Consider the following 504,053-nt stretch of genomic DNA (forward strand, 5'->3'; position numbering starts at 1 on the left):
TTTGGCCGTTTAGAATAACCAAATAAATCTGGCTAACTAGGAATTTTTATATAAAATTATGTAATTAAAACAGCTCAAGTTGGACTTGTGGATGTCATTATTTAATTACTAATCAACAGTCCTTATTGTGTGAGAATTCTTTATTGACCTTTCATTCATTCAAGGATGGAGCCTCCTGTGCCTCATGTGTGGCTAAGGAAAGGGGTGAGGACTTTTTCCCCAACAATGATGGTGCTTTCCCTTGTTTTAAATAAAGGAGTGTGTGTATGTTGCATATTTTCTGCATATCCATATGAACTAGAGCTTAGTGCAAGTATTTTAACATATGTATTACCTGTGACACAACTTAGGTGAATATATGTGTGTTACCATTAGGATTAGTATTATAAAGTCCGGTTAAATGCCATTTACAATGCTTAAAAATTCAAGTGATACGGTATGAAGCAAGGGACTTTGGATTTTATTGAAACGTGTAAGATTTAAAAACATGCTGTGTTCTTTTCCTTTCCAAAGCATCTTTAAAGATACTGATAGATTTTTTCCTTTCTCAAAAAATGTTATAACAAGGATTAGAAGACCTTTGGCATTCTTAAGGAAAATTAATATGTAGGCCTAGAGAGGTAAGTAATACATCTGGATTAAGTCAGAGCTTTGTTAAATTGCTGAAGAAAGGATTCTAAAAAAAAGAAGTTACTACCTAAGAGAAACAAGGAATGCTGACTTTTAAAATTGAAAGTACCGTTTGGTCAGTTTGATGCCAAATATCAGAATTTTGACAAAAAGGAAGAATTGGAATGAGTTGAGACAAACTTACCTGTTCTAGAATACTTTTAAAGGCAAGAAAACTGGTTGAACAATGGACTATAGAGTTGTTCATCTTCACAGGTATAAAAAACCTTTAAAAGTATAATGAATTATGGAAATACAAGCAGTAAAGTATACCAGTTATTTGCAGAAGACTTGTGTGCCAGCCAAACAAGCCTTCTGTACTATGAGAGCTCAAATCAGTTCAATTTGTATACCTAAGGACAATCAATGACTTTGCGAAAGTCATCTACTTTGTGAGTCGATGGCAGAACTCACGGAAAATTGAGATCGTTTGGTTCCTCATCCAACTCATGGCCTCATATATTTTTCCAAATAATGTTAATGAGCCTGGCATATGAATTGCTATATAGTTTCCAATGCAGAGAGTAAGATTATTTTGAGAAGAAAACTTTGATTTGACCAACAGATCTGGGTCTTTCTTTACCTTTTTATGCTCCAAATTTGTAAATCTAAAATTGTCTAGAAAATCCTGAAGAAGTATGTATCACTCATATATGGGAAGATGTGATATATGATAGGGAGGTAATGTCTACACCATAAAAATGAATGCTACCTACCAAAGAGGTGGTTTTCTCAGATTTGGATTTAATCATAGTCTGGATCTGGTCATTTTTCCAAATACAAAAAAATGCGACAAAATGTACATACATTAAATCATGTTTTGTCAGCACCAGTTATAACTGATTGATTATAGCATATAAATGCATTTTTTACTGTCACTGGAAAACAGAAAATGGCCTTGTTTACAGGCACAAGGGAAAGTTTTCTGTGGGTCTTAACTGTAACGACCCAGACATGAAACCCTAAATATTTCTATTTAACTTGAAAAAAAAGTTTACAGAGTAGACTCTCGAGTGAGTTTATGAACAGGGAAATATGACCAGTTAAAATCTTAGATAAAGTTGCTATCGATGACTGGTTTTCCATCTTGATCCCACTTAGAAACCTTCCTGGATCTTGCTCAGGAATAATAAACTGTGCATCCCTGTAACTTCACTACCTCTCTTAGGCCAAAGGCTGACATATAATCCAAGTGTGGTTCCTTTACGTAATGACTATATTCTTGAAGTATATACAAATGACATTTTTAAAAAGCCAAGTAATATTTTCAGAAAGGTGCACACTATAAAGACATCTTTGGTAAGTCTATTTTCTCATAATTGCTCTTTAAAGCTGAACTTAAAATATCCTCAATATTTTTATCACTTATATGCTGTATAACTTGAAGGAGTTGAAGTGTTAATTAGACAGGTTGGTGCAAAGTAATTGTGGGTTTTACCCTTTTTTTTTTTAATGGTAAAAATCACAAATTACTTTTGCACCAACCCAATACTTCGTTTGCCTTTGAGTGACTGGCACTGTGAGGGAAACAAAAACAATGAGTAGTGCTTGTCATGTAAACATAGCCGGAAGATGAGATATGTTCTCAAATCATAACAATGACTGCACAGAAACAGTGACAGTTAAAGCACATGTAAGTTATTTAACAAAGTCAAACATTCAGACCAGCATACTATATATAGTGCTACAGTATGCTGTATATGAGAAAAGTCATGCTGCTTGTTTTCCCCTAGCTTTTCATTGTTCCACGGGCATGTATTCTTTTTTATTGCCTATTATGGACCAGACAAAAAAATGCATGAGATGGTGACCAATAAAAAAGGAAAGAATGTAAATGTGGAGGGGGGAACGAATGTAAGCAAGTTTAACCCAGTGTGATGAAAGTGATGTACTATTCCTACAATTTTAATTGCTCTTTATCCGACTTAATTGTTCTTAAAATGAGGTACTTTTTGCTAGCAACTAAACATAGAGAAGGGCCTAGGATACCAAATAGATAGGAGGAGAAAATACTACGTGAGTTTGTGTTAAATAGTTCAGATAACACTAATGATCTCCAGAAAACTTGCAGGACATGAGAAGAGTCATTTGAGCTTGATTTTATACATTAGAAGTGAGATTAAATATGAAATAGAACTATTAGTTGCCATCTTTAAATACATTTTCATTTGTACCAAATTAGACTTAACAAAAACTTTTTTAGAACAACTGGGACCAAAAAAGAATAGTTCTATGTTCTGAGGATACCCAGGTTTGTTTCTCTAGACTTGGACTTTCTAAATGCCAGATGAATACAATCAGCTGCCTACAGGCCCTCTGGACTCAGATTTCTTGCCTGCACAGCATGCTTATCACCTGAGGTTGAACCTATTCTTTTTACTTCCTCCCGGTCTCCAAATCTGCTGTCTTCTCCAGCATTCCGTCTCAGTCAATAACTTCAGCATACCCACCCTTCCCCAACTACTGCAATTACCCAAGCCAGAGACACAAACATTTTGATTCCTCCTTCTTAGAATGATTTTTCTTCCTAATGTGGTTATAGTGTTAAGACATTAGCTTATCAGCTACTGAGGAAAAAGGTCTTGCTTTCTGGTCATGGGAGCAAAATCTAAACTTGAGTTGCATCAAGAACTACAAGAACAAGAGACAGATGACTCAGTTCTAAAATGGCCATCGTTAGCTCCTGTGGATTTAATTACAACTTGCCTGAATTACCTGAGTACTTTGAACTAATTAGAAAATTAACCCATTTTAGAGGATAGTAAGATATATGGAAGGATATTTGTTAGAGTTTAAATATGCAAGATGCTATCGAAAACTTTGAGAAGTACTATTTTAGACCATATACATGTGTTCAATTTCTCAATTTAGCACTTGTTCATATAATTTCATGTTTACCTTTTGACAATCAAACAATATTTTCAGTATCAGGCAATGCCATGTACTTGAACTTCTCTTTAGTTCAGCAAAGCAGTCATTTGTGTGTCAGATATGGTGGAATCAGGGAAATAACATTATTTCACTCCTAATTAGGATTTATCAGTTTTTTTCTTCTGTTCATTTTTTACTATTTCTATTAGAACTTTATATTTAAGATAACAGAAGTAACTACAAACTGCTGGAAAGACATTTGATAATTTGACATTTTTGCATATGTTTTGTGTAGTGAGTGTACCAATCAAGAGGAGGTGTTAAGCTGGTTTTTTAATGTCAATTTCATCATGGAAACATCTGAAGGATACTTAAAACTGTAATTATATCTGTTTTAGTGGAAGAGTATAATTTACACATGTAAAAATTTCCAAGGAGATCTTACTAGTTTGGTACTTTGATCTTTGTTCTGGCTTACAGGTTGGCTAGTTTTATTGGTCACTCAATTAATTATGACGTCCCTGATAAATACACAGAAGGTACTAATGTGGTCATTTAGCTCTCCAGGAAGTCAGAAGATTGGACTAAGTGTCCACTTAAAGGTGTAGCAAATTCTAATACTAGTATTTTTTTAATACTATTATTTAATCACTTGTGACTATACTAAATTTAACTCAGACTTGGACAAAAATGAGAAAAAGTATGCAAAAAGTGTTTTATATCGTTATGATTATTAATTCACAGTGGTCAAAAAATGCAACTACATGTTTCTGAATGAATGGAAAAGGCTTTATAGAGCTATTAAAGGATAAATTATTATTTGTACTATACTGCACAATATCTGAATCTTAAGTTGAATTTTTTCCCCATTTCTGATGTCCCCCAATAAAAAAATATCACCACTAAGGCTTTTGGTAAAACCTTTAAAATAGTTTAACTTTTAAAAATAAGGTATAGCTGAAAGCAGATCTCATAGTTTGCGTACTGGAGAGTGGTAAAACAGTATCTCAATCTCTTGCCAACTCTTTTTTTTTTTTTTTTTAAAGAGAAAAGCTTTTTAGTTTTCTAGAAGGAGTTAGACATAAATATCTCAAAACAATTTTAAATAATTAGGTAAACTTCACAGGCTTTCTTTGTCAAGAAATTACATGTTGGAGTAGTTTATATATTCAATTCTAGAACACGATGACCCTCCATTGTTAAAAAAAAAAAATCAGAAGAAAAGCATACACAAAATAGCAAAGACATTCATTTATTTGAGTCACTCTAACAACTTCTGAAAGACGATAAACTCAAATCCTGTCCTTTTTCCTCAAGGAAAAAATTAAGCATTTTGTTGGCTCTTCTCTGAATTATTTTAATAAGAAATAGAATGTTTTATTACTATTTGTGAAACAGAAAGTAAATATTTGATCACATGGGAGGACCACTTTATAAATAATTTCACTTCAAGGATTCAAATGGGGAATCCTTAAGAATATTAAACCTGATTTCAACATTTTGGATTTCTTGATTCTTGTTATGTGGCTTTCAGGTATATTTTTAAAATCCAAGAAATGCAGGAGGTTTTAAAGAAATAACTGGCTGTGATTTCTGGCTCTGTCCAAAAATCTGCTTTTACAGATTTCTTACTAATGTAGATTTTCCTCATCTTAATTCTAAGCATGTATTTAGTGATCTAAAGTTATAAAATCTAAAGCACAATTTAAATGACTAAACACTAAAGGTTCAAAAAGGGGAAAAACTTAATCATGCCTTTGTAATGTGAATGGTAAAGACACCAATTATTTTTGTAATGTGAATGGTAAAGACACCAATTATTGACTAGATGCCGCCGATTGTGATGACAGCCATGTTTAAAGTGAAGGTAGCTATAAAGCAGGGAAGCGTCTCTGGTGAGTCAGAATTCGTAACTTGAGGAACTCCTAGTGGAAGTGAAGTGGAAACACAGTTTCTATTATCAATGAGAAAACGGAAGAAGAGCGTTAACAAACTCTAGAAAAGCGTTAACAAAACTCACCAGAGAAACTTACAGATATGATTCACAAATTAAACCAGTTTACGTCATACATTATGCCCCTCTGTATTACGTTAACTAATGAGCATATTAACCAATATGGAAAATGCCGCTTTAACTTGCCCCAATTTCGTAATCGCCCGCCCCCGCTCCCGCCCCGTCCCCGCTTTGTAAATTCTCTAGACCCTGAGCTCTTCGTTTGCTCACAGTCCATCCCCCAGCCTCACTCTTCCTGTTACTTAGCTAACGCTCAGCAAATGTTAAGTGAACTGAACAGTGCTGACAAGGCAATCTCAAGTTGCTGTCCCGGGGGTGGTGAGGCAAGGCACAGGAGAAAAGGACTTCTAGTTCTTCCCAGTGCCAGTGGAGCCCCCCAGCATCACTTTCGGTCCCTTAGTGACAGGGACCATGCTTTGTGGGTGACCAAGTCCCTCGCAAGCCTGCAGTGCTTCCGCTGGTGCAGTCATCTCCTTCCCTTCACACTAAAACAATACCCTGGCCTCCTGCCAAACTCTTGAGCAGCGAGCAACTCTGGCTGTTTATGGCCCGGACCGGGTGCTGCAAGAAGCTTGGGCCGCTCTAAGTGTTAGCAGAGGCCGGGAGAAAGAGGAGAGGCCCAAGCATTAAAACACTCCCTTCCTCCGCCCCCTCCCTTTTGTCCCAGACACCAAAACAAACGAGCTGATACACGTGTCCCTATGACTCTTGTTTACTATCAAGACTGCGCAGTGCGAGCGCCTTTGGGATATGTAGTTCAGCTCTTCCTCGGCAAGCAGTCTCCCACAGCCAAGGACCAATGCTTGGGACTACGAACCCACAATCCATTTCGGGGACAAAGTTTGGCTCGGGTCCCCCGACTCTCGGCAGCAGTCCAATCCAAAGCACTTCCTCTGGTGATTGACACGCCGCGTTCTCCAGTAAACACAACACAAAAGTCAACACATGCCCGCCCCCCGAGACGGACCGCGGCATCACCCAATGGGAAAGACGAAGAACCGAATGGCAGTTCTGCAGACCAATAAGAGGGCGAAAGAGCTGGGCGGAGGCTCAACCCCCAGGGAGTTGAGGGGAGGGGGAAGACGAAGCTTGAAAGACTTGGTAATGGCGACGGGTTTGGTAAGTAGGAAAGTTTCGGTTGAGGAGTAAGAGCGGCGGCGGCAGCAGTAACGCGCGCGGGGGAGGCCGGCGTCAGTCGGAGAGGGGGTTCGAGAGCTGCTGGTGGTGTTGTCGTGGCCGAGGCGGCCCGCGCTTGGGCTGCCGGCACTTCGCGGCAGGTTTGTTGTCTTTCAGTTCGGGAAGAGGTGGGGGTGGGGAAGGGAGGGGCAGGAGTCCGGGGGCCGCGGGGGGGCTCGGATCCGCGTTCCTCCTCGTCGGAGGGCTGCCCTTGGGGCCGGGGCACTTAGCCGTTCGACTGGTGCCCGCGGCGAGCCCAGCGGACCAGCGCCTCCCGCAAGCTCACCTGGGCTTCGGGGCGGCGACGCTAGGGGGTCTCGGGCGGGGGCCGGGAGGAGGCTGGGGGAGGGCGACGCCCCGGGCCGGTTTAGCGCGGTGGGTGGCCGGGTCGGGTGTGGAGATGGGGCGGGCCTGGGCGGGGGAAGGGGCCGACGCGGCGCCGGGGCTACCCAGGAAAGTTTGACTTCAACTCCCCGCTTGTGGGCGGAGGGTCAGAGCTTGGCCAGGGGTGGGGACCTGCCGGATGTGGGGGACCCCAGTGAGGCGCCGCCTTTTTCTGGACCGAGTGGGCTCCGGCCGAGCTGAGGAGCTCGCGGAGCCGCTGGGCCCGGGGGCTCATTGTTACGCAGTTCGAATGAATGGGCTCCCAGGCGCCTGCGCGCTGGGGCTGAGCCGAGGGGAAAAACAAGCCCCGAGTCCAGGCTGCGGTCACATGATGGGGGGAAGGGAGGGGAACGCGATGAATGGCGAAAGAGGGTGGGGGATGGACTTGGCGTGAACCGGGAGGAGCTGCTCTCTGTGACCCAAAGGGGAGGCTTGGCAGGCGATTCCAGTCTCCGCCTTTTAACCTATGCTGCCGCCTCAGGCCGATTGAAACAAAACAAAAAGAAGCCAGGCGAAGTCGACAGCCGGGTTTTTGTAGCTTTAAATGCTGCGTGCTGTCTCGGGTATTTCACTCTCGGCTGTGCGCTCTACAATCTAAGTTCATTCTTAGGGAGTTTTCAGCTAGAGTCGTATATTAGAAGGAGCACTGACAGCGAGGCAATACTCAAGTTTTTCTGTTTTGTTTTTGACTCACGATGCCACCATGCCAGGACCAGAGGAGGCTTAGAAAAGGAGTTACACATACTGGGAAGCGATGGAGTCCTACCAACAGCTTGAATGAAGGGCTTTAGATTTATTAATATTTCCCTTTAAATAGCTGTAGGAAGACTCCTAATAATGGTGGTTTTGAAATTAAAGTTACTTTCTGAGAATTAGAATAATTTTAACATTTTAAAGTATTTACATATGTAAATTTTTGACATTTTAACAGTGGACTAAATCTCCAATGTATGTCTTGTACTTTTTTTTGTTTTTTGTTTTTTTTTTGGTATTGTTTTTTGCATTATCTTGCAAACGAGTGGTAGAGTCAGTGATTGGTTCAGTTTTCTTGGTTAAACTCATACCTTGCTACGTAGACAGTAGTTGACAAAGTTTCAAGGAAATTACATTGAGAATCAAATCTACTCAATGTTTTTGGGTTATACTTTTGAGGAGCCATTTAACCACTTTAAAGCAAAATATTGTTTGTACTAACTTGAATGATAAATTATAGAATGAAGTTCTGATTTCACTTTCCAGTTTCATCTTAGTTTCGTAAACCCAGTTATCTTTTCTCAGTCTCGAAAACCCTTCACTTCTCAAAGTCTTAACTACATACACTAGTTAAAAGTGTACCTTTTCCCAGGATTGCCCGCCTACGTGTCTCCGCTATCCTTTGTGCTTCACAGGGCACACCTCTCAGACTTCAAACATGATACCGTCACTGTAAAAATTCACATTTTTATAATTCTTACAGTGATATGTATGTATGTATGTATTTTAGATGGAGTCTCGCTCTGTCACCAGGCTGGAGTGCAGTGGCACAATCTCAGCTCACTGCAACTGCCACCTGCTGGGTTCTAGCCGTTCTCCTGCCTCAGCTTCCTGAGTAGCTGGAACTACAGGCGCACGCCACCACTCCCAACTAATTTTTAAATATTTTTAGTAGAGACGGGGTTTCACCATGTTGGCCGAGATGGTCTCGATATCCTGACCTTGTGATCTGCCTGCCTCGGCCTCCCAAAGTGCTAGGATTACAGGTATGTGCCCCCGTGCTCGGCCCACTGTATTTTAGCTTCTTTGAATTCTTTCCTCACTAATACAAATGCCCAGTGAAGAAGGCGTATTGCATAATGGCATGGAGTTATTAAACTACGGTGCCCTGAAGTTTCTTCAGGGTGAATTGCAAGCTGGTGTTTTGTATATATGTTTGAGATAAAAATACTGGTACTCCTCTCTGCACCTCCTGCATGCGTTATCCATTAGAAGTTACTACTGGTTGGGCGTAGTGGCTTTTGTCTCGCCCGGCGCTTTGGAAGGCCAAGGCGGGCGGATCACCTGAGGTCGGGAGTTTGGGACTAGCCTGGCCAATGTGGTGAAATTGTACTAAAAATACAAACGTTAACTGGTCATGGTGGCGCGCGCCTGTAGTCCCAATTACTTGGGAGGCTGAGGCACGAGAATCACTTGAATCTGGTGGCAGAGGTTGCAGTGAGCCGAGATTGCACAATTGCACTCTAGCCTGGCTGACAGAACAAGACTCTTAAAAAAAAGGAAAAAAAGGCCGGGCCCGGTGGCTCATGCCAATAATCCCAGCACTTTGGGAGGCTGAGGCGGGTGGATCAAGAGGTCAAGAAATCGAGACCATCCTGGTCAACAAGGTGAAACCCCGTCTCTACTAAAAATACAAAAATTAGCTGGGCATGGTGGTACACGCCTGTAATCCCAGCTACTTGGGAGGCTGAGGTAGGAGAATTGCTTGAACCCAGGAGGCGGAGGTTGCGGTAAGCCGAGATTGTGCCATTGCACTACAGTCTGGGTAACAAGAGTGAAACTCTGTCTCAAAAAAAAGAAAAGAAAAAAAAAAGGAAAAGAAAAGAGTCAGTGCTAGGAATTTTGTGTGTATTTTCCTTTAAGTATGAAAGCAAGTATTTTATTTAGGATGGAAAAATTGCAACAACAAAAAAATTAAAGCTGGCAGATAGCTGCTTATCACAAAATTCAGAGAAAAATGGCACACTGTAATATTCTTAACTCCGTGATACCAATAACATTATTCATATTTTTCATATACTGATCAGCATTTATTTGGTGCTTTATAATTTCTAGTAATTTTGTATAGACAAACTAAAAAAGTAATTTTCTCTGTAATGTTGTTGATTGAGGTTTTTTTGTTTGTTTGTTTGTTTTTTATGAGATGGAGTTTCGCTCTTGTTACCCAGGCTGGAGTGCAATGGCACGATCTTGGCTCACCGCAACCTCTGCCTCCTGGGTTCAGGCAGTTCTCCTGCCTCAGCCTCCTGAGTAGCTGGGACCACAGGCACTCACCACCATGCCCAGCTAATTTTTTTTGTATATTTAGTAGAGACGGGCTTTCACCATGTTGACCAGGATGGTCTCAATCTCTTGACCTCGTGATCCACCCACCTCGGCCTCCCAAAGTGCTGGGATTACAGGCTTGTGCCACCGCGCCTGGCAGAGTTTTTTTTTTTTAAAGTTATTGAACATAGCTTAGAAAAGCTTTTTCCACAAGTTTTTACAGATAATGTAAAAATATTTAGGAGTACAATGAAGTTTAGGAAAACAAGTTTCATAAGAAATTTTAGATGATGTCAAATTTTTTATGACTCATTTTAAATACTTACTTGAACTGACAGTACTCAGTTCATGGATGGCTGCTTGTGGTATTAATAGGTTTCTGTTGTCTTGATCAATACAGCATTTCATGTTGATTGGGCATGAAATTACTAAGAGCTTGTATAGATGTGGATTAGGCAGTGTCTGTGGAATGCAATATCTTTTACACTTAACAACAATTCTGATAGGTAGATAGGTACTAGTCCTATTTATTTTTTTACTTATTTTTTAAAAAGTTTTGGCCAGGCGCGGTGGCTCACGCCTTGTAATCCCAGTACTTTGGGAAGCCGAGGTGGGCAGAACATGAGGTCAAGAGATCCAGACCATCCAGGCCAACATGGTGAAACCCCATCTCTACTAAAAAATACGAAAAATTAGCTCGGCATGGTGGCTACTCGGGAGGCTGAGGCAGGAGAATTGCTTGAACCCTGGAGGCGGAGGTTGCAGTCAGCCGAGATCTTGCCACTGCACTCCAGCTTGGCGCCTGGTGACAGAGCCAGGCCCTGTCTTTTTTTTTTTAAAAAAAAAAGCTTTTAAAGATGGGGTCTTGCTATGTTGCCCAGGTTGGTCTTGAACTCCAGGTTCAAGCGATCCTCCTGTCTTAGCCTGCCAAAGTGCTGGGATTGCAGGCATGAGCCACGGAGCCTGGCCACTAGGCTCATTTGCAAATAAAAAACAAGGCCATAATGAGAAAACAGGACTGGATGTTTAATTCAGGGCCATGAGAGTGGTAAGTGACAAAAACGAATCCATGGAGGTTTTTTGTTGTTGTTTCGTCTTTTTTCTTAGCCCAGTGGCAAACTAGAGTTTTAGACACATTTCTGTGAAATCTGTTGGAAATACTCTAAAAGAACAGCATTAAGTCCTCCCAGGTGCTTTGGGTGTAGAAAGTTACATTTAATATATTTTGTTATGGAGGCTTCTTTTAGTGTGTAATTATGTAACCCGTTTAAAATACCTCAGTTTCAGAGATAGAAATTAATTGCAAATTGCCTTTTCTTCACCCACGCTGAAAACAATTTGAGCATGTAGTCTGGACTGGGTATGGAAATCCTTCGGGTTAGGGGAGAGCATATAGAAGATCCTGCTGTGGCCGGGTGTGGTGGCTCACGCCTGTAATCCCAGCACTTTGGGAGGCCAAGGCGGGTGGATCATGAGGTCAAGAGATCGAGATCATCCTGGTCAACATGGTGAAACCCCATCTCTACTAAAAATACAGAAAATTAGGTGGGCCTGGTGGCGTGTGCCTGTAATCCCAGCTACTCAGGAGGCTGAGGCAGGAGAATTGCCTGAACCCAGGAGGCGGAGGTTGTGGTGAGCTGAGATCGCGCCATTGCACTCCGGCCTGGGTAACAAGAGCGAAACTTCTGTCTCAAATAAAAAAAAAAAAAAAAGAAGATCCTGCTGTGAATTCCATAGAAAGATAAGGATTCAGGGAATAATAGGCCCTTGAAAGCAGGAGATAACCCGTGCTTGCCTATACCTTTTGTCTTTTGTCCCTCTCAGCTCCCCCCTTCAAAAGAAAATGGTCCCATTTAGTTGTCATAGTCCCGTTTTCCCCATACATAATAATACTTTATTCACAGAGCTGTTCCGAGTTTAAAATAAAATTAGATGAAGTACACGGAAATGCTATGTAGGTAGGCATTTTGTAAAACCTCGCTTCCTTCTTCATTCATTGAGATTTAGCTTTTTCTCATTCTCCTTTTCCTGTCTTAGGATTTTTTGGATACTTGCTTGTGGAAGTTTGTATACCAAAAGCAATGTGGTCTTCCAATAAAATAAAATTTGTAATACTGAACGTGACATTTCAGAGTGTAACTTCTGGAAATTTTTACTAAGAATCCCTGATCTAGTGAAGAGATGACATGTACAGAATGAACTAAAATACAAGGCAAGCTGTGTTGAATGTCAAAGCAGTATACAAAAGCGTGAATGAACAATAGAGTTAGCTCTACCAGGATGTATCTGAAAGAGGAGCTTGTTTATCAAAATGAGTATGTAATTGGTATAATGTATGTAGGGGAGCCTTATTGAGTAAGGACTTTTCTGGTAGTCCTTTACTGTATAGGAGACCTTGCTTGCTTTCTCCAAAATACCTGAGACTGAGAAAAGAAAAAGAGAATTCCAATTGAAAATAGACAGAATTAGAAGAGACAGAAAACTTGTGTATATGGTTTTGAATTTTGTTTTCAGATATTGAATTCTCAGAATAGCCCTGTGAGGTAAGTAGAGGGACTGTGTGAGTCTGAGATTGAGTGGCCTGTCCCCAGTTAAGCAGCTGGTTAGAGTGAAACCGAAGTCTGTTGTCTTGAAGTCTAGATTCTCTTACTGTACAGTAGTTTTACAGCAACAGAACTTCAGTTTTCTCAGGACGAAACTTTTCATTGCCTTGAGCAGTGAAAGGTGGGAACGTATTTGTTCAGTAAATACTTATTTGGTCCCTTTGGTTATTTATAGGTAGCTCTGTTTTAAAATTAAAATAATATGTTTTTCTAACTTCATTTAAGGAGTTTTGAGTGGTGGTAGATAACTAAGACAAAGCCCTGAATAATGATAGAAGCTGCAGAGAGATATTAGTGTACTGTACTTGGTGAATGTCAGAAACTGCAAGACCTGCTGTGGGGAAGAAAAAAAGTTCTTAGCTGGGAAGAATGAGGAAACCAAAGAGCTCTGCAGAGGGAGGGGGTAGACAAAACAGACTGCAGCTGTGCTTCTGTAGACTCCCAAGATATGTGTACAAAGGATATGTATATGAACAGTGCTGTTCTTGGGGTCCACTTTTACTGTGTGTAGTGCATGTAAATTTGCACATACATATGTGTAGTACATGACGTGTAGTGCAACTTCTGAATTTCATAACAAAGGTAAAAGTGGTAAATGTTTTAAGTTCAGGATTGCAGATAGGTTTGACTTATGCAGCTCACATCTGTATGTGAAGCATAGTACAAATACAGGATTTTTAGTCATCAAAATAGGTTAAATTATATTCTGTATACTTGATGCCAGAAAGATTTCTATGGAGTTAAAATCTCCTATCTAAAATGTTACTATTAGCTGTTTAAAGAACTCACATAGTATGACTAGTTCCACTCTTAAGTGCTACTAAATAAGGAATTTGCACTGATACTATCAATTACCTTTTCTGAGAACCATTGCAAAGGAAGCTGGAGACAGGTGGCTTACATAGACAGAGATTCGGAATGTGAGTACTCTCTTTTTTTAAAAAAAATATACTCTCCTAAAATGTTGTAGGTGTTCCTGCATACTTATGCAGGGTTTCAGTATGATTTTGTCCATAGACTCAAAGAGACTGTTTTAAAGTATAGTTCTGATCATGTCAGGACTCTATTAAAAAATCCTTAGTGCTTCTTCATTGTCTGATAACTGCTAATCATTACACTAGCCACTGGGCAGTGAAGGTGTGCTTTGTGTTAGGCACTATTCTGAGCATTTTACCTAATCTCACTGAGATTTTATAACAACCTGTGAGATAGGTACTTTTATTTCCATCTTATAAACAAGGCATGAAGATTTTGAGTAAATTATTTAGGGCACATAGCTAATAAGTGGCAGATCTGGTATATAAACTCAGGCAGCCTGATTTCAGAGCCCCATTTTTGTCTCTAAGTAAATAAATAAAGTTTTCCTATAAGTAGAATTGAACACGCTGATCCTAGACTACCTTTCCATATAGTAGTATTCTTACAGCCTCAGTAGTCATGTTCACATGACACACAAGGCCTACTTTGTGGTGAAACTAGATTCTACATTCTTCTGATCTCATCTAGGACTTTGCCAGCTGTATGAGTTTAATCCTGTGAGTTTCTCTCACTGGGAGACCTCCCTCCCTTCTTTTCTTTTAACCCATTCATAGCCAAGTCCTGCTCTGTAGAACTGTGGTCATTTGCTTGTATCTTTCCACTAAAGCATAGATTCCTTGAGACCCATGATTAATTGTTCATTAGTGAGGTCCAGATTGCAACTAATACAATGCCTTGTACATAGTATTTGTTAATGATTTTTTAAAATAAGTAGGAGTTTAGCAACCATTTTAGCCCAGTGTGTCTCAATATTTTGCACCTGGAAACAAAAACCAGTGCACAAAGCTGTACCCCACACGAAATAGATCCTCTGGGGTTGAGGCCTGGACAACGATTTTTAAAAGCATATGTATAATTCTGTGTGCCACAGGATGGAGTTGAGAATCACTGATGAAGCCAAATTTGCTCCATTTTTTATTTTTTCAGGGAGAAGATGGAGACTTAAAATCATGATTTCATGCTTGAGAAATAGAATTGTGTTACCACATTTTCTCTAGTTGCTAGTTCTGTGAGGCAAATTGTTATATCCCAGCATATTTGCTGTAATTATTTGCCAAGACTGATGGTGATCAGTACATTGTACTAAACTGGAGAAGTGTTAATTTCATGTTTTAGTGGCTTAAAGTAATGGCATGATATGACTTTTATTGAGATGTGTTGGATAACTAGTCATAATATCTCCCAGGGAGTAGAGTGTTGAAACTGAATAGCTATCTTATTTCCACCTGTTAAATATGTATTTTCAGTAACTGTTCTATTTAGGACATTACAAACCCAAAGTACGTTTAATATTGCCCTACGTCTGGGGATAAAAAAAATTTCAAAAGACGTTATTTTACATTTTTTTCACTACTTCATTTCATTCTCACAACTCTCAGAGTAAAGTAGGGCAGGTATCATTAGCTCTATTTTACAGATGAAGATGTTGAGTTAATGAGAAACTCAGTTACTTAGGTCATGTATTTGGTAAGTGATCAAGCTGAAATCAAAACCTGTTTCCTTATATCTAACCCAGTGCCCTTTTTGCTACACCATGATACATTGTGTAGTCAGTATTGAGCAAGGATCTAAAGCAGTGGATAAGAGTTGTTTTGGAGGAGTATAGGCAGATAGCATCCAAAATAGAATATTAGACATACAGTAAGGCAGTATGCATGCAGTTGGGCTATGTGTCAAGAACTCTGTAGGAATCTAAAATAATCAGATGTAAGCAAATACTTTTAAAAATAAGAATTAAATTCAGTGTTGTTTAGAAGAATGAAGAAGCTGGGAATAGCATATTTAGTGGTAGGGGGAATAAGTGAATTTTGGCACATCCTTATGAGGTATATTTAACTATTTAGAACTTTGAAAAAAATTAATGGCATAAGAAAATGCTTATGAACTTACATTAGGCAAAAAGGTATCAAACTATAATATGAAGTGGGAAGAAAAACATGATTTTTTGTATGTGTGCATGAAACATATTGGATTGTAATATATCAAAATATTAAAAGTATCTGAAACTGGTTGGTGGTGTTAGAAGTAATCATATTCCTCAAAAAAATTTTTCCCATTTTTTGCACAGTAATTGTATTTTCTATTCAGGAAAACATTTCAAAAATCTAAAAGATCATGAAAAAGCCTTTGTAGAAAGAAATTTATCAGTGTCACCAGTGTTTATTGGCAGTTAACACGATGGCTTAGAAAGCTTTTAAATATTAAGTAATTAACATTTTTTCGGTGCAGTTTTAATCAGCCTGCACTGGGATACTTGACTTTCAGTGACTTTTAACAGCAGTGTGTTTTATTACTTTATTTTGAGGAAAAATATATTGTTGCAAAAGTCAGGGGTTTTTTTTGGGTATTTCATATTCACTCATTAGAACTTTATTTTTCTTTAAGAGAAGAGGTCTTGCTGCATTGCCCAGATTGGATTCCAGCACGTAGGCTCAAGCAGTCCTTCCACTTCAGTCTAACCCAAGTAGCTGGAACTATAGGCGTGAGCCACTGCATCAGGTTAGAACTTTTTTAAAAAATGGAATTTAGACTAGAGCCTGAGAAATCAGAAAATCTTGCTGTTGTCCCTTATCTTTAATAAAGAACTAATTTGATCGTTGTCCAAAGGTGGAATAAAAGGTATAACCACGTTTTCCTTTCATAATAATATTTAGTTGTTGGACTTTGCTAAGAAATTATTTAAATGTGTTAACCCATATTCTCTTCCTTGTGATAACTTTGTAGGCTTGCAGGTAGATTTACTGGTTGTTTAAATTTCCCATGATTATTATTCATCTTTTTAGACATTATATTCTATTCAGAATGACAGGTATCTGTTTTGGCTAGCTCCCAAATTTTCAGGAGGAAAGCCTAAGAACATTTTTATTTTTATGAGAATTGTAGTATATGGCCATTTAAAGAAACACTTTCTTAAATGTTCTTTGAAAATGTATATTTTAAGTGTGCTGAAGTAGTTCACTTTCAGAATGAGGAAGCAAAATAAAGTCAATAGAGACGTTAAAATAGAATCTTTTTTTTAAAAAGAAAAAAATGGAATATTCTTTCGGTCTTTTTAACTTTTATTGAGGAAAGTCTTTAAATTTTCTTTTGAATTTGAAGGTACAAGTGAAGCAAAGTCTTATTAGTCTCAATATTTGCATCTGAAAGGATGGTTACTAGGTTAAAGAAATAAAAATATGTATAATGCCATTATTCTTTAGTAGGGAAGACTTTTTAAAAAAAAAAATTCAAGATATTAATCTTTTGGGATTCCAATTATAATTTAGCACTGAGCATTCAGTTGTAGCCCAAGATATTAGGGAGTCATCCTGGTCTGAAGAATTTGAGGGAGCTATAAATGGCAATATATGATTAAGTTAAAATGTAACATTGTGGCTGGGCCTGGTGGCTCAGCATGGTGGCTCACACCTGTAATTTCTGTGCTTTGGGAGGCTGATGTGGGCGGATATCTTGAGGTCAGGTGTTTGAGACAAGCCTGGCCAACATGTCAAAACCCCATCTCTACTAAAAATAGAAAAATTAGCTGGGCATGGTGGTGCATGCCTGTAATCCCAGCTACTTGAGTGGCTGAGATAGGAGAATCCCTTGAACCCAGGAGGTGGAGATTGTCATGGGCTGAGATCATGCCACTCCACTGGGGCAATAGAGTGAGACTGTGTCTCAAAAAAAAAAAAGCAACATTGTCATGCCTTTGATTTATTTTGTGTTTGTGTAATGCCCAAATGGCATGGCTTGACATATTTTCTTCTGTTGTTTTTAAGTCGGAGCACCATAACATGGTGTGGGAAGTGAAGACAAATCAGATGCCTAATGCAGTACAGAAACTCCTGTTGGTGATGGACAAGAGAGCTTCAGGAATGAATGACTCATTGGAGTTGCTGCAGTGTAATGAGAATTTGCCATCTTCACCTGGATATAACTCCTGTGATGAGCACATGGAGCTTGGTAAACAAAATTAAAAGTTATATAGGAATCTCACTAAGATTCTGATAAATTTTCATACTTAGCCAGCTTTTCCAACACCTTCACTGGCTAGAAAAGTATGTGAAGTATTTGTATATTAGGAATTTTCAACATTCTGTTGTTACTTTTAAAATATTACTTAAAACCAACATGAGTTGGACTATTTGTGGTTATAGAGATACATTTACAGATTATTAAATTAAACTGCTTTGTGTATAAAGATTGGACCCCTCTTGTGGCTTTTTGAAAGATGCCGTTTTTGAAATATACTCCAGAGAGCTCAGTGAAATATGCTTAGCCACTCTTCATGGCACATTTGCTGGTATAATGTGGAAATTACTGTGGAGCCTTGAAACTTGAGGATCTGACACTTATGGTTGTCACTATTGCTAAATTGCTCCTGGAGATATGTGACCTGTGTGTAGAATGTGTAGGTTTTTTGAGGTATGTTTTTTACTTGTATTGCTTTGAGGCTGGTGTTGAGGAGTATAACAAGTGACCTTGGATTGCTGCCCAGCTTTTCAGCTTTGCTTTGCCCCCATTTAATATGGGTTTTTCCTTTATGTTTGTAAAAATCCATAGGAGAAGATACACCTGTCTTAATTTTACAAGTCATGAAGTGGAGGAGATTATGTACTATGGTAACGTTTGGAAATTTGGAGATATTTTTTATTTTATATATATATATAAAACTGCGTTTTAGGTTTTGGGGTACAGGTGAAGAACATGCAAGATTGTTGCATAGGTACATACATGGCAATGTGGTTTGCTACCTTCCTCCCCATCACCTATATCTGGCATTTCTCCCTATGTTATCCCTCCCCAACTCTCCACCCCCCGCTGTCCCTCCCCTAGTTACCCCCTACAGACCTCAGTGTGTGATGCTCCCCTCCCTGTGTCCACGTGTTCTCATTGTTCAACACCTGCCTATGAGTGAGAACATGCGGTGTTTGATTTTCTGTTCTTGTGTCAATTTGCTGAGAATGGCGGTTTCCAGGTTTATCCATGTCCCTACAAAGGACACGAACACATAGTTTTTTATGGCTGCATAGTATTCCATGGTGTATATGTGCCACACTTTCCCTGTCAAGTCTATCATCGATGGGCATTTGGGTTGGTTCCACATCTTTGCTATTGTAAACTGTGCTGCAGTGAACATTTGTGCGCATGTGTCCTTATAATAGAACAATTTATAATCCTTTGGATATATACCCAGTAATGGGATTGTTGGGTCAAATGGAATTTCTATGTCTAGGTCCTTGAGGAATCGCCACACTGTCTTCCACAATGGTTGAACTAATTTACACTTCCACCAACAGTGTAAAAGTGTTCCTTTTTCTCCACATCCTCTCCAGCATCTGTCTCCAGATTTTTTTTTTGAGAAAAAAGAAAGGAAGAAAAAAGAAAAAGGGAGAGAAAGAAAAAAAAGAATAAAAGAGAGAAAGAGGAAGAGAGAGAGAGAGAGAGAGAACGGGAATCTTGCTCTATTGCCCAAGCTAGAATGCAGTCTAAAAATGGGTATTAAAAACCTCTTTTATGCCAATAAATGTGCTTAACAATGGAGACAGGAAGGAATAAGGGAGGAAAATAACAAACAAGCAGCCAACCAATATTTCATTTAAACCTGTGAAATGCTATGCAATTGCTGAGGGGTGATATACTTCCAATTTTGTGGTCACTTTTAGAATAGGTGTGGTGTGATACTGAGTAAAATGTATGTTTTGTGGAATTGGGGTGGAGAGTTCTGAAAATGTTTATTAAATTTACTTATCTTAAGTCTGAGTTCAAGTCCTGGATATCCTTGTTAATTTTCTGTCTCGTTGATCTGTCTAATATTGACAATGTAGTGTTAAAGTCTCCCACTATTATTGTGTGGGAGTCTATATCCCTTTATAAGTCATTAAGAACTTGCCTTATGTATCTGGGTGCTTCTGTATTGGGTATGTATATATTTAGGATCGTTAGCTATTCTTGTTGCATTGATCCTTTTACCATTATGTAATGTCCTCCTTTGTCTCTTTTGGTCTTTGTTGCTTTAAAGTCTGTTTTATCAAAGATGAGAATTGCAACTCCTGCTGCTTTTTTTTTTTTTTTGCTCTCCATTTGGTTGGTAAATCTTCCTCCATCCCTTTGTTTTGAATCTTTGTGTACCCTTGCATGTGAGATGGGTTTGGATGCAGCATACTGATGGGTTTTGGCTTTTTATCCAATTTCCCTATCTCTGTCTTTTGATTGGGGCATTTAGTCCATTTAAATTTGTTGATATTGATATACATGAGTTTAATACTGCCATTTAATGCTGGCTGGCTGTTTTGCCCATTAGTTGATATAAATTCTTCATTCTGGTGATGCTCTTTACCTTTTGGTATGTTTTTGGAATGGCTGATACTAGTTGTTCCTTTCTGTGTGTAATGCTTCTTTCAGAAGCTCTTGTAAAGCAGATCTGGTGGTGATGAAATCTCTGAGTACTTGCTTGTTTGCAAAAAAGTTTATTTTTCCCTCACTTATGAAGCTTAGTTTGGCTGGATATGAAATTCTGGGTTGAAAGTTCTTTTCTTTAAGGATGTTAAATGTTGGACCCCACTGTCTTCTGGCTTGTAGGGTTTCTACTGAGAGATCTGCTGTGAGTCTGATAAGCTTCCCTTTGTGGGTAACCTGACCTTTTCCTCTGGCTGCCTGCTTCAGTCCCCCTTTGTATTTTCTCCTTCATTTCAACCCTGGTGAATCTAACGATTATGTGCCTTGGGTTGCTCTTCTTGAGGAATAATATCTTTGTGATGTTCTCTGTATTACCTGGAATTGAGTATTGACCTGCCTTGCTAGGTTGGGAAAGTTTTCCTGGATAATATCCTGAAGAATATTTTCCAGCTTGGATTCATTCTCTTCATCACATTCAGGTACACCTATCAAATGTAGATTAGGTCTTTTTACATAGTCCCATATTTCTTGGAGACTTTGTTCATTCCTTTTTAGCCTTTTTTCTCCAACCTTATCTTCTCATTTTATTTCATTAAGTTGGTCTCCGACCTGATATCCTTTCTTCTGCTTGATCAATTTGACTGTTAAAATTTTGCATACCTCGCAAAGTTCTTGTATTGTTTTTCAGCTCTATTAATTCACTTATATTCCTCTCTAAATTGTCTATTCTCGTTAGCGTTTCCTCAAACCTTTTTTCAAGGTTCTTAGTTTCTTTGCATTGGGTTAGAACATGTTCTTTTAGCTCACAGAAGTTTCTTATTATCCACCTTCTGGCCTGATTCTGTCAGTTCATCACACTCATTCTCCATCAGGCCTTGTTCTGTTGCTGATGAGGAGCGGCAGTCCCCTGTAGGAGGAGAGACATTCTGATTTCGGGTATTTTCAGCCTTTTTGCGCTGGTTTCTTCCCATTTTTGTGGATTTACCCACCTGTCATCTTTGTAATTGCTGACTTTAAGATTGGGTCTTTGAGTGGACATCCAGCTTGTTGGTGATGAAGTTTTTTCTGTTTCTTAGTTTTCTTTTGGCGGACACCCCTCCCCCACAGAGCTGGACCTTCCCAGGTTCAGCTCTGCTTGCTGCGAAACCCTCAATCTTCAGCACTTCCAATTGCTGTTGTTTTTTTTTTATGGGGACAGTGCACCAGCTGAAACAGTGGCATTGAGATTCGTGGTGCTTTTCTGCCCGGGAATCTCCCGGTCTGGCTCCCCGCTTCAGTCCCCCTTTCAATCAGCTGAACGGGCAGCTCTGCCTTCCTGGAGCTCCAAACACCAACTAAAAGGACACCCAGTCCCGTACTCTCTGCACTGAGAACCGCTGCGCCAGACGCTGGCAAAACAGCCGTGCTGGCCAAAAGGGTCATGCTGGCGACCTGTGGGGCTCCTCCGCTGGGAATCTCTTGGTCTCTGGGCAATAAAAATTTGTCTGGAAGTGTGGCATCCACTCACTCTCTGTGCTTTCACTGGGAGCTACAATCCTGAGCTGCTGCTAATCAGCCACCTTGGATCTCTCTGGCAGGTTTTTTAAGGATCGCCATTCTAACTGGCATGAGATGGTATCTCAATATAGTTTTGATTTGCATTGCTCTAATGACCAGTGATGATGAGCATTTTTTCATATGTTGGCCTCATATATGTCTTCTTTTGTAAAGTGTCTGTTCATATCCGTTGCCCACTTTTGAACGGGTTTGCTTGTTTTTTTCTTGTAAATCTGTTTTAGTTCTTTGTAGATCTGGATATTAGCCCTTTGTCAGATGGGTAGATTGCAAAAATTTTTTCCCATTCTGTTGGTTGCCGATTTACTCTAATGATTGTTTCTTTTGCTGTGCACTAGCTCCAGAGTTTGATTAGGTCCAATTTGTCTATTTTGGCTTTTGTCACCAATGCTTTTCATGTTTTCATCATGAAGTCCTTGCCTATGTCTATGTCCTAAATGGTTTTGCCTAGGTTTTCTTCCAGGGTTTTTATGATGTTAGGTCTTATGTTTAAGTCTTTAATCCATCTGGAGTTAATTTTAATTTTAGTGTAAGGTGTCAGGAAGGGGTCCAGTTTGTGCTTTCTGCACATGGCTAGCCAGTTTTCCCAACAGCATTTATTAAACAGGGAATCCTTTCCCCATTGCTTGTTTTTGCCGGGTTTGTCAAAGATTAGATGGTTGTAGATGTGTGGTGTTGCCTCCAAGGCCTCTGTTCTGTTCCATTGGTCTATATCTCTATTTTGGTACCAGTACCATGCTGCTTTGATTACTGTAGCCTTGTAGTATAGTTTGAAGTCCAGTAGTGTGATGCTTCCAGCCTTCTTTTTGCTTAGAATACATTTGGCTATGCAGGCTCTCTTTTGGTTCCGTATGAAATTTAAGGTGGCCTTTTCCAATTCTGTGAAGAAGGTCATTGGTGGCTTGATGGGGATAGCGTTGAATCTGTAAATTACTTTGGGCAGTGTGGCCATTTTTACAATGTTGATTCTTCCTAACCATGAGCATGGAATGTTTTTCCATCTGTTGGTGTCCTCTCTTACTTCCTTGAGCAGTGGTTTGTAGTTCTCCTTGAAGAGGTCCTTTACATTCTTTGTTAGTTGTATTCCTAGGTATTTTATTCTCTTTGTAGCAATTGTGAATGGCAGTTCATTCTTGATTTGGCTCTCTTAAGTCTGTTGGTGGTTAGGAATGCTTGTGGTTTTTGCATGTTGATTTTGTATCCTGAGACTTTGCTGAAGTTGCTTATGAGTTTCAGGAGATATTGGGCTGAGACAGTGGGATCTTCTAAATACACAGTAATGTCCTCTGCAAATAGAGACAATTTGACTTCCTCCTTTCCTAATTGAATACCCTTTATTTCTTTTTCTTGCCTGATTGCTCTGGCTAGAACTTCCAATACTACATTGAATAGGAGTGGTGAGAGAGGGCATCCTTGTCTAGTGCCAGATTTCAAAGGGAAAGCTTCCAGTTTTTGCCCATTCAGTATGATACTGACTGTGGGTTTGTTGTAAATAGCTTTTATTATTTTGAGATATGTTCTGTTGATACCTAGTTTATTGAGAGTTTTTAGCATAAAGGGCTTCTGAATTTTGTCAAAGGCCTTCTCTGCATCTATTGAGATAATCATGTGGTTTTCTCTTTGATTCTGTTTATGTGGTAAATTACGTTTATTGACTTGTGTATGTTGAACCAACGTTGCATCCCCGGGATGAAGCCTGCTTGATCGTGATGGATAAGCTTTTTGATGTGCTGTTGCAGTCAGTTTACCAGTATTTTATTGAAAATTTTGCATCTTTGTTCATCACGGATATTGGCCAGAAGTTTTCTTTTCTTGTTGAGTCTCTGCCGCGTTTTGGTATCAGGTTGATGTTGGTCTTATAAAACAATTTGGGAAGGAGTCCCTCTTTTTGGATTTTTTGGAATAGTTTCAGAAGGAGTGGTACCAGCTCATCTTTGTATGTCTGGTAGAATTTGGCTGTGAACCCATCTGGACCTGGGTTTTTTTTGGTGGGTAGGATATTAATTGCTCCCTCAACTTCAGCCCTTGTTATTGGTCTATTCAGGGTTTCGACTTCTTCCTTGTTTAGGCTTGGGAGGGTACAAGTGTCCAGGAATTTATCCATTTCTTCCAGGTTTATGTGCATAGAGTTGTTTGTAGTAATATCTGATGGTGGTTGAAATTTGGCGATCTTAAGGTGCTTGAATGCCAAGGATTTTCTTGGCCATAGTATTTATTGAATACTGGTTATTGTTGAGCAAGGAGTGCCATTTTAGTCAGGTAATTGATCTTCCACCATCATGTTTTTAGTTTCAGGAGGAACTAAGAAACTTAGGTCCCAGGGCACTAAAAAAAAATTGCGCCTTCTACCTATGACTTCATTTAAAAAGTTAATTTCCTGACCTTCAAAAACCGAAGTGAACCCTTTGCAATAAGTAATTGTTGGTCAAAGGCAAACAGTGAACCCTTTGCAATAAGTAAATGTTGGTCAAAGGCAAACAGAGAAGGGAAATAGCTATACCAGCATGAAAATTGTAGGGTAGAATTATTTTAAATTGGTATGATGTTCTAGAATGCCTTGGCTGCTTCCAGGCTCTTGTGAAAGAAATCAGTTTTTATGAATGGATATCCTGAATAAGTACTTTTAATTAAAACATTTCAGTTTGGCTTGGCATGATGATTCATGCCAGTAATCCCAGCACTTGAGGAGCCAGCGTGTGGGGATCATTTTGAGACCAGGAGATCAAGACCAGCCTGGTCAGTGTAGCGCGAGTTTTTTTTTTTTTTGAGACGGAATCTCACTCTCAGTGCCATTGCCCAGGCTCGAGTGCAGTGGCACGATCTCAGCTCACTGCAGCCTCCGCCTCCCAGGTTCAAGTGATTCTCCTGCCTCAGCCTCCTGAGTAGCTGGGATAACAAGCATGCGCCACCACGCCCAGCTAATTTTTATATTTTTAGTACGTACGAGGTTTCACCATGTTGGCCAGGCTGGCCTCAAATTCCTGACCTCAAGTGATCCATCTGCCTCAGCCTCCCAAAGTGCTGGGATTACAGGTGTGAGCCACTGCGCCCAGAAAAATTTTTTAAATTAGCTGGGCATGGTGGGCACTTGCCCATAGTCCTAGCTACCTAGGCAGAGGAGTAAGGATCACTTAAGCCCAGGGGGTCCAATGCTGGAGTGAACTATAATTGTACCACTGCATTCCAGCCTGGGCAACAGAGTAAGAACCTGTCTCAAAAAAACAGAACAATTTTTTTAAAAAAGTTAGGACTTTCGAGTTTTAGTAGACTGTTTTGGAATATTTGCCTGAATAGGAATTACACATACTTTTATAGTGACATTTAGGAGACTAGAAGTTTTCTTGACTTGCATATTTAAGGGACCCAGTAGGTTTGTGGAGTTTGTAGGTATGTGTTTCATGGAGAGTTTTTTTTTTTTTAAGCCTTCAAGATGAGAAGACATATATGTCTGTATGTATGTGTGTATATAGTAGGAAAGAAAAGGCATCTATGTACATATAAATAAAGCATATATGAAAAAACATATAAAACATCTTTATATATATAATTTTTTTTTTTTTTTTTTTTTTGAGATGGAGTCTTGCCCTGTCACTAGGTCAGAGTGCAGTGGGACAATCTCTGCTCACTGCAGTCTCAGCTTACTGCAGTCTCCCCCTCCCAAGTTCAAGCGATTCCCCTGCCTCAGCCTCCCAAGTAGCTGGACTGCAGACGCATAGTACCATGCCGGCAATTTTTTTGTATTTTAGTAGAGATGGGGTTTCACCATGTTGGCCAGGATGGTGTTGATCTCCTGACCTCATGATCTGCCTGCCTCAGCCCCTCAAAGTGCTGGGATTATAGGCGTGAGTCACCACACCCAGCCGACATATATGTACTTTTTTTTAAGAATGTATATATGTGATTTTTTAAATAATTCAATATTTTGGAATTCAATGTTCCTTATAGTGCTTGGTATGTACATGAGTGGTACTTGGGTAATATTTCTAGTCATCTTTTGGGGAACTGAGAGTATCATAACTAATTTTTAGGAATGTACTCAATACATATTAAGTTCAGAATTTATTAGTAAAAAGAAATACTTTAACACAGAGTTGTGTAAGTATTAGCTAAATACATGATCTATATTATATATGGAAATTATCGTTTTCATTATTATAGTAACTTGTATAACAGTTTATTAAAGTATGTGAGTCATAAATACATACTGCAAACATAAAATACCATTTTCTTCATTAACTTGTTAATGTAAAAATGTCTCAATGGCATATGGGTCATTCCTAGGTGATGTACAGAAAACTAGGGGGAATAAAAAGAAAACACAAACCAAACCATGTTTTTTCCAGTCTGAATAGAATTCTAAATTTATGATTTTCCTCTCTTAAAATTATTTAGCTAAAATTGAGGACTTCTCTTTTAATTACAATTATAATATTGTTCTTTGTATTAGTAATTTCCTTTTTATGATTTTGCTTGTGTTTATTTGCAGATGACCTTCCTGAACTTCAGGCAGTTCAAAGTGATCCTACCCAGTCTGCCATGTTCCAGCTGAGTTCAGATGTTTCACATCAAGAATACCCAAGACCATCTTGGAACCAAAATACCTCAGATATACCAGAAACTACTTACCGTGAAAATGAGGTGGACTGGCTAACAGAATTAGCAAATATTGCCACCAGTCCACAGAGTCCACTGATGCAGTGCTCATTTTACAATAGGTAGGAACATTGATTATATTTTTCTTTAAAAATTATATCATTACAAAAAGAGTTTATTTAAATTTTTTCCTATTTTAAAAGTAATAATGCTTTAAATTATTAGAATTTAAATTGTTATTAGAATTAAGCTCCTTATCTAATGATCAAAGAATTATTTCACTCACTACCATGATTTCATGTTTTGAGAACTAGATAAAGGTGATAATGAGAACTGTAGAGTAAAAAATATTTGTAAATGTTTAAAATAGACAGTGAAATACTTCATTATACATTTCTACATATAGAAATGAAAACTGTATGTGTCTAAAGAAGTATAGTTGTAATCAAGGTTATATTTTAAACTTTATCAACCTTGAGTTTGGTTTCTTCCATAGTTTATGTGGCTTTATGTTATTTTTATGTTTGCTAATTCTAAAATTGGCTAATATTAAAATCTTAAACTTACAAAAGTGGATTCCCATTGGTAAAGATTACTGTTTGATATGTTCAGACCAGAGTTAAAGACAATGAGTAGCTGTGTTATGAAATTATGGAAGCTTCCAGCTAATATGCCTAAGGAGGCCTAAGTGGAAAACACTTCATTATTTATCCCTAAAACGAAATGAGTAAATATGACAGTTTATAAGGGAGACAGATCCCCATATTTGCACACCTATGAGTAGAAAATGATAGACCAGAGTTTTATACTAGGTAATGTAGGAATAACTGTAAATTTTGTTAGTACTCCTAAGTTAGTATCATGCATTGCTAAATAATAGACTTACTAGGTATGATATCTCATTTTTCTTGCAACACATTAAGTTGTGCTGCTTTTATTTCTTTTTTTTTTTTTTTGAGACAGAGTCTTGTCCAGTCACTAGGCTGGAATGCAGTGGCGCAATCTTGGCTCACTGCAACCTCTGCCTTCTGGGTTCAAGTGCTTCTCCTGCCTCAGTCTTCCAGTAGCTGGGACTACACCTGTACAGCACCATGCCCAGCTAATTTATTTTTATTTTCTTGAGACGGAGTCTTCTGTCACCAGGCTGGAGTGCAGTGGCGCCACGCTGGAGTGCAGTGGCACAATCTAGACTCACTGCAACCTCTGCCTCCTGGGTTTAAGCCATTCTCCTTTCTCAGCCTCCCAAGTAGCCTCCCTCCTGGGACTATAGGCGCGTGCCACCACGCCCAGCTAATTTTTGTGTTTTTAGTAGAGATGGGGTTTCACCATGCTGGCCAGGATGGTCTCAGTTTTGACCTTGTGATCCTCTGGCCTTGGCCTGCCAAAGTGCTGGGATGACAGGCAGGAGCCACTGCACCCTGCCTAATCTTTTTCTTTGACCCTCTGTCCCTTCCTCTTTTCTTTTCTTTTTTTTTGAGACGAAGTCTTACGCTGTTGTCAGGCTGGAGGGCAGTGGTGCGATCTCAGCTCACTGTAACCTCCACCTCCCAGCTTCAGGCGATTCTCCTGCTTCAGCCTCTCATGTAGCTGGGACTTACAATGTGCGTGCCACCACACCCAGCTGATTTTTGTATTTTTAGTAGAGATGGGATTTCACCATCTTGGCCAGGATTGTCTCAATCTCTTGACCTCGTGATCCACCCACTGTGGCCTCCCAAAGTGCTGGGATTACAGGTATTAGCTACCCTGACTGGCCACTGCTTTTCTTATATTTAGCAGGATATTGATCTTGATTAGAGCAAATTCAATTTAGTTAATTTCAGTTTAATTTTGTGTTCATTTCCACAGGAAAGAAAACTTGCTTTCAGAGTTACTTCCTTTATAGTCCTAGTTTTCATTATAATCTTAATAGTCAAAAAACTTAAAATTCTTTATATTTTTTAAAACAACAAATCTGATTTAACTATTAGATTTTTTTTTATTTCTCTAGAGATAATACTTTCTTTTTCACTTTTTACAGCAGAGTCATAGGATTAGTAATATTGTTTATGGAAAGTGAGTAAGTAAACCCCTTGGAAGAAAATCCGTGTAAATAAAGACATAAGATACAAGGAATGGAGTATCTCTCTGAGGATTTATTATTCCATCCAGCATTTTGAGTAATGCTCTGCTGTCTGGCCTGCCTCCTAACACTGTCTGCTCATGCAGCTTCTTGTTGGGTGTTAAACTATGTTACTGAGCTTTGGATATCTGAAGTCTTAACTGTATAGTTAACGAGTTGAGGATAGGTAAAAATTATATTACCCCTGCATAGACAGAGGGATGAAGAAACTGATGCTGTTAGTGTTCAGACATGTTTGGCATGTTAATTTTCACACAATATTTCACACAATAAAATTTCATTTTAGAATATTACAGTGTTCCTTCCTTTTTGTTTATTTTTACTTTCGTTACTTCTGTTTTAAATGGTTAAACAGAATAACTGATAAAACTTTTTAAAATTAGTCATGGAGTTGGCAATGAACAAAAGGAATCTTTAGCAGTTTGGCCACTCTAATACTTAATATATGTCTAAATGTATAATAACAGAATGGGCAGTTTTTGGGCAAAAGATGAAACATGCACATATAATTTGAAATCCAAAATTGATTGGAGAGTATGCTAAAATGCATGGAAACCTGAGGGCTTTTTTAATTTAAGCAGTGATAAGAAAATGGAAGCAAAGTATAGATCTTTATTTAAAAGTAATTTCTGGAAAGGTAAAATGAAGAAATGTTAATGAGGATGAAGTAGACAGTGAAAGGCTAATAAAATTTCTCAGGAAATAAGGGAAAAATTGGAAGGATGTCCCTCCCGTCCTTTTTAAAAAGAGTATTAGTAGAGACATGCATAAACTTTTTCTGTTAAGGACCAGATCTCTATTTGGCATCTCAGGCAATTATCCTGATTTGGGACCTGAGCTTCAGATGGTTTTCCCTCCTCCACCTGACTGTCTTCCTCTCTGCTTCCTTTGGAGACTGCTGAGTCCATAATCATCCTTTATAGGCTTGTTTCTTTCTGTTACCCTACCCCTGAATATCTGGTCTGTTTGCAAGGGAAGGATCTGGGTATGCTCCTGGGAGCTCCATATAATCTAAAGGGAGCATTGCCTGGTAAAGAGACTTTTGAGGAGGAGAAAAGGGGAAGGGATAAAGTGTTTTTTTAAGGTGATTCTTGTGGGGAAAAGATAACTAGACCTTATATGTAGTTACTATTCAGCAAATTTGCATTAGAAAACAAGAATGTCCATTTACATGGAGGGCAGATAGGCTTCTCTCTGGTCTAAAAAGTTTAAGCATTTTTGCTTAAGGTAGTTCTTTGTATCTGCCCACTGATGATACGTGGTTGGCATATAAAGAATTCAGCGTTGGTTACATTAAGCTTGCATGCTTCATGCTGAGACTTACTGAGTACATCAAAGTAGAAGGAAGAAATGGATATGGAGCCCTCCATAAAAGGGTAATATCATTCATGAATGAAATATACACATGTATATATATATATATATAAAAATGAGTGGGATACATAAATGAAACAGTCACAATTATCAAATCTGAAAAAATGATGTCTAAAATGTGTGAGGCGGCTTTGGATAAGGAATTAAGGAATACAATTATGAAATCTTACTGTATTTACTAGTGTTTACCATGATTGTGTTCAGTATAATATATACATTAGCATTTTAAATACGAAGTTCTTTTATCAACAGGAAAGATCTACTTTAAGGACCTATGCTTACGGTTGACACTGTTGCTTTATTTTAGATCATCTCCTGTACACATCATAGCCACTAGCAAAAGTTTACATTCCTATGCACGCCCTCCACCAGTGTCCTCTTCTTCGAAGAGTGAGCCAGCCTTCCCTCATCACCACTGGAAGGAGGAAACACCAGTAAGACATGAAAGGGTAAGTTTATTTGTGAGATTAAACTTTACAAAATTTGCACCACAGTTGAAATACATTAACTTTCCCCATAGGAAATAGTAAGTCTCACTGTTCTGTTAGTGATCTGGATTTGATTTTATAGACAGCTCTATTATCTGTTAAAGTTTATTATGAATGGGAATGTGCATATAACTAAAGCTTCCAAAAACTTTGTTTTGTGTGTGTGTGCGTACTTCTTTTTTTTTTTTTTTTCAGCAAATTCTCCCAGAGCCTGACAAAAACTTCAATTTTTGAAGGCACTGTATTGTTCCTAAGTTTAGAATGATGAAGTTATCCACCTATAAGCATGGGCCTAAAGACTTGGGATAAAAACAGGTATTAAAAGATATATTTGAAAACAAATGAAAGTTGATAATATTTTTCTCCGTAGGCAAACAGTGAGTCAGAATCTGGCATTTTCTGCATGTCCTCCCTGTCAGATGATGATGATTTGGGATGGTGCAATTCCTGGCCTTCAACTGTCTGGCACTGTTTTTTGAAAGGTAAAAACAAAACAACACAACCAAAAAAACTTGTATTTTTTACAGCTTACTTGTATAGCAGACACATGTCTAATATTTTTTTTCTACCTAAACTGTAGGCACACGACTGTGCTTTCATAAGGGAAGCAATAAGGAATGGCAAGATGTTGAAGATTTTGCTAGAGCTGAAGGCTGTGATAATGAGGAAGATCTTCAAATGGGCGTTCACAAGGTTGATTTAAAATTCTTAAAAAAGTTTTTCACAATCTTTCAACATGAAACAAGATTTATTATTAATCTACAGAAATATCCTTCATTTACTTTCATATTCATATGACATATGACATTTTAGGTAGAGCATTTTTGTGACTACTCACCGCTTAGTCTGATGGGGAAGAGCAGTGATTTTAGGCTTTTCTACCATGCTTTCTTGGATGGGAAATAGTATATTTCTTACTGCTTCTTTGTGTTTTATACACTTTAGATTGGGGAAGACTGGTATCAAAAACATGTAATGAAGAAATAAACTAATCATAGCCTTGCCTTAGGTAATCTACAAAGTGATTAATTCTCCTATAGATTATTGACAGTTACTTTTATATTACAAAAGTGACTTTATAATATATTAAGTTACTTTATAAAGTTATATTAAGTTACTTAAAACTAGCATTTTCTACGTTGATAAGCAGAAGCAGTAGTGAGCAATATTAGGATAAAGTTGATACCTCTCACTTTGAAATATTTAATTTCTGCATGTCTTCCATAGGCAAGAAAATGGGCATGTGAAGTGTGCTTATATATATTCTTTTTTTGATCCTGCTGTGTCTCACTATTAAGTCTCTTGGGAAAAATTGTCTTGTCTTGGCTGCCTTCCGTGTCCTCCCCTTGCTGTTACTCTTTACTTTAGTGAAGTTCACAATAGTCTAACTTTGGCCTCTACTGCTCTACTAAAATTGTCTCAAAGGTTACTGCTACCTTTATTCTGATTTCTAGGACAAGAGACTTCCTTTGTTCTGTTTGACATCTATACAACATTTGACACATGGGGTTAGTTCCTGACATAGTGTTCCCTTGATTTGTGTAGCATGGCAGCATCCTGATTCCCAGTCTTTTATGCTGGGTACTTGTTTACCCCTAATGCTGAATATTAGACAAGATTCTGACCCTGTTCACTTTGTTCACCAGTTCCTCTCTCCTGATAATGTCAGCAGCACCTCCATCATGTCCTGTGGAAAGCACTCTGGACTTAGAGTCAGGAAACCTGGACTCTCTTTACAGCTCCTTCAGCGATTATCTATGTTACTGATCTTAGGCAGATTGTTAACCCCTCTGAATATTAGCTTCCTAAAAATGGGATTGGATTAGATTAGTTTTAAGGTCTCCTGTAGCCCTGAGAATTAGAAGATTTTGTAATTTCCTTATTTGCCAGTCTATGTCTATAGCCTTCACCTGTTCATTTTCAGCTGCATGTTAGACATTTCTGCGTGAATATCAATCAGTTATTTGAACTAAACTTAGTGTGACCAAAACTTCCCTCACCTTTTTGTCCTCTTCTTGGCTTACTTTTCTCCTTTTCTTTTAAAGTTATTGTGATCATCCTTCTTGATTACCATATTCAAAACCATGAAGTTGTCTTTTACTATTCCATTTCTTCCCTTTACTTACATTCATTTGATTCGAATTCTGTAAAGATTTTTAAGTCATCCTTCTTTCTTGTTCATTACCATGTTCATGTATTAGCGTAATTATGATTGGATACTCTAGCTAGCTTTTGGCATGTTTGTCTCCTTTGTTTTTCTGTGAATGTAAGGGTAAGGATCATGTTTGTTGATGTTTGTATTTTCAGATCCTACCATGTCGCATGTGTTAAATGCTCAATATTCATTGAATTTAAATTAAGTCTGGTTCTGTTACCATTGCATTTGTCAGTTCAGTTCTATAATGGATATCTCTCATATCCTCAAGTAATTGAATATGAGATCTTCTCTAGAGTCTTCTTATTTACCATCATCTTAAACATTGACAGTCATACTGATAAAAACACTTTGATTTCCAATACTTTCTTAGCAAAAAGTGTAATTACTTTGCCTATCTTTAAGAGCCTGCTAGTAAAACTGGCCTCTCTTTATTAGCTTTATTTGCTCCATATTTGAACTCACTTTGTATTTTTAGCAAATACCCAGCACTTCTCAGAGAAGGTGTTAATAGCAGATTTCTTGGTGAAAGGCATGTCCTTCCATCTTTCTCAGTTGCATTCTTCTTTTAAATCTCGGTTCCAGTTGGAATTGAAAATCCTTCTTAATCTCTCTCTTTTGGAATTAATAACTCTTTATTAAACTGCATCACCATTATTTATACTTGAGTGAAAGGGCTTTATTCAAGTCTAGTTATTTATGTATGTGTTTTTCTTCACTACTGGGTTAAAAGCTCTTAAACGGCAGGGATCCCATCTTGGTTACTTTTACCTTTTCCACAAAGTCTTACATGTAATGGCAACTTCACAGTGGTTTGAATTGAACATTGCCAATTCATTCATGCTATGCATATATTTTCAGGGCTATGGTTCTGATGGTCTAAAGTTGTTATCACATGAAGAAAGTGTATCATTTGGCGAGTCTGTACTGAAGTTGACTTTTGATCCTGGTACAGTAGAAGATGGTTTACTTACTGTAGAGTGTAAGCTGGACCACCCTTTCTATGTTAAAAATAAAGGTAGGGCTTCAATTGCATTTGTAGTAATTTTTTTTTAACAAAGCTTCTTAAATCTGTAATTATGCCTGTAGCATTGATGATTAAGAAAAAATAATTTGAGGGGGAAACGTCTTTCAATTAAATGAAAAACTACCATAGGCAATGCTTATAATAATACCTAATGGTGCTTAAGTATCTTAGCAGTGGTCAGGTGGAACTCTTACTTCCTTTGAGTATGAGAAATGTTTAGGTTCATGTAGCATACTGTAATAAGCTTTCTATTATCTCGGTATATTTTGGGGAATGTAGTGATCTAGTAATCACATTTTTATTAAGAGTTACTAAATATGATATAAACCTGAATCAGTCTTCAGAGTCTTATTACAGTAACACTATGCTAAACATAATTTGATAATTCAGAGACTATTTCATGGTCCTAGTCATCTTTATCTTACTGTCTTATAAACTGATGGAAGTGCTGATCGATAAAGGAGATACATGTATATATAAGGAAATGCTGAATTGTAAGCTAGTTTTGGAAGGCTTTTATGTTGCTGAACGGAAATAGTTAAGATTAGTACTTCTTTATTGTAAAGTTATGTGACTTGTGTTAGTGAGTCTCTTGGGATTTAGCAGTAACTTTTTAACTTAGAGAAATGATATATCTGTTCTAAAGTAATTAAGAGTTCTTTCTGTGAGTCCTCATCCTTTATGCAACATTGTTTAACTTTAGGTTGGTCATCATTTTATCCAAGCTTGACTGTGGTACAGCATGGCATTCCATGTTGTGAAGTTCATATTGGCGATGTATGTCTACCTCCTGGACACCCCGATGCCATTAATTTTGATGATTCAGGTGTTTTTGATACATTTAAAAGGTAATATTGGATTAATTCTTTCCTTTTTTTTCCTGTTAAAGTTTACCCTTCATTTCCTTAATGATTGCTAAATCAGGTATTTAGGAAGTTCAGTCTTTAAAGATTTGAGAATTATAAAAGAATTATTTAGAGGAAAGTATGTATGATTAAATGAAAACATTAGGTAATTAAAGTATAATAGTTAATAGAGTTTTGCATATAGTTGTCATATGGGACAATTGAGTTTTTAAAACATTTAAGATTGGATTAGAAAGAATATCACGTTATATGACCAAGCATTTAATTGTTCAGCTTTCATAGTTATATTTTAAAAGTTGTGGTATCTGGCCAGTTGTTTTTACACAGCTTACAAATCTCTTGTGTTTTTCTTATAGTTAACTGTATTTTTCTTGATATAATAGTTAATTGTATCATTGTTTAATAGTCATTATGGCCACGGGCATTAGTTGCACTATTTAACAAGTAGTAGAAAATAGCCCAAGCTTGATATTTAGAAAGGCTTAGAGAGGGAAGTGGTTATTCCTGAGAACACATTGCTGGTAAGTGGCAGAATAGGACAAGAACCCATGTGTCCTGATTCCAGAAGGTTGGCCAAGTCCAGCTTTTAGGAAACCCCTCAGTCCTAGACAAACTGGAACAATTGGTCACCCTACTCCTAGAAGGAACCCTGAGAAAGTCTGTGTGTAGATATCTGGGATTTAAAGACTCATTCTTTCTTAATCAAATCCATAGGCCTGTACGGGCACTAAGTATAGAATTCTCAAGAGTTCCTGCTGGCCTGTAGGTTTTATTTCAGTTTAATATATTTTATATATCATGAGGATGAGTGAAACTGTTTTTAAAAAAGTAAATCACATAGAGCCTGACACAAGCCACATGCTCAGTAAATGTCTACAAGCTTATACTCTTAATGCTGTTTGATTACATCCCTCATTATACTCTTTTGAAAAACTAGAAAAATGAGTCAACATTTTAAGAACTGATACTTAGGATATGTAGATCAGTGATAACACCTATGTTTTGGTGCAACTGTAACCTAGAAAAATTCTGGAAAATAATTTGGCTTTATCTTGTAGAAGCGAATATTAGCAATTTCATTCCTCTTTTATATATATCCTAGAGAAGTAAATTCTTGTAGTCATGCTCAAGGAGATGTGCACATAAATTTGTAGCTGTACTGCTCATGATAGCAAAAATGTGGGAACAGTATCTATACTTATTAAATGGAGAGTGACTCTATGAATTGTGACATAATCATACATACAGTGGAATTAGTGGAAAATGAATGAACCTTGGCTATACACTTTAAAACATGGATCAGTTTTTTTTTAATGTTAAGTAAAAATAAGTCTCAGAAATACGCAGTATATTCTATTTTATGGAATCAAATAACCCTTACATATGGCACGTAATATACATTAAATAATCATGTCAGGGTTCCTGAGAGACTAGCCCCCAGGTTTGATGATTTGCTCAGAGAATTCATAAGACTCAGCACGTAGTTGTGCTCATGGCTATGATTTATTATGGCAAAATGATGTTAATACAAAGCAAAATCAGGAGAGGGAAAAGATGTGGGGTGAAGTATGGAGAAAGCCAGGCTCCCAGGGACCCTCTCCTAGTGGAATTAGGGGCATGTTTTATTCCCTCAGCAGTGAGCTGTGAAAACATATATGAAATGTCATTTCCCAGGGAGGCGTGTTAGCTGCAGCTGGTCACATAGGTTTCTTCTGCCTGCCACATAACAAAATCCAAACTTCAAAAGGAACGTAGGCATTTAGAGTAAACCGTGTTGTTTGTACATCCAGTTTAGGCACAGTAAGCTACTCTTCGCAGTTGTGGGCATGATGGGACGCCTCAAAATCCCAAGTTCTAGATATTAGTCAAGGGCCAACCTTGTAAGTAGACTTTTGAAAGGATTGCAGTCATTTCTGCATAGTGAAATATTGTACGTTAAATATTAAGAAAGATAATATAACACTAGTATTTTTATGTTGTTTATGAGTAATATTTTCATAATAAAATTATTGGAAAAAATGAATGATAAACATTTAGGAGAGTGGTTATTTCTGGGAGTGGCAAATACAGAACTCCAAGTGATACTAGAAATATTCTTTTTTGTTTTTTTGAGACGGAGTTTCGCTCCTGTTACCCAGGCTGGAGTGCAATGGTGCGATCTCGGCTCACCGCAACCTCTGCCTCCTGGGTTCAAGCAATTCTCCTGCCTCAGCCTCCCGAGTAGCTGGGATTACAGGCACGCACCACCAAGCCCAGCTAATTTTTTGTATTTTTAGTAGAGCTAGGGTTTCAGCATGTTGACCAGGATGGTCTCGATCTCTTGACCTCGTGATCCACCCGCCTTGGCCTCCCAAAGTGTTGGGATTACAGGTGTGAGCTACCGTGCCCGGCTTTAGAAATAATTCTTAATTTGGATTGTGGGTTCACTTATTTGTATGCTTCAAAACTTAAATATATATGTAATTTTTATATATTATTACATAGCAAGAAGACTTTTTTAAAGCAAAAGATAAAACTTGCCTGCCTAAATGTTGTTTTTCTGAGATAGCAAATTCTTATTTGATCCCACTGAATAATAATCACCCCTAAGATAACCTTAGTCATTGGACTCATTTTACTGTTGAGTGACTGCAATATAACAGCAGTAACACTCACCCCGTAAATGAGTGGAAATGGGGAGTATCATCATGGAGAAACCAGAAAAAAATTGAGAAGCTGAAAGTGACTGTATTTTTATTGTGGATTAGATTGGTAAAGGGAGATGATGCCTGGCCTCGGGAAGGGCAAGAAGAGAAAGAGGTTAAGAAGAAGAAAAAGTCCAAGAGGGACTGCTCCAAGCAAACTCTCAGGTCATGATTTACAGAGGGCATGTGAGTAGTTTCTAGCTCAGGAAGAATCAGAAGTCAGCAGTAAGTTGATGAGCTCTCATACACAATTCAAGGTTCTGTTGTAAGTAGCTCGTTCTGAAATATTGGGAATTAAGGCCAACCTTCTAGGCCTCAGGCAAGTTTGAAACAAGTCAGTTTTGACTTTTTGAGGTTGACTTTTGTGTTCAAGTAATATGATGATTTAACAAACAATATTATTGAGTGCCTACTCTGTATATCATGTTAGCTTATTTAATATTAATTACCCTATTAGTAGATGATATCCTCATTTTACAGAGAGAGAAGTTGAGAGACATTAAGGAACATGCCCAAAACAAAGGCAGTTTAGTGTCAGAATTAGGATTCAAGCCCATATCTTGCAAAGATTCTGTATTTAGTACTCTAGCTACTTACCTAAGATACTTCAACAACAATAGATACTCCTCATGGTGTAATACACAGTGCCAGCCTCTGCCCTGGGTCTTATGTTTATTGTTCTTTTTGGCATCACTGCATAGCATAGATTTATTTCACAGATAAGTAAACCGAGGCTACAGGGTTTATTTAACTTCTTGCCCAAGGTCCTATTACTAGCTGGGATTTGAACTCGATTAAAATTTTCCATTATTATGTTATTTAGAATTGATTAAAAGCGAGTTGGCTGGGCATGGTGGCTCACGCCTGTAATCCCAGCACTTTGGGAGACCGAGGCGGGTGGATCATGAGGTCAAGAGATCGAGACCATCCCGGTCAACATGGTGAAACCCCGTCTCTACTAAAAATACAAAAAATTAGCTGGGCGCGGTGGTGCGTGCCTGTAATCCCAGCTACTGAGGAGGCTGAGGCAGGAGAATTGCCTGAACCCAGGAGGCGGAGGTTGCGGTGAGCCGAGATCGCACCATTGCACTCCAGCCTGGGTAACAGGAGCGAAACTCCGTCTCAACAAAAATAAATAAATAAAATTAATAAAATAAAAGTGAGTTAAGAATGGGCATGCCTCTGCTTCCAGTCTAGAGAAGAAATGGATTAGTAAATGTATACAGTAAGTGTACATGCTGATTGAGAGGCAGTGTAGCCTGTTAGGAACGTGAGCTCGATCTGAACTGCCTGGATTCAAATCCTGCCTCTGCAGTTGATTTGCTGTGGAACCTGAATAAGTTAGTGTTTCTATGGCTCTTTTGAAACAAAAAATCTGTAAAATGGGGTAATACTGGAAGGATTAAATTAATATATGTGACATGGTTCATAGGCACTACATTATTGTGGAGTTTGCCATTAAGACTAATGATTAGACAGTGAAATGGGAAGGGGCATTCTAAGCTTAAGGAATGGCATGTATACAAAGTAGATGTGTGAAAGGCACATTTGGGTACGGGTGCTTTAATGAAGAGAATGAATGCTTAACCTAAGGTACTATATAGCAAAACATGAAGCTATTTTTAAAGATATTCTGTATCATGAATGCTGCTGTAATGTTAGTCATTGAATATTTCAAACTGATATAAGTTGTATCCATAATGGAAGTAGATGATAGTTACATTCGTGCCACTAGATGGTGGAGTTTTCAAATTTTAGTAATTTGCTTACTCTGTATCTTTCGGTATTTTAAACTCTGATCATTTTCCATTACTAGAGATGAGTAATTTTATGTCAGTGCTGAAGTTTGCTATTTTTCTAAATTATGTATGGGAGGGGCTTAAGATATCTTACAAAAGCTGCAAACCTAGAAAGCAGACATTGTTTTCCTGACATAATACTGATTGCTAAGCATTCATTAGATAATTTTGGAGTCATAGTTTTTAAGTACATTTATTTCGTGCAGTACTTTGAGAAAAAAGACATTTGTGTGCTTGATAATTGGTAGATTTACTGTGTGTAGTCAGTGGCATGGACCACCCTCATTCATTTGGCTGTTTCCATCTATCTTTAGAATTTCGTGATCTCAAGTTTTACCTTTAGGCAATTGGTATTCCTGTAGCTAACGTTAACCTATTTTGATGTATTACCGGAATTTCTGTTTCAAGGAAGGAGCTAAGGTCAGATTAGAAGGTGAGTGAAAGGTTTCCTGCCAAGAAGATAGAAAAATACTATAGGCAGACACAGAGTTATTGCTGGAACAAAAGAGAATTCTTTTGATTGGTGTATCATTAGGTTGTGGTCTACATTCGCTGTTTTTCAACTAATATTTTCAGTTATTTCTTCACCTTGAGTTTAGTGAGGTGCCATAGTATTTATTGGTGAGGAAACCTGGGGCTTTGAAGGTGGACAGATTTGGGTTTGGATCCTAGCATGTGGCCCTGGGTGAATAATACCTTACCTGTCTTAGCTTCTTTCTTCATATGAAAGAGGGGAGAATGACGCTCTTGAAGCAGGCTTGTTGAGGAGCTGAGAAGATAGTATGGATAGCTTATTTCCACGTCTATGTAAACTGAATATACAGAACAAAATGTGGCCTTTCCGGACAAACAGTTTTTTACAACGAACTCTGTTATTAGTCTGTTACAGTTCATGGATGGCCTTTCAGAAGACTGATGAATGTATGGCTCTGTTTAGCTAAACAAATGACGCAGATTACTGGACATTTTAAGTTCCTTCATTTTACTGATTTTTTTTTTTTTTTTTGAGACGCAGTCTCACTCTGTCACCCAAGCTGGAGTGCAGTTGTGCGATCTGTCTCCTGGGTTCAAACAGTTCTCCTGCCTCAGCCAGCCACCGTGCCCAGCTGATTTTTATATTTTTAGTAGAGATGGGGTTTTACTGTGTTGCGCAGGCTGGTCTTAAACTCCTGATCTCAGGTGATCCACCTGCCCTCTGCCACCCAAACTGTTGGGATTATAGGCGTGAGCCACCACGCCTGGCCATATGTTCCTTTAGCCGGATTTAACAGCTTTTGACTGCCCTTTCTCAACCTTTTGTTTTCTGTAGTATTTAGTCCTTAGGCCTGGTATGTTGCCTGTCACTCTGTTTTAATTTTCTAGGTCTGGGTGCCTGTAGGCCAAGAAATTATATTGTCAGATTTGTCCAGAAATGAATTTAAAGTAAGAATAAGTAAGCTGTATAGTATTTGGAGGAGTTACTTGCTATGAATAAAGTGTGCTGATTATCACATTCCTTTGGGGGTTCAAAGTCTTTTTTAAGCTTTTGTATTCTGCAAAGGTTTTTTAAAATTAATTTTAGCACACAGATTTTATTTTATAAGCAACTGTCAGTGGCAAAAGTTGTTAGCGATGGTAACTTGATACTGGGGAAAATGCATTGAAATTTCCAATCAGATGTTAAAAGATTTTTTTTTAAAACAATCCTGCTTTTAGAAATCAGAGAATTCTAAATGGAATTAAAATCTTGTTAATTTTTTTTTAAAAATTTTATAGCTATGACTTCACACCTATGGATTCTTCGGCAGTTTATGTGTTAAGTAGTATGGCTCGTCAGCGTCGTGCATCTTTGTCTTGTGGAGGACCTGGTGGTCAAGACTTTGCAAGATCTGGATTCAGTAAAAACTGTGGCTCACCTGGATCATCACAGCTCTCTTCCAATTCTTTGTATGCTAAAGCTGTCAAAAACCACAGCTCAGGGACTGTGAGTGCCACTTCTCCTAATAAGTGCAAAAGACCAATGAATGCCTTCATGCTTTTTGCCAAAAAATACAGAGTTGAATATACTCAGATGTATCCAGGGAAAGATAACAGGTAAAAATAGTGATAATTCTGGTTATAATAAATGAGTAATACTTCAATGCAATTCATAGTATATGTGGAATAGTTTATTCTTGAATAGTTTTTACTTAACTCTTTGTTAGGTTGACTTACTTACTTTTTTTTTGAGATGGAGTCTCACTCTGTCACCCAGGCTGGAGTCCAGTGGTGTGATCTCAGCTTACTGCAACCTCTGCCTTCCAGGTTCGAGTGATTCTCCCGCCTTAGCCTCCCAAGTAGCTTGGACTACAGGTGCCTACCACCACACCTGGCTCATTTTTTTGTATTTTTAGTAGGGACAGGGTTTCGCCATGTTGGCCAGGCTGGTCTTGAACTCCTGACCTCAGGTGATCTGCCCTCCTCTGCCTCCTGAAGTGCTGAGATAATGGGCATGAGCCACTGTGCCCAGCCAGGTTGACTTTAAAAACTTGAAGTGGAATTTGTAGGGTTATATATAGTTATTTTATAATACCTAGACAATTAGGTTACCTACGTTAGTAGTAAGGATCTACCTTTTTTTTTTGTTTGTGCTGTAGCCCAGGCTGGAGTACAGTGGCAGAGGTCACTGTAGCCTCTGTCTCCTGGGCTGTTAATCCTCCCACCTCAGCTCTGAGGGGCTGGGATTACAGGCATACATCACTACACCTGGCTAATTTTTGTATTTTTTGTAGAGATGGGGTTGTGCCATGTTGCCCAGGCTGGTCTCGAACTCCTGGGTTCACGTCATCTGCCTGCCTCCGAAAGTGCAAGAGCTACCTTTTAAAATAATGTTATTTACTTGTTAGAGGACACAGTTCTAATAATTGACAGTTCTGTCTTTATGGAACAGCTTTACACTGAGTCAACTATGGATTGTGCAGGGAACTTGCAGTTTGTAGCAAGTTGCCAGAGTTGTCAAAAGGCTGAACTTAAGAGCTGGGAATAAAAATCATATCAAGTCCTTCCTACTCCGTTACCTGTACCCTTAATCATCTCATAGTCCTCTGCTACTGAATCCCTTTCAAACCAGTCAAAAGTTCTCCATATATTAATAAAGCTGTCTTCTTTCAAGTCTTGGATGTAAATTCACTGCAGAAATAATCTTTAGATGTGTATTTTTGCAGTTGTTAATGAATATAGTCTATAGCATTGTGTACATTTCATTACCTATTATCTTTTAACAAATCTGTTTCCCAAGTGCCATCCCTTCAAAAATATCTCATATTCTTTGTTACCACGAATGACTGAGATGGTGGGAATAGTTACTGATTTGTTACAGTGTGTCAACCATTATACAGTACCTTTAACCCAAAGACTGTAAAATACTTTTTTAAATGTGTTCTGCAAATGGAATATAAAAATTGGTTTTTATTTTCTTATTTTTGAGACAGTGTCTCAGTTGCCCAGGCTGGAGTGCAGTTGTGAAATCTCGGCTCACTGCAACCTCTGCCTCCCGGGTTCCAGCGATTCTGGTGCTTCAGCCTCCCCAGTAGCTGTGATTACAGGCGTGTGCCACCACATCTGGCTAATAGTAGAGACGGGGTTTCACCACATTGGCTAGGCTGGTCTTGAACTCGTGGCCTCAAGTGATCTGCCTGCCTTGGCCTCCTGAAGTGTTGGGATTACAGGCATGAGTCACAATGTCCAGCCCAAAAATTGGTCTATAATAAAGGAAAATGCAGCATAGTGTTTAACTGCATTAACTAACTGGATAAAAAGACAAATATAGACTTGCAGGAGAGCTTCTGTGGTTACTGTCGAAGGCGCAGATGCCTGTCACTTTGGCTTCCATGTTAGTATAAAACCACTTGATGCGCTTTGTGCAAAATTTCTATGACCTAGGTCTTATATGGGTGTCATGAAGTGAATGGTTAAAAGCTCTTCATAGAAGGAAGGTGGTTTACATCTGTGCCCTGGGTGAGACTGTTTTAGTATGTTTCATAGTAGAGTAACGAATATGAATAGGAAAATAACTTCTAATTTTTGTCATGATGTATTTTATCAGTTTGTTACCATTTTGAGATAAAGTAATAATATTGTCTAAAGTTTTATTTACTTGGTTTTCTCTTAAGAGAGAAACAGTAAGGCATGCATAGTTAATTCCACACTTTGACTGTGGTTGTGTGAGTGAAAAAAGGCCTTTATCAAAACTATTTAATAGGTTACGGGCACAAATAGTAAAATTAGCTTTTAGCACACGTTGAATACTTTATGCTGCTGATATGGAACAATGTGGACTATATTACTTGGGATTTTACTGGAAATGAGTATTATGGCCTTGACTTTTTCCCATCTCTATGATAGATAAGATTTTCATCTTCTTTTTTTAACTTCACATTTTTCTCCTGATGTAGCAGCACTTGACATGAGATTTATGAAAAATGTGTGCCTTCAGCATTGTGAAATATTTATTTTACAGAGCCATAAGTGTGATCCTTGGTGACAGGTGGAAGAAAATGAAGAATGAAGAGAGAAGGATGTACACATTAGAAGCAAAGGCTTTGGCTGAAGAACAGAAACGTTTAAATCCTGACTGTTGGAAAAGGAAAAGAACCAATTCAGTATGTTTCAATAAATAGTGTTTGCTTAAAATTATCTTGCCTTATCCCTGTAGGTGTAACACCTGGCATGTTGGAGCAGGTGTTTCAACCTTTAAGAGGTTGTGTTGATGCTATTTCTAGCATTTTGATACTTCAAAGCCTAATAACGTTTTTGCATCATCATATAAAGACTGCCTTTCCTCAAGTGTCGTTTACTGTCTTAGCATGGCAAGTTGAAATCTTAGGCAAACGAAGAATATTTGTTCTGAACATTGAGTTGCAAAAATAATTTTAGAATGCAGTATTTCACATTGGGTTGAAAAATAAGCATGATTCATCCTTTAATATCACAGTAGAAAATTTATCTAATTTTTGTTATGTCTCGAACCAATAAGGATGGAAGTGTTTGAGGGTATGTTAGCTGCCCTTCATGGGGACTTCTGCCATTGCCACACAATTTCTAGATTGAAAAATTTCAAGGAGAAGAAATAGGCCCAGGAAGGGTGGCAAACAAGTCTGTATGATAAGCTATCTCGGATAGACTTACTTCTTAGTACTTTTCCATTACTAAACTAGCATCTTTCAGTTTCAGCATTCTCAGATTAATTGCAAGAAAACTGCATGTGACAGAATGGGGTCAATTTGAGGTATCATTTAAAAATGAAGGGAAGATATCAGTAGTTTATATAGTAGGAGGCTAGCCACAGATATTTTAAATTCACTCTGTGTACATGTGCCTGTTTCTTAGTAACATGTGGGTCATATCTGTTTAAATGTTTTAAGAATTTCTTTAAAAATAGAGATCAGTAGTCAGATGAGAGGGAGGCTGAACTGAGTTTTTGAAGTTCCTGATTAATTTAGACTTTTATGTGGTAGGGCTTTGCCTGTATCCCTTTTTCTGCTCATCCTAGTCAATGTCTTATCACTGCATATGTTTTCTGGATACTTGAGCCATCAGGTATCAGCTAGCTTTTTAAAATCACCTTTAAGGAAGCAGTATTTTCTAATAGTAAATTTATTAAACATCTTATACATCATCTTAGCTTTCACATGTAGGATTACTCTATTTGTAAACATTCACTGAGTTTAATTTTATTTCCACAGGGCTCACAGCAACATTAAACCAGGATGCTTATGTTGTTAAGTCTATATTTGCATATACGTTGACTCTTGATGGAAAGATGTAAGAAGATCAAGGTCTCACCATTTGTCCAGATTTTGTGTGACCATAAGTTACTGATAGCATTGAGTCTAGAAATGATTTAATAATATGAGTGAGGATTTGCTTTCTCCATTAGAGCATTAAGTAAGTTAAAACTATCAACATTGTAAACCAAATTGCCTTATTCTTCTTCCAAATTTCATATATGTCTATCAGGTAATATAGGCTTGAAAATTGATATCCTGTGGTGCTAAAGTACAGTAGAAAGAGGAGAAGTGTATACCTGTTTTATTTTAAATAATTGTACGAAAGGGGAATTTAAAAAAATATGTAACTGCTGTTTATACATTGGCTCCTTACTGCTTATTAATCTGTATTGTACACATGATGGAATGAAGCAGAAGCTGGGAGTCGGCCTTTCCTCAAGTAACCACCACATGGCTCAGCATCTGTGCCAAACGTAGGCGCTCCTAGTCTGGTCCGTGCCAAGAGGCTACCCAGAACATGTGGCAGGTGGCTGGGGTTGGTGCCCTAGCCTAAGAGCCACTTGCTGCAGTTACCATGGCATGCCGAGTTGATGCACCAGGTGGCAGCAGCCATCCATTATTTCCCACTGAGACCTAGCCCAGGCCAAGGTAAAGTTAGTTAATAGCATTGGGATATAGTCACTGTAATGGTGCTATTAACAGTCAACACCATTGTATTTTTAACTCTGTGTTCTATATCTCCTCAGCCATGTATCTTAAATATATTTTGTCATCATAATCTTTATGGTGGGGGCAGACTTTGCACTTATTGCAGTGCAACACTTGCACTTTAATTTTCCTCCAACTGTCTAAAATTAGAGCAAATACATTGGCAATACAGCTGCTTTTGCTCTGAGCTACAATCATGGCTTTTCATATTACTTACCAAGTGGTGTTTCTGGTTAGGAATCACAGCTGTAAAATTGATTTCAGTTCATTACACTTCATGATGTTGCCCCTAAATTTTGCACACTATATTCTTGTATATTATTTCAAATAAATTGAAAAAAAAATTGCTTATCTCTGACGTCTGCTGATTAATTGGCTGAATTTTATGAGTTCTCAGAATAACAGGTTCAAGAGATGGAAAACAAGGCGGATTCCTAACACTGCTAATAAGAGTCATGATATTTTAAAAATTAAAACTGTTAATAATGGAACAAGAGCAGTCAATCAGAAAATAAGGCCTTAGATTACCTACTATTTCGCTATAGAATAAAAATGTTTATTTTTCACGTGGCATCTTTGTTACAAGGTTAGACAGCCCCAAAGGTCTGCTTTTAATACCATGACAGTATAACGAAAGCCTTGCTTTATTTAAAGATCCAGTATGACATCTCAAGGCTGATTAACCCTGTATCTTAGCTTTGAGATGTGCCAGTGGTTCCTAAGCTTTGTTGTCTATTGGCATCACTTTGGGGATCTTTTTTTTTTATTACTGGTGTTAGGCTCCCACTCCTAGACATGTTAATTAATATGGAGTGCAAGTTGAGCATCAAGATTTTTAAAAACTCCCCTGGTGAATGTGAACATGCAGCCAAGTTTGGAAACCACTGAGCTAACGTGCTTATTTAGTGAAGAAGGCAGGGCTGGGGGAAGCAGGGTATATAACTTGATCATATCCTTTTAAAAGAAGTGGGGACTTTGGGTATATGTACACATAGGAGGACTCAGTTATGGATGGGAAAGAAATTTTAGCCTTGTACAAAAATCTGAAAGCGGAAAACTTTCTGGAAAAATCAAGCCCATGAAATTAAGAGGATGTGATGATGACTTGACAATTTTATACTAAAGTGATAAGGAGGTAAATAAAGATCAATAGGAAATGCAGAACAATCAATTACATTCTTAAAACAGTAGACAGTAGCTGTATTTTGGAGTATGTGTTAACCGCCAACTGTGAATGGGTTAGCAGAAAGTGGAGATGAACAAAGATTTCATACTGTTACTGAAGAGCAGACATAGCTTTTTGAAGCAGCTGAACCATTATGGGATAAACGGGTGCAAATTCTTTTCCTTCTCTACTTCTCACTGATTGAACGTAAGCTTCCAGGGCTCCCCTGAAAACCAAAATGAAAACAATGTCAAAATATTACATAAATCACAAACAAACAGATTAGGGGATACCAATATATAAAAATTAGAAATAAGCTAATTTCTGGAACTGTTATGCTCAGTTTGACAAGCGAAGTGACCAACAGCCTTCACTCATTTACTGGTTACTGTTACGTCTAGTTATGTACTCAGAGCCCCCTGGCCGTGTAAGTATGTTTTCATTCCGTTTTCCCCGTTTCCCTACTGAAGACACCTCAAACGGAATGGGCACTTGTGCCTACTCCCAGAGCTCACAAGGGGCATCCTGCACCTCTGAAAGGCACGCTCAGTACAGGGGGATGGGTTCCTTTGGCACACTTGGTAATATCAGTAGGTGTATTATGTTCCATTTTTTTTTGAGACGGAGTTTCGCTCTTGTTACCCAGGCTGGAGTGCAATGGTGTGATCTCGGCTCCCCGCAACCTCTGCCTCCTTGGTTCAGGCAATTCTCCTGCCTCAGCCTCCTGAGTAGCTGGGATTACAGGCACGTGCCACCGTGCCCAGCTAATTTTTTTGTGTTTTTAGTAGAGACGGGGTTTCACCATGTTGACCAGGATGGTCTCGATCTCTGGACCACGTCGTGATCCACCGGCCCCGGCCTCCCAAAGTGCTGGGATTACAGGCGTGAGCCACCGCACCCGGCCGTGTTCCTGTTGTTTTACTGAACTGTGAACACCCAACAACTAGAATAAGTGCTCTTGGGCTATAATTACTGGCAAAATGTATGAACAGGTAGTATGAATTAAGGGTATGTAGTACCATGCCATTATTTATGATTATGATTGTTCTCATGGATTAGGTTGGGGATTAGCAAACTGCCTGCAGGCTGAGTCTAGCCTGATGCTTGTTCATTTGTGTATTGGCTGTGGCTGCTTTCACACAACGGCAGAGTTGAACAGTTGAGGCAGAGATTATATGGCCTGCAAATTATAAAATATATCTGGTCCTCCTCTTACAGAAAAAGTATGTCAGTCCCTGAACCCGATCATCTGTTTAAGTGGAGCTAAAAAGAATGGATATGAGATTGCTAATTTTTAATTATTGGTCTATTTAAGTACCAAGTGCACAAATTTTTGTCATATTTTTCTTCAGAATTTCAGTTTGAGACTGAAGCATTTGTAAAAAGATGTAAGTTAATACCATTACTCAGCTCACATACTCAGTTTCAGGTTCCAGCTAACACATCACTCTTAATTGGCATGCAAGGTGGGATTTAGTGCTCTTAGAGAACAGTGTTTTATGAGATGCCTTAGGTCGAGTCAGAGCTGACCCTTAATGGAGATCTTGTCTATGAAAAAACTTGCTTCTTTCAGTAATATGCTTCTAGTTGGTGTGCCATTCTGGGAAGCTGTCTCCACTCCCCAAATGTGGTCCTTACAGATTTCATATAATTCATATACAGTAGAGAAATCCCCAAGGGCTCCTCTCTCTTTAAGACAGTGAGGTGTATGTATCAGTGTCTAAGAAGTGTTTAAATTGACAGGAACTATAATCATTTCACAGCGAATGGATTAGAGGTTCTAATGGACAAAAATCAACTCACTTTCATTGTCATTTAAAGACAAGACATCACGTAAGTTACACAGTATGTAGAAGATATATCAGAAATGGGTTTGGTTAGATTTTTGAGTAGTCATCAAAAACACCATCAGAAGTATGGGGAAAAAAAGATTACACTGCCCTCCTACATGAAATCAGAGCAAGATTTTCGAGTACTTATTAAATTACTTCATTTGCTTAAGCAAAACATTAGCTTTCTTGGAAGACGGGCCAAGCATTATGTAAGTCTTAACTCTGGTTTGAAACCAAAAGAAGTAGATTATTTTGGTTATCCTTATTGGGAAAAAAACAAAACATGATTAGTAGAGGAATGGTTTGTAGTAACTTGGCAACACTCCTCAAGGTGACAAAAACTAGCCAAGTGGAGGTTTTCATAGAAAACAACACTGATTTTTTAAGTACTGAAAATGACTTAAAGATACACTATATGCCTCACCTCAATAAGCAGTTAACCCCAGGCTTTTCCCTGGTTCCATCATCCCTCTCTGTCCTATCTCAGGCACTCCGTTCCCAGAACTGATAGGTAGCTAGTGACAAAGGGGTACCAGGAGGAAAAACATTACCCGCCATCAGTGGAGATCTGGGAGTTCTGCAGAAATACAGAGGAGCTGAGGGAATGGCGTCCAGCTTGTGGGCCCTGGACTATGGTGAAAGGGGAAGGGATCCAAGGACGCATATGGCACCAAACATTCTCTGATGGTGTAGCTAAAAGCTCCACTAGGCTAATAAGTTTGTGAACAATTTGACATCATTAAAATGTACACCTACTCAGAGAGGACCATAAGAATAGATGTTGCTCCACAGCAAATAGCCAGAGTAAATGGATTTGGGGCCAATTCCACTGCTGTTACAGAGCTTGAGAAATCTTTTAATAAGAAACTCTATTGAATACATATTCAACACTTACAGACACGCAGGCATGAACCAGGCCGCTGCCTCTGCATCTGAGGGGGCACACGTGTCTGGAGCACTTGCCTGGTACGGGTTGAGTACATACAATTGCCCTCACTTACACCACTTGGCCCCATGAGTAAGTCATTACTCTGATTTTCAAATGAACTTGACTAGTATTCATTTCAAGCTTCAGAAAGCATCTGGTGTTAGAAGAAAAAAGGAAGGCAAGAGAGTTGACTATTTGTCATTTATTCAGCAGCAGTAGTTACACTATCCTCAATTTGCCCTATTTTATGACAACCTAACATATTACACTGGGAGGAACAGGATAAGTATACAACAAGGTTTGCCCCAGAAGCTAAAACAAATGTACTGACATTTAAAGAGCAATACTCACCCTCAGTTTGTCTACAGGGGAAAGAAGTTCATCCAGTGATGCTTCGGTATGCAGGAACAAAATTGCTTTGCAATTTTGCAATACATAAGAAAGAACATTCTCTAGGGCAAAGGTCCCCTGCTTGCCAAGGGCCTGGGATGCAGCAGTACAGTGTTTTTTTTAATCCCCGAAGGAGAACTCAATTTTTTGCTAAGGGCGTGAAGGTTCTGGAATCAGCCTTGTGTGGAGAGATGGGTATGCCTTTTTTAAAAAGCATGACAGTATTTCTGAGCATGATTTTCAGTTGCTAAATATAGGCTTAGCAACTGCACTGCTGATGAAGTCACTCAGAAGACACTTTTAAAGAGAAGCAAAAGAAAACAGATTTGTGATGTACCCACAGCAGGACAACTGTTTTGGATGAACTCATTCCCACTTGTTAAGATGACAAAAATGACCAACTTGTTAAGATGACAAAATGAACCCTGTTCAATTAACTGAATCCTCTTTTTATATTACCAAGTGTGTTGCAGCTGAGTGAATCTTTGGGACTCAGGAAAAATAATCCACACAGACATTGCAAATCCCTGGGTTAGCCCCAGGCCCAAACTCCTCACCCAAATCCAAAGCCTTGCCAGAGGGCAGATTTTACCAGGAACATTCACGGGGCTGGCAACCTCTCCCATTTCTGTGTCAGAGGCTCACAGCTGAGTAACAGATAAGCAAGGAAAAAGAGCACAGTCCGAGCTAATCTTTATCTACACATATGCCCAGAGGGCCAATGGCTCATGCAGGATCTGGGCACCAAGCTTGAGGGCTCAGGGTCACTTCCGGAAACAAAGCTGACAGGCTGGTATTTCCTGGTGACCTCTCGTAGCTTCCTCAGCAGTTTTTCATCTGAAATGGAATATGACCCACTATGGCAGGGGTGCATGCCCCTGGCTACACCCTGGACCTTGTTGGGGAGCTATAACCAAATCCTGATACCAGGCCTACCCCAGAGATTCTGAGGTAGGCAAGGGTGAGAGGCTTGGGCACTAGGAATTTTCCAAGCTGTATAAATGACTCTGTGAACACACATGGTTTGGAACCACCTCATCATGTCAGTCCCACTCTAGCTTTAGGGAACCCAACTTATCACCTGGCACTGAGGCAACAAAGGATCACCGGGTGCAGTGGGCCCAGACAACAGAATTGGGATCCCCTGGGAGAGTTAAGAATGACTTCAAAAGCTATTTTAGAGAGGTACAATGGAGTGGGTTCGAGGAATAAGGGTAACAGAGGAGCTGAATGACGATATATATAAAGGTTTTCTAGCTTGGCTAGGTAGGTGACTTTGACCTCCCAACCAAGACAGGGATAAGAGAATGAGAAGGTTTAAGAGAAAAGATTATTTTGACCATTTTGGGGTTGGGATTTCTGTGGGTGGGGACATATGATAGCAAGTTTACTGGGCCAAGGCCCCATGCAATAGGCAGTCACAGACCTGGGGGCTCTTCAGTATACAAGGAGCACTAAAGGCACAGGTCTGGACAAGCTCACCTGGGGATTAAGGCAGAGGCAGGATGAGAAGAACAAAATATGGGAAATGATAGCATTTAAGGAATGGCTAGAAGGAAATAATTCAGCAAATGAAATAGAAAAAAAACCAGATATTAGATCTGAAACAGATGGCTGTGGTGTAACACAAGCTCTGAGAGGACAGGGCCATACCTCAGCTTACTGTGTATCCTCAGTTACTGGCCCAGGGCTTACCATGACAATCAAATGTGAGCTTAGCATCAATAAAAATGTGCTGAGTCCCAGTTTATGAGTTTAAAGGAGGAGATGGTAGCCAAGTCTAGCTAAAGCTACAGAGCGGTAACAATGGAATGTTTGGTGGCCGGAAGGCCTCTGGTGCTGATAAGAGCAATCACAGGGAAGAGTGTTGCTTAACAAGTCATATATGACAGTTAGAGCACCCCACCCAGGGCATGGTTGGGTTACAAGGGGGCATGTGCACGTGTGTGCGAGGACACATGCATATGTATGTAAATGCATTCATGGGGCACTACTGGAGGGCCATGGCATCCAAGTGGCTGCTGGGTTGTTCTCGTTTCCTACTAAGAACTGTTTAGCACTTGAGTATTTTTAAAATTCACTCACATCTGTGTTCCACCAATTCAGTAACTGCAGCACATGAAAAATGAAGTAAAAGATGCAGAATTAGGGCAAGACTTTTCAAGCAGATGATGATTTTCAAAGGTAGAAATGCATGGTCTTTAAGGTTGCATGGGACACAGGATTGCACATCCGGGATATGAAGGTTTAGAAGTGAAAGACGGAAAGGGAAAGATGTTGTTTCCAACATTTCCAACTGCTGGCTGTTCCAGCACCTGTGTCTGGGCAGTGAGGTGGCCTGCCACCAGAAGGTGCAGTCACATGTCCATGCTCCCAGGCACTTGCTCCTTCATCCTCTCCTGCATCCCCACCCTCCTTGGGCTTCCAACCCAGATGGGTGCTCCTGGAGCATCTGGCTTTACCTGATGAGGAGGAGTCTGTCCTTTTCAGATGGATGGTCATCCAGCCACTGAGAGAAGCGTGCGTGGGACCACTCTGCCCTCTGCAGGGTTGAAACACAATTAGAGAGGAGAAAGGGCATACGCATTCTTCAGTAAATGGCAGCCAGTTCTGGTTCAAAAAGCACTCTGGAGGATTCCTAAGGTGAAACTGCCCCAACACCTGCCTGAGGGAAGTAGGAAGGGGGCACAGGCCTCGGTGTACCTTCCTGACTACAAGGAGCCTTCTAGATTTGCCAGGTGATGGTGGGTCAGTAAAAAAAAAAAAAAAATGGGGTTGCCATCAAAAATTCTTTATGAACATAAATTACTTGTGTCATTATTAAAGGCAAATTCTGGATGCATCAGGTAATTTTTTGCACTGTGAAGAAAGAAGACACTGGGCAGTGGGACTTTTTCTTTTCTAATATCTATTCACTGTCAAAGATAGACATCAATGACTAAACAAAGCAGTGGAGGGCCAGGAAGCATTCAGTGAGTGGGGGCTCTGGATTCACAAAGGTAATGGGAAGAGTCACAAAAGAGATCTGGTTTGACTTTACTTATTACCTGGAAAGGAGATTTCAGCTCAGCAGGTGCTCTCGTGAACAAAAACTGAATAATGATGCTGAATGGAATCACATCCCCCAGTGCAGGACTATTGGCTACATGTTCACTTGTCTGGAAGAGCAGAGGTCTAGATGAAAAAGACGGAAGTTATTTCACACTGTTCGATGCTGAAAGAGGTGATTTGGTGGACAGTCATTATCCTTGTAGAATAGCATTTTTCCTTGACTGGCTACTGAAGGAGCACTCCACTGCTTAACCATCCTATTCAGCCTTGAGATGCACACATGTCCCCGGCCCCACACGCCCACATGCCCACAGGCTGATCTACCCTTCAGCTCCCATTTGACCCCGAGTTCACTAGTCTATAAGTCTGACATACAGGGGGCTCAGCAAAAGTTCATCTAATTACTAGGCTAAAAGCAAAAAAAGAACAAAAGTAAAGCCTTCAAGTAGTTGTTACTAACAGATTCTTATCTTGATCAATCCTTTTAGCTTTCATTTAAAACAGAATCCTTCTTTGGGCCATAATCAAATGTGAGTATACTCAAACATTTTCTACACAACTTTTCAAAAAGGCAAATATGGCTTTGTATGTACAGTTTTTACTTTGCTGAACATTCTGTCAAAAATTTATGCTAGCTCCCTTATACTACATTACATGTCTGGGTTTCATTGTTCACATTTTATAGAAGGAGCATGGAGGTGAATACTTTCCACTACCAATTATATATCACCTTGTGCAAAAGGCTGGCAAGAATTATTTGAATTGTTACTGGCTTTGAGCTCTTATGGATGAGAGCTGATTAGAAGAACCTGAGCTGTGGACACTGAATCTCAAGTGGTAAGATGGCAGCAACATCTCTTGACAGATCAGATAATGATTCTGAACCATGTAAAACAGCGCTGTGTCTGGGGCTCTTTCTTCACCATGCCTTAATTACTCTAATTATGAATGAAGGCCTGTACAAAATAGAGAAGTGAACTTCTTCCCTACACTAATGATAAGGTCGTCAAGAGTCAGGAATGTTCTCAATAGAGAGCTGATTCTCATTAGATACAGAATTATTATTAGGAAAGATGACTTTATATTAGCTATTCTACAAGTAAAAATCTATCTCTATCAACTAACATTATGTTGTAATTTATTTTCTTTGGTTTCTGGGGAAGCATTTCAGTCATTGTTTATCACCAGAAAGCCATAAAGCTCCAAACCAGACGTTCCATGAGATGATGACTAAGGTCTTATGGCCACACTGAAAATGTGATACACCTGCCTTGAAAATCTGCAAGGCCCAAATAATTTCCCAGTGTTCAATGCTGAAGAGCTTTAGGCAATCAGTCAAGTACCTAAACAAATATGAAAACTTAGCTGAGGAAATGGCAGGCATCTCGGTCAGTCCTATTTGTGGACGACATTGTTTCCATCTAAGTAAAAGCTCCGAGTTTGAACATCTTTTTCATCGTCAACAGTCGCAAGAGCTAACAATATAGCACCGACAATGCGTCAGGCACAGTTTAAAGCTGTATAGAGGGTGAGGTCAGCAAGATGGTAAAACAGCAATTTCCAGGCTTCATTCCCCACCCATAGAAAATCCAACTAACAATCATTGACAGAAAAGAACATCTTTATGAAGACCCCAAAACTTGAGACTGAGACTGAAACACCTAATGGAACAAAGAACCGTATAAAAACTGCATTAGAAGAGTACGAGACACGGTTTCACCTTGACCATATCACTCCTCCAAGTCAGCAAAGAGCCACAGGGGGCATTCTCCTAAGCCCACATTTTCTACAGAGGAAAAGAGAACTGAAAGTAGACAGAATACTAGCTTCCCTAGCATTGTGAGGTGCTTTGAAGGAAGCCCACTACTACTGCCTTACCTCAAAGGGAATACTGGAGTAACAGAACAAGATCCCCTGGTGTCAAACAAATCAAGAAGGTAAAGCTTGCAGTGACTAGTGTGCAGATCTGGATGGTAGCTCTGTGTTCCTGCCAGCGGTGGCACCTGATCAGAGAGATCAGCTAGTGATCTAGCTTACCTTCAAAGCTGAGTTGGCTGCTCCCAGAAGCTGAATGAGAAGTTCACCCTGGCTTGAGTCCCTAGAAAGCCAGCCTCTATACTCAGCCTCACAGCCCACCTCAAGGCCCTACCCAGGAGAAGAGATGCTCACCACGGGGCATTTTTTGCAGAGAACAGGGGCTAGACTTGCCCAAACCCTGAAGTCCAAAGAGCAGCTCCAAACAATGGCTCCACCCAGTATCAGAGCCCACCCCAGAGTCTAGCTCAGGCAAGGGGATTCCTACCAGCATGTATTTCTATGGAGCATAACCTCTGGACCTGTCTGTCTAGAACAGTGATCCATCTAAACCTAGAGTCTAGCCTGCAGACCTGCTCAACTGCATAACCTAAATAGCAATACTGCCCAGCAAAGAAATATGCTTTGTGACCCTGCCAGAGGCAATCAGAGTTCCCAGCCAGCAGCTCCACTTGACTCAGAGCCCAGCCAGTGGTCTTGCTGGATGGTGAAGCTCAGCGAGCAGCCCCACCCAAATGCAGAGCAAAGGCAGAAACCCAACTAACTAGAGAAAATGACAGCAAGCTCTGCTTCCTTGAGATTGATATCAGCTGGCTCATCCAGGATCACAGACTAAAGTAAATAATGAAGTTCAATCTATACTAAAGAACACCTCTAAAAGACAGAAGAGGTAGCTGTCTCCTGAAATGCACAGACATCAATACAAGGACATGAAGATTATGGAGGCTGGGCGTGGTGGCTCACATCTGTAATCCCAGTCCTTTGGGAGTTTGAGGTGGGATCATGAGGTCAAGAGATGGAGACCAGCCTGGCCAACATGGTGAAACCCTGTGTCTACTAAAAATACAAAAATTAGCAGGACATGGTGGTACACACCTGTAGATCCAGCTACTCAGGAGGCTGAGGCAGAAAAACTGCTTGAACCTGGGAGGTGGAAGTTACAGTGAGATCATGCCACTGAACTCCAACCTGATGACAGAGTGAGATTCTGGTCTCAAAAAAAAAGAATTAGAGGAATCATGATACCACCAAAACAAACTAATAAAGCTATAATAATGAACCCTAAAGAAATGTACATCTATGGAATGACTGACAAAAAATATACAACAATCCTCTTAAGGAAGTTCAGCAAACTACAAGAATATGTAAAAGAAGTTAAATGAAATCTGAAACACAATATATGAACAAAATGAGAAATTTGACAGAGACACGGAAACTATAACAAAAACAAATGGAGATCCTGGAGATGGAAAAGACAACAACTAAAATGAAAAATTAAATAGCAAGTTTCATCTGGAGACTTGTACAAAACATTCAGTCCAAAGAGAAGTTCACCAACACACATAATAAACTATCAAAAATCAAAGACAAAAATTCTGAGAGCAGCAAGAAACAAGAAACTTATCACATACAAAGAACTTGCAATATGGCTACTAGAGAATTCTCAGCAAAAACCCTGTAGGGCAGGATAAAATGAGATGATATATTTAAAGTGCCAAAGGAAAATAACTACCAACCAAAAAAGCTATACTTCAGAAATGAGAAAGAAACAAAAACTTTCCTAAGCAAAAGCTAACAGAGATCATCAGCACTAAACCAGCCTATTGAAATTGCTAAATGGAGTTCTCTAAGCTGATATAAAAGGCTGCTAATTAATAAAATATATGAAAACACAAAAACCAATGCTATAAATAATATAGAATCACACTCAGAAAAACCTAAACTGTAATAGTGGTCTGTAAAATAATTTTATGCCTAATATGAGGCTATTAAAATTATAGCTCAAGGCTGGGCACGGTGGCTCATGCCTATAATCCCAGTGCTTTGGGAGGCTGAGGTGGGCAGGTAACTTGGGACAAGAAGTTTCATACCAGCCTGGCCAATATGGCAAAACCCTGTCTTTACCAAAACTACAAAAATTAGCCAGGTGTGGTGGTGTGTACCTGTGGTCCCAGCTACTCAGGAAGCTGAGGCACAAGAATTGCTTGAACCGGGAGGTGGTGGTTGCAGTGAGCCAAGACTACACCACTGTACTCCAGCCTGAGTGATGGAGTGAGACTCTGTCTCACAAAAACAAAAACAAAAACAAAGAACTATAGCCCAAATTAGGGATACAAATTGCAAAATGATGTATATTTTGACATCAAAATATTAAAATGTGTAGAGAAGGGGAATACAAATGTACAGCTGTTGTATGTTATCAAAATTCAGTTGTTATCAGCTTGAAATACCCTAATATTAGTATATCGCTTTTGGAAGCCTCATGTAAATACAAAACAACAATCTAGAGTAGAGGCACAAAACATACATAGAAATAATTCAAAGCATACCATTAAAAAAAAAATCAGGCCACAAGGGAGGACATCAAGAGAGAAACAAGGCAACAAAGCATCCACAAAACAATCAGAGAACAAACTACAAATTAGTAGTATCGAGTCCTTACCTATCAATATTTACTTGGATTTTAAGAGAACTGAAATCTCCAGTAAAAGACAAAATGGCTGAATGTATTAAAAAAAAATAAGACCCAGCTACATGCTGCCTACAAGAGACTCAACTGACTTCTAAGGACATACAGAATAAAAGAGAAAGTACGAAGAAAGATATTCCGTGCAAATGGAAAGAGAGAGAGAGCAGGGTTGGCTATACCTTTATCAGACAAAATAGACTTTAGCTCAAAACAACAAAAAAAGGTAAAGAAAGCCATTATAATAAAAGTGTCAATTCATCAGGAGGATATAACAATTGTAAATATATATGTACCCAACATCAGAGCACCTAAATATGTAAAGCAAATATGAAAGGATCTAAAGAAAGAAATAACTTACAATGCAGTAATAAGGGACTTCAATACCCCACTTTCAGCAATGGCAGATCATCCAGATAGAAAGTTAATAAGGAAACAGTGAACTTGAACTACATTTTAGACCAAATGGACCTAACAAGACATATATAGCATATGTATATGTCCCTTCAACAACAAGGGAATACATGTCTTCTCAAGTGCACACATATCTTGCTTCAGGATATATCATATATTAGGTTGCCAAGTCTGAACAAATTTAGGAGAAATGAAATCATATCAAGTGCCTTTTCTAATCACAATGGTATGAAACTAGACATCAATAATAGAAGTAATCTTGGAAATGCCACAAGTATGTGGAAATTAAACAACATGCCCCTCAACAGCCAATGGGTCAAAGGAGAAAACAAAAGAGAAATCAAAAAAACATTTTGGAAAAAATGAAAATGGAAATGCAACATACCAAAATGTATGGGATATAGCAAAAGCAGTTCTAAGAAGGAAATTGATAGCAATAAATACTTAAATAAAAATAAATATCTCAAATAACCTAATGGTACACCTCAAGAAACAAGAGAAGAACCAATTTCAGCTGAAAGTTAGCAGAAGGAAAACAATACAAAGATCAGAGGAGAAATAAATATAAACTAGAAAACCAGGGGAAAACAATCAACAAAACAATTTGAAAAGTTAAACAAAATCAACAAACCCTTAACTTAGACTAAAAAAGAAAAAGAGAAGACTTAAATAAAATTGGAAATGAAAGAGAAGATATTACAACTGATACCACTGAAATACAAAGCATCATGAGTGATTACTATGAGAAACTATATATGGCCACAAATTCAGTAACCTAGAAAAAAATGGATAAAATTCCTAGACACATATAACTTGCTAATGCTGAATCAAGAAGAAAGAGAAAATAGAAGAAACAGAAAATCTGAACAGACCAATAATGAGTGAAGAGATTGGATCCATAATAAAAAGTCTCCAAACAAAGAAAAGCCCAGGACCTGATGGCTCCACAGGTGAATTCTACAAAAGGTATAAAGAAGAGCTAATACCAATCCTTCATCCCCAAAAAAATAAAAAAGGAGGGAATACTTCCAAGCTAGTTTTAGGAGGCCCTGACACTAAAGCCACAAAAGGACATAAAAGAAGAAACTTATAGGACAATATCCTTGATGAACTCTATGTTCATTATATGTAGATACGAAATCCTCAACAATTTATTAACAAACCCAATTCTACGGCACATAAAAAGGATTATTCACATGATCAAATGAGATTTCTCGCTGGGATACAAGGATGGGTCAACATATATACATCAATAAATGTGATGCATATCAGCAGAACAAAAGACAAAAACCATATGATTATTTTATTAGATGCAGAAAAAGCATTTGACAAAATTCAACACCCTTTTATAATAAAAACTCTCAACAAATTAAGGGCTACATACAATAAGCCTACAGTTAATTGTACTCAATAGTGAAAAGTTGAAAGCTCTTCCTGTAAGATCAGGAACAAGACAAAGATGTCCACTGTCAGCAAGCACTTTTATTAATTATCCTACTGGAGGTCTTTGACAGAGCAACTAGGCAGGAGAAAGAAAGAAAAGGCATTCAAATAGAGAAGAAAGACATGAAATATTACCTGTTTGCATATGACATTATCTTATATATCCGAAACCAAAAAGACAGAATTAATAAAGGAATAAAGTCACAGGATACAAAATAATTTTATATATCTGAAACCAAAAGATAGAATTAATAAAGGAATAAAGTCATGGATACAAAATTAAGACAAATCTAATTAATAACAATGAATGATCTAAAAAAGAAATCAAGAAAACACCCACTTATAATAGCTACAAAAATATGAAATACTTAAGAATAAACTTAACCAATAAAGTGAAAGATTTGTATACTAAAAACTGTAAAGCACTGATGAAAGACACTGACAAAGACATAAATAAATGGAAAGCTATTCTGTGTTCATGGAATGAAAGAATACTGTTAAAATGTCTATACTATCCAAACCAATCTACAAATTCAATGCAATCCCTATAAAAATTCCAATGTCATTTTCCCCAGAAATAGAAAAAAATAATCCTATAATTAATTCATATGGAACTACAAAAATCCCTGATTAGCTAAGGCAATAGAAGTAAAAATAACAAAGCTGGAGGTATGACTATCTAATTTTAAGCTACATTACAGAGCTATATAATAATTAGAACGGCATGGTACTGGCATATAAATAGAAACACTGAGGAACAGAACAGAACATAGACCCCATAAATGAACCCACACATTTACAGTCAATTGACTTTCAACAAAGGAGTCAAGAAAACACAATGGGAAAAGGACAACCTCTCTCACAGAGTGTTGGGGCCACTGGATATCCATCTAAAGAAGAATAAATTGGATCCTTACATCATACCATATAAAAAATCAATTCAAAATGGAAAAAAGTCAAGGTGTGGTCTTGAAAAGAAACTGTAACAAAAAAAAAAAAAAGAAAGAAAGAAACTCTAACAATATTAGAAGAAAGAAAACATAGAGGGAAAGCTCTATGACATTGGTCTGTGAAGTAACTTTTTGGATTTGACCCCAAAAGCTGAGACAATAAAAGAAAAAAGGGACAAATGGGATTACATTAAACTGAAAAGCTTCTGCAAAGCAAAAAAAAACAACAGTAAGAGTAAAAAGACAACTGATAGATTGGAAGAAAGCCATACATCTGACAAGTTAACATTTGAAATCTATAAGGAACACAAAAATGGCAAGAAAACCACCCAATTTAAAAATGTGCAAAAAAACCTGAATAGACATTTCTCAAAAGAATTCATATAAATGACCAACAGATATATGAAAAAATGTTCCACATCACTGATCATAAGGAAAATGCAAATTAAAACTACAATGAGATATCGTCTCACACCTGTCAGAATGGCTATTATTTTAAAAAATGAAAGATAAATGTGGTGAGAGTGTGGGGGAAAAGGGAACCTTGTACACTGTTGGTGGGAATGTAAATTAATACAACCATTTTGGAAAACTGTATGGCAGTTTCTGAAAAAAACTAAAAATGGAATTAACATATGACTCAGCAATCTCACTTCTGAGTACATAATAACCTAAAGACTTGAAACCGGCATGTTGAACAGATAGCTCCACTTCCATGTTCACTACAGCATTATTTACAATAGCCAAGTTATGGAATCAATCTAAGTGTCCATCAATGGATGAGTAAAGAAAATGTGGCATATATAGAAAACAGAATACTAACCAGCCTTCAAAAAGAAGGAAATCCTGTCATTTGGCAACATGGATGAGCCTGGAGGACATTACATTAAGTTAAATAAACCAGGCACAGAAAGACAAATACCACATGGTCTCACTTATTTGTGGGATCTTAAACAACAGAACTCACAGAGGCAGAGAGCAGAATGGTAGTTAGCAGAGGCTAAGTGGGGGGGAAATGGGGAGGTTTTAGTCAGAGTACAAAGTTACAGTTAGACAGGAAGAAGATGTTTTTTGAAATCTATTGCACAGCCTGGTGACTAAAGTTAGTAGTAATGCATAATACATTTCAAAATTGCTAACAATTTTAAATGTTCTCACCACTAAAAATGCTAGGTATTTGAGGTGATGTGTTAGTCTGAATTAATCATCCCACACTGTATACATATAATATCACTTTCTACCCCCAGAAGTATATACAATAAACAAATATATGTTAACTCATTTATTCTTCTAAAAATCCTATGAGTTAGGTACTATTACATTCCCATTTTACAGATTGGTAAACCAAGGCATAGAGAAATCAAGTAAAAGCTAGAAGTGGCAAAGCAAGGATTCAAACGCAGAAAGCTTGGCTCTTAATTCTGCAATGCATCCTCTTTTAGAATACCAACTGTAGCAACTACTCATCCTGTTTCTACAACAGCTATGCTGATTTACAGCCAGAAACAAAGAACCCTGGAAGAAAGTGTAATTTTGAACTGTCAACAACTTGTATAGAAAAACCTATCTGAGAAAACTAATGTGTACAGGATCATCATTTGAAGGTCACACAATTACTACCTCTTCAGGTACTCCAAATTCTACCTTTGGGTCAAAATGGACCTCTAGTCACTTAACCACTCGAAGCACATCATCACAGTCTCTTTCAGAATTATTTTAACCTGGTGTGACCTTAAGATCCTTTGGGGTAATGGGAGGTGGTGTCTTAAAGGTCTCTGGAAGCTGACTCTGGGTTGGAATGATGACAAGGCTATGCCTCAGCTCTGCTTTCCATAGACTGGTCACTATTTGTCCCCAACAGAAAAAGATGAAGTATCTTACAGCCCTGTGGTCCCTGGATACTGAGCAGCTGACATTCCCAGACAGCTCCCTAAACTCCAAATCCAGCCCATGACACTAACCTGCTTGTGATGACGACGCTGCTCTCATGTTTCAGCTATTGCAGGGAAAAAGGGGTAGTGAGAAGTCCCTCCACTGGGTCACAAGTTCATATCGTAGGTCTGGTGTGCCCAGGCCCCAAAAAGGGACTCTGAGGGATGTGAAGGATAGCAGGACTCGCCTTCACTTCCTTTTTTTTTGAGACGGAGTCTAGCTTTGTTGCCCAGGCTGGAGTTCAATGGTGCCATTTTGGCTTACTACAACCTCCACCTCCCAGGTTCAAGTGATTCTCTTGCCTCAGCTTCCCAAGTAGCTGACGAAAGGTGCCTGTCACCATGCTCAGCTAATTTTTGTATTTTTAGTAGAGATGGGGTTTCACTATGTTAGTCAGGCTGGTCTCAAACTGCTGACCTCAAGTGATCCACCTGCCTTGGCCTCCCAAAGTGCCGAGATTACAGGCGTGAGCCATGACACCAGGCCTCATGCCTTCACTTCTGTCCTGCTGCCTCTGCTTGTCACGTTCAACAGTACATTAGTCCTGTAAGTTTTTCCTTTTCCCCATTAAAGCCCATTCTTTTTTCATGCCATATGATATTGTAGGATTCATCTCAAACCCTAGTTTATAATGTGACAAGACCTGGGGGTGGGGAGCTTCAGTCCTATGAGACAGTCCTTGATTGTTAATGAAGAGTAGCCATATGGAATCCTACATTACCTCTACAATAGGAAGATAATCAAGAATTTTGGCCCTCCCATCTCTCAGTACTTCCTATAGAAAGCTCTCTATATAAAAGTCCTTATAAGTACTTTAGAATTATGTGCTAAGAAATGCTTAACTTTCTCTTAGGAATGAATATATTTTCTTCCTTCTGATAATGAGAATCAGATAGCTGATTCTGTTTCTTATCTTTGGCTTCATGAAGTTTAAAGCCAAGTTTGAAACTTATCTATAGCAATTTAATGGTTTGAATATTTGTATTTTTCTTTATTTTCCTCCAATATATTCTCTATGCAAACTGTAAATGATACAAGGAAGGAAAGAAGAGTAGAAGGGGAAGGACAAGGAGGGAGAGAGACAAGGAGAGGAAACAATCTGAACACTACATGCACATAACAACACGTCTAGCAGCCCAGCCCACATGGAAGTTGCTGGCTGAGACGCCTGTCTAAACCAGGCCTGGTAAAAAAAACAGCTCATTTTAAAATGGAATCTTTTGGGTAATCACCTCCCCACACCACCTTTTTTTTTTTTTGGAGTCTCGCTCTGTCACCCGGGGTGGAGTGCAGTGGCACAGTATCAGCTCACTGTAACCTCCACCTCCTGGGTTGAAGTGATTCTCCTGCCTCAGTCTCCTGAGTAGCTGGAATTACAGGCGCATGCCACCATGCCTGGCTAATTTTTATATTTTTAGTAGAGGAAGGGTTTCACCATGCTGGCCAGGCTGGTCTCAAGCTCTTGACCTCATGATCCGCTGCCTCAGCCTCCCAAAGTGCTGGGATTATAGTTGTGAGCCACCGCACTCGGCCTCACCTGTCCCTTTTTTTTTTTTTTGAGATGGAGTCTCGCTGTGTCACCCAAGCCAGAGTGCAGTGCTGTGATCTCGGTTTACTGCAACCTCCACCTCCCTGGTTCGAGCAATTCCCCTGCCTCAGCCTCCCGAGTATCTGAGATTACAGGTATGCGACACCAGATCTGGCTATTTTTTTTTGCATTTTTAGTAGAGACAGGGTTTCACCATGTTGGCCAGGCTGGTCTCGAACTCCTGACCTCGTAATCCACCAGCCTTGGCCTCTCAAAGTGCTGGGATTACAGGCGTGAACCACCGCGCCTGTCACCTGTCCCTTTCAATAGGGCTGTCAAAAGATCCATGAAAAGCAAAACTGGATTTGATTCTGTATTGTGCATCACTGTCATAATTACCTGTAAACATCCAACACAGACATTTTATTTTGGGTGCTTTTTTAAGAGGCTGAAGAACACTGCTTGAGCACTCCCTTCTCCCTAATTCCAGGTGGAATTTGAAACACCAGAAAGTTAAAAAATAAATAACCATCTAAAGTACTTTATGAAACAAAAGGAAATAAGGTGTTATAAAATGCAGACACACCAAATGCCACAATATCATCCTTAGAGGATATTCTAAATATAGCAGCACTTTCAAGGTTAAACTTTACAGGTTGAAGTAGTGTTAATTTGTCAAGCAATAGGTCCCATTACAAAAAACTGCATTTCTGCTCAGCAAGATTCACATTTAAACGACTCATAGCTATGTAGCTGTCAGTCTTCTGACAGCTTGTTAAGGCCAACCATGAAGTAAATAAGATAAAAATTCTGCGACTTCCACGTCCTCATCCAATATTAGTGGTACCCTGAGACAGATACAGGCATCGTTCTCTTCCATGCAACCTGCCACAACCTGATCTTGACCTCCTCTTGCTGAAGGGCCTGGGAAGGCAGCAAGACCACTGAGTATGTGTACTGAGATCTGGAACCAGCACAGAATGGAAGAGTGGGAGAAGGAACATGATTCTCTTTGCGGGGCAGGGCACAGGTGGCCATGCTCCCTGCACAGGACACAATGAGGGCCTTTGAGAGAGAAGAGAAAGTGCTGGAGGCCTGCAGAAGGTGAACATTTCTATGGAGATTCGTTAGGGAGGCCTACTTTGTGGCACAAGGGGCCATGTGGGTCCCGGGAGAGATTGAAGCAGGAGGGTGATTTGGGTTTAACGTACAGAGGTTAGAAAGATCCTTTTCTCAGTCTAGATTGTCTATAATAGCAGACCAGGTAGGTAAGGAGGGAGGGATTTGGGGAGACATTCTCTACGAACAAAAGTGTACATTTGGCTGAATGTTCCTTGTGTCCTGTCTGGGAGCCTGAATGCAGCAGAAGACAGTGAGATGAGGTATTTGAGCAGCAGGAGGTGGCCACCAAAGTGGGGAGCTTAGATTCTCTTTAAAACTTTCTGATTTTCCTGGATGATACCTGCAAGCATTCAAATACTATTCCAGGACGATTCAGAATAAAAAACAGAAACTTCTAGAATAAGATGTGGGTTATAGTGGTTACAAGCACAGGCTTTGCAATCAGGCAGCGTGCATCTGAAATGTGCTCTCGAATTCTCCCACTTTGCTGCTGTGGGTTTCAGGTGCCTCCTGGGGATCATACCCAACTTTTAAGTGCTGTGAGGGCTAAATGAGAAAGTATGAGCAAAACACTCAGCACAGACTTGGCATAAAATGAATAACCAAATAATAGTTTTCGGGAATAATAAAAATGACGATAAAGTAAATATTCAACCCTTTATGTTTACCTAGGTGCTCCTGGCACTCTCAAAGTTGTAGCAAAGAGCAACAAAACAACCACGTCCAAGATGGTAGCTGCCTTCTGGCTATGACACTGAAATTAGAAACTTAGAATGAAGAAACCAGAAACCTCAGAGAAACAGTTATTTCTAGGGATGGGTTGAGGGCCCCAGATTCACAAGTGGAAAGAAAATACAGAATGCATCTGAGGGGTCTTAGTGATAAAGGTGCTAAAAATGGAAGCTGCAGAGATGGTCTTCTTTTAGTTCTATAAACATTCAGGCACAGAGTTTGGAATTTGAATCAATAAAGGATCATCAATACAAACCATAGACCCAGAAAACTGTCATCACTCCCACAATAAAAAACAATCGACAGGAACACTACATTCTAGTTATTGTTGGTTTTCTTCTTCCACCGCTCCTCATGCTAAAAGATCCATCAGAACACAGCCCCTATCTCCTGACAGCTTTCATTGCCCTTTCATTAAGCCTTAGATGGAAATGAGCTTCCAGTATAGCAGACTGTGGACATCATCAGGGACAAGCTGTCCCTTTAGGAGCAAAGGTGGTGAGGCCTGCCTGGAGGTAGGGTCTCTGCCCCTGAGCTGGTGAAGGGCATTTGGTCCCTTTTCTGTCCTTCGCCTCACAAAGATCTATACTGACAATGTCAAGGGTCACAGCCTTGTGGCCTCTGGCCAGGAGAAGCTGAGGTAACAACCTCACAAACACTACCAAGGGAATAATGCCATGTTGCAGAGAGGCAGACAAAGATGGGGTCTCTACAGATCTGACGTGTGTCTTGTGTAGAAATACAAATCACCTAGGGGCAAATCACTAATGTCAGCAGCTTTCCAACGTGGCATTCTCTACTGAGTATGAAAAGATTCCTGCTGCCTGAGAAACTATAATGTAGACAGTAAAATGTAAATGTATGCAAGAAGCTTGCCAGCTTACATAAATAGTCCACTAATATCACCATCAAGAAGGAGATGCCCTGTGGCAGATGGCTGCATGATGGGGGAAGGGAGTGCCTACTAAGGTGCACACGTGCATGTGTGTGTGTGAGAGAGAGAGAGAGAAAGAGAGAGAGAGAGAGAGGGCGAGAGAGCATGTGCACGTGTACACATGCTGGGTGGGGTCTGGACTGGAAACTCTCTGACTGGCACTGTCATCCTCCATTATAAAGGGGCCCCTGAACTGAGCCTGTTGTCCTTCCCTGCAGCCATTGCCCTTAATTCGAACTGAGGCCCTCTGTGGCTACTGCAATCTATTGGATTTTGGCTGTTCGGCTGCCTGCTTTTCTTGCCAACTCCCACCTGCTCTTTACTGGGTAATGTTTTAGTTCTTTTTTTTATTACTTTTTAGTTCCATGGTTATTTTTTAAATGGGAAAAACAATGCAAGAGGGATTTAAAAATAGTATTTATTGACTTTTCTGACTACAAAAATAAGGCAGAAAATTTAAAAAATATAAAAACCCTAAAAGAAGAACCCTAAGTGACAATCTTACTCAAAGATATTCTCATGTTTTTCCTTTTTGTCTTTTCTTCTCCATTCAAACAAATACTTTTATTTATTTACTTTATGTTTTGGGACAGGGTCTCACTCTGACACCCAGGCTGGAGTGCAGTTACCCAATCACAACTCACTGCAGGCTTGACCTCCCTGGGCTCAGTTCCTCCCACCTTAGCCTACTGAGTAGCTGGGACCACAGGTATGCACCACCAAGTCCGGCTAGTTTTTCTATCTTTTGTAAAGACAGGGTTTCATCATGTTGCCCAGGTTAGTAAATGCTATTATTTTAAAAATAGTAGAGGGCATATAATATACTGCTTAGTCACCTGTTTTTTTTTTTTATTTAGTGATGTTCTAGGGAATATTTTTCATTTTACCGGATATTAACTAATAACATTACTGTTAATGTCTGCATATATTTGATCCTATGAATTTGGCATGTTTTATTCAGACAATCTCCTACTGACTACCATCCAACTGGTTTTGGTTTGATTCAGAGTCTCTGGTGAGAAGATCCATGAACAATTGCCAAGATCTAATATGTACGTGCTCACTGGATGATGCCTATTCTTTGTCACAGCCCCCAGCACAGATGGAAGAAGTACACACATTATAAGAGTAAGCTCTTCACTGCAACTGCTCAGGACTCATTTTGAAAAAGAGACAGATCTCTAACAAGATTTTGTAGGCAGGCAAAACAGAGGGCCTATAATTAGGTTATTAGAAAAAAGATGGCTCTGTACTGGTTTACTCCTCTCCAGGAAGGAATCTGGTAGGACTCACCACTTGGGCAAACTTTCTCAAATCAATTCTCTTCACATGACAACGGCAAAGAAGCTGGCAGGGCCAGGGCTTTCCCAACTGTGGTGTGGCGCAAAGGCCGTGGCACATGCTCACATCTCTCTTCTTCTCAATCAGTAGGACTGAAAACATTCTTTGTATACCAGGGCTGGATTTGAACCCGGTACTATATTATGCTTCCATTTTATTTCTTGATCCAGTTAATCCTAAGCTTTTTATAAAATAGTTGTATCAGTCCCATCAAACAACTGAGAAAGTACTAGGATTAATTCAGTAGATTTCTGTAGATTCAAAATAACTGTAGAAATATATTGGTATATATAAAAATATCTCTGTTGGAATTTTCCAATTAAATTATGAAGGATACTCCATAGGCAAGAAACAATTATTCTTATGTGCCCGAGGCCTTGGGAGCTAAGGGGTCATCTGCAGGAGGACACTCAGAGATATCAGAATCCCAAGAGAAAAAGGCATAAATCTTCACAGTTTGTAGAAAGAAAAAAAACTTGGCTCCCTGTCACTACAGCACCTAAAGTACAAGAGTTAAGGGCCCTGTGAGAAGGTTGAGAAATTGCTGGATGCAGGCTATGAGTGGGTCATAAAACTAATTTAGTGGGTTAAAATAATCAAATGAAATAGAAATATTAGAGGCTATCACATGAAGTAAGGGTAATTACTGTTTCATGAACCATATGTATGGGTGTCCGTGTATATGTATATAGATTTGAGTGTGTTCACATGTTTGCATGCATGCATATGCCAAACTACAATACAAAGTATCTTACTGTGGGTCATGATCAAAAGTTTGAAACCTGCTACTCCATGAAAAGCTAGCTATAAAACAAAGTAGTAGGACTATTAAAATTATACACTGATCAATCAATTCTTGATTCTATAAATAGGTACTAGAAGGTGTCACCCAAATTTTAAATGTTCCTTTAGAGATTCTTTTCCTCATGTGAGAAATGGGAAGGCTGACAGAAAATTCCCATCTTAAATGGCTTAAAATAGAATGTCTTGGGTGAAACTTATCCTCAGACCTTGTATCTCCATACTGTGACACAACTTTTAAAGTGCTTACATAAAGGCCACCCTGCCTCAGCAAACAGGAAAATTAGCATTATTATTTTGGTGGGGGTTTGGGGGGACAGGGTCTCACTCTGTCTCCAGGCTGGAGTGCAGTGGTACTGTCTCAGCTCACTGCAACCTCTACCTCTTGGGTTCAAGTGATTCTCCCACCTCAGCCTCCCGAGTAGCTGAGACTACAGGCGTGGGCTGCCATGCCTGGCTGATTTTTGTGTTTTTTGGTAGAGATGGGGTTTCACAATGTTGGCCAGGCTAAATTAGCATTATTTGATATATACGCATGTGATAAACAACTAAACATGGGACTGGAGCTATAAAAAATAATAGCCTAGGCCAGGTGTGGTGGCTTACACATGTCACACCTATAATCCCAGCACTTTGGGAAGTGAAGGTGGGGGGATCACTTGAGATCAGGCGTTTGAGACCAGCCTGACCAACATGGAAAAACCCCATCTCTACTAAAAATACAAAAATTAGCTGGGGATGGCAGTGCATGCCTCTAATCCCAGCTGCTCAGCCAATCGCTTGAACCCAGGAGGTGGTGGATGCAGTAAGCCAAGATTGTGCCACTGCACTCCAGCCTGGGTGGCAGAGGAAGACTGTCTCAAAAAAAAAGAAAAAAAATCAGTTTCTTCAGAGTCTTTGAAATAAATATCTTCTTCTATGTGTGCCATGATGTAAAAAACTTACAAAGTTCTGGTTTATTGAATAAACAGCTATATGAATAACATCTCCTTATCTTCTAAAAATCTGCTAGTGAAGACCCCAGTCATTATTCAATGTTCCTTAAAATCTGAGTTGAAAAAAATCTAAGTGTTCAGCACTGACAAGAACTTTTCTCTCTATAACTTGTATTCTGCTAGATCATGAATATGAATCAACTCGTGTTTTTTTTGTCAAGTGATTTCTGGGAAGCTCAATACTAAATTTTGTGCTCAACTGCATTAGGCTATTACATTTATAGTAATGATCTGCATTGCATCATTGCACTCCATTCTTTTAAGACTTCATTCAATAGTTTTGTCATATCCATATCTTTGAATGTAACTTTTGACTTTTTAGAAGTTAAAAGGTCTGAGTTAAAAATGACAAAGAAAATTTAAGAAAAAGATATGTATATAATTATGAATTGCCTAGTATTACTACTCAACACATTTCCGTAAGAATGGGAAGCTAACAATTAAAATAAAAATCTCCCTAAGAAGAGCATAATTTACCAGCTTAATCTTGTGAACAGTGACTAAAAAATACACATACCCTCTAACTTACTAGTCACTGCATACATTTCTATATGGATTTCTGATTTGAATACTTTCTAAGATGAGTCATGAAATTGCCACGGTTGTAGGTTAAAAATGGCTGAATACTGGCGATCTTATGAAGTTCCACCTGCACAGAAAGAAAGGATTTATTTGCCTGGAGGATATGAATGTATGAACAAAGAGTACAGTCTTACCTGAATGATCTCAGCATCCGATAGGACTTTCCTAAATCAGATACTCGTCTGCAGAATGGACCCACAGCCAACTCCATCTGAAATATTAAAAGATATTCCATTGATTTTAATGTCAGAATCTTTAGGGGAATTTGGAACAGACCTGGATCAGAGAAAGTTGTACCTGCAGTAAACTTAATTTTATCTGGACTATGAAGCAAGTTTGGAAAGCCAACTATATGTATTAAAAGGCAAGCACTTATGTAACTTTTGCATTTATTTATCATTGAAAAATAAGGAAGGTTTTCAAGACTGCATGTGTATACTTTAGGTATTATAAGTCTTTTTATATTCAATATAAATGATGACAATTTTTATCAGTTGGTGTGGCTCAAGTAATTACAGGCACTCACTCTGGAGCTTTTAGTAGCACATCTATATCCGCATTCCAAATGCTCATACTAGTTACTAGTTTGTGACCCTTGATAAGTTCCTTCACCTCTTTAAGTCTCAGGTCTCTCGTCTATAAAATGGAGATAATAATACCTACTTAAAAGAATCACACAAATTAAATAGATAATTCCACAAAGCTTTATGTGCATAGCATATAAGTGCTGTTGTCAGGAATTATCAGAGTAATTATTAATAAATTAATATGCTACCTAACTCAAGAATTTAGCAAATCTTGCTTTCACTTCTCTTTATTTTCCTCCTTTGACTGGAAATTCTACTTGTCACTAATTAGGCTACCTGTTCTTTATCTACCAAGTGCATATGCAGACTTTTTGCATATGTGCTATCCAGGTGATAGACTGCTTCTCCACTCTTGCTATAAATAGCGCCCTGGTAACAAATGGTTTAGAAAATGGTTGAGAATAGGCTGCTCCCTGGTAATACAGCACCATTCTTCAAGAAGCACATATGGAGTAAGGTTTCTGTCCTGCTGGCCACCCTTACAAAAGCTGCTTAATATCTCCTTGCCATGGGTACACTATGGAGACCCAATCTTCAGTCATTCATCTGAAAAACATTCTGATTGCCTTAGTGCTAGGTACCAAGCTAGCAAGAGGATAAGACGATTAAATGATTAGACTGTCTTGCCTTCACTAAATTCACAAATTTAATGAAGAAGGGGATATTTATTTATTCAAACAATATGATTATCAACAAAATCAAAAGTATTTGTGTATATGTCCACATAGTCACATATATAAACACACATACATATATATATACATAATGATTCTTATTAAGCAAAATGTTAAGTGCTACATCAAACTTATGACCTGAGTGTCAAGAGAGAGTTGGAGATAGCTTCCTTGGGATGGTCTTGAGGATGTAGAGTAACCATGTTAATTTTGTTATATAAAAGGAGAAAGTTTAGATCATTTATCCACTGAAAAATAAGAAAAAGGAAGGTTTTCAAGACTGCATGGATTGCATACTGTATGTCCTAGAAGTAAGCCTTAGATGGCTGGAAAACTAGAAAATGCAGAATCATAAATAAAAAGATAAAAATTTAAGGAAGAAAAAGGATTCTTGCCAACAAAGCAAAACAGAACAGCTGTGAACCAGTGTTCCCAACTCAAAAGATAGTAGATGATAGGCTGTTATTAAGAACCTGTTTCATTTATTCACTGGGTGGGAATTTCTGGTTTCTTTCAGTATGTGTCACTTTACACCGAGCACAAAGAAAAAATGTGATTCTCATTGTATCTTTGATTTGATAATTCCATTCAAATACCTAAATATATATATATGTGTATATATATAAATATATATACTTATATATATACATACATATATACATATATATGTATATATACACATATATACATATATACACATATACATATATATACATATACACACATATATATACATATATAATGGTTTTCTACATAATGAAATTATGTGATATATTTTTCGTGAAATGTTTGTATCAACTTTTTCTCAACAACTCTAGTGGAATCACTGTCTTCAAAGACAAGCTTTGCCTTAGCACTTGAACAGGACCAAATGTTAAAACAAATACATGGCTAGGAAAAAGTTACGATATCAGAAAATATATGATCTCAAATGGCTGTAAATGTATGATTATGCAAAAGATTTCTATGCCATAGGCCAATTTCAAAATGTTAAATGTTTAAAACAATTTTTTTATACATAAAGGACCTCTAGGGTATTGCAAATCATTTTCTTCTTCCAGAATACCATTAAACAATAAAGGCCATGTTTTAAAGGACAGGAATGTTCCTTTTAGAGTGAGTGAATCTGCCATTAGCAGTGGCTACAAAATGACATGTGCAACTGCTTCTCTCCAGCCCCCATGTGGAGAGAATGAGCGGTCAGCTGCAGGCACGGTGAGCTAATCATAGCTGTTCCATCCCTACCACAGACATTTGGTTAACCACAGGGCTTCTTTGTATACTCCTAGGGCATTCCTGCCCTGACATTGTTCAGGAGAAGAAAAGACCATAGGAATTAGAACAAAAGTAAAATTTTGATTGTCTTCTTTTCTTTTCTAAATTAATATTTTCAGGCACAAAGTGAAATAGATATAAATGTATACTTAAAGGGCACCAGAAGACCTATAACTAGAAACTGCTAGAAGTGCCACTAAATAATTTAATACCAACTTCAACAGCCACTCTTTCCTTCAGGTAAGAAAATAAACTGAGGGGTGGAGGGGGGATTATGTGCTTCAGAGGACACTGTGTGCAAGACCCCAAAGAGATTCAGAATCAGCAGAACTCCAGTGCTGTGGAAAGGCTTAGTGATTTCAGAACTACTGTGTGATCAGTGTAGACGCTGAGACCATGTGGTCACAGCAGGGACTTAATTACCTGTAGGAAACCACCTCATGCCCATGACCTGGATTCCTAAGAGGGCTGAATGTCAGGCACTTCTCTTACCACGATCCCTCCAGATGGCACCCTACAACTACTTTCTCTTTCCAGCGCCGGTGCCCGTGGGGAGAAGTTAGGATTCTTAAAGAAATCCTTAAAATATATCATTATCTGTCTTTGCAACTGCATTTTATGGCAAATAACTAGTATTCCCTAACCTGGTCTATTGGTCCTTCTTGAGCTTTCTCTTTTTGTTATTTATGCTAGAATAGCAGGCACTTTATCACAAGAACAGTTTTCAAACCCATGGAGTATTTTTTATTTCGGTGACCTCAGTGGCTTTAATTTTGAATATGAATTGATAGAACTTTCAATAATAAGGCAGTTGAAAAGCCCTCTAGTCCCCAGTTGGTGCCTGTAATGAATATAAATGTTAGGGTAATGCTATTTAAATGTTTTGACTGACCCCAAAAAACACTTTCAACCAAGTGTGATGCTGTAAGCCAACACGAAAGTGCAGTTGTGGCAAGAACCAAACCAAATGAAACAAAACTCTGAAATTCAAATTTTAATTTAAAAATTAGGTGGGGGAGATCATGTAACAGTGGAACAATATCTGCCAAAGATACTGATCACAGATACGATTAATTATGATAGAGCTTCCTTCTGTCTTTTCTGTGCCCATGATCCACAGGACTGGAGCCATCCCCAAGGTGAGTGCCAGGATGTTTTGAAACTGGGACACACTGTACAGGGGTGAACAAAAGAGCCTGCTTTTCAATATCACAATCCTTGCTGCAACCAAATGTCACTGCAGGGCTAACAATGAGTAAATGCTGTGTGTATAAATGCTTCTTCTATATTTAAAAAACAGAATACAGAGGCTTTTGAGCATAAGTTAGTAATAATGACTGATGGGTTTCATTTACCTTAAGGGAAGGGACCCAGAAAAGTTTGGCTTATTGGGTAACATGTCTAAAAAAAAAAGGGATGCCAAATAACATTTTGAATAATGCAGTTTTCGGTAGGTTGAAGCTCACCCCTGCCACTGGATGCTATGTATTTTGAGCAGGTGTTAGCTGCAGTAGCAAGGGTTAAAGGACAATACTTTCCATCTTTCAAGGCCCATAAGGGAACATATTAAAATAAAAAACAAAAACAAGCCTCTCTCCTACAGCACTCTCATTTTGGCTATCTCCTGCTCGGCTGCCACTCTAATTGGACTTGAAGTGCTGCCTCCAGGAAAGTGACTCAAGAACCAGCTGGAGCAGAATGCAAATAAGCTGGTAGGGGAGGGAGCCCAGGGAAACAAGATGAAACAAAAAGAAAAACAAAGTTAAGGAGGAAAGGCGAAGAGGAGAACAGAGACCATCTGAGCATAGTTTACAATTTTTTTTTTTTAACAAATACAAGGTTTAATTTTTATCTTGAAAACCATCATAAGGATCAGGTTTTCAACAAGCAATCTAAAACCCCAGTAAGGGACAAATAAGATACTATTTACAAATAATTTTCTCTAGGCTGAGTTTAGCTGTAAAACAAAGTAAAATGTACAGGTGCCTAAGAATGAAGTTCATAAAATGTAAAAGGTAAAAAGAGTCATATTCACGGTAACATTTAATTTCTGTTTTTATGTTATGGCTACTACAAGCATATTTTCTAAATGAAGCCTCTTTTCTATGGTCTAATGGCCTCAGGAATATTATTTGGAGAAGAAAATGACTAACTGCTACATCAGTTTGCAATGAACCTGGCACTTGAAAGTTTAGGTTTGTGTTACCTGTTCCTTTTTAGAAAGCGTTTCAAGTCAGAAGGGCATCTGACATCTGCTTGACTTGACACAGGCAGTCTGCCCAGGTCCTTTCCTCCATGCAGAAATAATGAAGCAAGACACTCTCCCGGATACACACAGAATAAATATTGACATTAACATTTATCTTTATAAGCAGGGAGGACCTGGCAAACAGTTGTGAAGAATTCATTTCAATTACTCTTTAGACTAGTAAAGCTAACAGCTTTGAAAAGCTTAAAAATTATTTTTACCAGCTGGGTGCAGCGACTCAGAGCTGTAATCCTAGCACTTTGGGAGGCTGAGGCATGTGGATCACGAGGTCAGGAGTTCAAGGCCAACCTGGCCAATATGGTGAAACCCTGTCTCTACTAAAAATATAAAAATTAGCTAGGTCTAGTGGTCTGTGCCTGTAGTCCCAGCTACTTGGGAGACTAAGGCAGAAGAATCGCTTGAACCTGAAGATGGAGGTTGCAGTGAGCCAAGATTGTGCCACTGCACTCCAGCCTGGGCGACAGAGCAAGGCTCTGTCTCAAAAAAACAAAAATGTTTTTTTGCCCTTGGTATGCTATACAAAAAATAACAATCACCTTTGTTTCTGAATCTTTTAATAAAAGCATGTTTGAAGTTTGTCTTCACTGCCTCTGATACTAATGAAAGGCTTTTAAAAATCTGTCTCATGGATAAAGAAAAAAACCCCTTTCTATAAGACCTAATAATGTTTTCCTATTTTAATGTCATTCTATCTCACACACATATCAGATAGGTTGAAATGATTTCAAAGCTAGCCACAGAGAAGAACTGTATTCTACCTGATAGAGGGAGAATAAATAATCAGACTCTGTCTATCTGGCCTACTGTGCATTTAAATGAATGGGAGCACTGCCTAGGAATGGTGACATGGTAACAAGCAGTCTCTTTTCACTGTATGAAATATGATTTCACTGCCTACATTATTGGCCAGCAATGTCTGACCTGTTGGGACAGTAAAACAGTGAGAAAATCCCATATTAAGGAAAAACGGGAAGTGTTGCTTTCCTATGGAATGAGCTGTTTCACCGTAACCTTGACATACCAAAGAGAGGGAGGATTATTTTGTTAAAAACGTATCTGGTATAAAAGTATCTTTAAACTCTTTTTTTTTTTTTTTTAAACCATTTAGGCTTAAATGGGCTAACTTTTCTTCATGCTACAACTCTTTAAAAACACTGATGAAAACACAGTCTTTCATTTAATAGCTAATATTGAGGCCCAAACCTTTTTTCTTTTGTAGCAATCTATCAATTTACCTGTGCAAAATCAGCAGCAAGTCGCATTTTCCCACCTTCACCAAGAGGTCTTATGAGACTGGCATGGCGGATAAAAAGTTCAATTGCTCTTTGGGCAATAGCCTCAGTGTTGTCAAAGACAAAATCCAAGCATTCAAAGTGTTTAAAATAGTCACTCATAACTCTGGCAATGAATCCTTGTAGCTCCTTCATGTACAGAGAACAAGGAACATCAGGTCTTCCTGAGCTGGGTAATGACCTGTAAAAGAAAAAGTAGTCCTTTTCAGCACTGATGCACTAAAATGTACTCTTTGATTTTGTACTCCTCTTCCCACCAATGCTGCTATTTAAATCTTTTGTAATGTTTTCCCTTAATGGTATAAAAGTAATTATTTATTTTTTATAAGTGTTCACAGAAAACAATGTTTAAATTACATTTTAAAAAGTGGTTTAGATGCTAGGAGAATTACTGAAGGAATTTTAGAATTCATTTATCTAAAGATTATTAAGAATGAAATAGACAACTATCTGTCTTGGATGAATCATACAAGTACCACTCTCTGGCCTCTCAAGGTCCCTCCCAGCCTCTTAACTCTCAATCCATTCACATGTTTTGCCTGGTAAATGAATGTATCAATAATAAATCCTTAAATAGCATTTTACACTCTGCAATGGCAGAAAATACTGCTTTCCCTATGCAATTCTTGGCAAAGATCTCTCTGCTCTTATGTTATTTAATCTGATCCGTCCAACAGAATTCTGACTGTGGAAACGGTTATGTAACAGTACACATGGTATGCAATTTTTTCCTCCAGATGATGAGGTTTGGAAAGGCTTTAATTTGGATCAACAAATGATGCCAGCTGATGCCCCATGAAACACTATTTATAATTTATAAATGTTTATAATTGCTCTTTAAGGAATATATTAAAAGAATGTCAAATACTTATAGGAAAGAGATATACCAAAACTAACGCCTGATATTTTCTAATAAATGAGATCACTGGCTACATCATGCTGAATCTTTTTCAAAAAGCAAGTTAAGTGGTTCCATATTCTGAGAATGACGTAGAGAAATTGGTGATCTACAGAAGAACAACAGCTATGACTAAAATGCTTAGAGCAAAAGAATAAGTTGAACTTAGCTGTCTTCAAATACAGCAGTGGTTACTATAAATAGGATGCTAACTAGAGGTCCATCGCTTCCAGAAGCATATAGAGATGGAGAAAGCAAGCCTGTGTTCCAGCAGGAAGGGATTTCATAAAGGTATAAGACTGTGCCAGCAACAGCAAGGCTGCTAAAGGGTGCATGGAGGAACGTTTTTGTTAGCAGTATCATCACATGGTGGAGTGCTGCTTGGGTACAGGGAGCCTTAGTAAATGATGGCTATCTTCATGTGGGGTTTGGTTTTGCCAGATTGATACACCTGCATAACCTAGCTTTACTCTAGGTTTGCCACTGCACAAGGCTAGGCTGCAAAAACAAACAAACAAATAAAAGAAACCCCCCTTCCCGAAAATGGTGCCAATCTCTTTCATATTTTTTTCATTTTTAATTTTGATGAATTGTAATCATATACAGTTATGGGATACAGTAATTTCACATGTATACCTATGAAATGATGGAATCAATGAAATTAGCATACCCATCACCTTAAATACTTATCATTTATTCCACCTAACTGCAACTTTGTACCCTTTGAGGTACAAAGGGCACCTTTCTATTCCTTCCAGCCCCTAGCTGCTGCTGACTGCCATTCTACTCTGTTTCTATGTGTTCAATTGTTTTAGACAATGGATATAAGTGAGGTCATGTGGTCTTTGTCTTTCTGTGTCTGGCTTACTTCACTTAGCATAATCTTCTCTAGGTTTATCTATGTTGTTGCAATTAACAGAATTCCTGTCTTTCTGAAGGCTGGATGGTATTCCTTTGTGTATGTATACCATATTTTCTTTATACATTTATCAATCTAAATGTTGGTGGCCATTTAGATTGATTCCATAACTTGGCTATTCTAAGTAATGCTGCAATGAACGTGGAAGTGCATGTATCTTTCTGACATACTGATTTCAAGTTCTTAGGTTACATGTCCAGAAGCGGGACTGCAGGATCATGTGGTAGTTCTATTTTCAATTTTTGCCAAAATGTCTATACAGTTTTCCATCATGGCTAATTTGCATTCCAACCACAGTATACAAGGGTTCCCTTTTCTGTACATCATCTTTCACACTTGTTATCTTTCATCTTTTTGATAAGTCATTCTGCAGGTGTGAGGTGAAATCTCATTGTGGTTTTAATTTGCATTCCCCTGATGATTAGGGATATTGAACATTTTTTCACGTATCTGTTGGCCATTTGCATTTGTTAGTATGTCTTTAAGAAATGTCTACTCAGGTCTTTGCCTACATTTAAATCAGGTTGTTTTGTTATTGAGTTCCTTACATAGTGTGGATGTTAATCCCCGTATCAGATGTATGGCTTGTAAATATTTTCCACAATCCATAGGTTGTCACTTCACCCTTGTTTTCTTTGCTGTTTAGAAGCTTTTTAGATAAATGTAATATTTGTATATTTTTGTTTTGTAGTCTGAGCTCCCAGGGTCGAATCCAAAAAAACTATTCCTCAGATTTTCCCCTTTTCTTCAGTTAGTTTTAGTTTCAGGTGTTAAGTTTTTCATCTATTTTCATTTGATTTCCAATTTCATTCTTCTGTATGTAGATATACAGTTTTACTAATGCGCATTTATTGAAGGAACTGTCCTTATTCCATTGTGTGTTCCTGGCACCTCTGTCAAAAATCAATTGACTGTAAATGTGTGAGCTCATTTCTGGGCTCTCTGCTCTGTTTTATTGGTCAGTGTTTCTATTTATATGCCAGTGCACCATGCCATTTTAATCATCATGTAGCTCTGTAATATAGTTTGAAATTAGGTAATATGATGCCTCTAGCTTTATTTTTGCTCAAGATTGCCTTGGCTATTCAGAGGTTTTGGTAGTTCCATATGAATTTTAAGATTATATTTTCTATTTCTGTGAAAAATGACCTTGGAATTTTGGTGGAGACCGCATTAAATCTGCAGGCTGGTTTTGGTAGTATGGACCTTTTAATGATATTCTTTGAATTCATGAACACAGAATATCTTTCCATTTATTTGTGTCTTTGTTGATTTCTTTCATTAATATTTTATAGTTTTCAGTGTATAGATCTTTTACTTCCTTGTTTAAACAAAATGCATTTTGTCCCCATTTTCTTCATTTGTCCCAAGCTATTTTTTATTTCTCCTTGATCCATTGGTTGTTCAGGAGCATGTTGTTTAAGTTCCACAAATTTGTGAAATTTCCAAGATTTCTCATATTATTGATATCTAGTGTCATACCATTTTGATTAGAAAAGATACTTGATATTATTTCAATTCACTTTAATTTGTTCAGACTTGGTTTGTGGCCAAACATATATAACATGGAAGATTTAAATATATGCCTAACTGAGAAGTGAATGTTAATCTTCACGCCACTAATATTTTGTGTGTTTAGTCTCCGCAAAGGGGCTCATCTATCACTTCAGTGATCTAGGTTCTTCCTTCACTGCCTTTCCAAAGCCCCTGTTCAAAACTATAATCAGATATGAGTCACTTTACATTGACTGAAGCAAGTTTTGTGTATACTTGAGAAGACATATGTTCACTTGCTGTTGGATGGAATATTCTGTATGTATCTGCTAGGTTCATTTAGTTTAAAAAGTAGTTCCCGTCCAGTGTTTCCTTATTAATTTTCTGACTAGATGATCTGCCATTGTTGAAAATGAGGTATTAAAGTTCCTACTATTATTGAATTACAATTAATTTCTCTCTTTAGATGCTGATACTTGCTTTACATATTTAGGTGCTCTGATGTTAGGTACATATGTATTTACACTTGTTTTATCTTCTTAATAAAGTGACTCCGTTATCATTATTCAATGACCTTCTTTATCTCATTTTACAGTTCTTAACTTAATCTAGTCTCATAAAAAGTTTAACTATCCCTGTCTTCTTTTGGATTCTATTCGCACAGAATATCTTTTTCTATCCCTTCACTTTCAGTTTGTGTTTCCTTGAAGATGAAGCAAGTCTCTGGTAGGCAGTGGATAGTGGGTCCTTCATAATTTCTTATGCTTGATCAAAAGTACAGTGTTAACTTGGTGCTACTTTCAAGTACTATCTCAAGAATTTTAATCTACTCAGTTGAAATGATATCCTTGAAGAGTAAAAAATAACATTAAAAAACAAGTTACATAAGCATGTGTCAACATAATTAAAAGAAAGTAAGTGATCTATTAGACAAAGTTTTGATATATACATATATATTATCAGATATAATTGTGGACTGAAAGCTTGAATTTAATTTATCAGAATACAAACTTGCTTGACTATTGCTACAGCTCAGTTTTCCCAATTATACCAAAGCCTTTAGTGGGAGATTTTAAATTGATAAAGTGCAATAGTGAGTTATGAAGAAATTTAAGCGTTGTTATAACATAATGGTAGTCAGTATGGAGAAGTTGAAGGCAGAAGAATCAAACATACGCAAAACTGAGAAGTGAATGTTAATCTTCATGCTGCTAATCTTTTGTGTGTGTACTTTCCCCTCCACAAAGTGGCTCATCTATTACTTCAACGATCTAAGAGTTCTTCTATCACTGCCTTCCCTTCCCTATTCAAAACTGTAATCAGATATGAGTCACTTTACATTGAGTGCAACAATTTTAATCAATGTTCCATGTCAAGTAGACATTTACATTTTAAACTTTATCTAATTTGGAAAGAAATAGACCAGTCTTTTAAAATAAATTTCAAATACCAAGAAGCCATGTTGATGATTACTCTTTATTTACTTATTTATTAATTTGAGACACGATCTCACTCTGTTGCCCAGGCTGGATGGAGTGCAGTGGTGTGATCTCAGCCCACTGCAAACTGCCTCCTGGGTTCAAGCAAATCTCCTGCCTCGGCCTCCTAAGTAGCTTAGATTACAGGTGCCTGCCACCACGTCCAGGTAATTTTTGTATTGTTAGTAGAGATGGGGTTTCACCATGTTGGCCAGGCTGGTCTTGAACTACTGACCTCAAGTGATTCACCTGCCTTGGCCTCCTAAAGTACTGAGATTACAGGCATGAGCCACCACACCCAACCGATGATTACTCTTTAAATGGCAGGGGATTCTGTAACCCTACTACATATAAGGTTCATCTTGAAGGTAAACTTGATTTATTCTTTTTACCTAGGAATAGGTATGGAGGGTCTGAAGGGTCAGGTTTTCACTATTATTTTTCTAATTGTTATCCCTAAGGGCTGGCCCTAAAATAAAGGCAATTCTTGGTTCTTGACTAATCCAACTCCACCTCATATTTCACATAAGCCATACACATATGAAATGACATGACATTACAGAATTACTAATCATAAGACTATACAAAGTAGGAAAATTACTGCTTTGGGGGCAATCCTTTATCTAAAAGCAGCAGTGTTCCATACACCTATACTGCTATATACGCAGAACAGTTTTCACTGGAATCTCAACTGACTGCTATGTATACATGAATCTCAAATGACTGTTGTATAAACTGAGCTGAAAAGGAGTCACCAAAACAACTGGGAAATAAAAAATAAGGACAATGTTAGGCATCTTAAAATAATGCTTCATACTCATCGCAACTTATCAGTTGAAGAAACAATCTGGCTCACTAGTATTTAAGCAAATTAGTAAAAACATATCTATCTGGGAACTGTCAGCTGTTAATATCTAATGTGTCATCTGTAGGCACTAGTTGCAGCTCCCCAATTAAAAGTATGTGACCACTGTTATTATAGAATAAGCCTTCAAAAATCAGCTTGTTTTGGCTCCCTTCTGAGGAGCATTCATGATTGATCTAACTGGGACACTTCAGATCACTTTTGAACAAAATCCATTTCCTCTCAAATATTGGTAATCAGCAGTTATAAAGTCCTATGTCCTATTGAGTTCCAAATATAGTTTTGTTTGTTTGTTTTTTTGGTAGATCCACTTTACCCTTCTGTGCTTCATACAATTTAAAAATAGAGACTGATCTTTTCTTTTTTGAGACAATATCTCACTTTGTCATCTAGGCTGGAGTGCAATGGCATCATCACAGCTCATTGTAGCCTCAATTCCCTTGGGATGAAACCATCCCCTTGCCTTAGCTCCCCAAACAGCTGAAACTACAGATGCATACCACCATGCCCAGCTAATTTTTATATTTTTTGTAGCAACAGGGTTTCGCTATGTTGCCTAGGTTGGTCCCCAACTCCTGAGCTCAGGCAGTCTGCCCACCTCAGCCTCCCAAAGGAGGGCGGAATCACAGGCATAAACCATTGCAATTACAGGCAAAAGCTCTTTTAACAAAATGTTGCTCTTTTAACATTTCCCATGTGGGAGAGGCCAAGATGGCCGATTAGAAGCAGCTAGCTAGTGTGCATGGCTCTCATGGAGAGGAACAGAAGGGGTGAGTAAATGACACCTTCAACTGACACATGCAGGTACTCTGATAGAGACTAATCAAGGAAACAACTTGATCCATGAAGAATGAAGAAAAGCAAAACAGGACAATGGCCCACCTGGGTGCAACACAGAGCCAGGGAGGCAAACCTCCTTTGCCCAGAAAAGTGCCTTCACTGGTGGTAACTCTAAGCACTGTAAAATCCGAGGCAACTAGGAACTGGAAAGGGCCCCAAGCATACTGCAGCAGCCCTGTGGAAAAGTGGCCAGACTGTTACATGGGTACCTGTTCCCAAATCTCCTCATTGGGCAGGCCTGGGCCTCCAGCCATCCCTAGCCAGACCTATCAAGCCAGCAGCAACTCAGCAACTCCATGTGCAGAGCTTCCAGGGGCAGCTGAAACCCTCTTTGCCACTGCCCCTGTAATGGAAGTGCCCTCGTCATCCTTGGTCTAACAAAGGAGCAAAGACCCTAAGTACCCTATCCATACCTCCAACAAGCTACAGTAACCCAAGGAGAGGAAGCCAGTCTGTCTCCCATAGGTCCCTCTGCCCCCCCCCACCCCAATGCTTGTTACCAAGAGAACCCCTGGCTTGGGCGCACAGCACAGATGCTCCCTGCTGGGTTGATTGCACTGAGTGAATGTTAACATGCATCTGTTTGGGGTGGATCCCCTAGGAGACAAGCAAACGACTCTAGGCAACAACCACTAGTACCCTTCCTCTGCTGCCTCCTACATGGGGAAGGAACACTGAGATCACCCCAGAAACCCATCTCACATGTAATGACACTCAGAGGCTCAAAATAGAGGGATGAAGGAAAATACACCAAGCAAATGAAAAACACACACAAAAAAACCAGGGGTTGCAGTCCTAATTTCAGGCAAAACAGATTTCAAACCAACAAACATCAAAAAAAAGACAAAGAAGGGCATTACATAATGGTAAGGGTTCAATTCGACAAGAAGATTTAACTGTCCTAAATACATATGCACCCAACAAAGGAGTACCCAGATCGTAAAGCAAGTTCTTAGAGACCTTCAAAGACTCCCACACAATAATGATGGGAGACTTCAACACTCCACTGACAGTATTAGACAGATTATCAAGGCGGAAAATTAAGAAAGATATTCAAAACCTTAATTCAACATTGGACCAAATGTAACTGATAGACCTTTACAGAACTCTCCATCCCAGAACAACAGAATATACATTCTTCTCATCACCACATGGCACATACTCTAATATTTACCTCATAACTGGACATAAAATCCTTAACAAATGTAAAAGAACCACAATCATACCAAACACACTCTCAGACCACAGTGCAATACAAATAGAAGTCAAGACTATGAAAATCGCTCAAAACCATGCAATTGCATGGAAATTAAACAACTTTCTCCTGAATGACTTTTGGGTAAATAACGAAATTAAGGCAGCAATCAAAACGTTCTTTGGGCTAGGCATAGTGACTCACAGCTGTAATCCCAGCACTTTGGGAGGCCGAGGCAGGCACATCACTTGAGGTCAGGAGTTGGAGACCAGCCTGCCCAACATGGCAAAACCCCATCTCTACTAAAAAAAAAAAGCAAAAAACAAAAAACAAAGATTAGCTGGGCATGGGGGTGGTGTGGGCCTGTAATCCCAGCTACTCAGGAGGCTGAGGCAGGAGAATCATGTGAACCTGGGAGGTGGAGGCTGCAGTGAGCCAAGATCACACCACTGCACTCCAGCCTGGGTGACAGAGCATGACTCCATCTCAAAAAAACAAAAACAAAAAAAGAAGTTCTTTGAAGATAATGAGAGCAATGATACAACATATCAGAATCTCTGCTAAGGCAGTGTTAAGAAGAAAATTCATAGCACCAAATGCTGACATTGAAAAGCCAGAAAAATCTCAAATTGACAATCTAACTTTACAACTTAAAGAATTAGAAATGTATGAACAAATCAACTCCAAAGTTAGCAGAAGATGAGATGTAACAGAAATCAGAGCTGAACTGAAGAAAGTTGAGACATGAAAACCATTCAGAAGATCAATGAATCTAGGAGTTTGTTTTTGAAAAAATTAACAAAACAAGCCACTAGTTAGACTAATAAAGAAGAAAAGAAAGAAGATCCAAATAAACACAATTAGAAATGGAGAAGAAAATGTTACTACTGACCCCACAGGAAAAAAAAAAAATCAGAAACTACTATGAACACTTCTACACACAAAAACTAGACAATCTAGAAGAGATGGATACATTCCTCGAAACATACACCCTCCTAAGACTGAGCCAGGAAGAAACTGATTCCCCGAATAGACCAATAATGAGTTCCAAAATTGAATCAGTAATGAATAGCCTACCAACTAAAAAAAGTTTGACGCCTAATGGATTCACAGCCAAATTTTATCAGATGTACAAAAAAGAGCTGATACCATTCCTACAGAAACTATTCCAAAATACTGAGGAAGAGGGACTCCTCCCTAACCCTCATTCTATGAGGCCAGCATCATCTTGATACCAAAACTTGGCAGAGACACAACAACAACAAAAAACTTCAGGCCAATCAAGTAGGCGTCATCCCTGGGACACAAGATTGGTTCAATATATGCAAATCAATAAATGTGATTCCTCACATAAACTGAACTAAAGACAAAAATCACATGGTTACTCAACAGACACAGAAAAGTAAGTCTTTTGATAAAATTCAACATTCCCTCATGTTAAAAATTCTCAATAAATTACTGAAGGAACATACCTCAAAATAATAGCCATCCATGACAAATCCACAGCCAACATTACACTGAATGGGGTAAAGCTGGAAACATTTTCCTTGAAAATCAGCACAAGACAAGGATGCCCTCTCTCACCACTTCTGTTCAACACAGTATTAGAAGTCCTTGCTGGAGCAACCAGGCAAGAGGAAGAAATAATAAAGAGCATCTAAATAGGAAGAGAAGTTACTATCTCTGTTTGCAGAGGACATGATTCTGTATCTAGAAAACCCATAGTCTTGGCCCAAAAGCTCCTTCAGCTGATAAACAACTTCAGCTAAGTCACAGAATACAAAATCAATATACAAAAATCAATAGCATTCCTATACACCACCAACGGCCTGAAAACCAAATGAGAAAGGCAATCCCATTCATAATTGCCACAAAAGAATGCAATATCTAGGAATATCAGTAACCAGCAAGGTAAAAGATCTCTACAATGAGAATGACAAAACATTGCTCAAAGAAATAAGAGAAAACACAAACAAATGGAAGGACATTCCATGCTCATGAATAGGAAGAATCAGTATAATTAAAATGGTTATACTGCCCAAAGCAATCTTCAGATTCAATGCTATTCCTATCAAACTACAAATGACATTCTTCACAGAACTAAAAAAAAAAAAAAAAGATTTAAACATTCATATGGGAACAAAAAAGAGCCTAAATAGCCAAGACAATCCTAAGCAAAAAAAAAAAAAAACAACAACAAAAAAAAACAAAAATCCAAAGCTGGAGACATCAGGATACCTGACTTCAAACTATACTACAAGGCTACAGTAACCAAAACAGCATGGTACTGGTACATAAACAGGCACACAGATCAATAGAACAGAATAGAGAGCCCAGAAATCAGATTGCACATCTACGACCATCTGATCTTTGACAAAGCTAACAAAAGCAAGCAGCGGGGAAAAGATTCCCTATTCAATAAATGGTGCTGGGCTAACTAGCTACTCATACACAGAAGACTGAAGCAGGACCCCTTCCTTATACCATATACAACAATTAACTCAAGATGAATTAAAGACTTACATGTAAAACTCCAAACTATAAAATCCCTGGAAGACAACTTAGGCAATACTATCCTGGACATAGGAATAGGTAAAGATTTCATGACAAAGACATCAGAAGTAATCACAATAAAATTAAAAATTGACAAGTGGGATCTAATTAAATCTAAGAGCTTCTGCAGAGCAAAAGAAATTATCGACAAACAGACAACCTACAGAATGGGAGAAAATATTTGCAAACTATGTACCTGACAAAGGTCTAAGATCTAGAATCCATAAGGAACTTAAACAAATTTATAAGAGAAAAACAACCCCATTAAAAAGTAGGCAACTCACATGAGCAGAGACTTCTCAAAAGAAGACATACATGTGGCCAGCAATCACATGACAAAATGCTCAACACCACCGATCACTAGAGAAATGCAAATCAAAACTGCAATGAGATAGCATCTCACACCAGTCAGAATGGCCATCATTAAAAAGGCAAAAAAATAAAATGCTGGTGAGGTTGCAGAGAAAAGGGAACACTTGTAACACTGGTGGTGGGAGTGTAAATCAGTTCAACCACTGTGGAAAGCAGTATGGTGATTCCTCAAAGAGCTAAAAGCAGAACTACCATTTGAGCAAGCAATCCCTTTATTGGGTATATACCCAGAGAGATATAAATCATTCTACCATAAAAAGATATGCATGTGAATAGCAAAGATATGGAATCAACCTAAATGCCCATCAATGACATACTGGATAAAGAAAATGTGGTACATATATACCATGGAATACTATGCAGCCATAAAAATAATGAGATCATGTCTTTAATGGGAACATGGATGAAGCTGGAGGCTATTATCCTCAGCAACTTATTGCAGAAACAGAAAATCAAATACCACATGTTCTCACTTATAAGTGGGAGCTAAATGATAAGAACTTATGAACACAAAGAAGAAAACAACCATCACTGGGGTCTACTTGATGGGAGAGGGTGGGAAAAGGGAGAGGAGCAGAAATTATAATTACAGGGTACTGGGCTTAATACCCAGCTGATAAAATAATATGTACAACAAATCCCCATGACACGTGTTTACCTGTGTAACAAACCCTCATATGTGCCCCCAAACCTAATATAAAAGTTAAAAAAATAAAAAAGAAACTTTGTAAATGAAATAATAATTTGAAAAAATAGAGGACAGTGAAATAATATTTTTCTACAAATAGCTATACTAGCAGAAGGAAATTACATAAAAAAGATATTCTTTAAAAGATCAAGAACGTAAAGAGAAACAGGATTTTTCAAAAACAGTAACTAACTATGGACTCAGGAATATAAAATACATATTAATATTTGACTGTTTAGCTGTAGAATATGGTTAAGTTTTTTAAAAGCATTTCCAAATAACTATTCCAAATGCTCCACACTTTTCTAATATACTGAATCAAAACCATTTTACTCTATTTTAAAAGATTTCTGTAAACATCATATTAGTAACTATGGTTATTATTCTCAGGATACCTATGATATGGATAAGCAAGACACATATGAAACAGGTCTGGAATAACACCAGAGCATTTGTGGCTAGGTGTGATGTGATCAAGTTAGATTGCCACAGAACCTCCGAGGAAGAAAAATCAATCTTGGAGGAGGTTGGGCCGGAGCTTGCCCCAGAGCCAAAGCAGGATTTGGACTAGCACAGTGGCAGAGGGAGGGCATTTTATACAAGGAATACCATGCCTATGCCAAGGGGTAACAAAGAGGCTGAACTCGAGGATATTTGTGAGAAGTAAGGAAAAAGACAAGCTTGGGAAGGGAAGAGGGTACAAATTACCAAAAGTCCTGAAGTGCCAGGCTGAGTCCCACAGACTCATTTTATGTTTCAATGAGAGAAATGTTATATACATGTGATATGATACTGTTCATAAAGAAAAAAAATTTAAAAAGAGGACAGAAGTGATGAAAATGAGAACTGAAGAACGTTAATCTGTGAATGGCGCTCACATTGGACAATGGAGAAGGCTGGAAGCTAATGCCATCACAAAAGGAACAAGGCGCTGGATGGCAGGGCAGCTTAGGGAGTAAGGGTAGAGGTGGGAATAGAAAACAAAGGCAGTAAAAGTTAGTAAAAATTTGGTTGGAAGTAATTACCCAGAAAAATCTTCTTGATGCATGGTGATGATTATGGCCTCTATAGCATCTTCCACAGAAGTGAGTAAGGGTTGCACAGCATTTTCCATAAGAGCATGAATAGCCTGAAAAGAAGAGAAAAAGAATAAGAGGCAAAATTAAAGAAGACCAACACAAAGAAATCTGAGATGTGAGAAACACCGTGACTAACAGTTTTCATATTATATCAAATGCAGACTAAGTTAACAGAAGTCTGCTCCTCTCCCTAACCACTATCAGCAATGATTTTTAAAGCTTAAAATACGTGGAACATGGCACTGAACAACTTCAATATCCCCACTCTTGTCATTTTTTCCAAAAGGTTCAGTGGTTAAATCTGCCCATAGAGAAAGGAAGGCATACAGAAGAAGACAGTAGTTCAACTAATGAGGTAAAGCAAATGAACACATTTAAGTTTCACACAAGAGTTAGGTAAGACCAAAAGTAACTAAGAACTGGAACAACATCATATGATTTTAACCAAAGTGAATATAATAAACAGACATTGACTGTTTCTAACTTTTAGGTTCAGGGGTACATGTGCAGGTTTATTATAGGGGTTTGCTGTGTCATGGGGATTTGTTGTACAAATTATTTCATCACCCAGGCACTAAGCCTAGTACCCAATAGTTATTTTTTCTGCTCCTTCTCCCTGCTCCCACCTTCTACCCTCAAGTAGGCTCCAGTACAATGATTCTAATAGGGGACAACAGTTGGGCATTTTAAGAGTTAGGTTTCTGTTGAGAGTTCTACAGCAGTGATTTTCAACCGTGGGCAATTTTGCTCTCCAGGAAACATTTGGTATTGTTCGGAGACATTTTTTATTGTCACGATTGGGGACAGGGGTACAAGTTTGTTACTAGCATCTAGTGGGTAGAGGACAAAGATGCTGCGAAACATCCTATGGAACATAGAACAGCCCCTATAATAAAGAATTCCCTAGCCCAAAATGTCAGCAGTGCCATGGTTAAGAAACTGTTCAATGGGGAGTAAATCATCAGTTACTTGATGTAAAATCCTAGGTCTTAGTTATGAGTTTTGGTATGGAAATAATGACTGAGGCTTAAAACAGTTATAATTAAAAAAGTAAGCATATTATAGTCACTTCAAAGATAAATAAATATGATGAAGATAGACAGTTTTGGCTCAAACAAATCATCAAAATCAATGAGGAAAGGTAAAATATAGAATCCTTAATCATTAAATTCCTAATCTATAGCCCTTAATCACAGGTAAAAATAAATATACAATGTACAGAAATGTGTGTGTAGGTATGTATGCATGTATGTGTGCGAGAGAGAGAGAGTGTGTGTGTGTGTGTGTGTGTGTGTGTACATATAGTTTGCCCTCCATATGGGAGCTCAGAGTCCAGTGACAATAGTTAAAAAGTTATACAGGTTGAGTAGCCCAAAATCCAAAATCTGGAAAGGTCCAGTGAATACTTCCTTTGAGCATCATGTTAACACCAAAAAAGTCTTGGATTTTCCCAGGCATAGGAGTTTGGGAAAGCTGAGGTACTTGGACAACCACAAGGCATACAGCACATATAGATTACAAGTGTTTGGAAGAAACAGAGGCAGTAAGAGGTATACTTTGTACAGGCTACTAAAAAGTTAGGAATTTATCCTAAAGGGACTAGGAAACCAATGATGTGTTTTAAGCAATACAAAAAATGTGGTTAATGATTTGGATTTAGGAAAAATCATGTTGGATAATAAACTGAATGAATTAGACTACAAAAAAAAAAGGAGTATAACTATGAGGTCACAGCAGTGGTACAGAGCTGCTGGAGACTGAGAGAGGGAGCTTCAAAAGGACAGAGCTGGAGAGGACGGCCTAATTTTATGCTTAAACTCAGCACAAATCTTCAGCTAACTCATTAACAATGCAAGTGGACAGCAAACTAAATGTGGCTTGCAATTGAGGCTTAAAGAAGTGAACTGACTGAGGTGTGGCCAACTGCAGGTATGAGTACACAGTTTGAATATAACCAAGTTAATTGTCTGCTAAAGCAAAATCGACATGCTTATAAGAAATGTAAAAAAAAAATTCCCAGTTCTACAAAACATAACATTCACAGTGCTTAGGATTTGCTCAAAATTACTACATATAGAAAATGCTAGGAAATGTTATCAATTCTCTAAGGAAAAGACAATCAAGAGATGCCAACCCTGAGATAAACCAGACTCTAGAATTATCAGGCAAGAACCTCAATGAGGCAAAGAAAAATATGCTCACAATAAATAAAATAATAATATATCTCAGTAGAGTGAATAAAATGTAAAAAAAAAAAAAGGTAACTTTAAACTAAAAAAATTATACTATCTGAAATTTTAAAACTGACTGGATAGGCTTAGTAGAAGAATTTTATGTAGTGATGACAGAGGAAAGAATCAATGAACCTGAAGACAGAATTAACAGAAATCCCTCTAGAGAAGAGAAAACATACTAAAAAATAACTAAACCTATGAAACAACTGCAAAATGTCTAATATACTGGTGACTGAAGTCCTATAAGAAGAGAAAAGAATGTGGCAAAGAAAGAATAAGGCAGCTAAACTACTTGTGAGGGAAAAATGCCTCAAACTTTCCAAAATAATGAAAAGCATGAATTTACAGTTTCAGGAAGGTCAGCAGATCCCAAACAGGATAATTTTGATGCGAACTATGCCTAGGCACACCATAAACTGCTGAAAACCAAAGATAAACAGAAAATCTTGAAACGAGGAAAAAAAAATTACATACAAGGGAAATAATTTTAATAAGTAATGACTTCTTATTAGAAAGCATGGAGGCCAGAAAACAGTAGAACATATTTTAAGTGCTGAGAGAAAAAAAACCTCTCAAATCCTTAATTATGTTTTCTGTATAAATATCCTTCAAAGATGTGAGTAAAATACATTCTGGCAAAAGAAAATTAGGAGAGTTCATTGCCATCACACTCACATGATAAAATTTAATTTAAACTCATCAGATTTTAAATGATGATTTAATTTAAAATAATTATTTAAAAAATCATCATTTGGCTGCTCTGCCTAAGAAGTAGTCATTCTTTTGTTTCTTTTCTTTTTGTCTTTTTTTTTTTTTTTTTTTTTAATAAAGACGGGGTTTCACCATGTTGGTCAGGCTGGTCTTGAACTCCCGACCTCAGGTGATCCACCCGCCTTGGCCTCCAAAGTGCTTACAGGCATGAGCCACCACGCCCGGCCTTGTTTCTTTTCTTAATAAACTTGCTTTTACTTAAAGAAAGGTAAAATCATCAACATTTAATTGTTGTCAGAATTAAATCAGAAATCAGTAACAAGATATATACAGAATCCAAAAGTAATTAGAAATTTTAAAAACACATTTCTAAATAAGCCATAACACAAATAAGAAATCACAAAGGAAATTAGAAAAATATTTCAAACTGAATAAATATATATCATAGAAAAATTAGTGGAAAATTTATATCATTAAATGTTTATTTGTGGGGAAAGTAGTCTAAAATCAATGATGTAAAGTCTCAAGAAAATCTTTAAAAAAAAGTAAAGAGGCCATTTTGTGAAGAGACGAAGATTGAGCGGTTGTCTCCGCATTGCCGACCTCCAGCAGCAGTCGGCTTCTGCACGTAGAACCCGGGAGTAGCAGACTCAGAATCGAATCTCTTCTCCCTCCTCCCTCCTGTGAGATTTTTTTGATCTTCAGCTACATTTTCGGCTTTGTGACAAACCTTATCATCAAACACAATGGCCAGCAACGTTACCAACAAGACAGATCCTCGCTCCATGAACTCCCGTGTGTTCATTGGGAATCTCAACACTCTCGTGGTCAAGAAATCTGATGTGGAGGCAATCTTTTCGAAGTATGGCAAAATTGTGGGCTGCTCTGTTCATAAGGGCTTTGCCTTCGTTCAATATGTTAATGAGAGAAATGCCCGGGCTGCTGTAGCAGGAGAGGATGGCAGAATGATTGCTGGCCAGGTTTTAGATATTAACCTGGCCGCAGAGCCAAAAGTGAACCGAGGAAAAGCAGGTGTGAAACGATCTGCAGCGGAGATGTACGGCTCCTCTTTTGACTTGGACTATGACTTTCAACGGGATTATTATGATAGGATGTACAGTTACCCAGCACGTGTACCTCCTCCTCCTCCTCCTATTGCTCGGGCTGTAGTGCCCTCGAAACGTCAGCGTGTATCAGGAAACACCTCACGAAGGGGCAAAAGTGGCTTCAATTCTAAGAGTGGACAGCGGGGATCTTCCAAGTCTGGAAAATTGAAAGGAGATGACCTTCAGGCCATTAAGAAGGAACTGACCCAGATAAAACAAAAAGTGGATTCTCTCCTGGAAAACCTGGAAAAAATTGAAAAGGAACAGAGCAAACAAGCAGTAGAGATGAAGAATGATAAGTCAGAAGACGAGCAGAGCAGCAGCTCCGTGAAGAAAGATGAGACTAATGTGAAGATGGAGTCTGAGGGGGGTGCAGATGACTCTGCTGAGGAGGGGGACCTACTGGATGATGATGATAATGAAGATCGGGGGGATGACCAGCTGGAGTTGATCAAGGATGATGAAAAAGAGGCTGAGGAAGGAGAGGATGACAGAGACAGCGCCAATGGCGAGGATGACTCTTAAGCACATAGTGGGGTTTAGAAATCTTATCCCATTATTTCTTTACCTAGGCGCTTGTCTAAGATCAAATTTTTCACCAGATCCTCTCCCCTAGTATCTTCAGCACATGCTCACTATTCTCCCCATCCTTGTCTTTCCCATGTTCATTAATTCATATTTCCCTGCGCCTAGTCCCATTTTCACTTCCTTTTTGACGCTCCTAGTAGTTTTGTTAAGTCTTACCCTGTAATTTTTGCTTTTAATTTTGATACCTCTTTATGACTTAACAATAAAAAGGATGTATGGTTTTTATCAACTGTCTCCAAAATAATCTCTTGTTATGAAGGGAGTACAGTTCTTTTCATTCATACATATGTTCAGTAGTTGCTTCCCTAACTGCAAAGGCAATCTCATTTAGTTGAGTAGCTCCTGAAAGCAGCTTTGAGTTAGAAGTATGTGTGTTACACCCCAACATTAGTGTGCTCTGTGGGGCAGTTCAACACAAATGTAACGATGTATTTTTGTGAATGAGAGTTGGCATGTCAAATGCATCCTCTAGAAAAATAGTGTTATAGTCTTAAGATTTGTTTTCTAAAGTTGATACTGTGGGTTATTTTTGTGAACAGCCTGATGTTTGGGACCTTTTTTCTTCAAAATAAACAAGTCCTTATTAAACCAGGAATTTGGAGGAAAAAAAAAAAAAAAAAAGTAAAGAAAATTCACAAATCCAAAGATAAACAGAAAATCTTGACGCCAGCAAAAAGAAGAAAATTAAAAAAGATAAAAACAGAAATCAATAAAATAGAAAACTAATAAAGCTAAAAGCTGTTTCACTGAAAAGATTAACACAGTTGCTAAACTAGCTGGACTGATCAAGAAAAAAACAGAACACAAATAACAACATCAAAAATGAAAAAGAGGTTATCCTCATAGGTCCTAAAGACATCAAAAAGATAGTTAAGTGAGCTCAGCACGGTGGTGGATGCCTGTAGTTCCAGCCCTTCAAAGGTTTAGGCAGAAGGATCCCTTGAGCCCAGGAGTTTAAGGCTGTAGCATGCTATAATTGTGCCAATGAATAGCCACTGCACTCCAGCCTGGGCAACATAGTGGGACACCATCTTTAAACAAAGCAATCAACCAAGCACAAAAGGATTTTAAGTATTATGTAGATTATTCTGACAAATGAAATAACTAAGGTGAGTAGACAAACACCTTCAACATCACAAAGTATCAAAGCTCATTTAAGAAGAATAGATAACACAAATAGCCTTTTGTCTATTAAATGAATTAATATGTAGTTATAAGCCTTTCTGCAGAGAAAACTACAGGCCCAGATGGCTTCATTGGTGAATTCTACTAAACACTTAAGGAAAAAAATAATACAAATTCTACATAAACTCTTGTAGGAAACAGAAGAGGAAGAAACATTCAAATCCATGTAGTGAGGCCAGTATTAAATTGCTACCAAAACCACATAAAGACATAGAAAATTTTATAACAATATTCCTTATGAATATAGATGTAAACATCCTTAACAAAAATTAAGTGAATCAGTATCCAGGAATACATAAAAGGATACATTAAGTATCCAGGAGTACATAAAAAGGGTAATACATCATGTCTAAGGTTTGTTTGATATTTGGAAATAAATTACTATAATATACTTCATTAGCAGAATAAAAGAGTACAGCCATATGATTACTTCAATAGATGTAGAAAAAGTTGTTTAATGAAACTCAACATTATTTATAATAAATAAATAGAAAACTAAGAGTAGAAGGGAACTTGTTTAGTCTGACAAAGGCCAGCTATTAAAAACCTACAGCTAACATTATTACATCATTAACCTATACTTAATACTAGACTTAAAATAGTAAAATACCAAATGCTTTCCTCCAAGTCAGAAACGAGTGAATGAGGTCCATTCTCACCAGTTCTATTCAACACTGTACAACAGATGCTGGACAGTGAAACGAGGCACAGAAAAACAGGTATAAAGATCAGAAGGTAAGAAAGAAAAATCTCTACTTGCATAAGATATGAAGGTTTACACAGAAAACTTTATTGCTGGGTAAGGTTTCCCACTTAGGGAAAATATGAAATAGGAAGAGAAGAGAGCATCTTGGGGAATGCCTTCATTTCAAGGATGGATAGAAACTAACAACTAACAAGGAAACTGAGAAAGATTGTATTTCATATGCTCTTTACAAAGCAAGGAAATATGTTATACATTTAAAATAGTTAAAATATGTTATACATTTAAAATAGTTACCTAAAATAGTTAAAATTACAAAAATATTGGAGCCTCAGCAATCTGGAATATTCCTTTATATAGAGCATCAAACCCACACGAAAAGGGAGAAAGAAGCCTTGCCATATATAAATTTGGCAATGTAATCACTATCTTCACAAGACAAATCTCAGTAAAAAATGGATCAGATTTACTGGGCCAAGGTGTTTGAATGATACTTATAGCTATGGTGGTTATAATGAAATAACTCTAAATGTATACTCAATATTAATTATGCCATTTGCGACATATTAGACAATGCTTAGAATATGTGATGATGGAGACTCTGCATGTTCTGCACTCCACTCCACCCCTGCTATGCTCCCTCTCCAACTTCACTCCTGCTCCTTTGCTGTCACTCACTCTGCTCAAGCCACTCTGGCCTCCTGGCTGTTCTGTGAATATTACAAGGTTGTCCAATTCAGGTCTCTATTCCTGGAACACTTGCCCCAGATGGCTGCTTGGCTCACTCCTTCAGTTCCTTCAGATTTTTGTTAAAATGTCTCTTGATTAGAGAGGCCTACATAAAATAGCACTTTCCTTCCATTCCCCATTCTCCATCCTTTACTGTGCTCTATTTTTCATCATAGCACTTGTTGCCACTGGGTTCCACACTACAATAAAAGCTCCACATGGGAAAGGACTTTATTTGTGACTTTTCACTGTGTATCACTAATACCTGGCATATGGTAATAAATATTTTTGAATAAATGAAAAAAATACATAATGATGAACCTCAAGCCTACAATAACATTTAATTTTGGATAAAATCTCAGCAAGGCAGAGAAGAAAGGACTGTTATATGTCTATATCTATATTTTTCAGTAAGTTAAAAAGTATGTTTAATATCTTCTCTATCAAATAAAATTAAATAGATTTTTAGTTTGGGCTGCAGGCATTTGTACATCATAACTGTCTACCTTGAATTCAAAGTAATTTAATGAATTTCCTACAATTTTATGAAATTCAACATTCTTTTTTATCCTGTCTGGGGGTTATGTTTACATTTTACTTAATAAGTCATAAGAGTTTTTTATAAGACTTAAATAGCAAAGTCTAAACGTTCACTAGTGTATTAACACGAGCAATTAAGTCTCTAACTGATGAGGCCACTGCAGGAGGGCCTTGTACTTATTGTCAGTCTTCTCTTATCCAGTTCTTAAAGGCAAAATCTGCATGCAAAGTGCAGCACCCAGCTCCACACAGTACTGGTCCTGGTAAGCAAACCTCAGTGACGGCTGCAGCCCAAGATTAGGGCAATTTTCCCTGCACTGACTCCAACTCCCTGCCCAAGTGACTAATATTAAAAGAATAATTTTTGTCTGTTAAAAACAAAGATTCAAAGAAACTACCCTAGACTGAAATATAATCTCTGAGTAATTTCTATTTTTAACTCTCCAAGTGATTTTTATCGTCAAACAAAGTGAAGGCATTCTTCTGTCTTAATCTAGAGAATGGACTTTCTGAAACTATGAGTTGTGTCTGATCATTAGAAGTCAAAAAAATCAATTCAGTGGGTCACTATCATGTTTTAAAAAGTAATCGTTTAGCATAGAAAATATCAGAATGCGTACACAAAATAAGGATAAGTATTATTTTATGAAACTGCTGTATCAACTATAGATAAATGTGTACAGACGTACACTTTATGCAATTACAAATCTATGTATATATTTGTAAATGCTTATGTATTATGTATGAGGGCACAAAGTAAAATGTGCTTATTTTGGGTAGTGATAAAACAATGTTTAATAGTTACTGCTAGAAGAAAAATTTGGAATTACAGAATAGAAGACTATACGGTCCTTGTCTGGAATTAAGAATGTTAAGACTTTAAGGTTTGTCACATTGACCTAATTTTATGATCATCAATATGTATGCCAACCTCACTAAAAGAGATTATTTTATTATGGCAAAATATTTTAAAGCACAATCGGAGAAAAAGGGATACAGAGAAAACATCCAAGTGTCCTTTTAATACATTGGGCAAAAACAGACTGTCTCCTCCTCTTACCCTCAATGAATCAAATACATTCATATATGAATTTAGTGTCCTTACATTTTGGTGCCTGTTAAGTCCTCATTCCCTGTAAATTCTAAAGCATTTGACTTTAAAAGCTCCCTTCCTCTTTAGGATTTGTGAACAGTGTTCTAATTTTCTTCCTCCTTCTGATTGTTCTTTCCTTGTCTCCTCTTTTCTCTAAGTATGTGTTTATCCTTAAGGTTTACTTGTAGACTTTGATCTCACTTTTTCAAACTCTCCCTTAGAGACCTAAATCCAATCTAATAGTTGAAATTTATTACCTTTGTGTAGGTTTATTGTAACATTTTATAGATGCAGAAACTAAGGCAAGAGAGAGCTTATTCACTTGTTTGAGGTCACATAGCTAGATAAATAGCTGAGATGGGTTACAGGTAGTTTGGCTCCAGAGTCCATGCTATATGGCCTTACTTACTCACCAAGTACTAAATAAATATTTAGCAAATAAAGGAATGATGGAGGCAAGCTGTAGCAGACTTAACTATTTAGAGTTAACAAGGTCTGCATTTATCAGCGATATGACCTTGAACAAGATATTATTTCTAAGATGTATAAAAATGGTAATACAAATATATAACTTGAAGGGTTGCAGTAATATTTCAAAATGTGCCTCTCTAGTAGTGTTGTAAAAATGAATAATCTGCTTGTTTTTTAAAGAGATACTGTCAACTACATATGGCTCTGAATCTCATACCATTATTTAATAAAATTTCCTAAATAATAGAAAAGGGGTACATTAACGTTCATATATAAAAAATAAAATATATAAAAATATATTCTGGTTTTATGCCATGTTTAAAGTAGGGTTTATCAACCTTGGCATTACTGACATTTTGGACTAGAAAACTCTGTTATGAGAGAGGGGTGGGCATTGTCCTATGTAGTCCAAGATGTTCAGCAACATCCTTGGCCTCTACTCCCTATATGCCAGTAGCATCTCCACCTTGTCATGTCAATCCAGAACGTCTCCAGATACTGTCAAATGTCACCTAGGGGATTGATTCTGGTGGAGAACCATTGCTTTACTGGGATAATACTGAGTTGTACTGCCATTAGATAAATACATGTAAGACTCTTGCTTCTATGTGTACAATTATCATAAGTAGAACACAATCTGTAGACACCAAAAGGGTCTATTTTTAAATTCTAGAAAATATAAACACATTTGGTATCTATTCTCTTTAGGATAATTATTAACATGCTACTTTTGTAATATATAGAGGATTCTGAATTATTTAGAAAATGTGACATCGCCCGCTCAGTTACACAAATAATACTAAAACCACTCTGATCTATAGAGTCAAAGATTAAATTAAATTATTTTACCTTTAAAGCTGAAATTATAGTTTGCTCAGCTGCCGGTGGGAATGAACTCTGACTGGAAACGACCTAGAACAAGGTTTTGATCCAGTTATAGTTTTGCTTAAGTCTATTTCTACAAATACTAATTTTGATTATAGCATATAATGCTGTTTCCACATACTATCTATATAGTATTACCACTGTTTATCATAATATCTTATACATGATTTTAAAAATCAGAATTAAGATAGGTTGAAAAATAATTTTGTGTATACATCAAATACATATTTCAAATAACATTAATACTACTAAGAGCTATGTTTCCTTTATTCATTTTACACAGGTTTTAATTATGAAGTTTTAACTTGCAAAGGCCAGAATAAAGCCATATTTACTTATTTCTTTAAAGAAAATAACTTGTCTTTAGGCTGACCCTAATTTCCAACAAGTCTTTAAAATAAAAATGTCAGCATTTCAATTTTTATAAAACAATACAAACATCAGCAAATTTTGAAAATATCAATAAAGACATTTAAAGCAGGCTAGATAGAACACAATCTTCCTTTGCTTGTGGTTCTCTGGAATAATGATTAAAGAGAATGGGAAATACATCATTTAGTGTTTTTTAATAATTTTTACCTTTCTGAGATATACCTGTTACTAACTCTTTAGCATGTATTTTGTTTACTGTGTAAAACACACATTTTTAGAAACCCCTAATTGGTAAAAGGACTTGTTAAAATCTTTAAATAAATGAGTAATAGTCACTTAAAATTATTCTAAATCACAATCTAGTAAATTAAAACTCATATGAGAAGTCAAGTTTTCAAGAACATTATTTTAACCATTAGCTTCCTTCAGGTCTTCTAAATTATTATCTCCGTGCTTATAAAATATTTAAAAAATGACCTATAGAGAATAATTAAGCACAAGTTACTCAAAAGTCACAGATGGACTTGAGAGTATTGCTTTCTTAGTAATTAACAATACAGTTCACCTTAGACGTAATATATAGAGGCCAACAAGTTAGAGTTCACCCATTTCTTTTAAATGCGTATTAGAAAAAGGGCAAAAGAATATACATTGTCTATTTGCAAGCAGTCATCAGTGATTATATCATAAAAATTCAGTTTTCAATACAGCTTCTCCCCACCTTTTTAATGCAAAGATATTAATAGAACATTTTTGACATGTTGGAGGACTTCAGGGTCTTATTCTGTCATTAGCTTAGCTATAATTTACTACCATCTACACTATATCAAACACTATATAGGTGTTTCAAAAAGTATGAAAATGTATGTTTGCCTTCCAATAATTTGTTCAATAAACTTAACTAACTTGAGGATCTAAAGTTCATGTGTTTTAAACTGAATGTACAGACTAAAAGTCACACAAACAATGAAGGTCAGAATCAAAGACTGTTTAAAAAGAGTTAACTCCTTAGTTTATTTCATAGTAACCACATTTTTATTGTATTCTTTTCCAAAGTACTAAATATTAATTTGTAAAGTGTCCAAATTTGAGGCAAGAAGAAGAATTTAAAATTAAGTAAAACAAAAAAACAATAAAAATAAAGGTTACCTTTGTTACTGACTGGTGCAACTTATACAGTGAATTCACTACTGCCACATTTCTTCTCTGTCCTTCAGTAAGAGGCCCAATCACCTGACTTGCATCTCCTTGTGTGGAGAGCTGTCAGAAATCAACACCAAAGAAACATGTCAAAAAGGTAATTCACACACACACACACACACACACACACACACACACACTTCTCTAACAGGGGAGAAGTTCATGCCCCTCTGACAAAGAGAATGGTAACTGGAATATTCAGGTCAAGTTAAGGCTTCGGACTTGAGGTAAAGCCGGCAATCTGTGTAGAGAAAACGCAATTGTTCTTGCACAGGAAAAACATCTCTGTTAATACTTCAAAGCTGATGGACCCTGAGGCAGGTATGACCCAAATGCCCCATGTGTGCTATTATTTTGATATAGTAACATATCGAAATGTTACTATAACATTTCGATATGTAATCCTAAGGAATACCTTCTGGCAACTGCCAATTGGCCTTCTTTCTATTCAAGCACTCAGAAATAAGCCCGCAAAAAAAGGAAGGAGGAAAGGAGAGAACAGAGAGAGGGGAAGGAGGGGAAGGAGGTGGAAAGAGGTTGGTTAGAGAGAGAAATAAAAATAAACCTAAATCCCATGTATATTTGACAGCCATCCTAATACTTCAATGAAATGAATGGTGCAAACAGGGTATTATTCTGGTTTTTTACAGATTAAAAAAAAGCCCACATTTATACTGTGGATAGCGGATCAGTAGAAGTGGTATTAAAAACTTTCTACACCTGATCTTTAATTTATTTCTAAATGCATGTGTTTTTTGGGAAAGGGACATGGAATGCTTTATTGAGTTAATCTCTAACTGTCATGGTTCAAATTTAAGAAAAAAATACATATATATCGACCATTCTCTTGTTGATCAGATTTTAATCCAATCCTCTGTAACAATTATTATTTAAAGGTAAATTAAACTTCATCAGGACATAGAAAGCATGATGTAACTCATTCTACTAGTGAGGATATACATCTCAAACATAAGTTGGCCTTTTAGGAGAACTGAAACTAAGAGCAACTTTCTATTGTTAGAGTAAGCCAAATACAATGAGAAAAATGCTACTCTTTTCTTTCTACTTTCCTTTAATATATATATTTTTTGAAATTGAATTCAATTTTTACTTGCCATTTTATTACATGTAATAAAATATAAGTTTTAAATTAGAAATTGCAATTTAAACAAAGGGAATAATGCTTGCTAAAGGTGCAACATGATGGCGGTTATTAAATTAACCTAAGACTTTCTGACACCAGGTTAAACAACTCCAATTTATTTTGACTTTCTTCATGGACACGGATAATCACAAACTTGCAATCAAGCTGTGTTCTAAGGTGTTGACCTGGAAAGATACATATTTTCCTGTAGAAACTATGTTAAAAAAAAAAACAGCACTCAGGCACTCAGGAGACCCCACAAAATTCAATTTAATCAATAATGTGTTGAACTAATACTAATAGAAGCTCTGAGCTACCCAGAGAAAGCAAATGATAGGCTCTGTGCTAAGGTGAGGATGGGGAAAGGCTCCTGAATAAGACACTCTGGAGGTGTAGGCGGCAATGGCGAGTGGCATCAGTGGCAGACACGGGGCGGGGTGGGGGTCAGATGCTAAACATACATCTGACTATAATGGGCATTTAAAAGTTATGAACTCTAGCTGCACAATTTTAAAAATCCAATTACTTCTCCTGAGATTCTCTCCAATCGATTTTGAAGAACAAAGAAATGGAAAAGGGAAAGAATTTTTATGCGATTTTATTTCAATTTATTTTATGTGTAGTTAATGAGGAGATATGCTTGCTGCTAGAAAAGGGTGGAGATCTTTTATTATTGAGGACTGATCATATTTTGGGGGTTTAAAAGTATAGACAGGTCCACTTCACACCCACTGGGATGCTATAACCAGGAAGATAAGTAATAACAAATGCTGGCCAGGATGGAGAGAAACAACCCGCACACACTGCTGGTGGGAATGTAAAATTGTAGGAGCTGCGTAGAAACAATCTGGCTTTTCCCCGAAGGTAGATACAGAGTGACCATGTGACACAGCCAATTCAACTCCCAGTGATATGTATAAGAGAAATAAAAACATATGTTCACATAAAAACCTGTACACAAATGTTCACAGCAGCATTTATTCATAGTAAGAAAATAGAAAAACCCAGTGTCAACCAACTGACAAAATGTAGAATATCCATGCAATGTAACATTATTTACCACACAAAAGAATAAAGCTCTGATACATGTTACAACATAGGTGAATTCTGAAAACATTATTCTATGTGAAAAAAAACCCCAAAAGCCACATATTAAATGGTTACATTTATATGAAATATCCAGATTAGGCAAATTCATACAGACAAAAGTAGATTGGAAATTGCAGTGGGGTAGTGAAGTGTATCAGGAGTGAGTGCTAACTGGAATGAGGTTTCTCACTGGGGTGATGAAATGTTTTAAAATTGACTGTGAATATACTAAAAACCACTGACTTGTATACTTTATTAAAATGTACAAGTTATATGACACGTGAATTATATCTTAATATGCATCTTAATAAAACTGTTTTTTAAAAAAGCACAGAAAGAATCCCAGACTTTCAAGGTTTTCAACTGATGCCCTGAGAACCTTGTGAAAATGAAGGTTAAGACAGGATGACTTAAATTCAAAAGATCTATGAAGTTATAGGAAAAGAATATAATAGTTTTGGTTATAAAACATCATTGAACTAAAAATGAAAGGCCATCATGCCAAAAACAAAGAACAAAATAAAAATATCAAAGTGAAAATGTAATTTTCCAAAAGTTTAGAGATGTAAACAATCTGCCTCTTATCCTGATTTTACTGCACAGAATATAATCAGTCCAAGTTCAACATTTAACTAAGTGGATGACCTTGTGTCTCTCCAATACCACTCTTGTCATAGTTTTTTTTTTTTTTTTTTTTTTTTAATACACTCTTCCCTCAGTATACATGGGGGGAAGAGTGGTTCCAGGACCACAACACCCATCCCTCACCTAAACCTATGCATACTCACGTCCCACAGTGGGCCCTGAGGAACCTGCATATAGGAAAAGTTGGTTTTATATATATACAGGTTTTATATCCTGTGAATAGGGTATTTTTGATTTGCCTCTGATTGAAAAAAAATCTGTGTACAAGTGGACCCATGCAACTGTAATCTCAAATTTACAGAAAGTTATAAAAATAAAAACAGTACAATGAACACTGTATATTCTCTATCTGGATTTACCGATGGTTACAGTTAATCCCATGTGCTTTATCATTTGTATTCTCTCTCCTTCTGTCACATACAGAAATGTGCATAATTTGTTTTCTGAATTATACGTATATTAAGGCCCTTTACCCCTAAATATTTGTTTATTTCCTAATAAGGTTATTCTCTTACAAAACCACAGTTATGTTATCAACTTCATAGACTTACAGTGATACAGTACTTTTATGTGAAAACAACCATGTCTCCAAAGAGTTCTAGTTCCCTTTAGTGGAAAATAGAATTAGAGACCAACATTTGGGCTTTCTGAATAGAATTAGAGACTAACATTTTGGTTGCTCATTGCTGTTGACCCCTGCAATAAGTTTTGATTAAATCAGTATTCAAATAGATGATCCTTCCAATACAATGGACTCTCAGTTCCTTGTCCTCTTCTCCTTCATTGAGTGATCTTATTCTCTATTCCAACTCATTTATCTTCTTGCATAGTTACACTCTCTAATCTTGCCATTGTAATGACTGAACTCCCTCTCCAATCTGATTTCAAGTATACTCTTAGCTGCCATTTCAAATCTTTCCCTTTGATTTTTCTTTTTTTAATTTTAATTTTTGAGAGTACACAGTAGGTATATATATTTATGTTTCTCTTTCTTTTTTCTTTAAGATAGACTCTCTCTGTCACTCAAACTGGAGGACAGTGGCATGATCTCAGCTTACAGCAACCTTCGCCCTACTGGGTTCAAGCGATTCTCATGCCTCAGCCTCCTGAGTAACTGGGATTAAAGGCATGTGCCACCATGCCTGGCTAATTTTTGTATTTTTAGTAGAGATGAGTTTTTGCCATGTTAGCTAGGTTAGTCTCGAACTCCTGGCCTCAAGTGATCTACCTGCCTCATACTCCCAACATGCTGGGATTACAGGCATGAGCCATCACACTGACTGTCCCTTTGATTCTAATTCCAATACTTCAGTAACCTCTTAAGACCTCCCAAATGTACCACCTGATCATTCTATCTCACAGGTGTCCTTGACACCCATTTCTTCTTTCCTTTCTGATTACATTATGTGATTCATAATCAATTTCAGCAGTGATGACATCTTTTCAGCAGTGACTGGTATCCTGAGAGAAGATGGGATCCAGTGCACCTGTTGAGATACTACTTTAAAATGGTCCCTGGAGAGTTAGTTTTCAGAGAGTCGGGGGGCAAGGTATTAAGAATACATATATTAATGGTCACTTAGGAAAACTCTAGTCCTGGGTGAAACCAAGTCAATGCTTGAATGTGAGAAGCTGAATGAGCTTCTCACTGGTTGGACTTTAAATCTATGACCACTAAACCAAGGTAGGTTGTTGGTGTTGCCTGTCAATACTGTTAAGTATCCCATTCATGCTCCTAAGCCCCTAGGAGACTGTTCCTCACCTTCTCCTCATTTCTCTACTCTCCAACGCCTCCTCCTCTCCTCCTCATACTCAGCTGATGACTTTGCTATATACTTTCCTGAAAAAATAGAAGCAATCAGAAAACTCCTGTTCCCAGAATGTCTGCCGTCCCTACCACTTGCTAGCCAAGTGACTTGTACCTTCAATTCATCTGTAACATGGAATAATACAGTTTATACCAAAGTATGGTATGTAAACAGTAAAAAGCCTGAAAAATAATAATACCATATATTTCTATCTCCAGACAATTCTATGTCTTATTCTTATTTTTTTTTTCACTTATTCATTGCTTGGTTCCTTCCCCCAACCTCTAGTCTAACTCAGAGCTGGCTAGGGACCAAGAGAACCGATTAGCATTTAGGAATGAGAACCAAATGCCAGTGAAGCTGCCTGGAGTTACAGAGGAGGTTTTGCTCCATTTGGGTTGTGGTAACAAAGCATCTTGCACAAAGTAGGCACTCCAACTACTACATAATCCTCTACCCATCTTGAGCCAGCTTAACCTTTATTATCTCAAGCTATTTCTTGCAAACTCCTTAAAATTGACTTATCACTAATTCATGTGTATGTTCAGCAAGGCGTCTCCAAGTAGAAAATGTTAATTACATATGGCTGTTTTTTCAAACCCTATCTTATTTGAGATGAATAAATTGTACCAAGGTACAAAAATACAGCTTTGGCTGTAAAGCACTGTGAACGAGGGAACGAGAAAATTAGAAGCAATAAGAGATTCAACATTGTAAAATAGGAGCAATGTACATACTGGTTAATCATTTCACATTATTCCAATACAGTCTAGAAAGATGTTAGAAATGAAAAGAGTTGCATTTTAATTTATTTTTAAAAATCACACACACACAAGGAATGAGAGGGAATCCAAACGCTAAACAAATCCCTAAATAAAAATTAAAATAAATTCTTATGTGCAAATGACAAGATACACTATTCCTTTTTAAATTTAATTATCTGAACAAAATATTCTTCAGAAATTCTAATTCTGTACATCTGCTCATTAGGAACAGCATGTGAATTCCATATGTGAGAAACAACTGATGAGACTGAATCCCTGAAACAATAAGCTACCTAGTTATAATAACATGAAGAATGTTTTATCTGCAAATGAAATGACCAAGATCTCCCTAATCATCATGCCTGAGGGCTAAAAGTCAAAGAAATAAAACTGACAATTCAAGGGATGAGTTGGATGACAACTTTTTCTATTCAGAAAATCTAAAAATTATTTGTGGGGAGTTATAAAGTTGATGACTCAGAAAAATGTCTAAAAAGAACAAAATAAGAAAATATATTATAGATTACTTATAAATTACTAAAGGGTAAGTAAGTTACTTTCCAGATGTTATGGAAACACTTCCAGTGGTCTATTTATGTCCACTCCCATGCGTATAGAAGATATTCATAATCAGTTGTGGCCCTGTTATGGTCTCTCTCAACATGGCACTCCAGGCAGTGACTACAAATCTCTAATACTTGACCCAGGGCATAAAATCTATTAGTAATTCCTGGTCTACACATATCAGGTTTTTAGACATACAGCTCAGTGATCCTCTAGGTCAAGAGATACCAAGGAGCAATATATTCCAAGAGTCTCAAAATTGCCATATCCTTACATATATAAGCAAATATTGTAAGAAATATATTGCAAAAAAAAAAAAAAAAAATCCAGACAATGGAGCCAGGGACAGTGGCTCACACCTGTAATCCCAGCACTTTGGGAGGGTGAGGCAGGAGGGTGACTAGAGCCGAGGAGTTTGAGACCAGCCTGGGCAATATGGCAAAACCCTATCTCTACAAAAAATACAAAAATTAGCCTGGCGTCATGGTGTGAGCCTGTAGGTCCCAGCTACTCTCGAGGCTAAGGCGTGAGGATGGTGTAAGTCTGGGAGGGGAGGCTGCAGTGAGGGACTTCTCTTCCCGGTTCAGCGAGGGGCGTGGTTTCAAAGGCAGGAGTTTCCAGACTCCATGCCTCCATCCGGGAACCAGAGGGGTTTCAAATGTAAAGTTCTTTGTCTGATGTTCCCTAGCACGGGCCACGTAGGGAAAGCCAGGTGAGGCTTCTTTTTCCAAATATTCCGCTGAAAGCTCAGGGAGGAGGGGGTTCTGTGACTCAGGGCTGTGGACCAAGTAGCCAATCCAGTATCAGAGTCAAAGATCAATCACTCCAGAGGACACTTGAAAGAAAGAACTCTCAATGGACAAAAGCGTGAATGGGAAGGGAGTAACTCAAGGGTTAAAACTTCCGCTGCTCCTTACCTGAACAGACTGCCTACTCTGGGATCACCTCACACAACACCGTGGGCTCGCTCTCGCTCTCGCGCTCTCTCTCTCTCTCTCTCTCTCTCTCTCTCTCTCTCTCTCTCTAATAAATTGTTCTTCCGCAAAACTCTTTGGGTCCATGATATTTATTTGAACGGTAAGCTCACCATGCCTCCAGGGCCCCTTTCCCCATTCTTTGGGGTAAGAGGCCAAGAACCTCTTCTGAATTGGGAGCTGAGTAGGCTCCCCCCCGCCTCCCCCGCCCCCGTTACAGCAGTGAGTCAAGATCTTTCCACTGCACTCCAGCCTGGGTGACAGAGCCAGATCCTGTCTCAAAACAACAAAAACCAAAAACGAACCCCAGAAAATGTATAAGAAAATAATACAGAAAAGTTTATGCACAAAGATTTATAAAAGTGAGAAATCGGAAAACCCTACATGTTGAAAAATAAGAAAATGGTCGGGTCTGTCGGGCAACTTACATGATGGAACAAACAAGGGAAGTTACTAATGTCACACAGTTAACTGTAAAAAAGAAAGCAGATGGGCCGGGCGCGGTGGCTCACGCCTGTAATCCCAGCACTTTGGAAGGCCGAGGCGGGTGGATCACAAGGTCAAGAGATTGAGACCATCCAGGTCAACATGGTGAAACCCCGTCTCTACTAAAAATACAAAAAATTAGCTGGGCATGGTGGCGCCTGCCTGTAATCCCAGCTACTCGGGAGGCTGAGGCAGGAGAATTGCCTGAGCCCAGGAGGCGGAGGTTGCGGTGAGTCGAGATCGCGCCATTGCACTCCAGCCTGGGTAACAAGAGCGAAACTCCGTCTCAAAAAAAAAAAAAGAAAAAGAAAGCAGATAGGTCTATGTAGCCATTTGCTTTCACAAAAAGACTGGAAAAAAAATAAAGCAAAAATGTAAAGAAATAGTGTGAAGCATTACACAAAGAAGAAGGTTAGTAAAATACTAAAGGGTACTGGAATTCCATAAAGTATCTAAAAGGTTTACTTGTAGAATATACTTAGAAATTGTTACACAATGTAATTTCACACATTATAAACATTAAGAGGATATAATCTCCATCTCTGAAAGATTTACAATAATATGAGAAAATAAACTGCTTTAGTTGTTTACCTGTCCAAAGAAAGGATCTGGGGAAAGATAATCTCATCAAGGTACTTTTTAATCTACTGATCTATGACACAGACAAAAATAATTTTTATTTTATTTTTTGAGACCGGGTCTTCCTCCATCACACAGGCTGAATTACAGTGGCATGATCATGATTCACTGCAGTCTCAACCTCCTGGGATCAAGTGATTCTCTCATTTCAGCTTCCAGAGTAGCTGAGAACACAGGCATCATGCCCAGCTAATTTTTAAATTTTCTGTAGAGACAGGTTCCACTATTTTCCCTCACTGGTCTCAAACTCTTGGGCTTAAGAAGTCATCTTTGGGAGCTTCCAAAGATTGCAGGTGTGAGGTACTGCACCCAGCCTTAATTTTTATTCATGTTTAATTTTCAAATGCTTTAATCATAGATTATTTGGTTCAGATTGATAATCACAGATTACCTGGTTCAGATTTTAATGATAACTCCTAAGAGTTCTGATTAAATATCACTTACCTTATTATAACATGGCAATTATCCTATAAAAATGTAAAATTATATGTTTAAATATGTATGTGCTCACAATTAAATTATCAAAGATCCTTCATGCTAAATACAGTTTGTACAGGCTGGGCACAGCGGTTCAGGCCTGTAACCCCAGCACTTTAGGAGGCCAAAGTGGGAGTACAGCCTGAGCTCAGGAGTTTAGGACCAACCTGGGCAATAGAGTGAAACTTTGTCTCTACAGAAAATGAAAAAATTAGCTGGGCAAAGTGGTGTTTGCCTACAGTCCCAGGTCCTCAGGAGGCTGAAGCAGGAGGATTTCTTCAGCCCAGGAGGTCAAGGCTGCAGTAAGCTATAACTAAACCACTGCACTCCAGCCAGGGTGACAGAGAGACCCTGTCTCCAAAAAAAAAAAAAAGCAAAAAATATGTATGTGTGTGATGTGTGTGTGTGTGTGTGTGTGTGTGTGTATGGGGGAGAGAGTGAGCCTGTAATATATTACAAATTATATTTTATGTGATATCCAGGTTTAGGATATGTTTCTGAAAATGTATAAAAAAGGACAAATCTGTAGGTTTACACAGCAATTTGTCACTTTCCCAGCACATCAACCTAAGTAAACTTTGATGATAAATGTAACTAGTTTCTTGGGTGCCAAAACTATCAGAAAATATTTTCAAGAAAATATTCCCAAAGTGTATGTCACACTTTTCTGGTTTCATAATTAAGGTACACAGAACATGTACCTGAAGAAGGCAAATTCTACTTAGGTTAACCATTGTAAATGTCCACTAGTGTTTGAGCAGTATTTTTAGGCTGTTACATCTCTTCTCTGCTTTTACTGAGTTTATCCAAGCTGAGCAGGGTATTCCCCTGCATTCACCTTCATTCATTAAATAAACTTAGATTACTAACTCTTGATGTTTGGTATTTCCTATTCTTCAAATTTTGGTGATTTTACGAGTCCTTCCCTTATTCCTAACGTGTAAGCTTTCTCTTTTTTGATATCTTTTTGATCTTCTTCCCTCATCTTGGTCTAATTTGCTTTGACGTGGGAAACCACAGAACTAACTAACTAACATGTTAAAGCTGGGAGACTTTCCTATGAGTTATATGTATATGGACATTGTAACATCAAGTCTAGCAGTTCAGAGACTGATTTCATTGCCTTCTTGGTTCTTAATTATATCCCAGACTGTTAAGTTTATCAAATGTTTGACAACTTAATTTTAAAAAGAGGTTTTTTACTAGCTATTTACAAAATAAAGAAAGGTATAATTCAACCATAGAACAGATTCAACAGTAATGTTGTATCTTGACATCGGGCTAAATCTTCACATAAATCTGTTATTAAAAAGATGATAGCTTGAAATGCAATCCAGTTTGAACAGTTAATATGTAACCAAAAAGTAGGAAACAAAATCAAGGCTTGTTTATGCATGAGAGCTGAGCATGAACAACACACAGGAATAAAATACAGCTTTGTAATTCAAAGCTCTGTTGCTGAGACACCACCAATTCCTACTAAACAAAGCCCCTTTCTCAACCTAACTTTCTCATTAATCTCCTCTACATTTTCCAAGCTTCTATCAAAATCTCCATGTGGCAATACAGGGGATCAAAATGCAAACACAATTTGCTAAGAATGAATCATTTAATCAAGTCTGTTATCCCTTCTAAGAAGCTTTTATTTTTCCTGAAAAGGTCTTATGCTTTTGAACAGCAGACAGAATTTCTACCTACCCATGACCTAAACACTGGCCTTGTTAATTAATTTTAGTGTCGTAAGTCTGCATATTTTAAATTCTTTGAAAAAGAAAGAACTGTTCACTTTTAGGTATGCTGAGGTTTTCCCATTTTCCAATAAGGAATACTGTAAGTAATCTATTAGCAATTTAAAAAACCCTTCATACTACATGAAACATAGAGAATAAGGCCTCTTTGATTTATAGAAATCTGATTATAGTATAAAATAAGCTTCAAACTATAGAATTTCAAAAAATAATAAAAGTTTATTACTCTCAGGGATACAGAATAACTAAAATCCCAGCATCCTAGTATTAAGGCTTAATTAATCAACACAATTAAAAAAATAATTAGTATAGAAGCCAGGCATGGTGGCTCACACCAGTAATTCCAGCACTTTGGGAGGCTGAGGTGGGAGAATTGCTTGAGGCCAGAGTTGGACACCAGCCTGTACAACATAGTGAGCTCCCCACATCTATTTTTAAAAAATTAAAAAAATATAATTAAATCTATAATCTTATATGCATTATTACTTTGCATAATAAGAAATTTCTTTTTTTTTTTTTTCTTGAGACAAAGGTTCACTCTTGTTGCCCAGGCTGGAGTCTGGAGTGCAATGGTGCAATCTCAGCTCGCTGCAACCTCTGCCTCCCAGATTCAAGCAATTCTCCTGCCTCAGCTTCTCCAGTAACTGAGATTACAGGCATCCGCCACTACAACCAGCTAATTTTGTATTTTTAGTAGAGATGGGGTTTCTCCTTGTTGGTCAGGCTGGTCTCAAACTCCAGACCTCAGGTGATCCACCAGCCTTGGCCTTCCAAAGTGCAAGGATGACAGACTGAGTCACCGTGCCTGGCCTGAGAATTCTTTATTTATAGTCCAACAATAATCTTCAGTTCAACTGAACTCCTAATAATAAAAAAGTATGTTACTGAACTCCAAGTTAATTAGGCTCTTTCTGTATATTGGTTTTAATATTAATGTTTATAATGTCAAAACAGGAAAAAAAGTTAATTACCTGAGAAAGCAAGAATTCATTTTGCAAAACATGGCACTATTATCTTTGTCATTCTATGACTGTGTTTGCCATAAATGGCTATATTTGAGAAAATGTCTCAAGGGAAGTAGTTTTAAAGGATATACTTCCAATGTGGCTTGAATGACCCTCTTCACCAACACAGTCTTTCGTTTTGGTAGTGGATTTGTTTGTTTCTCTCTATAATTCTATCTACTTTCGCTTTTAGTTTGAGGTTGTGTTGTAAGGTGTATCATAATTCTTTGCCTTCCTTTATGTGACCTCCACAATCCTTAATAATGCTTTCTGATTTAAAGTCTATTCTGTCTGATGTTAATCAGAAGAATAGGTATGTCAGCATTCTTCTGATTAGTATTTGCCTGAAATATTTTTTCTCCCTTCTTTTACTTTCATCCTTTATCTGTCCTTATATTTCAGGTATGTCACACAAGGCTGAATTCAGTCAATGATTCTATGCAAACTGAAAAATGTCAGTGGCCAGTTTAGTATATTTATATTTATTGTGATCAGTGATGTACTTGTTGGAATGATTTTACTACCTTATTATAAACTTCCTTTTATTTGTCATGATTTTAGTTTCTTTCATTTCTGTATATTTTTCAGCCTTTTACTCAACTGATAGTTTTCTTTTTTACCCTTTTCCATTAACTTAATTCTAAGTCATATATTCTATTTCTTTCAATAGTCATAATTAAATTGTCAAAATTATATTCAATTTAAGTGAATGTATCTAGGGCTTTAAAATCCTTCTGAACAATAATATGCATTTTAAAATGCTTTAAAATCCATCATTCCTTCCTCATTTTATACCTTAATGAGGACTTGTATTTTAGTTCCATCTTACTTCTACGTTTCTTATTAGTCACTATTACTTCTTATTTTATGCTATTAAAGATTAGATTTACCTACGTGTTTATCGATGTTTTGTGCTTACTATTATTTCCTACATTCTAATCCTTCCTTTTTGCGTTAGATTTCCTCCTTCTGAATTCAACCATTAAATAGTTTCCCTCTCATTCTGAGTGAAGGCCAAAGCCCTTACTAGAGCCTGCAAGACCTGACATGATCTAGGGTTAAGGTTACATAGCTTCAAGGGTATCAGAACAGTTTCAAGGATGTCAGAACACACATTGCTTCAATAGCTGCCAGACTGCTACTGCCTTTTAAGGTACTTGGACTTGCCTCTTCAGTCCCATTCACTGTGATCAGACCCTCTGAGTACTAATCAAATTATTCCTTCTTGTAAAATCTTGCATATGGTAAATACTGAAACAGAAATGAAAGGCATAACATTTTTCAGAAAGTTCTGTCTCCACATCTTTAGTCCCATTCTCCACAAAGTCACATACAAACAGTTTCTTATGTGGCCTTCCAGAAATTAAAAAAAAAAAAAAAAGAAAAGGCATAAAAACACATTTATTTAACGTATCTATTTTACTTACAGATGGGACTACTAAATGTACTATTTTTACCTTATTTTTCTAGTCTAATACATCATAGAGACTTTTCTGAGTCAGCGCATACAAATCTTTATAAGACTACAAAGTATTTCTCTCACTAATTTGTAACCAAGCTCCCCAAATGTCAATATTTTCTTGAAGATGTATCTTCTGTGGAGGCCTGAGAGAGAAAGTAAGGAGATGTGAACTCCTCACAGATCAATATTCCTTGTCATTATTGTTAAATGTGAAGGTTATCAGAATGCTTACAGTTAGAAATTCAATTTCCTAACTTTTAAACTGGGTTGTTAGCAAAGGTAGTACTTACATATTTTTTTTTATTATTGTTTTGAGACAGGATCTCCCTCTATTACTCTGGCTGGAGTGCCATGGACACAATCTTGGCTCACTGCAGCCTCCGCCTTCTGGGCTCAAGTGATCCTCCCGCCTCAGCTTCCCAACTATCTGGGATATGAAATATGTGCCACCTTGCCCAGCCTCAGATATGTTTTTAACTATCAAAAGTGAAAATAAGAAATGTAGACCCATGAGAACAAAGAAAACACACACACACACACACACACACACCCCTTTACTTCGTTATTTTCTCCAGACTTCCAAAATATACATTACATTTAGTTTTGATAATGTTAATTTAGGCAGGTGGAGAAAAGTGTCTGGTAAAGTGTTTACTGTGAATTTTAATATACTGTGAATTCTAATATACTGTGACTGTATATGTGTGGGCCTGTTTCTCTTTAAGGTTCCATTTTTCTATACTTGTGCTACTAATACTTAATACTTCAGTATCTTAACTAGAACTTATTTTTTTTGGGGTAGAGATGGGATCTCACTCAATGGCCCAGGCTGGTCTCAAACTCCTGACCTCAACTGATCCTCCTTCCTCAACCTCCCAAAGTGCTGGGATTTACAGGTGTGAGCCACCACACCTGGCCTTTACTATAACTTAATGAGCTTTCTTATCTAGTACAGCAAATCACCCTGCATTGTTCATCTTCTTAAAAAAGTGTCTTGATTGCCAGGTGTAGTAGCTCATGCCTGAAATCCCAGCTACTGGGGAGGCTGAGGCAGAAGGACCCCTTGAGCCCAGGAGTTCCAGGCTGCAGTGAGCAAGGATCAGGACACTGCATCTAGCCTGGGCAATGGAACAAGACTCTTATCTCTTAAAAGAAGTGTCTTGGTTATTCTTGACACTTCTGTATTTCTGTAAAAATTTAACAGTCAACTGATCAATTTTTTTAAAAAAAGGTAGAATTTTATTAGAATTACAATTTCAAAAGAATCAACCCCCTTATAGTACTGAGTCATCCAATATATGAACAGGATATATACCATCATTTAACACATTATTCTTTAATTTCTCTCAATGCAACATACAATTTTCAGCATAAAGTCTTGCCCATATTTTGTCGAATTATTCCTAGAATTTGGTAATTTCTGCTGCCACTGTACACAGCCTATTTTCTGTTTGTAGATGGTAGATATAGTCGGTTTTCAGTGATATCTTGTATACAACGTTTTCACTAAAATCCTAATTCTAGAGCAAGCTTTTGGCTTTAATGATGGTTCTCTATTGGTTTTTTGTTTTTAACTTGGTTATTTTCTGCTCTTATCTTTATTATTTCCTTCTTACTATGTTTTATGGGTTTAATTTGCTCTTTTTTTTTTCTCCTTTTAGTTTCTTAAGGTAGAAGATTAGATCCTTAATTGAGATCTTTTTTCCTTATACATTAAATAAAAGTATTTAATGATTCAAACTTTGCTGAGTTAGCTCTATCTTACAAATGCTAGTATGTTTGTTCTATTTTCATTTTTATTTAGTTCAAAATATCTTTCAAAAATATCCCTTTTTGGCCTATAGATCATTTAAATGTTTGCTGTTTAGCTTTCAAATATCTGGGGGATTTTCCAGGTATCTTTCAGTTATTTGGGGAGAAAGAATCACAGGCCTCTTTAAAATCTGTTAGAGTGCTTTTTCAGAAAAATTTTGTGAAAGGAAAATAAATCTTGGCTCCTCCTCCCTAAATCACGAGGCTAAAGGGAAAAGTCAAGCTGGGAACTGCTTATGGCAAACCTGCCTCTCATTCTACTCAAAGTCACCCCTGTGCTCATTGAGATAAATGTATATCTGATTGCTTCCTTTGGAGAGGCTATTCAGAAACTCCAAAGAATGCATCCATTTATCTCTTATCTACCTATGATTTGGAAGCCCGCTCCCAGCTTTAAGTGGTCCTGCCTTTCTGGACAGAACCAGTGTTTATCTTATATATGTGGACTGATGTCTCAAGACTCTCGAAAATATATAAATCCAAACTGTGCTCTGACTACCTTGGGCACACACCATCAGAGACCTTCCGAGACTGTGTCTCCGCAAGTCCTCAACCTTGGCAAAATAAACTTTCTAAATTAATTGAGACCTGTCTCAGCTATATTGGGTTCACAATTTCAAATAACATTTCATAATTTCCTAGGGTCTACAGATCCCCTAAACCCATTCCCAGATTATCAATTTCTGCCTTAAGATACTGAAAATGTTAAAAAGATTTTCTAAGAGATGGAGAAAGAGAAAGAGGATATTCTGAATTCCCATCAGAGAGAGAATCTTTCCATGTCACCATGTTTGCTTTTAGATATGTCTCAGAAAATAAACTGGCACAACCTACTACTAGTAAGTTGAGTAAAAGCTGTTCAAAAGTATGCTACATGTTTGATAAAGGATAATCAAAGACAATCCATAGCTTCTAAGATGCAAACAAGTTTGCTTATACTCAAATGCAGAGTTGTAGTTTACATCCTAATTTTCAAAACGAAGTGTTCTTCCTCTCTCTGAGTTTGTGCCTAATTATGTGTGTTGGGGGAGAGGTAGTTACAGTTGCCCCATTCATCATGCCTCCCTCTGTACCATTACCACAGGTCTTCAATTCAGAACCCAGCTGGTAGCTGGTGTCACACTGGGATACTGCAGATATAGTTCCTGAGCATCTTTTGGCCTTAGTTCCATTTTGCAAGGCAATCTTGCTGCTTGTCACACTAGGTTTATACCTATAGCAGCCCTGGGCAGTAAATGCAGGTTTTCTTTAGATCTTATTATGGGTATGGCTATATCTTTACTGTGATGTGTTTGCATGTCGGTGTATGCTCGGAAGAAGGGTGTTTTGAGTAAACCACAGCCTAACCTTGACCAAATGCTGACAATTTTCTCTCTCAGAAATATAATTTCAAATATTATAATTTTAAGCTTACATGAAGGTATTAAATTATAGTTGATACCTTGGAACAGGGTAGGATTAAAAGCTCTACTTGATCACTAATATGCTTCAACAGATATAAAGGCTCTATAGTGTTAGAACTTCCAATCCTAAAAATTGTGAAAAATTGTAAAAACTTATAAAAAATTATAAAAACAACTGTAAAAGATTGACTGTGTAATTGACTACTACTCTCAATGAGAACCACCTGGAAAAACTAAGCAACATATTTCAAAAATCTTCTTGATGGTACTGAAGTGATAACATGGCAGTAAAAAAATTATGGGGCAAGATTTAATTGCTCAATTTCTTTTCAAGCTTCTAATACTAATATTTTCTTGGTGTGTGTGGAGGATTCCAGTTACTCAGAGACTGAAAAAACCCCACATTCTGGAATAAAGAAAAAAAAATTTAATGAGAAAAAAATAGAAGAAGGAAAATACTTGAATATTATATGCCTGTGGTAATGAAAAGAGGTTTAGGACAATAAAGATTAGAAAATGTGTTAAGAGGTCAACACATATAATTTAGAAGTCATACAGAAAAAGAGCTTATGAATTTTATACTAATATTAACATTAACTGAAATCGTTAAGTAAATTACCATAGCAATAAATTTCTCTCTTCTTTGACAATGAGGGTGGTGTCAAATGACATACAAATTTAACAAATACACACCATTAGAATTCGATTAGGGAGCTTACACCTTTGGGAATAAACATGAAAGCTCAGCCAGATGTGGGAGAGCTGCCTGTAGTTCCAGATACCTGAGAGGCTGAGGCAGGGGGATCGCTTGAGCCTAGGAGTTTGGGACTTTAGAGAACACTGATTGCACCTGTGAATACTCCCTGTGTACTCTGGGAACATAGCAATATCCCATCTCTAAATACTAAAAATTAAAATTACGAAAGTTCATGAGCTCTCTTTTTTCACTGTTGCATGCTCTCAATTTGGCTTTGTGATAGATGGCATAATTTGTTCCAATTCTTCACCTTCTTTGCTATTTAGTTTTGCACTGTGCAGGGGTTGTGTTGGTGAGTGAGACTTAGGGGAATATTTTCTCTTCTGCCTCCCTTTCTTCACCATGAGATCAAGCCCAGGATAGCCTGCTGCAGGATTAGAGACATGTAGAACAGAGCAGGATTTTAATATGGTTAAGGCCAGTCTTGTGAGTAAGCCCAGCCAAGCTCAGTAAAGCCACTTAGGCAGAACCCCATATGACTTAAGAAGCATGAGCAATAAACGCTTATTGCACATCACTCATGCCTAACGTGGTTGCCGGTTACACAGCATTCTTATGACAACAGATAACTAATACAGACTTTGACCTGCTTTAACCGGCAATTTCAATTTTTTTCTCTTGAAAATATTATTTGTCATTGCTCTCTGTCTTTAATATGATTTACCGACTCTTAGCCCTGACAGTTTGTCTAGTATTGACTTACTGCAGCCTCCAGAAAATCAAGCTCTTAGAGGTCTGAGAAGCATGTCAGAAAGCTGTCTTCTTTTCTGCTTTTTTGTAGACACAGGGTCTCAATATGTTGCCCCAGCTAGTCTTGAACTACTGGGCTCAAGTAATCCTTCTGTCTTGAACTCTCAAAGTGCCAGGATAATAGGTATAGCCACTGTGCCAGGGCAGAAAGCTATCTTGAAGAAAGGATGAAGTGACCCTGAAATAGTCCAACATAAGAATAGAGGTAACAGAGAGTGGAAGGCTATCTAAAGGATCAAGTGGGCCAGGTGCGGTGGTTCCCTTTAAGAGGCCAAGGTGGGAGGTTGCTTGAGGCCAAAAGTTCAAGACCATCCTGGCCAACACAGTGAGAATCCCATAGCTTAAAAAAAAAAGAAAGGATCAAGACTCTAGCTAGGTAATCCAAAGGTAGTGGTGTGTTTGTATTGTAGCTAAAGTGCATTTGGCCAGAAACACTACTGATTTGTTTCATTTGTTTGCACATAATACAAAAACCATTCCAGGTGATTTCATATTTGTGTATTAACAACATAAGCAATTACCATGTAATATAAGGAGTGATATTCCATGTAAATGACATTTAAATCTCCATTAAATAATACATCCATTCATTCATTCACTCATTTACTCATTTATTTATTTGAGGAGGAGTCTAGGTCTGTCATCCAGGCTTGAGTGCAGTGGTGTGATCTAAGCTCATTGCAACCTACGCCTCCTGGGTTCATGTGATTCTCCTGGCATGCCACCATCCCTGGCTAATTTTTGTGTTTTCAGTAGAGACAGGGTTTCCCCATTTTGGCCATGATTATAGTCGTGAACCACCATATCCAGCCAATACTTTTAAAGCAAAAAAAAAAAAAAAAAAAAAAAAAAAATTGAGGCTTGGTGTGGTGGCTCACGCCTGTAATCCCAGCACTTTGGGAGGCCAAGGCAGGCTGATCACCAGGTCAGGAGTTCAAGACCAGCCTGGCAAGCAGGGTGAAACCCTGTCTCTACTAAAAATACAAAAAATTAGCCAGGTATGGTGGTGTGCACCTGTAATCCCAGCTACTCAGGAGGCTGAGGCAGGAGAATCACTTGAATCTGGAAGACAGATGTTGCAGTGAGCTGAGACAGTGCCACTGCACACCAGCCTGGGAAACAGAGCAACACTTGTCTCAAAAAAACCAAACTGAACTCATATTTGAGTTCATACGTCTCCATACTGTTTAAATATCACACATGTATGTTTTTTTCCATTATAGGAATGTCAAGTCTCCAACTAACTTATGAATTTATATTAAGAATAAAGTGTATATTTACAAAGCCTTAAAATAAAACCTTACTGTCAACAACTATTGACCTCATACATGGCTACTGATCTACATTGAAGTTGAGACCTCCTTTATAAATATTATTCCTATTATTGTTTCAAATAGTCTGCAACTTAATTAAATGCCAATCTCCTTTCTCACAGTTCATAACATTTCACATTTACACTAAGATTCTAGATGCCATTCCCTGGAACCATTAAACAATGATTACTGTTGGAAAATACCCTTCAGCTTTTAAAAGGAATACTTAATAATTTATTTGCCTCCAATGTTGATATCAAAAAAGTTTACAAGCCTATAAATTTTAAAGGTGTCACAATAGTTCCCTTATATGCTAATATTTTAGTTTCCTCTTAACACACAGAGGATAAGGAAAATACTAATTCAAATTTTCCCTTGTGGCTGAGTACAGTAGCTCATGCCTGTAACCCCAGTACTTCAAGAGGCTAAGGCCGTGGATCACTTGAGCCCATGAGTTTGCGACCAGCCTGGGCATCAAGGCGAGACCACCATCTCTACAAGAAATAACTAAAATTAGCAAGGTATGCTGGCATACCTGGAAGCTGAGGTGGGAGGATCCTTTCTGCCTGGGAGGTGGACGATGCAGTAAGCATGGGTAAAGACTTAATGGGATCTAATTAAACTAAAGTGCTTCTGCACAGCAAAATAAACTATCATCAGAGTGAACAGGCAACCTACAGAATGGGAGAATATTTTTGCAATCATCTGACAAAGGGCTAATACCCAGAATCTACAAGGAACTTAAATTTACAAAAAAAAAAAAAAAAAAAAAAAAAACCAACCCCATCAGCAAGTGAGCGAAGGATATGAACAGACACTTCCCAAAGGAAGACATTTATTCAGCCAACAAACATATGAAAAACATATCATCACTGGTCATTAGAGAAAGGCATATTAAAACCACAGTGAGATACCATCTCACACATTAGAATGGTGATGATTAAAAAGTCAGGAAACAACAGATTCTGTCACTTCTTAATCTTCTGGACCTGAGGCTTAAATTTTTCACCTTTAAAAAGAATCTCCCACTTATTGATTTAATTTTCATATCAAATCTCAAGTCAACATTTCCATTTATAGGCAGAGTAGTTGTTCGATTAAAAAATCTGTTTCCAGTCTTTCTTCCACTAAAGATTTACTATTTCCAAATTTTCCTCTAAATGTTTTGTCAAATTATTCTAAAAGAAAAGGAATATTTGTAAAGATTAAAAAACAAAACAGGTATAATTTCCAAACACAGAGGAGCGTAAGAGTTATTAAACGCCAAGAAATGAACCTTAACAGCAAGTTGTTACTTAAGACATTAGTCAATAATATACTGTTAAAAATAAAGCATATGATGCTTTTGATAATCTTATTTAATACTTAGGCTTCCTTTATACACTAAAATGAAAATTGAAAAATAAAACTATTTTTAATAAAAAAAGAAATAATCCAACTAAAAAACAAAAAATGCCAATGACTTTCTGTTAGTCTTCGACATTGCAGGTAGATTAGGTAGGCCAAACTAATTTATAGCCACAGATGATTTGATCAACAGTATCAACTCAGGACAATGTTTGTAGATATATTTTGATTTCATCTAAGCCTTTTGGCATTACTCTGTTAACTGAAGTATCTGTTACCATTACCATTGTCCTGCCCTCAACACAAGTTACTTCCTATATATATGCTGGACCTTTCTTATGGTGTTATCTTCAAGTCTCGACATTGTCAGTAACTATACTAAACTCTACTAGATATAATACTGAATTTTATTTCTAGAAATAACTGTGTTTTGGAAGCAATGAACATTATAATAAAGCACCTTTAAAAACAAAGATTGAGAAAAAAATTAGTAATCTAAATTAACAGTAATTGCCTACAAAGAGCTTTCATGTCTCTGTATGGTTAGTTTTCAATAATTTTTTAAGAAGATGCTTCTAAGATGATTTTTGTCAATACTACAAGATCAACTAAATGGAAAGTAGTAGCATATTTGCAAACAAAATCTGTCCATCCATGGGAACTGAAAGTAGAAAGCCTCATAACATGACTGGTACCTCCAAGGATCATTTTGTGCAAATCTTTCAGTTTGTCACCAACCTACCCTAAAAATTATCACAGAACAAACTGAAACAACTTGGATATAGGTAAAAATAGATTATTTCGTTTATTACAATGTTTCAATTGGGAATAGTCAGAGGATAAACTGAAAACGTAGTTGGCTAACATTCTAAAGATAGTGGAGACAATCAGATCTTGACACAGTGTCTAAAATTAGCATATCAGTAATAGCAAAAAATGTATTGAAGTCTCATTTTGTTTGGATTTCAGTTAGCATACATATATACTAGTGAAATATGTGTGCTTAACTTTAAAGCATTAATGTATAGAATTAAGAATATGATTCAGTTATGTACTTATTTTAAATTCATGCATATAGCTATGTCAAACAAAATAATTTAGGGTTAAACTCTCAGGCTCTAAGGTTGAAATCTTTAAAAAGTAAATAAACATTTTTCTGCTAAAATTTTATATACTTTACTTCCTCCATTAGTTTTCTAACAGTTCAAGTCAATTTCACACTAGGTGACTATATGAATGATACAAGGAGTGAGTGGTCACACAAAAGGGAAAATTTGACTGAGTATAATTATAATTTATGTAAATTATTTAAAATATTAAAAAATATATAATCAGCCCATAAATTGGCACATACGTTTAAAAAAAAAAACCTTATTAAACTTGCCTGTCTTCTGAAAGTATATCAACAATGTGTAGGAGAGCCATTTTTTGTAACAGAAATTTTTTTTTCTGGTTTAAATTCAGCAGAAAGTTTCAAACTTTGACTATAGTAAAAATGGAACAAAATCAGTATTTGTGGTCAAGCATTATATAGTTAGTGATTTTAAACAAAATCATTAAAGTTTACAGATAAAAGATACCACTTACAAGCTGCTCTGATTTTACACTGTATAACTGGATGGTCTTTGCCACATTTTTTGACACAGCTAATGTGAGGTTTGTATCAACCGCAGCAACATTTAGTTCACTGGAGAAAATAAAAACAGTTTTTAAATATTAGCAACATAGTTCATCAACAAAGTAAAGAGCAAGATAAAAACTCAAACCCAATAAGCAATGTGGTTATTCTTTATAGAGTCCACTGCTTCCAAGAACTGGTTGCCTTGTTTCATTTTACCCCCTAAATTCCGCACCAGGCAAAAGTGCCTGGAGATAGCTTCCTTAATGACCAGTTTCTCATTAATAAAAGCATGTCATGTGTGGGTTCAGTCTGTGATTAAGAGAGTAAATTGTGTACAGATTTTTAAAGTAGCACTCTTGCTAATACTGATAAAGTGCAATTAGAGGCACTGCATATCATACACATCTGCAAGGAAATGACAGCTTTTGAATGGAAATGATGACCTTGAAGGGACATAGGCTAAAAATGTAAATTACAGATGATATATAAAGATACTCAGTTTCTGTAGAAATTATGCCAATTCATGCCAGTTTGAATAGAGTAATTTTTTAAATAATACAAAAACATAACAGGGCTGTAATTACACATTTAAAAATTCATATTCTTAAGGTATTTTTTTTTTCATGCTTCAACTTTAACACTGGATTGATTGGGTCATTTGATCTGCCAAAAAAACAGGTATTTACAAAGACCATGGAACGAATACTAGAAATTAAAAATCATATGGAAACCCATATACACATGGAAGGCAAGAAAAGTAATTATTATCCCTCAAACAGTAGAGTAAATCTTGGCACTTACCAGATTCTCTTTTTAAAAAGGTTGGAAGAGTTTGAGACAATACTAGTGCATACTATTTGTAACAAAAATGCACTTTCATATAGTATTGAGACATAATTTTGTTAAGGATCACCTTTAAATTTTATCAAATGCTAGCATAAGCATGATTCTTCCAGCTGTAGATTATATTTGATTATAGCATTGACAAGATGCATAGAGGAATGGGAGAGATGCCTCTTTAACAATTACTTAAACAGGTCAAAGAGATCAAGTTACTAGGGCCTAAAGTCAGAACCGCGGAAAGTCAAAGCAACTGTGGAGAGATTTAGGACCTAGATGCTGGGCAATCTGAACAATTTATAGGTACATTTGCAGCAAAAGATACGCTTATGTATATTATTATACATGTGGCTTAATTTTTTTTTTTTTTTTGAGACAAGGTCTCGCTCTGTCACCCAGGCTGGAGGGCAGTGGCATGATCTCAGGATCCTGCAGCCTCCGCCTCCCAGGTTCAACCGATTTTGCTGCCTTAGACTCCTAAGTAGCTGGGGTTACAGGCATGTACCTCCAAGTCCAGCTAATGTTTGTATTTTTAGTAGAGATGGGGTTTCGTCGTGTTGGCCAGGATGGTTTTGAACTCCTGATCTCAGGTGATCCACCCACCTCTGCCTCCCAAAGGGTTGGGTTATAGGTGTGAGCCACCATGCCTGGCCACCTGTGGCTTTTTAGTCTTACCCTTCAATGCCTCAGAATCACCATCTTCAAATCTTTAAAAGATTTTAGACCTTGGTCTTATACTATTTTATTCCTTAAAATGCCCATCTCAAATGCACAGTTCTACCATTATGACAACTTGTTAGTCATGACAGAAACTGAGATAATTTCAACTGCAAATTAGTCTGGATAAACTTTTAAATGTAAATGTGTAAAGGCAACAGTATATAATTACATTGTCTGCAGGCATTCAGGTGGCACCTCTGCTAGGATACCTTCCCTTTTTAGAGTCTTAAAAGCTGTTACATTCACTTAAAAAGCTTTAAATAGCAAACACAAGTAGGCTAATCAAGATTATATTCCTATTTCTGCCATGAAGCACTTTCTGAAGGTTAGGATAAAAAAAATTACCCTGTATGTTTTAGTTTCTCAATTTATAAAATCATTTATTATATTTAATTTCTTGTGTAATGTAAGAAATTTACTATGAAGAGCTAGGCTTACTTTGCATCCATGGCAAGATACAGAATAATTACTATTTTTAGACTATATTTAAGGTATTTAAATTATTTTATTAATTGGAATCTCAAGTACTTACTATGTGCACACTCATTTGCTGTGAAATTTTTAATTGTGGGGGTAATTACTTGAATAATTTGAAAATAAATTAAAAATGTACTGCTATCATATATCATTAACAAATATGGCAGTCATCTTATTGCACGCCACTATATCAAAAATACATACCTTGCTATAGTTTTAATGATACCATCAAGTTCATCAGAGGAAGGAGGATTACGACCACCTGGGGGAAAAACCAAGTTGATAGGATCGAAGAGTCGAGATAAGGATTTTGATAGATAAGCAGCCTCATAGGGTTGTAGTGAGTCTTTCAAAGCCTTTTCTGGACTGTAGAAACAAAATTTTTAAAAAACTAACTTAAATTGCACAGAACTAAATGCTATTGTGTCAAGCTGTATTTAAATACCTTTTTAAAAAATGTACCTCCCATAAAAATGTAACTATATATTAACAAAAAGAATTTATTTTACAATGTACATATTTACAAATATATTTCATAATTAAACATTTAGGACTATATTAGCTTTTTTTTGAGACAAGAGTCTCACTCTGTCACCCAGGCTGGAGTGCAGTGGCACGATCTTGGCTCACTGCAACCTCCACCTCTTGGGTTCAAGTGATTCTCCTGCCTCAGCCTCTTGAGTAGCTGGGATTACAGCGCCCACCACCACGCCTGGTTAAGTTTTGTAGTTTTAGTAGAGACAGGGTTTCACCATGTTGGCCAGGCTGGTTTCAAATTCCTGACCTTCAGTAATCCACCCACTTTGGGCTCCAAAAATGCTGGGATTACAGGTGTGAGCAACTGCACCCAATCTATGTTAACATTTTAATTTCTATGTGAGGCCCCGTTATAACTGTTCAATAATACACATGAATACCTAATGTATTACATGTTTCCTGAAACTAAAAGAATAAGAGTAAAATCCTATTAATGCTAATGGAGGCTATGTCTTTATTTGCAAATCCTACTTACAGACTTACCAAAGCATACAAAGAGAGACCAGCCTGCAGAGACCTGCTCCATTAGCTTAGCCTTTTCCATCCACAGCTGCCTCCCCAATAAAGCTCACCATCTTAGAGGAAAGTGTACAGACCTAGGTTTTTACATTTTCCTTTTTTGTATTACTAACAAGAGTCAGACAAAATAAAAATATTTGTGAAACTCCTAAAATCATGTAAATGCTCCCAACTGGAGTTCTATGCTACTTTGTTCTATAATATTCTTCACAAATTTAACCTGAGAAATATTTCTTTCCTGCTTGCACTTCCCATATCTTTAATAATTCATGCTGATTTTTGTTTAGCTATCACACTATTTGATCTTACATTTTTCCTTCAACAATTACTATCAAATGCCTATAACCATTATGTTCATCTATTTCCTTACTCCTGTAATTGTCTTCTCACATCCCGCCTGTTTACAATCCTTCTACCAGCTTCTGCATTGTCTTTTTTCTTTTATTAAGAACTAATATCCCTTCATCAAAATGTTAACCTTTAAAACATCTGACCTGCTCCTTCATGAATATGAAACTTGGCTTTCTCTTTTTCTCACCCTTCTGGTCAACTGATAAGACCTAGAGATCAGAATGCTCTTGGCTCCTACATCATAATTCCATAGTTATCTCTTAATATTTTCTCATTCAGTAAGTATTACACTCAACACATATTTACTGAGAATACTATGCACCAGGCACTTTGTTAAGTGCTGTGGAGATAGAGATTAAGAGTGCTTTACAGTCTTGTGAAGAAATTGGCAAGTAAAATGCTAACTATAATAATTTCTATAATAGATAAAGATACCAAGATCACAATGGAAGCATGAAAGAACTTAGTATCTAAATCTGTCTGAAGCAATCCTCTGTTGAAGTCCAAGCCACCTACTTAAATGTCACTATTTTTACTCATGTCGTCTACTGACCTTAGAAGCCTCTTCCCACTTCTGCACAAATTCTGGCACTGACTTAAAAGAACTAATACTTTCCTGTTCTCCAAATCTACCATAAAGATCTTTGGTGACTACAATGTCAAGTTTTCTAAAACCTGTCATATATTAAAAGTCTACATTAATAATAAGCTTTATTTTGGCTTTACTAGAGAGGCTTCCAAATTTGAGTCCCCAATTTTTTTTTTATTGAGATGGAGTTTTGCTTGTTACCCAGGCTGGAGGGCAATGGCGCGATCTCGGCTCACCGCAACCTCCGCCTCCTGGGTTCAGGCAATTCTCCTGCCTCAGCCTCCTGAGTAGCTGGGGCTACAGGCACGTGCTACCATGCCCAGCTAATTTTTTGTATTTTTAGTAGAGACAGGGTTTCACCATGTTGACTAGGATGGTCTCAATCTCTTGACCTCGTGATCCACCCGCCTCGGCCTCTCAAAGTGCTGGGATTACAGGCTTGAGCCACCGCGCCCGGTTAAGTCCTCATTTTGAACTGCTCCACCTCTAAGACCTTCAAGCTTAAAGGAAACTTTCCACATGCCCCACCTTCTATCTCTATTTTTCCTTCCACAAATATTAAGTCTCTGTAATATTTGCCAAGTATTTCCTAGGTACAGAAATACAGTACAGAACTTGGTTTTAAAAAAAATTCCCAGCCGGGCCTGGTAGCATGGTGGCATGTGCCTGTAATCCCAGCTACTCAGGAGGTTGAGGCAGGAGAATCGCTTGAACCTGGGAGGCAAAGGGTGCAGTGAGCCAATATCATGCCACTGCACTTGAGCCTGGGAGACACAGCAAAACTGTCAAAAAAAAAAAAAATCCCTGTCTTCTTAAAGCTTACGTAGTAACAGGAAAGATACATACAAAAATATAAAATTAAAGTAAGTTAAATATAGAATATTATAACGATAAGTGCTAGGAGAAAAATAAAGCAAGGAAGACAGAGAATAATGTTTAAGTATTTTTCCTTTTTCATCCAATTTTAGATAGGATGAGGCAATGGAAGGAAGGCTTCCTGAGGGGCCCTGAAAGAAAAGAGGGAGCAAATTGTGTAGATTTTCAGGGAAATTGCTTGTTATAAAGAAAGAACAGCAAGTACAAAGGCCCTGAGGAGAGAACACACCTGGCTGTGTTGGCCAGAGGAGCAGATTAAGTAACAGGAGGGTAGTACAAGATAACATCAGAGACAACAGATGGACGGAGTCATGCTGGGCTTTGTATATCTATAAGGGTAGTATATTTTACTCTAAACAACTTGTTTTTTGACCTCATTGTAATCCATGCTACGTGACCCCTTCCCGCTTCTAGTTTCCATCAGCCCACCTGGTCTATGTCATCCTTTTTTCCACAGCCATCATTTCAGGGTGCTCTCATTAGCACCCTGATGGATTTTTCCAATTCGCCTATCTTTCAAAGCCCTAAGAAAATCTTACTGAGATGTTCTCTGTGTCTGCTGCTAAGCTGGTCAAGTACTGCAGAAAAAAAGTAAATGATTTCTACTGGACATTTATACAAACCCCTTTAATACCAAGAGACCTGAAGCTCAAAGCAACAACCTAAAATTCTACTTTTGCAACCCTTCAATCTTTATAGGTGACTTTTGTCTCAGTTTTACCCTAAGACCAAAACCACTGGCCACGACCTTTCTTAACTTGGCACTTCTTGTGTTTTTTTTTTTTTTCCACATCTTATAACTTCATCTGTTCACTGTGATTTTCTTATTATTTCAATGAAAGAGATAGCTTCACTCCTTTTTTCTTTTTTGATCAAAAATTCCCAGAATAATTTAATCTAGCTCCTCTTATACCATTCTCTTTTTACCTGGATCTGATTACTATACATTACATGTATCACAGCATCACTCTGTACTCCATAAATATGTACAAATATTATATGTCAATTTAAAAAATAAAGAAAAAAGATATGTCAACATAAAAATATAGAGAGACATATCTCCTAAGTAAAAAGGTTTTATTTAGGCTGGGCGCGGTGGCTCACACCTGTAATCCCAGCACTTTGGGAGGCCAAGGCGGGTGAATCACGAGGTCAAGAGATCGAGACCATCCTGGTCAACATGGTGAAATCCCAACTCTACTACAAATACAAAAAATTAGCTGGGCGTGGTGGTGCGTGCCTGTAATCCCAGCCACTCAGGAGGCTGAGGCAGGAGAATTGCCTGAACCCAGGAGGCGGAGGTTGCGGTGAGCCGAGATCGCGCCATTGCACTCCAGCCTGGGTAACAAGAGCAAAACTCCGTCTCAAATACAAAAAAAAAAAAGTTTTACTGGGAAATAACATACAAGAAACAGAATTGCTATCTGGAATGCACACAGAGAACAGGGTGGCCCCTGGTATGTTTGGAAAACAAAAGAAAGGCTGGGGTTGATTGGGCAAAGAGGAGGTTATGCAAGTTGTTTTCAAAGAAAGCTTATTGGCACTGGAGCATCTTATGTAAGAGCTGGTGAGTTCTGACTGATGAGTCTCAGTAAATTCCAAGGTAGGATTTGCAATTTTAGTGTTATGGTTAGACTCTTGCAGTTTGGATTTGGCCTGTTAGACAGTTTGTCAGGCAAATGTTCTCGTATAAATGGCTAGCTGTTCTTGTGTGTGCCTTGTGAAGTTTAGAAAAATTTAGAAAAGTTTAGAAAAATTTCCTGTGCTAGTTCTTGTAATCAGGCAAATCATGTGTGAGAGCCCTCCCTTTATGACCTTCCTCAGCTGTTTTGCCAGGCTTTAACACAAGTGACTCCATGATGAATCTGACAACTTTCATATAAATAATTTACATAGCATACCACCACTTGAATTCAATCACTGAAAGTGATCACAATTTGATGAATTTCATATATTCAGAGATTTGTGCAATCATCACCACAGTCAATTATAGAACATTTTACCACCTCAAAAAGAAATCTTGTATCTTTAACTGTAACACTCCACCTTCCTCACTCCATCCCCAGCCCCAATCAATCACTAATCTACTTTATGTTTCTATAGATTTTGCTTTTCTGGATGTGCATATGAATGGGATAATATACTGTATGGGCCTGTGTATGTGTGTGTGTTTTACTGACTCTCTTCTTTCACTTAGTATGTTTTCAAGGTTCATCCATGTTAAAGCATGTAAATACTTCATTTTTTTTATGGCTAAAATTGTATATATTTTAATTGTAATATTTCATTGTATGAATACAGCACATATTGTCTACCCATTTGTCTGTTGAGAGGCATTTGGTTGTTTCCATCTTTTGGCTATCAGGCATAATGCTGCCATAAACATTTGCATACAAATGTCTATGTGAAAATGTTTCTATTTCTCTTGGGTATATATCTGGAATAGTTTGAAGAGGCTGCACATAGTGGCTCATGCCTGTAACCCCAAAACTTTGGGAGGCTCAGGTGAGAGGATCCCTTGGGCCCAGGTGTTCAAGACCAGCCTGTGCAACAAAGTGAAACCCTGCAGATATAAAAAATAAAATAATTAGCCAGGCATGGTGGTGTACACCTGTAATCCCAGTTACTCAAAGGCTGAGGTGGAAGACCACTTGAGCCTGGGAGTTAGAGGCTACAGTGAGCTGTGGTTGCACCACTGCACTCTGGCCTGGGCTACAGAGCAAGACCCAGTCTCAAGAAAAAAAAAAAGTGTGAAGAACTGCCAAACCCTTTTCCAAGGCTCTGTACCACTTTAGATTTTCACCAGCAACAAATGAGGGTAATAATGTCTCAAATTCCTGGCCAACACTTGCTCTTATTTGTCTTTTTGTTTATAGACATCCTGGGGAGCTGATGTGATAGTTCGCTGTGGTTCTGATTTGTATTTTCCTGACCATCTTTTCATGTGCTTATTGTTGTCTATGTTTTTTGGAGATGTCTGCTCAGATCTTTTGTCCACTTTTTAATTGGGTAATTTGTCTTTTTATTGTTGAATTGAAAGAGTTCTTCATATATTCTGACACAAGTCAATTAGCAGATATGAGTCAAAATTATTTTCACTCATTCTTGATGGTATCCTTTGAAGCAGCCAAGTTTTTAATTTTCAGAAAGTCCAATGTATCATTTTACTTTTTGTTGACTGTGATTTTGGTGTCATATCTAAAAATTACACACCAAATCCAAGGGCATAAAAATTTGTTCCTATGTTTTCTAACAGTTATATGTATGCATTTAAATTTTTTATATTGATTGCTTGATTGAGATGGGATCTCCCTATCTTGCCCAGGCTGGTCTCAAACTCCTGGGCTCAAGTGATTCTCTTGTCTCAGCTTCCCAAAGTGTTGGGATTTACAGGCATGAGCCACTGTGCCCAGCCTTGTTTTACATTTTTAATCTAATAAGTAGATCTTTGATCCATTTTGAGTTAATTTTTGTATATGGTGTGAAGGGCACAACTTCACTCTTTTGCATGTCACTATCAGCCGTTCCAGCACCATTTGTCTAAAAGATTATTTGTTCTCAATTAAAAGAATGGTCTTTACACTTTTTGAAGAGAGCTCACCATAGATTTATGGGTTTCTTTCTGTTCTCTGAATTTTATGTCTATCCCTGTGCCAGGCAGTACTATACCATCAGGATTAAAATTGCTTTGTAGTGACGTGTGAGTCCTCCTACATTCTTCTTTTCAATATTGTATTAACTATTCTGGGTCCCTTGAAATTCCATATGAATTTTAGATTCACTTGTTACTTCCTACAAAGAAGTCAGTGGAGATTCTGATAGTGATAGTTACTGTACTGAATCATTATGTACCAATTTGCGGCACATTACCATTTTAACAAGATCAAGTCTTGCAATTCATAATCATGAGATGTTTTTCTACTTATTTACATATTTATTTGAACAATATTTTATAGTTTTCTAAGTATAATTTTGTATTCCTTTTGTTAAAGTTATTCCTAAATATTTTGTCTTTGTGTTGTTGTCATACATATTACATCCGTTAATGTTAATAAACCCAACAATGAATTGTTATTATTACTTTACTATCTGTCATCATTTCCTAGCAAATTGCAGCTTTGTTCCCATCCACCTCCTTTGTGAGGTTATTTGCAAATGTGTTAGGCACATATTATATTTCTAAATGTTACAGGCTCAACAATGCCTTTATAAAAGGAAAATTAAATTTTTGGATCCCAAACTTGCTATGCCAAAGAAAAAAGTTAAACTTGGAAACTGAGTCATAAGAAAACTGCCTTTCCTTTGTTCCCAAACAGCTGCAAGATGGAAGGCCACATCTCTCTCCAGGTGGCCTCCCTCACCCTGATCACGTAAATTATCTTCACATATAGGGACAAGGACAATATTAGAAATCATTCTATTGCCCACTCTGAGACAAATGCAGATTTGCTGAGAATGAGAAAAATGCGTAACTGACTCTTCCTGTACCCTCTTCTTCACATGTAATGTGGATTCAGTGAGGGCAAATCAAAGCCTCACAAGAATGTGACCACTATCTCACTATCTACCCTCCCCACTTTTGTTTTTCTTTTCCCCTCCCCTCCTTCCCACTCTTTCTCTATTAAGTCTTGAAGTCCTCAAAACTGTCTTTGGAAAAAAATCCAGGTCACAGATCCTTCAATGACTAGTGTCTCTTTTTCCCAGGTACAGCCTCAACCTGTGCAAAATAAACCTCTATATTAATAAAGACCTGTCTCAGACACTTTTTGTTGTATACATTCTATACATATTATTTTATATAATTGCTTTTCAGGTCAGTAAAGGGAAGAAGAAAATGTGTTTACATTATCTTTTGTAATTTCATAATTACCTCTGCTTTGTCCAGTGGATTCAAATGATCTGGGTCACCTGCTTTTAGCCTGAAGAGCTTTCTTTAGCAATTCTTGTAAACTGGGTTTGCTAGCAACAAATTCTCTCACTTTTTCAAATCAAACAAAGTATTTTGCTTTCATTTTTGAAGGACAGCTTTACAGACATGTGATTCCTGGCTCATTTTTTTCCTTTGAGCAATCTGAGCCCCCTATTTTTTGGTATCCTTTACTTTTGCTGAGAAGTCAGCTGTTAATGTTTTGGGACTCCCTCATAAGTAAAGTATACTGGGGGAGAGGGTATGGGGAGTGGGTAAAGATAGGGTCTCACTATGTTGCCCAGGCTGGTCTTGAACTCCTGGCCCCAAGCAATCCCCCTGCCTTGGTCTCCTAAAGTGCTATAATTACCAGTGTGAGCCACTGAGTCCAGCAGATGTGTGGTTTTCCCTTGCTGCTTTCAGGGCTTTGTCTTTGACTTTTGACATTCTTACTATGATGTATCTGTTTGTGGGTCTTTTTGCATTAATCCTACTTGTACTTTGTTGAGCTTCCTGGATGGATAGGCTATTGCGTTTTGATAAATTGGGGAGGTTTTATTCATTACTTCTTCAAGTTAATTTTTTTTCCCCATTACCTCTCTCATCTCCTTGTGGTATTTCTATAACATAGATGTCAGTATTCTTAATTGTATCCCACATTTCTTTGAGGCTCTGTTTATTTTCTTCATTCTTTTCTCTCTGTTTTTGACTTGTGTAATCTCTCAAACTAGCTTCAAGTTGGCAAATTCTTTTTTCTGCCAGTTCAAAGCTATTCACAGAACTAAAGGAAGGCATGAGCTACTACAACCAGCCCAAACTGGGCATTTTAGATACCTTGTTGCAACTCTGGGTACTGGTCCCCCCAGCTCTAGGGCTTGTTATTGTTGTTTGCTCTTTATCTGTTTGGTAATTGGCTGGATTATTTTAATGAAGTCTGTTGCTCTCCCAGTCTTAAATCTCTGATGTCCCTCAGGTAGACACAGCTTTGAGTATGCTAACAGTCACCTTAAGAAGCCAGTACTAATGGCAGAATTATCTTCCTCATTTTTCCTGACCACATCCAGATACTAAACTCCACTAACTGACTGCTCTCTATTATTAACAATGCCTTGAGGCATAAACTCCTCTACAGCGTAATCTACAACGAAGCTAATTATAGCTCCTTTGATAGAACATTTTCTGGGGTCATGTTTGATATTTGTTCTGATTCCAGGAGAGCTCCTCCTAGCTGTCTCATTCTGTGGATCTCTCCTGACAGCTAGCTTACCTTCAGCTATCTTCACTACATCTACAAGTCTCCTCCCCATTGCCTTTCACCATACTTCTAGGGTATTTTACGTTTAAAGTTCTCCAGGTTCTGTTGCAAATGAAGTCACTTAATTAGGGAAGAGATTAAGAGCTGTTTTTATCTTTCTTTCCCTTTTTCCTTTTCTTTCCTTCCTTTTTTTCTCTTTCTTTTAGAAAGTGCGTTGTTCTGTCACCTAAACTGAATTATAGAGGTGTAATCACCGCTCACTGCTCCCTTCCGGGACTCAAGTGATCCTTCCACTTCAGCCTTCCAAGTAGCTGGGACAGTAAGTGTGGGCTACTAAGCCCAACTAAGTTTTTTATTTTTTGTAGAGACGGGGTCTATTTTGTCCAGGCTGGTTTCAATCTCCTGGGCTCAAGCCATCTGCCTGCCTTGGTCTCCCAAAGTGCTGGGAGACCACCACACCTGACCTAGGACCTGTTTTATTGCCTGCCTCTACCCCAGGCAAAACGTTTATTCCAGGGCCTGGATCTGGCAAGCTTCTTTCTGATTGATACCTTGTGGAAGCCCAGGTCTCACTAATGTAGGCCTCCATAACAACTGTTTCAGCACTGACTAAGTGGTTAAGCTAAATATTAAAAGCTGAAAGAGCAAGTGCCCTTATACAAAGGCTGGGATGTAACAAAAGCCCAAGAGTTTTGCCTAGGCCTCTCTTGGGCCTTAAAGCATGACAAGATAACAAAGGAATTCTTAATGGGACCCCTTTAGGATTAAACAAATTTCCAGGCCACCACAAACAAATTTAAAGGTGATGGAACTTCCCAAACCTCCATGATTTAGTAGGAGACAAGATAAGAGTAGTCACCCCAGTACTTGGAGCCATTTAGATTAAGTAAATTTAATGAGGCTCCAAAGGAAGGTCTTCAAGACTCAGAACTTAGTTATAGATTAAATTAAGTTAATCACTTATATCTTTAGATAAATGCACACTTACATGTAGACATAGAACTTAGAAGGTATATAAGCTCTGGAAAACTGTAATTTTTAGTTGGTATGGCACTTATTTTCCCGGCCTTATCCCTGCAACTAGATAAAAAATTCTCCTCCTCCCCAGTTCATCTGCATCTTGTTATTGGGCAGTGAGAAATCGCAGCCTAACCTTCAGTTTGTTCTGGGAACAACCTCTCTAGGAAGTGAGCCCTTGGTAGAAGGATGAGGACTTTCACTTTTTATTTCCTGGCAAAGAATGATTATTTCAAAGCCCAGGCAAAGGTAATTGGGGCCCCATTACTTTAAGCCTGCCATGCTGAAGGACCCAGTCACTGCATGGGAATTGGGCACAATATGGGAGGTCCCTACTCCTGACTTCACTTACCTGGAAAATTAACCTCAGCAACTGTCTGCTGAGGGCATTAGGAGAAATGTTGAGGCCCTGCTCTTCCCAGGAAGAGAGTTTTCCAGCTGGGAGCTAGTAGAGAGGGAGCCCTATGTTCTTGACTACTGATGTCTAGAGAAGAATGTCCACCTCACTAAGCTGACAGGGGATAAGAAGGGAACAATCTTGGCTCAAATACCACAGGCTCCCATTTTTCTAACCAAATTTTCATAGACTTTCTTGAACAGATGCGTCTTCATTTTGCTGTTTGCTTTTAGGGCCATTTCCAGACTCTAACATAAATGAACTCATTCTTTGGGCCTCCACACTGCTTTGAGTTGTCCTCCTATCTCACCCTTTTTTCTTTCTTTGTCTCCTTTGTAGGCTGCCACTCCACCATCTAATCTATAAATGCTGGTACCTTTCTTGGACCAAGGTTCTCTTTTCTCTATATACATATACATCTTCCCTATGTAATCTCTTCCAGTTCCACAATTTAAAAAGTGTACATGATGATGGCCTGGTGCAGTGGCTCATGACTGTAGTCCCAACACTTTGGGAGGTGGAGGCAAACAGATCACCTGAGGTCAGGAGTTCAGCCTGGCCAAAATGGTGAAACCTTGTCTCTACTAAAAATACAAAAATTAGCTAGGCATGATAGTGTGCGCTTGTAATCCCAGCTGCTTGTGAGGCTGAGGCAGGAGAATCGTTTGAACCCAGGACGCAGAGGTTGCAGTGAGCAGAGATCAAACCACTGCACTCCAGCAGTGGTAAGACTCCATTTCAAAAAAAAAGTACATGATGACTTCCAAATACATATTTCTAGCCCTGCCTAATATTTAATTACCTTTTCAACAACTCTATTCACATTTCAGTTCACCAGTTTAAAAAGAAAAATCTTAATTCAATACAATGCTTTGAAAAAAGTCTTCCTATCTTAACCAGTCAATTTTCCACCACCTAGTTAATATCCTTGATTCCCCTGTCGTCTCAAATCCATGGCTTGCCGTCTATATATCCTGCTTCAAAATATATGTTGACTCAATCTGACCAAATTAGCACCTCATCTGCTCACCCCAGTTCAAATCATTATCATCTCTTATCTGGATAAACAAAATAACTTCCATCTTTCACTTTCCCAACTCTGTGCTGACCTCCCTTAGTTGTCTACATAGCAGTCAGAGTGCTAATTTTAAAATGTTTATCAGTTCACATCATTCCTCTAAATCAATGATTTCTCACTTTATTAGGATAAACTCCCAATCCCTTTACCATCACCTATAAAGCTCTACGTGATCTCACATTTCCTTTCCTTTCTGATCTAATCTTAAACACTTCCCTTCTTCATTCATTATGTTCCAGCTACACTGGCTTCTTTCTGTTCTTCAAACCTCCTCATCTTAATTTTCTTTTCTTTTCTTTCTTTCTTTTTTCTTTTTTGAGATGGAATTTTGCTCTGTTGCCCAGGCTGGAGCACAGTGGCGTGATCTGGGCTCACTACAACCTCCACATCCTGGGTTCATGCAGTTCTCCTGCCTCAGCCTCCTGAGTAGCTGGAATTATAGGCATGTGCCACCACGCCCAGCTAATTTTTGTTTTGTTTTGTTTTAAGTAGAGACAGGATTTCATCATGTTGGCCAGGCTAGTCTCAAACTCCTAACCTCAAGTGATCCACCTGCCTCAGCCTCTCAAAGTGCTTGGATACATGTGTGAGCCACTGCACCCAGCCTTAATTTTCTTAAGGCCTCGAAATTTGTTCTTCTGCCTGCAAAAACCTTATGCTAAATTTCCCATGGCTGACTCTTTCACACTATTTAGATCTCAGGTCAAATATTACCTCTTCATAGAAGCTTTCTCTGACATTCTATATAGTAAGCAACTCTATAGTATTATTTTACTTTCTTCATAGCAATTATCACTACTGAAATTTTGACACTAGTAAAGAATCATGAAAAATGATAACCCTTGCTATTCATGCTTTGATTCTCTTCTCTTTTCTTTCTAACATTTCCCATCTCTTTTTTCTCCACTGGCTACTTCCATCCATGAAAACTCAACTCTTCCTTGTGTTTGTGTCCTTGTACCCTCATCGTTTTTTGACATCTTGAAATATGGCTCTTACATCTCATTTTCCTTACCAACCACTTCATTGAATTCATCTCCAAAAAGTGACCACAACATCCTACTAGTGAAAACACTGTGGCTTTTTGCACTCTAATTTGTTTTCCCTCCATTGAATTTACTTGTTTTTTAAGACTGAGTCTTGCTTTATCACCCAGGCTGGAGGGCAGTGGGACGATCTCAGTTCACTGCAACCTCCACCACCCAGGTTCAAGCCATTCTGTTGCCTCAGCCTCCCAAGTAGCTGGGATAACAGGTGTGGGCCATCACACCTGGCTAATTTTTTGTATTTTTAGTAGAGATGATGTTTCACCATTTTGGCCAGACTGGTCTCCAACTCCTGACCTCAGGTGATCCTCCCACCTTGGACTCTTAAAGTGCTGGGATTACAGGCATGAGCTACCACACCTGGTTTTCTTTCTTTTCTCCCCTCCCTCTTCCCTTCCCTTTTCCCTTTCCACCCCCTTCCCTCTCCCTTCCCTTCCTTTTCCTTCCTTCTTTTTTTTTAAACATAAGTAACATATATTCATTTTATATAAAAGCAGAAAACTCAAAATGAGGATTCTACCTCCTGGAAACCAACTACTGTTACTGTTTGCTTTGTGTATTTCTAGACCTTTCTTAGTGCATGCATATAGATTTAAAAATAAAACTAAGCCATAAATAGAATTATACTATATTTGCTATTTTATAGATACTTTGAAAAACTGTGACATATCATTAAATCTTTGAAGATCAACAGATATAGGTTCTGTCCTCTTTTGCCCTATCAGGCCTAACTGAATCTGCCTATATAAAAGAGTTATTAAGAAGATAAACTGGTCTCTTTTGCCAGTCAAAACTACTCCTTTTTTTTAAAAGAAAGACAGGGTCTTACTATGTTGCCCGGATAGGCTCAAGAGAGTCTTCCAAGTAGCTGGGATTACAAGCATGTGTCACTCTGCCCAGCACTAGTCAGAACTTCTATATACTGCATTCTGCCAGACAGAACTTCTAACTATACTGGACACAAATTCAACTGTATGTATTTAGGAATAAAATTAAAAGAGAAACAACTATTTAAACAGCACTCATGCGTCTATCCAACATTTTTCTTACAAGGTAGGTGATAAGGAACTGCTACTGCTTTAGCAGGCCTTGACATAATAAATATGTTTCTAGTCTTTAAAGAAAGGTGTGAAAGCCAATCACCTGATCCAATGCTCAAACTGAAAGTGTAAAATACTCTTTCAATTTTGGAGGAAAAGCTGGGTGGGCTAAACTTGCTGAGACGGTACACTGGTTTCCAGTATGGCTCCTAAATATGGCTATGCTACTATACTTTATGGGTGGCCTAAGAGATTTTCAGGGGTAATTTTGACTATTACAAACATTTAGAGACTTGGTGTGTACTTGGTTTATAATTTAAATAATATAAACAGTTGGACCTCCATTTCTGCAAATTCCACATCCAAAGATTAAACCAACCATGAATTGTAAACCTATTAGGCCCACAATGGTTGTGGCTGTAATGAAACATTTATGCATATTTTTTCTTATTCCCTAAGCAATATAGTATAGTATAACATTTACATTGTATTAGGTTTTATAGGTAACTGAGAGATGATGTGCATAGGTTAAATGCAAATATTATGTCAATTTACATAAGAAACTTGAGCTTCCCAATGGGTCTTGGAACCAATCCCCTATAAATACCAACGGATGACTCTACTCTGCTTTTTCTTAACACATTGACTAAGAACCTATACCACCATAAGATTTACCTCCCCTGTATTTTCTGAATACCCCAGTTCCTTTTATGTAACATTTATGCCAGCAGTCCATCAATACATGATACAGGTATAATTATAACATCTAAGGTAATTAGAGGTACATTATAGCATCTATTAAAATACAATGACCACAACATGATCATCTTCTAGCTAAAAGACTGACTCCAGCAGGAAGTCAATTTTAAAGTGTAACATTAAGTAGAAGTGCTCACTAAGGTGGAAGACTGACTTCTTCAGTTAAAAGTACTGCAAATTCTTTTAAGGTATACAAACAAATTACAAACATTTAGAGACTTGGTGTATACTCGGTTTATAATTAAAAATAAAAGATAAAAATCCTTAAGATGCCAACTAACAGGTCAAATTAAACAAACATACTCATAATCCGGCTTTTTTGGTACGAATATATCTTGTGCATCATCTTCCATGAGTTGTAGGTCAACACAGAGGTCTGTAGTTCCACTGGCATTAAAATTCCCTTGGATATTCTGACCATATTGTTGAAGACGCTTCCATAAGTCATTATAAAGACGTAATAATTTGGGGTATTCTCCCTCAAATGCCTGCTTCAAAAACATAGAAGCTGCCAAGCAAAACAACATGAATTAGATAAATGATAAAACAACAGAATTAGGTAAATGTTTCTTTTGCATGTGAAGATGATGTTCCAAATAACGCATACTATAGGGCAAACCAAAGATGTGTCCTAATGAGACCTTTTATAATAATGCTAGTAATAATAATTTTTCACTTTCTCTATTCACTGCATTTGATATGTAGGTCATATATTTTGAAACCGAATCTACATTAAAAAAATAGAAAAGTCCAGGCGCAGTGGCCCACATCTGTAATCCCAGCACTTTAGGAGGCTAAGGCGGGCAGACTGCCTGAGGTCAGGAGTTTCAGACCAGTCTGGCCAACATGGTGAAACCCCGTCTCTCCTAAATATACAAAAAAATTAGCCAGGCATGGTGGTGTGCACCTGTAATCCCAGCTATTAGGGAAGCTGAGGCAGGGGAATTGCTTGGAGCAGGGAGGGAGGGAGAGGTTGCAGTGAGCCAAGACTGTACCACTGCACTCTAGCCTGGGCAACAGAGTGAGACTCCATCTCAGAAAAAAAAAATTAAAAAAGAAAAAGAAAAAGAAAAACTCACAACTATAGTTGAAGATTTCAATTCCTCCCTTTTCCAAGAATCAAAACAATAAGTACACAGAAAATTGGGACATAAAAAACTGAACAGTGCTAACACCCAATTGACTTACTTTAAATTCATACCGTAATTCATGCAAAACAACAAACACATATTCTTTTTAAGTGAGCATGGAATATTGACCAAGATCGACAATATTTGGTTCCATTAAACAGGTCTCAATACGTTTAAAAGGCTTCAAGCCATACAAAGCTTGTTCTCTAACCAAAATACTTTCAGATTAGAAATCAGTAACAAAAAGATATCCAAAAAGAATCCTCAAATACTTGGAACTATACAATGCCTCTAAATAACCCATGAATCAAAAAAGAAATCAAAAGGGAAACTGGAAGTATTTTGAACTGAATGAAAATTATAACACAACATATCAAACAAAATTTGTGGGATGTCACCAAAGGAGTACTTGGGGGAAATGTATACAAATCCTTACATTTGAAACGAGAGAAAGTCTCAAAGCAATGACCTCAACTTTCATTTTAAGAACATGGAAAAAGAAGGGGAAATAAAAACCAAAGTAAAGCGAAGAAATAAAATAATAAAGCTCTGAACAGGTATCAGTGAGCCAGAAAATGAAAACAAGAAACACTGAAACCAAGAACTGGCTCTTTGAAAAGATAAGTAAAATTGACAAACTTCTAGCCAGATGAATTAGGTAAAAAGAGGACAAACAAATTAGCCACGTTAAGAATAACGGAGATCTCATTACCATTACAAAATATTCTGCAGATACTAAAAGGTAATAAAGGAATTATAAACAACTTTATGTAAATAAACTTGAAAACTTTCATAAAATACACAAATTCCTTGAAAGATACAAACTGCCAAAGCTCACTCAAGAAGAAATGAATAGACTGAATAGCACCATGCCTATTGATTCTTTTAGTCAAAAATCTTTCCACAAAGAAAAACTGCAGGCTTAGATGACTTCAGTGGTGATTTTTATCAAGCAATTTAAGAAATAAATAAAACCAATTCTATACAAATTCCTAACTCATTTTGAGGCCAGCACTGTCCTGATATAAAAACCAGATATATTAAAAAAAAAAACAAACTACAAAACAATATTCCTTATGTAGATGTAAAAATTATAACCAAAATTTCATCAAATCTAGCCAATCAATATATAAAAAGAATAATATATCATAACCAAGGAGATCTGTGTCAGAAATTCATAGTTTGTCTATGAGCCAACATACTGGCCAGCTTAATGATTTAAAAATCAGTCAATGTGATTCATCGTGTTAACAAACTCAAAAGAAAAAGCATATGCTCTTTTCAATAAAAGAAGAAAAAGCGGCCGGGCGCGGTGGCTCAAGCCTGTAATCCCAGCAGTTTGGGAGGCCGAGGCGGGTGGATCACGAGGTCAAGAGATCGAGACCATCCTGGTCAACATGGTGAAACCCCGTCTCTACTAAAAATACAAAAAATTAGCTGGGCACGGTGGCACATGCCTGTAATCCCAGCTACCCAGGAGGCTGAGGCAGGAGAATTGCCTAAACCCAGGAGGCGGAGGTTGCGGTGAGCCAGGATGGCGCCATTGCACTCCAGCCTGGGTAACAAGCGAAACTCCGTCTCAAAATAAAAAAGAAGAAAAAGCATTTGAAAAAAATCTAACATTCACTCCTAATAAAACCTCTCAGTCAACTAGGAACAGAAAGGAACACACCCTTAACCCAATAAAAGGCATCTATGAAAAACTATGGCTAACTGAATACTTAAGAGAAAAAGTAATGCTTTGGCTCAAAAATCAGCAACAAGATAGCAATGTTAGCTTTCACTACTTCTAGTCAACATATCCTGGAGGTTCTAGCCAGTGTAATGAGACCTAAATAAATAAGACATTCAGACTGGAAAGGCACACAGTCACTTTAGACAATACATAATCATCTGTATAGAAAATCTGATGAAATCTATCAGAAAAGCTACTAGTTAACATAATAACTGAATTTACCAAAGTTGCAAGACATAAGATTAATGTGCAAAACTCACTAATATGCCTATATACTACCAATGAGCAATCAGAAGTTGAAATTTTAAAAGAATACAATTTAGCACAAAAATATGAAGTACTTAGATATATCTGACAAAATGGAAACTATTTGCACACTGAAAACTGTAAAAAGAATGCTGATAAAGAAGACCTACATAAATGGAGAGAGATAACATTCATAGTTCAAAGATTCAATACTGTTTAATGTAAATTATCCCTAAATCTACATATTAAATGTTATCTCATTTAAAATGAATGCAAGCTTTATTTTTGTAGAAATTTTAAAAAGATCCAAAAATCATATTAAAAGGCTAAGAACCCAAAATATTCAGAGCAACTTTGAAAAAGAACAACGTTGGAGTACTAATACAACCTGATTTCAATACATATAGAACTATAACAATTAATACACTGGTACTGGGGTAAAGACAGACACAAAGATTAATGGTGCAGAATAGAGACTACAAAAATGGACCCACACATATCTAGGAGACTGAATTTTGACAAAGGTGAAAACACAATTTAGTGGACACAGGGTAGAGTTCAACAAATGATGATGTACAATTGAATAACTATATGGAAAAATAGCCTCTTTAATCTACACTCTGTAACTTATATAAAAATTAACTCAAAAAAGATTAAATATTCTGAAAGAAAACATCTGAGGGTACTTTTCTGTCCATGAGTTAGACATGATATAAAACCAAAAGTATGGTCCATAAAAGAAGAAACTGATATAGGAAAGCATCTGCTCTTCAAAAAATATAGCTAAGAAAATGAAAATACATGCCCTAGGAAGGCAAAATCAATTTCCTATATATCTGATAAAGTACTTGTATCTAGAACACATGAAGAACTCTCAAGTCTCAATAGCAATGGCCTCATTTAAAAAATGGTACCTTTATCAAAGAAGGTATATGAATGGCAAATAAACACATGAAAAAATACTCAACATCTTTTAGTCAACAGGAAAATGCAAATTAAAACCACAACGAGATACCACTACATAACTGTTCAAATGACTAAAATTAAAAAGAGTGACTACATCACAGCTGAATGAGGTGGCTTGTGCCTGTAATCCCAGAATTTTGGGAGGCTGAGGTGGGTGGAACACCTGAGGTTGGGAGATTCAGACTAGCCTGGTCAACATGGTGATACCCAGCTGTAATAAAAATACACAATTTAGCTGGGTGTGGTGGTGCACACCTGTAATCCCAGCTACTTGGCAGGCTGACACACGAGAATCGCTTGAACCCGGGAGGCGGAGGTTTTGGTGAGCTGAGAACATGCCATTGTACTCCAGCCTGGGCAACACAGTAAGACTCAGTTTCCAAAAAAAATGGTCCTATCATATATTGGCAAGGATAAAGGAACTAGAACTCTTGTATAGCTTGTGGAAATAAAAAATTGTATACTCATTTTGCAAAATAATTTAAAATTTCATTAAAATGTTAACTATATAACTAACATATTGTTACATTATTCTGCTTCTAGATATTTATCCAATAAACATAAGAGTATATGTCCATACAAGGAATTGTACCTGAGCATTCACAGTATCTTTATTTATAGTAGCAAAAACTGGTAACAACCCAATGTCCATCAACAGGCTAATGCATGAACAAACTAATATATCCATGCAATGGAATATTGTGCAGCAACAAAAACATACTACAGTACAGTTGAATATCAGGAAAATCATGATGCATGAAAGAAGCCAAACAAATAAGTATATCCTAATCATTCAATTTGTACAAAATTTTGGGAGCTACAAACTACCATATAGTAACTAAAAGCAGATCAGTGTTTGTCTGATGATGGGGGAGGGAGATAGTGGAGAGACTAATTACAAAGCCAAACAAGGAAACTTGGGAGTGATGAATATGTTAGTCTATTGATGGTTGTGATTTCAAGGGTGCACTCATATGTCAAAACATATCGAATTGTATACTTTCAATATGTACTGCTTACTGTATGCCAATTGTACCTCAGTAAAGTTATTTAAGAGAAATTATCTCAGAGACAACTTTGGCCTCCCTCTTCCTCCATAAAGCAGCAATCTACCATGAGCCCCAAGTAACCCTACATGTTCTTTCAGGGCAGGCCAATAATGCAAGGCCCTGGTTTGCTGTTATATTTGGCAAGAAATCTTGAGAGATACAGTAACATCATCCTGCAGACAAAGAGCAGACTTGTTTACTGTCACTACAAAAGTGGTAGTTTCCTCAAGCTCAAGGTTCCTTACCTGCCATGCAATTTCTCTGCACACTTCTCATCTACATGGGCCCATGTCATATCTCCCTATAATATTTGGAGGTGTGTGAAACTAAAAAACAATATGCTAATACTAATGACTCTTGCTGTGCTGTAATAAAGTTCTTTTTCTCTAACCCAAGAGTCTCATACTATAAAACTATAGCAGTTTAGCCTTTTTTAAGAAAGATAAAGTATCAGATCCTTCAGTTCTTCTTTTTTAATTTTTTTATTTTTTATTGAGATGGAGTCTTGCTCTGTTGCCAGGCTAGAGTGCAGAGGCACAATCTTGGCTCACTATAAACTGCCAAGCAGGTTCAAACTATTCCCTTGCCTCAGCCTCCCGAGTAGCTGGGACTACAGGCACACGCCACCATGCCCAACTAATTTTTTTGTATTTTAGTAGAGATAGGTTTCACCATGTTGGCCAGGGTCGTCTCGATCTCCTGACCTCGTTATTTGCCCACCTTGGCCGCCCAAAGTGCTGGGATTACAGGTGTGAGCCACCACACCCAGCCAGATCCTTCATTTTTTCAACTTCCCCCATCAAAATAAAAATATTTCTTTGGTAATTCTCTCACAACAACCTGTTCTTTGTCTTTTTTTTTTTTTTTTTAATTTACCACAATTACTAAACATATTTGTTTGAAGTATGTTTTTCCTACTTGGCTGTAAACTCCATGAAGGCAAGGACAATGCCTCTTTTCTTTAAAGCACATTTGGTACCTCACACAGTGCCTGGAATGGCAGAAGTAAACATTTCTTAAATAAAGGAATGAAGTTTTTTGTTTCTTTTCTTTTTTTCTTAGAGACAAGGTCTCACTATGTTGCCCAGGCTGGTCTCAAACTCCTGGACTCAAATGATCCTCCTATCTCAGCCTCCAAAGTGTTGAGATTACAGGTGTGAGCCATCATGTCCAATCGAGTATTGTTTTTTTAGGGAACAGTATCACTTTTATAGAAATCCTATCTATACAGAACAAATTACTATTGAGGGTTTCAGCCAAACTTTGCCTATATTAGCTCAGCAAATGTGATTAATGATAAATGACTTAAGTCAAATATATTTAAAGCTTACAAACAAGTATTGTATATCTAAATCTTGAAGGTAAGCTTTTTTTTTTTTTTTTTTTTTTTAAGAGACAAGGTCTCAATCTATCACTCAGGCTGGAGTACAGTGGCACAGTCATGGCTCACTGTAGCCTTGACCTCCTGGGCTTAAGTGATCTTCCTACCTCAGCCTCCCAAGTAGCTGGGACCACAGATATGCACCACTACACTCAGCTAATTTTATTATTTTTTACTTTTTGTAGAGATGGGGTCTCCCTATGTTGCCAGGCTGATCTCAAACTCCTAGGCTCAAGCAATCCTCCCACCTAAGTCTCCCAAAGTGCTGGGATTACAGGTGTGAGCCACCACGCCCAGCCAAAGCTAAGTTCTATTTTAATTTCTTTCATATGTAGTTGTAAAGTATTCATATTATCTATATAATTTTAATTATTTGATAAAAATTTATAGAACACCTACTGTACATTCTGATAATCAAATAATTTATAGAGGGAAAACCACAGGTTAATTCCCAGTTACCTGGGAATGTATTATTCAGATTACTGCCTTGTGCAAACTTTTTTTAAAATTAATCACTAGTGATTACAACACAGGTAGAAATGTGGAACTTAAACTCACATTAAACAACTCAATTACTATTAAAACAGTATTTTATAATTTAGAAGATAATTCTATGTATAGTACTCCTACCAGGTAATAATAGCTCTGGCGAAAAACCTCTGATTAAGAAAGTCTACCTTTGATTTTATTCCCCTATCTCTGCCTTCTTGAATTCATTGCAGTAAGAACCCTTATAGCTTCCAAAATGCATAGGGTCAGACCCATCCCAAACCTTGAGCTAATTCACATGGAGAGTAAAGGATATAAATCGTCTAAATGCTCAGTTTGTCTCTTCCCACTTTCTCTATTCCAGTACCTTCTTTTACCTTCTTCCCTAGCCCTGAACACTGTTAAGAAGTTAGTAGTTTGTTTTGACTGTCTGTCCTTCCCCTCTAAAACCTAAGTTAAATGAGAGCAGGAATATTATTTGACTTATTTTCCTCTGTATTTCTTTTACCTAGATTTAACAGTTAGAATTCAATTACTGAATGAACAAATGAACTGAAAGTAAAATGAAAAGGGGGTCCAGGTTTGGAGTTATATCATTTCCCCTTTGAGTTATATCAGCCTTAATTTCCTTACTATCCCTAGATCGCTGGTTTAAGGCTTCACAGGACAGCTCGAATGTCTGCTTTATCCCAGAGTTGCAGCCGTCATAGGTCTTGCCTTAGTATTGACTAACTGTGCCTAAATCTCAGTCTGTATGATGCTGCTTCTCCTGCATCTCCCTATAAAAGGACCAAACACCTCATGTCTAGGCAACTGACTGTGGTCTGATCAAGAAAAGGCAGTACTCCTTAAAACTCTGCCAGCCTCCAGATGCCCAAATACTGGGCAGTGCCAAATATACCTGGAAGGATTTAAGCATTCATCCATTCGACAAATACCTGCTGACCACTTACTACATACCAAGCACTGCTGTAAAAGCAATGGTATGCAATGGTAAATAAAATAAGCAAGTTCCTATCCCTATAGAGATTATGCTCGAGTGAAGAAGGATGATAAACAAGTAATTATGTAACATAATGTCAGGAAGTGCTAAGTGCCTTAAAGAAAAATAAAGCAAGATTAGAGAAGAAAGAGTGATAGGATGTGCTATTTTATATATTTACCAGGGAGGACCTCTCCGAATGAAGCAAGGATATAATCCATCTGGATATTCAGGGAAAGAGCGATTCAGATAGAAGAAACAGCAAATGCAAAGGAAATGCAACAGATTATCCTAGTAGAGGTTGCTGGTCATATTTTAAGACAACTGTCTGTTCTTTGCAAGATTTGGTCTGAAAGAGTCAGCCTTCATAGTTTGGTTAAGTGCCTCCTTTGTGAGAGACTGCTACTCATTTCTTGCTCACTCCTTTTCCTAACTGGCCCAGTTCTCAATCAACTGCCAGGCCTTCACCTATATCACCCAGATTATAAAAGCAAAGGAAGCCAATAATCTACTGCCTTTAAAATATCTTGAATATTTTGTTTCATAAATGTACTAGTTATCCATTGTCATGTAACAACTTGCCATAAACATTAACTGCTTATTTTAAAACCATACATATATTACCTCATAATTTCTTTCGGTTGGGAATCCAGGAATGGCTTAGTTGGGTCCTCTGCTTCAGGACCTCTCACAACACTGTCATCAAGGTATCAATTATGGGTGAAGTCTCATCTGAAGACTCAACTGGGGAAGGATGTGCTTCTAGGCTCTTATGGTTGCTGGCAGGATTCAGTTTCTTGTGAGCTTACGGCCTCAGTTGCTAGCTTGCTGTTGGCTGGAAGCTGACCTTTGCTCTTGCCAAGTGGAATGGTATGACAGCTGCTTGTATCGTCAGCCTCCCAAAGTGCCCAGCACCTGAACTTTCATTTTAATAGCTACATGTGGACATGAAGTTGGCAGTCACTGTGTTTGCAGCACTGCTCTATCATATTCTATCACATTCTATAGTATGAATATGTTACCAATGTGGTGCAAGAAGGCAACAGACAGGAGGCCTGATAGCAAAATGGAGGTTAAAACTTTATGTAACCTAATCACAAGAGGAATACCCACTTTGTATGTACAAGTTAGAAGCAAGTTCTGCCTATACGCAAGAAGAAAATATTACAAAAGTGTGCAAATACCAGCAGACAAATGTTACTGGAGGCGATCTTAGAATCTGCCTCCCACAATAAAATATATCGTATTTCATTCACATTAATGGGAGTTATATAGAAGTCAAATACTGAAGGCCATAAAGCAAATTTGCAAACACTACTTTTCAAATACTTATATACTATAAACTTTAGTAGTCCTTCCTAATACAAAACAATGACAAAACAAATCAATTTCACATAAAAAATATAAATGTCTAAAGTATTATTGGAAAAAAATGCCCAAATACACTAAATATAGTTTAGATACAAAATACTAGAACAAAACACAGCTAAGTTATTTGCCCCAAATTAAAAAGTTTTTCATCATTCTTTCTACTTTAGTCACTGAAGTGGGTAAGGATTTTTCTTTCTAAGTTCCAGAACTTTATGGTCTGAACAATATATTAGGAGCAAATAAACATTTATATGAACTGAAACTAATTGTAAATACATGTAATTTTCTTTCATTATAGTTCAATAAAACTTAAGACAGAAAACAGGCCTTTTTAAAACTCAGAGAAATATCATTTAAGATTAATAGATATTAAAATGCAAATTTTGAATATAAAATATTAGGATGGAATAACTGAAAATATCTGGCTATGGGCCCTATGAGATTTCTTATGTTTTGGTTTTCTGTTGTTTTTCCTCCTCATAATGGCAGCAACATAAAGGTATGGAATCCATTACCAACTAGGATTACCAACTAGTATGCATTCTGTACTGTAATCCTTCCTTCCTTTTTTTTTTTTGAGACAGAGTTTCACTCTTGTTGCCCAGGCTGGAGTGCAATGGTGTGAATTTCAGCTCACTGCAACCTCCTCCTCCCGAGTTCAAGTGATTCTCCTGCCTCAGCCTCTCGAGCAGCTTGGATTACAGGCATGCGCCACCAGGCCCGGCTAATTTTGTATTTTTAGTACAGATGGGGTTTCTCCATGTTGGTCAGGCTGGTCTCGAACTCCCAACTTCAGATGATCCACCCGCCTTGGCCTCCCAAAGTGCTGGGATTAAGGTGTGAGCCACCACACCTGGCTGCCATTTTTTTTTTTTTTTTTTTTTTTTTTTTTGAGATGGAATCTGACTCTGTCAACCGGCTGGAGTGCAGTGGCATAATCTCGGCTCACTGCAACCTCTGCATCCTGGGTTTGAGTGATCCTCCTGCCTCAGCCTCCCGAGTAGCTGGGAATGCAGGCCCCTGACACTACGCCCAGCTTACTTTTTGTATTTTTAGTAGAGATGGGGTTTCACCATGTTGGACAGGGTCGTCTTGAACTGCTGACCTTGTGATTTGCCTGCTGTGGCCTCCTGGAATTATAGGCGTGAGCCACCACACATGGCCAATCCTTCCTTTTTTAACAGGGATATAAAGCATACACAATCTTTTCCAAACTTCTAACTCTGTAAGCCTCGATCCACTGATAATATGAAGATGGCCATTTTTCCTATCTCACAGAAAAATAAAGTCTTCTAGGAAATAATCCCTTCAATTTTCGACTTTCTTCCCCTCTATTTCTAGTCTTCAACTTTGACAGGAACACATGTCCCAAACCTATTCTTCAATTTCTCTTCTCTATTTCATCCCATCTCATCTCCTCCAAGATTATTTGTTTCTTTTGTATTTTTAGCATCCCGCATTCTACTAGCTTCCTCCTAGGATCAATAAAATATGCTTGAAAATGCTCTCTCATGATATAAAGAAGTACAAAAAACATGCCAACACACTCCGCCTTAACTCTAAAAACTATTCATTTGCAGCCACTGTCCTGTTGCTCCCTGTAGTAACAGTCTACACACATTTCCTTGCCTCTGCCAGACTGCAACCAGACTTTTAACTGCCACAATACCACTGAAACTGTTCTGGTAAAAATCACACTACCATTCCAACTTGCCAAAAACAGTGGGTATTTTTCTGATCTCTCATTTGATTTCTATTGATCACTCTTTCCTTTGAAAAATACTGCCCATGATCCCATTTTTTTCCTGTTTTTTCTACTTCTCTAAATTTTTCTTCTTGTTCTTCTGTGCTGACTTCCTTCTTCTGCCTTAAGTGCTTTCCTTAAAATTTTGAAAACAGTTTTTATAGGTTTCAGCATATAATATAGAGGGAATAGTATAATGAGCCTCTGTGCATCCATCACTTAGCGTCAGCATTTGTCAACTCACTCTTGTTTTTATCTATAACCCTGCCAGTGCCCCTCCATCACTACCAGTTATTTTGGAGCTAATAGCCTTCTATCATTTCACTCATAATCACAAATGTATCTCATAGTAGGAAGTATTTTCTTTAAAAATATAGCCACAGCAGGTCATTATTCTTTTTTTTTTTTTTTTTAACTTTTATAACACCAGATTTAATGCTTTAATTTAAAGGGGATTTCAGGGCCTAACTTGCATATTTATTTATTTATTTATTTATTTATTTATTTTTAATTTTTTATTGGATTATAGGTTTTGGGGTACATGAGCAGAGCATGCAAGACAGTTGCGTAGGTACACACATGGCAGTGTGCTTTGCTTTTCTTCTCCCCTTCACCCACATTTGGCATTTCTCCCCAGGCTATCCCTCCCCACCGCCCCCTCCCACTGGCCCTCCCCTTTTCCCCCCAATAGACCCCAGTGTTTAGTACTCCCCTTTCTGTGTCCATGTGTTCTCATTTTTCATCACCCACCTATGAGTGAGAATATGCGGTGTTTCATCTTCTGTTCTTGTGTCAGTTTGCTGAGGATGATGTTTTCCAGATTCATCCATGTCCCTACAAACGACACGAACTCATCATTTCTGATTGCTGCATAATATTCCATGGTGTATATGTGCCACATTTTTCCAATCCAGTCTATTATCAATGGGCACTTGGGTTGATTCCAGGTCTTTGCTATTGTAAACAGTGCTGCAATGAACATTCGTGTACATGTATCCTTATAGTAGAACGATTTATAGTCTTTTGGATATATACCCAGTAATGGGATTGCTGGGTCAAATGGAACTTCTATTTCTAAGGCCTTGAGGAATCGCCACACTGTCTTCCACAATGGTTGAACTAATTTACACTCCCACCAACAGTGTAAAAGTGTTCCTTTTTCTCCACATCCTCTCCAGCATCTGTTGTCTCCAGATTTTTTAATGATCGCCATTCTAACTGGCGTGAGATGGTATCTCAATGTGGTTTTGATTTGCATCTCTCTGATGACCAGTGACGATGAGCATTTTTTCATATGATTGTTGGCCTCATATATGTCTTCCTTCGCAAAGTATCTGTTCATATCCTTTGCCCACTTTTGAATGGGCTTGTTTGTTTTTTTCCTGTAAATCTGCTTGAGTTGTTTGTAAATTCTGGATATCAGCCCTTTGTCAGATGGGTAGACTGCGAAAATTTTTTCCCATTCTGTTGGTTGCCGATCCACTCTAGTGACTGTTTCTTTTGCCGTGCAGAAGCTGTGGAGTTTCATTAGGTCCCATTTGTCTATTTTGGCTTTTGTTGCCAATGCTCTTGGTGTTTTGTTCATGAAGTCCTTGCCTACTCCTATGTCCTGGATAGTTTTGCCTAGATTTCCTTCTAGGGTTTTTATGGTGCCAGGTCTTATGTTTAAGTCTTTAATCCATCTGGAGTTAATTTTAGTGTAAGGTGTCAGGAAGGGGTCCAGTTTCTGCTTTCTGCACATGGCTAGCCAGTTTTCCCAACACCATTTGTTAAACATGGAATCCTTGCCCCATTGCTTGTTTTTGTCAGGTTTATCAAAGATTGTATAGTTGTATGTATGTTGTGTTGCCTCCGGTGCCTCTGTTTTGTTCCATTGGTCTATATCTCTGTTTTGGTACCAGTACCATGCTGTTTTGATTACTGTAGCCTTGTAGTATAGTTTGAAATCCGGTAGTGTGATGCCCCCCGCTGTGTTCTTTTTGCTTAGAATTGACTTGGCTATGCGGGCTCTCTTTTGGTTCCATATGAAGTTCATGGTGGTTTTTTCCAGTTCTGTGAAGAAAGTCAACGGTAGCTTGATGGGGATAGCGTTGATTCTGTAAATTACTTTGGGCAGTATAGCCATTTTCACGATATTAATTCTTCCTAACCATGAACATGGAATGTTTCTCCATCTGTTTGTGTCCTCTCTTATTTCGTTGAGCAGTGGTTTGTAGTTCTCCTTGAAGAGGTCCCTTACGTTCCTTGTGAGTTGTATTCCAAGGTATTTTATTCTTTTTGTAGCAATTGCGAATGGCAGTTCGCTCTTGATTTGGCTTTCTTTAAGTCTGTTATTGGTGTAGACGAATGCTTGTGATTTTTGCACATTGATTTTATATCCTGAGACTTTGCTGAAGTTGTTTATCAGTTTCAGGAGTTTTTGGGCTGAGGCGATGGGGTCTTCTAGGTATACTATCATGTCGTCTGCAAATAGAGACAATTTGGCTTCCACCTTTCCTATTTGAATACCCTTTATTTCTTTTTCTTGCCTGATTGCTCTGGCTAGAACTTCCAGTACTATATTGAATAGGAGTGGTGAGAGAGGGCATCCTTGTCTAGTACCAGATTTCAAAGGGAATGCTTCCAGTTTTTGCCCATTCAGTATGATATTGGCTGTTGGTTTGTCATAAATAGCTTTTATTACTTTGAGATACGTTCCATCGATACCGAGTTTATTGAGGGTTTTTAGCATAAAGGGCTGTTGAATTTTGTCAAATGCCTTCTCTGCATCAATTGAGATAATCATGTGGTTTTTGTTTTTGGTTCTGTTTATGTGGTGAATTACGTTGATAGACTTGCGTATGTTGAACCAGCCTTGCATCCCTGGGATGAATCCTACTTGATCATGATGAATAAGTTTTTTGATTTGCTGTTGCAATCGGCTTGCCAATATTTTATTGAAGATTTTTGCATCTATGTTCATCATGGATATTGGCCTGAAGTTTTCTTTTCTCGTTGGGTCTCTGCCGGGTTTTGGTATCAGGATGATGTTGGTCTCATAAAATGATTTGGGAAGGATTCCCTCTTTTGGATTGTTTGAAATAGTTTTAGAAGGAATGGTACCAGCTCCTCCTTGTGTGTCTGGTAGAATTCGGCTGTGAACCCGTCTGGACCTGGGCTTTTTTTGTGAGGTAGGCTCTTAATTGCTGCCTCAACTTCAGACCTTGTTATTGGTCTATTCATAGTTTCAGCTTCCTCCTGGTTTAGGCTTGGGAGGACACAGGAGTCCAGGAATTTATCCATTTCTTCCAGGTTTACTAGTTTATGTGCATAGAGTTGTTTGTAATATTCTCTGATGATGGTTTGAATTTCTGTGGAATCTGTGGTGATTTCCCCTTTATCATTTTTTATTGCATCTATTTGGTTGTTCTCTCTTTTATTTTTAATCAATCTGGCTAGTGGTCTGTCTATTTTGTTGATCTTTTCAAAAAACCAGCTCCCTTCGAGCTGGGCAGGACACCTGATCGGACATCCAAAAATAAAGCCCAAACCCCTCAACACAGAGCATTTGAGAAAAAAAAAAAAAGGTTGTTTAATGAGCTGTGTTGCAGCAGAATCAAACATAGCAGCCTAACAGCCCTGAATGAACAACAGAGTGCACAGCTCAGCAATTAAACCCCTATAAAGTACAAACTGTCTCCTCAAGCAGCTCCCTGACCCCTCTATATCCAAAAGACTGTCATTAGGCAGGCATCATCCTGGGACAAAGAGAGCAGAAAAAGAAACTGGTAGCATCCCTCGCTGTGCCACGGCTACTAGAGGTGCACCCCAGACAAGCAGGGTCTGGAGCGGACCTCAACAGTCGTACAGCGAAGGGGCTAGACTGGTAGAAGGAAAACCAAGCAACAGAAATACTTCATCATCAACATTCTGGGTGTCCACTCAGAGACCCAAACGAAAAGTCAGCAACTACGCAGACGACCCGCGGACAAATCCACAAAGATGGGAAGAAACCAGCGCAAAAAGGAGGAAAACACCCGAAACCAGAACACATCGCCTCCTAGAAAGGACCAAAACTCCTCACCAGCAAGGGAACAAAGCTGGACGGAGAAAGACTGTGACGAAATGACGGAATTAGACTTCAGAAGATGGATAATGAGAAACTTTTGTGAGCTAAAAGATCATGTATTAAATCAATGCAAAGAAACTAAGAACCTTGAAAAAAGATTCGAGGAAATGATAACAAGAATGGATACCTTAGAGAGGAATATGAATGAATTAAAGGAGCTGAAAAACACAATATGAGAACTTCGCGAAGCAAAAGCAGGTCATTATTCTAAGTGAAGTAACTCAAGAATGGAAAAACAAACATTGTGTATTGTCACTTATAAGTAGGAGTGAAGCTATAAGAATGCAAAGACATAAGAATGATAAATTGGACTTAAGGGATGTGATGGGGGAGAAGGGTGGGAGTGGGGTGAGGAATAGAAGACTACCTATTGGATACAGAGTACACTGCTTGGGTGATGGGTGTACCAAAATCTCTGAAATCACCACTATAAGACTTCTGCATGTAACCAAAAACCACCTGAACCCCACAAATTATTGAAATAAAAATAAAAATTACACAAAAATATATAGCCACAGTTCTCTTCTGCTTTACAAAATTAACAATCAGTGATGACATTTGCCTGATTGAGTTAGGAATTTTTTTAAATGCTTTATTTGATTTAGACTCCATAAATCATTGACATATTATAACTAGCTGATATATTATCAACCTCATCTACAGCACTCTCTTTTTATTCTTTTTCATTATTTGTCTAAGATACCGGGACATTTGTCCTACAGAGTTCCCAAAGGCTAGATTGTACAGATTGCATCCTCTGATCCTGTATTTCCTGTAAATCATCAGTTGAATCTAAAATAGTGTTTTTCACCTTGACTGCATCTTGAAATAACTGAGGAGCTTTTAAAAATCCTTATGTTTGGGTCCTACTCTTCGAGACTCTAATGTAATTGCAGCCCAGGCTTTGGGATTTTAAAACACTGTCTAAGTGATTCAAAAGAGCAAGCAAGTTGAAAACCACTTACACAGGTAAGAATTTGACAAAACTTCTGGTTTTATCATTTTTAACGAAACTACTGCATATGCAGTGACTGAAATTTTAGGAACTGTTTGCCTTTTCAAATAAAATTAGCAGTCACTAATAATAATCCTTAGGTCTGCTAATTCATTGGAGACTGCAAAACGAAGAGTTTCTAACATTCATTCTGCATTTATTAGCGGCAATACTTATATAAATAAACAAATTTCTCTCATGAATTATTTGGTTTCTCTGAGGTATCATTTGTTTAGGACAGGCGGAAAAAAATGTTTGATTGTATTCCTTTTATTTACCAGTTTTCAAAGTTCCATAGCATCATTAATGGTGTCCAACCACTATCAATAAAAAAAGTATTTTTTTATTTGTATCATTACGAATGTATGGTGGATTTCGACAATTCCTTGCAATTGTTAACTTTATTGTACGCTAAAATTACTCTATCTTTGGTAGGTGACCTATTCAAAGTGTTTTCTAGGCCCTTTCAATACAATCCTAGTAGTCTTTGGTATCTCCCTGGCTTTCTAATGTAAAGAGTTACAGAATTATTCTATACATTTCCTGCCCCAGACCTGAAATCAGCCATTTCTTCATGGAATTATGATTTTTTTAAATGGGAAATCATGTGGAAAGATCACAACATGAGTGATAAATGGGTTCAGTACTACTGAATGGCAATTATTTCCAGGCCTTTCCAGTGGACAGAGCCATGAAATATATATAAATCAAATTTTATTTTTTAAAGAAAAAAAGCACATCATCAGTTCACTTTGATCTTAATCACTTTCTATCTTCTTTCTCTTGTGCTGAAAATGCTGATTCACTATCATATCAATATGATTATACATTTATTTTATCCCACACCACTCACATAAAAGTCTGAAAATAATACTAATGCTACAATCAATATATTGATTACTGAAAAGAGTTCATGGGTTAGGGGGGCAGTTTTTGTTTTCCTTTAAGAGTATCCCAGTAGGAATGTAGAAGTAAATTACTGAGTTTAAAAGTAAAGGAGTCAAATAAAAGTTTGCTCTGCCTAGTTGTGCCACACAGCTACATTCAGGTTTTTAATTTTACTTTGTAATTTTAGGAATTTTTTCATTGTCATTTTGTTTTATAACTATATAAAATACCTATACACCTTCAAACTTAAATCTACACAAAAAAAGTATATTTGTATATTCACAGAAGTCTAGCTTTTATCACTGTTTTCACCAATGTATTCTTCATACCCATCTCCCTCTCTCCCAAGGACTGACCACCATTTTTCTGAATTTTATAGTTTATGCTTCAATTTTTTAAAAATGTAAGGAAAATGTATATTTATGTCAATTATTTCTTAGGTAAACAAAAGTGCACTATACACATATTTATCCATTGATTTTTAACTTAACAATGTTGATGACCTCTCCATAGTGGTAAAGATACTCCTCATTCATTTTTTCCCCCTCATTTCTTTCTTTTTTTTTTTTGAGATGGAGTCTCCCTCTTGTTGCCCAGGCTGGAGTGCAATGGTGCGATCTTGGCTCACTGCAATCTCCACCTCCCAGATTCAAGTGATTCTCCTGTCTCAGCCTCCCAAGTAGCTGGGATTACAGGCATGTGCTACGATGCCTGGTTAATTTTGTGTTTTTAGTAGACAGGGAGTTTCTCCATGTTTGTCAGGCTGGTCTTGAACTCCCGACTTCATGTGATTCACCCACGTTGGCCTCCCAAAAGTCCTGGGATTACAAATGTGAGCCACCATGCCCAGCTTCTCATTTCTTTTCATAGCTGCATGTGCCACCCTCCCAAGCTATACTTAATATCATGTGATTAACCTTCCCAATGATACTAGCTATATGTGGAATATTTCCCTAGACAATCCAAAGGAAAAGCTCATTGTAGAAGCATATCAATACATCGGTCATACAGTGCTCCTTCTTAACCAGAAACAACCATCGCTTACCAGAAGTGGTACAAAAAGTTAATAAACTTTATAAAGATGTTTCATGGAATTTAAGCCTCCCATTTTGTTGATAAATTAGAGAAGCAATGGCTTGCATTTTAAAAATAGATCAGTTTTATCCTGCTAATTCTATAAAAAATAAACACAAGTGTTCTATACATCTTGTTGAATTCACATGATGCTAAAAAAAAAAAAAAAAAAGGCACTGTAGTTACTAATGGCAGATGCTATGGACGCCACCCTTGAAGAAATGACAAAGAACATATATGGAATACAACCCAAAAGGTTAGACAAATTTCTATACCAGTTAGAGGACAATTTCTTAAAAACTGAAAACTGCTCAAAGGCAAAAAAAAAAGGGAAAACAAAAACAAAATAACAAAAATGAAGCAGTTTCAAACTGTGCAGAAAAGCTAGTCATTAGGAAGCAGGGGCTAACACTAAGACATCCGAAAGAAGGGGCCAGGGCATGCACCTAGGACACCTACCCAGGACTATGACAGCTGGATAACAAAGGCCTATCATCAATGGAAAAAGGTGGTACTCCCATCAGTTCATCTTCAGTAAAGATGCTCTATATTTCATTAATCTCAACTGGTAACAATAAAAGTTCTCAGCAAATTTGTAAAACAAAAAATCTATTCCATTCTACGGATTCAGCATAGTTTGTTTAACTAATGCCCAGTAATGAACATTTGGGTTGTTTGCAATTTTTGGTATTCCAAATAATCATGCAACAAACAGCCTAGTGAATGCCTCTTCATATTTTTACCAGTGCATCCATAAAAGTAGAATTTCTGGGTAAATGAGTAACTGCTTATATAATTTTGTTAAGAACCCACAAACGCCCCTCCATAAGGTTTGTATGCTAATTAACAATGTGTGAGACTGACTTTTCCCCACCAGCTTGCCAACAGAGTATGTTATCAAACTTTTTTATTTTTTCCTAATTTGATAGATGAGAAATCTCTCTCTGTACATTCCGCATTTCTCTATTTAAAGGTGATACTGAGCTTCTTTTACACATACTGAAGAGTGTTTTTCCCTATAGAGGTTTTGGCTTTTTAATTCCCATTTAGAAGCTTTTTATATAATGTACTAATGCCTTATCTTTTGTGTAAATTAAAAATAATTTTTTCTAGTTTGTCATTTTTCCTTTTATTTTGCTTAAAGTTTTTTTTTTCCATGAAAAAAAAATGTTTAATGTAATCAAATCATCAAGGTTTTCATCATTGCTTCTGGATATTAAATCAGATAAGTTTTTCCCCATTCCTAGCTTATTTTAGGCTTGAACAGTTTCTTATTTTATACGTAATTGTTTGATCCACTTGGAATTTGCCCTGATATGTATTTCAGAGTAAACTGGGATTTTTTTTTCCTATGAATCCATCCTAGCTTCCCATCCTACAATAATCATCACTAATGCTCTTGCAACCATCTTTTCATGTCCCTGTTTATCATGTATATATAGTATACATATTGTTGTTTGTTTTCCAAAGTATTTCACATTAGGGACTCATTTACCTTCCAAGTCCGTTTTTAAAAAGAAAGATTATTTTGATTTTTACATTGTGTTTTCTCTTCACAGTTCCTTCAAATTCATAAAGATTTTGAACATTTGACACTTTAGGGATCCATCTCAATAGAAATGTCTGTTATTTACTGAGCACTGTGCTCTCTGCTAAGACTATAGCATGGAACAGAGGTAGACAGAAGCTTTTTGCAGAGCCGAGAGGGAGACACAGGTAAACTAGTAGGTGAGCCATAATAATACAGTGGGATAAGTGCTGAAATTGGGTACATTAAGAATTCTGTGGGAATTGACAGAGGGAGTCTTGCTCGTGTTTGGGGGTGCATGGGGAAAGAGGTGTCAGGGAACACTTCATTTCTATCCTGAGATTGAAAAGACAAGTATGAGTTACAGAGACGATGGGAGGATATAAATATGTTTCAAGTATTTGTAAATGCTGAGGAAAAAGAGAGTCATTCAAGAATTCAGGCTTTAACTACAGAGACAAAGAAGTAGAAAGAAAACTGATGAGTGCTGAGGAAATAGGAATGAACCAGAAAAGTCATATTTGAATTGTGTATTTTGAGAGTAATGGAAGAAAAGTGGAGGCAGACCAGTTACTTTCTTGTAACAATTAAAGAAGGCTAATGTATTTTTAAAAATTCATGCTTGGCCGAAGCAGAGGACCTCTGCAGAAGAGGAGAAAAACTATCAAAGCTTTTAGGGGTTCACAGGACAGGAGTGAAAAATTAGAAACTTAAGGAATCTCAAACTGAGTTTCCCATGTGACATTTACTGAGTTTTGCGACTATGAGGGAATCCAGGGAATTAGGTGTAAATCTTCACAAAGTGGAGTGGAAGTTTATTCCTATTTGTGAGGCCTAGGAAACAAAAGACCAGCTGTGGGGAAAGGACATGCCACTAACACAGGCAGGGTCTCATCTTGAAGACATTAACTAGGTCTAAAGTTTCATGAGGTGGGAAGTCTGGGAACCTTTGGACAGCAGAGACAGATCAACCTCAGTATTTTCAGTATTTCAGGACAAAGACTCTACAAATTGTCAATTAAAAGCCATGGAGAAGCGTGTCAAAGTAAAAGAGGAGAATCAAAGGCAAACTGAGTCTTTATTAAAATTGCACCTGCCCCAAGACAACCAAATCCCAGAATGAACTGAAATAATCAGCCTCAGTATACACAACTAGAATGCCAGAGGGAGAGAATACCAAGTACTAACAAGAATGTGGAAAAACTAGAACTCTCATATACTGCCAAGAGGAGTTTAAATTAGTACAACCACATTGGAAAACTCTCTGACAGTACCTATGAAAGCTGAGAGAACAACTAATATGTATTATCTTACAGTTTTGGAGGTCAGAAGACTGAGATTGGTCTCATTGAGCCAAAATCAAGGTGTCTGCAGTATGGTCATGTTCTTTCTGGAGGTTCTAGGGGGAATTCTGTCCCTGTCTTTTCCACTTGCCTACATTCCTTGGTTGGTGGCCCCCGCTTAAAGCCATTACATTACTCCCACCTCTGCTTCCATTATCACATCTCTTCTGACTTCTGCCTTCCTCATACTCTTAAAAGGACTATATGATTACAGTGGGTCAACTCAGATGATCAGAGATTATCTTGATAATCTCTCTACCATAACATGCTTAAATCACATCTGCAAAATCTTTTGCTATATAACACAGTCATAGATTCTGGAGAGTAGGCCATGGAACTCGTTGGGAGGACCACTATTCTGCCCACAAATTTTCCACTTTTTGAGTTCATTCCCAAAATTGCACTGAATTGTCATGGTACCAAAAATAGCACAAAATGGGAAATCACCCAAATACTCACCAATAATATGGGAGATAAATATATTATGGTATATTCAAGGGATGGAATATTTTACCATTTTGAGAATGACTTACAAGTACATGCAACAATATAGTGGACTTTTAGAAACATTTGAGCGAGAGAAGTTACACAGGACACAAAAGAGTACAAACTAGATGGTTTTACCTGTATAAAAGAAAAATAATGCTTTTAAAAAATTCCATTAGAAATTAGTGGTTATTCTTGTTGAGAGGGGCTGGTAGATACTAGAAGGAGACACGAGGGGAACATCTAGACTACAGATAATAGTGTTTCTTAACCTTGATCCTATACTTGATCTTAGTTAGACAGATGTCTTAAAATTTGAAAAACTCATCTAGGTGTGAAATGATGATATGCATACTTTTTCTTAATGAGTATTATAGCTTAATAAATACTTCTTAAAAGGACTAAAGTTGGCCGGGCGCGGTGGCTCAAGCCTGTAATCCCAGCACTTTGGGAGGCCGAGGCGGGTGGATCACGAGGTCAAGAGATTGAGACCATCCTGGTCAACATGGTGAAACCCGTCTCTACTAAAAATACAAAAAATTAGCTGGGCATGGTGGCGCGTGCCTGTAATCCCAGCTACTCAGGAGGTTGAGGCAGGAGAATTGCCTGAACCCAGGAGGCGGAGGTTGCGGTGAGTCGAGATTGCGCCATTGCACTCCAGCCTGGGTAACAAGAGCGAAACTCCATCTCAGAAAAAAAAAAAAGGACTAAAGTCCACAAAGGATTTTAATCAGAAAATGATATGATCAAATTTGTTTCGACAAACAGAATATCAAAACACATACTTAATAGCTAGATTTACTTTCTTCCAATGTAGATAAATTTTTAGTATGTTCTTAAAAGATCCCTCTTGTCTCATGGCCTTAACACAAATTGCAAGTTTTCTCTTTGTGCCACACAGTGTAGTTTGGTTCACTCTTGGTTTGGGAAGTCAAGTATAACAGATATATAACCATGTTAGCTCTCTAAATTGTATGAACAACTTCTTTGATTTGCTTATAAGTTTTCAGAGACTAATATTGCACAAGGGGTTTTAGACATGTGAAGAGATGTACTGGCTAGATATTTCAAGCATACTTCCCAAAAGAAGTAAGTTTATTGTTTGTCAAACTCCTGGATCATACCTTCCAATAGAACTTTTTTTTTAACTAAGCATGAACATGTATAATCAGAAAGAATATGTTCCTAACTAGGAACATTTCCCTTTAGATATACTTTGCCAAAATATTACTTACTTAGACAATCTGTTACATTGCGTGTAATCCTCGACTCTGCAGATGGTTGCACTTCCTTAATATTGCCTGTCTATAATTCTAAGAATACTATAGTACACTTCAGGGACTGTAGGTACTATACAAATTGAAGGTACTTTATAAACAACTTACTTTGGAGTTCTCCCAAAGGAAGTTATTAAAGTAATAATGGTATTGGAAGTAACAGGCTACCCTGAAGGTGAAATATTAATGGGATTTTCTGTCTAAATATTATATGTTTCCTCTCATTAGCTTCTTTCACTATACAAGACAGATAGGTCCCATAAGATAACAACTGAAAACATACACTGGCAATTAAAAAGTAGGTCATTGCTTTCCTTAATGAGAACAATTTCAATAGAATGATGGAAGACAGCCAGATTACACCTAGTTGAGAAATCAACAGTATGAAAATGAAGGTCAAAAAATGCAAACTACTCTTTGGAGAAATGTACATACAAAAGAGAAAGTAAATAGCAACTAAAGAGGAACTTTCTAGTTTTAGTTTTTATTACATGGGAGCAACTTGAATAGGCTTATAGCTGAAAGAAAGAAATTAAAAGAGAAGTAGAAATCCAACACAGAAAAAGGAGAAGTATAAATGATGATGCTAGGAGATAGAAATAAACAAAGCAGGTGTGGGTACCGGTAAATGGGTAGCCTTGAAGAAGTGCTAAGTTATTTTCTGAGGCACAAGGGGAGGAAATAAGGCTCCTATTTGGAAGAAAGGTACAGGAAAAAATTTCTTAGAGACATTAACTGTCCTAATGACCCAGGAGATATGGTTGGTTACAGAGGGTAGGATAGAATGGGGAAAAGGAAGATATATGGAGAATATGAAGGTTTGTAAAGGTTAAGAAAAGCAGATGATCACTGACAAGTAAATGACGGTATCACTAAATAAACGTATCACACACTCCCATATAATATTCTGAAATAAACTTTTAATCATTATTTAAATTTGAATCATTAAATTTTAATCATTATGTAAATCTTTATGACCATAAGCAAACGTTCCTCATTCAAGTTTTAAAGAGGAACTTTTGCTTATGGTCACATTGGTATAATAGTGACCAGATTTACCATCCTATCTAAAACAACAAAAAATAGAAACAATATATGAAATGATGGCTTTCAAGACATTTAACACAAAACATAGGAGAGTGATTCCTCAGAGTCAGGAAACAATTGAGATGAACCCTATGAGTGCCCCAGCTCATTTACCTTAAAGCACTTTATAGGATATGGCACAGAAAGGGGGAAAATACCCTTCCCTCTATCCTCTACCTTCCAGACAGCCAAACAGAAGCAACTAGAGTTCACACCAGAGAGAATAGAGCTACAGAGACAGGCAATTCCAGAGATCTGCAAAGGGTTCACCTTGGGTAGTCAGCAAAGCACTGACCAACGTTAAACTTCCAGAGTTTGGGGAAAAACTATGAAAAAGGTTTACAGGGAACATCCTATTACATTCACCTAAGACTGAGAATAGTGTCTATTCTCCAAAGCCAGGCTGGAAAACCTCATATTTCACCGGGTATTGAGGGGGTTAAGAAGAGTGCTGCCTCACAACTGGGAAATAAATAGCAGATTATTACTGCTTCGAATTTGCTAATAAATCTTAAAGCAAGACTCAGAAGAATCAAACTGTCTTTAAGTAATCTGATGGTATCAGTACCAGAGAAAAAAATATTTACAAGATGACAAAATTAATCAGCATCAAACAAGTTTAAGTTCATAATATCTAATATCCAAAAAATATTAGACATGTAAATAAGTAGAAAAATATCAGATCTGATGGAAAGAAAATTCAACCAAACAAAAACCAGAATTGACACAGAATTAGCAGGCAAGGACATTTCCATCCCAGTCTTACTCTATAGAGTTCAACTTACTTATTGTTTGTACAATTTACTTAGTTTACCTTCTATAATTTCTACTAAAAATGTTCTAAAACAATAAATAGTAAACAATATACGAGTATATAATGATTAAAGGCTTGAAATTTTCAAATACGCTAATAGATTTTTTTCTTTTTTACAGAAGCTTGCTCTGTTGCCCAGGCTGGAGTGCAGAGGCGCGATCTCTGCTCACTGCAGCCTCTAACTCCTGGGTTCAAGTGATTCCCCTGCCTCAGCCTCCCAAGTAGCTGAGACTATAGGCATGTGCCACAGCTAATTTTTTCATATTTTAGTAGAGATGGAGTTTCGCCATGTTGGACACAATGGTCTCGATCTCCTGACTTTGTGATCCGCCTGCCTTGGCGTCCCAAAGTGCTGGGATTAGAGGTGTGAGCCACCTTGCCTACAAAAATTGACTCCTGGCATTTTGATAAGGATTGTATTGAATCTATAGATCAACATGTGATGAGTTTATATTGTTGACGAAAATGCAAAATGTTACATCCATTTTGGAATATAGTACTGTAGTTTCTGTAAAGTTAAATGTTTATCAAATAACTGAGAAATTCCACTCTTACATATTTGCACAAGAGAATGAACACACAGGTCCACAAAAGACACATGTATGTAAATAATTGTAACTTTATTCATAATAATCCAACTTCTTTCCCAACCATAAAATGGATAAAAAATTGTGGTAAATATATATATATATACACACACACACACACACACACACACACACACACACATATATATATACACACACACACACATATATATATATATATATACACACACACACATATATATATGTTGTTGCATATATTGGTGGTCCATTTACTTTTAAATTGTTACATTGTATTCCATTGTGTGTGTGTATATATATATTGTATTCCATTGTGTGTATATATATATGGAATACACAGTGGAATACAATATATATATATTGTATTCCACATATACACACACACACACACACAATGGAATACAATGCAACAATTTAAAAGTAAATGGACCACCAATATATGCAACAACATGGCAGAATCTTAATTATGCTGATGATCAAACAACGTATACTATGTGATTCTACTTGTTGCCAAGACCCAGGGAGTGAAGGTAGCAGATAAACTGCAGAAGTATGTAACAAAAATTTGGGAATGATGAAAATGTTCTATACCTTTTTTTTCCCTTCATTTATATTTTCAATTATTTCAGCAAAAGGAAATGTTCTATATCTTAATTGTAATGATGGTTATATGAATGTAAACATGTCAAATTTCATAGAATTTTATGTTTAAAATTGGTGACGTTTACTGCATATATCTCAAAAAGCTGACCAAAAATAAAAACCTAATGCAAGAAAATAGACAATATTTAATCCCTTCCAAGATAAGCAGTGTAATTCACAAGTAAATGGAATAGGCCGGGTGCAGTGGCTCACACCTGTAATCCCAGCACTTTGGGAGCCCAAGGCGGGCGGATCATTTGAGGTCAGGAATTTGAGGCCAGCCTGACCAACATGGTGAAACCCCATCTCTGCTAAAAATACAAAAAAATTAGCCAAGTGTGGTGGCACATGCCTGCAGTCACAGCTACTAGGGAGGCTGAGGCAGGAGAACTGCTTGAACCCAGGAGGCGGAGGTTGCAGTGAGCTGCAATCACATCACTGCACTTCAGCCTGGGTGACAGAGTGAGACTTGTCTCAAAAAAAAAAAAAAAATCAAGTAAATGGAATAAATGAACCCGAATATACCATTAGCTTAAGTTCTATTTAGCTACAAATGAATGAAGACTTCTTTGTGGTTACCTTTTTACTACATACTTCATTAGAAATAAGTAGAGAGGCAAGCGGAATAGTTTATTCAAATCTGGGGGGGTCCCAGTGACTAAATAATATTTAGCATATAGTAAGTACTTCTAGCAAATGCTTGTGAATAAACATTTAAATAGAAATGAACTGTTAACCGTTTTTTAATCTTATCTACAGTATTTAGACAAACACATGCATAAGATATTAGCTGGTTTGCAAATTTCATTGTATAGACCCGCCATGCCATTATTTCATGATATAAAGAAATTAAGAAGTATTGTGAAACATATTTAAACGACCAACTTTTAAATCATGTGGTAGATATTTCATGTTTATTCATTAAATCTTCATTTTTAACATAAAGAACAATTTGCAAAGTCTCTGTATTTTTATATCTTTTAGTTATAAATTAATTCTAAAAGCATGAACTACATTCTTCAACATTAACTGCTTTACATACCCTACATAAGAAACAGACAGAATTTGATGTCTGAATAATAAGTAAGATATGACTAATTTTTCTGGAGAATTTTACTCTAAATACTAATTACAAAAATGTGTAAAAATTTTGCTTACTGATTTACTGTCTAAGAGATTTCGGAATAAACATCTAGACAAAATCACAAATAGCCAGGAGTTTTAAAATAGCAATAAAAATGTTTTGTAAACCAATCCAGCAAAGCTTCTTGACATCAAATGACAAAGTAACTAAAAACCTTGAAATTAATTTGCAAAATAAGCAGTAAACTTACAGTTTGTTGCCATATGAAACTGGGAAGAAAGTGCCTGAGTAACTGAATTCCAAAATGTGTAGAAAATTTCAGGTTGTCCCTCCTGTGAACAACAACAACAACAACAACAACAAAAGAATAAAAAAACTATTTCATTTATTTTAAGAAATTATAATGGGTAACATGCAAACTTAAAAATGTATTCAAAATTTAAATAAAATTTTTAGACATCTAATCATCAAATAATATAATTATTAATTACATGGAAATATATAGATGATTCAAATTATGTGTCATGTGCAAGTAATCAGTCATTATTCTGCTCTGCCACGTAATAGCTGACGTAACCTTGGGCAGGTTGGTAAGCCACTCACGGCCTTTGTTCTTCATATGTAAAATGGTGATAACATTGCAGGATAATTATGAGGATTAAACAAATTAATAAGTCTTGGGACAATGCCCGACATATAATAAACCCTCAATTAATGTTAGCTATTATTATTACAATTATTACTCTCCTCATTTTTTTGAAATACAGAAGGCCATTTGTGTGACTATGACAAAATGATAGATGAAAGCATGCTTAGATCAAGGATAACTAACAAAAAATAATTCATTATTACAAAAGAGCATGGCTAAAGTTTAGATATAGTTAAACTCATAGGAATTGCTACTACTCAGTTTAGTATACTTTTGTTCAACTTAGAATATAAGTTTTAAAAAGTAAGCACCATAAAGAAAAGTATTAATAAGAGTATCATTTGTTAAAGAAAGGCAAATAACTTTAACACTGTGAAAGCAGAATCACACTCTTAGAAATTTTGCCGAATACTTTAAGATACAACTACATGTGTGGTATACTATATAACATTGCTAATATTCTACTATTTTTTCAGCCAAAAATGCAACTTTACATGGTTCAAAGTAATATTATAAGGCTGGACACAGTGGCTCATGCCTGTAATCCCAGCACTTTGGAAGACTGAAGCAGGCGGATCGCCTAAGGTCAGGAGTTTGAGACCAGTCTGGCCGACATGGCGAAATCAAGTCTCTAATAAAAATATAAAAATTAGCCAGTGTGGCGGCACACATCTGTAATCCCAGCTAGTTGGGACACTGAGGCAGGAGAAACACTTGAACCTAGAAAGTGGAGGTTGAAGTGAGCCAAGAATGCACCACTGCACTTCAGCCTGGGTGACAGAGTAAGACTCCATTTAAAAAAAAAACAAAAAACAAAGTAAGAGTATAAATAAAATATCTCTAATGTTAAAACACTGCTATAATCCCAAAAATAAAATTATAATTTTAGATAAGTCAACAAAATAACCAATAAAAAATACTGATTTGTGACTTTTATACCTATGTACACTTCCAATTTCATTATTTGTTCTTTTTAAAATGAGTCTTATGGTTGTGAATTTCCTCAAGAGCTGTTTATCATAAAAAAGGCAAATCAAATCATTGCTCATTTCTTATGCAATGATCAGAAAATACATTCAGATTCCTAAGATTTTATGTATTATGTCTTGTGTATCTTAAAGTAGATGTTTTTCATCATGTTAAAGTATAATATACTAAATTAACAGAATGAAAGACTGAAACCACATGGTTGTCTCAATTAATGCAGAAAAAGCATTCAACAAAATTCAACACCATCTGATGATAAAAACACTCAACAAACTAGGACTGGAAGAAAATTACATCAACATAATAAAGGCCACATAAGAAAAATCCACAGCTAACATCCTCCTCCATGGTGTAAAACAGAAAGCTTTTCCTCTAAGATCAGGAATAAGGCCAGGATGCCCACTCTTACCACTTCTATACAATATAGTGCTAGCAGTCCTGCCAGAAGGATTAAGGAAGAAAAGGAAATAAAAAGCATCCAAACTGGAAGAAGTAAAATTATATCTATTTCTAGATGATATGATTTTGTATATAGAAAATCCTAAAGACTCCTCAAAAAGGCCTATTAAAATAATAACTGAATTCAGTGAAGTCATAGGCTACAAAATCAACAAATAAATATTAGTTGTGTTTCTATAAACTAACAAGTAACCAGAAGAAAATTACCCTATTTATAACAGTATCCAAAAGAATACTTAAGAATCAACTTATTCAAGAAGACAAAAAACTTGTACACTGAAAACTACACAATATTGTTCAAAGAAATTAAAGATGACACAACTAAATGAATAGCATCCTGTGTTATTAAGGTTTGGAAGACCCAATATTGCTAAAATGTCCACACTCTCCAAATGATCTGCAGATTCTCAAAATCTCAAAGGCATTTCTGCAGAAATAAAAAAAATACTAAAAATCACATAGAATCTCCAAGGATCCCAAATATGCAAATATCTTTCTTGTGGAAAAAACAACAAAGATAGAGGACTCAGATTTCCTTACTTAAAGGCATATTGCAGAGCCAGATGCAATGGAACATACCTGTAGTCTCCGCTATTTGGAGGATGAGGTGGGAGAATTGACTGAGCCTAGGTGTCTGCAGCCAGCCTGGGCAACAGAGGGAGATCCTATCTCTAAAAACCAAAATAAAACCCATCCAAATGGAAAAAAACATATTACCAAGCTTCAGTAATCAAAACAGTATGGCACCAGAATAAAGACAAGACATATAAATCAATGAAGTAGTGAGACAAAAAATAAACCATCAACAGGAGGCTGAGGCAGGAGAATTGCCTGAACCCAGGAGGCAGAGGTTGTGTTGAGCCGAGATCGCGCCATTGCACTCCAGCCTGGGTAACAAGAGCGAAACTCCGTCTCAAAAAATAAATAAATAAATAAATAAAATAAACCATCAAGTATACGATCATACAATCTTCAACAAGAGTGTCAAGGCTACACAACAGGAAAAGGATAGTCTCTTCAATAAATGTTGTTGGGAAAATTGGATATACACATGCAAAAGAATAAAGTTGAATCTCATACTATTTATGAAAAACTAATTCAAAATGGATTAAGGACCTAAACCTAAGACCTGAAATTATAACTCCTAGAAAAAACATAGGAAGAAAGGTCCATAACACTGGATTTGGCAATAATTCTTGTACAGGACTCCAAAAACACAGACAACAAAAGCAGAAATAGACAACTGAACTATATCTAACTTGAAAACTTCTGTGTTGCAAAGGAAACAATCAATACAGTGAAAAGGCGACCTACAGAATGGGGTAAACCATTTGCTAACCATATATCTAATAAGGAGTTAGTATTCAGAATATAAAAATAGCTGACATTTCAACAATTAAAAAATATATCATGATTTAAAAAACAGGCAAAGGACTTGAGTAGACACTTCTCCGAAGCAAACAAATAAATGCCTGGCCAACAGGTACATGAAAAGAGGCTCAATATCACTAATCATCATGGAAATGCAAATCAAAACCATACTGAGATGACATCTCACACCCATTAGGATGGCTACTACAGAAAAAACAGTAAATAACAGTGTCAGAGAGGATGTGGAGAAACTGGAAACTTTGTGTACTATTGGTAGAAATGTAAAATAATCTAACCACTATGCAAAACATTAGAGCAGCTGCTGAAAATTACTATATGATCCAGAAATTCCACTTCTGGGTATGTAAGCAAAAGAACTAAAAACAGGATCTTAAAGATTTATTTGAATACTAATGTTCAATGCAGCATTATTCACAAGAGCCGAGGTGGTAACAACCCAAATGTCTATCAGTGAATGAATGCATAAAGAAAATGTAGTATATTCAGTCACGCATTTCTGAATGATGGTAATGTACCTGAGAAATGTACCATTAGGCAATTCTGCTATTGTGCAAAAATCACAGAATGTACTTACAGAAACCTAGCTGGGATAACCTACTACATGCATAGGCTGTATGTTATACCTACAATCCTAGGCTACAAACTTGTACATGTTATTGTAACGAATACTACAGGTAAATGTAACACAATAACATGAAAAAGACACAACAACAAAAAAAGACACAGCAAATATATGGTTTTACAGTCTTATGAGACCACAGTTACATATGCAGACTGTCATTGACTGAAATGTTGTTACATGACGCATGACCGTACTTTAAATAGAACACTATTCAGTCTTAAAAAAGAAGGAAATTCTATCATATGCTACAACATGAATGAACGTTGAAGCTGTTACACTAAGTGAAATAACCCAGTCACAAAAAGATAAATGCTGCAAGATTCTACTTATATGAAGTATCTAAGTTAAACCCTTAGAAGCAGACATAATGGTAATTGCCAGGAGATGGGGAAGAAGAAAAATGAATTTGTTATTTCCCTTGCTTAAAAAAGTTATTCTAATACATATTTTAGGACAATTATCATACCCTGAGATTTTTCTCCCCGCCATAAAACTGTTAAGAAATTTCACTAGTTAAAACAACAGTAAGAATATTTTTAAGGAAACTTTTTGGTAACAAAAAAACAAATTTATTTCATTTTTATTAATTTATTATTATTACTATTATTATTTTAAGATGGAGTCTTGCTCTGTTGCCCAAGCTGGAGTACAGCGGTGCAATCTTGGCTCATTGCAACCTCTGCCTCCCAGGCTCAAGAGATTCTCCTGCCTCATCCTCCCAGATATCTGGGACTACAGGCACATACCACCACTGAAACACCAGCTTTTCCTACTTCTGAGCCTGCAGGCCTTTGGACTGGGACTACACCATTGGCTTTCCTTGCTCTCCATCTTGCCAACTACAGATCTACAGATTTAGGGACTTGACTCCATAATCCCATTAGCCAATTCCTTATTTTCTAAATACAAATATATAATATTTCCTAATGGTTTTGTTTCTCTGAAGAATCCTGATACCATAGTACAGTTGTTGAATAAATAAATCAATCAATCCCAAGGACTTGGCTAAAATTAAGAGCTAGAGGCAGCTACTAAAGACATATACTAAAAGAATACATAGTTGTTGGAATAAGAAAGGATGTGAGAAGTCCTTGGGAGAGATAAAGAGAGATAAAGTAGATTCAGAAGGAACTGGAAAGTAGAGAGGATAATAAATGGATTTGGGGATAAGATAGTATGTTATAAAAAATAACTGCTTTAACTGTATATCTATCTATATAGATATGTATATGCTGTATATGTATGATGTATCCCTATAAATACACATGTATAGTGTGTATACATATATATACACACATATATGTATATATATATACAGATATATATATGTGTATATATACATATATATATATATGTACGTACACACACACACATATATGTATCTCCTACCAAAATATAAAAAGATAGAATGTTAATTTTAATTATCAAAGTATAGTCAGAAATGTTATTGCCTTGTGCAGTGGCTCATACCTATAATTCCAACACTTTGGGAGGCCAAGGTGGGAGGATCGCTTGAGGCCAGGAGTTCAAGACCAGCCTGGGCAACACAGCGAGACCCCGTTTCTACAAAAAAATATTTTAAAATTACCTAAGTGTTGGAGCATGTGCCTGTGGTCCCAGCTACTTGGGAGGCTAAAGCAGGAGATTGCTTTGGCCCAGGAGTTCAAGGCTGCAGTGAGTCAGGATCATACCACTGCACTTTAGCCTGGATGACAGAACAAGACTTTGCCTTTAAGAAAACAAAAACAAAATTTTATTTTCAAAACTATATCACATAAATATAATATCCTGCATAAAAAATATGAAGATATATAAAAATCATGTCACTTGTTTCAAGTCAAGTCAGCCTGTTACATATTTGCTCCTAAACATTTTGAAACAAAATTAATTGAGCTGCATTTTGAAGGATTCAAGTAGATTCCAACTGGAAGGATATTTGAGAATGATCTATTTATAACTGACACCCAATATGTCTTACATTAAGTTAAATGGAATCATGTTATCAGATCAATTCAGGGAAACACTTGCAATTTAATGTATCTTTCTGGGCTTGTATCTTGTTATAAACAGTATAATTCTAACTTTAAGAAACAAGGAAATTTGGACTTTTGGCTGAGACCAACATAAGCTGATAATAAAAGCAAACAGACACATATTATTATGTATAAATGGAACAAAGGTAAAATATACAAAAATATCAGAACTTTTTAAAGATAAATCTATTATTGAGAACTATAGTTTGGCCTTTGACTTTGATTTAGTCATTCATTTCAACATAATTAAGTGTATACAGAGAAACTTAGAATAATTAATAAACAAAATAGCTTTCAAAGCATATACTCTTTCGTTTTTCTCTTTTTAACACCAAACTGACCACAAATTTTCTTGCTCAAATATATTTGACAGCTTCTTGCACATAGAATGAGATCCAAATTTTCATGCTTAACTTCTTGTGCTGGGTATAGTGAAAAGAATATGGCACTGAAGTCAAATAACCTTGATTTAAATTCAAGGTCTACCACTTGTGCTGTGACCTTGGAAAGGCAAATTCATCTTTCTGAGCTTTTGATTTCTTCATGTAAATAGTAGGAATAATATTTTCATGGGATTTATTTTGTTATGAAGAAACAGGATCTCTTGAACTAGATCTCTCTTTGAGGCGGGACAAAGTCTTGCTTTGTCACCTAGGTTGGAATGTAGTGGCATGATCTCGGCTCACTACAACCTCTGCCTCCCAGGTTCAAATGATTTTCCTGCCTCAGCCTCCTGAGTAGCTGGGACTACATGCATGTGCCACCATGCCTGGCTAATTTTATATTTTTAGTTCAAATGGGGTTTCACTGTGTTAGCCAGGATCGTACGGGTCTCCTGACCTCTCAATCTGCCTGCCTCAGCCTCCCAAAGTGGTGGGATTACAGGATTGAGCCACCGTGCCCAGCCTCTGGGGTTAGATTTTAAAGGAAGATTGGAATTCACCATGCAGATGGGAAAAGAGATGAGCAAAGAGCATTCCCAATAAAGAGAGAATGACAGTACACAGAGATGTGAAAAAGTATTTTCTATCCTCTGAATAAACAGCGAGTATTCAGGAAACAGGGAGGATATAAGAATGGAAAGTAAGACAAGGATCAGATCAAGGTACATCTACGTTCACCATATAGATATAATAGTGAACCGCTTGAGAGTTTTAATAAGAGAATACCACATTCAAGCTGCACTTTAAGAAAATCACTTTGATGATAACATGGAAGATGAACAGTGTGTGGGGTGGTAGTAAGTCTGCAGGCAACAAGATCACTTAGGAATTTACTGAAGAAATCTAGGCAAAAGGGACCTTTCTATGGTTGTAGTAGTAGATTAGTAAGAGTAGGCAACAGGAAGACTGCTAGTAGGCCAGAATACGTATTTATGAATAATAAGGACTAAAAATGTTTATGAAGAACTAGGAGATTATGCAATCAAAATAGAATGTAAGAAGGAGCAGCAGGTGGGCAAAGAAAGATGTATTCTTTTAGATTTATGCTTTTGGAACCTTTGGGGCATCCAAGTGGAGGCGACTCTGCTTGCATTTTATTTTATTTTTTGAGATGGAGTCCTGCTCTGTTACCTAGGTTGGAGTATAGTGGCATAGTCCCAGCTCACTGCAGCCTCCGCCGCCTGGGTTCAATGATAAACAATTCCCATGCCTCAGCCTCCTGAGTAGCTGGGATTATATGTGCCTTCCACCACACCCAGCTAATTTTTGTATTTTTAGTGGAGATGGGGTTTTGCCATACTGGCCAGGATGGTCTTGAACTCCTGGCCTCAGGTGATCTGCCCGCCTTGACCTCCCATAGTGCTGTGATTACAGGCATGAGTCACACTGCTCCTGGCCACCGACTGCTTATAAGCAGATCTATGCTAAAAAAATAGATTTAAGTGTTATCAGCATTTGGAGGTGGCAGAAACTATTTGGATGTGTGAGCTTTTCCATATATTGCATGTAGCATGGTTAAAAAAAAAATGTTGAGGATGGGCCATGGGGAATAAATCATTTAAAAGTTGGTGGAGAAAATGGTTCAGAGTGGAGGGAGAGGAGTGAGTGGAGATGAGTGTAAAATAAAAATTGAGTACAAGTTGATAATCACTGAAACTGGATGATAGGTACACAGGGAATCACTGTCCTATACTTGGGTTCTATAGTTTGGTATGTGTTTTAAAATTTTACAAATATTTTAAAAGGAAGGAAAGGAAGAGGAGGAGGAATTAATAAAGGAATTCTGAAGAGTGAGAATACCTGAGCAAGGAGAGATTTAAGAAGAAGTGGTCAATAACCTCAGCGGAGTGAAGTAAACATGGTCTGAGAAGTGGACAGAACGATTTGGCAGTCGGGTCACTAAGGTGCCATGAGCAAGAACTGCTTCAGTAGAGTGAAAGCTTGACATAAAGGGTGTGGGGCAAAAGAGAAGCAGGGAAGTAGAGATACAATGTAGCTTACTGAAACCTAAGTGTGAAGGAAAGATGTATTTAGAGGAATATAAAGGACTCAGGTTTTTGTTGTTAAAAAATACTTAAGATGGTAAAACATTGAAAAGAAGGAAGGAAGAAAGAGATTGATAGTGGAGAAAACCAAGATGGGATGATGTGGAATCAAAAACAAAAGTTGAAAACTAAGTCAGAAAAAGAAATAGATACCTTTGAGGCAGAAGGGGGAGGTAAGGACAAGCAATACAATTTTTTTGGTCCTTGAAAAAGTGTTTCTAAGTCAGTATGCTTATTGAGAGGAGGTCAGAGAGAAGTAGAGGGAGCTAAATTAAGATCAAAGGAAGGAAAGTGTAAAAGACTTAGCAAAAAGGTCTATGCCAGAGATCTCTGTGGAGAAATCAAGTTGTGAATAAGGAAGCCTGCAGACTTGATCAAAGAAACAGGGTAGATATGAATTTTAAATTAGTTCTTAATCATCTTCTGGATTCAAAGTAGAGGGATCTTGGCAAAGCAAATACAATAAAGTAAATAAAAGTTTCTGTTTGTTGAAAAATAGCCTTTGGAGAAAACATTTTGCTGTCTGATTACAGAGAAGAGAGCTATGGAAATTAGATAGGAACTTCAAGATGAACACTACAGAGCCAAGTAAGAAACCCTATACATGGCCGTGTGCGGTGGCTCATGCCTGTAAATCTCGGCACTTTGGGAGGCCGAGTGGGGCGGATCACGAAGTCAAAATATCAAGACCATCCTGGCCAACATGGTGAAACCCTGTCTCTACTAAAAATACAAAAAAAATTACCCGGGCGTGGTGGTGCATGCCTGTAGTCCCAGCTACTCGGGAGGCTGAGGCAGGAGAATTGCTTGAAACCGGAAAACGGAAGTTGCAGTGAGCTGTGATGGCGCCACTGCACTCCAGCCAGGCGACAGAGAGAGACTCCGTCTCAAAAAAAAAAAAAAAAAAAAAAAAAAAAAAGGAAAAGAGAAACCCTATACATGTACAATCCTATACATACACCACCGAGCAAAATAAGAAACCCTAAGAATTTCCATTAAAATAAAAATGTTAGATTTTACATGCATACTGTTGAGAGAAAAAAACAATATTTATGATGCAATCAACTTTTTGTTTTATAAAACAAGAGTTTAGATTAATGAGGTAGTCAAAGATAGTGAAAAGTGGTCAGATTTTAAATACATTTTGAAGGTTGAACAGACAGGATTTATTAAAATATATACACCTAAATACAAAGACTTTTTACAAAATAGTAACAGAGGTTGTCTCTGGATGAAAGGATTAAATATGATGCTTCCATTCTTTTTTTTTTGAATTGGAGTCTTGCTCTTTTGTCTCAGCTGGAGTACAGTGGTGCAATATCAGCTCACTACAACCTCCAACTCCTGGATTGAAGCAATTCTCCTGCCTCAGCTTCCCGAGTAGCTGGGACTACAGGTGCGTCGCCACACACAGCTAATTTTTTGTATTTTTAGTAGAGACGGAGTTTCACTATGTTGGCCAGGATGGTCTCGATCTCCTGACCTCGTGATCTGCCTTCCTTGGCCTCCCAAAGTGCTGGGATTACAGGCATGAGCCATTGAGCAGGAATAATACAGATAATCTAAATTTTGCAGGAATAATACAGATAATCTAAATGTTAATGATAACTAGAACAGTAAATTCTGGATGTAAAAAATTCAATACTAAAATACATGAGTAAAAAGTAAAAGTTCCTCTTTAAACTCAAATGCCTAATGCCCAATCTTATACTCTTACCTAGAGATCACTGTGAAACAACGGTGTTAAAGGGTTTAAAACTCCTTTGATATAGTTTATGGCAGTGTGCCTCAACCTTTTTTTTTTAACATCACTCACCCAGAGAAAAAAAATTAATTAACTATACATATACCTATATAACATAGTACACATATTTTGCTTATATTTAATATATAATTATATACTATAATTAGATTTGATTAATTTTAATAAGATTTAGTTTCTTCCTAATAAGAGAAACTAAGAAAAACCAGAACTAGTTTCTCTCTCTTGGGGCCAATATTGCTCCCAGTTGAGACTATATGGTTTGCCAGTATTTTGAAAATTCATGCAATCCCAGTACTAGGTATATATCCAAAGGAAAGGAAATCAGTATGCCAAAGAAGTATCTTCACGCTCATGTTTACTGCAGCACAAGTCAAGATATGGAATCAACCTCAGTGTCTATCTACAGAGAAACTGATTAAGAAAATGCAGCATATATATACTATAGAAAAATATTCAGCCATAAAAAAAAGGAAATCCTGTCATTCAAGGTAACATGAATGAGGCCAGTGGACATTATGTTAAGATAAGCCAGGAACAGAAAGGTAAATGCATGTTTCCACTCATAAGCAGAAGCTAAAGAAGCTGATCTTACAAAAGTATTCCAAGGTTGAAATTTATTTTTAAAAATTCCAAAATTTGAGAAAGCGATAAATATTGAGTTACAGGAAGGATAAAAAACATCAAACAGATTAGAACCAAATAAAACTAACCCAAGACATATGATAATTAAGATCTCAAAGGACAAAGAGAAGAGCCTAAAAGCAGCAATAGAAAAGAAATAAATACTACAGGAAGGAGCGTGACAATTGGTCTGGCAACAGACTTCTTCATGGTAACCACACAGGCCAGGAGAGAGTGGGATAACATTTCCAAAGTGGAAAAAGCAAAAGGTATCCAAAATACTGTGTCCCAACAAAACTATGCTTCAAAAAGGAAGATGACAAAAGTTGAAAGAATTCACCACCATCAGACTTGTCTTAACAAGAGATATTAAAAGGAGTTCTTAAAATTCTGCAAGAAAAAAAAAGTAATGTGCAAACAAAAACATCTGAAGGTATAAAACCCACCAGTAAAATTAAATACACAAATAAAACCATAACACCCTAATACTGTAACTCTGCTATGTGATCCACTCATAACTCCAGCATAAAGCCTAAATGACACACCTATAAAAAACAATTAACAGCTATAGCAATCTGCTAGATATATACACTGATATTTAACGATTGACATGTTTTATATTTATAGGCAATATAAAAATATGTAAATTTATTTACACATGTTTTCTCAGTGAAAAGTAAATTGAAAAAAACACAAAAGAATATAGGGGAATGGAGTTAAAATTTAAAGTTTGTAAAGTTTTTTTCTTTCTTTGTATCTTTTCTTTGTCATCTAAGTTGTCATTTCTTTAAAATAACTTATGTTCAAGATCAGCCTGGCTAACATGGTGAAACCTCGTCTCTACTAAAAGTACAAAAAATTAGCCAGCTGCAGTGGCGCATGCCTGTAATCCCAGCAACACAGGAGGCCAAGGAAGGGCAATCGCTTGAACCGGGAGGCGGAGGTTGCGGTGGAGCCAAGACCGTGCCACTGCACTACAGCCTGGGCTATGGCGTGAGACTTCATCTCAAAAAATAATAAAAAAAATAAAATGACTTATGTTTTTTATAAGCCTCATAATAATCATGATTCAAAAGTCTATAAAACATTTACTAAAAATAAAAAGCAACAAATTAAAACATAATATCACACAAATATTACTTAAGCACTAATAAAACACAGTAAAAAAGGGAAAAAGGAAGAGAGGAATTATAAAGTAACCAGAAACAAGTATCAAAATGGCAGTAGTGAGTTCTTACTTATCAGTAACAACAGTGAATGTAAATGAATTCAACTGTACAATTATAATAAAAAAACGCAAGAGTGGCTGAATAGATCAAAAAACAAGACTCAACTCTACACTGCCTGCAAGAAACCTACTTCACCTATAAAGACACACATGAACTGAATGTAAAGGGATGCAGAAAAGATATTCTGTGCAACTGGGGACCAAAAAGAGCAGGATCAACTATACGTGTATCAGATAAAAAAGACTACAAGCCAAAGATGACTATATAATGAGAAAGAGGTCAGTTTGGCAAGAGGATATATAACAATTATAAATATGTATACACCCAGTACTGAAACATTCAAGTATATAAAGCAAACATTAATATATCTAAAGGAGAGCTAGATGGCAACACAATAATAGGAACTTCAACACCCCACTCTCAGTAATGAACTGATCATCCAAAAGAAAGAAATAAAATATACCAGCTGGGCGCGGTGGCTCACACCTGTAATCCCAGCACTTTGGGAGGCTGAGGCGGGTGGATCACGAGGTCAAGAGATCGAGACCATCCTGGTCAAAATGGTGAAACCCCGTCTCTACTAAAAATACAAAAAATTAGCTGGGCACGGTGGCGTGTGCCTGTAATCCCAGCTACCCAGGAGGCTGAGGCAGGAGAATTGCCTGAACCCAGGAGGCGGAGGTTGCGGTGAGCCGAGATCGCGCCATTGCACTCCAGCCTGGGTAACAAGAGCGAAACTCTGTCTCAAAAAAAAAAAAAAAAGAAATAAAATATACCAAAAAGACATCTGCACTTTCTTGTTTACCAAAGCACTATTCACAATAGCCAAAGTATGAAATCAACCTAATTGCCCATCAAATGGATAAACAGATAAAGAAAATGTGGCATATATACCCAGTAGAATATTATTCAGCCATAAAAAGAGCGAAATCCTTTTATTTGCAGCAACAGCTGACACTATATGTAAAGTGAAATACACCAAGCACAGAAACACAAGTATTGCATATTCTCACACATATGTGTGAATTAGAAAGGTGGATCTCATGAAGACAGTGAGTAGACTGGTGGTGACCAGATGTTTGAAAAAATCAAGGGGAGAGGGACATGAAGAGAGGCTGACTGATGAGTATAAATATATAGTTAGATAGAAGAAATAAGTCACAGAGTTCAATAAATCAGCAGGTGATTATAGTTAACAATAATCTATTGCACATTTCCCAATGGCTAGAAAAGTATAACTCAAATTCATAAATATATACTTAAGGTGATGGATATCCCAATTACCTTGATTTGATCTTTACACATTACATAAATGTAATAAAGTATCACATATACCTGAAAATATGCACATCAATTAAAAAATAATATTTTTTAAATCAATTTATGAGTTCACAACATTACAGTAATTACTCAATTAATGTCGCTGACAGGTTTTTGGAAATTGCAATTTTTAAACAAAATGATGTACAGCAGATTCTCAAATAACCCAGCCTACTGGTACTACCACAGCAGTCATTCACTTGCATATGCTACCTGTGGGTCTGGGGAATGACCCACCCAGCTCATTGCAGCCACTGCCAAGACCAGTGCAGACTGCCTGGGAGCCAGAGGGACAAATATCCAGAACATAGAAAGAACTCAATCAGTTCAACAGTAAGAAACAAATAATCCCATTAAAAAGTAGGCAAAGGACATGAATAGATATTTCTCAAGAGAAGACATACAAATGGACAACAGGTACATTAAAAAATTGTCAACATCACTAATTATCAGGGAAATGCAAATCAAAACCATAAAGAGATATGACCTTACCCCAGTTAGTATGACTCCTATTAAAAAAAACGAAAAATAACACATACTGGTGAAGAAATGGAGAAAAGGAAACATGCATTGTTGGTGGAAAGGTAAATTAGCATAGCCACCAAGGAAAATGGTACGAAGATTTCTCAAAAAACTAAAAAGAGAACTACCATATATTTCAGCAAACCCACTACTGGGTATTTATCTAGAGAAAATAATATAGTATATCAAAGGGGTTTATGTTTATTGTATCACTATTTGCAAAAGCAAAGATATGAAATCAACCTAAGTGTCCACTGAAGGACAAATGGATAAATAAAACATGGCATACAGAAAGCCACAAAAAGAGAACGAAATCCAGTCATTTGCAGCAACACTGATGGAACTGCTAGTCATTAAGTGAAGTAAGCCAAGCACAGAAAAACAAAATGTTTCACATTCTCACTCATATAGCAGAGCTTAAAATTTTGATCTCATGGAGGGAGAGTAGACAAGGATATCTTAGATATCAGAGGTTGGAAGAGGGTGTGTGTTTGGGTGGGAGAGAAAATGGGAGTTGATAAATGGGTACAAAAACACAGTTAGAAGAAATAAGTTCTAATGCTCAATAGCAAAGTAGGGTGGCACTATAGTGAACAACAATGTATTTTTTTTATTACAAAATAGCTAAGAGACAGGACTTGAGATGTTCCTATGTGGAAATAGGTTCCTGAGGAGATGAATACCCTGAATACTCTAACTTGATCATTACATTCTATGCATGAAAAAAAGTATCACAGGTACTCCATAAATACATACAGATATTATGTATCAGTTTTCAAAAACAGGATCAAAACTGATATCCTCAGAATTAGGATGTATTCTACTTCAGCATTAAAGCTGCATAATGTTAACATGATGTACTGAACAATGCGCTGCCATCAGCAAAAACCCACTGAAGTACTAGGTTTTGTCCTCAACTACAATTTTCTTCAATAAAAGGAAATCAATTTTCATGCTGAAGAAATCTAAATGGGATTTTTAGTAGAAATAAGGAAAAAAATCCTAAAATTCATATGAAACCTAAAGGACTTCAAATATTTTTTTAAAGAAGGGAAAATGAAACTAGTGGTCTCATACATTCTGAGTACAAAATATATTACAAAGCTTCCATAATCAAAACAGTATGGTACCAGTAGAAAACAAGACATATATGCCAATGGCAAAGAATCAGTGGCCCAGAAATAAACACTCAAGTATATGGCCATATGATCTTTGACAAGTGCACTAAGGCTATAAAATGGGGAAAGGATAGCCTCCTCAATAAATGCTCCTGGGAAAACTAGATATACATACACATGCAAAAGAAAGATGCTGAATCCTTACCTTATATTATATATAAAAATTAATTTAAAAGATTAGACTTAAATGTAAGACCTAAAGCTAAAGTTTCTAGACCAAAATAAGGAAAAGCTCCATTATACTAGATTTGGCAATTACTTCCATATGACATCAAAAGCAAAGATAAAAAATTACACTACATTAAACTTGAAGATTTCTATGCAGTAGAGGAAGCAACAGAGAGTAAAAGCAATGTATGGAATGGGAGAAAATATTTGCTAACCATATATATTAGATAATAAGTTAATATCTAGAATATATAATAACAGCCAAAATAACCTGATTTAAAATAGACAAAGGACTTCAATAGATTTTTCTCTAAAGATGATATTAAAATAGCTAACAAGCATAAGAACAGATACTCAAAAAGAGATCCTTAAGGGAGTTATAACCATGAAAATGAAAGGATGATACCTGTTACCACAAAAACACATACACTTTACACGGACAACCATACAATAGAAACTAAGAAGCAATGAGCTAACAACTTCACAGTAAGTGCAAAACTTCAGATATCAACATAAACCTTCCATGTAAATAGTCTAAATGCTCCAGGTAAAAGGCATAGTGCTGCAAATTGGGTAAAAAAAAACCCCCAAGATTCATACATCTGCTATCTTCAAGAGACTGATCTCACACGCAGTAACACCCATTGGCTCAAAGTAACGGGTTGGAGAAAGGTCTCTCATGCAAATGGAAAATAAAAAAGAGCAGAAGTCACTGTTCTTACATCAGACAAAACAGACTTTAATCCAACAACAGTAAAAAAGGATAAAGAAGAGCATTACATGATAAAGTAATCAATTCAACAAAAAGATGTAACTATCCTAAATATACATGCAAGAACACTGGGGTACACAGATTCATAAAACAAGTTCTTAGATACCTGTAAAACACAGCCACAAAATAATAGAGGGGGGCGGGGCTTCAGTATCCCACTGAGAGCATCAGATAGATCATGGAGGTAGAAAACTAACAAAGAAAATCTGGACTTAAGTTCGACACTTAACCAATTGGACTGAATATTTATCTACAAGATACACCACCCATCAATCACAGAATATAAGTTCCCATCTGCACCCAGAACAAACTCCAAGACTGACCACATGCTATGTCATAAAGCAAGTCTCGATAAATTTAAAAAACTGAAATACTAATCATATTCTTGGATCATAGTGGAATAAAATAGAAATTAGTAACAGGAAGATCTCCTAAAAACCACACAATTACATGGAAGTTAAACAACTTGTCCCTGAATGACATTTGGGCACACAAAATGGTGAAGAATAAAAAAAATACTTAGAAAAAAATGTAAAGACATAACATACCAAAATTTCTGCGATGCAGCCAAAGCAGCGTTGAGAGGAAAGTTTTAGGTGTCAAACACCTACCTCAAAAAGTCACAAAGATCTCTTATTAACAATCTAACATCACACATAGAGAAACTAGAAAAACCAAAAACAAAGAAACAAACAAAATAACCCCAAAGTTAGCCGAAGAAATAACTAAAATTAAAGTGGAACTGAATGAAATTGAGGCCCAAAAATCCAGAAAAAGAATCAATAAAACCAAAAATTGGTTCTTTGAAAGAGTAAACAAGATTGATAGACCACTAGCTAGATTAACAAAGAAAAAAAAGACCCAAATGACCACACTCAGAAATGACAAAGGCAACATTACAACTGATCCCACAGAAATACAAAAGCTCCACAGAGACTATTAGGAACATCTCTATGCATACAAACTAGAAAATCTAGAGGAAATGAATAAATTCTTGGAAACACATCATCTCTCAAGATCAAATCAGGAAGAAACTGGAACCCTGAACAGCCCAATATCAAGCTTCATAACTGAATCAGTAGGAAAATCTACCAAGCAAAAAAAAAAAAAAAACACCCACTGATTCATGGCAGAATTCTATCAGACATTTAAAAAAAAAAAAAAAAGCTGTTACCAATACTACTTAAACTTTTCCCTCCCCTATAAAAATAAAAACAAAAATTGAGGACGAGGGGCTTCTCCCTAACTAATAATACGAAGCCATCATCACCCTAACCAGAATGTGGCAAAGACAAAATGAAAAAAGAAAACCACCAGACAATATTCCTGATGAACATAGATGTAAAAATTCTCAACACAGTACTAGCAATTGGAATTCAACAGCACATCAAAAAGTTAATTAGCCATTATTGAGTTAGTTTCATTCCTGAGATGCAAGGTTGTTTCAACATATGTAAATCAATAAAGGTGATTAAACACATATACAGAATTATAAACAAAAACCATATGATCATCTCAATAGATGCAGAAAAAGCTTTCAATGAAATTCAGTATCCCTTCATGATAAAAATTTTCAAGAAAGTAGGCATCAAAGAAACATACCTCAAAACAGTAAGAGCCATCTGTGATAAACCTACAGCCAACATCATACTAAACAGAAAAAAAACGGGAAGGATTCCCCTTGAGAACAGGAACTAGAGGGAGATCACTCTCACCACTCCTACTCAATATAGTAGTGGAAGTGTTGGCCAGAACAATCAGGCAAGAGAAATAAATAATAGCATTCGATATGGAAAGGAGGATCAAATTATGTCTCCCCTGACAATATACTCTTATACCTAAACAATCCTAAAGTTTCCACTGGAAGGTCCAGGTACTGATAAGTGACTGCAGCAAAGTTTCAGGATACAAAACCAATGTACAAAAATCAGTAGTATTTCTATACAACAATAATGTCCAAGCTGAGAGCCAAATGAAGAATGTTGTCAGTCTCATTTATAATAGTCACACAAGAAAAATAAAATACCTAGGAATAGAACTAACCATGAAAATGAAAGGTATCTATAAGATCTAAAAAATGCTGCTGAAAGAAATCATAGATGACACAAACAAATGGAAAAAGTTTCCAGGCTCATGGATTGGAAATATCAATATCATTAAAATGGTCATACTACCCAACATAATTTACAGATTCAACACCATTCCTACTAAATGATCAATTTCATTTTTCACAAAATTAGAGAAATATTCTAAAATTCATAAGGAACCAAAAAAAAAAGAGCCCAAGCAGCCAATGAAATCTTAAGCAAAAAGAACAAAGCTGAATGCATCGCATGATTTAAAATCAAACTATAGTACAAGACTACAGTAAGCAAAACAGCATGGTACCGGCACAAAAACAGATACATAGACCAATGGAACAGAATGGAGAACTCAAGGTATAAAGCCTCACACCTACAGCCATCTGATCGTCAACAAAGTCTGCCAAAATACACAATGGGGAAAGGACTCCCTATTCAATAAATGGTTCTGCGATAACTGGCTAGTTATATAAAGAATAAAACTGAAACCCTACCTTTTACTATATGCAAAAATTAACGGAGGTGAATTAAAGATTTAAATGTAGGATTGCACACTCTAAGAATCCTAAAAGAAAACTGAGGATATACCATTCTGGACACTGGCCTTGGGAAAAAAATTATGACAAAGTCTTCAAAAGCAATTGCAACAAAAACACTGACAAAGTGAGACTAATTAGGCTAAAGAGCTGCTTTGCAAAAAAAGCTATCAAAAGAGTAAACCAACAATCTACACTATGGAAGAAAATATTCACAAACTATACATCCGACAATGGTCTAATATTCAGAATCTGTAAGGAACTTAAACAATTCAACAGTCAAAAAACAACCTCATTAAACAGTGGACAAAAGACATGAACAGATACTTCTCAAAAGACGACATACAAGGAGCCAACAAACATGAAAAAAATACTCAAAATCACTGGTCATCTGAGAAATGCAAATCAAAACCACAATGAGATAACAATCAGAATGGCTATCATAAAAGAGGGGAAAAAAACCCCAAAACCCCACAGGCTGGGTTCAGTGGCACATGCCTATAATCCCAGCATTTTGGGAGGCTGAGGCGAGTGGATTACCTGTGGTGAGGAGATCAAGACAAGCCTGGCCAACCTGGTGAAATCCTGTCTCGACTAAAAATACAAAAATAGCTGGGCATGGCGGTGAGCACCTGTGATCTCAGCTACTCAGGAGGCTTGAACCCAGGAGACAGAGGTTGCAGTAAGCTAAGATTGCACCACTGCACTCCAACCTGGGCAACAGAGTGACACTCAAAAACAAACAAACAAACAAAAACAAAAACAAAAACAACCACAAATGCTGGCAAGGCTGTGGAGAAAAGGAATGCTTATACATTATTGCTGGCAATGTAAATTAGTTCAGCCACTGTGGAGAGCAATTTGAAGATTTCTCAAAGAACTTAAAACAGAATTACTATTTAACCCTTCAACCCCGCAATCCCATTATAATTAGGTATATATTCAAAATAAAATACATCATTCTACCAAAAAGGGACATGCACTTTTATGTTAATCCCAATGCTATTCACAATAGCAAAGACATGGAATCAACATAGGCCTGTAGTCCCAGCTACTCAGGAGGCTGAGGCAGGAGAATTGCTTGAACCCAGGAGGCAGAGGCTGCAGTGAGCCAAGATTGTGCCACTGCACTCCAGCCTGATGACACAGTGAGAAGTTGAATCCCTGAATAGACCAATGACAAGTTCTGAAATTGAAGCAGCAATTAATAGCCTACCAACCAAAAAAAGTCCAGGACCAGACAGGTTCACAGCCAAATTCTACCAGAGGTACAAAGAGGAGTTGATACTATTCCTTCTGAAACTATTCTAAACAATACAAAAAGAGGGAAGCTGGCCAGGCACAGTGGCTCATGCCTGTAATGTCAACACTTTGGGAGGCCGAGTGGGTGGACCACGAGGTCAGGAGTTCAATACCACCCTGGCCAACATGGTGAAAACCCGTCTCTACTAAAAATACAAAAATTAGCTGGACATGGTGGCATGTGCCTGTAATCCCATCTATTAGGTAGGCTGAGGCAGGAGAATTGCTTGAACCAGGACCCAGGATGTGGAGGTTGCAGTGAGTCTAGATCATGCCACTGCACTCCAGCCAGGGTTACAGCTCTCAAAAAAGAGGGGATTTTCCCTAACTCATTTGATGAGATCAACATCATCCTGATGCCAAAACCGGGCAGAGACACAAATGAAAAAGAAAATTTCAGGCCAATATCCATGATGAACATAGATGCAAAAATCTTCAATAAAATACTCACAAAACAAACCCAACAGCACATCAAAAAGCTTATCCATCACGATCAAGTTGGCTTCATCCCTGGGAGGCAACACTGGTTCAACATACACAAATCTATAAACATAATCCATCACATAAACAGAACCAATGACAAAAACCACAGGATTATCTCAATAGATGCAGAAAAGGTCTTCAATAAAATTTAACACTTCTTCATGCTAAAAACTCTCAATAGACTAGGTATCGATGGAAGATATCTCAAAATAATAAAAGCTATTTATGACAAACCCACAGCCAATATCAGACTGAATGGGCAAAAGCTGGAAGCATTCCCTTTGCAAACTGGCACAAGACAAGGATGCCCTCTCTTACCACTCTTATTCAACATGGTATTAGAAGTTCTGGCCAGGGCAATCAGGCAAGTAAAAGACATAAAGGGTATCCAATTAGGAAAAGAGGAAGTCAAATTGTCTCTATTTGCAGACGACATGATTGTATATTTAGAAGACCCCACTGTCTCAGCCCCAGATCTCCTTAAACTGATAAGCAACTTCAGCAGTCTCAGGATACAAAATCAACGTGCAAAAATCACAAGCATTCCTATACACCAATAAGAGACAAACAGAGCCAAATCATGAGTGCACTTCCATTCACAACTGCTTAAGAGAATAAAATACCTAGGAATACAACAAAGGACGTGAAGGACCTCTTCAAGGAGAACTACAAACCACTGCTCAAGGAAATAAGAGAGGACACAAATGGATGGAAAACATTCCATGCTCATGGATAGAAAGAACCAATATCATGAAAATGGCCATACAGACCAATGTAATTTATAGATTCAATGTTATCCCCATCAAACTACCATTGATTGACCTTCTTCACAGAACTGGAAAAAACCACCTTAAACTTCATATGGAACCAAAAAAGAGCCTGCATAGCCAAACAATCCTACGCAAAAAAAGAAACAAAAACAAAGCTAGAGGCATCACATTATCTTACTTCAAACTATACTACAAGGCTACAGTAATCAAAACAGCATGGTACTGTTACCAAAACAGAGATATAAACCAATGGAACAGAACAGAGGCCTCAGAGGCAATGCCACACATCTACAACCATCTGATCTTTGACAAACCTGACAGAAACAATGGGGAAAGGATTCCCTATTTAATAAATGGTGTTGGGAAAACTGGCTAGCCATAAGCAGAAAGCTGAAACTGGATCCCTTCCTTACACCTTATACAAAAATTAACTCCATATGGATTAAAGATTTAAACATAACACCTCACACCATAAAAACACTAGAAGAAAACCTAGGCAATACCATTCAGGACACAGGCATAGGCAAGAACCTGATGACTAAAACACCAATAGCAATGGCAATAAAAGCCAAAATAGACAAATGAGATCTAATTAAACTTAAGAGCTTCTGCAAAGCAAAAGAAACTATCATTTCAGTGAACCAGCATTCAACAGAATGGGAAAAAATTTCTAAAATCCACCCATCTGACAAAGGGCTAATATCTAGAATCTATAAAGAACTTAAACGAATTTACAAGAAAAAAACAACCCCATCAAAAAGTGGGTGAAGTATATGAACAGATACTTCTCAAAAGAAGACATTTATCCAGCCAACAAACACATGAAAAAAGGCTCATCACCACTGGTCATTAGAGAAATGCAAATCAAAACCACATTGAGGTACCATCTTACTCCAGTTAGAATGGCAATCATTAAAAAATCAGGAGACAACAGATGCTGGAGAAACTGTGGAGAAATAGGAACACTTGTTGGTGGGAGTGCAAATTAGATCAACCATTGTGGAAGACAGTGTGGCAATTCCTCAAGGATACAAAACTAGAAATACCATTTGACCCAGCAATCCTATTACTGGGTATATACCCAAAAGATTATAAAATATTCAATTATAAAGACACATGCACATGTATGATTATTGCGACAATGTTTACAATAGCAAAGACTTGGAACCAACCCAAATGCCCATCAATGATAGACTGGATAAAGAAAATGTGGCACATATACATCATGGAATACTATGCAGCCATAAAAAGGATGAGTTCATGTCATTTGCAGGGACATAGATGAATCTGGAAACCATAATTCTCAGCAAACTGACACAAGAACAGAAAACCAAACACCACGTTTTCATTCTTAAGTGGGTTTTGAACAATGAGAACACGTAGACACAGGGAGGGGAATATCATACACTGGGGCTTTTTTAGGGGGGCGAGGGGGATGGGGAGGGATAGCAAAGGGTGGGGGTTTGTGGAGGGGTATAGGAGAGACATCTAATGTAGATGATGGGGGGATGGATGCAGCAAACCACCATGGTACATGTATACCTATGTAACAAACCTGTACAATCTGCACATGTAATCCAGGACTTAAAGTCTAATAATAGTAATAATGAATTAGCTGGAGGTGGTGGTGGAAGCCTGTAGTCCTGGCTACTTGGGAGGCTGAGGTAGGAGAATCACTTTAACCAGGGAGGCGGAGGTTGCAGTCAGCCAAGTTCATGCTACTGCACTCCAGCCTGGTGACAGAGTGAGACTTCACCTCAAAAAATAAAAATAAAATCATAAAAGTAAGTTCCCTCCCTCAGTTTGCTAGAACTATAATGAATTTTTTCAAATACTCTGTCTACATCTATTTTGATAGTTACATCATTTGTAGATACTGCTGTACTTGCTGTAGTAATATTGAAAATTTTTCAATATATATTCCTGAGGATGGCAGGACTTAATTTTCCTTTCTTGTAACACTTAACTGGTCTTGTTATAAAGGTCATACTAGTGTCACAGAAAGAGCTGGGCAAGGGGTTTTCTCTAGAAAACTGAATAATCTGTTTCTTGAAATTTTGGTAGAATTTTCCTGAAAAACCATATGGGCCTAGTGGTTTCTTGATCTTTAAACTACTGACTGAATTTCTTTAAAGGCTGCAGGACTGCGGATGGCTTCTAATTCTACTTGAGTAGCTTTGGAAAGTTTTATTTTTCTAGTAATCTGTCCATTTCTACATGTATTTAAAAATTAGTTAGCATAAAGTTTTTCTTACTGTCCCCTTATTTTCTAATTTCTAATCTGATATAATTTTGGATTTACAGAAAAGATGCAGGAATAGCCCCCTGAAAACCCACCCACTATTTGCATACTCAGATTCCCACTTGTTAACACTGAGCCACATTTACTTCTCATTTTCTCTGTTTCTGAACCATTTCAGAGTAAGTTGCACACATCATGGCTCAGTACAACTAAGTAATTAAGCGATCTAAGAATAAAGACATGTTACTATTTAACCATAATATAGTTATCAATGTTAGGATTTTTTTTTTTTTAATAGATAGAGTCTTGCTTTGTTGCCCAAGCTGGAGTACTGTGATGCCATTATAGCTCAATGCAGCCTCAAACTCCTTGCCTCAAGTGATCCTCCTACTCCAGCCTGCTGAGTAGCTGTGATTACACGCATGTACCACCATGCCTGGCTCTGGAGTTTTTAACATTATTCACTTCCTGAACAATGGATTGTACACTACTAATATATAAAAGTACAACTATTGTATATTATAATGAATTATATATATTTTATACATATATCCAAACTGTTACCAACTTAGAGAAGTACAACTGACTTTTACATATTGACTTAGCCCCAAAAGTTTTGTAGATTCCAATGAATCTTCTATATAGACAATCATGTCATCTATAAAAATAATTTTCTTCTCTTCTAAACTGGAATCCTTTTATTTTTCTTGCCTATTCCACTAGCTAGAACAACATTAAACAGAAGTAGTGAAAACAAAAAGAAATCCTTGTCTTTTCTCTATTGTAGAAGAGAAACATTAAGTTTCCACCATTCAATATGATTTTTTTTTTTTTTTTTGAGACAGTCTTGCTCTGTCACCTAGGCTGGAGTGCAGTGGTGCCATCTCAGCTCACTGCAACTTCTGTCCCCCACGTTTAAGTGATTTTCCTGCTCAACCTCCCAAGTAGCTGGAACTACAGGCACCAGCCACCATGCTTGGTCGATATTTCTGCAGCTTTAGTGGAGACAGGGTTTTACCACGTTGGCCAGGCTGGTCTCAAACTCCTGACTTCAACTGATCCAACCCGCCTCAGATTCACAAAGTGCTGGTAATATAGGCATGAAACTACTGTACCCAGTCTGATTTTACCTGTTCATTTTTCTTAGATGCCTTTTATCAGGTTGAGAAAGTTTTCCTCTATTTTTCTAGCTTGTTGAGAAATTTTTATCAGACACAGATGCTGGATTCTGTCAAATGCTGTTCCTGCATGTATTGAGAGGATCATGCAAATTTTCTTTTTCCAATTTTAATATAAGCCTTCTATTAAAACCTTATGAGATCCTCCATAATTTTTAAGTTTTTCCTTCATATTGTTCATAACCTGTCTTCATGAAGCATTCTGGATAATTTCATTGATTCTATTTTCCAGACCTCTAATTCTCTCTTTAGTTTTTTGTAATCTTGTGTTTAATGTATCTGCTGACTCTTTTATTTCAACAACTTTATTTTTATTTCTAAATGTTCTATTGGTTCACATTCAGATCTACCTAGTCATTTTTAAGTCACTTATTTCTCAATTTTTTATTCCATATTTTAGAGTATTTCATGTACAGATACTTCATATTCTTTATCAGATAATTCTATCTGAAATCCATAGCATCTCTGGGACGTTCTTCAGGATTCTAAAATCCATTTTGCATTGTTTTTATTTTCTCAGCTCTCAATCACAGTTTCTAGTTTATAAGATTGACAGTTTTTTTACTGTGAGCTTGTATTTCTCAACCTTATTATAAGATTTCTGATGGCTAAAACTAAAAAATGTGTTCCTCTACAGAGCAGCTGCATTTGTTTCTCATGGGAGTGACAGTTGTTACCAATTGAGGATCATGTTAGCCACTGGCCTGGGTCTCAGAATAATGCAAGACTCTCAAGTTTCTTCTTCCATCTTGCTACAACCCTGAAGCACAGAGTATTGATACCATCACTGATATGGATATTTGACCTCAAAACAACCCCATCTTGTGCATTCAATTATCTCTCACAAATCCTCACTACAGGTTCAACTATTTTATCTTTACATGTATCTGTATATGTATGGATGCCCCTCAAATATTCTATTTTTTTTTGCAAGCTTAATAATAAATTATGTTTTTCTAATTTTTGTAGAATTTGTTTGTACTGTAGTGACAGAGCCCTTAAGAATATCTGGTCCCCATACAAGTAAAACAAGAAATCTTCTAATATTTACAGATAAAAGCATTTACTAATAATACCTGACTTAGAAATCTACTTGATTTATCCCTATTCAATATTTTAATCAAATTGAGATTCCACAGATAAATAAGTTGAACAGTTTTCTCATAATATTAAAAAGATTTCAAATTTGTATGTCCTAAATTTTTGGGTTAGAGTCTTTAATGGTATTTTCAAATCATTTGATATGTCTAAAAGGGCAAAATAAAACACATTATTTTTCATAGTTACAATTCTCATTAGTACCACCACAACTGGAAATGCTGAACGCTTTCCAAATTTAGCTTAATGCATCCTACACACATGATTACAAGTTTCTATTTAATGATAAAAATTGTTGGCTTAGAAAATGAAAGTATCATATCTATAATCCCCCACACTGCTAAGCTGGCTTAATCCTGCAGATAAGAATCTACAACTTGTTTTCCAATGTGTAGATCCTTAATAATTTGTCAATAATTTGCTACACTCACTTTCAAGCAAAGTATCATATAGTCTTGGTGATTAGACAGTGATAATAAGACTCTTAACTGGATTGAAAGATTCCAAAATTGAATTTTTTAATGTCTAAGTATCAACCTAAAATTCTAATTTAAAAATGAAATACTGCATCCATTCATATAAACCAAAGAAAATACAATATGAGAAAAAAATATTCAATGTTACAATGCTAAAATAATATGAATATGTATAAATATATCTTTTCAAATTATCATATAAGCTGAAAATTAACAGGCTAATTTTATAAGCTAGCCAGGGCATTTATTAATGCAGAAGCAGAATTAGTTATCTCAATTAAAAAATAGCTTTCAAAGGGATCTACATTTAAACTAAACCCTTAGGTTATGGGCTGAGAGGAATGAAATAATAATAATAAACTAAAATGTTCCTAAGATTTGTTATACCAGCTATAATTGGTCAGGTTTTATTTTATATTCAGACTATTTATGCCATCTTTATAGTCTGACATATCCTTTATACAATTATGGTCATCTATTGTAAAAGCTTCTAAACAGTAAATTATTACTGAAACTACTATCATGTGGGATTTTTTCCTCCTTAAATATTCCTAAGATTAGACTTTGAATAGTAATATACACAGTTCTGTCATCTGAAATCAAAATCGTAGCAAAAACCAAGGCAGATTTAGAAAGATTACACTGAAAACTTAGTTTTGAAGTAAGCCCAAATGTTTATTTTTTTTATCTGCTAAAAAAGAATATACTTTAGAATTAATAATTCTCACAAGGCTCTGCAGAACACAACTAAGAAAAATCATTTTCAAATTATTACAGCTACAAAGCTGCCACTTTAGGTCATCACTCACTTTAGTAAAGTGAGACATGAATTTGATACATTCAGAGGAAATCCTTGACATTTGTTTATTTAAGGAAGCATGATCAATAATTTAAATTTCTGATACTCTACATAAATTAATGTACAAGCATATCATGTTATTAAAACCATTGAATAAAACGAACTTTCTCACATGGCAAGATTCTTTACAACCTAGTATTTGTTCAGTTTATGAACCCTACATAAAAGTTTCAGCATTAAAAAAAGACTAAACTAGGGATGGGCACGGTGGCTCATTCCTGTAATCCCAGCAATCTGGGAGGTCGAGGCAGCGGATCACCTGAGGTCAGGAGTTCAAGACCAGCCTGACCGACATGGTGAAATCCCATCTCTACTAAAAATACAAAATTAGCCAGGATTGGTTAGTTGGGCGTGGTTGGCGGTTGCATGTAATACCAGCTATCTGGGAAGCTGAGGCAGAAGAATGGTTTGAACCCAGGACACAGAGGTTGCAGCAAGCCATGATCACACCATTGCACACCAGGCTAGGCAACAAGAGTGAGATTCCATCTCAAAAAAAAAAAAAAAGACTGGACTAATAATTACGATAGCAAATTATCAAGTCAGTCTCTGAATTAAGTCTACATTCTTTCACTTTCCCTCATAATACCTCAATTCTATGGGCACTATTACTATCCTCATCTGATATTTGAGACTGAAAGATTACATTACCTACCCAAGGTTGCACAATCAGTGGTAGCAAATCATAGCTCTGTCTGATAGCAGGCCAAAATTCTCAATCACTACACTGTCCTGCCTTCAACGCTACTTGAATAACTTAAGAAAGAAGACTTTTAAGATCTGGCTTCCCAAATGCTAAAAGCTATACTTACTCTTATGTAAATTATTTTAGACCATTTTAACATATTTTGGGGATCTGGGCAGACTGACTTTAACATGTAATACACAAGACAAATAATAGATACAAGATAGTTTGCTTTTCCTACAGATGAAGGCTTAGGACATTAACTGATGGACATTTTTTTTCACAAACATAGGTTTAAAAAATCTACAGGAAAACACAAATTTAAAAAATGAGTTAACATGCTACACCTATTAGAAAAGCCAATCTCCAAAACACTGACAAATCCAAATATTGGCAAGGTTGGGGAACAACATGAACTCTCTTTCTTTGCTAATGGGAATATAAAATGATACAGCAACTTTCAACGACAGTTTGGCAGTTTCTTACTAAGCTAAATATAGTCTAACAATATAATCAGCAAGCGCAACTCTTACGTGTTTACCTAAAACAGATGAAAATACAAAAGGGTTAGCAAGAGGTGAAAACCATACAATAATGTCTATAGTTGCTTTATTCATAATTGGCAAAAACTGGAAGCAACCAAAATATCTTTCAATAAGTGAATGGATAAACAGAGGTATATCTAGGCAATGGAATATTGCTCAGTGATTAGAAGAAATAAACTATCAAACTGAAAAAAAATCCACTGAAGGAACCTTAAATGTATACTGCTAAGTGGAAAAAGGCATTCAGAAAAGGCTACGTACTGTATAATTCTAATTACATGACATTTTGAAAAAGGCAAAACTATGAAGGCAGTAAAAAGATCAGGGTTGCAGAGGTTTAGAAGGGAAGTCAGGTAGGAATGAATAGGTAGAACAAAATTTTTAGGGAAGTGAAACTAGTAAAACCATTCTGTGTGACGCTGGAATGGTATATACATGACATTTGCATAAAGCATTGTGTATGGTCGACTATTTGTTACAACTGATGAACCACTATTGATACCTTATTAACTGAAGTCCACAGTTTATGCATTAGAGTTTGCTCTTAGCATGTTACAGACAGTTTCATGGTTTTTGTATAACGCATAACATAGTACTTTCAATATTTTTTAGTATTTCAATATTTTATAAATCTAAAGCTACCCTAAAATAAAAATTAACTTTAAAACAACTCTAGATATTGAACTACAACAAAAGGACAATAATTATAAAAATTATTTAACAAAGGCAAATGTAAAATAAAGGGTTTTTTGGTAGAAACAAAACAAGCGGGTAAGAACAAATACAGAAATTTCATCACAGCTTACAATGAACTAGAGAAGCACTGAAACCAAATGGTTTAAAAACAAAGAAATATGGAAAACACATTCTTAATTTTCCTCCTTGATATGAAATCAATTAATGAATTATAATCCATATTCTAAAGCAAAGAAAAAAATATGCATTAATTTAGCTTTCAGTGAATTTCAAATACAGACTACTGCTTGCACAAATTTTAGCCAAGTGTGGTGGTAGAAACCTGTACTCCCAGCTATTTGGGAGGCTGAGGCAAAAGGATCACTTCAGCCCAGGAGTTTGAAGCCACCTGGGCAATACAGTAAGACTCTGTCTCATAATAAATAAAACCAAATAACAAGGTAAGCAATTAAAAATTTTACTTTCTCCAAGGCAGCTTCTGAATAAAAAAAAAATTTCAGTATTTTTATTTAAAAAAATCTGTTATAGGCAGATTCCAATGTAGAAAAGATATTTGCTAGTAATGATTGCCTTACAAAAAAAGTATTAATTTCTGAACAAATACAGAAAATGCTTGGCATAAATCTAACAGATGAGAGGTCAAACAATCCTCTCACCTCAGCTCCTCGACTGAGTAGCTGGGACTACAGACATGTGCACCATACCCAGCTAATTTAAATATATTGTTTGTTTGTTTGTTTGTTTTGCAGAGATTGGGTTTCTCCTTCTTGCCCAGGCTGCTGTCAAACTCCTGGGCTCAAGCAATCCGCCCGCCTCAGCCTCCTAAAGTGCTGGGATTAAAAAAAAAAAAGAAGAAGAAAAGAAAAAAAAAACACATGGCATAATTCCAATATTGTTTCATCCTGAACTATTTAAACTGTTTTACTCGATTTTTTAAATAAATGAAAATTTATTCACAGGTATAAAAGGCTAAGCCATTAAATTAGAAACAATTTTCAGTATCAGGATATATCCTCCTTAAAATCTTAAAACTGAAAAACTTGCAGAGTAAGAAGTACATTCTATTCATAATCTTTTCCTTGAAAACAGAATACAAAAAGACTTAGAGATCTTGGTCCACATCTCACTCTTCAGTGACTCAAGAGGGTTATTACTTAGGGTCTCCAAATCATTCTAAAAATCCTGAACTTGTTATAAAGGTTCTATTGTCAATGATAATTATCTTAACTAGAAAAATAATGTTCTCACTTGGTAAAATATTTTACAGCTTTATAATAAAGATATATTTAAAGGAAAAGACTATTCAAATAAATTGTACTAAATATTGAGAACCTTACGTGCTATCTTTGCAATATATGACAAGATTTTTCTTTTGAGTTTTTTTTACTTTTCTGTTGCTCTGGAATTCCCAAGTATGCAGGGGGAAACGACATTTTGGACTTTTCACAAAAGACTGATCTTTTCTATAGATAGGTACATTGAATTCCAAGAGAGACTAAAGTTTTTTCATAAATATTACCATCAAAAATTTTTCAACTGGTAATTTACATTAAAATTTATATATAAATATAAATAGGTATATGTGTGTTGCATATGAATATATTCTTAAATAGCCTAAAGACAGTCTCTGAAAGAGCAATCTTTAATGGTTTTATTTTAATGGGAAATTTAAGTACATGAAATAGGCGAATAAAAGGAAAGCATATATCCCTATCGCTAACAATCCTTTTTAAATCGGTAATGATTCATATGCATTTTCTTTCTCTCTCTTCGTCTCCCCCTTTCTCTTCTTCTTTTTCTATCTCTTTCTTTCTGAAAGGGTCTCACTTTGTTATCCAGGCTAGAGTAAAGTGGGGCAATCCTAGCTAACAGTAACCTTGAACTCCTGGGCTCAAACAATCCTCCTGCTTCAGCCTCCTGATTATCTGGAACTACAGGCGTACACAACCACGCCTGGCTAATTGTTTCAGTTTTTGTAGAGACGAGGTCTCTCTATGTTGTCCAGGCTGGTTTCAAACTCATGGCTTTAGAATATTCTTCTGCCTCAGCTTCCCAAATTGTTGGGATTACAGGCATGAGCCACTGTGCCCAGCCTCATATGCATTTAAAATGTGGCCTCTACAAATTGCCAGTGTTCATTCACCTTAATACTTTATTGTTAAAAAGAATTTATGTATGTTTTTATGTAGAAACTCTGCCCAATGTAACAACATTACAAACATAAACCTCCTAAACAGCAGTATTATTTTTGATATTTTCATTAGATGCTCCTCAGTATAGTTGTTCCATTATAATTGTCCTTATGTTGTTTGTAGAATATTAATTAACCTGTTCAAAAGGAATAAAAAGTATCCAAAATATTAGATAACAAAAGCTTGAAATAAGGCCACTGCACATAAAGACTAAATCGATTGATTTGTATAGAAAGACAGCCAAAATCAGAACAAATGAATGAAAACACTGCAAGTATAGTTGTTTAACTGTAAATATGAAGGACCAATATTAATTATCCTGTCTAGTAATAAATGCAAAACATGAGTGACTATACCCCTTGACAAAAGCATCTCATTGCTTCTTTCACACAAATGAAAGCCAAGTAGAAAGCACGGTCAAGTAAGCAGGTATGTAATGATGTAAGTACATGTGCACAAGAGAGTTAACATAACAGGTCTGAGATAGCTACCATCAGAAAATCCTGACTGCAAGGCTGGTATTGTGCTAGCATCCAGGAACTTAGATTTTGAGAGGGACCCCATGATTCTCTAACTGATAAGAGTTGTTCACTGGACCTAAACTGTTTGTGACAAACAATATGGTTTATACTGAATACCTGCTTTTCCACTGGGCATCTAGAATTCTGGTATGTCTTTCTTTAGTCATTAAGTAACCCCTGGTAAAACTCTGGACTCACAAGGTCAAGTTGAGTTTTCCTGGTCGACAGCACTTACGCATGCTGTCGTAACTTGCTGTTGGAAAAATCAAGAGATTCATGTGCAACTCCAGTGGGACAGGACTCTGGAGGCTTGCATCTGGTTTCCTCTAGACTTTGCCCCATGCATCTTTTCTTGCTTTGCTGATTTTGTTTCATATCCTTTCACTGCCACAAATGATAGCCATGAGTACAACTATATGCTGGTGATGGCAGGGGTGACTTGTCTGTAGCAGCTGCTGCCATGAGGCTGGCTGCAGTGGGGAGCTGGCAGGAGCCCTGCCCACTTCCGAGTCGGAGGGTGAGAGCCCTGCCCTCCTGCGTGCAGCTGCAGCCACCCAGCCACAGTTGCAGACCCAGGCATCCCTGTGTTCTTGGGGACCTGGGAAGCCCTCTACCTCCACGGACTTTAAAGTGTCCGCTCCCACTGCCTGGCCTCTCCCTGCTCCCAGCACCCAATTTGATTTTGGAGCACATATGAGGCTGAGCCCAGGTGCTGTCACAACTCAGCTGGGTGTGTGCATGCTTGGAGCAGCGTTAACACACCAGCCCTCTGCTTCCTTGCCCACCTCCGGACTTTGGATGCCGAACAGCATGGGAGGGAGGCTGAGGGAGTGCTGAGTGCAGCTCAGTGAGGGCCTGCAGGTACCCCTTGGCATGAACAGCCTGGGTGCTGTGGATGACAGGGAGATGGTGGCAGGAGGCAGATAGGCTCCTGGGCAGAAATGGGCAAGTCCCCAGTGAACACTTATATTTAAGCCAGGGACCTGAAGCTTGGGGGCCGAACTGCCCATTCACGGACTGGAGTAAGAATTTATGGTATTTTTTCCAGGACTGCCCATGGCTAGCCATGAACCAATCAGCACACACTTTCTCCCTTCTGAAGCCCATAAAAACCCCCGATTCAGCCAGACTCTGCCAGATGACAGGACTATCTGCCTGTGGATAGGAACTATCCACTCCAGGTCTCCTCTCTACTGAGGGCTGCACAAACAACGAGATGACCTGCCAGCAGATACAAGCTAACTACTCTGGGTCTCCTCTTTGCTGAGGGCTACACAGATGTCAGGATGACCAGCCAGCCAATGGGACCTATCCACGCCAAGTCTCTTTTCTACTGAGGGCTACAAAGATGACAAGATAACCTGCCAGCAGGTACAGGCTAACCACTCTAGGTCTCCTCTATGCTGAGGGTTACAAAGATGACAGGATGATCTGCCTGCAGATAAGAGCTAACTGCTTTGGGTCTCCTCTGTGCTGAGGGCTGCATGAATGTTGGGATGACCTGTCTGCAAATGGGACCTACCCACTCCAGACCTCCTCTCCACTGAAGGCTGCACAGAGTCAGAATAATCTGTCTGCGGAAGGGAACTACACACTGCAGGTCTCCTCTCCACTAAGAGCTGGACACCTGTGGGGACGACCTGCCTGTGGAAAACAGCTATCCACTTCAGGTCTCCTGACAATTGTTCTGCCACTCAGTGAAGCTCCTCTCTGCCTTGCTCACCTTCTAGTTGTCCACATGCCTCAGTCTTCTTGAACGTGGGACAAGAACTCAGGATCTACCAAATGGCTGGACTAAAAGAGCTGTAACACAAACAGGACTGAAACACACCCCCACCACTCACCACATTGTGGACAACAAGAAGGAGAAAAGAGCTGTGGCCCTTTGGGGAGCCCATGCCTAGGGGCTCCCTGAGCCAGGGCTGTGACACCTTCTTTGGGGTTCTGCAGTTCCTGGTGTCTCTAAGCTTGCAGGTGTCACCGCATTCCCCTCATCCAGATGCAGGTACCTGCAGCAAAAGCCACATGCAGTACATCTGGTCCAGCTGCAGCCTCACATGGAACTAGCACCTGTGCTGGCACCTGGAGCTGCCTCCCCTGCCACAGCAGCCAGTGTGCCAGGCTGTGCACAGTGACTGGACCCTGCACCTGTCGCTCACACACCACTCGCCACTCTGTGCCTGGTTCGTGCTTGGCAGTTGTGCAGTCCGGGCTGGTTAGTGCGAGCAAAGTGCAGCCTGCTGGGCCAAGTAGGCAGAATGAGCCCAGTGGGGATGAGCAATACTCAGGCAGAAAGTGCTGCTGGCCACAGAGTTTTCTGGCTGTTGAAGTAACACCCTAAGGATCTTGTGATACCGGGTCCTGTCAATCCTCCTAATAAATCATCAAACCTGAGGGACAGTCCTGGAGACCTTCCACACAGTATACAAAATATTTAATATTGTGGAATTACAAAGGAAATTACCTATACCATGATGCTGGAAATTCAGGGAACTTTTTTCTTTGGGCCACTAGAGGTTAGGATTTAATGACAGGTACAATCATTGTCCTAGTAATCATGATCAAAAACACATCAATATAACGAGTAAAATGTAGAATCACGGATTCCTATGCATAGAAGGAATTTTTATGGCCCATGAGGCTAGCAGATTGGTGGATGACAGAAAGACCTCAGAATATAAAAAATAAATACAGCAAAGTACTTTAAGGGAAAAATCAACAACCTTCAGTAAACACATTATAATGACTTCTATTTAAATGTCTTATTTACCAAAAATATTCACCTTATTCTCTAGTGGAACATTTAAAAGCACTTATAAGCTATCATTTATATAATAGAAAATGAGAAATTAGTATATACATTATAGAAATTAATCTGTAATGAATAAATACTACTATTGCTAGCATCTACTCCATAAACAATTACAATCACTTTTATTTTATTTATTTTTGAGGCAGAGTCTCACTCTGTTGCCCAGGCTGGAATGCAGTGGCGTGTTCCTGGCTCACTGCAATCTCTGCCTCCCATGTTCAGGCAATTCTCCTGCCTCAGTCTCCTGAGTAGCTGCAACTAAAGGCACACGCCACCATGCCTGGCTAAGTTTTGTATTTTTATTAGAGACGGGTTTCATCACATTAGTCAGGCTGGGCTCGAACTCCTGATCTCATGATCCACCTTTCTCGGCCTCCCAAAATCCTGAGATTACGGGCATAAGCCACCACACCTGGCCCCACAATTCCATTTATACTGCAAGGAACATTTACAGCTGTCAAGAAATATGCTTCTCTATTGCCATTTGACATGTAACCACTCTGAAAGGTAGTAACACAAATGATGCTGGTTCATATATTCCTGTTTTGTACAAGAAAGATATAAAAATATTTTCATTTAAACATACCTTAACTATTTCTTCAATGAAACAAATGTGAGAAACAGGATCTCTCTTCTTGGCCAGTACTTTTTGTAGATGTTGTACCTTAAATGAAACAAATGTAAAGCTTAGGCACTAGAAAAAGCAAGGAAAGGGAATTATAAAACAATGATTAAAAAATAATTCATGAGTATATAGTGAAACTCAAATGTTTAAAATGGATGGCAATCCTCTTTACAAAAGAGTATGAGCTCATAAATGCAAAAGAATGACAAAACTAGAAAAAAATCAACTACTAGGATAATTTACATACATTTAATCAGATAGTGGAGTTATTTTGAATGCTCACTGATTAAAAAACCTGCCCAAGGTGACACAACTTGGAATAATCAGGAGTTAATCCATATTAACGTTCTTTCCACTCCTTCAAATATTTACCTGTCCACAAACAGCATAAATATGATCCATAAGTTTCTCCATATTGGTCCAGAGTGAAGCACGCAAAGCTGCAGTATTTCCTGGGGTTGGCATGGTAGATCGTCCAGGACCCCCTGGTTAGACGTGAGAAAGAAATATGAAAAATAAAGTTTTCCAAAAGCAAAAATACAAACACGTTATTATGAGAAGCATACAAAAACTAAAAAATGAGAAGTTCCTTCTTCAGGAAATAATTTCTTGTAAGAATCAACCTTTTATATTTAAGAAATAAAGGGACCCATACCCGGGAAGAATGAAATGGAATTGGTGAAAATGGTTTCCTTGAAGGAGTGTGTGTGTGTGTGTGTGTGTGTGTGTGATCTCCCTTCTTTCTTAAAAAAAAAAAAAAAAAAAAACCCTAAAACTGAATACAAAAAAATACCAAAACAAATGAAACAATATGTATATCAAATTGACAATATAACCACACAATAGGAAAACAATTTCAATTCATGGAATTTTTAATCAGAGAACCCTGACTTTAGTGAGATACATTTACGCACACACAAAAATTACAAAAAAATTAACTTCACTTAATAGATTTTTGCTGGATGTGGTATTGAAGCAGTAATCTTGAAACTAGTTTAGGTATATTTTGGAACAAAGCAAAATAAGGTGCTCAGTGTAAACAGAATAAACATACAAATAAGTAATGGGAATTAGAGGTATTTCTCAACTGTACCCACTGGAAAGACAATGATTATGCAATAGTATCAAGCACATCTAGTATCCAAATTTTGATTTCTAAGATCAAAAACAAGCAGAATTCAGTAGAAAAAAGAGTGATTTCATATTCGAAGAAGTGAAAATACAAGGTGAATCTGGTAGATATTGTACCAGTGAGCAATAAAGTGTTTGAAGACAAACAAAATTTTTCAAAAGGATACAAGAAGTTGACTGGAGGGGGCTTCCACAACACAAATTTCAGAAAATTTGGCTATCCAAAATAATACTGATAGTAATGAATTATAAAACAATGATTAAAAAATAATTCATGAGTACATAGTGAAACTCAAATGTTTAAAATGGATGGCAATCCTCTTTACAAAAGAGTATGAGCTCATAAATGCAAAAGAATGACAAAACTAGAAAAAAATCAACTACTAGTATAATAATAAACAGGAAGAGTATCAATGGATACCAAAACACTAAGTGAAATGTTATACAGAACAAGATATTCATCATATAGTCTCAAAGTATGCACCTATAAATTACTAATTACAAAGAAAAGAGCGTAATATTATAAGGAGCAATCTGGCATATGCCGATTTAACATAGTGATCTAATTTAGCATTAGCAATAATAAAACAAACAAATAATTTTATTTCCTGAGATGATGTAATAGAAAATGCACATCATCATCCTACCACCAGTATGTTTACCCTGAAGCTAATCACAAAGAAAATATCACATAAATAAATCCAGGCAAATTCAGATTACGAGGCTCTCCAAAAAAGCGTTAATGCCATAAAAAACAAAAAATGGCAATGGTGCTGTTTTTTATTAAAGAGACAAGACAGTCAACAGAAAAGCATGATCCCTGATTGGTTCCAGTCAGGGGAAAACCAACTTATACAAAGAACATTATGGGGAATAGAATTTTGAGTATGAACTGAACGTTAAATAATATTAATGGATCAATACTAAATTTCTACAGAGTGAGACTGTTTAAGAATGTTCTTGTATGTAATATGCACAGGAAACTATATGTAGAGGTCTGAAATGTTTCAACATAAAAAATAGAAATTTTAATCCCAAATTAAAAGGCATAAATTTCACTCCAAACTAAGGTTAAATACCAGACAGTTGAAGAGCTTACCACTGGTTAAGACAGTCTATATCCCTGCTTTTAGAGAGGACAAGATAAAGAAAACCAGAGGCACTGTGTGTGTAACCTGCCTCACTCTAGTTTTTCAACAATTCAAAAAAGAATTGCATGTACCTTTAGCAAACAGATGCGGTTATTTCTTTCATCTGATAATAGTAGCAAGCAATAAAGAAATCTATGAGAAAGATATTGGCTTTAAAAAGATAGATACTACCTGTCTGAACACTGCATCTAATGAATCCTTAGAATATTTGCAGTGCTACGCAAAGACTATTTAGGGAAGGTATACAGGAAATGGATAATACTCTAACAATCTGCAGCTGTCTCACATGTTATATAAAGAATGAACTCACAACAGTGAGAAAAGTGTAAATAGTGCCTTCATGAATACTAAAAAATACAAGTCAAATTCCTAGAATATGTATGACTTGATTTTATTATAATTATGAAACCCGTTAACCTATTATTCTTTTAAATACAAGCAGAAATACAAGATACTGTCATTATGAGTTAGCTTTAATAGACTCAAGGAACAAAATAGTCTCTTAAGTTTTATTTAAAAAGTGATAAAAGAAACTAAGAGTTCTTCAAAAAAATAAAAACTTGAAAACAATTTCTAATTAATGATGGTGGAGTAAAATCATTTTCTTACTCTCTTTTCTTGAATGCCAATGAAAAGAAAATGAAACCAAAGGTAGAAAATGTCAACTTCAAAGAAACAAGGAATCAAACAAAATTCAAACCTGAGATTATGAAGCATGCATGCCAATTGGTGTAGATACATTAAAATGAAGAAGGAACCAGAGAGATGACACCTTAGATCATTACCAAGAAACAAATGGTGCTTAAACCCAATTGTAAGAATGTGCCCAAGCTATCTAAGGATTCTCTGATTAGAGCTGAGATCTACAGATATGGACAGGCCAGGAAATGTTCAACATTGCAAAATGACAAAAAAGGAAAGCTGAAGGAAAATCATAACAAACTGAATATTCATGTTGTTTAAGAATTAGCCCCTGAGCATGGGGAGACTACTGGAGGTAAAGTGAGATGAAGAAAAAAGATACTGAGAATGCTAGGATTCAACACAGAAAAAGCTTAAATAGCTTTACTGGGAGCCATACTAAGCTCCTCAGTAGTATAAAATTTGAGATGTGCTCCCAAGGTAAAAAGAAGTAAGAAACTGGAAAATGGTGATTCCAGACAACAAATTTGAATTGCAGACTGCTTCAGGTATCTCCCTTCAGCCATTCCTACACTATTCAATGAATAGCTAGCACCTTTCAATGACAAATAATCATGAACTTAACATAGACACTGGGGAGGGGGGCAGGAAGGAGCAAAAAAAGGAATGTAAGCTAAAAGCAATGATAAACATAGATCAGCAAAGAAACAACAGGAAGGGATATTCAGTTTTCCACTGTCTCAACATAATTACTGAAAATATACTGGAAAAATATTATAGAGATTAGGACCATATTAGAAAAAACAAAAAATTATAAGACACAAGGGTGAAAAGGCATAAGTGGTGAAAAGACATATGTGAAATACATAAGAGGAAATAATACAAAATGAAGTAAAATACAAAGACAATGGAAGCCAAGTGAATAAACTTCAAGCAAATATTAAGAGAATCAGACCTCCACATTCATGACACCCTCTCTTCTACAATATGCCCAGCATTAAGTGCAAGAAGATATGAGACATGGAAAACAAAAACAAAGAATATCTAATATATGCATAAAATTCCTGAAAAAAACAAATGGAAGAGAAAAACATTCAATATACAATGGAAGAAAACTTTTATATAAAAGGGAACATACTTTAACTCAGGAAAAAAAATAAAACCTGACACAGAGCATTCAACTCTGTAACATATTATAAAGAAAGTACTAAACTTCAAAGATAAAGGAAAAACCATCTGGATAGCCAAGAAAAAGCAAGTTAGTTAGTGGGCGATAAAAATCTGATTAGTCTCGTAATTCTCTAATATAACACTAAAACCCAGCAGTGGGTAAAGGAATGTCTGATGTTAGATTGGACCCTTTATTTTCCTGGCCTTGTCTTTCACATGAAGGGACTTCAGCTAAACTAACTTTCTTGCCTTCTTTCCCTACGTCTTATTCAACCCTCCCCATGTGAAGAGGAGTGATGAGTGAATCTGAATAAGAAACTGAGAATTGGCTCAGTCCCATCCTTTCTCTCTTGTTGAAGCTTTGCATGTATAAATGGTGTATTCTGACCAACATTCTACCAGTGGTAAATATAGTGGGGAAGGCTGAATTGGGAAATAAGTTTAATTTTGAGGTGATATATTAAAAAATCCATTTGGCTACAAATCTAAGCTATGCCTTCAGTGCACTTTTTTAACAGTAATAAAACTAACATTACAATTATCATCTTTTTGTCTCCTAAATTTGTGTCTCATTTTCCAATTCAGTGGGGGAAGCCAAACATTCTTTTTTGGGACACCAAGAGCTACAAAACTCTAAGGGAAAGAAAGTATAAATAAAAATTTATACCTGGCCAAATCATATAAGCCTAAAAGCAAAAGACACCACCAATTATGCAAAGAATCAGGGAGCACAGTACCCATGAAATATTTTTGAAAAATCAACTAGATTACAATATCCAGCCAAAAAAGAAAAGAATATAGAAATGGAAAGGTCCAGTATCATCTCTATGGAAAATAGTATGGAGATTTCTCAAATATCTAAAGTACATCTGCCATTAGATCCAGCAATTCCAATACTGAGTACTTATCCAAAGGAAAATAAGTCATATATGAAAAAGACACCTACACGTGTATGTTTATCAACAGCGTAACTCACAGTTGCAGAGATAGGGAACCAAACTAAGTGTTCATAAAACAATGAGTGGGTAAAGAAAATGTGTGTGTGTGTGTGTAATTGTACACACGGCAATTACACACACACACACACACACACACACACACCATGGAATAATATTCAGCCATAAAAAAGAATGAAATAATGTCTTTGTAGCAACTTGGATAGAACAAGTAGCCATTATGCTAAGTGAAGTAACTCAGGAGTAGAAAACTGAATGCCTTACATTCTCACTTATAAGTGGGAGCTAAGCTATGGATACAAAAAGACAGAGTGGTATAACGGACACTGCAGACCCAGAATGGGAGGGTGAGAGGGAAGTGAGGGCTAAAAAACAACACATTGGGCATAATGTAAACTACTCGGGTGACCATGCACTAAAACCTTAGACTTCACCACTATACCATTGATCCATGTAACCAAAACCCACTTGTACCCCTAAAGCTATTGAAAAAACGAGAAAAGAAATGCAGAGGTCATATTAAAAGACTAGAGATTAAAATCTTTTAAAAATAGAAGAAAATGAAAAAAATATTAATCATTCAAATATAATATAGCTAACAACAGGCAAATGAGGATGAGGGGCGGGTAGGGAAAAGTTTAAGTATGCCTATTTCCAACATTTAGTAGTAAAGACTCAAGAGACTTAACAACAAATGACTTCAATTTCTTTTTTTTTTTTTTTTTTGAGACAGAGTTTCGCTCTTGTTGCCCAGGCTGGAGTGCAATGGCATGATCTCGGCTCACGGCAACCTCCGCCTCCTGGGATCAGGCAATTCTCCTGCCTCAGCCTCCCGAGTAGCTGGGATTACAGGTGCACGCCACCACGCCCAGCTAATTTTTTGTATTTTTAGTAGAGACCGGGTTTCACCATGTTGACCAGGATGGTCTCGATCTCTTGACCTCGTGATCCACCCGCCTCGGCCTCCCAAAGTGCTGGGATTATAGGCGTGAGCCACTGCGCCCCGCCGACTTCAGTTTCTTACGTTTTTTTGTAATCTTTCATTCATTACTTTTAAATGTAGAGGTATCAATTAAGAGGTAGTATTTCTTATGAAGCAGCATTAATCAAAAATTCATTAAGTCCTTGATTTCACATAAATTTCTAATTATTCTGTTGCATTAAAAAGAATAAAAGTATTTTATTTTAAAAAGAATACTTCTAAAACTGGTGAGGCTAAACTAAGGTGCTTAAGTTCACACATATGGATAATACTATAAAAAGAAAAACATGGGAAGTGATTCATATAAATGTGAGGATAATGGTTACACATGGGAGAGAGAGGGACTGGTTATGATTGGTATGAAACACATAAGGAGGTTTCTGGATGGCTGGTTTTGCCTAGGAAGTGTTCACTTTATAATAATTCATTAATCTGCATGTTTCATTTATGTTTTTCTTTCTGTAAGTTTCATTTTATAATAAAAAGGTATTTTTTAAAAGTATGTATCTTAAAATTCCATTTATGCCCCTCCATTTATCCTTCCATAACATATAATGCACAGATAAATGCATGGACTACTATTCACTATATGGTAACAACTACAGTTTCTGGGTGATGAAATTTGGATATTTGGTGTTGCCTGCTTTGTATCATCACCATCTCTCTTCACTGTTTAATATTCACGTTTTAATGTTAAATATTTCAGACATATAAAAAAGCATATAGAGTAACGTTATGAACACTAACCACTAAGCGTTAAGAAATACAACATTAAATAAAGTGAAGTTTACACATCCCCTCCTTTGCTGGTCTCATTTCTGTTGCTCTCCCGTCAGATGTAATGGTATTGGGTTTTGTAGTTTGTTTTTAAGAGACAGAGTCTTGCTATGTTGTGCAGACTGGATTCGAACTCCTGGGCTCAAGTGACCCTTCTGCCTCAGCATCACAAGTAGCTGGGACTACAGGCATGTGCCACCATGCCCGGCATTGGTATCTTGAATTTGCTGATCATTGTTCCAATCCATGTATATACACTGTTAGCATATATGTGCACATGCACAAACAACTTATTATAGTCTGTCATGTTCTTAGGCTTTAAATTGGTATCATGCTGTATGTATGTTTCCGCAACTTTTTTATGTACTGTTTTTGACCATTATCTCTATCGGGAAAGTTGTTAATTTAAATGCTGTGTATTAATCCCCTTAATAAACTAGTTTATCTTAACTTAATAAACTATGTTTGTACTTTTTCACTATTGTAAACAATGAGGTAACAAAAATTATTTTTTTGTGTTTTGAGTTGGAGTCTTGCTCTGTCGCCCAGGCTGTAGTGTAGTGGCAGGATCTTGGCTCACTACACCTCTGCCTCCCAGGTTCAAGCGATTCTCCTACCTCAATCTCCTAAGTAGCTGAGACTACAGGCATGTGCCACCATGCCTGGCTAATTTTTTTGTATTTTTAATAGAGAAGGGGTTTTACCATGTTGGCTAGGCTGGTTTCATTCTGACCTCAAGTGATCCACCTTAGCCTCCCAAAGTACTGGGATTACAGGCATGAGCCACAGAGCTGGGCAGGTAGCACAAATTCTTACATATACATGCCAGAGTTTCCCTGCAGTGTATTCTTAGAAAGTTTAACATCACGAGATGAACAAATTATTCACCTTAGAGATAAAATTAATAAAATTGAGTAAAGTGGATAAACCATTTTATTCTCCTATAGTTTCCGAGAGTTTCTGCTCTTGTCCAGAAGTTAGTTCTGCCTTAGATCTTCCAATGTGATAATTAATTTGTATTTCCTTAGTAACTAGTTTCATCCTCCAAAAAGAGGCTGAGCATATTCTCACATGTTTATTGAATGTGTTCTGCTGTGATCTGCCTTTTCATACTCTTTATCTATTTTTTCTCTTGGGTTGTTTACCTTTTTCTTATTGAGTTACAGGCTTTTTATTTCTTATGTTTTAATCCTTAAAATTGTATTGTGTGTGTGTGTGTGTATATATAAAACTTTTGTTCTCTTATTAGGAAGTCTCAGATTGAAAATGACATCATACGCCATCACACTCATCATTGCCACTGTCCATCTCCTGTGTACTGGCTCTGTTAGATACTCGTCAGATGTGAGCTGTTCACTCCCAGAAACACACTGACAGAATCCAATTATGTTAAGTATTTTTAAAATTATGAAATAATCTTATACTTACAGAAAATTTTAAGTATTGCAAAAAATAAATTCCCTGAACCACTTGTAAGTTACTGACATGAAGTCCCATCATTCTTGAATATTTTAATGTATTTCCAACAAACAAGGATATTCTCCTACACAACCTCAATATAAACAAGATCAGAAAATTAACAGTAATACTGTCTATAAAACATTTTAAAATAAAAAATAATTGTGATTATTCTTTTAAAGAAAATAATAAAGAACTGATGCTTAAGGTTTCTATGTTAAATCATGGTATGTACTTGTCAACACATGGTAAGAAGGCAGCTTTAAACTCTTTATTCTCTCAACAAAAGAGGCATAAGTTAGGATTGACAGCATGTGAATAACTGCTTTCATTTTTTTCCCTTATTCTTGACAACACAAGAGGGAATGAGATTAAACTGCTCCTGGAAATTTAAACACTGTATCAAACTTTCTGAGAATAATTGCTGGGAAAAGCTAGGAGTAAAATCTCCTTTGGCAATTTCTTTTCAAAGATCTCCTTCTGGAATAGTTTCAATAAAAACCTATACAGAGGCTAAGGCTAACCTTTAAAAAAATCTCTTTAAGACCTAAGATTCTTTTATCTCTTTTTATCTAGTACAACTTATAAGTTATATATATTCAGTATTACTTAAGGTCATATTTATCTAGCAAATATAAAAATAATAATAGGCCAGGCATGGTGGCTCATGTCTGTAATCCCAACACTTTGGGAGGCCAAGAAGGAGGATCACTTGAGGCCGGAAGTTCAACACCAACTGGGGCAACATAGCAAGACTCCATCTCTATTTTTTAAATAAAAAATTTGAAATCTAAAAAAATTAAATAAAAAATAGCCACTTTTTTTTTTTTTTTTTTTTTTTTTGCTATTATCTATGGATCAGGAACCGTTATTAAGTCAATGAGTTATTCAGTTTGTCTTTAGAACAACCCTGGGATGGATCAGAGTGCCTTCAACAGAAAAATGAGAGAGGAAAACCAAAAACATTAAGTATAGGTAACTTTTTGGGGGAATTTTCCTGAAGATTGGAGAAATAAAATACAGGTCATAGAGCTGAAGAAAAAAATCAAGATATATTTATTTAACTGGTTTTAAGCAAAAGGAGATACAATAACACAAGTGTATGTGAAGGGAAAGAGATGCAAAGAAAGATACATTGTCAACCTGATGGAAAGAAGGCATCTGCTGAAGCAATACCTTGGAGTGATGGGATCTAATACAACTGCAGAGTGCTTGGTCTTTGTTGGGAGAAAGCACAGTTCATCTCTACCAACTGGAAAGAAGAATAAATATAAAGGGAAAAATGAGGAGATGGGGTGCCAGCAAGTAAGTGAGGGTGGAAGTAATCTGTGGTATTTTCTATCTACTTTGATGGAGAAGTGTGTGTATGTAAATATCATCAGGTATGTCTTCGTAGAAAAAGGTTTACAGATTGCTAATGAAGGCCTACTCTTCTCTACCTTGACTCTACCTTCCTTTAATAGTTTTGTTTAGACATTATTATAGTTGTAATGTTCCCAAGAATTTCATCAGTTTCTATCTCCACAGTTAGTCACTATTTTTCCTGGGTACCAGGATTATCATAAAGCAAAGTCCAGAAAGCTAAGATAGAGATGGCATTCCTTAAAAACATTTTCAATCTCAATAAGAAGTCCATAAGGATTTTAGAAGAAAAATATGTTCCTTTCTTTTTTTTTTTTTTTCTTTTGCATCTGTTTCCTCTCAACTAAATGACGCTAGAGTTTATGGATCTTTATCTAGAAGTTCTGAATATACCAATTGGCCAGTTCAACTCACTGATTAGACAAAAAAGATAAAAATAAATTCTGAAACATAATTTCTTCTCTCATTTTCTGTCTACAAAATAACTGAGTCATTAGATTGCTTTGAAACATGAGTGTTCACATACTATTCAAAGGACTTCTCAGTTATAAATAAATAAAGAAGCTAAATATAAAACCACATCCATACCTCTCAAAGCTGACTGAGAAGGCTGAGTCAAAACTTTTACGTCTAATGCACTGTTGATATTTTCTTCCAAAGTAGCACAATATCCATCCACAACATTGGTAATAGTATCCTTCAAAGTTCCAAGATTATGGAAAACCTGAAGAGCTGTTCCGACTTGAGTTGGATTCTTTAGAAAAGGTGGGGTGGGGAGGAAACAGATACAAATAGGAAAACAAACAAAACCAATATAAATATACAATTTTAAGTGGTACTTGAGCACTACTACCATATTTAAATATTATCATATTTTAAAATAATCAAAGACAAGACAAAACACAATTTGAAATAAAGATTATTTTTAATTATTTCATAAAAAACAAAGTTAAAAACTGTTTCCCCCTTACCATTTTTTTGCCCTCCTTTAAGAAATAAGAAGTTTTGAAGTCTGTTGTATAATATTCGAGCTTATTTAAAATCTACTACCAATCCCTATAAAAAGAATCATGCTAGAAATAGTATTTGTTACTTCTCTATTTGTTTAGACAATAAACAAGTTCTGTGGAGCTGATTGAGAGCTGAATCATGTAGACTATGCATTATATTTCACTGACCCATTCATTCATTCTAACTACAAATATTTATACAGCACTTACTGTGTATCTGTCATAGCTCTGAGAGCTGGAAAAACAGTGAAACAAAATCAATTAAATTTCTTCATGGATCTTGTATTTATTAAGAACTGGGGCCGGGCGCGGTGGCTCACGCCTATAATCCCAGCACTTTGGGAGGCTGAGGCGGGTGGATCAAGAGGTCAAGAGATCGAGACCATCCTGGTCAACATGGTGAAAACCCGTCTCTACTAAAAACACAAAAATTAGCTGGGCATGGTAACGTGCGCCTGTAGTCCCAGCTACTTGGGAGGGTGAGGCAGGAGAATTGTTTGAACTCAGGAGGCGGAGGTTGCCGTGAGCCGAGATCACACCATTGCACTCAAGCCTGGGTAACAAGAGCGAAACTCCGTCTCAGAAAAACAAAACAAAACAAACAAAAAAAGAAATTGAGGGCCAGGCGCGGTGGCTCACGCCTGTAATCCCAGCACTTTGGGAGGTCAAGGCGGGTGGATCACGAGGTCAAGAGATCGAGACCATCCTGGTCAACATGGTGAAACCCCGTCTCTACTAAAAATACAAAAAGTTAGCTGGGCATGGTGGCGTGTGCCTGTAATCCCAGCTACTCGGGAGGCTGAGGCAGGAGAATTGCCTGAACCCGGGAGGCGGAGGTTGCCGTGAGCTGAGATTGCGCCATTGCACTCCAGCCTGGGCAACAAGAGCAAAACTGCATCTCAAAAAAATAAATAAATAAAAATAAAATAAAGCAGAATATCAGATAGTAACAAGTGTCACAAAAACGTTAAGTAGGGAATAAGAATAGAGAATGATGTGAATTATTATAGAGATTATTAGTTGCAATGCATGTCTGAGGCAATATTTAAACAAAGACTTGAGTACTGAGGGAAGGAGTCAAAGGAGGATATTGGAAAATACAGATCTAAGCAGTGGTATTAGCAAGAGTGCTGAGATAGCCATGTGCTTAGTATGCTAGGGAAACCACAAGGTGGCCATGATGGAACAGAGTGATATAAATAGGTTGTTGGATTTGTGGCTAAGTTAATGAGTTAATTATCAAGCTAGAAGTTGGGACACTGACATATGCTTTCAGGTCCAAATAACTCAAAATCCTGTTTCACGCATTAGTCAGTGCCTGTTATTAGAGACACATGGTTAAAATGTCAAATTATTTCATTAACTATTTAGTAGGCTAAGTTTATTTTAGAAGGTTACCTATGCAATCTATTGGTGTTATTTTAATAATAGTACATGCTGCAGACATACACATAAACTCACACACAGAGGCAAAGTAGAATCAGCTTAAAGAAAATAACAGGAAACGTGGCTGGTGAATGACAATACTCATTTGAGTTTTTAAAGAATTAAACAAGAAAAAGAAGCAAATGGATATTATTACAAATTAAAATGTTCTAATAAAAAAGCTTAATTTACTATGGTCATAATAGAATTTATTATATGTTGTAAATTCTCTATTAAGGCATACCAACAAAGAAAAACAAGCTACTTCATAAAAAAATTACTTGCTTTTACTGTTTTCTTTTTTTCTTTCTCCCTAGACTGTTTTTTCTTTAAACTTTTTAGTAGAAACCAAAAATCAAAATTAGCTGTAAAGAAATTTCCCATGTCATTATTTAAGTGTATGTGTAATCCAAGAAAGCACTACTGCAGCAACATCAAAGAATACTTTCACCTCATAAAACTGGAAGACAGATATACTTTAAAATTATATTTATTGCCTTTACTATTCTCAAAGGATCTTAAAAGCATAGCTTTTTCACGCACAATACAGTTTCAGTGTTCTCAGCTGAATGTACATTATAAGATTTATGTATAAAATTTAAAAATACTTAAATTTTTCACTTGAAACATCTAGCTAAAATAAACCAGTCTTCATAATTCTCCACTCCAAAAATTACTAACTTCCAACTTCTCAAAACATGTTTGAAAAGGTTACTTCTGAAATCTGTCAGTGTTACTTTAATAGTATATTACATATATATAGCTCATCATTAAAGAAGTATATATTACAACACTATTTATAACACAATTTACAATATTTATAATTCTAGAAGTAATTTTAAGCATGTCAATTAACATGATCATTTTCTCAATGCCATTTGTATTTATAGTTTAATACATAAATTATGCTAGTTAAAAAATTATAATTATCTGAGAATTCTTTAACACACATACAGAGTAGTATGCTAATCATGTAAGCACAGCTTTATTATCACAAAGTGAACACACTTAGTTAACTGTCACCTATATCATGAAGCTAAGTATTACCAGCACCTTTGAAACTTGTGTAGCTCCCCAAATGGCACCTTGCCAAATAGTATCACTATCATTACTTCTAAAACCAAAAATTAATTTGGTTTTGAATTTCACATAAATGGAATTATATGATAGTATTATCTTGTGGCTTGTCCCTTTTACTCAACATATATTTGTGAAATTCTTCCATGCTGTTGCATGCAGCAATAGTTAGTTGATTCATTTCTTATTGCTGTGCAGCATTTCATTGCAGTAATTTGCCTTAGTTTATCCATCCTACTGTTAATAAATAACTGACTTAACATGCTGCCATGAACATTCTACTATGCCTCTATTAACGAACACATATACATATGCATTTCTGCAGGCAAGAGTAGAATTGCTCACTCATAAGATATGAGTATGCTGGGAGTTTCTAGACACTGCCAATTCTACAAAGCCATTGCAGCAATTTACACTCCCACCAGCAATATATGAGAACTGTGGATGCCCCACAAATTTGCCCAAAATTCAAATAATCATTCCCTTTAATTTTGGCTATTAAGTGACTATTACGATTTTGATTTGTATTTCTATGATGATTAAGAAAGTTAATACTTCTTGCATGGTAATTATCTTTTTGGATATCTTCTTTCATGAAGAACTTATTCCTATCTTTTCCCATTTTTTTAACTAGTTATTTTTAGTCATTTACCTATAAAGTTGTTTATATATTTTGGATACAATCACTTTGATGATTATATGTACTACAAATATGTTCTCCTATTTTTAATAAAGTATTTTAAGGAAGAGAAATTCCTAATTTGAATGTAGCCCATTTTATCAATCTTACTCTCTATGGTTTAGCACTTTTGGTATTGTGTTTGAAAAGTGTTCCCCACTCCACATTCATAAAGCTATCTTTCATTCATAAAGCTATCTTTCATTCATAAAGTTGGTGGCTGGCAAGATGGCCAAACAGAAACAGCTCTGGCCTGCAGCCCCAGCGAGATCAACACAGAAGGTGTTTTGTAGATGTCTATAAGGTTTGCTTGGTTCGGAGCTGAGTTCAAGTCCTGAATATCCTTGTTAATTTTCTGTCTTGTTGATCTGTGTAATATTGACAGTGGGTATTAAAGTCTCCCACTATCATTATCTGGGGGTCTAAGTCTCTTTATAGATTTCTAAGAACTTGCTTTGTGAATCTGGGTGCTCCTGTAGTGGGTGCATATATATTCAGAATAGTTATACCTTCTTGTTGCATTGACTCCTTTACCATTATGTCATGTCCTTCTTTGTCTTTTTTTGATTTTTGTTGGTTTAACGTCTGTTTCATCAGATATTAGGATTCCAACCACTGCTTTTTTTTGCTTTCCATTTGATAAATAGCCTACCAACCAAAAAAAGCCCAGAACAGATGGATTCATAGCTGAATTCTACCAGAGGTAAAAAGGGGAGCTTTGCCATTCCTTCTGAAACTATTCCAAACAATAGAAAAAGAGGACTCCTCCCTAACTCATTTTATGAGACCAGCATCAGCCTGATACCAAAGCCTGGCAGAGATCCAACAACAACAAAAAAATTTCAGGGTAATATCCCTGATGAACATCAGTATGAAACTCCACAATAAAATACTGGCAAACCAAATTGAACAGCACATCAAAAGCCTTGTCCACCCCGATCAAGTTGGCTTTATGCTTGGGATGCAAGACAGGTTCAACATATGCAAATCAATAAACATAATCCATCACATAAACAGAACCAATGACAAAACCACATGATAATCTCAATAGATGCAGAGAAGTACTTCAATAAAATTCAACACCCCTTTATGATAAAAACACTTTAATAAACTAGGTATTGAGGGAACAATTTATACCTGGCCAAATCATTTAAAATTTAGAACAGACCTCAAATAAATAAGAGCTTTTTATAACAAACTCACAGCCAATATCATACTGAATGGGCAAAAGCTGGAAGCATTCCCCTTGAAAACTGGCACAAGACAAGGATGCCCTCTTTCACCACTCCTATTCAACATGGTATTGGATGTTCTGGCTAGGACAATTAGGCAAGAGAAAGAAAGAAAGGGTATTTGAACAGGAAGAGAGGAAGTCAAATTGTCTCTGTTTGCAGATGACATGACTGTATATTTAGAAAACCCCATCGTCTTAACCCAAAATCTCCTTAAGCTGATAAGCAACTTCACCAAAGTCTCAGGACACAAAATCAATGTGCAAAAATCACAAGCATTCCTATACACCAATAATAGACAAGCAGAAAGCCAAATCATGAGTGAACTCCCATTCAAAACTGTTACAAAGAGAATAAAACACCTAGGAATACAACTTAAAAGGAATGAGAAGGACCTCTTCAAGGATAACTATAAACTATTGCTCAAGGAAATAAGGGAGGACACAAACAAATGGAAAAGTATTCCATGCTCAAGGATAGGAAGAATATGTACCATGAAAATGGCCATACTGCTCAAAGTAATTTAAAGATTCAGTGCTATCTCCATCAAGCTACCACAGACTTTCTTCACAGAATTAGTAAAAACTATTTTAAATGTCATATGGAACCAAAAAAGAGCCCATATAACCAAAACAATTCTAAGCAAAAAGAACAAAGCTGGAGGCATCATGCTACCTGACTTCAAACTGTACTACAGTAATCAAAACAGCATGGTACTGGTGCCAAACAGATATACTGACCAACAGAACAGAATAGAGGCCTCAGAAATAATGGCACAAATCTACAACCATCTAATCTTTGACAAGCCTGACAAAAAAAGGCAATGGGGAAAGAATTCCCTATTTAATAAATGGTGTTAGGAAAACCGGCTAGCCATATGCAGAAAACAAACTGGATTCCTTCCTTACACTTTATACAAAAATTAACTCTGGATGAATTAAAGACTTAAGCATATGACCTAAAACCATAAAAACCCTAGAAGAAAACGTAGGCAACCATTCAGGACACAGGTATGGGCAAGGACTTCATGACTAAAACACCAATAGCAATGGCAACAAAAGCCAAAACTGACAAATGGGATCTAATTAAACTAAGGAGCTTCTGTACAGCAAAAGAAACTACCATCAGAGTGAACAGGCAACCTATAGAATGAGAGAAAATTTTTGCAATCTATCCATCTGACAAAGGGCTAATACCCAGAATCTACAAAGAATTTAAACAAACTTACAAGAAAAAAAAAAAAAAAAAAAAATCCCACCAAAAAGTGGGAAAAGGATATGAACAGACACTTCTCAAAGGAAGACATTTATTCAGCCAACAAACATATGAAAAAAAGCTCATCATCACTGATCATTAGAGAAATGCAAATCAAAATCCCAGTGAGATACCATCTCATGTCAGTTAGAATGGTGATCATTAAAAAATCAGGAAACAGACACTAGAGAGGATATGGAGAAATAGGAACACTTTTATGCTGTTGGTGGAAGTGTAAATTCATTTAACCATTGTGGAAGACAGGGTAGTGATTCCTCAAGGATCTAGAATGAGAAATACCATTTGACCCAGTAATCTCATTACTGGGTAAATACCCAAAGGATTATAAATCATTCTACTATAAAGACACATCCACACGTATGTTTACTGCAGCAGTGCTCACAAAAGCAGACTTGGTACCAACCCAAATGCCTATCAATGATGGACTGAATAAAGAAAACATATACACACTGGAATACTATGCAGCCATAAAAAAGGATGAGTTTGTGTCCTTTGTAGGGACATGGAAAAATCTGGAAACCATCATTCTTAGCAAACTCAGGAACAGAAAACCAAACACTGTGTGTTCTCACTCATAAATAGGAGTTGAACAATTAGAACACAGGGACACAGGGAAGGGAACATCACACACCAGGGCATGGTAGGGCATGGTGGGGCATGGGAACTAGGGGAGGGATAGCATTAGGAGAAATACCTAATGCAGGTGACAGGTTGATGAGTGCAGCAGCCCCTAGGGCACATGTATACCTATGTAACAAATGTGCACATTCTGTACATGTATCCAAGAACTTAAAGTATAATTAAAAAGAAAAAAGAAATTAAAAAGTAAAAAAGATAAAACATTTGTACATGAAAACATCCATAATTAGCATCAATAACATATTACGGTTAAATATAGCAAATACGAAAGAACGGTATAAACATAAATGCATCTTTGATAGAGAAAAAGTTTATCAGATTTATCGGTAAAAATTCTGACTCCAATAAACTAAGAATTCAAGGACATAAGTAATTGACAAAGTTTATGGAGTGGATTCTACCTGCCAAACATTGTGCTAGGAACAGGGAGCACAAAGAGAAGTAACTTTCCCTGACTTCAGAGAATTTTCAGACCAATAAACAGACAACCAACATTTTTTTTTTAATTTCACCACTTAATAGAACCATTCAAATTTGAAAACTAATTTCACGTCCAAAAAAGCAGGACCTAGTTATGTAAATTATGGTACCAGCAAATGCTTGATATTAAATACCTGGAGAATAGTGCTATGTTTTGAAAGAGCTTGGATAAGAAAATTCCATGTAATAACAATAAGGATAAAAATAATAATGCAAAGTGAACTCATAGTGTGATTTACCGGTAAAATTGACTTCCTTTTTCCCCTAGCCTTATTCCCTCATGAATCCAGACTACAGAGGAGAAGCAGGACCAATGAGTTTCTCTGACTACATGTCTTCTACCTGCAGTCAGGGGCAGATAAAATTTTACTTCAAGCCTGATTCAAAAGAAATTTTCACAAAGATTTTACGAATGAAGTTTCTTTCCAATGAAACAATATGTTTCGGTGTTTTTATTACCTAATAATCTTCATTCTACCAATAAAGAAAGAAGGAAGTATAAAAAAAAAAAATCTTTAAAACGGATTTAGCAGACGATAGGAAGAAGAGCCCCAAACATTAGTTCCTTTACTTTGATCCATTAGCATCATGCTATAGTGGAAAGAACATGGGATTTACAAATTATTCTTGGGATGAAAACCCAGCTTTCCTAAAGATAAGCTGTGTAACTTTGGGCAAATTACTTTATCACTCATCAAACTGTATTTATGTATATAATTAATGTTTGTCTCATCATATTTTACGATCTTTGTGGGAAGCTTCCTCATTTGTTTTGTTCACTGCTATATTCCTAGCACCCAGCAGAAGTCCTAGATAGGTGTTCAAGAAGTGTCAATTAAGTGAAAAACATGCAAATTATTATGATTTGGTTTGCTAATAAATTCCTTGTGAGACAAGTGCAAAAACTATTGAGACAACACATTCACATTATCTGGTATTCAGTAAAGATAAAGTAAAAATATTGGTTCTAACATCATTTATTAATATACCAAAACTTTCAAGAATGTTAAAAATTCACTTTGTTCCAATTCCTAAGGAATTCTTATTATGCTACTTTACTTATCATTAAAATAAAGTTACACAATGGATACCATTTGGGTAGACCTGAGGAAGTCAGCTCTTCCCTCTGTGTCTCAATTTCGTAAGACATTAAAATAATGAGGCAAGATGAAAGGAGGCATTCTAAAAGCTGGCTGAAGATCTCTTTCCAAAAAACACAGATAACATTTTGATTCATTTGGATCAGACTGAGGTCTGGTTATTTATATTTTTCAAAGCTTTTCAGCTGATTCTGATATAGTCAGCAACTACCTGAGAAACAGCATTTACGAACCAACAGACTAAATGACTTTGCTGGACTTTAAAGGATGAGTGGTAAACAGACTATCACATGGAGTGCTGTGTACATGAAAAAAAAAATGTTAATTATTTTGTGATGATATAGTTGTCAATTAATTACTTATATACATGGATGAGTCTAAGGTGCCAGTGGGGCATACTTTGTTGGAAATGTGAACACTTTAGAAATGGAAAATCATAAGAACTTAGTCTAGAAAGCAAACTAAATTGAAGTAATAAATAATAAAACAGAAAAGTGATGGACACCTGTAATCTCAGTACTTTGGGAGGCTGAGGCAGCTGGATCACCTGAGGTCAGGAGTTCAAGACCATCCTAGCCAATATGGTGAAACCTTGTCTCTACTAAAAATATTAGCTGGGTGTGGTGGCAGGCACCTGCAGCCCTAGCTACTCAGGATGCTGAGACAGGAGAATCACTTGAGCCTGGAAGTCGGAGGCTGCAGTGAGCTGAAACTGCACCACTGCCCTCCAGAACAGGTGACAGTGAGAGACTCCATCTCAAAAAAAAAAAAAAAAAAAAATGAAGTAAATAATACACCATCTGACCATTCAATATTTATGTTTTGATGGGAGATAAAGGCAAGTAACTCAGCAATTAGAATGTATTGTGAGAAATGAGGGGAGAAATGGAGAGATTAGTGAAAACACATAGGAAGGGCAATTACTTAAACTTGGAGAGTAAAGAGGGATGGAGAAGTGAGGTGATGTTTCTTAAGAGAAGTAGTCTCAGCTATGAGCCGAACTGAAATAGCTATCAGAAGGTGTCAGGAGTGGCAGTAAGAAGGTATGGACGATGTAGAGTGGGAAGCAAAAGGGAAAATGGCTCCAAGCAGAGATACAGTATACAAAAAAGCCTGCGAATGACAGCATATTGGTGGAACCCAAATCCACTAACAGGATACCTGACAGATAAGAGATCTACAAATACCTGCTACAAATCCAGGTATCTACCTAAGTGGCTCTCCAACTCTGATATAACAACTACTTGAGGGAAGCGTATAAAATGAGAAACAGCATGTAGAATGTTTGGGGGGGTGCTGAAAAGCTTTTTTTTTTTTTTTTTTAAATCAGAGTGTGGGTTATACATGTTTGTTTACTCCGTGAAAAATTCATTAAGCCACACTTTTATGGTATATGCACTTTTCTGTTGATTACATTTTTGAAATTCTAAAATAAATCATAGGAAGTACTTAACCACCTAAATCAACACTCAATAATGATTTATAGTTAATTTTAGGGCAAAGAAATTAGAGTAAAACAATGTATGAATGCTTAAATTATTAAACATGAATCTTATGTGCTTTTAAAAAAGCCAATATAAGCAAGATTTATGCTTGCGTGTATACATAAGCAAAATTGTGTGTCATTGTTTTAAAAAAAAATCACTAACTTCCAAAATAATGCCTAACATGAAATTTATGTCTTGGTTTTGAATGTTGTTATAGGCTGAACGTCTGTGTCCCCTAAAATTCACACATTGAAGCCCTAACCTTCAAGGTATTGGTATTTGGAGATGGGGCTTTTGGGAAACAGTTAAGGTTGAAGGATGTTGAGCCAGCCAGGTGGGAAGGGGTCCCTGAAGAAACTCCAACCAGCCTGCCCACTCAGGTGGAACCTTGGGAAGTTCGTAAGATTTGCAGCAGGGTGGAGCCTGGCCCCTCCTCTTCCTGTGCAGAACCTGGGGTTTGAAAATCCAAGCAGGAAGAGCTCTAGCAGCAACTCTGGCCTTGTGAGAGTTCCTGTTTTCCCCTTTTCTTCCTTTTCACCCAGTGTAACCCCGCTTTACTCACCCTTCAAACTGTCTGCAAGCCTAAATTTTCATAGCCATGGGACGAACAACGACCCCATCTTTAGTTCAACTAAGGAAAAGTCCTCCAAGATTTTTGGCACGCAATGCAGAAGCTCCAGAAAAGCTGAGTGAAACGGGGACTCAAAATCTCCCTCTGTTGCTCCTATGCCTTTTCATCCTCAGACTTGTGAGGGTGGGGGAAACCATGACCCCCGCCCCACCCCCTCATCACTCCTGGTCCAATTTTCATTACGTTTCCTTCCATTTTTGGATGGGCCAGCAAGCAGCAGTTCCCGCGGAACCTCCCTCTGTGCCTGGGCTGGAAGGCATGGCCCAAGCATCCCACACAGCAGGCTGGCTTGTTCCCAGTTAGGCACCACTGCCTTCCCCTTCCCTGGCCAAGTGCTTCAGCTCCAGCTCCTTGGGACAGTAATTAAACTTTTCTCCCTGGTGGAAGAACCACTTGCATAAGAATAAGACAGTCTTCTTCAGGCATTTTAAAACCTTTTTTTTTTCCTTTCCCCTTCTCTACCGAGTCACCAAGTTAACTTTAAAAAAAATTTTTTTTTTTCTTCTAGAAGATGTTTTACTAGGCTAGGCCCCCCAACTATCACTGTTTATACTCTGCAGAGCTAATTGTGAAAAAGGGTTTGTGTAGCTAGTCTTGGGCTGTGGCCAAACTGCTGTGCTTTGCATGTCTGTGTGGTTTGTGTTGAAAGCCTCCATCTTGTTTCACCTCCCAGGGGCATGACAAGTAACCATTTGGCAAGGTTTTGTTCAGTAGTCCTGTCTTAGGTGATGAGCTCTCTCTGATTCCAAATCTGCTTGTTTTCCCAGCTCTGTCTCTTAAAGGGCTGTACCCAGCAAATGGGTTTTATTGTGTGCGTGTGTTTACTGTTAGTGCGGTAAAAAAAAAAAAAGCTCTAATTAATTTGGCCTAAAGAAAAACAAGCGCTTGGAACAAGTATTTTTTTAAAGGGTGTTAAAAGCTGTGGTACCTTTCAGTTCATGTGACTTTAATCTTTGAGAAATAAAAGCAGCCTTAAAGATCATTGGTAAAATACAGGTGCAGGTCAGATGCAAGTTTTACTAAATGTTTTAAGGTTTTGAAAACTGCCAGCCTCACAATTTGTAAGGCCTGGGGACGAACATATGGAACTACTGCCCCTTTAATGAGGCCGAAGTCAAACCTTGGTAGCACTTAGCAATTAGTTTTACCTTCATAAGGTAAAATTTACCAAGTTTAAACCAAGTTTTACCTTTAAGTTAAAAACTGCTAGGAATTACCACTTTAACATGTAATTGAGACTACTGGAAATAGATTTACATGCAAGGGGTGTAAAAATAGTAAAATGTGGTTTTTCTCTGTAATATATTACAAGGCATGCAGGCATAAATTTTCGCTAACTAAATTCAAAAGGGTTACAAAAGGTTTTTGCTTCTTCAAAATTTCTGAGTCATCATTTTAACAAAATAAAATCGTTTATGGTAATTTGGAATTTCTATTTCATAATATCAAGTGCTTTAAACATATTAAAAATGCTTCCCAAAATCAAATTTCAGTTTCAAAACGGTCTTTCCTGACACCTGGCTTTTCAAATTATCCAGAGGGACCCTGGAATGTCCAGAAAAAGAGAGGTAAACAGAATTATTTGACATGTTTAGCTATATGGGATTGCCAAAAGGATGTTCAATCTTCTTCAGGTTATGTTTTTCTAAATAACGCTAACATATGTTACAAAATTGTATGGGATTTCTAAAATTCTAATGTCTAAGTGGATGCTACTAAACATAATTAAGGTTATGTTAAGCTATTGGAAACCATGGAGATAACCAAACTTATTTGTCAATCGTGTTTCTAACTACCCTGGACATTTTGCAGTTCACAGACAATTGTCATCTTCTTTTAATCCAGAATCTCACAAGAGGCTAAGAATTCTTCAAGAATTCACGGTGTTCTGCCAACACCTTGATTTGACTTCCAGCTTCCAGAACTGGAAGAGAAAGAAATGAGAAAACACATTTCTATTGTTTTAATTTGTATTGTTTCGATTGTCAGCCATCTGTATATCTTTCTGGAGAAATGTCTATTTAAGTCTTTTGCCCAGTTTTAAATCAGGTTATTTCATTATTTATTTTTTGTGGTTGACTTGTAAGAGTCCTTTGTGAATTTTAGATACTAACCTCTTATCAGATATATGGTTTCCAAATATTGTAGCCTGTTCTCTAGGTTGTCTTTTCACTCTGTTGAATATATCCTTTGCTGTGCAAACGTTTACAAGTTTGATGTAGTCCCATTTGTCTATTTTTGCTTTTGTTACCTGCGCTTTTGGTGTTATATCCAAGAAATCACTGCCAAATCCAATCTCATGACACTTTCCCCCTATGTTTTCTTCTACAAGTTGCATAGTTTTAAGTCTTACATTTAGGTTTTTAATCCATTTTGACTTAATATTTGCATATGGTACAAGGTAAGGGTACAATTTCATTCCTTCGCACGTGGACGGAATCTGCATTTTTTTCAAAGCAGCATCCCAGTGACAAACACCGAAGTTTCAGAACCATCATCCCTGAAAGCCAGATTAATAAACATTACTAGCCAGGCACAGTGGCTCACACCTGTAATTCCAGCACTTTGGGAGGCTGAGGGTGGTGGATCACAAGGTCTGGAGTTCAAGACTAGCCTGGCCAATATTGTGAAACCCCGTCTCTACTAAAATATTCAAAAATTGGCCAGGTGTGGTGGCGGGTGCCTGCAGTCCCAGCTTCTTAGGAGGCTGAGGCAGGGCAATCACTTGCACCTAGGAGGCAGAGGTTTCAGGGAGCCAGGATCACACCACTGCACTCCAGCCTGGGTAACAGAGCGAGACTCCATTGCAAAAAAAGAAAAACAAAACATTATTTTCCTCAGCAATACCACTTCGAACACTTTCCTCCACAGGTTTAACTGGTTCTCTTACACCCAGGTGTTCCTTGCACAGAGTATAAAAATATACTATCTTTATTCCAAAGACAGAAAACCCAGTTCACTAATGATGAAAATTATGGTCTTAAAATCAATAGTTGTGGCTGGGTGTTGGTGGCTCACGCCTGTAATAACTTTGGGAGACCAAGGCGGGCAGGTCATGAGGTCAGGAGTTGGAGACCAGTCTGGGCAACAAGGTAAAACCCCGTCTCTACTAAAAATACAAAAATTACCTAGGCATGGTGGTGGGCACGTGTAATTTCAGCTACTTGGGAGGCTGAAGCAGGAAAATAATTTGAAACCAGACGGTGGAGGTTGTAAGTGAGCCAAGATCACACCATTGCACTCCAGCCTGGGTGACAGGGCGAGACATCGTCTCAAGAAAAAAGAAAAAAAAAAGTTTCTCTGCTGCAATCACCTAGTGAGCTCCTATTTTGAACCTGGCATTATTTTAGGTGTTTTACCTATATGATTTCTACTTTTCCCCCAAAAAATGTTCAAAGTAGTTGCTATGTTTTCCTAAAGACAGAGAAACAGGTATAAAGAAGTTAAGAGACAAGAAACAGATGGCAAAGTAGGGATCCAAGTCTGATTTTAAAGTTGATGCTTTTTCCAAATAACAATGCTTATTTGCAAATAACCATTAATATCAATTAAAGAAAGGCCTATTTTTAAAAATTGGTAAAGTTTTAAAGGAGGTAGAATAACCTATGAATATTTCTATTTCAATAAAAATATAAAAAGAAAAACAACTCACTACTATCATTAATTCATGAGGGAAAGAATATTTAAATACCAAAAACATTAGGAGAAGAATCCTCAGAATCAGAGTTCTTTTTATATAGCATTAATATTGCTTTATGAAAAAGTCACTACCATGTCCTTATTTTAATTGTAGAGGGGGCTGATGAAACCTCAGCATGACTGCTACCAATCTGCAGGTCACTGTTTGTAAACCATTACTTACATTATTTTTCTGTACAAATATACAGGACAGGTTAGTCCAAACCTGCTAAAGGGTACCTGCACACCATATGTATTCCTCAACTTTAAAGTCTCCATAAAAACTGTCCATGGAAAAAATTCTTTCTTAGTATTCTAGGTCACTGTGTTCTCTGGGGAGTTTGATGGTTTTAAGCAACCAGAGAAGAGTTAATCAACTTCTTGCCTCACATACCAGACTCCCCACACTCTGCTACAAATTACAACTTTATTACAGTTTAAGTCAATAAAATCATAAATTGTCCCTAATGGAGTCCTCTTTCTCATCACATAAGAAATCTTGACAAATACAACAGGAGTACTTCAATTCACTGCTCATCTTGGAACCGCCTGCTTCATGTACATATTTTTACAATGTTCCAGCACCAGCTCTAGGACTTCTACTCTATTTCCTTACATCCCCTACCAATCTCCCTCTTCACAAAACCACCCCCATTCTTGGTGCTCTGAGCCCCTGGGTGGTCCACATTCACTGCAATACTTTAAAAAAAGCATCAACTTTAAAATCAGACTTACAGCCCTACTGTGCCATCTATTTCTTGTCTCTTAACTTCTTTATACTTCAGTTTCTCTGTCTTCAGGAAATGACGGCAACTACTTTGAAAATTTTTTGGAGAAAAGCAGACGTCATATATGTAAAACACCTAAAATAATGCCAGGTTCATAATAGATGCTCACTAGGTGACTGCAGCAGAGAAACTATTTTTTTCCCCTCGTCATGATCTATAGAAAACAGTATACTCCAAGGAGACACTATCTCCCTGTGATCAGTAACACTTTATATGTAAATATTGCTTTCAGCTATTAAAAAGGCCTTTACACCTACTAATTTTATTTTGTCATCACAAGATAGGCATGGTATTGTAATGCTAATTTTATAGTTAAGGAAATAAGCTACAAAGCCCCACAGCAGCTTGGTAGCAGGACAGGTTCAGATCTTAGGCCTTTCATTCCCATTCTGTATTCTCTGCAAAAGGACATCCTGTCAACACCTCACTTTACAAGATCTCCAGATGTACCCATTTTGCAGGTGAGACATATTCTCTGGCAATTGTAAGAGATCTCAAAACAAACAGACCAAAAGCATTTTTAAAATACTCCACTAGAAAAAGATAAATTCTACTGTAAAAGTTGTGACTGATATCTTCTAGCCTGTGTCTTCTCTTTGGATAATCAATGAGAATAATTTTTCTATGAATTGTCACTGTAAGTTTCAACAAATCAATCTTCTAAGAAATTTTCCAGCCTCATAGATTATAATATAAAATTTGATAAAAGACCGTGTAACAGGGTAGAAAAGGTATTTTTTAAGTGAAAAAGATACTTAAAAAAACAGACTTCCTCATCTTCAAAAGCATTTCAGATTATGGCACAATCATTGTCTTTTACAAAACCAAAATATTTCCCCTGCTTTAGAAATAAATAGGCTGTGATTTTTTTTTTCTATCTCTACCTCTCTGTAGCATTACATGGGAGGAAAATTAAATCCCACAAGAACAGTTAGAAAAGAAGCATAGTTGTTTAAGATCCCGAAGCTTGCCAAAACAGGAACACTGTAACCAAAGCAACTGCTGGCATAGCTAATGGAACAGAAATATAGCAAGACTGCTATAAAGATTGTTTCATGAAATAGCAAGCAATATTTTAGTTTACAAAGCCATAGACTACTATGAGATAACCTTTGTGAGCATAAATACAGCATTTAATTGTGACAATTTTAAAAGCTTTATACAATTGAAATTAGGCATAAAAGTGACAGAATTTGATGAGAAATAAAATGCAAAAATGACATAAATATGCAAGTCCAGAAGCAACAGTGGATATTACTATTAACATTGAAACTGTTAAAAGAAATCCTTGTATCATGAAGACTAACAACCACATTTTACTTTTTCTTCTAATAAATATTCTTTAGAAGTTAAATTCTTTTTTTAATGTGTTTTGTATATAGAAGGCTAACAAGCTGAGGGAAAGAAAAAGACAAATACAGAATACAAATTGCTCATGTTGCTCTGCTGTTATAGCCAAATTCTGCAAAGTGATTCAGTTCACAAAACTTTTATGATAAAGTCTTAGTTGAGTCCAATTAATTTTAACTGGAAAACCACACAGAGATTAAAAAATTTTACTTCCAAAATTATTTGTAAGGATATTTCAAAACGGAAATATTTCTTTGAAGTTTAATAAGTGTGCCATTTCACACTCAAAATAAAATGAAAAATAGGAAATCCCAGAATCACATTAAAAAAGGGGGAAAGGGTGAGGTGGAGAAAAAGTGGGGAGAAAGAGAAGGAGAATGGAGACAGGGAAGGAAAAGTAAATACTGGTGGGAAGGAGAAAGAAAGGGAAACATTCCCAATTCACTGGGCTTCCCCAAAGACACAGAGGTTATAGTCAGAAAGATGCAAAGTCTGTAACCCCAGCACTTTGGGAGGCCGAGGCGAGTGGATCACAAGGTCAAGAGATCAAGACCATCCTGGTCAACATGGTGAAACCCCGTCTCTACTAAAAAAAATACAAATAAAAAAAAAATTAGCTGGGCATGGTGGCACGTGCCTGTAATCCCAGCTACTCAAGGAGGCTGAGGCAGGAGAATTGCCTGAACGCAGGAGGTGGAGGTTGCCGTGAGCCGAGATCGCGCCATTGCACTCCAGCCTGGGTAACAAGCGCGAAACTCCGTCTCAAAAAAAAAAAAAAAAAAAAAGATGCAAAGTCAAATCAAGCAAAAATCTGGAGTAGCTACCTTTAACTATATAGACAATCCTTACCGCTAAAAAGCTGTAAAGCTTTTTTAAATAGCAATGAAAGGACGCAAATCAAATCATCTTTACCATGAAGCAGACAGTTCTTTAAACTACTCGCCCTCAGTAGAATATGTATTTATTAAAATTAGGCTGATTTGCAGGTAAATCTAAGACAATAAAAAGAATAGTTCTTTAATCATACACAATAATTGAGAAACTACTAATATTTATGCAGAATACTAGTAATAAATTCGCCAACACTATACATGTAACAACTATACAACAGGACAAAATGAGGTAGCTTATGAAATCCGTGTGCATATGCTCTATTATGTTACACACATGTAACAGTTTTTCTGGAGACACAACATGCCTAGAAGACTGAAAACTTAATGGAGCTCCATGGGAGATTACAAGAATTAAAGGAAAAGAGAATCACATTAAATATCATAATTTAAAACCTAGAATTCTGTTAGCTATCTTGGTTGTGATTCAGAGCTTAGCAGCTTTGCTGATTCAGTAACATGCAATCCATTAATGCTTGATGTGTACTTCTCAGCTAACCTAATTATTTCAGAACCTGTTAACAATCAACAGTCAACAGTACATAATCCAAATGAAATTAAGATACTAAAATAAATTTAATAGTACAATATGATATTATACACCAGAAATCAACTTTATTCTAGCCCTCATTTTGAAAAGAGGCAGAAAAAGAAAGAGGCTTTATATAGAAAGGCTAGGAAGGGAAAATGAGAGAAAAAAGAAGAAAAGGTATAAAGACTGAAGATAAACATGGATTAGAAGAGGAAAGTTCTACAGAAAATGATACACCAAGTGCCTTAAAAAATGAGGAAGAGAGTATAGGAACAATCAATATGGAGAAGAAGGGCTGTTTTAATTTCCCAGTTTAAAAAAAATTATCTGACAAGTCATTGTTTGGCATTAAATAGAAGTTTTTAAATGATGTCAATACTTAGAATAACATTTTCCAAGTCATATTATATAATAGTAATTAATATTAAAAGGAAACTACTGAAAATGTACATTCAATAATGTATTTTATAGGAAAATGGTGGAAGTAATCATGACAATGTGGCAAGCCATAAAAATATGGCTTATTTTTAAATATAATAAAACATAAAGTCATTCTGTGTTTTGCTAAAGTTATTCATGGCAAGCATTATGTATTAGCTATTCCCTAAAACTCCTTTCTTCCTTCTTTTCTCTTGATAAAAACCTAGTTTTCTCAGGCAGTGGCTCATAGGTAGCCCAAGCCAGTGTTGACAATTCTGTTCCTCTTTGCCAGATACTTGCTTTCACAATCTTTATGATGGCTAGGGTAAGCATGTGACTCAAATCTGGCCAGTGAGAAATAAGGACATGTTGGCTTAAGCAATTTTGGAGAAGGATTTTATAACACCATCTTCTGACTCACAGCTGCTCTGCCCCACCGCTGTACTTTGAACACAGACATAATGGCTAGAGGTATGACAGCTATCTTGTGATCATGATGGGACATGCAAGAGCACATTAAGGATGATGGAATGGGAAAAAAAGACCTGAATCCTTGTTGAATAATTCAAGCAACAATGTTAGCATCACCTACACTCAGATAAATATGTTGGTTTAAGCCACTATTAAGCTGGCCTTCTGTTAACAGTTCACACAGCCTCATCCAACACCAAATTTATTGAAAGACAATATATAAAAAATACATGAGCCCTAACAATATTTTTTTAAAGGATGAAAAACAAAAGAATAAAATCACACCTCATCTGCTAACTTTGGTGGTGACTATTATATCAACTCATTACCCTATCAAGTGGTAATAACAGTAAAATTTTTAAGTATTGATAAATAATTTTCAAAAAGAACTGCAGTTCAGGGTAACCAAATATCCACAGTTGATGAGTGAAAGTTCTTTGCAAAATAATCACAGCTAATAAACACAAGGAAAAAAAAAAATAGAAAATCACTCTTTATAATCTCTGACTAAAAAAGTAATTTAAGAAAAAGATTTAGGCAGAAATCATTAATAGATATTAAAACCATTAGGGGAAAGACTGACAGGAAATTAACCTCAAAATGCAAAGATATCCACAAATTCACAAAGATGGATTAAATGAAAAAAAAAGTCTTCTGTAAAAAAAGGTGCTCAAAAATCTGAATGTATGAAAAAAATGAACTGTGCATCTGAACATAAAAATTAAACAAAATGTAAAATTCTAAAACCTCTAAAAGAAAACATAAGACAAAAGCTTTGTAACCTTAGAGTAGGCAAAAATTTCTTTCATAACATACAAAACAAAACATGGATAAACTAGACTTGATGAAAACTAAGAAGAATTTTGCTTTTCAAAATGACAGTATCAAGGAGGGGGGGAACACAGCATTATTCATAAGAGACAAAAGTAGTCTACCAACTTATCAAAACACAAGCAAAATGTGTATATCCATAGAATTGAGTATTACTCATCAATACAAAAGAATGGACTATTTTTACATACAACCAGGAGTCCCCAGCCCCCTGGGCTGTGGACCAGTACCAGTCCTTGGCCTGTTAGGGACTGGGCCACACAGCAGGCAGTGAGCTGCAGGGGAGTGAACATTGCCACCTGAGCTCTGCCTCCTGTCAGATCAGCAGCAGTATTAGATTCTCATAGGTGTGCAAACCCTATTGTTAACTGCACAGGCAAGGGATATAGGTTATGTGCTCCTTATGAGAATCTAATGCGGACAATCTGAGGTGGAACAGTTAATCCTAAAACCACCACCTCCGCCCCTGCATGCGTGAAAAAATTGTCTTCCATGAAACTGGTCCCCGGTGCCAAAAAGGTTGGAGATCACTGCATACAACAAATGGATCAATCTAAAAGAAACATTGTGCTAAGTGAAGATGCTAGATACACAAGATTATCTGTCATATGACTGTATTTGTATAAAATTTTTAGAAAAAAAATTTGAACACAGAAATCACAATCTACCAAGATTAGTAATTACCTGGGTTTGTGGGTAGGAGGAGGGACTGACTACGAAAAAGCATGAAGGAACTTTTTTTATGATGATGGCAATATTCCAAAACTGGTTATGAGATGGTTGCATATCTGTATAAATTTACTAAAACTTGGCCAGGTGCAGTGGCTCACACCTGTAATCCCAGCACCTTGAGAGGCTGAGGTGAGCAGATCACCTGAGGTCAGGAGGAGTTCAAGACCAGCCTGGCCAACATAGTGAAACCATGCCTCTACTAAAATATAAAAATTAGCCAGGTGGCATGTGCCTGTATCCCAGCTATCGGCAGGCTCAGGCAGCAAAATTGCTTGATCCCAGGAGCTGGAGGTTGCAGTGAGTTGAGATTGCACCACTGCACTCCAACCTGGGCAACAGAGCAAGACTCCATCTGGAAAAAAAAAAAAATTAAGTAGGTTTACTAAAACTCATAAAACTGTACACTAAAAGTGCATGATAACAGAAAAATATGAAAGCCACAGAAGAAAATATTTATGATATGGTTTGGCTGTGTCCCCACCCAAATCTCATCTTGAATGGTAATCACCATAATCTGCATGTGTTGAGAGCGGAATCTGACAGGAGGTGATTGGTTTTCCCAAGGGGGTGGTTTTCCCACTTGCTGTTCTTGTCATAGTGAGTTCTCATGGGACTTGATGGTTTTATAATGGGCTCTTCCCTCTTCACTCCACACACACTCTCACCTGCCACCATGTAAGACATGCCTCTTTTCCTTCTGCCATGATTACAAATTTCCTGAGGCCTTCTCAGCTCTGCAGAAATGTGAGTCGATTAAACCTCTTTTCGTTATAAATTACCCAGTTGTGGGTATGTCTTTATAGCAGTTTGAAAACAGACTAAAACAATTTACAATACAAAATTTGACAAAAGACTTACATCTAGAATATAATAAAAATTATTACAACTCAATAAAGAGAAGACAACAACCCTTTAAAAATTGAACAGACACCTTTACTATTAATCAGTTAAAAAGTTTGTCATACCCACAAGAACAGAAAATCAAACACCACATGTTCTCCCTCATAGGCGGGTGTCTAACAGTGAGAACACATGGACACAGGGAGGGGAGCATTACAAACTGGGGTCTGTTGGAGGGGAACTAGGGGAGGGACGGTGAGGGGTGGGGAGTTGGGGAGGGATAATATAGGGAGAAATGTCAGATATAGGTGATGGGGAGGAAGGCAGCAAACCACATTGCCACATATGTAACTATGCAACAATCTTGCATGTTCTTCACATGTACCCCAAAACCTAAAATGCAATTAAAAAAATATATATATATATATAAAGTTTTTCACATCAATAGTTAAGAAAATGGACATTATATATACAATGACAACCTCTTACACACCCACTAAAATGGATACAATTAAAAAGACTGTTAACAACAAATGTTGGCAATAATCTGAAGGAACCCAAACCCTAAACTACTGATGTGGGAATGTAAACTAAGAGAATCACTTCAGAAAAATGGTATTCTCTTTAAAAAGTAAACATAATAGTCATTTCAAAAATCTAACCTTTTTTTTGCCTTAGGTATTAACCCAAAAGAAATGAAAACATAAGCTGACACTAAGACTTGTACTTGAGTGTTCATGCAACTTTATTTACAATAGTCCTAAAGTGAAAATAACCTAAATGCTAATCAATAGGTGAGTAAAGATAATTTCATAAATAATGAAATAATAAGAGGAACAAATTATCAGTGCACACAACATGCATCAATCTCAAAACAATTATGTTGAATGTTTAAAGCCAGATATGAGAAAGAGCACACTATATAATTCCAGTTATATAAACCCATGGAAATGCAAATTTATCCATAATGACTAAAAGTTGTCTGTAGTTTTTCTGAATTACAAAATAAAATTTTAGTATTTACTATTATAATGGCAGTACAGCATAAAAAATTTTTTTATTTATTATTGCATTTTAGTTTTGGGGTATATGTGAAGAATATGCAAGACTGTTGCAAAGGTACACACATGGCAGTGTGTACCTTTTTGTGTACTGCCTTCCTCCCTCAAAATTGTTTAAGTAAAATCATATAGATTTATACAAGTACAAACACAGTTCTGAGAAATTTTTGAGAAGCAGAAAGCAATTACAGATAAAAGAATGACTACCAAATTTTAATCTAACAGTAGTGAGAGAAAATCTATATGAAATACAGTAAAAATTTACTCCATTGTTGAAAAATTATTCACATGAATAACTGAAATGAAAGGTCATTCAGTGAACTGGAAAACTATGGGAAGTAATAACACCAAAATACCCTAAGTCTAAAAGCAGACAGTCAATTAGATGTAAGTCCAGATTGCAAGATGGCAATAAAATAATAAAGCAACCAATGGCATTGTGGATTGTTCATAATGAGAATTTGTCAAAAAATATGAAAATAACATGAATGTATAATATAGAAACTAGAATAAAATACTTTACATTTGGTGTAAAACAAAAACATAAAGAAATACCATATAGGAATTGACATACGGTAAAAGAGGAAAGGGTAGACGGAGAGAGGAAGTATAGTTGAAATGAAAAGATGTAATTATCTGCCAAGAAAATCAGTTCTTTAAAGCAGAAATCAGCATGTTTTTTCTTTAAAGTGTAATACAGTAAATTCTTTGGGTTTTGCACACTACATATGCTGTTTGTTTTAGTTTTTTTCCCAACCATTTAAAAACATAAAAACAATTCTTAGCACTTGGGCCATATTAAAAACAGGCCATGAGCTGTAGTTTACCAACCCATGATTTGGGGTGTTACATAAGAGTTCAAATTAATTTCCATTCAAATTTAAGGATAAAATAAAAAGGACGTGTTACACAACTAACACTAAACTTTAGAGAAAAAAATTTATTAGTTTTTAAATAACCTTTTAAATTACAAAACACTATGCTGGTACATATAACTATTATTAATAACAATATATAATGTTATCTTTTAAAAAATTATGGAAGAGTAACTTTTAAAATTATTATTTACACATATAAAGTTTATCTAATTGAATACCAATGTACTCCATACCAGGTCTCCATTAAATCTAATGAATCTATAGTAATGGGAACAAGCAGACAAATATTTGGAGAAACAATGGCAAATTATCATTTGAGGACCATAAAGGAAATACAAGAGCTCTTACTACATTCATTCTTTCAAGTTGTTTACTATGTGCCAAGGAATAAGTTTTGTACAAGAGGTGAAAAATGGGCCAGGAGCAGTGGCTCAAGCCTGTAATCCTAGCACTTTGGGAGGCCAAGGCGGGTGGATCACGAGGTCAAGAGATCGAGACCATCCTGGTCAACATGGTGAAACCCCGTCTCTACTAAAAATACAAAAAATTGGCTGGGCAGGGTGGCGCGTGCCTGTAATCCCAGCTAGTCGGGAGGCTGAGGCAGGAGAATTGCCTGAACCCAGGAGGAGGAGGTTGTGGTGAGCCGAGATCGCGCCATGGCACTCCAGCCTGGGTAACAAGAGCGAACTCCGTCTAAAAAAAAAAAAAAAAAAAAGGTGAAAAATTACTGAACATCTAGTTAGTGGTAAAAATAATACTGGGACCAAAGGGACCAAATATACAAAGGAGTTTACATAGGCCCAAACGATGAGATTTGTTATAATCCATGACACAAGCCAGAAAAACTCCTACCAGCTAAATATATAAGAGCTGTACCTTTTTAAATTATTATTATTTTTTTTTTGAGACGGAGTTTCGCTCTTGTTACCCAGGCTGGAGTGCAATGGCATGATCTCGGCTCACTGCAACCTCCGCCTCCTGGGCTCAGGCAATTCCACTGCCTCAGTCTCCTGAGTAGCTGGGATTACAGGCACGCGCCACCATGCCCAGCTAATTTTTGTATTTTTAGTAGAGATGGGGTTTCACCATGTTGACCAGGATGGTCTCGATCTCTTGACCTTGTGATCCACCCGCGTTGGCCTCCCAAAGTGCTGGGATTACAGGCATGAGCCACCGCGCCCAGCCTAAGAGCTGTACCTTTTACAGCTAGACAAATGGTGTTTGTTAGGTCCTAAGGGAAGGAAAACATCTCAGAAGAATTGCTGCCTGCAGAACTACTATCATTAACTACAAAAGAAATCAGTGTGTTCCACTTTGCCAGGAACTTCCTTTTGAAGCTCAAGATAATGTTTCTTTCTTTCTTTCTTTTTATTTTTTTGAGACAGAGTTGCTCTGTTGCCAGGCGCCAGGCTGTAGTGCAGTGACACGATCTTGGCTCACTGCAACCTCTGCCTCCCGGGTTCAAGTGATTCTCCTGCCTCAGCCTCCCGAGTAGCTGGGACTAAAAGCGTGTGCCACCACGCTCAGCTAATTTTGGTATTTTTTAGTAGAGACGGGGTTTCACCATGTTGGCCAGGATGGTCTCGATCTCTTGACCTCATGATCGGCCCACCTCTGCCTCCCACTTTGCTGGGATTATAGGCGTGAGCCACCACACCTGGCTATGCTTAACTTTCATAGAGCCCTCTGAACACAATGCATATGAACTGGTATCTTTGCTATACCAGAAATAATCCATAATTTTCAACTGTGAAAAGTAAAAAAGCTCATAATATCATAATCTCTTACTGTATACTATATAGATATTTATCTATTGAACTTCATTTCTATATTATTTTCTTAGAGAATCTAGGTCTAAGTCTAGGTTCTCTAGACCTAGCTTCTCTAAGATTGGGTCATGGGACTTTTGGCTGACAGTTGATAAGCACCAGGACCCTAGGCTTGACCAAGAAGGTCATCTGCCTTAGGGAAAAAGCAAGTTAATGAATATTTAGTTATTATCACTACCAACAACTACCACAGGGTCAGGATTACAGCCAGCTACTAAGCTCTGAAAGAAGTGAACACAGAAATTCTCTTTCCTGATGACCTCTAAAGCCAAGTGACCTTCCTCCACCTTGAACCTCCAGAAAGTCTCATACTTGTTTACTGGGAAAGCTTCTAATTCACAAGGTAAAGTCATCTTCCTAATTAGAATGTCATCATTTTACTGTGGGGGACTGGTATCTATGGTGATGCAGGAAATGATCCAGATCACAATTTCTATCACCTATTTTTGAAAGCTAGTTAAAGCCAGAGGTAATGGAGTCTGTTGCAATACTGAAAAAAAAATAAATAAATAAGGTCCTCTCCGTTTCTTTGTGTGAATTCTGTCAGTGAAAGATTCTGTGGGTGAGTAGAAAAGAGAGAAATGAAAATCAGGAAGAATTGCAGATGGATGGCATATCTAGTCCCATGTATGACAGATTGCCTATAGAGTTGAAAAATGTTTTTGTAACATGATCATATTCTATGCATCCCCAGAAGATGTGCTCTAAATCACCAGTCCTTCCACATTTTTCCAAAGAATGCTATAATGATATGACCATAAATCTTTTTCATACAGAAATAATAAGGCTTTTGTAAGGTCAGAAGTTTACTTATATTTTTCATGTAGAGAGAAACAATAGCTCCTCCATATACAAACAGTCATTGAGTTTACAAATCTGAAAATAGACATTTTATAATATGATAGTATTTTACAATACTACAAAGCTATTTAATAAATACAAAACACTTAAGCAATTAACTAGGAAAAAAACAGTAATGATGAAAGTGGTTATCTGCATTTACTAAAACAATTTTGGTTTGGAAAAGAATGCCAAAAAAAGAAATTGCACTAACTTTCTTTTAATAAATAGTTGTTTCAGATAACAGAAGAATAGCTATTATTTTAGTCTGTTCTGGCTGCTATAACAAAATACCATAGACTGGGATTAAAAACAAGAGACATTTATTTTTTGAAGTTTTGGAGATTGGAAAGTCCAAGTTCAAGGTGCCAGCATTTTAGGTATCTGATATGGGCCCATCTCCTAGTTCACACAGGGACACTTTTTTTTAAAACTTTAAGTTCTGGGATACATGTACAGAATGTATAGGATTGTTACACAGGTATACACGTGCCATGGTGGTTTGCTGCACCCATCAACCTGTAATCTACATTAGGTATTTCTCCTAATGCTATCCCTCCCCTAGTCCCCCACTCCCCAACAGGCCCCAGTGTGTGATGTTCCCCTCCCTGACAAGGACACCTTTTTAATGTGATCTCACATGGCAAAAGGGATAAGCAGCTCTCTCAGGCTTTCAGTAAAATGAGAAGTAGAAGGAGAGGGGAAGGTAAACAGAAAGTGCAAAAAGTCTTTTACAAGGGTGCTAATCCCATTCATGAGGATCCCACCCTCATGACCTGTTTACCTCCCAACTGCCCACCTCCAAATAACATTATCTTGGGGGTTAGGATTTCAACATAAGAATTAGAAGAGGATGCATTCAGACCATAGCAGCCATACAAATGAAGTGACAACTTATCTGCAAATTACAGTTGGGTGACTCTATTGTTATTGTTATTATTATTTTTATAATTTTAGTAAGGGTAGAATTCAATGAAGTAGTAGAAACAACATCCATTTCTTTCTTTAATATGATTTGACAGTAACAATTTAGTTTTTTAGAAAAGATCTCATTATCATCTCATTGAATTATCAATCAATAACCAAAAATCTAAAAATCACAGAAGATGAAAAGATGGTTAAATACTGCTAATTTCACAACTGGTAAACTTAGCACTAAACACTTGTACTATTTTAAGTTTTACAATTAACTGATATTGAAAACGATGGGCATCAACTACATAATAAAAGAGGATCATCAACACTTCTGAGGAATCAAATTAATGTTAGAAATTAATTATTAAATGTAAGTGATAATATGATGTAATTTTTCAAAAATTCCTTGTTTACTGAACATCTCTTCAGGCTACGAGCTAGTAAACTACTTAAGTGTGTAATCATTCATGAGTGCTTCAAAGTTAAAATACTGCAATTCTATCTTTTAGTCTATTTATAATAAATATTAATCATACATTTAACTATTTTAATAATCTGTAATAAATTTGAGAAAACAATTTGAGGATAAAATACATATAAGCTGCAGCACCTGTTCTAACAGGGAGCGTGAAGTGTATTCCAGGCATAAAAAGTACCAAGGCCCTAAAGAAGAAAGGAAGATGGGATGTGAATGACGACTAGAAAGGTTGTGAGGCTGGAAAGCAGAGATCATATGAGGAGAGTAGCAAAAAATGTGCACCTTTAAAGGCTGATGAGAAGGGGACCGTAAAAGGGAAATGAGGAATGGAAATGTCAACAAGATAAGTTTCTAAGAAAATAGAAAACAGGATCCAGAGCAGAGGTGATATGAAAGGACTCTGTAAAGCAGAAATTAAGGATATCTGCTCAGAGTACAATGGGGTATAGCAAAAGGAGATGGTTGATGGAAAGTAAAGAAAGTGTAAAAGAGTAATTTCAGAAGATGAAATAAAAAAGTTGGCCAGAAAACAAAAATTTTTAGGAATACTGAAGGACCAGTTTGGTCATCAAATGGAGACTTCCTAAAAAAACCTTTTATGCTATAAAAATTCCCTTTTCCATACAAATTGCTTCACAAATCATCAAATAATTTTCAATATAACTGTTTAACAAAATTAGAATAAATTGCTTGGTCTTACTAAAGAAGGGAGAAAGTAGGAGCTCCAGATCATGATTCTATTACTTGCCAACTATGTAATCTTCAGTTAATTTCCTAACCTTTCCATCTCTTTGTTTCCTTAACCATATAGAAAGTGGATAATTACATCTTCTTCATAGATTTGTTATTGTAATTGAGATAACAAATGTAAAATGACTAACACAGAGCCTGACAAAGAACAGAGACTTCTGTTCTTAATTCCCAAATTGCCTACTGACACAGCTAGATGACACCTCTCTCTTGCTGCTCTCAAGAAAAGGGACTACCTCCAAAACACAGGCTCTTTCCAATACTACAGTCTGCTTCCCAAGAGGCCTTATATCTGTGACATGATTATTAAGAGTTTAATTCTCTCAACTCTGCAAAACCCAAAACCTGACTTTGTGAGACACCCAGGTCTGAGGAAGACAGACACACACAATAAACTCAGAAAGAGATGTTACAAACACAAATATCAATTTATACATAAGAAATACAGTAAATTCCATGAAGTGAACCAAAATGTTAATATTGGTAGATCAGGAAAGGCTTTTTGGGAGAAGTAAAGGAGGACAAAGTTGGGCTCGGCTGTCTGTGTTTTAACAAGTCCTCCCATCAATTCTGATGCATGGTAAAGTTTGAGAATCACTAATTAGGAGAATAGTTGAAGAGACACATCCTTGATCAATTTAATATAAAAAAAAATAAGTAGAGCCAGAGAAGAGGTTCTAAGTAGAGCCACAGACATGAGGCTGACAGAGTAGAAAACCATCCAGTAGTAAAGCATTTATGCTCTAGATGAGTTATGAGACTGATGGTTTTTCTTTTCTTTCTTTTTTTTTTTTTTTTTTTTTTTTTGAGATAAGTTTTGCTCGTTGCCCAGGCTAGAATGCAGTGGTGTGATCTCAGCTCACTGCAACCTCCACATCCCAGGTTCAAGTGATTTTTCTGCCTCAGCCTCCTCAGTAGCTGGAATTATAGGCACGCATCACTGTATCTGGCTAATTTTGTATTTTTAGTAGAGACGGGATTTCTCCATGTTGGTCAGGCTGTTCTCAAACTCCCAACCTCAGGTGATCTACGATCTCAGCCTCCCAAAGTGCTGGGATTATAGGCGTGAGTCACCGTGCCCAGCCAAGAGATTGATATTTTAGATTAATAAAAGAAGCATGAGTTATAACAGGAACAAGGGAGTGGGAGGGCAGAAAAAATAGGAATCTACCATCAAAGGAAGAGACACTGGAGTCTTAGGACAAATGCTAAATGACAATATGCAAGGTGATAATGGGGGAAAGACACTAAAATAGAATGGAAGAGAAGTTTGGGCTAGTAGATGTCAAGTCAAAAAAATTTTTAAATTATGGGACAGTAATTAAGAGTGCAGAGTTCTGGGTCTAGAGTGATTAAGTTTGAATCCAAACTATATAATTTACTAGCTATGTGATTTTCAACAACTTATTTCTCTGTTTCTTCAACTGTAAAATAAAATTAACAACAAACCAATCATACTGGGTTGCTGAAAGGCTTAAATAAGGAACAGCGCTTTAGACAAAGCAGGCATGGCCAACTAGCTATCTATCTATCTATGTACATCATACAAAATATATTGCATGTTATATACATTTTACATCAGAAACATTAGGTTTAATATATTAAACATACAGTAAATGTTTATTAAAATTTAATATAGTAAATTAAACATGTATTAAATATGTTAATATATGTTAAACACTAACATATTTGTTTATTAAAATTAAATATATTAAATGTTTATTAAATATGTATATTAAAATTTCCCTTAACTATACTCTCTGATTTAAATTGTAGACATACTTTCTCTGTAATAAAATAAAGACATATATTACTTTTTTGAACTCAAAGTCAAATGTTCACCTGTGTTATTACACATTTTCACATTTTAAAAGTCTTGTTTTTATTACCTGAGTCTCCAAACCCTGTTCTAGTAGGCGCTTAGCTTGATTTTCCACTTCAAGTCGGGCTCTTGCAATAAAAAGTAGATCATTTTCTATCACTTCGATTCCAGTAAGGTCTATTCCTTGAGAAAGATAATCTGTTTAAAACAAAAACACCCACATTCAAATATTTCAATACTGAATAAATATCAAGGTATCAAAACAAAAATGGCTATTGAACAGGGTTGCCTTACAAAATGTATATTTAAAAAAAATACAGTTTCCCAAATATTTTCCCCTTAATAAGTAATTTCTGGAGTTAAATGCTCCAAATAAGGCAGATTTGATAAGGCAAGACTAGAGGGCTGGGCGCAGTGGCTCACGCCTGTAATCCCAGCCCTTTGGGAGGCTGAGGCGGGTGGATCACGAGGTCAAGAGATCGAGACCATCCTGGTCAAAATGGTGAAACCCCCTAAGATACAAAATATTAGCTGAGCATGGTGGCGCGTGCCTGTAATCCCAGCTACTCAGGAGGCTGAGGCAGGAGAATTGCCTGAACCCAGGAGGCGGAGGTTGCGGTGAGCCGAGATTGCGCCATTGCACTCCAGCCTGGGTAACAAGAGCGAAACTCCGTCTCAAAAAAAAAAAAAAGACTAGAAATGATGATTATCATTATCACAAGTTTAAGGAAATGTGAAGAGATCACATTAGAAAGTGTCAAATTTAGTATTTTAAAGTAAATAAATATCCTCATATTTTAGGAAATTCTAAAGACGCCAAGTACAGTTTTTTGTTGTTTTTCTGAGACATGGGAGTCTCAATACACTACCCAGTGCAGTGGCTAGTCACACATGTGATTATCTTTCACTGCAGTCTTGAATTCCTGGGCTCAAGCAGTCCTCCCACCTCAGCCTCTGAGCAGCTGGTACTATAGTACCTGCTATCATGCCCAACTATTTTTATTCAAGAGATAGTGTCTCACTATGTTGTTCAGGCTGGTCTCAAACTCCTGGCCTCAAGTGATCCTCCCATCTTGACCTCTCGAGTAGCTGGGCCCCAGTATTTTTTAAAAGCAATATAAATGGCCTTCATCACATATATAACCACCACCAGCTTCCACCTCCCCAGTTATCCAAGCCATATTTACAGTCACTCACTTTAAGAAGTAAACAAACAACATGCTAGATTTGGATGAAAGGGCTCCAGCAGCCAGGAGGGAGAAAGGCTTGTATTATTTTACTTACTAATTAGTCCATAAACCTGCTTTTCAGTAAGAGACATGCAGCAACAACAGGGGGAAACACACACACACACACACACACACAGTGTGTGTGTGTGAGAGAGAGAGAGAGAGAGAGAGAATGCAGTAACAACCCCCAGCATCAGCCCCCCTAACCACAGAAGAACGGAGGGATTATGATACTAAAATTTCCCTGCTCATTTATCTGATGCATGCATACAATCATTACCAGTGCACATCTAGAGACTAGAGCTAAAAACAAAATGATGATGATGATTCTAATAAAAATAACTAACATTTTTGAAGATGTAACAGGTAGACTACATTAAGCTACACACAAGGTGTTTATTATTTTAATGCATCTGTTATTTGTAATTTTCTAAACAACCTTTCTAGAAACATCATCATACCTAGATGGAGATGCTAAAACCCAAAGAATTTCAGTAATCTGAACAAATTCCCTCGACTAATAACCGGCAAAGCAGAATTTAAATCCTGGTCTTTCTGACCACAATCTTTTGAGTAGATGATTCCGGGCCAATCTGAAGAGCCTCAGAAAGAAGAGAGCTTATTTTTGAAGTGACAGTATTCCTCTAATATTCTTCCAATTTGATCAATGAATGGGTAAAGACATAAATATCCTATCAGATAAAAGTATTCATAAAATTTGCCCAGGTTAGAACAATGAAAGTATTAAATAACTAGTTCAACTTTTAAAAATATGTAAATGTTTAAAAATATATATAATGCCAAGCTTTGAAATATGGCAGCATTACTCACATCGTAACAATTAAACCTTAATAAATGTGGAGTGCACGGCCAGAATTAACTTCCTAGTCACTTAATACAAATATCTGTTGAATCCCTTCATATACCACAACGATGTAGCAGGAGATGAAACTGCTCTATTTGAATGTAATATATTTATCATGTCCTTAAGAGAAAACCTTGAGACTAGAGACTAGTGGCAAAGAAATATTAGTTATCTCTTGGTTTATGTAACATGAGAAAAAAATTAATCTACTAAATTAGATAAAAAGGAATTCAAGCATACCACTCATTTTACTAGGCTTTCAATATCCTAGTCAATAATACATATGTCTACCAGAATAAACGTTCTGGTATATTATAGGTTATTATTTTATTCTAGTTTATTATAGCTGCCCTCCCATTCAGGAACCTCTGACTTAATGCTAACATGTTTTCCTATTTTGCAATAGAAAATTTTCTTTATTGATTCCAAAATCCTCACTATCCTGTCTTTTTTTTTTTTTTTTGAGACAGAGTCTTGCTCTGTCATCAGGCTGGAGTGCAGGAGCACAATATCAGCTCACTGCAACCACCGCCTCCTGGGTTCAGGCAATTCCCCTGCCTCAGCCTCCTTAGCAGCTGAGACTACAGGTGCACACCACCACACCCGGCTAAATATTTTGTATTTTAATAGAGATGGGGGTTCACCATGTTGGTCAGGATGATCTTGATCTCCTGACCTCGTGATCCACCTGCCTTGGCCTCCCAAAGTGCTGGGATTATAGGCATGAGCCACCAGGCCTAGCCCACTGTCCCTTCTTTTACTAGCCTCCTCCTTTGTTTAAAAGAAAATAAAAAGAAGTGTAATGATTGCTAAATAATTCAGCTATGCATTTATGTTTCATAATAATGTTAGCACTAAAGTATTTATTTAGAAGAAACTATGAGTGAGGAATGCACGTATAAAACTGGGTTGGTGCTAGAAGTTGGAAGTAATGAGGAGGGTAAATCTTCATGCTCCATAATGGGGAGTCAAAGAAGTTAAAAATTAAAAAATGGAAATACAAGCAGGTTTTTTACAGATATGGAGGCAAATACTATAACGATCAGCTGAAAAAGAATGAAAAGTTTGTCTCTGAGAAGCAGTAAATGAGGCCAAGAAGAGGGTAAATCATTGCCATTTTTAAATAAGAAACCTTGTAGAACTATTTGAATATACTGTTCATGTATAACTTTCATAATAAAACTAAATTTTAAAAAGTAAATAGAAGTCAAGACAAATAATACCAAAATTAAAATAAGGTGGTCAGTCTACTACAAAATACAATCACATCCTCTAAATCAATGATTCTGCTTCTGGGAATAAATAATAATCTTTAAAAAAAAGAAAAACCTGAATATATTTGAGGAGGAAGGCATTTATTACAGCATTAACTGCAACAGTAACATACATACATACGGATATACGTATGTATGGACAAATGTATATATGTGATGTGTATATATATACACACATGTCTGCATATATGTGTGTATATATATAAAAAGAGCAACATTGTAAATTAGTAAAAACTAGTTTGGAAAAAATATGGGACTATCTAATAAGGTTTCACATGTATACCCCTCAGGACCAAAATATTCCATTCCTAGGCACATAATCCAGAGATGTTTTTATACATGTGTACCAGAAGACATATACAAGAATGTTCATAGTAGCAATGTTAAAAACAAAGCTGAAAACCCATATAACCATGAACAAAAGAAAAAAAATTTTGTAATATATTCAAGTACTACTACAGAGGATTAAAAATAAATGACAGATGTGTACATATCGTATACATATCAATAACAATGAATCTTAACATAATGTTAAGGAAAAAGAACGAGTTTTAGAAAACACACAGCAAAAGGTAATTCATACTGAGAAATGTAAGACTAAAAGATATATTAATTAGGGTACAAACATTAACAATATTTAGAAAAATTAGAAGAGACAGCAGATACAATGTTATTCTAATACTGTAATTCTTAAATTTAGTGGGATCATAGCTTATACATGTTAAAAAATGTGTTTTTGCATTTTCATATTTTCCCACTAAATAATAAGTATGAACCAATGGCACAGAGTATAGCATTTTTAGACAAGGACTTTACAACAGTTACTATAATTATATTTCATATGTTCTCCCGCCAAAAAAGACTGACCATGTCAAACAGACATGGATAATAAAGTAAGACAAATCAAGCTTCTAGAGTTAAAATGTATAATGTCTGGATGGGATTAACAGCAGATAGGACATTACAGAAAAAGCAGAATATATTACCTCAGGAAGAAGAGTTTACTGCAAAGATTATTAACTGCCAACAGGATAAAGGCTTTTAAGATAATACCATGTTCATTAAAGATAGTTCAGAAGTCAGAGAAATAGTAAAAAGAGGGGAAATTATATAACCACATAACATAACACAGTGGCAACCACTAGCCAGTGAAGCACTGGAATTTGCAAAGCTATGTCTCAGAAATTTATGAATCTCCAAATTCTCAAGAAACAGAAAAATAGTATATACCCTCCTCCTGGATATTTATGTGAGAAAGAGCAGAGAAAGGAAACACTGATATACAGGGTCTGGGCAGCTTGCTACAGTCACCAACAAACATGGCTCCCTCCTACACACCAACTTTATAAAGAGTGCCATACAAATATATGTCTCAGAAAAAATTACAAGCAACCTTCAGATATTTCTAAAATACTTAAAACCTTGATTGAGCTTAAAAGTAAATGTCTACTAGATTCTTTTAAAATCAGTCCTTTTAAAATTCTACCCATGAGTTGCTTTTCTTTTCTTTTTATTTTTAGTTACATATATTTGCAATGTCTTCTTTATTAACTTAACGTTACATGCATTCACCTACCCTGAGGAACTTCTTAGAAAAATGTCAATTTTTGACAGCACCCAATATTGCATCAAATTTATGACCAAAATTTACTTAACTCTCAGTTTAAGGAATATTTGTTATCATAAATGACTACTTTAAACATATTTATACATATTTTCAATATCCAGAATTATTTTCTTGGGAATCAAAAAATTATTGGATCAAAGTAATACTTAAGCTTCTTGATACAAATTATCAAACTACTTTTCAAAATGGCTATACTACTTTCTATGTTTTTTTCAATAATCTATGGGAATAATTTAACCACAGATAGCACTGGATAGCATCATCTTTTTGAATATTTTATATGCTTCTATAAGAAATATGTTCTTATTGATAGTCTGATTTTTTAAGTTATGAAGCTGAATATGGTTTACCCACTATATTTCCTCTTGAGAATGTATGTAATTTTTGCTTTTTTCTTAAATCACTTAGTATTAATGATATAATATTCACAATTTGCCTATCATATTTGCTATGAGTATTTTCCCAATCTGTTAATTTTTAAGCTATTTATTTACATAGTATTTGAGACCATTCTCAGAACACAATCATAAAATTATAATATCTAAAAAGCTCAACACATAGGCATCATGCTACCTAACTTCAAACTCTACTACAAGGCTACAGTAATCAAAACAGCATGGTACTGGAACCAAAACAGAGATATAGACAAATGGAACAGAACAGACACCTCAGAAATAATGTCACACATCTGCAACCATCTGATCTTTGACAAACCCAACAAAAACAAGCAAGGGGGAAAGGATTCCCTATTTAATAAATAGTGTTGGGAAAACTGGCCAGCCATAAGCAGAAAACTGAAACTGGATCCCTTCCTTATACTTTATACAAAAAGTAATCCAGATGGATCAAAAATTTAAACATAAGACCTAACGCCATAAATACCCTAGAAGAAAACCTAGGCAATACCATTCAGGACATAGGCACAGGCAAGGACTTTCTGACTAAAACATCAAAAGCAATGGCAACAAAAGCCAAAATAGACAAATGGGATCTAATTAAACTAAAGAGCTTCTGCACAGCAAAAGAAACTATCAATAGAGTAAACTGGCAACCAACAGAATGGAAAAAAATTTTGCAATCTACCCAACAGACAAAGGGCTGATAACCAGAATCTACAAAGAACTTAAACAAAAAAAATTTTTTTTTGAGACGGTCTTGCTCTGTCGCTAGGCACTAGGCTGGAGTGCAGTAGCACAATCTTGGCTCACTGCAATCTCTGCCTCCTGGGTTCAAGCAATTCTCCTGTCTCAGCCTCCCGAGTAGCTGGGACTGACTACAGGTGCATGCCACCATGCCCAGCTAATTTTTGTATTTTTTAGTAGAGACGGGGGTTTCACCATGTTGCCCAGGATGGTCTTGATCTCTTCACCTTGTGACCCGCCTGCCTCGGCCTCCCAAAGTGCTGGGATTATAGGTGTGAGCCACCATGCCCAGCCAACTTAAACAAATTTACAAGAAAAAAACAAACAGCCCCATCAAAAAGTGGGCGAAGGATATGACCAGATACTTCTCAAAAGAAGACATTTATGCAGCCAACAAACACATGAAAAAAAGCTCATCATCACTGGTCATTAGAGAAATGCAAATAAAAACCACATTGAGATACCATCTCACACCAGTTAGAATGGCAATCATTAAAAAATTAGGAGACAAAAGATCTAGTGAAGATGTGGAGAAATAGGAATGCTTTTACACTGCTGATGGGAAGGTAAATTAGCTCAACTACTGTGGAAGACAGTGTGGCGATTCCTCAAAAGATCTAGAACTAGAAATACCATTTGACCCAGCAATCCCATTACTAGGTATATACCCAAAGGATTATAAATTATTCTATTATTTAAAAAAAACCATGAACACATATGTTTGTTTTGGCACTGTTCACAATAGCAAGACTTGGAACCAACCCAAATGCCCGCCAATAACAGACTAGGTAAGAAAATGTGGCACATATACACCATGGAATACTATGCTTCCATAAAAAAGGATGAGTTCATGTTCTTTTTAGGGAGATAGATGGACCTGGAAACCATCATTCTCAGCAAACTGACGCAAGAACAGAAAACCAAGCACCGCATGTTCTCACCAATAAGTGGGTGTTGAACAGTGAGAACACATGGACACAGGAAAGGGAACATCACACATCAGGGCCTGCTGGGGGGTGGTGGGCTAGAGGAGGGATAGCAGGGAGTTGGGGAATAAGGGAGGGATAGCATAAGTATAAATACCTAATATAGATGATGGAGTGATGGGTGCAAACCACCATGGCACGTGTATACCTATGTAACAAACCTGCACGTTCCGCACATGTACCCCAGAACTCAAAATATAAAAAATAGATAAGTAAATAAAGCTCCATACACTTGATTCTTCACCATATCCCTGCCTAAGAAATTCAGACTAAACCTGTCTTTTACAAAAGCAAATAACAAAATATAAAACTATAGTTTATAGAGGGTTATCTAGAAGATTGATAAATAGTAATCTGGAGAACAAAGATGCCTTTTTTTGATCCATTCAATAAATATTGTACCTTTGAAATGAAAATAAATTGTATTGCAAAGATTAAGGCTTATCACAACAACCACATTTGAACTCTTTCTGGAGCATCAATCTTCTTGGCTACTATTATATCAGATATTGTACAAAGTACACAGCTACTAGAGAATACTGAGATAAATAACAAATTTAAGACAAAACAAAACAAATGACCATTAAATAATACCAAACAACATGAGTGTTAAACAGTTATAATATTGACAGAACTAATTTATCCAATCAAAAATGAGATTCCAGCTTTCCACATACTGAATAATGTTCCAGAAGTCAAAGAGAGTAATGTTTCAGAAGTCACTTAAGTCTAAGGTAGTCCAGTTTTTAAAAAACTGCTTTAAAGATACAGCCACACACAGACACAAAAACATACAGAGTCCTGGCTTCATCAAAGAAGCAATGAGAACACAGAAAGTTAGAGAACACAGAAGTTAGAGAAAAAGTCATCCAAAACCCCAAGGACAACTACATATACATTTATACGTTTGATTTTCCTTTCATTATTCTAGATGCAAATAATTTTTTATTTTTTGTTTTGTTTGGTTTGAGATGGAGTCTCACTCTGTCACCCCTGGCTGGAGTGCAGTGGCACAATCTCAGCTCACTGCAACCTCCGCCTCTGGGTTCAAGTGATTCTCCTGCCTCAACCTTCTGAGTAGATGGGATTACAGGTGCACACAAGCATGTCCAGCTAACTTTTTTATTTTTAGCAGAGACAGGATTTCACCACATTGGCCAAGTTGGTCTTGAACTTCCGAACTCAGGTGATCTGCCTGCCTATGTTGAAATACTTTAATATTTAACTAGATGTCTTAAATCTGATGAAACATGTCTTTGAGAAAAAAATTTTAAAAAACATTTTTTCATGTACAATTGCAGAGCACTGCTAATAAGGTATAATAGAAAACAATAAAATAAAACTGTAAGGCAAAAATTTTTAAATCATATTTGTATGAAAGCGCAAATGGCTTATAGAGAACAGAGACATAACAATGTAGGCTTAAAATGTGTAAGATTTTAATATGCGATAACCTAAATATAATTAGAAAAATTATTATAAAAAGCTTCTCACAATATACGAAATCAATAATTGAAAATATTTGATAAATACAATGTTTACTCCAACTAAAGAAAGTAATTTCTTAACCTCTAAAAATTGAATGAATTACATAAAAAATTCACCACTAATTTTTTTTTTCCCTAATAGTAAAAGTAAAATCAAAAGAAAAAGAGAATGGAGGAAGTATGTGTAACAAATGAACAGATAAAGGCATTATCATCAAAAATACATAAAGAATTTATAGGGTGGTTGTTGTTGTTGTTGTTTGAGACAGACTTCACTCTTGTTGCTCTGCCTCCCAGGTTCAAGAGATTCTCCTGTCTCAGCCTACCGAGAAGCTGGGATTACAGGTGCCCACCACCATGTCCAGCTAATTTTTGTATTTTTAGTAGAGACAGGGTTTTACTATGTTGGCCAGGCTGGTCTCAAACTCCTGACCTCAGGTGATCCTCCCGCCTCAGCCTCTGGGATTACAGGTGTGAGCCACTGTGCTCGGCTAAGAATTTACAGTTTTTTTGTTTTGTTTTGTTTTCTTAAAAGAATGAGAGAGAAAGAAAGAAGAAGAGAAAGAGGAAGAGAGAACGGGAGTGTTGCTTTATTACCCAGGCTAGACTGCACTCTAAAAACGGGTATTGAAAATGTCTGTTATGCCAATAATTGTGCTTAACAATGGAGATAGGAAGGAATAAGAGAGGAAAATAACAAACAAGCAGCCAACCAATATTTCATTTAAACCTGTGAAATGCTATGCAATTACTGAGGAGTGATTTACTTCCAATTATGTAGTCACTTTTAGAGTAGGTGTGATGTGGTACTGATAAGAATGCATGTTGTGTGTATTTGGGGGGAAGAGTTCTATAAATGTTTATTAAGTTTACTTGCTAAATATTTATTAAGTTTACTTGCTCCGGGTTTGAGTTCAAGTCCTGGTTATCCTTGTTAATTTTCTGTCTCATTGATCTGTCGAATACTGACAATGTGATGTTAAAGTCTCCCGCTATTATTGGGTGGGAGTCTGTCTCTTTATAAGTCATTAAGAACTTGTCTTATGTATCTGGGTACATATCTGGTACTGGGTGCATATATATTTAGGATCATTAACTCTTCTTGTTGCATTGATCCTTTTACCATTACGTAATGTCCTTCTTTGCCTCTTTTGATCTTTGTTGCTTTAAAGTCTATTTTATCAGACGCAAGAATTGCAACTCCTGCTTTTTATTTATTTGTTTGTTTGTTTTTGCTCTCCATTTGGTTGGTAAATCTTCCTCCATCCCTTTGTTTTGAGTCTTTGTGTATCCTTGCATGTGAGATGGGTCTGGATGCAGCATAAAAAGCCAAATCCAGCAATGGGTTTTGGCTTTTTATCCAATTTGCCTGTCTGTGTCTTTTAATTGGGGGATTTAGTCGATTTAAATTTAGGATTAATAATATATGTGAGTTTAATACTGCCATTTGATACTAGCTGGCTGTTTTGCCCATTAGTTGATGTAGATTCTTTATTTTGTTGGTGCTCTTTACCATTTGGTATGTTTTTGGAGTGGCTGGTACTGGCTGTTCCTTTCTATGTGTAGTGCCTTTTTCAGGAGCTCTTGTAAAGCAGGCCTGGTGGTGACAAAATCTGAGTACTTGCTTGTTCGCAAAGGATTTTATTTTTCCTTCACTTATGAAGCTTAGTTTGGCTGGATATGAAATTCTGGGTTGAAAGTTCTTTTCTTTAAGGATGTTGAGTATTGGCTCCCACTCTCTTCTGGCTTGTAGTATTTCTGCTGAGAGATCTGCTGTGAGCCTGATAGGGTTCCCTTTGTGGGTAACCTGATCTTTCTCTCTGGCTGCCCTTAGCATTTTCTCCTTCATTTCAACCCTGGTGAATCTAACGATTATGTGCCTTGGGGTCGCTCTTCTTGAGGAATATCTTTGTGGTGTTCTCTGTATTTCCTGGACTTGAATATTGTCCTGCCTTGCTAGGTTGTGAAAGTTTTCCTGAATAATATCCTGAAGAGTATTTTCCAGCTTGGATTCATTCTCTTTGTCACATTCAGGTACACCTATCAAATGTAGATTAGGTCTTTTCACATAGTCCCATATTTCTTGGAGACTTTGCTCATTCCTTTTAAGCCTTTTTTCTCTAATCTTGTCTTCTCATTTTATTTCATTGAGTTGGTTTTCAACCTCTGATATCCTTTCTTCTGCTTGATCAATTTGACTGTCAAAACTTGTGGATACTTCGCAAAGTTCTCGTGTTTTTTGGCTCCAGTAATTCACTTATATTTCTCTCTAACTTGTCTATTCTCGTTAGGATTTCATCAAACCTTTTTTCAAGGTTCTTAATTTCTTTGCATTGAGTTATAACATGTTCTTTTAGCTCACAGAAGTTTCTTATTATCCACCTTCTGAAGCCTGATTCTGACAATTCATCACACTCGTTCTCCATCAGGCCTTGCTCCCTTGCTGATGAGGAGCTACGATCCCCTGAAGGAAGAGAGGCATTCTGATTTTGGATGTTTTCAGCCTTTTTGCACTGGTTTCTTCCCATCTTTGTGGATTTATCCACCTGTCATCTTTGTAATTACTGACTTTCAGATTAGGTCTCTGAGTGGACATCCAGTTTGTTGGTGTTGATGTTATTTCTGTTTCTTTGTTTTCTTTTGGTGGACGCTCCTCCCCAACAGAGCTGGACCTTCCCAGGTTGAGCTGTGCTTGCTGTGAAACTCTCATCCATCAGCGTTTCCAATTGCTGTTTCTTTGTGGGGGTGGGACCAGTCAAGCCTGAACACCTGGCTCCCCACCTCGGAGCCTCCTTTTTTCTTTTCCTAATTGAACAGTTGATTCTCTCCTAGGTGTCCCAGTCGCCCGCCAAAAAGGCGTCAGGATCTATGCAGTTTCCCGTGCAGCGACCGCGCCAGCTGAAACAGTGGTGCTGAGATTTGTGGCATTTTTCTGCCCAGGAATCTCCCAGTCTGGCTCCTGGTTTCAGTCCTCCTCCCAATCAGCTGAATGGGTGACTCTGCCTTCTCGGAGCTCCAAACGCCAACTATAAGGACACCCAGTCCCGCATACTCTGCACTGAGAAGCGCCGCACCAGGACGCCAGCAAAACAGCCACACTGACGACCCGTGGGGCTCCTCTGCTGGGAATCTCCTGGCCTGTAAGCAACAAAAATTCATGTGGAAGTCTGGCATCCACTCATTCCCTGTGCCTTCACTGGGAGCTGCAACCCTGAGCTGCTGCTAGATGGCCATCTTGGATCACTCTCCCAAATTTACAGTTTTTAATAGGAACATAACTAAAGGCTATTAAATAATCAGTTCATATAGTAGGATAACCATAAGTCTATATCTGAAAACCTATTAAACCTTTTGAATAACCTTTGAAATTAATCTTTACATAAAATACTATTCACTGAAACATCTTTAAAATATGTGAAAATATATTTTAATTAAAAGTCATTTCTTACTAAAATTTTAGAGAATACAGTTATGTCTTTTCAGAGGCAAAGTATTATATGACAGAAAGAATACAGAACTAGGAATGACAACACCAATGCTTTAATTATGCTCAATTTTATGACCTGAAAAAAAATCATTAAACTTATCTGAGACTCCAAAAGTGAAGATTTAAAAACCTGTGTTGCTAACCAAATAGGGTGTATGGATCAAATGAGATAAGATGCATGAAGTATGCTTTGTAAACCATAAACAACTATATGTAAGTTATTATTAGTTATGATTTTCATAATGGAGTATTCTTTTGATGGGGCTAGGGAGAAGAAGGATCCTGAAGAAAATGTAGAGATAATCATAAGGAGTTCAGTTATTATGGAAAACAAACACAGGTTAAAATTTTTACTTTTCTAACTTGTTCTTGGTTGATACCATCACATAAACTATGCCCAGAAAAGCCTCAGTCTTAAGTAAACTCCTTTAGCTGAATCTTTTTATTTCAAGTCCAAAGCACTTCTCTGGGCATATTGATCTTTCTTGTTCTTCAAAGATTCATGGAAATTTAGAATCAAAAGTCTTCTTTTTTGTGTCTCTCACAAAGAGGGGAAGGAAAATATCTTACTGTTAAAAATGAGAAGTAGTTGCCTTTCCTAAGTCTCATTCTGAGTCTGTTTTGGTTAGCACACAAAATTGCTCAGGGCCAACAGAAAGAAAATATATTTTCAATCTGTTCCCTAGGCACCATTCTTCCTTTTTTCCTGACTTTCTAACTGTTGTACTGTTGATATGACATTATAGCTTAAAAACATGAATTTAAACAGCAACATATTTCAGGTGCTTTATTTAATGGCTACCTTCCAATCAGTGCCTAGCTAGAAATAACAGTCAATATCTCTCCTTAGATGCCCTAGGTAAAATCAGCCAGGATATATACAGAAACAATGACCACCACTGTAAACTAAGGATCTAACTGACATCTACAGAGCACTCCACCCAGCAAAAACAGAATGCAAATTCTTTTCAACTGCATGTGGAACATTGTCCAATATAGACCTTGTTCTGGGTCACAAAGCCAACTTTACAAATATAAAAGAACTGAAATAATACAAAGTATGTTATTTGGCCAGGCACAGTGCTCATGCCTGTAACCCCAGCACTTTGGGAGGCCAAGGCGGGCAGGACCACTTGAGGTCAGGAGTTCAAGACCCCGTCTCTAGGCCAGGCACGGTGGCTCATGCCTATAATCCCAGCACTTTGGGAGGCCGAGCTGGGTGAATCACCCGAAGTTGGGAGTTTGAGATCAGCCTGATCAACATGGAAAAAACCCCATGTCTACCAAAAATACAGAATTAGCTGGGCATGGTGCCACATGCCTGTAGTCCCAGTTACTCAGGAGGCTGAGGCAGGAGAATCACTTGAACCTAGGAGGCGGAAGTTGAAGTGAGCTGAGATTGCACCATTGCACTGCAGCCTGGGCAACAAGAGCAAAACTTCATCTTAGAAAAAGAAAAGAAAAAAGAAACTCTGTCTCTACAAAAATACAAAAATTAGCTGGGAGTGTTGGTGGGTGCCTGTAATCACAGCTACTCAAGAGGCTGAAGCGGGAGAATCTCTTGAATCCAGGAGGTGGAGGCTGCAGTGAGCTGAAATCTTGCAACTGCACTCCAGCTTGGGCAACAGAGCGAAACTCCATATCAAACAAACAACAAAAAAGGTATATTCTTTGATCACAATGGAATCAAATTAGAAAATTTTTCAAGCCTTAAAAACTGCTACATTTTTAAATAATCAAGGGATCACAAAGAACTCTGAGAAATTTCTCAATTTTATATTGAGTGAAAATGAAAATACAAAATCAAAATCTGTGAGATGCAACCAAAACAGCAGTTAAGAAGGAATTTGATAACATTAAATGTGTTTTTAGAAGAACACATTTGTTATAGGAAAAAGGTCTCAAATCAATAATACAAATGATTGCCTCAGGAAACTTAAAGAAAAAGGTAAAATAAACCCAAAATAAGAAAAGAAGAAAAAAATTTATGAAACTGAAAACAGAGAACACTCAATGAAACCAAAAGTTGACTCTTTGAAACCATCAATAAAATTTGTAATCTCCTAGTAATACCAACAAAGAAGAAAAGGAGTAAAACAAATTATCAATATCAGGAATTAAAAAGAGATATCACTATGGACCTCACAGGCATATCATAGTGGAATACTATGAATAGCTGAACAACTAAGCAAAACGACCAGAGCTCATGAGATTATCTGAGTTGATCTATAACTATTAAGGAAGGTGAATTTGTAGTTTAAAACATTCTGAATAAGAAATCGAAAGGTCTAGATCTTTTCATTATCAACGAAAAAAGAAATCAAGTCTACACAATGAGAGAGGGAACACTTCCCAAAACTAGGGAAAAAAAATGCTACAGAATATTATCCCTCAAGAGAAAGACATAAAAATCTTCAAAACACTAGCAAATCTAATTACCTTCATCCAAAAATCAAAGATATTACCAAAAAAAAAAAAAAAACCCTACAAAATAATTTCCTTTGTCAGATGAGTGGATTGCAAAATTTTTTCCCATTCTGTTGGTTGCCGGTTCACTCTAATGATTGTTTCTTTTGCTGTACAGACTCAGGATTTAATTAGATCCCATTTGTCTATTTTGGCTTTTGTTGCCAGTACTTTTGGTGTTTTAGTCATGAAGTCCTTGCCTATGCCTATGTCCTGAATGGTATTGCCTAGGTTTTCTTTTAGGGTTTTTACGGTGTTAAGTCTTATGTTTAAACTTTTAATCCACCTGGAGTTAATTTTAGTGTAAGGGGTCAGGAAGGGGTCCAGTTTCTGCTTTCTATACATGGCTAGCCAGTTTTCCCAACACCATTTATTAAACAGGGAATCCTTTCCCATTGCTTGTTTTTGCCAGGTTTGTCAAAGATCAGTTTGTTGTAGATGTGTGGCGTTGCCTCTGAGGCCTCTGTTCTGTTCCATTGGTCTATATCTGTTTTGGTACCAGTACCATGCTGTTTTGATTACTGTAGCCTTGTAGTATAGTTTGAAGTCAGGTAGTGTGATGCCTACAGTTTTGTTCTTTTTGCTTATGATTGTCTTGGCTATGTGGGCTCTCTTTTGGTTCCGCATGAAGTTTAAGGCGCTAATATCCAGAATCTACAAAGAACTAAAACAGATTTACAAGAAAAATACAAACCCATTCAAAAGTGGGTGAAGGATATGTACAGACACTTTTGAAAAGAAGACATTTGAGGCCAATGAACATATGAAAAAATGCTCATCATTACTGGTCATTAGAGAAGTGCAAATCAAAACCACACTGAAATATTATCTCATACCAGTTAGAATGATAATCATCAAAAAATCTGGAGACAACAGACACTGGAGAGGATATGGAGAAATAGAAACTCCTTTATACTGTTGATGGAAGTGTAAATTAGTTCAACCATTGTGAAAGACAGTGTGGCAATTCCTCAAGGATTTAGAAATAGAAATTCCATTTGACCCAGCAATCCCATTACTGGATATATACCCAAAGGATTATAAATCATTCTATTATAAAGACTCATGCACATGTATGTTCACTGTAGCACTGTTTACCATAGCAAAGACCTGAAACCAACTGAAATGCCCATCGATGACAGACTGGACAAGGAAAATGTGGCACATATACACCATGGAATACTATGCAGCCATAAAAAATGATGAGTTCATGTCCGTTGTACGGACATGGATGAATCTGGAAACCATCAGCAAACTGACACAAGAACAAGAACAGAAAATCAAACACTACATGTTCGCAGTCATAGGTGGGTGTTGAACAATGAGAACACATGGACATAATGGGGGAGCATCACACACTGGGGTCTGTTGGTGGGGTGGCTAGGGAAGGGACAGCAGAGGGTTGGGAGGGATAACATGGAGAGAAATGCCAGATATAGGTTATGGGGGGATGGAGGCAGCAAACCACCTTGCCATGTATGTACGTATGCAACAATCCTGCATGATCTGTATGTGTACCCTAGAACCTAAAGTACAATTTAAAAAAATTTCTTTTAAAAGCAGAGATGCAAAAATATCAAGAAAATATTAGCAAAGAATCTTGCAATTAGAAGAATAATATGCCATGACCATGAGGAATTTCTTCTTGGAATGCAAGGAAGATACATACTGATAATTTAGAGATGTTTACTATGAACTGTATAACAACAAAGAAAAATAAGTGTTTATAGCTAATAATTCAACAAATGAGGTAAAAATATAAAAATAATGAAGAAATGCAGAAAAATAATGAACAGATGACACAGATAGCCAAAAAATTTCTAGAAAATGCAAGGTAGAATGTAGGTTAGTGAGACCAAGCATGGGGCTCACACCTGTAATCCTGGCATTTATGGAGGCTGAGGCTGGTGGACTGCCTAAGCTCAGGAGTTTGAGACCAGCCTGGGCAACACCATAAAACCCCATCTCTACTAAAATACAAAAAAGTAGCTGGGCATGGTGGCACGTGCCTGTAATACCAGCAACTTGGAGGCTGAGGTACAAGAATTACTTGAACCTGGGAGGCACAGGTTGCAGTGAGCTGAGATTGTGACACTGCACTCCAGTCTGGCAACAGAGTGAGAGTCTGTCTCCAGATAAAAAATAAATTAAAAATGTAGGTTGGTGGTTCCCTGGGGACTGGAGGGGTTTTCAGAGAAGGGTAGAAGGGAAGTTTCACATGGAAACTTTTGGGAGTGATAAATATGCTTATTATCTTGATTATGTTGAGGCTTTCTCAGGCCTATAAACATGTAAAAATACATTAAGTTACATACTTTAAACAAATGCAGGTTATTGATACCAATTATACCACATTAAAACTGTTTTTTTTTTTTTTTTTTTTTGAAAGAAAAAAACTGCAAAAGAAATTCATCAAACAGAGCTACAGGGTTTATTCAACCCCTGAAAAAGGCATTTTCCCTCTTCGCTATACTTGTGATAGACATCAAGAAGGATCTTCCTGACTTTGATTTTCTATTTCAAACAACCATTAAATGCCTATGTACTATATGAAGATGGAAACAGACTAGGATTTTTGACAGAATAGAAAACAGAATTATAACCCAGGCTGTCCCCTATCCAAAATCCTGAATAATACCCTTATATACATTCAAATGTTTTCTTCCCAAAGAGCTAAAAATGATAATATAATTCTTAATTATGGATACTACAGGATCTCCTTCACTCAGGTCCAGGCACTCCAACAAATTAAAAGATTAGTGGACACTGACTTTGTAATATATTAATAGGTGTTATGATAACTTAAGGGAATCCTAGGATAAACAAAAACAATGCAGGTACTTTACCACAGTACTCCTCAAAACCATTACTGTGCACAAGGAACTTCCAACAGAGGAATATAATATATAATATTTCCCAAATCTATTTGGCCACAGGATACCATCCATCTCCCCACTTTTTTCCCTTTGGATTTCTCAAAAGATCCAGTAAGACTAAAACCCATGAAACACACTTAGAAAAACACAGTGACTACACATCATACCGGTTTAGATGCAATACTAAAAGAAACAAAACCCATATAAATCCACTGATAGAAGCCCTTTGCTTACTCCTTCAAAAATAAGGTCAATAAGGAATCTTATTAACATACTATAAAGCACTTACAAGCAATGATATAACAGCGAGACTCCATCTCAAAAAAAATAAAAATGAAGATACACATCTGTTTATATCCTACTCTCGTATGAAGAGTTCCCATCATGTAAACATTGATGACCACAGAGTCTTCATATACATGATACCGTAACTTCCAGTCACATTTAATTTTTATTCTACATCTCAATTTTACCCAAAAAACACAAGAAATTTTATATAGGTATTATGAGAATCACATATCCACAGTCCTTATTATGAACAAATAACATGAAGATTATTTATGGTATTTACTAAGGTTTGCAGATTTTAAGGGCTTAAAGTTAAGTCAGAATATTTACTCTGTAATCCACACAATGCAGATGCAATACGCTCATGTAAAATGTCAGAAGAACTACACAGGGTAATAATATAGTAAGTCATCAGAAATAACAGTAATAATAAACACTCATAGAACACTTACGATGACTATGGGCTATGTGTTGAATTGTGTCTCCCTGAAATTCATATGTTGAAGTCCTAATTCCCAGTACCTCAAAATGCTGACCTTATTTAAACACAGGGTTGTTTCAGATGTAATTAGTTTAGATGAGGCCCCTAATTCAATATGACTAGTATCCTTATAATATAAAAAGAGGAAACTTGGACAACAATACCCACACATGGAGAATGCTATGTGAATACAAAGGCAGAGACTGCGGTAGTGTTTCCACAGGCCAAAGAACTCCCAAGATTGCCAGTAAACCAGAAGATACGGAAGATGCATGGAACAGCTTCTCCTTTATGGACCTCACAAGAAAGCAAACTTACCGACATCTTGATTTGGGACTTCCAGTCTCCAGAATTGTAAGACAATACCTTTCTGTTATCTAAGAAACCCAGTTTGTTGTACTTCATTACAGCAGTTCAAGCACTGCAGACCCTTGTTCAGACAGTTATAAGAACCTGCATATTACTCATTTAATACAACAACTCCTTTAATACACTTACCTGCTCTCCACTTTGCAGATGATCGGACAGAGGTACACAGCAGCTTATTAACTTGCCCAAGTTCATCATTACTAAATGATAAAGGCAGGATTTGGGAAGTGATGCAAATGGTGTTCGTTTTACTTCAGGCTGCTATAACAAGGTACCATAAACTGGGTGGCTTATAAACAACAGAAACTTACTTCTCACAATTCTGCAAGCTGAAAGTCCAAGATCAGGGTGCCAGTGTGGTCAGCTTCTGGTAAGGGCTCTCTTCTAGGTTGCAGGCTTGTATCCTCATGGCAGAAGAGGGCAAGAGAGCTCTCTGGGATCCCTTTTTCAAGAAACTAACAGCATTCATAAGGGCTCCATCTTCATGACCTAATAACTTCTCAAAAGCACTTCTTCCTAATATCACATTAGGAGGTTAGGATTTCAACATATGAATTTGGGGGAGACATAAAATTCTGTCCATGTCAATCACAGTGTTGTTGCTAGAATGGCTCCATAGTGTAGCTGTGTTTTTCAATTGTCTGGGGCATTCAGATCAAAGTTTGATTCTTTGGACCTGTAAAACTTTGTTCTCTTTATACATTCTAAAATCTTTTAATAAATCTTTTCTACTTAAATTAGGTATAATAGATTCAGTTGGTCTCAACTAGGAACCCTAACTCCAGTAAGGAATTGGAGTTCTGAAGAAAGATAAGTACTTAAACTGACAGTGGTTGCAGACCCAGAAAAATATCTGGGTAATCTCTGACTACCATTTGTTATACTGGTTTTGAGGTTTGCACTACAGCAGTGAAGGGCCAGTCTGACAAACCTGGTCACAAAAATCAATTCCTCTGGTCTTGTTCATCTATCTAATCATGAACACTTTACTGACGTCACTCCAAAAGGAAGGCTACATAGATAGACAACACTAGAGTCCAGTTGAGAAGTGAAGGCCATCAGGTAAGGAAAATAATGGAGGGTTCCAAACCACCAAGGACTTCAAGAGAGGTGATGAAAGATCAGCATTTGAGGTTTGGCTTTTCCTATACGTGGAAATTTAGGTGGCCCAAACTTGGTAATTTCTTCTCTTATTCACTGCTCATTAAATTCCCTTCATGTTAACTCCCTGTGAAAACACTGCACTGACAAATTATTTTACAAGTTGAGAGTTAAATACATTTTAATATAAAAATATATTAATATATTCCATTATTATGGGTTGAATTGTATTATGCAAAAAAAAAAGATGTACTGAAGTCTTAACCCTCGGTACTTAGAAATGTGACTTCACTTGGAAACGAGATCTTCCCAGGTGTAACACAGTTGACATAGAATTCTTCTTGGTGAGTTTGGCCAGCTGGACCACCTCCAGCCGGTGATGCCACCACTGAGGCCTCACTTAACCCCAGGCCTGCCACAGGAGACATCCTGCCCACTCAGCCCACTGGTTCGTGCCTTGCTTGTGCACCAGCTCACCCTGTGGCTGGGCTGGGACTGCCCCAGCTCACCCTTGTTACAACTCATGCCCACATTCAGCGGTTCCCAAATTCTTGTCCTGCATCCAAGAAGAATGAGGTTACAGTGACCATTGAGGGGTGAGAAGGACAGGGAAGGGTGTTATTAAGCAACAGGACAGCTTTCAGCACAGGGGACACGATGGTGGTCCCCTACACAAAGTTGGGTGTTTCTCTTTCAGTGTGGCTGGGTCTGAAGCTTTTATGGGCTCAGAATGGGGCAAGCAAGCTGAGTACACAAGAAGACTAAAACAAAGGCACTCAAAGGTGGGGATGACAGTGTAAAAAAACAGTTAGGAAAGGGTAGGTATATGTAAATTAGGTGAAGGGTGGGGATCAATCAGAGGAAAGGGCGCCAACAGGAAGAGAGGTTCTCAATCTGGTACGCGGATTTATCCAAGACTTGTAGCTTGGCCTTTAGGTTTTAAACTGTCTTTGGTTTGAAGATGGAGCTTCACTGGGGACCCCACCATCTACTTAGGATCTCTCTTCCTCCTGCTACTATCCCAATTAAAGTCAAACTGGATTAGGGTGGCCCCTAATGCAATGGCTGGTACCCTTATAAGACACCTTATAAGGACCTTTGGACACAGTCACAGAGAGGAGAATACACAGAGACCTAGGAGAAGGCCATGTGAAGATAGAGGCAGAGATTAAAATGACACAATTTAAGTCAAGGAACAACAAGAACTGCCACAATCACCAAAAGCTACAGGAGGCAAAGAAGGATTCCTCCCTTAGAGCCTTCAGAGAAGAGCCTCCCCTATGGCCCTGTTAACACCTTTACTTCAAACTTCTAGCCTCCAGAACTGTGTAAGAGTAATTTTCTATTGTTTTAAGGCACTCAGTTTGTAGTAAAGTGTTGCAGTACCCCAAGGAAACTAAAACATCTCTCTGTTATATTCAATTTTTTTTTCTTTCTTCAATCAACTGCCAATTTAGGCCTGAAGCTATAGACCAAATGAGTTAACTGAGAATTGAAGTCAATGAATGTTCCACATGCATAGCAGCTGCAGGAAGAGCCCTTTAATCTTCTACACAACAGTCACGGGCATATTACCAGCAAGTTCTCATATTTTCTTAGCTTAAGAGCTCTTGAGCTACTAAATACAATTTTCATAATGAATGAGTATGCTTATAAAGAGGAGGTCGGAAGGTAGAACAAAAACTATACTGGCGTGAAGCACAAGCATCAGATATTTTGCTAAATAAAATGGAGGTCACCGTGTCAATTTCATCATGAGCATTTCTTGTCAGTGTGCTGTTTAAAAAAAGCCAAGAATTAGTATGTGACAAACCTATTGTACAATGAAAGACACTAAGTAACAGAATATTATTAAGAGTACCACTTAAAATTTTATCTGGCTGGGCACAGTGGCTCAAACCTGTAATCCCAGCACTTTGGGAGGCCAAGTCAGGCAGATCACAAGGTTGAGATGGAGACCATCCTGGCCAACATGGTGAAACGCCATCTCTACTAAACAAAATACAAAAATTAGCTGGGCGTGGTGGCGCGTGCCTGTAGCCCCAGCTACTCAAGAGGCTGAGGCAAGAGAATCGCTTGAACTCAGGAGGCAGAGGTTGCAGTGAACCGAGATTTCACCACTGCACTCTAGCCTGGCAAAGAGTGAGACTCTGTCTCAAAAAAAAAATTATCTAAAATGTCAGCTGCTCCTTACTATAATGAATCTTTATGGAACAACCACATTTTACTTAATCCTTCAAAGGAACTAAATAAAATATGATCTTGGAAGAGTAGCATAATACGGATCTGACAGCTCAGAGGGAGTAGACTATTACCATATGTCTTTTTAATTTTAGTCATTCTTGGGGGTGTAAAGTGGTATATCATTGTGGTTTGATTTTCATTTTTCTAATGACTAATGATATTGACCACCTTTTCATGTGCTCATTGGTCATTTGCTCATCTTCTCTGGAGAAACACCTATTCAAGTCTTTGCCCAGGTTTTTTTTTTAAGAGATGGGTCTTGCTATGTTGCCCAGGCTGACCTCAAACTCCTTTAGCTCAAGCAATCCTACTATTTCAGCCTCCAGAGTAACAGGGACTACAGGAGTGTGTCTGGCTTTTGCTCATTTTTTTAGCTGGTAATGTGGTTTTGCTGTGTCCCTCCCAAATCGTATCTTGAATTGTAGCTCCCCAAATTCCCATGAGTTGTAGGAGGGACCTGGGGGAGGTAACGGAATTATGGAGGTGGGTCTTTCCTGTGATAGTAAGTAAGTCTCATGAGATCTGATGGTTTTATGAAGGGGAGTTTCCCTGCACAAGTTCTCTTCTCTCATCTGCTGCCATGTGAGATGTGCCTTGCACCTTCCACCATGATTATAAGGCCTCCCTAGCCACGTGGAACCGTGAGTCCACTAAACCTCTTTTTTTTTGTAAATTGCCCAGTCTCGGGTATGGCTTTATCAGTAGCATGAAAATAGACTAATACAGTTGGGTTATTCATACTTTTTGAGTTGTACAGTTTCTTTATATATTGTATACAAATACTCTGTGTCGGGTATATGATTTACAAATATCTTTTCTGATTCTTTGGACTGTCTTTTCACTTTCTTGCTGGTGTCCTTTAATGTGCAAAAGTTTTACATTTTGATAAAGTGTAATTTATCTAATTTCCTTTTGTCTCTCGTGCTTTTCGTGTTATATCTCAGAAACTAAGGTCACAATAATTTAATCATGTTTTCTTCTAAGAGACCAAATTGTTTTAGATCTTTAGATCTATCATTTATTTTTTAGTTCCTTTTTCGCATGTTTTGAGGAAGTGATATATATTCATTCCTTTGCATGTTGTCCCAGGACCATTTTTTGAAAAGACTATTGTTACCAATTACATTGTCTTCATAATCTTGTTAAAAATTAATTAACTATAAAGGTCAGAGTTTATTTCTGGACTCTCAATTCAATTCCATTGATCTATATATCTATCTTTATGCCATTACCAGATTGTATGAATTATTGTAGCTCTGTAATAAGTTTTAAAATCAGTAAGTGTAAGTCCTCTAGCTGCATTCTTTCTCAAGTTGATTTTGGCTATTCTTTTTAGGATTTGTTTTAGCTATTCCGGGTTGCTTGCATTCCAGTATGAACTTTAGGATCATTTAACAATTGCTGTAGCAAACACCAATCTGGATTCTGATAAGGACTGCACTGAATCTATAGAACAACTTGCAAAGTGCTGCCATCTGTGCTAGGCAGATTAATGGTACTCTAAGGATATCCAACATCCTAATCCTCAGAATTTGTGAAATGCTACTGTATGTGCTAAAAGGAACAGTGCAGATATGTTACAGCTCTCAAGATGGGGAGGTTATCCTGGATATTAGGGCCTAATGTAATCACAAGTGATTTTCTAAAATAGAGGCAGTGGGCGACTTGATTACAGAAAAAGGCAATGTGAGAATGAAAGCAAGAGGAGAAAAGGCAATGTGATGCCGGGCCATGAACCAAGGAATGTGGACAGCCTCCAAAAAGCCAAAAAACAAAAACAAACAAACAAAAAGAATATTATCTTAGAGCCTTCTGAAGGAATCAGCTCTGCTGACATTTTGATTTTAGTCCCTTAAAACTCATTTCACACTTCTAACCTCCAGACTTGCAAAATAATAAATCTGTGGTGTTTTAAGCCACCAAGTTTGTGGTAATATGTTATAGTATCCCTAATAAACTAATATACCCAATACATCTTAAGTGTCTCCACATAACAGAGTTCAATATAAATGAAGCAAAATTAAAATGAATGAAATTTGAAAATCTACAATTATGTCAAATAGTTTCATATCCTTTTATCAATAATTGATAAAATAGGTGGACAAAAAATTAGTAAAGATATCTACACAGAGAGATAACACAAACATGGCAAAAGTCTTACAACTTGCAAATCTAGGTTATGGATAAAGGGTGTTCATTGTACTATTTTTTTCAACTTTTCTCTAATTTAAAACCTTTTAAAATAAAAACATGAGGAAAATTCACCGAAGTATAGAGAATATATGAAAGATAGTCTATTTTTTATCAGGGACATCATCAAACTCTATCATCTTACCATTAGATTTTATTATTTACTAGAAAAATCCTACTTGCCACACTGATTTTTTTTTTTTTCTTTGAGACAGGGTCTCGTTCTGTCACCCAGGCTGGAATGCAATGGCATGAACACAGCTCACTGTAGTCTCAACTTCCCAGGCTCAAGCAATCCTCTCACCTCAGCCTCCAGTGTAGCTGGGACCAGAGGCATGAGCCAACACACCTAGCTAATTATTTTATTTTTTGTACAGACAAGGTCTCACTTTGTTGCCGAGGCTGGTCTAAAACTCCTGGGTCCAAACAATCTGCCCGCCTCAGCCTCCCAAAGTGCTAACATTAAAGACACAAACCTGCCCAATCCACACTGACTTTTAAATAAGGTCAGCCTGTAACTGTAGAGCCTCAAGAATTGGTCTTTAAAACGGGGAGAGAAAGAGAGTGAATGAGTGCTGTAAAAATGTCATGAAAGAAGAGAGAATGGTCCCTTGTACCCATTACTGAGTTTCAACAAATATTATCATTTTGCCAATCTTATTTTGTCCATATCCTAACTCACTGCTTGAATGTTGCGGCGTAAGCGTTAAATCTTAAGTACAAAAAGAATCACCAAAAAGAGAATGTCAAGTGAAAAGGCCATAATGTTCTATAAAAAAAAAATTTGCTTTATAGTAAACTGAAGTTGAAAAATCAGACATCGAGAGGTCAGAGAAAACATTGCTGTGTTAAAATAAAATTCAAACTGATAAAATATGTCAGGCTGCAAAATATTTTGGCAATTCAAGAGTAACTGATATACAAGAGGGGAGATTGGAAGTTAAGAAGATAGTACCACCTAATCCTCTGAGGACATGATATTAAGACACTGAAATAAGAATATGACATGAGTACAGCCTAGAGGAAAACACAATAATGCTTAAAAACTCAAATGCAATTATTTAAGTGTAAGCATCTCATTAACGAAAAATTGCCATTAATATCAAACTGGCCTTATAAGAAAAGCTGCCTCTAAATAAAGCCTTTTCTACTTAGAAAAACCTAACTAAGAAGAAAAATGGGGATTTCTTAAGTCATATTCTATTTATAGTACATATATTCTACCATGTACTATAAAAAGTCCAGGGATGTATCCGTTTTTGCAAAAACAATTCTACAAAACATTTTTTCTATTCATCATAGTACTGGAAGTCCTAGCCAGAACAATTAGGCAAGAAAAGAAATAAAAGGCATCCAAATTGGAAAGGAAGAAGTAAAATTATCTCTGTTCACAGATGACATAATCTTAGATGTAACAAACCTTATACATTCCACGCCAAAAGAACTGTAAAAATAAACGAATTTAGCAAAGTTGTAGGATACAAAATCAACACACAACAATCAGTTAATTTCAGTACACTAACAATAAACAATCCAAAAAGGAAATTAAGAAAACAATCCCATTTACAATAGCATCAAAAAGAGTAAGATACTTAAGAATCAACTTAGAGAAAATAAAGAGGCAAAAGACATGTATTCTGAACACTACAAAATATGGCTGAAAGAAATTAAAGACAACACAAATAAATGGAAGATAAATCCCATGGTTATGGATTGAAAGGCTTAATACTGTTGTCAATATTACCCAAACTGATCTACAGATTTAATGCAATTCTTACTGAAATCCCAATGGCATTTGTGTGTGTGTGTGTGTGTGTGTGTATGCGTGCACAGAAACAGAAAAGGAATCCTAAAATTCATATGGAATTTCCAGGGACCCCCAAACAGCCAAAACAAAAGTTGGAGGTTTCACACTGCTGGCTTTAAAACATATTACAAAGCTACAGTGATAAAAATTGTCTGGCACTGGCATAAAGACAGACATATAGACCAGTGGAATAGAGGGCTCAGAAATAAACCTTCACATGTAAGGTCAACTGATTTTTGACAACAGTGCCAACAGGAAAAGGACAGTCTTTTCAACAAATGGTGATGGGAAAACTGGATATGCATATGTAAAACAATGAAATGGTACCCTTATCGTAGCTATATACAAAATTTAACTCAAAATGGATCCAAGACCTAAACATAAGAGCTAAAGCTATAAAACTCTTAGAAGAAAGCATAAAGGAAAAGTTTCATGGCATTAAATCTGGCAATTTCTTGCATACTGACATGAGCTCACAGGCAACAAAAGTAAAAATAAACTAGACTACATCAAAATATAAAACTTCTGTGTAAATTCCATAATCCATAGAGTGAAAAGGCAACCTACAGAATGGGAGAAAATATTTGCAAATCATATTTTTAATAAAGGGTTGGAATATATAAAGAAATCCTAAAATTAAGCAACAAAAAAAGCAAATAACTCAATTTTAAAATTGGCAAAGAATATAAATAGACACTTCTCTAAAGATGAGAGACAGATGGCCAACAAGCACATGAAAAGATGTTCAACATCACTAATCATTAGAGAGATGCAAATCAAAATTACAATAAGGTATCTATCACCTCACACCAGTCAGAATGGCCAATATTTTAAAAATACACAAAACAGAAAATAACAACTGTTGGCAAGGAGGTAGAAAAACTGGAACCCTTGGGCATTGTGTCTAGAAATGTAAAAGGTGCAGCTGTTAGGGAAAAGCAAATAGAGCTTCCTCAAAAAACTTAAAATTAGAATCACCATATGATACAATAATCCCACTTTGGGGCATACATCCAAAAAAATAGAAAACAGGTTCTCAAAAGAATATTTGCATACCCATGTTCACTGCAGCTATTATTCAAAATAGCCAAGAGGTAGAAGCAACCCAAAAGTCCACCAGGAGAGATAAATGCATAAAGAAAATATGGTATATACATTGGGTACAGTATGTACGCTGCTCAGGTGATGGGTGCACCAAAATCCTAGAAATCACCACTAAAGAACTTATTTGTGTAATCAAACACTACCTGCTCCCCCAAAAAGCTACTGAAATAAAAAATCAAGACATAAATTGTTTAAAAAAGATAAAAAGAAAAAGAAAATGTGGTATATAAACACAATGGAATATTAGCCCTAAAAATGAACAAAATTCTGTCACATGCTGCAATATAGATAAACCTTGATGACATTATGCTAAATGAAATGTCAGTCACAAATAGACAAACACTGTATGATTCTACTTTTATGAGGTATCTAAAGCAGTCAACTTACAGAAACAAAGTAGAATGGTGGTTGTCGGGAGTGGGGGAGGGGAAAATGAAGAGCTGTTCAATAGGTATAGAATTTCTGTTTCACAAGGTGAAAAAATTCTAGGAATCTGTTCCACAAAAATATAAACACAGTACTAAACCATACAGTTAAAAATGACTAAGATGGTAAATTACATGGTATTTGTTTTTTGTCACAATTTAAAAAGAAAAACAGAAAATAATAATTGTTGAGGAGGATGCAGACAGACTGAAATCCTCATATATTTCTGGTAGACATGTAAAATGATGCAGTTTTTGTGGAAAACAGTATAGTTGTTTCTCAAAAGACTAAACATAGAATTACCATACGGTCCACCAATTCTACTTCTAAGTATATCAAAAGATATTTAAGAGGGATTTGAATAGGTATTTATAAGTCCATATTCCTACCAGCAATATTCACAATAGCCATGAAGTGGAAGCAACTCAAATGTACATTGATGAATGAGGGATAAAGAAACTGTGGTATCTATATACAATGGAACACTATTCTCCCATAAAAAAGAATGAAATCCCATCATTCATGACAACATGAATGAAGTTGGAGGATATGATATTAAGTGAAATAAGCCAAGTACAGAAAGAGAAATACCACATGTTCTCACTTATATGTGGGAGCTAATTAAGTTGATCTCATAGAAGTAGAAAACAGAATGGTAATAACCAGAGGTTAAGAATGATTGGGAGAGGGGAGGATGAAGATGGGTTGGTTATTCACAGTAGCCAAGACACTGAAGCAACTTAAATGTCCATGGAGAGATGAATAAGCAAAATGTGGTATATATATATATACAATGAATTATTCAGCCTTTAAAAGGAAGGAAAATTTGACACATGCTATACAATAGACGAAACTTGAAGACATTATGCTAAATGAAATAAGCTAGTCGACAAACATACAAGTATATGATTCTTCTGATATGAGGTACCTGGAGTAGTTAAAATCATAGACACAAAAAGAATGCTGGTTGCCAGAGGCTGACGGTTGGGAGAATGGGCAGTTAGTGTTTAATGGGTAGAGTTTCAGGTCAGTACAGATTAAAAAGTTCTGGAGGTAGGTGGTGGTGAATGTACTTAATGCCATAAAACTACATAATTAAAATTGGTTAAAATGGCAAAGTTCGTTATGCATATTTTATGACAACAAAAATCTACTTTGTATGTAGCATTCATTTTAAACTCATTGATCAAGTTTATGATATATTATTTTTCACTTGCAACTGATGGAAAGAAAACTAAACTTTACTTAAAAGGGGACTAAAGAAATATAATAAAAATCCTAAAGCAATAGAGAATTAAAGCAGAGTTGGATCATGAGTGCTCAGCAAATGTCAAGATTCAGTGTGCCCTGTTTAAATAAAAAGTTTAGTATTTAATAATTACTGCAAATAGCATGATATATTTATAAAGCAAATATAATCCTGATTTGTCTTTTTAAAGAAGTGAATGTCCACTTACAGTAATACTTGAATTAATTAAGACATCTCAATGACATTATTTGTGGTCAAACAGCATGTATTGACCAAGTCAAAAATCAAAGATCTAATTTTAACTTCACCATTTATAGGCCATGCAAATCTAGATGAGGATCTTAATGAGACTCAATTTATTCATTGATTAAATTGAAATCTCCTCTCTGAATTATGAGGTATTTACAAAATCATTTGAAAACCATGAATTTTTACATCAATGTAAAATATATTAAAATTAAAATATATTGTCACATGATTTCTTTTCCACTACTTCACCAAGTACCCTCTCCTCTGCCTATTCTACTCCAAAAATGGTGACTAGCCCCAGTGCATTATGCTTGGTATTAGTCCATTATTTTAGGATAGCATAGCCCTAAAATGTTTATTATCATTTTAAAACAATAAGCCAAACCCTGAGGTTTAGACATCTTAGGTTAAGAACCACAGTAACTTTTATTCTTGTTTACATGTATTTTCTGCTAAAAATATAGAATGCTGGTGCCTAGAAGAAAGTGCATGTGTCTTTCCTTTTACTGGATGACTATTCTTGAGTAGCCACTGTGTGACAGGTACTCTTTCAGATACTTAAAGTCCTTCCACTGGACAACTATTATTGAATAGCCACTCTGTAATGGGTGTTCTCTTAAATACTTGAGAAAGGAAGTATATGATTTTAATATACATTTAAAATGCCTATGTCTAATTTATACATTATATTTAGATATGCATCTTAATATGCATTTTTAAAATATAATAAAACCAATGAACATAGATGCAAAAATATTCAATAAAATATTGGCAAGCCGATTGCAACAGCAAATCAAAAAACTTATTCATCATGATCAAGTAGGATTCATCCCAGGGATGCAAGGCTGGTTCAACATACGCAAGTCTATAAACGTAATTCACCACATAAACAGAACCAAAAACAAAAACCACATGATTATCTCAATTGACGCAGAGAAGGCATTTGACAAAATTCAACAGCCCTTTATGCTAAAAACCCTCAATAAACTCGGTATCGATGGAACGTATCTCAAAGTAATAAAAGCTATTTATGACAAACCAACAGCCAATATCATACTGAATGGGCAAAAACTGGAAGCATTTCCCTTTGAAATCCGGTACTAGACAAGGATGCCCTCTCTCACCACTCCTATTCAATATAGTACTGGAAGTTCTAGCCAGAGCAATCAGGCAAGAAAAAGAAATAAAGGGTATTCAAATAGGAAAGGCGGAAACCAAATTGTCTCTATTTGCAGATGACATGATAGTATACCTAGAAGACCCTATCGCTTCAGCCCAAAAACTCCTGAAACTGATAAGCAACTTCAGCAAAGTCTCAGGATATAAAATCAATGTGCAAAAATCACAGGCATTCGTCTACACCAATAACAGACTTAAAGAAAGCCAAATCAAGAACGAACTGCCATTCACAATTGCTACAAAAAGAATAAAATACCTTGGAATACAACTCACAAGGAATGTAAGGGACCTCTTCAAGGAGAACTACAAACCACTGCTCAATGAAATCAGAGAGGACACAAACAGATGGAGAAACATTCCATGTTCATGGTTAGGAAGAATTAATATCGTGAAAATGGCTATACTGCCCAAAGTAATTTACAGAATCAACGCTATCCCCATCAAGCTACCATTGACTTTCTTCACAGAACTGGAAAAAACCACCATAAACTTCATATGGAACCAAAAGAGAGCCCGCATAGCCAAATCAATTCTAAGCAAAAAGAACACAGCGGGGGGCATCACACTACCAGATTTCAAACTATACTACAAGGCTACAGTAATCAAACAAAACAGAGGCACCGGAGGCAACACAACATATCTACAACTATACAATCTTTGATAAACCTGACAAAAACAAGCAATGGGGAAAGGATTCCCTATTTAACAAATGGTGTTGGGAAAACTGGCTAGCCATGTGCAGAAAGCAGAAACTGGACCCCTTCCTGACACCTTACACTAAAGTTAACTCCAGATGGATTAAAGACTTAAACATAAGACCTGGCACAATAAAAACCCTAGAAGGAAATCTAGGCAAAACTATCCAGGACATAGGAGTAGGCAAGGACTTCATGAACAAAACACCAAAAGCATTGGCAACAAAAGCCAAAATAGACAAATGGGACCTAATGAAACTCCACAGCTTCTGCACGGCAAAAGAAACAGTCACTAGAGTGAATCGGCAACCAACAGAATGGGAGAAAATATTAGCAGTTTACCCATCTGACAAAGGGCTGATACCCAGAATTTACAAAGAACTCAAACAGATTTACAGGAAAAAAACAAACAAGCGCATTCAAAAGTGGGCAAAGGATATGAACAGACACTTTACGAAAGAAGACATATATGGGGCCAACAATCATATGAAAAAATGCTCATCGTCACTGGTCATCAGAGAGATGCAAATCAAAACCACATTGAGATACCATCTCACGCCAGTTAGAATGGCGATCATTAAAAAATCTGGAGACAACAGATGCTGGAGAGGATGTGGAGAAAAAGGAACACTTTTACACTGTTGGTGGGAGTGTAAATTAGTCCAACCACTGTGGAAGACAGTGTGGCGATTCCTCAAGGCCTTAGACATAGAAATTCCATTTGACCCAGCAATCCCATTACTGGGTATATACCCAAAGGACTATAAATCGTTCTACTATAAGGACACATGCACATGAATGTTTATTGCAGCACTGTTTACAATAGCAAAGACCTGGAATCACCCCAAATGCCCATCGATGATAGACTGGATTGGGAAAATGTGGCACATATACACCATGGAATATTATGCAGCAATCAGAAATGATGAGTTCGTGTCGTTTGTAGAGACATGGATGAATCTGGAGAACATCATCCTCAGCAAACTGACACAAGAACAGAAAATGAAACACCGCATATTCTCACTCATAGGCGGGTGATGAAAAATGAGAACACATGGACACAGAGAGGGGAGTACTAAACACTGGGGTCTATTGGGGGGAAAAGGGGAGGGCCAGTGGGAGGGGGAGGTGGGGAGGGATAGCCTGGGGAGAAATGCCAAATGTGGGTGAAGGGGAGAAAGCAAACAAAACACACTGCCATGTGTGTACCTACGCAACTGTATTGCATGCTCTGCACATGTACCCCAAAACCTAAAATGCAATAAAAAAATAAAAATATAAAATATATATATATATAATAAAATCAGACATTCCTTATACAAACTGAAATTCTTGCTTTCCTACAACAGTGGTATACTAAGTACTTTTTCACTGCAGTACCTGCAAGTTTCTAAACCAATATGCACTTTTCCCTTGATCATAACTAACCAAACTCTAATTCTGTTCATGGTAGTAAAGTGCTGGCTAAATAATCTCCTTTTCTAGCAAAATATGTCCACAAGAAACAGTTAACATGCAAGAAATGGCCAATTAGATATACGTGCCAGTCTGTCAAAGACTTCTGGGAAAGTTTTACTTTCTCAGGTAGTCAATATCTCTCTCTTCCTTACCTGGAAACTAGATTCAAGGCCTAAAGATCAAGCAAACTTACTGAGGCCCTGTGGATGAAAATAAGCACAGCAGACCAGAAAAAGAGAAGAAACTTAGTTTCTATCATCCCCAAATATGCCTCTTTGTACATAAATGTCTTTGAGCTAAAGGCAATTAAGAAGCAGCAAATGGAGTAAGGGTTCTTTCTATCCTCCACTCTTTTCCACCAAGACAGCATATAAATTCCCCTTTACGGGAGACAACTCTTATCAGCTCAGAGGCAGCACCAGAGAAATCTGCAAACAAATCTTACTCCATTAGTCTATTCCCACAAATTTACCTTCCCACAATTTCCCACCTTTAGAAGCCTAAAACTGCTTTTCCTTGTCTTGTTACTTCTCTAAAATGTATTGTTCTTTGTTAAAGATGTTATATAAGCCAGAGTTTTAAGCCACTGCTTTATCTTTCGGTGAGGTTTCTCCTGAGTGATGTGCACTGCACGCATTAACAAACTTACTTGTTTTTCTCTTCTAAATGTCTTTTGTTACAGGACTCTGTCCCTACCACAAACTTAGAAGGATTGAGAAGTTATATTTCCTGCCCTACAACACCCCTGAACTATCATATGAGAAAGATGCATCCGTTACTGCTAAGTTATCATATGGCAGACGTCATGCTATTTACCGCCAAACAAATGGTACATAACAAATAAATAATTATAAACTAGAGGTGATTTAAGTGCTTGAAAAGACCATGAGAAGGAATATAATTTATATCAGAGAGAAACATGCTTTATGAAGAAAGTAAATTCATACCTTCTTGTTCTATCAGAAACCTGGCTCTCCTTTTGCAATCTTTCAAGTAGGCAATGTTTTCTCCTTTACTCCTTCTACCACATGGCCTGGAGGTTAGGTTATTGTCCACTTTGCTTCTTACTGACACTTCCAGATTCTTCTCCCTCCATCCTCTTCAAGAACTCCAGCTTTGAATCTCATGTATCATCAAACTTTGCCATTCATCACCACTTCCTGACCTCTTCTCTTCTAATAATCCTGTATTTAACTCAATTTCTGCTCCTCAATCTCACATACCCTAAGGCCAACCCCTTTATTATGTACACTAGGTTCTATACCCTCCTGCCTCATCAAGAATATTTTTCCAGGAAAGCTCCCCTCTCTCTCCTAAATCATCAACTTTTCCCTTCTTGATGGAATCATTCCCATCAGACACAACTATGAGGCAATTCCTCCGACTTACAAAAGAAAAAAAAAAAAACCTGTGAAATTTACATCCTTTTCCAGTTACTACTCATTTCTCTGCTTCAAGTTAGAGGAAAATTCCTCAGGTAAGTTGTCTATATTCTGTCTGGAATTGTTCTCACGCTTTTCGAGTCCATTGTAAATAGGTTTTTGCTCCTACAACCACTGAAACTGCTCTTTTCTAAATATGTTACTTTTCTGTTGCTACTTTAATGTATTTTTTACTTAGAATATTATATTTCTAGCTTTATATGTAATGTACAGGAAAACAATTTATATAAATTGATCTTTTTCCATCAATTTGGCTAAATTTTATTAATTATATTTAATATAACCATATTAACTATATGTAAGTATAACAATTATATAACCTATAATTATAATTAATAGATTATAATCTAATGTAATAGATCCTTTTGAGTTTTCTAAGTAGATTATCATGTCATCTACAAATAAAGACAATTTTGTACTTTAACATGATCTAAAAGATTGGGCAAAAGGAAGTAGAAGGTTTGTGCCAAAATGGTATTTCAAAAATGGGACACATTAGAAAACAGGAAGTGGTGAAGGAGAAAGAGAAAAGGAGTCTTCATCAACACACTGAATTTATCCTCAGCTCCAACATACTCCATGAATCTCTTGACTAATATATCAACTTCTCTTGGGTAGCCAAAAGGTAGGCCAAATTTAATACTTCCAAAATGAATTGTTATTTCTGCCATAAAACTGCTCCTCACTATTTTCCACATCAGTAAAGAGTTCTGTGTATGAATTTACTTGTCTAACTGTCCCTAAAACATTCTTTTAATCTCCTTAAGAGCAGAAATTTGGCTGCTGTATCACTAGTGCTTAGAGTAATATGTAGGACATAGGAGAACTTCAATATGTACTTGTTTGAACAAATTAATTACCAGAAGATTATTCTTGTCTTAATTCTTAACTCTTCAGCAGAAATCAATAAAATAATTAAAACTTTCAGCAGCCATAGAATAGTTTGGTTTTAGTTGTTCGTCATGGTTTAGGGGAAAAAAAAGCTGAGAGGAATGTTGTAATATCGTAAAAAATAAATATTTCATCTTTGTCCCAAATATTGTACCAGGTTCCTGGCACAGCTCCTAAAACCCTTGGAATCTCTGGACTAATAAGACTGTCTTTTATATGCCAAAAGAATGATGGTGGCTACTAGATAGCTTCAGGATCAAGGTTGGTCACTAGAAAGATCAACGAATGATTAGAGGATTGGAATGTTCAACCCAACCGCACACCAACTTCTGAGGAGGGAAGAGAGGCTGAAAACTGAGTCAATCACCAATGACAAATGATTTAATCAATCATGCCTATGTAATGGAACCTCCATTAAAACCCCTAACCACTGGCTTCAGAGAAACTGAGTTGATGAATACATCAAGGTGCTGAGAGGTTAACTCACAGGAGAGGGAAGTGAAGCTTTATACCTTTACTTAAAAAAAAAAAAAAAACAGTAATAATAATAAGCACTTTTCTGAGTTCTGTGAGTTGTTCTAAAGAATTACTGATCCTGATGAGAAAATCCCCTTGATCTACAGCAGGTAGATGAGGAATATTACTTATAACCTGGGACTGGCATCTGAAGGGGGAACAGTCTTAAGGGACTCAGTCCTTAACTTGTAGTTGTTGTTTATGCCTTTTTAGCCCTTCACTGTCATTTAAGTGAACATAAAGCAGAAAGGAGAAATAAAAATGTACATTCAATCCAATGACTGAACCATAATTCAGAGCTTACATCTTGGCCAAACTAGATTATTCCCCTGACTCCAAGGGCCTGCATCTTCCCAATCTCCAAATAAACAGTCCAATAAAATCTTATCTTTCAATATGCAGTTCAAGTGCCAACTACACACAACATATTGTCTAACCTTCAAAACTGTAAATAATTTATCCATCTTCTGAATTTTCACAGCACATTACTTGTATCTCTTCTGGCATTTACTTAGACCATATGTGCTAAATTTTAATGACTAATGCTCGAAAATCTCCACTGTTCAAGGTTATTCACTTCACTAAAACACTTTAAATTATATCAATCAGGGATTTATTTAATAAAATAAGTTAAATTTTAAAATAGAAATGTTCTTCAAAATAATAAACCTATTGATATGCATTAGTTTAGCAATGTTCTTTTCCTTCTAGCCCAAACTATGAAGCATAACTGAGCAAATATGATATCTGACAGGTAAGGAAAGAAATCTTACACAATTTCAAGAATCAAGCATCTGGTGATATGGTTTGGCTCTGTGGCCCCACCCAAATCTCATATCAAATTGTAATCCTCAATGTTGCAGAAGAGACCTGGTGGGAGGTGACTAGATTATGGTGGCAGACTTTCCCCTGCTGTTCTTGTGATAGTGAGTGAGTTCTCAAGAGATTTGGTTGTTTAAAAATGTGTAGCACTTCCCCCTTGGGCTTTCTGTCTTCCTTTTGCCAGCCACGTAAGACACGCTTGCTTTGCCTTTGCCTTCTGCCATGATTATAAGTCTCCTGAGGCTTCCCCAGAAGCAGAAGAATGTATAGCTTGCAGAACCATAAGCTAACTAAACCTCTTTATCAATTACCCAGTCTCAGGTAGTTCTTTATATTAACAGTAATGTGAGACTAAAGACTAAAACATCTGGCCTTGACAAAGGAGAAAACAGGATATGGCTCTATGTGTCATGAGTAATTCGCAAGTATTAAAAAAAAAAAGCCTTTAAATAATTATGCACTAAAAAGTAAAGATCAGGCTAACAGTATGTCAACTGTGTTCCCTCCCTACTTTCACCTATATGCCTCTGGTTACATGTTCCCTTCTAGAAATACAGTCTCATCTGAGGTTTAAATCAATTTCACCTAAAAAAAAAAAAAGTCTATAAGAAAAGAAATTTATAGCATGTAATTTGTCACCAAGAAAGAGATAATTCAGGGTTAATTCTGGGTAAATAACAGACCCAATTATATACTATAATAGAGGTGTTTCAGAGAATACAAATATGAGATTTTAAAAGCTGGAAAAAGAAACACCAGTAAGAAGGAACAGAATTTAAAAATACAGTCTGTAATCTACTCCAATAAAACAGATGACCTTGCATTATAACTCCTTAATTATCTTTAACAGATGCAACATCAAGAGTTTTCCTTTGCTTCATGTCCATGAAAATAGGATGTTATATATCTCAAATTGTGTTATCTTTAAGCTAAAAAAAATTACTTTAGAAAACATAATTCACAGAAAAAGAGAAAATATTTGCAGGAATAACCCACAAGTCTGTCAGCTGATGAACAGAAAAACAAAAGGGGGTATAGCTATGCATGGAATATTATTTGACAGTTATAAAGAATGAAGTACTGACACATGCTACAATGTGAAAGAACCTTGAAAATTATATACTAAGTGAAAGAGCCAGGCACAAAAGATCATATATTGTATTATTCCATTTATATGAAATATCCACAATAGCCAAATCTATGAAACAGAATACTGGTTCTAAAATATTAGTTGCCTAGGATTGCATGGCTTGGGGAGGAAAACAGAGCAACTGTTAATAGGTGTATGAAGTGGTTTTGGGGAATAATAAAAATGTATTAAAATTAGATTGTGGCTACAATTGCACAACTTTCTGGATATACTAAAAGCCAATGAATTGCACAAGGTATAATAGGTAAATTACAAGAAATGTTAATTATATTTTATTAAAGCTGTTAAAAAAATTATCTCAGGCCAAAATACTATCTCTAACGCAATGAAGTATTATGATAGAGAAGAGACTTAAGATTATGCCGCTAATAAAAACTAAAAATGTGAATGACTTTGCTGACAGCCCCAAAATATTTTCTTGTTGTTGTTAAAATCCTAGTCTTAATTTGTGGTGGACTCAATCTCTTCCTCTATCAACATAGTTTAGAATTTCTCCTTGTGTTTGCATGCCATGAAGAACTTATGCCAAGTGGCATACTTATGTTCCTACCCATCCCACTCACAGTCTCTCCTACAGCCAAACTGATATTATATATTCCGTATATTCTTTTACCATCTTCTAGGTGAGCTATAAATGAGATCTCTAGTAAGAGGCAAAGAAAGCAGGGAAAGCACTGGACTGATTTGTTTGTAGGAGTCTACAGATTCTGCACAAATTAAATATTTCAGATTCAGTTACCTTAAAAAAAATGAATTAGAGGTCTGCTTCAAATAGTCTTAATGGACTGACTACTGCAAGACACAGAAGGGAACAGTTCCATCAGTGTAAATATGTGTAAAAACTGGGCAAGTTGATTATCTCTCTGTTGTTTCTTAATCTTCAAAATGGAGATGATGAATTATCTGGTCTCTACATCCCTCGCAATTCTGTAAGTCTGTATATTTTGTGTATCATCCTCTAGTCCAGCTAACATGACAATTCTCCTATCCTCAGTAAACCGGCTGGCTGCAAGATAGAGCAGCAAATTACTCATATAATTTATTTTTAAAATATAGTTTAAATTATTCAGAATAATTTTATAGATTTTTAAATTATTCAAGTCCATCTTATCATCACTCAGAGCAACAATTAAAAGTAAAAAGTTAGCCATGTAAAGTGGCACAGGCCAAATAGTTCAGCATTTTATAAGGTGAAAGATATCTGCATAATAAAAATATTATGATGACTAAACAAATGGTACATAATGAAAAGCATTTAAGTAGTTGACCCATCAACCATTCACTCATGCAGTCATCCATTCTTTTAACAAATATTTATTGAGTAATCAATCATGCGCTAGGCACTATGCTGTAATACACACCAATAGACAAAAGAGACACTTATACCTAAGGACAAAAGTCCTAAAATTGTCAAAAGTACATAAAGGGCCACTGTGTGCAGATACACAGAATGCCCACTGCACAACTTGACAAGTGAACTCATATAGACGTCATTGAGAATACTGCCCCTTGCAATAGTGGTACCACTCAACAGCTCCTCTGGAAACAACTCATAATTACAGAGGGAACAGCCATGTTCATATGAGATGACAAACTTGACCAGTTCAAGAATAATCTAAGGGAAGGTAAACCAGTGATTGTCTTCTATCTTCAACCATTCCTTTAGTTTATCAAAAATACCTCCAGATTCTTAATCTTCAAATCGCATATTGAAAAATAATAAGTGCTAGGACCTTTAAGAAATACCTTATTTGCTTAAACTAGCTAAGTTGACACATAAAACTGATTTCAACTAATTTCAATTTTGAATGAATAACTTGAGTTTTAGAGAGACTAAATAATTTGCTTAAAATTACACTGCAGATCTGGGATTATATATGACTAATGAGATACAGTTGACAGTTTGTCATCTTAGACACACATACTTGTGGTAACCAGCCTTCAACATGATCACCCAATGACCCCTGTGTCCTGGTAATCACATTCCTCTGTAATGTAATGCATTATTATCCCAGGGTTGGTCTATGCGAACAATAGACTACAGCAAACATTATATTAGAGACTTGACTATAAAAAACATTACGGCTTCTATACTGTGTACCCACATGCTCTCACTGTCTGTCTCTCCCCACTCACAATGGGAAGTCATTTGCACAGCCACATTGTGCACGGCCCTACAGAGAGGCCCTCATGTTGAGGAACTGAGGCCTATCAACAACCATGTGAGCAGCTTGAAAGTATAACCTTCCACCCCAGTCAAGCCCTGGCTGACAACTTCACTACAACCTCATGAGAGGCCCTAAGCCAGAACCACCAAGCTAACTCACCTCTGGATTCTTACTCATTTGCAATAGTTAACTATGGCTGCCATGACAAATTACAACAAAATTAGTGGCTCTAACCAAAATACCTTACTATCTCAGTTCTGTAGGTTAGAATTCCAGTGGGCTCAATTGGCTTTTTCTGCTCTTCGTGTTGCAAACCTGAAATCAAGGTACTGGCTGTCTGTGTTACTTACTAGAGGCTCTGGGAAAGAATATGCTTCCAGATTCAATCAGGTTTTTGACAAAGTTCAGTTCCATGTAGTTGCAGGACTGACTTTCTGGTTGCCTTGCTGCCTGTCAGCTGGGGGATATTCTCAGCTTCTAGAGGCCACCCACATTCCTTGGCTCATAGTTCCCTACTTCCAACTCATGCTCTGAATATCTCTAAACACCCTTCTGCCTCACCTCTCTGACTCATCTCTTCTGACATCAGCTGGTAAAAGTTCTCCACTTTTAAGGTCTCGTGTATTAGACTGAGCCCATATCTAGGTCCATAATTGTAATCATATTTTTGAAGTCTCTTTCACCACATAATGTAACGTATTTGCAGGTTTCAGGAAATAGGATGTGGACATTTTTAGGGGGCTATTATTCTTCAGAAACGATGTAATTTCATACATGTTTGTTGTTTTAAACTTTTGCTTTGTCACATGGTAATATACACACTAAGGGGAAAAGTGCCCTGAAGTTATTAACCAGTATGTATAGTTATATACAGGGTATTTAGTATATCACATATCCACATGCACACACATACACTTGCCAGGTATATTATATGCTATAGGCATTATAGCATTTTTCATATAGTATCTCATAATACTCTGTCAATAACCATATACAATCTTTAAGATGAAACTCCAACTCACTGGTAGAGTTTAAATTCCAGTTATATCAAACTTAAACTATATTATAACATCTATTTCCCTCTTTCTTTTATAGTCTAAAGCTGCAGGTTATAGCATTTCATTAATTAGGCTTTTATTCTGATTATAAAGTCTTCAAAAATAACTTCCCACAAATTTATTTTATTCTCACTGACAGTCGGGCATGGTGGCTCATGCCTGTAGTCCCAACACTCTGGGAGGCTGCGGTGGGTGGATCACCTGAGGTCAGGAGTTTGAGACCACTCTGGTCAACATGATGAAACCCCATCTCTACTAAAAATACAAAAATTACCTGGGCTTGGTGGTGCACGCCTGTAATCCCAGCTACATAGGAGACTGAGGCAGGAGAATCACTTGAACTCAGGAGGTGGATGTTACAGTGAGCCAAGATTCACTGCACTCCAGCCTGGGTGGCAGAGTAAGACTGTGTCTCAAAAACAATAATAATAATATTCTTACTGATATACTCCTTGCCTAAAATATGAAATATTGTATTGCTGAACTTGAAAGCTGAAATTACTTCTTCATTGAAAGAAGCATATGAAAAAATGAGCTCACATGAATGTTCACCTTTATCTCAATACTTGTGTGATTACCATATTCCTGATGCTGTCTTGCGGAGGTCACCAATCACGTTTTTTCTTTCTTTTTTTGGCTAAATCCTAAGGCCATTCTTCAACTCTCTGCAATGTTGATACCTCACCTTAAAACACTGTGCTTTCTTAGCTTCCATTATCTCATACCATCCCACCTCTCTAGCTCATGCCTGTTAGTTAGTCTCCTTTGTGGTCTTCTCTTCCTATGCTCACCCAGTATATATTAAAATTCCTCAGGCTATCAGCCTATTTCCACTCCCTTTGGGGAATACAAGTCTATACTTCTCTCATATTCACTTACCCTCTCTTAGGGGCAACTTCCAAATCTGTGTCTTCTGCGCCCCTTTCTTTCTCCAGGACTTCAAAGCCACATATACAGTTCCCTATCAGCTATCTACACTTGGATTTCTAATAAGCACCTCAAATTCAACATGTCCCAGAGTACAGTTGATTCTTTAACAGGTTTGAAATGTGCAGGACCACGTATACACAGATTTTTTCCCAATAAATATATTGGAAAATATTTTGGAGATATGATGCAACAATTTGAAAAACTTGCGGATGAACCACACAGCCTAGAAATATCAAAACAATTAAGATACGTCGTGAATACATAAAATATATGTAGATTCTAGTCTATTTCATCACTTACTACACCATAAAACATACACAAATGTATCATAAAAAGTTAAAATTTATCAAAATTTATGAAAACACTTGCAGACCATACATGGCACCATTCACAGTTGAGAAAAATGTAAACAAACAAAGATGTGGTATTAAATCACAACTGCACAAAATGAAGTGTAGTATGAAAACCAAACACCACATGTTCTCACTCATAAGTGGGAGTTGAACAATGAGAACACATGGACACAGGGAGGGGAACATCACATACCAGGGCCTGTCAGGGATTAGAGGGCAAGGGGAGGGAGGGCATTAAGACAAATACCTAATACATGCGGGGCTTAAAACCTAGAGAGTGGGTTGACAGGTGCAGCAAACGACCATGGCACATGTATACCTATGTAACAAACCTGCATGTTTGGCACATATATCCAAGAACTTAAAATGAAAAAGAAAAAAAAATAACTATAGTATGTATTGTATTACTGTAATAACTTGGTAGCCACATCCTTTTGCTATTGCTGTGATCTCAAGTGTCGCAATTATCCCCTTAAAACATTAAGTGATGCTAACATCTTCACCTGAGCAGTTTGTCTCTCTCTCCAGTAAATTGTGTTATCACAGTAGAAAGTGATTTCTTGCAGTTCTCACTTATTTTTCATAGTTTTTTAATGCAATACCATAAACCCTGACTAACTTCATGGGACCCATATGAAGTACCCTTAGTGATGTTGTTTGGAATTGCTCCCAAGAAGCAGAGAAAAGACAGGACATTACAAGAAAAAGTTGAATTGCTTGATATGTGCTGAATTTTGTGCATAGACCTGCATCTATGGCTGCCCACCATCTCAAGATAAACGAATCTGGCATAAGGACCACTGAAAAAAAAGAAAAGAAAATATGTGAAGCCACTGCTGCAGCTGCAGCAGCATTTTTTGCAAAATATCTTTTTATCTCATATTGAAAATGTAGCTTTTATGGAGATGCATGATTGCTATAAAAAAGGCACACCTGTATGATTCAAGAAATAGTGAAGTCATATGACAACTTAAAGTAAAAGGAAGGTAAAAGATCTAAAGTTGGAAAATTTAATGCCAGCAAAGTATGGTTTAATACTTTTAGAAAGGGGTTTGGCTTTAAAAATATCGAGATAGTCTTCTCTGGGCTTGTGCTGAATTCACAGCTATACAGCTAAAACTCACCAAACAGGTTGAAATCATGAGTAAATATGGGATTGCTATAGTACTTCTCTCTGGAAAACACTGAAGAAAACTGAAATCAGCCATCGTGCCAAGTACACTTGCTACTTCTGTGGCCAATCCAAGATGAAGAAACAAGCAGTGGGAAATCTGACCCTGTGGTTCCTACATGAAAACAGTAGCTGATGGCGCCTGAATCTACAATACCACTTCCACCAACATGGCAAAGTTTGCCATCAGAAGACTGAAGAAACTGAAAGGCCTGTAGAAGCTCTACCATTTGAGACATGACCAGCCTACAAAAAAGGGTTAATTTATGTAACAAGAACAAAAAAAATCAAGGTAACAGGAGAAGCAGCTTTGGCTGATCAAGAGGAAGCAGATGAGTTCCCAGGTGTTATTTAAAAAAATCACAGAGGAGAAAGGATATCAGTGCCCCATTCTGGAAAAACATGTCATAAAGGTCATTTGTTAGTAGGGAAAAAATAAGCATCAGGATTTAAGGCACTAATAGATGGGCTAGTTCTACTGTACTGTGCAAATGCAGTTGGAATTATGATCAGGAGGTCTGTCTTTATCTATTAAAGCTACTAATCCCAAGATTTGAAGGAAAAGATAATACCAGCTGCCAGTCTCTTGGTTGTTCAACAAGAAGGCCTGGACAATGAGAACACTTTTTCTTGACTGCTTCCATTTTTGGTTTGTCCTTGAAGTCAGTAAGTACCTTGCCTTAAAGTTCTTTTGATATCAGACAATGCCCCTGGCCACACACAACCCCATGAGGTTCAACATCTAGGGCATCAAAGTAGACTACTTGCCCCCAACCACAAGAATTCTAATTCAACAGCTAGATCTGGTGTCATAAGGACCTTTAAGGCTCATTACACATGGTACTCTATGGAAAGGACTGTCAATGCTATGCAAGAGAGCTCCAATAGGGAGAACATAATTTAAATGTGGAAGGATTACACCACTGAACATGCCATCGCCATTACAGAAAAAGCCATGAAAACCATCAAGCCTGAAACAATAAATTACTGCTGGAGAAAACTGGATCAAGATGTTGTGCGTGACTTCACAGGACTTATGGCAGAGCCAATCAAAGAACCCATGAAAGAGAATGTAGATACGGCAAAAAGAAAAAAAAATTTAATAAAGGTGGCAGAGGTAAAGGGTTTCAGCATATTTATCTTGGAGAAATTCCAGAGCTAACAGATACAACAACAAGAGGAATTAACAGAAGACAACCTGATACAGATGAGTGTTTCCAAACCAGTGCCAGAAGATGAGGAAGATGATGTAGAAGAAGCAGTGCCAGAAAACAAACTGACATTACACAATCTAGCAGAAGGGGTCCCATTATTCAAAACTAATTTTGACTTCTTTTATAGCATGGACCCTTCTACGTTACAGGCACTGAAACGAAAGCAAATGGCAAAAGGATTGGCACCACAGAGAAACATTTTTAGAGAAATGAAAAAGCAAAAAAGTCAGACACAAATTGCCACATATTTCTGTCAAGTTACACTGCGTGTGTCTGCCTTTCCTGCCTCCTCTTCCACCTCCTCCATCTCTTCTGCCTCTGCCACCCTAAGACAGGGAGACCGACCCTTCTTCGTTCTTCTCGTCAGCGACTCAATGTGAAGACAATGTGAATAAAAATTTTTGATGATCCACTTCCAATTAATGAATATTAAGTATATTTTCTCTTATTATTTTCTTAACATTTTTTCTCTAGCTTATTTTACTGTAAGAATGAGGTATATAATACAAATAACACACACAATATGTGTTAATCAACTATTTGTTTTATATTGGTAAGGCTTCCTTCCAGTTGACAATTGGCTATTAGCAGTTAAGTTTCTGGGGAGTCAAAAATTATACATGGATTTTGACTGCAAGGGGAGTCAGCACCCCTAGCCCCACACTGTTCAAGGGTTAACTATGTTAATCATCCCTTACAAAACCATTCTCCTAAAAATTAATTAATTAATAAGAAGACCTATTAACCATTTAATTCTGGAAGTCAGCCCTACTTCTTTAACCACACCTCACCTCTTATATATCTCCTTAAAATAGATCCCAATACTTTGTTCTATCCTCAATGCCACTCCCTTAATTCTTACCACCACGAACTCTTGCCGAGTATACTGGACTTCCCTATCTCTAATTACGCTTGCTCCCAATATTCCAATCCATTTAACATTGTTATCAGAGTGATCTTTCTAAAATCCAAGTATGATTACATTACTCCCTTGGATTCATCACTGCCCTCCTGTAAAAGTTGAAATTCCCTAATATGGCTTGGATGGCCATATAATATTTGGCCTCATCTCTCAATGCTTTCCTGTCTGATATGATTTGGCCGTATCTCCACCCAAATCTCACCTGGAATTACAACTCCCACAATTCCCACCTGTCATGGGAGGAACCCAGTGGGAGGTAATTGAATCGTGGTGGCGGATCTTTCCCATGCTGTTCTCTTGACAGTAAGCAAGTCTCACAAGATCTCTGATGGTTTTAAAAATGGTAGTTTCCCTGCACAAGTGCTCTCTTTGCCCCCTGACCATCCATGTAAGACATGACTTGCTCCTCCTTGCCTTTCATGGTGATTGTGAAGCCTCCACAGACAGGTGGAACTGTAAGTTCATTAAACTGTTTTTTCTTCCCAGTCTCGGGTATTTCTTTATCAGCAGTGTGAAATGGGACTAATATACTGTCCTTCTTTTCTTGTATTCCCATCTTTAATTTCTTCTAGGAAAGGCTGTCTCTTTGTATGACATACCTTCACCAACTGGAACAAGCACCCATTCCCTTATCTGGCAAATACTTGAGTATCCTTCATATCCAGTTTATCCACTTCTTCTGGAAAGCTTTCCATGATCATTTCCCTGCAGACTAGTGTCTGTCTTATGTAATTGCATAGCACCTTATACTAACCTTTAGTACTGTAGTTATTGTATACTATCATAGTGTATTCATTTGTATCTTTTACTAAACTACAAATACATTGTCATTGTTCCCTTAGCACCCTATACCCTATTGGACACTCAAAATGTAAGGAATAACTATTTGTTATGTGTTTAACCAAGCAATCAGACCTTCCTATGGTGATTTTGAAAATAACCTAAGCAATAGTCACGTGTCTACAACATAAAGGTGAGTAAGCATTATAGCTAAAAGTACAGGAGTTAAATCTCTCCTATTAATATCATACATTCAATAGATATAAATAATAGGAATTTCAAGAATTTTCCAGCTTTTAAATCTGAGTCTTGAGAGTACTAGCATATGGTATCAATAATTAGAATCTGAGAATATAGAGAGAGAATTAACAAGGATGAAATTGATAAAGTAAGCAAAGCTAAGCTAACACATTAGCTAAATGACTCTCTTCCTGAACATCAGCAATACCAAATGTATTTTATACTCTTGTCTCAGCAGATAAACAAATTACTATAAATTAAGAATATTCTACAATAAGAAAGGAACAGTCAAAATCTCAAATGTAAAATCACCTAACGTTTTCACAGAGCAATTTCCCCCAGATTACATCAGTCAAATAACACTTTTACTGGTCTCCTTTCTAAAGCTAGTAAAACAATTGTATTTTTAACTTATCTGAAATATCTTCATCACATCACATGTTCAAAAAGAGAGCACAATATGGCACAGATTTTGATTCTACTAGTATAAGAGTTCATCTGTGATTCAAAAGATTCAAATACTTAACACAGCTATTATAATACCAATATATTTTCTTTATTCTCGGCTAAATGTTTCCAAATTCAAGTGCAATGTCAAACATGCATTTAAAAATATTATTGTATTACTAATCCTTCAGATCATTCATAGATTTCTTCAGTTTTGGGTAATTCAGAGTTATGCTTATATATGTAAAATATCCAAATCAAAACAAATAAGAAATTTACTCAAATAGATAAAACATTCATTAATGATGCTATTTTAAGTTCATCAAAAAGGAAAATATTCCAGAGTAAAAGGCTCTTTCAAAATTAATCCAATATGACAAAAGCAAGCAATTAAAATTTAAGATACAAGCAGCTGACTAGTATATATAATTAAAAAATAATAAAATTATGCTAAATAAAATATCTAAACACAGAATCTAGTGTGATGAAACTTCTTAAGAGAACATAAATACAATCCTTGAAAGCTTAAAATGATTTTGAATTTGAATTTAACTCTGAGAAAATGACATGAAATCTAAAAAGTAAAATCCACAGATGGAAGTCTAGGACTGTGTGTTTTACCTCTGGGAGTTGCAGGCTGCACCACGATTCTATTCTTATATTACAAATCTGTTGTGGGGGGAGCAGGGGAGGAATAACTGTGTTACAGGAAAAAAAGAATAGAACAAATTGTTGTAAGAACATGTAGTTTTTTAATGTGTCTTTATTCTTTACAAGTAATCTTATTCTTTAAAGTATTTTTTATATAAAAGGGCTTATCTATATTTAAAATATCTAATGCCCTTTGTGTTTCTTATTTTAAGGATGATACTGAAGAAGTCACTGCTACTTAACTCACATTATAGTTCTTTTAAACCCATAGTATCATAAGAAAAAGGAAAAGGGGATTCTTTTGTATTTTTCCTTCCCTAACATAAACCAAACCACTATCAAGGAGAGGAGAGGAGAGCTGCTGGTTAGGACAGCAGCTGTGTTGAAGCCCAGAAAAGACATGCGTTGGCAGATTTGTGGGGTGACGCCTGCAACACAATGTGCCTAGATCTACTCTGATTCCTAAAATTAAGAAGAAAAAAAAAATCTGTACTTGATGTTTTGCCTTTTAGAGAGCATTTCCTTCCCCATCACAGAAGATTTTTGCTTAAGATGTTCTAATATGTCTTAATATGTTGTCACTGGGGGAAGAAAAGCTGTTAATTTATGAAATAAAGAAAAAGTGGCCAAGATTGACTCACAAATGAGTATGTAAAACACCTTAAACCTAAGTACTTTATTACAGTTTAAAGACCATTATTTTTTCCATTTGCAATTTAAAATCAACGAAAAGTATATAATAAGATAAACTGTCATGGTAAATGGCATCAAATCAAAATTTAAAGCCGTAGGAATAAAATGAGAAAAGGGTAAACATGCATGTTAAGAGTACAGTTGGAAGAGTCAGGGAAGATAATACATAGGAGAGCAAACTGGAACAAGGTGTGAATAAATCTGGAAGGAGAGTCCACAAAGTGGGTTTAGGCTTAAAGGAAAGGACATGCATCGATCATCCCTCAACCCAAGAATGAAAAATGGACAAATAACTGAAGGTCTAGATATGCTTTTAGATCTGATGCACAGGATCCAAAAAGTTGATAAAATTTGTTTTTACGATAAAGTGAGAGGCAAGGCCTTCTAGTCAAAATGAAAGTGGAAAGTTATGTGAACAAAGTGGTGATGGTCTCAGCCCTCAAGCTGAGAATGTTTTTACATTTTTAAAACATCAAATAAGAAAACAAGGAATATGTGACACAGAGTGTATATAGCCTACAAAGCCTAAAATATTTATTATCTGGCCTTTTACAGAAAAGGTTTGCTAACTGCTGGTATACATAATAACACCTGTGAGAGAGGTGGGGAAATGACTAGAGATCAAAAGGCATACATTTGTATTGTTTATGTTTTTTTTTTCAGCACAGAACCTTTTCCTCCTCCAACAACAAAATAATGGAAGCATTTATAAAAGAAAATTGTCCGGAGAAGACCTGTTGTCTGTTTTGTTTTTGAGACAGAGTCTTACTCCACCACCTAGGCTGGAGTGCAGTGGTGCTCTTCCTTCACTGCAGCCTCTGTCTCCCACATTCAAGTGATTCTTGTGTCTCAGCCTCTCAAGCAGCTCGGACTACAGGCACACACCACCATGCCTGGCTAGTGGTTTTTCTTTTTTGTATTTTCAGTAGAGACAGGGTTTCATCACAATGGCCAGGCTGGTCTCAAACTCCTGATCTCAAGTGATCTGCCTGCCTTGGCGTCCCAAAATGCTGAGATTACAGGCATAAGCCACTGTGCCTGGCCCAGAGCAGATACTTTAAACACCAAGAGTCTGACTTGCATGATTCAGAATATTACTAACCCATTGGCTCTAACATAAGAAACAAAGACTAAAAAGTAAAACCACCACCAAAGATTTTTAACAACTTGAAGACATAACTTTAAGACAGCAGTAAAAGAAATACGTCAAGTTCATAATTGCTAAAAGAAGTGCCATGATAGTTAAGTTTTAAAAACAGATTGAAAAATTCTACTTCCAACCTAACAGAATAACTGGTATAGGATTTACCCTAGCAACTAGAAAACTGGACAGAATTTATGAAACTAATGTTTTCAGATATTAGACAACAGGCAATGCAAGACTGTGATCCCTAGAAAATAAATTAATAAACCCTATGATTGTCCTGGCTTTCTGCTAAATATACTTTCCCCTATAATGTAAGGGGAAAACTCAGTGAACACCACAATGAACTCAATGAGTTGAAGGGACAAATCTGAGTGAAGGAAGGATGAGAAAGATGGTATTCTCAGGTCAGAATAACAGAAAAGAAAAAAAAAGGTAAGCTAAGCAGAGAAATAGTACCAGAAAATTTTATATAGGGACTCTTGAATCTTCAAAGAAATACTAAGTTATAAATGTACACAGTGAGGCTAAAAAAGGCCAAGAAAAGAAAAACCTCCAGAAAATTTGCAAAACTGATCAACTCTCAAACTCACAGGATACTGCAAAATATTCTAGCTTGAAATGCTAAAATGGGAGATGCCATTAAATAACAGGAGCATTCAATTCAGCTCTATGAAGGATTATGCCTTAACCGTACGGCTAAACTAGCCTTAGAATAAATGTTCCTCTAAAGCTGCCCTAATATAACTTAAAAACAAGCATGAAAGCATCAAGTTGATCCATAAGTAACTTAATTGCCTGACAGAACAAAGTACAACATTCACTAATGGATAACAAAATCCATTCACAGCATTCAAACATTATGACCAGCACCCAACTAAAACTTATTAGAAATACTAGGATGCAAAAAAGATAAAGCTTCAAGACAAAGATATTAAAACATCTATTAAGAGTATATCCACAGATTTCAAGTAAAACATGAACACAACAGAAACTGTAACTATAGAAATTAATCAAATAAAATTTTCCAGAGCTGAAAAACACAATACTTGAAAAGTTCCTCAGAGGGGATTAACAACAAATCAGACACTACAAAAGATAAAAAGTGATGAAACAGGAACCAGAGCAATCAGAACTACCGAAACAAATTAAAGCTATGAGGGGGGGGAAAAAAAACAAAGCCTCAATGACACTTGGAAAAACACCAGGTCTAAAATATAAGCTTTTGAAGTCTAAGAAGGAGAATAATGTTCTTTTCAGTATTTCAGTAAACAATGAAATGTTTTTTTCAAATTTGATGAAAAAATGAAAACAACAGCAGTAATAACCACAACAAAAACACTGATCCATGAATATCAGTGAACCACAATCAAGGAAGGAGTACACACAAAGAAATCACACCAAGGTACATCATAATGAAAATTATAAAAACAATGAAATTTAAAAGAAGCCAAAGAAAAGATGATACATCATATAACTGAGGAACAAAGATAACAACAATCACAGACTTCTCATCAGAAACCATGCACTCCATAAAGCAACAAAATATGTTTTGAATGATAAAAGAATAAAGTGTTAAATAGAGCTATATATTGAGTGAAAGTCAAAAATGAAGACACAAGAAACATATTTTTACAAGAAAAACAGAAAGAATTTGTTATAAACAACCCTTTACTACAAAAACTGTTACAGTAAGTTCCTTAGCCAAATGGAAAATATACCAGAAGGAATCTCGCATGTACAAAAGAAATGAACAATGCCATTGTAAATTTGTGGATAAACTTTTTAAAAAACGGAAAGATAACTGACTGTTTAAAACAAAAATATTTTTGAATTATGAAGAAAACTGTATTATGAAGTAAGAAAACAGTAGAAAAGATGGAAGGGGGCAATAGAAATTATATTAATAGTAAGGTTCTAACATTATACATGATGTGCTATTACTTGAAAGTAGACTGTGATAAGTTAAGCATGTATATCATAAAACCTAAAACAAGAAAACTTAAAGCCAGGTATGGTGGCTCACAGCTGTAATCCCAACACATTGGGAGGCCAAAGCCGGAGGATCAAATGAGACCAGGAGTTCAAGACCTCAGCCGGGGCAACATAGCAAGATTCCATCTCTACAGAAATACACAAAAATTAGCCAGGTGTGGTGGTATGTGACTGTAATTCCAGCTACTCAGGAGAGTCAGGAAGGAATATCACTTGAGCCCAGGGAGGTCAAAGCTACAATAAGCCAAGATTGTTCCACTGCATTCCAGCCTGGGCAACAGAGTGAGACTTAATATACACACATGTATGTCTGTGTGTCTGTGTGTTTTGTGTGTGTGTGTGTGTGTGTGTATATACACACATGTATATTATTATATATGTACAGCTAATAAGTCAGCAGAGAAGACAAAATGGAATTGTAAAAATTACTCAATCCAAAAAAGGTTAGGAAAGAGAAAAAATGAACAAGGAATACATGGAACAAACAGAAAAAATAAGAGGCAGAAGATGTAAATCTAACCATATGAAAATTATATTAAATGCAAATATTCTGCACTCCAATTAAAAGACAAAAATCAAATTGGATTTAAAAAGCAAAAACAAACCATTACTAACAACAGAAGATATACCTCAAAGATAAAGACATAAGTTAAAAGTGAAGGTTAAAAATTAATATATATATATGATGCAAACTATACAAAATGAACCTGGAATAGCTACATTGATAGAAGAAAAGGACTATCATTGGGCCACAAAGACATGTATTTCATAGCAATCCTAAATGTGCATGTACCTGATGAAAACACATAAACAAAAACTGGATGAAGTCAAAAAACTAAAACTGGCAAATCCGCAATTATACACAAGGATTTCACAACTCTTTTTTTCAGTAAAAAAAAAATTACTTTATCTTCGTTTTAAATGTTAATAGAACAAGGCCAGGTGTGGTGGCTTGCAACTATAATTCCAGCATTTTGGGAGGCTGGAGCAGAAGTATCCTTAAGCCCAGCAGTACAAGACCAGCCTGGGCAACATAGGGAGACCCTAACTCTACTGAAATAAAAAAAAAAATAGCCAGGCATGGTGGTACACCCCTGTGGTTCCAGCTACTTGGGAGGCTGAGGCAGGAGGATTGTCTGAGCCCAGGAGTTTGAGGCTGCAGTGAGCTGTGATAGCACCACTGTACTCCTTCACAGGTGATGCAGCAAGATTCTGTCTCGGAAAAGAAAAAAATAATAATAGAACAGTAAAAACAGTATCACTAAGGATAGAGAAGATTTTACAGTACTATCATTAACTTGACCTATTTGCCTTTTTTTTTTTTTTTTTTTGGAGATGGAGTCTCACTCTGTTGCCCATGCTGGAGTGCAGTGGCACAATCTCAGCTCACTGCAACCTCTGCCTCCTAGGTTCAAGAGATTCTCCTGCCTCAACCTCCCGAGTAGCTGAGATTACAGGTGCCTGCCACCACACCCAGATAATTTTTTGTACTTGAGCAGGGTTTCACTGTGTTGCCCAGGCTGGTCTTGAACTCCTGACCTCATGATCCGCCCACCTCAGCCTCCTAAAGTGCTGGGATTACAGGCATGAGCCACCGCGCCCAGCCTATTTGACTTTTATAGAACACTATTGCCAACAATGTGAGAAAGCACATTATTCTCAAAAGTACACAGGACAATTACCAAGGTAGATTATATATTGAGCCATTAAACTAACCTAAACAAATTTAAAAGAACTGAAATCATAAAAATTGTGTTCTCTGACCATAATGAAATTAAATTAGAAACCAGTAACAAAAAACTTTTTAAAATTTGCCAAGTATTTAAAAATTAGAAAAGATACTTTTGGCTGAGCATGGTGGCTCATGCCTGTAATTCTAACACTTTGGAGGCTGAAGTGAGAGGATCTCTTGAGTCCAGGAGTTCAAGACCAGTGTGTGCAACATTGTGAGACCCCGTCTCTACAAAAAATACAAAAATTAGTTGGATGTGGTGGCACATACCTATAGTGCCACCTACTTGGAAGGGTGAGGTGGGAGGATCTCTTGAGCTTCAGAGGTTGAGGCTACAGTGAGCCGTGATCATACCAGCCTGGGTGAGAAAGCAAAATCCTGCCTCAAAAGAAAAGAAAACACAAGGATCTAGAACCAGAAATACCATTTGACCCAGCAATCCCCTTACTGGGAATATCCCCAAAGGATTATAAATCATTCTGCTATAAAGACACATGCACACGTACATTTACTGCAGCACTATTCACAATAGCAAAGACTTGGAACCAACCCAAATGCTCGTCAGTGACAGACTGCATAAAGAAAATGTGGCACATAAACACCATGGAATGCTATGCAGACATAAAAAGGGACGAGTTCATGTACTTTGCAGTGACATGGATGAAGCTGGAAACCATCGTTCTCATCAAACTAACACAGGAACAGAAAACCAAATGCCACATGTTCTCACTCATAAGTGGGAGTTCAACACTGAGAACACATGGACACAGGGAGGGGAACATCACACACCAGGGCCTGTCAGGGGTTGGGGAGCTAGGGGAGGGATAGCATTAGGAGAAATACCTAATGTAGATGACGGGTTGATGGGTGCAGCAACCTACCATGGCACATGTTTAACAAACCTGCATGTTCTGCACATGTATCCCAGAACTTAAGGTATAATTAAAAAAAAAAGAAAGAAAGAAAGAAAGAAAGAAAACACATTACACTTTTAAATAGCCCATGTATCAACAAAGTGATATCTCAGGAAAATTAGAAAGCATACTGAACTAAGTAATATAAAAGAAAACATCCAAAGTTGTGGAATGTTGGTCAAACAATACAGAACACAAAAAATTAAAATTGATGAAAGAAACTTTTACTAAAGTAGAGAAGAAAGGAAATACTAAAGATAAGAGTAGAAACTAATAAAACAGAAAAAGAACAACAACATTGTTCATTAAGAACAAATTAATCAAAAGCTAGTTATTTCTGAAGATTAAGAAAATTGGTAAATTTGTAGGCAAACATAAATAAAGGATAAAAATTGTCAAATATCAATATTGAGAGGGAAGAAATCTGTATAGATCCTATGAACAATTATATAATAAGGAAATATTAAAAACAAGTTGATGCTAATAAATTTAGCAACATTTAAATGTAAGCTAATTATTCAAAAGATATGTGTATCACCAAAATAGACACAAAAAATAGAAAATATGAATCTATTATCTAATAAATAATTTGAATTTATTAGGTATAACTTTAAACAACATAAAACCTCTTGGCTCAAATATCTTCTCTAGTGAATTTTATTAAACATTTAAGAAAGGACTAACTCTCATCTTACAAAAACATTTATCAAAATTAGAGAAAAGAACATCTTTCAAGTCATTTGAGTCCAGCATTGTCCTGATTCCAAAACTAGGTTGAAACATTACAGTAAGAAAAGGACAGACCAATAGGCCTTATGAATACATAGGCAAAAAGTATTTTAAAAATAATTATAGATACAATCATGCAATATCTAAAAACGTATTACTATCAAAAGAGGTTTATCTCAAAAATGCAAGGCTGCCTTAACATTTTAAAAAAATAAATCCAAGTAATTTATCATGTTACTAGATTAAATGAGAAAAAACATATGAACTCTCATTAAATGGAAAAAATCTTAACTAATGTAACATGCATTCCTGATAAAAATTCTCAACAAACTAAGAAGGAAACTTTATCAATCTGAAAAATGGTATCATCAAACTAATAATGAAAGATTGAATACTTTCCCCTGAAGACATGGAAAACAGCAATTATGCCTGTTCTCACCATTTCTACTCAATATTACTTGAGGTCTTGGCTACAGCAATCAATAAGGCAAGACCAAAAAGATTTGATTTAAGATTGAAAAGGATGACATAAACCTCTGTTTATTCAAATAAAATTATGTAAAAAGGAAGTCCTAAGGACTCAAGAAAAGAATAAATGAGTTTGGCAAAATCACAAGGTTTAAATTCAATATTCGAAATTCAACAGTTATTTCTTTATATAAACAAAATCAAAATTTTAAAATATTGTCTATAATAGTATCAAAAATGTCATGAGTCTAGCACTACTCAACTTCACAAAATATATTTGAGACCTCTACACTGGAAATTACAAAATATTACTAAAAGAAATTAAAGACAACCTAAATAAGTGGAGACATATGTAATGTTTAAATATCAGAAGACTCAATACAAAGATGTGAATGTTACCTAACAGATATACAGGTTCATTGTGATACCAATCAAAATCCCAGCAGGTATTCTTCAGCTTCCATATAAGATGCACAAAGCTGGATAGAACATAGTTCACACTGTTAATATAAAAGAATAAGGGAAAAACAAATGATTTACAAACACTCTTTGAACTGATCAGAGTGCTGCGGTTACAGGGCAATCAATCCAAATTCTAATGAAAGACAGGACATATGGGATATGAGCACTTGAGCACCTGGGAAGACAATATTGGACACCAGTAAGAATAATTCAGCCAATACTGTTAACGAACTGCTAAAGGCTAAGTGCGTGCTAGCAAGAAAATATAGAAGCCAGGGAATCTACAGAGACAAAGGGAATTCATACCCATTCATGGACTTTTGCAAAGATTTCACCAGATGTTCACAGGCATATACAAAAAGACTGAGTATATGGTAAAAAGCCTGAGAAAGCAATTGTCCTGGTACAGGCTTGGGGGAAGACAGCAGCCATTGAGGGAAAGCATGAAGAGCCTGGATCCTTTCTACAATCTTTAATATGGGGGTTAAGGGGTCAGAGGGGAGCCTTAAACCCTGAAGGGAAGAGCAACAACCCCATTATGGGAAGTGTTGGAAACCCAACAGAATTAGGAGAAGAATGTCTTTTGAAAAAAAAATTCTGCAGCCACACAGGAGGAAAAGGAATTCATCCTACAAGTGGAAGCAGGAGAAGGACACCGAGAAGTCCCTATTCTCAAAAAACAGGACACAATGATTGCCGAGACTATTATAGTGAATATATTGCCATATCTGATACAATTATTAATCCAGGTAGAAATGATGGCAATCTGGGGGGGTACAGGTTTGGGTAAGCCAAACTGACTATCAGGTAAGATTTGTTTTTACAGTTTGCAGTTCCAAAGAAAAGTTGTTTTTAATCTGCTAGTCTTCTAACAGACCTGAAGGTTAGGCTATTGGAAACAGGCTAGGAGCCAGTAAAAATATAACGAGGTTAATCAAGGGAAGTATTGGTCAAAGCTGTAAGAACGGAGTGATGCCATCCACTCTCACTTTTCTGTAGCTGGCACTGACCCTCAACAGCTGCATCAACTTTTAATTGGGCTGAACCATCAATGAAACAGGCTCAGGTATTTACAGGAAATTCCTTAAATCCAGGGCCATGAGTCAGTTGTTTTGCTTCAGGTGGCAAAGTGAGAAATAAGGTTTTCTCAAAAGGGGTAGGTTCTACTTCATGGAAAACCAAAATGACACTAAGGCCAGGCCAGCTGCATCCCTTTTCAAAGTTGCATCTGCCTTTTCAAAAGAAGTGCACTTGGTAGCTGGGTCAGGCAGGTGGCACTGCTGTACTGGGAAATGGTATGAGTTCTCCAGCAGTCACTGAGCCTTTAACCAAACTTGTGATTTTCTTTTCTTCCCTCCTGGGATGATACATTATTTTTGCTGAATCACCCACGGAGGGGACAGGGGAACACCTCTCTACATGTAGCAGCCCATGAATAGGACAATCTCCTCTGAATCTGTAAGTATTCATCGTGTAAGAACATAAAATTATCAACACCAATTACACATTTAGCAGAGGAACGCAAAACAATAGTACACTGAATAGGCCCAGAGGCTCCATCTACATTTTAGCTTTTTAAAATTTGAGCGTTTTACCCATAGGCCAAGGAATTTAACATATGCACAAAAGGGACTACAGCCATAGTTGCCAGAAGACTACATTATTTCCTGAGGAGGAGCACGGGGAAGACAGGGTAGCAGAGGAGGCTATCCTGCAGAGGACCATGGTGGTGGGAAGGCTTTTCTTCTTTGGTTTCTCACTCCAGGGTGACACTGCGCTCCTGGAAATGCTTGTACCTAGGGGTCTCTAATTCACCCCCGTGCATGCTGCTATAGCTCCATCCAGCTGTCCCCAGTACGTTCAGACTACCTTGACACCTATCATGCTTTTTCCCCCACAGGACCACATAGGATGGTTAATTGAGCATCTCCATTCAACATAGCTATAAAAGTTTGAATTCCTCTCTCTCCCTGAGGTTCCCTACCATATTTGGCTTGTAACTTAAGCAGCTGAGGTTAGAATAGACGGGGGGAGAGAAAAATCAGAGACCACAAAGTGAAAGAAAGAGCAGCTACGTACCAGACGGCAAGACTGCATTTAAATTCAATTTCAAGTAGCTGCCCACCCAGACTCCACAAATGAACTTATAACATACTTAGTCTACCCAAAGCTCCACATGCTCATTGCTGACATCTTTTATGTTAGCTCTCAGAAGCCCTCGATTCAGCAGCCATACTACCTTTTGCCTTGGGGCCCTGAGGCTTGCTGTTTTGTTGATATAATAGTCTTACCTCCTCCAGCCTAGAGAGTGAGCAATAACCAAGGCACTATTTGAGCAGCTTCATTTAATTCCACCCCTCATTGCTTATCCCCCCAAAAATTCAGCAACAGGCAGGTCATTAGGAGACTTTTACTCTGTACTCCACCACTTAAACACGAGCATTTGCTATTGGTCTCATAACCTCTCAAACTAGCCCACAAGAGCCCTGTCATTTCTCTTACAAGAAACTGTATCTCTGTCAAAATCAAATGCTTATAGCCAAAAATGTCAAAAATTGTTAGGGTCTGAGATTCTACCCTATTTATAAACTATGAAGCTAGCCTGTTACTGTTTTCATGAATGCTAAGATATAAGATGCCTGGGTCCAAACCAAATAACTGTATTACCCATGATACAGCACACAGTATGAGCATGATTATCAGTGACAATGCACCTTGCCCTCCCAGTCCGTGGCAAAGGACTGTGGATGCTCTGTGAACTATGAGTTTTTTCACAGCTGAAGAACACTGAGCTTGGGAAAGTTGCCATTTTTGTAACAAAGAGAAGCAAGTCTGCTTGTATTCTCTTTGGCTAGGGCATCATTACTTCATTTCTCAAGGTTGCCAGCTACAGATAAAAGCCTGAGAAATGGATCGGGTAAAAGGTAGTTTTGTTAGGGCTTTGCATTCTCGGCATATCCAACAAGAATGTTCAGGGCTCATGGTGGATTGCTTCTCCCAACACATTCCATTCAACCTAATAACAGAGGTCCTAGGCAGTACAAAAAGGCAAGAATATAAGTCACACATGTTTCAGGAAAAAGTAAACTATTTGAAGACAACATTAATTGTCTATATAGAAAATACTGTGGAGTTCACACAAAAAACTCCCAAGACTAATATATGAATTTAGTAAAGTTGCAATGATGAGTTCAATATACAAAAACTGATCCTAATTACATATACTAATAATAAACAATTGGATTTAAAAAAAAAAAATTAGGCGCTACTGGTCGGGCACAGTGGCTCACGCCTGTTATCCCAGCGCTTTGGGAGGCCAAGGTAGGCAGATCACGTCAAGAGATAAGAGATCATCCTGGCCAACATGGTGAAACCCTGTCTCTATTGAATATACAAAAATTAGCTGAGTTCGGTGGCATGTGTCTGTAGTCCCAGCGACTCAGGAGGCTGAGACAGCAGAATCGCTTAAACCCAGGAGGCAGAGGCTGCAGTGAGCAGAGATAGCACCACTGCACTCCAGCCTGGCGACAAAGCAAGACTCCATCTCAAAAAAAAAAAAAAGGTACTACTTCAATAGCACTAAAGAAATTAAATACAAATCTAACAAAATATGTACAGAATCTATAGGCCAAGAACTGCAAAGTACTGACAAAATAAATCAAAAAAGCACTAAAAATAATAGAGATACTGTGTTTATAAGTTAGAAGACTCAGTACTGTTAAGATGTCAATTCTTTCAAATTGATCTACAGATTCTCTACAATACCAATCAAAATAACAGCAGGCCTTTTGTAGATATTGCACCCCTAAACAGAGATCAGAAGGTAGCAGCAACTGAAGATACACTGCTGAATATACCTGGCAGACAGATGCCACTGATTATAGTCTTCAAGAATTATTAACTAAACTCTTAAAATGCATCCATTTTCCCAAATGGATGACTCAAGTAGTATAGTGGATGTTACTGGGTCTATAGAACTACAGCCTACAGTAAAACTCTGCCATTCTCTCACTCTACATAAAGAATGGCAGCCTTCTTTAAAAAATGTTATGTTACTAACTTGCATCAATAACAGACCACTAGATATAGATAGTCAGCTATGTCCCCCAGCAGAGGATAAGAGTTATAACAGCACAAAAGAGGGGACTTGACATAGCTTTGTTAAATATGTAATCTAGTTGATCAATGGACTTAGCCTCAGTACACAAAATTAATCTGATTCTGCATAACTTAGAGAATTATGCAAAGAAAAAAAGGAAGCAAGAGAAAAGAGAAATCAATGAAGTGACAGGGCACAAACATGGCTATTGGTATAGTTCTGTCATTAAAATACAAGGGAAAAGCATCAATGAAATCCATAATATTTAGGAAGATAAAGAGGGTTATTAAGCAAACAGTAAACCAGAAAACTGGGCATGAAAGTAATAATTTGAACAAGACCCCAGAGTAGACATGACAACAGCTGTACAACAGAGGGAGGATAAACTGTAGTAATAGTCACAGGGTCCAAAGTGTAAGTTTGGATGGAAAAATGGCAAGAAATGCCATGTGTTTATTTTTATAATGTATGTGATACTGGCAAATGACTTACAGATACAGTGCGAAAAATAAAAATAAAAGAAATGTAAATGCCCAATTTAGGTGAGGTAGGGAAAAATGGGAAAGAATGGCTTGTGGATTTTCTATGTGTTAAGTGTATGCAATTCTGATGCATGTGCTTTATCAAATATTAGCAGTTTTCAATTATTCTCATATAGAAAATAAATCACCAATGTTGTTGACACTCTACTACTTTGGCTACTCCCTACTTGATGGAGGTTCAGCAGATGGTCCATTTCTATTTTTTTGATAAAATATGTGGTGTAAAAGAAATGTAAAGTAGAGAAGCCAAATGAAATTTCTGAACTGGCATTAAAGCAAAATAATCCTTTTTTCCATGGGCTCCAGAATCAGAGTTCAAGGTTTACTACACTAAATTGATATTGAAAAAGGATCCTTGTCACAATACAGCTTAAACCTGACTTTCAGCAATTAGAAATTGTTTGTGCATAGATACCTTAAAACTGTTTCAAAGTACTCTCAGTTATGGCAAATTCCAGTATTTCACAAAGCTGAGATTTATTTACAGACTCAGAGAATCTTCAAAACTGTGGCATCAGAACTAGCCACAAGCTGGGTAAGAATGATTTGATATGCATAGTACAACGTAAATATACAATAAGTTACTCTGTCATAGTCATGGTTGTCCAAACTTAAGAAAACAAACACATAAAATTAAAAATCAGAGATTCCCTATATGAGGAATTTTTAGGAATTAAAATAGATACCCAATTAAAATACTTATAACTAAAAAGGAAGGCACGAGTTTTGGAAAAGGATTTTAATTAAGCTGTATTTTGAGGTTAAAATCAAATCTAGTGCTTAGTTATCATTAGGAAGTCAAACTGCTTTCCTAGGTTATTATATAAAGGTTAGCCTATAACATTATTTTATAACATGAAATTAGGTTTAAAATCACCAATTGTAGCATTCTTCAAAATTAGTATCCTATATAAATACAAAATATATTAAATGCACAAGTGTGAGTGTTACTATGGAAACAAGAATCTTTATAAACTGATAATTTGACATTAATTTTTTTTTTTTGAGATTGAGTGTCACCTTGTTGCCCAGACTGGAGGGCAGCGATGTGATCTTAGCTCACTGCAATCTGCGCCACCAGGGATCAAGCAATTCTCATGTCTCAACCTCCTTAGGAGCTGGAACTAGAGGCTCATACTAATATGCCTGACTACTTCTGTATTTTTTTGTAGAGATAGGGTTTCACCATGTTGGCCAGACTGTTCTCAAACTCCTGACCTAAAGTGATCCACCCGTCTCGGTCTCCCAAAGTGCTGGGACTACAGGCATGAGCCACTGCACCCCGCCTGCTATTAATTTTTTTCATGAAAATAATATCTGACTCTCAGTCAATGGTTTAGATATTTGCATACTGGTTAAAAACATGGGAAGTTAGAATTACCTTGTTAAGATTTCAGCATAACTTGTGATCACCAAAACAATTTGTGGTTTTTAAAAGGAAATAAAATTATATTAAGCATTGTACACAAACAAACACTGTTTGTGATACCTTATGCATCCTTGGAGACAAGTTACTCATACAGAAAATAAAGTACAATGTCCACGTTGAGTTACCATTATGGCTCAAAAACCCCAGATTTTGTTGTTGTTGTTTTTAAATAATCTGAGTAAAACTTGAAAACAGTGTCTCACAAAGAGTTAAACAAAGCATAAAAATATACTTCAACAAAAGAGCCAAAGTTGACCCAAAGGAAGCTTGACTTGCCAAAAGTTATATAGGCAATAAATAGCAACTAACCCTACATCATCCAATACTAAGTCCCAAAACCTTCACAATTTTCCAAAGAGAAAAGGCCAACTGCCTAGTAGAGTGTGGTTTGCAGAGTTTTAACACTGACTCTGCTGCTAACTTACCTAGACCCTTTTAAGTTAGTAACTTTCTCTGTATCTTGGTTTCTTCAACTTCATGGGGATATTTTGATGATAAACATAAGCAACTACTTGAACTCTGGCAGAAAAGCACTCTACTGTGTTAATAATCTCCTCACCTCCAATACATATTTCAACTGATGCTAACATGTTTTCTCTGGTTTTAATTCGAAGCTTAAATGAACGTGTGTCAGGGGAGTGTGTGTGTGTCTGTGTGTGTTTAAGTTATCTCTATAAATGGCTGACATTCTAACAAGATCTTTTTCCCCAACTTTCAAAATGCATGAATAGCAGCACATTTTCATTTTTTAGCATTACCAAAGCTTTGCCACCCAAAACTGTGCAGAAGATTTTTAAAATTCACAACAAAATTTTCCACCACATTACTCTGAACTTCTATAGAAATGCAACTCACAACTCATATACTGGTCAGTTATTTCCCTATAAAGCTTCAATGCCACCGGTGGAAGATTATAAAAATACATACTGCTTTTCCAAATAATAAGAGAATAGTTCCAATTGCAAATAAAAAACAGTATACATTTTGAAACATGAACATCACTAAATATTCCTAAAATAATGGAAATAAGTGATGATTAGCATTCTAACAGTTTAGCCAGCTGTAATGTCTTCTAGAGACTCCAGCTGTTTTATCTACTTAATTCTAAAAAAAATTTATCCTCACTATTAAAAACAGAAGCTCATTTATAGGTAAATAAAATAGAAATTTAATTTTAAATATTTTAATTTTGATTTCTAATTTTAAATATTAAATTTAAATTTTAAATATTTAAATATTTAATGTTAAATATTCAGTACTTATATGATTATTTCCATTTTGAAAGTGTATCTACCTTATCATTTAGCTTTATAACTTATAAAGACATGTAACTAACTTAACTTACTTTAAAACAATATTTTATTAACAACATTAGCATGTAGCTACATATAATATTTAAGAAATAGCAATCTAAGAAATGTGCCCAGGTCAAAAATAGAATAAGCCAACTGAAATAAAATATTGTAGCAAGTGATCAGTATATCAAAGGTGAAGACAAAGTAGTAATCTCTAAAAGTAACACAATTATTAATGATGAAAATTTTACACCCTGAGACTAAGCTATTACAATGAAATGTTTAAAAAATATTTTAGAGTTTATCACCTTAGGTCAATGTGATTATTACTTTGAATGAATGAATGAAATGAATGAATACCCCCAAATGAATGAATACTTAAGTGAAGTCATGACAATGTTTAACACCTTGAGATGCTCACAACAATTTGGAATACTCAGAGAAGATGACTTGAATACAAACAAACTAGTTGAAATTCAATGTGGCTCACTCACAGTAAAGAAGCAGTGGGTTTCTATTTGTAGAACAAAGAATCTCAACCAAAAACATATATATGACTGAAATACTCTCAAATGCAATTATCAAGGCTTTAAAAAGAATATATACTTTTTACTATGTAAATCTTTCCTGTTCCCCCACCTCCCTGCATTTTTTGTTAGGCATAAGTGACCAACAAACCAGAATAGAATACACATTTTAAAAATACTAATTTACACATATTCTATTTAAGAACAACATATAACCACTCATAAATTTAGCCTTTTTAAAAAAGTATCCTTACATAAAACAGTGGGGAGCGGGGGAAATCCCTGCTATACATATGAAGCACAGTTTAAGCCCAATACAACTGACCAATCAAAATTAGTGAATGCACTGCATCTCTCTGCAGTGGAGAGAAGCAAGGTAGGCTGTCATTCTGCAAAAGCTACCCAGAACAGGCTTTCCTCTGAAAAGCAGTGCCGTTCCTTTTTAGAAAGACTGAATCTAAATGTTGTCTCTGGAGACAAGAAGGCTTCAGTATGTTAAATTACTTTCATTATGTATTTTCAGATGCTTATTGATTCCACAGTAGGAAGAGTGAGAGACTGCAGCAGCCTCTAAGCAGCACTACATGTTCCATACATTAGCAGTACTGCTGAAACAATGGCACACTACAGACACATATTTTCATTAAGGTCATTTTCGAAGAGATGTTTATGACCCTCTTCCCCCAGTCCTCTACTAACAAGTGAACAAAATGAATCAATTCAAACTGGAAGTGCTTCAACTCCATCAAGAATTTATCAAATCTTTAGCAGAGGTAAGATGTGTTCCTTATTATAGTATACAGCTGCTTTTGAACTGGCATAGTGGGGTAAAAATTACTTCGAAAATTTTCAGCCTAAATTTTAAGAGTTTGTTTAATTCTACTTATTGCTAGACATGTATTTTAAGATCAATTTCTTTTAAGACATGCTAAATTTTAAATGTAATGTTTAGAATGCATTGTTAAATACAAATATTCTTTGTTAATTCACTATGAAGACAGCTTTTAAGTCACTTCAGATATACTAAATATTCTTAATCAGTATAGTTTTTCTTCAGTGTTCCAAAAATGCTTGTATTTCTTAAAAGAACAAGGTTTACTATTTTGCTGTTACTTATCACTTATTTTTATGTTAAGTTTATTATTGGGCATGTTCATTGAAAATTAATTTGCAGTTATAATTTTTATTACCTTTTATATTTCAACCACATGAACAATTCATTGATGGAAATTTATAGTATCTTGTCATAAAATCTGTCTTAATAGTTAAAATTCAAACCATGTGCTAATAATTAAGCAAGTTACAATCTTTTTACAGAAAGAAATGTTAAATTTATTACAAAGAGGAAATAACAATATGTTTAGTGTATGCTTAACTGTTCATCGTCTCCGAAAATACAGGCTAGCTTCTAAAATGAGAGCAGAAACTAGTTTTAAAAATACAGCTTTTCTCTCACAACTGTATTTGAAATGTGAACTGTATATTGTGAACAATATATACAGTCTTTATTAGGAAAAGGGAATATTTTATTTAAAAAAAATTAATTTTATGCATATAGCTGTGGCTCTAATAATTCAGTTTGTTTTTTGTGATAACAAATATTGGATAGTTTTTAAACAAAACTAAAGTAATTTTCAATTAATTGCAAATTATTAAAAATCCTATTTTTAACCAATTTTTTTCTTTTCACAAGGACCGATAGCAGCTAATTCAGTATTTACAACTGACAATATGAAGAATGCAATTGACTGAGCATCTCCCTAGCTGTCTGAACTACGAACTGCAAGATGTTCCTGTAACACGACTTAAGACATTAAGGAGTTAAAACCAGAAAACAGGTCTACATTACTGCTGGAATGTAAAAAATCAACTGTATCCTACGAAGATGCTACATAAAATAACCACAAAAAGAAAAACAATATAACTGTAAAAGCCTGAAAAGAACTGGTGAGCATTTTAAAAGAGGAGGTTTATACTTTATCATACCAGAATTGTGGAAGCTACTGATTCTGGAAGAAATAATGAAACATGAATTTCCAAAAAGAAAATAACATACTTGACCAGCAAACAAAAGGAAAATTTAACAAGTGTGTTCTGCACTAAATATTCAGATATTCATATCAATTGATACGACTAATGGATTTTTCTTACTTTTATGACCAATTATGTATCCTCTTCTAATGAAAACAAACCAAATTAAATAGCAGATGGTTTTTATCAAAAGGGCATGGCCTGGATTTATAATATAAAGCAAGTTATGTGATCAAGAAATCATTTCAAAATAGTGAGGACTCCTATAAAAACAGTTTACAATTGTAACAAAAGGATGTTTAAATATATTTTAGAAGCTACAAGCCTTATGTTTCCTTTTTTGTTTTCACATATTCTGGAAAATAAAGAGACATTCTCATGTACACCATCAAAGGGAAACATAATTCCTATCATTTGAGGAAGTTTCTCTTGGTCGTGACTTTTTAAAGCAAAACAAATAAAATATTATGTACTGTTCTTTAGAAATCCATCAGCCAACTAAATCTCGTAATGCATGGAGTTGAAGTACTGGAGAGAAAATGAAAGAATTCCTACAAGACATGAAATAAATCACAGCTACTTCACTGTTGTCAGGTAAAAATTCATGTCAAAATCTGTCAATGATACCATGTATCAATTTGTCAAAAACTGCCATTGTGAGCCAAAAGGCCCATAAGGCAACAGCAAACAGGTAGGTCAGAAGATGCATGCACTGGACCACACTGTTTAACATAAAAGTACAGAATCTTGCTGTAGTGAAAATGTATTTTTCTTAATTATCATTTAACTTGACATTTCTGCTTTATTAAATTATAAATCTAACTGATGTGACAAAGACCTGATGTTTAATCTGTCAGTTGAGAAAATCTGGCACACTTAAAATTTTCCATTTTTATAGGACTTCAATGTTAGCTAAGACCTTAACTTATTCGAATAAATATGCCTCTAGTAATACTTTATACTAACTCAAAAGAAATGTTATCATTTGTGTTTCTGCAATATTAACCCCAAAAACATGCATAAATAAAACTGTATTCTAAAATTTGTCAAACATAACATCAAGTGAAAGTTAACATGAATTTTGAAATTAGCTTTTATAATTTATGCTTGAATATGACTTTGCAGTTGAAATGCCGTATTTTAAATGTGAAATATAGTTGGTTGTATGAGTTCATATTTTAAACTGAATATACTGATTGACATTTTAGCCCAGAACATTAGACATTATTTTTTACAAATTATTTTATACCCCTATATATTAAAACATAGATTTGCATGAATTAGCAAAATAATTCATTTTTTAAAATTTTCTTCAAAATTAGACAATAGGTGATGTACACAAAAGGTTTCACAGGTAATGTGTAACTTTAAAAGTTTCCTCAAAAAATGGGCTTCACATACCCTTTTTCCCTGAAATTTCATCTTTTACTTTAAAAACTCAGTTTAAACAATGTTAACTGATATATTTAAACCACTTTAAAAATGGCTATGTGATATCAAATTTCAATTTCCTATTTCCACAAGCTACAAGAGGGTGTGGTCACAAAATAAACCACTCATTGGAGTGATTAATGCTCTTTTACCAAACTTTATAGCTTTTTATTTTAGCATAACGTCCCATTTCTTCCAATTTTTAAGTCTGCCAATTGTAAAGTTCACTGAGCATTGTAACTGTGATACATGAAATATTTATCACTGGCCTATTTCTGTGGGAAATAACTCCAAATGTCCCCAAGCACACTGTTGACTTCTGAATATGAAATTCAATCAACATGGATAAAGCATCTTAAAACAAACTAGTGCTCTGTGCCATTTGTCATTTTAAATTAACACTTGTCCTGTTCATTTGAAATCTCACAAGAATAATTACACCTACACTCATTATGCTAGAGTATATTAAAATAGCATTTATTTGCTACCTACTCACAACATTTAAATAAAATTTTAAGACATTGGCCTGAGATTTATTTTGTATGCTAGGTAGTTTTATCATACAAAAAATATACTTTATCTCAAATAATAAGCTTGAAAAACTCAAAGGAGGAAAATCCTTTAGTATGTTAAAATAACTGTACTACCGAGGAACAATTTTCAGTTATTTCTTCAAAAGGGAAACACAATTTTTTATAACAAAATAATGCAACCTTGATGTTTCTTAATTCTACATTTTCTATTAATAGTTTACAAACTTAAAAATTAAACCAAGTACACAAGTAAAAGATTTCTTACAAAGAACACGTTCTACGTCATTTAAATTGCCAAATATCAAATAGTTTATTCTATTTCACTTTCTAGGGAAAAAACCAACTGCTCCAAAAGAATGTGCTTTTCTCCCATTGTGGAAATCAACATGCAGTCTGAATCTAACATTACAGTGCGAGATGACATTGATGACATCAACACCAATATGTACCAACCACTATCATATCCGTTAAGCTTTCAGGTGTCTCTCACCGGATTTCTTATGTTAGAAATTGTGTTGGGACTTGGCAGCAACCTCACCGTATTGGTACTTTACTGCATGAAATCCAACTTAATCAACTCTGTCAGTAACATCATTACAATGAATCTTCACGTACTTGATGTAATAATTTGTGTGGGATGTATTCCTCTAACTATAGTTATTCTTCTGCTTTCACTGGAGAGTAACACTGCTCTCATCTGCTGTTTCCATGAGGCTTGTGTATCTTTTGCAAGTGTCTCAACAGCAATCAATGTTTTTGCTATCACTTTGGACAGATACGACATCTCTGTAAAACCTGCAAACCGAATTCTGACAATGGGCAGAGCTGTAATGTTAATGACATCCATTTGGATTTTTTCTTTTTTCTCTTTCCTGATTCCTTTTATTGAGGTAAATTTTTTCAGTCTTCAAAGTGGAAATACATGGGAAAACAAGACACTTTTATGTGTCAGTACAAATGAATACTACACTGAACTGGGAATGTATTATCACCTGTTAGTACAGATCCCAATATTCTTTTTCACTGTTGTAGTAATGTTAATCACATATACCAAAATACTTCAGGCTCTTAATATTCGAATAGGCACAAGATTTTCAACAGGGCAGAAGAAGAAAGGAAGAAAGAAAAAGACAATTTCTCTAACCACACAACACGAGGCTACAGACATGTCACAAAGCAGTGGTGGGAGAAATGTAGTCTTTGGTGTAAGAACTTCAGTTTCTGTAATAATTGCCCTCCGGCGAGCTGTGAAACGACACCGTGAACGACGAGAAAGACAAAAAAGAGTCTTCAGGATGTCTTTATTGATTATTTCTACATTTCTTCTCTGCTGGACACCAATTTCTGTTTTAAATACCACCATTTTATGTTTAGGCCCAAGTGACCTTTTAGTAAAATTAAGATTGTGTTTTTTAGTCATGGCTTATGGAACAACTATATTTCACCCTCTATTATATGCATTCACTAGACAAAAATTTCAAAAGGTCTTGAAAAGTAAAATGAAAAAGCGAGTTGTTTCCATAGTAGAAGCTGATCCCCTGCCTAATAATGCTGTAATACACAACTCTTGGATAGATCCTAAAAGAAACAAAAAAATTACCTTTGAAGATAGTGAAATAAGAGAGAAATGTTTAGTACCTCAGGTTGTCACAGACTAGAGAAAAGTCTAAGTTTCACCAAATCCACATTCAAATGAGTTTTAAATTTAAATTGTAAAAACTGACATTACTGCCAAATATAAGAAGAAATATTTTAAGTACTGATTATGTTGTAAATTTTCAATGTGAATGTCAATTAGATTAGGTCATATATATTCAACTTCTTCATTACTTAATGTATTTGTTGCATGGCAGTTTGTTAAAGTACTATCATGTGTATATTTTGTCAATATGTCCAACAGAAAATATTCATGTAAGTCATATTTTCTAAAGAATAAATACATAGCCTTAAAACAGTGTATAACTTTAAAATGTAACTGATATAGGTATCCTTGCTTTTTTTTTTTTTTTGAAGTTACAGTGCATTATTTCTAAGCCACAAACTACAGATATATTTAGATGGCAACTGGGGTAGCATTTTAACCTAAAACCCAAAATTATGGGCTCAAAACAATCCAGGATTTTCCATACCACTATGCTATGTTTGCTGGTATAGTGTATTTGCTACGTCTGATGCATCAAAAATAATGAACTATGTATGAAGCTGTATTCTTTTAAATGTAAAAAATCATATGATTTATCAAAATTTTAAAATTAATGAACACAAAAAAACAACCTCTGTATACACACCAAGATAGAGAAACTTTAAAATTCATGTTTACTATAAAAAAAAAAACTGATTTTCTAAGTTCAAGGACAGTATGCCTATAATATACAAATGAAAAGAAAATAAAGGGAGGGAAAAACACTGAAGTACCAGTCTTTTTCTTCCCTTCTCTCTTTGCTTAAGTTTAAGCCAAATGCTCTAGATTAATAGAGTATATTAGTAAAAAACAAAAAACAAAAAAAACCAGTACATTAAAATAACCTACTTCATAACTTTATTCAACTCAGCCCTTTTGTATAATAGAAAGTTAACTATCCAAATCAGAATACCAGAATGGAAAAGAAAAAGATGTTATACTATTACAGAAAAGTCTAACAAAGTCTCTAATTTTAGATACATGCAGGTTTAGAGTAATACCGTTTATACAATGTTCCTAAGCATCACAGCTCTCAAGTATTTCAAAATATAGTTGTTTTATTTCCACACTGAAAATCATTAAAGTAACAATAAATCTTGTCACTTTTCTACTCTACCATCACTTAATTTAACTTTAGGCATCTTTCTCTCCAACCCTCAATTCATGTGGGAAAATCATGAAATTTCGAACCCTAACCACAGATTACAAGGGTTAGGAATCTCATATCAACCAAATATTTTCCAATTGCTGTAATGTAATAATCTTATCAGTAAGTGCCAATATCACCATCAGAAAATTAGCAATGTTACTTAAAATAGGAAAATACTGCATTGTAATTGGCTAGGTGAACAACTTTTGTTCTATTTTTTGAAAACGTATTCACTAAACCAAGTAGCAATCCATTTTTAAACTAAAAAAAAAAAAATCCAAAAATTCAATATTATCACTTTTATACAAATAAATGAGATTTATCCAGTCTAGTTTACTAAATATCCAAATCCTTGGAGAAATGAATACCATGTAATAGCGTGGACTTATTAAGGTTACATGGCAAATTAAATAGTAATTTACTTCTGATAATGTTAACATAATGTCAAATCTTGGCAAAACCTCAGTTTCCTTCTGCCTTATTTTCTACTGTTTTTTGAAGTTAAAAAAATGCTTCAGTTTGACAAAATGTAGCATAGCCAAGTTTTTGAAACCTCAAAGGGAAATTAACACTTCAGGCACAAAAGTATCAAGAAGATGTTCATTTGGTACCATTTGGCACAGCGTAACTCCTAATCTTCTTTTATTTTTGTTTTATTTTTTAACCCAGGAAATAAAACAAACTCATTAATATCTTCACTTAAACATTTTAAAGATGAATTTTATAATTGGACTCCAACCATAAATTAAAATTTTAATATCTAGTTTTATAATCATAATAAAAATTAGACTATTTTTAGAGCCTTCATATTAAGGAAAACTCCCTTAGGTTTTAAATATTTTTATTCTTAAGGGTTTATAACTATGCCAAAGAACTCAGTATAAAAACAGATTTCTAATATATTTGTCTAAACTGCTTTCATGCCTTCTTGTCTTCTGTAATAAGAAATAAATAAATGGCAAATATCACAATATTGCCCTTAAAACTGCTATTATTTCTAAACTTGGCACTGAAGCAGACATTTAGCAAGCATATTTGCACATCTGTAATGATCTTTCAGGTATACAAAAGTGCATCAACTGATTTATGACAAGAAATTCATACCTATCAGAAAACTTCTAATAGCTTTCTAATGTGCTAAGTGGTATAAAATATATAAACCAAAATAATGCTTATGGGCTAAAAATTTTGCTTCAAAAACAAATCACAACTATGTTTCCAACTACTGACCTCAGCTTAAATGTGAGAATGAGAAGCTTAGACAACGTTTTGTATTAAACATCTGTTCTATGAAAAGATAAAATATTTCTATTTTCCTCATGTTGGTCTTCATTACAATGTGTGAATTCACTTTATTTCAAGTAATTTTGCTCATAAAAGCATTAAGGCTAATATTTCCTGTTAGAATGAAAAATTAAAAATGCAAAAGCAATAGAGGCAACAGCAAACTCAACATGGGATCCTTCTTAAAACTAAATTTTTCTGTCCATATGCTATTATAAACCATAGGCACAGATATCAGTTTCTACAGTTAATTGGGTCAGTTCTTCCAAAGGATAAAAAGCCCTTAGTAGCCGTTTCTAGGGCTTATTCCACATAGTATTTTAAATATCAACCAAAGATGAGCTCAACAAAATGTGAAAAATATTATTTACTTTTTTTGTTTTATATTTTTAAGGGACTTGTTACTTTGTCAAATACTACTGAACAAATGTTCAAACTTACTATAAAGGTAGAATTATTTACAATAATGCATCTTTTAAAATGCCCTTCATGATAATTCTGTATTTCTTACCCAAGTCAGTTTTTAGATATATGTTCTATTTTTTCATCCTTTAACTAAAATTACAGCAGTCTCCCCTTAACCATGGTTTTACTTGCTGCAGTTTCAGTTTCCTAAGGTCAGTTAGCATGTCCAAAAATATTAAATGGAAAATTCCAGAAATAAACAATTTGTAAGTTTTAAATTGTTATATCTAAACATATATTTACATATAATTGTTCTACTTTATTATTAGTTGTTTTTAATCTCTTACTGTGCCTAATTTATGCATCAATCTTTATCATAGGTCTGTATGTATAGGAAAAAACATAGTATATAATATACTATAGATAGGGTTCAATACTATCCATGGTTTCAGGCATCCTCTGGTGGTCTTGCAATGTATCCTTGCAGATAAGGGGGGACTGATGTACAGCAAAATCTCAGTTCCTTGGGCATTAAAAATCAGATTTCTTGTTGAACTGAAATTAAAGGGTTAAAAAAAATCTAAAATTATTAGGAAACAAGACCTTAGTAGGGCTTATTCCACCTACTTCAAGGCTACTTCCCAAAGTCAATAAAACGTTCCATTTTATTGCATTTTATGACTACAAAATTAAGTAAGCTTTGTAATTCAATTAGCATTTAAAATCTTACAGTATAGATGCATTTTGGCAGATACTTTGAAATATATGAAAGAGTCATTACCCTCAAGAGCTTAAAATCTAGAGTCATGGCATTAAAAGGTATGGCAATACCTAAAATCAGAGGCAGATGTGGTAAATACTATAAAAGAAGAATAAAGTTCTTTCAGACTTAAGAAGAAAGGGATCGTGTTGAATTTAAGAAGAACATAAACAAAAACACTGCTGAATAAGGCACTGCAGCATATTCTGGAAGAGCAAATTGTTCTTTGTAAGAATGGTAATACAGTAGGGATAACTTATCTAGAAAGTTAAACTGGGGCCATAGCCGGAAGAGATATACCAGCAGGGAAATACAAGGTGAAAAAATGAGCTTCAAAAAAACAAACAAACAGCAATACATAGATAGAATTGATGAGGTAAGACACAGAAGACAGGAAGCTGCTGGCATCACCTTCATCGCTAGTGAAAGGTCTGGCAGTAAGTGATGGCAATAGCTTGACAAAGGAGTATACAGATGTGACAGCAATGTGAAGGCAGAATTAATAGGGTTAACTAGTTAGGAAAGAAAACTGGCATAAGAGACTGAAGAATTAAAAACAATGACCAGAAGGAAGACCATAAGAAACAGATTATCCTCAATAAATAACTATTCAATTATGCTTTGCATAAATTACATTGATAACACAAGCAAAAACGAGAATCTATGATGAGGCAGAAAACTCAATGAAGTAAAACAAATAACATTAAAATATGTTCTAGTTATTAGAAGCTATTCAGAATGAAATTTTTGAGTTGATGTTTTAAATTATCTACTTTATATATTTTTCAATTGGTTTATTCCAGTTTTCCATTAAACACATATTTTCTAACTATTTTAACTATTAAAAAAATACAGTGAGAAAATACCAATGTATGTAAAGTAAAACACAAATGTCATCCTTCGCTTTTTTTCCCTGAATAATTTATTACGAGCAGCCACCCAACTCCTTATATATATACAGCCTTCATTCTTTGTTAATGGCTACATAAAAATAGTTTTTTGTTTTGTTTTGTTTTTTGAGACAGAGTCTTGCTCTATCATCAGGCACCAGGCTGGAGTACAGTGGTGCAATCTCAGCTCACTGCAACCTCTGCCTCCTGGGTTCAAGCAATTCTCCTGCCTTAGCCTCTCGAGCAGCTGGAACTACAGGCGCGTGCCACCAGGCTCAGCTAATTTTTATATTTTTTAGTAGAGACGGGGTTTCACCATGTTGGCCACAATGGTCTCAATCTCTTGACCTCATGATCCGCCCACCTCGGCCTCCCAAAATGCTGGGATTACAGGCCTGAGTCACCGCACCTGGCTGAAAATAGTTTTTTGATTGAAAATTTTTTAAATAGCAACATTTCTAAAGGATAACAGTAATGAAAGTACAAATAAAGCTTTTTCTATTCCAATTAAGTGACTTCAAATTGTATTTCAAAATCACTTTAGAAAATTTACATTTTCAGTTTCAATTAAAAACTAAAATTTTCAGTTGCCAACGGTAAGCTGGCAACTGAAAAGATTATATTTCAGAATGAAGTCAAGAACCAATGGGAAAACCATAAAATAATGTATTTCTTTTCATCCTTTCCACTAAATAAGATGAGAAATAAGAAAACTAAACTTTTAGCAACTATTTTCTTTCTATCTCAAGATAAGCATTTGTATGTACTCTTGAATGTAAGCCCCCCCAACACAGGGACTGGAGTGAACTCTAAGAAAGTTAAAAATGAGTTGACCAATAATAAATGTTAGAAATTTAAAAAGCTCAGATCATATCATAAAAGAGAAAAGTGAGGAGATAACAGAACCCAGATAAGGCTGGAAAAAGACCTAAAATACTCAAAGATGTTAAGTTTTTAGAGAAATACAAATAGAATACAGAATTGTAGGATAGAATTCACAAAACAAAACTCATTTGAAGATTGACTTTTTTCTAAAAAGTGTTCAAAACAGCAAAAGACACACTGTTGGCAGGCTGCACATACTAGAAACTTAATAACAAACACAGCATCATAACAAGTAGAATAAATACTAAACTTTGCAACAATTTATAGACATTTAGAACAAAATGGTACTGAAATTTAGAAACAAATGGAAAAGTGGGCTTATCACTAATATAAAAGCCATCACATTTTAAGAAATACTCATTTTTTTCCAGGAAGAACCAAGCAAACGTAATCACAATAATATTTCTTCCCTTGCCCATACTAAAACAACATGTGAAATTGTCCTAAGTGTCTCTCCCATTCTATTCACACATTTTCTACAGGCCTCCATGAGCTATATTCATGGCTTTCAAATATGACAGCTTTGTACTTGCACCAGCAAGTGGTAAAATGTGCTGTCATTTCTGTCACTAACACCAATATCAACTCCCTGCCACTATCAAACCCTGAAGCATCAAGTAAGATAAGGGAGGAGAGCTGAGTCTGTCTGGGATTGAGGTCATTTTCGTCACCCTGCTTCCATGAAAGCAATATGTCCTATTTTTCTGAGAGGTATTAAGCAAGGCAAACTGCCAAAGCACATCAACCAATTTCTCAGGATGAAGAGAAAAAGTGGCTAGTGAGGATGACAAGGTTATGGGAAACTGCTTTTCCCTCCAACAGCTTTGGACATATAATACTAATAAGATTTGCAAAATTAAATGTTTTAAATTTAATATAAAATTTTAAAATGTTAATGCTAACAAATGAGAGCACTAGCCATATTAAATGTAGACTATAGGAGTGAGAAATACATATGGGACTGTAGTGAGGTAATAATTATATATATTAATATATTTATATTTCCATCAGCCAGGACTACTACACACAATCCCAAATACCATATATGATAAACTGAGTACACTGGGAATACTGTATATTGATTGAATAGAGAAGAATCAGAGATATGTATTTCATCCAAAATATTGTTAATGCGTCAGGACAGGTTGAAATATAAAATATCTAATTTACATGCTCTGTACTTTGTTTTCCTCTCAGTTCTTAAAAAACTTTGTCTTTTCTTTTGCTGTTAAATGTTTTCCTACTATCACTTCTTACAAACAACAAAATTCTAGCAAACTGTAGCTGCCTAATAACTTTATAAAAACTGTCTTAAATGTACACAATACAATAACAGTTGGCAACACTAATATACTTTTGCACTGCTTTTACAATGCCTTTCTACTGCTTTTATGATGCTTCCCAATAAAGTACCTGATACATACTAACTGATCAGTAAATACCAGTGGAATTGAAAATGAACAGATTTTAAACCTCAGATCCTACTGTTACATCTTGTTTAGAAAGCTGTTTCGCAAAATGTAGTCCACCTATATCAGACACTCTTTGGTATTTTTTAAAATACCAATTCCTGGGCCCATCTCTGACCCTGTGACTTACTGAATCAGAATCTCTGAGGTTGCAGTCATGAAAAACGTTTTTTTTTGTTTTATTTTGGTTTTTTTTTTTTTTTTTTAGAGATAGGGACTTCCTCTGTCACCCAGGCTGGGGTGTAGTGGTACAGTTACGGCTCACTGCAGCCTTGAATTCTGAGGCTCAAGGAATTCTCTCACCTCAGCCTCCCGAGTAGCCAAGACTGCAGGCATGCATCACTAAGCCGAGCTAATTTTTTAAAAAAACCTATGTAGAGACAGGGTCTCATTATGTTGCCCAGGCTGGTCTCAAGCTCCTGGCCTTGAGCAATCCTCCCACCTTGGCCTCCCAAAGGTCTGGGATTACAGGTATTGGCCACCACGCCCAACCAATATATGTTTTAATAAGTACTCTCAGGTGATTTGTGTGCTGAAGTTTAAGAATTACTACTTTAGATATCAGAAGACAGACTATGTATCAAGGTGACATTCAGGTAATAAATGAAAACATATAGAGGCAGCTCTTAATTCAGACTAAAGCCTTCTTGAAAAAATTCCTCCATTTACTTCATTTTAACTGATTAAATTTTAGTTGGAATATATATACTATAATCCAGTACATTAACTTCCTAAAAAATAAAATTTTGTTTCTTTAAAAGTTATCTAGACAAAAGTTTCCTTTAAGAACCATATGCTCTCAGAAGATAAAATGCTACCAAACACGAAACAGTCACCATAAACTGTTATATACCTCACTCACCCGAAATACTCAGTTAGTTATGAAACTGCATGGCTACTATTTTTCATAAAATTCTTACTCAAACCAGAAGTACTACTCTTGTACAATTTTTGCTCACTTCACTATAAAACTTCTACTAAAACATAATAATTGACATAAAAGAATTACTTATAAAATAAACTTGCAGTGAAAATACTTAAAAATTATATTTTACCTATGTTTTGAACAAATGCCATTCAGGTTAGATAGAGGTTTGAATTAAACATTTTTCCTTTGCTATTATTATTTCCTTTGTACCATTAATGCCATTTAGTAAATAATAACCTAATCTTTGATACTTTTATGACATCCTTTAATTTAAATTCCTGTTCTGTGTAATAGTTTAAGTAGCACTGATACTTGATAAATGCCACAAATGGTATTACAGAAACACTACTCTAGGAACAGTTCTTATTAACTCTTTGAAGAGGGATTTTTTTTCCAACCACACTGATAATATCTTGTTATTACTTTTGGTTGTTAGTATTTTCATTGATTTAATCACAGACCTAACCTATCACAACTTACTACTGAAAAAGAGCATTATTGAAAACCAGCTGCTAGTGAATACATCTTAAAGATACAAAGTCAGTAATTCACGTGATTGGACATGGCCAGCTTATAGAAAAATATCTGCCAAATAATATATTCCAGATAAACAATGACTTTAGTATAAGGTTTCCTAAAGTCTCATAAAGTACCCTAAATCAGATGCAAAATGTCACGGGTATGTTTACGCATTTTTTTCCTAGAGCAAAGATTTACAAATTTATTAAGATCCTCCAAAGAGTATGTAACCCAAAACTAAAATAAAAACCATCGTTAGTGTTAAAAAGAAAGCAGGAAAGCAACACTGGTAAATGTTAGTAGATATAATTTTATTTATTTTATATCCTCCCTTATCCTAAAGATCATATGAAATAACTAGCATTTTCTTTTTCTTTTTTGAGACAGGATCTCACTAAGTTGCCCAGGCTGGCCTTATACTCCTGGTCTCAAGCAATCCTCCCTGCTCAGCCTCTTGAGTGTCTGGGGCCACAGGCACACACCACCACCCTCAGCAAGGTAACTTTAAAAAGCATAGAATTTTAGCTAGAACTGAACTAAATGAAAAAGTAATAAAAATCAGAGCAAAGAGCATGAAAATAATGAAAAAAATACTTTTATCATTAAGTCCTGCATTCTTCCAAGAAGTGAGCCACAAATTGCTCCTTATGATTTCTTTTAATTTTTATTTTAGGCTCTATCTTTGAATTCCACATAATTTCTATTAGGTCAGTTAAACAGGGTAGGCCGGGCGCGGTGGCTCACGCCTTTAATCCCAGCACTTTGGGAGGCCGAGGCGGGTGGATCACAAGGTCAACAGGTCGAGACCATCCTGGTCAACATGGTGAAACCCCGTCTCTACTAAAAATACAAAAAATTAGCTGGGCATGGTGGCGCGTGCCTGTAATCCCAGCTACTCAGGAGGCTGAGGCAGGAGAATTGCCTGAACCCAGGAGGCAGAGGTTGCAGTGAGCCGAGATTGCGCCATTGCACTCCAGCCTGGGTACCAAGAGCAAAACTCCATCTCAAAAAAAAACAAAAACAAAAACAGGGAAAAGGAGCTGATTACATGTGATCAAAAGCTCCCTAGCTGCTCAGTAGAAATGCAAACTATTGGTACTAAGAACAGACAGCAGTAACTCTCATGGGCTTTCCCATTTCTCTCATGGGTCTTCTCAATGTCTTCCACAACTATAAAGGTATTTTAAGTCTCACGTGGTTGTTTCTTATATCCCTCAATGTGTAACAATGGCCACAACAACCTTACAGAAAAGGCAACAAGAAGTCTCATAAGGCGAATGATTGTAATATTCCTCAATGTACAATAGTAACATCAAACTAAAGGAAAATTCAGTAAAAATAATTAGATGGGAATGGTTGTCTACGTATAAAACCCTCTGCAACTCTGGTTTAATCCAGGGATAGATTCTAGAATATTAAAATGGTGGATTTGAATCATTTTGTAAAACACCTGAAAGGTCAATCAGACTGGGCAGAAAAGGGAGGGCAGCACTTCCAACTGAAATGAAGACAGCTGTTTTTTTAAAAAAAATTATTATACTTTTTAATTTTTTTTATTTCTTTTTCTTTTTTTTAAGAGACAGGGTTTTACCATGTTGGCCAGGTTGGTCTCGAACTCCTGACCTCAGGCAATCCACCTGCCTCAGCCTCCCAAAGTGCTGGGATTACAGGCATGAGCCACCACACCGAGCCTATTTATTATACTTTAATTTCTAGGTAGATGTGCAGAACATGCAGGTTACACAGGTATACACATGCCGTGGTGGTTTGCTGCCTCCATCACCCCATCACTTACATTAGGTATTTCTCCTAATTCTATGCCACCCCAATGCCCTGCCCCCACTATCCCTCCCATTGCCCCCCACCCCCTGACAGGCCCCGGTGTGTGATGTTCCCCTCCCTGTGTCCACGTGCTCTCATTGTTCAACACCCACTTATGAGTGAGAAAATGCGGTGTTTGGTTTTCTGTTCTTGTGTCAGTTTGCTGAGAATGATGTTTTCCAGCTTCATCCATGTTCCTGCAAAGGACATGAATCCATTCTTTTTTTATGGCTGCATAGTATTCCATGGTGTATATGTGCCACATTTTCTTAATCCAGTCTATCTTTGATGGGCATTTGGATGGGTTCCATGTCTTTGCTATCGTGAACAGTGCTGCAATAAACATACATGTGCATGTGTCTTTATATAAAAACAAAAATGGCCTCCAGGTTTTCTAATATAGTTATCTTCTCATTCCTTTACCAACCAACCTTCAGAAATTCACTAATTAAGAGAACTGCCTGGAGCACGGACTGATAACCTTCAGAAATATCTTCCATAAATATTGTCTCTCAACAAAATTCTGGACAATAACTGACACAGAAATGGTTAAGTGCAGACCACCAACTCGAATAGGCACCAGAGTAGAAGAGAATACTACAATTTCAAGAATGCCACTCTGTTTTGTGCAGAAGTAGCTGTTACCAAATGCTGAAATAAACTAGAGAACTCAATTTTAAGAAAAGTCTACTTTGCCTGAAATTTCTGATTCCCAAAACTGATGATTTGATTCAAAGATATAGTTAGAATAGGTACAATAAGAGCTAAAATAACTGTGTTCTGAATTACATGATAGAAAACAATATGCAAATATTTTATCACCATTGTCAAATACAAGAAATAAGACACTTTTAAATACAGTATTCTTCCATCAGTACTATTTATATTAACACATATACTTACCAATTTTACTCAAACTACATAAACATTTCTAAAAACTTGGTAAATAACATGTCACAGAATCTAACAGGTAGATTCATGAAACCTTATTTGACTAAACTGTCCGACAAAAGTAATCATGAATCCTAGTTACTATAGTATATAAGTCTGTTATCTTGTAAGCACTAAAAAAAATTATAAAAGCACTTTTAAAGGGTCCATTATGATAGCCCTTAGCCCTCACTTAATGCCAAATTTGAACATTTCATAAAACACTGGGGTTGTATTTAGCTTACAGAAGCAGAGGAAATAAGATAAATACGCCAACATCAATGTCACAAAGCAAAATATAATAGGAATATAAGTAAGGAACAACTGGGCTCAAAGGAAAAGGAGATATAAGTATCTGGAAAAGCTGTAGAAAGCAAAAGGCATTTGAAATGAACTCTGAATGAGGGATGAGACTGTCTGATGACATCAGGGCAAGAACAGCTTACCACGCGGAGATACAAGCTTGGGCAATTATACAGAAGCAAGAAAAGCAAATCTCTGGGAAACAATTCACTTTGGCTGGTACACTCCAGACTCCATGAATGTAGAGGCAGACAGAGATATGGCTGAAAAATAGGATATATTCATGTTTGCCAGGCCAAAAAAACCACTTATAATTTAGTCCCAAAGCCCAGAGAAAGTCTTTCTAGACCTAAACAGTATCGGATGGTATACTGTTTAATATATATTTATTCAATATATATTTCAAATATATATTTATTCAGTATTTATTCAATATTTGAAATATATATTCAATATATATTGAAAAATATACATTTTCACTTTCTATTTCTATCATCATAATTTATGCCCTCAATACCCTTGACTACTGTGAGGTGAAGGAATTGAGTCAGAGGCTAGCAATCTCTCATAATTTCCATTTTCATTTTCCTAAAATACAATTCTGCTCATTTGCAACCCCTGATCACAAATCCTCAACCAGATACTCATCACTGAGACTTAAAATACAACATAATATATATCAGAAAATAATTCAAATCCAAATATTGCAGCAATGTCTTCATATTTCTGAAATAGATGCCCTACAAATTACTCAAAGACATAGTCATGAAAAAAATGCCGGTAGAAAATGCATATGTCCAATTTTACTTTCCTATTTAAAACTATAAAAAAGAAAACACCTATAATCCTAGCACTTTGGGAGGCTGAGGCAGACGGATCACGAGGTCAAGAGATGGAGACCATCCTGGCCAACATGGTGAAACCCGTCTCTACTAAAAATACAAAAAAATTAGCTGGGTGTGGTGTCACGCACCTGTAGTCCCAGCTACTCGAGAGGCTGAGGCAGGAGAATTGCTTGAACCTAGGAGGCTGAGGTTGCAGTGAGCCAAGGTCACGCCACTGCACTCCAGCCTGGCGCCTGGTGATGGAGTGAGACTCTGTCTCAAACAAAAAAAAAAAAGAAAAAGAAAAGAAAACGCTAAAAAAAATCCAGCTGTAAATTAACTAAAATGCAACAAAAACCATAATCACAAGATTTAAAACAGGAAAATAATAGACAAACAACTGAAATGCAATTGAAAGTCCATATAAGACTCAAGAAAATATAAGAACTTATTATGAAAAATAAGGTATTTCCAATCTGTGGTGAAGTGATGGATTATTCATTAAGTAGTGTTAGAGAAATAACTAAACAATAAAAAAACAGGGTTTAATGCTTCATAGTACCCAGAGTCAGTGAGTTGTACAACTCCAAGAAGCACGGTTCACATTCTAGTCAATGTAAAAATAAATGGTACTGCCTAGAGTTGTGAGATTTGGTTGCTATGTGTTTAAGTTACACCAAAATAAATAGCAGATGGATAAAAGTAAAACCATAAAAATAACCAAGAATATGGAGGTGAATATTTTGAAATATTGTGGTGAGGAACCAAAGACATCCATTATTAAGTAAAAGATTAACAAGTATAATTATAAAACTTTAAAAATTGAACGTAAAACATCAAAGAATAAACTGGAAAATATATTTACAACCTATGTAGCAAAGCAAATATACCTCTACTGTATAAAGAATAGTTACAAATCAACCATGGCAAAAGGAAAATAGGCAAAGAATGCAAACAGGTAATCACCAACGAAAAACAAATGACAAACACAAAACTGTTCAACCACATACAGCAAAAACAAATCCAAATTCGAATTTTAAAACAAATTAATACGCCAATGTTCACATATGCTTGGCAAACAACTGGTCTCACGATGTTGCCCAGGCTGATCTCAAACTCCTGGCCTCAACCAATCCTCTCACCTGTGCCTCCCAAAGTACTAGAATTATAGGTATGAGGCATCGTGTCTGGCTAGCAAGTAATTTAAAAATGCTTATGACTAATAATTGTGATTAAGCCTGTATTTTTCACATTACTACATAAAATATATTTTGTTTTGAAATATTAAGCAAAAACCTCAAACATAACCTTTGACAAAAAATACAACTTCTAATATGTATTCTAAAGAAACAACTGAAAAACTGTGCAAAGATATATGTTCAAAGATGATCAAAACAGTGCTTATACTAGTAAATATAAATGACTAAAATAATTAACAAAAGATCATTTACATAAAGTACTAGTTTTTAAATATTATCCACCCACTAAAATTATGACATAGATTTATGTTTATTAACATGGCAGTATGTCCATAATGTAATCTTAGATACAAAATGACATGTATAATAAATATAGTAATGCATAGGCAAACAGTTTGAGAGGTTGGTTTCTGAAAATGCTGATAATGAAGTCTCAAGGTTTTATCAGTAGTTTCTAGTTTTCAGCAATCAACATACATCTAAATTTTCTAGTTTTCACAATGAATATATATTGTTAATATAACTTTACAAATTAAAAATGTTTATTACAAATATTGTTTTATTAAACCATTGAAAGTATTATGACAGTAGTATTTAATTTTAAAAATACACAAAATTGAGTTGATCATTCCAAGAGTATTTCAAGTACTTTGGGCTGTGGGGTACATGTGCACATCCTGCATCCTGCAGGATTGTTGCATAGGTACATACATGCTATGGTGGTTTGCTGTCTCCATCCCCCTCCCATGACCGTCACCTACATCACGCATTTCTCACAGTGTTATCCCTCTCCATCCTCCCCGCCCACGGCTGTCCTTCCCCTTCCCTTCCCTCCACCCGCAACCTAGGCCAGGGAGTGTTGTTCCCTTCCCTGTGCCCAAGGGTTCTCATTGTTCATCACCTGCCTATGAGGGAAAACACATAGGCTTTGGTTTTCTGTTCTTGTGTCAGTTTGCTGAGAATGATGGATTCTAGATTCATCCATGTCTCTACAAAGGACATGTGTATGTGCCAGTTTCTTTGTCATCACTAACGGGCATTTTGGTTGGTTCCAGGTCATTGCTATCATAAACAGCGCCACAATGAACATACGTGTGCATGTGTCTTTATAATAGAATGATTTATAATCCTTTGGGTATATACCCAGGAATGGGATTATTGAATCAAATGGAATTTCTATTTCTAGATCCTTGAGGAATTGCTGTCTTCCACAATGGCTGAACTAGTTTACACTCCCACCAACAGTGTAAAAATGTTCCTTTTTCTCCACATCCTTTCCAGCATCTGTTGTCTCCAGATTTTTTAATGATCACCATTCTAACTGGAGTGAGATGGTATCTCAATGTGGTTTTTATTTGCAGTTCTCTAGTGACCAATGATGATGAGCATTTTCTCATACGTTTGTTGGCTGCATAAATGTCTTTTTTTGAAAAGTGTCTGTTCATTTCCTTTGCCCACTTTTGAATGGGTTTGTTTTTTTTTCATGTAAATCTGCTTTAGTTCTTTGTAGATTCTGCATATTAGCCCTTTGTCAGATGGGTAGATGGCAAAATTTTTTTCCCATTCTCTTGGTTGTTGGTTCACTCTAATGACTGTTCTTTAGCTGTGCAGAAGCTCTTAAGTTTAATTAGATCCAATTTGTCTATTTTGGCTTTTGTTGCCGATGCTTTTGGTGCTTTAGTGATAAAGTTCTTGCCTGTGCCTATGTCCTAAATGGTGTTGCCTAGGTTTTCTTCTAGGGTTTTTATGGTGTTAGTTCTTATATTTAAATCTTTATTCCATCTTGATTTAATTTTTGTATAAGGCGTAAGGAGGGGATCCAGTTTCAGCTTCCTGCATATGGCTAGCCAGTTTTCCCAACACTATTTATTAAATAATCCTTTCTCCATTGCTTGTTTCTGTCAGGTTTGTCAAAGATCAGATGGTTGTAGATATGTGGCATTGCTTCCCAGGCCTCTGTTCTGTTCCATTGGTCTATATCTCTGTTTTGGTTCCAGTACCATGCTGTTTTGATTACTGTAGCCTTGTAGTAGAGTTTGAAGTCAGGTACTGGGATGCCCCCAGCTTTGTTCTTTTTGCTTAGTTTTTGCCTGCAGTTTTCTTTTTTAACTGTGTGTCTGCCAGGTTTTGATATCAAAATGATGTTGGTCTCATTTAAATTGGTTATCTCCAGTTCTGTGAAGAAGGTCAATGGTAGCTTGATGGGGATAGTATTTAATCTATAAATTACTTTCGGCAGTATGGCCATTTTCACAATATTAATTCTTCCTAACCATGAGCATACAATATTTTCCCATCTGTTTGTGTACTCTCTTATTTCCTTGATCAGTGGTTTGTAGTTCTCCTTGAAGACATCTTTTATATCCTTTGTTATTTGTATTCCTAGGTATTTTATTCTCTTTGTAGAAATTGTAAATGGGAGTTTGCTCATGATTTCGCTCTCTGTCTGTTGTTGGTGTATAAAAATGCTTGTGATTTCTGCCCACTGATTTTGTATCCTGAGACTTTCCTAAAGTTGCTAATCAGCTTAAGGAGGTTTTGGGCTGAGATGATGGGGTCTTCTAAATATACAATCAGATCATCTGCAAATAGGGACAATTTGACTTCTTCTTTTCTTAATTGAATGCCCTTTATTTCTTTTTCTTGCCTAATTGCTCTGGCTAGAAATTCCAATACTGCGTTGAATAGGAGTGGTGAGAGAGGGCATCCTCATCTTGTGCCAGTTTTCAAAGGGAATGCTTCCAGGTTTTGCCCATTCAGTATGATATTGGCTGTGGGCTTGTCATAAATAGCTTTTGTTGTTTGAGATGTGTTTCATTGATACCTAGTTTATTGAGAGTTTTTAGCATGAAATGCTGTTGAATTTTATCGAAGGCCTTTTCTGCATCTATTGAGATAATCATGTGGTTTTTGTCACTGTTTCTGTTTATGTGACGGATTACGTTTATAGATTTGCATATGTTGAACCAGGCTTGCATCCCGGGATGAAGCCTACTTGATCATGGTGGAAAAGCTTTTTGATGTGCTGTTGGATTCAGTTTGCTAGTATTTTAAGGAAGATTTTTGCATCAATGTTCTTCATGGATATTGGCCTGCAGTTTTCTTTTTTAACTGTGTGTCTGCCAGGTTTTGGTATCAGAATGATGTTGGTCTCATAGAAAGAGTTAGGGAGGATTCCCTCGTTTTGTATTGTTTGGAATACTTTCAACAGGGATGGTACCAGCTCCTCTTTGTATGTCTGGCAGAATTCAGCTGTGAACCTGTCTGGACCTGGACTTTTTTTTGGTTGGTAGCCTATTAATTGCTGCCTCGATTTCAGAGCTTGTTATTGATCTATTCAGGGTTTCAACTTCTTTCTGGATTAGTCTTGGGAGTGTGCAAGTGTCCAGAAATTTATCCATTTCTTCCCGGTTTACTGGTTTATGTGTATAGAGTTGCTTGTAGTAATCTCTGATAATAATTTGTATTTCTGTGGAATATGTGGTGATATCGCCTTTATTGTTTATTGTATCGATTTGATTCTTCTCTCTTTTCTTTTTTATTAATCTGGCTAGCAGTCTATTTTGTTGATCTTTTCAAGAAACCAGCACCTGGATTTATTAATTTTTTGAAGGGTTTTTTTGTGTCTGTATCTGCTTCAGTTCTGCTCTGATCTTAGTTATTTCTTGTCTTCTGCTTGTTTTTGAGTTTTTTTGATCACACTCCTCTAGCTCATTCAATTTTGACAACAGGGTGTCAATTTTAGATCTTTCCTTGCTTCTCATGCAGGCATTTATTGCTATAAATTTCCCTCTAGACACTGCTTTAAATGTGTCCCATAGATTCTGGTATGTTATGTCTTCATTCTCATTGGTTTCGAAGAACATTTTTATTTTCTGCCTTCATTTCATTGTTTATCCATTCGTCATTTAGGAGCAAGTTGTTCAGTTTCCATGTGATTGCGCAGTTTTGAGTACTTTCTTAATCCTGAGTTCTAATTTGATTACGCTGTGTTCTGAGAGACTACTTGTTATGATTTCCATTCTTTTGCATTTGCTGAGGAGTGATTTATTTCCAATTATGTGGTCAATTTTAGAGTAGGTGTGATGTGGTGCTGAGAAAAATGTGTATTCTGTGGATTTGGGGTAGAGTGTTCTGTAAATGTCTATTAGATCTGCTTGGTCCAGATCGGAGTTTAAGTCCTGGATATCCCTTCTTGACTTTCTGTCTTGATGATCTATCCAATATTGTCAATGAAGTGTTAAAGTCTATTAATTGCTATTGGATTTGGTTTGCCAGTATTTTAATGAAGATTTTTATATCAATGTTCATCATAGATATTGGCCTGCAGTTTTATTTTTTTAGTTGTGCCTCTGCCAGGTTTTGGTATCAGGATGATGTTGGTCTCATAGAAAGAGTTAGGGAGGATTCCCTCTTTTTGCATTGTTTGGAATACTTCTATTGTGCAGGAGTCTAAGTCTCTTTGTAGGTTGTTAAGAACTTGCTTCATGTATCTGGCTGCTCCTGCACTGGGTGCATATGTATTTAGGATAGTTAGCTCCTCTTGTTGCATTGATCCTTTTACCATGATGTAATGCCCTTCTTCGTCTCTTTTGATCTTTGTTGGTTTAAAGTCCGTTTTATCAGAGGCTAGGATTGCTATCCCCGCTTTTTTTTTGCTCTCCATTTGCTTCATAAATCTTCTTCCATCCCTTTATTTTGAGTCTATGTGAATCTTTGAACATGAGATGGGTCTCCTAAATACAACACATCAATGGGTCTTGATTTTTTATCCAGTTTGTTAGTCTGTGTCTTTAGATTGGTCCATTTAGGCCATTTACATTCAACGTTAATATTGTTATGTCTGAATTTGATCCTGCCATTTTGCCACTGGCTAGTTGTTTTGCCCGTTAGTTGACACGGTTTCTTCATTGCATCATTGTTCTTTACCATTTGGTATGCTTTTGCAGTGGCTGGTACTGGTTGCTCCTTTCCACGTTTAGTATTTCCTTTAGGAGCTCTTGTAGCGACAAACTCTCTCCGCAATTGCTTGTCCATAAAGGATTTTATTTCTTCTTCAGTTATGAAGCTTAGTTTAGTGGGATATGAAATTCTGGGCTGAAAGTTCTTTAAGGATGTTGAACATGGGCCCCTACTCCCTTCTAGCTTGTAGGGTTTCTGCCGAGAGATCCGCTGTGAGTCTGACAGTCCTTCCTTTGTGGGTGACTCAACTTTCTCTTTGGCTGCCCTTAGGATTTTTTCCCCTCATTTCAACCTTGTGAATCTGATGACTGTGTGCCTTAGAGTTGCTTTTCTTGAGGAGTATCTTTGTGGTGTTCTCTGTATTTCCTGGATTTGAATGTTGGCCTGCCTTGTTAGGTTGGGGAAGTTCTCTTGGATAATACCCTGAAGAGTGTTTTCCAGCTTGGATTCACTCTCCCCATCACATTCAGGTATGCTGATCAAGCATAGATTAGCCCTTTTCAGATAATCCCATAGTTCTTGGAGGCTTTGTTCATTTCTTTTCACTCTTTTTTCTCTAATCTTGCCTTCTCATTTTATTCCATTGATTTGATCTTCTATCGCTGATATCCTTTCTTATGCTTCATCGATTCGGCTGCTGACACTTGTGTATGCCTCGTGAAGTTCTCGTGCTGTGTTTTTCAGCTCCATCAAGTCATTTATGTTATTCTCTAAGCTGGTTATTCTAGTTAGCATTTTGTCTAACCTTTTGTCAAGGTTCTTAGTTTCTTTGCATTGGGTTAGAACATGGTCTTTTAACTCAGAGAAGTTTGTTATTACCCACCTTCTAAAGCCTGCTTTTGTCAATTCGTCAGACTCATTCTCTGTCTTGTTTTGTTCCCTTGATTGTGAGGAGTTGTGATCCCTGGGAGGAGAAGAGGTGTTCTGGTCGTTTATAGTTTCATCCTTTTTGTGCTGGTTTCTTCTCATCTTCGTGGATTTCTCTCCCTTTGATCTCTGAAGTTGGTGATTTTGGGAGGAATCTCTGAGTGGACGTCCTTTCTGCTGAGGTTGGAGCTATATCTTTTTTGGCTTGTAGAGGTACTGCTGGGCTGCCTCAGATTCAGTCAGGTTGCGGAGTAAGAGGTCTTCCTCTGGAGTTTGTTTGCAGGTGAGATTGGCTCCGCCTTCCCAGTGGCATCTCTCCTTCCCCAAGCTTGATCTTCCTGGGTGGGGTCAAACTGGTGTATTCACTGCCAAGCTCTCTAGCATGTGGGCTTCAGTTTGAGTTTTGTGGGGGTGGGGCCTGCCAGGCCTCATGGCCTGTTTCTGTTTTAACTCTGCCTCTTTCTGTGGGATGGGTAGTTCCATCCTGCTGGTGTTAGGCCAAACTTCCACCCAGGTATGTGCAGACAACTTGTGGCACCGGGTAGCTCAGATTTGCATCGACAACCCATGGTGCCCCTCAGTCTGGCAGGGCTCTTGTGGACCATGGGTTACAAGAGGGATGAGGTAAGCACAGGATCCAAATCGAAGCACTGAGGGGGTGAAGTCCTTGACCCTCTGAGCCAGCTGCACATTCCAGGTGGGGATGTGCCCTGCCCTGTCTTGGTTTGCCTTCCCAGAGTGGCTCTCACCCTGCTTCAGCTCCTTCCCTGGGCTATTTTCAGTGTCCTACCAGTCCCATGAAATGAACCCGGCACCTCGCTTGGAATCATGAAGTCCTCTAGCCCTCTGCGAGCTGCATTCCGGTGTTGCCTCCTCTCAGCCATCTTGGCGCACCTTCCATAGTCCTCAGTTCTTAACAGACATTGAGAGAAACTCATTTCTCAGCTTCAGGAATGTCCTGGAGTCTAAGAATTTTCAACATCATGAAGTCACAGAGCAATGGAAGCTGAGGCTGTGGCAGAATAACCAAGACATCCCCGAAAGAAGAAACAGGGCAGCAAAGAACTCCAAAGCCTACTTGCTTTAAAAAAATGTAAAAATATAGCACGTGGTAGACTTTCATAAAAATTCCTTCCTCTGCTACATTTAGGACATACTAATAGTCACCAACATAAGTGTAAAATTATATTATTCAATAAAAAATGTACATAAATAACTGAGCCTGTGAAAATCAAATTAACTGGTCATCTGGATATTGTATTTATAAAAGACATTTTCTCACAAAGTACTGTCCAGATTAAGACTAAGTTGTTGACTAAGACATCCAGGTCTTGTTTATCTTGGCTTTTGTTTTCTGTTGTCTTTTATGTGTAAGCATACTGTATAACATACTCATTCCACTGTAATATTTTATAGAAATTTAAAAAGATGAAAACATATAATTATCAATTTTTTAGTTTAAGCCAAAATATTAATAGGCTGATTGCAGTAGCTCACACCTGTAATCCCAGCACTGTGGGAGGCCAAGAAGGGTGGATGACTTGAGGCCAGAAATTCAAGACCACCCTGGGCAACATAGCAAAACCCCACTCCTCCATAAAAAATACAAAAATTAGTTGGGCATGGTGGTGCACACCTGTGGTATCAGCTACTCAAGAGCTTAAGGTGGGAAGATCACCTGAGTCCAGGAAGCAGAGGTTGCAGTGAGCCAAGATTGCACCACTGCACTCCAACCTGGGCAACGGAATAAGACCCTGTCTCAAAATATTAATTAAAAAATTTAAAAAATAACAGACACCATTTTTCTCATTTCTTCCTCCTACATTCAAAACTATGTATTTCCCCAAAGTTAAAATGTTACATATATGAAACTTGCCATTTTCAATTTTTAGAGTCCTGATCAACCAAATAAAAACAATACATTAATTGTGATTTTTCCAACCTTTGGAATGTTCCTTGACTAAGGAACATTCTTGTATCTGTAATTAGGCAAGGCTATGAACACTAGAGAGGCAAAAATTCATTAAGTTGTACGTTTACAATATGCACACTTTTTTTCATACTTCACTAAAATATTACAACTGCAGTGACCATTTAAATGATGTCTGTTTAATGTCCTTAAATGTTCTCTAAAATACATTTAAGTAAACAGAACCAAAACATAAACTCTTCACTAAAATGTATTCTTATTTTCTTGGAGTATTAAAAATGAACACATTTAAATCCTAAACCAATCTTATATCTCAGCTGAGATAAATGATGGTTCAAAAGAAAATGCAGGCAGCATCAATGGAGGAGGCACCATCCATCATGTTAAATTTAAAAAAGAAGCTATATATAGTTCATTCAGCTTCCAGTGAGAAGTAATATTGTTATAACCCTACCTAAAATTTACTAAAGTTCTAAAGTATATGTGAGACATATACTTTTGTCTCACAGAAGTCTGGTCCCTATTGCCACCTCTATCAGAGTACAAATTTAAAAAATAAAAGTCAAAGTCCAAGAAAACAAGTTCACTAGTTGTTAATAAAGAAAAAAAATCTATGTTTAGTACGGAAGAAAATTCACATCCTAATCTCAAATACTTCAGAATGACTATACACGTTAAGTAAGTAACCTTCTTATAAGGGAATGACCCTCAAAGAAATCCTCCCAGTCATATCAAAAACTTTAAGGGCATAGGAATTCAAAAACTAATTTGCAACACAGCAAGTAAGTGCCCAAGAGATTTTTAAAAAAAAATAAATCTAAGTCTTCTCCCTACTAGCTGTGCGATACAGGAATGCTACTTAATCTCATTCAGTTTCTCTTTGCTTATCTGTAAAATGACAGCATCTGCCTCACAGGGTTGTGATGCTTCAGTGAGATCAACACTAATAATGTTGAGCCATTGCTGTACTTGCCATACAGCAATCAGTGGAAACGTTTTTGATTATTATTCATAAATTTTATTTTAAAAAACAAGTACATTTTAAATTCAATTATGTGATGTTATTTTTTAAAGAAAGAAATTATTTAAAAAAGGAATCATGATTTGTTACCTAGTAGAAATTTCAGAGACTTGATTTTCACTTTTCTTAAATGTTTCTATTCTCTTCCAGTATTGTCCCCACCCCACTTCTCCAAGATAAGGTCTTATAGTATTCCCCAGGCTAACCTCAAACCCTTGAGCTCAAGCGATTCCTCCCACCTTGGCCTCCCAAGTAGCTGGGATTACAAGCACATGCCATGGTGTCTTGCCAGTGTCCATCTTTAACATGGAAATCTTTACAGTAATACTTTAATATCTCGTTCCCAGAAAAATTTGCATGAGAGATGTGTGTACAAAAATACCTTTTTTATTTTTTTTCCAAGAAAAGCATTACATGATGGAATGGGGCAAAGGGAACAGTAGTTTTGAGCACACAGAAGTAGAACACGCAGTAACGGATTATGATGTATGCTCCAAGTGACCATCAAAATCTCACATAAATTTATTCTTTAGTTCTATTTCTAAAGAAAGAAAACAGGAGGAAAGTAGTATCTTGAGGACCTACTATATGCTGGGCAAGGTCAAAGGCAACCTACTCTGGCTAGTTACATCTACTTAACAGTCCTCTGAAACCTGAGTGAGAAGTTAACTTCTGCTGCTTTTTCAGACTGATAGCATTTCCTAAACAGTGCACAGCTATAACAGCAGAAAGCTGGGTCCTTACTAACTTGTAGTGTCAGAGGACTGAGCTCATGGCTAGTAGAGCAACTGAAAAGACAGAGAAGAAACACACACAGGAAAAAGAGGTGAGGGCCATAATTTTAGTTACAACTTTGCCAGAATCCTTGGTACACAGGTACAGGGAAAACCACGGTGTACTACACTCCCAAAGTGACCGCTGTAATATGAAAGAACTGAGCAAAACCAGCAACTACACAATGCAGAGAAAATAATGTATAGTTTAAGACCAGGCAAGTTAAACTTGTTCTGCAGACTAGAACAAAAACAACATGAGTGATCCTCACAGAATCTAAAATCAATAAAATGTACTATCCATAGTATCTAGTTTTCAACCAAAATTTATTTCACATGCAAATAAATGATAAAACATGATCCACATGCATAAAAAGAAAAAAAGTCAACAGAAATTGATTCACAGTGGGCTAATATGTGGGATTTAGCAGACTTCAAAGCAGCTATTATTTCACCTAAAGTAATTCAACACTAAGTAGACTGTGCTAAATTAAAGATGCATGTTGCAATCACCAGTGTAATTCTTAGAAAAACAGTGCAAGCATATGGCTAAAAAGTACACAAACAAAATAAAATAGAAAACACAAAAGTTATTTGATTAACATAAAAGAGAGCAGAAAATTCCAAGAAAGAAAATCCCAGGCCAGATGACTTCACTCATGAGTTTGGCAAAATTCTATTTTTTTTAATTTCCTTTTATTTCATTATTCATTCATTTCTTTGTTCATTTCATTTTTTTTTTTTTTTTTTTTTAAGAGACAAGGCTGAGCACAGTGGCTCACGCCTATAATCCCAGCAATTTGGGAGGCTGAGGCGGGCGGATCACAAGGTCAGGAGATCGAGACCATCCTGGCTAACACAGTGAAACCCCGTCTCTACTAAAATTACAAAAAAAATTAGCTGGGCGTGGTGGCATGCACATGTAGTCCCAGCTACTTGGGAGGCCGAGGCAGGAGAATCACCTGAACCCGGGAGGCAGAGGTTGCGGTGAGCAGAGATGGCACCACACACTCCAGCCTGGGCAACAGAGCGAGACTTCACCTCAAAACAAAACAAAAAAAAAACCACCACAACAACAAAACAAGGTCTCGCTATCTTGCCCAGGCTGGTCTTGAACTCCTGAGCTCAACTGATCCTCCCACCTCAGTCTCCTGAGTAGCTGAGATTACAGTCACATGTCACTACACCCAGCTGGACCAAACATTTAAAGAATAAATATCAATACTTTTACAACTCTTCCCAAAAATTAAAAAGGAGGGAATACTTCCTAATTCAGTCTATGAGGGCCAGCATTACCCTGACACCGAAGTCAAAGAGACTATAAGAAAACAAAAGGCCAATATCCCTTATAAATGGAGATGAAAACGATCTTCAACAATATACTAGTAAACCAAATTCAGCTGTGCATTAAAAGGATCATACATCATCAACAACTAGGAGCTATCTCAGGAATATAAGAGTAACTCACCATACAAAAATTAATCAACAGAGCACAGTGGCTCACACCCATAATCCCAGCACTTTGGGCAGCCGAGGCAAGTACATCACTTGAGGTCAGGAGATGGAGAGCAGCACAGCTAACATGGAGAAACCCCATTTCTACTAAAAGTACAAAAATTAGCCAGTCATGATGACATGAGCCTATAATCACAGCTACCTGGGAGGATGAGGCATGAGAATCTCTTGAACCCAGGTGGAGGTTGCAGTGAGCTGAGATGGCACCACTAAATTCTAGCCTTGGTGACAGAGCAAGACTCTGTCTCCAAAAAAAAAAAAAAAAAAAAAATCAATCAACATAATATACCACATTAATAAGATGAAAGAAAAAAAAACATGACCATTTCAATTGATGGAGAAAAAGCATTTGACCAAATTCAACACCATTTCATAATAAAAACACTTAATAAATTAGAAATAAAAGAAAAACTTCCTTAAGACAATAAAGGCAATATATGAAAAACCCACAGCTAACATCATACTCAATTGTGTCAGACTGAAAGCTTTTCCCCTGATATCAAAAACAAGGCAAGGCCAGATACAGTAGCTCATGCTTAGAATCCCAGAACTTTTAGAGGCAAATGCAGGAAAATCACTTGAGCCCAGGTGTTTGAGACCAGCCTGGACAGCATAGCAAGACTCCATCTCTATCAAATAAAAATAAAAAATTAGCCAGATATGGTGGCACACCTGTGTCCTAGCCACTGAACAGGCTGAGCCAAGAGGTTCACTTGAGCCCAGGAGTTCAAGGTTGCAATGAGATATGACTGTACCACTGCCACTACACTCCAGCCTGAGTGACAAGGCAAGGCCTGTCTCTGCAAAACAAACAAACAAAAAAACAAGTATTAGCCTGCACCTGCTCCACCAACACTGCTACAGTGTTGGAAATCCTAGCCAGAGCATTTACACAAGAAAAAGAAATAAAAGGCATTCAAATCAAAAGGAAAGTAGTAAAAATGTCCTTGTTTGCAGATAACATGATCTAGTATTTATAGAAATGCATAAAGACCCCACCAAAAAAACTTTTAACGTAAAAAAAGAAATTCAGTAAGGTTACAGAATACAAAATTGACTTACAAAAATCAGTTTTGTCCCTATGTATTAACAATCTATATAAACAGGATATTAAGAAAACAATCTCGTTTACAATTGCATCCAAAAAATAAAATACCAGGAACAGACTTAACTAAGAATGTGAAAGACCTGTATACTCAAAACTACAAAACACTGTTAAAGAAATGAGAGAACTAAAGAAGACACAAACAAATAGAAACACTTCTAATGTTTATAGATTAGACAACTTAATACTGTTAAAATTCCCCTGCTACTCAAAGTGGTCTACAAATTCAATGCAATCCCTATCTAAATCACAATGGCATTTTTTTTAGAGACATAGAAAAAGAAATCTAAAACGCATATGGAACCACAGAAGACCCTGAATAGTCAAAACAATCCTCAGAAACAATAGCATAGGTGGAATCATCATACATACATATATATATATATAATGTATTATATGTATTATATATATGTATGATGATTCCAGCTATATATTATATACATATATATATATATGCTATAATTAATGAAATAGTATGGCATTGGCAAAAGAAAGACAAACTGATGGAATAGAGTGGAGAGCCCAGAAATAAATTCATGCATATACACCATGGAATATTATGCAGCCATCAAAAACGATGAGTTCGTTCATTTGTAGGGACATGAATGCACCTGTAGACCATCATTCTCAGCAAACTGACACAAGAACAGAAAATGAAATACTGCATGTTCTCACTCATAGGCGGGTGTTGAACAATGAGACCACATGGACACAGGGAGGGGAGCACTATATACTGGGGTCTGTTGGGGGGAATAGGGGAGGGACAGTGGGCGGTGGGGAGTTGGGGAGAGATAGCATGGGGAGAAATGCCATATATAGGTGAAGGGGAGGAAGGCAGCAAATCACACTGCCAAGTGTGTACCTATGCAACTATCTTGCATGTTCTTCACATGTACCCCAAAACCTAAAATGCAATTTTAAAAATGCAAAAATTAAATAAATAAATAAATTCATGCATGTATGATAAATCGATCTGTAACAAGGGTAGCATGAATACACAATGAGATAAGGATAGTCTCTTCAACAAATATAAGGAAAACCAGACATACAAATGCAAGAGAATGAAATTGGACCCTTATCTTATACGATACACAAAAATCAACTCAGAATGGATTAAAGACTTAGCCCTTAGACCTGAAACTATAAAACTCCTAGAAGGACACGTGGGGAAAAACTCTGTGCCAATGGTCTTGGCAACAATTTCAAAGATGTGACCAAAAACAGACAACATATGCAAAAACAGACAAGTGGGACTACGTGAAACTAAAGAGGTTTTACATGAAACTAAAGAGGTTCTGCACAGCAAATCAAATAAGACAGTGAAAATGCAACCTATGAAATAAAAGAAAATATTCACAAACCATGTGTCTGATAAAGGGTTAATTTCCTTTACAAAACATATAAGGGACTTTACAACTCAATAGCAAAAATAAAAACCCAATTAAAAATGAGCTAACGACTTGAATAGATGTTTCTCCAAAGAATTCATAGAAATAGCCAACAAGTACATAAAAAGATGGTCAATATCACCAGTCATCATGTAAACACAGTGAGATACCACCTCACCTGTTAGAATGGTTATTGTAAAAAAAAACAACAACAACAAAACCAGACAAGTGCTGGTGAGGTTGTAGAGAAATTAGGATCCTTTTACACTGCTAGTGGGAATGCGAAATGGTACAACCCCTATAGAAAATAGTATGGTGATTCCTCAAAGAAATTAAAAATAGAATTATTATATGATCCAGCAGTCCCACTTCTGGGTATTTATCCAAAATAAGTGAAATAGGATCTTGAAGAGGTATCTGTGCTCTCATGTTCACAGTAGCACTATTTACAACAGCCAAAGTGGAGAAATAAACTAAATGTCCACCAACTGATGGCTGCATTTTTAAAATGCGATGTATATGTAGAACAGAATATTATTCAGACTTAAACAAAAAATAAATCCTGCAATATGCAACAATGTGGATGAACTTTATGGATATTATGCTTAGTAAAATAAGCCAGTTATAGAAGAACAAATACTGCATGATTCCACTGACATAAGGTGCCTAAAATAGACAAACGCATGGAAGCAAATAATGGAATTGTGGCTGCCAGGGGTTAGGGGAGAGGAAGAAATGGGGAGTTGTAGGGCATAAAATTTTAGTACAGCAAGATAAGTTCTAGAAATCTAAATTAAACACCATAGCTATATATAACAATACCATATTATACATTTAAAAATCTGTTAAGAGGGTAGATTTCAAGTGTTACCATTCTAAAATTTAAAAAAGAAAAACATCACACTAATATAAAGTATTCCTATTAACATATCCAGAAAGGTTTAAAAAACAAACGGGAAAGGAGTAATTTTTTTTTTAGAGTCTCACTCTGTTGTCCAGGCTGGAGTACAGTGGCTCGATTTTGGCTCACTACGATCTCTGCCTCCCACGTTCAAGTCATTCTTCTGCCTCGGCCTCCTGAGTAGCTGGGATTACAGGCGCTTGCCACCATGCCCGGTTAATTTTTTTTTATTTTCAGTAGAGACAGGGTTTCAAAATGTTGGCCAAGCTAGTCTCAAACTCCTGACCTCAAGTGAATCAGCCTGCCTAGGGGCTCCCAAAGTGCTGCCTAGCTTAAAATATTTTAAATAAGATGACAATATGGAATGTTAAGAGGGATCTGGAGTCTGTTCGTTCAGTGGAAACAGGCGAACAGCCTATCTCAATTTCAAAGTTTAGAAGTAGGGATGATATCTAATCTCCAGCTCTAATTCCTCTTTTGCATCTACATATTTTTGGGGGGGCGGGGAAAGAAAAGCTTTCTAAAATATCCCCCAGCTCATTTCCCGTAAAGCCTCCTAAGCCCAGATGAGGTAGCATGTACATGTTTAAACCATTATGTAAAGGAATGAAACTATCATGACCAATCATGATTTAAGCACTGCAGCAATTACGTGGTCCCCTCCTTGAGCCCAGAGATATTATTAGGAAGAAGAGCACTCAACCAAACTGAGACCCTGCCAAAAAGAAAGAATGGAAAGAAAGGAACTGGGAAGTCAATCGGTAATGTATGCTACACTGAATATAGACCCACGTGCTTTGGAAACCAATGTAAGATGTAAGAGCTGGCATCCTGTTTTGAAAAGTATGATTCTATCGAATTGTTTCCTAGAACATATGAAGGGGGTCTTCAGGAACTTTTGCTGACAAATTCTGCATTCTTCTCAATAAACAACTCTGGAAAAACTTGAGACGTGAACAACTGAACTTCCAGAGACCTAGACCATATAATTTAGATACAGATTTGTTTCAAATCCGATGTCACTAATCTCTGTAATTGCTATATAAACAACTTCATAAATCTCTATGTACTACCTCATTCTCAGGATCATGCCTTCTTGATATGTCTACCAAAATAAATTTGCCATAAGATATATCCCTAGATATTTAACTTGGCACTTTTGAGTTACATAATATAAATTGATTGGATTTTAGAGAATGGTTTACCAGATGTAATAATTTCAGGATTTTTTTCAACAGTAAAGTAACTTCAGTTTTAACATAATTAATATGAAAACAATATAGATCATCACCACTAGCAATAGAATATATTCCTAGCTATAATAATAAAACTATGTCATCAGCATTATCTTCCTTTTGGATACATTAAGAGGAGGACACGTTTCTGATTCGTCAAGAGATTTCAAGTCTCTAACACAGAAGTTAAAACAAATGAATAAAACTGCAAGCTATTTTACTGACTATGTTTCTCAGAAGATCACATGGCCCTGCCCTGATGTTTACACAGTATGAAAATGTAAAATTCTACAGGTATACCTATAATCATAAATTTACATTCCACCCTTCTAACTTAGCCTTTAGCGATTTTAATTTACCATATTTACCAAAGACTGATAAAAACTTTCAAACTGTTATTAGCTTTTCTATATTTAAAGGAATAAATTATCTTGGCAATGAAAAGTGGAACAACCCACTTAACTTTCCTGTACAATATTATACTTAGAGACACAAAGCTGTAATTCATTAAGAAGAAAGCTAGCATAATTTTAAAGGAACAGTCAGCAACACAGCAAGCCTATGGTTCTATGGCACTTTGTTTAGAATAAGACACATTTTTTTCAAATTAACATTATTAGTGACATACACTAGAAAAGAACTTGAGAACTACTGGTGTAAGCATCCAAATGAAAAAGAAAATCCATAAGACCAAAAAATGAAAAATTTTGATACATAATAGTTTGAAGTACCTTACGCTAAATAAATTGTTCTCAAACTGTTATAAGTGTTCCAGCAGGAAGTGGTAGTAAAATACAGAGCTTCTATGAGTATTATTAAGCAACTCTATATGACAGAACACATACCTAAAAATGCTTGCAACTTTGAAATGTATGAAAAATAACATACTGTTTATAGTAAAAGAGCTCCTTCTTTTTGTCTAGTTATTACCCTGAATTTTTTATACTATATAAGAACTAACAGAATCATAAATGTGGTATGGGTATTATCTGTTAAATACAAATTTTAGCAACATTAACTTCAATTAGTTTAAAAAAAGGTTTGTGTGCATGTGTGTATAATTTCTATATACTTATCTCTACCACATACAAACCCATAACTAAGCGTAAGCCTTTCTGGACATTTGGATTTGAGCACATTACCCCCATCTGGTGGTGGCTGAACCCGGTCACATATGTAAGCAATTTAGAGTCCATTTAAGTCAAATGTACAAAATAAAAATGTTTATAATCATGTCATTATACTGTAGATATACAAATGGACATTAAATTACCAATGAAGAATTTGTCATAAAAAAATTTCAATGTTCCATCAAGAGATAACAGTTTTTAAGACAGCATTTAAGAAAAAAGTCACTTCAGACCTACAATAAAGGGAAACCTAATTGAAAACTAGAAACTGTTCCATGATATTATTTTTTCTTTTTTATTTCAATAGCTTTTGGGGTACAAGTAGTTTTTGATTACATAAATAAGTTATATAGTGGTGAATTTTGAGATTTTAGCACACTTATCACCCAAGTAGTGTATGTTGTACCTAATATACAGTTGTTTTATCCCACACCCTAAATATCCTCCCCTTCTGAATCTCCAAAGTTCATTTTATCATGCTGTAAGTCTTTCCGCACTCTTAGATTAGCTCCCACTTATTATGACAACATTTGATGTTTGGTTCTCCATTCCGGAGTTACTTCACTTATAATAAAGGCCTCCAGCTCTATCCATGTTGCTGCAAAACACATTATTTCATTCCTTTTTATGGATGAGTAGTATTCAATGGTGTATGTATGTATACATACATACATATCATATTGTCTTTAATCACTCAGTGGTCAATGGCATTTAGGTTGGTTCCTTATCTTTGCAATTATAAATTGCGCTGCAATAAATATATATGTGCATGCATCTTTTTCATATAATGACTTCTTTTCCTTTGGATAGATACCCAGTAGTGGGATTGCTGGAATGAATGGTAGATCTACTTTTCGTTCTTTAAGGAATCTCCACAGTTTTCCACAGAGGTTGTATTAATTTACATTCCCACCAGCAGTGTATAAGCATTCCCCTTTTACCACATCCATGCCAACATCTATGTTTTTTTGACAATCTAATAATGGCCATTCTATCAGGAGTAAGCTAGTAACTCACTGTGGTTTTATTTTGCATTTCCCTAATGACTAGGGATGTTGAGCATTTGCTCACACAGCTGGGGCACCCAGCTCCTGCGCTTGTGGCTATAGGACACTTGCCTCTAACCCCTTGGTTCTGGCCAAGGGAATTCTTCCTCATTCAAGGTTATCACGAAATTCGGTTGGGAGCTTCTTTCAACCTCTGGGATTGCTGCCTGAGTTAGCTGCTGGACTTCCATGAGATACTCTGTGAGACAGAATAAGGAATGACTGGCCTTGGTCTGTGCTGTAGACTGGGAAAGCAGGCAAGGACGTAAGGCTCCTCCCACTGTTGTTGGTTTTATATATGTCACCACTCCCTAAATCAGGTCCAGTGCTGGGTGGGGTAAAGGCCTTCCCCTGTGGGCTTGATTCTCAGGTTCCTCTGTGGAGATGTATATCCTGGAGCCGTCTCTTCCTCTCTCACCCTCTGGGGACTTAAACACTTTTTCACCTGACTCACAGTGTAGGCTGTAGCCTGCAGCTTCTTTCAAAGCTCATGGTGCATTTTTGACATTTCCTATCAACGAACAATTTTAATAGGCTTGAAAGAAAACCTTCTAAAATCTTCACCAACTACAACATCTTGTAGCCTCTCAAAAAACATGAATTACTTCAGTACTTAATGGGTCTCTATTATATATAAATCATACTTTCTCTCATCCATACGTAAGTCAGAAATGTTTACCTATAAGTACTGTTTTATCAGATTAAGAAATATCATAGCTACAATAAGAAATCAGTGTATGAAGTAAGTTTAAACTACCTCACCCACAGTAAATATATTATAATGCTTCTATGACAAATTTGGCTTTAAGAATATTCTCTCATGACACATGGTGTTAATGTATTGCAGCTTAGCAATAAAAATGTAAAACTCAGAAAACAGACCATAAGCAATAAAAATTAGTAGAGGAAATACTATCATATCCAATTGCTTGTTTATACTTTAAAAAAATTATTCTTCAATAATGCAATAAAGTTTTAGCAAAGAATATTAAGTCAGTAACAGTCAACCCATAATCCCAACATAAAATACATTCTCTATATAAACATGACCATATATATATACACACACACACACACACACACACACACCCCTTAAATACAGAAATAAGTATATATTTTTTGTATATATAGTGTATGTGTATGGATGTGTATACACACACACACACACACACACACATACAAACACACACATCCATATGCATACATATATATTTTATATTTTGGTTTTATATTTGGAAAATGACTCCTGATTGAGATTATACTTCAATCAGGAGTCATTTTCTCATTTTCACTGAATATACATTTAGACTTATTTTTGTATTTAAGGTATTCTTGGAAGGTAGAATAAAAATGTGATTTTTCTTTTTTTTTAAAAAAGGACACTGGGAGATCTACCAATAGCAGCAATCCCTTTTGTGAAGCAAATAAATGATGCCACAGAGTTTAAGTAAAGAGTACAACATTGGTGATTTAAGAGCTCAGGTTTTGGAATCAGATTTTTACAGATATACCAGATATGTGACCTTAGGACCCATTGGATAATAAATTAATTCTACAAAGTGTAGGGAGTTTTGTTCAGTGTCTTGTATTTTCAGTGTCTCGAATAGCACATAGCACACATAATGAATATTCAATAAACAATGGCTGAATAAGTGAATCAATTTTTCCGAGTTTTACAATAAAGGAATGACTGATGTTTTTTATTGTTACTTCAAGGAAAGTGCAGATGAGCCAAAAGGAGGAAACTGGTTTACCCCATGGATATCATCATCATCAATATACTGTCCCTGTCATTATCAGTTTTATTCTGAGTTTATAAATAAGGACAGACCTTACACTTCTCAAACACAGAAACTGCATTCTACTCACTCTGTCTATAGGAGATTCTAACAAGCCACAAGGTATATGCATACTGAAGCCTAATTGTTTGATAATTAAATTAAATGAATTATAAATCATGATTTTCATAAAGAGACAAAAGAGTATCTAATTAAAGTATGGTCTGGTTACTTTTTTGTAGGAATTTTTTCCTCCTACAATCTCTATTTGTAGAATAAGTTGAAAAGAGATTAGAGAGACTCAAGATGGCGCTGTGAGAACAACCCAGGATTGGAGCTCTCGTTGTGTCCGCGGAGAGGTGAGTCTGAGCTGCATTTCCAGACTGATCTTTGTTGCCCATGGAACGGGGAAATTCCCAAGTGAAGAGGAGACGCAGGACGCCAGGCAGAAGCTCCGCCTGACGAAGCCGGCAGCCGGGCTGGCAGTGGCCGGCCCTGCCCAGCGCTCCCCACAGGGCGCGCTTGTCCGGGTGTCCTGTTGAACCGGCAACCGGAGACGTGAGAGGGCTGGACTTGAGACTGAGCTAGACTTGGACAGTAGGCAAGCCCAGGGGATTGCAGGGACAGAGCGTTAGGGGTGGCCTAGTGGGACGAACAAAACCGCGATTTGAAACAAGCCCTGTGCAGACGGCCCAAGACGCTCTGTGGGGGAGGGGCGTCCACCATTACCGAGGCAACCCGCCCCAACTGAGATACACGCCCATTGCTGACGCAGCCAGCCGTTGCCGAGGCAACCCGTCCCTACTGAGATACACACCCACTGCTGACGCAGCCTGCCGTTGCCGAGGCAACCCGCTACAACAGAGAGACTCCGCCGCAGGGCATGGCGGAGAACACAGAACAGCGGAGCCAGGGCGAGCCTCAGGACAGCAGGGCAGAGCTTCAGCAGGCAAACAGTGGCTAGTCTGCGTCCTAGCTGGGCAGGACCTCAACGTACATCCAAAAATAAAGCCCAAACCCCTCAACACAGAGCATTTGAGAAAAAAAAAGGATTTTTTAATGAGCTCTGTTGCAGCAGAATCAAACATAGCAGCCTAACAACCCTGAATGAACAACAGAGCTCACAGCTCAGCAATTAAGCCCCTATAAAGTACAAACTGTCTCCTCAAGCAGCTCCCTGACCCCTCTATATCCAAAAGACTGACATTAGGCAGGCATCATCCTGGGACAAAGATAGCAGAAAAAGAAACTGGTAACATCCCTCGCTGTGCCACAGCAGCTAGAGGTGCACCCCAGACAAGCAGGGTCTGGAGCGAACCTCAGCAGTCATACAGCGAAGGTGCTAGACTGGTAGAAGGAAAACCAAGCAACAGAAATACTTCATCATCAACATTCTGGGTGTCCACTCAGAGACCCAATTGAAAAGTCAGCAACTACACAGACGACCACCGGACAAATCCACAAAGATGGGAAGAAACCAGCACAAAAAAGTGGAAAACACCCGAAACCAGAACACCTCGCCTCCTAGAAAGGACCAAAACTCCTCCCCAACAAGGGAACAAAGCTGGACAGAGAATGACTGTGACGAAATGACGGAATTAGACTTCAGAAAATGGATAATGAGAAACATTTGTGAGCTAAAAGATCATGTATTAAATCAATGCAAAGAAACTAAGAACCTTGAAAAAAGATTTGAAAAAAGATTCGAGGAAATGATAACAAGAATGGATAACTTAGAGAGGAATATGAATGAATTAAAGGAGCTGAAAAACACAATACGAGAACTTCGCGAAGCATGCACAAGTTTCAATAGCCGAATCGACCAAGGAGAAGCAAGAATATCTGAAGTCGAAGACCAACTCAACGAAATAAAACGAGAAACCAAGATCAGAGAAAAAAGCGCAAAAAGGAATGAACAAAGTCTCCAAGAAATGTAGGACTATGTGAAGAGACCTAACCTACGTTTGATAGGCATACCAGAAGGGGACGAAGAGAATGAATCCAAGCTGGAAAATACTCTTCAGGACATCATCCAGGAAAACATCCCCCACCTAGCAAGACAGGCCAACACTCAAATACAGGAAATACAGAGAAGACCACAAAGATATTCCACAAGAAGAGCAACCCCAAGGCACATAATCGTTAGATTCAACAGGGTTGAAATAAAGGAGAGAATACTAAGGGCAGCCAGAGAGAAAGCTCGGGTCACCCACAAAGGGAAGCCCATCAGACTCACAGCAGATCTCTCGGCAGAAACACTACAAGCCAGAAGAGAGTGGGGGCCAATATTCAACATTCTTAAAGAAAAGAACTTTCAACCCAGAATTTCATATCCAGCCAAACTGAGCTTCAGAAGTGAAGGAAAAATAAAATCCTTTGCAAACAAGCAAGTACTCAGAGATTTTGTCACCACCAGGCCTGCTTTACAAGAGCTCCTAAAAGAGGCACTACACATAGAAAGGATCAATCAGTACCAGCCATTCCAAAATCACACTGAATGCTAAAGAGCATCAACATAATGAAGAATCTACAACAACTAACAGGCAAAACAGCCACTTAGCATCAAAATGGCAGTATCAGATTCACACATAACAATATTAACCCTAAATGTAAATGGACTAAATGCACCAATCAAAAGACACAGACTGGCAAATTGGATAAAAAGCCAAAACACATCAGTGTGCTGTATACAGGAAACCCATCTCACATGCAAGGATACACAAAGGCTCAAAATAAAGGGATGGAGGAAGATTTACCAAGCAAACGGAGAGCAAAAAAAAAGCAGGAGTTGCAATTCTCATCTCTGATAAAATAAGACTTTAAAGCAACAAAGATCAAAAGAGACAAAGAAGGACATTACATAATGGTAAAAGGATCGATACAACAAGAAGAGCTAACGATCCTAAACATATATGGACCCAATGCAGGAGCACCCAGATACATAAGGCAAGTTCTTAATGACTTACAAAGAGACTTAGACTCCCACACAATAATAGTGGGAGACTTTTAACACTCCACTGTCAATACTAGACAGATCAACCAGACAAAAAATCAACAAGGATATCCAGGGCTTGAACTCAGACCTGGAGCAAGCAAACCTGATAGACATTAACAGAACTCTCCACCCCAAATCCACAGAATACACATTCTTCTCAGCACCACATCACACCTACTCTAAAATTGACCACATAATTGGAAGTAAAGCACTGCTCAACAAATGCAAAACAACTGAAATCATAACAAACAGCCTCTCAGACCATAGTGCAATCAAGTTAGAACTCAGAATTCAGAAACCGACCCAGAACCGCACAGCTTCATGGAAACTGAACAACTGGCTCTTGAATGTTGACTGCGTAAACAATGAAATGAAGACAGAAATAAAGAAGTTCTTCGAAACCAATGAGAACGAAGACACAATGTGCCAGAACCTCTGGGACACATTTAAAGCAGTCTCTAGAGGAAAGTATATAGCAATAAGTGCCCATATGAGGAGAATGGAGAGATCCAAAATTGACACCCTATCGTCAAAATTGAAAGAGCTAGAGGAGCAAGATCAAAAAAACTCAAAACCCAGCAGAAGACAAGAAAAAACTAAGATCAGAGCTGAGCTGAAGGAGATTGAGACACGAAAAACCCTTCAAAAAATCAATAAATCCAAGAGCTGGTTTTTTGAAAAGATCAACAAAATAGACAGACCACTAGCCAGATTGATTAAAAATAAAAGAACAACCAAATAGATGCAATAAAAAATGATAAAGGGGAAATCACCACAGATTCCACAGAAATTCAGACCATCATCAGAGAATATTACAAACAACTCTATGCGCATAAACTAGTAAACCTGGAAGAAATGGATAAATTCCTGGACTCCTGTGTCCTCCCAAGCCTAAACCAGGAGGAAGCTGAAACTATGAATAGACCAATAACAAGGTCTGAAGTTGAGGCAGCAATTAAGAGCCTACCACACAAAAAAAGCCCAGGTCCAGACGGGTTCACAGCCGAATTCTACCAGACACACAAGGAGGAGCTGGTACCATTCCTTCTAAAACTATTTCAAACAATCCAAAAAGAGGGAATCCTTCCCAAATCATTTTATGAGACCAACATCATTCTGATACCAAAACCCGGCAGAGACCCAACAAGAAAAGAAAACTTCAGGCCAATATCCATGATGAACATAGATGCAAAAATCTTCAATAAAATATTGGCAAGCCGATTACAACAGGAAATCAAAAAACTTATTCATCATGATCAAGTAGGATTCATCCCGGGGATGCAAGGCTGGTTCAACATACGCAAGTCTATCAACGTAATTCACCACATAAACAGAACCAAAAACAAAAACCACATGATTATCTCAATTGACGCAGAGAAGGCATTTGACAAAATTCAACAGCCCTTTATGCTAAAAACCCTCAATAAACTCGGTATCGATGGAACGTATCTCAAAGTAATAAAAGCTATTTATGACAAACCAACAGCCAATATCATACCGAATGGGCAAAAACTGGAAGCATTCCCTTTGAAATCTGGCACTAGACAAGGATGCCCTCTTTCACCACTCCTATTCAATATAGTACTGGATGTTCTAGCCAGAGCATTCAGGCAAGAAAAAGAAATAAAGGGTATTCAAATAGGAAAGGTGGAAGCCAAATTGTCTCTATTTGCAGACGACATGATAGTATACCTAGAAGACCCAATCGCCTCAGCCCAAAAACTCCTGAAACTGATAAGCAACTTCAGCAAAGTCTCAGGATATAAAATCAATGTGCAAAAATCACAAGCATTCCTATACACCAATAACAGACTTAAAGAGAGCCAAATCAAGAACGAACTGCCATTCACAAATGCTACAAAAAGAATAAAATACCTTGGAATACAACTCACAAGGAACATAAGAGACCTCTTCAAGGAGAACTACAAACCACTGCTCAATGAAATCAGAGAGGACACAAACAGATGGAGAAACATTCCATGTTCATGGTTAGGAAGAATTAATATCGTGAAAATGGCTATACTGCCCAAAGTAATTTACAGAATCAACGCTATCCCCATCAAGCTACCATTGACTTTCTTCACAGAACTGGAAAAAACCACCATGAACTTCATATGGAACCAAAAGAGAGCCCGCATAGCCAAGTCAATTCTAAGCAAAAAGAACACAGCGGGGGGCATCACACTACCGGATTTCAAACTATACTACAAGGCTACAGTAATCAAAACAGCATGGTACTGGTACCAAAACAGAGATATAGACCGATGGAACAAAACAGAGGCACCGGAGGCAACACAACATACATCCAACTATACAATCTTTGATAAACCTGACAAAAACAAGCAATGGGGAAAGGATTCCATGTTTAATAAATGGTGTTGGGAAAACTGGCTAGCCATGTGCAGAAAGCAGAAACTGGACCCCTTCCTGACACCTTACACTAAAATTAACTCCAGATGGATTAAAGACTTAAACATAAGACCTGGCACCATAAAAACCCTAGAAGGAAATCTAGGCAAAACTATCCAGGACATAGGAGTAGGCAAGGACTTCATGAACAAAACACCAAAAGCACTGGCAACAAAAGCCAAAGTAGACAAATGGGACCTAATGAAACTCCACAGCTTCTGCACGGCAAAAGAAACAGTCACTAGAGTGGATCGGCAACCAACAGAATGGGAAAAAATTTTTGCAGTCTACCCATCTGACAAAGGGCTGATATCCAGAATTTACAAAGAACTCAAACGGATTTACAGGAAAAAAACAAACAAGCCCATTCAAAAGTGGGCAAAGGATATGAACAGATACTTTACGAAAGAAGACATATATGAGGCCAACAATCATATGAAAAAATGCTCATCGTCACTGGTCATCAGAGAGATGCAAATCAAAACCACATTGAGATACCATCTCACGCCAGTTAGAATGGCGATCATTAAAAAATCTGGAGACAACAGATGCTGGAGAGGATGTGGAGAAAAAGGAACACTTCTACACTGTTGGTAGGAGTGTAAATTAGTTCAACCATTGTGGAAGACGGTGTGGCGATTCCTCAAGGCCTTAGAAATAGAAATTCCATTTGACCCAGCAATCCCATTACTGGGTATATATCCAAAAGACTATAAATCGTTCTACTATAAGGATACATGTACACGAATGTTCATTGCAGCACTGTTTACAATAGCAAAGACCTGGAATCAACCCAAATGCCCATTGATAATAGACTGGATTGGAAAAATGTGGCACATATACACCATGGAATATTATGCAGCAATCAGAAATGATGAGTTTGTGTCGTTTGTAGGGACATGGATGAATCTGGAGAACATCATCCTCAGCAAACTGACACAAGAACAGAAAATGAAACACCGCATATTCTCACTCATAGGTGGGTGATGAAAAATGAGAACACATGGACACAGAAAGGGGAGTACTAAACACTGGGGTCTATTGGGGGGGAAAGGGGAGGGCCAGTGGGAGGGGGAGGTGGGGAGGGATAGCCTGGGGAGAAATGCCAAATGTGGGTGAAGGGGAGAAGAAAAGCAAAGCACACTGCCATGTGTGTACCTACGCAACTGTCTTGCATGCTCTGCTCATGTACCTCAAAACCTAAAATCCAATAAAAAAATTAAAAAAAAAAAAAAAAAAGAGATTAGAGAATACTAAAAAGCTACCAACAACTAAGTTATCAAATGACTCAATATGCAGCATATAGATACATTATTGTTCAAACTAAAAATCTTGCTAGATATAAAAGTAGACTTTAAAAATGAAGGGACTGATTCAGCAAAGCATCAATATTTTAAAAAGATACAAAGTGTATCATAGTAACCTATACACTTGAACCATAAATATACTAACAATTTTGTTTTCACAAGCGTGATCAGCAGAGAATCATTCTAATATTCAAGAGACTAAATGCATTAATATAAAGAATTGGGGAAATTTCAGAAGGATGAGTTGTTGTTATGGTGTTTAAGAGACACAGTCATCCTCACCATCCTGTGAATCCCATATTCCATTTCCCCTTAAAAGCAGAGTATCTATCAATGGGAGGTGGAGAGGAGAATGATCAATCCTCAGTTGAGGACTTTAATTTAAAAGCTGGGCTGTCAAAGAAACTCCCTACAGATAATCCTTCCTTTATTCTTGTTGCTAGTCTCTTTTTCATTCTCTTTTGATTTACTGTTAGTCAAATTAATGCCCTCTTTAGAATAAATCATTATGGTGTGTAAGAGATACAGTCATCCTCAGGAGAGGCCTATTAGAAGAAAAACAAACAAAAAGTAATAACAACAACATCAGCAAACAAGAACCCCCCACAAAAACCCCATGCAAAGGTCATCAGCCTCAGAGATCAAAGGTAGATAAATCCACAAACATGAGGAAAGCCAGAAAAAGTAAGAAAGAGAACAGATCCTGGATTGTGACAAATTTACCCAGATAAATACTGTCTCTTGGCAGCCATGAATGTAGTAAGAACATTACCTTACTAATGCTTAAACAACATTACCACTTTATAGTAAAGCCTATCTAAATTTTCATCTAGTTCCAAGACTCTTCTTGAAGAAAAATCATGACTCTATGTGATATAATTTAATCATTTAATCTACACTGTATAGTATTTTTAAAACCATTACATAATAACCTGCATTAAAAAGTACAATAAATACGTCTGTATTAAAATAATTCTGCTTACTCTCTAAGACAATAGTATACTTTTTATTTTCATTTCCTGTATGCTAATGATGTTGAGTATGCTTACAGATGCATATCTGCATCATCTCTGAAGTGTCTGCTCATCACTTTTGTCTATTTTTTAAGTGGGTTGTTGGAGTTACTATTAAGTTTTGAGTCTTTTGAAACATCTGGATGCAAGTCCTCTGTCAAATCAGTACTTTGCAAATATTTGCTCCTTGTCCACAGTTTGTCTTTTTATTCTCCTAACACTATCATTTGAAGAACAGAAGTTTTAAATTCTGATGTAATCTAATTTATCAACTTTCTTCTTTTGTGAACTGGGCTTTGGGTAACATATAAGAAATCACTGTCTAACTCAAAGTCACAAAAATCTTCTATGTCTCTGGAAGCGACCTCCCAACAGGGCTTGACAGACACCTCATAAAGGAGAGCTCCAGCTGGCATCAGGCCAGTGCCCCTCTTGGACAAAGCTTCCAGAGAAAGGAGCAGGTAGCAATCTTTGCTGTTCTGCAGCCTACACTGGTGATACTCAGGTGAACAGCATCTGGAGTGGAACCCCGCCCAGCAAACTGCTACAGCCCTGCAGAAGAGGGGCCTGTTTGAAGAAAAACTAACAAACAGAAAGCAACAACAACATCAACAAACAAGAACCCCCACAAAAATCCCATCCAAAGTTCATCAGCCTCAAAGATCAAAGGTAGATAAATCCACAAAGATGAGGAAAAAACCAGTGCAAAAATGCTGAAAATTCCAAAAAACAGAATGTCTCTTCTCCTCCAAATGATCTCAACACCTCTCCAGCAAGGGCACAGAATTGGACAGAGGATGAGATGAACTAATTGACAGGAGTAGGCTTCAAAAGTTAAGTAATTACAAATTCTGCTGAGCTAAAGAAGCATGTTCTAACCCAATGAAGCTAAGAACCTTGATAAAAGGTTATAGGAGCTGCTAACCAGAATAACCAGTTTAGAGAGGAATATTAATGACCTGATACAGCTGAAAAACACAGATTGAGAACTTCGTGAAGCAAACACAAGTATCAATAGCCAAATCAATCAAGTGAAATAAAGGATATAAGAGTTTAAAGACCACCATGCTGAAAAAGGCATACAGACAAGATCAGAGAAAAAATAATTTTTAAAAAAAGAACAAAACCTCTGAGAAATACTGGACTACGTAAAAAGAATGAACCTATGATTGACTGAAATACTTGAAAGAGACAAGGTGAATGGAACCAAGTTGGAAAACACACTTCAGGATATTATCCAGGAGAATTCAACCAACCTAGCAAGACACGCCAACATTCAAATTTAGTTAATACAGAGACCACCGCTAAGATATTCCATGAGATGATCAACCCAAAGACACATAATCATCAGATTCTCCAAGGCCGAAATTAAGAAAAAAACGTTAAGGGTAGTCAGAGAGAAAGGTCAGGTCACCTATGAAGGGAAGCCCATCAGACTAACAAGCGATCTCTCGGCAGAAACCCTACAAGCCAGAAAAGAGTTGGGGCCGATATTCAACATTCTTAAAGAATTTTCAACCCAGAATTTCATATCCAGCCAAACTAAACTTCATGAGCAAAGGAGAAATAAAAAAGGAAATGCTTTCCAGACAAGCAAATGCTAAGGGACTTCATCACCACAAGGCCTGCCATGCAAGAGTTTCCAAAGGAAGCACTAAATATGGAAAGAAAACACCGGTACCAGCCACTGCAAAAACACACCAAAATATAAAGACCAATGACACTATGATATGAAGGAACTGCATCAACTAGTGTGCCAAATAACCAGCTAGCATCATGATGACAGGATTAAATTCACACCTAACAATAATAACCTTAAACGTAAATAGGCTAAATGCCCCAATTAAAAGGTACAGACTGGCAAATTGCATAGAGTCAAGACCCATTGAAGAGCTATATTCAGGAGACCCATCTCACATGCAAAGACACACATAGGCTGACAATAAAGGGATAGAGGAAAATTTACCAAGCAAATCAGAAACAACAAAAAGCAGGGGTTGCAATCCTTGTCTGATAAAATAGATTTTAAACCAACAAAGATCAAAAAAGAAAAGAGCATTATATAATGGTAAAGGGATCAATTAAAGAAGAAAAGCTAACTATCCTAAATATATATGCACCCAATACAGGAGCACACAGATTCATAAAGCAAGTTCTAAGAGACCTACAAAGAGACTTAGACTCCCACATAATAGTGGGAGACTTTAGCACTCCACTGTCAATATTACACAGATCAACAAGACAGAACATTAACAAGGATATTTGAGACTTGAACTCAGCTCTTGATCAAGTGAAACTAACAGACATCTACAGAACTCTCCACTCCAAATAAACAGAACATACATTCTTCTCAGTGCCACATGACACTTATTCTAAAATCCACCACATAATTGGAAGTAAAACACTCCTCAGCAAATGCAAAATAACTGAAATCATAACAAATAGTCTCTCAGACCACAATAAAATCAAATAAGAATTCAGGATTAAGAAACTCACTCAAAACCACATAAGGACATGGAAACTGAACAACCTGCTCCTAAAAGACACCTGGGTTAATAATGAAATTAAGGCAGAAATCAAGAAGTACTTGGAAACCAATTAGAACAAAGAGACAACATACCAGAATCTCTGAGACACAGCTAAAGGAGTGCTAAGAAGAAAATTTATAGCACTAAGTATCCACATCAGCAAGCTAGAAAGATCTCAAATCAACACCCTAACATCACAATTAAAAGAACTAGAGAAGTAAGAGCAAACAAATCCAAAAGCTAGCACAAGACAAGAAATGACTAAAAACAGAGCAGAACCAAAGGAGACAGAGACACAAAAAGCCCTTCAAAAAATTAATGAATTCAGGTGCTGGTTTTTTGAAAAGATAGACAAAACAGACCATTAGCTAGACTAACAAAGAAAAGAGAGAAGAATCAAATAGACACAACAAAAAAAAATGTTAAAGGGGATATCACCACTGATACCAGAGAAATAAAAACTACCATCAAGAGAATACTATAAACACCTCTATGCAAAGAAACTAGAAAATCTAGAAGAAATTGGTAAATTCTTGGACACATACACCCTCCCAAGACTAATCCAGGAAGAAGCTGAATCCTTGAATAGACCAATAACAAGTCCTGAAATTGAGGTACTAACTAATAATCTACCAACCAAAAAAAGCCCAGATCCAAATGGATTCACAGCCGAATTCTAACCCAGGTACAAAGAGGAGTTGGTACCACTCCTTCTGAAGTTATTCCAAACAACTGAAAAGGAAGGATACCTCCCTAACTCATTTTATGTGGCCAGCATCATCCTGATAACCAAAACCTGGTAGAGACACAACAAAAAAAGAAAACTTAAGGCCAATATCCCTGATAAGCATCAATGTGAAAATTCTCAATAAAATACTGACAAACCGCATCCATCAGCACATCAAAAAGCTTATCCACCACGACCAAGTTTCTGGGATGCAAGGCTGGTTCAACATATGCAAATCAATAAACGTAATCCATTACATAAACAGAACCAGTGACAAAAACCATGATTAACACAGTAGATGTACAAAAGGTCTCTGATAAAATTCAACATCCCTTCATGTTAAAAACTCTCAATAAACTAGGTATTGATGGAACTTATCTCAAAATAATGAGAGCTATTTATGACAATCCTATAGCCAATATAGTACTGAATGGGCAAAAGCTGGAAGCATTCCCTTTGAAAACAGGCACAAGACCAGAATGTTCTCTCTTACCACTCCCATTCAACATAGTATTCGAAGTTCTGGCCAGGGCTATAAGACACGAGAAAGAAATAAAACGTATTTGAAAAGGAAGAGAGGAAATAAAATTGTCTCTGCAGATGGCATGTATATTTAGAAAACCCCATCATCTTAGCCCAAAAACTCTTTAAGCTGATAAGCAACTTCAGCCAAGTCTCAGAATGCAAAATCAATGTGCAAAAATCACAAGCATTTCTATACACCAACAACAGACAAGTAGAGAGCCAAATCATGAATGAACTCCCATTCACAATTGCTATAAGAAAATAACATACCTAGGAATACAGCTAATAAGTGAAGTGAAAGACCTCTTCAATGAGAACTAGAAACCACTGCTCAAGGAAACAAGAGAGGACACAAACAAATGGGAAAACATTCTATCCTCACAGATAGGAAGAATTAATGTTCTGAAAATGGCCTTACTGTCCAAAGTAATTTATAGATTCAATGCTATTCCTATCAAACTACCATTGACATTCTTCACAGAGTTAGAAAAAACTACTTTAAATTTCACATGGAACCGAAAAGGAGCCTGTATATCCAAGACAAACCTAAGCAAAATGAACAAAGCTGGAGGTATCATGCTGACTTCAAACTATACTACAAGGCTGTAGTAACCAAAACAGCATGGTACTGGTACCAAAACAGATATACAGATCAATGGAACAGAACAAATACCTCAGAAATAACACCATATATCTACAATCATCTGATCTTCAACAAACCGGACAAAAACAAGCAATGGGGAAAGGATTCCCTACTTAGTCAATGGTGCTGGAAAAACTGGCTAGCCATATGCAGAAAACTGAAACTGGATTCCTTCCTTACACCTTATATAAAAATTAACTCAAGATTGATTAAAGACTTAAATGTAAAACCCAAAACCATAAAAACCCTAGACGAAAATCTAGGCAATACCATTCAGGACATAGGCATGGGCAAAGATTTCATGATGAAAATGCCAAAAGCAATTGCAACAAAAGCCAAAATTGACAAATGGGATCGAATTAAACTAAATCATTTCTGCATAGCAAAAGAAACTATCATCAGAGTAAACAGGCAACCTACAGGATAGGAGAAAATTTATGCAATCTACCCATCTGACAAAATTCTAATACCCAGAATCTACGAGGAACTTACACAAATTTACAAGGAAAAGAAATAAACAAAAAATCAAAAAGTGGGCAATGGATATGAATAGAAACTTCTCAAAAGAAGACATTTATGCATTCTGAATTAGTATTTTTATATGAAGTCAAGTATGGATACAAGTTCACTGTTTTGCATATTGAGATCCAATTGTTCCTACACCATCTGTTGAAAAGACTATTTTTTCTCTACTAAATGTGTCAAAAATCAGTTGTTCGTATATATGTGGGTCTATTTCTGGGATCTCTGTTCCATTGATCTTTATGACTTGATTACTAAAGAAGTCTTTATAATAAGTCTTCAAATCAGGCAGGGTTATTCTTCCAACTCTGTTTTCTCTTGAAAGTTATTCTGGCTATTCTAGATCTTCTGAATTTCCATATGAATTTTTTAATCAGCCTGTCAATTTCTAAAAGCCCGCTGGAATTTAAACTGAAATTGTGTTAAATTCATAGATCAAGTTGGGAAGAGTGTACATCTTAATAAACAATATTAAGTCTTTCAACTGATGAACAAAATTGGTTGATTTAGATCTTCTTTGTTCTCAACAATATTTTGTAGTTTGCAGGTTTTGCACATCTTTTGTTAGATTTATCCCTAAGTCTGTCATCTTTTTATGCTGTTTTAAGTGGTATTTTTGAATTTCAATTTCCAATTGCTTGTTGCTAATAAAGTACACAGAAATACAATTAATTTTTTGTATGTTTATCTAGTATACTGAAATCTTCCTCAACTCTTTTATTAGTTATAGTAGCTTTCTTTGAAAACTCAAAACAAGACACCACAATATACCTATTAGCATGACTAAAATTAAGAAGACTGACTGTAACATGTGTTGGCAAGGTTGTAGGGGGAAGTAGAACTTTCAAATACTACTGGTAGGAATGCAAACATTACAACTACTTTGAAAAATACACTGGCAATTTCTCAAAAGCTAAACATATACCTACCATATGATCTAGGCATTCCAATCCTAGTATTTATCCAAGAGAAATGAAAGGATATGTTCATGCAAAGACTTGTACATAAATGTTCATAGCAGCTTAATTTATAGTATTAAAAAATTAGGAATCACCCAAATGTTCATCAGCACGTGAATGGATAAAGCAACTGTAATACACCAATGGAATATTAATCCATAATAAAAATGCAAAGATATTAATACACACAACTCTGATTAATTTCAAATTTCTATAACATAAAACTCTTTCAAAGTATACAATGCAGTGGTTTTTAGTACACTGACAAAGTGGCACAACAATCACCACTAACTAATTCTAGAACATTTTTATCACCCTAAAAAGAAATCTGTATCCACTAGTAGTCACTCCACACCCCAGTCTCATAGAATATACTTAATTTCCAGATGACAATGTATTTCATGTGTTTATCCCAAATCAAGCCTCAAAACCTTTCAGGTTTGAAAGATTGCTTTTAAGTTAATTTCAAGGGTCTGTGGTATAAACACTACTATTCTTCATCGTTTTATTCTTTCTTATGAAAAACAACCATATTGATAAAGACACAATTTTAGAGATAATCCAACTGTAGTGTCATTTAGTATTATAACTACAATAGTTACTGCAAAATTATGACTTTTATTCACGTATTAATTTCACATATAGTAATTTAGTTTTCCTTGGTTTCTCCTTATTAGTCATAAATACCCGGATGGGTCAAGAAAGAACTACAGTGGTGAATGAAAAAGACATGATGTCTTTGCAAATATTAAACCACACATCAACTGCAAAGCTTGAAAAATTAGATTACTTCAATCTACTTTGAGATCATTCCACCACAAACTATAGTTTCTCAAAAACTTTTTAACAATCTTTATAAAAACTTTAGGTAAAGCCAACAGCACACTAGAAGGCTAATGGTTTTACACTCTGCATTATACCAACTCAGAACATGATGCTCAATAATTGTGCCATTTTTTTTAAAGAATCACCATTTGTATTACAGCATCTATTACAGAAAAAATGATAATCATAATCCAATCAAAATTTAGCAATGCTTTTAATACTGAAAGGAGTGTCAGTGATGACAAACATACTTAATAAGCCTTGGAGTAATATACATCAGAATTTAATGATTCCATAATCCCACAAACTATTGTTGGTACACAGATACTAAATGTGATACAGCAAAACAGTAGCTGATACTTGAAATTTTTACACTTCTCTGCTTAGATCATACTGTGAAAACAACACACAAGTATCACTCACTGTTTAAAAAGTTAACTTTTTTTTTTTTATGAGACAAGTTCTTGCTCTCTCACTCAGGCTGGAGAACACTGGTGCAATCACAGCTCACTCACTGCAGCCTCTAACTTGTGGGCTGAAGTGATCCTCCCATTTCAGTTTCCCAAGTACCTGGGACTGCAGGCACATGCTACAATGCTAAACTTCTATTTTGTTTTAACTTTCTTTACTTCTCAATTAATTTTTATTTTTTTAGAATGAGAGGAGATCTGTTCTGTTCATCCAGGCTGGTCTCAAACACCCGGCCTCAAGCAAAACTGCCTGCCTTCACCTCCCAAGTAACTGGGCCTTCAGGAGCCAGCCACTATATTCAGCTCAAAAGTTTAACTTCTTATATAACGTATTCTAAGCATACTAAATCACAAGTTAGAGACATTTCCAATTATTTTCCTAAGCAAAACCTATATTTGAGTAGCATATAACTGTAATGCTATCAAAGCCTAATTTGTGAAGGATAGATTTTCTTAATTTAAAAAATATGGAATAAGCATAACTATATAACTAAAAATCAAAGACAGGAAAATTCAGAAAGAACATGTAATGCACATGTCTTGGATACTATTTTGGCATAACTGCTTTCAAAGCACAACCCAAAAGTAAGCAGACTCTTACTATCTGAAATGGATACAATCAAATACTTCTGAACCTGTAAAGTACGAATACCACTATATATGTCCACTCAGAAAAACTATTGGGTACCCAGTGAAAAGAAAACCACCAAGCCTCATTAAAACACAATATTGGGCAGTTCTATGTGCACTCACTAGCTATTCAAAATTTTGCCTGAAAAAATACGATGTACTGCATTATGGACTCGGCAGCTGGTTAACAGTCAAAACCATGGACATTAAATGCTTGACTGTCAAGGTCCTGTAATAAATGTTTGAGGAAAGAATGAACAAAGAAATACATTTCTAAAATCTGCTAGGCATAGTATCAACATGGGATTTGTCATCTTAAAAGCATCATTTCTCTAGAATATTTCCTAGAAAAAAGAAAATTTAACTTCACATAAAGACCTGTACATTAATGTTCATAGCAGCTGTATTCATAATCACTGAAAACTGGAAACAACACAAATGTCCTTCAATCAGTGAATCAATAAACAAACTGCAGGATACTCATACAATGGTATTCAATCAAACACAAAGTAACAAACTATTAGTATACCCCAAAACTTGAATAAATCACAAAGGTATTATTTTGAGTACAAGAAGACAGCCTCAAAAGGTTACCTACTTTGTAATTCCATTTATGTGTCATTCTCAAAAAGACAAAACCACAATGATGGAGAAAAGATCAGTGGCTGCCAGGATTAGTGGAAGCAGGTAGGCGTTATCATGAAGGGATAATGAGGGAATGTGGGGGTGTAATGGAATTGTTCTGTATCAAGACTGTAATGGTGCTTACATGAATCTCTATGTGTTAAAATTCACAGACATCTATATAAAAAAAGGCCAATTTTACTATAATTAAAATAAATAGCATTTCAAAGAAATCAACTAATTGTACTTACACATTCTGAGAGCAGTTACAATACTGTATACAGCCAATTATTTTTAAAATTTGTTTAACAGTACTTGCTAGTGGTGATAACAAGTCAACCAATCAAGTGACTTAAAAACTCTTTAAATCTCTACTAACTTTTTAATAAAAAAAAAACTTACCAAGTTCATTGAGACTCTGAGCAGCTTTTGTTATCTCTCTACTTCCCCCTTGCAGTTGTCCTTGGAGTCTCTTATTGAGATTCAGGATACGAATAATTCTCCGAAGCAAATCACAGGCAACCTGTGCAAACAACACAATGCTAAATTAGTTGATCCACGAAAATTTATTACTTTTTTTTTTTAAAGAAAGAAAGAGAAAGAGAAAAGGGGGAGAGAGAACAGGAGTCTTGCTCTATTGCCCAGGCCGGAATGCAATCTAAAAGTAGGTATTAAAAACCTCTTTTATGCCGATAATTGTGCTTAACAGCAGAGACAGGAAGGAATAAGGAAAGAAAATAACAAACAGCCAACCATTATTTCATTTAAATCTGTGAAGTGCTATACAAATGCTAAAGAGTGATTTGCTTCCATTTATGTGGTCACTTACAAAACAGGTGTAACGTGATACTAAAAAAAAATGTACATTCTGTGGACCTGGGGTGAAAAATTCTATAAATATTGACTGAGTTTATTTGTTCCAGGTCTGAGTTCAAATCATAAATGTCCCTATTCATTTTCTACCTCATTGATCCGTTGAATATTAACAATGTGGTGCCAAAGTCTCCCGCTATTATTGTGCGGGAGTCCAAGTCTCTTTATAAGTCATTGAAAACTTGTCTTATGTATCTAGGTGCTCCTATATTCGGTACATATATATTTATGATCATTAAATCCTATTGTTGCATTGATCCTTTTATCCTTATGTAATGTCCTTCTTTGTTTCTTTTAGTCTTTGTTACTATTAAAGTCTATTTTGTCAGAGACGAAAGTTACAACTCCTTTTTTTTCCTCTCCCTTTGATTGGTGAGTCTTTCTCCAACCTTCCATTTTGAGTCTTTGTGTGTCCTTGCTTATGAGATGGATCTGGATACAGAGTGCCGATGTGTTCTGACTTTTTATTCAGTTTGTGTGTCTGTGTCTTTGATTGGGGCATTTAATCCATTTAAATTTCGGATTAATATTGATATTTGTGAGTTTAATATTGTCATTTAATGCTAGCTGGCTATTTTGCCCATTAGTTGATATAGATTCTTCATTATGGGGATAGCCTTTACCTTTTGGTACGTTTTTGGGATGACTGATACTGGCTGTTCCTTTCTGTGTGTAGTGCTTCTTTCAGAAGTTCTTACAAAGCAGGCCTGGTGGTGATGAAATCTGAGTGCTTGCTTGTTCGTGAAAAATTTTATTTTTCCTTCATTTATAAAGCTTAGTTTGGCTGGATATGAGATTCTGGGTTGAAAATTCTTTTCTTTGAGGATATTGAATATTGAGCTCCTACTCTCTTCTAGTTTGTAGGGTTTCTGCTGAGAGATCTGCTATAAGTCTGATAGGCTTCCCTTTATGGGTAACCTGACCTTTCTCACTAGCTGCCCTTAGAATTTTCTCCTTTATTTCAACCCTGGTGAATCTAACAATTATGTGTCTTGGGGTTGCTCTACTTGAGGAATATCTTCATGATGTTCTCTGTATTACCTGGAGTTGAGCATTGTCCCACCTTACTAGGTTAGGAAAGTTTTCTTGAATAATATCCTGAAGAATATTTTACAGCTTGGATTCATTATCTTCATGACATTAAGGTACACCTATCAAACGTAAATTAGGTCTTTTCACATAGTCCCATATTTCTTGGAGACTTTGCTCATTCCTTTTTACTTTTTCTTCTCTAATTTTGTCTTCTCATTTCATTTCATTAAATTGGTCTTCGACCTCTGATATCCTTCCTTCTTCTTGATCAATTCAAGTGTTAAAACCTGTATATACTTCACAGAGTTCTGGTATTGTATTCTTCAGTTCCATTAATTCCCTTATGTTCCTCTCTAAATTGTCTATTCTCCTTAGGATTTCGTCAAACCTTTTTTCAAGGTTCTTAGTTTCTTTACATTGGGCTAGAACATGTTCTTTTAACTCACAGAAGTTTTGTATTAACCACCTTCTGAAGCCTAATTCTGTTATTGGAACACACTCATTCTCCATCAGGCCTTGTTCCCTTGTTGATGAGGAACTATGATCCTCTGTAGAGGGAAAAGCATTCTGATTTTGAGAATTCTCAGCCTTTTTATGCTGGTTTCTTCCCATCATTGTAAACTTATCCACCTGTCATCTTTGTAATTACCGACTTTCAAGTTAGGTCTCTGAGTGGACGTCCAACTTGTTAATTCCCAGTGCTGAAATCTGAGCAACCACTGCGCCAGCTAAAATAGCAGCATCAAGATTCTTGGTGCTTTTCTGCCCGGGAGTCTCCAGTCTGGCTTCCCTCCTGAATCCCTTCTTCAATCAGCTGAATGGGCAACTCTACCCTCGCGGAGCTCCAAACATTGACCAGAAGGGGACCCAGTCCCATTTACTCTGCACTGAGAACTGCCACGCCAGGGTGCCGGCAAAACCGCCGCACTGGCCACAAGAGTCACGCTGGTCACCCAGGGCGCTCCTCCACTGGGAATCTCCTGGTCCGTGAGCAACAAAAATTCGTCTGAAAGTGTGGCATCCTCTCGTTCTCTGCACTTTCACTGGGAGCTACAAGCCTGAGCTTCTAGTGATCAGCCATCTTGGATCTCTCTGTTGCTCTCTCTATTGCTATTATTAAATAGCAATAACAAGCACAGAGGGTTGAGATAGGTGCAGAAAATCACCATGGCACATGTTTACCTATTAACAAACCTGCACATATATCCTGGAAATTAAAATAAAACTTAAGAAAAAAAAAACAAGCACAGTGGTTCACACTTTGCTTATATGTGAATCTGCCCATTCCTTCCAGATGCTAAAGATTCACTCATGCTTTGTTTCCCACCAATGGCAAACCTAAATAATCACAAGTCTTAAAAAGCATCAAATCTCCTAGAGAACACACAAAGAAGTACTATATTTACATTTTACAATAAACTCCAATTTATCTCAAGTGGAGAAAACTTGGAACTGAGGCACTGTGAGAGCCAAGGATTCTTTCAGTCCTAAACCAGTTTTATTCTCTAGCCCATTGGTTCTCAGTCTTGACTACAAATTCAAGTGGGTAGATTCAAAACATTCTAATGCCCAGGCCACAGCCCTGACCAATTAAATCAGCATCTCTAGGGATGGGAACCAAGCATAAGTTATGTTTTTAAGATTCCCCAGTGGCACCAATGTGCAGCCAAAATTGACAACCACTATATTATGCTGCTTAGCTTCTTACTACTGCCTCCTGCTATTTACAATTCCAACTTCTCTTTTCTAGATACCCGCCTGAGTAGTCTTAAAACTTTTCTTGCGGAGGGATCCAAGATGACTAAGTAGAAGCAGCTCTGGACTGCAGCTCCCAGTGAGAGTGCAGAAGGTGTGTGGCAGTTGCATTTCCAGACAGATTTTTATTGCCCACAGACCAGGCCGAAGGGCGCCACAGGTCTCCAGCACAGCTGTTTCAGCTGGCACAGGGGTCTCCACACAAAAACTCACATGGGTCTAGGTGCCATTTCAGCTGGCGACTGGAGCACCTGGGAGACAGAGTCGCCCATTCAACTGATAAAAAGGGGACTGAAACTGGGAGCCAGGCCAGGAGATTCCTGGAAGACAAAGTGCCACGAGTCTCCAGCATGGCTGTTTCAGCCAGTGCAGTGGGTCTCTGCACAAAATCTCACACAAATCTGGGTGGCATATCAACTGATGACTGGAACGCCTGTGAGACAGAGTCACCTGTTCAACTGGAAAAAAAAAATGGGGTCTGAGGCAGGTAGCCAGGTGATCAGGCTCGGCTGGTCCTACCCCCACAAAGACCAGCAATCTGAATCACTGTGGATTGAGTTTCACAGCAAGCACAGCTGAACCCAGGATGGTCCAGCTCTGTGGGGGAGGGGCGTCTGCCACTGCCAAGGCGGGCCGCCACTGCCAAGGCAGGCCGCCACTGCCGAAGCAGTTCTAACTATACCAATATAAACAGGACTGCAGGGAAGTACATACAGCAGCTGGGCAGAGCCCACAGCAGCTCAGCAACAACTCTGCTGGCAGACAGTGACTAAGCTGCCTCCTCACTGTGCAGGGCATCCTTCAAAAAAAGGAGCAGCATGACAGAAACTTATAAATAAAGTCCTACCTTCCTGGGACAGAGCACCTGGGGAAAAAAAGGCAGTTATGAGTTCTGCAGCAGGAGACGTAAACGTACCTGGCCAAGCAGGTCTGAATGGAAGAACGGAGCTCACAGCTCAGCACTTGAGCTCCTATAAAGGACAGACTGTCTTCTCAAGCAGCTCCCCGACCCCTGTATATACAAAGAGTCATTCATCTCGAAAAGGAGAACTCAGACATATCTGGTGGGTATCCTTCTGGGACAAAGATAGCAGAAGAAGAAACTGGCAGCAACCCTTCCTGTTCTGAAGCTGCTGCAGGTGATCCCCAGGCAAGCAGGGTCTGGAGTGGACCTCAGCAGTCCTACAGCAGAAGGGCCCGACTCTTAGAAGGAAAACTAAGAAACAGAAATAAATAACTTCATGATCAACAAATAGGACATCCACTCAGAGACCCCATCTGAAAGTCACCAACTACAAAGACCACAGGTAAATATATCCACAAAGATGGGAAGAAAACAGCACAAAAAGGAAGAAAATATCCAAAACCAGAACACCTCTCCTCCTACAAGGGATCACAACTCCTCACCAGCAAGGGAATGAGGCTGGATGGAGAATGAGTCTGATGAATTGACAGAAACAGGCTTCAGAAGGTAGGTAATAAGAAACTTCTCTGAGCTAAAAGAACATGTTCTAACCCAATGAAAACAAACTAAAAATCTTGAAGAAAGGCTTGACAAAATGCTAACAAGAATAAACAGCTTACTGAGGAATATAAATGAATTGATGGAGCTGAAAAACACAACACGAGAACTTCACAAAGCATACACAAGTTTCAATAGCCTAATTGACCATGCAGAAGAAAGGATATCAGAGGTCGAAGATCAACTCAATGAAACAAAATGAGAAGGCAAGATTAGAGAAAAAAGAGTAAAAATAAATGAACAAAGCTTCCAAGAAATATGGGATTATGTGAAAAGATCTAATCTACATTTGATAGATGTACCTGAATGTGACAGAGAGAATGAATCCAAGCTGGAAGGCACTCTTCAGGATACCATCCAGGAAAACTTCCCCAACCTAGCAAGGCAGGCCAATATTCAAGTCCAGGAAATACAGAGAACAACACAAACATATTCCTCAAGAAAAGCAACACCAAGGCACATAATCGTCAGATTCACCAGGGTTGAAATGAGGAAAAAATGCAAAGGGCAGCCAGAGAGAAAGGTCAGATTACCCATAAAGAAAAGCTCATTAGACTCACAGCAGATCTCTCAGCAGAAACCTTGCAAGCCAAAAGAGAGTGGGGGCCAATATTCAACATCCTTAAAGAAAAGAACTTTCAACCCAGAATTTCATATCCAGCCAAACTAAGTTTCATAAGCGAAGAAGAAGTAAAATCCTTTACAAACAAGCAATTACTCAGAGATTTCATCACCACCAGGCCTGCTTTACAAGAGCTCCTGAAAGACACACTAAACATAGAAAGGAACGAGTACCAGCCACTCCAAAAACATACCAAAGGGTAAAGACCATTGACACAATGAAGAAACTATATCAACTAACAGGCAAAACCACCAGCTAGCATCAAAATGGCAGGTTCAAATTCACACATAACGATATTAACCATAAATGTAAATAGGCTAAACAACCCAATCAAAAGACAGACTGGCAAACTGGATAAAAAGCCAAAACCCGTTGGTGTGCTGTATCCAGGAAACCCATCTCACATGCAAGGATACACACAGGCTCAAAATAAAAGGATGGAGGAAGATTTACCAAGCAAATACTGAATGTTGACTGGATAAATAATGAAATGAAGGCAGAAATAAAGATGTTCTTTGAAACCAACAAGAATGAAGACACAACATACCAGAATCTCTGGGACACATTTAAAGCAGTGTCTAGAGGAAAATACCTAGCAATAAATGCCCACATGATAAACAAGGAAAGATCCAAAATCGATCACTTATCATAAAAATTAAAAGAGCTAGAGGAGCAAGATCAAAAAAATTCAAAACCTAGCAGAAGACAAGAAATAAAGATCAGAGCAGAAATAAAGGAGATAGAGGAACGATCCAAGATGGCCGATCAATAACAGCTTGGGATTGCAGTTCTCAGTCAAAGCGCAGAGAACTAGAGGACGCCACACTTTCAGACAAATTCTGGTCCCTCACAGAGCAGAAGATCCCCAGTGGAGGAATCACACGGGTCGCCAGCGCAACTCTTGCGGCCGGTGCAGCGGTTTCACTGGCACCTCGATGCGGCAGCTCTCGGAGCAGAGTAAACAGGGCTGGCTCCCCTTCTAACCGAGGCTTGGAGGACCCACACAGGTCCCTAGCACGACTCCTGAGACCCGTGTAGCGGCTGTGACGGCACCTCAGCGCGGCAGCTCTCAGCGCCGAGTAAACGAGACGGGTTCCCCTTCTGACCGAGGTTTGGAGCCCCAGGAAGGCAGAGTCGCCCACTACGGACACAAGAAGGAAGCCAGACAGGAGAACCCTGGGCAGAAAAGCACCAACAGTCTTAACGCCGCCGTTCTGGCCCTGGGAACTAACAACTTGGACGTCCAATCAAGAGACCTAATCTGAAAGCTGGTAATTTCAAAGAGAACAGGAGGATAAATTTACAATCATGGGAAGAAACCAGCGTAAAAAGGCTGCGAATACTCAAAATCAGAATGCCTCTCCCTCTAAAGATGATCACAGTTCCATATCAACAATGGAACAAGGCTTGACGGAGAATGAGCGCATCCCAATGACAGAATCACTCTTCAAGGAATGGATAATAAGAAACTTCTGTGAGTTAAAAGAACATGTTGTAGCCCAACATAAAGAAACTAGGAAATTCGAAAAAAGGTGTGACGAAATCCTATTGAGAATAGACAACTTAGAGAGGAATATAAGTGAATTAATGGAACTGAAGAATACAATACAGGAACTCCGAGAAGTATGTACAGGTTTAAAGACCCGAATTGTTCAAGCAGAAGAAAGCATATCAGAGGTCAAAGTCCAACTTAATGAAAGAAAACAAGGAGACAAGATTAGAGATAAAAGGATAAAAAGGAATGAGCAAAGTCTCCAAGAAATGTGGGACTATGTGAAAAGACCAAATTTACGTTTGATAGGTGTACCCGAATGCGACAAAGAGAATGAATCCAAGCTGGAAAATACCCTTCAGGATATTATTCAGGAAAATTTTCCTGAACTAGCAAAGCAGGTCAATATTCAGCCCCAGGTAATACGGAGAAAACCACAAAGATATTCCTCAAGAAGAGCAATCCCAAAGCACATAATCGTTAGATTCACCAGGGTTGAAACGAAGGAGAAAATACTAAGGGCAGCCAGAGAGAAAGGTCAGGTTACCCACAAGGCAAGCCTATCAGACTTACAGCAGATCTCTCAGCAGAAACTCTACAAGACAGAAGAGAGTGGGGGCCAATATTCAACATCCTCAAAGAACAGAACCTTCAGCCCAGAATTTCATATCCAGCCAAACTAAGCTTTACAACTGAAGGAAAAAATCTTTTATGAACAAGCAAGTACTCAGAGATTTTATTACCACCAGGCCTGCTTTACAAGAGCTTCTGAAAGAGGCATTACACACAGAAAGAAACAACCAGTATTAGCCTTACTAAAAATATACCAAAAAGTAAAGAGCACCAACATAAAGAAGAATTTTCATCAACAAATGGATCAAACAGCCAGTTAACATCAAATGGCAGTAACCCTAAATTTAAATCGACTAAATCCCCCAATCAAAAGACATAGCCAAAACCCAACAGCATGTTACATCCAGACCTGTTTCACATGCAAGCATACACAAAGACTCAAAACAAAGGGATGGAGAAAGATTTACCAACCAAATGGAGAGCAAAAATAAATAAATAAATAAATAAATAAATAAATAAATAAATAAATAAAAAGCAGGAGTTGCAATTCTTGTAGCGGATAAAATAGATTTTAAAGCAACAAAGATATAGTGGTAAAAGGATCAATACAACAACAAGAGCTAACGATCCTAACACCCAGATACATAGAGACTCAGATTCAATGAGACAGAAAATCAATAAGGATATCAAGGACTCGAACTCAGATCCGGAACAAGTAAACTTAATAAATATTTATAGAGCTCTCCACTTCAAATACATAAAATATACATTCTTGTCAATACCACATCACACCTACTCATAGGTTTAAATGAAACATTGGCCATTATTAATACCCTTTTTTTTTTTTTTCAGAATAAAGCAATATTTCCGTTCACCCTCCCTCTCTCTCTTCCTCTTTCTTTCCTTTACTCATTTTTTTTCTTTCCTTCTCTCAAAAAAAGAAATCAACTTGTAAACCTCTAGATCCAGGTCAGCAATGTCTCTCTCATTACTTGAATTCCTTCCTTCCTTTCCCTCCCTCCCTCCCCCCCTCCCCACCTTTCTCCCTTCCTTCTTTCATCCCTTCCTCCCTCCCTCCCCCGCTTCCTCCCTTCCTTCCTTCATCCCTTCCTTCCTCCCTCCCTTCCTCATTCCCTCCCTTCCTGCCTTCCTTCCTTCCTCCTTCCCTCCCTAAAAAAAAAAAAAAGAAAGAAAGGAGATAGAGACACAAAAAAAACCTTCAAAAGAACCAATAAAACCAGGAGCTGGTTTTCGGAAAAGATCAACAAAACAGACAGACCACTAGCCAGATTAATAAAAAGAAAACAGAGAATAATCAACTAACTAGATTCGATAAAAAAAGATAAAGGGGACATCACCACTGATTCCACAGAAATACAAACTACCATCAGATTACTACAAATAACTCTATGTACATAAACCAGTAAATCTGGAAGAAATGGATAAATTCCTGGAAACTTGCATCCTCCCAAGCCTAAACTAGGAAGAAGTCAAAACCCTGAATAGACCAATAACAAGGGCTGAAGTTGAGGCAGCAATTAATAGACTACCAACCAAAAAAAGCCTAGGTCCAGGTGGGTTCACAGCCAAACTCTACCAGACATACAAAGAGGAGCTGGTACCACTCCTTCTGAAACTATTCCAAACAATCCAAAAAGAGGGAATCCTTCCCAAATCATTTTATGAGCCCAGCATCATCCTGATACCAAAACCGGGCAGAGACTCAACAAGAAAAGAAAACTTCAGGCCAATATCCATGATGAACATAGATGCAAAAATCTTCAATAAAATACTGGCAAACCAATTGCAACAGCACACCAAAAAGCTTATCCATCATGATCAAGTAGTCTTCATCCCGGGGATGCAAGGTTGGTTCAACATACACAAGTCTATAAATGTAATCCACCACATAAACAGAAACAAAGACAAAAACCACATGATTCTCTCAATAGATGGAGAGAAGGCCTTGACAAAATTCAACAGCCCTTTATACTAAAAACTCTCAATAAACTAGGTATCTCAAAATAAAAGCTATTTACGACAACTCCACAGCTAATATCATACTGAATGAATAAAAACTGGAAGCATTCCCTTTGAAATCTGGCACTAGACAAGGATGCCCTTTCTCACCACCCCTATTCAATATAGTATTGGAAGTTCTAGCCAGAGCAATCAGGCAAGAAAAAGAAATAAAGGGTATTCAATTCAAAAAGGAGGAAGTCAAACTGTCTCTATTTGCAGACAACATAATTGTATATTTAGAAGACCCCACTGTCTCAGGCCAAACTCTCCTGAAACTGATAAGCAACTTCAGCAAAGTCTCAGGATACAAAATCAATGTGCAAAAATCACCAGCATTCCTATACACCAATAACAGACTTAAAGAGAGCCAAATCAAGAATGAACTGCCATTCACAATTGCTACAAAGAGAATAAAATACCTAGAAATACAAATAACAAAGGATATAAAGGACCTCTTCAAGGAGAACTACAAACCACTGCTCAACGAAATAAGAGAGGACACAAACAAATGGAGAAACATTCCATGCTCATGGTTAGGAAGAATCAATACTGTAAAAATGGCCATACTGCCCAAAGTAATTTATAGATTCAACACTATTCCCATCAAGCTACCAATGACCTTCTTCATAGAACCAGAAAAACCACCTTAAACTTCATATGGAACCAAAAGAGAGCCCACATAGCCAAGTCAATTCTAAGCAAAAAGAACAAAGCTGCTGGCACCACACTACCTGACTTCAAACTGTACTACAAGACTACAGTAATCAAAACAGCACAGTACTGGTACCAAAACAGATATATAGACCAATGGAACAGAACAGAGGCCTCAGAGGCAACACCACACATCTACAACCATCTACTCTTTGACAAATCTGACAAAAACAAGCAATGGGGAAAGGATTCACTGTTGGGGTCCAAAGTGGCTCCTGCCGGAGGTCGTGGCGCTTGCGAAGGCGAGGTCATGAGTTCAAGGCTAACCTGAGCAATCTTATAAGCTCAAACTGATTGGCAAAAAAAAAAAAAAAAAGGATTCACTGTTTAATAAATGGTGTTGGGAAAACTGGCTAGCCATGTGCAGAAAGCAGAAACTGGACCCCTTCCTGACACCTTATACTAAAATTAACTCCAGATGGATTAAAAACTTAAACATAAGACCTAATACCATAAAAACCCTAGAAGAACATCAAGGCAAAACCATTCAGGACATCGGAATAGGCAAGGACTTCATGACTAAACACCAAAAGCATTGGCAACAAAAGCCAAAATAGACAAATGGGACCTAATTAAACTCCAGAGCTTCTGCACAGCAAAAAAAACAATCATTAGAGTGAATCAGCAACCTATGGAATGGAAAAAATATTTTTGCAATCTACTCACCTGACAAAGGGCTAATATCCAGAATCTACAAAGAACTAAAGCAGATTTACAAGAAAAGAACAAGCCCATTCAAAAATGGGTGAAGGATATGAACAGACACTTTACAAAAGAAGACATACATGAGGCCAACAAACATATGAAAAAATGCTCATCATCACTGGTCAGTAGAGAAATGCAAATCAAAACTACATTGAGATACCATCTCACGCCAGTTAGAATGGTGATCATTAAAAAATCTGGAGACAACAGATGCTGGAGAGGCTGTGGAGAAATAGGAACACTTTTACTGTTCGTAGGAGTGTAAATTAGTTCAACCATTGTAGAAGACAGTGTGGCGATTCCTCAAGGACCTAGAAATAGAAATTCCATTTGACCCAGCAATCCCATTACTGAGTATATATCCAAAGGATTATAAATTGTTCTATTATAAGGACCTAAGCACACGAATGTTCATTGCAGCACTGTTTATAATAGCAAAGACTTGGAACCAACCCAAATGCCCATTGATGATAGACTGGACAGGGAAAATGTTGCACATATACACCATGGAATACTATGCAGCCATAAAAAATGATGAGTTCGTGTCCTTTGTAGGGACACGGATCAATCTGGAAACCATCATTCTCAGCAACTGACACAAGAACAGAAAATCAAACACCGCATGTTCTTACTCATAGGTGGGTGTTGAACAATGAGAACACATGGACACAGGGAGGGGAGTATCACACACTGGGGTTTGTTCGGGGAACTAGGGGAGGGACAGCAGTGGGTGAGGAGTTCGGGAGGGATAACATGGGGCGAAATGCCAGATATAGGTGATAGGGAGGAAGGCAGCAAACCGCATTGCCATGTATGTACCTATTCCACAATGTCACAAGTTCTTTACATATACCCCAAAACCTAAAACACAATAAAATATATATTTTAAAAAATTTTAAAACTCCTCTCAATTTCATTATTTTTCTAATTTTTTTCTTTTTTTTTTGAGGCGGGGGGAGGAAACAGGTTTCTCGCTCTGTTGCCCAGACTGGAGTGCAATGGCATGATCACAGCTCACTGCAAACTCAACCTTCTGGGCTCAAGCGATCCTTCTACCTCAGCCTCCCAAGTAGCTGGGACTACAGGCACATGCCACCACGCCTGACTAATTGCATTTTTTGTGGAGATGAGGTTTTGTCGTGTTGCCCAGGCTGCTCTCAAACTACTGGGCTCAGGTGATCCTCTAGCCTCAGACTCCCAAAGTGCTAGGATTATAGGTGTGAGCCACCATGCCTGGTGGGTTTTAATCACTAATCAATTATAAAAGAGAAAGTACATAAACAACAAAACCAAACTATTTCACATACTTCCTACTCCCTTTTCTTTCCCAGATCCAATACTGGGTCTTTACCTAACAAAATGCTGAGATAAGAAATAAAGGTTCATATATTTTAGGACATTTTGTTACAGAAGCTGGATTCATAGCAATTGCATGGAGGAAGAGTGTGGCAGATAGTGACAAACTGAATAACATGTAGTGATCTTCAGCCTCAGTAGTGATCACAAAGGACTTTCCATCCTGCTGTATCACAACCATTTTCGAATGGTCCCAAGGCTAGCTGAGAAGCAAGGACACCTTCCTGCTTAAGGAGAAAAATCCTACATGGTGGCAATAAGAATTAAAAGCTCTGAGAAGCCAGGGTCCCTGAGTCTCCAGGTACAACCATTCTTTTATGGGTGAAATAAATACATGCACCAGAGCCACACACAGCCACACTCGTGCACTCACAAGCAATGCACTATATGTATGCCTATACCATACTAAAATATAAACATACATACATACATTTACAAACATATGTAAGTCAAAGGCAACCAAGTATTAAAATATTTACCTGACTGCTTTTCAGAGAAACTAGTCTGAAATACTTTAATAATTTTTTTAATGACAAATGAAAATTTTCCCCTAGAAATTGAAGATTAGGGCATCTTCATCTTTTAACTAAATGTTATTCATTTTCTGAATAGATAATACAAGTACGTGATTCAAAATTCAAGAGATAAAAAGAAATAACATTGAAAAGTTACCCTCCTATCTCTCTCCCAACTATGCACTTAACAAAAACAATCACTGTTACTGTTGCAGGTAGCTAAACAGGCGTGAGTGAGGGCAGGAGAGGGCTACTGCCCCACTTACTAGGAATGTAGTAGGCTGACGGTTCGGCAATTATCACATTGCCTCTCTAAAAGTGATAAATTGGCAGTCCGTGCCAAGGAGAGGCCATTTCTTGATGGTCCACACCTGGTACATTAAACTGTTAATTGAACGTAAATGCCAGGGAGAAGCAACTTCCTAGGCACCTCCTTTAAGACACAAAATGGAGGAGTATAACCTTCTGGGGGCACTCCACCTGAAAAAGGAAGAAAGCCTCAGATGGGCATGCATACAACTTCCTAAACACACTGCGTGTGCTTACTTCTTAAGGGTAAGGAGGGCACTGCATATGTTGGCAGCCTACCCTAAGGGAAGAATCATGGGAAAGGAGCCAGGCTACAAAGTCTACGGATCAAGGTTAAACACTGCACTTGACCTCAGTGCCCACTTGAGACCCTCCATGCTTCCTTTCCTATTCTAAAGCCTTTTTAAATAAAACTTTCACTCCTGCTCTGAAATGTGCTTTTGTCTCATTTTCTGCTTTATGCCCCTCAGTCGAATTCTCTCTTCTGAGGAGGCAAGAATGGAAGTTGCTGCAGATCCATACAGATTGGACACCAGTAACTTGGATATCTTGCACTAGAAACATTATCAGTTCCTTCCTTGTCAGAAATGGCATTTTTAGATAAATAATCTGGAACACAAAATCCCTAGCAACCATTTCTCTGAGATTCTAAATATATCATAAGAAGAAATTAAGCTCTTACTCCAGCATGATTGCCACTCAGAATTCCCTCATGCTACCCAATAAAGGGTATGCTCTCAAAAATGCAATCTTTATTTCTACTGTTTTTATTTTTAGCAACCATGCTTAATCTGTCACCAAGTCTTACCATTTGTTCTACTGCATAAGAGTTGTTATTTTACCTTTATTCCTACAAGCATCACCTTAATCCAAATCTTTAACACTATTACCTTAACAATAGTGGCTTTTTGGATAGCTTTCAAGTTCCTCACTGAAATCCACCCAGCCAGATTTACCTTCTTAAAAATGCAGTTTTCAGCACTCCAACCCCCTTTTTAGTAAATTTTAATGGCTCTCTACTTACAGAGTATGTTGAATCTTCTGAGAATAGCATTTAATAAAATCCTTAGTCAATAAGTCTAAGCTATTTTAAGTTGATATATAAGGCATCAGTTCTCACCATTTCCCAATATAGCTGTCTCCCCTCCAATCAATTTTCTTTCCCTCCTTTTTATTTTAGACTTTTACTATTAAATATAACACAAACATAGGAAACCACACTCAGAGATATACAGCTAATTGAACTTAGAAGCAGTACATAGATTAAGTCAGGACCATGTGAGCCACCACATAAGCCCTCATGTACTCTCTCCCAATGCCATTACCCTTCATGCCAACCAAGAGAAACCACTATTCTTTTACATTAATCATTTCCTTATTTTTTTATTACTGAAGTATAAATACCTAAGAGCTATGGTTTAATTTTTCCCATTTTTAATCTGTTGGTTCACTCACCATGTATTTTCTTCATGGTAATTTATTGAATATATTGGATCATATGTCCTATAGTTAACCACAGACTAGGTTTTGTTGACTGTATTCCCCTGATGTAGTTTAACAAGTTCCTCTATCTTCCGTATTACCTGTAAATTAGTAGTTGGATGTGAGCAGGTTCATCAGATTGAGGTTTAGCATTTCTGGCAAGATTAAACATTAGAGGGCGGTATATTTTAAGAGATGTATGATTTTCCTTCCTTTTATATCAGCCATTGATATTCAATGTCAAAATCCATTGAAACATAAGTGACTGCAAAATAGTAATACTCCAATTCTGTCATTTTATCTTTATTTATGAGCATATGAAATCTCTCTATAAAAATAAACTTAACCTCTATTTGTTTACCTAGGAGTATTATCAATACAGAAAACTAAAAATAAATAATTGATCTTTTCCTTATCAGTTTTCAAAATGAAGGAATCATTTCCTAATATTCACCAATGATGAACAATTAGTTGGTAGGGGTACGGGGGGGTGTTATGGGGTTTAGCTGTATATATATATATATATATATATAATTATGAAATGGATTTAAACATAATAAGGGATGCCTAATCCATCATGGCTCTTATCCTTACTGAGGCTCAAATTGTTCCATTTTGGCCAGAAGCCTCTGAGAGTGATTAACTATACCACTTTCCCTGAGACCATGAAGTTTCCCAAGATTTAGTACTTTCAGTAGTGAAACTAAAACAGCTGGTCACCCAGAGCCTCTTCTAGTCAGTTCCTGAGTTTCTCTGCCATGAACCTACTAGTCACTGAGAGCCTCCTTGGTATCTGGTATAAAAATGTTCCAGGATCACCTTACACATTTCATGTCTCAGACCTGGAATCAAAGATTTCTCAAAGAAGCCTTAGTTTCTTTTAGCAGAAAATATAATTTTTTTTTTGGAGACAGAGTTTTGCTCTTATAGCCCAGGATGAAGTGCAATGGCACGACCTTGGCTCAATGCAACCTCTGCCTCCAGGGTTCAAGCGTTTCTCCTGCCTCAGCTTCCAGAGTAGCTGGGATTACAGGTGTCCGCCACCACGCCCAGCTAAGTTTTGTATTTTAATAGAGATGGGGTGTCACCATGTTGCCCAGGCTGGTCTCAAACTCCTGACCTCAGGTGATCCACCCACCTTGGCCTCCCAAAGTGCTGGGATTTCAGGCATAGGCCACCACACCTGGCCAGAAAACAGTATTTCAAGACCACATTCACCGAACTAGGTTTGTTCATTTCTGGGACTTTTCCATAGATATAGATAGGAAATGTCAGCATTAAAATATCACATACATATTCATTTGATTTATTCCACAATACACACATTCTATTAACATATATATACATATGTACAAATATATATATACACACACCAATATAAAGTATATACTATTTTTAAGTAACATTAAAATATCTCACAAGTTCATACTGATACTTCCAATTAAAAATCAGAAGTAGAGGATTTAGCCATCTTACATCTACATAAATCTACAAACAGTATTTTTTTTTTTTTTTGAGACAGAGTTTCGCTCTTGTTACCCAGGCTGGAGTGCAATGGCGTGATCTCGGCTCACTGCAACCTCCGCATCCTGGGTTCAGGCAATTCTCCTGCCTCAGCCTCCTGAGTAGCTGGGATTACAGGCACGCGCCACTGTGCCCAGCTAATTTTTTTGTATTTTTAGTAGAGACGGGGTTTCACCATGTTGACCAGGATGGTCTCGATCTCTCGTGATCCACCCGCCTCGGCCTCCCAAAGTGCTGGGATTACAGGCTTGAGCCACCATGCCCGGCCTACAAACAGTATATAATTGCTTCCACACTGAGACTCCTAGCTCTCAAGGACACAGGAGATAACAGAATTCGAATAATGTATAAGTATTCATTTGCTTTGCTGCACAATACACAGAAAATACCTGAGCAACAAAACCAACACTACAATCCAAAGTATGATGGCAAAAAATAGTTTTTAAAATTTTTTGCATATGGTCTTCCCACTTTTTTTACAGCTGAATATACATTTCTTTGCCAAAACATATAGTCATTACATACTATTCTTTGTAACCCCACTTAATCCTAGTTTCCATGCTTAACATTAGTCTCACAGTGATTTTTTTCTAGTCACTTTGATTATCTGAAGTGCATTATCTATTATCTACTATCCTAAGAAAAAGTTCATGGGAACAATATTGCCTGCATCCTTGCATGTTGATGGCAGTTTCTATAACTGAAAATCAGTTTGGCTGGTATATCAATTATCTGCTGCAGCATAAGTAACCAACCCAAAACTTCACAGCTAAAAATGACTTGTTTTACATTCTGTGGGTCAGGAATTCAGGAAGGGTTCAACCGCTCCACGTGGTACCACCTGGGATCACTCACTGCTGCATTCAGCTAACAACTAGGCTGGTCTGGACAATACAAAAGAAGCTTCACTCACATGTCTAATGACTCAGGGCTTCTCTATTTGTCAACCTCATAGGAGCTCAACCTTGAGCTCCCTCACAGCATGGTGGCTGGACACTGGTTTTCCTACAGAAGAAATAAAAGCTACTGAGCCCCCTAAAAACTAGAGCCCAAACTAGCCCAGTATCATTTTCACCAGCATGGGTTTGTTTGGTTTTTGGTTTTGCTATCCTAGATGCTCTTTAGGTCTTTACAACATTTGAGGAAAAGGACATTTTGTGCTTGCTGTTGCCATGCATCTTCTTCCTCTTTCATTCTACTTGTCCAATGGAAAAAAAGGCAGTAAAATAAGTTTCCATTCCATATAAAAATGTAGGTAAAATTATTTGATATACAACTAAGAACAAAAAAGAACCCTACAATATTCCATGATGAAAAACATGTACATAATAAGACATACATATATTTTTTAAAAAGAAAGCTTTATGGATAATTTTCTCCTTCATTCCCAATTTTCTCAAACTTCCATACTTATGCGACTTTGGCATTAAGTTAAAAGCGTAAAAGCCAAAAAAAAAAGTCTGATTTAAAAATAAAAAGTTAAGCACTGAAATGGTTAACAGTTTAAAAAGCTAAAAATAAAACATGATAGGTACATGAAATATCAATAAAGCTATTGTATTTTTTTTAACTTTTATATGATCAAAAAGTGTTAAAAACTTATGAGAGTTAAAAGATTAAAAACTCAAGTTTTCAGCTGGGCATGTTGGCTCATGCCTGTAATCCCAGCACTTTGAGAGGCCAAGCTGGGTGGATCATTTGAGGGCAGGAGTTCGAGACCAGCCTGGCCTACATGATAAAACTCTGCCTCTATTAAAAAATACCAAAACTGGCCAGGCGCCGTGGTTCATGCCTATAATCCCAGCACTTTGGGAGGCCGAGGAGGGTGGATCATGACATCAGAAGTTCAAGAGCAGCCTGACTAATACAGTGAACCCTTGTCTCTACTAAAAATACAAAAATTAGACGGGCTTGGTGGTGCATGCCTGTAATCCCAGCTACTTGGGAGGCTGAGGCAGGAAAATCACTTGAACCCAGGAGGCGGAGGTTGTAGTGAGTTGAGATCATGCCACTGCACTCTAGCTTAGGCAACAGAGTGAGATTCCGTCTCAAAAAAATAATAATAGTAAAAAAATTAGCGGGGCGTGGTGGCAAGCACCTGTAGTCCCAGGTACTTGGGAGGCTGAGGCAGGAGAATCACTTGAACCAGGGAGGCAGAGGTTGCAGTGAGCTGAGATCAAGATCGTGACACTGCACTCCAGCCTGGGCAACAGGAAAAAATAAAATAAAAAACAACCACAAAGTTTCTTAGATAATTTGAAAGTTAAAAAATATATATATCCTGCGTAAAAGACAATAAGCTTTTCAAGAAACTGTTCTGAAAAAACTGAGGTTCATCAGCAAACAATATTACTAAAATGAACTAATATAGAGATGATCCTCAAGTTGAATTGAATTCAACTGATGAACTCATGTCCATAAATGAAGCCAGATGCTTCCACTTGGGAAAAAAGTTTTTGCTTTCTTATACCATGCACACTTAAATTAATTAAAAACTCAACTAATAAAGAATAAAGTTTCTTCAATGTGTAAAAAAAAAAATGGCTACACAAAGTAAACAGAGTATCAATGGTTAAGATATAAATAAAGTTCCAAAAAGTCCTTAGACTTTAAAACATTTTGAAAGGCAACAAGGTTCTAAGACAAACCTCTAAGCTAAGAATGATTATTAAGTCAATCAAGGAAAAATTAAATATTAGAAATAAAGATTCCAAAATGTACCAACGCACATTTTCTATGCTTTCCTTTCTGTCTCCCTTTGTAATTATTTGGTTAAACTGATTCAACTAAGCTGTCTCTATGGTGTAATTTTTTTCTTTCACAATAAAGGCATGTAGAAAATGAAGTCTAATGTTTGATAACAATGAAAATAAAGTGTCCATCCTGACCTCTTATGCTTGCAACACCATAAAAATATTAAACATTCAATAGAAGAAACTATCACAGGTTCATAGAATCAAAACATTTTGGAGCCGGAAAAGAACACAGATCTACTCCAAAGTTTCATTGTAAAAAGTTTACTTAAGTTTGTTCACCATCATACAGCTAGTTAAGAGTAATGATGAAAAGCAGTCAGGCCTCTTAACTTCTAGTCCAGGGATCTTTAGATTATATAATGCTTCATCTGTCCTTTATGAACCTGGTTTTGTTTTTGCTTTCTTTACCTACAGAAAGCTTCTGAAAATATGAACTCTATGTGTGTGTGTGTGTGTGTGTGTGTGTGTGTGTGTGTGTACATATATAGTTTTGTATATATATTTTAACATATTCCACATTATCAAAAGTAAACAATCCTAAATCTAGAAAAAGAAATCCTATTTCACAGCCTTAAATGTACTGTATGCTGGCTACAGAAATTTCAATAAGTAACTTTCAGAACCTCAGTTTACTCACCCATAAAATAACTTTTAAACATAATTATCTTAAACATGGAATAACACACAACACTAAAAAAAATTTCATCTTGTAAAGTCCTGCATAAACGTGAATTTTTTATCATTAATACCTAACCAGGTGGCAAAAAATAAGTAATATCTTTTGAAATTACTGTCGAAACACTGAACAAAGGAGTAAAAAGAAATGTATGGTCCTGGAATGTTTAACATCTGCAGCTTGAGGCAAATAACTGAATTTTAAATTTAAATTTAGCAAATTAAATTTTAATCTGTTGCCTAAATTTAAACAGTGAGCTATTATCAAAATAACAATGTATAATGCACATAAAGACTATAACAGTCCTGAATATTTCTGCTAATAAAAACATTGCTATGTCTTTATAAATAAAAATACTTTAAAGCTTACTAAACTCAAAGTTGATTTCCATTCTTTGTCCAAAATATCAGAATATTTTATAAAATTTCATCTTATTAGGGAAGTTTATAAATATATAAATATAATTGTTTTTCTTATTTAACAATACACTATCCTTACATGTTTATCCATTCTTTCAGTAAGAAAAATAATTCCACTAAACTGAATGCCATGTCTTTCAGTGCAAAATGAGAAAGTTATCCAAAAAAGAACAGCAAAACATCAATATTTAAATCCCAATTTAACCATGAAGAATACTGTTTTACTGTATATTTGAACATAAACATAAAACACTATTGCAGTCAGCCCAAATTGCACCACTGCAGTCCAGCATGGGTGACACAGTGAGACCCTGTTTCAAGAGAAAAAAATTAAAAAAAAAAAAAAACAATACTAGCTCCCTGGAGAGAACTGTAACAATGCTCTGAGTACTTACAGTACTCACAACCTTCTTCAGGAAAGTAGACTGAGTAGGTAGGTCCTAACGGATTTGTTCACCATATTTCAGGTCATCCGACCTTTTGTAATCTTCCTCACAACTGATAAGATCAGGGAAACAATTTTAGTTTAAAGGAAGACATCCATCTCTCATTGAAAGGAAGATATACAAAGTCTGTTGCCCATTGCTAATGGCATTGCTTAGCACAAGAAGTACCCCAAACTACTATTGACTACTAGAAAAGTAACAGAGAAGCAAAGATTCAGGGAGTAAGTCATAGGAAGTGCTTATAGTTCGGTTGCTATTGTAGGCTGAACAATGTTTCACTGCTCTATAAAATCTGTATAGCTGTTAAGACACTTCTGCGCATCCTCACTGCCCCATGTACTCTTAACTGGTTATCCCTAAAATAACCTGCAAATGTCTCTCTCTCCATTTGAAAAAAAACTAATACATCCAAACTGTTCTTTTTTTTTTTTTTTTTTTTTAATTTTTTATTGGATTATAGGTTTTGGGGTACATGAGCAGAGCATGCAAGACAGTTGCGTAGGTACACACATGGCAGTGTGCTTTCTTTTCTTCTCCCCTTCACCCACATTTGGCATTTCTCCCCAGGCTATCCCTCCCCACCTCCCCCTCCCACTGGCCCTCCCCTTTTCCCCCCAATAGACCACAGTGTTTAGTACTCCCCTTTCTGTGTCCATGTGTTCTCATTTTTCATCACCCACCTATGAGTGAGAATATGCGGTGTTTCATTTTCTGTTCTTGTGTCAGTTTGCTGAGGATGATGTTCTCCAGATTCATCCATGTCCCTACAAACGACACAAACTCATCATTTCTGATTGCTGCATAATATTCCATGGTGTATATGTGCCACATTATTCCAATCCAGTCTATTATCAATGGGCATTTGGGTTGATTCCAGGTCTTTGCTATTGTAAACAGTGCTGCAATGAACATTCGTGCACATGTGTCCTTATAGTAGAACGATTTATAGTCTTTTGGATATATACCCAGTAATGGGATTGTTGGGTCAAATGGAATTTCTATTTCTAAGGCCTTGAGGAATCGCCACACCGTCTTCCACAATGGTTGGACTAATTTACACTCCCACCAACAGTGTAAAAGTGTTCCTTTTTCTCCACATCCTCTCCAGCATCTGTTGTCTCCAGATTTTTTAATGATCGCCATTCTAACTGGCGTGAGATGGTATCTCAGTGTGGTTTTGATTTGCATCTCTCTGATGATCAGTGACGATGAGCATTTCTTCATATGATTGTTGGCCTCATATATGTCTTCTTTCGTAAAGTATCTGTTCATATCCTTTGCCCACTTTTGAATGGGCTTGTTTGTTTTTTTCCTGTAAATCTGTTTGAGGTCTTTGTAAATTCTGGATATCAGCCCTTTGTCAGATGGGTAGACTGCGAAAATTTTTTCCCATTCTGTTGGTTGCCGATCCACTCTAGTGACTGTTTCTTTTGCCGTGCAGAAGCTGTGGAGTTTCATTAGGTCCCATTTGTCTATTTTGGCTTTTGTTGCCAATGCTTTTGGTGTTTTGTTCATGAAGTCCTTGCCTACTCCTATGTCCTGGATAGTTTTGCCTAGATTTTCTTCTAGGGTTTTTATGGTGCCAGGTCTTATGTTTAAGTCTTTAATCCATCTGGAGTTAATTTTAGTGTAAGGTGTCAGGAAGGGGTCCAGTTTCTGCTTTCTGCACGTGGCTAGCCAGTTTTCCCAACACCATTTGTTAAACATGGAATCCTTTCCCCATTGCTTGTTTTTGTCAGGTTTATCAAAGATTGTATAGTTGGATGTATGTTGTGTTGCCTCCGGTGCCTCTGTTTTGTTCCATCGGTCTGTATCTCTGTTTTGGTACCAGTACCATGCTGTTTTGATTACTGTAGCCATGTAGTATAGTTTGAAATCTGGTAGTATGATGCCCCCCGCTGTGTTCTTTTTGCTTAGAATTGACTTGGCTATGCGGGCTCTCTTTTGGTTCCATATGAAGTTCATGGTGGTTTTTTCCAGTTCTGTGAAGAAAGTCGATGGTAGCTTGATGGGGATAACGTTGATTCTGTAAATTACTTTGGGCAGTATAGCATTTTCACAATATTAATTCTTCCTAACCATGAACATGGAATGTTTCTCCATCTGTTTGTGTCCTCTCTGATTTCGTTGCGCAACGGTTTGTAGTTCTCCTTGAAGAGGTCTCTTACGTTCCTTGTGAGTTGTATTCCAAGGTATTTTATTCTTTTTGTAGCAATGGCGAATGGCAGTTGGTTCTTGATTTGGCTTTCTTTAAGTCTGTTATCGGTGTAGACGAATGCTTGTGATTTTTGCACATTGATTTTATATCCTGAGACTTTGCTGAAGTTGCTTATCAGTTTCAGGAGTTTTTGGGCTGAGGCAATGGGGTCCTCTAGGTATACTATCATGTCGTCTGCAAATAGAGACAATTTGGCTTCCACCTTTCCTATTTGAATACCCTTTATTTCTTTTTCTTGCCTGATTGCTCTGGCTAGAACTTCCAGTACTATATTGAATAGGAGTGGTGAAAGAGGGCATCCTTGTCTAGTGCCAGATTTCAAAGGGAATGCTTCCAGTTTTTGCCCATTCAGTATGATATTGGCTGTTGGTTTGTCATAAATAGCTTTTACTACTTTGAGATACGTTCCATCGATACCGAGTTTATTGAGGGTTTTTAGCATAAAGGGCTGTTGAATTTTGTCAAATGCCATCTCTACGTCAATTGAGATGATCATGTGGTTTTTGTTTTTGGTTCTGTTTATGTGGTGAATTACATTGATAGACTTGCGTATGTGGAACCAGCCTTGCATCCCCGGGATGAATCCTACTTGATCATGATGAATAAGTTTTTTGATTTGCTGTTGCAATCGGCTTGCCAATATTTTATTGAAGATTTTTGCATCTATGTTCATCATGGATATTGGCCTGAAGTTTTCTTTTCTTGTTGGGTCTCTGCCGGGTTTTGGTATCAGAATGATGTTGGTCTCATAAAATGATTTGGGAAGGATTCCCTCTTTTTGGAATGTTTGAAATAGTTTTAGAAGAAATGGTGCCAGCTCTTCCTTGTGTGTCTGGTAGAATTCGGCTGTGAACCCGTCTGGACCTGGGCTTTTTTTGTGTGGTAGGCTCTTAATTGCTGCCTCAACTTCAGACCTTGTTATTGGTCTATTCATAGTTTCAGCTTCCTCCTGGTTTAGGCTTGGGAGGACACAGGAATCCAGGAATTTGTCCATTTCTTCCAGGTTTACTAGTTTATGTGCATAGAGTTGTTTGTAATATTCTCTGATGATGGTTTGAATTTCTGTGGAATCTGTGGTGATTTCCCCTTTATCATTTTTTATTGCATCTATTTGGTTGTTCTCTCTTTTCTTTTTAATCAATCTGGCTAGTGGTCTGTCTATTTTGTTGATCTTTTCAAAAAACCAGCTCTTGGATTTATTGATTTTTTGAAGGGTTTTTCGTGTCTCAATCTCCTTCAGCTGAGCTCTGATCTTAGTTATTTCTTGTCTTCTGCTGGGTTTTGAGTTTTTTTGATCTTGCTCCTCTAGCTCTTTCAATTTTGATGATAGAGTGTCAATTTTGGATCTTTCCATTCTCCTCATATGGGCACTTATTGCTATATACTTTCCTCTAGAGACTGCTTTAAATGTGTCCCAGAGGTTCTGGCACGTTGTGTCTTCGTTCTCATTGGTTTCAAAGAACTTCTTTATTTCTGCCTTCATTTCGTTGTTTACCCAGTCAGCATTCAAGAGCCAGTTGTTCAGTTTCCATGAAGCTGTGCGGTTCTGGGTCGGTTTCTGAATTCTGAGTTCTAACTTGATTGCACTATGGTCTGAGAGGCTGTTTGTTATGATTTCAGTTGTTTTGCATTTGTTGAGCAGTGCTTTACTTCCAATTATGTGGTCAATTTTAGAGTAGGTGTGATGTGGTGCTGAGAAGAATGTGTATTCTGTGGATTTGGGGTGGAGAGTTCTGTAAATGTCTATCAGGTTTGCTTGCTCCAGGTCTGAGTTCAAGCCCTGGATATCCTTGCTGATTTTTTGTCTGGTAGATCTGTCTAGTATTGACAGTAGAGTGTTAAAGTCTCCCACTATTATTGTGTGGGAGTCTAAGTCCTTTTGTAAGTCCTTAAGAACTTGCCTTATGTATCTGGGTGCTCCTGCATTGGGTCCATATATGTTTAGGATCGTTAGCTCTTCTTGTTGTATCGATCCTTTTACCATTATGTAATGGCCTTCTTTGTCTCTTTTGATCTTTGTTGCTTTAAAGTCTATTTTATCAGAGATGAGAATTGCAACTCCTGCTTTTTTTTGCTCTCCATTTGCTTGGTAAATCTTCCTCCATCCCTTTATTTTGAGCCTTTGTGTATCCTTGCATGTGAGATGGGTTTCCTGGATACAGCACACTGATGGGTTTTGGATTTTTATCCAATTTGCCAGTCTGTGTCTTTTGATTGGTTCATTTAGTCCATTTACATTTAGGGTTAATATTGTTATGTGTGAATTTGATACTGCCATTTTGATGCTAAGTGGCTGTTTTGCCTGTTAGTTGTTGTAGATTCTTCATTATGTTGATGCTCTTTAGCATTCAGTGTGATTTTGGAATGGCTGGTACTGGTTGATCCTTTCTATGTGTAGTGCCTCTTTCTGGAGCTCTTGTAAAGCAGGCCTGGTGGTGACAAAATCTCTGAGTACTTGCTTGTTCGCAAAGGATTTTATTTTTCCTTCACTTCTGAAGCTCAGTTTGGCTGGATATGAAATTCTGGGTTGAAAGTTCTTTTCTTTAAGAATGTTGAATATTGGCCCCCACTCTCTTCTGGCTTGTAGTGTTTCTGCCGAGAGATCTGCTATGAGTCTGATGGGCTTCCCTTTGTGGGTGACCCGACCTTTCTCTCTGGCAGCCCTTAGTATTCTCTCCTTTATTTCAACCCTATTGAATCTGACGATTATGTGCCTTGGGGTTGCTCTTCTTGCGGAATATCTTTGTGGTGTTCTCTGAATTTCCTGCATTTGAGTGTTGGCCTGTCTTGCTAGATGGGGGAAATTTTCCTGGATGATGTCCTGAAGAGTATTTTCCAGCTTGGATTCATTCTCTTCGTCCCCTTCTGGTACACCTATCAAACGCAGGTTAGGTCTTTTCACATAGTCCCACATTTCTTGGAGACTTTGTTCATTCCTTTTTGCGCTTTTTTCTCTGATCTTGGTTTCTCGTTTTATTTCATTGAGTTGGTCTTCGACTTCAGATATTCTTTCTTCTGCTTGGTCAATTCGGCTATTGAAACTTGTGCGTGCTTCGCGAAGTTCTCGTATTGTGTTTCTCAGCTCCTTTAATTCATTCATATTCCTCTCTAAGTTATCCATTCTTGTTATCATTTCCTCAAATCTTTTTTCAAATCTTTTCTCAAGGTTCTTAGTTTCTTTGCATTGATTTAACACATGATCTTTTAGCTCACAAAAGTTTCTCATTATCCATCTTCTGAAGTCTAATTCCGTCATTTCGTCACAGTCATTCTCCGTCCAGCTTTGTTCCCTTGCTGGTGAGGAGTTTTGGTCCTTCTAGGAGGCGAGGTGTTCTGGTTTCGGGTGTTTTCCTCCTTTTTGCACTGGTTTCTTCCCATCTTTGTGGATTTGTCCGGTGGTCATCTGCGTAGTTGCTGACTTTTCGATTGGGTCTCTGAGTGGACACCCTGAATGTTGATGATGAAGTATTTCTGTTGCTTGGTCTTCCTTCTACCGGTCTAGCCCCTTCGCTGTACGAGTGCTGAGGTCCGCTCCAGACCCTGCTTGTCTGGGGTGCACCTCTAGCAGCTGTGGCACAGCGAGGGATGCTACCAGTTTCTTTTTCTGCTATCTTTGTCCCAGGATGGTGCCTGCCTAATGTCAGTCTTTTGGATATAGAGGGGTCAGGGAGCTGCTTGAGGAGACAGTTTGTACTTTATAGGGGTTTAATTGCTGAGCTGTGAGCTGTGTTGTTCATTCAGGGCTGTTAGGCTGCTATGTTTGATTCTGCTGCAACAGAGCTCATTAAAAAAACCCTTTTATTTCTCAAATGCTCTGTGTTGAGGGGTTTGGGCTTTATTTTTGGATGTCCGTTGAGGTCCTGCCCAGCTAGGATGCAGACTAGCCACTGTTTGCCTGCCGAGGCTCCGCCCTGCTGTTGTGAGGCTCACCCTGGCTCAGCTGTTCTGCTGTTCTCCGCCACGCCCTGCAGTGGAGTCTCTCTGTTGTAGCGGGTTGCCTCGGCAACAGCAGGCTGCGTCAGCAGTGGGCGTGTATCTCAGTAGGGACGGGTTGCCTCGGCAACGGTTGGCTGCATCAGCAGTGGGCATGTATCTCAGTAGGGACGGGTTGCCTCGGCAACGGCTGGCTGCGTCAGCAATGGGCGTGTATCTCAGTTGGGGCGGGTTGCCTCGGTAATGGTGGCCGCCCCTCCCCCTCAGAGCGTCTCGGGCCGTCTGCACGGGGCTTGTTTGAAATCGCGGTTTTGTTCGTCCCACTGGGCCAATCCTAACGCTCTGTTCCTGCAATCCCCTGGGCTGGCCCACTGTCCAAGTCTAGCTCAGTCTCAAGTCCAGCCCTCTCACGTCTCCGGTTGCCAGTTCAACGGGGCACTCGGACAAGTGCGCCCTGTGGGGAGCACTGGGTAGGACCGGCTGCCGCCGCCCCGGCTGCCGCCTTCGCCAGGCGGAATATCTGCCTGGCGTCCCGCGTCTCCTCTTCACTTGGGAATTTCCCCGTTCCGTGGGCAACAAAGATCAGTCTGGAAATGCAGCTCAGACTCACCTCTCCGCCGACACAACGAGAACTCCAATCCTGGGTTGTTCTCACAGCGCCATCTTGAGTCCTCCCTCCAAACTGTTCTTACATGGTATATTTCTCATATTATCAAGAAAATAAAATAGTATCGTTTGTTTTATAAAGAAGTTGAGACATATGAGTTTCTATTTTCAGTAATGGCAGACTAGGTTATTAACTTCCCACTGAAAATACCTAAATATTGTTGTATAAAATGTAAAGACATCTATATCAGGTCAAAAGTGAACCAAAAAAAGAACCCAAAAAGAAAACAAGCAAATCCACTTGTAATCTGAAAGCACTTGCTAATCCTAGAAGACCAGAACCTACATCTTGATAGCCTCTGAGGCAAAGAGAGGAGGAGTTAAAGTTGACTGAATTTAATGATTTTTTTCAGACTACATATTTAAGGAAACCACAGTTTAGAAATGATGAAAAAGACCAATTCACACAATTAAGAAAAATGAATTGCAAGTGAGATGAATAAAAAGTAACCACATTCTGAAACTGAAGGGAATTTTTAAAAGCTCAGATGAAAACAGATAACCTTCAAAAGATCATGGTGAAAATGGCAGCAGCAGCTTTTTTTTTTTTTTTTTTTGAGATGGAGTTTCGCTCTTGTTACCCAGGCTGGAGTGCAACGGCACGATCTCGGCTCACCGCAACCTCCGCCTCCTGGGTTCAGGCAATTCTCCTGCCTCAGTCTCCTGAGCTGGGATTAACAGGCATGCACCACCATGCCCAGCTAATTTTTTGTATTTTTAGTAGAGATGGGGTTTCACCATGTTGACCAGGATGGTCTCGATCTCTTGACCTCGTGATCCACCCGCCTTGGCCTCCCAAAGTGCTGGGATTACAGGCTTGAGCCACCGCGTCCACCCTAATGGCAGCTTCTTAACAATGAATCTAGAAGCCCAAGCACAACAGCATCTTCTAAATGCAGAAAGTAACTAAGAATTCTACAAGAAAGAAATGAAGGGAAGAAGGGAGGAAAAAAATAACCTAGTTTAAAAATAGGCAAAAACCGGGCACAGTGGGGCATGCCTGTAGTCCCAGCTACTCAGGAGGCTGAGGTGGGAAGACTACTTGAGCTCAGAGTTCAAGACCAGCCTGGGCAACATAGGGAGATTCCACCTTTTAAAATAAAAAGAGCAGGATGATTGGGGCAACATGGCCAAATAGGAACACCTCCTGTCTGCAGTCCCCAGAGAGACCAACACAGAAGGGGGTGATTTCTGCATTTCCAACTGAGGTTCCTGGTTGATCTTATTGGAACTAGTTAGACAGTGGGTGCAGCCCATGGAGGGCGAGCAGGAGGTGTGACATTGCCTCACCTGTGAAGTGCAAGGGGTCGGGAACTCCCTCCCCTAGCCAAGGGAAGTCATGACGGACCATGCCTTGAGGGACAGTGCACTCTGGCCCAAATACTATGCTTTTCCCAGGGTCTTTGCAACCCCCCAAAACAAGAGATTCCCTCAGATGCCTATACCCTGGATTTCAAGCACAAAGCTGGATGGCCATATGGGCTGACACCGAGCTAGCTGCAGTTTTTTTTTTTCCATACCCCGGTGGTGCCTGGAATGCAGCGGGCCAGAACTGTTCACTGCCCTGGAAAGGGGGCTGAAACCAGGGAGGCAAGTGGTCTTGCTCAGCGGAACCCACCCACAAGGAACCTAGCAAGCTGAGATCCACTGACTTGAAATTCTCGCTGACAGCACAGCAGTCTGAAGTCCACCTGGGGCACTCAAGCTTGATGGGGGGAGGGGCATCCACTATTACTGTGGCTTGAGTAGATGGTTTTCCCCTCACAGTGTAAAGAAAACCTCCAGGAAGTTCAGACTGGGCAGAGCCCACCACAGTATCAGAAAGCCTCTGTAGCCAGACTGTCTCTCTAGATTCCTCCTCTCTTGGCAGGACATCTCTGAAAGAAAGACCGCAGCCCCAGTTGGGACTTATAGATAAAACTCTCATCTCCCTGAGACAGAGTACCTGGGGGAAGCGGCCGCTGTAGGCACAACTACAGCATGTTCCTGCCTGCTGGCTCTGAAGACAATTTCCCAGCATAGCACTTGAGCTCTAAGGCACAGACTGCCTCCTCAAGTGGCTTCCTGAACCCCATGCCTCCTGATGAGAAAATACCTCCTAGCAGGGGTCAACGGTCACCTCATCGAGGAGATCTCCAGCTGGAATCAGGCAGGTGTCCCTCTGGGACAAACCTTCCAGAGAAAAAATCAGGCAGCTAAATTGGCTGTTCTGCAGCCTCCACTGGTGATACTTTGGCAAACAAGGTCTGGAGTGGACCCCCGGCAAACTCCAGCAAACCTGCAGAAGGGAGGCCTGACTGTTAGAAGGAAAACTAACAAACAGAAAGCAATAGCATGGACATCAACAAAGAAGATGACCACACAAAAACTATCCAAAGGTCACCAACAGCAAAGACCAAAGGTAGATAAATCCAAAAACTGAGGAACAACCAGCACGAAAAGGCTGAAACTTCCAAAAACCAGAATGCCTCTTCTCCTCCAAAGGATCACAACTCCTTGTGAGCAAAGGAACAACACTGGATGAAGAATGAGTTTAACAAATTGACAGAAGTAGGATTCAGAAGGTGGGTAATAACAAACTCCTCTGAGCTAAAAGAGCATGTTCTAACCTAATGCAAAGAAGAACCTTGAAAGAAAGATTAGACTAATTACTAACTAGAATAAACAGTTTAGAGAAGAACATTAATGACCTGATGGAGCTGAAAAACACAGCACAAGAACTTCATGAAGAATACACAAGTATCAATAGCTAAATTGATCAAGTGGAAGAAAGGATATCAGAGAATAAAGATCAACCTAATGAAATAAAACATGAAAACAAGACTAGAGAAAAAAGAATGAAAAGGAACAAACAAAGCCTCCCAGAAATACAAGACTTTCTGATAAGACCAAATCTATGTTCGATTGGTGTACCTGAAAGTGATGAAGAGAACAGAACCAAGTAGGAAAACATACTTCAGAATATTATCCAGAACTTCCCTAAGCTAGCAAGACAGGTCAACATTCAAACTCAGGAAACACAGAGAACACCACAAAGATATCCCTCAAGAAGAGCAACCCCAAGAGAGATAATCATCAGATTCACCAAGATTGAAATGGAGCAAAAAACGTTAAGGGCAGCCAGAGAGAAAGGTTGCTTACTCACAAACAGAAGCCCATCAGATTCACAGCACATTTCTTGGCAGAAACCCTACAAGCCAGAAGAGAGTGGGGACCAAAATTCAACATTCTTAAAGAATTTTCAGCCCAGAATTTCATATCCAGCCAAACGATGCTTCATAAGTGAAGGAGAAATAAAATCCTTTACTGACAAGCAAATGCTGAGAGCTCCCAAGGAAGCACTCAATATGAAAAGGAAAAACCAGTACCAGCCACCGCAAAAACGTATCAAATTGTAAAGACCATCAACACTATGAAGAGTCTGCATCAACTAATTGGCAAAATAGCTAGCATCATAATGATAGGATCAAATTCACATACAGTATTAACGTCAAATGTAAATGGGCTAAATGCCCCAGTTAAAAGGCAAAGACTGACAAATTGCATAAAGAGTCAAGACCCATTGGTGTGCTGTATTCAGGAGACCCATCTCATGTGCAAAGACACATAAAGGCTCAAAATAAAGGAACAGAAGATTTACCAAGCAAATGGGAAGCCCAAAAAAAAAAAAAAAAAAAAAGCAGGGTTTGCAATCCTACTTTCTGATAAAACCCAGATTTTAAACCAACAAAGATCAAAAAAGAGGGTATTACATAATGGTAAAGGGACCAATGCAACAAGAAGAGCTAACTATGCTAAATATATATGCACCTAAAACAGGAGCACTCAGATTCGTAAAGTAAGTTCTTAGAGACCTACAAAAAGACTTAGACACACCCCGCTGTCAGTATTACACAGATCAACAACACAGAAAATTAACAAGGATATTCAGGACTTGAACTCAGGTCCAGACCAAGCAGACTTAATAGACATTTACAGAACTCTCCACCCCAAATCCACAGAATATACTTTCTTCTCAGCACCACACAGCACTTATTCTAAAATCAACTACATAATTGGAAGTAAAACACTCCTAGCAAATGCAAAAGAACGGAAATCATAACAAACAGTCTCTCAGACCACAGTGCAATCAAAGTAAAACTCAGGATTAAAAAACTCACTCAAAACCGCATAACTACGGAAACTGAACAACTTGCTGCTGAATGACTACTGGGTAAATAATGAAATTAAGGCAGAAATAAATAAGTTCTTTGAAACCAATGAGAACAAAGACACAATGTACCAGACTCTCTGGGACACTGCTAAAGCTGTATTTATAGGGAAATTTATAGCACTAAATGCCCACAGGAGAAATCAGGAAAAATCTAAAATTGACAACCTAACATCACAATGAAAAGAACTAGAGAAGCAAGAGCAAACAAATTCTAAAGCAAGCAGAAGACAACAAACAACTAAGATCACAGCAAAACTGAAGGAGATAGAGACACGAAAAAAAACTTCAAAAAAAAAAATCAATGAAATTCAGGAGCTGGTTTTTTGAAATGATTAACAAGAGTGCTAGCCAGACTAATAAAAAAGAAAAGAGAGAAGAATCAAATAGGCACAATAAAAAATGATAAAGGGCAGATAACCACCAATCCCACAAGAATACAAACAACCACAAGAATACAAAAGTATTCTCTCATGAGAAGTCTCTGATTCTCATCAGAGAATACTATAAACACCCCTATGCAAATAAATGAGAAAATCTAAAAGAAATGGACAAATTCCTGGACACATACACCCTCCCAAGACTAAACCAGAAAGAAGTCGAATCCCTGAATAGACCAATAATAAGAGCTGAAGTTAAGGCAGTAATTAATAGCCTACCAACCAAAAAAGCCCAGGATCAGACAGATTCACAGCCGAATTCTACCAAAGGTACAAAGAGGAGCTGGTACCATTCCCTCTGAAACTATTCCAAACAACAGAAAAAAAGGGACTCCTTCCCAATTCATTTTATGAGGTAATCTGATACCAAAACCTAACAGACACACAAGAGAAAAAGAAAATTTCAGACCAGTATCCCTGATGAACATCAACACAAAAATCCTCAAATACTGGCAAACAATATCCAGCAGCACATTGAAAAGCTTATCTGACACGATCAAGTCAGCATCATCCCTGCAATGCAATGTTGATTCAATATACGCATGTCAATAAATATAATCCATCACATAAACAGAACCAATGACAAAAACTACACGATTATCTCAATAGATAAACAGCCTTCCATAAAATTCAACATCGCTTCATGCTAAAAACACTCAACAAACTCGATACTGATGGAACATATCTCAAAATAATAAGAGCTATTCGTGATAAACCCCCAGCCAATATCATACTGAATGGGCAAAAGCTGGAAACATTCCCTTTGAAAACCAGTACAAGACAAAGATGCCCTCTCTCACCACTCCTATTCAACATAGTATTTCAAGCTCTGGCCAGGGCAATCAGGGAAGAGAAAGAAAGAAAGGATATTCAGATAGGAAGAGGGAAAGTCAAGTTGTCTCTGTTTGCAGATGACATGATTGCATATTTAGAAAACCCTATGTCTCAGCCCCAAAACTCCTTAAGCTGATAAGGAATTTCAGCAAAGTTGCAAGATACAAATGAATGTGCAAAATCACAAGCATTCCTATATACCAATAACAAAGAGAGAGCCAAATCATGAGCAAGCTCCTATTCACAATTGCTACAAAGAGAATAAAATACCTAGGAATACCTTACAAGAGATGTGAAGGACCTCTTCAAGGACAACTACAAACTCACTGCTCAAGGAAATAAGAGAGGACACAAACAAAGGAAAAACATTCCATGCTCATAGACAGGAAAAATCAATGTCATGAAAATGGCCATACTGCCCAAAGTAATTTACAGATTCAATGCTATTCCCAACAAGCTACCATTGACTTTCTTCACAGAATTAGAAAAAAAAAAAAACACTTTAAATTTCATATGAAACCAAAAAAGAGCCCATATAGCCAAGACAATTCTAAGCAAAATGAACAAAGCTGGAAGCATCATGCTACGTTACATCAAAGTATACTACAACGCTACATTAACCAAAACAGCATGGTGCTGGTACCAAAACAGAGATATAGATCAATGGAACAGAAAAGAGGCCTTAGAAATAACACCACACATCTACAATCATCAGATCTTTGACAAACCTAATAAAAACAAACAATGGGGAAAGGATTCCCTATTTAATACATGCTGTTGGGAAAAATGTCTAGCCATATGCAGAAAACTGAAACTGGACCCCTTCCTTACACCTTACACTAAAATTAACTCAAGATAGGTTAAAGATTTAAATATAAGACCTAAAACCATAAAAACCCTAGAAGAAAACCTAGGCTATACATTTAGGACATAGGCATGGATAAACACTTTATGACTGAAACACCAAAAGCAATGGCAACAAAAGTCAAAATTGACAAATGGGATCTAATTAAACTAAAGAGTTTCTGCACAGCAAAAGAAACTATAATCAGAGTGAACAAGCAACCTACAGAAGAGAAAAAATTTTTGCAATCTACCCATCTGACAAAGGGCTAATATCCAGAATGTACAAGGAACTTAAACAAATTTACAAGAAAAAAACAACCCCATCAAAAAGTGGGCAAAGGATATGAACAGACACTTTTCAAAAGAAGATGTTTATGTGGCCAAAAAACATGAAAAAATGCTAATCATCCCTGAGCATTAGAGAAATGCAAATCAAAACCACAATGAGATACCATCTCATGCCAGTTAGAATGGCGATCATTAAAAAATCAGGTTACAACAGATGCTGGAGAGGATGTGGAGAAATAGGAACGCTTTTAACTGTTGGTGGGAATGTAAATTAGTTCAACCATTGTGGTAGACAGTGTGGTAACTCCTCAAAGATCTAGAACAAGAAAACCATTTGACCCAGCAATCCCATTACTAGGTATATACCCAAAGGATTACAAATCGTTCTAATATAAAGACACACACACACATATGTTTATTGCAGCACTATTCACAATAGCAAAGACTTCGAACCAACTCAAATGCCCATTTGGACAAAGAAAATGTGGCACATATACACCATGGAATACTATGCAGCTGTAAAAAGAATGAGTTCACATCCTTTGCAGGGACATGGATGAAGCTGGATACCATCATTCTCAGCAAACTAACATAGGAACAGAAAACCAAACACTGCATGTTCTCACTCATAGTGGGAGCTGACCAATGAGAACGTATGGGCACAGGAAGGGGAACATCACACACCAGGGCCTGTCGGTGGGTGGGGAGCAAGGGGAGGGATAGCATTAGGAGAAATACCTAAGGTAGATGACGGATTGGTGGGTGCAGCAAACCACCACAGCACATGTATACCTATGTAACAAACCTGCATGGTCTGCACATGTATCCCAAAACCTAAAGTATAATAAAAAAGAAAGAAAAAAACAGAGCAAATAATTACGTGAATAGACATTTCTCCAAAGAAGATATGTAAATGGCCAAAAGGCACCATAGAAGATGCTCAATATCATTAGCCATTAGGAAAATGCAAATCAAAATGACAATCAGATACTACTTCATACCCAATAATGATACAGGAGATAGAAAGAAATTATTTAGGAAGATAGTAAGGACAACAGATTCCTTGGCAGAATTTCCCTTTTAAGAAAAGTAGCCCCAAAATAATTTCTTTTCTAACAAAGAGCAGCCTGAAAACTCAAGCTGCAGACATAGATAAGAGAGCTGGAAATTGCACAGGTGAATGCCAGCAACTGTGCCAACAAAAAACGGCTACATGGAAGCCAGGTAGGTTCAACATGGAGACTCCATCTTCTGTCACCACATGTACAGTAAAGAGGGAGACAGCATAGCACCAGCCAGGTAGAGAATCTTCATAATAAAAGATTAGAGTGGGGCGGCCAGCTTTTTCATATGCTATGCAAACAGCACACCAGGTCCCACCAATCTTTCATGTGCTATGTAAGTTAGATACCACCTCCTCAAGCTTGTCTATGAAACCCACTGCATTTCATCACAGAAGCAGCAATCCATTTCTCCAGGACCCCTCTCTCTGCATCAGAGAGAGCTCTTCTCTTTCTTTTGCCTATTAAACTTCCACTCTGAACCTATCTGTGCATCTGCTTCTTAGTTTTCCATAGGTGAGATAATCAATCTCAGGTATGTACCCAAGACAATGATGCCCCTTCAAAAGATGGCAATATTGGAAAAAGAAAGAACAGAGAAATTGGAATCTTCACTGGTAACAATGGAAAACAGTTCAGCTGCCTTGGATATAGTTTGGCATTCCTAAAAATGTTAAATACAGAATTAGCATATGACCTAGCATAATATGCTATCAGGTATACACCCAAGAGAATTAAAAAAAAGAAAAGGCCACATAAATATTATTTATGCAAAGTTTGTTCACAGCAGTATATCTAAAATAGTTAAAAAGTAGAAACCACCTAAATATCCATCAACTGATGAAAGGATAAACAAACTGAATGGATACACAAAAATGTGATATATTCATATAATTATGTATTATTTGACCATAAAAAGGAACTAAGTACCTAAGTCCTTATTAAACATCATCAACTGGTTCTTCTGACTTTAAGTGAAAACAATGGACCAGGCTCACACCTATAATCTCACCACTTTGGGAGTCTGAGGCAGAAGGATCATTTGAGTTCAGAAGTCTGAAACCAGTCTGGGCAACATAGTGAGACCCTGTCTAAAAAAAAAATTAAAAAAAAAAAAAGCTGGCCGTGATGGTGCATGCCTGCAGTCCCAGCTACTCAAGAGGCTGCACTCCAGCCTAGATAACAGAGCAAACTGTCTCAAAAAACAACAACAAAGCAACATATAATAACACCTATTTTTTTTTCCTCCTCAGTGTTACAACAAAATGACATGTTATTCAAGGACCTGCTGTATGTTCTTCTACTTAAAATTGTAGTTTCCAAGAACCTATCAGTGACATTAAGAACTTACTGTACTGACATATACTACAATATGGATGAACCTTGAAAACATTACATTAAGAAGCCAAATGCCGGGGAGGACTCAAGATAGCGCTGTGAGAACAACCAGGATTGAAGCTCTCGCTGGACGCACGGAGAGGGTGAGTCGGGGATGCATTTCCAGACGGATCTTAGTTACCCACAGAACGGGGAAATTCCCAGGTATAAAAGAGACGCGAGACGCGAGACGCCAGGCAGAGGTCTCGGCTGGTGTAGCCGGCAGCCGGTGCAGCTCCGGCCTGCGCCGGAGCGCAGAGGCACTCCACAGCGCTCCATACAAAAGCGCACTGTTACGGGTGCCCTGTTGAACCGGCAAACTGAGACCTGGGAGGGCTAAACTTGAGACTGAAGGGGACTTGGGCAGTGAGCCAGCCCAGGAAATCCCAGGGACAAAGCGTTTGGGCTAGCAAAGTGCGTCAAACAAAACGGCAATTCCAAACCCTCCCGGTGAGGAGGTTATCTTAAAGCACAGCTCCGCAGGGGAGGGGCGTCCGCCATTACCGAGGCAATCAGCCCCCACTGAGGTACACGCCCATTGCTGACTAGCCTGCCATTGCCGAAGCAACCCGGTACAACAGAGAGACTCAGCAGCAGAGCGTAGCCCGTGGCAACAGGGCAGAGACCGAAGCAGAAGGGAACAGCCTGCAGCAACAGGGCGAACCTCACACCAGCAGGGCGCAGCCTCAGCAGGCAAAAAGTGACTTGACTGCCTCCTAGCTGGGCAGGACAGCGAGGCAGACACTCACAAGTAAAGCCTCAACCCCCCCCACCCCCCCGAGACAGAGCATCTGAGAAGAAAAGGGTTTTTTTCAGCCTATCAGCCCTGAATGAACAACAGAGCTCACAGCTCAGCAATTGAGCTCCTACAAAGTACAGACTGTCTCCTCAAGCAGCTCCCTGACCCCTCTATATCCAAAAGACTGACATTTGGCAGGCATCATTCTGGGACAAAGATAGCAGAAAAAGAAACTGGTAGCATCCCTCGCTTTTCCGCAGCTGCTATAGGTGCACCCCAGACAAGCAGGGCCTGGAGTGGACCTCAGCGGTCATACAGCGAAGGGGCTAGACTGGTAGAAGGAAAACCAAGTAACAGAAATACTTCATCATCAACAAACTGGGTGACCACTCAGAGACCCAATCGAAAAGTCAGCAACTACGCAGACGACAAGTGGATAAATCCACAAAGATGGGAAGAAACCAGCGCAAAAAGGAGGAAAACACCCGAAACCAGAACACCTCGCCTCCTAGAAAAGACCAAAACTCCTCACCAGCAAGGGTACAAAGCTGGACGGAGAATGACTGTGACGAAATGACGGAATTAGACTTCAGAAGATGGATAACGAGAAACTTTTGTGAGCTAAAAGATCAACAAAATAGACAGACCACTAGCCAGATTGATTAAAAAGAAAAGAAAGAACAACCAACTAGATGCAATAAAAAATGATAAAGGGGAAATCACCACAGATTCCACAGAAATTCAAACCATCATCAGAGAATATTACAAACAACTCTATGCACATAAACTAGTAAACCTGGAAGAAATGGATAAATTCCTGGACTCCTGTGCTGGAGAGGATGTGGAGAAAAAGGAACACTTTTACACTGTTGGTGGGAGTGTAAATTAGTTCAACCATTGTGGAAGACGGTGTGGCGATTCCTCAAGGCCTTAGAAATAGAAATTCCATTTGACCCAGCAATCCCATTACTGGGTATATATCCAAAGGACTATAATTCGTTCTACTATAAGGACACATGTACACGAATGTTCATTGCAGCACTGTTTACAATAGCAAAGACCTGGAATCAATCCAAATGCCCATTGACAATAGACTGGATTGGAAAAATGTGGCACATATACACCATGGAATATTATGCAGCAATCAGAAATGATGAGTTTGTGTCGTTTGTAGGGACATGGATGAATCTGGAGAACATCATCCTCAGCAAACTGACACAAGAACAGAAAATGAAACACCGCATATTCTCACTCATAGGCGGGTGATGAAAAATGAGAACACATGGACACAGGGAGGGGAGTACTAAACACTGGGGTCTATTGGGGGGAAAAGGGGAGGGCCAGTGGGAGGGGAAGGATAGCCTGGGGAGACATGCCAAATGTGGGTGAAGGGGAGAAAGGAAGCAAAACACACTGCCATGTGTGTACCTACGCAACTGTCTTGCATGTTCTGCTCATGTACCCCAAAACCTAAAATGCAATTAAAAATTTAAAAAAAAAAAAAATTTTTCCGTAACTCTTAAATAAATATCTAGGTTAATAATAATTAAAAAAAAAAAAAAAAGCCAAATGCCACATAATAAATGATCCATTATATGAAATGTCCTGAATAGGGAAATCCAAAAAGAAAGACTTCAGATCAGTGGTTTAGAGCTTTGAGTACAGACATAGATACAGGGAGTAACTGCAAATGGGCACAGAGTTTCTTTTTTGGGTAATGAAAATATTCTGGCACTAGATGACATTACAGTATAATTAGATAGAATATATTCACAAGACACAATCTTGTGAATATAGTAAAAACCCTTAAACTGTACATGTTGAAGTGATTATTTTATGGTACATAACTTATAACTCAATTTTTAATAATGAATGTGACTTCTAACAATGATGGAATAGGATTAAACCTTTCAATTTTAAACAACTAGAAAATTGAACAAAATACACAAAATAATTTTAGGACAATGGGAACAAATAATTGGACAATAGTTGGACAACAGAAAACACAGGACTGTGATCTTTGAGAGAAACAAGAAAATGAGGTTAACAACTGGTTCAGATTACCACTGGGAGACCATTTTCAGGCCACAGCAAAGGGAAGGGAAAGAAAGGGAAACAGAGCATGAGTCTCTCTGAAGTTGGGATGCAGAGATTACACTTCAAGAAAGCCAAAAAAGCTAGTTTGTGGGCGGAGAATTGGAGAAAAAGAAGCTGCAAAAAAAGAGGTTGTGGAAATAAGCAGAAAAATAGCTTCAAGTCTTCTGAGTACCAATCTGTGCATGTGTGAGAGGAAGCACAGGAAAAGAAACACTGGTAACAACTCACAGAGCTCACACATGTTCCCACCAACCACAGTAGAAAGACCTAATAGTAAACAAGGCTAAACTAGCCCCAGGCTAAAGGCTGTTTTGGACCTGTACTAAAACTCAGTCTCAAAAAGATCAATGGTGGCTCACGCCTGTAATCCCTGCATTTTGGGAGGCCAGGGTAGAAGAATCACTTGAGGCCAGGAGTTTGAGCCCAGCCTAGGCAACATGGTGAGACTCCCATGTCTACAAAAAATAAAAATAAATAGCTAGGGATGGTAGTGTGCACCTGTAGACCCAGCTACTTGGGAGGCCGGGACAGGAGGATTGCTTGAGCCCAGCAGTTGGAGGTTACGGTGAGTCAAGACTGCCCCACTATTCTCCAGCCCAAGTGACAGAGAGCAAGTCCCTGTCTTAAAAAAAAAATTTTTTTCAATTATAGTTTTTTCAAAAGATCAAACTGATTCCAAGTAACTTAAGTGTGAAGCAGAAAAAAGTCCAACACTACTTAAATGAAATTTAAAATAATCTAGAAACCCTAAACATATAGCACACATTTCCAATAGCCAATAAAAAATTACCAGGAATGTAAAGAGGCAAAAGACATAAAGCCCATAACAAGAAAAGTCAATCAACAAAAACAAACCTAGAAATAATTAAGAAGTACATGTTAAAATATATTTTACAGGCTGGGCACAGTGGCTCACACCTGTAATCCTAGCACTTTGGGAGCCTGAGGTGTACAAATCACCTGAGGTCAGGAATTGGAGACTAGCCTGGCCAACATGGTGAAACCCCATCTCTACTCAAAATTCAAATTTTAGCTAGGTGTGGTGGCACACACCTGTAATCCCAGCTACTCAGGAGGCTTAAGCAGGAGAATCATCTGAACCCGGGAGGCAGACGTTGCAGTGAGCCAACACTGTGCCACTGCACTCCAGCCTCGGCAACAGAGCGGGACTCCACCTCAAAAAAAAAAAATTTATAAATGTGTATGCTTAAGAAGGTAAATGAAAACATAAATGTCAGCCAGACACAGTGGCCCATGCTTATAATCCCAGCGCTTTGGGAGGCTGACACAGGTGGCATGCTTCACCTTAGGAGTTCGAGATCAGCCTGGGCAACACGACAAAACCAGGTCTCTACAAAAAATACAAAAGTTAGCTGGGTGTGGTGGTACATGCCTATAGTCTCAGCTACTCAGGAGGCAGAGGTAGGAGGGTAGCTTGGGCCTGGGAGGCAGAGATTGCAGTGAGTTGAGATCACACCACTGCACTCCAACCTGGGTGACAGAGTGGAATCCTGTCTCAAAAAATATATATATACACCTGTGTGTGTTTGTATTTGTATGTATATAAATGAAATTGAAATATAAATGTCATAACGGAAACAGAAGATATAAAAAGACACAAATGTAAATACTAGAGATGAAAATCACATTATGTAAAATTTTAAAATACACAGAATGGGATTAATAATAGATTAGACACTTGAAAAAAAAGATTAGCAAATTTATAAGCAATTTCAGGTAGATTATCTAAACCTATGAGATCTAAACATATGAGACAAAACAACACAGGTTTTTAAGGCAATATACAGTACCTTCATAACTTCAGGGAAGAGAAAGTTCTCTTGCGAGAATTTTTCATAAAAGAGAACTAACCATAAAAGAAAATTAGATAAATGTAACTTCTCTCCAACAACATGAGAGAGAAGGAGAAAAAAAAAGGTAGACACAGGAATATCTGAAATACACATAATAGATGACTTACAAGGGATTCAGTCTCCTTAGTAATTAGTCCTTCAAAAAACAAAACAACAGTGAGATACCACCACACACCTAAAATATTAGCAAAAACTAAGAAGTCTGACAAGAGTAAGTGTTAGCAAGGACACAAACCAAAAGGAACTTTCATCTACTGATAGCCTATGTGGTATAACCATTTGGTAAAATATTTTGGCATTATCTAATAAAGTTGAAAATCAGAAACCCTATAGCCCAGAAATCTCATTCCCAGGATATAACTTACAGAAAAGGGTATTAGCATGAGAAAAAATACATTTATAAAAAAAACTTTCATAGCTGTATTATTCAAAATGATCCCAATCTGGAAACAATCCAAAGTCCATAAGCAGAATATTCATATAATGACATATTCTACAGCAATAAAAATGAAGCAAAACTACAAGCAAGGCTGGGCACAGTGGCTCACACCTGTAATCCCAGCACTTTGGGAGGCTGAGGAAGGTGGATCACTTGAGGTCAGGAGTTCAAGACCAGCCTGGCCAACATGGTGAACCCTGTTTCTATTAAAAACACAACAACAACAAAAAATAGCCGAATGTGGTGGCAGGTACCTGTAATCACAGCTACTGAGGAGGCTAAGGCAGTAGAATCCTTGAACCTGAAAGGTGGAGGCTGCAGTGAGCCAAATTTGCTCCATGGCACTCCAACCTAGGTGGCAGAGCAAAACTCTGTCTCAAAACAAAAACAGTGACATTAGTAAGGTGGCAGAAGAAGACTCTCCAGGACTCCAGCTTGCAGACACATTAATTTGAACCACTATCCATACATGAAAGTATCTTCACATAAGTTAAAGAAACCAGGTGAGACATTATAGCACCTGAATATAGCACAGAAAAAAAGAGACACACTGAAAAGAGTCAGAAGGACAGTGTCATATTATCTGTGTCCCCCAATATCAGGCAGCTAGCAAGGAGACAGATACTCAATGAATAGAGAAAAGAGAAAGATTGAGCATTGGACTTTGCCTCCGTCCCCGACACCAGGTGTGCTCCATTAAAATGATGCTGGGCAGGCTGCCCCATCCCAATTTCAGGCCAGTAATTCCAGACTACATCTCTTGGCCTAGTCCACTACCAGGCTGCCCCCAGTGACCCAAGGCCCCAGACCAACCGTCAGCTTCAGGCTCATCCCAACTCAGGCCCCAGGTTGGCCCCTGTAGCTCTAGGCCCAACTAAACACCAAGCAACCCCACATAGCCCCAGACTTTACAGTAGCCTTAGTTAGCACACAGACTTCCAGTACCAGCGCAGCCCCTGAAGCCTCATGCTCCAGACCAGCCCACGTTGCCCCAAACACCAGGCCTGACCCAGCATCAGGTTGGCACCTGTAGCCTCAGACACCAGACCAGCACCCACGGACACAGGCTCTAGGCCTGCCCTAGGAGTCTACATTCCAAGTTAGCCCCTGCAGCCCCACACTCCAGCAGACACAAAGTCCAGCCTCCTCTGGCAAACCCAAGATCCAGGCTCATCCCAGCAGAACCTAGTGCCAGGCCAGCCCCCAAGGCCAAATGACTCATACCTGCCTCAGTGGTCCAGCCTCCAGGCCAGAGGCTCGCCCAACCTCCATATAGACCCTCATGGGTCTAGGCACAAAGCAAGCACCCACAGACCCCAGCCTTCAGTGGACCCAGAGTCCAGGCTTACTTTAACAAACCAAGGCTCCAGGACCACCCCTCCAAACCCAAACTCCAGGCTAACCCTGGTAAACCCAGGACCCAGGCCTGACTCACAGGCTTTAGGCCCACCCCAGTGCCAAGCCAGGCCTGTGGACTCAGGCTCCAAGCCAGGCCCCATGGTCCCAGGTGCCAGGCCCATTCCAGCAACTGACTGCTGCAAATTCAAGTTCAAGGCTGGTCCCAGTGCCAGGTCAACTCCTGAGGAACCAGGCTTCAGACCAGCTCTTGTGGACTAGGCCCCTACTAGTCAATGGCTCTAACTCCACAGGGGGCCAGGTGGCACTGTGGACCCTGGATCTAAGTCTGCTCCAGCCAACTTGACGCACATTTGCCCCAGTAAATATAGTCTGCAGACCAAACCTCATGGACCCAGGCATAAGACCTGTGCACCTGCTGACCTAGGTATGACAGCCTGCCTGAAGACACCAACAGTAAGCCTGCCCACAGACCACACCAGAAAGCTAGCCAAATCTCTGGTCAAGTTAACTGGTAAAGAACTTTCCCAGCCAGAGCGAGTCTGAAAAGAGTGGAATAAGTTCCTACTTCTTCAAATCTGCAGGCACCAACACAAGGCAACAAGAATTACTATCAGAGAAACATATCACCACCAAAAGAACCAACATTAAAAAAAATTGAGGTTTAAGCCTGTAATCCCAGCACTTTGGGAGGCCGAGACGGGTGATCACGAGGTCAAGAGATCGAGACCATCTGGTCAACATGCTGAAACCCCGTCTCTACTAAAAATACAAAAAAATTAGCTGAACACGGTGGTGTGTGCCTGTAATCCCAGCTACTCTGGAGGCTGAGGCAGGAGAATTGCCTGAACCCAGGAGGCGGAGGTTGCAGTGAGCGGAGATCGCGCCATTGCACTCCAGCCTGGGTAACAAGAGCAAAACTCCATCTCAAAAAAAAAAAAATCAAGGTTTATGAGTTGCCTGACAAATAACTCAAAAAAATCATTTTTTTAAAAACTCTATGAACTACAAGAAAAATACAAATAGACAAGTATACAAAATCAGGAAAACAATAAACAAAATGGGAAGTTCAACAAAAAACAGAAACCATAAAAAAAAGAACCAAACTGAAATTCTAGAGCTAAAGAACACAATGACTGAACTAAAAAAATTCCAGAGAGCTTCAACAGTAGACTCAACAAACAAAAGAATCACTGGGCTTGAAAAGGGGTTACTTGAAGTGATCCAGTCAGAGGAACAAAAAGAATTAAAAAGAGTGAAGAAAGCCTTTGAGAATTATGTAATACCATCAAATAAACCAATTCATATATTGTGAGTATCCCAGAAGGAGCAGAGAAAGAAGAAAGTTTATTTTAAAAAATAGTAACAAAAACTCCCCAAATCTGTGGAAAGATAAAATAATATCCAAGTATAGGAAGCTCAAAGATCTCCAATCAGGTTCAAGGTAAACAAGACTACACTAAGATATATTATATCAAATTGTTAAAAATAAAAAACAGAAAGGATCTTGAAAGCAGCAAGAGAAAAGCATATCACATAAAAAGGAATTCCAAGATGGCTATGAACAGATTTCCCAGTATAAATCTTAGGAGCCAGGAGAGACAGGTATAATCTATTCAAAGCGCTGAAAGAAAACAGGCCGGTTACAGTGGCTCACACCTGTAACCCCAGCCCTTGGGGATGCCACAGCGAGCAGATCACCTGAGGTCAGGAGTTCAAGACCAGCCTGGACAACATGGCAAATCGCCATCTACTAAAATAACAAAAATTAGTCAAGCGTGGTGGCAGGTGCCTGTAATCCCAGCTACTCAGGAGGCTGAGGCAGGAGAATAGCCTGAACCGGGGAGGTGGAGGTTGCAGTGAGCAGAGATCAGGCCACTGCACTCTAGCCTGGGTGACAGAGTGAGACTCCATTTCAAAAAAGAAAGGAAGAAAGAAAACAAATCAATACTAAAACAACAGACTTTAACTACACTCTAGACCAAATAAACTGAAATACAGAACATTCCACCCAATAGCGGCAGAACACATATTCTTCTCAAAAGCACATGGAACTTTTTTCAGGATAGACCATATGTCAGACCACAAAATAAGGCTTCATAAACTTAAGAAGACTGAGATCATATTAAATATCTTTTCCAACCACAATGGTATTAAACTAGAAATCAGTAACAGGACAGATTTCGAAAAATCCACCAAAAAATTCTCAAAAAAATAAACCATGCTCATGAGCAACCAATAGACAAAAAAGAAATTAGAAGAGAAATTTAAAATATCTTGAGACAAATGAAAACAGACATACCACATACCAAAAGTTATGGGATGCAGCAAAAGCAGTTCAAAGAAGAAAGTTCACAGCAATAAATGTCTACATCAAAAAAGATTTCAAATAAATAACCTAACATTAAACCTCGAGAACTAGAAAAAGAACAAACAAAGCCCAAAGTTAGTAGAAGGAAGAAAATAATAAAGATCAGGACAGAAATAAATATAGACTAGGAAAACAATAAAGATTAATAAAACTAAGAGTTGTGTGTTTTTGGTTTGTTTTTTGGTTTTTGGTTTTCTTTGAGACAAGGTCCACTCTGTTGCCCAGGCTGGAGTTCAGTGGCACAATCTTAGCTCACTATAACTTCCACCTTCCAGACTCAAGCAATTATTCTCCCTCAGCCTCTCAAGTATCTGGGACTATAGACATGTCACCATGCCCGGCTGTAAGAGTTGGTTTTTTGAAAAGATAAACAAAATCAATGAAGCTAGACTAAGGAAAAAGAAGTCTCAAATAAATAAAACCAGAAATGAAAAGGGAAACATTTTAACTGGTATTACAAAAATATAAAGAATAAGAAATTACTATGAACAATTATATGCCAACAAATTGGATACCTTAGAAGAAACATACATTTCTAGATATATACAACTTACAAAAATTGAATCATAAAGAAACAAACTCTGAACAGATCAATAATGAGTACAGAGATTAAATCAGTAATAAAAGGTCTCCCAACAAAGGGAAGCCCAGAACTTGATGGCTTTACTGCTGAATTCTACCAAACATTTAAACGAAAATACCAATCCTTCTAGAGCTCTCCCTAAAAAAAAAGTAAAAGATGGAAAAATACATCTAAACTCATTTTATTAGGCCAGTATTACACTGCTCTCAATGCCAGACAAAGACACTGAAAAGAAAATTACAGGTCAATAATCCTGATCAACAAAGACACAAAATCCTCAAAAAAATACTAGCCAATCAAATTCAATACCACATTAGAAGAATCATTCACCATGATCAAGTGAGATTTATCTGTGGGTAACAAGGATGGTTCAACATGTGCAAATCAATAAATGATTCACCACATTAACAGAAAGAAAGGCAAAAACCATATGATCACTTGGATAGATGCAGAAAAGGTGCTTGATAAAATTCAACAACACATCATGTTAAAAACTCAAAAAACCTGCTATACAAGGAATGTACCTCAACACAATAAAGGCCATATATGACATGCCCACAACTAACATCATAATCAACAGTAAAAAGTTGAAAGCTTGTCCTCTTACATCAGGAACAAGACAAGGATGTGTACTCTCACCACCACTGTTCAACATAGCACTGGAAGTCCTGACCAGAGCCATTAGGCAAGACAGAAATAAAAGGCACCCAAACCTAAAAGGAAGTAAAATTGTCCCTGTTTGCAAACAGCATGATCCTTTACATAGAAAATTAGATAAAGGACCCTAAAGACTCCACCAAAAGAGTGCTAGAATAAATGCATAAAGTCAGAGGATACAAAATCAACATACAAAAATCAGCAGCATTTCTACACACTAACAAGAAACTATCCAAAGAAATAATGTGGAAAACAATACCATTTCCCATTTACAATAGCTACAAAAAAAAAAAGTTGGAAATAAATTTAACCAAGGAGGTGAAGCACTATACACTGAAAGCTATAAAACATTGATGAAAGAAATTGAAGAAGACAAATAAGTTAGTAAACCATTATATACTGCAATGACAGTGGTAAGAATTTACTCTAGGTTTTTATTTTTTGAGCTAGACATCTTAAGGCTTTTTAGTATTTTTCCTCTTACCTTCTGTTTCCATTCTCAGACTTCTTCAAAACTCATACTCTTAAATTTTGTCCATTTATGAAAACAAAATGAATAATAAAGTATAAAGAAATAAAAGTAAGAAACTACCTGAAGTCTTGCGAGTTGTGCAGTACGGGCAACTATCTTATTGTATGGATCAACAATTTTTGCTTTTATCCTAAATGAAAAAAAGAGAGGAGTGAGAAGAAAATCATTTTCAAAATATCAACAGATAAAAATCTTCTCATTCCATTTATTTACACAATTAAGAACAGTACCTATCAACAGCTCCCTGTAAAGCCCCAATTCTCATCTGCATCATCTGAAGAACACCTAGAAAAACATAACAGCTTACATTAGCTTTACAAATTTACAAGGCATCCAACTGGGTAAAAAGTTAAATTAAAAAAAAAACATATACATATATAATTTTAACTTTTACTGTCACTATCCTAATCCAAGCAACCAATATGTTTTACCCACACTGCTGTAAAAGCCTGTTACTGGTCTCCTGCTCCAATCTTTGCCTCACAAAAGAAGCCTGACAGGTTATGATTGGTTATGAACTGACTGCTTAATGGATATGGGGTTTCCATTTGGAGTAATGGAAAAGTTCTGGACCTAAATATTGAGGATGTTTGTACAACATTGTAAATGTAGTTAATGCCACTGAATTTTATATTTTAACAAGCTAAAAAACAATAAATTTTATGTTTGTATATTTTAATACATTACCAAAAAACTATGAGTGATCCTCCATGATATCCTCTTTGCCCCATCACTCCCATATTAAAACCACAGTCCACAGCTTATTTTATAACTCTCTAGGCTTACAACATGAGGAAATTTTCATAAAATCATAAAAATATTTACAGGAAGATCAAGCTTAAATTTTATTATTTAGGCTTTCTGTTAGTGCAGACATTTAGAATGCCATTCTTTAAAATTCAGTTTCTATATACAATTGGCATAGATGTTTTGAAAGCACAGTTTTGAAAGCACACTAATTCTATTAGTAATTAAATTTAAGTGTAGACATGTTGTATTTTAAATGAATATTAGAACCAATAAACATTCCTATCAGCATACAAGTATACAATAATACACTTCAGTCCAATAGAATCCTCTCTGAACCCAAGATTTCTACTTTTCTGCTGGTTTTGTGGTATATTCACCATAAACTGCCAAGAATAAACTGCCATTACTTATAATCATTTTCTTACATCATGTTCTCTCCACAACTCAGTTTCAATAGGTTTTCACCAAAACAGATCTCATCAAGATGACCAGAAATCTACAAGTTGTCAAATTCTATTGCTGGTTCTGTCTTAACCTTGTTCAAGTGCTCAGAAATTCACAGCAGCTGACTACTCCCTTTCTACAGCATTTTTTGTCTAGGCTTCCAAATCTTCACAGTTCCTGGGTTTCCTCTTATCTCATTGTTGTTCCCATTTCTCCTCTATCAGACCTCTACATGCTAGAGTACCCCAAGACGTGATTCTCAGATATGTGCTCTTCTCAATCTACAATCTTTCAGGGATTTCACTCAATCCCAAAGTTTTAAATAGTATCTGTTCAATAAAATACTGATTTTATAAACACACACACACACACACACACACCCCTATGTAAAAATATTTTCTTTGTATCTGCCTATGTTCTCATTTCCTCCCTGTCTCTCTGTCCTCTTTCTCTCTCTTCCCCTGTACTGTTACATCAAATTTAAGATACCCAAGACAGTTTATGCCCTACCAGCAACCCATCAAAAATCACACTTCTCTCTAGGCTTTGACATCTCAATTACTCATACCATCATCTATCCAATTTTTGAAACCAAAATCCTTGGAATCACTCATGGTGACTTTTTTCCATCAGCTCTTTCATCTCCCATCAACAAACCCTATCAGCTCTGCCTATTTTTTACTCCATCTGCCACAACTCTAATCCAAGGCACCATCAAATAGCTTCCAAACTAGTGTCCCTGATTCTACCCTTGCCTTTTTCTGTAGAGCTAACAGAGTAAACTATTCAGAGTATTAATCCCATCATACAATAACCTGATTAAACTCTTCCAATGTGTTTACCATTGCATTTAGAATTAAATCCAAATTCCTTCCCAAGAACTTTATCTATGATTCTCTCCCTCCTTCACTAAACTTCAGCCATTCTGGGCTACTTTCTGCCCCTCAAACATGCCAAGTTAATTTCTGCTTTCCCATTTATTGTTCCCTAGGCTAACCTAGTAAGTTTTTTCCTCAAATCTTTACATGATAGCTTCTTCTTATCACTTAGATCTTGGCTCAAATCTCACCTTCTCAAAAAGGCCTTCCCTCCCCTTCATCCATCCCATCACCCATTTTATTTTCTCTATAGAATTTACAAATAAAATTTTTCTGTTTTCTGAGATAGTCTTACTCTATTGCCCAGGCTGGAGTGCAGTGGTGTCACATCTCCGCTCACTACAACCTCTGCTTCCCAGGTTCAAGCGATTCTCATGACTCAGTATCCAGAATAAACTGGGATTACAGGCATGAATTACAAGCATAATCCACTATGCCCAGCCCTATTTTCTATCTTTTTTTTTTTTTTTTTTTAGCTCTCTCCTGGACCAGAACATAGTTCCAAAAGGACAATGACTTTGTCTATCATTCACACATGTCTAGTACTTAACAAGTTCTCAACTAATACTTGATTGCCTGAACAAATACATGAACGAAGCTACTACTTTTTAACAGAAAGAAGCTTAACAAATATTCCTCAAAAATTCCATGAGAACAGAAACTCTATTGCTATAGCTTTCTGAAACCTAGTAAATTCTCAAAGTAATATTTGGAAGAATTTTTTTTTAAAGAGAACATTTTAAAACAAAACAGGCTTAATAAACATATCTCCAAACTACTTACATGGTAAAAAAAAAATTTACAGATTTAGGGGAAAAAAGCAGATGAAGTAGAAGAGTAATAATCAATTTTTGTAATATATACATATATCACACTTATTTTTCAGCATCTCAAAATAATATTCTAGTAATAGACAGTAATAGACAGATACATCATGTTAAAATGAATACTAACCAATTCATACTTCATGTTTTTAATTTTAGTTATTTTTTGAGACAGGGTCTAGGGTCATGCTCTGTCACCTAGGCTGGAGGGCAGGGACATGATCACAGCTGACCACAGCCTCAACCTCCTGGGCTCAAGGCATCCTCCTATATCAGCCTCCCAAGCAGCTGGGACTAGAAACATGTACTGCCATGCCAAGTTAACTTTTTTATTTTTCACAGAGACAGTCTCACTATGTTGCTCAGGCTGGTCTTGAACTCTGGGCTCAAGTGAACCTCCCACCTTGGCCTCCCAGAGTGCTGGGATTACAGGTGTGAGCCACTGCACCCTGGCCTACACTTCAATCTTTCATTTTTAAATAATTTAGTGAATATTCTGAGATGATCATAGGAATAGCCAGCCTTTGAATGCTACACACTCATACAAAAGATAATCACTGCAATTCAGTCTAGCAGTATATTTCAAATATTTCCATCTTTGAAGATCATTCTGGGAAAACAAGCATTCTGTTGTGGTGATTTATCTAGACCTACACACACTCAATGTACTACCATGCCATCCTTATAAATTGTTATAAATAAAAAAGTAGCATGTTTTAAAACTTGCCATTAAAATATTACTTGCTCTCAGAAATGCATAAAAATATTATGAGATTTAAAAACAATTAAAACTAATGAGCTTCTGCACAGCCAAATAAACTATAAACAATAAAGAGATAACCTACAGAATGGGTGAAATATTCGCAAACTATGCATCTGACAAAGGTCTCATATCCAGAATTTAACAGAAACTTAAACAATTCAACAAGCAAAAACACAACTCCATTAAAAAGTGGGCAAAAGACATCAAGAGACACTTCTCAAAAGATGGCACACATGCAGGCACAAACACATAAAAAAAAATGCTCAGCATCACCAATCATCAGAGAAATGCAAATCAAAACCATAATGAGATACCATCTCACACCATTCAGAATGACTATTGTTAAAAAGTCAAAAAAAAAACAGATGCTCGTGAGTCTGCTAAGAAAAGGGTATGCTTAATGTTCATGGTGGGAAACTACAGTCACCGTGGGAAGCAGTTTGGTGATTTCTCAAATAACTCAGAACCACCATTTGACCCAGCAATCTTACTAGATATACATTCAAAAGAAAATAAATTTTTCTACCAAAATGACACATGCATTTATTTATGCATTTATGCATTTATACAGCACTATTCACAATAGCAAAGACATAGAATCAACCTAGGTACCTGTAAAGAGTGAATTAGATTAAAAAAACATGGTACATATATACCATGGATACTACACAGCCACAAAAAAAGAAATAAAATCATGTCCTATTCAGCAACATGGATAGAAGTGAAGGTCATTACCATAAACAAATTGAGACAGGACGAGAAAATCAAATACTGTACAGCCTCACTTATAAGTGGGAGTTAAACATGGGGTACTCATAGACCTGAAGATGACAACAACAGACATCAGGGACTACTGGAGGAGGGAGTACTTAACTGTTGGGTACTATGCATACTACCTGGGTGACAGATTATTTGTACCCCAAATCTCAGCGTTATGCAATATTCTCAGGTACAAACATACATATACATCCACTGAATCTAAAATAAAAGTTGAATTAACGATAACAATAATTTTATTTCCAGTACTAAGTCAACCAATACTTAGAGCTTCTTAAATTTCCCAAGAACCTAGTCAGGTATCTATCCCAGATTTCAAATAACAAACTACTAATTCCAGAAATACTAAGTTCTTCATCAGAATATGTTAGAAATATTGCACATGCTGAGAATAAGTTAATATCTTTAAGTACATGAGAAATACTGGGGAAGCACTAAAGAATACTGCATCACAGAAAACAATATGCTCTCTCAAGAATTTCATCAACATAGGGAAAAATCACTTACGTTTCTTTTGATGTACAATGATTAATAATAGTAATCATAAGTAATACTGTAAAACACAATAGTAACATTTCATACTTATGAGATGTAGTTTAATCAAGAGGGAATTAAAAATTCATAAAAGATTTAACCCAACAAAAATAAGCAGATTTGTAAAAATAAGCAGATTTATAAAAATAAAAATCCAATTATATATAGTTTGACTATACTTTCACTAAAAAGAATTGCCAAAAAAGGCTCCAAGAAAGGCAAAAACAAGAAAAAAATTCAAGCCTCCTTCCACTACTACCCACTCTGGTATTGCTGACATTTTTGTTTTAATTAACTAACACAGGTGCACTAAATATGTGCAGGCATTGTTCTAAGTATCTTGCTAACTCATTTAAACGCTACGTTAGTACATATTATACTCCTGTTTTACATATAGGAAAACTTAGCCACTGAAGGGTTAACTAACTTGCCTAAAGTCAAACATCTAGAGAGCAGTAAAACAAGGATTTGAACCCAGATCATTTAGCTCGGGAGCCAGCAAAGTTTTACTGTAACATAGCCACACACATTTTTTTTTCATATTATCTGGCTGCTTACACTCTACAATGGCAGAGTTTAGTAGCTGCAACAGAGACTGTATGGCTGGCAAAGTCTAAAATATTTGCCATCCAAAGTAGTTTGCCAAAGCTTGCCAATCCCTGATCTACCTCTAGAAATATACCTTCCAACGACTCAATCCCAGTTGCTTGTGCCAGTAAATCTTCATGTCTTGCAACAACCTAAAAAGCAAAAATAAATGATTAGCTTTTGCTCTGTTAGGTACCTTTCCTTGTAACCACAATGTAGAATTGAAGGTCACTCTTGGTGTAGAAATAGGGCAAATACAAATGCAAAAGAAAACAAAACACAGGTTATTATGGTGTGTTTGAGATGGGTTATAAGCAGAAACACACATACATTTACAGTTCAACACAGATCAAGAGGAGATAAAGCCTTTTCTTAGCCCTGCCTTAATCTGTTTGGACTGCAGACACGAAATACCTTAAACTGGGTAATACACAAACCAAAGAAATTTATTGCTCACAGTTCCAGGGGTTGGGAAGTCCAACATCAAGGCACCAACAAATTCAGCATCTGGTGAGAACCCATTCCTCATAGATGGTACCTTGTATCTATCTTCACATGGCGGAAGGGGCAAGCAAGCTTCCTTGGGCCTCTTTTAGAAGGGCATTAATCATCTCCCAGAGCCCCCAACTCTTAATACTATTAAATTGGAAATTAAGTTAAGTTTCAACATATGAATGTCAGGGGAACACAAACATTCAGACCGTAACAAGCCGCTGGCTATCTTAATGAGATGTGCAAGTGGAGTTATGCCAAAAAATGTAAAAAAACAGCTCACTGTTGCCATACCATTATTACGTTTTCCCTTTAAAGATTATTTTCAAACATCAGGTTCTCTTTGCTGTTGAATTTGATTCAGCACCACCAAGGCCACATCCCAATCTGGAAAGATACAGCACTCAGTGCTCACCTATACCTGAACATCTCTCTGCTTCCAGTTTCCCAGTGTCACACCCCCACAGCAAATCTTTTTCCCTATAGAAGTTTGATACTTTTATGAAAATTAGGGTACTGGAGATAGCCAGAACAAAAAACGAAAAAGGTTAAAAGTTAAAGGGCACATGCGAGAGATTCCTAGAAACATCACAAAATCATGCAAATCTTTAGAATAATGCAGGAATCCTTATTATTTCATGCCTTTTATTCCAATGAATATGAGGTTTCATGTTTAGTCTTGTGACTGAAGTTCTTAATCACCAAAGATTAATTCACTGGAACCCATAAATCCTCTACTTTGTCCTGTTTCAGATATCACTGTCATTCTGTCAAGTCTCTTTCTATCATATCTACCTAGAGTATTATTCTTGGTCACCTCGGTCTTTTTTTGTAAGGTTGCCAGAAGATGTCTGAATTTTCCCGTCTACTAATATGGTTATCAATATGTCCATCTTAACAAGACTAATTTTTTTTTAAATTCTCTATTCTCCTTTATCACTTGTAATACTTTGGTGAGGTTAAAAAGCCTAAAACTATAGTTTCATAGACTCCGTTGCAACCGATTAAATGATTTTTCCAAGAGTTGTGGAAGACAAAAGAGAGGAAAGCTGGACAAGGCAAGGTGGCTCATGCCTGTAATTCCAGCACTTTGGGAAGCCAAGTCAGGTGGATCATTTGAGGTCAGGCATTCAAGACCAGCCTGGCCAACATGATGAAACCCTGTCTCTACTAAAAATACAAAAAAATTAACCACACATGGTGGCTCATGCTTGTAGTCCCAGCTACTCAGGAGGCTGAGGCAGGAGAATCACTTGACCGGGAAGGCAGAGGTTGCAGTGAGCTGATCGCACCACTGTACTCCAGCCTGGATGACAAAGTAACACTGTCTCAAAAAAGGGAGGGGGAGGGAGGGGGGGGAGGGGAGAGAGAGAGAGAGAGAGAGAGAGAGAGAGCGAGAGAGAGAGAGAGAGAGAGCGAGAGAGAGAGAGAGAGAGAGAGAGAGAGAGAGAGAGAGAGAGAGAGAGAGAGAGAAGTTTTCTGTTTCAGCTGGTAATAAAGATCCTGAGACCTGAGAATTTAGAAATAGTTAAGAGAACCACATTGATCACACCAGCATTTAGTCATTAGGTATCTGGAAGCAGAATTTTAGCTCTGGCATGGGTGGTAAGAGAAGGTACTTCCAGGCCTCTGTATTGCATCTGTGGTAGTTCCTTTCACTCTGTCCACTAGCTATTCACCCAACAATTTTATAAGCATCCAAACTCCCTGTATAAAGTGTCTTTCTGCTCTAAATACTTAGAGTGATTTCTAGTTCCTGTGCTAAACCCTAACAGAAAATCTTTTAGTTTAGTCATCTCACTGTTACAGACTACTGAGACTTCCTCTATCTCACATCCTAGGCTACTATAACTTCTCTCCTCTAAGAAATGGTAAATACATTGTACGTTCTTATTGATTTTTGCAGAGAAGATACTGCATACAAGGAATAAGGAAAATAACATGCATAAAAGGACTGAAAGAATTTCAGGTGGCTCTTGCAAAAAGCCATTCCCTCAGAACTCTAGGCAGAACTGAGTACATTCTCCCATGCTCCCATAAACAACTTATACTAATCTATTTAAAACAGGCCTCATTTGCCTGCCATTATTTCTGTCTATGTCTGCCACTGGTCTGTGGGTCCTTGGAGAGCCAAGAAACGTATTCTATTTATTTGGCTATCCCCACAGTCTACCCGAAAGCTTCACAATTAAATGTGTTTTCTAAACATCTGTCAATAAAGATTGAAATCAAATTATATATAATCAGATGTTTAAAATAAAATGACATCATCCCAGTCCTCTCTAAGCCACTCGAAGAAACTAAGACACAAAAAAAATCAAGTTGTTATGTCTCAGGTTATACCAAATCTATGTTTCCTGGTAAACGATCTGTTTCAAACATTGTTCACCTACTCAATCAAAGGCAACACTAGAAATTATGTCAAAAAATCACCCTATAAAAATTACAGAATTTTAGGAGAGGAAGGAATCTTCAAAGTTATCTACTACGATCACCTCTCCCTCTTGCTTATTTCAACCCATCTGATAGACGAAAAAACAAACAAAAAAGCAAGACTCAAAGACACTAAGTGATATTAAAGTCAGTTAACAGCATAGTTGAAATTAGGACCCATCTCCTAACTTTTCATAGTATATCCTACTCACAGTAACACTTATCAACTTTCTGTAATTTCAGCAAATGCTACACTCTGCGTATAAACTATGATTTGCCAATATAACATCCCAATTATTCTTATTCATATTAATTCCAAAATTCCATTTTCCATTATGTTTATCAAACACATCCTATTTTTTGCCCACTATATTTGTAGCACATCAATTAAGTTGGTGAACAGGAAGTATAAATGAAAGGCTTTGGTGACGTGGTATATTAGTTTTTCAACAAAAAGGGTTTACAGAAAACTTCAAATATTTACTTTGAAAAATAAGTCACACTGGTAAGGATGCACTTGTTCATGTCAATATGCATTTATATTTAATAAGATTACAAAAATGCTAAATTATGACTTTAGGCTGAATAATCCATAGGGACCCTGAAGATCAGAATTACCTGTAAATGTAGTTCTTTGTCCAACTGACTGATTCCTTGGGCAAGTTTTGCTAGTTGTTCAGCAATTACAGCTTGATGAATAGATTGAGAAGTATAAGTCTTTACATCAAAGTCTTCGTTTAAAAAGTCACTATAACACTCTGGATTGGGGGAAAAATAAGGAACAGTCCGTAAATACCCTATACTAAACCAATTATTAAACAGAAAAATTATAATTAACACATTTTAATCTCATACTCTGAACCACTCCACTATACTGCTTAATGCTTAATTTTTATCATGACTCAAAAGGAAGTACAACATTAAGAGATTAAAAACATAACTACAAGCTATAACTACTAATTGAAGAAGATCATTGTCAGCGAAAAAACAGGAAAATTGGCTATATATATAATATTAATGGCCTCAGATATCTCTAGATCAATGCATAAATACTTACAGCAAAGTGAACCTGGAATTTTAATAACAATAGGAAGCACAGATTTATAGGTGTAACTGAAATTTAGGATTTATGGGTAAAGTATGTTAATGGAAAGAAAAGCCGTTTAAAATAGGCCCCTAATAGATGGGAAACAGAAGTAATGCTAGACGTTAAAAAGATATCCCTCAATATAGAAATCCACATATCTATGGATGAAAGATAAATTAAGAGAATTAAAAGATAAAAATAGATACCCAGAAACAATGAAAGAAAGAAAAGAAAAAAACAATAGATACCCAGAAGTAATAAGCTCAAGGTAACTACCTACCAAATCTCCTGACACAGTAGATACAAGTAAGACTGCCCTGAGAGAGATTATGAAACAAGCAAAATAGAGTACTTATAAGAAAACCTAAATTATCTATATCCTCTATAATGTATGCTCCGTGAAGGGAAAAAGGTCTTTGGTTTACTACCTCATCTCCAGTGGCAGGTTCCATGAATTAACTAACCTATACATCAGCTGATAGTATCATTCTGGTAACAACCACCACAACAATAAAAGTAAAACCTCATACTCTTGATTACTCTCAAAATGTAGTGGAATGAAAAAAGGAAACTGCTACTTTGACTACTTTTAATTCTGAGAACCACATTTCCTTCTAGTTTGCAAGTGCTTCTCATAATTAAGGATCCTGTCAGCCAGACAAATGAAGAAAGCCATTCCAGGCAAAAGGAAGGTTTAGCAGTAGCAAATGCCATGGCATATTTTGAGAAATAAGGAATACTGACTTCAGTGTGTCTAGATCATAGCACATGTATACTGGGCAGAAATGGTAAAGAAGGACAGATGTGGTTCCAAAGGTTGGAGGGCAGTTTGAAAAGTGGTTTATAAGATACTCAAAATGTTTAACCATATCTCATTTAACTCAAGAAACTGCACTATCAGCTTTGTGTTCCAGAACAATAATCCTAGCAGCAGTATAGAGGGTGGAAAAGGGATTAGTCACACAGCAATGTGCTCAAGTTGCCTCTTACTGACTCTTGAGCGCCAACTATCACATTCTCGGCAATTCTGTGAGCCAGTTGACCTTTCACATAGGTATCTTAAAATCCATGACAGAGTATTTACACCATGGCAATCAGCACACACTACAAAATCAGGGCCTTTTCTATTTTCACACAAAGCCAATTTACCAGTATACCCAAGAAATGGAACCACAGAGGCCAGTAAAGTACTATGTTAACAGCCTGAGTGACATAATGAAAGCCTGAATAAGACAGTGGCACTAAGAATGTCAAAGTGACAAATTTGACAAACATTCACATTGTACAGGATGTAGGACTTAGCTGAAAATGGGTGATTAGGTAGAACAAATAAGGATGATTCCCAAATTTCTTGATTAGGTAGCTGATATAGGAAATTTAGTTTTACATTAAGTTAGACAACTTGGCACTGAATATTCAAAGACAAACATGAACAAACCTCCACCTCCAAGGAATTCATAATTTAAGAGGGGAAGAAACACACATTTATCTAGCAACATAGTAAACACAGATAACAGAATATCATAGGAAAAAATAATGAGAGAAAATAGAAAAAAGAATTCATTTTTTCATATCTAGAACTTGTACTATTTGTTCATATGTAGCTTTTCATGTGTATTATAGAACTAGCAATGCTTGTTTACTGTCAAAATAGGAATGTCCATACAGGTTATGGAACAGAATATCATAAAAATTATTAAGATAGAAATGTCCAGTAGGCAGTTAAAAATATAGTTTTATAGTTCAGAAGACAGGTAAGGATCATACTGAAACCACAGAAAAGACCAGATAATTTAGGGAAAAAAAGTTTTAGAATGCACAAAAAGGAAAATGAGAAAGACAGGAAAGTTGGGGGTGAACAGAGAAAATGAAAGCTATCAGAGACTAAAGAGTGCTCAGGGATAAAGAGAAACAAAAAGGAATGGCAAAAGCCAAAAGAAGGGATAGCTTAAACAAAGTAAGTGGTAGTAGTGTCATAGAGCTTTCAAAGATCAAACACAACGAAAGTTGAATACTGGCCATGGGATGTGGCATTTGGGGACTAACAGCCCTTAAAGAGATGAAATACATAACGTAGTTTCCCCATTCCCATAGGAGGCACACCAGAAACACCTCACCAATTTTCATACCATGCACCTGTGCTCACCAAGCCTATCAAATGGATACTCTGTCACTGGCCAAATCCCGGATATAGTAAATCAGTTTCTGTTGGAAATACTTAATTCCTCAGGAACGTTAAGGGTGGGACGGGCAAAAGAGACCACTTAATTCAGGACAAACTGAACTGACAAGTATCTACAGGAAACTGGCAAAGAGCACTTAAGAGAATCAAGAATTTTTAAAACGCACGGCACCCATAAACCACATGAGGAAAATATTTCAAGAAAGGAAGCAAATGCTATTACAAGTTAAAGGTAAGGACCAAAAAAGTGTCCATCTGTTGTAACCGCAAGAAAGTCATTGGAAACCCTGCAAAGTTATTTCAATGACATAGATTGAGGATAACTGAGTCCCTCGGAAACTGGAAGAAAAAACCCGGAGCAAAGGAGAGACTCTCCTTAGAAATGAGCAGAGACTCCATTTCTCTTGTAATTGAAAAGGCAAGGGAAAGAAGGAGCAAGGGATGGTTACAGGTTGATGTTAAAATTATAGGTTTGATGGGCAACAAATGGAGAAAGTTCACATCTGATGGATCTTTTTTTTAACCCCAGGGAAGCAGAAAGTCATTTGTTGAGCTTGAAGGGAGAGGTTTGAAAATGGTAAGGAATATTTAAATAATTACTGTGGAGAATAGCAGAGAACCAAGAAGAAAAATGCACAAGGCAGAATTGAAAACTATGTACCCTCCAAGAACTGATTACAATTCCTGAAATGCATCCTACTGAAACATATATCCACTGTTCACCTGGGGAAGTCCTTTCTACACTTTAAAACAACTCTACCTAGAAAGCCTTTTCTGACATTTCCTAACCAGTTCCCAACCCCCAGTTATCATTCTCCTCTGTATTAATGCTCTACTTTATACACAATCCTACTGCTATCTTACATCACTATATTACAGCACCTACCTTTACAGTTCTACTTATTTCCTCTACTAGATGGTGAACTACTTGAGGGCAAGAATTGCACATATATCAGGAACAGCTGCAAATTTATTAGGGTCTCTGCCTTGTATCTTAATTTAAATTCAATTTTTGGTTAAACCTGAACGTTACACCCCTTTGTCAACGTTAAAAACGTTTAACCAAGTTTTTGGTTAAACTGAATTTAAATTAACATACAAGGATGGATTGACAGATACCCTTACCTAGAGTTTCTAACACAAAATAGTTCAGAAACAACATCAATTAGTTTTGGCTAAAGTACATAAGTTATCATGAGAAGACATGTAATTCAGGACGACAATAAAATATTCAACAGTCAGAGAAAATAAACAGTAATTTAGAACTTTACAGCATTATTATCCACTTGGGTCTTCAAATGTGTGCATGTGCTTCTAACTGCAACGTTCATTTTAAAAAACATTCTGCACCTATTGTATGCAAGATATTGCTATTCACATTGTGGGATATATTTTTAAAAGATCACAATATAGAAAAGATTAATACAAGTATACAAATGATTTCAGTACAAGGTAGAATGCGATGACCACTCGAGAAAAAATTAAAAACAGGTGAGAAGGATTTTATGTTTATGCTTATAAATTTGAACTTTATTCTGAAGGATAAGAGATTCGGGACACAGTAACTGGACTGACAACTGAGTATGCTTTTCAAGTATATTTAACTTTTATTGTGGGCAACTTCTCTCCAAAATAGCAATAAATCTGACTGCTAGATTCTGTATAAATTGTTAATCCCAATCTGAATCAATGCCCTGAAACTTCCCCCATGTCTCATTGTGGATAACTGCCTCATAAAAAGAACGAGGGGCGGGGAAAGCCTGAGAGAAGGGTCACCTGTATAGTTCATTTGTTAAGAGTGGGCTTTTCCAGTTTTACTTTAAAACAAGCCCCTATTTCATTATGCGTCTTTCGTCTGTTCTAGATACTTTTGAAGAGCTCGAACGCTACACCCCTTCGTCAAGAACTGCTGTAGCAGCTGGTGGCTGCCAACGCGGGCCACAGGGTTTAAGGCTCCCGAAACTTCTGGGAAGCTGGAGGCATGGGGCGGGGTCGAGTTGAAATGCGAAGCAAACAAAAACCAGGTGTCCCCAAAACACTGTAAAACAGGGAGCAAGTCCCAGAGGAAACAGGTTGGCTAGAACAGTACCCACAACTGGAGGCCAGACGGAGGGGAGTGGTCACGTCCAGACTGGAAAACTTTCTGCAAAGCAACGGGTTGGGTCCACCTTGCTGCCCAGGTGCGGAGCAGAGCAGCCTCGCAGCCCCACCACCAGGTCGGACCCCGTCTCCTTACCGTCCTGCAGAAGTTCTCGGACTGTCGCTGCAGCCACTCCGGAGCCTCGAGCCCCGAGGCCAGCCACAGCGACGTTACCGTCGCCACCTTCCATGTTGGCAGGTGCCGGGTTGATGTCGTCAGCAACCGAACGGCCCCGCCCAGGTGGTGACGCAGAATATCTGCGCCGCCCGCCTAGCCAACTCGTGGTTCTATGCCGGCCTGGCGAACTGATTTTGAGGCTGCGACTAGGCCAATCCTGGCTAGGAGCCGTGTGGGTACTCGAGCATTGGGCGACTCCCAGGGTCCCAGCGCTCTGCGCCCAGCGCACCGAGGGAGCCAAGGCCGTCCGGCCGGCGCTTTCTGCAGCAGCCTGTTTCCGGGCGGAGGAGAAGGGGGCGCCGGAACGTGGCCGCAGCGCTTATCTGTGAAGCAAGTATTAAACCACAGAACAGGGTCCGCGCGGTGTAAGGCAGGAGAGCAGACCAGGGCTTTCAGGGAGCTTCGTTTGCCCTCCACACTCACAGGAGTCAGGAGTTAGTTGCTAGATAGCTTTATCTGTCCCACGCCTTGATCGGCACTCCTGGGGTAATAAAAGCCCGCAGGAAATGCTTAGGAAGAAAAATTTCTGAGGATGAACAGTGAAGAGAATTAGGGAGAGTCGACGAAGAATGAAGACTAAACCATAAAAGGACAAATAAAACTCACTGTCTCTACCCTCCTTCCTTCCCACGAGACGTTTGACCTTTTGCCTTTTCTACCTCTTCCTCTCAGTTTGAGCCACGTGCCAGACTTTTTCTTAATTGCAAACTGGTGGGTTGCCCATATCTCACTTAACATTATTGACGCTGTGAGAGCATCAGGTTGGTTCCCACTGTATCTTCTCTGCTAATACATCCGCATTTTCGACTTAGATTTCTTTCTTCTAAGATAAATACTGATAAATTAACAGCATCAGTCAACCACAACTATGCAATAAAGTCTTAAGCTTCTAAGCAAAAAGAAGCTGTAATATGACTTTCCGTTTGTACAATAGGTATGTATCCAGGAAACCAATTTTGTCCAATTCCAGAGCTGCGTGATTTTCTAGGTTCTGTTTCAAAAAGGTCGTATTACTTATCCTGTGCTTAACGCTGTTCTAAGTATTTTATAAATCTAAATGCATTTCATAATCATAACACCGCAGGTAAGCAAGTCTTATGCTACACTGCATTATGCTCTCTGGACTTTGTCTCAGGATTTTCCCTAGTATGTTAAATCTCAGTCATGATGGGACTAGGAGTGATTCATTCATTGTCTGTGAATTAGGGATTGTTTTTCCTCCCTTGGCTTTTTTATTCCCCACAGTGGAAGATTTAGAAGAGTGATAATAATTGATAGAGCCAAAGTTTGACACTCCCCCGCCACTCCACATACTCACATGAGCTTACAAATACAAGGCTCAATCCATATTGTAAAAGGAGCCAATAAGTAAGTTAGAAACCTGTTTAAACAAACAGTTGTACCAGGTGCTATGGAATCTTTGGATTTACCTACTCCAGTAGTTCCAAGCTTATCTGCACATTGAAATCACCTGAAGAGCTTTAAACAAAACACTGATGCCTGGACCTGAGCCCAGGGATTTGGGTTTAATTGGTCTAGGGTATGGCTTGGACATCCTGATTCTTAAAAGCTCCTCAGGTTATTGTAATGCACAACTAAAGTTGAAAGCTACTGATGGTTTTGTTTTGTTGATATGGGGTCTAGCTCTGTCACCCAGGCTGGAGTGCAGATCATGGCTCACTGCAGTCTCAACCTCCTGGGCTCCAGGGATCCTCCTGCCTAAGCTTCTGGAGTAGCTGGGACCACAAGCAGGAGCTGCCAAGCCCAGCTAGTTTTTATGTTTTTTTATAGGGATGGGGGTCTCACTATATCGCCCAAGCTGGTCTTGATCTCCTGGCCTTAAGCAAGCCTCCCAAAATGCCGGGTTTCTAGGTATGAGCCCAACCCCCCTGAAAGCTACTGATTTATTATTTCAGCAACTAAATATTGAGAGAGGCCTTCTGTATGCCATTTACTATGACTGAAAGAGTGGATAAAAATAAAATCTTGTTAAAATCACTAATGACCTTGTTGCCATTGCACACCCTGTATTTGCCTTACTTCTCTGTGACGTTTAAGATACCTGTCCTCTCCTTCCTTCGTGATAGTCTCTCTCTTGGTTTCTGAGTATCACACTTTAGGTTTATTCCTCCCGGCTCCAAAGTTCATCTTCAGTCTCTTTTTCTCTCCCCTTTTCCTGTGTTACTTAAATACTGGTGCTTTCAGCAGTTTCTTGCAAGATCTTGACATTTTTAAGTACCTTGGCTGTTTTTAGTTTCAACTCCTTGCCTAAAGGTTAAAGACTCGAAAGTTTGAGCAATTACACCATTCTAAGGTTGCCCCTTATCTGATTCTTATTTTTTTATTTTTTTCTGCTTCATTTTTCCTTCAGACATACCTGCTTCTTTTTACTAAGTTACTAAGGCCAAAAACTGGAATATGAAAAGTAGCCAACACGGTGAAATGGCAGGATTTTAACTATAGCAAATATAAAACATTCATAAATGCTATAATTTCATCACTTGTTTCTGTGCCTCTTGGGGTATAAAAATTTACAATGCAATTATAGGATTATAATTGAAATTTTCACTAGATAATTTCACATTAAAATTTTTAAAAATAAGTTATCTTCTGATTCACAATTAGAACAGGATTCAAGAATTAGAATAAAAACATCAGGATATCTTTTGAAACACTGACTAGTTAGAGTTGCTCTATAAATGCCATTTAACTTTCCTGAATAAAACAAGATATTTCAAAATGCCAATCATATAGAGTATTATATATAAAATAATTCAAACCAATTTTCTTGATTTACCTATCCCAACAAAGTAATGTGAAAAATTTTTAAATAACATGAAAACTTACAACATGGTAAACTAGGAAAAAAAATCTTGTTTTCTACATCTTGTTTTTCACCACTATTTGTGTAGTTTTCCACATTTATTTATCTTACAAATAGAGGCAGCATTCTATAGCATCATATTGGCTACTGTGAAAAGAAGCTATTAATAAAAAAATTTCTGACCTCACAAGCCTGATGAAAAATATATGTTGTTGGTAGTGGAAATTGTTAGAATGGAATTAACATAGTGAAAGCATATTTTCTCTATACAAGCTTACTGTCTTTTTCAGATTTGAAACAGATCTGTACTAATGAAGAGTAACTGCATACAAACCACAATATGTCAAGAAAGAAAAAAAGATCCCATAGAAATGTTTCATTCTGGACAGCTGGTAAAAGTCTGTGCACCGATGGTTCGATATTCAAAGTGAGTATTCCTAAATGGTTAATGAATGAAGATGAAATTTCCCTTTTATCCTCTGACTTTTTTAAAGTATTGTAAGACCACCCACCAAATGGGATCTTCAAACTCCTAGCAGTGGAATTATGATTTAGAATTGAGTCATGATGCTACTACTTGCCTAGTATATATGTGACCCTGAGTAACTATTGACTTCTCTGAGCTGCACTTTTTGTATCCATAAAAATGGTGGTGGTTGTAACTCCACCACCTGTATACTTACCTGTAAGTATATAGTGGATATTAAATAGATATAAGCATTGATGTATAGATTTTTATGTGAACTTAAGTCTTCGGACAAATAGGAGTACAGTTGCTAGGTCCTGTAGTAGTTGTGTGTTCAGTTTTTGAAGAGATGTTTCTTTGTATCTTTGCTCATCTTCTGATTGGATTGTTTGCGATTTTACTATTGGGTTGTTTTTTTAAAAAAAATTTGTTATATACATAACATAGATTTTATCCCACAATCATTGTTAAGAGTGCAGTTCAGTAGTGTTAAGTACATTCACATTGTTGTGCATCTGATCTCTAAAACTCTTCTCATCTTAGAAGATGGAAATTCTATCCACAATAAACCATAACTCCCCATTCCACTGTTCCCCGCAGCAGCCCCTGGCAACCATTATTCTACTTTCTCCCTCTATGAATTTTACTACTCTGGGTACCTCATATAAGTCTTATCATACAGTGTTTGTTCAAAACTACATTTATTTTGCAAATACTTTGTGCAGCGTAACATCCTCAAGGTTCATTTACATTGTAGCATATATCAGACTGTCCTTCCTTTTTTTTAAGGTTGAATAATACTCCATTGTATATATGTTTTGTTTATCCATTCATCTGTTGATAACCATTCATCTGTTTATAGAACACAAGATAATTTCCGCCTTTTGGCTATTGCAAATAATACCGTCATGAACCATGGGTATACAAATACTCATATACAAATACCCATGGTTCACAACAGGTCTCTGAGACCCTGCTTTGAATTCTTTTTGGCTATGTGCCCAGAAGTAGCATTGCTGGAACATATGGTGATTCTATGTTTAATTTTTTGAGCAACTGCTGTACTGTTTTCCATAGCAGCTGCACCGTGTTACCTTACCACCAGCAGTGCACAAGAGTTTAATTTCTCTACATCCTCATCAACACTTAATATGTTCTGGGAGTTTTTTAAATTATAGTCGTCCTAATGGGTATGAAGTGGTATCTCATCGCAGTTTTAATTTACATTTACCTAATGATTAATGATGCTGAGCATCTTTTTGTGTGTTCATTGGCCATGTATATGTCGTCTTTGTAGAAATATCTATTCAAATGTTTTGTCACTTTGTTTTTTTGTTTTCTGTTGAGTTCTGAGAGTTATTTATATACTGTGGATACATATTCTACTGCTTTGTCAGATACGTGATTTGCATATATTTTTCCCTGTATGTAACTTGTCTTTTCATCCTCTTAACAGGATCTTTTGCAGAACAAAAGTTTCATTTTAATGAGGTCTATAATTTATCAGTGTTTTCCTTTTGTAAATTGTGCTTTTGATGTCAAGTATAAGAAACCTTTATATAGCTCCAGATGCTGAATATTTTCTCCTAAGTTTTTTTCCCTAAAACTTTTATAGTTTTATGTCTTGCATTTAAGTCCATGATCAGTTTTGCATAAATTTTTATATAAGTGTGAGGCTTAGATTGGGGTTCTTTTTCTTTCTTATACCTATGGATGTCCAATTACTCCAGCACCATTTCTGAAAGGCTATCAGCCGGGTGTGGTGGCTCACACCACCAAATCCCAATCTCAGCACTTTGGGAGGCCAAGGTGGGCAGATCACTTGAGGTCAGGAGTTCAAGACCAGCCTGGCCAATATGGTAAAACCCTGTCTCTGCTAAAAATACAAAAATTAGCCAAGCATGGTGATGCACACCTGTAGTCCCAGCTATTGAGAGGCTGAGGCAGGAAAATCTCTTGAACCCAGGAGGCGGAGGTTGCAGTGAGCTGAGATCGTGCCACCATACTCCAGCCTGGGTGACAAAAACAAACTCCATCTCAAATAAATAAATAAATACTATTTCTCCACTTAATTCTTTGTGAGAAATCAGCATTTTCTGTTTTGTTCTATTGATCTTGTGTCTTTTCCCCCACCCATACCACACAGTCTTACTGTATAGCTCTGTCATATGTCTTAAAATCAGGTAGACTGATTCTTCCAAATTTATTTTTTCAAAATTGTTTTAGCTATTCTAAAACGATATGTAAAGCTATTCCCTTGCTTTACAAACAAATTTTAGAATGACCTTGTCTATCTCTGCAAAAAATCTTGCTGGAATTGTGTGAAACCTATACATCAATATGGGAAGAATTGACTTCCTTACTATATTGAATCTCCCAATCCATGAATACAATATATCTCTCCATTGATTGAAATTTTGTTTTATTTTTGTCATCGGTATTGTGTAGGTTTCAGCATACAAGTCCTATACATGTTTTGTAAGACACCCAGTTGTTTTGAGCAATTGTAAATAGAATATTTAATTTTTGGTGTTCACGTGTTTATTGCTAGCACATAGAAATAGATTTTTGTCTGTTGATATGATAGCCTGCAAACTTGCTAAACTCACTTGTTGGTTTAGTTTTTTTGTAAATTCCTTGAGAATCTATATAAACAACCATGTCATCTTTAAATAAAGACAGTTGGATTTCTTCCTTTCCATCATGTGCCTTTTGTTTTTTTATTCATGCCTTATTGCACTGACTAGAAGTATCAGCACTGTGTTGAATAAAGGTAATAAGAGCAGACTTGCTTGCCTGGTTCCTGTCTCAGGCAAAAGTGTTCTGTAGGATTTTTTGTGGATGTACTTTATTAAACTGAGGAAGGTTCCCTCTGTTTCTTGTTTTCTAAGAGTTAGGGTTGTTTCTTTTTTTATTACTATGAATGAGTATATTTTGTCAGATGCTTTTTTTGCATCTATATGATCATGTGATTTTTATTAGCCTGTTAATATGATGAATTACATTAATTGATTTTAAATATTGAATCTTCTGTTTTAACTGGCTTTTTTCTGACAACACTCCAGCAGGGAATGATGTAGGGGAGTGGTGCTACCTCATTACTATCTGATAGAAGTCCAGGTTCTCTATTTGGCCTCCTTTGACATCTCGTGGGTGAGGAGCTCCTCATTACTGCTTGGTAGAGGGTGAGAATTCCAGTTCCCCAATGGTTAGGGTAGCCTCATATATGCTGGGCAATAATGAAAGTCCTGGCTCTCCACTAGGCTTCCTCTGATACCACACCAAGCAGGGAGGAAGAAGAGTGCTTCTCACTGCTGGCAGGCATGGAACTCCACACTCCTCTTGTGGCCTTCACTAATATCACCGGGCTGGGCATGACCTCGCTTGTCACCAGAGATGAAAGTTTCAGATCCTTACCTGGCCTTCTCACACATCATCTCAGTAGAATGTTGGAGCACCTTGTTACAGCCTTGGGAGGGTAGAAGTCTAGGAGTCCCACTTGGGCTTTGCTAATGGAGATAAAGCCATAGTTTTTTCTACAGTATTTGGCTGGAGTAGAACTGTCTAAAAGTTTTCTATCTTACTAGCTCAGGCAGAACGTTTTCCTGGTCCTTTGGTTAGAGAAGGTTTTTGTTGGATCTGGTTTTGTCTGCATCCATTGTTGTTTCCAGGTAGCCAGCTTCTTCAAGTCTAGGATATTTGAGACAAGAATATAACCCAGAGAACTCAACACCCTGCCATTCCTCAGGTCCTCAGACTGTCTGGCCATCTTTTCTTCACCTTTCAAAATTTTCTTTTGTTTGTTTTATATATATTATATATATTATACAGGGTTTTTAGTAATTCTTAGCAAGAAGAATAAGGAAAGGTATATCTACTCCATCTCCCCATAGGTAGAACTTTTTCTGATATTTAACAATGAATTAAAAATATGATTGTGGTATTTCTAAATGCATAATTAAAGTTTTATATGCTCACAGGTTGGCTTTTAGGACACTAGTAAGAAAATACAGTTGTGATCTGTGTTACACACCAATGATAGTTGCTGCTGATTTTGTCAAATCTATAAAGGCCAGAGACAGTGAATTTACCACAAACCGAGGTATGTGAAACCCATAGTGTACTGACTTTGTAAAACTTTTTAAATTTATTACAAACTCAACTGTCTTGCCTAATCAGAGACAACACAATTTAGAGATTTGATATTAAAAATTTTAGTTCTTTAGTGTTTAATGTCTCCTAAACATTTAATAAGTATTTTTTAAATGTTATTACTGAATGCCTTGTAAACTATCAGTGTATATATCAAAGCATAAGGTCACTTTGAAACCCTCTCCTCTCACTAGGGCTATTAGAATGGATGCCTGTCACACTGCCTGTGATCTTGTACCATTCCAAACTATCCTCCAAAGAGACCAAAGTGACCTATTGAAAATGTAAAGTTTTCTCTCATTGTTCTCAAAGTATGATCCCCAGACCAGCAGCATCAGTATTATCTGGAAACCTGTTAGAAATGGAGATTTACAGGTGTACTAAATCAGAAATTCTGGCTATGTGGTCCAGCAATCTGTGTTTTGAAAACCCCTCCAGGTAATTCTGAGCCTGTTAAAGATTGAGAACTACTGGCTTCAAGACTAAAATTTCAGCACCTGAGGATAATATCCAGTTTTTCATAATCCGACCTCCGAATACATCTTCTGCAGCCTTATCTTCCTTCAGTTTCTCCCCACAACCCACTGACTTTATCCTTCAAAATTCTTAAATTATTTTAAGTCCTTTAACATACCCTGTCTTCTCACACCAGACCCTCTCTCTGTGGCAAACTATAGTTTATGTTTTTTCATGCAGCTTTCAATGTTTGTAGCCATGAATCCTTTTTTTTGAATCATCCTCTACTCACGTCCTGCCTCCTAAGCACAGGCTCTTATGATGCACTTAATCCTGCTGCATTATGATTTCCTCTCTATGTGCCTGTTTCTTCCACTAGATTCTGGCCTCCTTGAGGGCTGTAGCTATAGAAATAGCTTGATTTGTATCCTCAGAATCTAGTACTGTGTTGGAAATATATTCAACCAATAAATGATTGTTAAATTGAAATTCTGTAACTCTCTTGAGTTACAAAAGGAAAAGCACCTTACATCTCCATAAAGAATAAAGCAAATTCTCCTAAACCATCATAATCCTGTAAATCAGTGGATTGCTATAGAAATCTTGAATCAGTGCAACTAGGATGATGCCCAGAAATCTGCATTTTTGTAAACACCCAGTGAATCTCATGCAAGTACTCCTCAAAAGAAATGCTGAAATACATCTAACAGAATTTATAATACTGACCCAAGGATAAGAAAAGTATATTCTTTAAAACCTAGGAAGCTTTAATACATTTGGCTATATTAAAATTCAAACCTTTAGGCCAGACACAGTGGCTCACACCTATAATCCCAGTGCTTTGGGAGGCCGAGGCAGGTGGATCACCTGAGGTTAGGAGTTTAAGACTAGCGTAAGCAACATGGCAAAACCCTGTCTCTATTAAAAATACAAAAATTTTGTGTGTGGTGGCAGGCACCTATAATCCTAGCTACTTGGGAAGCTGAGGCAGGAGAATGACTTGAACCTGGAACACAGAGGTTGCAGTGAGCTGAGACTGCCACTGCACACCAGTCTGGGTGACAGAGTGAGGCTGTCTCAAAAAAAAAAAAAACTTAAACCTTTATATGTAAAAGCACAAATATACTCAAAGACAAAAAACTGGCAAGAATATTTCTAACACATGATAGATAGCATACTAATTTCTTTATTTTATAACAAAAGGAGGAACTAACGGAAAAATTTTATATAGAAAAATTCAATATGAAGAGAGCTCACAAATTAAAATATACAAATGTTGGATATACGCTGTAGGATAAGTTGTGAGGAAACAAGAACTGTTATCCATATTGGTATATGTCGATATTGGTAAACCTTGGAAGATAATTCTGTGAAATCTATCACAATGTTATATGTTAAATGCCTATTAACAATTCTCCTATGAATTTACTCAGAGAATGTGAAACAGTGTGAAAATACATTATATGGTCCATCTCTACAGTGGAATATCCCACTATAAAGAAAAAAATAGGTCTGAGTATGTCTCCCAGATGTATCAGGAAAGAAAGGAACAGTAGGCATAGTGGTATATATAGAAAGTTCACACTTGTTTAAATTTTACAGGTATACAAAACTTGTTCTGGAATGCAACAAACTAATTCTCACCTTTGAGAAGAGGGTCTATTTTGTAAAAAATGTTAGACTTGTTTTCGTTTATCAAATTCTGTACTGTTTAAATTTTTTACTGAGTGTACATTGCTTTTAATTTAAAACATTTTAAATTGTTTAAGTTTCTTTTATTTGGACAGATGCTTCTTAGGCTAAAAATCGCTACTGTTATTTTATCCTGTATGAATATTAAAGTTTGGGGTGTGTGTGTATGTTTTTTCCTGTGAATTTTAATGTTGAGCTATTTATTTTATCAGGTGATTGCCCATTGATTGTTCAGTTTGCTGCTAATGATGCAAGAGTTTTATCTGATGCTGCTCGTATAGTCAGTCCTTATGCCAATGGAATAGACATTAACTGTGGTTGCCCTCAGAGGTAAAGCTCAAAGAAGTTAGAAGAATTTTCCAAAAGATTAGAAAAAAAACTATGTGAGCATGGTAAAATATCTTTCTAGTTTTTCAGAAATTAAAAAGAAAATAGAGTTACAGCACCAGGGCTCAAAACAAGAAAGAAGAAAATACAGGGAAATATAACTTAGGAATATAAATGCAAAGCTCTTTTCTGATGACTGAAACCATGTATAGACCTTCGAAGGGTGTTTTGTCTCCCCTCACCACTAGAATTTTTATGTGGCTGTGCCTTGAATCTCATCCATAGTAGTTATATGATGAAAATCTAATGTTTTCAGCAATCCCTAAAATGTATTTTTACTGTCTTAACAGATATACTTGCTCTGAAAACAGATTGTTTGACTTAGGCACATTTTCTCCTAATTCCTCTTATAAAAATACGTTATTTAAATCACCTTTTCTTTATATACTACAGTTATTTGCTTGGGTTTAGGTAACTAGGTGTTGATAGGATGTACTTAATTTGACAATAATATTTCTACTGTACTGGCACTATAGTAGATTATCAGTAATTCAAAATATGTCCAAAGAATAAAAGCAAAATCGTTTAGTGTAATCCAAATCAGATTGGACATATTTGTATACTCATTAGGAAAGTTAAATAAGCTGTTTAGTGGTATTGGAATGCTGTAAGCCAAAAATATCTTTCTACTATTGAGACTAATAAAACCTCTTGTTATGTGCAATAAACGTCAAATTTGGAATTTTTTAAATCTGAAGTAATTGCAATTAATTATATCAAATACTTAAACCTGTTTTGCTTGAATGACTTTTAACTTAATATTCTCACTTGTCCTTGAAAACCATTTCTCTTAAGTACTTTTTGATCTGGGAACATGTTTTCCTACTTTCATATTGATCCGCTTAGAATGTTGGGTCTGTGAATTTCTAAAATCTGCTTCTATTCCAGATCATTAGAGAAATGGATGCACTTACATTTCAGTGCTTTCAGAACTTTGTCTTCTCTTCCAGTTATTTGTAATTCACTTGTTCTTGTGTTTGCTTTATAAAGGTGGGCAATGGCAGAAGGTTATGGGGCTTGCTTAATAAACAAGCCAGAGCTTGTTCGAGACATGGTGACACAAGTAAGAAATCAAGTGGAAAGCCCTGGGTTTTCAGTTTCTATTAAAATAAGGTAAAGATAATATTTCAGTCTATTGATAAGATGATTTGTTACTTAGGAAATAAAAGATTATTCCTTTTATCTGATGTTGGGAGTGTCTACCCTAAATAAATTTGTTGCTGATGTATGGAAATGTTGAAATAAGACAGTTAGTAAAAGAATATATAGTATAATTTTCATTTATAGTCCTTAAAAAACTTTGTCTTTGTACTTTTAACAAAAATTAGAGCATCTCTTTATTATAAGTTTAACCAAACTTTCAACTTTTTCCATGTAGTATTTATTTAATATTAAGAAACATTCCTGGTGCCCCATGTAGAAAATAGAAAAAACATTTGCGTTAAAATTTCACAATAAAAAGAAAATAAACCTGGAATCCATTTTTCCGTGACAAGTTGAAAACATATTTCTTTTTTTGAGACAGAGTCTGACTCTGTTGCCCAGGCTAGAGTGCAGTGGCATGATCTTGGCTCACTGCAATCTCTGCCTGCCAGGTTCAGGTGATTCTCATGCCTCAGTCTCTCAAGTAGCTGGGATTACAGATGTGCATCACCATACCTGACTGATTTTTGTATTTTTTAGTAGAGAGGATGTTCCACCATGTTGGCCAGGCCAGTCTTGAACTTCTGGCCTCAAGTGATCCACCTGCCTCAGCCTCTCAAAGTGCTGGAATTACAGGAGTGAGCCACCATGCCCAGCCTGAAAACATATTTCAAGATGAAATATTATGTTCTTCCCTTTGGGAATGGGGGAATGCACAGCAAATATTAAGGTTTAAATTCATCTATGACAGTACTTTGATGGCACTTTCGTTTATCAAAGCCAAAACGTAGAAGCACTAGGTGTAAGATAAAACTTGTTTGTTGTCCTCTGTTGTCAACAGTGAGACAGCTAAATTTGAGGTCTTGGGCAGGAACTGATCCCTGAAGAAAACCTTGCTTATAATGATGAAGTAATGATATAATATAGCAAAGCTAACTAATTTAATAGATAAAATATGAGTTTAGTCAGTTAATGTTAGCATTAAGATTTGTGTGCTGTGAACAGATAAATGTAATTTTGAAATTGTAGGATCCATGATGATCTTAAAAGAACTGTAGATCTTTGTCGAAAGGCTGAAGCAATAGGAGTTTCCTGGATTACAGTCCATGGAAGAACTGTTGAAGAAAGACATCAGCCAGTGCACTATGATTCCATTAAAATAATTAAAGAAAATATGTCTATACCTGTAATTGCTAATGGAGATATCAGAAGCTTAAAGGAAGCAGAAAATGTGTGGCAGATTACTGGGACAGATGGTAAGAAATAAGTACTTGGATTCTTGTCTTTTAATTGAGGGGAAGAAATCAGAGTGGGGAAATAATGTTAATTCAATTTTTATTCATTTTCTTTAACATTAAGTCATACTTTCCCAATGAACTGATTTAAGCTAAGTGATTTATTGAAATGATGTTAACTTTTCTACCTAGAAAAATACGAATTATCTTAACTGGGATAGATTAATTCAGTTACTTTTCTGACACCATCATATCTAATGACCAGTGAAGAATTTTCCAGATAGCCTACTAGTAAAATAAAGCACCTAGAAATGAGAGTAAGTGAACTCAAGAATGCTGAGAGCCAAATGAACCCCAGAACTGCTATGCAGTTTCACTATTCCCTTAAATTACTGGCATGCCAAGCCCTATCATTGCTAGGTGGGAGTATATAGATAAACTGAACTTTAAGCAGCCCAATTTATGACAATCTAGATTTACCCTAAAGAAAAGCCAAAGACTCATTGTTTAAGGAAGAAATCTTTAAAAAATAAAGGTTTCTATAAGTAAGTACATGTAAGCTTTTCTGGTTTACAAAAGGTACCAAAATTAATTATTTTGTAATTGAATTAAACATACTAGTATGATAAAGTCATTCTAAAACCTTGTAATAATACTTTTTAAATAATATTCTGTTTGCTTCATTGAGCTTGAACTAATAACCATGGGTTCTTAATGTATGGACAAATGTGGTGTGTTTTAATTTGTAGGTGTGATGGTTGCAAGAGGACTTTTAACAAACCCAGCCATGTTTGCTGGATATGAGGAAACCCCACTGAAATGCATCTGGGACTGGGTTGACATTGCTCTTGAACTCGGGACTCCTTACATGTGTTTCCACCAACATTTAATGTACATGATGGAAAAGATAACTTCAAGGCAGGAAAAAAGAGTATTTAATGCTCTGTCAAGCACATCAGCAATCATAGATTACCTTACAGACCATTATGGCATTTGACTAGACTTCCCAAATAATTTTAATATATACTTTTTGACCTACAGTGAAACAACAGAACATCATATTTTGTACCTTAAACCAGTAGCTCTCAAATGTTAGTATAAAAACAATCCCTGGGAGCATTTTTTAAAAATCAGTCCTATACTCCCACCCTTACAGATTCTGATTCGGTAGATCTGGAGCAAACCCAGAAATTTACAGTTTAAAGAAAACTCCCAGTGGTTCACACATCCTAATCATCCTACACAAACACTGACAAATACTGTTCTGAATCCTGTTATGCAGATATTTGGGGGATGGGTAGAATGGGAATTTTCTCCTAAAAGAGTCATGTTTTCTCATGTTAACATTTTTAAATAAAATTAATTTTAATACTAAGTATGGCTCATAGTATCTGTAAGTTAACAAGAAGTATGCAGGTACAAAAAAAAGTGGTGGAACAAATATCAACATCCATCCAAAATGAAAAAGAACAAAAAATTCTGGCCAGGCACGGTGGCTCACACCTATAATCCCAGCACTTTGGGAGGCCAAGACGGGTGGATCACGAGGTCAAGAGATGGAGACCATCCTGGTCAACATGGTGAAACCCCGTCTCTACTAAAAATACAAAAATTAGCTGGGCATAGTGGCGCACGCTTGTAGTCCTAGCTACTCGGGAGGCTGAGGCAGGAGAATTGCTTGAACCCAGGAGGCAGAGGGCAGTAAGCCGGGATCACGCCATTGCACTCCAGCCTGGGTAACGAGCGAAACTTCGTCTCAAAAAAAAAAAAAAACAATTCTGAGTAGAATTGCACTCAGAACTTACTAAAAATTCCAATTGGTTAATGACATTACATTTGGTACATTTCCAAAACTTCTAGATCCTCCAAAGAGTGAAAGCTTGATAAATATAACTGCTACCTTAAAAGATAAAATTAACTGCAATCCACCATGTCTTAAGTATAAGAAATTTGGTAGCCAACCTGGAGATGATTATATACTTGAAATATTTCCTAGAGAATAGTAACTAGGTTTTGTTTTTAATTTTAAAACCTAATTTTCATATTCTGTGTTTGATTATGTTATTTTATGCCTCCCAGCAATTGACTTTAAAGTCATGGTTTGGGAGTGTTATTAACAGATTTTGTTATCAGTGGGCATGCACTGCAAGGATTAAGTATCTCAGACTGAAATAAAACAGTTCATAATTAAAGTATTATTTTATATTGCCAACATGAAAACTGTTATAAGGAAAAGATGTAAAACTTTAATTCACATTTGGGAATATTGAATTAATCCATTTTAACATAAGCACTGTGGTGCCATCTTTTTTCTTTTCAGTTAATGCTTTTTTAAAGATAACTGGCTTTTTCATATTCTATGAATACTGTACAAAATAGGTATGGTCAGAACTCTGAATTGAATTATCTTACTGGTGTGAGCACAGCATCATCCCTAGAGTAATGTGCTCGGTGTTTGGAAGGAACCAATGTGGATGGGCAAGAAGTTCTAACACATTTGATTAAAAGGAACTTCCTGGGGTGGTGCCTCACACCTGTAATCCCAATACTTCGGTAGGCCGAGGTGGGCAGATCACTGGAGTCCAGGAGGTCGAGACCAGTCTGGGCAACATGGTGAAACCCCGTCTCTACTAAAAAATACAATTATCCAGGCGTCATGGCAGGCGCCTGTAATCCCAGCCATTCAGGAGGCTGGGGAGAGAGAATCGCTTGAACCCAGGAGGCAGACGCTACAGTGAGCCAAGATTGCGCCACCAGAATACAGCCTTGGCGACAGAAGGAGACTCCAACTCAAAAAAACAAAAACAAAAATGTACCTTCCTTATGGTTAATTTATGTTCAGAGTCTATGTTTTACACTTTTTTCTGTTACATGCGATCAAGAATATTTGTGATAATTAGGAAAAGCACCAACTTAAATGTGTTTTTGAATGTATTATATTCTATAATAATCTATTTTCAGCATTTGTTTACTATTCCCCAGATAATTGTCACCAGGATAGTACTTTTATTTACATTCCTGATACATTGTCAATATTGAAAAAAAAAACTCAATTTAAATGTATACGCACAATATGAAAAGCTGAAAAATAGTAATTAAAAGAATATCAGCATACCCACATTTCCTGCCAGTCCCCAAACACCACCCTGAAGTTTACTGCCTCTTCCTAGCTCACGGATGGGAACAGAACACCTACGGAGTTATGTTGTGATACTACAGTTGCTCCTACCTTCTCCAGAACAAAATGCTGCACGACACCTCATCCTGGCCCTTTATTAAATATAGCTTAATTCTGGACACAAACAGTTCCCACCATAGAGAGAGGACGTGACAGGAAACGAGTGCTTCTTAAAGCACGTTCGCTGAATTTGCACCGGCCAGTCCAGCCCGGTCGCCCGGCGCCGCTCCTTAGACCTGGACCCCGCGAGGCGGCCTCTCACGCGCGCCGCACTTAGCAGCGGAAAGCCTGCCCTCTTGAAGAAGTTGCGCTAGGACCCCCAAGCATCAGGTCAAATGTCTGACTCATTCTTTGACTCTGCTGCCAGTTAGAAAACAATTGTTGCCAATAAACGTGGTCGAGCCGCCTGTGACCTCAGCCGGGACGGGCCCCGGGAGGGAGCGCGGGCGGGAGCCTGCGGGGCGGGAGGCGGGGTGGGGCCCTGTCTAGCCACCAGCGCCTGGCCGCGGCGTCTGACGTCCCGAGCGTCGGCGGCCGCAGAGGAGCCCGGGGAGCGAGGCGGGCCGCCGGCGGGTAAGGCTGGCCGCGACCCGGGGACCTGTGGGGCGCTAGGCCACGGAGGAAGAGCGCCGCTGCCTGGTCTGGGGAACCCCGCGGAACTGGCCTGGTCCGACCCTGGCCGCGGCGCCTTCCGGGAGCGGGAGGGCAGCGAAGCAGGGCGTTGATGGAGGGAGGCGTTGGGCTTCTGTTGCCGGGGAGCGGGTCGCCTCGCCAGTTCCACAAGACTCCCGGGGAGGTGACGACACAGGCTTCCCCGGCCACCCTTTCCCCGTTCCCGGCCGGGGTCCGTGCCGACCTCCCCAGGTGGGGGAAGGTCGGACACAGTCCAACACCTCAACGGAAACGCTGCGCCTCGGGGCCTTGAACCCGGTTTTGTTTGAACGGAAGCTAGATTAAAATAAGTGTTTCCCCATTTAGGTGTGAAGAAAAAAATGACACTCCAATGGGCGGCAGTGGCAACCTTTCTTTATGCCGAAATAGGACTCATTTTAATCTTCTGCCTACCTTTTATTCCTCCTCAGAGGTAGGAAACCTTCAAATCCTTAACAGTTATAATATTGGATTACTCCTTTAGATTGTGTAATGTAAAATGGAACAAAGTTTTCTGAAGATTAAAAAGTTTCGAATGCCTTTGAAAATAAACTCACCTAACAAATTAGGTAGCATATAATGACAATATTAAAATAACATTTTATATAAAACTCTGTTACTTGTACAAGTGAAATAACTTTTTCTTCCCTTCTAAAAGGAAAGGGGCCTATACTTTTGATTCTGTTGATTACAGATATAATAAAGCAGCGATTATTTAACACCTGTCCTGCCTTGTCTCAGGTTTTACCTTTTATTGCGCTGTGAAGCCATGAACTAAATAAATGTAAGTGGATAAATCATGTTTACAGTATTGTATGGGTGTAAAAATGTTTAATTGAGGCACTGGAACAGCAATTTAGAAACCAAAGCCAATAAATTATTCTTAGTTTTGGCCTATGTAACCAAGAAATAGTTTCATTACTGTTTAATGACAATTTTACTACTTTTTATTTCTCATAAAATTAGTGAATGTATATTAAAAGTGTTGAATGTGTAAAGTATCACAACCATGTATTAGAATTGGTTCTTTAGTGAAAGAATTTCTAACGTTTTTAAGAACCAAGTATAGTATTTCTAGCCAAGCACTGGCTCATTTTACCCTTATAATAATCCACTTTTTAGTCATTTGGTTTTAGACCCAGGAATTTCTTTTTTTTTATTTCCAACAAAAATTTTGTATATTATTTCAGTGAGTTGACAGGTTCTTTGAAATTGATCCATACCCTCCGGCAGGTTAAAGACTCACTGCTTTAGAGAAACTTGCGGGAGTACCTGTGGAGCTTAAAATACGTGACCTGTCTTTAAACGGTTCCATGCTAAAGGGCACAAGACCAGTGTGATTGTTTTATAAGGTTTTCCAGAGGATAGGAGAAACTACCAACTATTGAGGCTCAGATTTTTTACGTTTTATGCTGGAGAAATTAAAAAGGGTGGGGCCACAAAACACGAAGTGAACTATACTCTGTAAAAGCAAATTATGCCTGATTCATCTGGTATAATTCTGAGGACATAAATACGCATGTGGGTAAAGGGGAAGCAGTGACGGTAATGGCTCACAGCACACTCCTTGTATCTGATGTTGGTGTCAAGGAGAACATCCTTTTCAGTACCCCTCAGAGACATGCACTACAGACATGGGTTGTTTTTGTGTTCTAGAAGAATACATTGTAATCCTAAAATAATTACTTTTTTTTTTTTGAAAGAAAAAAAAGAGAAAGGGGAAGAGAGAACAGAAGTCTTGCTCTATTGCCCAGGCTGGAATGCAATCCAAAAATAGGTATTAAAAACCTCTTTTATACCGATAATTGTACTTGTCAGCGGAGACAGGAAGGAATAAGGGAAGAAAATAACAAACAGCCAACCAATATTTCATTTAAGTCTGTGAAATGCTATGCAAATGCTGAAGAATGATTTACTTCCAATTATGTGGTCACTTTCAAAATAGGTGTAATGTGATACTGAGAAAAATGTATGTTCTGTGGACCTGGGGTGAAGAATTCTACAGATACTCACTGAATTTATTTGTTGCAGGTCTGAGATCAAATCATAAATGTCCCTGTTAATTTTCTATCTTGTTGATCCGTCGAATATTAACAATGTGGTGTCAAAGTCTCCAGCTATTATTGTGCAGGAGTCCAAGTCTCTTTATAAGTCATTGAGAAGTTATCTCATATATCTGGGTGTTCCTATATTGGGTGCATACATATTTATGATCATTGACTCCTATTGTATTGATCCTTTTACCGTTATATAATGTTCTTCTTAGTTTCTTTTAGTCCTTGTTACTATTAAAGTCTATTTTGTCAGAGAGGAAAATTACAACTCCTGTTTTTCGGTTTTTTTTTTTGTTTGTTTTGTTTTTTGTTTTTGTTTTTGTTTTTTGCTCTCCATTTGATTGGTAAATCTTCCACCAAAGCTTTGTTTTGAGTCGTTGTGTGTCCTTGCTTATGAGATGGATCTGGATACAGCATACCGATGGGTTTTGACTTTTTAGACCCAGAAATTTGATAGTATGAATGGGGAAATACATATGTAATAAAAATGTTGCAAGACATTTGTTCATACCCCTGGCATAAAAGAAAATCTTTCATAAATGAGATTCTAGAGATAACCCACTTAAGTATAGTAAAATCCCAGGACTGGGAGAAACTTCTTAAAGTTTTACCTTAGCTCAGGATCCACATAATCTTTCATAACTCCTAACTTGCTCCTTAGCTGCCTGGATTTCTGCTCTCTTCTGTCCTTGTCTATCAGCTAAGCTAAGCTCAGTACGTTTTTTTCTTACTGAAGAAAAAAGTTGAATCATACTGTAGGGTTTATGATATTTGATCTGTCCCACCCGTGTTCTATAGATCACTTACTGAGACCCAGGAGGGCAAGTAGCCTAAGGTTACCCAGCTGGTAAGTAACAGATTCTGGTCAAAAATCTGGCTCTTAGTCTAGTATTCTTTCTACTCCATCATGCTGTCTCTCATACTGTAGGTTTTGTTTTAAAGTCAATAAAACCCTGTTTTGCCTTTTGGTAATATTTGCAATGATAGAATCCTATATATTCAAGAGAAAGAAAGATCTTGGTTATAAACATTAATTTATAGATAAGGCTTAAGTGTTTGCAAAGAAGAAAAAATTGTTAGTTGATCTTTTCTCCATCAAAGTGGTCTATAAGTTATGGATCAATATTTTTCTTCCTGCCATATAAAAATTTTACCTATCCTGATAAAGTAGCTATTAGATAGATGTGTGTATATGTGCACGATATATAAATATACTCTCATGTACAAATATAAAGAAAATACGGTATGTATGCACACAGATCATTTGCAATATGTCCTTACTATGTGTCTATTGATAGCTTTTTAATCTTTTATATGTGTGTCACCATAATCTTTAAAGAAAATATTTCATCATTTAGTCTCTGTTCTGCTCTTACGTAACCCAATGGTTGAAAGCACATGCTCAGAAATCAGGTCACCTATAACTGCACACTACTAACCCTGGGCATGCTTTTGATCTTCTCTGATCTGTTTCCCAATCTGTAAAATGGAGGTAGTACTAGTGTCTACTTCATATGGTAGTTGTTGTAATTAAATGAGAGAAAACATGCAACAGTAGTTAGAACCATAATATAGTGAGAACACAATATATATTAGCTATGATAAGGTGCTCAACTGCTAGTTGTTCCCATGGGAGGTCTCTTATGTGCCCTTTTACACTACACCAAACCTTGAAGAAATAAGTAAATGTACATTTGGACCTAAATCAAGATATCATCATAAGTTCTCTTAATAATGTAAAAATTTTATATTGCATAATTTATATGTTGTCTATATAAAAAGCTTGGAATTGAAAGCAGACACAAAAGGAACCAGTTCATCTGCATGAATCTCCCTCTCCCCACCAATGTCAAGTAGTTACTTAAAGTTGTTTTCAAAGTTTATTAGTTAATAATTTGTCCTAATCTTAAAGTGAAACTTTTTTCCAAGTTGTAGTGCGTGAAGCGTATTTAAGTGCTTATTACATTTTTTTGTCTCCTTCGACTAAAGTTTTACTCATTTAAATTGCCCTTGTACAAAGTCTGTTACCTTTCCTTTGTGTGATGGACTGTCACTCTGCCATTTATAACCCATGCTTTCTTACCACTGTCTTTGCTTGTACTATTCAATCTATCTAGGCTGTTTTATTTCCCCATCTCATATCCTCTGTGTTTACATCTTATACCTGTAGTAATTACATGGTTTTAGACATATGTGTCGTGTGTGTGAATGTTATCAAACTACATATTTAAAATTTTTTTCACTTTATGTATATAATTACTAGATAATTTTTATAATTCCTTCATGGTTAAAGTAGAGAAACTTTTACTTGGAGTATATGTTAAAAGTGTACTATGTAGGCCAGGTACAGTGGGTCATGCCTATAATCCCAGCACTTTGGGAGGCAGAAGTGGGTGGATCATGAGATCAGGAGTTCAAGGCCAGCCTGAAATCCCGTATCTCTAAAAACACAAAAATTAGCAAGGAGTGGTGGCACATGTGTATAGTCCTAGCTACTCAGGAGGCTAAGGCAGGAGAATCGCTTGAAGCTGGGAGGTGGAGGTTGCAGTGAGCTGAGATTATGCCACTACACTCTAGCCTGGGCAACAGAGCGAGACTTCAGTCTCAAAAAAAAAAAAAAAGTGTGCTATATAAAAATCAACGTGCAGAGTTAGACCCCACTCCAGAAATGTTGCCAATTGTTAGAACAATGTATATTCGTTATTTCTAAGTCATTGCTCTGACCATGAAAAAGATACAGAATAATAGCTTCTATCAACAATATAACACTTTACTACTGCCAGAATTCTGTTTTAAGGTTTTGTTCATGTATGTTTACTTTTAGAATATTTAAGCCACCAGACAGAGGATAATTAAATATTATATTAGATTATTAAATATGAAAGAGTTGTTTTTTAATTCATGAGGTATTCTATGTCATGTCAGAATTAATACATTTTAAAATTAAATTTCTGTAATTCTTTTCACTTGCTACATAATTACCAAATGTTACTTCAGTATTTAGAAAGTATTTCAAAACTTTATTTTGCTTTTTAAATACCTAATGTAATTTTATTGCTTTACAGATGGCAGAAGATTTTTTCATTTAATGTCTGGGGTAAAATTGCAACTTTGTGGAACAAGGCTTTCCTTACCATTATCATCCTATTGATTGTTCTATTTCTAGGTAAGTACTAGATCCCTTGTTTGAATAAATATAACTTTTTTTAAATGAATTTCTTGGTTTTTAATTAATAGAGTTGATATTGCTGTTGGTGCACAGTTGACTTTATATAGTATGTTGATAGTACATAGAGTGAATACTGATACATTGATGCACAATTGATAGATACTACCATTCCATATATTCAAGCTTAAGTTTCAACAGGGTGCAATCATTTTTATCCTCTTTTAGGTTATTTTAAGATTTAAATGCAGTACATTAATGCATAGCCTGCTGTTCAGAGTTACCAGACATTATTTCTCATGGTGTTGTCTGTCCTTTGTTATTTTTAAGGCCCAAGCACCCCAGCTTAGCTGTTAGAAAGACAAACAAAAGAATAGAATCATTAGACTCTCCAAAGGAGTCTTAGATTCAGGGTGTGAATTTTGACTGGGTTAAAAAAAAAAATAGCTGGGTGCAGTGGCTCATGCCTGAAATCCTAGCACTTTGGGAGGCCAAGGTGGGAGGATTGCTTGAGTCCAGGAGTTTAAGATGAGCCTGGGTAACATAGTGAAACCTTATCTTTACAAAAAATTTAAAAATTAGCCAGGTGTGGTGGTTTACACCTGTAGTCCCAGCTACTTGGGAGGCTGAGAGACTGGAGGATTGTTTGAGCCCAGAAGTTCAAGGTTGCAGTGAGCTATGCCAGCCTAAACAACAGGGTAAGACCCTTTCTTTAAAAAAAAAAAAAAAAAAGGCCAGGCGCGGTGGCTTAAGCCTGGAATCCCAGCACTTTGGGAGGCCGAGGCGGGTGGATCATGAGGTCAAGAGATCGAGACCATCCTGGTCAACATGGTGAAACCCCGTCTCTACTAAAAAATATACAAGAAATTAGCTGGGCATGGTGGCGCGTGCCTGTAATCCCAGCTACTCAGGAGGCTGAGGCAGGAGAATTGCCTGAACCCTGGAGGCGGAGGTTGCCGTGAGCCGAGATCGCGCCATTGCACTCCAGCCTGGGTAACAAGCGCGAAACTCTGTCTCAAAAAAACAAAAAAACAAAAAACTACAACATAGATTTGGGGACCGCTACAAAAATTTGAATATGGAGTAATTGTATAATATTAGGGAATTTTTGTTAACTTTAGTTGTGATAACAGTATTGTTACATAACAGGGGTCAGCAACCTATATACCCTGAGGGCCAAATGTCTATTTTTGTCAATAAAGTTTTGTTGGAAAATGACCATGCTCATTTGTCTACATAATATCAATGCCTGTTTCCATCCACAAATACACAGTTGAGTAGTTGCAGCTGTATGGACTGAAACATTTAACATCTTCCTCTTTACTGAAAAAGTTTACTAACACTTTTTATGAAAGAATATGCCCTTAGTCTTAGGAAATGCATGCTGAAATATTTAAAGAGTCAAGTGTTAGGAGTTTTCAACTTAACTTTCACATGGTTCCTAAAAAGACAAATAAAGCAAATATGGCAAATTGTTAACAGTTGCTGAATCTAGGTGTTGGGATTATATATGTTTGTTATACTCATTTTTCAGCATGTTTTAAATTTTCATAACAATATTTTAGAAATTAAAAGTAGACCTTTAGGTTCTTGTCAAACCGGAAGTTCTCAGTCTAAATAATCACCATGTTTTCCTAGTTGTTGTTACTGAGCTCAGAGAGATTAAGTGACTTGTCTAAGATTACCCAGCTACTTCTTGAAATGCCCCTTCTTGCAGAGTGTGTTTTCCCTCAGAATTCCCTCAGAGTTGTTGTGTCGTGGGTTAAATAGGATTTAGAGACACAAGCTTGGGAACCTAATCACCACCTTTGATACTGTTTTGTGAGAAAATGTCTTCCATGTTCCAAACCACCAACCTCTCAAGTAGAATCCTCTTTATAAAACTAAGAACATCTGGTATGAGAAGGGATGGTGTTGTCAAAAACAGAAAACTAATTGTATCTGGGTGTGAATGGTTTGTACCTCTTTTCAAAACGTATTTGTTTCGTGGCGCATTATTAATGTTATGGATTGAATCTCTGGCTGTATAATTAGTCACAATAAATCACTAAAGAACAGTAAGGAAAACTGGTTTCAGTTTGCCACCAGCTAACTAAATGGCCTTTGAAAATGGCTTTTATGGGGAGGACTCAAGATGGCGCTGTGAGAACAACCCAGGATTGGAGCTCTCGTTGAATCTGCGGAGAGGTGAGTCGGAGCTGCATTTCCAGACGGATCTTTGTTGCCCACGGAATGGGGAAACTCCCAAGTATAAAGGAGACGCGGGACGCCAGGCAGTACTTCTGCCTGGCAAAGCCGGCAGCCAGGGTGGTGGCGGCCGGCCCCCCCCAGCGCTCCCCACAGGGCGCGCTTGTCCGGGTGCCCTGTTGAACCGGCAGCCTGAGACTTGAGAGGGCTGGACTTGAGACTGAACGAGACTTGGACAGGGGGCCAGCCCAGGGGATTGCAGGGACACAGCGTTTGGGGTAGCCCAGTGGGATGAACAAAACCGCAATTTCAAACAATCCCCGGGCAGACAGTCCGAGACGCTCTGTGGGGGAGGGGCGTCCACCATTACCAAGGCAACCCGCCCCAACTGAGATACACGCCCACTGCTGATGCAGCCAGCCGTTGCCGAGGCAACCCATCCCTACTGAGATACACACCCACTGCTGACACAGACTGCCATTGCCGAGGCAACCCGCTACAATGAAGAGACTCCGCCGCAGGGCGTGGCAGAGACCACAGCAGAACAGCAGAGCCTGCAGCAACAGGGTGAACCACACAACAGCAGGGCGGAGCCTCGGCAGGCAAACAGTGGCTAGTCTGCCTCCTAGCTGGGCAGGACACCTCAGCAGACATCCAAAAATAAAGCACAAACCCCCCAACACAGAGCATTTGAGAAAAAAAGTGTTTTTTTAATGAGCTCTGTTGCAGCAGAATCAAACATAGCAGCCTAACAGCCCTGAATGAACAACAGAGCTCACAGCTCAGCAATTGAGCTCCTATAAAGTACAGACTGTCTCCTCAAGCAGCTCCCTGACCCCTCTATATCCAAAAGACTGACATTTGGCAGGCATCATCCTGGGACAAAGATAGCAGAAAAAGAAACTGGTAGCATCCCTCACTGTGCCACAGCTGCTGGAGGTGCACCCCAGACAAGCAGGGCCTGGAATGAACCTCAGCAGTCATACAGCAAAGGGGCTAGACTGGTAGAAGGAAAACCAAGTAACAGAAATACTTCATCATCAACAATCTGGGTGTCCATTCAGAGACCCAATCGAAAAGTCAGCAACTACGCAGACGACAAGTGGATAAATCCACAAAGATGGGAAGAAACCAGCGAAAACAGGAGGAAAACACCCGAAACCAGAACACCTCGCCTTCTAGAAAGGACAAAACTCCTCACCAGCAAGGGAACAAAGCTGGACGGAGAATGACTGTGACAAAATGACGGACTTAGGCTTCAGAAGGTGGATAATGAGAAACTTTTGTGAGCTAAAAGAACATGTATTAAATCAATGCAAAGAAACTAAGGAACTTGAAAAAAGATATGGGGAAATGATAACAAGAATGGATAACTTAGAGAGGAATATGAATGAATTAAAGGAGCTGAAAAACACAATACGAGAACTTCGTGAAGCACGCACAAGTTTCAATAGCCGAATTGACCAAGCAGAAGAAAGAATATCTGAAGTCGAAGACCAACTGAATGAAATAAAACGAGAAACCAAGATCAGAGAAAAAAGCACAAAAAGGAATGAACAAAGTCTCCAAGAAATGTGGGACTATGTGAAAAGACCTAACCTACGTTTGATAGGTGTACCAGAAGGGGACGAAGAGAATGAATCCAAGCTGGAAAATACTCTTCAGGACATCATCCAGGAAAATTTCCCCCACCTAGCAAGACAAGCCAACACTCAAATGCAGGAAATACAGAGAACACCACAAAGATATTCCGCAAGAAGAGCAACCCCAAGGCACATTATTGTCAGATTCAACAAGGTTGAAATAAAGGAGAAAATACTAAGGGCAGCCAGAGAGAAAGGTCGGGTCACCCACAAAGGGAAGCCCATCAGACTCACAGCAGATCTCTCGGCAGAAACACTACAAGCCAGAAGAGAGTGGGGGCCAATATTCAACATTCTTAAAGAAAAGAACTTTCAACCCAGAATTTCATATCCAGCCAAACTGAGCTTCATAACTGAAGGAAAAATAAAATCCTTTGCGAACAAGCAAGTACTCAGAGATTTTGTCACCACCAGGCCTGCTTTACAAGAGCTCCTAAAAGAGGCACTACACATAGAAAGGAACAACCAGTACCAGCCATTCCAAAATCACACTAAATGCTAAGGAGCATCAACATAATGAAGAATCTACAACAACTAAAGGGCAAAACAGCCACTTAGCATCAAAACGGCAGTATCAAATTCACACATAATAATATTAACCCTAAATGTAAATGGACTAAATGCACCAATCAAAAGACACAGACTGGCAAATTGGATAAAAAGCCAAAACCCATCGGTATCCAGGAAACCCATCTCACATGCAAGGATACACAAAGGCTCAAAATAAAGGGATGGAGGAAGATTTACCAAGCAAATGGAGAGCAAAAAAAAGCAGGAGTTACAATTCTCATCTCTGAAAAAATAGACTTTAAAGCAACAAAGATCAAAAGAGACAAAGAAGGCCATTACATAATGGTAAAACGATCGATACAACAAGAAGAGCTAACGATCCTGAACATATATGGACCCAATGCAGGAGCACCCAGATACATAAGGCAAGTTCTTAATGACTTACAAAGAGACTTAGACTCCCACACAGTAATAGTGGGAGACTTTAATACTCCACTGTCAATATTAGACAGATCAACCAGACAGAAAATCAACAAGGATATCCGGGGCTTGAACTCGGACCTGGAGCAAGCAAACCTGATAGACATTTACAGAACTCTCCACCCCAAATCCACAGAATACACATTCTTCTCAGCACCACATCACACCTACTCTAAAATTGACCACATAATTGGAAGTAAAGCACTGCTCAGCAAATGCAAAACAACTGAAATCATAACAAACAGCCTCTCAGACCATAGTGCAATCAAGTTAGAACTCAGAATACAAAACCAACCCAGAACTGCACAGCTTCATGGAAACTGAACAACTGGCTCTTGAATGTTGACTGCATAAACAATGAAATGAAGACAGAAATAAAGAAGTTCTTCGAAACCAATGAGAACGAAGACACAACGTGCCAGAACCTCTGGGACACATTTAAAGCAGTCTCTAGAGGAAAGTATATAGCAATAAGTGCCCATATGAGGAGAATGGAGAGATCCAAAATTGACACCCTATCGTCAAAATTGAAAGAGCTAGAGGAGCAAGATCAAAAACACTCAAAACCCAGCAGAAGACAAGAAATAACTAAGATCAGAGCTGAACTGAAGGAGATTGAGACACGAAAAACCCTTCAAAAAATCAATAAATCCAAGAGCTGGTTTTTTGAAAAGATCAACAAAATAGACAGACCACTAGCCAGACTGATTAAAAAGAAAAGAGAGAACAACCAAATAGATGCAATAAAAAATGATAAAGGGGAAATCACCACAGATTCCACAGAAATTCAAACCATTATCAGAGAATATTACAAACAACTCTATGCACATAAACTAGTAAACCTGGAAGAAATGGATAAATTCCTGGACTCCTGTGTCCTCCCAAGCCTAAACCAGGAGGAAGCTGAAACTATGAATAGACCAATAACAAGGTCAGAAGTCGAGGCAGCAATTAAGAGCCTACCACTCAAAAAAAGCCCAGGTCCAGACGGGTTCACAGCCAAATTCTACCAGACACACAAAGAGGAGCTGGTACCATTTCCTTCTAAAACTATTCCAAACAATCCAAAAAGAGGGAATCCTTCCAAAATCATTTTACGAGACCAACATCATTCTGATACCAAAACACGGCAGAGACCCAACAAGAAAACTTCAGGCCAATATCCATGATGAACATAGATGCAAAAATCTTCAATAAAATATTGGCAAGCCGATTGCAACAGCAAATCAAAAAACTTATTCATCATGATCAAGTAGGATTCATCCCGGGGATGCAAGGCTGGTTCAACATACGCAAGTCTATCAACGTAATTCACCACATAAACAGAACCAAAAACAAAAACCACATGATTATCTCAATCGATGCAGAGAAGGCATTTGACAAAATTCAACGGCCCTTTATGCTAAAAACCCTTAATAAACTCGGTATCGATGGAACGTATCTCAAAGTAATAAAAGCTATTTATGACAAACCAACAGCCAATATCATACTGAATGGGCAAAAACTGGAAGCATTCCCTTTGAAATCTGGCACTAGACAAGGATGCCCTCTTTCACCACTCCTATTCAATATAGTACTGGAAGTTCTAGCCAGAGCAATCAGGCAAGAAAAAGAAATAAAGGGTATTCAAATAGGAAAGGTGGAAGCCAAATTGTCTCTATTTGCAGACGACATGATAGTATACCTAGAAGACCCAATCGCCTCAGCCCAAAAACTCCTGAAACTGATAAGCAACTTCAGCAAAGTCTCAGGATATAAAATCAATGTGCGAAAATCACAAGCATTCGTCTACACCGATAACAGACTTAAAGAAAGCCAAATCAAGAACGAACTGCCATTCACAATTGCTACAAAAAGAATAAAATACCTTGGAATACAACTCACAAGGAACGTAAGGGACCTCTTCAAGGAGAACTACAAACCACTCCTCAACGAAATTAGAGAGGACACAAACAGATGGAGAAACATTCCATATTCATGGTTAGGAAGAATTAATATCGTGAAAATGGCTATACTGCCCAAAGTAATTTACAGAATCAACGCTATCCCCATCAAGCTACCATCGACTTTCTTCACAGAACTGGAAAAAACCACCATGAACTTCATATGGAACCAAAAGAGAGCCCGCATAGCCAAGTCAATTCTAAGCAAAAAGAACACAGCGGGGGGCATCACACTACCAGATTTCAAACTATACTACAAGGCTACAGTAATCAAAACAGCATGGTACTGGTACCAAAACAGAGATATAGACCGATGGAACAAAACAGAGGCACCGGAGGCAACACAACATACATCCAACTATACAATCTTTGATAAACCTGACAAAAACAAGCAATGGGGAAAGGATTCCCTGTTCAACAAATGGTGTTGGAAAAACTGGCTAGCCACGTGCAGAAAGCAGAAACTGGACCACTTCCTGACACCTCACACTAAAATTAACTCCAGATGGATTAAAGACTTAAACATAAGACCTGGCACCATAAAAACCCTAGAAGGAAATCTAGGCAAAACTATCCAGGACATAGGAGTAGGCAAGGACTTCATGAACAAAACACCAAAAGCATTGGCAACAAAAGCCAAAATAGACAAATGGGACCTAATGAAACTCCAATGCTTCTGCACGGCAAAAGAAACAGTCACTAGATTGGATCGGCAACCAACAGAATGGGAAAAAATGTTTGCAGTTTACCCATCTGACAAAGGGCTGATATCCAGAATTTACAAAGACCTCAAACAGATTTACAGGAAAAAAACAAACAAGCCCATTCAAAAGTGGGCAAAGGATATGAACAGATACTTTACGAAAGAAGACATATATGAAGCCAACAATCATATGAAAAAATGCTCATCGTCACTGGTCATCAGAGAGATGCAAATCAAAACCACATTGAGATACCATCTCACGCCAGTTAGAATGGCGATCATTAAAAAATCTGGAGACAACAGATGCTGGAGAGGATGTGGAGAAAAAGGAACACTTTTACACTGTTGGTGGGAGTGTAAATTAGTTCAACCATTGTGGAAGACAGTGTGGCGATTCCTCAAGGCCTTAGAAATAGAAATTCCATTTGACCCAGCAATACCATTACTGGGTATATATCCAAAAGACTATAAATCGTTCTACTCTAAGGACACATGTACACGAATGTTCATTGCAGCACTGTTTACAATAGCAAAGACCTGGAATCAACCCAAATGCCCATTGATAATAGACTGGATTGGAAAAATGTGGCACATATACACCATGGAATATTATGCAGCAATCAGAAATGATGAGTTTGTGTCGTTTGTAGGGACATGGATGAATCTGGAGAACATCATCCTCAGCAAACTGACACAAGAACAGAAAATGAAACACCGCATATTCTCACTCATAGGCGGGTGATGAAAAATGAGAACACATGGACACAGAAAGAGGAGTACTAAACACTGTGGTCTATTGGCGGGAAAAGGGGAGGGCCAGTGGGAGGGGGAGGTGGGGAGGGATAGCCTGGGGAGAAATCCCAAATGTGGGTGAAGGAGAAAAGGAAAGCAAAGCACACTGCCATGTGTGTACCTATGCAACTGTCTTGCATGCTCTGCTCATGTACCCCAAAACCTAAAATCCAATAAAAAATTTAAAAAAAAATGGCTTTTATTTCTCTGGGTTTGGTTTATTTATCTTGTGAAATGAAGGGAGAGATGAAAATACCCTCTGCAGCTTCTACTAGAGTATTGTGATCTTCTAACTCTAAAATTATCACAAAAAAATCTACATAAAACTTCATTTATCATGTTAGGAAGGGGAGCTGTAGTATAGGTTCTTTTGGTTACATTAGAAATCAACTTGGCTGGGCGTGGTGGCTCACATCTGTAATCCCAGCGCTTTGGGAGGCAGAGGTGGGTGGATCACCTAATGTCAGAAATTCAAGACCAGCCTGGCCAACGTGGTGAAACTCCATCTCTACTAAAAATACGAAAATTAGCTGGGTGTGGGGGGCACGTGCCTGTAATCCCAGCCACTCGGGAAACTGAGGCAGGACAATTGTTTGAACCCAAGAGGCAGAGGTTACAGTGAGCCAAGATCACAGCGTCATTGCACTCCAGCCTGGGCGACAAGAGCGAACTTCATCTCAAAAAAAAAAAAGAAAGAAAAAGAAAAAAGAAACCAACTTGAACTCACTTGACAAAAAAGGGAAAATTTTTAATAAAATACAGGGTTGTTGCAGAGTAGCCCAGGGAAGCCAAATTCAAGGGAGGGCTTAGTACTTGGAACTGAAGTGTCCTTTTCTCGTCTATACATTTTCCCTTTATATATACTTCATTCTTCCTTTATTATGAACTCTGATACTCTATCTCCAAGGCAGAAAATAAGTACCACACAGTGTTACCATTCCAGACATATGCAAGGATTAATTCCTCATCTCTGAATCCGAATTCCAAATCAAAGAAAAAAAATGGGACCAGCTGGCATCAGGTATTCACTCCTCATCTCCTAAGACCAGGAGAGTCACAAGGCAGAATCACGACTGCTGGCTGAAGCCTGCATCTTTGGGCAAACAGGGAACAAAGAAATCATGGATAGTTAAGGCCAGCAGTTAGGTACTTATCCTCTAGGTTTCCATCCAAAATGGAGTAATGACATCTACTTTGGTGTTTTAAGATTTAAATGCAGTAACATATGTAAAGTGTATAGTCTGATGTTCCAGCCACAACAATGACATAAATAATGCAAAACCAGTGGATTACTCATGCTTGATTTATATTTTACTTAGAAATGTATTTCCTTTTTCTTAGTTGTATCTCTAAATAAGGTAACTTTTTAAAATATGTTTTCTTTTTATATGTATTTATTCATTTATTTTTCTTTTTTTTTGAGATGGTGTTTCACTCTGTCACCTAGGCTGGAATGCAGTGGTGCTATCTCTGCTCACTGCAACCTCTGCTTCCTGGGCTCACGTAATTCTCCAGCCTCAACCTCCCAAGTAGCTGGGACTACAGGAGAGAGCCACCAACCCCTGGCTAATTTTTTAATTTTTTGTAGAGACAGAGTTTTGTCATGTTGCCCAGGCTGGTCCCCAACTCCTGAGCTCAAAGCAATCTGACCACCTTAGCCCACTGGTTCCTGAAGGAGGGCGCATCTGAGTTAAAGCCTCTTCCAGGAGCTTCATAAAAGCTGTTTTATATATATTGCAGCATCAAGCAAATGAGTATGTTCATAGTATTAGAAACTAAGACTTTCAGGAATAGATAGGGCATACAAATATAAAGTCAAAAATTAATAATTTTAAAATTTTGAAGTGATTTATATGGATTTTATTTTAGATTATGGAAATGTGGAACTAGATAGAGGTGGTAGTTGCATAGCATTGTGAGTATACTAAGCATGACTGAATTGTTCACTTTAAAGTGGTTTTATGTTATATGAATTTTGCCTCAATAAATTAAAACCTATTTTTTTTTCAAAGACATTGGAGTATGCCTTTGGTCATGGCAAAACAGTTTGTATTAGACTGTTCCTCCTGTGTTAACAATTATGAACCCTCAATAAAATATGAAAAAAAATATTTGAAGCCCTGGTAGAGCAACCAAAAGCAGGCAGAAACTACAGGGCAGTCAACCCTTAAAAGAAGGAAATCACACTGGGTGACATCACATTTATATAGCCTTTCTTCCAACCACTTTCTAGTCATGTGGCATAGGCAGCTACATAGAACTCAAAGCAAAAAGCCACACTTACTGACTTAAGGGGTCAGAGGTCAGAGAGATTAGAAAATAAGAGGGATGTCTAAGAAAGGAAAACCCAGAAAGGGAACCCCAAAATCTACATGTACACTCGCCTCAAATTCTTGGTTGACTCTGGAACCATTGATGTGTAGGAAAGATTCCAGGGAGCACAACAGAGAAGTAACAGCCAGCTGAAAGCTGCAAGGCTGAGAAGAAATTTTGGCTGCTGGCCGCCAAAGAGAGACAGTTTGGAGTATGAGCCTCATCAAGTTAGAGAGGCTTGATAAAGACCTTGAACCTTGCCACTAAAATCACAGAAGAACTACTCCTTAGGAATAGAGACTATATCCCAGGAATTAGGAATTTACTGTAACTAAGACCTAAAGCGAAAAACAGACTTAACCCTAAAAATATATAAAAATCAAGCCTCTCTAAACAGCTATAAACTGTACATCAGCAGCCCCTAGCATTTTTGGCACCAGGGGCCAGTTTCATGGAAGATAATTTTTCCACAGGCAGGAGCCAGGGGATGGTTTCAGGATGATTCAAGCATATTACATTTATTGTGTATTTTATTTCTATTATTATTACTTTGTAATATATAATGAAATAATTATGTAACTCATTGTAATGTAAAATCAGTGGGAGCCCTGAGGTTGTTTTCCTGCAACTGGACATTCTCATCTGCGGATAATGGGAGACAGTGGCAGATCATCAGGCATTAGATTATTATAAGGAGCATGCAACCTAGATTTCTCGCATGTGCAGTTCACAATAGTGCTTGCCCTCTTATCAGAATCTAATACCACTACTGATCTGATAGCTCAGGCTATCAGATGTGAGCAAAAGGAGTGGCTGTAAATAGGGATGAAGCTTAGCTCACTGGCCTGTCATCCACCTCCTCCTGTGCAGCCTGGTTTCTAACAGGCCATGGAGCAGAACTGGTGTTTGACTCCAGGGGTTGAGGACCCCTGCAGTACATAATCTTTGCAAGGATACATGATTATACTAAACTCTGTTCACCAAGATACATTATACTCTGGGTCATAAAACAAGTCTCAATAAATACAAAGGATTGAAATCCTACCAAGGATTGGAATCATATAGGGTATGGGGGTTTTGTTTTTGTTGTCTAATAGAGATAAACTTTTTGCTTTCCTGCCCAGGCTGGTTTCAAACTCTTGGCCTCAAGTGATCCTCCCCCTTCCCAAAATGCTGGGATTACATATGAGAGCCACTGTGCCCAGCCCCTACAGAGTATGTAAAATAGAACTCAGTAACAGATACCTGGAAAACCCATACATGTTTGAAAATTAAACAAGACTTGTTAGTGATCCTTGGATCAAAGAACTCACAAGGGAAATTAGAAAGTATTTTACCTGAACAATAGTGAAAATACAATATATCGAAATTTTTAAGATGTCTTTAAAGCACTGCTTAAAGGAAAATTCATAGGTTTGAATGCTTACTTTTTAAAAAGAAGATTTAAAAATCAGTGATTTTAGTTTCCACCTTAATAATATCTACTCATTGAATATTGACAGTGAAAAAAATAATATTCACTCAGTTTTTTTATAAAAGGTTAGCAGGTTAGGATTTAGAAGGAAACTTTCTCATTCTGATGAAGAGCTACAAAAAAACCTCAAGCTAGCATCATACTTAAATATCAAAGGCTTCCCCCTTAAGATTGGAAACAAGGCAAAGATATTCACACTCTGTGATTTAAGTAATAGATGTCCTAGCCAGGATAATAAGTCAGGAAAATAAATAGAAGGCAAAAAGATTGCAAGGAAAGAAGTATAACATTCTTATTTGCAGATGGTACGATTATTTATATAGAAAATCCTGGCCTGGCACAGTGGCTTACTCCTATAATCCCACCACTTTGTGAGGCTAAGGCAAGCAGATTGCCTAAGCTCAGGAGTTCGAGACCAGCTTGGGCATCATGGCAAAACCCTGTCTCTACCAGAAAGTACAAAAATTAGCCAGGCATGGTGGCTCACGCTTGTAGTCCCAGTTGTTCAGGAGGTTGAGATGGGAGGGTCACGTGATCCCAAGAGGTCAAGGCTGCAGTGAGCCATGATGACACTACTGCCCTCCAGCCTGGGTGATGAAGCGAGACCCTGTCCCAGAAAAAAATAAAAATAAAGAATCCTGAAGTATCTACAAAAAAAGCTATTGTAACAAAGAAATTAATACAATAGGTTCACAAAATACAGGTCAGTCAGTAATAGTATTTCTTTACTATAAGCAGTAAACAATAGGCAAATAAAATTTTTTAAAAATTTAAAATCTTTTCTGAATACACCAAGAAACCTAAAAACCTTAGAAATAAACATACAGAGGTACAACAGCTCTATGCAAAAAACAACTACAAAAACATTGCTGAAAGAAATTAAAGAAGATCAAAATAATGGAGGTATTTTCATCATTTGTAAGACTGTTCTTACAGAACTGATCTACAGACTTAACACAGTGCCAGTCAGAAACCCAACAGGCATTTTTGTAGCAGTGGATCAGTTGCTTTGAAAATTTATGCAAACATGCAAAGAACTAATATAACAGCCAAAAAATCTTTACAAATCACAAAATTGGGAGACTGACACAACCAGATTTTTAACAGTAAAGGAGAAAATAAAAACAGGTATCTTTCTAATTGCAAAGGTAAAAACAGAGCTGTACAATGGAGAAATCAGGTAGTCATGATCTGTGATGGTTAATTTTGTGTGTCAACTTGGCTGTGCCACAGTGCCCAGATGTTTGGTCAAACATTATCCTGGACATTGCTGTTAAGGTGTTTTTTGGATAAAATTAACATTTACATAAGTGAACTTCGAGTAAAGCTAATCATGCCCTCCAAAATGTGAGTAGGCTTTATCCAATCAGTTGAAAGCCTTACTAGAACAAAGACTGACCTCCTCTGAGCAAAAAGGAATTTTGCCAGCAGATTGTCTTTGGACTCAAACTATACTTCTTCCCTGGATCTCCAGACGTCTAGTCTACCCTGCAAATTTTAAATTTAACAAGCCTCTACAAGCATGTGAGCCAGTTGGTTAAAATAAATCTCAAGCTCACTCTCTCTCTTTCTCTTTCTCCCTCTGCCCTCTGCCCCACTCTCCCCCTACACACACACACACACACACACACACAAACACACACACTCTATTGGTTCTGTTTTCCTGGAGAACCCTTACTAATATACCATTTTAACTAAGTAATCAAATTTAGCATCAAAAAGTATGAGACAAACTAACATTGCACAGCATAATTTATGAGGGATTCTTGCCAAAAGTGTTAAACCTAATCCAATCAAGTATTTCTTTTATTTTATTTTTACTTTCTGAGGCCTGGCAGAACCAATCAAGTCTGACTTCTAGTTTTCTAAAAATATAGGAGTTAGAGAAAGAAATTAGACTACACTTCCATCAGACAAATTCAGAAAGTGAGAACTTTGTTTTTGCTTATTTTTTTGATATTTAAAAAAGACAGGGCCTCATCATGTTACCCATGCTGATCTCAAATTCCTGGCCTCAATCAGTCCTCCTGCCTCTGCCTCTTAAAGTGCTGCCATTACAGGCATGACCCACCACACCCAGACAGAATATAAGAACTTTCTATTAAACAGTTGGTCTGGCACCTTTTTAATAAAAGCACTGTATGTCAGAAGACTACAGAAACATAACTATGTGTGATGAATAGGTATTATAAAATTCTCAGTTTGAAAAAATTCTATGGAAGACACTTAAGAGACAAATAAATCAAATTACCCAATTTCAAAATGGGTAAGGGATCTGAATAGATATTTCTCCAAATATGATTTACAAATGATCAACAAGCACATGAAAAGATGTTCCATAGCATTAGCCTTCAGAGAAATGCAAATCAAAAGCACAAAGAAATGCCACTTCACACCCACTAGGATGACTGTAATCAAAAAGATAATAACAAGTGTTGCCGAGGATATGGAGAAATTGGAACCAACATACACTGCTTGTGGGAATGTAAATTAGTACAGCTTCTTAGTAATACAGTTTGGCAGTTCCTCAGAAGTTAAACAGAGTTACCATATGGCCCAGCAGTTCATCTTTTAGGTATATACCAAGAAAAATGAAAACATATACTGGTGAAAAACTTGCACATGAATGTTCATAGCAGGATTATTCATAATAGCCGGAAAGTGGAAACAGCTCAGTGCCCATCAACCAATGAATGGGTAAACCAAATGTTACCACATTTATACAATGGAATATTATTCAGACATAAAAGCAATGAAGTAGTGACACATACTTCAGTGCAGACAAACCTTGAAAACGTTACTAAGTGAAGGAAACCAGACAAAAAAGACCAGATAGTATATAATTCAATTTATATGAAATGTCTAGAACAGGTAGTTCTATAGAGACAGAAAGCAAATTGGTAGTTACCAGGAACTGGGGGAAGTGACAGATGTAGATAGATTTTCTTTGTGGGGTGATGAAAATGTTCTGAAATTAGATAGTGGTAATAGTTGCACGACTTTGCAAAAAGACTAAAAACTACTAAATTATACATTTTAAAAAGGTAAATCTTTATGGTATGTGAATTATATCTCAATGAAGCTAGTAAATATAAAATAGTAGTCAAAATAGCCTCAGTTTTCTAACTGGAGTCTCCTTGTGTGGCAAAGCTCTTACCCAGGACTTCGGTTGGTCACATGCAAGGGGAGCATTGTAACTTGCTCATACCTCCAATGGATTTTGAGACTTCTAAGGCAGATGCCTTCCCTAGTACATATAAGAATCCAGTGACTAAGAATACACTAAATATAAATAGCAATAAGCTGATATCTATTTTCCCCTGGAAAGAAGTAGTTCCCCTGCATCTGAGACTTCCCAGAACTGAAAGCATCAAAGAAGCAACTATCTGAACATTTCCACTGGCAGCTGCCATCCACTACATTTCAGTTGGGGGAGTGTATGCTGCCATAGATTGAATCCCATTTTAACAAACCTATGCCAGTGGAAATTTCAGTGTAATCAAATATTTTGAAAATCTCAATCATTTAAAGTAATAAAATGTGGATCCAAGATGGCCGATCGCTAACATCCCGGGATTGCAGCTCTCAGGGAAGGAGCGGAAAACTAGAGGACGCCACACTTTCAAATTCTGGTCGCTCACGGAGCAGAAGATCCCCCAGTGGAGGAAACACACGGGTGGCCAGCGCGACTCTCGTGGCTGGCGCAGCGGTTCTGCGGGCACCTCGGCGCGGCAGCTCTTGGAGCAGAGTAAACAGGTTCGGAGAACCCACAAGGGCCCCCAGCACAACACCAGAGCCCGGCCCAGCGGCTGTGACGGCACTTCAGCACGCAGCACTCGGCGCAGAGTAAACGGACCGGTTCCCCTTCTGACCAAGGTTTGGAGCCCTGGGAAGGCAGAGTCGCCTACTAGGGACACAAGAAGGAAGCCCGACAGGAGAATCCTGGGCAGAAAAGCACCATCAGTTTTAACGCCGCTGCTCTGGCCCTGGGAACTAACAACCTGGAAGTCCACTCAAGAGACCTAATCTGAAAGTTGGTAAATTCAAAGACGGCAGGAGGATAAATTTACAATGACGGGAAGAAACCAGCGTAAAAAAGCCGAGAATACTCAAAGTCAGAACGCCTCTCCCTCTAAAGATGATCACAGTTCCACATCAACAATGGAACAAGGCTTGATGGAGAACGAGTGCCTCCTGATGACAGAATCACTCTTCGAGGAATGGATAATAACAAACTTCGGTGAGTTAAAAGAACACGTTGTAGCCCAACGTAAAGAAACTAGGAACTTTGAAAAAAGGTTTGATGAAATCCTATTGAGAATAGACAACTTAGAGAGGAGTATGAGTGAATTAATGGAACTGAAGAATACAATACAGGAACTCCGAGAAGTATGCACAGGTTTAAACACTCGAATTGTTCAAGCAGAAGAAAGGATATCAGAGGTCAAAGTCCAACTTAATGAAATAAAACGTGAAGAAAAGATTAGAGAAAAAAGGATAAAAAGGAATGAGCAAAGTCTCCAAGAAATGTGGGACTATGTGAAAAGACCAAATTTACGTTTGATAGGTGTACCTGAATGCGACGGAGAGAATGAATCCAAGCTGGAAAATACCCTTCAGGATATTATTCAGGAAAATTTTCCTAAACTAGCAAAGCAGGTCAACATTCAACCCCAGGTAATACAGAGAACACCACAAAGATATTCCTCAAGAAGAGCAACCCCAAGGCACATAATCGTTAGATTCACCAGGGTTGAAATGAAGGAGAAAATACTAAGGGCAGCCAGAGAGAAAGGTCATGTTACCCACAAAGGCAAGCCTATCAGACTCACAGCAGATCTCTCAGCAGAAACTCTACAAGCCAGAAGAGAGTGGGGGCCAATATTCAACATCCTCAAAGAACAGAACCTTCAGCCCAGAATTTCATATCCAGCCAAACTAAGCTTCACAACTGAAGGAAAAATAAAATCTTTTATGAACAAGCAAGAACTCAGAGATTTTATTACCACCAGGCCTGCTTTACAAGAGCTTCTGAAAGAAGCATTACACACAGAAAGAAACAACCAGTATTAGCCTTTCTAAAAATACACCAAAAAGTAAAGAGCACCAACATAAAGAAGAATTTACACCAACGAATGGATAAAACAGCCAGTCAACATCAAATGGCAGTAACCCTAAATTTAAATTGACTAAATCCCCCAATCAAAAGACACAGCCAAAACCCAATGGCATGTTACATCCAGACCTGTTTCACATGCAAGGATACACAAAGACTCAAAACAAAGGGATGGAGAAAGATTTACCAACCAAATAGAGAGCAAAAATAAATAATAAATAAATAAAAAGCAGGAGTTGCAAATCTCGTAGCGGATAAAATAGATTTTAAAGCAACAAAGATATAGTGGTAAAAGGATCTATGCAACAACAAGAGCTAACGATCCTAACACCCAGATACATAGAGACTTAGATTCAATGAGACAGAAAATTAATAAGGATATCAAGGACTCGAACTCAGATCCAGAACAAGTAAACTTAATAAATATTTATAGAGCTCTCCACTTCAAATACACAAAATATACATTCTTGTCAATACCACATCACATCTATCCATAAGTTTAAATGAAACATTGATTGGTCATTAATAATACCCAATTTTTTTCAAAATAAAGCAATATTTCCATGTACTCTCCCTCTTTCTCTTCCTCTTTCTTCCTCTCCTTTACTTATTTTTTTTTTTCCTTCTCTCAAAAAAAAAAGAAATCAACTTGTAAACCTCTAGATCCAGGTCGGCAATATTTCTCTCATTGCTTGATTTCCTTCCTTCCCTTCCCTCCCTCCCTCCCCGCTTCCTCCCTTCTTTCCTTCCTTCATCCCTTCCTTCCTCCCTACCATCCTTCTTCCCTCCCTTCCTGCCTTCCTCCCCCGCCATAAAAAAAAATAAAATAAAATAAAGTAATAAAATGTGAGTATAGTAAGAAATGGGATAGTCTCTTGCAATTGATTATAATAGGGCTGAAATTTAATCATCTTAGAGACAGAAAATATAAAGCGTGATAGTTTACAGTATAGAGATGAGAAACAATAAAATGATGGCAAGTACTAGATGAATAATTTTTAAAATGCTATAGCAATTCAAAATATGCTACTAGCGTCCATTTATAGAGCACTTACCTTGAGCTTAAAAAGTTCCCAGGTACTGTAGAGGGAATGCAAAACATCACCTCTACCTAGAGTCCATTGTTTAAAAGTTTGGTCAGTTATTCTAAAACTTCTTTCCATTTTTAACAAGTTTATATTCTTAAAAGCCAAAAGTAATGTTTCTTTTCTTCTGTAATAGATGCTGTGCGAGAAGTAAGGAAATATTCCTCAGTTCATACCATTGAGAAGAGTTCCACCAGCAGACCTGATGCATATGAACACACACAGATGAAACTTTTTAGGTCTCAAAGAAATCTTTACATTTCTGGATTTTCTCTATTTTTTTGGCTGTAAGTAAAAAAAAAAAATAGTAGGAGCATAATTTAAAAACATGATTTTGCTTCACTTTCTCATTTTGTCCACATTTACTATAGATTTTTTTTTTAAAGATTTTTTTGCTCTTTTGCCGAGGCTGCAGTGCAGTGGTGCCATCATAGCTCACTGTATAAACTCCTGGGTTCAAGCGATCCTCCCTCTTCAGACTCTCACGTTTCTAGGACTACAGGTGCACACCACCATGTAGGGCTAATTTTTAAATTTTTTGTAGAAATGGGATCTCACTTTGTTGCCCAAACTGGTCTCCAACTCTTGGCGTCAAGTGATCCTCCCACCTCAGCATCCCAAAGTACTGAGATTACAGGCACAAGTAACTGTAGCCAGCCTACTGTAGCTTTTTAAATAACATCTTTGTAAAAGAACTCAGATAAAATACCCAAATAACAAACAGTAGTTAACAGCTTGTAGGTTTGCCAAGTCCATAAGGCCTTGAATGATCAGCCCCCATCTCTCTGTGGAGCCATGTCTCATATATGTCTCTGATGTATACAATGCAGTCCACCCTTACTGACCTTCACCATTTATTCATTCATTCAATCTTGCAACAAATATTGATTGAGTTCTATAGTGTACCTAACTCTTTCCTATTTTATGGTCTTTACACAAGCTATTCCTTTTGCCAGAACACTTTTCTTCCCTCATTTCCTGGCTGTTACTCATCCATTAGCCTCTTTCTCAAAGGAGCCTTCTGTGGCCTTTACTACCCTCAAAGTAGGTAGGTCTTCTCTTATAGGTGCTCAAAAAATATATGTATGTATATATATATATACTCTTCATTTTCAAGTGTCATTCATGGTCGTAATTAAATATGTTTTAACTTTTGCTTCCCCACATAGGAGCTAAACCCCTGAGAACATGGATTCTGCTGTTTTCTGCTGTGTCTGCGGTGCCTAGCAGGGTGTCTTGACACTTAGCAGTTCTTCAGTAATTGAATGTCTGCTGGGTGCATAATTGAAGATCATAGTCACTACTTCTAACAATGACAGTTACCCATAAACATATGTGAATGAGCAGTTCTTCAGCTTGGTTGCCCTTACACACTGTTCCTTAAATAGCAGAATTTGAAGTGGTCCAAAAAAAGAATTCTCTTACTGGCTCGGCCACACTGTCTGAAATTTTCCTGTTTCTGCTCCTCTAAGCTGAAGCCTTCTACAGGAAAACAAATAAGTACCACTGAATCTGTATTCCAAATGCTGGTTTTCTAACAAAGATTCCAAAGGAATGAAACATGGGCCTGCTTTTACTAAGAGAGTTGAATTAAAAACAAGTAATAATGTGTTCTGCCTAACCACCGTCTACATCCACCACACCTATACCTAATGGGGAGTCATTTGGCAATGACTGTTTTAAAATAAGTTTCTGATGATTGGTCTAGTAATACATTATTCTGTTTTTTTTTTTTTTCCTTAGAGTGTTGAGACGTCTGGTTACGCTTATTACTCAACTGGCAAAAGAACTGTCAAATAAAGGTGTACTTAAAACTCAAGCAGAAAATACTAGCAAGGCTGCCAAAAAATTTTTGGAAGAAAATGAAAAACTAAAACGGGTATTTAGTTTTCTTTGTAAAAATTAAATGTTGTTGGTGTTCCCAAGGAGTGATATATTTGTTTTCAGCATCAAAAAGAGTATTTTTATAATTTATAAGCAGAAAATGACCATAATTAACAATATTTTATATAATAATTGTTTCAAGAATAGTTTTACTGTTTAGACTTGCTTGTTCCCACTAATATTTTTACTATTATTTAGATTTTCTTTTTCTCCGTAGTGGATTAATACCATTGGACCTATTTTCTATGATTTATAGAGAAAATAGTATTCTAGGGATATGAATTTTAATTCATTCATTACCCTTAGTTTACTTTATAATCTAAAGCAAGTTTTTATAACTCTGTTTCCATTTATTTTTCAGTTAAAGTATTTTTGAGCCTAGATTTTAGTTTTCTTTTAAATGGTTGGTTTATATAAAGCAGAGAAATGTCATTTGTTAGATTGATAACTGTATAAAATATTTAACATCTTTAATGTTATTCCTCTATTTTCTGTCCTTTGATCTCATTTCACAGTGGTAAAAACAAAAACACAGTCATCAAAGCTTTGATATGTGATAGCTAAACTCGAAAGCACACAGCCTCATATTTATGGAACTGATCATGTACATATCTTAATTTAAAATTAGACATATCATTTTGGAGTAATGATTTGCATGTTCTATCAGGACACTGCTTTTTTTCCACTTCAGTTGTTTTCCTCTTATTCTTTAGCGCTAAGAAAATGGAAAGTATTATTTTTCTCAGTTAATACAGTTAAATTAGTCTTGCCCTTTTAGAAAAAAAAAAAAAAAAAGCTCCTTCCTCAAAATACTTTTGCAACTTTTCTCTTGAAATTGTTTTCAGAGCCAGTTACCCATGTAAGGAAATATGTCATGATTACCAGTTCCTTGACCCTGCAAGATTTATTCTTTTTTGTGGTTTGTTTTCCTCTCCTTTGGTTCTATGCTGTTCAGATTGGCTGCTTCCTGCATAGCTGTGACCCAATCAGTGGTTCTAGATTATCAGAGGAGGTACAGGTATGCTGGGTTAAAGCCAGTATACAGTGGGGAAAAAGTCTGTGAGCTGGACATCAAAGCAGCTGTCAGTGCCCGAAGTATAACTAATTAACCAATAAAGGCCACAAGTGAGAATATATAATATAACTTCTATTTGAAGGTACTCATGTTGGTTTTGAAAAATTAGTTAAGGAAAGATAAGCTTTTGAAAACACCCCCTTTGTTTTCCTTTCCTTCCTTTCTTTGTTTTCCTTCCCTCCCTCCCTCCTCAGACTGATCTCAAACTTTTGGCTTCAAGCAGACTTCCCATGTTGGCCTCCAAAAATGCTGGGATTATAGGTATGTGTCACCACACCCAGCCATACCTCTTCATTCTCTATCAGAAACGTATTGTCCAGTGGAAACTGGGATTACCCTGAGATTCAAGAGACTTAGGTACTAGTTCCAATGTGTGACCTAGCACAAATCACCTATGTTGTGGGCCTCAAAGTTCCTTAGCTACAAATAATAGTTAACACTGTGCCAGGTATTGCTTCACATGCTTCACGGTAAGGTTTTTAACTGTTAATTTTCACAACAGCCCCATGAGTTTGGTATTGCGGTTATCTGCATTTTACAGATGAGGAAACAGAGGCACAGAAAGGTTAAGTGACTTGCACAAAATCATTCAGCTAATACATGACAGAACTAAAATTTGAACCCAAGCAGCCTGACTCTAGAATCCATATTCATAACTCCATGATTTTGTGCCCTCAACTCCTATGCTATCTAATAAAACAATTTCTGCATGGTATTTCTGATATGTAGTTAAAGTAATGAAATAATTATGAAAGACCAATTAACTTTTAATTTTACTACTTCAAGTAATAGAGCTTTACTTTGCCCTGATTTTTTCTTCCAGCCACATAACTTACCAAGGTGGGATAAGATAGATAAGACAATGAACACTTGCATTGTTGTAGCTGGTAGTCATTAAATTTCAGATTTCAGCCTTCTTGGTCTTTCTCCAGCATCAAGTTATACATCATAAATTTAGGCAAGTTTACAGGTGTAGTACTGAAAGCTTATTTACAAGACTAAAACAAATCCAGCTTTTCCAAGTCAATGGCATGAAAATTCAAGCAGTCAGTGAAAACATTCTTGCAACTCAATTATTCTCTTTTGATTTGGGTAATCACTGGAGATTTTATGAACTGAATTCAGTGAAGTGATAGCTAGAGTTGTTTTCAACTTGAAGTAGGCAACAAATTAAAAGAGATTTAGAGAATTTTTTTCTTCTGCTCTTTAGAAGAAAGAAAAAACTTTTTTTTTAATTTGAGAAGAGATGGGACTCCTTTGGTTTCAGAATGTACTTCAATCTTCCTATCTCCAAAAAATAGTCCTTGAGATTATATAATATATGTATTTGAGCTTTAATTCCTCCTTCTGAGCTGCCTAATCTCTCTTTATATAGCACAGTAGTACTGTATTTGGTCTTGTGCTACAGTTTTTATGCTCATCTCATCCTTTCTACTACATTGAAGTTACTCAAAAGTAAAGATCATGTTTCTCTAGCATTTTTTATCTCTTATAGCACCTTGCATTGTAAAAAATATTTGCATGTAGTCATTGCTCAGTAGAACTTTGTGAGTTTTGTTGACTATATTGGCTTACATTAGAAAATAAATCACCCTGCAGTAGAAATGCCTCTCTTATGTTAGTCTGTTTAAAATTCTCCTGAGTTCCTTTTTTACCTGACTATAAAACCTATCTTTATCAAGTTGCTGCCACTGGCCAGGTGCAGGGCTCATGCCTGTAATCTCAGCACTTTTGGAGGCTGTGGCAGGAGGATTGCTCGAGGCCAGGAATTCAAGACCAGCCTGGATAATATAGCAAGATCCCTACTACATGCATATATACACACACACACACACACTTTAATTATTCTGGTGTGGTGACACATGCCTGTAGTCTCACCTACTCAGGAGGCTGAGATAGGAGGATCACTTAAGCCCAGGAGGTCAAGGCTAAAGTGGCTATGGGTTGCACCACTGTACTCCAGCCTGCATGACAGAGTGAGACCCTGTTCCTAATAAAAAAAAAAAAGTTGCTGCCTCTTTATTTGGTCTACTGACCCACACCAGTATACATATTCCGTTTTTCAAACACTTTGTCCATCTTGGTAATTTAAATTCTTTATCACTTCTTTAAGTCAGCTTCTTAGTTCTGATGGTAATTATAGTTTCTGTTCACAATACAGATTATGAAATTTTTACTCCATGATATTTGTATTTTGATCAGTTGTTTTACTATTTGGATCTTTATTTTTCTTGCTTAGAAAAGATAAGATATAGACATTAACATTTTTAAAGCCAGAAGCAATTTTAAAATATAAAAAGAATTACAAAGAATTAATGGAATAAAAGTAATTTGGAAACTATTCAATGAAAATTATAATTTTCCAGTTATAGAAATGGCCTTGTCATTTCCCATTTACCCATCTCCACTCTGGCATACTCTTCTCTTACGAATATGTCTGTATAAAAACGGGCTGAGTAGACAGCTCTACAGTCAGAACACAATGGTTTTCTAATTAATGTCATCCTCAGAACTGTTTTTTCCTTAGATTTACAATTTCTTAGTTAATTGATGAAGAAAGACATTATTTATCTAAATACTTTTGAAAACATAATTTTAGTCATAGCAACTAGAAATTTTTATTTTCATTTTAGAGATTTTAGCCATAATAAAAAGAAATCTTTTTTGTGTGTTTGCCAAATATGAAGTTTCTGTTAGCAAAAGTACATTGTAGAAAACTAGAAAATTCTGAAAAGGACAAAGAATAAATTATAGACCAGTAATTTTAGATAGGTCACTCAGCTCATTTTCTGTAAGAATGGCTATTGCAATCTAAGCTTATTTCTTCCTATGTCTCTCTTTTGCAATAGATTTTGAAAAGCCGTGGTAATAATGAAGAATGTGTTTTGGAAGCAGAAAATAAAAAACTAGTAGAAGACCAGGAGAAACTGAAAACTGAATTAAGGAAGACATCAGATGGTAACTTTTTGTACATGTGAAAAAGTGAAAAGACTAGCATGATATTTTATGCTGTACACTTCACTGTTTTTTCCTAAAACAAAACTAATGTCTAAATGTTCTTCTAAGATACCAAGAATGACCTATTTATAAATTCTTGTTCAAATATGAAGATAAAACATTGTGTCAGCCAAGAGAAACATGCTCTGTTATACAGAAAAACATGTAGGTGTTTCAGATCTGTGTTGTAAATACAGATGTTCTTGCCTTAGCAAAAGAACTATGTTCCTAAAAAGTTGTTTATAAATGTGTTTTTATAAAATAAATCACATTTTTCTATCATCGTATATTTCTCCTTTCAGAGAAGCAATTGCAGGGGAACAGCTTTCATACAAGAAAATATATTGTTTATTTCGAGCACTAATGTATTCTACCTCTTAGGCATAAGGAAAGCGTTCCTCAAAAGAGACAGGTAGGCACAGAGTAGGCAACAGTATCTGGGATATCAGCAAAGAATTTCAGTGCCTCATTCCAACATAACATTGCAGTGTAGGCTTGTAGTGGAGCATCCCAACTCCATTTCCCTGAAGGGAGCGATTTCTTCTACATTTAAAAAAAAAAAAAAAAAAAAGGTTTTGCTAATCAAAGAACAAATTATTGTTGCAGCTCCATAGCACAGAAAAGTAGATACCCCAATTCAGTGTCATTCAAAAAAACTCAGTGTAAGTTTGTGGCTTGACACTTTGCAGCATTTCTGCATACAACAGATTATTTATGTTGGCCAGACACTGAGAAACCTCACTGCCAGTCAGTGTTAAGGTAATGATCAATGCTGAGTGAGATCTTCTCCAGTTTCAAATCTCTCTCACTACTTTAAATTGGTGGTAAATTGGAGACTATTCCATGCATCAAGGACCTACTTCATATCATGTATAAGTTTAAATCTTCTTCAAGTATAAGTCTCAGTATAAAAGAAGTTTCCCTGTAATAGAACTTGCTATTGTTGAATATGTACGTTGTTTGGATAGGGTTTACTTCAATCAGAATATATTTAAATTTGAGATGGGAAGCATAAAGATAAAAGCTAACAGAACAAAAATCCACTGGAGAATATTTATGTGATACAAGACTCTTTAGTCACTTTCCTACCTATCATTTCAAGTGAAAAAAAGAAGATAGTTCAGAAGCAGTAAGTTAAAAAATTAATTACCCTTCTAGACAAAGTAGTATATTATATAGTTGGCATAGTATAGCCCAAAATTCAAGAATCTTCTAGTTTGTACTGTTGCCTTTTCTATAATTCCAAAAGATTTAGAACATGATCAAAAAATTTTAGTGTTTGTATGAAAATGAATTTTGTAGTTACCTACCATTTACCACAGACATTTCAAAAGAGAAACTGGTGTTCTTTTTTAACCCACATAAAATATTGCTGCTAATTCTTTTGAAGAATGAAATGTGTTTCCAAAACACAAAAATACTGTTTCAAAATCCTGCTTTCTTTTTCCTGTATCCACCAAGAATCTCTTTTCTTATGTTACAAGCAGGGTGCACAAAAATAAAAGACAAGAAGGGTGGATGTGTGCTACACTTCTCTTAACCCTGCTCGATTTAGTTTCACCTTTCGCCTTTCAAAACTTCCAGCTCTGAGATATTTTGAGCTTTAACTCTTTAAATCTGGCATAAAACTAAACTCAGTACATGAGCATTTCTTTAAGAGACAAAATCAGATTTTAGAGAAAATGAATTCTTTGACAATGTAAGCATTGTGTTTATAATCTGATAACAAGTGAAACCAGCTTCTGTGTTTGAAGTGTAGACTGCAGAGCTAATTTCAAAGTGAATTCATGTTGAGGTAAAGGCAGATTTTACCTGTTTGAGTGTGTCCTATTTGGTTCCTGCAAGATGTATAATATTTTATGAACACATTTTATTTACCCAAAGGTTTTTTTTAAAAATAACATTTATAATGACCTTGAGAAGATCAAAGTTGCATTTCTAAAGAAGGTATTTCCTTGGTCATGTTCTGTTGACCTAAACCAGTCAAATTCAGTAAGATAAGAACTAAGAAATTATATCAATTAATAACACATGATTTGGATGAATAGAGTAGTACAATGCTTTGTGTACCGTACCACTCAAAAATATTCATTGATTTCTAAATTTTGAGGGTGTTAGGTGACAGTACTTAAGAAGGATTTAGAAGGATCTCTTATATTTGAAAATAGAGTAAAAAGCAATGTGGGGTTTTTTTTTAGAGGAAAATAGGGTGTTTTCCATGTGAATTTTCTTATCCTTGGCATTACTTAAATTTAAGTGAAACATTTTCTCCCAAGTGTATTAGTGGAAACAAAACATAAATACAAACATTTATTTAAGCTAGTTAGCCCCAAATTAGAAATGTGGCATTCTGAAGGCAGCTACTAAGAACACTCTGTCAATACTGGCAAACATCTTCAGTTTTTAGCCTCCAACTCCTATTTTGACTAGAGTTTGTAAACTATTACTGGTACTTCAGTGCAGTAATATCACCTTAGCAATTCAAAAGAGAGTGTGCCTATCCCAAAGCACCTAATTTACACTCAGGACTTAGTCAGGTGTAAGGATGTAATCTGTCATTTTAATGATCCGATCCATTTAACAGTAACTCTGATGTCTCAATGTATGGAGTAATTGGAAAAGGGCACTACCATGAAAAATGAGTACCTAAGCTTTGAAGAATTTACAAAGTTCATAAGCTCTCATAAGAGAAATATTTCATTGAGAAACCTGATGTCCAAGGAGATCGACTTTAAAGGTCTCTTCCAGGAAACTACTTATTTTCATAAATAAATACCTTTCTTTATTCTTTCTTTCTTTTTTTTTTTTTTTTTTGAGATGGAGTTTCACTCTTTTTGCCCAGGTTGCAGTGCAATGGTGTGATCTCAGCTCACTGCAACCTCCACCTCCCAGGTTCAAGCGATTCTCCTGCCTCAGCCTCCCAAGTAGCTGGGATTACAGGCATGAGCCCCCAAGCCCAGCTAATGTTGTATTTTTAGTAGAGACAGGGTTTCTTTATGTTGGGCAGGCTGGTCTTGAACTCTCAACCCTGGGTTATCCACCTGCCTTGGCCTCCCAAAGTGCTGGGATTACAGGTACAAGCCTCGCATCCAGCCTACCTTCCTTTATTCTTATAACTAGAAATATGTACCATTCAGTTACTGCATACATCCAAGCAATGATAAAAGCAAATATGGTTTAAAAAGTGATTGAGCTGCATGTGGAAATGTCTATTCTTCATTCTTTTAGGAGCAGGAATACATATAGATATTAAAAACATGCCATATATTAAAAGGAATTCTTAGGGCTGCCAATCTTATAGTAAAGGTTGAATAGTAGCGTATGTCTCCTACAAAAAGAAAAGAAGAAACAATAACTGGGGGATATTTCCTGACCATGCCTTTCTTCTCTGTTTCTGGCTTTCCTTTGTTTCTTGTTTGTTTCATCAGCAATTTTTTTTTTTGAAACAGTCTCCCTGTTGCCCAGGTTGGAATGGAGTGGTGCAGTCATGACTTACCGCAACCTCGAACTCCTGGGTTCAAGTGAGCCTGCTGCCTCACGCTTCTGAGTAGCTGGGACTACACAAGTACACCGCTATGCCCAGCTAATTTTTTTTTATTTTTTGCAGAGACAGGGTCTTGCTTTGCTACTTAGTCTGGTCTCAAACTTCTGGTTTCAACCCCTTCCTCCTCAGCCCTCCAAAAATGCTGGGATTACAGGGATGAACTGCTGTGCCTGGGCCTCAGCAATTTTTAAAAGAACTTTTCAAGTAATTCATTCATTGTAAAGTCATTTAATGTAGAGCATAATTAACACTTTCCTTAAAAAGTATACCTCTTGAGGATACAGAAACTTAAAATAAATTTCTTAAAGCATATACTAACAAATCAGAAACTGAGTGTAAAGACCTATTATGGGTACCTAAGTATTAGCAGCCTACAATAGAGATACTAGATTTGGACCAGGAAACAGAACCCTCTAGTCCCCACTTAAAATATTGATAATTGAGCTCTCTTCACGGATAAATGCTTTTATATCACCTTGACTTACCTTGAACATAACTAAAATTGCCTTTTACAGACCAACTTCAATATCCTTGAAGATGTTCAGTTTTTTTTTACCTTTTATTGCCAGTTAACATAGAGACCAGAGAGTGAAAAATAGCTGAAGTGCTTTTCTTTTTCTTTTATCTTTTTTTTTTTTTTGAGACGGAGTTTCGCTCTTGTTACCCAGGCTGGAGTGCAATGGTGTGATCTCGGCTCACCGCAACCTCCACCTCCTGGGTTCAGGCAGTTCTCCTGCCTCAGCCTCCTGAGTAGCTGGGATTACAGGCACGCACCACCATGCCCAGCTAATTTTTTGTATTTTTAGTAGAGACGGGGTTTCACCATGTTGACCGGGATGGTCTCGATCCTTGACCTTGTGATCCACCTGCCTCGGCCTCCCAAAGTGCTGGGATTACAGGCTTGAGCCACTGCGCCCGGCCAGCTGAAGTGCTTTTCAAGAGAAATCGGAGACCAAGACAAAATAAAAAATTACAGGGGAATTGCTATTCTATATACCCAGAACCCTAAATGCCTGCCTCTTGAGAATAAGACATAAACTTTATATATAAATTTGAAACTATACAGTTTCTAGTTTCTTACAAATGAACCACGTATTCATCTAAAAATAAATTTTCAAAGTTCACCCTAAGCATGTTTTACTGTTGTGAGTTTTTGTGGACATGAACTCAGTTATCTTTTACCTACAGTTATATCAAATTATTTTAACAATAATTTAAGCATTAATTATTGTTAATGCTTAAAAACGGTTTGCTGTTTTTGGTTGTAGATTTTTTTTTTTTTTTTTTTTTGCTTTATTGCCTTTTAATGAGCGTTTGTGATTTAAATAAGAAAAAAATATTTTTTCTTATCTGCTTACATGTCTGGAAGTTTTGCTTCTTTGACATCTTTGTCCCTTCTTGTATCAACTGAAAAAAAAAAACCCTCCATATTAAGAAAGAATAGTATAGTTTATTTGATGGATGTGCCAACAGGCAATATGTAATTAATAGTATTTTAACTATTTAAAGCAAGTAAAATCCATGACCTGTCCTTTTAGTTAGGTAAATAAAGGATTTATTAGTTCATCTCTGTGTTATCTTCACATGTTGATGTTATTGTCAAAACAGAAAAAAAGGCTTTTCTTGGTACAAACTACTTTTTTGGACTAATATGTAATGGTGTTATTTCATCCTGTTTGGTTCCCATTTAGTTTTGATGTTTCCTTTTTCTGTGAGCTTCTTACCTGTTATCAAGGCCTATACTCATAAAATAGACTATGTGTCTTTCAGTGACCAGGGAGAATAGTTATAGGGAAGATATTAAGACAGAAATTCAAAGATACCTTATATATTATTTACAGTACTAGCAAATATAATGATGGCTACCCTGAGGAAAAGCTTTTATAATCTCTACAGAGGGACATTAAATCAAGAGAAAACAGTTTCTTCTCAGAAGAGCTTATAGTCCAGATGGTGAACCAAACATATGTGCATAAAGCTATTCATTTCCTCCTCAGTGTGAAACATGGGCTACTCTACCAAAAACATGAGTGGAGAGTGCTAAATGCATATTGAATAAAGGAATGTTCCAGGTGATAAGGCTGTAATCAAGCACAATTCTCTAAATATGTTTATGGACCTTTATGGCAAAAAAAATGAATAAAATGGTACTAATGTTGACAGTGAAAAGAGGAAAGCAAAAAGTAGTCTGGTCTGTTAGAAGTTGATCTGTTACACTAGGTGCAGTGAATGATTATGCTGAGGGGTCAATTGATGGAGCCCCTAAGAGATCAAAGGAGATGATTACTTTGAATGACTTGGTGTTATTCTTCTCTACTGTCTTATTCCACACCTAGATATGCATGTTTACTAAAAATCCTTCATGGTAAATACTTTCTAATAATATCAGCGTATAGCAGGTTCATGTTTATTGCCATGTGAGGTACAAAAATTAAACCAGATAACTGTAGTCTTAAAACACTTTCGATTAGGACAAAATAATGCACCAAACTATTAATAGTGGTTTCCTTTAGCATGTACAGCAACTGACTTTTTCCTGGAGTTTAAATTATTTTCTACAATGAATTTCTTTTGCTTAATGAGAAAGATAGCTTTTTATTGTAAAAAAAATTTTTAATGTTTTTTAAAAAAACCTCCTCCAAATACCCAGGTAATCTGGGGCAGTAGCTCTTTGGCTTGAATTATCTAGTTAATTGGCTCTATTCCAACTTTACTTTGTGGGTACACACTAAATATTAGAAGCTGTTCTTATAACTTATGCTAAGTCATATGAATTACACTGCAAAATCTGAGGATACACTGGGTAATCTTGGTGAAGTCATTGACTCTTTTTAGGCCATAGTGTTCTCTTTTGTAGAACGAGGGACTGAACTAGTTAACCTTTAATGTCTATTATATAGCTTCAAATAATGTAATTAAGCAAAAATAACCATCAAGAACTATTTTCATTGTTGGCTTTTTGACCCTTAAAATTATACTTACTTTTCGTGAGAAAAAAGCTTTTCATAGTAACTTCTCTAGGTGATTAATTAAACCAGATTCTTCACATCTGAAGAATGTTTCATGCAATCTTAGTATCTTTAGGACAGAACCTGGCAGGTTTTATGCATCTGCTAGCTCATAACACAAGTGTGTTATGTGAAATGGGGCCACTAGTCTTAAATATTTAACTCCCTTATATAGAGCATTGGGAGAAGAGAGGGTATGCCAGTAAACAGAACCAGTTCTCACTAGTGTTAGAGTGTGGCTGTTTGTGTAGAACATTTGTTAGAACCATTGATATGGAATAATAAAACGTTGCAGAAGAAGAGAAATGATTTGAGTAAAGAAATTCACATGTTCTTTTCATTATAATAAAAAATGGAACTAGCTCTCCAGAGGTCTTCCCAGCTCTGAGAGCCTTTGTTATAAAAGGGACTGTTTATCTGGAGCACTTTTACTTTTTTTTACATTTTATCAAAGTTTTACATACACATACTATTTAAAGTAAAATAGTAACACAAGGCTTATAATGAAAAAGAGCAGTCTCCTGAGGCCCTCTCCCCAGAAGCAACTACATTCAACTCCTTTAGAAATGTCCTCTGAGGCCGGGCGGGATGGTTCAAGCCTGTAATCACAGGACTTCAGGAGGCTGAGGCAGCTAGATCATTTGAGGTCAGGAGTTCGAGACCAGCCTGGCCAATGTGATAAAACCCTGTCTCTACTAAAAATATAAAAATTAGCTGGGTGGCAGTGGTGCGTGCCTGTAATCACTGCTACTCAGGAAGATGAGGCAGAAGAATCGCTTGAGCCTGGGAGGCAGAGGTTGTGGTTAGCCGAGATCATGCCACTGCATTCCAGTCTGGGCAACACAGTAAGACCCTCTCAAAAACGAAAAAGAAATGTCTTCTGATATGTGCCTCCAGGTTCTAAATGCAGTGTTTAGGTAGCTTTTTTTTTTTTTTTATCTTTCAGTATGGGATATTATCTTTGACTTTGTTATAGGGAAGACAAGGACTTAGATCTCTTATCTCACCCAGTTTCCCTCCCAGCTTCTCATACTTCCCATCCCCCGCCGTCCTTTCCATTTAATTTAATTTATATTATTTAAATGTTATTAAATATATTTAAATATATCCTTTCAACTTAAATATATTATAACTTTTACTATATCATACTATTACAGCTATATACTCATCATCATTATGAGGATTCCCTTTGCCTCTTCCCTGTATTAATACCCTCTTTCCTGGATTCCATGTTTTCTACTTTTATATAGGTTATGAAAGTCACAGAGGCTATGTGCCAACTTTCATCACATTATCACACATAGTAATCACACATAATAATATGTATCAAGAGTACATATTATTAACATGACTTATCACTTTTGATGTTGGCCTTGATCACCTGGCTAAAATAGTGCTTGTCTAGTTTCTGAACTGTAAAATTACTCTTTTCCTTTTTTTTCCATACTGTAATCTTTGGAAGGAAGTCACTATTCACAGCCCATACTTCGAATGGGTATCGGTGTGCAGATGAATGTACTAAAAAAAGAGAAAAAAAAGACGGAAAGTTATGCTAAACCTCCTTGAAAGTAGAGTATCTCTGTAAATTATTTGGAATTCTTCTGTACAGATTTGTCTATTCTATACCATTTCTTTATGTCAGTATGGACTCATGGGTATTTGTTTTATAATTTGGGTTAAAATTTAATACTACTTTAGTTTATTGTTCAGGCTGTCTAGGTTTTGCCATTGGGAGCTCTTTCATTTTGCTCCTATGTCCCTTTGACACATTTCCATTTTTGGTTGTTTTTGTTTTTTTCATTTTTGGAGCACTTTCTTGTTGGTGTTACAAGATACTCCAGGCTTATCTTGCACATTTCCTTCCCCATTCTTCAAATCAGTGTTTAGGGACTTTTTTTTTTTAATTGAGCTGGATTCTGTGATGCTTTTTATTTATATTTTGTTTTTGATTCTGGAATAGTGTGAGATATTGATAACATGAATATATTTTCATCAAAATATTTCAGGAATGGTCTGTTTGCTTTGTTTCAGCTATCCTGAGTATTTTGGTTTTTGATTGAAGGTGTTTTTATCTTGTTTCAACCAAGATTCCCATCAGGTGACTAAAGTAACACTTTGTATTGTTCATCTGACATTTATCATTTCCAAGTGAACTGTTGACACACAAGTGAATTTTTTAAATGCTTAAAGCTTACACTTTTATTTGTTCTTTCATTCCTTCACAGAGCATATTTTAGGTATTTACCAATACTAGGCAATATGCTGGGTACTCAGACAGATAAGACACAGCTCTGTTTCTTGAGAGTAGTCCACAATCTAGTAAGGGCATAAGTTCAATACAAGCTGTGGTGAAGCTTGAGTTGTAGTAGAAGCCAACATTGGAGCTCAAGGACACTTTCTTGACATTTTAAACGATGACATTAATTAGCCAGATGAAATGGGAGGAGATGAACAAGATTTTATAACAAGAAAGAGCAGCATGTAACTAGAGGAGTATGGCACTTTTGAGGTACTACACAGAGCTCACAGCAACTGGAGCATAAAATAAGATGAAACCAGTGGAGAGAGTTGAGCAGTAGGCCTAGAAGCCATCCTGAAGGGCCTCATGTGCCATATTTATATGTTAACATTTCAGGGCGCTCTTAGAGGGTTTTTAGGCATGAGAGCAATCACTTTGACAGTAGTATGGACAATGAATTAAAGTAGCTGGGCAACTACATGAGAAATCCACTTAATCTAATCTAGAAATGAGAACAGTGGTCACAGAGCTTAAGTGGAATGGATGGATTAGAGGGCTGCAAAGGAAGTAAATCAGCAAACTTTATCAACAGGTGGATGTGAGGTTAAAAGAGATGAGGTGTTGATTGGAGTAATGAATAAAACATAAACCTTTACCTACACATACCTGACAATATAGGCATGTACCAAAAAATGATAATATAATTAAACCACAATTTATGTCCTTACTGAACAGAAGTTTGTGTGTCTACTTTCCAAGTATCTTGGAAGCATTATTATAGATTAACAGTCCAATAAGTGATCATTGGCAAAGAAATAGTACATGTGAGGATTAAATACTGAATAGCTCCAGTGTATCACACTCTTAAATTCTCAAAAAGAGAACCAAATAAATTGAAAAGAAACCAACACAAGATGTATGAAAATTTTTCAGATAAAATGTTTTCCTCTGGCTCAATCCTTACAGCTGTTGTACAACAGCCCAACTTTAGCTGTCATACAAATGCCTCTAAAAATGTCTATTTCCTGGCAGAGCTTAACTGGCAGTGTTTGTTATCTCTGGTAGAAATTATAGTGATACAATACATTTACACGGTATATTAATCTCACCAGCTCCTGTCACTGTGCAAATAGCTCCATAAGTGTACATTTGACACTTGGAAAAACAACAAATATTTTTGCTTACTCTGTGTAACTAACATTGGTTGAAGTTATTTTCTATATTAATAAGTGATGCATGTGCCTTTAAAAGTATCTAATGGATCATATCTTAGGACATAACACTCTCTCATTGAATATAGCCAGTATTCTAATGAAATATCTCAGTATTTCCATAAAAGCCACTGGCAACTGATAGCAGCCCATTTTTGCAGATAAGAAAACTGAAATAGCAACTTAGATATATCACCTAAAGCCTGCTTGTCCAATAATATTTTTCTTATGTATGCTGTTTCCAAAATGATATGGCTCAAAATAAAACAAGCATATTCACATGTCAGATAACACGTTTATATAATCCCTTAGTTACAGATGCAGTTGCAAAAGGAAGGCATCCAGAAATGCAATATTACAATTTTTATAAAATGAGATAAAGGACTGGGAAAGAGTCCAAGATGTGTCTAGACAATAGTAGCTTCTCCTAATTGGAGCAATGGTAATTGTTAGATTTATTAATATCTACTGAAATACAAAATGAAATAAGAAACACAGTTGATACCTTGGCTTAACAAGTAGCAGAAAAACAGTATTTGTCTGCATTTGTTTCATTAATAGCTTTATACCACTAATAATCAGAAGAAACTCCTGGACAGGCTGTACAAGTGGTTTTCTAGCTTCTTTTAAAAAAGGAACTCTTAGGTTGATATCTGAGATATATTAAATGTATTAAATAATTTATTCATGTTGGAAATTCAAGTATAAATTATTTTTAACATTAAGACCAACTCCTGTTCATTACAAGCTCCTGATGAATGTCTTAATAGAAAGTGCCATAGACTTAGTAACTTATAAACAACATAAATTTATTTCTCACAGCTCTGGAGGCTGGGAAGTCTGAGATCAAGTCACCAGTAAATCAGGCGTCTGGCAAGGGCCTGTTTCCTGGTTCATAGATGGTACCATCTTGCTGTCCTCACGTAATGGAAAGGGATCTCTTATTAATGAGGGCCCCACCCTCATGACCTAATCACTCCCCAGCCATGACTCCCATTACCATCACATTGGTGATTAGGTTTCAATATATGAATTTTGTGGAGAGACAAGCATTCAGTCCATAACAACAACATTCTTAAAACTACCATTGTAGACCAGGTGCAGTGGCTCATACCTGTAATCCCAGCACTTTGTAAGACTGAGGTGAGAGAATTACTTGAGGCCAGGAGCTCAAGACCTGCCTGGGCATCATCTCTACAAAAGAATTTAAAAATTGGCTGGAGCGATGGAGCAAGACCTTGTCTTGAAAAAAATAAGAAACACCATTGCAGGCTAGTCAGCCATTATTAAGTTGTAGAATCTACTATGCATTTTATGTACCAGAAATCTAGGGTCCTAAACTTTTTTGCTGAATTCTGAAGATAACACATACTTGAAAAATGTATCATATTTTCAAGTAGCCTCTAGGAAATGCCTTGTAGAACCCAAATTGAAAACTAATATATAACTCTGTATGTTGTGAAGGTGGTTCTAATGAAATGTAATGATTACCAATAGCATCTTCCATACCTGACCCATACCTTTAGCAAGTGACATCACATTAAATTTGTCAAAATCAGTGTTTAAATACCTTATTTAGAATTATGCAGCTATAGAAGGAACATGGAGGAAGTTATAGAGCTGTGCTGTCCAATGTGGCTAGCCACTAGCTACATGTGGCTATTTAATTTTAATTTAACTTAAATTGAAAATATAGGTCTTCACTTAAACTAGCCACATTTAAGTAGTGGCTACCGTATTGATGACACAGATGTAGAACTATGTAGAAAATTTGACAATACTGTCTAGAAAGTACTGATATGAAAAGCACTTTAGTTGATAGTGGCTATGTTTATATAAAAATGCCTATATGATGACTTCTCAAGAGAAAAGATTGTTTATAAATAGAACCTATAAGTTTATTTCATTGTGCTGGAAAAGTAACTTTTACATTTATAAATTCTACTTTTTCCCCTTAAGCCCCTACCCTAAAAGACTTCCAAATGTAGAACTTCTGAAGGCTGCATATGATATAGAGCTACTTCAGGATTTCCAGAGTTTGGAAAAATGATTTCTGAAAGCACTATATGAGATAAAATTTTTAAGTATGACAACTTTCATTTTTCTAACCCATCTTGTGCTACTCTTCTATATATTTTGCTCATTAGCACCTTCCTTACAATATGTATTTCACTATATATAAATATTTATATTAACATTAATATTTATATTAATTAATATTAATATTTATATTTCATTAATATTTAAATATATAATAAATATATACATATATTATATATAAATATATTTTTTACTTCTATGTAAGGGCATGGAGCTGCTGACTTATGACTTGTAGCTCCTTGGTAGGCAAAAGTCAATATGTAGTTGTTCTTCTGGGCCATTATCTTGGAGCAGAATGTTTGTGTAGACTAAATTGTCTTCCTATATATTGCTTCTTTAGTTACAAGGGTTAAAATAGTAAGCATATAATGGATAAACTAGTGAGGGACAAAGAAACTTTGGATGTGATGGGCCTCTGGGTTCTCTAAGAAGCATTTGATATCACTTATATTCATATGTAAATGGATGCATGACGTGAATTTAATCATGAGGAAACATCAGACAAAAAAAAACAAAGTGAAGAACATTCTATCTAAAAAGTGGCCTATATTCTTTAAAATGTTAATGTCATGAAAGATGGCGAGAGGAGGGCTGTGATAATGGTGGGGAATTATTCTAGATTAAAAGAAATTAAAGAGACATGATAACTAAATGCATTATGTAATCTAATACTGTATCCTGGACTAGCAATGGAAAAAAGTGCTAAAAGGATATGATTGTGATAGTTCCAAAAATTGGCATATGGATGGTAAGTTAGATTTAAAGTATTATATTCATATTAGGTTTCCTAAATTTGGTGACTATACTATGTCTATGTTAGATAATATTTTGTTTCTGTGAAGTACATTCCCAGTAAGGTAGTAAAGAATGGAGGAACTTGATGCCTGTATCTTTTTCCCAAATGAGTCAAGGAAATAATAGCCTGTATGAAGTGAGAGAATATGATAACAAATGTCGCACAATGTTAACAGTAGATTAAAGACTACACAGAGTTCTCTATTTAAGTCTTGCAACTTTTCTGTAAATTTGAAATTCTTTTGAAATAAAAATAAAACGCTATTCAATATTTTCTAGCCCTTTCTAAGGCACAAAATGATGTGATGGCAATGAAGATGCAATCGGAGAGACTTTCAAAAGAATATGATCAACTCCTGAAAGAACACTCTGAACTTCAGGTGGGTGTGACATGCACTTTATGCACCTAAATATTTTGAAATACTAATTACCTAAGTAAATTATTTGGGTTATTTGTTCTTAACGAATCCAGACGATGTACTAAATCCTGGCTTTGTTAAATGACTTAAAGAAGCCACATTTTTACCTAGATGGTAAAGATGAGGACATTGTAGGAAAATACAAGATAATTATAGGGAATTGCTGACATACATACTTACAGCATTCCAGTTTTAGTGAATCTTTAAGCAAAAGAAGTAAGCCACAAAAATGGCAGCATTGGAAAACAGACTGGTTCTAGAAGAGTTGGGTTTTGCTATTTGGGATGTTTGCCATAGTCATGCCAGAATGAGGCCAGAATTTCAAGTTCCACATCTCACTACTCTTGTCTCAGTATTTCAGACATTAGAACAAAGACTATAGCATTCATATGTATTACTGACCTCCAAATGTTGATTCGAAAGATGGAAATAGAAAAATATGTTTCATTGTTAAAGCCACAAAGTCAGATCTGGGCCATAGGTTTTCTCTTCCTCTCTAATCCAAGAAAAGAAACATTCATCCCTGTTAGGCTCGTTTTTCCTCCCTCCCTTCTGCTGCCAGCCAGTAACCTGAGTTGATTTCCCAGCCACACTTTGATCAATTTGGGGAGAGACCATTCTAGAGGCAGCCCTGGCCTTCCCTTGGCAGACTGGTTGGGCTTGTCTTCAGAATTAGGCAGCCTTTGTGGCTTTTATTTAGGGCTTTTTACAAATTATACCTTTTTTTTCACTGTACACATTTTTCAGCATCTTAATGGTCATTATATCTCCAAGGCCCAGCACCGTTCCTGGCCCAAGGCAAGCAGACACTATACTCATAGATTTTGGAGTTGGACATACCTGGAGTACCTACCCATATCAGGCTGCATGCTAAGGTTTTTTATCGTAGGCTGGTTATAGCATCTTTTTGGGGCTCATTTCTTTCATGTGTAAGATTGGAACAATAATGATGCCTGGCTTACTGGATTGTTAAAAGAACTAAATAAAATGTATAGGTTTCTTAGCAGTATACCGAGCTGATAGTAAACATTCAATAAATGGTAGCTATTATCATTATCATCTTTATTAGTTCCTCTGTAGGAATTTTGCCCAAAGAATGACTTATTCTCAACCAGCCACTTTGGTCGTGGTTTAGAGCCAGTCATGAAGTAATCAAAGCACATGCTTGTAATCTGGTAGTCCCAGTTGGTTTGCATGTTTGGTTTAACTAGCCTACTTTGACAATAGCAAGAAAAAGACAAGGTAGCCAGAGAAGGGTGAATACTCTATGCTACAATCCCGACACTGAGGGCTCAGTTCACATGATCTGGAGCAGATAGGTAGATTGTTAGCAAGACCACCCCTTCCCCATCTCAAAAACAGAGATCCTAAAATTGCTTAACTCATCAGGACTTAATTATTATTCCATGTCATCTTTCAAGATCCACACTGGAAAGTGAAGAAGTCACTTCACAGACCTCTTGCCTAGAAATACAACATCTTCCCCCCATTTGTGAGATTAGGGTTTACTCAACCAGAATGAGTATCGACAATAGTGGACCTTGCCATGATGTCAGACATGTTTATATCCTTGCATGGAGAAAGGAAAACCAGAAATATGCCCTCAATTTCTTATTGCCAGTGTCCATCATTGATAGTCTCCACTGTGGTAGCAGCCATTGGTTCTGTTAATTCTGAATAATGTATATAACAGTGAGATTCCCTCAACCCATTTCCTTTTTTTTTTTTTTTTTTTTTTCAAAAAAAAGCCACAGTCAGCTTGAAGCTTCTGCATTCTTGGTAAAGGATGTAGAACTCTTTTAAGGGTGATCCCTTCCCAAGAAAATAGTTGTTATACCTGCTTATGTGGAAAAGACCCCATCCCAGATTATGCCAAACACCATGCCAAGAATAGGGCCTCGTTTGACAGCACATTTAGGACTTGATCTAATTTCTGCCTCTATCCAGTTTTTGAAATATTTAATAGATGACATTTGTTGAGAGTATGCTCTGGACTAAGCACTTGGCTAAGGGCTTAATGTATGTTGTTTTGTTTACTCTCCATGACAGCCCAATAATTGAAACTATTTTAATATCCCTATTTGTGAATGATGAAACTGAGACCCAGTGATGTTACATAATTTACCCAAAATAACTAGAAAGTGATAGCATTCAAAGTCAGAGAATCTTCTGACTCCCCATCATTAACCATTATGTTGTTTGGCCTTTTGCTGGTCATTGGATTGTGTGTTCTTGGATCGGTTCTCCTGTCACCACCGCTTTACTCTGTATCTCTGGGAGGTCCATTTCCAAGATTCCCTTGCTGTCTGACTTCTGGGCAGTTTTAGTCAATGGCAGGCACTAGCAGACTGAAAGCAGGAGGAAGGGGAAAGCCAGGGATTTCTTCTACTCTCTCTGCTGTGGATGCCTTCTCCTTCATGGCTCCAGTTCCTTCCCTCCATGGTTTCAGGTCCCACTGGGCAGGTTCTACTTACTGGCCCGCACCTTGGCTCCATAACCCTCATCCCTCCAGCCCAAGGAGTGGTGGTAGCTTTTCTGCTATTGATAATCCCAGAGGGGACTTACCATAGTGCTTGGTGTGTGTACTTTTTCATTGCCTGTAAAACCAGTTTCCCATAATATCTCTGAAGGAAAACAAAATCTCAGCTGCATAGTTTACCACTTCTGTAACCTACCGGTGACTCATTTGACGTCTATGTTCCTCAGTTATGTTACTACTTAATGAGCGTTATAATACGTCATGAGCATTAAACCAGATCCTGTGTAAAAAAGCACTTTATATATTTCTAATCTAGAATAGCTCTACACAGTAATAAAATGCTATTATGTCCTGATTGGTTACATTTTGTCCCATTCAGCTACCCAACCCCCACCCATTGTCTAGTATGAGACCCTGTATAAGATTCTCAGATTTAGATATCATTAAGTGAGAGCCCTCCCCGCTTTTTTTTGGAGACAGTGTTTCACTCTGTCACTCAGGATGGAGTGCAGTGACATAATCTCGGCTCACTGCAACCTCCACCTCCCCAATTCAAGTGATTCTCATGCCTCAGCCTACTGAGTAGCTGGGACTACAAGCACATGCCACCGCCCCTGACTAAATTTGGTATTTTTAGTAGAGACAGGGTTTTGCCATGTTGGCCAGGCTGGTCTCAAACTTCTGACCTTAAGCAGTCTACCCTCCTGGGCTCCCCAAAGGGCTAGAATTACAGTAATTGTCCTCATGAAATATACTTCTCTTGTCAAACTAATCTTAGATACTGAATTATATCCTAAGGTTATTTGGAACTGGCTTTCTGAATTTTACATAGTGGACATACTTTCAGTGGAACAATCATAAAGCAAAGGATTATTAAAATATTAAGGAAACAAAGGTTAAAGAGGGAAATGCTTGTTTCTTTACAGTAAACAGATCCCAATTTGCATCTTTTAAATCCTTTGGGATTTCCCCCATCTGGTCCCTTCCCTGTTACAGGCACTAAGTAAATACTAGAAAACAGTCCCTTCAAAATGTGTAGTCTTTGCCTTTCCTTATTTGCCCTGACTCTCTTCTTAAAAAAAAGAAAAGAAAAAGCAGAACCAACTAGAGATTATTGGCTACAAAAACCCATCAGCACCTGCCAGTTTTTAAATGTCATTTTGGAAAATCAGCCATCCCTTAAGGGACTTGTCCATAATAGCATCATTAAAGCTTTGATTTTTAGCAGAAAGGGCCACATATGAAACATGTGAAAGTAGTATGTTTACCTTATTTGATTGCAAAAGTTAATGTTATTAAAGTTGCTATGGAAGCATTAACGTTCAGCCTGAACAAGTGTTTGACGAACTTTGTACAAGCAATAGCTCTCTGCAACTTCATTTTATGTGATCTTTTACTTGATGTAGACATTTACTTTCTTTGCACATGTGCTTTCTTAAGATTAATTTCTATTCCATTTTCCTTCAATTTTAAATGATATGTTATAGCCATCTTTATAACATGATCAGCCAAGTATAATTTGAGAAGTCAATTCAGTTGGCAAATATCCAAGGGACCAAACCAAAGCCACCCCCAGCTAAGTTTTTTTGCCCCTTCATTCTTTAATTTGCCAAAAACCTTAATTAGGTTCACAGTAGAAGAATTTTTAAAATCATGTTTTCCTGGTTACCTGTGAAACCAAAGCAAGGTAGATGAAAGCAAGGGGAAAAAATGAACTTACCAAGAGTGTTCTTTTTCCCTCCAAGTGAAAACCACAAATTTATAGTTTAAAAAATTTTAGACTTTCTCAATCCTTTTGTTTCACATTTGATTATTCTCATAATTATACATAGAAGAATGTTTTTTAAAAGTCTTTGTCATGTATATTAATCTCTTCCTCTTTGCTATACTACATAAATCATATTTTTTTCTTACAGGATTGTTTAGGAAGAGGCAACAAGAAAAGACTCTGAACTTTACAAAAGATGCTCGCAATATGCCATGTCAAAATGATAAATTTCTTATGTTAGCCTCTAGAAAATTTAAAATTAAGTTCAGAAAAATGCACTATGACCTGTCAGTTATTTTTTTAATGCCACACATAGGTTGTATTCTAAAGGCATTATCAAGATATTTGATGATGTTTCAGATATATTGTAAAGTCTGTATTCCACCTCTTAAGAAATATATAAGCATGTTAAATACCATATTTACATATTGATAATGACACTGGTATATGGTGGCTATTACCAATAAAAGGAAAAAAATTCATTAGCTGGTTACTTTCAAAATGAGAAGTTTTAAGTTGCATGAAACCATTAATAGCCTTGAAAGCTCTGATGAGTTTTCGGTAATAATAATCTATGTAACCCGATGATGATGTGTTTGAAAATAGTATTCAGTATCAGCAAATTTGTATACAGGGAATGTAAATAAGGGTAACTATCAGAGTTATCCACGGTATTTATAAGGAAGAGTTCGAAAAAACAATGACCTTAGTTTTTTTTTAAGCCTGATGATGCTATGGTTTACTCTAATAAGATATTGTTAATTATATTTTTGTTACTGTGCCCCTGCACATGTTGGACTGTTTTTTGTTGACATTTATATTAATAACACGTAATTAGTAACCACTCTACTGTTTCAAGTTAATCTGGTCATAGAGTTTACATATATTTGCATAACTGCCATACCACTGCACTGAATTTATTTTGCAACAATGTAGAATTCTTTAAAAGTTAACATAGAACATATCCAAAAAGCAGTATTTCTTTCCATTGGTTGTGAGGGTACCTAGTTATATAAATATTACCTCAAAAATACATACACTGGTATCACACAGTTTTTCTAAGATGTTTCTATGTTCTGAAAGCTAATATTAAGTACTATTTTTCCATTCAAATATTCATTTAGAATTTCCTTTAGAAGATGGCAGTGATTGTAATATTAATATGATTTAAGTTGTTCCTGTGTTTAGACATGAAATCATCTTCCTTGTCTTATAAAAACCTAAGTATTAAAAAAAAAAGAAAAAATTACTGGCGTTTTTATTTCTCTTGTCTTTGTTTCATCCTCTGTTTATTATAATTTTAGCACCAACTTCACATCTAGCTAATTTTTTTTATTATGAAGTGGATGAAGTGAGCAAGTACATAAAAATTTTATTTCAGATAAAAGTCAGGAGTTACTGCTGAAAAACAGACATGTAGGAGACATTCAGCAGAAGTAAGAAATGGGAGTTAGACCATATGGGCTGACAACACCATAAATAACAAGAAAAGGGAGTGCTGAAATAGGAGAGACCTGAACAAATGTTAGCTCAAAGTACAGACTTAGAAATATCGAAGTAAGAACTGTCTGGGTAAATATATAGATATTGAGTGTTTTGAATCCTAGCCTACTATGTGAAAATTAAGTCAATGTCAGAGTAATTTACAGAAAAATAGAAAATGCACAGCTTTAAAATGGGCAAAGTAAACTCTAATCCCAGCTTTACTGCTTATTTAGCTGTGCTAGCCTCTATTTCCTTGTCTCAAAAATGGGAATAATAAAATTTAAATCAGCATTACTACATAAACTAAGATAATACAGTGATTCTCCAAGTTGTTGAGACTGTATAGTAAGGAGAAAGTCTGGTGTACTTTGAAAAGCATGAAAATTTGAAAGATTCCCAAAAAAACATTTTAAAGTTTACATTTAGAGGACCTCAGACCTCAACCCTCTCAAGTTTACAAGTCTGAATCTTTAGGCCTCAAAAGTTTGAGCAGTTTTTCCAAAGTAACATGGTTAGTTAGTTTCAGGGCCAGGGTGTAAGTCTAGAATTTAGATATCCTGGTCCCCTACATATTGCTCTTATATTTATACACAGACCAGGTATAATTTGCTAAAGAGAAAATATTGCAATATATTAGCCACTTGTGGCTCCAGAGTCTGTGCCCTCTACTACCATACCAACTGTTTCATATGCTATATTTATTAGTTCTTCCTAGTACTCTCCTTAATGATGGTGTTTAGCAAATTGTATTATATAAGTAAATATTTATTTCATGGATTTATTTATATTGCATATTATCATTTTCCTTCCCATTGTCAGTAATGACTTCTTTATGTCTTAGACTGTATTATAAACTCAAATACAGGAATGTTATTCTTGCCTTTTTCTATCAGAATTATGTAAAGCTTTATCAGACTTTCCTCCTACTTGCAAATAGACTGGAGGTTCTGGTCTTTAGGAAGCAGCACTTAGCAGGTTCTGGCTAAGCACTCCAGAATTTGGCATCAGTTATGCTTGTTGTTTGTCCAGCTCTATCTTGGACCCCATTGCTGCTAGTTGGATTCATGCCTTGCCATTTAGGGCCTAAGTTCCTCTCTTGGCTATTTATAGTAGTATCCTGAGAACTAGGATTCCCTTTCCGTTACCAAGTCCTACCCTGGAATCCCAGTCAAGAGCCTAAAGATTTACTACTTTCTGAGATACTATCCTGATGCCAGCAGCCTGCCTGGATCTCTAAACATTACATATTCTTGGAGCTGTTAGTGATTTCTGCTTTCCTGCAGTGTCATTCCTGCTTCCTCATTGGACTGCTAGCCACAGCTACTTGGATGTACCTGAGCCTGCTGTCTTACCCTCCCTCTGTGGGTTGGTTTGGTTCTGCAGTCCCATTCCAGTGTCCACTGCCTTCTCACTATTCCTCCCAACTGTGTGCCTCCATCAGCTTATGCCCAGCCCTACTAACATGACAGACACATTGTGCATCTGAGTGCCCACTATACAATGTGTGAATATAACTGTGCTTTTAAACATCAATTTTAATGTCCAGAGTGATCTGTCTAGAGTCCATGGAACCCTCCTGTATTTTTTCATTTCTTTCTTAGTAATCTTGAAAATCCACTTATGAAATTCTTTTTCTTTTTTTAACATTATTTACTGAACAGCATCTTAAAAATTACTTTCACAGTGTTTCTTCACAGTTTCATCTCTACACAAACATGACTTTATTAGTTCCACCAGAAATCATTTCAAACACTATAGAAGCTGTGGTAGGCTGAATTATGACCTCTCAAAAGATAGCCTTATGCTGATCCCTGGAACCTGGGAATGTTCTACAGCAAAAAATGTGATAAAGTCTTGAGATGGAGAGATTATCCTGGGTAATCTGAGTGTGCCCTAAATGCACCTTCATCTATGCTTATATAGAAGCAAAGGGAGACATTACCATACAGCAGAGGAGAAAGCAACCATAGAGGCAGATTAGAGTGACGGAGTCACAGCAAAGGAATGCTGACAGCCACCAGAAGCTGGAGGAAGCAAGAAACAAATTTTTCCCCAGGGCCTCTTCCAGCAGGAGCATGGCCCTGCAGACTCCCTGATATTGGACTTCCTGGCCTCCAGAACTATGGGAATAAACTTATTATTTCAAGCCATGAAGTTTGTGATTATTTGTTACTGCTGCCATAGTAAACTAATACAGAAGCATTCAAGACAGCTCTGTAATGGCCTGGACTGAATTTCAAGGTATGTGGAAAACAATTACCATTTAACACCACTCCATCTTCCTCATTAGCCATTTGGATAAGCCAAAGACAGCCTTAGCCATCTTCTGTCTTAGTTATTTGTTTCCTTCAATTGTATTCTCCATTGCCATTGTTACTGCCTAACTCCAAGCCGTCATCATCTCTCACATGGACTATGACAACCTCATCTCCCTGTATCTTCTCTGAGGCCTCTCTCATATACATGCTCTCAGCAGCCGCCTGGTTTAAAACAAAAAAAAAAAAACATAGATTATGTCATTCCCTGCTTGTCTTCCAATTCTTTCCCACTGCAGTTAAGATTAAAATGATAAGACCTCACCAGGCTCCCCTCTACTCTCCAACCTCAACTCAGTCCACCTGCCCTGCCAATCACACCTGTATTCTTTTTGTTGTTCTTTCTCTAGGATATAGATCCTGACATACCTGCATTCTGATTCTTATTGTAACAAGCAAACTCTTTTCCCTCTCAGGACATTTGCATGTGTAGTAAATGTTGCATCCCAGGCCTATCTGCCTTCTTACCGTATTTTATTTTCATCATACACTTATTACCGTCTGAAATGATCTCATTTATGGTTTGTCTCCTCAGTGATTAACACAGTTCCTGCAAACAGTAAATCAGTGGTTCTCAACAGGAAGTGGAGAAGTCATCCTGAAGGAACATTTAGCAATACCTAGAGACATTCTGGTTGTCATAACCACGAGAATGCTCCTAGCGGATAGAAGCCAGGATGCTGTTAAACTCATTCCACAATGCACAGGACAACACGCAACAACACATTCTTAATGTACAGGACTGAAACCAAGAATGATCTCACCCAGAAGGTCAGTGTTCCCAAGGTGGAGACATCCTGCAATAGATGCTTGTGGCAGAGGGTACTGGTTGTCCCAATATCCTTTCTTTCATTCGCCTGTGGTAATACATGCTCCTAATTTTTTTTTTTTTATAAACAGCTGCCAAGCAGAAAAACATTTTCCATCTCCTTGTATCTAAGTGGAAATAGGTAGGATTGTCATGTGGGGCCAGTTTCTTTCTTTTCTTTATCTATCCTGCTGCTTGAAACATAAATGCTGCGCTGTCTTGGGTCATGAGGTTGAGGCCATGTGAAATGGAGCAACAAGAAGGAGGCTGTGTCCCTGACACCATGCAGCACTACACCTGTCCTGAATTGCTGTGAATGACACCAGATAACTGCAATGCATTGTCTCAACTCCCGAGACATGAATAAAAAACCATCAATATGGCCTAAAAGCACAAAACCTTTGTATCTTTGCCTTTTATGTTGGGATCTTAATTAAAAACTACATCCTCTACATCTCTGCATGCTCAACTTTTTATATTTGACTTAACCATTAGTTAATCAGCATCATGCATTGCACCCCTACAATAGCTGTGCATTTCACATTATAAAAGTTTACAAATCTCCCTCTTTGTCTTTAGTATGGTATACACTGCAGCAAAAGCAAACACCACAAGAACATTTAGGCATGTTACATATACAAAGATAGCACATAAGAGCTTGATGTGTAAACAAGTTAGGAAAAAATTGCCAGCTTTTCCTTGGTGATCAGCCTTTTTCCTAAATTTGAGCAAAGAATATGTTTGAAATGTTGGCTTTGTCCGCGGAACCAGGTGTCTTCCTGGTTAGCCAGGCTTCTCTGAAAGTCTGTTCCTCCTTCAGAAATCGTTACTCTCCCTGAAGCACCACCCATGGTAAAGAATTTTGATCTCTCCCAATGGTTGTCAATTTCCTGACGCACAAAAGACTTCTAGAGCACCACTTCTCAACCAAGGGCTTCCTGCAATAACACTCCATAGAGGTTTACTTGCTGAAACTTTTTTTTTTTTTTTGAGACGGAGTTTTGCTGTTGTTACCCAGACTGGAGTGCAATGGCACGATCTTGGCTCACTGCAACCTCCGCCTTCTGGGTTCAAGCAATTCTCCTGCCTCAGCCTCCCGAGTAGCTGGGACTACAGGCGCGCACCACCATGCCCGGCTAATTTTTGTATTTTTAGTAGAGACAGGGTTTCACCATGTTGATCAGGCTGGTCTCGAACTCCTGACCTCTTGATCCACCCGCCTCAGCCTCCCAAAGTGCTGGGATTATAGGCATGAGCCACCGCGCCCGGCCTTACTGAAACTTTTTTTTTAAGTTTGTTGATTTTTTTTTCCTCTTGAAACAAAATTGAGACATAGTAAATGTAGAAATTAAAGAAAAAGTAGCTATCAGTTTGTCTAATTTTCTTATATATATATACACAAATATTTACAAAAATAAGATCACACTCATTTTTATGCATACTGCTTTGTGACCTGCTTTCTTTCCCCCTACATCAGTAAATATTCTTCTGCAACAGAATTCTACAACCAACTTCTCATAGGTCATATACACATCACTTGGGAGGGTCAGGGTTTCTTCAAAGCACATGGACTCATATGCCCTATTTACCACTCCTGAGAGTGAGAATTCCTGAACCAGGCAACAAGCGTTAGTAGTGAGACTGCCAAAACCATCCAGTATGTAAGAGCAGAAAAGGTGGATGAGACCCATGGTCCTATAGATAACGTATTTACCTTATCCCATGTTAGTGACATTTCATGAGAATTTTTATTAGCAGAAAATGCTCTGGAATCAATAGAACATAGTGGTTATATGAGTAGATTACCTGTGTTCAAATTCCATCTGCTTTATTTATTACCCATTCTGCATCTCAGTTTCTTTGTGTGTGGTTTTTTTTTTTTTTTTTTTTTTGAGATGGTGTCTCACTCTGCCACACAGGCTAAAATGCAGTGGCACGATTTTGGCTCACTGAAACTTCTGCTTCCCGAGTCCAAGCCATTCTCTTGCCTCAGCCTCCTGAGTAGCTGGGATTACAGGCGCTCACCACCATGCCCAGCCTATTTTTGTATTTTTAGTAGAGACAGGGTTTCACCATGTTGATCAGGCTGGTCTCGAACTCCTGACCTCTTGATCCACCCGCCTTGGCCTCCCAAAGTGCTGAGATGATAGGCTTGAGCCACAGTTTCTTCATCTTTAAGGTGATTTAGACTCTACCTCAAATTCTTGCTGATGGGATTAAGTGAGTTGATACACGTGAAGAACTTTTAACGATTTCTCATGGTAAGCTACTCTGAACATTATACAAAGACTGGTGCCGAGTTGTAAATTGCCCCATCTGAAAATAATAATCTGATGGAATTTTAAAATGTCTTAAAAGTAAAAAGTGTAGTGGAGATGGATGGTCGTGATGGGTACACAACAATATGAACGTAGTTAGTACCACTGAACCATACATTTAAAAGTGGTTAGTACAACCTCTTTTATATTAATCGCTTGTATTAACTACTTTTTAGTGAATAGCTAGGTGGTATTAACTACATTTATATTGTAGCATTAACCATATTAACTATTTTAAGTGCATTTTGCCATCATTGAAAACATGGGGAAACAAAAGGTGAACCTCCTAGTTCCCTGGAATGAAAATGCACAGTGGTGAAACTGGTAGACATTTAAGGATGCCTAGTCTTTTTTTTTTTTTTTTTTAAAGACAGAGTTTTGCTCTTGTTCTCCATGCTGGAGTGCAATGGCACGATCTTGGCTCAGCACCTCTGCCTCCTAGGTTCAAGTGATTCTCCTGCCTCAGCCTCCCAAGTAGCTGGGATTACAGGCACCTGCCACTACGCGCAGCTAATTTTTGTGTTTTTAGTAGAGACAGGGTTTCACCATGTTGGCCAGGCTGGTCTCAAACTCCTGACTGCAGGTAATCCACCTGCCTCAGCCCCCCGAAGTGCTGGGATTGCAGGCATGAACCACCACCCCCGGCCTGAGGATGCCTATTCTTAACAACTGTGGTCAGCCTTTCCCCTGGCACCTGTCTTGTCCCACCTCAGACAAAGCCCAGAGCCTCATTTGCTCAGGTATGCAACTAATGTTTGCTTATCTGGATTGAATTCAGTTCAATTCTAGTGTGTCAGATTCTTTTCAGATGACTCTTCCCATTCCCTGTCTTTATAGTGTGTCCTGTTGTCTTAAGATTATGATAGGATCAGAAACAGTTTTGGCCAAACTTCTTGAAATAGGAATCAGTCCCTATGCCAGACATTCCAGATTATTTCACTTCAAATCCCATTGGCAGATTTGATATTATAAAAGGGCCTGGGTCTGGGGTATTTGTTAGTCACTTGAATTTTAACTGCAACTTTTTTTTCCTTTCTCATGATAAAAATAATTACATATGTATGTATATATATTATGATGTTTTTACTTCTTTTTTTTTTTGGAAATGAGGTTTTGTTCTGTTGCCCAAATTGGAGTGCAGTGGCACGATCACAGCTCACTGCAGCCTCAGCTTCCCAGACTCAAGCAATCCTCCTGCATCAGCCTCCTGAGTAGCTGAGACTACAGGCATGTGCCACCAAGCCTCTTTAATTTTTTTCATTTTTTGTAGAGATGGAGGGTGGTCTCACTTTGTTGCCCAGGCTGGTCTCAAACTCCTGGGCTCAAGTGATCCTGCTGCCTCAGCCTCACAAAGTGCTGGAGTTACAAATGTGAGCCACCAGGTCTAGCCTACATCTATTTTAAAAAGAAAAATGCCGCCGGGAGTGATGGCTCATGCCTGTAATCTCAGCACTGTGGGAGGCAAGGCAAGTGGATCACTTGAGCTCAGGAGTTCAAAACCAGCTTGGGCAACATGGTGAAACCCCATCTCCACCAAGAATATAAAAGATTAGCCAGACATGGTGGTGCATACCTATAGTCCCAGCCACTCGGGAGGCTGAGGTGGGAGGATCACTTGAGCCTGGGAGGAGGAGGCTGCAGTGAGCCGTGACTGCACCACTGCACTCCATCCTGGGTAAAGGGGTGAGACCCCATCTCAATAAAAAAATAAAATAAATAATAAAAAAGAAAAAGGCAAGAGCACAGTGGATCTCAGTATTTGGGACCTAGTCCAGATACAACTTGGGGAGTTCTCTTTAAGAAAAATAATACAAAATTACCAAAACAAAATTAGGTAGGAATTTATTCAGAACAGGAACAAAAATCACAACAAATAACTAGAACTTTGGACATTCAGATACCTTTCTTCTAAGTTATCTTGGGACAATTCACCAGGAATGCTTCTCAGCTGCAACCTCACTTCTCCTTTCTCCCTAGGACATGTTATAACTCCCATATTGTTGATACCTGTGTACAAAATGCCCTGAAGCTTCATTATCATTATTTCCATATAGATCTTCCTCTAGATAAGGAATGGGAGGGCAAAGCTAATGTAATCAACCTATTGAAAACCTCAAATATTTTTGTGGAGTTCCTTTTATCTTTTCTTTTTTTTTTTTTAGTTTTTAATTTTTTGTGGGTACATAGTAGGTATAGATACTTAAGGGGATACATGTAATGTTTTGAAACAGGCATGCACTGTGTAATAATCATACCATGTAAAATGGGATTTCCAGTCCCTCAAGCATATATCCTTTGTGTTACAAACAATCAATTATATTTTTTTAGTTATTTTTAAATGTATAATTAAATTATTTTTATTATAGTCACCTTGTTGTGCTATCAAATACTAGGTTCCATTCATTATTTCCATTTTTTTTTAACTCATTAACCATCTCCATCTCCCCTCTACCTTCCCAGCCTCTAGTAACCATTCTTCTACTCCTTATCCCTAGGTGCAAATACTAGGTTCCATTCATTATTTCCATTTTTTTTTTTTTTGCACTCATTAACCATCTCCACCTCCCCTCTACCTTCCCAGCCTCTAGTAACCATTCTTCTACTCCTTATCCCTATGTGCTTGTTTTGGTTTTCACATCTCACAAATAATTGAGAACATGTAACGTTTGTCTTTCTGTGCCTGGCTTATTTTCACTTAACATAATGACCTCCAGTTTCATCTGTGTTGTTGCAAATGACAGGATGTCATTCTTTTTTATGGTTGAATAGTACTCCATTGTGTATATGTACCACATTTTCTTTATCCATTCGTCTGTCAATGAACATTTAAGTTGCTTCCAAATCTTGGCTATCATGAATGGTGCTGCAGCAAACATGGAAGTGTCAATATCTCTTTGATACACTGATTTCCCTTTTGGGAGGGTACATACCCAGCAGTACAATTGCTGCATCATATGGTAGCTCTATTTTTTGTTTTTTGAGGAATCTCTAAAGTGTTCTTCATAGCAGTTGCACTAATTTGCATTTCCACTAACAGTGTACAGGGTTTGCTTTCTCTACATCCTCTCCAGCATTTGTCATTGCCTGTCTTTTGGATAGAAGCCATTTTAACTGCAGTGAGATGATATCTCATGGTAGCTTCTATTTGCAATTCTCTGATGATCAACGAGGTTGAGCACATTTTCATATGCCTGTTTGCCATTTGTATGTCTTCTTTTGAGAAATGTCAATTCAAGTCTTTTTCCCATTTTGTAATTGGATCATTAGATGTTTTTTCTATAGAGTTGTTTGAGCTCCTTATATATTCTAGCTATTAATCGTTTGTCAGATGGATAGTTTGCCAATATTTTCTCCCATTCTGTGGGGTTGTCTCTTCCTTTGCTGATTGTTTCTTTTACTGTGCAGAAGCATTTTAATTTGGTGTGATCTCATTTGTCCATTTTTGCTTTGGTAGCCTATGCTTGTGGAGAGTTTCTCCTTTTTTTTTTTTTGAGACAGAGTCTCGCTCTGTTGCCAGGTGCCAGGCTGGAGTGTGATGGCACCATCTTGGCTCACTGCAAACTCTGCCTCCTGGGATAAAGCAATTCTCCTTCCTTAGCCTCCTGAGTAGCTGGGACTACATAGGCAGGCACCACTATGCCCAGCTAATTTTTGTATTTTTGAGTAGAGACGGGGTTTCGCCATGTTGGCCAGGATGGTCTCGATCTCTTGACCTCGTGATCTGCCCACCTCAGCCTCCCGAATTGCTGGGATTATAGGCCTCCATTTTTTTTCTGTAGTAGTCACATAGTTTGAAGCTTTAGATTTAAGTCTTTAATCCATTTTTATTTGATTTTCATTCTTCTGCATATGGTACCCAGTTCTCCCAGCAGTGTTTATTGAAGAGACTGCCTGTTCTCCAACGTATGTACTTAGCGTCTTTGTGGAAAATGAGTTCACTGTAGGTGTTTGGATTTTTTCCTGGGTTCTCAGATTTTAAGGTGATATGAATCACGCTTTAGTGTTTGAATTTATACTGAGTGTATTTGTTCTGTATTGGTGCTTTCCCATAGTACCATGAACTTAGTGACTCAAAATAACACAAAATTTATTGTCAGCAGACTGAGGAAGTGATGGATCCTGAGAAAGGGCCCCGACAGCCCAGCTCTCACACAGTATTTTGTCTTCGATTCTGAATAAATATTATTTTTTGGTTCGTTTTTTTGGTTGTTTTGGGGTGCATGGGTGGGTGGTTGTCTGTTTTAAACTGACCACTTGGAAGAAGCACCTTGGTTGTCTGTGGTTTTCATGTCCTGTCCCTGCCCCTGTCCCTGCCCCTGTCCCTGCCCCGACTCTTTTTGAGTGGGGTGACTCATTTTTCTGTGTAAAGAGTCTCTCAGGTAGGAGGTGAATACAGCCATCTGGAAGACCCACGGGATCCTTGTGCCTGTTGCTTGGCTTCAGGAATAATGTTAATGGAGGCAGCAAACAGCTGAAAGGAACATTCCTGGCCCAGCCCTGGTCATATGAAGAGTCTGGTTTTTCATCCACTCTTGAACAATGGTGATATTCAGACAAGGCATTGACGTTATGCGGAGAAAAGAAATTATACAGATATATATATAATACAAGTTCCAAAACAGACAAATCCAAGGCTGTGAGGTAATTGAGTGCTTTTGGAATCCACAAAACCAAAATCCATTCAAACAGAGTGAAGTCCATACACCGTGACTTTTTGGGTGAGCCCTGCGTGCCTGTCTGTTGCATGTGAGCCCAAGCCCTGTTTTCCTGTGAAGATACTTTGAGTGGCATCCATTCTCCTTACGCAAACCACATGTCTGGAGCACAGATGGCCCTCTCTAGGTAACTGATATCATGCATTTACTGTTTACGGGGCAAATGTCTGACTACGTGCTCGGGTATATTCCAAAGCGTTGTTGACTGACTGCAGGCTTCTGTGTTTGCCAGATTTGCACGTTGCTCTGTGGTCTGTGTTCTGTTCCCTGTAAATGGAAATGTGCTTTGAGCCTGTCTGCCTCCCTTGGCTGTACCTGGTCCTCTGTACTACCCTGGGGGTGTCCACAACCACTTTGGGACAGAGGAAGGTGGAATTTCAGACCTTCCTCTGTCCCAAGTGGTTGTGGACACCCCCAGGGTAGTACTGAGGACCAGGTGCAGCTAAAGTGGAAATACAACCTACGAAGCTGGGCTTGATTCCCAAGTTGCAGTCTGGCCCCCGCTACAGGAGGCTACTCCACTCAGAGAGAGATTTAATAAGGAATTGAAGGAATAGTTAGGGGACCAGGGAGATGTGATTGAGACTGGTTTTCCAAGTGAATGAGATGGAAGGGGTTGGTGGAGGGTTTGGTGCTACAGCCAGTTGAGAAATGTGCAAATGTGAACACATTCCTGAGTGAGCCACATTACCATTTGTCAGTTATTGTGAATATGTGTACTTTAAGCGGTAAGATTCCACTGGTTAGACTTTTCTAGGCAGTCTAGATGATGCATTTCCTATGCTGAGATTGTTCTGAAGAGTGGCTCTAACCACTGTGAGAAGCCCAAATAAAAATCGATCCCCGACTTGGCAGGGTACAGTGGCTCATGCCTGTAATCCCAGCACTTTGGGAGGCCAAGGTGGGTGGATCATAAGGTCAGGAGTTTAAGACCAGCCTGGCCAATATGGTGAAACCCCATCTCTACTAAAAATACAAAAATTAGCTGGGCATGATGGCGCCCACCTGTAATCCCAGCTACTTGGGAGGCTGAGGCAGGAGAGTCACTTGAATCTGGAGGCAGAGGTTGCTTCATCTCAAAAAAAAAAAAAAAGTGATCACCCTCTCACTCTCACCAAAAACAAAACAAAACAAATTGTTAGCAGAGCTGTTTCTTTTAGGAGCTTCTAGGGGAGAATCTATGCCCTTTCCTGGTCCAGCATCTAGTGGCCACCCGCATTCCTTGGCTCATGTCCCCCTTCCTCCTTCAAAGCCAAGAAGGGATGCTCAAGTCTTTCTAACGTCGTGTACTTTGACAATAACTCTTCTGTCTCCTTCTTCCACTATTACGGATCCTTGGGACTACATTAGGCCGAAGCAGATGACCCAGGATAATCTTCCTATTTTAAAGTCAGCTGATTAGCTACCTTAATTCCATCTGCTACTTTAATTCCCCTTTGCCATGTAATTTGGCATACAGGTCCTGGAGATTAGAATGTGCACATCCTTGGGAGACCATTGTTCTGTATGTAAGGTAAATAACTTACCTCAGTGGGTAAGTTATTTGAATGCTAAAGGCTTTTGAAAATGCTTTCTGCAATCAGATTCCCATAACTCTTGATTCTTGATTTGGAGAATTTTTATTTTTAATTGGACAGTCTGTGAGGGAAGCAGAGGCACAGTTCTAAATTTAAGAATTGAAATAGAGCAAGTAGCTCCAGTTCAGCATGCCGAGAGTCTGCTGCTTTTGGTTTTTCCAAAAGTAGGCAGCTGCAAAAAAAATCTCCAAACACTACAAAATAGCCCATAACAAAAGCAGACTTGCAAAAAGATGGCTAATTGAATACACTTTCACAGTCTTCTAAACTGCACTGAAACTATGGTATGGGAAAGGGATTTTTTTTTTTTTTAAGCATAAACCTGTAAGCATACAGTGAACATGAGAAGAAATAGCACCAACTTTTTGAAAGCTGCAAAACAGATAACAAATGGTATGGACTTTGTAAAACTGTTGAAAAATTGAACTCTCTTTCCTTTTGGGGAAATCCAAGAACCAAGTCAATTTAAACCACCAAATAATCAAGGCTCAGACATTGAAGGCACAGCTACACCTAGAAGAGAGGGGCAGGGCTGTGATGGAAGAAAGACTGGTTGAAAGCTGTTTGAGAAGCAGTTATAGCCCTAGATGCCCTCTCTTCCTCCAAATGCTGGGTGATTTCCTTCCCTCACCCAGCAGAAGACAGTCTTCCTCTTTGAAGAGGGAAAAGTGGAGGTTGTGTTTTAATAAACAGAAAACGAGAGGGTTAAGTAAATGATATATGCCTACTAAATGTAATAGTTCCTCTTCATCTCAGAATGATGTCAGCAGTTATTTACTTCCAAGGAGAACACCAGATAAGTCTCTCATAGGTGGGAATCTATCAGACCCAAGAAGAAAGATTCAAATACACTTACATGGATTTTGACATTAGGGCTTCCCCAAGAAAAGGCCCAGGCAGCTCACCCTGCAGGAAATCTCACTGTGATCAAGCCTCACCCACTTACTCAGAGCTTCCAGGCAGCTCTTGAGGCCTCCATTTTTAAATATGAGCAGGTAATCAAGCATGAGAGATTCGAGAAACTCCCGAACAGGAAAAATGTATATATATATAGTGAAAATACAAAGTGTGCAGGAAGAACAACAAAACTCTCAATTGTCTTCAGAAAGGTCATGACTTTTTATTACAATGCACTCATGAAATCAGAATTGGAAAGTATAAAAAATGTTCAGGCCAGGCACAGTTGCTCACACCTATAATCCCAGCATTTTGGGAGACAGAGGCAGGAGGATCACCTGAGTCCAGGAGTTCAAGACCAGACTGGGCAACAGAGTGAGACCTTCATCTCTACCAAAAAAAAAAGTTAAAATTAGTCAGATGTAGTGGCACATGCCTGTGGTCCCAGCTACCCAGGAGGCTGAGGCAGAGGATCACTTATGTTCAGGAGGTGAAGGCCACAGTGAGCCAAGATCACACCACTGTACTCCATTTTAGGAAACAGAGCAAGACCTTGTCTCATAATAAAAACCAAAAGAAAAAAAATTTCAGAAACTAAAGAGAGCCCTCAGGAAAAAAAAAGAAAGTCTTACTAAATCCTCAGCCCAATGCCCAAAAATAAACTGTCTTATTTTGTTTGTGCTGCTATAACAACATTCCTGAGACTGGGTAATTTATAAAGAACAGAAATTTATTTTATCTTAGTACTGGAGGCTGAGGCATCCAAGATCAAGGCACTGGCAGGTTTGGTATCTGGTGAGGGCTGCTCTCTGCTTGCAAGATGCTACCTTGAACATTGCATTCTTCAGAAGGGAGGAGTGCTGTGTCCTCACAAGGCAGAAAGCAGAAGGGCAGAAAAGACAGACTTCCTCCATCAAGTCCCTTTTTCAGTGTACCTAACCCCATTCACAAGGGGAGGAGCCCTCATCACCTGAGCATCTCCTAGGGGATCCATCTCTTAACACCATCAGTTCAGCCATTACGTTTCAACACCTGAATGTTGGAGGGGACACAATCAAACCATGGCCTAAATCCATATCGATGAATAAGGCTCAAAGAGAAAATTCTACACATTTCCAGAAAACACAACACAAAAAGGTTAAGGCATCTGGATAAGTTCAAATTTCCCAAAACGGAACTCTGGAAGATGGAAGACAATCAAACAATGTGATATGATTTGGCTGTGTCCCCACCCAAATCTCTTGAGTTGTAGCTCCCATAATTCCCACGTGTTGTGGGAGGGACCTGATGGGAGATAATTGAATGATGGGGGCAGTCCCCCCCATACTGTTCTCATGATAGTGAGTAAGTCTCTGATATCTGGTAGTTTTATAAGGGGTTTCCTCTTTCATGTGGCTCTCTTTCTCTCTTGCCTGCTGTCATATAAGACATGCCTTTCACCGTCCACCATGATTGTGAGGCCTCTCCAGCCACGTGGAACTGTGAGCCCATTAATCCTCTTTTTCTTTATAAACTACCCAGTCTTGGGTAAGTCTTTATGAGCAATGTGAGAACAGACTAACACAAAATGCTTTCAAAATTATTTCCAACCTAGTATTCTATGGGTCAGTCAAGCTGCAAATCAAGTATGAGTGAAAAATCATTCTTCAGGCTTGCAAGTTCTCAAAAGCTTTACCTCCTACATGCCCTTTCTTGGGAAGCTAGTGGATAGAGGATGGACTCCACCAAAAGGATGGAACAATATTTGAGAAAGGAGATCTACACAGGGAGAGGCAGAGATCTCCAAGATTTTGGTAAAGGAAGATAGTTAGCTATGACGCAGCTCGGAAAACTTTGGATGGGTTTTTCTTTCCAGAACGTGAAGTTGATCAGACACTGAAAGACATAGGGATAAGCAGGAGAATTGGGGCTGAATAGTGATAGATATTACTGGTCTCAGAAAAGAAAGCAAATAAGATAAAAAAACAAAAAACAAGATAATTAAAACTCAAGAAAACACCCCTTGACCCACCAAAATGTCTAACAAATAAAAATTAATAGTGTTTTACCACATATCTTCATTCTTTTTTTTAAAAAAAAATTATTTTATTTTATTTTTTTTAAGCAATAGAGTTAAGGTCTCACTGTGTTTCCAGGGCTGGTCTTGAACTCCTAAGCTCAAGTGATCTTCCTGCCTCAGCCTCCCATTGTGCTGTGATTACAGGCATGAGGCACCACACCCAGCTCCTCCATTTCGAATAGAAAATATAATTACAATAATGCAAATACCGTTAATACCATAATTTGATCTAACCAAAATTATGACCCCGTATTAGGAGGATGGAGAAAGGGGGAGTGTGCAGAGGTTTCGTAGTGTGGGCACAAAAGAAGGTTAAATCCTTTAAATTGTGTAGCAAAAGGAGAAGAGAAAGCTAAATCCTTATCAAATAAAGTAAGAAAAAATAAACAGAAATGCAGGAGTATTGTTTACAGATATAGATAGACCTGTCAAAGAATCAGCTAAAGCATTTGAGAGTGGGTGCCTTTGGGAAAAGAAAATTGGGAGAAGTGGCTGAGGACTGTGATTTCTCTTATTCAGCCTTTACAAAACTAGATGATTTCTTAAAATACAAGACTGATGAATTTTTAAAAAATTAGGCAGTATGACTCACCTTATCTTACTTTTCCGGAAACACTGGACAGATTAATGAGATGATTATAATACATTATGAGCTCTTTGGAGGCCAAAAAAAAAAAAATGCCTTATTTTGACTTCTTTCTATTTAGTTATTTATTTATTTTGCCCTATTGCAATTGGTTTGCAAGGCTTTCCTTCCTTCCTTCCTTCCTTCCTTCCTTCCTTCCTTCCTTCCTTCCTTCCTTCCTTCCCTCCTTCCTTTCTTTCTTTTGTTCTTTTCTTCTTACTTCTTTTTTTCTTTCTTTCTCTTTATTTATTTATTTATTTATTTATTTTCTTTCTTTCATCATTTTTTTGAGGTGGAGTCTTGCTGTCACCCAGGCTGGAGTGCAGTGGTATAATCTCAGCTCACTGCAACCTCTGGCTCCCGGATTCAAGCACGTCTCCTGCCTCAGTCTCCCTTGTAGCTGAGATTACAGGTACATGCCACCACACCGAACTAATTTTTGTATTTTTAGTAGAGACAGAGTTTCACCATGTTGGCCAGGCTGGTCTGGAAATCCTGACCTCAAGTGATCCTCCCTCCTCTGCCTCCCAAAGTGCTAGGATTATAGGCGTGAGCCACCATGCCCAGCCCACAGGCTTTTTTACATAGGTCATCAACCCGTATTCACATTTCCATCTATTCCTAATGTAATTACATTAACATTAATTTAGCATATGACTTTGTCTTTTCCAGAACTCTAATTAAGATTTTAAATAAGATGTATGCCCCTGGGAATCTCTCATTCATTCTTGTTAAACACCTTTCTTGTTTGATTGTAATTCCATTTGCTAATTCTTTCTGATGTTGGTCTCCCAAACTTTTCCTTTTTATGACTTAAAAACATTTTGACTGGTCCAGCAAATCATTTACAAGGTCCAGGTGTAAGATAGAAAACTAAATAGCAAACTAAATAGAAAAGAAGACAATCATTGGGTAGAAAACAGTGACCAAGTTTACTTCAGTCAACCCCTTTATTAAAACAACTCATACTGCTGTGCATGGTTCCACATGCCTGTAATCCCACCTACACAAGAGGCTGAGGCAGGAGGATCACTTGAATTCAGGAGATTAGCCTAGGTAATATAGCAAGACATCATCTTGAAAATACAAACATATAAAAATAATTAAAGGGACTTGTAATTTTTAATAAGCACTTACTATATGCTAGGTTCTGATTGTTTTATCTACTGTGCTATCAACTTTTTTCAAATTTATTTTACATATTTTTAGATGCCTACTATACACTGAGCCTTATGACATGAACAGCCTTGAGCACTCACCAAGTGCTATGGTGTAATTGCTTTATCTATTCTTTGTCATTTAATTAATGCAGCAAGCCCATGAAGCAGGTACTAGTATTACCCCCAATTTTCAGATAAGAAAAATGAGGCATAGAAAATGTGAAAATAAATAAAATTTAGAAGCTTTTGGAACCCCAGAAAACACATTAAGTCTTGAGAGGTGTGATTGTGATCTCAGTCATGGAGCATGTAATTGTAACTTCTGCTCCTTATATTATAGATTAACTCTCTTCTTCAGTGTTCTTCTGTAAATGATGAGGAGAGACAAGAGATCAGATCTTTTTTCCTTCTAATCATTGATCTTTGTGATAGATTAACTGTCTCCTTTAGTATTTGTCTGTTTTCAGCCACTAGAAAGAACTGCTTGAGACTGGGTAATTTATAAAGAAAAGGTGTTTAATTAACTCACAGTTCCACATGGCTGGGGAGGCCTCTGGAAGCTTATAATCATGGTAGAAGGGAAGCAGGCACATTTTACATGGTGGCAGGCAACAGAGAAAGAGAGACAGAGTGTATGTGTGAAGGGGAAAGAGCCCCTTATAAAACCATCAGATCTCATGAGCACTTACTATCACAAGAACATCATTAGGGAAACTGCCCCCATGATCCAATCACTTCCCACCAGGTCCCTCCCTTATTAAGTGGGGATTATGGGGATTCTAATTCAAGATGAGATTTGGGTGGGGACACAGAACCAAAACATATCAGTACCTAACTCAGTAAAGGTAGCACTAATTACCTCCTGACTTTTATATCTTCAATGTGGAATGTTAAATAGAACTTTCCAGAAAAGAAAAAGACCACCTTGTGTAATTGGATTACTGTAACTATACATTAAACTATATACAGAAAAATATTGACATTCTGTTAAGCTTTCTAAACCTTATCTATGCAAATGACCCCAAACTTCTATACTTCAAAATGCTGACTTCCATTCTTTGGTATCTATGTCTCCCAGGAGGACATCCTCAAACTTTATACTTGAAAAAAATCTCTTCAAAATTCCAAATAAACTCTCTTCAAATCAAACTAGATTCTGACAGTTATTTCAAGTTGACATTTTGGCAACTGTGAAAGAACCTAAAGCGCGGTTGATTGATTGATTCCCCACTGCATTGCCCACTCTATTGATTCCCCACTTCATTGCCCACAATTAGGATCTTGGTACCAGCATGAACAATTTTCATTCACCTGACCTCACTGGAGCTGGCAGAGGGTCTCTGATGAAGACCCTCTTAGGTTTTGAATCTCCCTGGTTTGGGTTGAGAATCAGACTTTATTCAAGTGACCCAATTCCACACTTGATGGAGCTGGAATTGAAGCTCTGCTTTAACTTAAGAGTTTTGGTTATTGTTCTCTGTTCTATAATTCTTCTGTTCACAGATTTGCGGTTTTTACTTTTCACTAAGGTTAAGTGTTGTTTGTAACTGCTCATTAATGTTTGTACAGCTTTTTCTCTCACTTGAATTTTAGTCAGGGAAAGAAATTTTCTCTGAAAAGAGGAAGTGAATGTGGCCTATGCAAAATTTGCATTGAAAAAAAAAAACCACCTGGCTAAACTCTGAAGCGTGGTTCATTTGACGTATCTAAAGTTGTTTTATTTTGGTTTTGAGTGACCAAAAAGAAAAGCTTTCTATGAGGATGGCAGAATGTGATGACTCATGCCTGTAATCTCAGCACTTTGGGAGGCTGAGGCAGGCAGATCGCTTGAGGCCAAGAGTTCATGACCAGCGTGGTCAACATAGTGAAACCCTGTCTCTACCCAAAATATAAAATAATAGCTGGGTGTGGTGATACATGCCTGTAATGCCAGCCACTCAAGAGGCTGAGGCAGGAGAATCACTTGAACTTGGGAAAAGGGGGTTGCACTAAGCCAAGATCACACCACTGTGCTCCAGTCTGGGTGACAGAGTGAGAAGAAAGCAGACAAGCAAGCAAGAGAAAGAGAGCGAGAGAGAGAAAAGAAAGAGAGAAAGAAGAAGAAAGAAAGAAAGAAAGAAAGAAAGAAAGAAGAAAGGAAGGAAGGAGGGAAGGAAAGAAAAGAAGGAAAGAAAGAAGGAAGGAAGGAAGGAAAGCAAGACTGGTGATCAGGGATGTCCAACAATATTAAGGATTCTCCAAATAGAGTTAGGCTAATCATCAGAATGATACTTTCCTCAATTTCAATTTCATAAATGGGACTAACAGTAAAAGGACAACACTGTAGTTGGACAACTGCTCACACTCATGATTTGGGCAATTTTGCTGATCAGTTTTTCTCACGCCTTAACTAAAGAAGAGAAAAAGAAGCCAAACAAAGGAATAAGGCTAATAAGATCATGAATTTGTAACTAAGACAACTATCTACTCAGTCTGGACCTCCAAAACATACCTCAAAAACCTTAGAAGGAATTTAACCCTCTGCTTTGTCATTATTGCAAAAACACCCTGGTCACTTTAAGAAAGATTGCTGAAAACAACAGGCAAAAGAAGGAAAGAAGGAATAGGGGGTGCTCCAAGGAACTTAAAGAGATCTTGCTTTTCCTCCTTACTAATGTTCTGGGATAAATAGAAAGTATCTCAAATGGAGAGCAAACATAAGCTCTTAAATGACACTGAGTTACATTATCTGTAGTAAATCTCACCTTATTACAAGGCCCCATTCCTTAAAATAAACAGTTTAAATGGTGGGTGACACTAATACTTCTGCATTGGCACGTAAATCTTAGCCTATAGCTTTTCCAGTAGGTCCTTTACAATAGACTCATGTTTTCTCTTTGTTCTCTCAGCCCCTATCCATTTGATAGGAAGAGACTTCTTAGAAATATATAGTACCCATATTTCTTTTTCCCAAAAGGGCTAAATGTTTTTAGAATTAGAAGACAAAGTTGAATTACTAAACACCATGAATTTTTCAGAATCTGATTCTTTTAAATCCACAAACTACCATTCATATTGCCATATAGGACACCAAGTTACTGATTGATAAACAACAACAAAAATTGTTAAAGGCGATACCAGATTAGCTGTTCA

At 37.3% G+C, this 504,053-nt stretch overlaps 5 protein-coding genes, 1 long non-coding RNA gene, 1 other non-coding gene and 1 pseudogene across 51 annotated transcripts; 7 read left to right on the top strand and 1 right to left on the bottom strand.

The window, feature by feature from the left end:
* The first annotated feature begins 6,638 nt into the window (after positions 1-6,638).
* HBP1 (HMG-box transcription factor 1) lies at positions 6,639-46,432 on the top strand. 20 transcript variants are annotated; one of them, XM_054237397.2, is made up of 13 exons: positions 6,639-6,673; positions 8,760-8,853; positions 16,159-16,272; positions 17,535-17,718; positions 26,195-26,423; positions 30,105-30,246; positions 30,656-30,767; positions 30,866-30,978; positions 33,302-33,458; positions 34,171-34,315; positions 40,572-40,889; positions 43,294-43,435; positions 44,519-46,432. In XM_054237397.2, exons 4-13 carry the CDS (start codon positions 17,550-17,552, stop codon positions 44,534-44,536), a joined length of 1,545 nt encoding a protein of 514 aa, XP_054093372.1. In that variant the 5' UTR covers positions 6,639-6,673; positions 8,760-8,853; positions 16,159-16,272; positions 17,535-17,549; the 3' UTR covers positions 44,537-46,432. The 20 variants fall into 20 exon arrangements, with proteins under 20 accessions (XP_054093372.1, XP_078199260.1, XP_078199257.1 ...); XM_078343134.1 differs by having other exon boundaries at positions 16,164-16,272; XM_078343131.1 differs by having other exon boundaries at positions 8,763-8,853.
* Positions 42,223-419,830, bottom strand: COG5 (component of oligomeric golgi complex 5). Of its 5 annotated transcripts, XM_078343126.1 has the most exons (23): positions 419,713-419,830; positions 414,826-414,965; positions 411,377-411,434; positions 405,955-406,009; positions 405,785-405,854; positions 358,816-358,936; positions 240,547-240,677; positions 210,928-211,093; positions 201,083-201,195; positions 200,672-200,749; positions 165,655-165,736; positions 138,725-138,929; positions 124,256-124,417; positions 121,981-122,080; positions 100,157-100,267; positions 98,600-98,662; positions 88,337-88,440; positions 75,953-76,190; positions 70,047-70,123; positions 52,634-52,760; positions 52,049-52,128; positions 46,546-46,662; positions 42,223-42,535 (listed from the first exon to the last, which is right to left on the bottom strand). In XM_078343126.1, exons 1-22 carry the CDS (start codon positions 419,804-419,806, stop codon positions 46,548-46,550), a joined length of 2,490 nt encoding a protein of 829 aa, XP_078199252.1. In that variant the 5' UTR covers positions 419,807-419,830; the 3' UTR covers positions 42,223-42,535; positions 46,546-46,547. The 5 variants fall into 5 exon arrangements, with proteins under 5 accessions (XP_078199252.1, XP_078199255.1, XP_009000897.4 ...); XM_009002649.5 differs by lacking the exon at positions 42,223-42,535 and having other exon boundaries at positions 44,414-46,662; XM_078343127.1 differs by lacking the exons at positions 42,223-42,535; positions 46,546-46,662 and adding an exon at positions 49,548-50,423.
* On the top strand, positions 91,906-93,660 carry LOC100396680 (heterogeneous nuclear ribonucleoproteins C1/C2 pseudogene; annotated as a pseudogene). Its single transcript, XR_013524075.1, has one exon. The product of XR_013524075.1 is annotated as a heterogeneous nuclear ribonucleoproteins C1/C2 pseudogene (transcript).
* On the top strand, positions 303,921-309,489 carry GPR22 (G protein-coupled receptor 22). 3 transcript variants are annotated; one of them, XM_009002646.6, is made up of 4 exons: positions 303,921-304,315; positions 305,236-305,489; positions 306,057-306,167; positions 307,869-309,489. In XM_009002646.6, the coding sequence occupies exons 3-4, from the start codon at positions 306,088-306,090 to the stop codon at positions 309,193-309,195; spliced, it is 1,407 nt and encodes a 468-aa protein (XP_009000894.1). In that variant the 5' UTR covers positions 303,921-304,315; positions 305,236-305,489; positions 306,057-306,087; the 3' UTR covers positions 309,196-309,489. The 3 variants fall into 3 exon arrangements, with proteins under 3 accessions (XP_009000894.1, XP_009000896.1, XP_078199266.1); XM_009002648.6 differs by having other exon boundaries at positions 305,236-306,264; XM_078343140.1 differs by having other exon boundaries at positions 305,236-306,167.
* Positions 317,893-320,014, top strand: LOC144578396 (uncharacterized). The gene is made up of 2 exons (XR_013524077.1): positions 317,893-318,006; positions 319,767-320,014. It is a non-coding gene; the product is annotated as an uncharacterized LOC144578396 (long non-coding RNA).
* A 67-nt stretch (positions 419,831-419,897) lies between the features above and the next one.
* On the top strand, positions 419,898-433,523 carry DUS4L (dihydrouridine synthase 4 like). 3 transcript variants are annotated; one of them, XM_009002644.5, is made up of 7 exons: positions 419,898-420,123; positions 422,908-423,044; positions 427,064-427,185; positions 429,596-429,713; positions 430,761-430,883; positions 431,943-432,169; positions 432,898-433,523. In XM_009002644.5, the coding sequence occupies exons 2-7, from the start codon at positions 422,929-422,931 to the stop codon at positions 433,143-433,145; spliced, it is 954 nt and encodes a 317-aa protein (XP_009000892.1). In that variant the 5' UTR covers positions 419,898-420,123; positions 422,908-422,928; the 3' UTR covers positions 433,146-433,523. The 3 variants fall into 3 exon arrangements, with proteins under 3 accessions (XP_009000892.1, XP_009000893.1, XP_035109976.1); XM_009002645.5 differs by lacking the exon at positions 419,898-420,123 and adding an exon at positions 420,344-420,554; XM_035254085.3 differs by lacking the exon at positions 419,898-420,123 and adding an exon at positions 420,617-420,727.
* Positions 433,524-435,527: 2,004 nt separating this feature from the next.
* Positions 435,528-485,974, top strand: BCAP29 (B cell receptor associated protein 29). Of its 17 annotated transcripts, XM_078343149.1 has the most exons (11): positions 435,841-436,122; positions 436,305-436,410; positions 436,672-436,761; positions 437,681-437,754; positions 441,097-441,197; positions 443,275-443,384; positions 459,580-459,730; positions 461,187-461,322; positions 465,252-465,360; positions 478,576-478,676; positions 483,111-483,833. In XM_078343149.1, exons 6-11 carry the CDS (start codon positions 443,294-443,296, stop codon positions 483,144-483,146), a joined length of 624 nt encoding a protein of 207 aa, XP_078199275.1. In that variant the 5' UTR covers positions 435,841-436,122; positions 436,305-436,410; positions 436,672-436,761; positions 437,681-437,754; positions 441,097-441,197; positions 443,275-443,293; the 3' UTR covers positions 483,147-483,833. The 17 variants fall into 17 exon arrangements, with proteins under 17 accessions (XP_078199271.1, XP_035109979.1, XP_009000904.1 ...); XM_078343145.1 differs by lacking the exons at positions 435,841-436,122; positions 443,275-443,384 and adding an exon at positions 435,528-435,656; XM_078343141.1 differs by lacking the exon at positions 443,275-443,384.
* On the top strand, positions 468,593-468,735 carry LOC118144027 (small nucleolar RNA U109). Its single transcript, XR_004728494.1, has one exon. It is a non-coding gene; the product is annotated as a small nucleolar RNA U109 (small nucleolar RNA).
* Positions 485,975-504,053: the final 18,079 nt, after the last annotated feature.

Source organism: Callithrix jacchus, chromosome 11 (assembly GCF_049354715.1).
Source record: "Callithrix jacchus isolate 240 chromosome 11, calJac240_pri, whole genome shotgun sequence".
Lineage (NCBI taxonomy): Eukaryota > Metazoa > Chordata > Mammalia > Primates > Cebidae > Callithrix > Callithrix jacchus.

Bases quoted from the DNA above. Each gene is read 5' to 3' on its own strand.
- HBP1 (XM_002751731.6), top strand. The intron at 17,719-26,194 runs GTAAACAAAATT...GTTTATTTGCAG, and splicing joins TGATGAGCACATGGAGCTTG to ATGACCTTCCTGAACTTCAG. The intron at 30,979-33,301 runs GTTGATTTAAAA...ATATATTTTCAG, and splicing joins TTCAAATGGGCGTTCACAAG to GGCTATGGTTCTGATGGTCT.
- GPR22 (XM_078343140.1), top strand. From the start codon at position 306,088: ATGGAGTTGAAGTACTGGAGAGAAAATGAAAGAATTCCTACAAGACAT. The intron at 306,168-307,868 runs GTAAAAATTCAT...TTCACTTTCTAG, and splicing joins AGCTACTTCACTGTTGTCAG to GGAAAAAACCAACTGCTCCA.
- COG5 (XM_078343126.1), bottom strand. From the start codon at position 419,806: ATGGAAGGTGGCGACGGTAACGTCGCTGTGGCTGGCCTCGGGGCTCGA. The intron at 88,441-98,599 runs GTAAAATAATTT...TCTTCTTTTCAG, and splicing joins CTATAATTTCAGCTTTAAAG to GCTATTCATGCTCTTATGGA. The intron at 70,124-75,952 runs GTAAATTGATAG...TTAATATTTCAG, and splicing joins TTGCTGCTGATTTTGCACAG to ATGGAGTTGGCTGTGGGTCC.
- DUS4L (XM_009002644.5), top strand. From the start codon at position 422,929: ATGAAGAGTAACTGCATACAAACCACAATATGTCAAGAAAGAAAAAAA. The intron at 423,045-427,063 runs GTGAGTATTCCT...ATATGCTCACAG, and splicing joins CCGATGGTTCGATATTCAAA to GTTGGCTTTTAGGACACTAG. The intron at 429,714-430,760 runs GTAAAGCTCAAA...TGCTTTATAAAG, and splicing joins AACTGTGGTTGCCCTCAGAG to GTGGGCAATGGCAGAAGGTT.
- BCAP29 (XM_035254088.3), top strand. From the start codon at position 436,330: ATGGGCGGCAGTGGCAACCTTTCTTTATGCCGAAATAGGACTCATTTT. The intron at 437,755-441,096 runs GTATTAAAAACC...ATTGCTTTACAG, and splicing joins GGAATGCAATCCAAAAATAG to ATGGCAGAAGATTTTTTCAT. The intron at 441,198-459,579 runs GTAAGTACTAGA...CTTCTGTAATAG, and splicing joins ATTGATTGTTCTATTTCTAG to ATGCTGTGCGAGAAGTAAGG.